Genomic DNA, 576,716 nt, shown 5'->3' with positions numbered 1-576,716 from the left:
AATATGCTTTTCTGTATCGATCAAAATTGTTGTGATATTCTAACCAGGCTTTTCCAAAGCTCTCTTTTGAATTAGGAATAACAGATTATGTTAATTAGCATTTAAAATGCTATTAATGATTAGGGTTATTGATCAAATAAAATATAGTTTATTGATGATTGATAAAAATGCTAAAACATTGGGTTGAAAGTGTGTCAAGGGTAATAACTACCTGTGGTTTTCTCGCTAAGTGTATCATTAGTTAGCATGTTTCTTACTCCCCTACCCTTGGATCCATGACATTGAAGCATTCAAAGACACCATTCCCATGTTCTATTATCAAGTGATACAAGTGTTCTTCAATTAAAGATCTCATTAAACCTACTTGATAAGTCCATTTATCCCTGGGGGGAATCAAGAAACTCATTAAAATCCCTAGCCAGGATAAAGGCTCCCCCATTCACCGTCACATTACCAGCTTGACAGATCTGAGGGGTGTTTGCGTGTCTGGGGACTATAGGAAGAGAGCCTCTTCACTCTCCGGACACAACTGGTTTTCTCTGCTGGTGATTAGTCTGATCCACAGCAGGATTTAATGGTGTGAGCTCAGTCTTTGTGCTCGACCGGGTCCCCTTACCCTCCTTGACCTTCTCCTACAGAGGCGGCTGAAGAAAACTGCTTTAGTGTCAGGCGATGTCATAAAGAGGTGCACTCATCACACATCCTGTATCACCAATATATTTTACTCCCAAGGTACACTCGTCACCAGCCCCCTCTAGCATCTGTACTCCTGACGTCCTGACTGTGACATTACAGACATTGTTAGTAGCAATAGATGAGCATTTTGAGGCATTTTACAGACATTAATAGTGAGTTGGTCGCACCTCGTTTGAGACTATTGTTATGTTTTTCTGCACTTGAGATATGTAGAATTCATGTTTTCCTGTGGAACAGTTTCGACCAAGTCCCAAGTCACATTTAATACACATTTTACATAAAACTCACACTTATGGGTGAGAAGGCCCTATCTCGAGGTAGGATTCAGCCATCATTAACTCGTCAATGATGGAGACTTTGGCTGAATCCCTCAAACTACATTCAATATCAAGGGGCAAAGACGTACAAGCTAACCTTCAGATGTGAGTACTGTACTGTGGTGGAATAAAGCTTGTATCTCTTTTTTTGGACCCAACTCATTACCCTTCCACACCTAAATTAATAGCCATACAAGAATCAGGCAAACGAGTGTCTTACATTCGATAAAATGTCTGGATTAGAGTTACAACATTCCTGGAACATTCAATACATTTCCTGGTTTTGCAGAAATCCTGCCTGAAGGATTACGGTTTTCCTGCTTATGATTCCGAGAACCTCCAACCGGGATTTCAGGAAAACCAGCAAATTTATTGAAAGTTTCCAGAATTTTGCTAACCTAGTCTGGATTCATTCAGCAACTTCCCAGTGGTCTATGTAATTTTGGCACTTACCCTCACAGATGGCATCATTATCCCTCTCCTCTAACCGTGGCAACAGGTTAGTGCTTTAGCAATGGAAAAGAGATGGGTGTCCAGCACAATCTATATGGATCCATTTGGGTGGAGATATCCTGTAATTGTCCAGCTAATAGTATATATGCCAATTCATCACCAGGCTCATCTACTGGTCAGCTGAATACCCTTTAGCTCTCTAGTGCTCTAAAGTGGCATCTTCTAGTCTGTGTACATTAAACTTCTTGTCATACAATGGTGTACTCTGAAAGGTGTACTCTGACACCAACATTAATATGAATTGCAATCGGAAAACCAATTTCCCTGTAGGTGAATAGAAAACAGACAGTGGTTGATGAGGTGTTTTCTGTATCTGTTGGGTTTGAATCCCTGTTCTCTAGAAGAGCATCACAAAACAGCACATGACAGATTTCAGAGCAACCTCCTTCCTGAGCCAACAGTAATGAGACTGTAAAAAAACAACATAAATTAGCTTTAGGATGTATCAAGTCTATTAATATCTGAAATGCTTGCCTGTGGTGTTTGTTGTATTTTACTTAGCGTTTGCTATTTTTAATTCGTTGAGAAATTAAGACGCTAATTAGCTCCCATTGCCTGAGAAGCCTCAGGAAATGACATTTTAAATGGCCCCAGAACATGCACCCCTTGGTGAAATTAGAGCCAAGCTCTTGCTTGGTTATTAATTTGAATGACATTTTTTACCCCCATCACCCTCCCCTAAAGAATAACCTTTAGAGTACTAATATAATTAAACAATCCTGGCCATGGATCTTCTTCAGAATATCAAGATAGTACTCAACTTTGCCAGAGGCCTACTGGACTTCTGTTCTAAACCCCTATTACTACCATCATGTAACACTCATTTTACACAATCTGATTAGGTAGGTAATCTCTTTAATCGCTGTGACCAATCCCCCCCATTTGACCCTCCATTTTACTTCCTTAACTAATGTATTTGTATAATATTGTAATCTATATGAACCATGAAGTCTTTCATCTTAAACAGCAACTGGGCCTATCAGAATACTATGGACAGTACCAGTCAAAAGTTTGGACACACCTACCTTCTGTACCTTCTTGCCCTTTGTGCTGTTGTCTGTGCCCAACAATGTTTGTACCCTGTGTTGTGCTGCTACCATGTTGTGCTGCTGCCATGTTGTGTTGATACCATGTTGTTGTCATGTTGTGATGCTACCATGCTGTGTTGTCATGTGTTGCTGCCGTGCTATGTTGTCGTCTTAGGTCTCTCTTTATATAGTGCTGTGTTTTCTCTCTTGTCGTGAGGGGTGTTTGTCTCATATTTTTATTTAATTTAGTTTTAGTTTTAATCCCAGCCCCCATCCCAGCTAGAGGCCTTTTGCCTTTTGGTAGGCTGACATTGTACACAAGAATTTGTTCGTAATTGGCTTGCCTAGTTAAATAAAGGTTAAAAAAATACAATACAAAACCTACTCAATCCAGGGTTTTTCTTTATTTTTTACTATTTTCTACATTGTAGAATAATAGTGAAGACATCAAAACTATGACATAACACACATGGAATCATGTGGTAACCTAAAAAAGTGTTAAATAAATCAAAGCTGTCATCAAGGCAAAGGGTGGCTACTTCGAAGAATCTCAAATTTCAAATATATTTTGATTCGTTTAACCTCTCTTGAGTAGGGGCAGTATTTTCACATCCGGATGAAAAGCATGCCCAAAGTAAACTGCCTGTTACTCAGGCCCAGAAGCAAGGATATGCATATAATTGGTAGATGTGGATGGAAAACACTCTAAAGTTTCTAAAACTGTTAAAATAATGTCTGTGAGTATAACAGAACTGATATGGCAGGCGAAATCCCGAGGACAAATCATCCCCCCCAAAAAGAATTCAGCCTACCACTATTTTCAATGGCTGTCACTTTTATTATAAGTGAAGTCCTCCCAGATTGCAGTTCCTAGGGCTTCCACTAGATGTCAACAGTCTTTAGAAAAAGTTTCAGGCTGGTTTTTAGAAAAATGAGCCATAATTTGTAGTTTTTCTAGGTGGCTCCCATTTTGGCTGTAGTGTTTCCAAGCGCGTGAATGAGAGCGCGTTCTTTGGTATTTTTCTCTGGTAAAGACAATAACGATTCTCCATCTTAAATTTTATAGTTTATTTACGTATTAGGGTGTCTAAGGTTTGATTATAAATGTTGTTTGACTTGTTTGGAAAAGTTTATTAGTAACGTTTGGGATTCATTTTGTATGCATTTTGATGGAGGGAAACTGGGTGGATTATTGACTGAAGCGCACCAGCTAAACTGAGTTTTTATGGATATAAAGAAGGACATTATTGAACAAAAGGACCATTTGTGATGTAACTGGGACCTTTTTGAGTGCCAACAGAAGAAGATCATCAAAGGTAAGGCATTTTTTATATCGCTATTTCTGACTTTCGTGTCGCACCTGCCTGGTTGAAATATGGTTTTCATGGTTTTGTATGCGGGCGCTGTCCTCAGATAATTGCATGGTGTGCTTTTGCTGTAAAGCCTTTTTGAAATCTGACACAGCGGCTGGATTAACACGAAATTAAGCTTTATTTTGATGTATTACACTTGTGATTTTATGAAAGTTAAATATTTATAATTCTGCAGTTTGAATTTCACGCTCTGCAATTTCACCGGTACTGTCCCACCTGCCCATAAGAAGGTAACAGTTTTTTGGTTACTACATGATTCCATATGTGTTATTTCATAGTCTTGATGTCTTCACTATTATTATACAATGTAGAAAATAGTAAAACATAAGAAAAACCTTTGAATGAGTAGTTGTCCAAACTTGTGAATTGTACTTCAGGTAAAATTAAAATAAATGCTCCATGAAAGTTTTTAAATATGTGTTATTCCCATGAATGATGGACAATCAGATAATCTTTTATGGTCATAGGTTGTGATATAACTCCAATCTCAAAAATAACTGACCACCACATGGAGCTAAATATTTTTGGGATATTTGCTATGACAGGTTGCACCCCACAGCTTTTAGAATGCACCGGCCTAGACACCCCTCCTAAAAAACAAACTTCTTCATTCAAACATTGGTGGCCTGGTGTGGCTATTTCTCCCACTGCATTTGTCCAGATAAGACAGTGTTCAGATACCTTTGCCCTGTCAGAGTAGGAGGTTGAAATGTAAATGTCACACCAGCAAATAGGCATCCGTTGCTCATCATCACCACATAAATACCTGCTTAATAATTTAACGCCTTTGCTGTGACTTCAGATTGCATGGTCAATGTCTCCCATGGACACAACTATTTACTTGTGGGGGTTTCTAATGGTGAGACATTGGGGATAAAATAAGGTGCCCTGGAACTGTCATTTCTCATGAAAAATATGTTTCCTGATGAAATAAGTTTTCCCAAATGGTGGATGAACCATTGAGTGGCCTTTGCCCTTTGCAGTTCTGTGTTCGCAGTGATGGCAACGCCAGGACCGTCACGTTCACATTGTAGTTGGTTAAAGTTAAAGTGATGTACGGAGTGCTACTTTGTGCAAAAAGTCAGGTGAAATGTATTGGTTAAATTAGTCATTCTTAATGCTATTAACCTGCACTATAATACAGATCTGGAACTCTTTAATTGATCATCTCCAGCACTAACCCAACATCAACATATGTGAAAATGCATGTTTCTATGTTTTGCAGTCAAAAAGATAGAGGAAGGTACGTTTTTCCAATGTCATCATCTGGTGTGCATCATGTGATTTCAATCAATTATGAGTAGGCATTGCCTACTAATTGGTTAAAATCACATGATGTTGATGTTGGTGTAGTGCTGGAGATGATGAATATGAAGTTTACTTTTTTAAATTTCGCTTTAACATTACACTACATGATAAAAGGAGCAGGTTAGCATTTTTTGTCATGAAGCTTATTCTTCAGGTAGCTCAGCAGAGTGGTCACTAGCTGGCAAAGCCACAAAGTAATACAATCTGATTTGAAACCTTACCCTAACCTTAACCTTAACCACACTGTTAATCCTAATGCTTAATCCTAACCTTAGACATTTTGGTTTTCATGATTTTTTACAATATAGCCCGTTTTTACTTTGCAGCTGGCCTATCTAAGAGGAAATTGCTCAGTTCTGCCTCCAGGACAAGACTGCGGAGACACAAAAGCAAGTTCAGATTGGACCAGGGTCGAATCTGGGGGTGTTTAATTAAAGCTTAGTTGGTAATTTTTGCCCACAGAGGGCATCAATCTATTATTTATTTATAATTACCTCTGGTTAAGATCTCTGGTCAGCTCTTTGGTTTATTTTCCTGTAATCATGAACCCCTTCCAGGCCCAACAATCCAGAAAGCATACAGTAAGCTTTCAAAGACAGGTGGATGTTTCATTTATTTTCAGCAGTAGCCTATACATGCAATAACCAATATTATACCTTAGAAATAATGAAGCAATTGTATATGTATATGTGCAATACAAAATAAATACAGTTCTGACAGTATTTTTCAGAGTGTAACACTTTGGGCTTCGTGGGTGTGGAGTCAGGCGCAGGAAGCAGGAAAATGTTTGGCACAATATGTAATTGAATAAGTACTGAAAACCGAGGAAATATGTCCAAACACAACAGGGCGAAACAATTACCCCGAAGTCCAAAATACATGTACCACAAAACATACAAAGTGACGACATGTAACAAGCCCGCACACAGAACAGGTGGAGAGGCGGGCTTAAATAATAAAAAAAATTACTAATGGGAAACAGGTGTAACTCATAAAGACATAACTAACAGAAAAACGAAAAAGGGATCGATGGCAGCTAGTAGGCCGGTGACGACGACCGCCGAGCGCCACCCGAACGGGGTGATAACCAGAGGTCAAGCTAACCGAGACCCCCAGACGCTCCATAAACGCCCTCCATACATGGGACGTGAACTGGGGACCCCGATCAGAGACGATGTCCTCCGGCACCCCGTAATGCCGAAAGACATGGGTGAATAAAGCCTCCGCAGTCTGTAGGGCCGTAGGGAGACCGGGCAATGGGAGGAGACGGCAGGACTTAGAAAACCTATCCACAACTACCAGAACCGTGGTATTCCCCTGAGACGGAGGAAGATTGGTAAGAAAGTCCACCGACAGGTGAGACCACGGCCATTGTGGAACGGGGAGGGGTTGTAACTTCCCTCTAGGAAGGTGCTTGGAGCCTTGCTCTGGGCGCATAGCGAAAAGGAAGAGACATAAAACCTCACGTCCTTAGCCAAGGTGGGCCACCAGTACTTCCCCCTAAGGCCTTGCACTGTCCTCGCCACCCCAGGATGACCCGACGAAGGTAGCGTATGAGCCCATCGAATCAATCGATCACGAACACTAAGCGGAACGTATTTACGACCGGTAGGACAATTTGAAGGCGCGGGATCCATTTGCAACGCCCGCTCAATGTCCACCTCCCATACTACTGGTGCTACCAGTTTAGAGGCTAGAAGGATGGGAGTAGGATCGATGGGCCTATCCTCAGTGTCATAGAGGTGGGACAGCGCTTCAGCCTTAGTGTTCATAGAGCCTGGTCTATATGACATCCTGAACTGAAATCGGGTGAAAAACATGGCCCACTTTGCCTGACGCGGATTCAGTCCCCGGGCTGCCCGGATATACTCCAGGTTCCGGTGGTCAGTCCAGATGAGAAAAGGGTGTCTAGCCCCCTCAAGCCCCCACATCAGAGTTACGCTCCGCCGGACTGAGCTTCTTAGAAAAGAAAGTGCAGGGGCGGAGTTTCGGTGGCGCACCCGAGCGCTGTGATAGAACGGCACCCACCCCAGCCTCGGATGCGTCCACTTCCACTATGAACGGCAAAGAGGGGTCCGGGTGCGCCAACACGGGCGCATCAGTGAACAGCGCCTTCAACTGGTTGAAGGCTCTGTCCGCTTCAGCCGACCACCGCAAACGCACAGGTCCCCCCTTCAAAAGTGAGGTAACGGGAGCCGCAACTTGGCAAAAACCCGGGATAAACCTCCGGTAGTAATTGGCAAAACCCAAAAACCGCTGCACCTCCTTCACCGGGGTGGGAGTCGGCCAATTACGCACGGCATTAACACGATCACACTCCATCACCATCCCTGAGGTGGAAATGCGATAACCCAGGAAGGAAATGGCTTTTTTGAAGAACTCACATTTCTCAGCCTTGACGTATAGATCATGCTTCAGCAGTCTACCAAGCACTTTGCGCACTAGAGACACATGCTCGGCGCGTGTGGAGGAGTAAATAAGGATATCATCGATATACACAATCACTCCCTGCCTGTGCAGGTCCCTAAGAATCTCATCCACAAAAGATTGAAAGACGGCTGGAGCATTCTTCAACCCATACGGCATGACGAGGTATTCATAGTGGCCCGATGTGGTACTAAATGCGGTTTTCCACTCGTCTCCCTTCCGAATACGCACCAGATTATAAGCGCTCCTGAGATCCAGTTTCGTGAAAAAATGCGCTCCGTTAAATGATTCCACTGCGGTAGCAATGAGAGGTAGCGGGTAACTGAACCCCACTGTGATAGAATTGAGACCTCTATAATCAATGCACGGACGCAAACCTCCCCCCTTTTTTTCACGAAAAAGAAACTTGAGGAGACAGGTGAAATGGAGGGCTGAATGTACCCTTGCCCCAGAGCTTCCGTGACATATGTCTCCATAGCCAACATCTCCTGGGACAATGGGTACACGTGACTCTTAGGAAGCGCAGCGTTATCCTGGAGGTCTATCGCACAATCCCCCGGTCGATGAGGTGGTAATTTAGTCGCCTTCTTTTTACAGAAGGCGAGAGCCAAATCGGCATACTCAGGGGGATGTGCACAGTGGAAACCTGGTCTGAACTCTCCACCGACGTGGCACCGATGGAAACACCTAGACATCTACCTGAACACTCCTCTGACCATCCCTGGAGAATCCCCTGTTTCCACAAAATCTTAGGATTGTGACTAGCTAACCAGGGCACCCCCAGCACCACTGGAAATGCATGTGAGTCGATAATAAAGAAACTAATTTGTTCCTTATGATTCCACTGCGTTACCATGTCCAGTGGCACCGTGGTCTCCCTGATCAGCCCTGACCCTAATGGTCGGCTATCTAAGGAGTGCACGGGGAAAGGGGAATCTAACGGTACCAGCGGAATTCCAAACTTAAGGGCTAGTCCATAAAGTTCCCAGCTGCACCTGAATCGACTAGCGCCTTATGCTGGGAAAAGGGAGCAAAATCAAGGAAAAAAATTAAGACAAACACGTGACCAACAGAGGATTCTGGGAGAGTGTGGTGCTGACTCACCTGGGATGAACGAGGAGTGTTCTGCCTGCCCTCTGGACTCCCAGAGGGACCCCCCCAGCACCGGTCGGCCGTGTGTCCTCGTCGACCACAATTGGTGCAGGAGGGGCGCCCTCCTCTGGTTCCCCTAGATGCAGTTCCCCCGAGCTCCATAGGAATGGGTGCAGGCAGGCTAGGAGCTGGAACTGACAGGACCCTCTCTGAATGCCTGCGGGCAGCCAGCAGATTGTCCAGTCGTATAGACATGTCGATCAGTTCATCTTAGGAGAGTGTAGTGTCCCGACACGCTAGCTCCCTGCGGACGTCCTCCCTGAGGCTACACCGGTAGTGATCTATTAGGGCCCTGTCGTTCCACCCAGCTCCAGCCGCCAAAGTCCGGAATTCTAGGGCAAAATCTTGCGCGCTCCTCATCTCCTGCCTAAGGTGAAACAGTCATTCACCCGCCGCTCTTCCTTCCGGGGGATGATCGAAGACGGCCCTGAAACGGCGGGTGAACTCAGGGTAGTTGTTTCGTGCGGAATCGGGTCCATTCCACACAGCGTTGGCCCACTCCAATACTCGGCCCATCAAGCAGGAGATGAGGAGGCTCACGCTCTCCTCCCCCGAGGGAGTTGGCCTCACGGTCGCCAGGTATAATTCAAGTTGTAATAGGAATCCCTGGCACCTTGCCGCTGCTCCATCATACTCCCTCGGAGGCGTAAGACGTAGTGCCCCAGATCCAGACGGGGAAGGGAGTGGAGGAGGTGAGCTTGTCGAGTGAACCGGGGGTGAAGGGAGGAGACCACTCCTCTCCCATCGATCCATTCTCTCCATCATCTGGTCCATGGCTGACCCAATCCGATGGAGAACGGTGGTGTGATGGAGGACTCGTTCCTCCATCGATGGTAGAGGGCTGGTGGCTGCTTCTGCTGACTCCATTTCTATGGTGCGGGCTTTTGTAACACTTTGGGCTTCGTGGGTGTGGAGTCAGGCGCAGGAAGCAGGAAAATGTTTGGTACAATATGTAATTTAATAAGTACTGAAAACCGAGGAAATATGTCCAAACACAACAGGGCGAAACAATAACCCCGAAGTCCAAAATACATGTCCCACAAAACATACAAAGTGAAGACACGTAACAAGCCTGCACACAGAACAGGTGGAGAGGCGGGCTTAAATAATACAACTAATTACTAATGGGAAACAGTTGTAACTCATAAAGACATAGCTAACAGAAAAACTAAAAAGGGATCGATGGCAGCTAGTAGGCCGGTGACGACGACCGCCGAGCACCACCCGAACAGGGAGAGGAACCGCCCTCGGCAGTAGTCGTGACACAGAGATGTATTCGTTGTTCCACTATGTATGATACTGTGTATATACAGCAAGTGTGAGTGGGATGATAATATTCAGATGTAATTCATACGCCCTTGATTGATCACCAAGCACTAATCCACAGAATAAACACAGAGATTAAGATACTTGAATATTAATGTTCTTGAATTGCTAAACATTTTCTGGCAGTGTGCAAAGCAGAAGGATACGTGTGTTTGTAAAAATATGTCAAAGCAAAGAGTCATGTCCGGAGTCCATTTTGACAACTACATGAAATAACATGCATCTACTTCTTACCAATATCCAGCTAGGAAAGGGCAGGCAGGATACAGAGTTGTTATTCAAACCAAATATAATTTTATTTGTCACATCCTTCATAAACAACAGTGAAATGCTTATTCATGGGCCCTTCCCAACAATGCAGGGAGAAAGAAAAGAGAAATAATAGAAAGATAATAACACATAATAATAAAAGTAATAATAAATACACAATGAGTAATGACAACTTGGCTATATAGACGTACTGAGTCGATGTGCAGGGGTATGAGGTAATTGAGGTAGATATAGTGCCTTGAGAAGTATTCATTTTCCTATTTTTGTTGTGTTACAAAGTGGAATTAAAATGGACTTAATTGTCATTTTGGGTCAATAATTTACACAAAATACTCTGTAATGTCAAAGTGGACAAACAATTCTAACATTTTATGTACAATTTATGAAAAAGAAGACACCAATATATCTTGATTAGATTAGTATTCACCCCGCTGAGACAATACGTTAGAAACACCTTTGGCAGCAATTACAGCTGTGAGTCTTTTTGGGTATGTCTCTAAGAGCTTTGCACACCTGGATTGTTCAACATTTGCCCATTATTCTTTAAATAAGTATTCAAGCTCTGTCAAGCTGGTTGTTGATCATGGATAGAAAGCCATTCTCAAGTCTTGCCATAGATTTTCAAGAAGATTTAAGTCAAAACTGTAACTAGGCACATTCAATGTCGTCTTGGTAAGCAATTCTAGTGTAAATTTGGCCTTGTGTTTTAGGTTATTGTCCTGCTGAAAGGTGAATTAATCTCCCAGTGTCTGTTGGAAAAAAGATTGAACCAGGTTTTCCTCTAATATTTTGCTAGTGCTTAGCTGTATTCTGTTTCTGTATTCCATTTCTTTTTATCCCCCAAAACCCCCCAAAAACCTCTCAAGTCCTTGCCGATGACAAGCATACCCAAAACATGATGCAGCCACCATCATGCTTGAAAATATAAAGAGTGGTGCTCAGTGATGTGTTCAGTAGGATTTGCCCAAAACATAATGCTTTGTATTCTGGACAGAAAGTTTATTTCTTTACCACATTTGTTTAGTACTACTAAAGTGTCTTGTTGTAAACAGGAAGCATTTTTTTTGAATATTTTAATTCTGTGCAATGCTTCCTTCATTTCACTCTGTCATTTTGTTTAGTGTTAGGGAGTAACTACAATGTTGCTGATCCACATTCAGTTTTCGCATATCACATGACCTCATGGTGAAATCCCTGAGCAGTTCCGTTCATTGGGAAGGACGCCTGTATATTTGTAGTAACTGGGTGCATTGATACCCCATCCAAAACCTAATTAATAACTTCTCCATGCTCAAAGGGATATTCAGCATCATCCAATCGGTGCCCTTCTTTGTGAGCCATTGAAAAACCTCCCAGGTCTTTGTGGTTGAATCTGTGTTTGAATTTCACTACTCGATTAGGGACCTTACAGATAATTGTATGTGTGGGGTACAGAGATGGAGTAGTCATTCAAAAATAATGTTAACCATCATTAAGGAACACAGAAGTCCATGGTTTGTTAAGCACATTTTTACTCCTGAACTTAAAAAAAATGTATTTTACCAAGTAGGCTAGTTGAGAAGAAGTTCTCATTTACAACTGCGACCTGGCCAAGATAAAGCAAAGCAGTTCGACACAAACAACAACACAGAGTTACACATGGAATAAACAAGCGTACAGTCAATAACACAATAGAAAAAGTCTATGTACAGTGGGGGAAAAAAGTATTTGATCCCCTGCTGATTTTGTATGTTTGCCCACTAACAAAGAAATGATCAGTCTATAATTTTAATGTTAGGTTTATTTGAACAGTGAGAGACAGAATAACAACAAAAATATAGAGAAAAACGCATGTCAAAAATGTTAGAAATTGATTAGCATTTTAATGAGGGAAATAAGTATTTGACCCCCTCTGAATCAGAAAGATTTTTGGCTCCCAGGTGTCTTTTATACAGGTAACAAGCTGAGATTAGGAGCACACTCTTAAAGGGAGTGCTCCTAACCGCAGCTTGTTACCTGTAAAAAAGACACCTGTCCACAGAAGCAATCAATCAATCAGATTCCAAACTCTCCACCATGGCCAAGACCAAAGAGCTCTCCAAGGATGTCAGGGACAAAATCGTAGACCTAATAATTGGTAACACACTACGCCGTGAAGGACTGAAATCCTGCAGCGCCCGCAAGGTCCCCCTGCTGAAGAATACATATACATGCCCGTCTGAAGTTTGCCAATGAACATCTGAATGATTCAGAGGACAACTGGTGAAAGTGTTGTGGTCAGATGAGACCAAAATGGAGCTCTTTGGCATCAACTCAACTCGCCGTGTTGGGAGGAGGAGGAATGCTGCCTATGACCCCAAGAACACCATCTCCACCGTCAAACATGGAGGTGGAAACATTATGCTTTGGGGGTGTTTTTCTGCTAAGGGGACAGGACAACTTCACCGCATCATTTGACAGGGCCATGTACTGTCAAATCTTGGGTAAGAACCTCCTTCCCTCAGCCAAGGCATTGAAAATGGGTCGTGGATGGGTATTCCAGCATGACAATGACCCAAAACACACGGCCAAGGCAACAAAGGAGTGGCTCAAGAAGAAGCACATTAAGGTCCTGGAGTGGCCTAGCCAGTCTCCAGACCTTAATCCCATAGAAAATCTGTGGAGGGAGCTGAAGGTTCGAGTTGCCAAACGTCAGCCTCGAAACCTTAATGACTTGGAGAAGATCTGCAAAGACGAGTGGGACAAAATTCCTTCTGAGATGTGTGCAAACCTGGTGGCCAACTACAAGAAACGTCTGACCTCTGTGATTGCCAACAAGGGTTTTGCCACCTAGTACTAAGTCATGTTTTGCAGATGGGTCAAATACTTATTTCCCTCATTAAAATGCAAATAAATTTATAACTTTTTTGACATGCGTTTTTCTGGATTTATTTGTTGTTATTCTGTCTCTCCCTGTTCATATAAACCTACCATTAAAATTATAGACTGATCATTTCTTTGTAAGTGGGCAAACGTAAAAAATCAGCAGGGGATCAAATACTTTTCCCCCCACTGTACAGTGTGTACAAATGAGGTAAGATAAGGAAGGTAAGGCAATAAATAGGCCATAGAGGCGAAATAATTACAATTTAGCAATTAAACACTGGAGTGATAGATATGCAGAAGATGAATGTGTGTTCCACACTTGGTACCGCTTGCCGTGCATTAGCAGAGAGAACAGTCTATTAATTGGGTGTCTGGAGTCTTTGACAATTGTTAGGGCCTTCCTCTGACACCTCCTGGTATAGAGGTCCTGGATGGCAAGGAAGCTCTGCCCCTGTGATGTACTGGGACGTACACACTACCCTCTGTAGTGTCTTGCGGTCGGATGCCAAGCAGTTGCCATACACTCGTAGAAAAAAGGGTTCCAAAAGGGTTCTTTGCAGAGGGATACATTTCTACTGTTTTGATCTGAAGAACCCTTTTTGGAAAACAACGGTTCTTCGTAAAGGCAAATGGTTCTGCCTAGAATGTTTAACATGCTGAGAACCATTTTTGGAAGAAAGGGTTGTTTTATGATTCTTTGGAAGGCAATAAGGATTCTTTGGAAGGCAAGAAAGGTTCTACATAGAACCATATATCATATTTCCCAGCATGCTCTATTACAGGGTGATTTTCAGCATTTCTTTATTTTAATGTGTTTTTGCGTGTACATTGATCGGTTGATCAATGTTATGCTACTCAAAGATAAATAACATACATTAAACAACAAAATAGTAGTGGGATTTAGTAGTCTCAGTGTTTAATCTTCCCTACCCTGGCAGTCATTCTGAATGCAGGTTGTGGGTGATGAAATCCACTTGTTGGATATCCTAATTGTCTGTATTCTAAAAGAAATACAGGCCTAATGAGGCGTATAAACCAGGGGTTTCCTAACATCACTGTGTTAGGATATAACTAGGCCCTCAACGAAATACCTTATGATACAGTATACATCATGTATTGTCATAAATAATTACATTTTAAAGGCTAATAAGGCTGGTGGAAACATTCAAAGAGGGTTCTAGGAATTAAAATGGTTATTGTTCTAGGCAGAACCCTTCATAGAAGGTTCTAGGTAGAAGCATATACAGGGAGTTCCTTGAAGAACCCTACACACAGGAAAAGGTTTCTAAGTAGCATCAAAAATGGTACCCCTATGGGTATTAGACAAACCAAAGAACCCTGTTTGGTTCTACTTAGCACCTTTTTTTCTAAGAGTGTACAAAACTTTGATGCAGCCGGTCTAGATGCTCTCAATGGTGGAGCTGTAGAACTTTTTGAGGATCTGAGGGCCTATGCCAAATGGGTCCACAGTTGGGATTAGAGTGGCTTCAGCAACATAAATATATATTTACTCTCTACCTTTGTGCTAAATTATATTATAAACATGGGTCAAATGAAATCCTACTGTGTGATATCATCTCATTAAACCAATGTGATATTTGAAGTCTCAACTTAATACAAAAAAGTATGACTGCACATTATAGGTTACCTGTGGTTATAGGTTAACAATGAGGTATTTCAATGAATAAAAGTGACAGTTATTTAAATATGTCAGGCTTTCAATCTAATGCAGACGTTTTACATGCTAAGCATAAACTCACACAGGGGCAGTTTTGATACCCCATCTTAGTTATTATTTTACTTAAAGGGTAATTTCACCCAGGCTCTGCCAAGGCATATAGTTATTACTATATTAACAACATTACAATTTTACATAAACATCACAATTATCCAAGTCACAAGCTAGAATTCGCACATTTTCATTTCAAATCAAATCAAATCAGATTTAATTGGTTACATACACATGGTTAGCAGATGTTATTGCGTGTGTAGCAATAACTGGTAGAATCGCTCCCTGTGTATCGTCTACTCATAGTGAACCACAAAGTCTGGCATTCATAGTGAATGATGATACCACCACCTAGGTAGAGGGAGCGTGCCCACAAACTTGAATAATGGCATTGTTTACTTCAAACGACCAACACACAGTAATCTCAGAACTTCTCTTTTCTTTACGTTTGTTTTTCGCTAATGTTTGTCACCATGCCTGTGTGGTGTTCTGTGTCTGGCTGTGTTAATTACAAACAAGCGCAAAAATGTGTTACCTTTCACCGTTCTATCAATTTTTTTCCTTCACAACAAAACGGAATATTTTCAATTAGAGGTAACCTAAAATTAGCTAGCTAGCTAGCTAGCCTAATTGGACTAGCTGGGTAAATTAGCTAGCTAGCTAATGTTACAGTCCTGTAATGAACTCTGAAAGCCATCAGCTAAATCATACAGTTATATTTTGGTATACACACTATCAATCAATTTCACTAATGCCATGCTAGTCACTGCTAGACTGGTAGCTACCTTCAGCAGAGTAAACATGTTTGTTGTTCGCTCTATCATTGACTGACTTTAGCTAATGTTGCCCTTATTTGGTATCTCAATTTGGTAGGCATCTATTACACCCTTGTCTGGAAAAAACACTCCGTTAAAATTGAGTTGTCGATATAGATAAGTCACTTTCTGTTTTTGTGTTGGTAGCAATGATGAATGTGTATAAAATAATCTATGGTTGGTTAGTTGGTTCTCAGCCAGTCTCAGCTGGCTAGCAATCTTTCTGCCAATTTAGTGATGCTAGTTAGCTAACAGCAAGCTGACAATATTGAAATGTCCATGTTAGCTATGCTTAGCTAGCCAGTCTAATGGGGATCATTGCAATTAGTGGGGTGGTTAAATTGTATATTTTTATGTATTTGTTGTAAGTAGTACAGAATCGGATTTCACCAACATGCGCTTCCAACCCCTAGCTCTGCACAATGTGAAGGTAAGTTTGTCATAATATTTACAAGCTCACGGCTAAGATAGCTCAATTTACAGTAGGCATAAACATGTATTTGGTAGTGTTTGTATGGTTTGTGCTTGTGTTATGGGGTTACAGGGGGTTAGAGGTAGCCTGAGGACTACAGAGTACCTTCCAGACCATGTAATCAATGTATTCTACCCCTCTTCTCTTTTTACCTTTTCTTTTTGTCAAATTCAGGATATCTGGAGTGATTCCACAGTTGCCTGCTGAAAAATACCCCAAAGCGGGGGCATTTTGGGTACACAAGCATGAGAGAGCAGACACACCTTGCGGTTATGGATCACAACAGAACTGTGGGACAGAAACCAGCAAGGAACACTGAAAGGTGTAAAATCAAGACTACAACAGTAATGACACAACAACTTAATTCTTGTCTCTGCAGATTCTCAAAACACAATACAAATAAATGTCTACAAAATCCCACTGCAAAGGATTACTATTGACAAGAATGATCTGTGAACGTCAATGGGCTGGGGGAGGTTTACAGACAGTACTTTGAGATAAGGATGGGGATTTGGTTGTGCAGGGTTGTGCTTAGACAGTAAATGTATTGTTGTGTATGAGAATGATTGAGGTGCCATTTCTCCTCAAACTCCCATACACAACAATTCATACTGTGTAAGAACTGCCTTCCTAAGACTTTTCACATCTTTAGTCCCCCCAGCCTATTTACTTTGTTGACCGATCTTTCCTCTCTAAAGCAGCTCCCAATGTCCCCTCACTGTCACTAAACATTAGACCAGACGGTCCCATTCGGTTGATACATTTACCAACAAAGGCCTGTTGCCCTACGTTCCCTCCACGAAAAGTGTAAAATGCTAACACCCCAACCATGCCTTTCCAGGAGACATGCAGTACAAGAAAATACCAGCAAATCTTCCGCAAGAGGACGAATCCGTTGGTGGTTAATTAGACCATACACCACTTTCGGTAGAGCATTATCCAGCTGGTCGTTCACCGCAGACAGGACAATCCCATCGCCATAAGAACAAATAGTCTCAGCTTCCCCAGTCCACCATGTCAAACACAACTGCCAGTGTACTGAAGCCGGATAAAGGACTATGGCTGCATTTACACAGGCAGCCCAATTTTGAGCTTCTTTTCACTAATTGGTCTTTTGACCAATCAGATCAGTTCTGAAAAATATCTGATGTGATTAAGACCAATTAATGGAAAAAATATCAGAATTGGGCTGCCTGTGTAAACACAGCCAGTGTGGCTCAGCATAAGACCATGTAGAACAGGGGTCTCCAACCCTGTTCCTGGAGAGCTATCTTAACCTCTCTGGGCCAGTGGGACGTTAGCGTCCCACCCTAGTCAACAGCCAGTGGAATCGCATGGCGCAAAATACAAATACCTTAACCTCAATGGGACCGGCGGGACGAATTCGTCCCACCTACGTAACAGCCAGTGTAATCCTGTGGCGCGATTTTCAAAACCTTTGAAATGCTATTACTTCAATATCTCAAACATATTACTATTTTACAGCTATTTAAAGACAAGACTCTCGTTAATCTAACCACACTGTCCGATTTCAAAAAGGCTTTACAACGAAAGCAAAACATTAGATTATGTCAGCAGAGTACCCAGCCAGAAATAATCAGACACCCATTTTTCAAGCTAGCGTATAATGTCACAAAAACCCAAACCACAGCTAAATGCAGCACTAATCTTTGATGATCTTCATCAGATGACACACCTAGGACATTATGTTATACAATACATGCATGTCTGTTCAATCAAGTTCATATTTATATCAAAAACCAGCTTTTTACATTAGCATGTGACGTTCAGAAAAAGCATACCCCCCGCAAACTTCCGGGGAATTTACTAACAATTTACTAAATTACTCACGATAAACGTTCACAAAAAGCATAACAATTATTTTAAGAATTATAGATACATTACTCCTCTATGCACTCGATATGTCCGATTTTAAAATAGCTTTTCGGATGAAGCACATTTTGCAATATTCTGAGTAGATAGCCCGGCATCACGGGCTAGCTATTTAGACACCCACCCAGTTTAGCCTTCACCAAAATCACATTTCCTATAAGAAAAATGGTCTTACCTTTCCTGTTCTTCGTCAGAATGCACTCCCAGGACTTCTACTTCAATAACAAATGTAGGTTTGGTCCCAAATAATCCATAGTTATGTTCCATCAGCGACGTTTTGTTCGTGCGTTCTAGACACTATCAGAATGGTAAATCACGGTCGTGCGCATGGCGCATAACGTGACAAAAAAATTCTAAATATTCCATTACCATACTTCGAAGTATGTCAACCGCTGTTTAAAATCAATTTTTATGCCATTATTCTCGTAAAAAAGCGATAATATTCCGACCGGGAATCTGCAATTAGCTAAACAGCCGAAGGAAAATACTGTACGGGGTCGAATCGGGCACGCGCCTAATTCCATTGTCCTCTGATGGGCCACTTGGAAAAGGCGATAATGTGTTTCAGCCTGAGGCTGCCTCGTCATCGTTCTGGTTTTTCCCGGGCCCTGAGAGCCTATTGGAGCCCTAGGAATTGTCACGTTACAGCTAAGATCCTGACTCTTCAATAAACAGAAGCAAGAACAACAACACCTTGTCAGACAGGCCACTTCCTGTATGAAACCTTCTCAGGTTTTTGCCTGCCATAGGAGTTCTGTTATACTCACAGACACCATTCAAACAGTTTTAGAAACTTTAGGGTGTTTTCTATCCATATATAATAAGTATATGCATATTCTAGTTACTGGGTAGGATTAGTAACCAGATTAAATCGGGTACGTTTTTTATCCGGCCGTGTAAATACTGCCCCTAGCCCCAACAAGTTAAAAATGCTATAACTTCAATTTCTCAAACATATGACTATTTTACACCATTTGAAAGACAAGACTCTCGTTAATCTAACCACATTGTCCGATTTCAAAAAGGCTTTACAGCGAAAGCAAAACATTAGATTATGTCAGGGGAGTACCCTGCCAAAAATAATCACACAGCCATTTTCAAAGCAAGCATATATGTCACAAAAACCAAAATCACAGCTAAATGCAGCACTAACCTTTGATGATCTTCATCAGATGACACTCCTAGGACATTATGTTATACAATACATGCATGTTTTGTTCAATCAAGTTCATATTTATATCAAAAAACAGCTTTTTACATTAGCATGTGATGTTCAGAACTAGCATACCCACCGCAAACTTCCGGTGAATTTACTAAATTACTCATGATAAACGTTCACAAAAAACATAAGAATTATTTTAAGAATTATAGATACAGAACTCCTTTATGCAATCGCGGTGTCAGATTTTAAAATAGCTTTTCGGCAAAAGCACATTTTGCAATATCCTGAGTACATAGCCCAGCCATCATGGCTAGGTCATTTGACACCCACCAAGTTTGGTCCTCACCAAACTCAGATTTACTATAAGAAAAATTGGATTACCTTTGCTGTTCTTCGTCAGAATGCACTCCCAGGACTTCTACTTCAACAACAAATGTTGTTTTGGTTCCAAATAATCCATAGTTATATTGAAATAGCTCCGTTTTGTTCGTGCGTTGAGGTCACTATCCGAAGGGTGATGCGCGAGCGCATTTCATGACAAAAAAATTCTAAATATTCCATTACCGTACTTCGAAGCATGTCAAACGCTGTTTAAAATACATTTTTATGCTATTTTTCTCATAAAATAGCGATAATATTCCAACTGGGCGACGTTGTATTCATTCAAAGGCTGAAAGAAAAAAATGGAGTAGTCTTGTGGACGCGCATCTCCAGTGTCACTGTTCCCAGCCTGACCACTAACAAATACTCCTGCTGTTCTTAGCCCAGAGACTGCAGACACCCCATTACACTTTCTGGCGCCTTCTGAGAGCCAATGGAAGCCTTAGAAAATGCCACCTTACAGCACAGATGCTGTATTTTCGATAGAGATGCTACAGAAGGACAATAAATTGTCAGACAGGGCACTTCCTGTATGGAATCTTCTCAGGTTTTGGCCTGCCATATGAGTTCTGTTATTCTCACAGCCACCATTCAAACAGTTTTAGAAACTTTAGAGTGTTTTCTATCCAAATGTACTAATTATATGCATATTCTAGTTTCTGGGCAGGAGTAGTAACCACATTAAATCGGGTACATTTTTTATCCGGCCGTGAAAATACTGCCCCCTATCCCAAACAGGTTAAATAACTTCTTCCGTGGTGCCCCAAATCCTAATGAGTTAATTGTTACATTATTAATTTAATTTGGTAACAATTAAACATAGTTAGTGAATTAAATAAATAACAGTCATCAGAATATGTCAACCTTTGTCAATTATGTTACATAGCTAGCTAGTAAAATGATTTACAGTTGCTGATGTTACACTTGTTTGTGAACAAGTTACAAATGCGAGGCATGGCACATAACACATTAGGAGGCGCCAGGCCAAATAGCTAGCCAATTCCAGTCGTGCCAACGTTTGCTGGTAAACCTAGCTTTAGGTAGCTGGTTGTAACATTGCAACTTGCTGTTTTAAAACTAGCAATATTTAAGACTAAAAAGATAAAAGGTTTTTACAACTGATATACAAATTATCTCAGATTGTAAACCCTCTTCTATTTTTAGTCATAGATATGGCTACCGGTAGTTGTTTAGTTAGCTAACTTAGTTAGCAAACAGAAAAGCATTTCAATATCCCCCCACAATAACACAGTAGAATGTTAGCCTGCAATACACAATATGGGTTTCAGTAGATAAACTAAAGTTAGCTAGGTGGCTTGCAGGAAAATAACTTACTTAGCTAGGCACCATACTTGTCATCTGCCCTCTTGGTGCTTGCATCAGCTATAGCTGAGCTTCTAACATAAGCTAAATCCAACTCTGATTCAAATCCTCTTCGCTATATTCCGGTTGAAACATGTATGGTTGAATGTCACCATTTAGCTAATGGATGCTCCATCATCAAATTCGTGTTGATTCGAGGAATCACATGAATCCATTGCATCACCCAACACAAGTGAAGCACTGCCCAACACAAGTTGTAGTCTTTCAGAGACTGGAAAAAATGTGTCTGCTTGTATATTTAGCAATGAATCTGCCAATAGGAACATTGCTGAAAGATGTCCAGTGGCTCCACAAACATATCTACACCCACAGAAACGTATAGTGCGATCAGTATAAGATAGCCTTTGCGAAAAGCCGTAATGCAGGACTCCATTATTTTTTAGATCTTTACCCCCCCACCCCGTCATAGGGTGTATCATTCAGCGCGCAAAGCAATTATGTGTGAAAGACATCTCACTGTCCGAGAAATGCCTCAGACTTGATGACAACAAGCCCAGATTCCCCCAGGGTGAAATTCCCCTTTAAGTCAGCTGAAAATGCCTTTAATGGGGTTGCAGGAAAAGTTGAAATAAGAGTGTCTATTTCATGGGTGACTTTCTATATATATACATGCTTGACATGCATAGTCCTTTCCCCTACCCCAAGCTATCACACCTTCCTTCTCCTCTGAATGCCGATGGCCTACTGCAGTGTGGGGTCCAGGTAACCGAGTGTGGCAGGGAGAGATGTTGGGCCCTTCCGTTGTCAGTCTACCCAGGAGCATAGGAACACCCCAGGGTGTTGTTGGGTCCTCATCAATCTGTGGAAGGGAGAATAATGGTACCATAGGTCCTGAGGCCAGACAATCGATTTCACTATGCACAGACTCTGTCGTTATATTCACCTTTCCTACTATAGTTCCTCATTCCTCAATTGTTAATATGAAGTTTATTTCCAAAATGCTATAGCCCCCCTAAAATATCACAAGCTCTCACAGTCTCACAACAGAATTAGACGTTCATCCATGTTTCTTAAATGTCAAATTTTGAAGTTGTTCCAAACGTCAAATTTCTTAAATGTAGGCATTAACCCTGATTAGGGTTACGTTTAGCCATTAACTCTGAAAGATTAAGGTAAGGTTTAAGGTTTGGAATAGGCTTAAAACAAATATGTAAAAAACAACTTTCTATTGCTGGATTCAAATATGCAACCTTTGGAACCAGAGGCAGACGCTTACACCCATACCCATCCTCTACAGTCTACACCTTAGCAAAACCAAAGCCTATTTGAAGATAACGGTGATCACTGTTGCCCCTAGTGGACGGTTTCTTCTCCCGACGTCCTCAGACACAGATGGACGTCAAATACTCACATCAAATCAAATCAAGCTGTATTAATACAGCATATTTCAGACATGGAATGCAACACAATGTGCTTTACAGGAATAAACAAATGAAAAACAATGAAAATAAAAGCTGAAATATTTACTACACAACAAACATAACATAAAAACAAATGAATGACACAAACTGATTAACTAAAAAGCACATAACTTAAAAGCATGTCTGACATGTATGGATGAACAATTACGGATTGATTTAAAAACCAATAGAAGAATCTTAAAATGAATTCTAAAACTCAAAAGCAGCCAGTGCAGAGACCTTAAAACCAATGTAATGTGTGCTCTCCATTTGGTCTTGGTCAGTATCTGTGCTGCTGCATTATGTATAATCATTTATCCATTGAGCTGAACATATATAGGGGTAACATATTCTGTAACTGTCATCTCTGCGGCACCTGTGGCTTCCTGCCACTTAGGTGAACAGGACCAGACCCAAAATCGAACCTTGTGGAACGCCACATATGATATGTATTTTCTCTGAGTTATGTTCACCAAGGGTGACAAAAAAACTCTTGACCAGTTAAATAGGTCCCAAACCAACTTAGAAGTGGACCAGATAGGCCAACCCACCTCTACAGTCTGTCTGGTCTTGTCTTGATTTTGCTGGAGAAAGTTATAAGCCATCCAAGTATTTAAATCACTAATAGAGTCTAATAATTTATCCATAAAGCTAAAATCCTCTGGTGACACAAAAATGTAAAGCTGTGTATTGTCTGCGTAGCATTGAAAAACAATGCTTGGCTTTCTGATAATGCCTGCAAAGGGTAACATACAGTTGAAGTCGGAAGTTTACATTCACTTAGGTTGGAGTCATTAAAACTTGTTTTTCAACCACTCCACACATTTCTTGTTAACAAACTATAGTTTTGGCAAATTGGTTAGGACATCTACTTTGTGCATGACACAAGCAATTTTTCCAACAATTGTTTACAGACAGATTATTTCACTTATAATTCACTGTATCACAATTCCAGTGGGTCAGAAGTTTACATACTGTAACGGTTGTCGTCGGGGATAGAGGACCAAAACGCAGCAGGAATGTGGATGCTCATCTTATTATTTATTTTAAATAAAGAGAACACCAAAATAACAAAATAAAGAACACACGAACAACAAAACAGCCTTGTCAGGCTCACACAGGCAAAACAAGAAACAATCTCCCACAAACACTTAACCTCTACGGGCCACGGGGGCAGTATTGAGAATTTTGAAAGAAATATGTGCCCATTTTTAACTGCCTCCTACACCAACTCAGAAGCTAGGATATGCATATTATTAACACATTCGGATAGAAAACACTCTGAATTTTCTAAAACAGTTTGAATGGTGTCTGTAAGTATAACAAAACTCATATTGCAGGCAAAAACCTGTGAAAAATAGATTAAAAAAAAATGAGAATTTTGTGACTGTACTATTTAGTGTCATTGTTTTAAAGATACCACAGTGAGAAAGGATTCAGTTCGCAACTCCTACTGCTTCCACTAGATGTCAACGATCTTTAGAAAGTTGTTGGAAGCATCTGTCATGAATACAGACCGAATTAGAAAGCTTACAAGTTGACACGTCATCACTTCATTTTTTGCGCCTGCGCATGAATCTGAGAAGAGTGCCTTTGTCATTATCGTTTATTCTACACACTTGATAGGTTGTGTGAAAATATTACTGATGTTTACTGATGTTTCACGTTAAAAATGGAACAAAAGATTAGTGCTAAACAACGTTTGACATGTTTAAACAAACGTAAATAGATTATTTACTAGGTTTTCTTTAGCTTTTCGACGTGACTTTACACTGCCCACCTCATTTTGTGGGAGCCTACTGAACGCTAACTATTTGGACATAAATTATGAACTTTGTCAAAAGAAACCACATTTGTTCTGGACCTGGGATCTCTGGCAGCGCCTTCTGATGGAGATAATCAAAGGTAAGGGGATATTTAGAATGTTATTATCGATATTAGATGATGCTAATGCTAACGGTATAGCTTAGCTTAGCTTAGCATATAGCTTATTGTTGTTAGCATAGTACCCAGTTTATGCAAAATGTGATTTCCCAGTAAAGTTATTTTGAGATCTGGCCATTCGGTAGCAATTACGAGATGATAATATATTATTCTTTGAATGACAATATTATAATTTACCAATGTTTTCGAATAGTAATTCCGTGATTTGTAATGCTGGATTCACTGGGTGCATTCGAGCCGAAAAAAATTCTGAATTTCACCGCGACTGTAAATGCTGTTTTTGGATATAAATATGAACTTGATGGAACTAAAAATGCATGTATTGTATAACATAATGTCCTATGAGTGTCATCTGATGCAGATTGTCAAAGGTAAGTGCATAATTCTAGCTAGTTTTCTGTCTGTTGATGCCCTTCTTTGAATTGGCTAAACATTACACGCAGCTATTGTCAATGTACTCTCCTCACATAACCTAACTTTATGCATTCTCCGTAATGCCTCTGAAAATCGGACAGCGTGGTTAGATTTAGGAGATATATCTTTCAAATGGAGGAAAATAGTTGATTATTTGATTTTTTGAAATGATTACTCTTGCAGTTTTGAATTCCCCGCCATGGTCACATGACAATGAATCCCAATACCGGGATAAGATCGGGATAAGATCCTCAACAGGTTTTAACCAAGCACATACCCATATATAGGACTCTCAATCAGAGGCAACTAGAAAACACCTGCCTCCAATTGAGAGTCCAACCCCAATAAACTAGACATAGAAATACAAAAGACTAGAGACCACATAGAAAAACAAACCTAGAACATAACCCCAAAAACTTGGAAGTAACTAAACCAACACCCTACTAAATTAATCACCACCCCGAACCACACAAACAAAATACCCTCTGCCACGTCCTGACCAAACTACAATAACAAATAACCCTTATACTGATCAGGACGTGACAGTACCCCCCCCCCCCCCCAAAGGTGCAGACCCCGGATGCACCTCATAAATTAACAAAAAAAACAAAAAACAACAACAACAACAACAAAAAATCCCCCTAAACTAAAAGGAGGGAAGGGAGGGTGGCTGCCGTCACCGACGGCACTTGTGCTGCACCCCCCCCCCCAACCCACCGGTACAGGAGGTGGTTCTGGCTCCGGCCTACTGTCCTCCAGAATGCAGACAGACTTGCTCAGTTTCGGGCCGTAGGCAGACTCCCATCGTTCTGGATCGTAGGCAGACCTCTTCGGTTCCACACTGTAGGCAGACTCATTCGATACACAGTTAATCACCTTTAGCTCCGGATTGTTAAAGGGACTGCTCCTAACAGCAGCTTGTTACCTGTAAAAAAGACACCTGTCCACAGAAGCAATGAATCAATCAGATACCAAACTCTCCACATGGCCAAGACCAAAGATCTCTCCAAGGATGTCAAGGACAAGATTGTAGACCTACACAAGGCTGGAATGGGCTACAAGACCATTGCCAAGCAGCTTGGTGAGAAGGTGACAACATTTGGTGTGATTATTCGCAAATGGAAGAAACAGAAAAGAACTGTCAATATCCCTCGGCCTGGGGCTCTATGCAAGATCTCACCTCGTGGGGTTGCAATGATCATGAGAACGGTGAGGAATCAGCCCAGAACTACACAGGAGGATCTTGTCAATGATCTCAAGGCAGCTGGGACCATAGTCACCCAGAAGATAATTGGTAACACACTACGCCGTGAAGGACTGAAATCCTGCAACGCCCGCAAGGTCCCCCTGCTGAAGAATACATATACATGCCCGTCTGAAGTTTGCCAATGAACATCTGAATGATTCAGAGGACAACTGGTGAAAGTGTTGTGGTCAGATGAGACCAAAATGGAGCTCTTTGCAATTAACTCAACTCGCCGTGTTGGGAGGAGGAGGAATGCTGCCTATGACCCCAAGAACACCACCTCCACCGTCAAACATGGAGGTGGAAACATTATGCTTTGGGGGTGTTTTTCTGCTAAGGGGACAGGACAACTTCACCGCATCATTTGACGGGGCCATGTACCGTCAAATCTTGGGTGAGAACCTCCTTCCCTCAGCCAAGGCATTGAAAATGGGTCGTGGATGGGTATTCCAGCATGACAATGACCCAAAACACACGGCCAAGGCAACAAAGGAGTAGCTCAAGAAGAAGCACAGTAAGGTCCTGGAGTGGCCTAGCCAGTCTCCAGACCTTAATCACATAAAAAATCTGTGGAGGGAGCTGAACGTTCGAGTTGCCAAACGTCAGCCTCGAAACCTTAATGACTTGGAGAAGATCTGCAAAGACGAGTGGGACAAAATCCCTCCTGAGATGTGTGCAAACCTGGTGGCCAACTACAAGAAATGTCTGACCTCTGTGATTGCCAACAAGGGTTTTGCCACCAAGTACTAAGTCATGTTTTGCAGAGGGGTCAAATACTTATTTCCCTCATTAAAATGCAAATCATTTTATAACATTTTTGACATGCATTTTCTGGATTTTTTTGTTGTTATTCTGTCTCTCACTGTTTATATAAACCTGCCATTAACTTGTTGGGGATAGGGGGCAGTATTTGCACGGCCGGATAAAAACGTACCCGATTTAATCTGGTTACTACTCCTGCCCAGTAACTAGAATATGCATATAATTAGTAGATTTGGATAGAAAACACTCTAAAGTTTCTAAAACTGTTTGAATGGTGTCTGTGAGTATAACAGAACTCATTTGGCAGTCAAAACCCTGAGACAAATCCTAACAGGAAATGGAAATGTGATGTGTGGAATCACTTCAAACCTTTGCCATTGAAACACACAGGGACTTATTAATCATTTAGCACTTCCTAAGGCTTCCACTAGATGTCGACAGTCTTTACAAAGTGGTTTGAGTCTTCTATGGTAGAAACTGACCCAAAGAGAGGCTTGGGAAGTTGGTCACAGGGGGAGGGCTATTACTACTATGACGCGGGCGCCCATTGGAAACCTTTTGTTCCGAAACGTTTATTAAGACAATGCAATCGTCCGCCTTGAATATTATTGAAGTTCTGGTTGAAAAAGGCCCTAAAGATTTATGTTTTTACAACGTTTGACATGTTTGAACAAACATAAATATATATTTTTTGCACATTCGTGACGACAAGTCCCGCGCACTTCAGTACATTATGAGTAGCCTTCGGAACGCGCTAACAAGAAGGAACTATTGGGACATAAATTATTAACTTTTTCGAACAAAACTACATTTGTTGTGGACCTGGGATACCTGGAAGTGCCTTCTGATGAAGATAATCAAAGGTAAGGGAATATTTACAATAGTATTTTTGATGGTTGTTGGTCCCAAGATGGCGCTAACATGTATCGCCTAGCCTATTTTTCTGAGCATACCACGTAATTTATTGCAAAGTGGGATTTCCCAGTAAAGTTATTTTTAAATCTGGCAATGCAGTTGCATTTACGAGATGTTAATCTATAATTCTTTGAATGACAATATTACATTTTAACAATGGTTTTGAATAGTAATTTTGTAAATTGTAGCGCTGATTCACCGGAAGCATTTGAGGGAAAATATTTTGTGAACGTCACGCGCCGATGTAAAATGCTGTTTTTATATATAAATATGAACTTTATCAAACAAAAAATGCATGTATTGTGTAACATGATGTCCTAGGAGTGTCATCTGATGAAGATTGTCAAAGGTTAGTGCTGCAATTAGCTGTGTTTTGGGTATTTGTGATGCATCTAGTTGCTTTGAAAATGGCAGTGTGATTTTTTTGTCAGGGTACTCTCCTAACATAATCTAATGTTTTGCTTTTGCTGTAAAGCCTTTTTGAAATCGGACAACGTGGTTCGATTCAGGAGAGGTGTATCTATAAAATGGTGTAAAATAGTCATATGTTTGAGAAATTGAAGTTATAGCATTTATGAGGTTTTGTTTTTTGTGCGACGCGATTCCACTGGCTGTTGACTAGGGTGGGACGCAAACGTCCAACCTTGCCCAGACAAGTTAAAATTATAGACTGATCATATCTTTGTAAGTGGGCAAACGTACAAAATCAGCAGGGGAACAAATACTTTTTCCCCCACTGTACTTCGGTGTGAAAAGTGCAAATCAATCCCAGAACAACAGCAAAGGACCTTGTGAAGATGCTGGAGGAAACAGGTACAAAAGTATCTATATCGACAGTCAAACGAGTCCTATATCTACATAACCTGAAAGGCCGCTCAGCAAGGAAGAAGCCACTGCTCCAAAACCGCCATTAACCCTTTCACGCGTGAGTTCCAAATATCTCTAACGGTCGCCTCAGCGTGAGTTTTTTTATGCACGTGATGTTCGAAAGTTCTCTCCATTCCAGGATGTAATTGTTACATAAACAACAACACTGAATGGCTCAGAGTGGGAGTGAGAGGTTACCGTGATTGACTGCCTGCACGCATCATTTGTATCAATAAATCACTATCAGAAAATGTTTTGTGTGGTATTATTGATATATTTAGTATTTTATTGACGTTTTTCAATTACCCGTGATAAATCATGCATTCCGATTTTTGCATAAATTGTAATGGGCGCATAGTATGTGTGTAAAATAATGTTTTGAAGGTTGTACTGATTATGATGAGCTAAGCTAATTCCAGCTATGTGTATGGAGCCATGTTTGTTGACATACAATGCATTCTGGGTTTCACGTAATCATCCGTTTGACCAAAGATGTTATAACAAAATGAGGTGAGTAAGAGTTCACAAATTTTTTGAGGACTTCTGCAAATGAATGGTGGGATGTGAACGACAGTAGATGACACACCCCTTCAACATGCATACTGTAAACAGACCAAACTCATCTTGTCTTCTCTTATTATCTTCTGTTTCTGTGAGGAAAAAATGCATGGCTGCGCGCTGAAACTAATCGACGGATTACTTTCAATTTCTAGAAAGTGTTTTACCTAATTATTTCGATCAATGGTGAGCTCACTCGGGATGTGATTAATTATACATAGTAATTGCTATTAGCTAATTCATGGTATAGTTTACCTCACCCGAGAGTTAGAAAATATGACCGCTTGTGTTGCGTCAATCTTTCCTCAGTTAGCGCTAGGACAAATGTAGCCTACATTTTTCCAGTTAGGATGATTGTGTTATGCTATAGATACTTCTGTGAATATCTGAACATTGCATCCAAAAATAAACTGCTCACATTCTGGACATAACTTTGTAAGGACTGTTTGTGTAAATAGTTTCTGAAAAAAGTGTGGCCAGCTCAAATGCTGATTGTTGCGTCATTCGAAACTGTCCGTTCTAAATGAGCATTCTAAATGAGTGTTCTAATCACACGGGGTGTGATCGTACGCTTCAGGGACACCCCGTGTGATGGTACGTGTGAAAGGGTTAAAAAGCCAGACTACGCTTTGCAACTGCACATGGGGACAAAGATCTGACTTTTTTGAGAAATGTCCTCTGGTTTGAGAATACAAAAATAGAACTGTTTGGCCATAATGACTATTGTTATTTTTGGAGGAAAAAGGGGTACGCTTGCAAGCCGAAGAATACCATCCCAACCATGAAGCATGGTGGTAGCAGCATCATGTTGTGAGGGTGCTTTACTGCAGAAGGGACTGGTGCACTTCACAAAATAGATGGCATCACGAGGATGGAAAATTATGTGGATATATTGAAGCAACATCTCAAGACATCAGTCAGGAAGTTAAAGCTTGGTCTTCCAAATGGACAATGACCCCAAGCATACTTACAAAGTTGTGGCAAAATGGCTTAAGGACAACAAAGTCAAGGTATTGGAGTGGCCATCACAAAGCCCTGACCTCAATCCTATAGAAAATGTGTGGGCAGAACTGAAAAAGTGTGTGTGAGCAAGGAGGCCTACAAACCTGACTCAGTTACACCAGTTCTGTTAGGAGGAATGGGCCAACATTCACCCAACTTATTATGGTGGAAGTCTACCCGAAACGTTTGACCCATCTTAAACAATTTAAAGGCAATGCTACCAAATACTAATTGAGTGTATGTAAACTTCTGACCCATTGGGAATGTGATGAAAGAAATTAAAGGTGAAATAAATCATTCTCTACAATTATTCTGACATTTCAGAAAAAAGTGGTGATCAGTGGTGATCCCAACTGACCTAAGACAGGGAATTTTTACTTGGATTAAATGTCAGGAATTGTGAAAAACTGAGTTTAAATGTATTTGGCTAAGTTGTACTCACGACTTCACCTGTATATATACTGAACAGTACATGCCCAAATACCAACCTTGTTGAACGCCACATGTGATTTTCACGTCCTGACCATAGTAAGATGTTATTTTCTATGGTAGAGTAGGTCAGTGCGTGACAGGGGGTGTTTTTCTATGTTTTCTATTTCTATGTTCATGTTCATGTTGTGGGATCTTGTTTTTGCACAGCTCTGTAAAGCCTGCAGAACGTGATGTTCGTTTTCCGTTTTGTTTGTTATTTTGCTTTAGTGTTCTGAGTTAAAATAAATATTTATCATGAGCACTCAACACGCTGCACCTTGGTCTACTCCTTACGACGAACATCACAGAAGATCACACCACCAAAGGACCAAGCAGCATGATCAGGAGTGGACCTGGGAGGACATTTTGAATGGCATGGGATCCTAGATGTGGGAGGAGATCCAGGCTGGATGGGATTGCCTCCCATGGGAACAGGTGGAGGCAGCGAGAGCAGAACGGCAACATTACGAGGAACGAGCACGCACGAGAGGCACCCCCAACATTTTTTTGGGGGGGGCACACGGGGAGTTTGGCACGGTCAGCATGGCACGGTTTGGCACGGTAAGTACTCCCCATGCTTACCATGGGGAGCGAGTGAAGAAGCAAGCACCGTGTTATGCGGTGATGCGCACGGTGTCGCCAGTGCGCATTCACAGCCTGGTGCGATTTGTGCCTGCGCCCCGCATTTGCCGTGCTAGGTTGAGCATTCAGCCAGGAAGGGTGGTTCCGGCTCAGCGCTCCTGGTCTCCAGTTCGCCTTCTCAATCCAGGATATCCTGCGCCGGCGCTACGCACTGTGTCGCCAGTGCGGCTGCACAGCCCAGTTCGTCCTGTGCCCGCGCCCCGCACTTGCTGAGCTAAAGCAAGCATCCAGCCAGGACGGGTTATGCCAGCCATAAGCTCCAGACCTCCTGTGCGCCTCCACGACCCAGTATACCCTGTGCCTGCTCTGCGTACCCGGCCTCCAGCGACGTTCCCTAGTCCAGAGCTCTCAGCAAAGTTCCCCAGTCCGGAGCCCCCAGCGACGTTCCCTAGTCTGGTGAGACCTGTTCCGGCTCCACGTACGAAGCCTCCAGTGATGATCCACGGCCCGGAGCCTGTAGGGATAATCCATGGCAAGAAGCCTGTAAGGATGATCCATGGCCCGGAGCCTGTAGAGATGATCCATGGCATGAAGCCTCCAGTGATAATCCATGGCTCGGAGCCTCCAGTGATGATCCATGGCACAAAGCCTCCAGTGGTGATCCAAGGCGCGGAGCCTGCAGTGATGATCCATGGCATGGAGCCTGTAGCAACGGTCCCCAGTCCGGAACCTCCTGAGACGGTCACCAGTCCGGAACCTCCTGAGACGGTCCCCAGCCCGGAACCTCCTGAGACGGTCCCCAGCCCGGAACCTCCTGAGACGGTCCCCAGCCCGGAACCTCCTGAGACGGTCCCCAGCCCAGAACCTCCTGAGACGGTCCCCAGTCCGGAACCTCCTGAGATGGCCTGTAGCCCGGAGTCTTCCGCGGTGGCCTGCAGCCCGGAGTCTTCAGCGGCGGCCTGTGTGGGAGATAAGCAGATGTGCTGAAGAAGGAAAGAACATAAATATTTTGGCTATAGGAGGAGAAGAAGACATCTGGTTCTGATAGAGCAACAGGCCACGGTGGGAGGCATAGCGACCTGACAACCAGACTTGAGTTATGCAGAAAGGGCCCCAAATACTCAAGATAGCCAGACAAAGAAGTACAGAGGAAAGAATGAGCATACACTGCATGCATTATTTTTGTACCACATGAGGAGGCCCTGCTAGCATTATAATCTATACAGCTGTCAGATGTGGGCGTTAACAAGCAACAACTGATATGGAGAGATAATGGTAAAGAATGGTCAAGGGAAGCTATTTTCATATAGAGGGAGGGGACTCTATACATCATGCAAAGACAGAATCATATAAAAAAAAAGGACTCTGTAATATGAGAATTTAGTCTTTTTCATGGAGGGGCTTGGCTCTGTTGCGTGTGTGGTAGGGTCCTTCCATGGAAGGGCTCGGCTTTGCTACTCTGTATTAAAGTCTATATTGAATTCACAAGTTCTTGTAAGAGTATTATGTTCTTAAGACAATTTTCCACGACACCTGCAGCCCAGAGTCTTCAGCGGCGGCCTGCAGCCTAGAACCTCCGGCGATGATCCACGGTCCGGTGGCACAGAAGCAGAGGGATCAGCAGGCGGAGCGGGGGTTACGCTCCGAACCAGAGCTGCCTCCTCTGTTGGAGGATCCGCGGGATAAGGTAATGTCTACGGCACAGAGAGGCGAGGCCAACCTACCTCTACAGTCTGTCCAAAAGGACATCATGGTCACAGTGATTTCATAGATTTTAGGTGTGTATTTTTTGCACAAATTGTCTGTCATTTTCCATTTGTTTTGTCTTTGTTTTACACACCTGGTTTCAATTCCCCAATTACTTGTTCATTATTTACCCTCTGTTCCCCCATGTTTTTTTGTGAGTGATTGTTTGTATGTATACGGTCTGTTATTGTGGGCTAGTTTATTATGTTGTATTTATTGATTCCTTGAGTAAATTACGTTCCTTACTCATTTCTGCTGTCCTGCGCCTGACTCCTCCACACCAGCTACACACAGGCCGATTACATTATCCATTGTTCAGCTTGAATGGAATGCTCATATACTGTATATTTGACTGTGATATGTGGTGGTCTCACCTAACTATCTTAAAAGATGAATGCGCTAACTGTAAGAGCATCTGCTAAATGACTCAAATGTAAATGTTTTGCATACACATCTCATATAACTGTATTGATATATATTTTTAAACAGCTTGATAGTTTTTTTTATTAAATAAAATAAATAAAAATGCATTAAAAAGATTCACCGTCCATGGGTTTATGGTGAGAACGTACATAGCTTGAATGCAATGCAATTTTGTTTAAAGAAGTGCAAACATTTTCTTTAAAATTGTTCTATGATGTTTATAAAACATTACATTTGCGAGCAGTATAACGGGGAGTGGACATTCTCCCTTTCTCTTGATATTGGCTTTTTATTCAGCTCCTATGGAAAGTTTTGATGTGGGTAAAACCATCCATAGTCTAAGTTGCCTCGTCTGAATTATACACCCACGGGGAGCAATTATGGTGCTTGTACTGTAACTGTATTTAGACATAGCAAACAGATTGTTTCGTTTTTATTAGAATTACATTAGAATTACACGCTGTCTTTTTAAGCTTTATCAATAGCTTAGTGAATTTAATCTTGCTTATTGACTAAGTTTGGCATGTCCATGTCCATGTCCAGACTGCATTTTACAGTAGGCCCCTGTTGCACTGGGGAATGGACCCAAACAGAGCACTCTGCTGCAGGCCAAACTGGTAATAGGATTTTAAGGACTTATAGCAGTCTCTGGTCACTGCAATGTTTGTTGCAACATACATATATTGACTTCAATTGACATTTTTGAACCATTATGCAAAATACTTTAGACCTCACAATGAGAGTACGGCATTACACAATAATAAACATATGACTATAGACTTTTAAACAAGTCAATTAAATTGCTTCTGTTTTGCACGCTGGGAGAGGACTTTTCCGTCACAAAAAATTACAAACTACACTATCAACAGAGAATATAATAATATGTGTAAGATCATATACATACTGTCGTGGAAATTCACCACCATGTCGTGGGAAAAACCACCAGGGACACTCGAAGTCAATCTTAAATGAATCATCCCTTATTATCAGCACCCTGGAGAGGTTCCAACCAACTCAATGCACCATAGTACACATGTCAATCAGGAGCACTGCTGGGGCAGTCCCAGCAGTTGTCTTGTATACGGATATACACAGACAAGTTATATTTGCATGATTTAGCATAATTAATTAACATTACCATTTTGTTTCATTCATGTGACCGACCAATACTGGTTCATGACATGTGACAGACCAATACCTCACGAGGCTTCTTCTGTCTAAGCTGAGACCTTGAAATTGAGATATCTTTCGTTCTCAAAACAAAGGTCTGGGCATACTGCCAAATTGCAGCTACTGAGAGTGAGGATTCGTTCAGTCAGTCACTTGTATAAACACAGAAAACGTTTATTAGAAAAGCACATGAATATAATACAGAAATTCATTATTAGAAAAGCACAAACATTAAAAATATAATCACGTCACCAAATAATTGATTAGAACACACTATTTTACAAAGAATGTCTACAACAGCACTCTGTCGAGTAGTGGTGTAAAGTACTTAAATAAAAATACTTTAAAGTACTACTTAAGTTGTTTTTTGGTGTATATGTACTTTACCATTTATATTTTTGACAACTTTACTTTTACTTCACTACTGTAACGGCTGTCGTAGAAAGTAGACCAAGGTGCAGCATGTCGAGTGCTCATGATGAATATTTATTTTAACTCAGAACACTAAAGAAAAAAATAACAAAGAGAAAACAAAAGCGCAAAGTTCTGTCAGGTACATAAACTAAACAGAAGACAACTACCCACAAACACAGGTGGAAAAAAACCCAACTTAAGTATGATCTCCAATTAGAGACAATGAGGACCAGCTGCCTCTAATTGGAGATCATCCCCCAAAAAACAATATAGAAAAACTAGAACCTAAACATAGATATAAAAAACATAGAAAAACACAAAACCCCCGTCACACCCTGACCTACTCTACCATAGAAAATCACATCTTACTATGGTCAGGACGTGACAGTACCCCCCCCCCCAAAGGTGCAGACTCCGAATGCCACTAAAAAACAAAAAAGGGAGGGTAGGTTGGGTAACTCCTGTCTATGGTGGCTCTAGTGCAGTCCACGTAACCTTATCCTCCAGCAGAGGCGGCGGCTCCGGTTCGGGGCATAACCCCCGCTCCACCCGCTGATCCCTCTGCTTTAGGACCACCGGACCGTGGATCGTCGTCGAAGGAACCGGACTGCAGGCCGCTGCTGGAGGTTCCGGGCTGCAGGCCGTCTCAGGAGGTCTCTACAGGCTCCATGCCATGGACCATCTCTACAGGCTCTGCACCATGGATCATCACTGGAGGCTCCGGGCCATGGATTATCACTGGAGGCTTCATGCCATGGATCATCTCTACAGGCTCCAGGCCATGGATCATCCCTAGAGGCTTCTTGCCATGGATTATCCCTACAGGCTCCGGACCATGGATCATCACTGTAGGCTTCGTACATGGAGCCGGAACAGGTCTCACCGGACTAGGTAAAGTCGCTGGATGCTCCGGACTGGGGAACATCACTGAGAGTTCTGGACTAGGGAACGTCACTGGAGGCCGGGTGTGCAGAGCAGGCACAGGGTATACTGGGCCGTGGAGGCGCACTGTAGGTCTGGAGCTTATGGCTGGCATAACCCGTCCTGGCTGGATGCTTACTTTAGTCCGGTAAGGGTGGGTTGCTGGCACAGGACGAACTGGGCTGTGCAGGCGCACTGGCGACACAGTGTGTAGAACTGGTGTTGTAACAGGTCGGACAGGTTTGTGCTGGCGAACTGGGGGTACCGTGCGTAGAGCTGGCGCAGGATAACCTGGGCCGAAGAGACACACCGGAGACCAGGAATGCTGAGCAGGTACAATCCTTCCTGGATGAATGCCAACTCTAGCACGGCAACTGTGGGAAGCTTGCACAGAGTGCACCGGGCTGTAGCTGCGCACTGGCGACACAGTGGGCATCCCCGCATAACACGGTGCTTGCTCGATCACTCGCCCCCCACGGTAAGCACAGGGAGTTGGCTCAGGTCTCCAACCTGACTCTGCCAATCTCCCCGTGTGCCCCCCCAATTTTTTTTGGGGGCCGTCTCTCGCACTTGCCTCGTGGTTGGTATAGCACCTCATAATAACGCCGCTCTGCTTTTGCTGCCTCAATCTCCTCCCTCGGGCGGCAAAACTCCCCAGCCTGACTCCCGGGTACTTTCCCGTCCAGAATTTCTTCCCAGGTCCACTCCTGATCACGCTGCTTGGTCTTTTGGTGGTGGGATCTTCTGTGATGCTCATCGTAGAAAGTAGACTAAGGTGCAGCGTGTCGAGTGCTCATGATGAATATTTATTTTAACTCAGAACACTAAAGAAAAAAATAACAGAGAAAACGAAAACGCACAGTTCTGTCAGGTACATAAAGTAAACAAGAGACTACCCGCAAACACAGGTGGAAAAAAACCCTACTTAAGTATGATCTCCAATTAGAGACAACGAGGACCAGCTGCCTCTAATTGGAGATCATCCCAAAAAACAACAACATAGAAAAACTAGAACCTAAACATAGATATACAAAACATAGAAAAACACAAAACACCCCCTGTCACGCCCTGACCTACTCTACCATAGAAAGTAACATCTTACTATGGTCATGACGTGACAACTACATTCCTTTAGAAAATGATGTACTTTTTACTTCTTACATTTTCCCTATCACCCAAAAGTACTTTTTACATTTTGAATGCTTAGCAGGACAGAAAATGGTCCAATTCATACACTTATCAAGAGAACCTCCCTGGTCATCCCTACTGCCTCTGATCTGGCGGACTCACTAAACTCAACTTCATCGTTTGTAAATGATTTCTGACTGCTGGAGTGTGCCACTGGCTATCCGTAAATAAAATAAAATGCAAGAAAATTGTGCCGTCTGGTTTGCTTAATATAAAGAATTTAATACTTTTAGACTTTTATTCAAGTAGTAATTTACTGGGTGACTTTCACTTTTACTTGAGTCATTTTCTATTAAGGTATCTTTACTTTTACTCAAGAATGACAATTGGGTACTTCTTCCACCACTGCTGTCGGGTAGCACCATGGTTTAGCCAGAGGACCGCTAGCTTCCGTCCTCCTCTTGGTACATTGACTTCAGTACATAACCTAGGAGGATTGTGGTTCTCACCCCCTTCCATATACTTACACAGTAATCATGACAACTTTCAAATGATGTCCTCCAGCCTATCAGAGCACTTGCAGCATGAACTGACATGTTGTCCACCCAATCAAAGGATCTGAGAATTAATCTAGTACTGAAAGCATAAGCTACCGCTAGCTAGCACTGCAGTGTATAAAATGTGGTGAGTTGTTGACCAAAGAGAAAGAAAGACAATAGTTGAACAGTTTTGAACAAATTAATTTATTCCAAAATGAAGGAGAAGCAAGAGAGAAATAGGCAGAGATTGTCATTTTTTTCATTTTCACTTACTTTGCTAGAAAATACAGCTAGCTAGTTTAGCCTACTGAAAAAACCTGCTCCAAAAGAGGGAAGCTATGTTAGCTAGCTGGCTATGACTTTCCAACACAACACTGGAACTCTTACTAGTCAAGGTAAACTTGATGGTTTTTGCGACCGGCACTTGAAGAAACTTTCAAAGTTCTTAAAATTTTCCACATTAACTGATCTTCATGTCTTAAAGTAATGATGGACTGTCATTTATCTTTGCTTATTGAGCTGTTCTTACCATAATATGGGATATATTTTGTATACTGGAGGAAACATGGCACCATCTCTATGTTGAAGCATGTTGGTGGCAGCATCATAATGTGGGGATGTTCTTCAGCGGCAGGGGCTCGGAGACTAGTCAGGAACAAGGCAAAGATGAACAGCGCAAAGTACAGAGAGATCCCTGATGAAAACCTGCTCCAGAGCGCTCAGGACCTCAGACTGGGGGGGAAGGGTCACCTTCCAACAGGACAACAACCCTAAGCACATAGCCAAGAAAATGCAGGAGTGGCTTCGGTACAAGTCTCTGAATGTCCCTGAGTGGCCCAGCCAAAGCCCGGACTTGAACCCTATTGAACATCTCTGGAGTGACCTGATAAAGCTGTGCAGCAATGCTCCCCATCCAACTTGACAGAGCTTGAGAGGATCTGGGAGAAACTCCCAAAATATATGTGCCAAGCTTGTAACGTTATACCCAAGAAGACTCAAGGCTGTAATCACTGCCATCGGCGCTTCAACAAAGTACTGAGTAAAGGGTCTGAATACTTATGTAAATGTGATATTTCAGTTTTATACATTGAATAAATTAGCAACATTTTCTAAAAACCTGTTTTTGCTTCGTCATTATGGGGTATTGTGTGTAGATTGATGAGGGGGAAAAATATTTAATACATTTTAGAATAAGGCTTTAACCTAACAAAATGTGGAAAGAGTCAAGGGATCTGAATACTTTCTGAAAAAAATATACTTATTTCAAATGCTGTTGGCAGTCTTTTTTCTGCAGGTGGGGTCAGATTGTTTTTCACTGCGGGTTGCAGGTCTTCCAAGCCATATCCACACAGGTCTCTGGTGCAATGGAGCCATAGAAATATTGTCGCTCATCTAATAAGAGCCAGTGATGGACTGGCTCAGAGATATAACACCTCGCCCAGTCTCCATAATCTCATGGCAAATAGGGTAGGTATCCATCTCTCCATGCCACAAAGAGTAATGCTATCACTTTCTCTTCACCCCTTCCAAAGTGGTGGGGCAGACCTGCCGCTCATCCTCCCTCGCTGTCCTCTGCTCATTGGAACCATTCATCACAGGAAGTCCCACTGATGAAACAATTAAGGAGTGGGTGTGCCTGATCTTCACTGTCTTCCTGAATAAAAAGAGATATGTGATTTGAAGCTCAGAGCCTGTATTCAAAATAATTTTCCATTGGACTGACCATTTAAAATAGGCCGTCAGTGTTTATAGATTTTGGGAACGACAACATTACTTCTCGGTTTGCCTTTCTTAACTGAAACACATTGAGAGGATGTTTTCGTGGCTTTGTGAAAACCATCATTGGACACTTTATACATTTCAGAGCTCTTATCATCCTCTCTACAAGCCATGGCAGTTGGTATGTAGAGCTACATTCTGCTCTGCAAATCACTATTTTCTAATCACTAATCGTCTTCACAAAAAATGCTGTTCATTTTTACCTGTGGTAAAACACAATCCACATGAACGACCCACAAGTTCTGAAAATGAAAGCAGGAAATATGTGCAGTATATTGACCTTGATATGCTCGATATGCTGAGTGTACCAAACATTAGGAAAACCTTCCTAATATTGAGTTGCACCCCCTTTTGCCCTCAGAACAGCCTCAATTTGTCATGGCATGGACTCTACGAGGTGTTGAAAGTGTTCCACAGGGATGCTGGCCCATGTTAACTCCAATGCTTTGGGTGGTGGACCATTCTCGATACACACGGGAAACTGTTGAGCATGAAAAACCGAGCAGAGTTGCATTTCTTGACACCCTCAAAACGGTGCGCCTGGCACCTACTACCATACCCCGTTCAAAGACACTTAAATATTTTGTCTTGCCTATTCACCCTCTGAATGGTACACATATACAATCCATGTCTCAATTGTCTGGAAGAAATGTTCAATAAAATACTGATAAAGCTTTTTGTCAAACCCAGACTAGCTGGACAATGCTTAATACTGTATCTAATATCGTACACTCTGATCCTCTCCAGATATGAATACTTTTGTTTGTAATTTGTAACCAATTATCCAATTCAGAACAATGGTTGATGTACTCAGAAAGACAAAATAGCAGCCTATTAAATTGGGTTCATTAAAGCTGTGAAATGAGGGAAACAACTAATGACTAATGATTCTCTAGGTAAGTGACTGAAGCATTGTGCACTTCATTCAGACTGTTTTCAATCATAGCCACCGGCTGATCTACCACCTACTGAGAAAATTGACTAGCAATTGATTCACGCTCTAAAATCTGGAAATTCTCACTGAACATCAGTAATTTAGATTTTTCATTACTAAACTCTGAACCATTTATTTCCTATTTTTTCATCCACGCATGCTGTATACTCTTAAAGGTATGAAAGGTGTACAGGCTGTGCATTAGAAAGACCTGATCGATACCTTTAGGAGCTCTGTTAAGGCCTGTTAAGTGTTGTTGTGCAGGCATGTTTGCAGCCACTGCTTTCCCTTTGGGCCAACTAAGTGACAGTTTCCAGATGGGGCTAATTTAATTTGCACTTAGACCTACCGCCTTGTCCTCTAGATTCCTCCTCTCTGTGTTTAGAAACTGTTTAGAGACTATGTGGCAGACTGTGTATTTGAGAGTGCTGCTGACCAAGAGTTGCTGTGATCGTTACTGCATACTGTATGTAAACGCATATGTAAGTGTCTGCCATTTCTCCAGTGCAAACCGGTGATAAATGGTTAAGTGTTTTATCTGATAAGGAGAAGAAGATTTTTATCTCATTAAAATAGAATCAGATGACGTGTTGGTTGAGGATTAAGCATAACAAGCAATGTAGTTGTTCTAAGACATTACATTGTGTATGATGGCCTCGGGACCATGTGGCCTCTCCTATAAACAATAAAGAAGAGGAGAGAACTCAGGTTACTGATCGAAAAGCTAAAGAAGAGATACCAATTCTGAAACCCCATCGAAAGTGAGTCTCCACAGACATATAAGTGAGAATGAAGACAGGAAACATATTGAGGGAATTATTTTTACCCCGTTGCCAATGATCAGTAATCACTGAAGCGTAGAGGAGAGTAATCTCAGAGAGTGGTTCAACAATTCTGTCCTTCCTGAGATTACATTATTTCCCCAAATTGCAACTGAAGCCCCTCAATCCCCCAGCCCTGAATCAGCACTGCAGAGAGAGCTGGAAGAGACCCATGTGCCATGCCATACCAGGCAAGGCGTTGAGTCATTCCATGGAGGAATGAGGCCTCCAACTGGGAATACTGCAGCACATAATGACAAAGCCAAACCACACACTGGATTCACCTGCTGGGAATAGCACACAATGGAACAAAACATCTATTCACAATCAGTCTCAGAATATACTTCACAACAGGGCCAAACAATGGATTATATACATACGTACCATAAAAAATAACACCAGAGAACTGGACCTTGTAAGTGGAATCACTTAGTGATCTTATCACTGAATGATTGATTCAAACGCTTTGGCAATCATCTAACACAGGGATGGGAAACTTTGATGGGGGTGGTAGCCACAAAAAATCTAAACTCATCTTGAGTGTCATGGGTGTCGTAGGAGCTGAGACCAAGACGCAACGGGAAAATGTACACTCATCTTCTTTTTATTGAGTGAAGAAGGAAAACACATATACAAAAAAACACTAACGAACTTGACAGTCTTGTCAGGCAAAACAGCTAAACAAGAACAATCTCCCACAAAATCCCATGAAAAACAAACTCCTAATTATAGGACCCTCAATCAGAGGCAACAATATCCAGCTGCCTCCAATTGAAGGTCCAACCCCAATTAACTAAACATAGAACTACAAAAGACTAGATAGAACATAGAAATATACTAACATAGAACAATGACTAACAAACCCCGGACTAATAAATCAAATACCCCTCTACCTAAACACATACACAAAACACACCCTGAACCACATAAAACAAACACCCCCTGCCACGTCCTGACCAAACTACAATAACAAATAACCCCTATACTGGTCAGGACATGACATTGAGGGGCCGCAGTGGCTTACGGGTCTGCGTACCCACATCCATATCCACACATGCAGTCAGCATTTTGGGGGCCCTAAGTTACATTTTGTTTCACCTTGCAAGCCAAACATTTTAGCGGCCCTCCCTTATCAGCGGAGAGAAAAAAATATATAGTTTTAGAGTTAATTTCCTGCAACTCTACACATTTTGCCATGGGGCGAAGAGAAGATTTTGAAATTCTGTAACTGATTTCGTGCAATTCTACAAATTTTGCAATGGGCCGGAGAGAAAAATGTGCAGTTTTACAGCTAATTTCCTTCAATTCTACACATGTTGCCATATGGTGGAGAGAAATGTTAGCAGTTTTTAATATGATATCTGAGTGAGAGTGACTAACAAAATCAATGGGGGTCCCCAGTCGATAATTCAACCATGATTACTACAAGTTTAGATACTGTAGCTGGCTAGACTAATATACCAATCTAAACAATTATAGTTGACATGGCTAATTAAGTGACTGTCAGTGACTGACATAACAAGAGAAAAACTGCTGATGCACAACCAATTTTTTGAAATTAAACCTTCTTTTTTTTTTACATTTATCCGCGGGCCTACAAAAGGATTCCAGTTGTCTATCCCTGATCTAACATTTGTTATAAGTGAAAATGTACTGTAACACGTGAGAGTTTGAAGCACAAGAAGATATAACACATTTTGTTGCATAGCTGTATGACTGAATAAAGTATCTTCATATGGGTCTAACTGAATAGCTTCACATGGCTAGACAAGTTTCCCATGAGGTGATTGATTGAATTAGTGTTAAGCATCAGATATGTATTAATTCTGTGTGTGGCCTCTGGGATGGCTGTTAATTACTGACAAAGAACAGGTCGGATGGTTTATAAATAGTAAAGCACCCCTGGAATGCAAAGGGGTAAAATTAGTCCCGGAAATCTTAATATCAGTTTTATGAATGCTTTTCTTGGCTAATCTTTGAAACAGTGTTCAAAGAGAGGCTTACACGTTTTGCATTTTTAATTTCTAATTTAAAAGCTAATTATATAAGTCTACTTGATAACACTGATTGTCTTGTCAGTCACATTGAAAAAACGCTGAAGACAGGATGAATCATGTGAATATGTTTGTGAATACAGGAATGATATTACAAGGGTGGAAAAGTGTCACATACTTTAGACCTGCAATACAAAACAGAAACATGCTTGTCTTGTACAGAGGTACTTCTAAATTGCTAGATGATGGAGAGGGTGAAGGGATGTCTGTTGAAAGTGGGATGTCTGTGTTTATGCCCTCTCTCAAAGGACTAAAACCTGTCGGTAAAGTGTTCTTTGGAAAGCAGCAACTTTATAGAAAAGTGTACATCAAGGTGTTTGGTTGGCAAATCAATGAGTTCGAACTGAACAGGCAAGAGGCGTTTAGCGCCATCAAATCTTAAACACTTCTCCAATTCAGTCTCCAAGTACACATACACCTTGTTGTGAGACCATAGAACATGGAAGCACAACATTAGAATAGCAAGCATTCCTAGAAACTGCTCAATACAACTCTACTTTGTTTTTATTAACCTTGTCTCAAACATTCTAGTCATGTTCTATACAGCTTGAAGACTGTACGAAACTGGATGTTCAGCCTCCCTTTCTGCTCCATCAAATATTCACAATACCAATCCACTCTACTGCAGACTGGAATTACTATGAAAACATCTTGAAACTCCACAGAAAGAAAAACTAACAACGGACATGTAGCCCCTCAGGCTGTTTTCATTAAGAAAGTGCAATTTTAAATGCTTTTGTTATGTGCTGCGTTCACAATAAGTGGTTTTTAAAGAATTTGAGCATACATTTTTCCAGTAATAGTTCACCCGGGGCTGAATTGGTGGCAAGTAAGTACAAATACGCTACATACACTTCAAAATAATAAATTAATGCATTTACAAAGCATGGGGGATGTTTGTAGAAGAAGTGCCTCAGAGAAAACTATACAACTATTTAAGCCAGTGAAGCAAAACTGGCTAAGTAGTTAATACCAACCTACACACCCATCTGAGCCCTAACAATGTCTGTTGTTTTTTCATCCTGTAGCCTACATGGTTTGTATGCAACTCATTTTCATATTGTTTACTTTAACTCTGAATAAATTATTAATGCAATCTTGAGCTGCAGTATTTCAAACTTATTTTAGATGAGCTGGTGCCCTGTCTATTTGATTTGTTACCAATTTTTTATGCAAATGTACCATGACATTCTTCAGCATTCTTGATGTTGTGCTGTGTCATTGAGAGCAATGCGTAGTTGCTCTTGATACATTGCAAATGTTCCATTATATGATTTAATTGGATCTGGTGGCCAATAAGTAAAAAGATAACCGTTTCTGGTTGTTTGAGTTTCAAGTTGAAACTGAGTTTTCTATTACCACACGTTGTATGCAGAAATATATTTCCAACTTATTCCATCTTCCCTAGAGTAAGGTACTGTAATTATTGACACGAGAATAAACACAATCAATGTTGTTGTGCTTGTCAACTCTAAGTGGTGAATGCATGAACGCAAAATGTGTTGGTCCAACATTATCTATATCGTCAAATGATGCATCATTTAGTTATTATCATTTTTGTTAGTTATTATCATTTAGTTATTTAGTATCATTTAGTTATTTTATTAGTATTTACCATATTCCTTATCTTATACAGGGGACACTAGCCTTTTTCTCCAATGGTACAGACATAGGATATTAATGTGATCACTCTTCTGTTGCTGAGAATTTTCCTGCTCTGCAGGAAATGCAGATGAGCTTCACGATTTACGTAAATTTGTTGAAAACCCGCACTAACACACAGTTATATTAACAGTATTCCACTTTTCATGTAGCCTAATTTTGACCAGCTAATTGCCTAACCCCGATTAAGCAACATTATTGGCTAAACATTCAAATCCTGTTGCTGCAGGATTATTTTGCTGTGACAATACCGATCAAATGAAGATCCTCCACTTGTTGTCCAATAGTGTGACAGATTGGTTGACATGGCAATGTTTGACCAACCATATCATGCGTATCACATTCACACTGCTTTGCCTAATCTTAATTAGTGACTAGACATCCTATGTGGCTCAGTTGGTAGAGCATGGTGTTTGCAATGCCAGCATGGTGTGTGCCACTCCAGGGTTGTGGGTTTGATTCCCACAGGGGGCCAGTACAACAAAAATGTATGCATATGAAATGTATGCATTCACTACTGTAAGTTGCTCTGGATAAGAGTATCTGCTAAAATGACTAAAAATGTAAATCAACCTGGCAAACAGACTGGAAATCCCTGAAGAATCCCAGTCACTATCCTCCCCACAACGAATCACATAGCTTTTCCCAGTTCCTCGCTGGACTGCCAACAGGTTACAGTGGTAAAGTTATGTGCTCGATCTAAACCAACAGCTCCAGCCTTACCCATATTTTGGCGAAATTGATGCATGATTACGAGTGATGCGGTTACAATAAAGTGACAGAAATGACAACAAAGTCCTGCCAAAATGCACTATAAGTGGCAATCAGCAGTTGAAACAATAGCAAAGCCGTAAAAAGCTGAGGGGTGGGGCTGGGGAAACCACTCTCAAATTCATAGACCAAACTACGGATGCAAGGACTGACTATCCATGATATGAAAATAATGATTTGAGGCTATATAGTTTTTTTTTTTTTTTTTTTTTTTTTTTTTATACATTTACTTTGTTTAAAATCATTGGAGTAAAACAAGCTTATATTTTGGGTTCTGACGGGGTACGACAGTTGAACTAAATTCATTTATGAGTTTGATTATTCAAGAATCAATAGGCACATATCAGTGGAGATTGCTGAGGGGAGGACATTTCATAAAAATGTCCAGATTGGAATGATATTGAGTGGAAGGTCCTGTGTAGCTCCGTTAGTAGGGAATGGTGCTTGCAATGCGAGAATTGTGGGTTCAATTCCCATGGGGGACCAGCACAAAAATGTGTGCACTCACTACAGTAAGTCGCTCTGGATAAGAGTGTCTGCTAATTGGCACCAAAGTTTGATTTCAATCCATTACAGCCATTATTATCAGCAGCCTCCCGGTAAATATAGTACCAGTCAAAAGTTTGGACAAACATACTCATTCAATGGTTTTTCTTTATTTTTTTACTATTATTATTATTTTTTTTACTATTTTCTAGATTGTTGAATAATAGTGAAGACATCACAACTATGAAATAACAGATATGGAATCATGTGGTAACCAAAAAAGTGTTAAACAAATCAAAATATATTTCATATTTTAGACTCTTCAAAGTAGCCACCCTTGATGACAGCTTACAAGCTCTTAACCAACAATACCGTTTTAAGAAAAATAAGTGTTAAGAAAAAAAGAAAAATAATTAAAGAGCAGCAGTAAAATAACAGTAGCGAGGCTATATACAGGGGCTACTGGTACAGAGTCAATGTATGGGGGCACAGGTTAGTCAAGGTAATTGAGGTAATATGTAAATGTAGGTAGAGTTAAAATGACTATGCATAGATAATAACCAGAGAGTAGCGGCAGTGTTTAAAGAGGGGGTGGGGTGGGGGTGGGGGGCAACACAAATAGTCTGAGTAGTCATTTGATTAGCTGTTCAGTAGTCTTATGGCTTGAAGGTACCGCTTGCCGTGCGATAGCAGAGAGAACAGTCTATGACTAGCGTGGCTGGAGTCTTTGACAATTTTTAGGGCCTTCCTCTGACACCGCCTGGTATAGAGGATCTGGATGGTAGGAAGCTTGGCCCCAGTGATGTACTGGGCCATATGCACTACCCTCTGTAGTGCCTTGCAGTCAGAGGCCGAGCAGTTTCCATACCAGGCAGGGATGCAACCAGTCAGGATGCTCTCGACGGTGCAGCTGTAGAATCTTTTGAAGATCTGAGGACCCAAGCCAAATCTTTTCAGTCTCCTGAGGGGGAATAGGCTTTGTCGTGGCCTCTTCACGACTGTCTTGGTGTTGGTGATGTGGACATCAAGGAACTTGAAGCTCTCAACCTGCTCCACTACAGCCCTATCAATGAGAAAGGGGGCGTGCTCGGTCCTCCTTCTCCTGTAGTCCACAATCATCTCCTTAGTCTTGATCACGTTGAGGGAGAGGTTGTTATCCTGGCACCGTTCTCATATAGCCTTGGTTTCTCAAATGATTGCCTCGCCTGGTTCACCAACTACTTCTCTGATAGAGTTCAATGTGTCAAATCGGAGGGCCTGTTGTCCGGGTCTCTGGCAGTCTCTATGGGGGTGCCACAGGGTTCAATTCTTGGGCCAACTCTTTTCTCTGTATACATCAATGATGTCGCTGTCACGACTTCCGCCGAAGTCGGTCCCTCTCCTTGTTCGGGTGGCGTTCGGCGGTCGACGTCACTGGCTTACTAGTCGCCACCGATCCATGTTTCCTTGTTCGTTTTGTTTTGTCTTAATTATACACACCTGTTTTCAATTCCCTTATTATGTTCCCTATTTAACCCTCTGGCGTCCATTTCTGTTTTGTCCGTGATTGTTCTTTGTCAGTGGTTGTTGGAGGTGTTTCTCCTCACCCTGTTATTTTGCTCTTGGAGATTTTTGACTTTGTTTTTTGAGTAAACAAGACTGTTTTGAACTCAACCTGTGTCTTGCGCCTGACTCCGCTACGTCTCCAAACCAAAAGCGTTACAGTCGCTCTTGCTGCTGGTGAGTCTCTGATCCACCTCTACACAGACGATACCATTCTATATACACTGCTCAAAAAAATAAAGGGAACACTTAAACAACACAATGTAACTCCAAGTCAATCATACTTCTGTGAAATCAAACTGTCCACTTAGGAAGCAACACTGATTGACAATAAATTCCACATGCTGTTGTGCAAATGGAATAGACAACAGGTGGAAATTATAGGCAATTAGCAAGACACCCCCAAAAAAGGAGTGGTTCTGCAGGTCGGGACCACAGACCACTTCTCAGTTCCTATGCTTCCTGGCTGATGTTTTGGTCACTTTGAATGCTTTCACTCTAGTGGTAGCATGAGACGTAGTCTACAACCCACACAAGTGGCTCAGGTAGTGCAGCTCATCCAGGATGGCACATCAATGCGAGCTGTGGCAAGAAGGTTTGCTGTGTCTGTCAGCGTAGTGTCCAGAGCATGGAGGCGCTACCAGGAGACAGGCGAGTACATTAGAAGACGTGGAGGAGGCCGTAGGAGGGCAACAACCCAGCAGCAGGACCGCTAACTCCGCCTTTGTGCAAGGAGGAGCAGGAGAAGCACTGCCAGAGCCCTGCAAAACGACCTCCAGCAGGCCACAAATGTGCATGTGTCTGCTCAAACGGTCAGAAACAGACTCCATGAGGGTGGTATGAGGGCCCGACGTCCACAGGTGGGGGTTGTGCTTACAGCCCAACACCGTGCAGGACGTTTGGCATTTGCCAGAGAACACCAAGATTGGCAAATTCTCCACTGGCGCCCTGTGCTCTTCACAGATGAAAGCAGGTTCACACTGAGCACATGACAGACGTGACAGAGTCTGGAGACGCCGTGGAGAACGTTCTGCTGCCTGCAACATCCTCCAGCATGACCGGTTTGGCGGTGGGTCAGTCATGGTGTGGGGTGGCATTTCTTTGGGGGGCAGCACAGCCCTCCATGTGCTCGCCAGAGGTAGCCTGACTGCCATTAGGTACCGAGATGAGATCCTCAGACCCCTTGTGAGACCATATGCTGGTGCGGTTGGCCCTGGGTTCCTCCTAATGCAAGACAATGCTAGACCTCATGTGGCTGGAGTGTGTCAGCAGTTCCTGCAAGAGGAAGGGATTGATGCTATGGACTGGCCCGCCCGTTCCCCAGACCTGAATCCAATTGAGCACATCTGGGACATCATGTCTCGCTCCATCCACCAACGCCACGTTGCACCACAGACTGTCCAGGAGTTGGCGGATGCTTTAGTCCAGGTCTGGGAGGATATCCCTCAGGAGACCTCCGCCACCTCATCCGGAGCATGCCTAGGCGTTGTAGGGAGGTCATACAGGTACGTGGAGGCCACACACACTACTGAGCCTCATTTTGACTTGTTTTAAGGACATTACATCAAAGTTGAATCAGCCTGTGGTGTGGTTTTCCACTTTAATTTTGAGTATGACTCCAAATCCAGACCTCCATGGGTTGATAAATTGGATTTCCATTGATTATTTTTGTGTGATTTTGTTGTAAGCACATTCAACTATGTAAAGAAAATAGTATTTAATATGATTATTTCTTTCATTCAGATCTAGGATGTGTTGTTTAAGTGTTCCCTTTATTTTTTTGAGCAGTATACTTCTGGCCCTTCTTTGGACACTGTGTTAACCTCTCTTGGGGAGGTGGGACGCTAGTGTCCCACCCACGGTTCACACTATTCAACAGGCAGTGAAAAATCAGAGAGCCAAATTCAAAACCACAAAATGTCATAATTCAAAGTTCTCAAACATACGACTATTTTACACCATTTTAAAGATAGACGTCTCCTTAATGTAACCACATTGTTCGATTTCAAAAAGGCTTTATGGTGAAAGCATAAAGTTAGATTATGTTAGGACAGTTCCAACACAAGAAAAAGCACACAGCCATTTTCCTAGCAAGGACAGGCGTCACAAAAAACAGAAAACCAGCTAAAATTATGCACTAACCTTTGATGATCTTCATCAGATGACACTCCTAGGACATCATGTTAAACAATACATGCATTTTTTGTTAGATCAAGTTCATATTTATATCCAAAAACAGCATTTTACATTGCCGTGTGATGTTCAGAAAATATTTTGCCTCCAATACTGCCGGTGAATCAGCACAACAATTTGCAAAAATACTCATCATAAACGTTGATAAAATATTAAACTGTTATTCAAAGAATTATAGATGAACATCTCCTTTATGCAACCGCTGTGACAGATTTCAAAAAAGCTTCACGGGGAAAGCACACTTTGCAATAATCTGAGTACTGCGCTCAGAAAAAGACACCAAGCAATACAGATACCCGCCATTTTGGAGTAATCTAAAATCATAAATAGCATTAGAAATATTAACTTACCTTTGATGATCTTCATCAGAAGGCACTTACAGGAATCCCAGGTCCACAATAAATGTTGTTTTGTTCGATAAAGTCCATAATTTATGTCCAAATAGCTCCTTGTTGTTTGCGCGTTCAGTAAGCTACTCCAAGTGTAGGAAGCGCGGCCAAAATATCACAACAAAAAGTTTAAAAAAGTTATATTTACATTCGTTCAAACATGTCATATGTTGTACAGCATCAATCTTTAGGGCCTTTTTAACTTAGAACTTCAATAATATTCCAACCAGACGATTCCAGTGTCTTGAAAAACGTTTTGCAACACAGCTAACCCTCACGTGAATGCGCCAATGAACTCCTGTGCTTTCCTGAGTCAACAACTTCCAACTTCCTCTGTTCGCTCTCTGTTCACAATTGACGCCTCAAACAACTTTCTAAAGACTGTTGACATCTAGTGGAAGCCTTAGGAAGTGCAAAATGAACCCTAAGTCACTGTGTGTTCGATAGGCGATGACTTGAAAGGACTACAAGCACCAGATTTCCCACTTCCTGGTTAGATTTTTGTCATGTTTTTGCCTGACATGTGAGTGCTGTTATACTCACAGACATCATTCAAACAGTTTTATAAACTTCAGAGTGTTTTCTATCCACATCTACTAATAATATGCATATTCTAGTTCCTGGGCCCGAGTAGTAGGCCATTTAATCTGGGTATGTTTTTCGTCCGGCCGTGAAAATACTGCCCCTTACCCAAGAGAGGTTAACAACCCTCCAGACGAGCTTCAATGCCATACAACTCTCCTTCCATGGCCTCCAACTGCTCTTAAATACAAGTAAAACTAAATGCATGCTCTTCAACCGATCGCTGCCCGCCCGTCCAGCGTCACTACTCTGGACGGTTCTGACTTAGAATATGTGAACAACTACAAATACCTAGGTGTCTGGTTAGACTGTAAACTCTCCTTCCAGACTCACATCAAACATCTCCAATCCAAAGTTAAATCTAGAATTGGCTTCCTATTTCACAACAAAGCATCCTTCACTCATGCTGCCAAACATACCCTCGTAAAACTGACCATCCTACCGATCCTCGACTTCGGCGATGTCATTTACAAAATAGCCTCCAATACCCTACTCAATAAACTGGATGCAGTCTATCACAGTCCCATCCGTTTTGTCACCAAAGCCCCATATACTACCCACCACTGCGACCTGTACGCTCTCGTTGGCTGGCCCTCGCTTCATAATCGTCGCCAAACCCACTGGCTCCAGGTCATCTACAAGACCCTGCTAGGTAAAGTCCCCCCTTATCTCAGCTCACTGGTCACCATAGTAGCACCCACCTGTAGCACGCGCTCCAGCAGGTTTAACTCTCTGATCACCCCCAAAGCCAGTTCCTCCTTTGGCCATCTCTCCTTCCAGTTCTCTGCTGCCAATGACTGAAATTAACTACAAAAATCTCTGAAACTGGAAACACTTATCTCCCTCACTAGCTTTAAGCACCAGCTGTCAGAGCAGCTCACAGATCACTGCACCTGTACATAGCCCATCTATAATTTAGCCCAAACAACTACCTCTTCCCCACTGTATTTATTTATTTATTTATTTTGTTCCTTTGCACCCCATTATTTCTATTTCTACTTTGCACTTTCTTCCACTACAAATCTACCATTCCAGTGTTTTACTTGCTATATTGTATTTACTTTGCCACCATGGCCTTTTTTGCTTTTTTTTTGCCTTTACCTCCCTTATCTCACCTCAGTTGCTCACATTGTATATAGACTTATTTTTCTACTGTATTATTCACTGTATGTTTGTTTTACTCCATGTGTAACTCTGTGTTTTTGTATGTTGTCGAACTGCTTTGCTTTATCTTGCCCAGGTCGCAATTGTAAATGAGAACTTGTTCTCAACTTGCCTACCTGGTTAAATAAAGGTGAAAAAAAATCTTATACGCGTCCAGGTTAGAGTCCCGATCCTTGAAAGCTGCAGCTCTACTCTTTAGCTCAGTGCGGCTGTTGCCTGTATCCATGGTTTCTAGTTGGGGTATTTAGGTACGGTCACTGTGGAGACGATGTCATTAATGCACTTATTGATGAAGCCAGTGACTGATGTAGTGTACTCCTCAATGTCAACTGAAGAATCCCGGAACATATTCCAGTCTTTGCTAGCAAAACAGTCCTGTAGCTTAGAATCTGCGTCATCTGACCACTTCTTCATTGACCGAGTCACTGGTGCTTCCTGCTTTAATTTTTGCAAGTAAGCAGGAATCAGGAGAATAGAATTATGGTCAGATTTGCCAAATGGAGAGCGAGGGATGGCTTTGTATGCGTCTCTGTGTGTGGAGTAAAGGTGGTCTGGAGTTTTTTTCCCCTCTGGTTGCACATCTAACATGCTGTTAGAAATTTGGTAAAACGGATTTAAGTTTCCCTGCATTAATGTCCCCGGCCACTAGGATCGCCACCTCTTTATGAGTATTTTCCTGTTTACTTATGGCCTTATTCAGCTCATTGAGTGTGATCTTCATGCCAGCATCAGTTTGTGGTGGTAAATAGACAACTATGAAAAATATAGATGAAAACTATAGGTAAAAAGTGTGGTCTACAGCTTATCAAACCTTGAGACTTCCTTTATATTAATATTAATCTTGTCTTTACATACAGTTGAAGTCAGAAGTTTACATACACCTTAGCCAAATACATTTCAACTCAGTTTTTCAGAATTACTGACATTTAATCCTAGTAAAAATTCCCTATCTTAGATCAGTGAGGATCACCACTTTATTTTATTAAGAATGTGAAATGTCAGAATAACAGCAGAGAAAATTATTTATTTCAACTTTTATTTCTTTCATTACATTCCCAGTGGGTCAGAAGTTTACATACACTCAATTAGTATTTAGTAGCATTGCCGTTAAATTGTTTAACTTGGGTCAAACGTTTCAGATAGCCTTCCACAAGCTTCCCATAATAAGTTGGGTGATTTTTGGCCCATTCCTCCTGAGTGTCCAAAGAAGGGCCAAGAGCAACATCATTGATGTGTACAGAGAAAAGAGTCGGGCCGAGAATTGAACCCTGTGGCACCCTCATAGAGACTGCCAGAGGTCCGGACAACAGGCCCTCCGATTTGACACACTGAACTCTGTCTGAGAAGTAGTTGGTGAACCAGGCGAGGCAGTCATTTGAGAAACCAAGACTGTTGAGTCTGCCGATAAGAATGTGGTGATTGACAGAGTCGAAAGCCTTGGCCAGGTCGATGAATACGGCCGCACAGTATTGTCTTTTACCGATGGCGGTTATGATATCGTGTAGGACCTTGAGCATGGCTGAGGTGCACCCATGACCAGCTCGGAAATCAGATTGCATAGCGGAGAAGGTACGGTGGGATTCTAAATGGTCGGTGATCCATAAATCAATGGATATTTCAATGACCTAATTGCATAACAGGTTCACCATCAAGTAAATGGGGCTGAAAACTATAATAAGTCCCAGTGATTGCATTTTAATGCTGTGTGAATTAGTTTTTTAAAATAGTGGTTGACTGTTGGCACTGCAAAAAACATTGACAGAGACTTATTTCGCCCACAGCTGAGAGAAGTCAATCAGAGGGAAGGCTGCTGCCAAGTGCTTTGTGTATGTCTCTGCTGGAAGGGTCACAGTCATGATGTTTCTCTCTGGTACGGCTGCACTCACACTTCCTCTTCTAATGACTAATCCATCACATTTTCCCCTGACATTTTCAATAACAAACAGGCAACTCATGTTTATTACAGCATTTAAATTCAATAAAAAATAATTAACTGACCCTCAGGTTCATCAGTAAAATGATTTTTTAAGTAGTATATTAACTTTTTATAAGATATATTCTTTTCAACTTTGGATAACTTGCATTGTGTCTACTTAAATGCAAATCAAACTATGTAAAAAATAATAATCAGCTGTCTGTTTGAAATTGTACTAGCCAACTCTCCAAACCTCCAAACTCTCCAAACTTCAGGAGTGAGGACATGATCCAGTATGCTGTCCATCCTTTAGAGGTGACATGAGGTCGGGGTTCTTATGGTGGTCAGTGGACAGTCTTTACCCCTCTGAATGGAAAATTACCAAGGTATTTTTACAGGGCACTGCATGGGGAGGGCCGCACAAACAATCAATCACAGAAGAGTAAAGGGGCCAGGGCGTGTGCAGAGAGATGAGGGTTCAATCTGACTGATGAGTAATTGTAGGACAGCCCTGTCAGTGATGCTAGCCAGCAATTAATACCACTCCCACCAACTGTGCTGGGGTCTTGGGTGGGCCTGATGGAGCAACTGATTTTAAAGCACAGTTAATGGTTGGGTCCAGGAAACAAACCAAATTGTAGCGTCTCTTACGTCTGCTGTTTGAAATGCAGTACATTACACAGAGAATCAATACTCACCTCTTTTTAGAGAAGGTTAATCCTGTGACTTTGGTTAACAGGGAAATGTATCCACTGTATGTATCAAGTTAATGCCTTAGTGCTGACTACATTTGCCACACAACAAGGGCCAAATTAGTGCTCATAAGAGGCAGAAATTATTTGTTGTGGATAATTGTGAAATTATAATAATTTCATGAAAGCCTTTGTCATTTAATAGTACTCCCATTGGTCATGGGCTGGGGCCTGTAAATGTAGCTAAGGGTTTTGAGCGATGACTGACTTTAGATGAAGACATGAACGTCATACTGAGCCCAGGAGCGCTGATGGCTAGGCAAGACAATGAAAATCCACCTTTTCTGGAGAAATAATATGAAAACAGTTAAAAACATCCTATTAAATAACTGAACTTGTTGTTTATTATATTACATTTCCCCTCAACACATACAGACCCCCACCTTTATCACCAGCCCACGTATACACAAGAAAAGTAGGCGGTTTTAATTGAAACATTTTCCCATGGGACTGACTGAAGATGTTTGGAAGGGTTGGAAGAAAATGAAAAATGCTAACCTCTAGTTTATGAGATTTTTCATCCCAGTGACAAAAAAAAAGTTTTTCAATTGGTGGAGGTGGGGAATAACTGGTGAACAGAAGTCAAGATCACTATGATTTCAGCTAAAAGACTGCATGTAGACTAGCCTGGGTATCAGTCTGTCTCAGCTCTCTTGCCAACTCCTAATGTAATTGTCATGCCAAACGGATGATATGTTTGGTATGACAATGAAAGCAATGGAGTTGGCAAGAGCACAAACAGATCTGGGACCAGGCTACACAGAGACAGACATTGGAGAGAATGAATCATACAACTCCTCAGCTGCCATTTTTCTCTTCAGATCTCTGTGCTCTAGTAAACGGTGAGGAGACAGACTAAAAGACTAGTATGAGTGAAGTTGCCTTAGTTCTTACAACAAACTTGTGATTGTAGGTCTGGCTGGCAGTCCTTTCCATATATGCCCTTGCATAGACTCAAAGCATGTGTTACAAATTTGAAATTCAATACTCTGAAAAGTTTTCTATAATATTCAAACCACAAGTAAATACGTTATCTTATAGGGTACAGTACACATTATCTGGCTCATGACATTCAAGTCAAAGACATCTCAGGAATTGCTTAGTGGGCCCCTCTGCTCTATTTAGGGACAGGACGTGTTACTTTGCATGGGGAGATTTTAGTTGGCTGATTCACTCTGTCAAGCCAGTGCATCTAAACCTTATCGCAGGCAGAGGGAGATCTCAGAGATAGAAAGGATCCCTCAGTCAGAGTCGGCCCGCTTCACACACTTTGTTCCTGCCTTAGAAACACAAGCCCCTACTGAGCACAGCTCAATAATGCACACTAGTCAGCAGGGGAGTTGAGAGATTTGCAGCCGACCTCAGAACTCAACATTTAAGTGGATACCCAGCAAACCAGGAACATTCCCAGAACATTAGGTAAGTGTCACGTCCTCGTCCTGGGTTTTTGGGTAATGTTCTATGTTGTCTATTTCTATGTTTGAATGTCTACTTAGTCTATTTCTATGTTCAGGTTTGATTTGGCCTTCAATTGGAAGCAGCTCTTTTTCGTTGCTTCTAATTGGAGGCCATATTTAAGTAGGGGGTTTTTGTCAATGTGTTTGTGGGTAGTTATTTTCTGTATAGCTGGTAAGCCTTATAGAACTGGGTCGTCGGTGTTTGTTATTTTTGCTAAGTGTTCACGTTTAGTAAAATAAAAGACGAAGATGAGCACTGCACCCGCTGCGTTTTGGTCCCATCATTACAACGAATATGACAGTAAGATTCCCATGAAGTTCTAATTAGGGTTTTATCTAACATTAGAATGACTACATCCCAAAAACATTCAAAGAATGATTTTCATAAAATCTCTTTATCAAATGATGAAATATCATTGGAATGTTCTCCTAACATTCACTAACATGTTGTGCACAACATATGTAACAACCACCGAAGAACATTTTGCATACAACAATTGCCTGATGTTGCAAGAACATTCCTATAACACATTTAATATGTTCTATAAAGGTTCCCAGAATGTTTTATTAGGTTGTGGGAACAGTCTGGTGGGAACATTGTGGGGACATCACAGAATATATGTTCCCAAAACACAAACTGTCCAGTTGTGCAGATGTTCCTACACTGTTTCTTTTACAGTGCAAAAAAAACATTAAATTGATGTTACAAGAACATTCCCACAACACATTTTGTCTGTTCTTTAAAGGTTCACAGAATGTTTCATTAGGTTGTGGGAACAGTCTGGTGGTAATATTGTGGGGACATCACAAAAGATATGTTCCCAAAATTAAACTGTCCATTGGGCTGACATTCAGATAATGTTTGTATCAGGGTCCACAAAACATTCCTTTCATGTTGCGAGAATGAAATAAGTCTGTTTTTATTATGTTCATAGCATATTTGATTTAGGTTAAATATAATATTCCATTGTTTACACAATATACATGTATCTTGTCTTGGAGGTTAGACCATTTCAAGAACACTTAGAAAATGTTATATTTAAGTTTGACCACAACATTCTCAGCATGCAAATTAAAGCAGATTGGAATACATTACCATTATCTTTCTCTCCAGATGTAATGCCAATTCACATTTGAGAACTGTATTGTAGGTGATATAGAGACACATGGCATTTTAATTTAATTCATAGGACATTTCAACAGCATTTAATCATACAAGCACAACAATATGTTTTAATCTTCATATGTCGACAATCTGCACATGTGGTGTTTGAAACTGCAATGTTTAGTTCCCAAGCCAGGGCTTTTATCATCTGTACCACCAGGTAAATTCTCTTTCATTGTCTTTTTTCAGTATATGGCCATTGCAGTAAGGTCAATCAGGAATTCCATGCTTACTTTTTATTCTTCTTAGACATAACTAACCCAGGGAAATACTGGTAACTGGGTTATTCACCAGCACTTCACCCATCCTCTTTAAATGCTGCATACTTCTGGGCCCATATCTACAAAGTATTAAAGACTCTGAGTGGTAATCTAGGATCCCTTATGCTTTTCAGATCTTGAAAAATAAGCCAGGAGGGACCATATCAAGAGTCTCAAAGTAGGAATTATATCGGGCGCGTTTTTAAAAAGTTGAACAGTATATTTTGACACAATGTAAAATGTTTTACAGTTAGTCTATACTGGATTTGTAAATCAGGCCGAAATAAAGACATCGTCTCTTTTAGTAGAGTATATCAGTGTAATTTTTCTTTCTAAGAAACATGGTTACAGAATATGTGGGATTCAACATGCAATATTCGGAACTGCAGGAAGATAATTAACCCTCTGCGCCACCAGGGGATAGCTGTGCCCTTGTATGTTGTTTCTTTTCTCGGTCAAATATGGTCAATCAGTTATTAAAATGTTACCACCCTCTTCATATGCTGTGTACTTGTAACACTGTATTTTATGATTTTCTTTCGTCATCACATGTTGAAAGTCTTATGTGACTTTATACTGAACAAAAATACAAACGCAACATGTAAAGTGTTGGTCCCATGTTTCATGAGCTGAAATAAAGATCACATAAATGTTCCATGCGTACAAAAGTATTTTTTGCACAAATATGTTTACGTTCCTGTTAGGAAGCATTTCTCCCTTGGCAAGATAATCCATCCACCTGACAGGTGTGGCATATCAAAAAGCTGATTAAACAGCATGTACATTACACAGGTGCACCTTGCGCTAGGGACAATAAAAGGCCACTCTAAAATTTGCCCCACAACACAGTGCCACAGATGTCTCAAGTTTTGAGGGAGCATGCAATTGGCATGCTGACTGCAGGAATGTCCACCAGAGCTGTTGCCAAATAATTGAATGTTCATTTCTCTACCATAAGGCACCTCCAATGTAATTTTGGAGAATTTGAATTCAGATTATTCACCTGTGGTATTCTCTGAGGGGGGGGGGGGGTGTTGAGGAGTGATTATGGAGTAATGTATGTATTTATTTATGTCGACAGATTTCCTTTTACGAATTGTAACAGTAAAATCTTTGAAATTGTTGCATATTCCGTTTATATTTTGGGAGCCTGGGTTAGTTATGTCTAAGAAGGATAAAAAGGAAGCATGGAATTCCTGATTGACCTTGTTGCCATGACCATATACTGAAAAAAGATGATGAAATAGTATTTCTGTCTGTAATAAAGCGTTTTTGTGGAGAAAAACTCATTCTTATTGGCCGGGTCTAGCTCCCCATTGGGTGGGTCTGGCTCGCAAGTGGGTGGGCCTATGCCCTCCCAGGCCCACCCACGGCTGCTGCCCAGTCGTGATATCCATGGATTAGGCAGTCATTTATTTCATTCATTTATTTATGTATATTGACTGATTTCATTTTAAGAACTGTAACTTAGTAAATTCTTTGAAATTGTTGCATGCTGCATTTATATTTTTGTTCAGTGTTGATGGATTGAGCTTCCTTTAAAGTATTATTGTATATTCATATGCATCTAAAATACAGACTCAGAACCTTCAAACCAAATAATATATTTTTTTACCTTTTCTCAATTTCAAAATCACTTTTCATTAGACTTTCAACATGTGATGATGAGAGAAAAGCATGAAATACCGTGTTATAAGTACACAGTATATGAAGAGGATGGGAACATTTTAACATTTAAGTGTACTGTGTTCTGTGTCCTGATTGACCATATTTGACTGACGAAAAAATACAAGGTTACTTCTATCCCCTGGTGGTGCAGAGGGTTAATGATCTGGCTAGGGAACCAAACCTTGCAGGTTGTCAACATATGAAGAGCAAAACATATAGTTAGTTGTGTTCGTATGATTAAATGTTCAAATGTCCTGTAAATTAAAATGCTATGTGTCTCTATATTCTTCTACAATACAGTCCTCAAATGTGAACTGCCATTACATCTGGAAAGAAACATAACAGGGATCATTTCCATTCTGCCTTCTTATGCTTTAAGGAGATACACATTTGCATGCTGAGAAAGTTGTGGTAATGTTAGGTGAAACTTCAATATAACATTTATGAAATGTTCTTGAAATGTTCTAAGGACCTCAAATACAAAGTAAAATGTATATTGTGTGAACATCAATGGAATGTTATGTTAAACCTAAAACAAATATGCTATGTATGTCATAGAAATTGACTTACTTCAATCTTACAACATTAAGGCGATATCCTGTGTAACCTAACTTAACAATGGTATCAACGTCATCACAACTGAGCATGTTTTGTGTTTTGGGAACCTATCTCTTGTAATGTACCCACATTGTTCCTAAAACCTAATTACATTTTCTGGGAACATTTAAAGACCTAAGAAAGGCTGTTTTGTCAACATTCTTGCAACATCAAAGGAATGTTTTGTGCACCCTGATACAAACATTATCTGAATGTCAGCACGAACCTAAATACATGTTTTAGAAACTTGTAAAGAACATAAAACATGTGTTCTGGGAACGTTCTTGCAAAATCAGGCAAATGTTTTTTGCAACTTAATAGAAATGTTGCAATAATCAGCACAAATGACATTTTTTGTGTTTTGGGACAATATCTCCAGCCATGTCCACACAATGATCCCACAGCCTAATGAAACATTCTGGGAACCTTTAAAGAACAGGCTAAATGTGTTCTGGGAACATTATTTTAATACCAGGTGAATGTTTTATACACTCTGAAATAAACATTGTATAATCATCCAAACAACTGGACAGTTTTTGTGTTTTGGGAACACATATTTTGTGATAACCCCACAATGTTCCCGACAACACTGTTCCCACAACCTAATGAAACATTCTAGGAACCTTTAAATAACCTATTAAATGTTTTCTTGGAATGTTCTTGTAACATCAGGTGAGTGTTTTTTGCACCAAAAAAGAAAGAATCATGTAGAATCAACTGGAAAGTGTTTGTGTTTTGGGAACATGTATTTTGTGATGTCCCCACATTGTTCTCACCAGACTCTTCCCACAACCCAATGAAACATTCTGTGAACCTTTAAAAAACAGATGAAATGTGTTCTAGCAATGTTCTTGCATGATCAGGCAAATGTTTAATACAAACATTCTATAATAACAATTTTGGTTTGCTGGTTATTCTGTTAAGTTAAGCAAGTACAGGGCAGTGTCACTTCTGCAAAATGTTGTATGAATCTACTGTACCATGTTTATATGGCTTAGGATGGATACACTATCCTCTCTAACATGTGTACCACATAGGCTTTCCTCAAGATGGATTCACAAAGTTTTCTGACTGTGTGCTCTGCAAAGGTAATCTAGAGTATGCACTATTTTCTACCCTTGATGATTTTGGAAAATATATATACTGCTCAAAAAAATAAAGGGAACACTTAAATAACACAATGTAACTCCAAGTCAATCACACTTCTGTGAAATCAAACTGTCCACTTAGGAAGCAACACTGATTGACAATAGATTTCACATGCAGTTGTGCAAATGGAATAGACAACAGGTGGAAATTATAGGCAATTAGCAAGACACCCCCAATAAAGGAGTGGTTCTGCAGGTGGTAACCACAGACAACTTCTCAGTTCCTAGCCTTCCTGGCTGATGTTTTGGTCACTTTTGAAAGCTGGCGGTGCTTTCACTCTAGTGGTAGCATGAGACGGAGTCTACAACCCACACAAGGGGCTCAGGTAGTGCAGCTCATCCAGGATGGCACATCAATGCGAGCTGTGGCAAGAAGGTTTGCTGTGTCTGTCAGCGTAGTGTCCAGAGCATGGAGGCGCTACCAGGAGACAGGCCAGTACATCAGGGGACGTGGAGGAGGCCGTAGGAGGGCAACAACCCAGCAGCAGGACCGCTACCTCCGCCTTTGTGCAACGAGGAGCAGGCGGAGCACTGCCAGAGCCCTGCAAAATGACCTCCAGCAGGCCACAAATGTGCATGTGTCTGCTCAAACGGTCAGAAACAGACTCCATGAGGGTGGTATGAGGGCCCGACGTCCACAGGTGGGGGTTGTGCTTACAGCCCAACACCGTGCAGGACGTTTGGCATTTGCCAGAGAACACCAAGATTGGCAAATTCGCCACTGGCGCCCTGTGCTCTTCACAGATGAAAGCAGGTTCACACTGAGCACATGTGACAGACGTGACAGTCTGGAGACGCCGTGGAGAACGTTCTGCTGCCTGCAAGATCCTCCAGCATGAGCGGTTTGGCGGTGGGTCAGTCATTTCTTTGGGGGGGCCGCACAGCCCTCCATGTGCTCGCCAGAGATAGCCTGACTGCCATTAGGTACCGAGATGAGATCCTCAGACCCCTTGTGAGACCATATGCTGGTGCGGTTGGCCCTGGGTTCCTCCTAATGCAAGACAATGCTAGACCTCATGTGGCTGGAGTGTGTCAGCAGTTCCTGCAAGAGGAAGGCATTGATGCTATCGACTGGCCTGCCCGATCCCCAGACCTGAATCCAATTGAGCACATCTGGGACATCATGACTCGCTCCATCCACCAACGCCACGTTGCACCACAGACTGTCCAGGAGTTGGCGGATGCTTTAGTCCAGGTCTGGGAGGAGATCCCTCAGGAGACCATCCGCCACCTCATCAGGAGCATGCCCAGGCGTTGTAGGGAGGTCATACAGGCACGTGGAGGCCACACACACTACTGAGCCTCATTTTGACTTGTTTTAAGGACATTACATCAAAGTTGGATCAGCCTGTAGTGTGGTTTTCCACTTTAATTTTGAGTGTGACTCCAAATCCAGACCTCCATGGGTTGATAAATTGGATTTCCATTGATTATTTTTGTGTGATTTTGTTGTCAGCACATTCAACTATGTAAAGAAAAAAGTATTTATTAAGATTGTTTCATTCATTCAGATCTAGGATGTGTTATTTTAGTGTTCCCTTTATTTTTTTGAGCAGTGTATATATTTTGTTGACATTACACAATCAAATATTCAATTAATTTCATCAGGAAAGATACCAAAAATTATACATAACCTACGTAATAGGTGATCATATGCAAGCTGCAAAGTTGTACAAGAGGACTGTTTCACAGGAAAGAGACGCAGTATAGGAGAGGACACTACAAGGAGAGGAGAGGACACTCTGCAACCCTGAGTGGATATTGTCTTGACACCCTCTTTTGTATTTTATCTATTTAGTTAACTTTCAACCCCTCTACCATTAGCCGCAAGGTGAATGTGTTTTCATCTACTCCCTTCACCTCCTATCCTGTGTTAGAATAGGTCAACTGCCAAAGCAAACATGCAAGTCGTGCCAGCCTAGCTCAGCAGTTGAAAGTTGATTACCACATTTTTTGTATGTTGGTATTTATTACTGATAAATCACTGTACGGATTACTGTTCCAATTTCATAAATACATGACTCTCTTCATCCTTCACAATTCACTCGTTTCTCTCCCAAATCTACTTTGAAGACACTGCATTGTGAATCACATGTATCCAATATTCTCTTCTATGTACTATAACGTCCACTAACCGCAGGGTTATTCTCACCCAAGAGTGCATGGAGGCATGATTCTGGCTCCTGCTGCAGGCATTTTCCATGTCAATTGCCATCCATGGACATCAGAATAATGCTATAGCCCAGGGAGGGAAACAGAGTTATGTAGACAAAAAATAAATCAGCGCTTGGGATAACAGAGCTTCACAAATTCAGCCTGATGCCAGCTGTGGCTGATCATTCATGCATGTCTCTTTAATCAAAGGTGGAGGGAAGGCAGGACTTTTCCTTCAGCAAAATCAGGGTTTATCCAGAGAAGATTTCAACATCAAATCACAGGTTAAGATCAAAAGACAGAACATACTCTTATCATTACATCCAGTTAAGATAACCTATTTCTGCTGTTTTCTACATTAATTATAAATATATTGTGAGATTGAGCCCATATTTATTTACATAGAATTCTACATAAGCAGATATAAAAAAATATAGCTCACGTTTTAATAATCATACAAACAATTCAAAAGACTCAAATGTTTTATATGACTGATCTTGCAATTCTGTACAGATTGGAGTTGCATTAATACAATACTGAGATTAAATACATCCCAAGCTCCGAGCGAAGGATTCATTGTTTCTCTCCTCACCCCGTTTCGCAGCCACAGAAAGCCCAAGGACAACCCCAAGGGGGGGGGGCACAAGGGGTGGCCGGTCGAGACGAGGAGAGTGCCAGAGCCCGAATGGAAAACTCTGGAGGAGCGTGTCGTCAGACCACGGCCACAGAAACCCCAAGATTTTTTTTTGGGGGGGGCACATGGAGCTGACGGCTGAGGCGCGGGAAGAGCCAGAGACTGTCAGGGAGGCAATGGAGAAGTTGGGAGAGAGAGAGATGAGAGAGATGTGCAAGTGTGTTCTGCTCAACATTCCACCAGAAGATCCGGTTAGCAGTCTGGTGAAACCTGTGTCGGCTCCACGCATCTGGCCTCCAGTGCGCCTCCCCAGTTCTGTACGTCCCGTGCCTGCTCCTCGCACTCGCCCTGAAGAGTGTGTCACCAGTCCGGTACGTCCTGTGCCTGCTCCTCGCACTCGCCCTGAAGTGCGTGTCACCAGTCCAGTGCCACCTGTGCCGGCTCCACGCATCAGGCCTCCAGTGCGCCTCCCCAGTACGGTACGTCCTGTGCCTATTCCTCGCACTCGCCCTGAAGTGCGTGTCACCAGTCCGGTACCACCTGTACAGACTCCACGCACTAGGCCTCCAGTGCGCATTCACAGTCCAGAGCTTCCGGCGACGGTTCACAGTCCAGAGCTTCCGGCGACGGTTCACAGTCCGGAGCTTCCGGCGACGTTTCCCTCTGCGCCGATGTCCAGGCACGGCGTCCAACCCAGCTCCAGGGCCAGAGTCCTACTTTGCGCTGGTGTCCAGGCACGGCGTCCAACCCAGCTCCATGGCCGGAGTTTTCCTTTGTGCCGATGTCTTGGCACGGCGTTCAGCCCAGTGCAATGGCTGGATCCGGGGTCTGGGCGGGGGCTACGACCTGCACCGGAGCCGCACCGACACTAATCACCCCCCCTACCCTCCTCATTTGGTTTCAGGTTTTGCGGCCGGAGTCCACACCTTTGGGGGGGTACTGGCACGTCCTGACCATAGAGAGCCCTTGGTTCTCTATGGTGTAGTAGGTCAGGGCGTGACTAGGGGGTGATCTAGTATGTCTATTTCTATGTTGGTGCTAATATGGTTCCCAATTAGAGGCAGCTGTTTATCGTTGCCTCTGATTGGGGATCATATTTAGGTAGCTATTTCCCCACCTGTGTTTTGTGGGATATTGATTGATTGTTAGTGTGTTTGGGCACTACGTCCTCACGGTCTTTGTAAGTTTTGTTAGTTTCACTTAAATATGTGGAACTATACTCACGCTGCGCCTTGGTCTGATCATTTTCGAGAACGTGACAGCAACACCATCTGACATGTACATACGGCACCAGCAAGAAATCAGTCAGAAAAAAGTGACTATCAAACTTTTTCCTCATACTGAAATAGTTGACCCCAATTAGCATACAATATTTAACCAACTTTTTATATTCCTGAAGCTCCATTGGTAACTCCATTGGTTTTAAATGAGTGACATCCACATACTGCCAACAACAAATGATCATGAACAACCTTTTGACCTCAGCAATAATGCCCTATGCTACACCAGCATCAGGTCACTAGCCTGAGGAAGGCATACAATGTAAAACATGCTCGATGAGGGACATAGACTTTTGGTTCAAAAATGGTATTACCATTTGCTGGTAAAACCAAAGTGTGAATTGCAGTCTTTCCTTGTTTATAAACTGATTTAAGGCTAGGAATCAAATATCTCTTTGCACTCTTATTACAAAATGGCTTCAGAAAAAAAAAACTTTTGTCAAATGGTCTCAAAAAAAGCGAATTGCTGACTCGAGGTAAAGGAATCAACACACTGTGGACACTTTGGCAATTGTTTTCTGATAATTTTAGCTTCAAAAATAGGGATAAGAACAAGACCTGTAGATGAACTGTTGACATCAAAGGAAATATACTGTGACCTACCCTTCACCTCTTTTTACAATTTGTTTATATTTCATTTGCTTCCCAATTTGCTTTAATGTTGTTATTCTTTTGATCCCTTTGAACGAATACCAGTACATAATAAGGAATATAATTAAATGCTGCTAAACATAACAGTAATCAGGATTTTAATGCGAGAACTTTAAAGCTATGAGGAAATTATTTGTTGTAACATATTAAATTAGAAGCTGTGCTGGAACTAAATGGGAAATGACAGGGATATAGTAGGCTAGTTATTTTCAAACTGTTTGGACCTTCATCACTAGTGCTGTGCCATTCATTAAAAACTCATTTGCAGAGGTACAGATAGCGCAGATCATTTTGGGAAACTGATATAAACTTTATAAGTAAAAAATTCAAAAGGCTCACAAATATACATGAAATCGGAAAGCAGAGGCTTTTCCACCTAAGTCGCTGTGTGGATAACATGTTAAATACAAAAGGATATAGATACAATACTGCATGAAATCAAAAGCTCTCTATAAAGACTGCCTACCTTTAATTTCACTTTCATTGTTCTTACTGCATCAAAACCCCAAGCTGTTCATTCACTATACATTTAAAGGACATACAAGGTGTGGGGTAAAACACACTCTGTCATGGCAGGAGACACCTGTCTGACAGAAGGTGGATGGAGGCTGACAGCACTGAGAAACCTAAATATTTCAAGCCAATCAGAGAGATGCTGTAGGAGCGTCCTGCAGGCAAGGAGATATGCTGAAGCGAGACGCAGGGTTCAGAGATCATATCAGCATGGCACGTCTGTAACAAACTATGCCGACAATCCCTTTCAACTCCCCTCCGAGGTGGTTGGCATGTGCTGTTAAGTCAATAGTGAAATGTGGGGAGCATATTGATTTTCTGCTGGAGTCTCCCATACATCATGGCATGTTTTGGCCTCTAGATTCTGACAGTCAGAGAGCTGGTCCAATTTAAAATCTCATGGCTCATTTCAGTTAACTTTTATGATATGATCTGAATACAGAGAGATGGTTTTCTGACATAATAAAAAGACAAGTGAATTGCAGCATTATTTTTCTTGTGCCAAATAGAAAACAACAAATGTCTTTCAGAAAATAGTATCATGCATAGTAAAAAAAAATGTTAAGACCTCGCTGAAATGGCATTTTCCTCAATCAAGTAAACACTAACACATTTTCCAGTTTGGAATTTAACTTCGCAGTAATTCAGAAAGAAATTAGGCTAGTTCTTCTTGCTCATGTATAAACTCATTCTCATAGTTGTACACTCTTAGAAAAAAAAGGTCTTATCTAGAACCTAAAAGGGTTATTTGGCTGTCCCCATAGGATAACCCTTTTGAAGAACCCTTTTTGGTTCCAGGTAGAACCCTTTTTGTTCCAGTGAGAACCCTTTTAGGTTCCATGTAGAACCCTTTCCACAGAGGGTTCTTCGTGGAACCCAAAAGGGGCTACACCTGAAACCAAAAAGGGTTCTAACTGGAACCAAAAAGGGTTATCATATGGGGACAGCCAAATAACATCATTCAGACACATATCAGAGCAACAAACTATACCCTGAAATGATTATACATTTATATACAGTAATGCATACTGGACAGCATAAGACCATTAGGTTGTCGAGGTCTGTGATACTCTTTGCCAGGTACAGATACCATTATGCTGCTGACGTCCAGAGTTGGAACAGCTGAGTGCTTACATATTGGTCAAAGATAATACATTTCATGAAGACTATAAGGCTATCTGGACTGTGGACAGCAGTTTTAGACAGAGGTCATATGTCTTTAAGTATATAATTTAGTTTTGATAATACTGTCTGACCAGCAGGAGCATTAATGCAGTACGTGGAAATGGTAAAATAGTATAACTGATGTTTGACAACAATTTCTGTCTTCAATGGGAGGCCAGACTAATTCAATTACTTTGAGTCCATTTAAATGTATAAAGTGTTTTATTTGAGTAAAGTACAGAGAGCATCTGCCAATCCTCCCTCCTCTCCTTTGAAAGTGCTGGCAATGTTTATCTGTTCACAGCGTCATTGCTCTCAGTCAAATTGAAAACCCATCAGGACAAAGAGATTTTGTGGCAAAGGTGTGCTATAATTGCTTTTTCGGATGAAATAAATAATATCAGGAAAATGTTAATGGAATATTGGACCCTGATGGTCATGGTTAGAGCGTTGGGCCAGTAACTGAAAGATTGCTGGATCGAATCCCCGAGCTGACAAGGTAAAAATCTGTCGTTCTGCCTCTGAGCAAGGCAGTTAACCCACTGTTCCCAGGTGCTGAAGATGAGGATGTCGATTAAAGGCAGCCTCCCGCACCTCTCTGATTCCGAAGGGTTGGGTTAAATGCGGAAGACACATTTCAGTTGAATACGTTCAGTTGTACAACTGACTAGGTATCCCCCTTTCCCTTTCTTGACCAAACTTTGGAGGCAGGAGCAAATGACTGAAAACTGATGAAATATTTATTAAATTATGATTTTAGCATGCAAGGATATTATGATATTTAGCATGTATTTATTGCACAAAATTCACGTAAAGAATAACTTCCTTAGCACAAATCAACATTTCTTAAACCTTCTTGAATATCCCACCATCACATATAGTTTTGTGAAGTTGTGTGTGCAAGTACATTCTAAAAATAGTATCAGTAAAGTGTCACGGCCCCTCCTCTGCAGTGCAGGGGCGGTTCCTCCTGCAGGCAGAGGAGGGTCATTAGTGATTGGAGCCACCTGGGCTCAGGGTATTTAAACTGCTTCACTAACCTCTCTCTCTCTCTGCTCCTCCAGGTATGATCCTGTTTTGTTTGTTCCTTTGTAGTTTTACAGTTTCCACTCAGTCATATTCACACACACAGATTCATGCATCCCTGCACTTTACATACATTATGACATTTCCACACCTCATTCCTTTTTCTTTGTTTAAAGTTAATAGTTTTTGGTTTATAATAAAGAACCTTTTTGATTGGCCTATACCTGTTGTTTGTGTCCCCTCATTTTTGCCACAGGCTATGAGCCGGCCTGTGACAAGTGGGGGCTCGTCCGTAAGTTAAAGTTAATTGTACTTTTAATCTTACTTTAGTATTTTAGTTTACTTTAACATTTTGTCATAGTTGGTTAAGGTTTTGTCTAGATTGTCTTTGCTTTATTTTTGATATGTTTGTTTATTTGTAATTTGGCTTATTTGTCTTATAGTTAACTTGGGTTAGTTTAGTTCAGATTGCCAAATGTTTTTGTTTGAGGATGTTTTGGTTGGGCCAATATTGTTGAAGAGAGTGAGAGCCATGTGTTCTTTTGGTTCAGTTTGCTTGGTAGCTAAATTTGGTTAGCAATTCACTCTGGCTTTTTCTGGGTTTTTGTTCAAGTGGGAGTCCTCTCCTGTTCAGGCTTATCAGCGAGTGTCAATAGGAGGCTCGTGGTGTTTTTGTTTTAGGTGGCAGTGAACGTTAGCGCTTCCCTTTTCCTTTTCCCCTACATCGGCTCGGGAGCACCTCCGTGGTTATGGGGGGGGGCGCCAGTTCTGATTGTCTTTTCCACTCCACTGGTTTTGTGTGCATAAAACCCCACCACATGTGACTGTACGAAGACCAGGGCCAGTTAGTTAGTTTTTGGAGGATAGTGGGGTGTGGCTTCTGTCCTTGAACCCAGACTGACAGCAGGTGAGTTGTGTTTTTTTTAGCATTTGTAATAGTTTTATTGGTTGAGGAAAATGTCTTCCATTCTGAGTAGTGTTGTTCAAGCTCCTTCAGAGGTAGTCTTAGAGTTGTGTACTAAGGAGCAGTTCATTGAAATTGCTGAACATTATCAGATTGAGATTGGTGATGAAAGAATTCAAGACTGTTTAAGCTAAATTAAACCAGGGTCTTAGGGAAATGGGCGTTTGGTGTCAGTCTGCTAGTAGTGAGGGTACAAGTTCCCAGTCTAGTCCTTCATTAACTTTTGAGCAGCAGAGGGAGCTGTTGCAAATGCAGTTGGAGATAACGCGATTGAGAAATGCTAATAGACCAGAAGGACTACCACAGTTTGATGTTTCACAGAATCTTCGTTTGTTGGCTAATTTTGTTGAGTCAGATCCAGACACATACTTTGCTTTATTTGAGCGTATTGCGGAAGCTAGAGCTTGGTCATATTTAGACATGACTGTTGCAATGTTTACTTACAGGTAAAGCACGTGAGGCTTTTGCAGCACTGAGTGTAGCTGACAGTAAAGTGTATGCTAAAGTTAAATCAGCAGTTCTGAAGGTCTACGAGCTTGTGCCAGAGGCATATCGTCAATGTTTTTGTTACAGGAAAAAGTTAGATTCACAAACCTATTCTGAGTTTGTTTGTGATTTGACTTCTGCATTTAATCGTTGGTGTACAGCTTCTGAAGTTAGTACTTGAGGGTCTGTCTAATTTGATTGTTAGAACAGTTCAAACATTCTGTGTGACCAGGTTGCTACATGCATAAATTAACGTAAAGTTGTCTCCAAGTGATGCAGCAGTCCTTGCAGATGAGTACAGGCTAACACATAAAAGCCATGTTGAGTCAAACAGTGACATGTACCATTAAAAATAACTTTACTACTAGGAATAGGTCACCTTTTTTTGGAGCTTCTTTCCAAAGGCCTCAGCAGAAGTTTGGGACTGGAGGACTTAAAGCACCGGTTAATGCTAATACCTGTCGCTACTGTTTAGTTGAAGGACATTGGAAGAAAGATTGTCCTCTACTTAAATCAAAAAAGTCAGGTCAAGTTAAACCTGCTGTGATGGCAGCTCCTGTTTCAGCCTCTGACAACCAGGGTGAGCTTTTTCAGCCACTATTTGAGTTTGATTCTGTCTTCCCACTGTGATTTTTCAGCCTTTATTTCAGATGGTGTAGTGTCCCTGGTAGATGGCAACCAAAATGTTTCAATCAAGATCTTAAGAGACACTGCAGCTTTAGATTATTTTATTCTGGAATCCGTTTTGCCGTTCTCTAATGAGTCGGATACTGGCAGTTGTGTAATGATACGCGGTATGGGTTTAGTTCCATTCTCTTCTCCTTTACATGAAGTTACCCTAAAATGTGGTCTGGTAGAGGGTGATGTAGATGTTGGGGTTAGACCGCAGTTGCCAGTAGAGGGAGTCAACATGATTTTGGGGAATGACTTGGCAGGTAGTAAGGTGTGGGCAGATGGCAAACTAAACATATTTACGAAGCAACCTTCAGTGTCCCCAGCAAGGGTATCTCCAGATCGCAACTGTATGAGCCGGCCTGTGACAAAAGGGATCATCTATGTTCACTGGTAACAGCTATTGAATTCCGACTTGCTAAGATTGAATGTACATTTTTAAATCTGCTTGAGTGCAGAAAATCTCCAACTCAGTAATGCTATGATGATCCACCTGGTATTCCAGTTCAGATAACAAACGTGCAGATTGGGATTTTTTTAATATTAGGACAAGAATAAGTAATCTACAAGCTAGTTTGGGAAGAATATCTATATAAAAAGTGTAACTCACTTTTGCAGTGCAACTTAAAGCTAAGTTGGCCTGATTTAAATACATTTTTATGTCTTTTGAAACATAGAGATTGTAAAACTGAAGCTTTACAAACATGCTACCTTTCCTTCCCATATTGCTGGTGCTGAAATAGAACGTGTCCCATTTCCTCCATCTCCTCCTGACAGTAGTCACACCTCCCAGTCAGATGTTTACCTACCAATTTCAATGTACTATTGAGCCTCCCTTCTCTCTCAACTTGAGGACCTCCCTGCCCTCACCTTTTCCTTGATCTTATACGCGTCTTCCCTTTCCCTCCCTCTTCCACAACTCTTACCATTTGTTTTTAGCCACTGTTCTTATCAACCCCTTGGCTTCTGCTTTACTGATTGACAATTCCATTTCAACATTAGGATGTTTGAGAACTTGCTTGGCGAGAACATCTACCTCATTACCCCATACTCCCACATGAGCTGGTACCCAGAGGAACATCACAAATGCCCCACAAATCTGTTTCACCCTATACAAACACTCCAAAATCTAATACAATACATCTTGTCTGCTCTGAGACGCAAATACTTTTAAGCACATCAATGCTGCGCAGGAGTCAGAATATTGGCTACCCTGTTTGGCCTCACCTTCCCCACACTCTGCAGCCAAGAGTATAGCCAGCAACTCCATTGTGTAACCAGATAAATGATCTGTTGCTCTTTTTGTCACTGCCACCTTAAACTCAGTAACACTAAAAGCTCCTTAGATCCATCTGTGAATATATTCAAGAAAGCATAGTACTGTGTTAAATGTTTGCTTACAATATTTACTGGATCTACTTTCTTCACCAGCTCTTACCCTCTCAAGCAACCCTAGGTCTATCTTCATTGGCTTCATGAGTTGTGAAGATAGAAGTCTTCGCCTCAGTGGATGCCTGGAGTAGCTGCACTTTCTACTGGACACTTGGTGAACCTAGCTAGACAAGTCAATTTACACTAGGTTACATCTGATCAACAAATCATACTAACATAGCTAATTGCCTTTAGGTTAAATATAATAAGCATCACACTGAATAAATGTATAATTAGTGTGTTTTGAAATAAATATTGAATCAGCAGCCTATGAATTAGCAATAAAAAAGCCCCTCAGTCTTTGAAAATTAAACTACACTAGCGTGGAACACAAGTCTACCAAATACAATAACACCAAAGAGTTTATATCAAACAAGCACAGCTAACTGCATTCTGAGGTCAAGTGTTAAAAATATTTAAAAAATACAATTCCATCACTTTATAATATAACCAGTAATACCACGACTCCTGGACTGCATTGCAACTCCCAGGATGCAATGCTCCACTGGCTAATGTTAGAAATTAGCAAGCCCAGCCGAAGTCTAAATATACATGCCATTACACATTTATTTTGGGTTATAACCACAATGCTCACATGAATATAATGATGTCCATTATGATGGTTAGCTAGCATACTAACTAGCCCAACTGCTACATCCAAAATAATGGTGTTTGCAACAATAACAGTCCAGATTAGTTTTTCCCAATTGTTTACACTAAAATTGGAACTTGAAATGCAATCACCGAAACCTGAAACTAATGTGCCAAGTCTGCAAACACAATTCCTGCTTTACACTCAGTTTTCAATTCTATATCACTTTTTGCAAAACACTACACACAGTTCTCTACATTAGGCACAACATTCAAAATTAAAATAACTTTAGTCCCTTTGGAAAGCAAACGCCAATCACAATGCCAAGCTCTATACACCAATTGGCAACACCCATTCCTCACAGGTGTAAACACTAGTTGCTGAATTGTTCACTTAGAAATCAGAACTTTAGCACTATAAAAGGCCACAGATGAGCTCTCCTGTTTTGGAGGAAAGTTAATGGTGAAGCAAGAGCTCGAGGTGGAGTGAGAGTGAGAGGAAGAGGACTAAGGACAAGAAATGACAGTTGTCTCAGATGAGATCAGGGCCACATTGGTTGACCATGTGCTCATCCATGGATTGAGTAGGAGGGAGGCTGGGTAGAGTTCAGCCCAACCTGAGCCGCTACACGGTTGCATCTTTCATCCGTACATTCAGAAATGAGAACCAGTAAGTTACCTACCATCTACACTATGCTCTTTATGTATGTATACAGCAGTCCAACATATTAGTAGACCTACGTTACTCAGTGATTGTTGGCCAATGTTACAGTAATGTCATTTCATATTGAAAGAAAATAGATTATTTTAGCTTACTGTAACCAATCATATATTTGTGGATCTTCTGCAGAACTGAGAGACGGCCAGGCCATGGTGGAAGACACCGGCTGTTCACACCAGAACAGGAGACCGCTATTGTGAAAATGGGAGTGGAAAACAATACCATTAGACTACGAAAAATCCAGAACCACATAATTGCAGACAACACAATATTCAATAATATTCACCAGGTGGGCTTGTCTACATTGAACCGTGTATTACAGCGTCACCGAATCCGGATGAAACAGGTCTACAGGGTGCCATTTGAGTAAAACTCAGAGAGGGTTAAAGAACAGCGCTATGAATATTGGCAAGTAAGAACTATACTATGAATTTACCATCATATCGGCACTGTATAGACACATTACAGTACTGTATTCCAGTGTATTGTTACGGCCATTGCAGGGAGTAGACCAAGGCGCAGCGTGGTTAGGACTCATCATGAAATTTATTGAAATAAACACTGAATCAAAAACCAAAGTGCAACAGCTAAACAGTTCTGCCAGGTAAGAATACTAAACAGAAATAAACCACCCACAAAACACAATGAGAGAACCCCTACATAAAATTGTCTCTAATCAGAGGCAACGAGATTCAGCTGCCTCCAATTAGAGAGCAACCCCAAACAATTCCAACATGGAAACAGAAAAACTACATAATTAAACATAGAAATAGAATAAAACAGATCAACCCAAAAACCCCAAAACAAACACCCCCCTGCCACGCCCTAACCAAACTATCATAACAAAATGACCCCTTATTGGTCAGGACGTGACAATTGTGCCTCACCATATTGACTGCTCTAGGTCTATGTCACATATTGTCTTGTCTGTTTCAGAGAGTCCTGGAGCTGGATGCCGATGCAATTCAGGACGTTTATATTTACATTGAGGCTGGCTTCAACCTAGCCAAAAGAAGGGGACGGGGATGGAACATTATTGACCGCTGTGCCATTGTGAATGCCCCTGGACAGCGTGGAGGGAATATCACCATGTGCGCAGCCGTTTTGCTAACAGTGATTGAGTTATATTATTAGCCTAAATTATGACCCCCATAACCCACTTTACCATACCCTAGGTTTAGATGAACTGACACTAATGCATTGACATCTGTGTGAGTCAAGTTCCAAAGATTCTTTGTGAGTCAAGCTCCAAAGATTCTTTGTGAGTCAACCACCAAAGATCTTTCAAGTAGTGAGTGACATGTCAACTTACTGTATGCAATTAGCTTAGCATAAGCCATGCATTAGCATCCGCTAACACATACAAGTGAAACCATAGTTGTAATGTTGACTGTGTAGGCTATATGCATATATCTAAAGCTTCTAAATCTTTAAAAAACCAGAGGGCTCTGAGGGGAAAGGCTATTTTATTTCGCTCACTATTAGTTTGCCAAAAAAGAAACTAAGGTTGTTGTTAAAGGCATGCGAAATAGAACAGTGAGATGCGGCCGCTCAGTCTCGCCTGCTTATCGGACTACCAGTAGGCTACTTTATCGATCCTAGGACCTCATCAAGATGTTTGCTGTGGATGGGTAGAGACACACTGAAGAAGTCTATATCCAATCTGTTTTTTTGCTCATCTAAAACGTTGTCTTGCTGTGTTTACGGACAGAAAAACCTAAGAAAAGTTTAAAACAAGTAATAAATCATCCAATTAAAAATGTATTTACATTAGGGTAGGTAGACTTCTTCCTAAGCCTTGGCAGGAATCAGCTACTCTGTCTCCGTCTAAGTTCAAAGATATTTTAACAATGCTGACATACTGTACTATCTTTTCACAATGGTAATTTCTATCTCGCATGCCTCTGTGAGATAAAATAATGGCTCCGTTTGTGGGTCAAGTGAGACGGCCTGTGGAAATTCCCTCCACAGTGTGTCTTTTCATTGCCCGGAAGAAATGCCCCTCCTGCCATTACGGGAGCTTGTCAAGTATTTGTGCTTTCATCTGTCTTCATCACATAGCTCGAAACATCAAGTTACTACTACAAAAGGCCAACCTCTTACTCCACCTTCTCACACACCCTTTCAACGAAGTCTCCATTCTGATGCATAAGTTTATTATCTGACAAATAGGTTCATCTTCTTCCTCAGCATTTTACTGGCTCAACATAACTTCCATTGAGCTCTGGCTGCTACATTAACTAATTGCTAAAAGTTTAAGACTAATGAGGGAACTTTCAGCTCCAGCTGGCTGTGATTTCTCTTTTTTTTTACAAGTCAGTAATATCTCATCATTGGACACTCTGGAATGCCATGGGACTTGCAGCCTACACTTGTCAGCATCTGCCAGGAGCAGGGGAACTGATTATAGGATAGAAAACTGGTATTTAGACTGTAAACCAATCACACAACTTTATTCAAAAGACAAATTTGTGTCTCTCCAATGCCAGTCACAAAGGTGATCTTAATCATGCTTGACTGTTCAATATATCTCAAAGCCATAATGCAAAAGAAGCCATGGGGAATTATGAATATTACTATGGATACAAATTGTAAGTGGTTTGAATATCCTCTACAACCCTTAGTACTCTTCAGCTTATTTCTTTCACAACCCCTGGCAGCAACAAGCACAAAAAAAGGCAGCAAAATGTTTTTAGTTGGACTAGTTGGATGTAGCTTCTTTAGATAGACAGGTTACTTCTGTCAGTGTACGAAATCTCCAGCTTAACAAGAGGATTCAGAAATGGGAAGCTTGTCACCGGTAACAACACTGCCGTATCTGTTTGTTGCCCTAGCTTAACATGAGCACAATTTCTGCCCGCATTTTAAGCCCGCCTACCCAAACTCTTGATTTGATGGGAGAGATGACTGTCTGAAGAGGAAATTAGACCAAATTAACATTTTTACAAAATAGTTTAGCTATTTCCATTCCTCCAACATGTGGTTGCCTGACAGGTCAAATTTGACTCTAATTGGATCCTTTCCACCCTCCCCATTGACACTGCAGGTGACCAGAAAAGAAAGGAACTGCATACATGGCCAAACCAAAGTAAATACCACCGGAACCAATTCTATTCTTCGTTCAACACCAAAAGTAATGCATGTTCCATGACTAGCAGTGTCCCATTTAATGAACTGATTACTATTTCATTCACAGTGGTGAGGCATTAGCGGACCCCTGCCACGGTGTCGGAAATAACACAGTTCATGGGATGTTTGTTTATAAAACATTCAATATGAGATCAGAGTAAATCGATGCCTGCATGTTTACATATTTACCTATCAAAATCAGAGGTATAAGCGAGACAAGGATAGAGGTGTTCCCAAACCGTAGACCGTCTCCTCACTCAACAAGCACAACCTGAACAATCAAAGGATTGATGGATGGAGTTCTTCAGAGTTTTAATGACATCTTCCATGTACAAAAATAGATTTATAGAACAATTTAATTATCTTAATCATCACAACTGTCTGATAATTCAAATATTTGTGTTTGCTTGAAGCAAGGTTTTTACTTGTCATCAGCATGAAGTGCATTCGGAGTTGTTTCAGTTAAAAGGCATAATATGTTGTTGGGTGATTCATTGAACAGCTATTGTATTTTTCTGGGATGAGTGCTAGCAGCCCCCAGCACTTCATCAGATGTTCTAGCATAATGTCACATTTTTCTGCCATGTGGTGTCAGTGCAAAGAAAAAATGGAGCCTTTGCAATCTGTTGCCTTCCAAGTAGATTACCTGAGGATGGTCTCTGGCCTTATCATTTCGGGTCTAGTTTCTAAATCTACAACCATATTGTTATGAATGAAGTTAATGTGGAACAATTTGACTATAAATTGTACCCAGTGTAAATAAACCATAAGGTACAGTTTCACAAGAGCATGATTTCAGAGACTGTTATTTCTATAGCTGCATGGCTTTTGCACATTGTTGCTTTTGTTCTTGCTGAATATCTGCCATTGATCCCTCCATACTATTGATTTCCTCCAGCAGTTGAACACATTCTCTCTCTCAGCTTTTTGTCCTTCGGAAACAATGTTTGAACAGCTCCTGTTGAGACTGTTTTTCATCATCTAAACCCTCTATGATACCACTTCCATGCCTACACTCTGTAAGGGCCTGTTCTTAAAAGCACATGCCCAAGAAAGCTGTCTAATAGGAAATACTACAGGCACATAGTGCCATAATCACATGCTGAACCAGATATTCCAATATGAAAAATTTAAAAATAACAAAAGGAAGGGATGTTAAGCATTAAATTAATAACAAGAGGAAAATGTCACATCTAAAGTCATTTCAGTGTGGGTTCCTAGTGTTGATTGCCACCACTATGTGTGGAATTTCCAAAGTTATTGCCATAGAGACCATCTATCCTACGTTTTTCATGTTGATTCCTCTAGAGGGTTTCCTGAATATCAATCAAGGAACCATGTTTTCATTCACTTTGTTTTCCACACTCATTATTTGCTTGATGTTGATCACCTTCTTTGTCTAACATTGCTTTGGAATGGATGGCTATCAACACACTGGTGCAGCTTTTAGTGAGAGAATTATCGTTGAACTAATTATTTCATATTCCAGTGTTATTTAAGTGTTATTTAAGTGTTATTTACTCCAATTAGGAGAGGGGTGGTAGGGTTAGAAAGTAATAAAGGAAAATACAATATTTAAAAAATGTTATGTATGTATTTATTTATTTATGTGTGTGTATGTATGTATATATATTTATGTATGTATGTATGTACACTACCGTTCAAAAGTTTGGGGTCAGTTAGAAATGTCCTTGTTTTTGAAAGAAAAGGACATTTTTTGTCCATTAAAATAACATCAAATTGATCAGAAATAAAGTGTTGACATTGTTAATGTTGTAAATGATTATTTTTTATGGAATATCTACATAGGCGCACAGAGGTCCATTATCAGGAACCATCATTCTCCTGTGTTCCAATGGCACATTGTGTTAGCTAATCCAAGTATATAATTGTAAAAGGCTAATTGATCATTAGAAAACCCTTTTGCAATTATGTTAGCACAGCTGAAAACTGTTATTCTGATTAAAGAAGCAATAAAACTGGCCTTCTTTAGACTAATTGAGTATCTGGAGCATCAGCATTTGTGGGTTCGATTACAGGGTCAAAATGTCCAGAAACAGAGAACTTTCTTCTGAAACTCGTCAGTCTATTCTTGTTCTGAGAAATGAAGGCTATTCCATGCGAGAAATTGCCAAGAAACTGAAGATCTCGTAAAATGCTGTGTACTACTCCCTTCACAGAACAGCGCAAACTGGCCCTAACCAGAATAGAAAGAGGAGTGGGAGGCCCCAGTGCACAACTGAGCAAGAGGACAAGTACATTAGAGTGTGTAGTTTGAGAAACAGATGCCTCACAAGTCCTCAACTGGCAGCTTCCTTAAATAGTACCCTCAAAACACCAGTCTCAATGTCAACAGTGAAGAGGCGACTCCGGAATGCTGGCCTTCTAGGCAGAGTTCCTCTGTCCAGTGTCTGTGTTCCAAAAATCTAATTATCTAATGATTCTGTCTCTTCACAGCAAAATCTGCAGAGCTGGGAAGGTTGTATCCCCCATATAAATAAAATTCTATTGGTTGCAAGAATTTTGTATAGTAATTTAAATTGTAGTTTTGAATCTGGCGTCATTTTGCATATCAGTTCATAAACTGTGTGTCATGGAATTGGTACGTCAAAACCCTCTTCCCAACTTTTTGCAAATTATTATGGCACAGATGTACATTTTTTGGTCCTTAAATAAAACTGATATACTTTATTTATCACCATTTTCTTTAACCATTTGTGGTCTTTAACGCAGGGCCGACAAAAAATGTCCTTACTTTATCCCCTTCCACTTTCCTCTTCCATTTTTCAGTAATGCTGCAATTAGTTGGTTGTAATTTTGAGTATAGCAGACATGTCCATATGTTTTTGTTAGTTGCCTGTGTGACATAACTCCACCCGTCCAATTTATGATATAATTTACGAAGATTATACCTTTTTTTAAATCAGTTAGTATATTTGAGCTTCTGCCTTTTCAGGTGGATTAAATTGAAATTGCAACAAACTTTCTATGGCTTGTTTTAAAAATAGTGATATTTGGGAAAGGATTTCCTTTTCAAATAACTGAAAGCGAGAGGTTGTAATCTGAATAAAGGGAAAAGGGCCATTCTTGAACATAGGGTGAGACATTCTTATTCATTTGCTAGAGAACCAGCTCGGATTTAAGTATAACTTTTGTATGACTGATGCCTTTAGTTAGAGGTCTAAGGATTTATTATTTCATAATTTCTGCCACCCATATGAATTATTTTAAATAGGCCAGTTTAATTTTGTCTGGCTTGCCATTCCAAATAAAATTGAATATTCTTTTCTCATATGATTTTAAAAAACAGTTTGCTACGTGTAGGCAAGACAATAAGCAAATAGGTAAACTGGGATTTGACTAAATAGTTCATCAGGGTGATATTCCACAAATAGACATTTATTTACACTTCCATGGCAGCAAGATCTTATCTATTTTGTTAACTTTCTATTAAAATGTATTGGAGTGGGATCATTTATTTATTTTGGGATATGTATACAGAGTATATCCACATCACCATCAGACCATTTTATTGGTAAACTACACGGTAATGTAAAAGTTGTATTTTTTTTTAGTGATCCAATAGAGGTTAAAACATGTCTAGATCCTCTATGAGGCTGTCACGATTCCCACCGAAGGTGGCGCCCCCTCCTGCTCGGGTGGCGCTCGGCGGTCGTCGTCACCGGCCTACTAGCTGCCACTGATTCCCTTTTTGTTTCCCCCCCTTTTGTGATTGTTTGCACCTGTTCGTATAGTGGGGGTGATTAGCGGGGCTATAATTATTAGCTGGCCCGCCTTCTCTTTGTGCGGGATTGTTTATTCTGTTGTATGCTTGTGTTTGCGCTTGTGCATTGGTTTTGCGCCGACTGTGTTTTCCCCTGTGTTTGGGGCACTTTGCTTTGTGTGCGCGCTTATCGCTGTTTGGGGTGGATTGTGTTTGTTCGCCTCTTGGCCCATTAAAAGCCACTACCCTGTACTCGCTGCTTCCCGCGTTTGATTCCTCACCCACGACGCCTGAGCATTACAGAGGCTGTGGAGGGATCCAAGTCGTGGATTTAAAAGAAAACATGAAGACACCTTTGTTTTTAAGCCCTGGATTTCTTTTTTTTGGGGTAAATTTAAATTTGCTATCAGAAATGTTAGCAACACCTCCACCATTGAAGGATGCGCGTGGGATATGGTCACGAGCGTACTCATTTAACACAGTAAATTCATCAGGCTTAAGCCATGTTTCAGTCAGGCCAATCACATCAAGATTATGATCAGTGATTAGTTCATTGACTGTAACTGCCTTGGAAGTGAGGGATCTAACATTAAGTAGCCCTATTTTGAGACATGAGGTATCACAATCTCTTTCAATGATGTCAGGAATGGAGGAGGTCTTTATTCCAGTGAGATTGCTAAGGCGAACACCGCAATGTTTAGTTTTTCCCAACCTAGGTCGAGGCACAGACACGGTCTCAATGGGGATAGCTGAGCTGACTACACTGACTGTGCTAGTGGTTGACTCCACTAAGCTGGCAGGCTGGCTAACAGCCTGCTGCCTGGCCTGCACCCTATCTCATTGTGGAGCTAGGGGAGATAGAGTCTTGTCTATGTTCGTAGATAAGATGAGAGCACCACTCCAGCTAGGATGTAGTCTGTCACTCCTCAACAGACCAGGCTTGGTCCTGTTTGTGGGTGAGTCCCAGAAAGAGGGACACTGATCTACAAATTCTATCTTTTGGGAGGGGCAGAAAACAGTTTTCATCCAGCAATTGAGTTGTGAGACTCTGCTGTCGAGCTCATCACTCCCCCTAACTGGGAGGGGGCCAGAGACAATTACTCGATGCCGACACATCTTTCTAGCTGATTTACACGCTGAAGCTATGTTGCGCTTGGTGACCTCTGACTGTTTCATCCTAACATCGTTGGTGCGACAATGGATAACAATATCCCTATACTCTCTACACTCGCCAGTTTTAGCTTAGCCAGCACCATCTTCAGATTAGCCTTAACATCAGTAGCCCTGCCCCCTGGTAAACAGTGGATGATTCATTTTAAGTCTAATACTGCGGGTAATGGAGTTGGAAATGACTAAGGTTTGCAAATTTGTCAGAGCTAATGGTGGGAGGCTCCAGCGTCTCAGACACGGGAGGAGTAGAGGCCAGAGAAGGCTTGGCCTCTGATTCCGACACGCTGCTTAATGGGGAGAACCAGTGAATGAGCGACACCAGTTGAGCATTCCTACATCATTTCCTTCCAGAAGCCATGAGAAAATTGTCCGGCTGCGGGGACTGCGCGAGGGGATTTATACTACTATCTGTACTTACTGGTGGCACAGACGCCGTTTCATCCTTTCCTACACTTAAATTACCCTTGCCTAACGATTGCGTCTGAAGCTGGGCTTGCAGCACAGCTATCCTCACCATAAGGCGATCATTTTCCTGTATATTATGAGTACAGCGACTGCAATTAGAAGGCATCATGTTAATGTTACTACTTAGCTTCGGCTGGTTGAGGTCCTGACGAACCACATCCAGATAAAGTTTCTGGAGTGAAAAAGTTGAATGAAAAAAGTTGAGCGAGGGAAAACTAAAAATATAAATGGTAATTAAAAAGTAAAAAACGTAAAGTTGACAGATAGCAAAGTAAGTTTAGCAACGAAACGCACAGCAGCACGTAAACAAGTCTACAAGTTGCGACCGGAAATGAAAGGAACGAAAGGAATCTCCCTTGGGAACTGATCATTCATGCCTATGTTCGTGCCAGCGAGTCTTTTATCCAGGATTTTAACCATTACGTTATCCTTAAAGAAAGCAAATTTGGCAACGATTGGGTGCTCATATCTCTGTACATGTTTGTTGGATTTTATCGACATCATTGAGTGGGATTTGAAGCTCTGTAAGAAATAATTCCTTCACTACCTTTTCGGGAACTTCTCCTTCTCTTTCTTGGATACCTGTAAGTACTAGCATTTCTCTCATAGATCTAGTCTGTATGTCAAGTAAGGCTTCTCTCAGAAAGATGTTCTCCTTTTTAAGTTCCTTAACGTACATTTCTATCTTATTGACTGTCCCTTTTAGCTTGTTTTTTTCTTTCTCCATTGTCGCAGCTTTTTCATCACTAATTTCGAGGCTTGCCTTCAACTCCTTTATATCCTTACTGACTAATTCAATTATGCCCAGTTTGTCATTTATTGACTTTAACAGATCGCTTTCCACCCTTACCAGTCCTGGTGGTGAAAAGCATAAATAGTCTTTATCCGTCGACGAGTTGCGTTTTCTTTTGGAGATTGATTCTCCTAATTTACTCTCAGTCATGTTTGAGTGTTGCTAGTTTTCGTAATATTTGTTGATACATTACTCTAGCCTTATGATCTGTTTTGTATTGTTATCCAGATTGAATGTTATTTCCCATGAGTATATGAAGTGCTAATATTTAGTCAAGCTTACTGATATTGAATATTACGTTTATATCTTGAGGTGATCTGCACCGATGTGTTCAGTCTGCCGTCTTACCTCTTTTCATATTCCAGTGTTACCAATAGGCTGTTTTAGCTCCTTAGTCTGTTTGGGCGCTAGCGGGACACCTGCTAGCGGGACACCTACGACAACATCCGGTGAAATTGCAGAGCACGAAGTTCAAAATACAAAAATCGTAATATTAAACATTCATGAAAATACAAGTGTCATACATCATTTAAAAGCATAACTTCTTGTTAATCCAACCGCGTTGTCAGATTTCAAAAAAGCTTTATGGTGAAAGCATACCATGTGATTATCTGAGGACAGCCACCCACACCAAAATACTTTTTCAACCAGCACAGATGTCACAAAATCACAAATAGCGATGAAATAAATCACTTACCTTTGAAGATCTTCCTCGGTTTGCAGTCCCAAGGGTCCCAGCTACACAATGAATGCTCGTTTTGTTCGATAAAGTCCTTCTTTATATCCAAAAAAGTCAGTTTAGCTGGCACCAATGATCTCAGTAACCCACTCTTTCAACATGCATACAAACAAATCCAAAAAGTTACCAGTAAATTTCGTCCAAACAAGTCAAACGATGTTTCCAATTAATCCACAGGTACTCTATTATCTAAATAAATGATAATATTTAAGACAGAGGGAAGAATAGGGAAGATAAATAACGAAGTGCTCGCACCTCATTCACGCACCAACAAGACCACTTTTGTAATGACTCGTTGGAGTTCTTCAAACTACTTCTTCATTTTTCAAAAAACAAGCCTGAACCCCTGTCTAAAGACTGTTGACATCTAGTGGAAGCCAAAGGAACTGCAACCTGGGCCCTATCTATTTGTATATCCCATAGACAACCATTGAAATAACCTGTGACCTCAACAAACAAAACATGGATGGATTTTCCTTGGGTTTTCACCTTCTATATCAGTTATTTTATACTCACAGACATTATTGTAACAGTTTTAGAAACTTCAGAGTGTTTTTTAAATCCAATGCTACCAAGTATATGCATATCCTAGCTTCTGGGCCTGAGTAACAGGCAGTTTACTTTGGGCACATCAGTCATACAAAATTCCAGACAATAACCAGTATGCTAATGAAGTTAGCTAACAGAATTAGATACTTTTATAATATGTGACCCATTTTAGGAAACTAGGCGAATGTCGCAAGTCACGTCTTCACAGGAGATTGTTAATTTAAAAAAAAATGTTTTATCAAAATGTGTGATTTGGCAGAAATGCCTTCTCGAACATGTGACCTTTCATGGTCCTTAATAATATTGACAGAAAATGCCATTATGATCTGTATATTGCAGAATATTCCAGGTCCATATTTAATCAATCCTGGTCACCGGGTTTACTTTTGCATTGCTTTTTGTATATCAGTACTTACAGATAACATAACTTTGAAGATGGTTTTCTCTATATGGTGGTCTCTAAACTGTGCACTGATAGTGAAGGTTGATGTCAATGGAGCAAGTAATGTTGTGTGTAAAAAGTGATACCTGGCTAAATGGCTTTTCTTTTAGATAAATCCAATTTTAAGACATTGTTTGCTAACCGTGTAGCAGGGCTGTTGGCAGACATGCAGTGTGAAAGGACTGAAGCACCAGGCCTCAGAGGACCATGAGCAAACAAGCCATCCATCGTGCTGAGAGGAATAATGGTTTTCTGCTTTTGGAATCTCCACTAAATGCTGCAATCAGCAGAAATTCATATAAGTATTTTGCAAGAAAGTTACCCTTAACATAAATAACATTGGCTTTCAAAGTGTGAAAACTTTTATCAGAAAATAAAAATATTATATTGACACAGAGACAATGTGTTTGATCTGATGGTTTCTGGACAAGCTTTGACCCCACTGTATGTTGTTTGGTATATGTCTTTGGTTGAAGGTGAATGAGTTCCCTGGGAAAATGTTACACATCATATCAAAAGAATGGCTGAAAACTAGTTTGTCACTTCCTCTCTGCATTAGACCTGATAAGCAGAGGGATATATTAGTTTTAGGAAAGTGATAAGAGCAACTGTCACAGTAAATTAAAGTGACGATCTCATGCACTGCTTCTGCTAAACTTTGTTCAGTATCGGCCCAAGTGACTATCAATGAAGAATATGAGACAATAAACAAGCTGTTGGATTTCTGCATTATGCAAATGTGGTACGCAGGCCTGATGCAGTGTTGACCTGGCTGATGCACCTACAGTCCCCACACAGTAGGGCGTTATCGAGCTAAATTATTGTTACATTCTATTTAGTCGTGAAATGAAATGAGTGAGTCAAGCAACCATAACTAGTGGTTAGACAGTGTTGCTATATTTATAACATTACCACGAATAAAGACTATGGAAAAAAATAGTAGGCTTTTTAATACTCCTGGGGCCTCATTTAAAAAAACGGTCTTACGATCAATTTTGATCTTAAGTATGATTTACGCAGAAAGTAGTTATTTATAAAACCTTACTTTGATGTGGAAATTATCTTATCTCTACGCAAAGTCTAGACTTGGCATAAGTGATTTTCCTGCTGGTTATGTAGGGGTATTGCAGTTTGGGACAGATATGCGTCCAAGCCTGTGGTGAACTTTGCATTAGCTTTATGAACAATTTGTTAGGAATTATCAATTAAAGGTGTGAGGAATTAATTGCCAGACACAAGATGTTTTGAATTAAAAACAGGATGTGATGTTCGATAGTGTGTCAAATTAGTAACCATGGCTGTTCTTGCGTCATTGGAAGACATTGAAAACTGTGCGTTTAGAAGGGAGAGAGTTTTCAGAGACCAAAATGACTTTTTGCGCATGATGATCCATGGCTTATAAATCGCTATCGTCTCCCAAGAAATGTCATGTTAGATTTGTGTGCAGATTTAGCCCTTAATCTGGAAAGGAAGACATGCTGTAATCATGTCGTATCTGTCCAAGTGCTGTCCATTCTGGGATTCCTCGCTACTGGGACATTCCAGAGGGAAACTGAATATTAAAACAAAATTTTTGTTTTGTATTTTTATTAAATGACGTTACCTTCTCTGGCTTGAGGAGTTTTCTTCCTGATGCATCAAGGCAACGCCACCTGCCCTTCAGCAGTCCGATGGTACTCTCCACAACCAACCTTGTTCTGTGGCTTCTCATTCCCTTTGCCGAACCCCGAACAGCAGAGGAAATGCGCTACAATTTGGTGCATGGCAGAACAAGGTTGGTTGTGGAGAGCACCATCGGACTGCTGAAGGGCAGGTGGCGTTGCCTATTTGGTAAAAGAAGAAGGCCCTATTTGGTAAAAGACAAAGTCCATATTACGGCAAGAACAGCTCAAATAAGCAAAGAGAAACGACAGTCCATCATCACTTTAACTTGAAGGTCAGTCAATCCAGTAAATGTCAAGTTTCTTCAGGTACAGTCGCAAACACCATCAAGTGGTATGATGAAACTGGCTCTCATGAGGACCGCTACAGGAAAGGAAGACCCAGAGTTACTGCTGCTGCTGAGGATAAGTTCATTAGAGTTACCAGCCTCAGAAAATGCAGCTCAAATAAATGCTTCACAGAGTTCAAGTAACAGGCATATTTCAATATCAACTGTTCAGAGGGCGACTACGTGAATCAGGCCTTCATGGTCAAATTGCTGCAAAGAAACCACTACTAAAGGACACCAATAAGAATCAGAGACTTGCTTGGGTCAAGAAACACGAGCAATGGACATTGGAAATCTGTCCTTTGGTCTGATGAGTCCAAATTTTAGATTTTTGGTTCGTGAGACGCAGAATAGGTGAATGGATGATCTCCGAATGTATGGTTCCCACCATGAAGCATGGAGGAGGAGGTGTCATGGTGTGGGGGGGCTTTTCTGGTGACACTCTCAGTGATTTATTTATAATTCAAGGCACGCTTAAACAGCATGTCTACCACAGCATTCTGCAACAATACACCATGTTTTTCAACAGGACAATGACCCAAAACACACCTCCAGGCTGTGTAAGGGCTATTTGACCAAGAAGGAGAGTGATGGAGTGCTACATCAGATGACCTGGCCTCCACAATCACCCGACCTCAACCCAAATGAGATGGTTTGGGATGATATGGACCGCAGAGTGAAGGAAAAGCAGCCAACAAGTGCTGAGCATATGTGGGAACTCCTTCAAGACTGTTGGAAGTGCATTCCAGGTGAAGCTGGTTGAGAGGATGCCAAGAATGTGCAAAGCTGTCATCAAGGCAAAGGGTGGCTACTTTGAAGAATGTAAAATATATTTTGATTTGTTTAACACTTTTTTGGTTACTACATGATTCAATATGTGTTAGTTCATAGTTTTGATGTCTTCACTATTATTCTACAATGTAAAAATAAATAAAAACCTTTGAATGGTTTAGATCTGTCAGAAAGATAGCAGTTTGTCTCTGTAGATGGTTTGTCCTCTGAGAAATCAACTGTAAATTTCGGGGGTTCCTTGAGGCTCTGTTTTAGGACCACTATTGTTTTCATTATATATTTTACCTCTTGGTGATGTCATTTGGAAATATAATGTTAAAAACTTCTTAGGGCTAGGAGTCCCGTCAGCGGGACACCTGTCAACAACATCTGGTGAAATTGGAGGGTGCGCAATTCAAATAAATAATCGTAATATTAAACATTTATGAACATACAAGTGTCTTATGTCGGTTAAAAGGTTAAATTCTTGTTAATCTAACTGCATTGTTCTATTTACAATAGGCTTTACAGCGAAAGCATACCTTGCGATTGTTTGAGGACGGCTCCCCACATCTACATATTTTCAACCAGCACAGGCTTCATAAAATCACAAATAGCGATTAAATAATCACTTACTTTTTGAAAATCTTCCTCTGTTTGCAACCCCAAGGGTCCCAGCTACAACAAGCATGGTCATTTTGTTAGATAAAATCCTTCTTTATATCCCAAAGTCTGTTTAGTTGGCGCCATAGATTTAAGTAATCCACTCGTTCAACCTGCAGACCAAGGAATCCAAAAAGCTACCGCTAAACTTTGTTAAAACAAGTCACAAGAAGAAAGAAGAAACTACGTTTCTATCTAATCCTCAGGTTCCCTAAAATATAATTAAACTATAATATTTCATATGGCAAGAAGAATGTTCAATAGAAAAGTAAAATTAGCAAGTGCGCGTCCTCTTCGTCACTCGCCCACAGACTGATTTCCAACTGTGACTCCTTGTACCAAAACTCAATATTCTTCCTCGTTTTGGAAGACAAAAGCATGAAACCTTGAAAAAAGACTGTTGACTAGTGGAAGCCATATGAATTGCAATCTGGGAGCTGGAATTGCATAGGACCCATAGCTTTCCATTGAAAGAGCATGGTATCCCCCCCCAAAAAAAAAATCTGTTTCGTTTGTCATTGGATTGTCATCCTACCATATCAATTGTGTATAGTCTCATACATTCTTTTAATAACATGTCTACAAACTTCAAAGTGTTATCTATCCAATGGTACCAATTAAGCTTCTGGGCCTGAGTAACAGGCAGTTTACTTTGGGCACGTCAGTCAGGCGGAAATTCTGAAAAAAGGACCCAGCCTTAAGAAGTTTTAACTTTCACAGCTATGCGGATGACACACAGCTCTACATTTTGATGAAACATGGTGAAGCCCCAAAATTGCCCTCCCTGGAAGCCTGTGTTTCAGACATAAGGAAGTGGATGGCGGCAAATGTTCTACTTTTAATTTCGGACAAAATTGCAATTGCAAAAATCAGAAACTTTCTTTCCAAAAATGATGCAGAAAAATGTATCCATGCTTTTGTCACTTCTAGGTCAGACTGCTGCAATGCTCTACTTTCCGGCTACCTGGATAAAGCACTAAATAAACTTCAGTTAGTTCTAAACACGGCTGCTAGAATCTTGACTAGAACCCCAAAATTTGATCATATTACTCCAGTGCTAGCCTCTCTACACTGGCTTCCTGTTAAGGCAAGGGTTGATTTCAAGGTTTTACTGCTAACCTACAAAGCATTACATGGGCTTGCTCCTACCTATCCTTTTGATTTGGTCCTGCTGTACATACCTACACAGGACGCAGGCCTACTTACTGTCCCTAGAATTTGTAAGCAAACAGCTGGAGGGAGGGCTTTCTCCTATAGAGCTCAATTTTTATGGAATGGTCTGCCTATCCATGTGAGAGACGTGGACTCGTTCTCAACCTTCAAGTCTTTATTGAAGGGGTGCATCACTTGAGTGGGTTGAGTCACTGACGTGATCTTCCTGTCCAGGTTATATTACTTGTTAGATATTACTGCATGGTTGGAACTAGAAGCACAAGCATTTCGCTACACTTGCATTAACATCTGCTAACCATGTGTATGTGACAAATACATTTGATTTGATCAACCCTCTTGTAACAATGGTCAATTACTATTTCAATAAGATAAACAAACCCCTAATGGAGGTGAAAGTCACATCCATTGGGAGTGTTGTGATGGTGAGACTGGTGAGACTGCCAGGTCTCCTGTTCGATAATGGATGGTGACAATGGCTTCCATTATTTCAGAAGACAGAAGCAGAATGCCTTTTTGTGATGTTGAGGAGGACGTAATTACACAATGCCCTGTCAAAACACATCAGACTAATGGAGGTCTTTGAGTTCACTCAACATTTTTTATTAATTATGTGTTGATACAGGCGTACTAAATGGTGGGAGGAATACAGCTTAATGACATGGATGTACGGGAACAGGGGCCTCATTTATAAAAATGTTATTCGATTTATATTTGAACTTAGTTGTAAGATCATTTCCAACAGTGTGCTTACGTTCAATTCATAAAAGATACAGAGCATAAAAAACCTTGCTTATGCAGGTTCTAAGAAGCCCATTTGTAACTTACGCACCTGTGATCTATAAATCTTAAATTAACTTAAAATTGACCGCACCTGAACGTGCCTTACAATCAGCAATTTCCCCTTGTAGAATGCTAGCACAAATTAGGGTTTAGTCACGAATAGCCATGGACCAAAAGAGAAAAGCAAACTTTTTGGAAGATGAGATCAGGGCGATGGTAGAGGAGATTGAAGACATGCAACATGTATTATTCGGTGGACTAAATAGTTGGTTGACAAACAAAGCCAAACGGGTAGCTTGAGAGTGTGTCGCCGATGCAGTGAATGAGGTGGGGCAGCAAGACAGAACTGTGGCTGATGTGAAAAAGAAATGGTCTGACCTTAAACTGCAAGGGGAAAAAAGAATAGCCATACATAACCGCAGTATTAAAGCAGCGAGAGGGGGGCCCGGCACGCCAGAGCTCTCCCTAATGGACCAGCCCATCGGGGCAATCATTGGGGAAAGCGCATACACTGGCATATGCTCCGACGGCGATGGTGAATGTTAAAAAAAGGTGGGTTTCTTCTATTTTTCATATGGTTTAATCCCAATTTTTACAATGTTTATCAGTGACATCGGAAACAGTGACGTCGGCGTGCGAAACCCCAAGACTGCATCACTGGATCACGGTAAGTAATTAGGATAATGTGAAACTTGGTTGTCAATAACTTTAATATACAAGACACGCACTGATTTTTAAACATTCTTTTATACACATAGAAACGGGGGAAGCTGCGTTGCAGCCCGTGCGCCGGGTGAGGGTGCCCACTCCACCAAGGGAAGCTGTTTTGCAGCCGTGCGCCCTCCACCCAGGGATTAAGTGTGTGAGGCTCCCAAATCAGCAGGTGACAAGAGTGAGGGGGAATGTTTGGCCACAGGTGTCGAGGGTCCATTCACATCTGCGTCCACATCTACAGTTCGTGTGTTGACCGCCTCAGTCCTGCAAACCCAGAACGAGTTGAACACATTGGTTGGGCAGATTGTGACTGAACTTGGAGGAATATGCAGGGTTTTGATTCCTTTACATAATGCAATTGTTGAATGTTTTCCTCAACACGAATGAAAAACATATGCTTTGTAAATTGTTTGGCATTCTGTTTCTTACCAATCTCGGTATGAGCTGCCGCCTCCTTTTCACTGCATCAGCCGGGGTATGTGCTCCATTGGGTGGTGGGTTAGGAGGCTCTTGGGGGTCCATTCTAATCTCCGCATCCATTTCAATACCATGCCTCAGGGCTATGTTGTGGAGCACACCACATGCCAGTATTATGCGTGTCACCTTTGATTGGGGTCACGGTTGAGAAATTGCCAAGAGTGTGCAAAGCTGTCATCAAGGCAATGGGTGGCTACTTTGAAGATTCTCAAATATAAAACACATTTTGATTTGTTTAACACTGGTTACTACATGATTCCATATGTGTTATTTCATAGCTTTGATGTCTTCACTATTATTCTACAATGTAGAAAATAGTAAAAATAAAGAAAAACCCTTGAATGAGTATGGACACATGCTCAAGCTCGCACACTTTTGATAGACTTAAAGAGGCAATATTTAGTTGCTACATCCGTTTTTGGACTTATATATATTGATCTAATGATATAATTTAATGTTGTTATCACATGTAGTAAAAAGCGATGGGTTTGAAAAAGCCTACATAACAAACCCACAAAGTAAAATGTAGCATCCATATTTGGCCAGCTATGTAAACTTTAACATTGATTTATCTTGCAATAGATATCGTTAAATTGGTAAGATCCATTTTTGTCTTCTTTTAATGCCTCTTAAGGGGAAAATAATCTAAAAGTAACTGAATGTAATCAGATTACGTTACTGAGTTTGGGTAGTCCAAAAGTTACGTTACTGATTACAATTTTGGACAAGTATCTAGTAACTGTAACGGATTACATTTAGAAAGTAACCTACCCAACCCTGATTTTCAGTCAGCAAAACACCCATTACAAAAAGTGCTTACCTTTGTTGCTATCTTTACAAATAACAACCTAAAGCACTGATTTGACCCTAAAAAGAGGAGCTACACTGCCTCTCCCAGTTTAAGTTTACTTATATGTATTGGTCAATCACAAAAACACGTTATGTATGGCACTCCGGGGCCATGGTTGCCAGTGTTGTAAATTACCCCGGACTTACCCACCGCTGTAAAATACATTTTAACATCTTAAAATATGACATTGACTACTACCTACAAGTCCTATCCAAATGAATCAAAGGGTTGATATGGCTGAGTGAGACCACTGGGGACATGTATGGGCATACTGTCTAACAGACAGATTTAGTATTCTTTGTCTAGGGACTCATTTACAGAATTCTCTCCACAGGCTGAACACAAGTGCTTGTTAAAATCCTTAAAATAGTACAGCGTCAATGATGTGACTGGCCAATCCATCTGAAAGGGATGACTTTCTACTATTTCTGAGTAATGCAAATGATTAGGCCTATTGCTTGTGCACACTGACATACTATATATATAATGTTGGTGCATTGCTACTTATAGTTTATATATAACATGATTCAATTGCCATGTCTAAAATGGTTACAGGTGAGATGGTGATTGGCTTGTTCTCTGGATTCCTGCATAGATTATGTGCACTGTCTTTCCAATTCACAATTAGCTAGTTCATTGCCTGTGGGGAGATTGGAATGTTCCATTTACTTCTTCGTCTGGCCATGTCTCCAAATCACCTGTGCCCATTACACCAATTCGTGACATTAGCAGTAAGGCGATTTGAAGAAAAATATCCAGATATCATATGTGACAGCTCTTATCTGTCCTTCAGAAAACACATTTGTAGGTAGGGATTAGTCTGTGCATCATATGGAAGATTCACATCCAAGACAGGTGCCAATAGAGCTGTGCTGGAGTGAGCATTGAGAATTTCTCTGTAAATCCATGACTGGTGCCTGAAAATAACACACGTGCGTATGTGCACAAACACATTCTTGCACACACACATGCCATATCCTTACGTCTTCATTAAATAATAGTCCAAATAAATATTCAGTGGGAAATGTCTGACCTCACAGTCAGAGACATATACTGTATATAATAATAATAATAATAATTTGGTGATTGCTTATATTTGTTATTTTTCAAACTTGTGTATTATACACATATGTGAATTGGAAATGTGTTTTTTGCATATCCCAACTCTCCCTGAGATACCCTCGGAGAGAGTAATCCAAATAAATATTCAGTGGGAAATTATTGATCTCACAGTCAGAGACATATTCACCTGCCATTGTCGAATATGCATGAATTGGATTTCTAATATCTTTCCACATGATACAGACTTTCATAGGACTCAATCAGAATGCATGCTGTTCACAGCAGATGTTCCATTGCAACTTGGTTTTGAAGGGGAAAAAAATACCAAGGAGTGACCAACCAACAATCTGCTCCTCAACAACACAATATTCCTGAGACATTATTCTGTTATTTATTTGTATTTAAATGGGGTGTCACGTGTGCTCCCTCTCCGGCCTCTAGGTCACCAGGCTGCTCACTATGGCGCACACCTGTCACCATCATTACACGCACCTGCGCATCGTTAGACTCGCCTGGACTCCATCACTTCCCTGATTACCTTCCCTATATGTCACTCCCTTTGGTTCCTGCCCCAGGCATTATTGTTTCTGTTTCAGTTTCATGTCTGTGCGGTGTTCGTGTTTTGTATTATGTTGCATTTATTTATTAAAACACTCACTCCCTGAACTTGCTTCCCTATTCTCAGCTCACATCGTTGCAGAATAACGCCTCGCCTAAGGGAGGCATCAGGGAGTGTTTTTTACGTGTCAAGTGGAAGGACGTCGAGTCCGGGAGCCGCTACAGGCTTTCATGCCTCAGCCAGATCGCCAGACTCCCCTGCCTCATCCAGTCTGTCAGGTTCCCGCATCCCAGCCGGCGACAGGTTCCCACGCATCAGCAGGCGTGTCCGCTCCTGATCCTCAGGATTGTCCCTTGGGTTGGCGTCCTGTGGCTGGAGCCGAACGCGCCGGGGAGGGGGTATCGTCAGGTATGCTCTCTCTCCAGTGTTCAAGGTCGCCATGCTCCTGCGTCTCAGCCGTATTGACAGGATTCCCGCGCCTCTGCAGAGGTGTCCGGTCCGCTCCTGATCCCAGGGATCGTCATTTTGGTCGGCATCCTGCGGCTGGAGCCGTGCGTCTGGGAGGGGGTACTGTCACGTGTGCTCCCTCTCTGGCCTTTAGGTCACCAGGCTGCACATTATGGTGCACATCTGTCAACTGCGCATCATCAGACTCACCTGGACTCCACCACTTCCCTGATTACCTTCCCTATATGTCACTCCCTTTGGTTCCTTCCCCAGGCATTATTGTTTCTGTTTTTATTTCTTGTCTGTGCGTTGTTCATGTTTCTTGTTTTGTATTATGTTGCATTTATTTATTAAAACACTTACTTGCTGAACTTGCTTCCCGACTCTCAGTGCACGTTGTACATGGGGATAATTCAAGGTACATGCTTTTGGCTTTGGAGATGCTGTATTTTTTAAAGCATAATAACTTGACCACAAATGGTATTGGAAAAATAGTGCTGGGACTCGTCAACTGAAACCAGTTTACAAACAATGTGTGCATTAGCCTAAATCCAACTGACTATGGCTCCACTCCCAAGAATGTCCTTCAATATCCCAGAGCATGGCTTTGTATAGTAAACAGAACACAGTGCAGAACGCCTCCATTTGATTCCGTGGGGAACAGATGGGGACTCATAGAGCAACTTCAGAGCTAATTAGATAAATTCAGTCAATCACTCCCCCTCATTTGCTGTAAGGGAAGCAGTCTTTATGATAATTTCTAAGGTAAAGTCTGCAACAGACAAATACCATTTTTACAGTAACAGCCACCTTCACAATCACGGTAATGAGCTTTAGCAGATTTACTGTAACAAAGACTAATGCACTATAACCAACAGAAATATGTGATAACTGCTAAACAAGCAAATAACAGATGAGAAGCAGGTACCATCTCTGAATCTCTATATTTTGTGCTTGAGGCAGTGTATCAAGAAATGTTCACTATATTGATACAGAAAAAACGACTAGCCATGCTTTGGGTATTTCATTTGCCCACAATCTGAACCATTTGGTGACCTAACTGCTCTTTATGGAAATGGTAAGTCTGGGCTGGATTTATTAAGCCTTTGAAGAATGGTGCAACGTTTGCATATCAGCACTGGTCGGGTCATCCAGTGCTCATAAGATTGCTGATTTGATTTCTTTATCAAGTGTTCAGTCCATCTACCTGGCTGGTACACGCTGCTGTGCAAATTAAATGCACCTTTGAAATCAGTGGATGTACATTTCACCCAAGCTTAAAGCTTCCAAGGTGAACAGACTGGGAACATTTCAGACCTGACATTAGTCAGCCATTTCCAGTGCTACTTAAAGTGTCATTACAGAGAGGGATAGGCTAGAAAGTCCTGGTACATTCTGATAAAAGAACATCCTGGTTGCTCTCACATCCCTCTAAATGCCACAGAACCACAGGGTATTTACTGCTCCTGGTCCCTAGCAAGGAACCACACTGAGAGCATAAGAGACACTTGACATCTACTTCTCCAGCTCTCCAGGACACTACCAGCAGGATATATTGGTGTCTACCATCACTGTAAGGCTCTGTGCTTGGCATCATGTGATTTTGTCATATTAGCTCAGGTATACAACTCCGAACCAGGCCAGTGTATGATTCAATACATCTGTCCAGTCTTTGATTGTCAAAGTCATTGTTGTTCATCCAGAATGGAAAATGAATCCCTATTGAGGGCTTGTAGTCTACACTTGAAAGGATCACAGAACTGTTTACAAACATCAGCTAGATGCTCTACAAATGGTCATACCATCAACAAACTATGGGTCAGGGTTAGGTTTAGGGTTAGTGTTAGGTGTAGAGCAAGGATTAAATTTAGGGTTAGGATACAGGTGAAGGTTAGGGTTAGAGCTAGGGTTAGTAGATAGTTTAAATGTTTCTGATAGTCTGTAAATAGTCTGTAGAGCATCTACAGATGGACTATCCAGATAAAGTGTTACTGTGTGCTGAAATGTAAATTGGATACACACATCTTATTTATTAATTCAATTGACCAAGCCTTTCAACTAAAAGAATGAAGACATGCTTGGGCCTTTTAACACATTATATTTCAAACAGTTGTTGTAATGAGAGCATCGATGACCAATTTCCATGGCCAGTAAGCTTGATCCAGACATAATACAAGCCAACATACTGTAAAAAGGGGTGATCGGACCCATGGAGAACGCATGCTCTAACTTAACATCATGACCAGTTGATTAAGGTAACCCCCCCAAAATTACCTCTACTAGTTCTGAGACAAACAGGGACAACAGGAATGATTATGACTGTGGTCCACCATATCAGACTTGTAAGGCACTTCCTCCTCAAGCATGTAATTACTGACACAAATCATGCAGAGATAATGCATTCCATTTGCGATTAGCATATATTTGACAATAATGCCATATCTACCATGGGATGCAGAGGCTCTTACAAGATGTCTGCATTTTGCGATAAGAGTTTAGAGGACTCTTACCATGAATCAACAATATCTAATCTGAGAGCGTCATTTTATATACGGCAATAACTACAAGATGGGATGAACTGTTATATAATTGAAATGAAGCAGGTAGGTGGAGGTAGGTGCTCGTCTAAAGAGAGACAAAAAGTATGATTTATGTTCTATTACATTTTTTGCAGGATAGGCCTACTTCTTGACATGTTTGATTTGTATGTGCCAGTGTTTTGTTGTCTGTGGTTATATACTGTACATCTTTTTTGTAATTATATGGCATATGACATTTTTTACTACTCATTCACTGGCTTCACTGTATTAATTTGCAAGATGATGACCCTATTGACCTTGTTGCGACCATTTCCTCAGTCAAAGAAGCATATTCAATACATTTTAGAAAGCATCCACCATCGAAGCCCCCGTAAGGCGGGGGGGGGGGGGGGGCATGAGGGGGGGGGGGGGGCCCTGTGTAGGGGGGGGCTCTGTGTAGGGTGCCGTCTTTCGGATGGGACGTTAAACGGGTGTCCTGACTCTCTGAGGTCATTAAAGATCCCATTGCACTTATAGTAAGAGTAGGGGTGTTAACCCCGGTGTCCTGGCTAAATTCCCAATCTGGCACTCATACCATCACGGCTGTCTAATCATCCCCAGCTTACAATTGGCTCATTCATCCCCCTCCTCTCCCCTGAAACTATTCCCCAGGTCGTTGCTGTAAATGGGAATGTGTTCTCAGTCAACTTACCTGGTAAAATAACGGTAAAATAAAAAAAATTTAAAAAAATGAGCTCTGGGGGCCCATGCATCTTTCTGACATTGGTGTACAGTGCCTTCGGAAAGTATTCAGACCCCTTGACTTTTTCCACATTTTGTTACGTTACAGCCTAATTCTAAAATTGATTAAATACACACAATACCCCATAATGACAAACCGATAACAGGTTTTTAGAAATACTTGCATATTTATTAAAAATAAAAAACAGAAAAACCTTATTTGCATAAGTATTCAGACCCTTTGCTAAGAGACTCGAAATAGAGCTCTACTGCATCCTGTTTCCGTTGATGAGATGATTCTACAACTTGATTGGAGTCCACCTGTGGTAAATTTAATTGAATGGGCATGATTTGGAAAGGCACACACCTGTCAATGTAAGGTCCCACAGTTGACAGTGAATGTCGGAGCAAAAACCAAGCCATAAGGTCAAAGGAATTGTCCGTAGAGCTCCAAGACAGGATTGTGTCGAGGCACAGTGTCATGCCCTGACCTTAGCGACGTTTATTTTCCTCTAGTTTGGTTAGGTCAGGGTGTGATGTGGGGTGGGCAATCTAGTTTTTCTATTTCTTTGTTTTGGCTGAGTGTGGTTTCCAATCAGAGGCAGCTGTCCATTGTTGTCTCTGATTGGGAACCACACTTAGGCAGCCCTTTTTCCCTCCTTGAGTTGTGGGATCTTGTTTTTGTGCAGCTGCCTTTGAGTAGCCCCAGAGCGTCACGGTTCTTTCTGTTTTACCTGTTTATTGTTTTGTTCGGTTTTTCTTCAATAAAGTATGTGGAATTACCGGCACGCTGCGCCTTGGTTTATATATGACAGGCAGTTTGAGGACAGTGAACGTGACACACAGATCTGGGGAACGGTACCAGTAAAGGGTGAGTAAAGAGGCTGCATACTTATGTAAATGTGATATTTCCTGGAGGTTTTTATTATAAAATTGCTACAATTACATTTGTCATTATGGGGTGTTGTGTGTAGATTGATGATGAAAAAAACAATTTTATCAATTTTAGAATAAGGCTGTTACGTACATTTTTTTTTAAATAGTCAAGGGGTCTGAATACTTTCCAAATGCACTTTATATATTTGTTATTTAATAAATAATTTTGTCAGTAACCCTCCAAAAACTCATTCATATGTACTAGGAAGCTAAGTATGTGTTTCAAAAATACTTAATTTAACTGACTGATAGCAAGGGGATATCGGTGAACAAATGCCATGGTCAAGGCTACGACAGTGCCAGTGCAATGAGTTGAGCTTACTCAAGTGTTCAAAAGTGCATATCAGACCAAGAGTCTAATGCTTCTAAGGTAGTTCTTCATAAGTTTTAGTTTAGAAAATGATCTCTCGGCAGAAGCGACAGTTACTGGGATGCTTAAAAACAGCTTGATTACCGTAGCAACATCAGGGAAACTGTGCAGAAGGGAGTGGTGCTTTAAATACAGCAGTTCTGAAACATCTTTAATTGAGCCTCTCATATTCTTCTTAATTGCTGCCCTCAACACGTTACGGAAAGAGATTAACTGTATAGGAATCTTTGGGATAGGTCATCTGGATATTGGATAGTGAATAAATTGGCAGATGCAAACAGATTTTCATCTTTAGCGGACAACAGTTCTTGAGGGCTCAAACAATATCAACAGTACCTTATCTCTGGTATATCTTCGTAAAAAATGTTGTGCAGCGTAATGGACATATAATGCACAATGTCTCAGTAAAAACAGTCTGGGTTGTCAATACTCAGTATAGAAAATAGTCGGGCCCTCAACCTGAACCTACAGGCCTTGGTGAAAATGTTACCACACAAAAATGCAAGGTGACGCAGTCAAATACTGTAGCTACTATAGGCATCTACATAGAAAAAAAGATTAGCATTATTAATAGACTGGTTTTACACACAACGACTTTCTATTCAAGCTGGGAGAGAGTGCAAGGACGGCTCATGTCATGCAGGTTCAGGTAGGCTATATAGGACAGTTGTATATAAAAAATATATATATCTGTTGCTGATTCGTATGTTGTTGTTTCGAAAATGTATTTTTAACAAGCCTGTCTCTGTGCCGCTCTGGGTCTCCACACGGGTACCCCCAGGGTTGTGTGCTTAGCCCCACCCTGTACACCCTGTTTACCCATGACTGTGTGTACACACAAGACTCAAACCCCACCATCAAGTTTGCTGATGAAACAACTGTGGTTGGCCTGATCACTGACGCCGGGGGTGAAATGCTTCAAGTTCCTCACAGTCCACGTCACTGAGGACATAACATTGTCCTCTCACACCAGCACAGTCGTGAAGAAGACATGACAGCACCTCTTCCCCCTCAGGAGACTGAAGAGATTTTGCATGGCCCCTCAGATCCTCCTGAACTTTTACAGGTGTACCATCGAAAGCATCCTGACTGGTTGTATCAACGCCTGGTATGGTAACTGCCCCGCTCACAACCGCAAGGCCCTACAGAGGGTGGTGCGGACGGCCCAGAAAATCACTGGGGGTGTTCTCTCTGCTGCCATCCAGCAGGCGGTACCAGCATCGGGTCGCGGATCAACAGGATCTGAAGGAACTTCTATCCCCAGGCAATACGACTGTTGAATAGCATAAAACTGACAAGCAAACTACCCCTGCCCTCTCTCTCCGGACTGACTACCTGCATGACTCTATGCCCATCCTCAGGTCCGACTGCAAGTACATTCCTTTCTCAATGACTCCAGTACCCCTGCACATTGTAATAACGGTACTGGCACGGCACTGACCTGTATATAAGACCTGTATATAAGACCTGTATATAAGACCTGTATAAAATACCTATATCAGCATTTTAAATGTGCAACCAGAGGGGAAAAGTTCTAGACCACCTTTACTCCACACACAGAGATGCGTACAAAGCTCTCCCTCGCCCTCCATTTGGAAAATCTTACCATAATCACAGTATATCCTCCTGATTCCTGCTTACAAGCTAAAATTTAAGCAGGACGCACCAGTGACTCGGTCTATAAAAAAGTGATCAGATGAAACCGATGCTAAACTACAAGACTGATTTGCTAGCACAGACTGGAATATGTTCTGGGATTCTTCCGATGTCATTGAGGAGTACACCACGTCAGTCACCGCCTTTATCAATAAATGCATCGAGGAAGTCATCCTCACAGTGACCGTACGTACATACCCCAACCAGAAGCCATGGATTACAGGCATCATTCACTCTGAGCTAAAGGGTAGAGCTGCCGCTTTCAAGGTGCAGGACTCTAACCCGGAAGCTTACAAGAAATCCCGCTATGCCCTCCGACGAACCATCAAACAGGCAAAGCTTCAATACAGGACTAAGATGTGGCAGGGCTTGCAAACTATTACAGACTACAAAGAGAAGCACAGCCAAGAGCTGCCCAGTGACACGAGCCTATAGGGAGGAGGTCAGAGACCTGACCGTGTGGTGCCAGGACAACAACCTCTCCCTCAACGTGATCAAGACAAAGGAGATGATTGTGGACTACAGGAAAAGGAGGACCGAGCACGCCCCCATTCTCATCGATGGGGCTGTAGTGGAGCAGGTTGAGAGCTTCAAGTTGATTGGCGTCCACATCAACAACAAACGAACATGGCCCAAGCACACCAAGACAGTTGTGAAGAGGGCACAACAAAACCTATTCCCACTCAAGATTTGGCATGAGTCGTCAGATCCTCAAAAGGTTTTACAGCTGCACCATTGAGAGCATCCTGACGGGTTGCATCACTGCCTGGTATGGCAATCGCTCGGCCTCCGACCGCAAGGCACTACAGAGGGTAGTGCGTGAAGCCCAGTACCCCACCGGGCTCAAGCTTCCTGCCATCCATGACCTCTATATCAGGCGGTGTCAGAGGAAGGCCCTAAAAACTGTCAAAGACTCCAGCCACCCTAGTCATAGACGGTTTTCTCTGCTATCGCACAGCAAGCGATACTGGAGCGCCAAGTCTAGGTCCAAGAGGCTTCTAAACAGCTTCTACCCCCAAGCCATAAGACTCCTGAACAGCTATTCAAATGGCTACCCAGATTATTTGCATTGCCCCCCCTCTTCTACACTGCTGCTACTCTCTATTATTATCTATGCATAGTCACTTTAATAACTCTACCTACATGTACATATTAGCTCAATTACCTTAACACTGGTGCCCCTGCACATTGATTCTGTACCCCCTATGTATAGCCTCACTATTGTTATTTACTACTACTCTTTCATTATTTGTTATTCTTATCTCTTACTTTTTTTTGTATTTTCTTAAAACTGCATTTTTGGTTAAGGGCTTGTAAGTAAGCATTTCACTGTATTTCACTGGCGCATTTGACAAATACAATTTGACTTGATTTGATATAAGCCCTGTTTATAAGCCCTGTATATAAGACCTGTATTTAAGACCTGTATATAAGACCTGTATATAAAACCTGTATTTAAGACCTGTATTTAAGACCTGTATATAAGACCTGTATATAAGACCTGTATATAGGACCTGTATATAAGACCTGTATATACGACCTGTATATAAGACCTGTATATAAGACCTGTATATAAGACCTGTATTTAAGACCTGTATTTAAGACCTGTATTTAAGACCTGTATTTAAGACCTGTATTTAAGACCTGTATATAAGACCTGTATATAGGACCTGTATATAGGACCTGTATATAAGACCTGTATATAAGACCTGTATATAAGACCTGTATATAGGACCTGTATATAAGACCTGTATATAGGACCTGTATATAAGACCTGTATATAGGACCTGTATATAAGACCTGTATATAAGACCTGTATATAAGACCTGTATATAACTGCATTCTCCTGTTTCTTTTCTTTTTCTTCTCTCCCATTTCACTGTACTGTTTTACACTTGCTGTATCCTGTGCATGTGACAATAACACTAGAAACTTGAAACACACTCATAATAGCTAGGCCTATTACAGAATGTAATTAAACAAAGAAAAACACAAAGATGGTGAGGCTGTCTATAATCTTATTATCATTGTTAAAACTGCAACCAACATGTTTGTTAGGACTGCAACCCGGCCAGCCCATTAAGGTATAGTAGCTATAGAATGCTCAAAATTGAACGTCAAATAAAAAAAATTCTGATCACCTGCAGACGGTAAACCGACCTGATACAGGACTTTGCAATGAACTACAGTATCATTGGTTCTTCAGGTGAACATTAATTGGATAACTTCTGGTAAAGGCCAGTTACTGTAATGCGACTAGATACAGAGATTGCCAATGACAAACGGTATGATTTATTACACAGCTGACATGGCCAAGACACAGAATGAGTAGCCTCTTTCCTGAAGTCAAAAGAACAAATTGCCACCTTTATTTTATTTATTTTACCTTTATTTAACTAGGCAAGTCAGTTAAGAACAAATTCTTATTTTCAATGACGGCCTAGGAACAGTGGGTTAACTGCCTTGTTCAGGGGCAGAAGGACAGATTTTTTACCTTGTCAGCTCGGGGATTCGATCTTGCAACCTTTCGGTTACTAGTCCAACGCTCTAACCACTAGTTATATTTCAGTTATCAGTGATGTATATAAAGTGTAATGTTGGGATGCAAACTCAAAATTGAATACATACTTTTGTTTCAAAGTAGATTTGTTTATTTAAGACTACCAAGAAACCCTCTGTGTGACCTTGATTTAGCCCACTGCAGTAAAGGCTAAGGCAATTGGACTGCTTCAAGATCCTTCACACTCACCAGTCATTATTCTTCCATTCAGCCTACCTACGCACATTGACTCAATCATAAGCATACATTAATAACATTAGTCATAATGGATAAAAACACTTATGTTGAGTACAGGGCCTTTAAGTTGTTTGAAAGAATCATAAAAAATAGCATGAGGTGCACAATGTAGATTTGCTATACATGCAATTCATTGTATGTAATCAGTGGTGACAGAAGATTCATTATATAAATAAGATTCATAAAAAACTGAATTGAAAGAAAAATGGATCTGGTTTCATATCTCCACATCTGAGTGGGCTCATATGTCCATGAGGGATTTTGTTTGATCATGAAAATAGATGCAATTTTTTACTTACTGGAAGACAGACCCCTTACACCATTACATGATGTCTATGTCTAGGCTTTGTTCCTTGCCGGAGTAGGGTTTTTGATAAATAAATAAATGTATTGACAAACTATATTATTACTGTTATTCCTAAAGTATTATTATCACTGTTACTATGGTATTATACCCGCAAAAACTTACACAGTGGGTTTAATGTGAGTCAAAAACTGAAGTTCCTGAAAATGTGCCTATGGACTATATTTAATTGAGAAGGTAGGCTACTGTACCTATGTAAATCCGCCCTGAGCTCCAGGAAAACAAACTGAAATGTGATTCATGAAGCAAAGCTTTCAGTTTTCATGGAAGTAAGCAGTGTTTCACCTTGCCATCTGTTTAAATCCCATGTTCTTGATGATTTATAATTGCAATGGAGGTCTTGGCTGGTATATCAGAAATGAGGCTAGTTACAGAGGTATGCAACTGTTTAATTAAATCATTCACTCTCACTTCCTCTCTCTCAAAACTCCTCAATTCAGTCATGTACTCACTAATAAAAACTACACAGACAAAGGATCCATCTGAGTAGTTATAACTAAATATTGTGTTATTAGGAATTTCTGTCAGATGAGAAAATGAGATGCTTGAAGTTTGTCTCTATGGATGTGCTGGCCTCTGTGCCAGAACAGAGCTTAGTGAGAAATTACATTTTGACTGACAGTCACCAAATAACAGATATCGTCCCTTGAACTGTCTATACATGAAGAAGTGAAAAGACTATACAAACCCAGATTTTGTGTGGATTCAACTTCATTGTGATTATCTAAACAGATAAGGCTTTGCTTGCTCCCTGAGTAACAAGCAGAGTTGTCCAATGAGGACCCTGAGCAGCCATATGTTCAGCATGGATGACCAGAGGATTGAGGTTAAACTTAATAAAATTAGCTAGGTGATGTAATCTCCCTCTGTTCAAGCAGTCTCCCCACTTCAACTCTGCTCTGCACAGGGGCCCTGAGGTAGTGTGTGTGTGAGTGGTCTAGTCAAATAACAGCAGCGTGTCCCAATGATTTATTAAGGAGCACATAAAAGCTCAACAGGTTGTAAATTCTGTGTAGTTTCCTCCCATATCAGTAACATCTGCCTAATTGCCACATTGATTGCCAACACCTAAGGATTGCTTGACTATCGAGCAAGTGCCAAAAGCGATTGTTCTTTTGGAGGGGCCAACTTGATTTGAAGAGACTGGGAATATTTCTGCTGAAGGGCCCCTAGAGAAGGTTGCTTGTTCGTTTGTATAGGAAGCCCCTGGCCAGTACACCTAATGACCACTAACACACTTTATTCCAAGCATGTCAATGGTTTAATTTCAGGACCAACAGCTCTTAATTTTCAATAATTATTTCTGTCATTGCCAAAGTCCCCATCCTTTTGCCACACAGGTCCCAGGCCACATTTACGCAACATGCCACAACAAACGTTAATACTTATTTCCTCAGACCTTGGCACCTTACATAGAAAAATGGAGCATGAATAGTGTAATGGTGCCCCCAGATAATTGTAATAACAATAATGACCATTTCTTCCCTATTACATCTGTTTTTAACAGATTGATCTTGTCAAAGGTCAAAATTAGCTGTGAGATGACTCAGAATCACTCAGGCGTCAGTTCTCTGAAGTGAAAGACTCATTCATTGTCATCTTCTATTCTGTCAAATCTTTGCAGGACAATCAGTGCAATTTTCACTATTACCCTTTATATGACCATCTCAGACTAACCCATTATGTACAACAGTTACTCAGCTGATGCAAAGGAAATTGAACATTCATTTCTTTCTGTTCCTCAGTTCGAATAATTTGTTTTAGGTTAAGAGATTTGATGATGGGATTGTACTTTAGGATCGAGTTCTAGTAAATCTATATCATAAAACTATAAATATAGATGTTGATGTATGCTGTATGCTTAATAACCTCTTACATCTAGACGTTCCGCTAGTGGAACACCGCTCCAATATCCAATGATAGGGTGTGGCGCGAAATACAAACTCCTCGAAAATCCGAAAACTTCAATTTTTCAAACATATGACTATTTTACACCATTTTAAAGACAAGACTTTCCTTTTTCTAACCACATTGTCTGATTTCAAAAAGGCTTTACAGCGAAAGCAAAACATTAGATTATGTTAGGAGAGTACGTAGACAAAAATATTCACACAGCCATTTTCCAAGCAAGGACATGTGTCACTAAAACCCAAAACACAGCTAAATGAAGCACTAACCTTTGCCGATCTTCATCAGATGACACTCCTAGGACATTATGTTACACAATACATATATGTTTTGTTCGATAAAGTTCATATTTATATCCAAAAACAGCATTTTACATTGGCGCATGATGTTCAGAAAATGTATTCCCACCAAAATGTCCGGTGAATGTGCACATCAATTTACAAAAATACTCATCATAAACGTTGACAAAATATATAACAATTATTTTAAGAATTATAGATAGACTACCCCTGGACGCAAACGCTGTGTCAGATTTTAAAATAGCTTTACGGAGAAAGCACATTTTTCAATATTCTGAGTACATAGCTCAGCCATCACGGCGAGCTATTCAGACACCCGCCAAAATCGGGGCAACCTAAACTCAGAATTAGTATTAGAAATATTCTCTTACCTTTGCTGATATTCGTCAGAATGCACTCCCAGGACTGCTACTTCCACAAGAAATGTTGTTTTTGTTCAAAATAATCCATATTTATGTACAAATACCTCCGTTTTGTTCATGCGTACAGATCACTTATCCAAAGGCACAACGCGCGAGCGCGGAATGAGAGACGAAAAGTCAAAATGTTCCATTACCGTACTTAGAAGCATGTCAAACGCTGTTTAAAATCAATCATTATGGTATTTTTTACGTAAAATTGCGATATTATTCCAACCGGACAATAGCATATTCATTCAAGAAGAAAAAGAAGGAGGGGCGCGCTCGCGGGACCGAGCATATCCAATCCCTTTGTTGCCAGGCAGTCCACTCAGAAACTGAGCTCCTGAGTGTTTTCTACCCAAATCTACTAATAATATGCATATTCTAGTTTCTGAGTGTAACGCCCTGGCCATAGAGAGGGGGTTTTGTTCTTTATTTTGGTTAGGCCAGGGTGTTACATTGGGTGGGCGTTCTATGTTCCTTTTTCTATGTTTTTGTATTTCTTTGTTTTGGGCCGTGTGTGGCTCCCAATCAGGCACAGCTGAAGTTCGTTGTTGCTAATTGGGAGTCACACATAAGGAGCAGGTTGAATGCGCGTATCCTGCACCGGCTCTGCGCACTGTGTCTCCAGGGCACTGGTGGGTCCAGTTTGCCCAATGCCTGCTCTCCGCCTGTGCCGGGCCAAAGTGGGCATTCAGCCTGGATTGTGGGTAAAGAGCGTCCGTACCAGGACTCCAGTGCTCCCCCACAGCCCGGTTTATCCTGTGCCTCCTCCTCGGACCAGGCCTCCAGTGGGTCTCCCCATCCTGGTTAAGCCTGTGCCTCCTCCACGGACCAGGCCTCCAGTGGGTCTCCCCATCCTGGTCTCTCCTGTGCTGCTTCCATGGACCAGGCCTCCAGTGGGTCTCCCCATCCTGGTCTCTCCTGTGCCGCCTCCTTGGACTAGGCCTCCAGTGGGTCTCGCCAGTCCAGAGCCGCCAGAGCTGCCTGCCAGTCCGGAGCCACCAGAGCTGCCCACCAGTTCGGAGCCGCCCACCAGTCCGGAGCCGCCAGAGCCGCCCGCCAGTCCAGAGCCGCCAGAACCGCCCGCCTGTCCGGAGCCACCAGAGCCGCCCGCCTGTCCAGAGCCGCCAGAGCCGCCCCCAGTCCGGAGCTGCCAGAGCCGCCCGCCAGTCCAGAGCCGCCAGAGCCGCCCGCCAGTCAGGAGCCGCCAGAGCCGCCCGCTTGTCCGGAGCCGCCAGAACCGCCCGCCTGTCCGGAGCCGCCAGAGCCGCCCGCCTGTCCGGAGCCGCCAGAGCCGCCCGTCTGTCCAGAGCCGCCCGCCAGCCCGGTGAGTCCTGTGCCTGCGCCTAGGGCCAGGTCTCTGACATGTCTCCTCAGCCTGGTGAATCCTGGGTCAGTGCCGCCGGAGCCGCCAGGGACGCCCGCCAGTCGGGTGCAGCCAGGGACGCCCGCCAGCCGGGCGCAGCCATCGCCGCCCACCAGCCGGCCACAGCCATCGCCGCCCGCCAGCCGGGCGCAACTATCACCGCCCGCCAGCCGGGCGCAGTCAGGGTCGCCCACCAGACCTTCGGCGCGGCCAGGTGCGCCGCCTAAGAGGGCGACGCCGAGGGTGGAGCAGAAGCCACGTCCCGCACCTGAGCCGCCGCCGTAAGAAGGCCCACCCGGACCCTCCCCTTCAGAGTCAGGTTTTGCGGTCGGAGTCCGCACCTTGGGGGGGGGGGGGGTACTGTAACGCCCTGGCCATAGAGAGGGGTTTTTGTTCTTTATTTTGGTTAGGCCAGAGTGTTACATTGGGTGGGCGTTCTATGTTCTTTTTTCTATGTTTTTGTATTTCTTTGTTTTGGGCCGTGTGTGGCTCCCAATCAGGCACAGCTGAAGTTCGTTGTTGCTGATTGGGAGTCACACATAAGGAGCATGTTTTTCCTTTGGGTTTTGTGGGTAATTGTTTCTGTTTTGTATTGCACCTGACAGTACTGTTTGGCTGTCGGTTTTCTTGTTTTGTATAGTGTTCTTTCGTCCATTAAATTACGTCAATGATGAACACTAACTCCGCTGCGCCTTGGTCTACTCTCTCTCCCGACAGCCGTTACACTGGGCCAGAGTAGTAACCTGTTTAATTTGGGTACGTTCTTCATCCGGCCGTGAAAATACTGCCCCCTAGCCCAGACAGGTTAAAATAATGTCTGTGAGTATAACAGAACTGATATGGCAGTCAAAAACCCGTTGAAAATCCATCCGGCAAATGTGTTTTTTGATATCCCAGGCCATTCCTATGTTGGCCTATTGAATTTCCAACCAAAAAGGACCCAGATTGCAGTACCCATGGCTTCCACTGGATGTCAACAGTCTTTATAAAAGGTTTCAGGCTTGTTTTTTGAAAAATGAACAAGTAGTTGTAGTTGATCCAAGGTGTCCCTCATTAGGACTCTAGTCTTGTGATATGCGTGAATGAGGGTGCGCACTTCGTTATTTATCTCCGGTATTGAACATACTACATTCCGTCTTAAATTTTATAATTTACTTACATATTAAGGGTAGCTGAGGCTTGATTAGAAAGGTTGTTTGACTTGTTAGGACGAAGTTTACTGGTAACTTTTGGGATTCCTTTGTCTGCATGTTGAACGAGTTGAACGGGTGGATTACTGAATCAAACGCGCCAACTAAACTGACTTTTTTGGGATATAAAGAAGGACCTTATCGAACAAAACAACCAGTTGTTGTGTAGCTGGGACCCTTAGGATTGCAAACAGAGGAAGATCTTCAAAGGTAAGTGATTTATTTTCGCTATTTGTGATTTTTGTGACGCCTCTGCTGGTTTGAAAAATATTTTCATGCGGGGTTTATGCGGGGCGCTGTCCTCAGACAATCAAATGCTATGCTTTCGCCGTAAAGCCTATTGTAAATCGGACAAAGCGGTTCGATTACCAAGATTCTAAGCTAAAGAATGATGTATGACCCTTGTATTTTCATGAATGTTTAATATTACGATTTTTGTATTTTGAATTTCGCACTCTGCAATTTCACTGGATATTGTTGTTGTGGCACGCTAGCGGGACACCGAGCCCAAAGACTTGTCCATTTTATTGCATGTTTGCAGGCAGAATTGAGGGGAGTGGGGGTTTATTCAATCGCCTCCTACACCTCAGAAGGCAGCCCGCCCTCCGGCCTCTCTTTCTTCGCCTCCTCTTCACGCAGATCACTGGGGTCAGAGGGCCTGTTCCTGAGGGAGCCGTATATCCTCCACCTCTGGCTCGTCAGAGTCCTGAAAGAAGATGTGATTAGAGAGGGACTCAGTGTTTTAATTTCTGTTTTGAGCTGTTTTGAGCTGTACTTTAAAAAAAAACTGTACTTGCATTTGGGCATGTTGTTAATGTCCCCCCTCTTTTGGCAGATAATATTGAATACCTGTAAGGACCTGAACAAAACATTGGTAATGCAGGTGTCCCTCAGTTCACACAAATACAAGGCCTTGCCCCTGGCAAGAGTGGCTATGGAAATCCACTCAGACCTTCCTTAAGATTAAACAATTGAACTGTCACAGAGTAGCCTGTAGAAACAGAGGGACCTATATGGCTGCGTCTCATTATGGTGTGGCTTGAGCGGGCTGACCCAGGTTAACCTCCAGCACCTCTCACTGTTGCCCACCGTTTCCAGCTGACACTTTAATCAGTGTCACCATGTTAGCAGCAGCTGTAGCACCAGCAGACAGTCTGGACACAGAGAAGTTAAGAAACTTGCCCGTTGGGGATAATTTCTTCAGTCAGGGATAAACAACTTAGTACAAAGGGATGCTCCTGCATTTAAATACTTAAAGGATCATTAACCATTCCTTTTGTATAGAACTCTCTTCCAGCCACCAAGTCATAACTTGAACCTCTAATGACCTAGTATGAATGTTGACTTTTAATTAGTCTCATCCAAATGATTAATGTCAAAAGAAAAATAATTATGTCTACAAAACATGTGACAGATGCCTGTGTCATATGACAGATGGCAGTGAAGTGTTTTTTTTATTTCATTCGATCCAATGAGTAGAACAATATTTCTGTGACTTTTACTCCTTCTGACAGATGTGTCACTGAAACAAACACGGGGGACGAGGCCCAGAGGGAGAGAGCTATGTCTCTGGCTTGACTGACTCATTGATTTCCTTTTCCTTTTAACCGTTTCATTTTAACTCACAGGCCCATGCGTTAGCTCCCTTGGCCGCACAATCATTTCTCTGAGTCAATATGGTCCATACAGCAGCTCTGTATGGACACCAAGCCTATGTAATTACTGCCCAGAGCCAGATCTATCCAACCATACTCCCTGTGTTCTATCACCTGACTGACGACTGCAGGGGGATCACCAGTCTAGTGGGCCATTACTCATAGAGGTTGGTACTTGTAATAGAGCCAAAGCTCTACAGAGTGGAGAAATCTCATTCTTCAATAAAGGAACATGGATTGATTGTACCAGATGTTGGCAAACTCATGGATCATTCCAACCCAACTCTCCTCTTGTGTCTTTCACTTGCCTTCAAATGTATAGTTTAAATAGTTTGAATTTCTTTTGGTTGCTGGGACCAAGACAGATGTTTCAGACAATTTCAAGACCTTGTTTTATTAGAATGGAGACAAGGAAAGGTGTCTTTAAAAAGAGCTTTCCATACAAGCAGAGATTATGCAATGGACAAGTGACAGCTCAGCAAAAAAGAATGCCAGAATTGAAAAACGTAAGAAAGCAGATTTACATCTGTGTTTCCAAGATGAATAATCTGTGACAAAGAATGACATATGCCCAAAGAATTCTGCCTGAAAAGGGGACTGTACCCAATGGTGCTTTGATAACTTATTTAATTATTTTGACATTATCAATGGAAATATACACACTGTACGATCTGTATCTTTGACCTGCAATGATGTGGAGCCCTTCTTTAAAAGCTCTTAACACTTCCCCAGTGATCCCCACATCTTGCATGGTGGTGTGTCACGGGGTGCCATATCAATTATATGAACAAGTTACCAATGCAATGGGTATGAATTAAATTCAAAGATGATATATTAACATGCCAAGCAAACAATATTATGCATTTGTACTGCAAGTAGTATGCATGTACGAATGTACTGTAGACTACAGTATGTATACCGCTCATCAAAAATCCTTCAATTTTAAATATAGATATTTTAGCAACCCTATTATTTATATTGGTAATTTTGGGGGTGCTCAAGGTGGCCTGTGAACAAATTAAACATTAATGAAATGAGGAAAGCCATCTGCAACCAGATAAATTACTCTGGATGGCAGCAGGAATTCCATTAAATCCTGGCAAAGGAGACTGACACCCCATGTCTGAGCCAAAGAAAAGCGGCATGAACGTTGAACGTGTCAGTGGGAAAAATGACACCCATCAAGGTATTTTTGGCTAGAGGGAGTTTTGACAGTCTGTGTATCTGTGATTGAATAGAAAGGCATTAGTCATTGTAAGCCAAATACATATCTGATTCCAAAGTGTAATTAGACAGATTTAGCATCAATGAAATTGTCTTTTTGTCTTTTTGCTTTTTGTTCATTTATCATTATTTCAGTGTTATTTGTGACAGTGCACTTTGTTAACTGAACATTTATTTATTTTGTCCCTGAGATGTTCTGTGATTCTTATTCTATTAAAAACATTATGAACACCTGTTCTTTCCATAACATTGACTGACCAGGTAAATCCAGGTGAAAGCTATGATCCCTTATTTATGTCACTTGTTAAATCCACTTCAAATCAGTGTAAATGAAGGTGAGGAGACAGGTTAAAGAAGGATTTTTAAGCCTTGAGACAATTGAGACGGATTGTGTATGTGTGTCATTCAGAGGGTGAATGGTCAAGACAAAATATTTAAGTGCCTTTGAACGGGCTATGGTAGTACAGTAGTTGCAAGGCGCACCAGATTTTGTCAAGAACTACAACTCTGCTGGGTTTTTCACGCTCAACAGTCTCCCTTGTGTATCAAGAATGGTCCACCACCCAAAGGACATCCAACCAACTTGACACAACCATGAGAAGCACTGGAGTCAACATAGGCCAGCATCCCTGTGGAACGCTTTTGACACCTTGTAGAGTCCATGCCCCAACAAATGTATATGGGGGGAGGGGGAGGTTCAACTCTGTGTCACTTTTTCTCAACCGAGACGTGAAAAGACCCAATTTTTACCATTAAGACATCAAAATGTCATGGCATATAGCCATACAAGACAAGATTATCTTGTGTAATTATGTTGACAGCGCAGGGGGTAATCAACACATTTTCTGAACATACACTACAGAATAATGCAAATCAAATCTAACACCACTCACACTATGAAAGTATCCTGTGTGTCTGAATGGTGTGTTTTATTGAGGCTTTATGCAGAAGGCACACTTTTAAACAATGGTGAGTGAAGGTTATTACTGTATAAATAGCTTTACAAAACTCACCAAACACAAAATGTTCCTGCTTTCACTCATTTGCAATTAAAATAGGATTTAGGGAAAATTGTTCATATTGTGTAACTCTGTTTTCTATAGACTTACACTACTGTTCAAAACTTTAGGGTCACTTAGAAATGTTCTTGTTTTTGAAAGAAAAGCTATTTTTTTGTCCATTGAAAGAACATCAAATTGATCAGAAATGCAGCGGAGGCATTGTTATTGTTGTAAATGACTAGCTGGTAACGGCAAAATTTTTATGGAATATCTACATAGGCGTACAGAAGCCCATTATCAGGAACCAGCACTCCTGTGTTCCAATGGCACGTTGTGTTAGCTAATCCAAGTTTATCATTTTAAATGGCTAATTTATTATTAGAAAACACTTTTGCAATTATGTTAGTACAGCTGAAAACTGTTGTTCTGATTAAAGAAGCAATGAAGCGGGCCTTCTTTAGACTAGTTGAGTATCTGGAGCGTCAGCATTTGTGGGTTCGATTACAGGCTCAAAATGGCCAGAAACAAAAAACTTTCTTCTGAAACTTGTCAGTCTATTCTTGTTCTGGGAAATTAAGGCTATTCCATGCAAGTAACTGCCAAGAAACTGAAGATCTCGTACAACGCTGTGTACTACTCCCTTCACAGAACAGCGCAAACTGACTCTAACCAGAATAGAAAGAGGAGTGGGAGGCATCGGTGCACAACTGAGCAAGAGGACAAGTACATTAGAGTGTCTAGTTTGAGGAACAGACGCCTCACAAGTCCTAAACTGGCAGCTTCATTAAATTGTACCTTCAAAACACCAGTCTCAACGTCAACAGTGAAGAGACGACTACAGGATGCTGGCCTTCTTGGCAGAGTTCCTCTGTCCAGTGTCTGTGTTCTTTGCCAATCTTAATCTTGTATTTTTATTGGCCATATCTCAGACTGGCCAATAAAAATACAAGATTAAGATGGGCAAAAGAACTCTGCCAGAAGGCCAGTATCCTGTAGTCGTCTCTTCACTGTTGACGTTGACACTGGTGTTTTGTTGGGTACTATTTAATGAAGCTGCCAGTTGAGGACTTAAGAGTTTTTTTTATTTGAAGACAATTAGGAGAATTGAGGAGATGCAGCACTTTTTGCAGAAATCTGTCTTGTTATGAATAGGCTCATCCCAGCGTCTTCATTAATGGGAGCTTTTGCAGCTGACCCTGTTCTTTCATTGGAATCCTATCCAGAAAAGAATCAAAAGCCAAAGACCTGCTGAATGCAGTTAATAGCTTTTTAGTGGCATGAAACCAGAAACGTGAGTGAAAAACTAAAATCAGAAAGTATTTGTATGAGAGCTTGCTAAAGGTGCACTAATTATGCTTAATGAAGATGTTGAATATAATGCTAGCAGGGTGATTTTCAAAGGAAAGCAAAATAGTGTATGTGTGAAGTTGCAGTAAAAGTGCAAAGGAATACACTCTTTGGCACTGTTAGAAAGATACACAAAGGACAATTACACTCATCCCCTTACTTTTTCTGGCAATCAACCTGACAGTCATTTATCAGTAAAAGATACTTTACACCCTTCACCTTTAAACACTTGATATAAATATGTGTATACAAAGTCCCTTGAGCACTGTATTTCAATTATTTTGTCTGGCAGATTCAGAAATAAACAGTGTAAATACTCTCTCAACCTTTGAAGTATATTTTCAGGTGACTAAGCTACGGTGTTTTTCTTCTCCACTCTTTAGTACATTGAAGTGAACTTTGTCACACCCTGGTCTGTTTCACCTGTCCTTGTGCTTGTCTCCGCCCCCTCCAGGTGTCGCTTTTTAGCCCTGGTGTATTTATCCCTGTGTTTCCTGTCTCTCTGTGCCAGTTCATCTTGTTTGTCAAGTCAACCAGCGTTTTTGCGTCTCATGTCGTGTCTTTGGCATCATTAAACTGAAGACTGTTAGTTTATCAAATCCATTCTCTGTAATTATTATTACGTGATTAACTAATCAGATAAATGCAATTAACTAGGAAGTCGGGGCACCAAGGAAAATATTCAGATTACAAAGTTATAATTTTCCTAATATTACTTTCAGATATTTTAATATCTGATCAATTAGTCTTCTAATTAATGAATAATTTTTTACATTTTACATTTACGTCATTTAGCAGACGCTCTTATCCAGAGCGACTTACAAATTGGTGCATTCACCTTAAGATATCCAGTGGAACAACCACTTTACAATAGTACATCTATATATTTTTTTCGTTATCTGCACGAACCCAGTCTTCACTAAGAATCATCCATACATCAATCACAGAAATGCACACACAAACAAAGTAGATATGGTTACAAGGAAATGATAGGGGATGTACCCTAGTGGGCTAAACTGGTATAGCGGCTTGGTAGACAAAAGGGAAGTGGGTGTAGACTGAGAAAGGCGGGAATTACGCAAATGAATCACTACATACTTGATAATTCTAACAATTGAAATGCTAATCCTTTGCACATGAATGCTCACTCATTCGGGAATAATTGCAATCAATACATATATTTACGCTCAGTGTGTCGTCGTGATCTCTGTTGGAAAGTTCGTTTCTGTTGGAGAATTTGTCCGCCCTCTCTCTCTCTCTCTCTGCCGTGGATGGATAGTTCAGAGTAACATTCAGCAATGTTGTTATAGAATAGATATTTCGGCGGTTGTCGGTCCTCGCATTCACGGTCACATAATTTCTAGCTGCAGACTAGTAATTAGTATCGAAGAGTAGCTCTTATTCTGTCAGATCGATAGTCTCAGAGTTTAACCACGTGGTATGATTAAAAGATTCAGCAATCTACTCAAACCTTAACTCCCTCGGTGATGAGGTACTGGTCTGAAGGGAATTCCTTCCGGTGGGGGTTATATTCGTAACAGTAGAATGGGGCTGTCCCATGACGCCAGATCAATGTCAGTGCTCATTGGGCAGGCCAATGATTTAGAGTGACTTACAAATTGGTGCATTCACCTTAAGATATCCAATGGAACAACCACTTTACAATAGTACATCTATATCTTTTTTTGTTATCTGCACGAACCCAGTCTTCACTAAGAATCATCCATACATCAATTGTCTCAATCATCAATTGTCTCAAACTCCAATTCCAAAGGGAATTGGAGTTTCCTTCATTAAACAGTTTAAAATCACATTACATCAATTCACAAATAGTTTCATCTTTACTCATTCATTTTATACGACAACTGAGACTCTTGTATCAACAGAGTGTCACGACTTCCGCCGAAGTCGGTCCCTCACCTTGTTCGGGCGGCGTTCGGCGGTTGACATCACCGGCCTTCTAGTTTTGTCTATGTCTTACACACCTGGTTTCACTCACCCAGTTACCTGTTTATTATTTAACCCTCTGTTCCCCATGTTTGGTTGTGAGTGATTGTTTGTTGTATTGTGGTCCGTATTTGTGGGCTTGGTAATTCTCATGTATTTTGATAACTTTGAGTAAAGTTACTTTTATTTACTCATCTCTGCTGTCCTGCACCTGACTCCTCTGCACCGGCTACACATATATCCTTACACAGAGTTATGGTAATATGGCTGTATTGTCTTTCCTGAGGTCACCAAATTGTACAAAATGGACCAGTTCATAGCCGGCTACTTCACTGACCGTTTATATCTTCTCCAGAACATGGATATTGTTGAAGTTCTATGATGTGGAAGAAGTTCCTTTGTTCTCTCTATGAAAACTCACTTTCTCTTATACTCTGGCCATGAGGAGAGAACTCCTCTAGGAATTTATGACCTGCCTAACAGAGCCTGTTGGTAGGGGGAAGAGAGAGAGAGATGGTGAGAGAGGGAGGGGGATGGTGCAGAGAGAGGGGGACGGTACTCGCTATCCCCAAAGAGGGCAACGTCATGACACTCAGGTTCTGCTTTTCCCAGTCCCTCCTGGTTTTGACCCTTGCCTGTCCTGACTCTGAGCCCACCTGCCTGACCACTCTGCCTGTCCTGACCTCGAGCCTGCCTATCGTCTTGTACCGTTTGGACTCTGACCTGGTTTATGAACTCTCGCCTGTACCCGACCTGCCTTTTGCCTACCCCTTTTGTTATAATAAATATCGGAGTGCAACCATCTGCCTCCTGCGTCTGCATTTGGGTCTCGCATTGTGCCCTTATAAACTTAGATTCTGCTTCTTTGACAGGAACAACGTAAGGGGATGTTTGGGATGAGAGAACCTCAGATTTCAGCCCAAGCACTTCCTTTGCTTTTCAGGGTATATTGAAATAGATTTAAAACAACACAATGTGGAAGATTTATCAAAAGTTAATACAGGGGACATGGGCGCAACAATTATAAGCAACATAAAAGTATCTATCAGTAAATACTATCAAATCAGCCTTTCAAAACACTTCATGGCTACAGATGTGAGTGCTACGGGTCGGTAGTCATTTAGGCAGGTTGCCTTGGTGTTCTTGGGCACAGGGACTTTGGGGGTCTGCTTGAAACATGTTGGTATTAGAGACTTGGTCAGGGACAGGTTAAAATGTCAGTAAAGACACTTGCAAGTTGTTCAGCGCATGTTCGGAGTACACGTCCTGGTTATCAGTCTGGCGCTGCGGCTTTGTGAATGTTGACCCGTTTAAAGGTCTTACTCACATCGGTTATGGAGAGCGTGATCACACAGTCATCCGGAACAGCTGATGCTCTCAGGCATGCTTCAGTGTTGCTTGCCTCAAAGCGAGCATAGAAATGATTTAGCTCGTCTGGTAGGCTTGTGTCACTGGGCAGCTCGCGGCTGTGCTTCCATTTGTAGTCCGTAATAGTTTGCAAGCGTCAGAGTGTCGGTGCAGAGGAGCCTGTGTACTCCTCAATGTCATCGAACCAATCTGGGAACATATTCCAGTGTGTGCTAGCAAAACAGTCCTGTAGCTTAGTATCTGCGTCATCTGACCACTTCCTTATTGAGCGAGTCACTGGTACTTCCTGCTTTCATTTTTGCTTGTGAGGGAGAGCTTTGTATGCATCTCTGTGTGTGGAGTAAAGGTGGTCTACAGTTGTTTTTCCTCTGGTTGCACATTTATTATGCTGGTATAAATGAGGTAAAACAGATTTAAGTTTCCCTAGTCCCCGGCCACTAGGAGCGCCGCCTCTGGATGACCATTTTCTTGTTTGCTTATGGCCTTATACAGCTCATTGTGTGCTGTTTTAGTGCCAGCTTCGGATTGTGGTGGTAAATAAACAGCTACGAAAAATATAGTTTACAACTCTATTGGTAAATAGTGAGGTCTACAACTTATCATGAGATATTCTACCTCAGGTGAGAAAAACCTTGAGTATCAGTATCTATTAGTAAGGTTTTTGCTGCAACAAACACAAGATAATTGAAGGATCTTGATCATTGTGGCGTGTTTTGCACATATATTAGTTATATAGTATGGAAGATCTGCAGATCAGCAACGTAGAAACATTTGGTTAAAAATGAGCTTTGGTAAAAATGACATGAGCCATGATTTGGGTCTTTTGTAGTGGGAACACATGTGCATTAATTAACCATATACAGGCTTGATGCGGTCATTTGTTGCACACAGATAGAAGGCATGAATACAAATGATAAACAGTTATCAGAAAGAGCCTAATGGACACCACTTGAATACAGTAACACTTACAAAATGTGATACATGACAAACATGGTTCCACTTCAGAATTCAATTATTTCTCCCAATTATTGATGCACTTAATATCCAGCTCTCTCATGCTGTAGCCTATACTGTAGGAATATATTAGCACTACATCTCAAATGGTTGATGTTTTGAACAGAAGTACACTGTACAACAAGTTGGGCGTTGGCCCAGGATAAGGGGTGTGTATGGGTGTGTATGGAGTCAGAGGATACAGTTAGTTAGAGCATACGGGGCTCAGTTCTGGACTTTTCTACTTTCAGGGGCCAGTACTGTGTAAGATATTTTGGATAAGGAACGCATTATGATCAGCTTTGCACAATTTTTTTTTGTCTATTGTACTTACTGCAAAGGCATAGATCAAATATGTGATTTAGCGCTGAGCTGAGTTATTTTTTGTAGATGTTTGCATATTTTGGGGCATAGTAATTAGAAGAGAAAAATGAAGCCAGTGTGTTCTGGCAATTAATAGGTGATTGTGAGAGTCTTTAAAGAGGCTTGTAGCCAATAGGACTGTTGAGTAGTACCAGAAGAAAGCCCCATAATTACTAATTAGAAGTCTGGCACACTCTTTCACACCCTCAATCATCCCAAGTTTGCAGAACTTCCTCTATCTTCCTCAGAACTTCCTCTGCCTTCCAGCAATCACAGTAGATCCCAGTGGAGAGAGTGATGCTCATGACAATACCCTGGATGGTGGCTATACAATGGCCAGGAACAGTGGACACAAAATGACACTGAGGGAGACTTTGTGTGTAGAAAGACTAATAGAGACCATATGAGTTAATTTTATGTAACCTAAAGACTGGATGATCTTGGACTGATTAAATATTATTACCTTATACACTAAACATTTGAAGAGTTTAATTCCAAAACGCTATATTACCATTTTCATAAATGCTGGGCTATTAGCTTTTATTGTTTAAAGACATTATAAAAGAGATTGGTGAGTTTTTTCACTATCTAATCATGTCATGGAGTTGTTCAATGAGAGACATGTATTTGTTTAAAATCTCTCCCTTTATGTTTTCCTTTCATACTGTAGAGACAAATAATCATGTTGTCACGTATTCTCTTAGGAGCAGGAAAGGAGCAGAGTCAAATGCAGGAGACTGAGGTCCGGTAGATCAAAAGTTTATTTCCACCCTAGACAATAAGGCGTCCGAAAAAAACACAGGGTGCGCATAACACCCCAAAAATAGGAGAATCGTACGGAAACGTTTAACGCACGGGGCGCAGCCCGGCAAACACCGTACAGAACAGTAACACGTTTAATATTAAGCCAGCGCTAACTAACACCTGTCCTCTAGCGACAGATAGACAATCCCGCACAAGAATCCCAACTGAAAATGCACACTAAATATCCCCCCACTAATTACAGATACAAAACAGGTGCGGGATAGACAGACAAAAAAAGACACAGAAACAATGATCGGTGGCAGCTAATAGGCCGGCGACGACGACCGCCGGGCGCCGCCCGACCGAGGAGGGGTGCCACCTTCGTTAGATACTGTGACATGTTTTTTTGCTAATTGCAATATATCTATCTCTCTCAGTGAAAAATATTACTGCTAGGTTTGACGACGTCAAATGTAACAAATAACAAATGTTTTAATAAAGAACTGTAGAAATGATACATTTGTGACATCAATATTTAAAAATAAAATAAATAGGCCTGCAGTAATATGAGATCTGTACATAAAACATTTACATTTCATATTTTAGTAATTTAGCAGATGTTCTTATCCAGAGTGACTTACAGTAAGTGTATTCGTATTAAGATAGCTCAGTGAGACAACGACATATCAAATCATATTTTCACCATCTGGCAGTCCAACAGACAAATCTGGGTTTGGTGGATGCCATCAGAACGCTACCTGCCCCAATTGTAAAGTTTTGTGGAGGAGGAATAATGGCTTGGAGATGTTCTTCTTGTTTCAGCCTAGGCCCTTTAGCTACAGTTTACAATGACATTATAGACGATTCTGTCCTTCCAACTTTGTGGCAAAAGTTTGGGGAAGGCCCTTTCCTGTTTCAGCATGACAATGCCCCAAGCAGGAAGCGAGGCCCATACAGAAATTATTTGTTGAGATCAGTGTGGAAGAACTTGACTTGCCTGCACAAAGCCCTGACCTCAACCCCATCGAACACCTTTGGGATAAATTGGAATGCCGACTGTGAACCAGACCTAATCGCCAAACATCGGTGCCCGACCTCACTAATGCTCTTGTGGCTGAATGGAAGCAAGTCCCCACAGCAATTTTCCAACATCAAGTGGAAAGCCTTCCCAGAAGAGTGGAGTCTGTTATAGCAGCGAAGGGAGGACCAACTCCATATTAATGCCCATGACATTGGAATGAGATGTTCGACGAGCAGATGTCCACATACTTTTTTTCATGTAGTGTGTATATACATTACCAGTCAAAAGTTTGGACACACCTACTCATTCAAGGGTTTTTCTATATTTTTACTTTTTCCGCATTGTAGAGTAATAGTGAAGACATCAATACTACGAAATAACACATGTGGAATCATGTTGTAACCACAAAAAATATATATTTTGTATTTGAGATTCTACAAAGTCACCACCCTTTGCCACTCCTGGCATTCTCTCAGCCAGCTTCATGAGGTAGTCACCTGGAATGCATTTCAATTAACAGGTGTGCCTTGTTAAAAGTGAATTTGTGGAATTTCATTCCTTCTTAATGCGTTTCATTCCTTCTTAATGCGTTAAAAGTCGGATAAGAGGCAATCTGTAATTTAGATTAAGACATTAATGAGTGAGCTAGAACGGACGTAGTCAATATAACTCAGCACTTTTGAAATGTACAGCGACAGAATTCAGAACATTGGCCGTTATTACAGTGTTCTCCCTGTATACCAAGTCAGAACCGTAGGTTAAATGAAAGGGGCAATTAAAGCAGACAATGAAAGCTCTTATGATATTCAATGATTACATTTCTCTAAAACAGATTATATGCTACATGTGTACCACCAACTCAGAACAGTAGGCAAAATTAAGAGGGGAAAATAGGCCACATTTTTAGGGTGAGGCACAGGTTACTAACAGCTTACTACACAACATACACGTAGTATTTCTTTCTTAGCTACAGTATACATATCTCTCTGGCATATTACATTGTTTATGCAGCAGCATACAATACATTTTTGGACTCACCTTGTTGTGCTATGCTCACTTGAACAGGAAGGTGTTGCAGCAGTCCTTCATGGGCAAATTTTGTCATCCAACTTTGTCATCAAAGTCTGTCATTCTCTGGAATTTTGGATAACTTCTGGTAAAGGCCAGTTACTGTAATGCGACTAGATACAGAGATTGCCAATGACAAACGGTATGATTTATTACACAGCTGACATGGCCAAGACCCAGAATGAGTAGCCCCTTTCCTGAAGTCAAAAGAACATATTGCCACCTTTATTTTAACTAGGCAAAGTCAGTTAAGAACAAATTCTTATTTTCAATGACAGCCTAGGAACAGTGGGTTAACTGCCTTGTTCAGGGGCAGAATGACAAATTCTTTCCTTGTCAGCTCAGGGATTCGATCTTGCAACATTTTGGTAACTAGTCCAACGCTCTAACCACTAGGCTACCCTAGTGCTTATGGTGCTTTCAAAACAACTGGGAACTCAGAATAAAAAAAGCAATGTTGAATCATGATGATGTCAGTGATCTTCAGGTCGTAGCTCTATAAAGAAGCTAGAGTTCCCGTATTACAATTCCGAGTTGGATGACCATTAAAAACGTATTTTCCCAGTCAGAGCTAGTTTTTTTTCCAGAGTTCCCATTGTGTTAAACTCACTGAAGTCAGATGTCCCAGTTCCGAGTTAACAGTTGTTTGAGCATGGCAGAAATCATCCTGGATTGACAGCATGGCCAAATAAAGGGGACATATTGAATGTTCATATTTTTAGGCTTGGAAAAGAGACCCTTAAATCCAGACTTGGTACCACACATCCACTCCACTGAAAAGCAGGATAGTGATTGTTTTGCAATGCTTGCAGTTAGCCACTGATTCCTTCCAAACCACTCATTGTTGAATTTGCGATTTCCAACTTGTTGTGTAATGTTTATGTCAAATGGCCGATGAGAACCGATATATTTCATCTATAATTTCTCTTCATTATTTCTCTTCATATGACAAGGATTAAAAAGCATTTGCCAGTAGATTGTCAACTTGATTCATGATGATGACTGCTAGCTAAGATTTTGAAAGTAGGATGTTGACATGATCAATCCAATCAAAGCTACTGTAGATATAATGTGATTTGACGTCATTTTATCTGTTGCCAATGACCTTGAGTCTTCTCGAGTTGACACTTCTAATGTAATTCTATGGCAGCACCCAAGGGGCTTGAATTTTCAAACTCTACCCTTAGATTTGTATGTGACATAGCGTCCCAGAGAGTGACAGAACACTGAGCCAATCATGCAGCAACTAGAGAGCATTACCAACCCCTATGCTCGGTATTGTCCGCTGGCTGCCCCACCACCACAGGAAGCACTGAGCTAGGCTGAAACACCTGCATTTTGGAGCTGCCTTACCCAATAAAGCAAAAAAGAGGCCATGTTTCTATGCGGCTTTACTAACTCAATGATTATTTATACATTTTTTGACATTGTTTGCAAACTGATATGTGACACGTATTAATACCAAAATAATATGCAAAACTGCCAACCCCCCCACCTGCCCTGAAAAGATGGGTCGCCACTGCTGTTGATGATAATGATGTTGTTCCCTCATTAATACTCTAATTAAAAGCAACATTTTCACATACAACGACAGGAATGTTATTAGTCTCATATCACTATGAGCTGACATGTACATTTGTAGTAACCTTTGGCCTATTATTGCAACAAACATATTATTAGAGGTGGTTAAAATTGGAGAGTAACAGATGATACGTACTTTATACTATGCAGGTGTAACTATAACATATGGTGTTAATTCATTGACACGAGAAATGTAGGCTATCAAGTACTTGACTTTAACTTTGTCACACCTACATCATAACACTATCACTATGGGCAATAATTTTCATCAATTAAATTATTTTAAATATAAACAATTCAAATAGTGTTGCTTTAGCCATGCATGCACTCCAATGGATGTATATGCTATTTCAAAAATGGGTACAACACAATCCATCCGTCTTATTGATGTAAATCCATCCTAAATCTGTTCATACACTGTTTTACACAAAGTGTTATTAATAAATAACACCATAATGGGTGACATATTGCTGTCCAGTTTCATATACAGAGCTTATTATATTGTTAGAAGGCACTTGAAGAGCCATTTAGTAAATGCCAGAAGGCAGCTCTGATTCCTATTTGTCAGCAGGACCTAATAAAAGTGTCACATGCAGTGTTTCTGAGACATATAGTAGCTTGGTCTCATTAATGACAGTCACTACTGATTTAGCTACTGCAAGCTTCCTAATTAAGCAGGCAGATGATTTTCAGGTGCTCCCCACAACTATGAGAGTGTTAGTGGGGCTTTCTGTGGGCGTAAGAGAGTCCACACAGTCAGCTCCTACAGTAACAGTTCTTATTATGCACATGTTAACCACTAGTTCTGCACTCATTATACACTCTTAAAATGCAAACGCCTTACATATCACATAGACTGTAATTTACACTATGGTGCTGAATATGACGTAAGGGCAGATTGAGATAAATTGGTATGGGAGCAGCCTGATCACTGGAAATAGACACTGATTAACCACTCGGAATTAATGCCTAAACTGTTAACTTTTTGAGTTGTTTCTGTTTAAACCCTGTAAACACACAGAATTGACCCTGTAACCACGTGTCAAAAATAGACATTCATCCATAAAACTTTGAAATTAAGTCTCAGTTCCACAAATAAGATGCATTGTTATCCTGATTGTCACCACCTCAGCTGAGGACATGGAAATATGCTTCAAAACTGAAAATATTTCTCTCCTCCCCATGGCACAATGGGTAGAATTGCAGGAAATTAGTTGTACAACTGCAAAAAATATATAGAATTGCTGAAAATTGACTTTAATCCTGATACTACTGACTGGGGTCATTTTGACCATATATTGTTATCATAGCCCAACGGTGGTTTATTAAATTCTTCATAAAAACACCTCATTCCACCTATAGTAATTTGATAGATAGGACCTTTATTTGAATCTAGGTTACTCTGGAGACATAATAACAAGTCATCCATACCACCAGAGGGGGACCTGTATCAGTGATTTTGACCAGATAGACAGGTCATCTGCAGAGATATAGTTTCCCATGTAAATTTTACATTTTAGTCATTTACAGTAGTGAATACATACATTTCATTTCATGCATTTAAAAAAATAATGTTTCTGCACTGGCCCCCCATGGGAATCAAACCCACAACCCTGGCGTTGCACACAGCATGCTGGCGTTGCGAACACCATGCTCTACCAACTGAGCCACAGGGAGGTCTGATCACTTGCCCAAGATTGTACCTTTTCTATACCATGCATTGTATGACTACAAAACCAAAACATATTTTGGTGCATATAAAAATATGCCAATTGTATACAAAATATGCCAATGGTTTTCAATAATTGATAGAACTTCAATGGATAACTTAAATAATACACTCTGAATCTACAAAGACAGCAGTATCAGTGTGTATTCCGTGAAAAGTAGTTATTTTACACTCTTATAAAAAAAGTTACAAAATAGTTATTCGGCTGTCCCCATAGGAGAACTCTTTTCGTTTCAATTAGAACCCTTTTTGGTTTCGGGTAGAACCCTTTGTGGAAAAGGTTCTACATGGAACACAAAAAGGTTCTACCTGGAACCAAAAAGGTTCTTCAAATGGTTATCCTATGGGGATAGCCTAAGAACCCATTTAAGTTCGAGATAGCACCTTTTTTTCTGAGTGTAGGAAAACATATATATACAAACATATATATACAAATTTGAATCCAGGTTTCTTTGGAGACTTAATATTAAGTTATACATATCCTCAGAATGTGAGGGAGACCTGTATCAGTGATTTTGTCCAGAAAGACAGATCAGCTGCTGAGATTATATAATTGTTCTATATAATTGGCTATAACTAGGTACGGCCGAGTACAAAATCAAAATTACCTGACATTTATGCTTAGCTGCAGTCAAAACATCTCATAAAAGTCTGTCAGTGGTATGAATATCTGTTAGAACTTAATACAGAAACCAGCTACCCTCTAAATGTACTCATAGTGCTGTACTAGTGTGTATTCTCCAATAAAAATGGTATTCTATGAGAAATGTTATATAAATACCAGAATTTCTATAATGTCCCCCAATATTGTATATGTGCAACTTCTTATGGTATTTGGGTTGCTATAACATTTGTGACTGAGGATTTGGGCATGCTTTTTGAAGCATCTTGCCATAGGCCCTACCATTCCCATTGTTCTCTAGAGGTGATGCTAATGCTGGCTGTGGGGTAAGTAAATAAAGAAAACCAAGCCATATTATTGATCATTGTCTCTCAGGATCAATGTATTGAATCACGTTTTGTCAATAATATGAAGTATACTTAAAATGTCGGTGTACCGGCATTTAAATAGCAGTCGTTTTATACCACATAAAATAACATTATTTACATGTGTAATGATGTTTTTTTTAAGAATTAAGTTGATATTATGCTATTATTGTTAATTTTTCCAATAGTTTCTTCTCGGGGTCAGTTGGTAATCCATGTATTTAAATTATGTTGGTAGTATGAGGGTTAAAACTGAAATGTTTCTCCAGCCTTCAAGAGGAGGGCCACCAAAATGTTTTGTCCCCAAAAGGGGGCCCTAAGCGTTGAGCAAAGGAAATAATTTAACAAATCATGTGCCTCAGTCCTAAAGGCATTCTTTCATATAGTAGGATTAATGAGTCGCTCCTACTCCCTACACTAGGCTGTGCTGTTCCAGATGGTGGGACTCTACTCTAACCCATCGCACTAAGCATCGGTGCCACATTTGGCCCAGATACATAGCTGGCCTTAATCTCTGCCCTTAGCTGAGACAGATTAATCCCGACAGTGCTGACATTATCTCCTGTTCTACACAGTGGCACTGGACACTGGAGGAAACCCCTGCCTCCTCACTTCTCCAAAGCAAAGGTCTTCACTGATCCAATTGTGTTCAGAACCCCATGGAGAACCATCCAGCTAGGCTAGAGCCCAGTCCATCATCAGGGCCTTCAGTTATCAATGACTATTCCAATTGACATTCATAACATGTTCTAGTAAATCTATTGATTTATTTCAATCTTGTCCAAAACAATCTGATAGTGATCATATACGTTTCAAACAATCCAAGACCTTGTCAAATACAGACAAAGGAAATGATTAGTGTGTATGACCTAGTGGAGGTGGTTCAAGGCTTTTGCTTATCAGGGTTTTACTTGTTTTTCTAATAATGACATGGAAATTACTTCTAAAAGCACATACATGTCAGATGTTTGTAGTGAAAGGGAATTTAGTATTGGAGTATCCCCCCTCCTTCTTTTTAAGTACTTTGATCCCATGGGCGGAATCATCCCTACATGAAAAGCTTGTCAAGTGGGCTGATTAAAAGTATTCGGTGATAAATGATTACCTCCCTGTGTGACTTCCTGTGGCAATGATGTGGTTGAAAACAAGGAGCCTGGAGGTGCTGCTGCAGCCGCACTCTGACGAAAGATACATTATAAATAATCTTTATAATTTATAAGCCAGGAGCTGTTTGATGCACCATGACAGATTGTTATAATAAAGATGGAGCACAGTGGACGGAGCTGCACTGGAAAGCCTGTTTTATTAAAACAATGCAGGCTCTTCTCCTTTACCATGGTAACAGCAACTTCAAAGCAGGCTTCATGAACTTTTAAATAATAAACTATTAGCTTCTGTTCCAGAATTTATTTCCCCTCAATCTATCAACCACAGTGTTTTGCCAGAAATGCAGTAGGCTGTGTGCAGAATGTAAAGAAAATAGGCTGAGAATGTACAGTAATGGTGAGCATTTTGAGACCTCATGGCTCTTTTGACCTTTTCCTATCTCAGCACAGTTACACCACCTGTCTTTTAGTGACACTAACAGGATCTTAGAAGGTCAAAGAGTCCATTTTGACTATGGATACAGGTCTTTTGGAAATCTGCCTTGACTGGAAACACTTTCACACTTTCACCACAGTTGTATTATCATCATACTTGGATGTGGCAAAAGGAGACAAGATTTATATTTAAACATATCTTGCACAGATGGTTGTCGGTCATGCTGCTGTTGGTGGTGCACATTGTCCAAACTCCATGATCTACTGTATCTCTGTTCACTAAGACTTTGGGCAAAGCAGTACAATCTGTAAATCAAGTGGATTTTAGAACATGCTTTGCTTGCTGCTGGGTCTAGTAATAAAAACACCTCAGCCCACTCCCACCCCCGGATGAGCCTGCATCTTTATTAACCCCAATAACAGAGACTCACAAACACTGCTGAGGGAGGCCTTCATCTCGTCCTGGCCACACAGCCATTGCTGTCACTGGACTGAGAGATAATCGGCTTTACTAAGCTTGTCCTTTATGTGGATGTCAAAGTATCCATGCAGGGGCCATGACACATCAGTGAGAGTCACTGTAGTCCGCAAATAACCCTGCTTCAGCAGCTAACTGCCTCCAAGAGGGAGCGCTTACACTCCTCAGTTCCTTGGCTAGAGCTCGTGCCACATATGCTGGGTGTTACAGTACATGCCTACAGGAGCAAAATAGAGACATATGAGAGTCTCCCAGAACATAGAACATTTTAGGTTTCCCATTCCCTCAATGTCTGGTTAACTTCTAACTTTATATGGAAGCTTCCAGGGAGTTGAGGTTTGCATTTTTAAAAAAGTGTTATTTTCTGTAACCAAATCTCTATTTCTGAAATAAATGGCATGTTATAGTAGAGTATGGGGGCCCTGAAAAAAAAAAAAACAAAGGCTCAAAATCACCCAAATGCGTCCTTTTAGAAACAGCATAGTCATGCAGGTCTTTAGATGTTGTACACATAAAATTGTGTCATTCCAAACTTTATCCTCAATGTTATATTTAGTTTTGCGTGTCTCATGTCGTTTCCCCTATCCATCTGTTCCATTCTCCAAGTAGTCTGCTGCTACAGGTAACTGCCAAAATAAAGGAAACACTAACATAACGTTTTTCTCAATTGTTTACACACAAATACTGGTACTTGAGACACAATGACCACAACATGTAACTCATGCACCAACCCCCTGAACCAATTCTGCTAAACTACAAGCACAATTCCTGCTTTACACTCAAATTGCAGTTCTAAAACACACTTTTTTCAAAACACTACACACAATTCTTTGCATTTGGCACAATTTTCATGGAGAAAATCTCTTGTTTTCACAATGAACACACTGCCATTCAAATATGCACACTGACTCATCACATGGGCAAACACCCGTCACACAGTTTTACAATTAGCAATCAGAGCTTTAGCATAAAAGGGCAACAGGTGAGCTCTTCTGTTTTGGAGCAATGGATGCCAACATTGGAAACAGAGGCAGAGCCAGAGGAGTGAGAGTAAGAGGAGGAGGACAGGGAGGACAAGGACGAGGACGAGGAAGGCCAAGGACCGTAATCTCTGAGATCCGAGCCACTTTGGTTGATCATGTGGTCAACCATGGTCTAACAATGAGGGAGGCTGGGCAAAGAGTCCAGCAAAATTTGAGCAGGTACACTGTAGCATCCATCATCCGGACATTCCGAAATGAGAATAGGTAAGAAATCTACTCTCACTAGAAAATTGCAGTACTGCATATCAATACAGTACTCAATGAGTACAGTAGTACAGTATTGCCTGTGGACTGTTCTGTAGGACTGTAAAAATAAAGTATGTTTCAAGTATTTGGGAAATGTATTCCTACTTTGTATTTACAGTATTTTACTATTTGTTTGGCAGAACTGAAATATTACCAGCACAAGGTGGTCGGGAACGTGTTCTGTCTCTGAAATCATGAACATGGTCCTAGAAAATAACGCCATAACATTACGGCAAATACAAAGAAAAATAATAGAAAACAATGAGATATTTCAAAATATTGATAGGGTAAGCTTATCAACACTGTCTTGCGCAGAAATAATCTCAGGATGAAGCAGGTCTACAGGGTGCCATTTGAACGCAATTCAGAAAGAGTCAAAGAATTGCGATATAAATATGTGCAAGTGAGTCCTATACAATCCCACAATTGATGCATACTCTCAACACTGTATAAATTATACATATTTCAGTATTGTAATCATAAGGATTGTGCTTCACAATAGTGACCACTCCATGTCTATTTCTGATATTGTCATGTGTGTTTCAGAGAGTCCTTGAGCTAGAGGTGGCTGCAGTGGAGCACCAGTTCATCTTCATTGATGAGGTTGGATTCAACCTCACAAAAAGACGAAAGAGGGGAAGGAATATCATCGGCCAGCGTGCCATTGTTCAAGTCCCTGGTCAGCGCAGAGGGAACATCACAATGTGGGCAGCGATTACCCACCACGGTGTCATCCATCACCATGCTACCCTTGGCCCCTACAACACCGCCCATCTGATCACATTCCTGGACACCCTACACAACACACTCAATCCACCAGATCAGGTAGATGGATCAGAGCAGCTCAGGTACGTTGTCATTTGGGACAACGTAGGTTTCCACAGGGCTGCTCTGGTTCGTAACTGGTTCACTGCCCATCCATGCTTTTTGGTTGTTTCTCTCCCTCCATATTCTCTATTCCTCAATCCTATTGAGGAATTTTTTTCTGCCTGGAGATGGAAAGTGTATGACCGAAATCCACAAACGCGTATACCTCTTCTCCAAGCTATGGAAGACACATGTGGAGATATAGCAGCTGATGCTTTTTATGGCTGGAATCGCCATGCTAGGCGATATTTCCCCCGCTGCTTGGCCAGGGAAAACATTGCTTGTGATGTGGATGAGGTGCTGTGGCCAGACCGCAACAGAAGAGAGGATGCAGCATATTTTTTTTATTTTTTTTTACTGTAACTGTATACATTAAATTCTTCTGTTTTGTATGTAGACCACTGTGTGTGCAACTTTGTGTTGGTTGGGAATGGGATGTACACTGTGTACATTGTTTTTGTGGGAAAAATAAAATATATTTGTTACAGTGTATTTGTGTGTTCTGAGTATAAAAACAATATTCTCAAATATTTTACAACACACTTATGTATGTACTGTCTGTAGTAATGGCAACACTGAACCAAAAAAAGGCCTAAGTCATTATGATGAATGGAGAAGAAGTGTTTTCCATTTATCATAGTGTTTACATTGAGCACATCAGTGTTCAACTGGTTCTTATAAATGTGTGTCATTTGAAAACTAAATACCATTTTGCTAAGAAATTTTGAATGTAAAGTTTCATTTTGCTGGAGAATTGAGGGGTTTTGCCCATTGTGTGTGTGTTTTTTGATTTGTGTGTGTAGAGTCCTGAGAATGAGGCATGCTTTCAGAAAATGTGTGTAAACAATCGAGAAAAACTGTAATAGGGCGTTGGGCCACCACAAGCCGCCAGAACAGCTTCAGTTCTCATTCCCCAGTATCAATGCTGTCTCAGTCCCCATGTGCCAGGGGGCTAGGGTTAGTCTACCCTATCTGGTGTACTTCTCCTATCTTATCCTGTGTGATCTTAAGTATGCTCCCTCTAATTCTACCATCTCACTCTCTTGCGTTCTCTGTCTCCCCTCCCAGAGGACCTGAGCCCTACGACCATGCCTCAGGACTACCTGGCCTGACGACTCCTGGCTGTCCCCGTCCCCTGTCCACCTGGTCGTGCTGCTGATACAGTTTCTGCTGTTCTGCCTGTGGCTATGGAACCCTGACCTGTTCACTGGACATGCTACCTATTTCCCGGACCTACTGTTTTGACCCTCTCTCTCTCTCTCTACCGCACCTGCTGTCTCAACCTCTGAATGCTCGTCTATGAAAATCCAACTGACATTTACTCCTGAGGTTCTGACCTGTTGCACCCTCTATAACCACTGTGATTATTATTTGACCTTGCTGGTCATCAATGAACGATTGAACATCTTGAAGAACGATCTAGCCTTAATGCCCATGTACTCTTATAATCGCCACCGGCATAGCCAGAAGATGACTGGACACTTCTCAGAGCCTGGTTCCTCTCTAGATTTCTTCTTAGGTTTCTGCCTTTCTAGGGAGTTTTTCCTATTCACTGTGCGTCTACATCTTCATTTTTTACTCTTTGGGGTTTTAGGCTGTTTCTGTATAAGCACTTTGTGACATTTGCTGATATAAAAACAGCTTTAAAAAATTCATTAGATTGATCGATGCGCCTTGGCATTGATTCTAAAAGGGTCTGGAACGTCCTGTGTGGAAGCACCCCATGTTTCCTTTACTTTAGCAGTTACCTGTAGAATGGAAGGAGAGGTGTCGCTCGAGTCGCAACAAAATGGAAGATAAAATTGTAGATAAAGTTCAGAATTACACAATTTCATGTGTACAACATCTAAAGACCTTCATCCCTATACTGAGAGCTTTGCCATTTCTAAAATGACATATCTTTATGTTTTTGGAGCCTTTATTCATGTGTTTTTGGTGGGCCCCATATTACATCATGACGAGGAAGTGATTTGCTGTTTTAGGAAAGTTTCTCAAAAACGTGAAATCACAAAATTGGTGTCTGGACCCATTCTATTTACATGGAAAATAGAGAATTGGTTGTAAAAACTGAAAACTTATCCTTTAATCATCTGGTCTAGACAGTACTCATCGATCACCGCTCTATCACGTTAAACTCAAGTTGTGGGTGTCAACCCGGACAGTTTTCTGGGTCCTGGCATGTGTCACTTAATATCATTCCATTGTCAAAGTCACAAGCCGGCCACCCGGGATTACATTTATTTATTAATCAGTTGCTTTATCCTTGGCAAAAGCAGCAGACAAAATCACATTGGAAATTACTGAAAATTACTTACAGTTGAAGTCAGAAGTTTACATACACTTAGGTTGGAGTCATTAAAACTCATTTTTCAACCACTCCACAAATTTCTTGTTAATTAACAAACTATAGTGTTGGCAAGTCAGTTAGGACATCTACTGTGTGCATGACACAAGTCATTTGTCCAGCAATTGTTTACAGACAGAATATTTCACTTATAATTCACTGTATCACAATTCCAGTGGGTCAGAAGTTAACATACACTAAGTTGACTGTGCCTTTAAATAGCTTGGAAAATTCCAGAAAATGATGTCATGGCTTTAGAAGCTTCTGATAGACTAATTTACATAATTTGAGTCAATTGGAAGTGTACCTGTGGATGTATTTCAAGGCCTACCTTCAAACGCAGTTCCTCTTTGATGACATCATGGGAAAATCAAAAGATATCAGCCAAGACCTCAGAAAGAAATTGTAGACCTCTACAAGTCTGGTTCATCCTTGGGAGCAATTTCCAAACGCCTGAAGGTACCACATTCATCTGTACAAACAATAGTACGCAAGTACATACACCATGGGACCACACGGCCGTCATACCGTTCAGGAAGGAGATGCGTTCTGTCTCCTAGAGATGAACGTACTTTGGTGCGAAAAGTGCAAATGAATCCCAGAACAACAACAAAGGCCCTTGTGAAGATGCTGGAGGAAACAGTTAAAAAAGTATCTATATCCACAGTAAAACGAGTCCTATATCGACATAACCTGAAAGGCCGCTCAGCAAGGAAGAAGCCACTGCTCCAAAACCGCCAAAAAAAGCCAGAATACGGTTTGCAACTGCACATAGGGACAAAGATCGTACTTTTGGAGAAATGTCCTCTGGTCTGATGAAACAAAAATAGAACTGTTTGGCCATAATGACCATCGTTATGTTTGGAGGAAAAAAGGGGAGGCTTGCAAGCCGAAGAGCACCATCCCAACCATGAAGCACGGGGGTGACAGCATCATGTTGTGGGGGTGCTTTGCTGCAGGAGGGACTGGTGCACTTCACAAAATAGATGGCATCATGAGGAAAGAAAATTATGTGGATATATTGAAGCAACATCTCAAGACATCAGTCAGGAAGTTAAAGCTTGGTCGCAAATGGGTCTTCCAAATGAACAATGACCCCAAGCATACTTCCAAAGTTGTGGCAAAATGGCTTAAGGACAACAAAGTCAAGGTATTGGAGTGAACATCAAAGCCCTGACTTCAATCCTATAGAAAATGTGTGGGCAGAACTGAAAAAGCGTGTGCGAGCAAGGAGGCCTAAAAAACCTGACTCAGTTACACCAGCTCTGTCAGGAGGAATGGGACAAAATTCACCCAACTTATTGTGGGAAGCTTGTGGAAGGCTAGCTGAAACGTTTGACCCAAGTTAAACAATTTAAAGGCAATGCTACCAAATACTAATTGAGTGTATGTAAATTTCTGACCCACTGGGAATGCGATGAAAGAAATAAAAGTTGAAATAAATAATTCTCTCTACTATTATTCTGTCATTTCACATTCTTAAAATAAAGTGGTGATCCTAACTTACCTAAGACAAGGACTTTTTACTAGGGTTGAATGTCAGGAATTGTGAAAAACTGAGTTTAAATGTATTTGGCTAAGGTGATGTAAACTTCCGACTTCAACTGTAGCTTTCACTTGCTATGTAAATAATTTTCAGTTTCCAGCCCAAACTCCAAAGTTCATATTCAGGTTGTGGGGGAAATGTATACGAGAGCAGCTCATCTCCTCTTCAACAGTTGTAAGTATGCTGATGGTCCAAACCAAACAGCTTATATCGCAAGGTCATCAGACTGTTAAACAGCCATCACTAACATAGAGAGGCTGCTGCCAACATGCAGACTCAAATCACTGGCCACTTTAATTAATGGATTTAATAATGGTGTCACTAGTCACTTTAAATAATGCCACTGTAATAATGTTTACATATCCTACATTACTCATCTTATATGTATATACTGTATTTTATACCATATATTGCATCTTGCCTATGCCGCACGGCCATCGCGCATTCCATATATTTATATGTTCATATTCTTATTCCATCCCCTTACATTGTGTGTATAAGGTAGTCGTTGTGAATTTGTTAGATTACTTGTTAGATATTTCTGCACTGTCGGACTAGAAGCACAAGCATTTCGCTACACTCGCATTAACATCTGCTAACCACATGTATGTGACCAATAAAATTTGATTTGATCAAATTTGATTTGATTTGAATCTACTCAGATGCAATAGCAGAGATACTTTTCATTAGAACTGAGATGGTCTCCCTAAGGATAATATAACACATTGTATCTGTCAGATTACTGATTGAGGATACAGGCGTAATGAGAAGAAACAATGACATACGATGGCGTCACTGTTGATTTGCAAAGTACTGGAAGTGGTACTGTAGGTATAGTATACTCTCTGGAGGCAAAGCCTCCCCTGAGCTTGGCGAACCCTTGGGTCCTGCAATAAATATTTCAACATTTGGCAGAAAAGGTCCGTTTTAAGGCGTGACTGAAATCCGGTTTAAATAAAGTCTCTAAAGTACTCCCACTGGAGACTGAATGAAAGAATCCCAAATATTGAATGAATTTATCAATTCAAAATGTATAGTCATTTACTTTACAAAAGTTACTCTTACTACATTAATCTCCTTTTCTATGTCATTATAAACTATGCACAACAACAGTACATTTTCTAAACCACAGAAGTATAGGTTGTGGGCATTTTAAGTGGGTTAAATTGGCATCTTCCCTGGGCCCACCTTGAATTAATCCAATTGAAGGGTTTAGCTACACAGTATTCACTCATACTAATCCACATTCCACCCACACGCTCGCATACACACATGCTCACATGCACACATACTCTGTAAAAAGATCCTGTTGTTTTACGGTAACTTACTGGCAGCCAGTTACCTATAAGTTACTGTAAAAAAGTGTATTTATGTTACCGTAACGTTTAACAGTAATGTACTGTTAAACCAAAGTTTCTTTGGAATTTACGGTAACATACTGTTACTTTTTTTTTACTGTTTTTTAAAGTTCACGTCATAGGTTGACAGGAGACACAGGGAAGTGTAGTGAATGTGGTGCAGCTGTAGCATATTGAGCCAGCTGAAACCGGAAGGGAACTAGGGATAAATAGGAAGGTTATTCATCATGCTCGGTTCGGTATAGTAGGCAGGGATCTCTGCTGTAACGTGACATTTTCTAAGGCTCCCATAGGCTCTCAGAAGGCGCCAGAACAGGGAATGATGACTCCGCAGTCCCTGGCTGAAAAACAGGAGCGCATTTGGAAAGTGGTCAATCTGAGAACAATGATACGGGTGTGCGCATGCACATGAAGACACCATTTTCTTCTTTCAGTCTTTGAACGAAAACAACGTCTCCCGGTCGGAATATTATCGCTTTTTACAACAAAAATCTCATAACAATTGATTTTAAACAGCGTTTGACATGTTTCGAAGTACAGTAATGGAATATTTTGAAATGTTTTGTCACGACATGCGTCCGCACGTCACCGTTCGGATAGGGACCTGAACGCACGGACAAAACAGAGGATATTTGAACATAACTATGGATTATTTTGAACCAAAACAACATTTGTGGTTGAAGTAGACGTCCTGGGAGTGCATTCTGAAAAAGAACAGCAAAGGTAATCCAATTTTTCTTATAGTAATTCTGAGTTTAGTGAACGCCAAACTTGGTGGGTGTCAAATTAGCTAGCCCGTGATGGCGAGCTATCTACTCAGAATATTGCGAAATGTGCTTTTGCCGAAAAGCTATTTTAAAATCTGACACCGCGATTGCATAAAGGAGTTCTGTATCTATAATTCTTAAAATAACTGTTATGTTTTTTGTGAATGTTTATCGTGAGTAATTTAGTAAATTCACCAGAAGTTTTCGGTATGTTTGTTCTGAACGTCACATGCTAATGTAAAAAGCTGTTTTTTGATATAAATATGAACTTGATTGAACAAAACATGCATGTATTGTAGAACATAATGTCCTAGCAGTGTCATCTGATGAAGATCATCAAAGGTTAGTGCTGCATTTAGCTGTGGTTTTGGTTTTTGTGACATTATATGCTAGCTTGAAAAATGGTTGTGTGATTATTTCTGGCTGGGTACTCTCCTGACATAATCTAATGTTTTGCTTTCGTTGTAAAGCCTTTTTGAAATCGTACAATGTGGTTAGATTAACGAGAGTCTTGTCTTTAAAATGGTATAAAATAGTCATACGTTTGAGAAATTGAAGTTATAGCATTTTTAAGGTTTTTGAATATCGCACCACTCGATTCCACTGGCTGTTGACTAGGTGGGAGGATTTCGTCCCACATACCCGAGAGAGGTTAACCTCTTACTCTTACATCTAGACGTTCCGCTAGCGGAACACCTGCTCCAATAGCCAATGATGGGCGTGGCGCGAATTACAAATTCCTCAAAAATACAAAAACGTCCATTTCAAGGAATGGTCAGACAGGCCACTTCCTGTAAGGAATCTTCTCAGGTTTTTGCCTGCCATATGAGTTATGTTATACTCACAGACACCATTCAAACAGTTTTAGAAACTTTAGGGTGTTTTCTATCCAAAGCCAATAATTATATGCATATTCTAGTTTCTGGGCAGGAGAAATAATCAGATTAAATCGGGTACGTTTTTTATCCGGCCGTGAAAATTCTGCCCCCTAGCCATAACAGGTTAAAGTGAACACGAAAAAAACAATAAACAAAGAAACGACAGTCCAACAGTTTCGCAGGCTATACACGAAAGCAATGCAAAAACAACTACCCACAAACAGACAGGTGAAAACAAGCTCCCTAAATATGACTCTCAATCAGAAACAACGATGTACAGTGAGAGCCACACCCAGCCAACAAAGAAATACACAACATAGAAAACCTAGAATACAAAACAAGAACATACACCAAAAATCCCGGAACACATAAATACAACACCCCTCTACATACACACAACCCCCGAACCACATAAAACAAATACCCCCTGCCACGTCCTGACCAAACTATAATAACAAATAACCCCTATTACTGGTCAGGATGTGACACTCGGCCTCCGACCGCAAAGCACTAGAGGGTAGTGCGTACGGCCCAGTACATCACTGGGGCCAAGCTTCCTGCCGTCCAAGACCTCTATATCAGGCGGTGTCAGAAGAAAGCCCCAAAAATCGTCAGACTCCAGACACCCTAGTCATAGACTGTTCTCTCTGCTGCCGCATGACAAGCGGTACCGGAGCGTCAAGTCTAGGTCCAAAAGGCATCTCAACAGCTTCTACCCCCAGGCCATTTGATTAATTGTTCAGCAGTCTTATGACTTGGGGGTAGAAGCTGTTAAGCAGCCTTTTGGTCCTAGACTTGGCGCTCCGGTGCCCCTTGCCATGCAGTAGCAGAGAAAACAGACTTGGACCAGACCAGGCACAATCTGAGATAATCCACACCAGGGGCCAGAGCTCAAGATTTCTCACTTCTTTATTTATTTTTATACTGAACAAAAATATTTGTGTAAAGTGTTGGTCCCATGTTTCAAGAGCTGAAATAAAAGACCCCAGAAATGTTCAATACACACAAAAAGCTTATTTCTCTCAGATTTTGTGCACAAATTACTTTCATTCCTTGTTAGTGAGCATTTCTCCTTTGCCAAGATATTCCATCCACCTGACAGGTGTGGCATATCAAGAACCTGTTTAAACAGCATGATCATTACACAGGTGCACCTTGTGCTGGGGGAAATAAAAAGCCACTCTAAAATGTGCAGTTTTGTCACACAACACAATGCTACAGATGTCTCAAGTTTTGATGGAGCCTGAAATTGGCATGCTGACTGCAAACCATGTGTAACCATGTCAGCCAAGGACCTCCACTTCTGACTTCTTCACCTGCGGGATTGTCTGAGACCAGCCACCTGGACAGCTGATGAAACTGATGAGTATTTCTGTCTGTAATAAATCCCTTTTGTGGAGAAAAACTCATTCTGATTGGCTGGACCTGGCTCCTAAGTGGGTGTAAAATCATTGAAATGGTTGTATGTTGCATTTATATTTTGCTTCAGAATATTTTATTTTGGGGATACGGTTCTCTTCCACAAGTGCGGCCGGTTGAATGAGAGGGAAGAAAACGTGTCCCCCTTAAACTGTTTGTCCTGTGTGTCTGTGTGCCTCCAGGGATTTGTCATTTCTACTGGCAGGGTGAGGTAGGTTACTTTCTAAATGTAATCCGTTCAGTTACTAGTTACCTGTCCAAAATGGTCATCAGTGACGTAACTTTTGGATTAACCAAACTCAGTAACGTAATCTGATTACTTTCAGTTACTTTTAGAATATTACCATTTGAACGACATCTATTGCAGTATAAATCAATGTTAGAATTTACATAGCTGGCCGTAATGGATGTTGCATTTTACTTTACGGGTTGGTTATGTAGCCTTCTTCTAACCCATTGCTTTCTACTACAGATAATAATACCGTTAAGCTATACATTTACATTAAAAACCAAAATATGTCAGATTTCCAGTCATTCCAATTAATTGAATACCACTTGACCTTCAAGAATAGGACTTAGAAATATAGATTAGCCATGTTGTTTTACCTGAGCATAACCCAAAAATGAAGGATTTATTAGCCTACTCTGTTGTTTATGATGATGTTGTCATGGAGGACTGATTAGGCAGATTGAGTCTTGTCCTTGAGCCAGAACTGAGGGATTTCCACTAGATGGGCCAGCTGCAAAGTCAAAATTTGCTATATTGTGAAAACAAAAATGTGCCTTTTTGGTCTTCGTTTAAGGTTAGGGTTAGGCATTATGGTTAGCAGATTGTATGACTTTGTGGCTGTGCAGCTAATGACCACTGCAGAACTGCCTCCTGAACAAGATTTATGGCGAAAAACGCTAACCTGCGCTGATTGGGCTCATTGCTTAAAATTGAAAAAGAAATGCTGCTCTCATGGAATGGCATGCTTTGAGGACAAATGTAAAGTGCTATTTGCATGTTAAAAATGTATGCCATATGCTGCATTTGCTATATGCCTATTGTTTACGTTTTTGTTGGTGACACATTGATAGCTCTATAATTTGTAGATGTGTAAGTCCATCAGAATTGCACTAGTTTGAGCATGTGTCCGTTAGTCCTATAGACTGAATCAGCTGAATTAGATTGAGCAATAAAAGCCTCACTCATGGTGATCTTAAATTAAACACATTTTTGACAGTATGGAGCACAAGACCTCGAAGGAGTTTAGAAGGGAGGAACTCCCTCAAGCTTTTATTCCATAGGCTGGGATCCGCACTGCACAGCCATTGCAAGAGTGCATTTTCACTGGCTGTCCACTGGTCGCCGAAACAATGATTGATAGACGGCTTAAACTTCTTCAATTCAACCATTATTGGGTTAAAATAAACATACACATTTGTGAACAGCCATCCAAAACAACAACCATAATCTGTAAGGTGCAAATAGTTAAATGAGAGACCAGCAGTGTGATTCACATCCATGCACTATATAGATTTTAATAATAAGTGATATCCGCATCGCCCGTAGACTACACCACTGCTGTCGTCCCTACCTCCAAGCATTTATTTAAGTTGGATAATCTTTGGATGCTGGCCTTCAGTCGCACCATTGGAAGACATAGAAAAGCCTATACCTGCTCTTTTCCCACAATCCATCAAATGCATTTGGTGTGTCATCATTGTGGTCTCTGACTTGTGGTCAGACTCGCTCAGGTGGAACAAACTTTAAACTTGTGCCTTTTTTCAATGCTGTTGAGAAAACAGAAAGGTGTCAAAGAAATTGTTTTCGCAAACATCCTTTCTGAATTTAAAAATAATTCTAGATGTAATCATCTAGTTTCTTCAAAGTATCTGTAATCTAATTACAATATTTTTGCTGGTAACATACACTTACCGTTTTTTGTAATCAGTTGCATGTATTCCCCAACCCTGTCTACTGGGCCATTATACTCCCCCAAAAAGTAGTACGGTGATTCCCAATAAGGCAGTGGTTGTTCTGGTGTGAGGCTTTTGTTTGAGAACACCATTGAAACAGTTTGCAGTGAGCACCAGTCTAAAACAGTTTGTAGTGACGGAACACCATATTTACCTCGTTTGCAGTGGAGTCTGTTGTCTAACATTAGCATATTTATTCCTCTTATCAAACTAATTATATACTCATATTGTGTGGGCACAGTTTGTAGTGATTTCTCCCTAAGCCTGAGTATTCCATTGTCCTGGGGAGGGTAAAGTTTATCCAGTGGGGGTGGTAGGCAGCTGTGGAAGCAGGAGGCCATACACATTTTCTCTAACCCTATTCATTTAGGCAAAACACTATTTTGATTGTTTTTACTTGTTGTCCTGATCTCCTGTGTGGTTTGGGAACCTGGGGGGTAAAGTCCTGCATGGGTGGAGTATACAGAGGGGTTACAGCTCTTGAAGTTTCAAACTGTGACACTGACATTTTGGTGCAGTTGGCCGGACTGCTTTGGTGTCCTCGCCCTATACTGGAAGTCATGGATTCAGAGGCAGGCAGCAGTGGCCTTAATGAGGCTTTCCCCCAAATAGCATCAGTTAGCATGCCCTGGTTCATGTGTACCCCCTGGGTGCCTAAATATTTGCGTAAGAGTAGTGACCCGAACTTCGGCGAGAGGCGGGCTCGGATGCAGGCCATGCTGAGGGCACAAGGGCTAACAGAGGAGCCCAACAACATCACTGCCAAGTCCGAGAAGCTTCTATGTGCCTGTGTTGAAGTGTCTGCGCCCACTGATAACTACTATGCCCTGGTAGAAGGGTAAGGAGATGGGGCCAAATGGCAATTGGCCCAAGCAGCAGTAAGGGTCTAAGGGGGGTGGCTGCCACTCAGCCTTTTGAACGGTAACCCATATACCCTGGAAGTGCCGTGCCAACACCCTCTGGCTTCTGTAACCCTCATTGCTGGCTCCCAGGTTTTTGACACCAAGGCCCCGGTACTGCGGACCCCTTACCCAGGCCAAGTGGAAGTTGCTGTCTAGACTATACCAGGTTACTAAAGCTCCCAAGCCCCCTGAAGGCATTCAGCCTGGAGAAGGACTTTCCTTAACCAAGTAACAGCAGCTAGATACTCTTTTGGAGGATTTTGGGAGGAAGGATGCAGTGCTGAACAATATACCCACCGGAGATGGTCCCATTAGCAGTGAACGTGTTCACCCCATCATTCCCAGCCTGTACCCAGAACTCCGGGAGCTTCTGCGGGGGACGTTGCACTCTGGTGTGATTCAGGAGAGCTCTAGCATCTGGGCTGCCCCGGTGGTCTCTGCAAGGAATAAGGATAGGAGCTGGAGATTCTGTCTTGACTATCATAAGCTCAATGCCCTTACCCATAAGGATGCCTATCCACTGCTTAGGATAGAGGAGTCTTTGATCTGAAGCAAGCCATCTGGTACTCGACCCTGGACCTGGCCAGTGGATACTGACAGGTTGAAGTGGTCCCTCGCGACAGGGAAAAGACTGCCTCGACAACCCCCGTAGGGCTCTACAAGTTCACCCGGATGCCCTTTGGGCTGTGCAATGTGCCAGCCACCTTCCAAAGGTTGATGCAGAAATATATTTTTGACCAGGCAAAGAATTCCCTGTTGATTTATGTACTCACCTGCTTTCAGTACCTACCTAAGCATCCAGAGAAGGTCTTCCAGAGGCTGGCACTCCATGGGTTGAAGCTGCAGCCACAAGTGTCAGTTCCTGGTGAAAGAGGTATTGTACTTAGGGCATGTAGTAAGCCGAGAAGGGATAGCTACTAACTCTGACAAGATAGCAGCAGTTTGAGAGTGGCCTGGCCAGAAACAGTCCAACAGATACAATTGTTTTTGGGGCATGCTGTTTACTACAGACAATTAATTTAATCTTTCTCTAGGATAGCCACCCTGCTGCATGGCCTGCTGACTGTGACCGCTGCCATGGGGAAGAATACCCAGCCAGTGTCTTGGACCCCAGGCTGCCAAGAAACCTTTGAGAGACTGAAAGCCGCCCTGCTGTCCGCACCCATGCTGGCATTTTCAGACTTCACCAAGAGCTTTGTGTTATACAATATTTTTGCTGGTAACATAAGGGATTACATTTACCGTTTTTTTGTAATCAGTTACATGTATTCCCCAACCCTGTCTACTGGGCCATTATACTCCCCCCAAAAGAAGTACAGTGGTTCCCACTAAGTCAGTGGTTATTCTGGGGTGGGGCTTTTGTTTGAGAACACCATTGAAACAGTTTTCAGTGACAGAGAACCAGTCTAAAACAGTTTGTAGTGACCGAGCACGATCTTTATACCATTTGCAGTAGATTGTGTTTTTTAGCATTAGCATATTTATTCCTCTTATCAATCTAATATATATTCATATTTTGTGGGCACAGTGATTTCTCCCTGAGCCAGAGTTTTCTATTGTCCTGGAAAGGGTAAATGTTAGCCAGCGGGGGTGGTATGCAGCCGTGGAAGCAGGAGGCCGAACACATTTTCTGCAACCCTATTCATTTAGGCAATAAACTACTTTGATTGTTCTTACCTTTTGTCCTGATCTTCTGTGTGTGTTGGGAACCCAAGGGATAAAGTCCTGCATGGGTGGAGTATTCAGAGTGTTTGCTGCTCTTGAAGTTTCAAACTGTGACACTGACACACACACAGACACACTCATTCATACATGGTATTAATGGTTAATGCCCTCTGATGATGATCGCATGTCCTGGTCATACTTTCTCTATACATGCGGAGAGCACTCTGGACATTGAAACAATAACTTTCAGTCTGACAAATCAAATATTACCCGCTCTCCCTGTAGTATAAACTCCATCTGTAGAATGTATCAATGAAGTTCATTGAATTTACTGCATTTAATCCCAAATGACATCTACAATCTAGAAGGTCGTGTTAAACTCTCAGGTCAGATGCATAATCCATCTGTTGGATTAGAAAAACAAAATCATCCAAGCTGATTATTTTTGTGTCTATTCCCTGTCCTAATGAATATTCCGTGGCTATCCTCAACGACTGTGTTCTCTGAGGGGGAACACGGGTGGATAAGGATCTGTACATGAAACACAAATGAATGAAAGTGTAGCGTGACTGTCTCCAGGGCCCTATACCCCCATCTTCAGCATCAACTCTGCCTAAGGGCAAAACAACTGAGAACGGCACACTGAAGTGTGCAGAGGAAGGTTACATTTCTTCCAACCTGGTAAACATCCATTACTACTGTATACAACATGGAGGGGGAGTGAGGTGTTCAAGCTAGTTTCCCTGGCATTTACTGGTCTGAAATCTATCGTATCAACCTGAATGTTTAAATGGTATACGATTGAGGGGTTAGATGGATGTATACATTACTGAGATTGCACACAATAATCTGATGGAGGAATCGTTTCCCTGTTGTCATTATACTGTTCTATCTGTCCCTTGGGATGTGTTGTATGTCTAGTATGCAAGTAATAAGATACCAATCCAGAAAGATAATTTACAATGATTTAACAGCTGAAGATTTGCGTTGTAACTAGCTTACCTTTGAGCCATGTTTGAGTCATGAGTGATTCTAATTTATTGGTCAAAATAATACATTTGGGCTTCAAGGACACTAGGAAACTTCCTTGATTAAATCAAAAATGGTATTCTTCCCCTCAGTGTCACCTGGAATCATGCTGAAAACACTGAAAACTGAAAACACTCCTATCCACTTCCTGTTTACAGGAATGAATGATACATACAGTAATAGACTGACTGTGGCTGATACTTTGTGGTTTACCATTGCTCATAATGATTGAGTTCACCTGTGTTAGTTACTCACCTGGTCTCATCAGCTCCTTATTTAGTTCAGTTCATTCTGTTTGTGCCTTTGTGAGGTATTGTTTGTTTTGACTTTATTAAGCCTTTTCCTAGCTCGTTTGTGGGAACCAGTTATAGCCTTCATTCCTAGTTTTGATTCACCTGCCTGTTTGCCTACCTGTGTATGACCATTGCCTGCCTGTGACCACGACCTGCCGAGCTCTGCGTGTGAATCTACACCTTTTTCTCCCTGAGTATTCATTACAGAATACCTCACCTAAAAGCGGAATGATTCAGTGGAGTTACAACGGTGCCTAACCCAGCAAGATGAGCATATGGAGGAAATCTAACATCTTCTCCGCCAGCCTACTCCTCCGATGCCAGGTATTGTAACCCATAGCCTTCCATTTAAGTCCATGCCGAGAGAATATGACGGTTCACCTGGGAAATGACAGGGATTTCTGATGCAATGCAGCAAATACATTGAGCACAACCCCACTAACTTCGCCACCGACAAGAGCAAAGTAGATTTTTGTTGTCTCTACTCGCAGGCAAAGCCCTGGATTGGGCCACCGCCATATGGACTGCCAACAGCACAGAACTTGGCTTCGAGACCCATTTCCACACCCTCTTCAAAGAGGTATTTGATCACTCTCCTTCCGGTCGTCCAATACGAGACCTCATAGAACAACAAGGACGTAATTCAGCTGCCGAGTATGCCCTCAAGTTCCGCACCATGGCTGCAGGGAGTGGATGGAGTGAGGCTGCTTTACTTACCGTCTAATGAAGAGGGCTCAACAGGGAACTTAAGGCGGAGCTGGCCTGTAGAGGTGACCTTCAGGATTTAAATCATTACATTCGTATGTCCATCGACCACCTCATCACCGACCGCCAAAGAACTCTGCCACCCAGGAACCCGAAACCTTCTCTTTCCATGATTCCGTCATCCCGTCTGTCTTCCAGAGCCCATGCATTTGGGCCATGCTCCTCTCCCGTGTATCGAACGTCAAAGGCGGATCCAAGAAGGGGTCTGCCTATACTGTGGAGGGAAAGATCATCTACTCAGCCATTTCCCTGTTCGTCCCCTACGGAGAGATGAGAAGGGTCCCTCCGCTGCCATGCAGGTAGGCGTGTCCTTATTTCTAAATATCTCCCGGAAGCAATTCTCCATCCCGGTAGTGATAACCGTGAAGGGGGTTGCTAAGTACGTAGAGGGCTTGATAGATTCGGGAGCAGCAAGTCATTTTATTGATCACCAGCTAGTACAAGAGCTTGACATTGCTCTAACATCTGTCACCCCTCCCTTAAGGATTAACACCCTGGATGGGCAGCCATTGAGCACAGGCTTCATTACGCACCTGACACAGAGCGTCACCCTCCAGATTGGAGTCTTCCACACCAAAACCATTCAACTCATGGAAATCTCATCCTCAGACACCCTTGGCTTTGTTGTCATGACCCTGCCATCTTGTGGCGACCAGGTGAACTACTCTGGTTTTCTAGTTGTCTCAGCCTACCCTGCAGAGCCACCACCATTGAGGACTCTGCTTCTGCAGTGCCACCCACCATGCCATCTGAATATGCCCAGTACAGCAAAGTCGCCCAGGGGACTATGCAATTGACTTGCTCCATGGCGTGGCCACACCGAAGAGCCATATTTACCCCCGTCTATCCCGGAAAATGAGGCCATGGAGAATTACGTTGATGAAATACTCAAACGGTTTTATTCATCTTTCTTCACCAGCTGCATCCAGCTTCTTCGTTGGAAAAAAGACGGTGGTCTCGTCCATGTATTGTTTACCGTCCCTGAATAACGTCACGGTCAAGAACTGTTTCCCTCTGATCCCAGCGACCCTTGAACAAGTGGGCCGCGCCAACATCTACACAAAACTCGACCTGCGAAGTGCATATTACCTTGTCCGTATACATGAAGGTGACGAATGGAAGATGGCCTTTATCACTGACCGAAGGCACTACGAATACCTGGTCATGCCTTACCAATTGCCCTCGCCGTCTTCAATCCTTTATGAATGAGGTTTTCCAGGATATGATCAACCGCTTTCTCATCGTCTACATTGATGACATCCTGATTTACTCCCTGAAGGAACACATACAGCATGTGCAAAAGGTTCTTCAATGGCTCCTTGACCATAACCTTTTAAGACTGAAAAGGGCACCTACCATGTAACCTCGGTAAACTTCCTCGGTTTTGTACTGACACCTGGAGGGGTCAGCATGGATGAGAAAAAAAATAAAATGCCGTCAGTAACTGGCCCAAACTTACCAACGTTATTTTCTCTAGGCTTAGGGGTGCTATTTTCACGTCCGGATGAAAAGTGTGCCCAAAGTAAACTGCCTGCTACTCAGGCCCAGAAGCTAGGATATGCATATAATTGGTCGATTTGGATAGAAAATGCTCTAAAGTTTCTAAAACTGTTTGAATAATGTTTGAGTATAACAGAACCGATTTGGCAGGTGAATGCACTCCCAGGACTTCTACTTCAATAACAAATGTAGGTTTGGTCCCAAATAATCCATCGTTATGTTCCATCAGCGACGTTTTGTTCGTGCGTTCTAGACACTATCAGAATGGTAAATCACGGTCTCGCGCATGGCGCATTTTGTGACAAAAGATTTCTAAATATTCCATTACCGTACTTCGAAGCATGTCAACCGCTGTTTAAAATCAATTTTTATGCCATTATTCTCGTAAAAAAGCGATAATATTCCGACCGGGAATCTGCAATTAGCTAAACAGCCGAAGGAAAATACTGCACAGGGTCGAATCGGGCACGCGCCTAATTCCATTGTCCTCTGATGGGCCACATGGAAAAGGCGATAATGTGTTTCAGCCTGAGGCTGCCTCGTCATCGTTCATGTTTTTCCCGGGCTCTGAGAGCCTATTGGAGCCGTAGGAATTGTCACGTTACAGCTAAGATCCTGACTCTTCAATAAACAGAAGCAAGAACAAAAACACCTTGTCAGACAGGGTACTTCCTGCATGAAACCTTCTCAGGTTTTTGCCTGCCATAGGAGTTCTGTTATACTCACAGACACCATTCAAATAGTTTTAGAAACTTTAGGGTGTTTTCTATCCACATATAATAAGTATATGCATATTGTAGTTACTGGGCAGGAGTAGTAACCAGATTAAATCGGGTACGTTTTTTATCCGGCCGTGCAAATACTCCCATAGGCTCTCAGAAGGCGCCAGAACGTTGAATGATGACTTTGCAGGCCATGGCTGAAAAACAGTAGCGCATTTGGATAGTGGTCGATCTGAGAACAATGAGACTGGGGGCGCGTGCACGAGCCGACACCATGTTTTTATTTTTTCGTCTTTGAACGAAAACAGGGTTTCCCGGTCGGAATATTATCGCTTTTTTACGAGAAAAATCGCATAAAAATTGATTTTAAACAGCGGTTGACATGCTTCGAAGTACAGTAATGGAATATTTTGACATTTTTTGTCACGAAAAGCGCATCACCCTTCTTTATCCTTCAGATAGTGTCGAACAAAGCGGTGCTATTTGGATATAACTATGGATTATTTGGAACCAAACCAACATTTGTTATTGAAGTAGAAGTCCTGGGAGTGCATTCTGACGAAGAACAGCAAAGGTAATCCAATTTTTCTTATAGTAAATCTGAGTTTGGTGAGTACCAAACTTGGTGGGTGTCAAAATAGCTAGCCATGATGGCCGGGCTATCTACTCAGAATATTGCAAAATGTGCTTTCACCGAAAAGCTATTTTAAAAATCGGACACCGCGATTGCGTAAAGGAGTTCTGTATCTATAATTCTTAAAATGCCAGGTCGCAATTGTAAATGAGAACTTGTTCTCAACTTGCCTACCTGGTTAAATTAAGGTGAAATAAAAAAAAAAATAATAATAATTGTTATGTTTTTTGTGAACGTTTATCGTGAGTAATTTAGTAAATTCACTGGAAGTGTTCGGTGGGAATGCTAGTTCTGAACGTCACATGCTAATGTAAAAAGCTGGTTTTTGATATAAATATGAACTTGATTGAACAAAACATGCATGTATTGTAGAACATAATGTCCTAGGAGTGTCATCTGATGAAGATCATCAAAGGTTAGTGCTGCATTTAGCTGTGGTTTTGGTTTTTGTGACATTATATGCTAGCTTGAAAAATGGGTGTCTGATTATTTCTGGCTGGGTACTCTGCTGACATAATCTAATGTTTTGCTTTCGTTGTAGAGCCTTTTTGAAATCGGACAGTGTGGTTAGATAAAGGAGAATCTTATCTTTCAAATTGTGTAAAATAGTCATATGTTTGAGAAATTGAAGTATTAGCATTTGTAAGGTATTTGAATATCGCGCCACGGGATTCCACTGGCTGTTGACTATGGTGGGACGCAAACGTCCCACCTAGCCCAGAGGTTAACCTGTTGAGGACAGACGTTCCGCTAGCGGAACCCCGTTCCGCCTGCGGAACCCCTAGCCAACAGCCAATGGCATCGCATGGCGCAAAATACAAAACCAACTAAAATACCACAATTAAATTTTCTCAAACAATCAACTATTTTACACCATTTTAAAGATAAGACTCTCGTTAATCTAACCACATCGTCCGATTTCAAAAAGGCTTTACAGCGAAAGCAAAACATTAGATTATGTTAGGAGAGTACATAGACACAAATAATCACACAGCCATTTTCCAAGCAAGCATATATGTCACATAAACCCAAACCACAGCTAAATGCAGCACTAACCTTTGATCTTAATCAGATGACACTCCTAGGACATTATGTTATACAATACATGCATGTTTTGTTCAATCAAGTTCATATTTATATAAAAAAAACAGCTTTTTACATTAACATGTGATGTTCAGAACTAGCATACCCACCGCAAACTTCCGGTGAATTTACAAAATTACTCATGATAAACGTTGACAAAATACATAACAATTATTTTAAGAATTATAGATACAGAACTCCTTTATGCAATCGCTGTGTCCGATTTTTAAAATAGCTTTTCGGCGAAAGCACATTTTGCAATATTCTGAGTACATAGCTCGGCCATCACGGCTAGCTATTTTGAAGTCCGCCAACTTCGGGGTCACCTAAACTCAGAATTACTATTAGAAAAATTGGATTACCTTTGCTGTTTTTCGTCAGAATGCACTCCCAGGACTTCTACTTCAACAACAAATGTTGTTTTGGTTCCAAATAATCCATAGTTATATCCAAATACCTCCGTTTTGTTCGTTCGTTCAGGTCACTATCCGAAGGGTAACGCGCAACCGCATTTCGTGACAAAGAATTTTAAAATATTCCATTACCGTACTTCGAAGCATGTCAACCGCTGTTTAAAATCAATTTTTATGTTATTTTTCTCGTAAAATAGCTATAATATTCCAACCGGGCAATGTTGTATTCATTCAAAGGCTGAAAGTAAAACATGGCGAGTTCTCGTGACCACAGATCTCAAGTCTCACTGTCCCCAGGCTGACCACTTACAAACTCTGCTCCTATACTTTCCCCAGAGACAGCAGACACCCCATTCCACTTTCTGGTGGCTTTAGAGAGCCAATGGAAGCCTTAGAAAGTGTCACGTTACAGCACAGATGCTGTATTTTCGATTGAGATGCAACAGAAGGACAACAAATTGTCAGACAGGGCACTTCCTGCATGGAATCTTCTCAGGTTTTGGCCTGCCATATGAGTTCTGTTATACTCACAGACACCATTCAAACAGTTTTAGAAACTTTAGAGTGTTCTCTATCCAGATCTACTAATTATATGCATATTCTCGTTTCTGGGCAGGAGTAGTAACCAGATTAAATCGGGTACGTTTTTTTATCCGGCCGTGAAAATACTGCCCCCTATCCCAAAGAAGTTAACTAACCTCCAGATGAGCTTCAATGCCATACAAAACTCCTTCTGTGGCCTCCAACTGCTCTTAAACGCAAGTAAAACTAAATGCATGCTCTTCAACTGATTGCTGCCCACACCTGCCCGCCCGTCCAGCATCACTACTCTGGACGGTTCTGACTTAGAATATGTGGACAACTACAAATACCTAGGTGTAGGGTTAGACTGTAAACTCTCCTTCCAGACTCACATTAAACATCTCCAATCCAAAATTAAATCTAGAACCGGCTTTCTATTTTGCAACAAAGCATCCTTCACTCATGCTGCCAAACATACCCTCGTAAAACTGACCATCCTACCGATCTTCGACTTCGGCGATGTCTTTTACAAAATAGCCTCTAACACTCTACTCAACAAATTGGATGCAGTCTATCACAATGCCATCCATTTTGTCACCAAAACCCCATATACTACCCACCACTGCAACCTGTATGATCTCGTTTGTTTGCCCTCGCTTCATACTTGTCGCCAACCCACTGGCTCCAGGTCATCTACAAGTCTCTGCTAGGTAAAGCCCCGCCTTATCTCAGCTCAATGGTCACCATAGCAGCACCCACCCGTAGCACGCGCTCCAGCAGGTATATCTCACTGGTCACCCCCAAAGCCAATTCTTCCTTTGGCCGCCTCTCCTTCTAGTTCTCTGCTGCTAATGACTGGAATGAACTGCAAAAATCTCTGAAGCTGGAGACTCTTACCTCCCTCACTAGCTTTAAGCACCAGCTGTCAGAGCAGCTCAAAGATCACTGCACCTGTACATAGCTCATCTGTAAATAACCCATCCAATCTACCTCATCCCCTTACTGTATTTATTTATTTATCTCGCTCCTTTGCACCCCAGTATCTCAACTTGTATATTAATCTTCTGCACATCCTACCATTCCAGTGTTTAATTGCTATATTGTAATTACTTTGCCACCATGGCCTATTTATTGCCTTACCTCTCTTATTCTACCTCATTTGCACATGCTGTATATATGTCACGCCCTGACCTGAGAGAGAGGGTTTGTTTCTCTATGTGGTTAGGTCAGGGTGTGGGCATTCTATGTTTTATTTTCTATGTTTTGGCCGGGTATGGTTTCCAATCAGATGCAGGTGTCTATCGTTGTCTCTGATTGGAAGCCATACTTAGGCAGCCTTTTTTCCACCTGTATTTGTCGGATCTTGTTTTTGTATTGCTGTTAGTAGCCTGCAAAACTTTTAGTTCATTGTGTTGTTCATTGTTTTGTTTTTTGCCGTTCACCGTTAAATAAAATATGATGAACCCAACCCACGCTGCGCCTTGGTCTACCTTTAACAACGGGCCTTACAATATAGATTTTTTTTACTGTATTATTGATTGTATGTTTTTTTCCCCCATGCCACTCCTGTATTGTCTTAGCTGTGTGCTTAGAGTCCTGTTGGAAGGTGATTCTTTGCCCCAATCTGAGGTCCTGAGCACTCTGGAGCAGGTTTTGTTGTATGTGTCGAACTGCTTTTTTTATCTTGGCCAGGTCGCAGTTGCAAATGAGAACTTGTTCTCAACTAGCCTACCTGGTTAAATAAAGGTGAAGTAAAAATAAAGAGAAAAATTAAGTAAATAATAATAAATTAGGTGAAGCACGGTGGTTGCAACATCATGCTGTGGGCATGTTTTTCAGAGGCAGGGACTGGGAGACTCGTCAAGATCAAGGGAAAGATGAACATAGGAAAGTATAGAAAGATCCTTGATGAAAACCTGCTCCAGAGTGCTCAGGACCTCAGATTGGGGCGAAGAATCACCTTCCAACAGGACTCTAAGCACACAGCCAAGACAATACAGGAGTGGCTTTGGGACAAGTCCCTGAATGTCTTTGAGTGGCCCAGCCAGAGCCCGGGCTTGAACCCGGTCGAACATCTCTGGAGAGACCTGAAAAAAGCTGTGCAGCGACGCTCCCCATCCAACCTGACAGAGCTTGAGAGGATCTGCAGAGAAGAATGGGAGAAACTCCCCAAATATAGGTGTATCAAGCTTGTAGCGTCATACCCAAGAAGACTCGAGGCTGTAATCACTGCTAAAGGAGCTTCAACAAAGTACTGAGTAAAGGGTCTGAATGCTTATATAAATGTAATATTTCATTGTATTTTTTTTATTAATTAGCAAAAATGTCTAAAAACCTGTTTTTGAAATGTCATTATGGGGTATTGGGGTGTGTAGATTTGATGTGGAAAAAAACATTTAATACATTTTAGAATAAGGCTGTAGAGTAACAAAATGTGGAATAAGTCAAGGGCTTGAGTATAGATTTACCTTTTTGAGTGTTCTGTAAATGCCTGTATAGGGTAATAGATCACGTTTTTCATCAAGGTTCTCAGTTGAATGCTAACACTATGCTCAGTAGCAAAGTTTTCATTATCAAGCATCTTTGCGCATTACAGGGTGGTAACTGTAGAGTTCAAGTCTAAAGAAAGGCACAACAAGCTACCAGAGCATGTTATGTTATTACAAAAAGTATGTTGGTAGAATGAATAATCTAATAAAAAGCATGAGCTGGCGCACACCCAGAGAAAATTATTTTCAGCTTACTAACACCAAATAAACTGTAAGCTTTAAAAATAAGTAGAGTCGCACACTCTATATATAAACTCCCAGTAATTTATTTCTGGGAGTTTATATAGAGAGTGCATAACTCTATTTTTATTTTGTGAATAATTTACTATTTGTGAATAATGGCAAAGTGAAAATTTGAAATACTTCAGCATGGTAACAGCGAAATGACAATTTCAGGTATATAAAAAGACCTAGAATTGATTGACGCACCCGTGAGTCAATCATTTAACATAAAAAAAAAATCTAAATCAAAATCCATCAGTTTAAGATAGTGACATGTTTTTTTTGGTGTGAACAGCGTCTCAATCCTCCCCATCCACCTATGTTGGCCTTCTGCATCTGCGGTGGAAAGTGGCAGAGCTACAATGCAGTTTGTCAGACCAGGAGACATCCTGAAAATCACTCTTCTCACGAAACCATCTGTAGCTTCTGAACGGTTTGACTTACATGACTCTATGAGAAGATAAGACTCTCAGGAACACAATGGTGTTGTCCGTTTTGTTCTACGACCCTAACAAGTGTCAAGGGACTAGTTTGAAGGTAACCCGGTACTAGTTTGAAAAGATTATGGAAGTTGGAAGTAGTTTTGTGGCCCCCCAAAAAAGGGGTTAAATATTTGTAAAAAAACAAAAAAATCCTGAGCTTTCTTATATCTCCTAGATATAGGACAGACACTTTAAAACCTTTTTCCTTATGATTTATTTTTGGACTGTCTGTTTTGCCATTTATTAATGTGTATTTAAATGCTTTTCTATGGGCTATAGCGGAAAAGGCCAAATTCAATATTTAATGAAATAACTACAAGGGTCTTAAAATTCTAAATCAAATAGCTAAGTGAGCCATGGTATGACCATCTTAAAACAATTCCATATGTTAGACTTTTAGGGGTTAAACTTTTAGGGGTTAAGTCACCAATTTGTTACTTTCTATAGTAAATAAACTGACCATATAGAGACAGAGTTGGAATGATAACTTTTTCAAAACAGCAACAATGATTGAGTAGATAGTCAAAAACCCCACTTAGTGGGGTCTTGGGGAGGTGCTGTTGCCCGTTTCCTATTTCTAGCATTGTATTTTTTTGCTCTGTTATGAGTCATTGGAGCTGTTGAGATGAGAGGATGCACATCTATATGGAGAGAGCGCTGTTGGAGTAGGCTCTTAGAGAGAAATTAGCAATCATGGCTTGTCATTGTCTGCCTGTCCTCATTGGGCTGACCTTCCATGGAAGTACCATCTCATCGCTGCACATCAAAAACTATTGCGGAGCCTGGAGACTGCATCATTTATCATAGAGACTTAAGATCCTCTTTAAAGTTTGAGGAAGGTATAAAAGTAAACCAGGTGAAGGTATAGGCTAACTAGGGTTGAGGCCTCAGTAATTGATGGTCAGATTGAGGCTAAAACACAAATTGGAGTAATTATCATATCAAATGTGTATTATAAAAGGAAAGTGATTTCAACCACACCCAGTTCTCTCCCTGCATTACATACCTATTCTAAACATAGGATTCATATATTAAAATGTTCCAACAGCTAATGAAAAGCTAAATAAGTCCCATTTGAATTCCCTAGCAGGTGTTGGTGCTTGAGTGATTATGTGCCCTGGCTGAATTTAGCAGAAAACTATGGGAGGTATTTATAATCCTGCCCACGTGAGGGTCTTCTATTCAGTAGGCAACGGCATGGGCTTCCCATGACTTTCCAATCAGGTCATGGGATGTATGACAACCCTTTTGAGTGGATTAGATATAAGGTAGTGAAGCAGGTTGCAGCAAGTAATTGGCAGTATTTTTCGACACACACCATTTTCAACTCCACTCCCCTGCAGAAGAATGTCTCACTGTGAGACACAATGGCTGATTGAGTGAGCCTTCTGATCATAAGGCATTTCATTGCACACTTACTATCTTTTCAGTGATATTAAATGTGCCATTTCGAAAACTCAATTAAGGAGAGAAAAGGGTAATAGGTATGTGAAAAATGAGCAGTCATTAAAAACATTCACAGCAAACCAGTGGCGTAGAGCAGTTTTGCGGGGCAACCCCTCAAGGTCCGAGCAATATATATATACACTACATAACCAAAAGTATGTGGACACATGCTCGTCGAACATCTCATTCCAAAATCATGGGCATTAATATGGAGTTGGTCCACCCTTTGCTGCTATAACAGCCTCCACTCTTCTGGGAAGGCTTTCCACTACATTTTGGAAATGTCCATTTCATCTCAAAGGTGATTGATGTGGTTGAGGTCAGGGCTTTGTGCAGGCCAGTCAAGTTCTTCCACACCGATCTTGACAAACCATTTCTGTATCGACCTCGCTTTGTGCACGGGGGCATTGTCATGCTGAAACAAGAAAGGGCCTTCCCCAAACTGTTGCCACAAAGTTGGAAGCACATAATTGTCTGGAATGTCATTGTATGCTGTAGCATTATTCCCTTCACTGGAACTAAGGGGCCTAGATCAAACCATGAAAAACAGTCCCAGGGGATCTTAGGCTTGTGTGCGACTGCTCGGCCATGGAAACCCATTTCATGAAGCTCCCGACGAACAGTTCTTGTGCTGACGTTGCTTCCAGAGGCAGTTTGGAACTCGGTAGTGAGTGTTGCAACCGAGGACAGACTATTTTTACGCGCTACGCGCTTCAGCACTCGCCGTACCGTGAGCCTTTGTGGCTCCTAGACATTTCCACTTCACAATAACAGCACTTACAGTTGACCGGGGCAGCTCTAGCAGGTCAGAAATTTGACGAACTGACTTGTTGGAAAGGTGGCATCCTATGACGATTCCACGTTGAAAGTAACTGAGCTCTTCAGTAAGTTAATTCTACAGTAAATATTTGTCTATGGAGATTGCATGGCTGTGTGTTCGATTTTATACACCTACCAGACACATGCTGAAATATCCAAATATCCAAATACACTAATTTGAAGGGGTGTCCACATACTTTTGTATAATATAGTATATATATACAGTACCAGTCAAAAGTTTGGACACACCCACTCATTCAAGGATTTTTCTTAATTTTTACTATTTTCTACATTTTAGAATATTAGTGAAGACATTGCAACTATGAAATAACACATATGGAATCATGTAATAACCAAAGAAGTGTTAAACAAATCAACATATATTCTATATTTGAGATTATTCAAAGTAGCCACCCTTTGCCTTGATGACAGAGATGGAAACTCTTGGAATTCTCTCAACCAGCTTCACCTGGAATGCTTTTCCAACAGTCTTGAAGGAGTTCCAACATATGCTGAGAACTTGTTGGTTGCTTTTCCTCATCCCGAAAAATCGCAGTTGGGTTGACATGATTCCATATGTGTTATTTGATTGTTTTTATGTCTTCACTATTATTCTACAATGTAGAAAATAGTCAAAATAAAGAAAAACCTTTGAATGTGTAGGTTTGTTCAAACTTGACTGGTACTGTATGTAATGACCTTGTAAAGGGTACGGGTATGTATACATTCTGGTACTTAGCATTGTTCATTCTGCTTTCCACAAACAGAACAAAATATGTAGTTTATAATGTACTGCATGTACTTGCTTGCAACAGGGAAATTGTGTACATTTTCACTGGGATTTACTTTGGAATACTTTGAACAATTCTTGTTTTATATAATTATAGTTTGTTGTTGTTGATGTGTTATTATGGGTGGCTTCATGAGGATAAATCATGATTCGGCTGTTCTGGAATCTGAGGGTTTAAATGCTGCAGATGGAGCGATGACCTTTTCATTTGCTCCATACAAGATCGATTACCTGCAAGTTCCTTGACATAGTACAGAAAGTGTAGTTGTTAAAGGCAGTACAGGACCTCAGAGTTAGCAGAATCAACCAACCTCCAAACTCTCTTAACTGGTACAGAGTCCTTTTAAAGTGGGCAATTGGTAACTCCTATTAGGTTATACTGTACTTTGCCTCTATTTTGTGATTCCTTCCCCTGTCCATCCCTCCCCCAGCTATTCTTCACATGCTGTTCTAGGCCCTGGCATTTCAACATGACCCTTGAAAAACATTGGCTAATTAGTTCCCAAGGAAGCCACAATCCATCTTCCTGAGCTAGTGCTGTGTCCACCTCCCCATTCATACTCTCTCAGACTGAAATTAGAATGTCTCAAACTCCAGCCAGGGGCCTCGCAGAGAGAATAGACAAAACATTTTCACCACTGGACACTGTGAAAGCTTCTGCTCAGGGAAGATACCAAAATAAAGAGTGTAAAAACAGAGAAATAATAGTAATACTTCTATATTGTTTTACAGATATATTGTTATTCTGACCAAATGCTTTATTACAAATGCATCACTGAGCGTCAGCTGCAGCTATACATTCTCTTAACAAATCCTATGTTGGTCCATCCCCTGTCATCATTTTCCAGGATTCTGTGTCAAATGAAGTAGCACTGGGTCAATATATTTCAATGGCTTTTCAAACTAGTATACCATATAGTATATCCAAACCTGCAGATACAGTAGGCTGGTAGTTATTTTTCCTGGAACACTTACCCATTGTTCTCATGATTCCTGGAATGCCTGCCAATGGATCCAAGAGCACAATGAGGAGAGGAAATCTAGATATGAATCCCAATAAGGAGTATCTTCATTTGGACTTCAAAGACCGTGTTTAGACAGTATAACGCTTTATTTACTGGCCTTGTTTACTTTGTTTTACAAGTGTTACAGTGGGGGAAAAAAGTATTTGATCCCCTGCTGATTTTGTATGTTTGCCCACTTACAAAGAAATTATCAGTCTATAAATTTAATAGTAGGTTTATTTGAACAGTGAGAGAGAGAATAACAAGAACAAAAATCCAGAAAAACGCATGTCAAATATGTTATAAAATTATTTGCATTTTAATGAGGGAAATAAGTATTTGACCCCTCTGCAAAACATGACTTAGTACTTGGTGGAAAAACCCTTGTTGGCAATCACAGAGGTCAGACGTTTCTTGTAGTTGGCCACCAGGTTTGCACACATCTCAGGAGGGATTTTGTCCCACTCCTCTTTGCAGATCTTCTCCAAGTCATTAAGGTTTCGAGGCTGACGCTTGGCAACTCGAACCTTCAGCTCCCTCCACAGATTTTCTATGGGATTAAGGTCTGGAGACTGGCTAGGCCACTCCAGGACCTTAATGTGCTTCTTCTTGAGCGACTCCTTTGTTGCCTTGGCCGTGTGTTTTGGGTCATTGTCATGCTGGAATACCCATCCACAACCCATTTTCAATGCCCTGGCTGAGGGAAGGAGGTTCTCACCCAAGATTTGACGGTACATGGCCCCGTCCATCGTCCCTTTGATGCGGTGAAGTTGTCCTGTCCCCTTAGCAGAAAAACACCCCCAAAGCATAATGTTTCCACCTCCATGTTTGACGGTGGAGATGGTGTTCTTGGGGTCATAGGCAGCATTCCTCCTCCTCCAAACACGGCGAGTTGAGTTGATGTCAAAGAGCTCCATTTTGGTCTCATCTGACCACAACACTTTCACCAGTTGTCCTCTGAGTCATTCAGATGTTCATTGGCAGACTTCAGATGGGCCTGTATATGTATTCTTGAGCAGGGGGACCTTGGGGGCGCTGCAGGATTTCAGTCCTTCACTGCGTAGTGTGTTACCAATTGTTTTCTTGGTGACAATGGTCCCAGCTGCCTTGAGATCATTGACAAGATCCTCCCGTGTAGTTCTGGGCTGATTCCTCACCGTTCTCATGATCATTGCAACTTCACGAGGTGAGATCTTGCATGAAGCCCCAGGCCGAGGGATATTGACAGTTCTTTTGTGTTTCTTCCATTTGCGTATAATCGCACCAAATGTTGTCACCTTCTCACCAAGCTGCTTGGCGATGGTCTTGTAGCCCATTCCAGCCTTGTGTAGGTCTACAATCTTGTCCCTGACATCCTTGGAGAGCTCTTTGGTCTTGGCCATGGTGGAGAGTTTGGAATCTGATTGATTGATTGTTTCTGTGGACAGGTGTCTTTTTTACAGGTAAGAAGCTGCAGTTAGGAGCACTCCCTTTAAGAGTGTGCTCCTAATCTCAGCTCGTTACCTGTATAAAAGACACCTGGGAGCCAGAAATCTTTCTGATTGAGAGGGGGTCAAATACTTATTTCCCTCATTAAAATGCAAATTAATTTATAACATTTTTGACATGTGTTTCTCTGGATATTTTTGTTGTTTTTCTGTCTCTCACTGTTCAAATAAACCTACCATTAAAATTATAGACTGATCCTTTCTTTGTCAGTGGGCAAACGTACAAAACCAGCAGGGGATCAAATACTTTTTTCCCCCACTGTACATGTCATGAGCCCCACCTGTTTTAAGCACCACATTTTTAGCAATAAAAATATATATATATATTTTTGTGGGGCGGGGGGGGCTTGCCTGTTTTCATGTTTGGCTTGCCTGTTTTCATGTTTGAAGGGGCTTGCCTGTTTTCATGTTTAGCTTGCCTGTTTTAATGTTTGGCATTAATACAGGCATTAATACGAGTCACATATCAGTTTGCAAACAATGTAAAAAATATATATATCATCGGGTTAATAAAGCCGCATGAGTAAGGCAGCTCCAAAATGCAAGTGTTTCAGCCTACCTCAGTGCTTTCTGTGGTGGTGGGGCTAGCCAGCAGAAAATAGGAGCGTTGTGCCGTGACTGGCTCAGTGTTTTGTCACTCATGGGGACACTACGTCACAGCCAAGTAGTAAGGGTGGACATAGAAAATTCAAGCCCTTTGGCTCCTGCCATAGAATTACATGAGTAGTGCCCTTCCAAAAAGGCTCAAGGTCATTGGCCTCAGATTAAATTACGTCAAATCACATATGTACAGTAGCTTGATTGGACTGATCATGTCAACATCTTACTTTCAAAATCTTAGCTAGCGGTCATCCTCATGAATCAACTCGACAATCTACTTGCAAATCCTTTTTAATCCTTGTCATATGAAGATAAATAATGAAGAGAAATTATAGATAAAACGTATCGGTGCTCATCGGCCATTTGACATAAACATTACACAAAAAGTTGGAAATCTCAAATTCAACAATGAGTGGTTTGGAAGGAATCGGTCGCAGTGGCTAACTGCAAGCATTGCAACTAGGATGTCGGGAATAAATGAGCTCAGACTGGGAAAATACGTTTTGAACAGTCATCCAAATCCAACTCGGAATTGTAAATCTAGCCTCTTTTTCTTTCTTTGATGACAAAATTTCCCCATGAAGAACCGCTGCGCCACCTTCCTGTTCAAGTGAGCACATCACAACAAGGTGAGTCCAAAAATGTCTTATATGCTGCTGCATAAATTATGTAATATGCAAGGGAGATATTTATACTGTAGCTAAGAAAGTAATACTAAGTGTATGTTGTGCAGTAAGCTTTTAGTAGCACATGTGCCTCACCCTAATAATTTGGTCTGTTTTCACCTCTTAATTTTGCCTAATGTTACTGTTTTGACACAATGGTGCACATGTAGCCTTTAACCTGTTTTTGAGAAATGTAATCATTGAATATTGTAAGAGCTTTCATTGTCTGGTTATATGCCCCCTTTATTTATCCTACGGTTCTGACTTGGTGTACACAGAAAACACTGTATGAACGGCCCATGTTCTGAATTCTGTCGCTGTACATTTCAAAAGCGCTGAACATACAGATATATTGACTACGTCTGTCCTGGCTCGTTCATGAATGTCTTAATCGAAATTATGGATTGCCTCTTATCTGCTTGCCGTCCCCTTTTGCCATAGTTTGTACATCTCAATTGTCAGTAGAAACCACATTTGTTTAAACAAGTCAGCCATATCCGCTATGTTTAAAAAAAAAAATCTAGATATGGAAATGAGGCTGAATGAACTGTTTCGCTGCCAGACAAGGCTCCGCTGACAGCTAGGTGTAGCAGGTGTTGGGACTGCTGTTGGGACTCTGCTGTTGGGGCAGCTTTATGTAGGCCCTAACAGTTTGTGGGCACTGTTTGTCACCGCAATTAATGTATTGTTTAGTGTTGTGTTGTTTAGTAACTTTGCTGGCATGCATCCCACTTAGATTTTTATTTTTGCCCCACCAAGATTCACATGCTAACATCTTCACTGCTTACCATTGAACAAAGCCTACAGTGATTTAGAAAAACATGATATTACTGTTAGTGTGTCATTCATACAGTACGGCAGATACAGGGAGAAATGTATATTTATTAGTGCAAAACGACCATGGTCATGTGTCTTGTTACCTGTAATCTGAGAATTTAAATTTCCCACTGATCCTCCTGTGTTTCCATGAGTAAATGTATTTAGTGTAAATGAAAATGTTACATGTTATAGTAATCTGTATCATTCATTCAATCAATATGATGCTTTGTTTGTCAACATGGCCATCATCATATCTTTTCAGGAAGACCATTTTACACAACACAATTTTACTAAAATTCTAAATCTGGAACAGCTGTGTATGTATTTTCCCCTCTTTCTCTCCTGCAGTGCACTAGAATTTGTGTTGATTCGTAAAGTGTTCTGAGACTGCCTACTGTTTTTGAAAAAGTGATCCCTCACTTACATACAGTACCACTCATTCATCCCCTTTACAATACAAGAATATCATTTTGTAAATAAAAACAATCAGATCTTAACATGACCACGGTATAATGTAACTTCTTGTCCCATTTCCATAAATATTTCCTTTATTTGGTTGTAATAACATTGCACAGTATGGGTGCCCATTTAATGTGAAAATAAGCTTTAGGCCTATTAAGTATGGCTTACCATTATCTCAATTTGTCAGTACTGGAAAATTAAAGAAGCATGCAGAATTTGCCAAATGCTTTGTTTGGATTAATGGTGCTGCAGTCCAATGCACACACATTCCTGTGGTTATTACTATCAATAAGAAGCTGAGGTTAGCGGGATGAGTGGGTCTGGTCCCTTTAGCCAATTGAGTCTGATAAAGTCAGGCAGAGACAGCGACAGGGTTATGGATAGAGATTCCATGATGGAAAGCAGAGGAAGATGAAAGAAAATGTTGGTCTGTGATGCAGGCAAGCAACCAATGCTGACAAAAGGCATTACCTTTTAATGTGTATAGTGGGTGGGGAATCTTCTCCTGAAAGAGCTACCAACTGAATTGTGTCTCAATTGTTGTTTTCAGCGTAGTGAAAGAACAACTTAATGTACTGTATGGGTCTACACTGAGTGTACAAAACATTAGGAGCACCTTTCTAATATTCAGCTGCACCCCCCTTTGCCCTCAAAACAGCCTCAGTTTGTCTGGCATGGAATATAAGGTATTGAGAGCGTTCCACAAGAATGCTGGCCCATGGTGACTCCAATGCTTCCCACAGCTGGATGTCCTTTGGGTGGTGGACCATTCTTGATACACGCGGGAAACTGTTGAGCGTGAAAAACTCAGCAGCGTTTTAATTCCTGAAACACTCAAACTGATGCGCCTGGCACCTACTACCATACCCCGTTTAAAGGCACTTAAATCTTTTGTCTTGCCATTCACCATCTGAATGGCAAACATACACAATCCATGTCTCAATTGTCTCAAGGCTTAAATCTCTTTCTTTAACCTGTCTCCTTGTCTTCATCTACACTGATTGAAGTAGATTTAACAAGTGACATCAATAAGGGATCATAGCTTTCTCCTGAAGGCATCTGGTCTGTTTATGTCATGAAAAGAGCAGGTGTTCCTAATGTTTTGTACACTCAGTGTATGTGTAGCCACATAAAAGGTGGTTGGATGAATTGTCAGCCACAACCTCATCCCATGATCACTGACTAAAACCCATGGATCGTATGTACTTGGCAAGTTTCACAGTCTTCAACATCTTGAAACAGCAACACTGAGGAAGTTAAGTATAACATTTTTTCAAGGGGTCTGTGGCACTTTTAGGGGCACCATGGACAGTTCAGCACCATGGACAGTGTCGTGCAATGCATTGCTACTGAACAGATCCAAGTTCATGTACATCACAGCTCAATGCAGCACCACTCTGAGGAACAGCACTTCTGTCCAGGATGTCTAGAAGCCCACTCATTTCCTTATAAATCCTCTCTGGGACAGGGTCTAGCCAGGATATGCATATAATTGGTAGCATTGGATAGAAAACACTTTGAAATTTCTAACACTGTTAAAATAATGTCTGAGACTATAACAGAATTGATTTGGCAGGTGAAAATCTGAAAAAAATCCAACCAGAATAAAGAAATATGTGGGTCCCAGGCTCTTATAATGGAAAACTATTGTTCCTATGTAAATCCATCTCCCAGATTGCAATTTCTATGGCTTCCAATAGATGTCAACAGTCTTTATTCAAGGTTTTAGGCTTGTTTTTTGAAAAACAAGCAAAAATGTGGGGTTTTGGTGAGAAGAGCACCGGAACAATATCAGTCTTTCAGCGCCAGGGAGAGGGCGCGCGCATACTAATTTTCCTTTCCCATTGAACATACTACTTTCCGTATGAAATATTATAGTTTATTACATTTAGAGTACCTGAGGATTAAATAGAAACGTCGTTTGACTGGTTTGGACGAAGTTTAGCGGTAGCTTTTTAGACTCCTTTGTCTGCGTGTAGAACATGTGGATTACTGAAATTGATGGTGCCAACTAAACGGGATATAAAGAAGGATTTTATCTAACAAAACGACCATTCATGTTGTAGCTGGGACCCTTGGGATTGCAAACAGAGGAAGATCTTTAAAAGTAAGTGATTTATTTAATTGCTATTTGTGATTTTATGAAGCCTGTGCTGGTTGAAAAATATGTTGATGTGGGGCGCCATCCTCAGACAATCGCATGGAATGCTTTCGCCGTAGAGCCTATTGTAAATCGGACAAAGCTGTTAGATTAACAAGAATTTAAACTTTTAAATGATATAATATACTTGCATGTTCATGAATGTTTAATATTACGTTTATTTATTTGAATTGTGCGCCCTCCAATTTCACCGGATGTTGTCGGCTGGTGTCCCTCTAGTGGGACGCCTATCCCTATTAACATTGACAGTTTTTTTCAAAAACATTACATTTTAGAAGCTACATTTTGTAAGTTGCAGGTTTTCTATCATTCGGTAGAATATTGTCTGAGAAAAGATGTGTACAGTTGTTCTGTCAGGTTTCCGGTCCTGTCTTCTGTCCTCCTGTCCTTGTTCAGCATGTGACACTCCAAGTATGTGAGTGCATCACAAAGTTTGTCTAGGGGCACACAATTCTTGTTGAATTTTTCAAATATCAAATAGAGTGCTCAGAAGTAGAGGGAATATCCAACAAATACATAGAATTTGACTCAGAATTTTGCTTACGACAAGACAGACATCTGAGAAGACATATGAGCCATGACCTTGGGAGAAATAATAGGCAATTAACATAAATCCCCCATAGGGCTCAGTTCACTTTTCTTAGGTATTTCTCAACTTTAAGGGTTTTCCATGCCCAGTGCATTTTATTTTCTTGTACATTTCAGAATAATTCAATCCATTTGAATGGACAGTGGGCCACTGTTAAGAGGACTCAGTGAGACTAATGTAAAGGTGACCTTCAGGAAAGCTGGTCCGTTGGTCAAAATCCGTCTTGTGATCCAGGTTTATTTCTGGCTGGAGCCTTGCTAGCATTATCTTGCAGTGCATTGCGCACATATAAAAGATGTGTCCTACAGTTAGTTATATGCCTGTTATCTGTTTAGCAACACACGTTATGTAAATACTATGTTTCCGGTGGATCACGTCTAATCATTTATGACATCTATTTAATAATGTTAACCGCACAACATTAATTTCCTGATGAAAAAGCAGTTAGCACCTTGCAAAAATGCACTGGGAAGATCTTAAATCTGACCAAACACCCTGTGAGGCATGGTGAAACACATTCAGTTAAAGATTAACAAATGACAATTAAAAATAATATCAAACCCATCTATGCCCAGCAGCGTTGCAGTTCTTGAGACACTTAAACCGGTGTGCCTGTCACCTACTACCATACCCCATTCAAAGGCACTTAAATCTTTTGTCTTCAAATCAAATCATTAAAATCATTCACCCTCTGAATGGCACACATACACAATCCATGTCTCAATTTAACCGGTCTCCTCCCCTTCATCTACACTGATTGAAGTTTATTTAAGGTGACATCAATAAGGGATCATAGCATTCACCCGGATTCACCTTGTCAGTCTACTGTATGTCATGGAAAGAGCAGGTGTTCCTAATGTTTTTTACACTCAGTGTATATATTGTATCACATCCACTCTGAGCTCAGCTGGCACTGTGAGCTTAACTAAGGGCTCAGTTCAATCAAACCAACATTGTCATTTTTTTGCTTTTTTGCTTTCCCCGTAGACAAATACATTGGTTTTGTTATTTTGTTTAAGACACTATAAAAACAGTACATGGACTCCTCTCACATACAGTTGAGACCTTCAGTTGTCAAAATGAGATGTGTACGTGTGCAAACAGCTGTTGTGTAAACAAAGGTACTGAGTAAACATTGCTATAGCAAGATTGATTGAATCTGGCCTTAAGAAAGCCCCTCTGCCTTCCACTCCACCCCCAAATGACATCACAAAGAGATACATGTGTTCTTGAGAGTCCTCATGTAGGCCAACCCAACCAGGAGGAGTGGGAGGCTGATCCAGTGACACATCCTGTGATTCAGGACTTTAACATTGTTATTAAGAAAATAACATTAGGTTACTATAGTACAGCATGTGCTCAAGTGCATCTGTAATGCTTACAGTACCTGTGAATGCTTTTTATAGATCTAGATCATCCTGTAATATTTCAAATTCCTAGAGGTCTTACAAACTAATTCAGTTGGCCAAATAGCCACAGCTCAATCAAATATACATGACTATAGCACAATATCTTTCTACAGGTCGTGAGAGGTAGCATGTGAGGTAGCAGCTCTAGGAAATACCTTAAGCTGACATCAAGGTTTTATTGTCTGTACCTATACAGGCTGCATGACATAAAATGTTGCAGCTCCAGCATGTCTACAGCAGGTTTTAACCTGGTCAACCCCTCAAGCCTGTTCTCGTCCCATTTTCAGAAATCAGCCCTAATCGGTGATGATGGTAAGGGCACATTTCAATGTGTTTCCCGCTGGAAGACTTCTGAGCCGTCTCCCATGCATAATTTCCATGCAATTCTGCCTCAGACAGATATGTGCTGTAATCTCTTTGAAAATGAGCACTTGCACCATATAAGAACCTCAAACCGCTGAGTTTCAGGAATAAGAGGGAGGAAAGGACAGAGCCATATTGTACTGTACACATGCCCTTGCTTTTGAGCATAGAATGTGCAAAAATCTAAACTATTATTGTGTTCCAACCAGCAGCAAAATATCATAATAACATTTACCAGACACTCTTATCCAGAGCGACTTACCGTAGTGCGTGAATACATACAGTACTTTTTTTTCCGTACTGGTCCCCCATGGGAATCGAAACCAAAGCCCTGGCGTTGCAAGCACCATGCTCTTCCAACTGAGCCATGACGTTCAGAAACCTTGATGTAACTGCTTAAAGAGATTGAATGGGATCTTAAGCACTTACAAATTCGTAACATACCAATTGCACAACAAAATAATTTGCAGGACGTAACATATCATACAAAATGGATGACGTTGTACACAATTGTGCAACATTTTTGCTGACACGTTTTTGCTCACAAGCGCTACTTTCATAACTACTGGTTGAAATTATACAAAAGCTCTGTAGCATCACCTTAAACAGACCCTGGAAACAAATCTTCCTTAGTGCATTTTATTTTCCTTTTTTTCTGTCCTGAAGCAAAAAAATGTGATGAGTGGCAAAGGATGGTATGACAGGCTATTGCTATGCATGTGGTATACAGTACAAGTGCATTTTTGTACAGGTGTCAATGAAAACAGAGAATGTCTTCCGACCAGTGTAACTCAGTTAAAGATAGATACAAATAAATACTGTGGAAGGTATCTGGGACAAAATAAAACAGGATTTAGACTTAACCCTATTTACCTATCTACCTCTGTCAGTCTGACTCTCCCCTGCTGTCCTTCAGTCCACAAATAAAGGAATAAACACCATTTATGGTTTATCGAACCAAAGGCCTCCCTTTGTGTCCCCTAACTTAATATTGGTTGGTCTGAAACCTGTGCTGGCCACACCATACATGACAACAGTAGAAGATGTGTATCCCCTCGAGACTGCAGACCCCTCTTTGTTCATGGGGCAGGTGCCATATGGACAGGAACACGTTCAGCTCTGTTGCCTCAATAAATTGTTGTTGACACTGCCCTCTAGAGATGTGTGATACTGCATTAGTACTGTAGACCTTATCCCAGACAGCAGCCTCTTCTGCACTGGGGCCAGTTCCTCTACAGCAGTGCAATTAAATGCTCCAGGGAATAAGACTGTCTTTAGCCATTTATGACAACTTTCCTTCTATTTTTCTATTTTTATGTAATCTCTCTCCTTGTTTTATAGGCAAGGTCATTCAAAATGCAAATATCTTTATACAATCTACTGACCAAAGAGAATCAAATATGCCACCATTTGCTCCAAATCCATTGTAAGCTACTGCTATTTATCTAAAAATCAGAGTGCATACTTTATACTCAATAATATTGGGGATTACAACCTGGTCTGTGGGTGGAAGTGAACATAGGATAGCATAAACCCTACAAATATTTTGCATTATGTGGACCTTGAAGCAGCTTCAGGTGTCTGTTTGTGTACAGTGAGAACATACATCATCTTGATTTGTTCCAGTAGCAACGCTGTCTTTGAGTTCAAAATCTAACTCTGCTGATTTGATGACATTTTGTGAGCACCTGCAGTGAGTGCATAGAGGATAACATATGCATATGCCTTATTCAATCTATTGTGGAAGATTTTCAAGAATTGGCCAAATGGACAAACGCAGAGTTTACAAATAAAGTATGTGTGGACACTAAATCCACAATAACATCCATACCTCATTTGTATTTGATCATGGGACATACTCATGATAAAGAGTAAAGGAGGGGAGAGAAACTGACATAATCCTACACTTGCATTGGGAGTTTGGCGCAGGCTACTAAAATGCGAATATTGGGGCAAAAGGTTTTCTGTTTTTTTAACAGAGGGGCAAGGTGCACTTCGGGATTAATTCATAGTTTTTCATGGTGATGACGCTCATGGTTCTGGTGCTATAGTATAGTGCCAGCTAAAGATGCTGAAACTATTCAGGTTCATTGCGTTAATGTACAGTAGAATAAGGCGTTGCAGTATACAGGAGGTTATAATGATCTTTAAAAACCTTTTCACTAAAGAAAAACAAAATCCTGCACAAATAAATCGGTTTAGTGGACAGAATTAGAGGGGAAGGGTTTAGAGCCAGGGTAGGATTAAGGAAAATTGTGTGAAATAAAGAGCGAGTGATCAGGAGTGACTGTATGCTTGCGTGTGTGCTGGAGGGCGGGAGGATAGAGCGCGCGGGCGAGAGAGAAGAGCATTGACTGAGAAGCATAGATTTTCATCCAACCTATATCATTTTTTTCTAATCATCGACTGCACTGCTTAGCGTTGATTGTCTAGCAGGAAAATATTTTTCTACGCAGTTGAGGAACCGTTTCATTTGACGATTGTTGGTCCTCTTTGCTGTAATTTAAGTGTACTTGGAACGAATTTATCATATTTCTATTTATACTTGAGCTGCATCATGAACAGTTTGTGGGCACCTCTCGATCTCACACCTTTGGAATGGTGGGGATTACGCAGCCGACAAATGGGGAGCATGTAAACGCAGATGGAGTTTGGGATTTATTGCAAAATAAGGGAAAGATGACTGTCTTCTCTTTGTGTCTCCTCTTGTTCGCAGATCTGCTGGATTTAGCCGTTGGTAAGTCATCATTTATGCATAAAACACAGTATGTGAGAGTTGAATAAAAAAAGCCTCTCACATTTTAAGAATTCGTGAGGTCATAATTTCAGAGACGCTGTGGAAGGCAGATGGCTGACTCCATGTACATTCCAAACAGTTTAAATGTTGGCCGCTCATATTATGAACCATAGCATTCAATATGTATGCTCATAGAATTGCCTCAACTTTTCCCCATTCCGATAAAGTGAATGGTTTCCTTGAAGACCCTAGAATGGTATTCCTCCGCAGCTTCAGTATTGACTGCTGGCATCCTCAGATATGGTATCGTTGGGTACTAGGGTTTGGTAAAGGAGAGCATAGATGGAGGAAGTGTGCATCACACATCATGGTATTTCTTGCAAATGGTCCATAAACTTTACAGTGTGAAATCAAGTAATTATCTTCTTCATGTTATTTTATTATGATTGTTATCATTACTACTTCAGATCGCTAACAGATTTGCTGCCTGTGAATTATGGCATTCAGCTATAGGCTACGGTTATGTTTCGGGCTCCTGGGTGACTCACATTGAATGCAGCCTTAGCTCAAGTATTCTCCATAGCCCATGAATACAGCCAGGACCAGACTTCTAATAATAACAAAATAACAGTAGCCTTTTATCTGTGAATGAAGACAATTGGTACATTTACTTATCTCCCACATATAATAGTTATAATGGGGAGTAAGAAACGGATGAAAAACTGCCTGGATACTGGAACTTTCTCATAAGATCAAGGCATTGTGTACTGCTGCATATTTTTATAAACAATTGAAGGCTATTCCATGGGCTCCTGGGGTCTTGCATTAGGTTTACGTTTATGATGTAGATCAATAAGTTTTTATTTAGCCAAACTAGGCTACAGCACAGTCACTGTTAGAGTAGATTTCGTTTATTTGTCTGACACTCAAAGATCTGACCAGATTCTACAGCATTGAATCACACATTTTTACATAAAGCTGCAATATGTAACTTTTTAGGCCACCTGACAAAATTCACATAGAAATGTGATTTAAATATACACTATCTTCAAAAGTTTGATGTCACTTAGAAATTCACTTGTTTTTGAAAGAAAATCATTTTTTTTGTCCATTAAAATAACATCAAATTGATCAGAAATACAGTGTAGACATTGTTGATGTTGTAAATGACTATTGTAGCTGGAAACGGCAGATTTGTTTATGGAATATCTACATAGGCATACAGAGCCCATTATCAGCAACCATCACTCCTGTGTTCCAATGGCACGTTGTGTTAGCTAATCCAAGTTTACCATTTTAAAAGGCTAATTTATCGTTATAAAACCCTTTGGCAATTATGTTAGCACAGCTGAAAACTTTTGTTCTGATTAAAGAAGCAAGAAAACTGGTCTTTTTTAGACTAGTTGAGTATCTCGAGCTTCAGCATTTGTGGGTTTGATTACAGGCTCAAAATGGCCAGAAACAAATAACTTTCTTCTGAAACTCGTCAGTCTATTCTTGTTCTGAGAAATGAAGGCTATTCCATGCGAGAAATTGCCAAGAAACTGAAGATCTCGTACAACACTCTGTACTACTTCCTTCACAGAACAGCGCAAACTGGCACTAACCAGAATAGAAAGAGGAGTGGGAGGCCCCAGTGCACAACTGAGCAAGAGGACAAGTACATTAGAGTGTCTAGTTTGAGAAACAGACGCCTCACAAGTCCTCAACTGGCAGCTTCATTAAATAGTACCCGCAAAACACCAGTCTCAACGTCAACAGTGAAGCGGCGACTCCAGGATGCGAGTTGCAAAGCCAAAAAGCCATATCTCTGACTGGCCAATAAAAATAAAAGATTAAGATGGGCAAAATAACACAGACACTGGACAGATTAACTCTGCCTAGAAGGCCAGCATCCCGGAGTCGCCTCTTCACAGAACACTATTGGCAATCTCTCAACCAGCTTCATCTGGAATGCTTTTCCAGCAGTCTTGAAGGAGTTCCCACATATACTGAGCGCTTGTTGGCTGCTTTTCCTTCACTCTGTGGTCCAACTCATCCCAAACCATCTCCATTGGGTTTGAGGTTGGGTGATTGTGCAGGCCAGGTCATCTGATGCAGCACTCCATCACTCTCCTTATTGGTCAAATAGCCCTTACACAGCCTGGAGGTGTGTAAGGGCTTTACGGTGGGAGCCACACATACGGAGATCATCCGTTCACCTACTCTGCGTCTCACAAAGACACGGCGGTTGGAACCAAAAATAAAATGTTTTGACTCATCAGACCAAAGTACAGATTTCCACCAGTCTAACGTCCATTGCTCGTGTTTCTTGGCCCACGCAAGTCCCTTCTTATTGGTGTCCTTTAGTAGTGGTTTCTTTGCAGCAATTCGACCATGAAGGGCTTATTCACACAGTCTCCTCTGAACAGTTGATGTTGAGATGTGTCTGTTACTTGAACTCTGTGAAGCATTTATTTGGGCTGCAATCTGAGGTGCAGTTAACTCTGATGAATTTATCCTCGCAGCAGAGGTAACATTGGGTCTTCCTTTCCTGTGGCGGTCCTCATGTAGAAACCCTCAAAGCTCTTGACATTTTCTGGCTTGACTGACATTCTTAAAGTAATGGTGGACTGTCGTTTCTCTTTGCTTATTTGAGCTGTTCTTGCCATAATATGGACTTGGTCTTTCACCAAATAGGGCTATCTTCTGTATACCATCACAATCTTGTCACAACAAAACTGATTTGTCTCAAACGCATTAAGAAGGAAAGAAATTCCACAAATTCACTTTTAACAAGGCACTCCTTTTAATTGAAATGCATTCCAGGTGACTACCTCATGAAGCTGGTTGAGATAATGCCAAGAGTGTGCAAAACTGCCAACAAGGCAAATGGTGGCTACTTTGAAGAATCTCAAATATATAATATATTTTGATTTGTTAATCACTTTTTTGGTTACTACATGATTCCATGTGTGCTATTTCATGGTTTTGATGTCTTCACTATCATTCTACAATGTAGAAAATAGTACAAATAAAGAAAACCCCTGGAATGAGTAGGTTTGTCCAAACTTTTGGCTGGTACTGTATATTTATGATTCTCATTGATAGCAAGTCTAAGAAGTGGTAGATCTGTTCTTTGTGTGCTATTTCTATGTTTCATTCTTAAATTTAGTTTTTGCTCTTTTACCCTTCGGTTTTATACACCAGCTTCAAACAGCTGAAAATACTGATTTTGGGTTATGGAAAATATATATTTCACAATTTAGGTGGTACAATGATTCTCTACACTATACTTGCTTGTTTTATCACATACACTGAAATAAGTCTAACTATTCGAATTTTAGCAAACAGGAAATGGCGGAGTGATTTATGCATAGTGCATCTTTCATACCTAGATGCAGTCTATGGGCTGCCTTTTGACTGTCCTATTCCATTCATAAAAGGTTTGAAACACATAATAAATTTGAAATATAGTGATTGAGCAGTCTAATCAATTGGTCACTGAAAGCAAAGGATGGAGGCAAAATACTATAAGTCATTAGTTTTCATTTGAAGGAGAGGGAATTGAGGTGAAGTGAAAAATGTGGGCAGAGTGAATTGATTTTGGTGGGTGGAGTGAGGCGAAAAGGTTAAGGAAAGGGAATGCAAATCATCAATGATGCTGCTGCACCTTTAACCAATTGAGGGAGTGAAAGCTTTGACACTTTCCTATTCAACCAAGCATGACACTGATTTTGAAGTCGCAGGCAGGGCTACCTCATCACGACAACATGAGCCTGGCTCATGTCCTCTACATACACCCCCTATGACCTCCTACCCCATGAAAGACCGTCCCACAGTTGGGCGCCTTTGTCACGGGCGGGATCTGAACCCTATTCTGCCACATGAGAAAACAACGTCTTGACCATTAGACCAAGAAGCAACTCCCTCAAGGGCTGAGGGTGATACTAATTTTGAAGTTGCAGGCAGGGCAACCTCATCACGATTTCATTAGCCAGACTCAGATCTGCTACAAAATGTCAGGGGACAACTCTGTTTGTAGCTAAATCGTAGTTAGGAATGTCGGGCTACTTGCCACTAGATCCATGCTGCTCTGAAAATGCAGTGCATTAACTCCATATGCCTACATTGGCCCACTGCATTGTAAGCAGCATCAACCCTTCACTTCCCACTCCACTCAAGTCAGTGAGCCCTCCATTGACGTTTCACTGACGTTTTCCCAAGGGAGCCCTTCTTGTTCGAGGGTGAGAGAACGAGTGGAAGGTGTCATAGTAGTTTAGATTAGAACAGACCTTTAGTCTCTCTTGTATTATTGTGTGTGTGTGTGTCATATCCTGACATTGAAAGAGTAATATTGTTTATAAGGACAGTCTGGCCACAATTGTATAACTATATAAATAAATTATAATAATACAGACATTTATATAGTATTTTTCAATGGATCTCAAAAATCTGTACACTGAGAAACACCACATCCAGCACCAATGTATAGCACCTACCTGGGTAATGCATGACAGCCATTTTAAGCTACTTACTCACCTCACATCAGCTATCACAGTGGAGAGGTGAGGGAGAGATTTTCCATTATTAGATGACCATGATTGTATGAGGGTCCAGGTTGGAAGTTTTCCCACACATGTACTAAAAACACATTTTGTTTTACCCACATAAAAATGGCCATGGTATAGATACACAGCAATAGTTTCTCATTTAGGGCAGCAGGTAGTCTAGCGGTTAAGAGGTTGGGCCAGCAACCTAAAGATTGCTGGTTTGAATCTCTGAGCTGACTAAGTGAAATCTGCCGATGTGCCCTTGAGCAAGGCACTTAACCTTAATTGCTCTGGATAAGAGTGTCTGCTAAATGAGAAAAAAATCTACTAATCTACTCCTTTTGCATCCCAATGCAGCTCTGTCTTCAATGTTTCTTGCCGCATTGTCCAACTATGGGCATGTGTATTCTCATTTAAATGTTTTGCTCTCTTTTGTTCTCTGTGAGTCAACACTGCCAGAGCAGCTGAATGCCTAGTGGTTGTTTATATGTCTAGCTGGGCACTCTTTGTAAGTACCCCCCATATGGAGAGATGTTTTTATTCATCTATTTGTATGTGCACATTGTGGCAGCACAATGTCATCTCTTATTGCTGAATCTCAAATACTTGTATTTAATTACTGTCCCTGTCATGTTTTGAGTCTGTGGATAACACACAAGCCTAAGGATATTTTGTATTGATTTATAACCTGCTGTAATTTATTCCATGTCAATTATTCAGGTCATAGAGCAGAGTTTAACTTTCTACAATGAACTACAGTAGCTAGCCATAATCCTATTTCCCCACAGTGTCAGGGTCTAAATGCAAACAGAATCAAAAATAAATTACAAACACAATATCAATGCAGAGGACACATTTTGTCAGCATACATTTTACACGAGTAATGCATTTGTTCATGCTTTATACAATTTCCTCTAAATTGTTTGTAAATACCACTAGATATATTTATGAATTTGATAGATTCATTAGATATTGTATTGTAATATAACATCCTTATTACATGGATACATGGTCTTGGTAAACCAATATGAAAAGGAAATTAAGTTGAAATCTCAACTCTAAACAGCTGGAAATGGGTTCAAAGGGCATCGTGGGGAGAACAAAGTCCTGTGTTTTGATTTGAATCAGGAAAAAGGATGTGGTCTCATGATGTGCTGCTGGTGTGATCTGATAGGAACATCTGTCCATTACAGGGATAAGGATAGTAATAATCGCTGTTCAGGCACACCAGGGTCAGAGGGCACAGGGATACTGAACATCATGTGTTATTCCCAGTCCACAGACACAAGTACTGTGTGGTGGTTAGTTGAATTTCTGCTCTGTTATAGGCCAATGTACTGATTCAGTTTTATCAACCCACATCTCGTGATCGGATAATGAAATATTTGATATTGTAGTTTTACATACAGCGTTCTTTTTTGGTTTTGGCTTTTAGTCTGTTTAGTCCCTTTCTAGATCAGTATAAGTCATTATCTTGGACGTTTACTTTGATGGCTTGCTTTGCTCCATGGCAGGCTGTCCAACAGGCAGTGGATCATAACAGTGGGGGGAGATTTAGTGGGGAGTTAAAAAGTTGTGTGTTGGAGTTGATCTGAGGCTTTCCTGTTCACTGTCCTCGTCTGCTAGTGACAGCTGGGCTTGACTCACAGGAAGTAAGAATAGATATTGGCAGGAAAGTGGGCTGTTGTGGCTCCTCCATCAACCAATCACCAGGCTTTATTTCAGCAGTTATATAAAATGATTATGAACAAATCTAAAGCCTACCCTCTGTGCTTTTTAATTAGCATTTAATTTCCTATTGTGTGGTCAGCGCAGCTACCTTATTCATTTGGTATGTGTCTTTTTTACAGGCAGGGTCATCAACCATGCATTGTGTTTCCGGAAACATGTTTGGGATTAGAGCAGGCATCTGTTATGGACAATATCCTAGTTTTAGTAGAGATGTTTTTGTTCCGTCTAGAGTATAGAACAAAAATTGCCTGTTGAATTGCCAGTGACTATTGTCCACAGAAAGTTAATTTTGAACTTTTTTAACCTTGCAATTTGGACCTTCTGAAGCCTTGTGACACCTTAATGTCAAAAGAGGTCTATACAAATCCACAAAGAACACTGTGACTCACATATTACAACTTTTCTTCCAGATTTTCAACGTTTCCCTCCATGTAAACCTATAGAGTGCAAGTCATTTGGCAGTTATAGAACATCAGATTGACCTTACATTGCCTTTGTAGTATTGTGTAGCTCAATATGCTGTCCCCCAGTTTTGTCTTCTGTCAAATGAAGAGGAGAGAATGAAGAGGAGAGAGGAGGTGGGACTTGAGCCTTCTTCCTAATTAACTGTAATGTGTTGTTTAGGTTCCACCAATACACAATGCTCCAAACTGCTGCTCAATTATGCTGCTCAGCTGTCATATAAAAACACTTGTATAAACCAGTGTGGACTCATCTGGTTTACTCATTTTCCTATCATCAAATAGACCCTACAGAGGTTGTCTTACATTGCCACACTCAATAATGTATGACAGTATTTTTGTTTACTGTCTTCTTCAGATAGTGGTATAGTTTGGGAGGAATGGCCTTACTTTAGTTTTTAGTTCCCAATCACAGATTTTTTAAGATTCATGCCATGATACGGCAACATATGAATCTGTTTTATATTTTATGGCACTATATTGAACCACATGTTAAAAATAAACTGAGGAAACCACCAAAGCTCAGAGGGTATTTGCATGTGTCAGATCTATCTATCTATCTATCTATCTATCTATCTATCTATCTATCTATCTATCTATCTATCTATCTATCTATCTATCTATATCTATCTATCTATCTATCTATATCTATCTATCTATCTATCTATCTATCTATCTATCTATCTATCTATCTATCTATCTATCTATCTATCTATCTATCTATCTATCTATCTATCTATCTATCTATCTATCTATCTATCTATCTATCTATCTATCTATCTATCTATCTATCTATCTATCTATCTATCTATCTATCTATCTATCTATCTATCATCTATCTCCTTTTAGGTAATGGGTAAACCATGCCTCTAACATTTTGGGACCAGCTTATAAATGCTCTGTGTGTTAAAAAACAGTATTTGGAAATCCATTAAAGGAGGAGTTCGCTTTTTTTTCACAACCAAATCTATATTCTTGATGTAAATGGGATGTAATAAAATGGTCCAGACACTTTTTATTTTTTTGAAACTTACCGCAACCAGCGATTAATTTCCTGTACAGGGGCTCTGAAAAAAAAACAATGCGTCATTTTAAAAATGGAAACGGTCTCAGTATAGTGATGCAGGTCTTTGGATGTTGTACACATGAAATTGTGTCATTTTTTTTTTACTTATCTGCAACGTTATATTCCATTTTGTGCAACTTGAGCTGCTTCCCCTATCCAGCTGTTTCATTTTCTGGGTAGCCTGCTGCTACTGCCAAAATAAAGGAAACACCAACATCAAGTGTCTTAATAGGGTGTTGGGCCACTACGAGCAGCCAGAACAGCTTTAATGCTCCTTGACATAGATTTTACAAGTGTCTGGAACTTCCTGTGTGGAAGCACCTGTTTTCAATATATTTAGTAATGCTCATTACTCTAATGTTTCCTTTATTTTGGCAGTTATTTGTAGACTAGATGGAGAGGTATCGCTCGAGTCTCAAAAAAATTGAATATAACGTTGCGGATAAAGTTTTGAATGACACAATTTCATGTGTACAACATGTAAAGACCTGCATCACTATATTGAGAACTTTTCCATTTCCAAAGGACATATTTGTGTGTTTTTGGAGCCTTTGTTCATATTTTTAAAAGCCCCCATACTGCACAACAAGGATGAGGAAATCCATGTCTGGTTGGGATAAGTTTCTCAAAAAGATGTGAAATTGCAAACAAAGTGTCTGGACCCTTCTTTAACATGACGTTTACATCAAATATAGAGATTTGGTTGTAAAAAAAGCTTAACTAACCTTTAACATATTTTATTAACAGAGAATCCACATAAATGGGTTCCGCATCCAAGATGACTTGTTGCCAAGTTGTCTTAGGTCCTAGGGAACACTGGAGGGCTTACATCTCCCACAATGTGAATAATGCAACAGAATCTGTAGCCATTATGCCAAATTGATCTTCCCTCGCTGCCATAATACCCACCTCTTGTGTAGGGTAGTTGGAAGAAATAAAAGAGAAAGTCCTGGCAGATGAACTTTAAGTGGCCTGTATGGATGCAATGCAGTCTGCCATCCCAGTCAATGGCCTTAGATATGATAAAAACTACCATTAGTGGAGATAAGTAAATGCCAGGGGCAAGAGAGTTCAAAAAGCACCCTCCACCCTGAAGTCCTGCACTGATTTGAATTGAATTGATTTGATTTTGGACTGTGTTGAAAAGAGCTAGCTTGCTGCTCTGTTTGGCTTGTTTGAGATTTTGAAGGAACTCTGATTCCTCCAGAAGCTGGTGGTGCAGAGATAGGCAAACAAAGGATAGGCTTGGCTCTCAGGGGGTTCAGGGGGTTCCAACAGTTAAGCATAATATTTCAAATCAAATCAAATGTTATTTGTCACATTAGCCGAATACAACAGGGGTAGTAGACCTTACCGTGAAATGTTTACTTACAAGAAAATATGTACTAAATAAACTAAAGTAAAAAAGAAAAGAAAAAGTAACCCCAAAAAATTACATAATTGTTGTGGGTTCTTTTCATGATCTCTATAGAGCACATGGTGGAATTTAGAGGTAGGTTCCCTCCCTTAATAGAAAAATTGCAAAAATCCTGAAATCTTTGGCAATATACAATAAGCGTCCCCCGTTATAACTTGGTATGTGAGTCGTTTGTACATGAAAGCTTTGTGCCTTGCTCAAAGTAGCATAATACCAGTGGTGATTTTAGCATGTAAATCTTGGTTGGGCAAACTAAAAATATGTTTTTAGATGCATACCTGCAAAGTCACTACACAACACAACACTAAACAATACATTAATTGCACTATAACGGTGACAAACGTTGCCCACAAACTGTTAGGGCCTACCCTGTAGCTCAGTTGGTAGAGCATGGTGTTTGCAACGCCAGGGTTGTGTGTTTGATTCCCACGGGGGGCCAGCACAGAAAAAAATGTATGAAATTGTATGAAATGTATGCATTCACTACTGTAAGTTGCTCTGGATAAGAGCGTCTGCTAAATGACTAAAAATGTAAAAAAATACATAAAGCTGTCCCAACAGCAGAGCTTTCTTTTCAGCACCATGGAGTGAATCCTTACCACTGCTACACCTGGCTATCAGCGGAGCCTTGTCTGGCAGCGAAACAGTTCATTCAGTCTCATTTACTGCCTTGATATGGCTGACTTGCTTAAACAAATGTGGTTTCTACTGACAATTGAGATTTACAAACAATGTCATAAAGGAACGATGACCGGATGAGAGGCAATCCATAATTTCGATTAAGACATTAATGAGAGAGCTAAGACAGATGTAGTCAATATAACCATTTGTTCAGCACTTTTGAAGGAAAAAGGAAACCACACACTGCTCTTGATAGTATCACTGATATTTAATAAGCTTACGTATCGGCCTCACGGCCTTCGTCAGACCTTTTGTGATTTTTTTTTAATTAGCACCCTTATGTAGACCTAGCCCCACCCACATCCGTTCCACGCATCGAAAGGGGTTGGAGGCGAAGGAAAAACAAATAAGTGCTACCAAATATAACAATATGCATTTCATAAATATTACAAAAGTGTATAAATAAGACGTATTAAACACGTCTGTAAAACCACAATGAGGACGTAGCAAGTTTTCATTATTCATTGTGTACATCGTATGAAAAACATCAGAGTAATGTTAAATAGGGACATCATTTATGTTCAATTTGACAACATAACATACATAGTAATTTCATCATTAAGTCCTTTAGGAAATAATGTCTGGAGGGTGAAAATCCAAAAACATTCTCTTTTACTCAGACTATTATTAATATCACCTCCCCGTCTAATATCTTAACTTTCTCTATGCCACAAAATATTAAGGTAGAAATGTCATGCTTTAGGTCATTAAAATGTACTGCGACTGGATAATCCCTGTTGTTTCTCCTGATTGAATGTTCAGCACTTTTGAAATGTACAGCCACAGAATTCAGAACATGGGCCGTTCTTACAGTATTCTCCCTGTACACCAAGTTAGAACCGTAGGATAAATAAAGGGGGTATATAAGCAGACAATGAAAGCTCTTACAGTATTCAATGACTACATTTCTCTAAAACAGGCTATAGGCTACATGTGCACCACCAAGTCAGAACAGTAGGCTAAGTTATGAGAGGGAAATGGAACAAATTATTAGGGTAAGGCACATGGGCTACTAACAGCTTACTACACAACATACACTGAGTATAACTTTTTTAGCTACAGTATACATATCTCCCTGGCATATAACATAATTTATGCAGCAGCATACAATACATTTTTGGACTCACAGTTGTGCTGTGCTCACTTGAACAGGAAGGTGGTGCGGCGGTCCTTCTTGTGGGGAAATTTTGTCATAAGACTTTGCCATCAAAGTCTGGTATTCTCTGGATTTATGGTGCTTTCAAGACAACTGGAAACTCGAGAAAAAAAGGGCGAATCATGACGTCAGTTATCTTCCAGTCGGAGCCCTAGAAAGAGGACCGAGTTCCCGAATTGTAATTCCAAGTTGGGGGACTTTTCAAAACATGTTTTTCCCAGTCAGAGCTAGTTTTTTTCCCCGAGTTCCCTGTTGTCTTGAACTCACTGAAGTCTGAGATTTCCCAGTTATGATTTTCAAGTTGTTTTGAATGTGGCAGAAGTCATGCTGACTTGACAGCATGGCCAATGTATTCAACATTTTCTGGGACATGGTGTTGCTTGTGAATATTATCCTTTTAAGCTTGGAAAAGAGACTCTTAAACCCAGACTTGGACCACACACCCTCTCCACCGAATAGCCGGCATGGGAAACAAAATAGGAATTGCATTTGCAACACTTGCAGTTAGCCACTGATTCCTTCCAAACCACTCATTGCTGAATTTGCAATTTCCAACTTTTTGTGTAATGTTTATGTCCAATGGCTGATGAGCACCGATACGATTTAACTATAATTTCTCTTCATATGACAAGGATTGAAAAGGATTTGCCAGTAGATTGTCGACTTGATTGATGATGACAACTGCTTGTCTAGCTTGCTAGCTAAGATTTTGAAAGTATGATGTTGACATGATCAGTCCAATCAAAGCTAATAGATATAACCTGATTTGACTTAATTTTATCTGTGGCCAATGATCTTGAGCCTTCTTGGATGGGCACTTCTAATGTAAATCTATGGCAGCACCCAAGGGGGCTTGAACTTTCAAGCCTTCTCTGTAGATTTTGCGGTGACGTAGTGTCCCCATGAATGTCAGAACACTGAGCCAATCACGGCGCAACTAGAGAAGATTACCAACTGCTACGCTGTGTGCAAAGCTGTCATCAAGGCAAAGGGTGGCCACTTTGAAGGATCTAAAATATAAAATCTATTTTGATTTGTTTAACACTTTTTTGGTTACTACATGATTTCATATGTGTTATTTCATAGTTTTGATGTCTTCCCTATTATTCTACAATGTAGAAAATAGTACAAATAAAGAAAACCCTTGAATGAGTAGGTGTGTCCAAACTTAGGACTGGTACTGTATATATATATATATATATATATAGAAATTGTTATTACTCAGCAGCCATGTTTGAACACGATAAGCAAAACCACATAATCCATATTAGGATGTAGGAAACACTGAGGAAAGTCTACAGTGAAATTGCTGATGAAGAGATGTCAGAGCCCAACCTAGTTTGGGACCCACCTGTTTAGCTAATATATATATATCTGTCTGGCAGGCAGATGTTCTGCCTCTCTTTAGGAATGTCATTGTATGAATGGCAGACAGAAGTGAAAAGGATAAGAATGAGTTAACCTCTACGGGCCACGGTGGCAGTATTGAGCATTTTGAAAAAAATACGTGCCCATTTTTAACTACCTCCTACACCAACTCAGAAGCTAGGATATGCATATTATTAACACATTCGGATAGAAAACACTCTGAATTTTCTAAAACAGGTTGAATGGTGTCTGTAAGTATAACAAAACTCATATTGCAGGCAAAAACCTGAGAAAAATAGATTAAAAAAAATGAGAATTTTGTGGCTGTACTATTTAGTGTCATTGTTTATTAGATACCATAGTGAGAAAGGATTCAGTTCGCAACTCCTACGGATTCCACTAGATGTCAGCGATCTTTATAAAGTTGTTTGAAGCTTCCATGATTAACAGGGAGCAAATAAGAATGCATTGAAGTTGACGTCCGTGGGATGTCGTCACTTCCATTATGGCCTGCACCTGCGCAATCATGAGACACGGGACATTTTTCAAAAACGTTTTTCTAGACACAGGTGAGGTCGGGTTGAAACATTACTGATGTTTCACGTTAAAAATGGCTCTAAAGATTGATGCTAAACAACGTTTGACATGTTTGAACAAACATAAATAGATTATTTTTGTAACTTTTTTAACTTTTTGCCGTGACTTCACACACCCCCCCGCGCTACCTTTTAGTAGCCACCGAAGCGCTAACAACATGGAACAACTTGGAGTTCTTTGGACATCAATTATGAACTTTGTCAAAAGAAACCACATTTGTTGTGGACCTGGAATTCCTGGAACTGCCAATGGATGAAGATAATCAAAGGTAATGGATTATTGACAATAGTATTATTGATATTACATGGTTACAAGATGATGCTAAGCTAATTAGGCTAGCTTATTGTTCTTAGCACAGCACCTGGTTTATTGCAACTTGTGATTTCCCAGTAAAGTTATTTTGAAATCTGGCAAGACAGTATCATTTACGAAATGTTAAACTATAATTATTTGAATGACAATATTATAATTTACCAATGTTTTCGAATAGTAATTTTGAAAATTGTAACGTTGTTCACCGGAAGCATTTCAGAGAAGAAAAAAATCAGAATTTCACAGCTACTGTAAAATGCGGTTTTTGGATATAAATATGAACTTGATGGAACAAAAAATGCATGTATTGTATAACATAATGTCCTAGGAGTGTCATCTGATGGAGATTGTCAAAGGTTGGTGCATAATTTTAGCTGGTTTCTGCTTTTGGTGACGCCTGACCTTGAATTGAAAATGGATGTTTGTACTTTTGTGGCTATGTACTGTCCTAACATAATCTAACTTTATGCTTTTGCCGTAAAGCCTCTTTGAAAATCGGACAATGTGGTTAGATTAAGGAGATGTTTATCTTTTAAATGGTGTAAAATAGTTGATTGTTTGAGAAATTGAAATTATTAGATTTTTGATGTTTTGAATTTCCAGCCTTGCTAGCAATCCCGTCTCAGGGTTCATTGCTAACCCGTGGCCTCAACAGGGTGTTGACAGAGATGAGAAATCGCCAGTGCTTAGGAGTGCTATTCTTAGAGGCTTATATATATTAGCTATATATATATTAGCTAAACAGGTGGGTCCCAAACTAGGTTGGGCTCTGACATCTCTTCATCAGCAATTTCACTGTAGACTTTCCTCACTGTTTCCTACATCCTAATATGGATTATGTGGTTTTGCTTATCGTGTTCAAACATGGCTGCTGAGTAATAACAATTTCTGGCCCCTTATTAGAGGCTTGGTAAAGTGTCTCAGCGTACAATAGTGTTCCACTTATATCTGTGTTCATGGTTCATCACAGTGGGCTTAAGCCTCTAAGAATAGCACTCCTAAGCACTGGCGATTTCTCATCTCTGTCAACACCTTAACTCATTCTTATCTTTTTCACTTCTGTCTGCCATTCATACAATGACATTCCTAAAGAGAGGCAGAACATCTGCCTGCCAGGCAGCGCTAGATTTATTCAACGTCACCATGACCTCAGCTTTAAACCATAGGCTTCTGCTTGTCCTTGATGCGTGCTATATCAAGGTTAGAAATGCACATAATAAAGTATCAACACGGATACCATTAGCATTTATAAAGTATGTCAAATCTGAGATGATAAGACGAAAGATATGTCTTCACGCTGCGGTGCCTGTTCTAAAAAATGAAATATGTAAGGAAGGACAGGCACATTTACTGGGCAAAAAATTCTTCAAAGATTATCCTCAATGATTTGGTCCTTGTGGCAGGGAGCGTCTTGCTTGGAGTAATGAGCGTGCCCATTTAAATGTCTGAACTGTACTGCTGGTGCTATCAGCCATCGCAGGCCCAAGCCCTCCCGTGCAATGAACACAGCAGAACCCTATAAATGTGTGTGCCAGTGTATGCAGGTGCTTTATCTTTCTTCCTCTGCCTTCATCTGACAGTGATACCTGCCAGCACTGACAGTGACACCTGCCATTTCCACCGTATATCATCTGCTAGGACCCCTCCTCCATCCTTGAGGGTCTGTTTCCTTAAGGCCTCCTTAGCTACATACATGTAGGCATGTATCCTTTATCTGCATTTCCATCAACATAGCATTGTTGTCTGCAGTAGCCTAAGATTCTACCTGCAAATATTTTTTGATTTGACATGATGTTTGCATAGTGAGGGACTCCAGTTACTTGCATCTTCAGTTACAGTATCTAAACGAATATTCCCTACAGTGAATGCACCATCTCTGGGTTTCATCAAAGTCCAGCTGTCAGATTAGGTGAGGAAAAAAAGAGGAGAAGCATCCTAATCTGCACTTTGATGTCAGTCTGGATGGGCCGGAGCTGCGCAGGCGGGCGGGGATGAGGGGGGATTGTGTGGGCTGTGCATTTTATGACAGCAGATTATTTCCCATTATTCATGGCAACTTCTTCCCTCTGAACCATAGAGAGGCTTTCTTTCCTGGGGATTGCATTCCTGAGGTGTAACTGTCGAGTGGGAGACAACCAAAAATCATAAAGATGTAATTTTGCCAAATCCTCAGCCACTGGAGGTCTTAGCCAGAGTATTTGGGAAGAGTTTCATTCATCAATTTCATTGCCCCTATATAAGCACTACAGTACATAATCAACACATAACATCTGTAATTTAGTACAACATTCACCCAGCTCGCTAAAACCTTTGAACCAACTCAGGACTTGTCACACAAGTTCACTGAGTTAATTTCCCATATGCCCCCCCCCCCCCCCCCAAAATAGCTCGTAGTGACACTCGGTTAACAAAAGGCTGCCACGTGTTGGATAATGATAATGTGCATACTCTCAAAGCTGCTACTCTCTGTTCATCATATATGCATAGTCACTTTAACCATACCCACATGTGCATACTACCTCAATAAGCCTGACTAACCGGTGTCTGTATATAGCCTTGCTACTCTTATTTTCAAATGTCTTTTTACTGTTGTTTTATTTCTCTACTTACCTACACACACACACACACACACACACACACACACACCTTTTTTTCCGCACTATTGGTTAGAGCCTGTAAGTAAGCACGTGACAAATAAACTTTGATTTGAGCTTCTACTGATGTGTCACTACTTTTATAGGACCAGCAATAGTTGTGGAAGTAGATCTAGCGTGGAACACTTTGCCACCTATTGTAAATAATGATGGGGAGAGGGGTTATCGTTGTATCACAATATACAGGGCCACAGCAAAGTACAGAATGTATTGTTCATTCACGAGCATGATACGCATTTATATAAGAAGTTGAATGCAATCCTTATGTTGTGGATCATTAGCAGTGTTATAACATACTTTGCAATTACAATGACGGCAGGGGTAGGCCGTCATTGTAAATAAGAATTTGTTCTTAACTGACTTGCCTGGTTTAATAAAGGTTAAATAAATTAAAATAATAATAATAATAAATTAAAAACATTCAACACCAGTAAGATATCTACTAGTCTGCATGGCATTTGTAGTAAACATCATTACGTTTTTGAAGTAAATCGATGCAGGTTTATGTGAGTATTTGACAGCATTGCAAACACTGACTCCAAAAAAATCTGAATTAAAAGATCATCTTCAAATTCCATACCCAGCAACTCAAAAAACTGTCCCTGGGTTAGAGCATCAAAGGAATTTAGAGAAAGGTTATACCAAAAAATAAATGGAGTCGCATAAATTCACTGCTGGAGATTTACATAAGAGTAAAGAAAAAGGTATTGGGTAGCGAAATAAAAGTTTGCCCTCAGAGATAAATAGATCAATTTAGCTGAAATGTCATGTAAGTTGTGTGGCTGAAGTCTTAAATACCACTGTGTGTTTTTTGAGGGGGAAACAGTGGTAGTAATCCGCTCCTCCTCTCAGTTAGTTTACAGTCATTTTCTCAGTTAGACTGACCTATGTTTTCAGATATGCAGATTACCCATGTGACTGCCTGGCTCTATTCTAGGAGACTGGCACATGAGGGAAGGCTCACATTAGTCCTGGTCACAGCTGACTGAACATCACATTTTGCAGGGTTCTGAGACCTTGATCATGTAGCAGCAGCATGCTGGAATGTGAAATGCCAGTTAAAGAATGCGTTGGGATTGTAGATAACCGTATCAGTCGTCTTGTTTTCTATATTATCCATTCCCCCAGACCACACTCATGAATATGCATCCACACGTTTCACAGTAATATGAATAAATAATGTATCATATTGTATATGTTTGTAGCTTTGATCATATTTCGGGTAATGTTGGTGACGTCAGTTGTTAGACATCTGATGCTACAATAGCAGCAAGACCACTGTGATAAAGTATACTGTAATTAGAAATAACCTAGTTTATTATTTTGATTCCATTCTATAAAAAAGGATGGGCAGCCCTGCACACAGGAGCATCCAAGCATGATTAATTTCCTGTTAGGCTCACCCTGAGTCCTTTTTCTGGATGGAAGAAAGGACCAAAGGTCAGTGCCCCAGATTCCTAGTGTGGCACAGCAGATATTACTACAAAATATTAGAGTATTAACACCCAGTTTCAAACATCTGCCTGAATGTTTGTAAATGCTGCAGAGGCTAAATGTCAAAATAGCCAGCAAGCTTTAAAATCAAGCCGAAAGTAATGGCAGCAGTTTTACGGGCGCCCAACCAATTGTGCTATTATGTGGGGTTTTTTCCCGTTATTTGTAACTTATTTTGTACATAATGTTTCTGCAACTGTATCTTATACGGCAAAAAAAAAGCTTCTGGATATCAGGACAGCGATCACTCACCTCGGATTTGACGAAGATTTTTATTTCAACAAGCAAGACGCACAGGACATTCTCCGAACACAGGGCCAATATCCCGTTATTTGCAAGAGGAAGAAACGCAGGTACAGAGGGCACAGAGCTGGATGCCTCGTGAGGACACGCAGAAGGCGAGTGGGAAAGCTGCCGTTACCGTCAATATTACTCGCCAACGTGCAATCATTGGACAATAAATTAGACGAGGTACGATCACGAAAACTGTAAAATCCTATGTTTCACGGAATCCTGGCTGAATGAGGACATGGATATTCAGCTAGAGGGATATACGCAGCACCGGCAAGATAGAACAGCTCACTCCGGTAAGACGAGGGCGGCGATCTGTGCATATTTTTGGAAACAACAGCTGGTGCACCAAATCTAAGGAAGTCTCTAGATTTCGCTCACCTGAACTAGAGTATATTGTGATAAATTGCAGGTCACACTACTTGCCTAGAGAGTTTTCAGCTATACTTTTCGTGGCTGTTTATTTACCACCACAGACAGATGCTGGCACTGAGACCACACTCAGTCAGCTGTATAAGGAAATAAGCAAACAGGAAACCACTCACCCAGAGGCGGCGCTCCTAGTGGCCGGAGACTTTAATGCAGGGAAACTTAAATCAGTTCTACCAAATTTCTATCAACATGTTAAATGTGCTACCAGACGTAAAAAAAATCTAGGTCACCCGTACTCCACACACAGAGACGCGTACAAAGCTCTCCCTCGCCCTCCATTTGGTAAATCCGACCACAACTCTATCCTCCTGATTCCTGCTTACAAGCAAAAATTAAAGCAGGAAGCACCAGTGACTCGGTCTATAAAAAAGTAGTCAGATGAAGCAGACGCTAAACTACAGCACTGTTTTGCTATTACAGACTAGAACATGTTCCTGGATTCTTCCAATGGCATTGAGGAGTACACCACATCAGTCACTGGCTTTATCAATAAGTGCATCCAGGACGTCGTCCCCACAGTGACTGTACGTACATACACCAACCAGAAGCCATGGATTACAGGCAACATTTGCAATGAGATAAAGGGTACAGCTGCTGCTTTCAAGGTGCGGGACTCTAACCCGGAAGCTTACAAGAAATCTTGCTATGCCCTGTGACGAACCATCAAACAGGCAAAGCGTCAATACAGGGCTAAGATTGAATCATACTACACCGGCTCCGACGCTCTTCTTATGTGGCAGGGCTTGCAAACTATAACAGACTACAAAGGGAAGCACAGCCGCGAGATGCCCAGTGACACGAGCCTACCAGACGAGCTAAATCACTTCTATGCTCACTTCGAGGCAAGCAACACTGAGGCATGCATGAGAGCATCAGCTGTTCCGGACGACTGTGTGATCATGCTCTCCGTAGCCGATGTGAGTAAGACCTATAAACAGGTCAACATACACAAGGCTGCGGGGCCAGACGGATTACCAGGACGTGTGCTCCAGGTGTGTGCTGACCAACTGGCAGGTGTCTTCACTGACATTTTCAACATGTCCCTGATTGAGTCTGTAATACCAATATGTTTCAAGCAGACCACCAGTGTCCCTGTGCCAAGAACACAAAGGCAACCTGCCTAAATGACTACAGACCCGTAGCACTCACGTCCGTAGCCATGAAGTGCTTTGAAAGGCTGGTCATGGCTCACATCAACACCATTATCCCAGAAACCCTAGACCCACTCCAATTTGCATACCATCCAAACAGATCCACAGATGATGCAATCTCTATTGCACTCTACTCTGCCCTTTCCCACCTGGACAAAAGGAACACTTATGTGAGAATGCTATTCATTGGCTACAGCTCAGCGTTCAACACCATAGTACCCTCAAAGCTCATCACTAAGCTAAGGATCCTGGGACTAAACATCCCCCTCTGCAACTGGATCCTGGACTTCCTGACGGGCCGCCCCCAGGTGGTGAGGGTAGGTAGCAACACATCTGCCACGCTGATTCTCAACACTGGAGCCCCCCAGGGGTGCGTGCTCAGTCCCCTCCTGTAGTCCCTGTTCACGCACAACTGCATGGCCAGGCACGACCACCATCATTAAGTTTGCAGATGACACAACAGTGTTAGGCCTGATCACTGACAACGACGAGACAGCCTATAGGGAGGAGGTCAGAGACCTGGCTGGGTGGTGCCAGAATAACAACCTATCCCTGAACGTAACCAAGACTAATGAGATGATTGCAGAATAAAGGAAAAGGAGGACCGAGCACGCTCCCATTCTCATCGACGGGGTTGTAGTGGAGCAGGTTGAGAGCTTCAAGTTCCTTGGTGTCCACATCACCAACAAACTAGAATGGTCCAAACACACCAAGACAGTCGTGAAGAGGGCATGACAAAGCCTATTCCCCCTCAGGAAACTAAAAAGATTTGCCATGGGTCCTGAGATCCTCAAAAGTTTCTACAGCTGCAACATCGAGAGCATCCTGACTGGTTGCATCACTGCCTGGTACGGCAATTGCTCAGCCTCCGACTGCAAGGCACTACAGAGGGTAGTGCGTACGGCCCAGTACATCACTGGGGCTAAGCTGCCTGCCATCCAGGACCTCTACACCAGGCGGTGTCAGAGGAAGGCCCTAAAATTGTCAAAGACCCCAGCCACCCCAGTCATAGACTGTTCTCTCTACTATCGCATGGGAAGCGGTACCGGAGTACCAAATCTAGGACAAAAAGGCTTCTCAACAGTTTTTACCCCCAAGCCATAAGACTCCTGAACAGGTAATCAAATGGCTATCCGGACTATTTGCATTGTGTGCCCCCCCCCCAACCCCTCTTTTACGCTGCTGCTACTCTCTGTTTATCATTTATGCATAGTCACTTTAACTATACATTCATGTACATACTACCTCAATTGGGCTGACCAAACAGTGCTAACCGTGCTATCTGCATTGTGTCCCGCCATCCACCACACGCCAACCCTTCTTTATGCTACTGCTACTCTCTGTTCATCATATATGCATAGTCACTTTAACCATATCTACATGTACATACTACCTCAATCAGCTTGACTAACCGGTGTCTGTATGTAGCCTCGCTACTTTTACAGCCTCGCTACTGTATATAGCCTCACTACTGTTTTTCACTGTCTATTTACAGTTGTTTTTATTTATTTTACTTACGTATTGTTCACCTAATACCTTTTTTGCACTATTGGTTAGAGGCTGTAAGTAAGCATTTCACAGTAAGGTCTACACCTGTTGTATTCGGTGCACGTGACAAATATACTTTGATTTGAAGCATTACATGTTTCTGAAATCACATATTCACACGCAAACACAGAGTTAGGATTAAGGAATCTATTTCAATTATAAGCCCACATACAGAGATCTTTTCAAATTGGATGAAGTCCAAATGACTCCTAGAGGTAAACGGTTTCTGTTAAGATTAACTTTTTATATGTGAATATATTGAATAGCTGGTTGAGGGCAGAAATAGAGGTACAGTACAGTGCCTTCAGAAAGTATTCATACCCCTTTATTTTTTCCACATTTTGTTGTGTTACAGCCTGAATTCAAAATTGATTAAATTTTTTTTTTTATCACCCATCTACACACAATACCCCATAATGAAATATCTCATTTACATAAGTATTCACAACCCTGAGTCAATACATATCAGAATCACCTTTGGCAGCAATTACAGCTGTGAGTCTTTCTGGGTAAGTCTCGAAGAGCTTTGCACACCTGGATTGTACAATATTTTCACATTATTCTTTAAAAAATTCTTTAAGCTCTGTCAAGTTGGTTGTTGATCATTACTAGACAGCCATTTTCAAGTCTTGCCATAGATTTAAGTCAAAACTGTAACTCGTTCACTCAAGAACATTCAATTGTCTTAGTGAACAACTCCAGTGTATATTCATCCTAAAAAACTCCCTAGTACTTGCCGATGACAAACATGCCAATTACATGATGCAGCCACCACCATGCTTGAAAATATGAAGAGTGGTACTCAGTGATGTGTTGTGTTGGATTTGTCCCAAACATAACACTTTGTATTCAGGATCATAAAGTTAATTTCTTTGCCACATTTTTCCAGTTTTACTTTAGTGCCTTATTGCAAACAGGATGCATGTTTTAGAATAGTTTTATTCTGTAATCTTCCTTCTTTTCACTCTGTTATTTAGGTTAGTATTGTGGAGTAACTAAAACGTTGTTGATCCATCCTCAGTTTTCTCCTATCACAGCCATTAAACTCTGAAACTGTTTAAAAGTCACCATTAGTCTCATGATGAAATCCCTGAGCGGTTTTCTTCCTCTCTGGCAACTGAGTTAGGAAGGACGCCTGTATTTTTGTAGTGACTGGGTGTATTGATACACCATCCAAAATGTAATTAATAACTTCACCATGCTCTAAGGGATAGTCACTGTCTGCTTTTTATATTTTTACCCATCTACCAATAGGTGCCCTTCTTTGCGAGGCATTGGAAAACCTCCCTCTCTTTATGGTTGAATCTGTGTTTGAAATTCACTACTCGACTCAGGGACCTTAAAAATAATTGTATGTGTGGGGTACAGAGATGAGGTAAAAAATCATGACTTAATGACTTAAAAAATCATGTTATACACTATTATTGCACACAGAGTCCATGCAACTTATTATGTGACTTGTTAAGCACATTCTTATTCCTGAACTTTAGGCTTGCCATATCAAAGGGGTCGCAAGACCCACTCATTGATGCTTATTTATAAAACCCTCTTAGGCCTCACTCCCCCCTATCTGAGAAATCTACTGCAGCCCTCATCTTCCACATACAACACCCGTTCTGCCAGTCACATTCTGTTAAAGGTCCCCAAAGCACACACATCCCTGGGTCGCTCGTCTTTTCAGTTCGCTGCAGCTAGTGACTAGAACAAGCTGCAACAAACACTCAAACTGGACAGTTTTATCTCAATCTCTTCATTCAAAGACTCAATCATGGACACTCAACTGACAGTTGTGGCTGCTTTCCGTGATGTATTGTTGTCTCTACCTTCTTACCCTTTGTGCTGTTGTCTGTGCCCAATAATGTTTGTACTCTGTTTTGTGCTGCTACCATGTTGCTGCCATGTGTTGCTACCGTGTTGTTTTCATGTTGTGTTGCTACCATGCTGTGTTGTCATGTGTTGCTGCCATGCTATGATGTTGTCTTAGGTCTCTCTTTATGTAGTGATTTGTTGTCTCTCTTGTCGTGATGTGTGTTTTGTCCTATATTTCATTTAATTTATTTTTATTTTTAATCCCAGCCCCCGTCCCCGCAGGAGGCATTTTGCCTTTTGGTCGGCCGTCTTTGTAAATTAGAATTTGTACTGACTTGCCTAGTTAAATAAAGGTTAAATACATTAAAAAATATATTAAAAGGGGGTGAATACTTATTAACTCAAGACATTTCAGCTTTTCATTTTGTATTCATTTGTAAAAATGCCTAAAAACATAATTTTATTTTGGCGTTATGGGATATTGTGTTTAGGCCAGTGAGACAAAATCATAATTTAATCCATGTTAAATTTAGGCTGTAACGCAACAAAATGTGGAAAAAAATCAAGGGATGTGATTACTTTCTGAAGGCACTGTATGCTCGGCCTCAATTTATGTGCTTTCTGTCACCAATGGCCCAAGACAATGCCTAAGGGTCAGTACGCCCTTCCCCCCGCCCATCCCCCCGCCCTTCCCCCTTATACAGCCATCTATATGGCTGTATAATCTTGGTGCTTACTTGTAGTTGTTCAGAGTGGACTCTGATGACACTGTATGCAATTGTCCTCTCAGGAATGTGGTCTTATCACTATTGTACCCAGTCCACTCCCTCCTCAGGTCATCACACATAGATGTTGTAGGATATTTTCTAATTTCCTAGGCCTCTAGGCATCTGGCCTAGTATTTTATATAAAAATATTTTTTTATTTTACCTTTGTTTAACCAGGTAGGCAAGTTGAGAACAAGTTCTCATTTACAACTGCAACCTGGCCAAGAAAAGCAAAGCAGTTCGACACGTACAACAACACAGAGTTACACATGGAGTAAAACAAACATACAGTCAATAATACAGTACAAAAACATGTCTATACACAATGTGAGCAAATTAGGCGAGATAAGGGAGGTAAAGGCAATGAAAAGGCCATGGTGGCGAAGTAAATACAATATAGCAATTAAAAACACTGGAATTGTAGATTTGCAGTAGGTGAATGTGCAAAGTAGAAATACTGGGGTGCAAGGGAGCAAAATAAATAAATACAGTAGGGGATGAGGTAATTGTTTGGGCTATTTACAGATGGGCTATGTACAGGTGCAGTGATCTGTGAGCTGCTCTGACAGCTGGTGCTTAAAGCTGGTGAGGGAGATAAGTGTTTCCAGTTTCAGAGATTTTTGTAGTTCGTTCCAGTCATTGGCAGCAGAGAACTGGAAGGAGAAGCGGCCAAAGGAGGAATTGGCTCTGGAGGTGACCAGTGAAATACACCTGCTGGAGCGTGTGCTACGGGTGGGTGCTGCTATGGTGACTAGCGAGCTGAGATAAGGTGGGACTTTACCAAGCAGGGTCTTGTAGATGACCAGGAACCAGTGGGTTTTGGCAATGAGTATGAAGCAAGGGCCAGCCAACGAAAGCGTACAGGTCGTAGTGGTGGGTAGTATATGGTGCTTTGATGACAAAACGGATGGCAATGTGATAGACTGCATCCAATTTGTTGAGTAGGGTGTTGGAGGCTATTTTGTAAATGACATCGCCGAAGTCGAGGATGGTCAGTTGGTCAGTAGGATGGTCAGTTTTACGAGGGTATGTTTGGCAGCATGAGTGAAGGATGCTTTGTTGCGAAATAGGAAGCCAATTCTAGATTTAACTTGAGATGTTTGATGTGAGTCTGGAAGGAGAGTTTACAGTCTAACCAGACACCGAGGTATTTGTAGTTATCCACATATTCTAAGTCAGAACCGTCTAGAGTAGTGATGCTGGGCGGGCGGGCAGGTGTAGGCAGCGATCGGTTGAAGAGCATGCATTTAGTTTTACTTGTATTTAAGAGCAATTGGAGGCTACGGATGGAGAGTTGTATGGCATTGAAGCTCGTCAGGAGGGTAGTTAACACAGTGTCCAAAGAAGGGCCAGAAGTATACAGAATGGTGTCGTCTGCGTAGAGGTGGATCAGAGACTCACCAGCAGCAAGTGCGGCATCATTGATGTATACAGAGAAAAGAGTTGGCCCAAGAATTGAACCCTGTGGCAACCCCATAGAGACTGCCAGAGGTCCGGACAACAGGCCCTCCGATTTGACACACTGAGCTCTATCGGAAAAGTAGTTTGTGAACCAGGCGAGGCAATCATTTGAGAAACCGAGGCTGTTGAGTCTGCTGATGAGGATGTGGTGATTGACAGAGTCAAAAGCCTTGGCCAGGTCAATGAATACGGCTGCACAGTATTGTTTCTTATCGATGGCGGTTAAGATATAATTTAGGACCTTGAGCGTGGCTGAGGTGCACCCATGACCAGCTCTGAAACCAGATTGCAGAGTGGAGAAGGTACGGTGGGATTCGAAATGGTCGGTAATCTGTTTGTTAACTTGGCTTTCGAAGACCTTAGAAAGGCAGGGTAGGATAGATATAGGTCTGTAGCAGTTTGGGTCAAGAGTGTCCCCCCCCTTTGTAGAGGGGGATGACCGCAGCTGCTTTCCAATCTTTTGGAATCTCAGACGACACAAAAGAGAGGTTGAACAGGCTAGTAATAGGGGTTGCATCAGTTTCGGCAGATCATTTTAGAAAGGGTCCAGATTGTTTAGCCCGGCTGATTTGTAGGGTTCCAGATTTTGCAGCTCTTTCAGAACATCAGCTGACTGGATTTGGGAGAAGGAGAAATGGGGAAGGCTTGGGCGAGTTGCTGTGGGGGGTGCAGTGCTGTTGACCGGGGTAGAGGTAGCCAGGTGGAAAGCATGGCCAGCCGTAGAAAAATGCTTATTGAAATTCTCAATTATAGTAGATTTTTTGGTGGTGACAGAGTTTCCTATCCTCAGTGCAGTGGGCAGCTGGGAGGAGGTGCTCTTATTCTCCATGGACTTTACAGTGTCCCAGAACTTTTTGGAGTTTGTGTTGCAGGAAGCAAATTTCTGCTTGAAAAAGCTAGGCTTGGCTTTTCTAACTGCCTGTGTGTATTGGTTTCTAACTAGTATGCATCTCTTAGTTAATTATTTGTATTATACTTAAGTTTAGAATTTATATGCCTAGAATTATGCTATGTTAATTGCTTAGTCTTATTTTGGGTCACTATGCGGTATGTATAATATCATATATATGATATACGACCACACTACATAGACGTCTGTCATCACTGAGAGCCAGGTTATGACGACACCTCCCTCGTCATCGTCCCCTCCTCCAATCTCTCTCTATACTGTGTGAGGTCCTCGGATGGCCATGTAGGGGCAAGTGTTCGAGGGATGATAATCTCGCAATACACCTTAAAATGAAATGCAGCATGTCCCAGCCATAAGGTATAATCCAGCCTTTTTAACCATTTCCTGTTATGTTGTAGATTTGATGTTAATCACATTGTCCCAGCTACGCCCAGGATTAATGACAGAGAGGCCCTTATATAAATTGTATTATCCTTACCAAAGACAAATACATAATCTAACAGGAAATTGTACGTTACACTGGTGATTTGAATATCGCACATGTCAAGTCATGTAATGTTTTTAAATTAACTTGTGATTTCCATGTTATGTTACGTGGCATGCTAAATTAACTGGAGTAAACACATCACACTTTTTTATTTTGATTAATTCCAACATACTCTGAGAAATCCTTGTCAGGATCTTACAATCATGTGTTTTGCACCTGTCTTGTAAAATATGACTTTTTGGCTAAATAAGCTGGATTCATCATTACTTTAAGACATGAATGTCAGTCAATCCGGAAAATGAAATTCGATCTCTGCATATGTGGTTTCCACCATGAAACATGGAGGAGGAGGTGTGATGGTGTGGGGTGCTTTGCTGGGGACACTGTCTGTGAATTCAAGGCACACTTAACCAGCATGGCTAACAGAGCATTCTGCAGCGATACGCCATTTAATCTGTTTATTGCTTAGTGGGACTATCATTTGTTTTTCAACAAGACAATGACCAAAAAACACCCCTCCAGGCTGTGTAAGGGCTATTTGACCAAGAAGGAGAGTGATGGTGCTGCTTCAGATAACCTGACCTTCACAATCACCGACCCCAACCCAATTGAGATGGTTTGGGATGAGTTGGACCGCAGAGTGAAGGAAAAGCAGCCAACAAGTGCTCAGCATATGTGGGAACTCCTTCAAGAGCTGTTGGAAAATCATTCCTCATGAAGCTGGTTGAGAGAATGCCAAGAGTATGCAAAGCTGTCATCAAGGCAAAGGGTTGCTACTTTGAAGAATCTGAAATATAAAATATATTTTTATTTGTTTAACAATTTTTTAGTAACTACATGATTCCATATGTGTTACATCATAGTTTTGATGTCTTCACTATTATTCTACAGTATAGAAAATAGTACAGATAAAGAAAAACCCTTGAATGAGTGGGTGTGTCCCAACTTTTGACTGGTACTATGTATATATATATTGTGTACAACAGCATTGAATAATTGTGAACCTATTTAGTGAATTTTAACAATTAGAGAACATCCTTATAAAAATACAGTATTATATCGACTCCCAACTTTGAATAGTCCCTGTTCAAAGTTCAGAGTCCCTAGTCCCTATTCAAAGTTGAATAGTCCCTAGTCCCTCTTTTTAACTGAAAGTACAATGTTTCTAGTACTTTTTAAAGTTGTCTTTGCCTTCACAATTTATCTATTTAATTCAATTTAGGGACACTGATCTGAAAGCTTGCTGTTTCATAACTACACTTCAGTCAGACTTCTTTACTCTTTTAAACAGCATTTCCATTAGAATAGAAAGCACAGTTTGACTGAGAGGCATTTTGCGTTTTTATTCTCGTTCTTTGAAGATGGAATTTGGAAATCATGTAATAAATCCTACAGCTGAATGAGAGACGAAAGCTTTCCAGTGTCCTTGCTGAGTCTGATGGAATCATTATTCTACTGATGTTAAGAGCTGCACATTAAACACTTTCACACTGCTGGTGGCTGATTGCTGATATCTCTTTTTAGCTCTACCTCACATCTTTCATGTAGTTTAAGAATATTGCATCTCTGATGTAAATTAACATGGCTCATCCCATACTGTCAGCTCAGTCCAAGCTGCATCACAGAGAGAAAGACAATGTCATTTTTTCTAAACAGAATGGCGTCATAGATGATCTTTAACGGGGATAAGGAGAAGAGGTCGGGGAGGTAGGATATGTGTGAAATTGCAAATGGAACACATAAAGGACACTGATTAGATCAAAAACCAAGAGGTTGTCAAGGAAGTGGAGGGCTGATATGTGACAATATGTAGGGCTAATTAAGGAGAGAGCAGCGAGGGCAACCCAGAGAGGCTATGGCTCATTTTCTGCTCCTCCATGTTCTAATAAAGGACTGACAGCTTTTGTGATTTACACAATGGTGGCGGTTCTATCCTTTGACAATAACTTCTTTCTTCTGCTTTTGTCGTTTTTTATATTACATAGATACACATTTTTGGACATTTATGGGAAATGTGAATGAATTCCCACTTCTTTTATCTAATAAGTTATATAATTTATTGTGACATTCATATAGCATATTTAAAATTAGATTGTAGAACTCGTGATAGGTGAAGGACTCAAATCAATCTCACAACCAGCAATCCAGGATTGCATTGTTATTAGTTTTTTTCCATTTTGTAGACTAGCAAAACAAATGATATGGAAAGCAATGTGATAGGTGGCTGTGCCAATCGGTACTGAATATTGACATGTTTCTCTGAGTAAGTCTACTCTGATTGATAACTTTCAGCATGCAGTCAATAATTAGTCAGTGACACGACACTGTTCCCCTAAATGTCAGCTTTACTAAGAAATAAAGAAAAAGGACTAATGATGATGTCTAATGGTGCTAAGGAAAGAGGGTGAGGAAAGTGGGTGTTTTGGTCATACATTGGATGACATGTTAGTTTCTCAATGTATACAGTACATTACCTTACATTACTTCAAATAGCTCCTATGGTATGTAACATTGCTACTGTAGCTGTATTTTTTTTCTAAATAAGATATGCATGAACATGAGGTGTATACATTCAGTTTATTAGGTACACCAACCCACTCATGAAAATGGTTCGTTCTTACAGACAGTGAGTCAAGTGGCTGTGGCTTGCTATATAAAGCAGGCAGACAGGCATCTAGGAATTCAGTTACTGGAAAAACATTGCCTGGTCCGAAGAATCCTGGTTCCTGTTGCGTCATGCTGATGACAGAGTCAGGATTTGGCGTAAGCAGCATGAGTCCATGGCCCCATCCTGCCTGGTGTCAACGGTACAAGCTGGTGGTGGTGGTGTAATGGTGTGGGGCAGGTATTCCCAAACTGGGGTACGGGATAAGTGCAATGCCATCGGGGGTAAAATAAAATTAAACCAATCTAGTGTTTCAGCGAAATAACAAAACAATGTAAAATACAGGTAGCCCAGTCAAATAATTAACATCCAATCACATTAACCGTTACTCTCTCGCAGGAATTCCACTATCGGTCCGTATTTAGCCAAATGTAGCTGCTGCTCATTCCATTTGCTCGAAAATTGATCAATGTTTTAAAAAAGTAAGGCCCGCGTATATACAGACACATACCAGCTCTACTGGTAGTACTGCTACTACCAGCAATACTACACCTGCACCTGTCTATGACACAAGTTGTTCTGCGTCCACGAGCACATCCAATGCTAGCATCAGTAATTCTGCAAACAAGTGGCTAGGACAGGCAAGACCCATACTATTGTGGAGGACTTCTTCTTCCTGCTGCCGCGGATATGGCTAGAACAATGCTTGGAGAAAAATACCAAAAAACTATACAGACAATATCTTCATCAAACAACACTGTTTCACAACGCATCAGTGACATGGCAGGAGATGTTTTGAAACAATTACTGCTTCGCATACAAGCCAGTGAATTCTATGCATTACAGCTGGATGAGTCAACAGACGTGGCGGGCCTGGCACAGCTCCTGGTATATGTCCATTACATTTATGGGGGGTCAATTAAGGAAGACATCCTCTTCTACAAACCACTGGAAACCAGGACAACAGGAGAGGATATTTTTAAAGTACTGTACTGATAGAGCAAAAGCCATGACAGGGAGACATAGTGGAGTGGTAACGCGAGTTGCTCCCGACGCCTCTTGGGTACACTGCAGCATCCACCGAGAGGCTCTTGCTGCCAAAGGAATGCCTGACAGCTTGAAAGATGTTTTGGACACTACGGTGAAAATGGTTAACTTTGTTAAAGCAAGGCCCCTGAACTCTTGTTGTGTATTTTCTGCACTCCGCAATGATATGGGTAGCAACCATATAACGCTTTTACAACATACAGAAGTGCGCTGGTTATCAAGGGGCAAAGTATTGACACTTTTTTTTTAAATTGAGAGACAAGCTTAAAGTTTTCTTTACTGACCATAATTTTCACTTGTCTGACCGCTTGCATGATGACGATTTTCTCACACGACTGACCTATCTAGGTGATGTTTTTTCTCGCCTGAATGATCTGAATCTAGGATTACAGGAACTATCCGCAACTATATTCAACGTGCGGGACAAAATTGAGGCTATGATTAAGAAGTTGGAGCTCTTCCCTGTCTGCATTAACAAGGACAACACACAGGTCTTTCCATCATTGTATGATTATTTTGTGCGCAACTGAACTCAAGTTTACGGACAATGTCAAATCTGATCTAGCGAAGCACCTGAGTGAGTTGGGTAATTACGCAGGTACTTTCCCGAAACGGATGACACAAACAACTGGTTTCATTATCCCTTTCATGCCCTGACTCCAGTCAACTTACTGATATCTGAACAAGAGAGCATCTTCAAAATTGCAACAAACGGTTCTGTGAAAATGTAATTTAATCAGAAGCCACTGACAGATTTAGTTCTATATGTAAGATGGCTAAATAAAGAGCAAACTTATTGATTATTATTATATTATTATTTGTGCACTGGTCCTATAAGAGCTCTTTGTCACTTCCCACGAGCCGGGTTGTGACAAAAACTCAAACTCATTCTTATGTTTAATAAATGTATCATATAGTGTGTGTGTAGCAGGCTTACAATGATGGCAAAAAACAACATTTGAGAGTGCTAGAGGAGGTACGCAGCTGGACGTTTAATGTTTGAAGGGGTACGGGACTATAAAAAGTTTGGGAACCACTGTTGTGGGGAATGTTTTCCTGGCACAGGTTATTAATATATATACAGTATCAGTCAAAAGTTTGGACACACCTACTCATTCATTTTTTCCCCAATATTTTTACTATTTTCAACATTGTAGAATAATAGTGAAGACATCAAAACTATGAAATAACACATATGGAATCATGTAGTAACCAAAAAGGTGTTAAACAAATCAAAATATATTTTATAATTTAGATTCTTCAATGTAGCCACCCTTTGCCCTTATGACAGCTTTGCACACTCTTAGCATTCTCTCACCCAGCTTAATGAGGTAGTCACCTGGAATGCTTTTCAATTAGCAGGTGCGCCTTGTTAAAAGTGAATTTGTGGAATTTCTTTCCTTCTTAATGCATTTGAGCCAGTCAGTTGTGTTGTGACAAGGTAGGGGTGGTATACAGAATATAGCCCCATTTGGTAAAAGGCCAAGTCCATATTATGGCAAGAACAGCTCAAATAAGAAAAGAGAAACATCAGTCCATCATTACTTTAAGACATGAAGGTCAGACATTCCGGAAAATTTCAAGTGCAGACACAAAAACCATCAAGCGCTATGATGAAATTGGCTCTCATGATGACCGCCAAAGGAAAGGAAGACCCAGAGTTACCACTGCTGCAGAGGATAAGTTAATTAGAGTTAACTGCGGCTCAGATTGCAGCCCAAATAAATCCTTAACATAGTGCCACTAACAGATACATCTCAACATCAACTGTTCATAGGAGACTGCGTGAATCAGGCCTTCATGGTCAAATTGCTGAAAAGAAACAACTAGTGAAGGACACCAATAATAAGAAGAGACTTGCTTGTGCCAAGAAACACTAACAATGGACATTACCGGTGGAAATCTGTCCTTTGGTCTGATGAGTACATCCGCTGTGTCTTTGTGAGAAACAGAGTAGGTGAGGATGATTTCCGTATGTGTGTGGTTCCCACAATGAAGCATAGAGGAGGAGGTGTGATGGTGTGGGGGTGCTTTGCTGGTGACACTGTCTGTGATTTATTTAGAATTCAAGGCACACTTAACCAGCATGGTTACCACAGCATTCTGCAGCGATACGCTATCCTTCTGGTTTGGGCTTAGTGAGACTATCATTTGTTTTTCAACAGGACAATGACCCAAAACACCTCCAGGCTGTGTAAGGGCTATTTGACCAATAAGGAGAGTAATGGAGTGCTGCATCAGATGACCTGGACTCCACAATCACCCGACCTCAACCCATTTGAGATGGTTTGGGATGAGTTGGACCGCATAGAGAAGGAAAAGCAGCCAACAAGTGCTCAGCATATGTGGGAACTCCTTCAAGACTGTTGGAAAAGCATTCCTCATGAAACAGGTTGAGAGAATGCCAAGAGTGTGCAAAGCTGCCATCAAGGCAAAGGGTGGCTACTTTGAACAATCTAAAATCAAACATTTATTTTTTGGGGTTACTACATGATTCCATATGTGTTATTTCATTGTTTCGATGTCTTCACTATTATTCTACAATGTAGAAAATAGTAAAAGTAAAGAAAAACCCTTCAATGAGTAGGTGTGTCCAAACCTTTGACTGGTACTGTATATATTTTTTCTTCTCACAAAAGTACTGCACTGGGCCTTTACTAGTCTTGTAGTAGGAGACCGATATAGACGTCTGTCGCGTGGGCGACTAAAAATGCTCACCCATCCCGCCCGCCCTCCCCCCTCCCCATCAGCGAAGAAATCGCAGCACCCCCACCTCCAAACATCTTCCTGTGGCTTTGACTGAGTGTATATAGACTCAGTTAAAACGTCAGATATTTGCAACCAAATTCCATTTACAATATGTAATGAAGCAACTAAGATTTCATCTGCCCGTACGGCCGAGGACATGCAGTCTGCAGAATAACATCCCTGCTAATATTGAGACTGAGTTGGCAGAGGCAATCATCCTGATAAAATAAGTGGAGTCTATGAATTACAAAACCCACAGCTCTTTCATCAGGCCTATCTTTAATAGAGCTCTAGCCACATAGACCCCTCGGCAGAAACATATTTTACAGTAATACAGTATGTCTGACATTATGCCTGAAGCTCCCTCAACCTTTATTTGGCTCACATAAATATTGCAAGTAAACACTATTGCCTTGTTCCCTACAACCACTGCATTAGTGGTTATTTTGTCAAAGCCCTGGCCTGGTGCCTTAGGAATAATCAGATAGTTAAACTGTAATCTCATATAAATTCCATGTTCCAAGGGCTGTGGCCAGACAAGGCTGTGATATACTGTATAAAGTCAGTGGCATGGAAATGGGCAGGTGACGGAGCTCAGATTGTTTCATATTCAGATGGCTAATTTTCCTCCATATGACCTGAGTGCGTAGTAAAATGACCTTGCAGTAACAAGGGAAGGGACAGTAACATCATATTGAGACTTCAAAGTCTAAATGTCAGACGTTTTAGCAATTTCAGGCATTTATTGTCAGGGAGTTTTTGTTATTGGGGTGATATGTATGTGGGGTAAGGTCAGATCTGGTAGCATGATATTATGATATTATATTTAGATATGTATATTTAGATACGATAATCTGTGAGTGACTATGGAGATTCCTTAGTTTGAGTTGTATTGAAGTGCTACAGCACTACACAGGATAATTAAAGACTGCCCCAGGTGTTCTGGACACTGTAATATATGACCGTGTTTCATGTGAATGCTAAAGTCAAACGGCCAGGGGCAAGTATGAGTGTATTGTTTGAAGCTGACCTTGGCTAGGACTCAACATGTTTGTTGTGTCTGTACCAACTTCATTGTTTACACTCACTGCACATGTGAGGCTATACAGCAGTTAGAGAGGCTATGTAGATTCTTTGGAATGTATTTTCTGACATTTGAGGAAGGTTCATACCTAAAACCATTGAGGTATTTAACTGCACTCCTAGAGAAGAAATTGTTTCAAAAGGGTTCTTTGGCTGTCCCCATCGAATAAACCTTTGGGGTTCAATGTAGAACCCTCTGTGGGTTCTACATTGGAACCCAAAGGGTTACATGGAACCCAAAGGGTTTCTACCTGGAATCAAAAAGGTTTTACCTAGAACAAAAAATGGTTCTTCAAAGGGTTCTCCTATGGGGACAACTGAAGAATGCTTTTAGGTTCTAGATAGCACCTTTTTTCTAAGAGTGTGTTTAACACCATCATTGACTTGCAGTAAACTTGACTATTATTGTGTCCTATGAGGCCAACAGGGCAGGTGCTTCTATGAATGGAGAGTGGAGGAAGCCATACAGGAAGCCAGCCAAGTCTCCCCACTTTTATAGTCCTCCTCATAAGTGTGAAATGTCAGCGAAGTTGGGCACCTCCAATAGGGGTCTCACCACAAGTATTTCTTCTTTAAAGTACACCCAGACAAAATCAACGTCTTGCAAAGTGTCAGCATTGGACAATCAATACACGTTTACAGAGAGAGAAACAAATTTCACAGCCATCAGCATGTGTTTGTGTGCTTGTACATCCTGAACATCACTTAAAAGTACCCACTTCCTGTATATCAGGAAAGTTTAGCTCAAGCATCATTTTGACGTTGTTGTGCTTTTTATAGTTTCATATTAAAATTTGAGAAAGAGAGGGGGAGAGAAGGAAGAGAACAAAGAGTAGAGAAAATGGCAGAGCGGGGATTTGATCCTCCACCACAGAATGCAACTAATTGGGGGCAAATACAGTGCATTGGGAAAGTATTCAGACCCCTTGACTTTTTCCACCTTTTTTTTTACGTTACAGCCTTATTCTAAAATGTATTTATATATTTTTTCATTTTAATTGTAATTTAGTGTTTTTTTTACCCCATTTTCTCCCCAATTTCGTGGTATCCAATTGGTACAGTGAGGGAAAAAAGTATTTAATCCCCTGCTGATTTTGTACGTTTGTCCACTGACAAAGAAATGATCAGTCTATAATTTTAATGGTAGGTTTATTTGAACATTGAGAGACAGAATAAGAACAAAAAAATCCAGAAAAACGCTCACTGTTCAAATAAACCTACCATTAAAATTATAGACTGATCATTTCTTTGTCAGTGGGCAAACATACAAAATCAGCAGGGGATCAAATACTTTTTACAGTTACAGTCTTTTCTCATCGCTGCGACTCCCATACGGACTCGGGATTTGCGAAGGTCGAGAGCCGTGCGTCCTCCGAAACACAGTCCAAACAAGCTGCACTGCTTCTTGGCACAATGCAACCCGGAAGCCAGCCGCACCAATGTGTCGGATGAAACACTGTACACCTGGCGACCGTGTCAGCATGCACTGTGCCCAGCGCACCGCAGGAGTTGCTAGTGCGCGATGGGACAAGGAAATCCCTGCCAGCCAAACCCTCCCCTAACCCGGACGACGCTGAGCCAATTGTGCGCCTCCCCATGGGCCTCCCGGGCACGGCCGGCTGCAACAGAGCCTGGGCTCGAACCCAGAATCTCTGGTGGCACAGCTAGCACAGCGATGCAGTCCCTTAGACCACTGCACCACCCGGGAGGCAGCCTTGTGTATGTTGACCTGCTTAAAGGTCTTACTGACGTCGGCTACGGAGAGCGTGAACACACAGTCATCTGGAACAGCTGATGCTCTCATGCATGCCTCAGTGTTGCTTGCCTCGAAGTGAGCATAGAAGGGATTTAGCTCGTCTGGTAGGCTCGTGTCACTGGGCAGCTCACGGCTGTGCTTCCCTTTGTAGTCTGTAATAGTTCGCAAGCCCTGCCACATAAGACGAGCATCGGAGCTGGTCGAGTGTGATTCAGTCTTAGCCCTGTATTGATGCTTTGACTGTTTGATGGTTTGTCGCAGGGCATAGCAGGATTTCTTGTAAGCTTCCGGGTTAGAGTCCCACACCTTGAAAGCGGCAGGTCTACTCTTTAGCTCAGTGCGAATGTTGCCTGTAATCCATGGCTTCTGGTTGGGGTATGTACGTACAGTCACTGTGGGGACGATGTCCTGGATGCACTTTTTGATAAAGCCAGTGACTGATGTGGTGTATCCTCAATGCCATCAGAAGAATCCCGGAACATGTTCTAGTCTGTGATAGCAAAACAGTGCTGTAGTTTAGCATCTGCTTCATCTGACCACTTTTTTATAGACCGAGTCACTGGTGCTTCCTGCTTTAATTTTTGCTTGTAAGCAGGAATCAGGAGGATAGAGTTGTGGTCGAATTTACCAAATGGAGGGCGAGGGAGAGCTTTATACACGTCTCTGTGTGTGGAGTACAGGTGATCTAGATTTTTTTCCCTCTGGTTGCACATTTAACATGTTGATAGAAATTTGGTAAACCGATTTAAGTTTCCCTGCATTAAAGTCTCCGGCCACTAGGAGCACCGCCTCTGGGTGAGTGGTTTCCTGTTTGCTTATTTCCTTATACAGCTGACTGAGTGCGGTCTTAGTGCCAGCATCTGTCTGTGGTGGTAAATAAACAGCCACGAAAAGTATAGCTGAAAACTCTCTAGGCAAGTAGTGTGGCCTGCAATTTATCACAATATACTCTACTTCAGGCAAGCAAAATCTAGAGACTTCCTTAGATTTCGTGCACCAGCTTTTGTTTACACATATGCACAGACCGACCCCCCTCGTCTTACCGGAGTGTGCTGTTCTTTCTTGCCAGTGCAGCGTATATCCCGCTAGCTGAATATCCATGTCGTCATTCAGCCAGGATTCAGCCATGAAACATAGGATATTAGTTGTTGATGTCCCGTTGGTAGGATATTCGTGATCGTACCTCGTCTAGTTTATTGTCCAATGATTGCACGTTGGTGAGTAATATTGACGGTAACGGCAGCTTTCCTACTTGCCTTTTCCGGGTTCTGACCAGGCATCCGGTTCTTTGTCCTCTGTACCTGCGTTGCTTCCTCTTGCAAATAACGGGGATGTTGGCCCTGTCGGGTGTTTGGAGAATGCCCTGTGCGTCTTGCTTGTTGAAATAAAAATCTTTGTCTAATCCGAGTGATCGCTGTCCTGATATCCAGAAGCTCTTTTTTGCCGTAAGATTCGGTTGCAGAGACATTATGTACAAAATAAGTTACAAATAATGCAAAAAAAAACACATAATAGCACAACTGGTTGGGCGCCCGTAAACCTGCTGCTATTTCTTCCGGAGACATTTTGTAGGTCCTGAGCGCTCTGGAGTAGGTTTTCAACAAGGTTCTCTTTGTACTATGCTCTGTTCATCTTTTCCTCGATCCTGACTAGTCTCCCAGTCCCTGCTGCTGAAAAACATCCCCACAGCATGATGCTGCCACCACCATGCTACACTGTAGGGATGGTGCCAGGTTTCCTCCAGATGTGACGCTTGGTCTTCAGGCCAAATAGTTCAATCTTGGTTTCATCAGACTAGAGAATCTTGTTTCTCATGGTCTGAGAGTCTTTAGGTGCCTTTTGGCAAATTCCATGCAGGCTGTCATGTGCCTTTTACTGAAGAGTGCCTTTCGTCTGGCCACTCTACCATAAAGGCCTGATTGGTGGAGTGCTGAGAGAACCTTCCTTCATCTCCACAAAGGAACTGTAGAGCTCTGTCAGAGTGACCATGGGGTTCTTAATCACCTCCCTGACCAAGGCCCTTCTCCCCCGATTGCTCAGTTTGGCCGTGTGGCCAGCTCTACGAAGAGTCTTGGTGGTTCCAAACTTTTTCCATTTAAGAATGATGGAGGCCACTGTGTTCTTGGTGACCTTCAATGCTACAGAAATATTTTGGTACCCTTCCCCAGATCTGTGCCTCGACACAATCCTGTCTCGGACCTCTGCGGACAATTCTTTCGACCTCATGGCTTGGTTTATGCTCTGACATGCACTGTCAACTGTGAGATCTTATATAGACAGGTGTGCGCTTTTCCAAATAATGTCATATCAATTGAATTTTCCAAATCATGTCCAATCAAGGATGATCAATGGAAACAGGAAGCTCAATTTCGGGTCTCATAGCAAAGGGTCAGAATGCTTAGTACCTGTCAGAATTTTGGACACACCTACTCATTCAATAGTTTTTCTTTATTTTTACTATTTTCTACATTGTAGAATAATAGTGAAGACATGAAAACTATGAAATAACACATATGGAATCATGTTGTAAACAAAAAAGTGTTAAACAAATTCTTCAAAGTAATCACCCTTTTTCTTGATAACAGATTTACACACTCTTGACATTCTCTCAACCAGCTTCATGAGGTTGTCACCTGGAATGCATTTCAATTAACAGGTGCGCCTTGTTAAAAGTTAATGTGTTGAATTTCTTTCCTTCTTATTGCGTTTGAGCCAATCAGTTGTGTTGTGACAAGTGGTATACAGAAGATAGCCCTATTTGGTAATAGACCAAGTCCATATTATAGCAAGAACAGCTCAAATAAGCAAAGAGAAATGACAGTCCATCATTACTCTAAGGCATGAAGGTCAGTCAATGCGGAAAATTTCAAGAACTTTCAAGCGCTATGATGAAACTGGCTCTCTTGAGGACTGCCGCAGGAAAGGGAGACCCAAAGTTACCTCTGGGTCTTCCAGAGCATAAGTTCATTAGAGTTAACTGCAGCTAAGATTGCAGCCCAAATAAATGTTTCACAGATTTCAAGTAACAGACACATCAGGAAACATGAGAAACTGACATTAGACTGGTGGGAAAAAAATTGCTTATTTAAATTATATTTCACAGCAGTTTAGATGGTACAATGATTTTCTGGACATTGCTTGTTTTATCACAAACTCAAATTAGGCAAACTATTTTAATTTTACCAACCAGGAAATGGTGGATCAATTTCTGCATATTACACCTTTAAGCAACTTTTTAAAATGTTTATGGGGACTTTTACCGTTGTCTTTTCATTAGCATCAATCAAGGGAAAGTTTTTAAGTTTATTACACTTTAGGGAAGGATATAAGGATATCACAATTAAGTATGTCACAATTAATTTGCCGGTCAAGGATGGATTGATTCTTATTGTCGGAGTGACACAATCCTCTGTTTGCGGTCTCCGTATGTTTGCAGTGTTTCCAGTCGCTGGATCTTGGCTCTCTCTTTTTCCTGAGCTTGTTTAGAAAGTTTAGTCTTTTGGGCCAACAGAAACAGATACGCAACATGACCAAAAGTATGTGGACACCTGCTTGTCGAACATCTCATTCCAAAATCATGGGCATTAATATGGAGTTGGTCCCCCGTTTGCTGCTATAACAGCCTCCACTCTTCTGGGAAGGCTTTCTACTAGATGTTGGAACATTGCTGCAGGGACTTGCTTCCATTCAGCCACAAGAGCATTAGTGAGGTCGGGGCAATTAGGACTGGCTCGCAGTCTGTGTTCCATTTCATCCCAAAGGTATTCGATGGGCTCTGTGCAAGCCAGTCAAGTTCTTCCGCACTGATCTCGACAAACCATTTATGTAAGGACCTGGCATTGTGCATGGGAGCATTGTCATGCTGAAATAGGAAAGGGCCTTCCCTAAGCTGTTGCCACGATGTTGGAAGCACAGAATCGTCTAGAATGTCATTGTATGCTGCAGTGTTAAGATTTCTCATCACTAGAACTAAGGGGCCTGAACCATGAAAACAGCCTCAGATCATTATTCCTCCTCCACCAAACTTTATACACTGCTCAAAAAAATAAAGGGAACACTAAAATAACACATCCTAGATCTGAATGAATGAAATAATCTTATTAAATACTTCTTTCTTTACACAGTTGAATGTGCTGACAACAAAATCACACAAAAATAATCAATGGAAATCCAATTTATCAACCCATGGAGGTCTGGATTTGGAGTCACACTCAAAATTAAAGTGGAAAACCACACTACAGGCTGATCCAACTTTGATGTAATGTCCTTAAAACAAGTCAAAATGAGGCTCAGTAGTGTGTGTGGCCTCCACGTGCCTGTATGACCTCCCTACAACGCCTGGGCATGCTCCTGATGAGGTGGCGGATGGTCTCCTGAGGGATCTCTTCCCAGACCTGGACTAAAGCATCCGCCAACTCCTGGACAGTCTGTGGTGCAACGTGGCGTTGGTGGATGGAGCGAGACATGATGTCCCAGATGTGCTCAATTGGATTCAGGTCTGGGGAACGGGCGGGCCAGTCCATAGCATCAATGCCATCTTCTTGCAGGAACTGCTGACACACTCCAGCCACATGAGGTCTAGCATTGTCTTGCATTAGGAGGAACCCAGGGCCAACCGCACCAGCATATGGTCTCACAGGGGGTCTGAGGATCTCATCTCGGTACTTAATGGCAGTCAGGCTACCTCTGGCGAGCACATGGAGGGCTGTGCGGCCCCCCAAAGAAATGCCACGCCACACCATGACTGACCCACCGCCAAACCGGTCATGCTGGAGGATGTTGCAGGCAGCAGAAAGTTCTCCACGGCGTCTCCAGACTGTCACGTCGGGCCCTCATACCACCCTCATGGAGTCTGTTTCTGACCGTTTGAGCAGACACATGCACATTTGTGGCCTGCTGGAGGTGATTTTGCAGGGCTCTGGCAGTGCTCCTCCTGCTCCTCCTTGCATAAAGGGGGAGGTAGCGGTCCTGCTGCTGGGTTGTTGCCCTCCTACGGCCTCCTCCACGTCTCCTGATGTACTGGTCTGTCTCCTGGTAGCGCCTCCATGCTCTGGACACTACGCTGACAAACACAGCAAACCTTCTTGCCACAGCTCGTATTGATGTGCCATCCTGGATGAGCTGCACTACCTGAGCCACTTGTGTGGGTTGTAGACTCCGTCTCATGCTACCACTAGAGTGAAAGCACCGCCAGCATTCAAAAGTGACCAAAACGTCAGCCAGGAAGCATAGGAACTGAGAAGTGGTCTGTGGTCCCCACCTGCAGAACCACTCCTTTATTGGGGGTGTCTTGCTAATTGCCTATAATTTCCACCTGTTGAGGCAGTTTGGAACTCAGTAGTGAGTGTTGCAATCGAGGGCAGACGACTTTTACGCACTACCCGCTTCAGCCCTCGGCGATTCAGTTCTGTGAGCTTGCACGGTCTACCACTTCGCGGCTGAGCCATTGTAGCTCCTAGACATTTCCACTTCACAGTAACAGCACTTACAGTTGATCGGGGCAGCTCTAGCAGGGCAGACATTTTACAAACTCACCTGTTGAAAAAGTGGCATTCTATGACTTGGGCTCCCAAGTTAGGCTGCCGTGTGGCGCAGTGGTCTTAGGCACTGCATCTCAGTGATAGAGGCGTCACTACAGACACCTTGGTTTGAATCCAGGCTGTATCACAACCGGCCGTGATTGGGAGTTCCATAGGGCGGCGCACAATTGGCCCAGGGTCGTCCAGGTTTAGCCAGTGTAGGCCGTCATTGTAAATAAGAATTTGTTCTTAACTGACCTGCCTAGTTAAATTAAGGTTAAATTATATATATTTTTTAAATGATGGTGCCACATTGAAAGTCACTGTGCTCTTCAGTAAGGCCATTCTACTGCCAGTGTTTGTCTATGGAGTTGGCATGGCTGTGTGCTCGATTTTATACACCTGTCAGCAACAGGTGTGGCTGAAATAGTCGAATCCAGTAATTTGAAGGGGTGTCCACATACTTTTGTATATATAGTGTATCACAGGCTCCCAACTGTCGAAGAGATCCATAATAATCAAAAGGTCCACGACACTCAAGAGCTCAAAGCTAACGTAACGCTAGGTAGCCAGTCCACAAACAGTTGATAGAGATAGCTGTCTATCTCTGTATCTGACTAAGCCAGGGGTTAGCCTAAGTGAATAAGATAAGGCTATGATTACGTTCCTAAGTGTGGATTTTTTTGTTGTTGAAAAACCTAACTTTTGACTGAACAGACAAATATAATGGAAATAATTTGCTAAATGACTCAGTTTTGCGCTCGTGGCTAAAACCATGGAACGTGCATCTGGACAGTGGATATAGCCAGAGCCATAGAGATCATATTACATTACTAGTATTCTAATTTCTAATTATATGGACAGATGAAAAAAATGCAAATGTGAAATATTAGCGTTTATCGCATTTTGGAATCAAACCCTTTATTTGTCACTCACATGGAGAGTCCAGCTGCATAGCTAACTTTCACTGTGTCTTAGTTAGAAACAGCAGTACCACAGGTGGGACTGTCTGTTGGTTAACAAGGTCATTCCTTTTTAAAGGGAGTCAAAAGCACTCAAATGTGTCAAGCAGGGAGATCCTAGGCTGTGCGTTCCCTAAACACTCCTGACATACTCATTAAACTCCCTCCTCCACTATACCACTAAAGCCACCCCAGCAACTGGCATGAAGCCAGCAGCCTAATCAAATCCTCTGTGTTCAAGTAAACACTGATAAATTGGATTTTAAGGGCTATTGCATTTCTCATGTCTCCTGAAAGACATTAAATAGAAGATTCACCTCCCCAAAATGTGATAGCACTTTTTTTTCAGCTCTGGAGACTGTTGTATGTGTTCAGAGAACAGTTCAGGGCATCTGTCTTGTCCAAAGACTTTGCCAGCCGTGAAAGCGAAGAACAGGTTGAGTTACTTTTGCTCAATCTGGCCACATTACAAGGGACAGTTTGATCGCTCCCCCGTGTTCCACCCTCATAATTCTAACCAGAGTAGGCTTTTCCAATCGACGGGCAGCTACTTGAAATATGAATCTTTCAGTGTTTGTGTGGCGTGTGAACAATACTTATTTTGTCAGGAGAGGCAGTGTGAAAGAAAGGAATACTATGGGAATTGTATTAGACTGCCAGGGGGCCCGAGAGGCAAAAAAAAGAACAAATGTTCTAAATACAGCAGAGAGCATAATTTTGCCAAAGAGAATCAATAGTTTATAAAAAATAACTGTGGATTAAGTTTTATCACAAGCACATACAGGTATCTGCCAAAATAAAGGAAACACCAACATAAAGTGTCTTAATAGGGTGTTGGGCCACCATGAGCCAGAACAGATTCACTGTGCCTTGGCATATACTCTACAAGTGAACCTATACTATGCCAGGAAAATGTACCCCACATCTTTCGTTTACTCAAGTGTATATAAAATACCAAAGCCCCAAGGCCTATGATTTCTTAATCCGGCTCTGTAGACAGCATAGTCAGTAGAAGTAGTAGTGCAATCTTGACTGAAGGATGGAAGACAACATTTAAACAACAACAGAAAAATAAAAAGTGATTTCTAGTGTGAACTCCAACTATATTAAATGTAAGAAATGAAACAGTAATGAAAGCAGTGAATCCTTCCTTTAAACACTCATCATATCCCAGGACATGCTCATACTTACTGCAACAATGTTTTGTTGTTGTTTATGATGCTTCATTTTGAATGCCCACCTCAAGAGTGAGTTACCATACATCTTGCTATGGTAAACATTGGAAGTTCACCTTAGGTCTGTTTTATCAAATGCAGCTTTGCTCTCTCTTCTTTTTTAACGTATATACAGTATTTTTTTTTCTAATTTTTTTATGCAGGCTGGGTCAGGAAAAAGATCCAACCAAATAGTATCCCTAATAATAAACCACATATTGATTGTGAATACCTACCATTGGTTAGTGCTGAGAAATTAGTGCTTTTTGAGGTAGGTTCATTTTCAGTTTGATTATTAAAAAATAATCATGGTTTTTGATTTTGTTTTTGGTTATTATTTTAGACTTTAAATGCACTGTGCATTATGTGGGTTGAATGCTGTAACAACACAGAATAAAACAATTAATACAAGTCTCGTGATGCTAGTGACTGCTTAATGCTTATCACTTATTAACCATCATTTATTCACATTACTTTAATAGACTATTTGTTTTATTTGATGACTTTATTATTTCATTCCAAGTCATCTCCATAGAGCTGCTGCCTATGCTGTCTGACAAAATCACTATTTTAGTAGTCATTCAAAGTAAATAAGGCATATTTATGACGGCTGAATACCAACTATCAATCACTTAGATCATGTATTTTTAGGCTCGCGAAGCAACTGCTTTCTATCCCTCTCGATCGCGTGTTCTCATTAAGTGATAATGCACGAGAAGCCGGTGACAAAGTCAAGGGCCAGCAAACCATACCAATATATCCTCCAAATGCCAGCTTCGATGGCATTATCACTTTTATACAACAGGTTACCAACATATTCAAATAATGATTGACATATTTTAATTTAAAATGTTATTTTGATGAATTTATTCATACTATTTCATCCTTCCACAAGATATAGTCCCGAAACAAATCTAGGGTTGCTACCCAAGCAGGCTGGTCGTTCGTTCTATTGGTTCAGTTGCCAGAGACGCGACCCAGTTGTTCAGTCTTCTTGTTCTGTATCTATGGACCCAGTCGTTCGTTCTAAATGTTCTATTGCCATACTGGCTTGAAACGTTCTTATCCCTTGCTTGCTAACTAGCCAACTACGGCTAACTTACAGTCACGTCAAACAGTGCAGACAGAATAACAACAGTAGCTGCATTTGTTTAAACTGTTTTCTAGTGACATTTATTTGGATACATCCATAACAATGAACTAATGAGGCAACATATCGCCTGGCATAGAAAATGTGCTCTCTCGTCGGGACATTGTTGTTCAGAGGAGCTAGCCAACAACACAGTTTACACAATAACTTCAAACTGAAGCTGGAAAGACTGCAAACTAGCTGCACTTCGTTTTACCTTTTTCAATTGACATTTATTTGTATATATCCATAAAAATGATGCCAGTTGATTCATGATTTCGACTGGCTGAGAAACACTGCCTGCCTCTCTCTCTCGTCCGGACTCCCGACCCCTACTATGGGACAGTTGGAGATCGAATTTGAATATTGTAATGTTTATACAAATCTCCGCTGTTGAAAACTAAAGGTTAGTCTAAAAGAAATGTGAGATGTCTAGATCCTTTTTATCCTTTTTATGTGAGAATGTCTAGATAATTTTTATAGTGGAGATCAAGTTTATAACTTCCCTGCCTGGGCTGACAGTGGATTGCACAGTCAGATGGAACAGAGTAAATAGGCATTTTAACGTCATAGATTTAGCCGGTGGTAATTTGTGGAACAGATAGTGGCTGGAATGCGGTTTTAACCAATCAGCATTCAGGATTAGACCCACCCGTTGTATAATTTCTCTTAGTCTCCATGTCTTGCTCCGCACAGACCAGACAAATTAAAGCGACCACGCACTAGATTATGGTCATTGTAGTTAATTACCATGTTTTCTGCTCTAAATTAGGTAGAATATTGCCCTGTTGGAGACTACAACTCACTTCTACATCGCACAGTTCAGGCTTGATGTGATTTATCTCTACAGAAACTGCACATCGAGCTCACAGGAAAAAAAATGAACAAAATGGAATTCAAATAATTGAACCGGCGTCTGTCAATTAGTTGTTTAAAAAACAAAAAATAACAGAAATTTCAGTTAATCGCTCAGCACTACCATTGGTAATCTTCGATGGTAGACTTTTGATCTCTGATTGAGTGAGCCAGGCTGTGTCAGTTTGCTGTGCTTGGCTGGAGTGAGTGAGAGAAGAGAGAGGCCTAGAAGGGGAAGACCAAAACAGGGAAGCTACACAGCTGTACATGGTGAATTGATTAAATGCCCGATTAAACGCTAGGCAGAGCAATCTGGCGGCATAATTCAAAGGCATATGCAAGTAATCTCGTTTTGTAGATTATTTCCCTCTTGCAAACACACACACACACACACACACACACACACACACACACACACACACACACACACACACACACACACACCTCATGGTAATTTACAAGAGGCTAAGGACAGTATGTTGTGGAGGATTACAACGTGGCAAGTGAGTGTCCACCCCAAGGATACATTTTTATCAACGGCATTCTGTGCCTCAGGTCTCAAATTGCAACAGCACTGAACTGTGGAAAAATTCTCTAATACACCAATTGCATGCATTGCATATATGCTTAAAGGGTTTAGATGGCACCAGATAATGGAAACACATTGTTGAGAAAAGTTATTAGAAGTTTATATTGATAATTTTTTTCTGGTATGCTTGTTCAGGTGATTTGTTTGTTGAGTTGTCTGAGTTGTCTGAAGCCAGTTTAGAAGTAGACAGCAGGGTTCTGTAGAGATCCACCATATAATCATTATCCCTCATCCTGCAGTCTTTAGCCATTGCATTTAAGGACATGCAAAACTGGTGAGCTCAGCTCTCACTGGAGCTGCTAAACTAATAGGACATCCTATCATTAACAAAATCAATACGCTCCCCAGTTTCTGGGAGGTCATACATCTCATTGTCCAGACTTATTTGGGTACTAAGAGTGAAGAAACAGGGCCCCACTTTGGTGTTCAGGGCTTAACCCTTTTTCTTTTGTACTTTAAGTGTCCTTTTTCTCTTGCTCATACTATGTTTACTGTACAGCATGTGAATAGCTGTACCAGACTTATGAAAGGGTTTGTGTTGAGGTTAAGTTTGTGTCGAGGTCATGCAAGATCCATGGGAGCAATTGTCTGTTCTTCATCTTCTGTGATGTAGGATCTTAATTTGATCAATCTTCTGTTGCTGCGAATTTTCCTGTGGCGTAGGAAATGCAGATGAGCTTTGTGATTTACATAAATTCACTGAAAACCCACACAAACACACGGTTATATCAACAGTATTCCACTTTTCATGTAGTCTCATTTTGAACAGCCAATAGCCTAACCACCGATCAAGCAATATTATGGACTAAATCTTCAAATCCTTTTGCTGTAAGATTATTTTGCTCTGACAATACAGGTCAAATTAAGATCCTACATCTGTATACACTCTTCTGCTCAAGATCACCTTTTACTTTGTCATCCATCAGTACACTTTCTCGCTACATTGTGTGAATGAGTATCGCTAAACCAAAATGAGAGAAATTCTCAGCAAATTATCACTCATTGCATTACTATCACAAAGAAAATTGAATTAGACTAAGTAGCGTTAACACATGGCTAACATACAATTTAGACAAAATGATAATATTTAATTAGCTAAAGAGCCTTTAAATTTAACAAAGGCGTGTCATCCTCTTGCTGGAGAACAGAGAGGGGAATTCAATGGGTTATCTTTTAATGTTAAAGCTTATTTTTTTCTGCCAAGCCAACCTTGAGACTTGCTTACTAAGCAAAGAACAAATTCATTCTCATTATTGTAAATCATTCAAAGCACTGTCTTTAACCCCCTTGAACATATTAAAAACATCTGAATATGTAACTATTATTGTTTGTTTTAACACGTTTTTTCCATTTCAGTGTAATCATAAACATAATTGCTTAATAAAACAGTAACAAAATAGCCTAAAATTCTGTCCAACATGGAATCAAGGGGGTCTTCCATTTTTCATGAGTAGCATAATAGTTATATTCTGCTGGAGTAATGGCAATAGGTCTTATTTGAAAATGATTTGACGAGCACAGGCCTAATCGCCTTTCTCTGATTAGCCTCATAATACATTTGTTTGAGCTACAGTATTTCTAATAAGTCTATCTTCCACTGCAAACTTCTTTAAAATGTGTTATTCTGTTGTACTTTGGTTGAGAGAGGGGACTAATATGAATAATGTCAGGGTATTTCTGGGAGAATATAGATATGGTTTTCTCTGAAACACAATAGTTAATGACTCATTATTCCGGACAGCCACTGAAAATGGATGAGATAGACATTTTATCCTGATTAACGCCCCTAATGGGTTTGCTCATAAAACCAACCTGTTCCTTCAACGATGCATGCTGAATCTGTCTTCTTGTATTTTTTGGTTGATAATGCATATGCTAATCCATCAAGATTGACAGTGATCATTAGAATAATAGGGGAAGCAGATATTTGATATGAACCCTCCTGTTAGCTGTTTCCAGCAGAGTTAAATTGTCTGAGACAGGCAAGCAGCGCTGTCAGGAGAAGCCAATAAAGTGGAAAAACTTTCAGTCAGAAACCGATGGACTTTTCTCAGGCCAGTTAGAGTGTATTATATTTTCGGTCAGTATACTGTAGTCTACCTGTGCCTATGCTTCAGTAAGGATAAGCTCCACAGTAAAATCAGCGGAGGCATATTACCACTAATTGTGTTAAGCTCTACTATCTCGGAGCTCTACTGACAATTTCTTCGACCACATGGCTTGGTTTTTGCTCTGTCAACTGTTGGACCTTATATAGACAGGTGTTTGCCTTTCCAAATCATGTCCAATCAATTGAATTTATCACAGGTGGACTCCAATCAAGTTGTAGAAACATCTCAAGGATGATCAATGGAAACAGGATGCACCTGAGCTCAATTTCAAGTCTCATAGCAAAGGGTCTGAATACTTATGTAAATAACGTATTACTGTTTTTAATATTTTAGACATTTGCAAACATTTCCCAAAATGTTTTTCACTTTGTCATTATTGGGTATTGTGTGTAGATTGATGAGGGAAAAAAATAACTTCATCAATTTCAGAATAAGGCTGTCACATAGCAAACTGTGGAAAAAGGGAAGGGGTCTGAAAACTTTTTCCGAATGCACTTTACATCAATGAAAATGTATGCTGTATAAGCTTGACAAAATAGTTATAGAGTTGAATAAACACCACAGAGGGACAAACAATCGAGCAAAAATAATTACAATTATTTAAAATGAACTGAAAATGGAGGGAGACTGAGCACTGGCTCCATCAGAATGCCTAGCCTGTAAGTAGCGGAAGACAGGGGGCTGACTGAAGGACAGCCGAGGATAGATGTGGAGGATAGACAGAAGACCAGCTGGGCGCAGGAGTGGAGGTCACAAACAGAAGCCCAGTTGGGTACATGTGTGGAGGTCACAGACAGAGGCCCAGCCAGGCACATATCTATCAAATTAAATTCAATCTAATGCAAGTTTATGAGTTATATACACAGGAATCAGTTGGGTGTAAATGGCGCAATGAAATATCAAAAGATTTTATATCAAAATATAATATCAAACATTAACACAATAAGGCAAGTAGTAAACACATATAAAAAGGTTTAAAAGTAGTAGTAAAACTATCAGTAACAGTATGTACTATGAAATGTGCTATGTCAACAAGTAGATAAATTGAGCCGTACAATTAAACTGTAATAAATAATAGCAGCAGTGTTATTGAGAGAGAGAGAGAGAGAGACAGAGAGAGAGACAGAGAGAGTGTGTGTGTGTATGTATGTATGTATATATACGGGCAGCGGCTTTTGTGGACCAGTAGGTAACGATGCTTTGTGGGTGACAAGTTGTTGATGTGTTCAGATGGTCCCTGGTTTGAGCCCAGGTTGGGGCAAGGAGAGGGATGGAAGCAATAATGTTAGAGTCAGTGGAAATAGTATCTTAAGGTGCAGGTGAACAACAGGTTGTGCAGGTGGGCAGCTAGGCTTTTCTACAGTCTTATGTCCTGGTGGTGGAGGCTCCGGTACCATCTGCCAGACAGAAGCAGAGAACAGGCCATGGCTGAAGTCCTTAGTGATCTTCCGGGGGGGCGGTGTAACTGCCTTTACAGGTGGTGATGCAGCCAGACAGGATGCTCTCAATGGTGCATTTGTAGTAACTGGTGTCTTTCAGGAAAAGGCTAGGATAAGTTCACCATTTTACATTGCTTTCATGGTAACTTATATGAAGGGGGTATACATAATGCATCCATAACATCTGGCATAAATACTTCATAACACCTTAATAAATGTTATATTTTGGCTGGCAACATTCTTATCTCTTGCTAGCTAGTTAGCCAACTACGGCTAATTTACTGTCACATTAAACAGTGCAGACAGAATAACAACAGTAGCTTAATTTGCATTTGTGACCGACCGCCTCAAATCAGTCTTATGTAGCAACATTTGAAATTGTGTTTTTTACATTGGATAAAAGTAGAGACTCAGAGCTAGAAAATGGTATATCATACACTGCATTTGAGGGACAATGGGAAAGTAATTCTGCTTTGAAAGTTGATAGATTTGTAAACACACTTTTGAGAAAATCGTTTTGGTACTACTACTGGAGAGCCCTTCTTTGTTTACACCCATTCAGCATCGTTCACACCCTCTTAAGCTTTAGCCACACCCATCTCTTTAAGGGTTGATCCGAGCGTTCTGTACTGACAACAGCAATCAAGCACCCAAACTAACTTACTAGCTACTTCCAGACACAGATGAGAAAACAGCTCACTGAACATTACTCGGCCTAGCAGAGCTGGTTAGGCTGTTATGTTTTCCAGAGTGTTGGTGACTGCAACTGTGCTGTCAGATTGTCCATTCATAGAATTCAGAGCGTTTCGCTCTCGGAGAGTTCAGAGCGCACATTGGACGGTCTGGCCGGTGAGTAGGATTGATCCGAACATTCTGACCTCACAACAGCAGTCAAGCACCCAAACTAACTTACTTGCTACTTCCAGACACAAATGAGAGAACACCCCACTGACCATTTTACTCAACCTAGCAGAGCTGGTTAGGCTGTTTTTATGTTGTCCAGAGCGTTGGTGACTGTAACTGGCATTCTGAGAACATTACTACACACAGAGCATACACATAATGTTAGCTAGCAAGCCAGCCATCTATCGTCAGCTAGCTAGCTAACAGTAAGCTTTAACTTGCAATGAAAACAATTTTATAACAAAATTAGAAATGTATAATATCTGAAACTGTAGCTAGACTCTTACCCGTATACATGGATGAATGCTTCACGGCAGACTGCAACCCCTTTCATTAACCTGTTGAGGCCAGGGGGCAGTATTGAGAATTTTGGAAAAAAATATGTGCGCATTTTTAACTGCCTCCTACACCAACTCAGAAGCTAGAATATGCATATTATTGTTCAGGTTTGGATAGAAAACACTCTGAATTTTCTAAAACAGTTTGAATGGTGTCTGTAAGTATAACAAAACTCATATTGCAGGCAAAAACCTGTGAAAAATAGATAAAAAAAAATGAGAATTTTGTGACTGTACTATTTAGTGTCATTGTTTTAAAGATACCACAGTGAGAAAGGATTCTGTTCGCAACTCCTACTGCTTCCACTAGATGTCAACGATCTTTAGAAAGTTGTTGGAAGCATCTGTCATGAATACAGACCGAATAAGAAAGCTTACAAGTTGACACGTCATCACTTCATTTTTTGCGCCTGCGCATGAATCTGAGAAGAGAGTCTTTGTCATTATCGTTTATTCTAGACACTTGATAGGTTGTGTGAAAATATTACTGATGTTTACTGATGTTTCACGTTAAAAATGAAACAAAAGATTAGTGCTAAACAACGTTTGACATGTTTAAACAAACGTAAATAGATTATTTACTAGGTTTTCTTTAGCTTTTCGAAGTGACTTTACAGTGCCCACCTCATTTTGTGGGAGCCTACTGAACGCTAACTATTTGGACATAAATGATGAACTTTGTCAAAAGAAACCACATTTGTTCTGGACCTGGGAACTCTGGCAGCGCCTTCTGATGGAGATAATCAAAGGTAAGGGGATATTTAGAATGTTATTATCGATATTAGATGATGCTAATGCTAACGGTATAGCTTAGCTTAGCTTAGCATATAGCCTATTGTTGTTAGCATAGTACCCAGTTTATGCAAAATGTGATTTCCCAGTAAAGTTATTTTGAGATCTGGCCATTCGGTAGCAATTACGAGATGATAATATATTATTCTTTGAATGACAATATTATAATTTACCAATGTTTTCGAATAGTTATTCCGTGATTTGTAATGCTGGATTCACTGGGTGCATTCGAGCCGAAAAAAATTCTGAATTTCACCGCGACTGTAAATGCTGTTTTTGGATATAAATATGAACTTGATGGAACTAAAAATGCATGTATTGTATAACATAATGTCCTATGAGTGTCATCTGATGCAGATTGTCAAAGGTAAGTGCATAATTCTAGCTAGTTTTCTGTCTGTTGATGCCCTTCTTTGAATTGGCTAAACATTACATGCAGCTATTGTCAATGTACTCTCCTCACATAACCTAACTTTATGCATTCTCTGTAAAGCCTCGGAAAATCGGACAGCGTGGTTAGATTTAGGAGATATATCTTTCAAATGGAGGAAAATAGTTGATTATTTGATTATTTGAAATGATTACTCTTGCAGTTTTGAATTCCCCGCCATGGTCACATGACAATGAATCCCATTACCGGGATTAGATCGGGATAAGATCCTCAACAGGTTAAATAAGACGTCTTGTGTTGTTTCTATTTTGTTTGTACAGCTTGCTTGGCCCATTGTGTCAAGTCACTCAGGTTCACACTGACAGTGTGCAATGCCATAAGAATCATCAGAGCTTTCTCCCTCTCTGTCACGGATGCCATGGTTGCCCTTCGTTTGAAGATGTAATCCAGAGATGTGTTTTACACAACAGCCTTCGGTGTTCTCTTTTCGACTCCCTCTGCATTTGCAATCAAACGCCAGAATTGTATTAATCTACTTATCATACTCTGCTTCTACCAGACATTCCACTGATTTCAAACTTCTTCCGTGACATCAACACTGTTAATCGCCGTTTCTTCCCCATCACTGTCATCAGAAGACTCAACAATGTCTTCTTCAATTAAAATGGTTTTACCTTAATCAGGGATCTGCTCATCGTCTGATTCATTTTCAGACAGAAGATGCTACACTGCAGACCAATCTGAAACTCATCTCTCGGCATGTCCAGCCCACTCATAATGTCAGCCAATCATGGCTAGCGGGAAGGTTTCTGACTTTTTCTGTGGCTAAACCAACTAGGCTCTTAATTTAACAACTTTATTCGTATTTACAGATGCCATTCAAGTTTGTTATTAAGGCACATGAAAGTTAAAATGTTCCAGAAGGCATTTCTGCCTAAATAAATGCATTTTGATTAAAAATTAAAATTACGTTCAAATGGCTCTCCTCTGAAGTCGTTTCCTGAAACCGGTCACAAATGTGCTCTCACGTCAGGACACTGTTGTTCAGAGGAGCGTGCCAACAACACAGCTAACACAATCGCTTCAAACTGAAGCTGGAAAGACTATAAAATAGTTGCACTTCGTTTAGTTTTACCTTTTTTAAATTCACATTTCTTTGTATATAGCCATAAAATTATGCCATCTGATTCATGATTTCAACTGGCTGAGAAACGCTGCCTGCCTGTCTGTCTCATCCTGACTCCCGACACGTTCATTACTATGGCACAGCTGGAGATCGAATTTGAATATTGAAACAATGTTGCAAATGTCAGAGAGACAGACAGCAAGGTTTATACAAATCTCCGCTGTTGAAAAATACATTTTGGTCTAAAATAAATGTGAGATAATGTCTTGATGCTTTTTATAGTGGAAATCAAGTTTATAAATTGCCAGGCTGGGCTGATGAGACAGTGGATTGTGCAGTCAGATGGAACAGAGTAAATAGGCATTTTAAAGTCATGGATTTAGCTGGTGGTAACTTGTGGAATAGACACCGGCTGGAATGCATTCAAGATTAGAACCACCAGTTGTATAATAAAAAGTATTCATGTAACAGCCATGTCATTTATGACATAAATGTAGGACAGTGTGTCAGTTTATTTTGCTAACTATTTCAAGTCCTCATAAACCATGCTGTTTTCTGTCATAATGTTGTTACTGTTGTCATGTCTTTGGGGTACCATTAAACTGAAGACATGTTTATCAATTAACTCCCTGTAATTATTATCACGCGATTAAACTGATTAATCGTTTAATTGTAATTAACTAGGAGATCGGGGCACCAAGAAAAATATTCAGATTACAAAGTTATAATTTTCCTAATATAACTTAACCTATATTATAATATAGGTCGATTATCTTCTGGTTTAAATGGTGTATTTTACCTCGAGTCCAGTCTCATTCCAAACGTCGTAAATTGTTGTATCTGCACGAACCCAGTCTTTACTAAAATCATCCATACATCAATTGTCTTAAAATCATTTATTTACTACACTAAGTAATTAACAGAAAACATACAAACAGTAATTATCGTCACAAAGGATTGGTAGCGTAATGTGCCCTAATGGGCTAACAGGCAGGTTGGCCTGTTGAACAATGGATCATAAAAGTCAGCTGAGGATGCACACCTACAGAGTTCATTAATATTACAATTGACAATTGAACGCTCACTCATTCGGGAACAATTGCAATCAATATATATTTACGCTCAGTGTCGTCGGGATCCTTGTTCGAGCGTCGTTCTGATGGAGAGTTCTCTCTCTCTCTCTCTCTCTCTCTCTCTCTCTCTCTCTCGGTTAGAATGGATCTTTCAAAGCGACATTCATTAATGTCGTTATAGAATGGATGTTTCGTTGGTCTTCGCGTTCGATGATATAATTTACTTAGCTGCAGACTAATAATTAATATCAAAGACTTGTTCTTATTCTGTCGGTCTCGATAGTCTAAAAGTTAACCACGTGGTGTAGTTCACTTTCAGTAGAGGAATAGGATGGTAAAACCTACTGGCCCACTTCTCGCAATGGAGTGGAGGCCTGGTCTTAAGAAAGTAAATCAGGGTGGGGGATTTATAGGTGACCCTAGAACAGGCTTGTCAAATGACGCCTGGTCCTGTCTGTGTCCCTTGGGGGCGTGCCGATGGCTGAGTGAAGCTTGGTACAGAAATCCAATTCTATCACATTAACATCAGTACATAGCATCTCAATGTATTACAAATAGCTTTATCCTTATTAATACATTTTATACAACCATTATGATGCAAGTCTCATCGCTGAGGCTATTATATAAACAGTTTTATGGTAATATGGCTATATTGTCTCTTCTGAGTATCACAAAATTGTACCAAGCGGACCAGTTCGTAGCTGGATTCTTCACCAATCTTCCATACCTTCTCCAGAACACACATGTCGCTCGGTTCTCCAATTCTATGAGTTGGAAGAATTTCCTTTGTCTCTCTATGAAACATGTGGTAGGAGATTCTCCTCTTAGAGTTTTTACAACCCTTTCACACAGGGCCTGGGTTGGGGGGAAGGTATGTTGGGGGATGGTACAAAGGGGAGGGGGCCAACTGTCCTCCCTGTACCCAAAGAGGCCAACGTCATGACACTGTTTTCATTTGGCAAATTTATAGAATGTTGCAGTCAGTGGAGGATGTTGGAAATGAGCATAGATACTTGAATAACAATAATATCTTTTCAAAATTATAGTCATAAGATACACATAGCTTTGATAAAGTATAGTTGTTCTAATTGCACTCATGGTGATTTATTGTAGGCAATTTATTATTGGAGTTTGTAGATGCATATTTTTTTTAGAGAGCCCCATACCTCTCATTGTGATAGGTCTGCATTCCCAAGTGCTGAGCTCCAATGGGATATTGCAATAACATTCTTTCTTGCCATTTTTCAGTGGATCGTTTGAATTTAGTCCTTGTAGCTCCTTTTGAGTGGTTAACCACACGTTCCATGCCGCTTTCTTCATTGTTAAGCCTTGGGATCATTTGTATAGTGTAATCTGTATGCCTCTTAGGCCTCATACACACGTACACTTACAACATTTAGTTAATAAGGCCCCCTATATGTAACAGTATAGCTTCCGTCCCTCTCCTCGCCCCAACCTGGACTCGAACCAGGGACTCTCTGCACACATCGACAACAGCCACCCTCAAAGCATCATTACCCAACACTCCACAAAAGCTGCGGCTCTTGCAGAGCAAGGGGAACAACTACTTTAAGTTCTCAGAGCGAGTGACGTCACCGATTGAAACGCTATTAGTGCGGACCACCGCTAACTAGCTAGCCATTTCACATCGGTTACATATACCTTAAAAAGCCCACTCCTACAGTATATGGGCTACAAACAATACAGAGAGGACCTATAAAGAAGTAAGGTTAATATTTATTCAATCTAATGTCATATTTTTATTGGTGCGTGATATGAAAGCTATCCATTTTGCTTTTAACACTAAAACCGCCTGGCATTTCAGCCTATAAGTACCCGCTAGAGAACATTGCCGGGCATCGCCATTAGCATATGCATCAGATGCATATCAACCTGCAAGGTGCAGCAAAAATAAGCACCAATGCTTTATAAATAGTGCATGAACTATTATAAAGGATTAATTGCATGAAGAAATATTAGTGGAACTAAAAAATAACAACAATAGTTATTTGTTTAGATAGAGTGAAGGGTATGTTTTGTATAATTCTACAAAGTCCTAGAAAAAAGCCATTTATCCTCTTTTTGTTTCCTTTACAATAAAACATTACAGTGTAATCTATTTGATCAACTTTATTTGTAGATTAGATTAGTAATACAGTTATAGTAATTAATAAAGTCCAGTTACAGATTATTTTGACAAAGTAGAAACTAAGAAGATAATAATAATATAACCAGCCAGGTGCACAGGTAAAATTATTTGCTGTATTCCTAAACAAAAGCACTAGTGCATGAACAATTGTAAAGTATGAATTGCATAAATAAATATTAGTGGAAATATATTCACGACAAGATATAAAAACGGTCATTTGTTGATGGTATTGTACCCTTATAGGCGTTACCTTTACGCATTAATCAATCTTGTCTTCTCTTTATGTTTTGGGTCCACAGTCAGCACACAGCTTCAGGGCTTTGTGTGAGCAAGCCCCCACAAACAAATCGGTTGCACTGCACATAGTTTTCATTAACCTTGTTTCGTGTGCATCTGCCACTGGTATCACATAATCTCTCTGAAGTGGTTGCGTGGCATGTTCTCTCAGAAAAAGTCCTATTAGACGAAAATGACCCCACATCCATGATCTTTCCGTCATATGCCCCGCGGACATACAAGAGTGCAATAAATGCTTAGAGATCATCCATAGACATATCCCACCTACTTTTTCCTTTTCTGTGTGCATAGCAACAGATCTCTGATGTTCTGCAACATCTCCATGTCACATAAACTCGTTATTCTTTTCTAACCAAACCGTGCCATCTCTCCCAGACTCCTGTCTCACCGTGGCAGTTTGGATCAACGTCTCAGTTGGCTCTGTTACGTTTTTTCTGCGGCGAGGCTCAGGCATCGGCAGTGGAGGCTCGAAGTCAACATCAGAATCAGATGAAGACTCTTCATCAGCAACGCCGATTTCAAGCTCAATATCTGATCCTCCATCTGACCCCAACAAATTCGTTTGGTTCGGCTTGCCATTGTGAACTACACACATTGTATGTTGTACTTCGTGTCTGATTTGAAATTAGAGTATATCACCAAAGTGAGTACACCCCTCACATGTTTGTAAATATTTCAGTATATCTTTTCATGTGACAACACTGAAGAAATGACACTTTGCTACAATTTAAAGTAGTGAGTGTACAGCTTGTATAACAGTGTAAATTTGCTGTCCCCTCAAAATAACTCAACACACAGCCATTAATGTCTAAACCGCTGGCAACAAAAGTGAGTACAACCCTAAGTGAAAATGTCCAAATTGGGCCCAATTAGCCATTTTCCCTCCCCGGTGTCATGTGACTCGTTAGTGTTACAAGGTCTCAGGTGTGTTAAATTTGGTGTCATCGCTGTCACACTCCCTCATACTGACTGGTCACTGGAAGTTCAACATGGCACCTCATGGCAAAGAACTCTCTGAGGATCTGAAAAAAAGAATTGTTGCTCTACATAAAGATGGCCTGGGCTATAAGAAGATTGCCAAGACCCTGAAACTGAGCTGCAGCACGGTGGCCAAGACCATACAGCGGTTTAACAGGACAGGTTCCACTCAGAACAGGCCTCGCCATGGTCGACCAAAGAAGTTGAGTGTACGTGCTCAGCGTCATATCTAGAGATTGTCTTTGGGAAATAGACGTATGAGTGCTGCCAGCATTGCTGCAGAGGTTGAAGGGGTGGGGGGTCAGCCTGTCAGTGCTCAGACCATACGCCGCACACTGCATCAAATTGGTCTGCATGGCTGTCGTTCGAGAAGGAAGCCTCTTCAAAAGATGATGCACAAGAAAGCCCGCAAACAGTTTGCTGAAGACAAGCAGACTAAGGACATGGATTACTGGAACCATGTCCTGTGGTCTGATGAGACCAAGATAAACTTATTTGGTTCAGATGGTGTCAAGCGAGTGTGGCGGCAACCTGGTGAGGAGTACAAAGACAAGTGTGTCTTGCCTACAGTCAAGCATGGTGGTGGGAGTGTCATGGTCTGGGGCTGCATGAGTGCTGCCGGCACTGGGGAGCTACAGTTCATTGAGGGAACCATGAATGCCAACATGTACTGTGACATACTGAAGCAGAGCATGATCCCCCTCCCTTCGAAGACTGGGCCGCAGGGCAGTATTCCAACATGATAACGACCCCAAACACACCTCCAAGACGACCACTGCCTTGCTAAAGAAGCTGAGGGTAAAGGTGATGGACTGGCCAAGCATGTCTCCAGACCTAAACCCTATTGAGCATCTGTGGGGCATCCTCAAACGGAAGGTGGAGGAGTGCAAGGTCTCTAACATCCACCAGCTCCGTGATGTCATCATGGAGGAGTGGAAGAGGACTCCAGTGGCAACCTGTGAAGCTCTGGTGAACTCCATGCCCAAGAGGGTTAAGGCAGTGCTGGAAAATGATGGTGGCCACACAAAATATTGACACTTTGGGCCCAGTTTGGATATTTTCACTTAGGGGTGTACTCACTTTTGTTGCCAGCTGTTTAGACATTAATGGCTGTGTGTGGTGTTATTTTGAGGGGACAGCAAATTTACACTGTTATACAAGCTGTACACTCACTACTTTACATTGTAGCAAAGTGTCATTTCTTCAGTTTTGTCACATGAAAGATATACTCAAATATTTACAAAAATGTGAGGGTGTACTCGCTTTTGTGATATACTGTATATACCATTTCCAGCCTATCACAATAGAATAATTAGACCGCCCACAATTCCCACAATTCTTCATCAAAATTACACTATTGTTCTAAATTCAATCATCCTATTCACCCTCATCATTCAGGTCAATCATCCCCTTCACAGTCCTCATCATTCAGTTCATTGAAGTCACTTGCACCATTATCATTTTCTATCTGGTTTCTAACTCCCATTCATCCATTGACAACAGAATAGCATAATTTAATTTTAAGTTTATTATGTTACTAGTTTTTGCTTGGTAGCCAGAGCAATGGTGCCACGCAAGTGGTCATGTGCTGAATACATGGATAGCATAGATATTCTTTGAAAAAGTTACATTTGGAAATAGAGCTGAACCTCTTGAATTATGAGAGTTGTTTGACAAAAGTAGGTTTAATAGAAACTACAGATATGCTCTTTCCGATACTATATCAAAATGTTTTACCTGTATGTGACTCTGAAGGAGGATTTGATAAAGTGATGCTCCTTTCTCTGCATCTGTAAATTACATCTCGCAGGTAGCCTAGTGGTTAGAGCGTTGGGCCAGTAACCGAAAGGTTAAAAAGGTAAAAATCTGTTGTTCTGCCCCTGAGAAAGGCAGTTAGCCCACTGTTCCCCGGGAGCCAAAGACGTGGATGTCGATTAAGGCAGCCCCCCCCGCACCTCTCTGATTCAGAAGGGTTGAGTTAAATGCAGAAGACACATTTCAGTTGAAGGCGTTCAGTTGTACAACTGACTAGGTATCCCCCTTTCTTCATGTACAATTCGACAACTGATAGGCCTAATATTGTCACTCATCAGATTATTGTCAATTTAATCTTGTCTATAAACTAACTCTTATTATGTGTGAAATTAGTATCGGTATAGTTTAGGCGTAGTTTTGATGGGCCGGCTGTGCAGGCTGACTGACATAATTTGTTTCCCGCTCACCAAGTTGGATAGAGTCAAGGATATGTTTTGCATTATTTTAAGGGCTTACAGCAACACGAAGCATGTTTTCATTTCCCTTACAATACATTTGATGATGCCAGCGAATTTAAATTCGATTGTGAATTAACTTGCACAATGATCGCCCATTCCATCCATTTGTCATTTATTCAGTGGGCTGGCATCTTTTGCTTCGCTGGATAGAGTCAAGGATATGTTTTGCTTTATTCTGAAGGCCTACTGCAACATGTAGCATGTTCTTGTTTCCCTTACAATAAATTTGATTAGTAATAGAGTTATAGTAAATAAAACAGTCCCATGACAGCTTCTTTTTACAAAGTAAAATGTAAACGAGAATGGTATCAACTTATTTTCTGCTTATAAATAGACATAACACAAACTTATTATTACACTATTGTCTTTCTAAATTAAATCATTCTCTTCACCCTCCTTATCATTCAGTTATGCCTCATTTAAATTACATTGTGAAGTTAGGTGTACAGTAAGAGTTAGAATTGAAATGCTGATTTTGTCTTAGCAGGATGAACACATATTTTACTTTGCCTACTGATAGAAGACGATATCTATCTCAATGCAGGGCATAAAGCTTACTATGGCCATTAACACTAGAACCACCACAGGCCAATGGCCACTGACTTGATTTTGTCATTAATTCAGTGAGGAGAGAGAGAGACGCATTAGCGCCTGGCTGGGTACCATTGTCCTACAGCACATTGTCTTGGTGGGTTAAATTAGGAATAGGTGTGAAGAAAAGGCTCTAAATACTTTTCTGTTTGTGACAAATGAGCAGTGTAAATTGCAAACATTTAGGAAATGTCAGGGAAGGAAGAGAGCTTAATTTTTGGCTGATTTTTTTAATTTACAAAATCTAAAGTCAGTGGCCATTGGCCTACGGTGGTTCTAGTGTTAATGAACATTGTAAGCGTTATGCCCTGCTTTGAGATAGATACTGTCTTCTATCAGTAGGCAAAGTAAAATATGTGTTCGTCCTGCTAAGACAAAATCAGTATTTGAATTATAGCCCTTACTTTCCTGCACTTCAATTCTATTTCTGCTTAAATGTGAAGTAGTAAAGCCATTTCATAATGCTATGAGTAAATACATGTAACACGCAGCACTTTCACCATGGTAGTTCTAATAGCCTAGAGCTACACTACAGCGGCACCATGTTCAGCAGGGAAAATGCCTGATCAGGAAGGAATATACCCTCTTTTTTAGTTTTCCTTAGTTCTGCTTACCTATGCCTTTTTAACATTTGTGGACTTTTTAAAGGTTTTTGATAGAGATAACCATGTGGTGTGTATGGTCCTATTCCTATGTAATTATCATTTACAGTGACATAAGTCAATTTCAAAGCTCTAATTGTTATAAGCTCATGAAATAATGTGACATGCCTGCACTTAACCGTCATTCAATTTGCTCCTCCCTGCTCTCCTGAATTGACAGTGAGTAATTTATAGAAAATCACAACCAATTTGTGACACTTGTCACATCTGATTTACTTGATGGAGGAGGAATTCTAGTCAGCAGTACTCCAATTATCACCCATGACTCTATAGAATAGTATGCCTCATATTTCTATCAGGTCAATTGCTTCTGTCAAGTAGTACAGCGTCTTGTTTTCATGACTCAACAAGAATCTTGGAGAGATGGAAGATGGATTGTCGAAATCCTGTACACGTTGCTCTCTCAATACAAACTTTTGAATCATCTGCTGAAATTAATCGGTTTCTATTAGTATTTTAGAATGTAGTTTCCGATTCAAAAGTGTAGAGCAAACAGTTGCAAAAGTCAGGTATTAAGATGGCATAAGCTTTTTTTCTTCCTTCCTCCTCGAATATATTTTACAAAAGTTGAAGTGTCACCCCACTATGTCCTAAGGGAATGCATTCAAACTGCAGACTAGAGACTAGAGACAGGAAGATTAGAACACTCTAGCATTGTCAGAAGACTATTTTCGAAATGTATTTTTCCAGATAAAAATGTATGGCTCCAAGCCCCTTTCCTTTTCCACCCAGAAAAATATGGAAATTGATTATATTTTATTAAATCTAATATATTAATTTAGTTGTGCTTTGCAAATGTTCCTGTTTTCATAATAACACATTTTCAAGGGAATCTTGCTCGATCAATGTATTTCACACAATGCATTGGTAACTTAGTGCCAAAGGCAGGGGGTGCATACATAACAGACACATTCCTTTGGAGGGAACATAGAGGATAGGGTACAGCAGGAGAGTACAAGGTGTCCCTTCAGTTGGGTTTCCACTAGATAACACAGCTTCAAAGTCTGATTCCACAGCCACAGGTTTTTGGTCTTCATTTAAGGTTAGGCATAAGGTTAGCAGTGTGGTTAGGAGGAGTGGGGGTGGGAGGGGGTATAAAGTAAAAAAGGTGGGCAAAATATTACCTAAGGTCACAGACTACTTAACAATTCAAACTGTGATTGTCTGGTAAACTTAGCTGATTTATTTTACTTAGAAATACTTTTTAAAACAGTTTTTGAAACTTTCCAAGAATCCCTCTCTAACAGTACTTGACACATAATTTACTACTCTCAAGAAATTGCTTCAAAAAGGCCAAGCATTGCACCGTGGTCTCTTTCTCTCCAGCACTGTGTCACATTGTGCTAAACCACCTCATTAAACCATGTAAGTGGAGTGGCTGTCATGGTTGACACAGGTGTGCCTTAGTCCAGGGCTAAATTGTGCTTGTGTTGGCACCCTGTCTGCACCCTGACTGTCACCAATTTTGGAGTGTTGGGGAAAAGAGATGTGAGTGCCAAGCTGACCCTTAAGAATGATCACACCCCCACCATGGCTTGTCAGTCAGGCCAGGATTTGCCGACGTCTGTATTGCTGCTCTAAACTGTGTTCCTCTATGTGGGATGGAAAGAGGCGAGAGGATATGAGGAGATTGATTGGCAGATATTTATGTGTGGTCTCACACCACTGGCTCCCAAAGAGCAGAAACCTAATAGCTCAAGTTAAGTGTGATTTCCTTGGAGAGATGGGGAAAAAGTATATTTTGGCAAGTGAGTAGATACGTCAAATGACTCAATTAATCAATTCCCGTGCTAAATTGAAGGCGTTTAGAATATGTTGTTTCAACATAAAGCTCATGCTGTTGCTCATTATATTTATTTTGCTCCCTGAATCTCAATTATTAGATGGTGCACTTCCCATTCATAACCATCATTCTGTACAGTATACTGCAGCCCTGTCTTGTCTCAGTGTAGTACCCAGTATTCTGCAGTTATTGCTGCTTATTTTTGGATTATTCTTAGATGGGATAGTCAAATAGAGTGTTGTATCCATTTCGAATAAGCAGTTTGGTTTTTCAATGAATTCTGAGTGGCCAGTAATGTATTGCAACAATGTTTCCATCTGACTGCTCTGCAAACAGTGGGGCTACAGATGCTACTTTGCTTGGTGCCTCTCTGAGCTGAGTTTCAACGATCTATTATCTCCTCATTACGTCCATTTGTCCATTTCAGTGTAAACGTTCTGCTCGCCAGACCAGCCCTGCCAGCCTTTTGAAATGTATTGAAAAATGAAATGATAGGGATTTCCACTCATGGATCAACCTCCATTGTTTCTGTGAAGGCTTTTTAAAACAATGTCTGAACAAATATATTCAGACATTCTGAATACAAGGCAACACTTAGGCCTAATCTGAACAACTAACCACTTTCACAATAAGCATAAAATACATACTATATTGTAGTTGTATTGTTTTAGATGCCCTGGAATTACTATCGTAAATTCCAATAGTCCAAAGTGCAATATACAATTAGGAGCATTAGCATAATTTTACAACATTTTATTACAACATGCTTTCATATAGACGGGTTGGTTGTTTAGCAACAAAACTATGCACAACTATAGGGCAAAAGAGACAGAGTTGGCTTATTTTGTTCACAACATCCAAACTATATATCGTTTCCAATGTTTATTGAAGTTACAGTTGTTGGTTAGTTAGCTAGCGAATTTCTTGCCATATTAGCATTGACATGAAATCAGTCAAAACACCTCAAAACAAGACATGGTATCAACGAGCTGAAACGAGCCACTTACGATTCCCCACATGGCAGATTTTGTTGTTCTCGCCAGCAATCTGGCCATCCAGAATCACAACAACACACAGACTTCTGCCCCATAGAAGCGTGCACATTGTTTTAGTGACATTGTCAGCTAACCCATCTATAGGAAACAAAGAAAGTTGTAATTATTCTACATGAATTCCATAAGCATCTGTTGAAGTAGCCTACAAATAATTTATCTGCAAGCAATTGCATTGCACCATGCTCTCTAGCTCTAAACAATGATTATTCCATGAGAAGCACAGGACAGCTCTATCCATCATTGAGTTCAGTATGCCACAGTCTTCCACTACCCCTCTGTTAGGTCTGATGAATCTAGGTCTCCTTTTTTCTGAAAGCATTATGAGTTACTGGGTTATGTGTTCCCTTCTGGCCCATTCCCCTAGTATTTCATAGCTAGGAAGCAACTAATAACAAAGATTTCAAAGGAAATCAGTCGTAATGGTGAATGTAGTATTTGGTAAGTCAAAATGCAATACCACTATTTTCTCCTCGTTTTCACAGTAAAAAGTACAGATGTATAAGCCAGGGGTTCTCTAAGTGGGGTCTGCAGGGGTTCTTCGGCCAGATCTCAATATATATACAGTACCAGTCAGAAGTTTGGACACACCTACTCATTTTTTTTCAAGGGTTCAGACTTCTGTTCATTCAAGGGTTTTTCTATATTTTTACTATTTTCCGCATTGTAGAATAATAGTGAAGACATAAATACTACGAAATAACACATGTGGAATCATGTTGTAACCAAAAAACCTGTTAAACGTATCAAAATATATTTTATATTTGAGATTCTTCAAAGTAGCCATCCTTTGCCTTGATGACAGCTTTGCACACTCTTGGCATTCTCTCAACCAGCTTCATGAGGTAGTCACCTGGAATGCATTTCTATTAACAGGTGTGCCTTTTTAAAAGTTAATTTGTGTCATTTCTTTCCTTCTAAATGCGTTTGAGCCAATCAGTTGTGTTATGACAAGGTAAGGGAGGTAGGGGAAAAAGTCCATATTATGGCAAGAACATCTCAAATAAGCAAATAGAAAAGACATTAAAACACATTTTGGTCAAGGAATCCATGGAATAAGTTTAGAGGGTCCAATAAAATACAATACAATAAAGTACAACATGATGTTATTAATCTACAATGTATGTTCTTACCTCTGGGCAACATGGGCCTGGGAGGCTCACAGGGATATTTTTATCCACAGTGCTCCACCAATTATCAATTTTTCAACTTAATACTTCTTGTATTTTTTTTTTTTACGTACAGTAAATGCCCTGTAATTTAAAGCTTAGTTGCTACATCCATTTTTTTTACATGGAATACCATGACATACCCATTGATTCTTGAAGAATATAACTTGTAAATGCCCTATGAGCTTAGTTCAACTGTTGTACCCCATCAGAACCAAAAATGTAAGCTGTTTTTATTCCAACGTTTGTAAAAAATGTAAACGTAAACAAACAAAGTATTGCCTTAAAACATTGTTAAAACTATAATTTTGATATCATGTGGTCAGTCCTTGTATCCATTACATTGGCTATGAATTTGAGTGGTTACATTTCTCCACGTCCATCTCTCAGGTTTTCGCCAAAACATATGCGTGTACAATTGCAGAAAATTTGCTTGAAAACTGCAAAATATTCTCTTCGATGCCAAGAGGCAGGCCTTTAAAATGTTCCTTCCCGGGGCCCAAGACTTGGTTCGCCCGGCCATGCACTGCTGAAGTCATACAATTAGTCTTGTCATCTGACCACTCCGCTGAACTGGCAGGACAGCTCAGGACCTACAAAGTCTCTCACATCACTGCAGTAGACCAATGAGGCCTTGCCCAGAAGTGTAGAGAGATGCAGGAACAGACATAAGTGCATCATGATCATATCCATCCTCAGCTGTAGACGCTTCACCCAATACTGTATGTATTCCATAGCATCATTACTTGCTCTTGATCCATAAAGAGGTTTCATCTGAATAGGTTTCCAAGGTAATGATTTTGTGAGTAATTTGTTAAATTATATAATTACTGGCTCTTGGGGCCCTTTAGCCCTGAAGGATCTGCGTCAAGGATCCCTCTCTAATGAACAGAGTCACGGCTATAGCATCAGACAGAGAAACGTAGAGACACTCCTCACATTCATTAATCTTGTCTGGAACGCAGATGCTTTTTCCTGCACATTAAAGGTGCACTTACATGTTAATGAGGAGGCAGGAGGGACGCTACCAATGGCGTGGAGACATTCAGCGGTCACTTTGTTTTTATTTGAAGGTTTTTAACTTGAGTTCAGTTCTCTCAGTTTGTGATCAGACTAACCCTTAGCTGTTTAACCCATTACTCTCTTTGTTGTTGTCTCTCTCCCTTCCTCTCCCCCTCTCCCTCTTCGTCTCTTTCTGCTTCTCCTTCACCTGTGCTGAGGTGTGTTTCCATGCGTGGGAGACTCTCCCTATCGTGAATAATGTGCATCAACAGCAAAGGTCGAATGGAATGGGTTTCTAGAGATAATGACTGGAGTGAAGGTACCTGGGTGCCACCAGATTGCCAAGTGTCTGAGCCTGTCATAAAGCGACATGGGAGGAGGGCTTTGGAGGCTCACTGTGTCCTTTAGCCATTATGAATGTCAGGAGAGGACAATCAAATCATATTGTATTTCTAACTATGCAGAGTTAAGATAAAGATAAAAAATTGAAATAGACATGCGAAATAAATATATAGTGAATAACGAATGACAATAACAAGTAAAAGTAACATGGCTATATACAGGGAGTACCAGTACAGAGTCGATGTGCCGGGGTACAAGCTAATAATTGAGGTAGCTATGTACATACAGTAGGTAGGGGTAAAGTAACTAGGCAACAAGATAGATAATAGACAGTAGCAGTAGCGTATGTGGTGAGTGTGAATGTTTAAAATGTAACGTTTTTAATGTCACATGCACAAGTACAGTGAAATGCTTTTCTTGCAAGCGCTAACCGCAACAATGCAGTAATCAATAAAAATATAATACTAAAAATAACAACATAGAACCAAAAAACACACAAGATATAAAAATAAGAATAAGAATAAGAGCAACACAATAAAGTAAGTAAGTATACTATATACAGGGTCTGTTCCAGTACCATATTTACAATGTGCAGGGATACTGGATTGATAGGTAGATACAGTATGTATCAGGGTAAGGTGATTAGGCATCAGGATATATGATAAACAGAGTAGCAGCAGCATATATGATGATTGCATGTGAGTAGGTGTGTGTAGAGTCAGTATAAATCTGTGTGCATATCGTGTGTGTGAGCAAATGATGGAGTGAGTGTTTCTATGTGTGATGGAGTATCAGTGTGTGTAGTGTGTATTGCCCTGTGAGTGTGCATAGAGAGTACAAAAATGTAAATAAAATACAAAGTTCAACTCAGATAGTACATGTAGCCATTGTGTTAGTTATTTAGTTATATATTTAGCAGTCTTTTGGCATGGGGATAGAAGCTGTTCAGGAGTCTGTTGGTGTCAGACTTGCACCTGGACCACTTGCCGTTAGGAAGCAGAGAGAACTGTCTATGGCTTGGGTGATTGGAGTCTTTAACGGTTTTCTGGGCCTTTCTTCACACTGCCTGATATAGAGGTCCTGGATGGCAGATAGGTCAGGCCAGGTGATGTACTGGGCTGTCTGCACCACCCTCTGTAGTCCCATGCTATCGAGGGTGGTGATATTGCCATATCAAGCAGTGATATAGCCAGTCAAGATGCTATCAATGCTAAAGCTATACAACTTTTTGAGGATTTGAGAGCCCATGCCAAATATTTTGTGTGTGTGTGTGTGTGTGTGTGTGTGTGTTGGGATGTCAGTTTAAGAATGTGTGAGTATGTGGGTAGAGTCCAGTGTGTGTGTGTGTGTGCATTCAATGAGTGTACAAAACATTAGGAACAGCTCTTTCCATGACAGACTGACCAGGTGAATCAAGGTGAAATCTATAATCCCTTATTGATGTCACTTGTTAAATCCACTTGAATCAGTGTAGATGAAGGGGAAGAGACAGGTTAGATAAGGATTTTTAATCTTTATGACAATTGAGACATGGATTGTGTACATGTGCCATTCAGAAGATGAATGGGCAAGACAGAAGATTTAAGTGCCTTTGAACCGGGTATGGTAGTAGTTGCCAGGCGCACCGGTTTGAGTGTGTCAAGAACTGCAAATACGTTTTTGGGCAGAAATGCCTTCTGGAACATGTGAACTTTCATGTGCCTTAGTAACAAACATGTACAGTGCATTCAGAAAGTATTCAGATCCTTGACTTTTTCCACATTACAGACGCACTTTAAAGTGGATTCAATTCTTTTTTTCCCTCATCAATCTACACACAATACCCCATAATGACAAAGCAAAAACAGATTTTTAGAAATGTTTGCTAATTTATTATTATAATCCAAATCTGAAATATCACATTTAAATAAGTATTCAGACCCTTTACTCGGTACTTTGTTGATGCACCTTTGGCAGCTATTTTCAGGTCTCTCCAGAGATGTTTGATCAGGTTCAAGTCAGGGCACTGGCTGTCAAGTCAGGGCACTTAATGACATTCAGAGACTTGTCCCGAAGCCACTCCTGCGTTGTCTTGGCTGTGTGCTTAGGATCGTTGTCATGTTGGAAGGTGAACCTTCACCCCAGTCTGAGGTTCTGAGCGCTCTGGAACAGGATTTCATCAAGGATCTCTCTGTATATTACTCCGTTCATCTTTCCCTCGACCCTGACTAGACTCCCAGTCCCTGCCGCTGAAAAATATCCCCACAGCATGATGCTGCCACCACCATGCTTCACTGTAGGGATAGCACCAGGTTTCCTCCAGATGTGACGCTTTGCATTCAGGCCAAAGAGTTGAATCTTGGTTTCATCAGACCAGAGAATCTTGTTTCTCATGGCCTGAGAGTCCTTTTGGGAGTCCTCGTGGTCTTAGGTGCCTTTTGGCAAACTCCAAGTAGGCTGTCATGTGCCTTTTACTGAGGAGTGGCTTCTGTCTGGCCACTCTACCATAAAGGCCTGATTGGTGGAGTGCTGCAAAGATGGTTGTCCTTTTGGAAGGTTATCTCATCTGCACAGAGGAACTCTGGAGATCTGTCAGAGTTACCATTGGGTTCTTGGTCACCTCCCTGACCAAGGCCCTTCTCCCCCAATTGCTCAGTTTGTCCGGCCGGCCAGCTCTAGGAAGAGTCTTGGTGGTTCCAAACTTCTTCCATTTAAGAATGATGGAGGCCACTATGTTCTTGGGGACCTTAAATGCTACAGTAATTTATGGACAATTCCTTTGACCTCATGGCTTGGTTTTTGCTCTGATATGCACTGTCAGCTGTGGGACTTTTCCAAATAATGTCATATCAATTGAATTTACCAAAGGTGGACTCCATTCAAGTTGTAGAAACATCTCAAGGATGATCAATGAAAACAGGATGCACATGAGCTTAAAGCGTCTGAATATTTTTGTAAATAAGGTATTTCTGTTTTTACCAAGTACCTGTTTTTGCTTTGTCATTATGGGGTATTGTGTGTAGATTGATGAGAAAATAAATCTAGTTGGTTTAGCAAAGGGAAAAGACAGGATCTTTCCCGCTAGCCATGACTGGCTGAGATAATGGATGGGCTGAATATACCGAGAGATGACTTTGGATTGGTCTGTCACGTAGCATGCTTCTGTCTATAACATGAGCTGCTCCGTATATGTAGGTAATCCTTTCTAACGTGTGTTTTTTTAAAGATGTCATGAAAAACTGCAAAAAACACCTGTCTCCAGATTACATCTTCAAACTAAGGGCAACTATGGAATCCGTGACAGAGAGGGAGAAGTGTTCATCCATGTATACGGCTAAGACAGTCTAGCTTGCTACATTTTCAGATATTATACTTTGTTTGTTGCAAGTTAAAGCGTACTGCTAGCTAGCTAACGTTACCTGGCTGAATGGCTGGCTGGCTCACTAACATTACATGTATGATCTGTGTAGTAATATCCTTCGAATCTCAGAGCCATTTACATTGCTAGTTATAGCATAATGTTAGCTAGCTAGCTAACATTGAACCTAGTTGGTTAGCTTTAGCTACCTATAGATTAATGCAGGGTAGTAACATTATGAGTTGGGATTATGGTTCATTGTTTAGCTAGTTAACTAGCTAGCTACATGTCTAAACAAAAGACTCCACTATGCAAGTAACCATTTCACTGTACCGTTTACACTTTCTGTATCCTGTGCATGTGACAAATAAACTTAGAGTTTATTTGATATAGTATGTGTTTACCAGAGACGGTAATGTGAAGAACAACATGACCTGCACGAAAGTCAAATTAGGATATAACGTTAGGCTAACGAGACAGTTCCAAGTTCTAAAATTCTCTGGTAGAATGGCCTGCTTTTATTTTGTCACACTCACAACCGTAAACTATTTTCTGTAAGTAGCTTGCCATTAATTTGTAAATAATGATCTTGTTGTGAGTTTATTTTGAATACAAATTTCTTCACGCATCGCGCTGACAGAAACAAGCATCTCTCTGGTAAGAAGAGGGGGGGGGGGTGTATGCCTTATGATTAACGAGACGTGGTGTGATCATAACAACATACAAGAACTCAAGTAATTTTGTTCACCTGACTTAGAATTCCTCACTGTCAAATGCCGACCTCATTACCTACCAAGAGAATTCTCTTCGATTATAATCACAGCCGTGTATATCCCCCCCCCCCCCCAAGCAGACACATCGACGGCCCTGAAAGAACTTCATTGGACTCTATATAAACTTGAAACCACATATCCTGAGGCTGCATTTATTGTAGCTGGGGATTTTAACAAGGCTAATCTGAAAACAAGGCTCCCCAAATTCTATCAGCATATCGGTTGTGCTACCAGGGCAGGTAAAACCCTGGATCATTGTTATTCTAACTTCCGCAACGCATATAAGGCCCTCCCCCGCCCTCCCTTTGGAAAAGCTGACCACGACTCCATTTTGTTGCTCCCAGCCTATAGACAGAAACTAAAACAGGAAGCTCCCGCCCTCAGGTCTGTTCAATGCTGGTCCGACCAATCAGATTCCACGCTTCAAGATTGCTTCGATCTCGTGGACTGGGATATTTCCGCATTGCTGCGAACAACAACATTGACGAATACGCTGACTCGGTGTGCGAGTTCATTAATAAGTGCATCGGTGATGTTGTACGTACCAACAGCGTCTATTAAAACATTCCCCAACCAGAAACCGTGGATTGATGGCAGCATTCGCGCAAAACTGAACACGCGAACCACTGCTTTTAATCAGGGCAAAGTGACCGGAAACATGACCGAATATAAACAGTGTAGCTATTCCCTCCGTAAGGCAATCAAACAAGCTAAGCGTCAGTACAGAGACAAAGTGGAGTCGCAATTCAACGGCTCAGACACAAGAGGTATGTGGCAGGGTCTACAGTCAATCACGGACTACAAAAGAAAAATCAGTCCCGTCGCGGATCACGATGCCTTGCTCCCAGACAGACTAAACAGGTTTTTTGCTCGCTTTGAGGACAATACAGTGCCACTAACACGGCCCGCTACCAAAACCTGCGGGCTCTCCTTCACTGCAGCCAACGTGAGTAAAACATTTAAGCGTGTTAACCCTCGCAAGGCTGCATGCCCAGACGGCATCCCTGGCCGTGTCCTCAGAGCATGCGCAGACCAGCTGGCTGGTGTGTTTACAGACATATTCAATCAATCCTTATCCCAGTCTGCTGTCCCCACATGCTTCAAGAGGGCCACCATTGTTCCTGTTTCCAAGAAAGCTAAGGTAACTGAGCTAAATTACTACCGCCCTGTAGCACTTTCTTCCGTCATCATGAAGTACTTTGAGAGACTAGTCAAGGACCATATCACCTCCACCCTACCTGACACCCTAGACCCACTCCAATTTGCTTACCGACCCAATAGGTCCACAGACGACGCAATCGCCATCACACTGCACACTGCCCTAACCCATCTGGACAAGAGGAATACCTATGTAAGAATGCTGTTCATCGATTACAGCTCAGCATTTAACACCATTGTACCCTCCAAACTCGTCATTAAGTCTCGACCCCACCCTGTGCAACTGGGTACTGGACTTCCTGACGGGCCGCCCCCAGGTGAGGGTAGGTAACAACATCTCCACCCCGCTGATCCTCAACACTGGGTCCCCACAAGCGTGCGTTCTCAGCCCTCTTCTGTACTCCCTGTTCACCCACGACTGCGTGGCCATGCACACATCCAACTCAATCATCAAGTTTGCAGACGACACTACAGTGGTAGGCTTGATTACCAACAACGACGAGACGGCCTACAGGGAGGAGGTGAGGGCCCTCAGAGTGTGGTGTCAGGAAAATAACCTCGCACTCAATGTCAACAAAACAAAGGAGATGATCGTGGACTTCAGGAAACAGCAGAGGGAGCAGCCCCCTATCTACATTGACGGGACAGTAGTGGAGAGGGTGGAGAGTTTTAAGTTGCTCGGCGTACACATCACAGACAAACTGAAATGGTCCACCCACACAGACAGCGTGGTGAAGAAGGCGCAGCAGCGCCTCTTCAACCTCAGGATGCTGAAGAAATTTGGCTTGTCACCAAAAACAATCACAAACTTTTACAGATGCACATCGAGAGCATCCTGTCGGGCTGTATCACCGCCTGGTACGGCAGCTGCTCTGCCCACAACCGTAAGGCTCTCCAGAGGGTAGTGAGGTCTGCACAACGCATCACCGGGTGCAAACTACCTGCCCTCCAGGACACCTACACCACCCGATGTCACAGGAAGGCCAAAAAGATCATCAAGGACAGCAACCACCCGAGCCACTGCCTGTTCACCCCGCTAACATCCAGAAGGCGAGGTCAGTACAGGTGCATCAAAGCTGGAACCGAGAGACTGAAAAATAGCTTCTGTCTCAAGGCCATCAGACTGTTAAACAGCCATCACTAACATTGAGTGGCTGCTGCCAACATACTGACTCAACTCAAGCCACTTTAATAATGGGGAAATTGATGTAATCAATTTATCACTTGCCACTTTATATTATTTATATTAGATAATGTGTACATAACCTACATTTTTCATCTCATATGTTTATACTGTACGCCATACCATCTACTGCATCTTGCCATCTTGATGTAATTAGATGTATCACTAGCCACTTTAAACAATGGCACTTTATATAATGTTTTCATAACCTACATTACTCATCTCATATGTATATACTGTACTCTTTACCATCTACTGCATCCTGTCATTCTGATTTAATGTATCACTAGCCACCTTAAACAATGCTGCTTTATATGTTTTCATACCCTACAATACTCATCTCATATGTATATACTGTACTCCATACCATCTACTACATCTCCATACGATCTACTACATATGCCGTTCGGCCATCACTCATTTATATATTTTTACGTACATATTCGTATTCATTCCTTTACACTTGTGTTTACAAGGTAGTTGTTGTGGAATTGGTAGATTACTTGTTAGATATTACTGCATGGTCGGAACTAGAAGCACAAGCATTTCGCTACACTTGCATTAACACCTGCTAACCATGTGTATGTGACAAATACATTTGATTTGATTTGATTTGATACTCATTATTTGAACTAACAAGCCAGCTAACTTAAGATTAGCTAGAAACTAACCAAAACATTGTTTAGAAAGTTTTAGTTGCTTGGTTTGCTATATTGATTGGTGTATACTCAATACATTTTTAAATGGATGAGTTTATTGGTGTTAAAATACACCAGTCATGCTATTATGGACCACTTGTCTTTTTTGTGTTTATACGTTTTCATAACGACAATGACAAGTTTGATGTCGGACAACAATATAATGTTTATAATGTCACTGTGGCAACTGTATGCAGACATGTCGATATACATAGCATAAACAAGCATTTAGTCTTGAAATCTTGGGTGGTATAGTACACCACCGTACTCACCATACTGTTTAGCACATGGCCTCACGTGACTCCTTAAAGAGATATGTATGGCTAAGGCTTAAGAGGGTGTGAACGATGCTGAATGGGTGTAGACAAAGAATAGCTCTCCAGTAGGTGTACCAAAACATTCAAGGAACATTTTTTTTTCAAGTGGTGTTTCAGGTTATCAGCTTTCAAAACATAATTACTTTCCCAACTGTGGTGTATGATATACAATTCTCTACTTTTATCCAATGTAAAAATACTATTTCAAATTTTGCTATGTAAGACCGAATCGATACGGTCGGTCACATATTAAGAAGGTGTGCATATTGTTTTGCATACTCAGTGCAGAATCATTGCAAGGGAGTTAGTGCAAAAAAGGGTCAAAGCAGGTAGTCAGAGTTAGAGCTGTGGCGGTCATAAAAAAAATTCAGCCAAGTATTGTTATGCAAAAGTATGACGGTTTTACAGTAATTGACTGTTAATTAACATGTTAATTAACATGACACGTTTAGCATCGCCAGGCCTCCACGAATACAAGCTGCATATAAGCCACTGATGTGCGCCTTTGGAACATCTACAAGTCTAATAAATCAATTGAATATTATCCATTATTTACTTTAGGCAGTTCAAAAGAAACATTATAGGAAGAAAATGTAGTTCAGAAGAACATAATAAGATTTGGCCTACTGAATGGTATCTGGCTATGCGCCATGCCATAGGCTGTAGGCTTGTCCATTTAGCAGACAAGATACAGTACACTGCTCCATTGGATACACTGCTCCATTGGACTCTGGAGCAGTGGAAACACGTTCTCTGGAGTGATGAATGACACTTCACCATCTGGCAGTCCGATGGACGAATCTGGGTTTGGAGGATGCTAGGAGAAGGCTACCTGCTCCAATGCATAGTGCCAACTGTAAAGTTTGGTGAAGGATAAATAATGGTCTAGTGTTGTTTTTCATGGTTCGGGCTAGGTCTCTTAGTTCCAGTAAAGGGAAATCTTAACACATCTTAACACAGCAATGACATTTTATACAATAGTGTGCTTCCAAATTTGTGGCAACAGTTTGGGGAAGGCCCTTTCCTGTTTTAGCATGACATTGCCCCGTGCACAAACAAAGGGTCCATAAAGAAATGGTTTGTAGAGATTGCTGTGGAAGAACTTTACTGGCCTGCACAGAGACCTGACCTCAACCCCATCGAACACCTTTGGGATGAATTGGAATGCCAACTGCGAGCCAGGCCTAATCGCCCAACATCAGTGCCCAATCGCCAAACATCAGTGCCCGACATCACTAATGCTCTTGTGGCTGAATGGATCAAGTCCCTGCATCAATGTTCCAACATCTAGTGGAAAGCTTTCCCAGGAGAGTGGAAGCTGTTATAGCAGCAAAGGGGGGACCAACTCCATATTATTGCCCATGATTTTGGAATGAGATGTTCAAAGAGCAGGTGTCTACATACTTTTGGTCATGTAGTGTATTTCACTGCACTACAGGTGATATTCAACCCAAACTCTGTATGCCATGGGCTCTCCAGCCCTGTTCCTGCAGCTACCAGTGCTTAATTTTGCAAACCATGTTAAATCTGGAACATCGATAGTAACGTGTTTTCATAACTAAACATATTTCATTGAACTATTGACAGCCCCTCTCTCTGCTCTCTGGAGAAAGGAATGAAGGAGAGAGGGGAGGAGATGGAAACTCACGGTAGTCAAATATTCTGTAGCTAAAGGTCGTGTGTCAGCCTCTTAATTTAGAAAATATAATAAATGCCCTAGTACTAGGCTATTCAAAAACAAATTTGCTATAATTGTAGGCTAACTCTGAATTTGTTAAATTACAGTGCCTTGCAAAAGTATTCATCCCCCATGGCGTTTTTCCTATTTTGTTGCATTACAACCTGTAATTTAAATGCATTTTTATTTGGATTTCATGTAATGGACATAAACAAAATAGGCCAAATTGGTGAAAAAAAAATTAAAAACTTATTTAAAAAAATTCATATAAAAAAAAACAGAAAAGTGGTGTGTGCATTCACCCCCTTTGCTATGAAGCCCCTAAATAAGGTCTGGTGCGACCAATTACCTTCAGAAGACACATAATGAGTTAAATAAAGTCCACCTGTGTGCAATCTAAGTTTCACATGATCTCAGTATATACTGTTTAAGTCTGAAGTTTACATACACCTTAGCCAAATACATTTAAACTCAGCTTTTCACAATTCCTGACATTTAATCCAAGGTAAATTTCCCTGTTTTAGGATCACCACTTCATTTTAAGAACGTGAAATTTCAGAATAATAGTAGAGAGAATGATTTATTTCTGCTTTTATTTCTTTCATCACATTCCCAGTGGGTCATAAGTTTACATACACTCAATTAGTATTTGGTAGCATTGCCTTTAAAATGTTTAACTTGGGTCAAACGTTTCGGGTAGTTTTCCACAAGCTTCCCACAATAAGTTGGGTGAATTTTGGCCCATTCCTCCTGACAGAGCTGGTGTAACTGAGTCAGGTTTGTAGGCCTCCTTGCTCGCACACGCTTTTTCAGTTCCGCCCACAAATTTTCTATAGGATTGAGGTCAGTGCTTTTGAAGTATACTTGGGGTCATTGTCCATTTGGAAGACCCATTTGCAACCAAGCTTTTACTTCCTGACGGATGTCTTGAGAAGTTGCTTCAATATATCCACATAATTTTCTCACCTCATGATGCCATCTATTTTGTGAAGTGCACCTATCACGGATGTCGTAGGAAGGTGTGGACCAAAGTGCAGCGTGTGTGTCGGTCCACATTTTATTTTCACTGTGAAACTATGCAATACATATAAATAAACTGAATAACAAAACAAACCATGACGCAGAGGTGAAACATACACTAACTCAAACACAATCTCCCACAAACCCAGGTGGGAAAAACACCAACTTAAGTTTGATCTCCAATTAGAGACAACGATGACCAGCTGCCTCTAATTGGAGATCATCCCAAACAAACCCCAACATAGAAATACAAAACTAGAACATGATAACATAGAAAAACTAAACTAGAAAAAAAACCTGTCACGCCCTGACCAACTCTACCATAGAGAATAACATCTTTCTATGGTCAGGACGTGACAGCACCAGTCCCTCCTGCAGCAAAGCACCCCCGCAACATAATGCTGCCTCCCCCGTGCTTCACGGTTGGGATGGTGTTCTTCAGCTTGCAAGCATCCCCCTTTTTCCTCCAAACATAACATTATGGCCAAACAGTTCTATTTTTGTTCATCAGACCAGAGGACATTTCTCCAAAAAGTACGATCTTTGTCCCGATGTGCAGTTGCAAACCGTAGTCTGGCTTTTTTTTATGGCGGTTTTGGAGCAGTGACTTCTTCCTTGCTGAGCGGCCTTTCAGGTTATGTTAATATAGGACTCGTTTTCCTGTGGATATAGATACTTTTGTATCTGTTTCCTCCAGCGTCTTCACAAGGTCCTTTGCTGTTGTCCTGGGATTGATTGCACATTTCGCACCGAAGTACGTTCATCTCTAGGACACAGAATGCGTCTCTTTCCTGAGCGGTATGACGGCTGCGTGGTCCCATGCTGTTTATACTTACGTACTATTGTTTGTACAGATGAACGTGGTACCTTCAGGATGAACCAGACTTGTGGAGGTCTACAATTTTTTTCTGAGGTCTTGGCTGATTTCTTTAGATTTTCCCATGATGTCATGCAAAGAGGCACCGAGTTTGAAGGTAGGCCTTGAAATACATCCACAGGTACACCTCCAATTGACTCAAATGATGTCAATTAGCCTATCAGAAGCTTCTAAAGCCATGACATCATTTTCAGGAGTTTTCCAAGCTGTTTAAAGGCACAGTCAACTTAGCGTATATAAACTTCTGACCCACTGGGATTGTGATACAGTGAATTATAAGTGAAATAATCTGTCTGTAAACAATTGTTGGAAAAATGACTTGCGTCATGCACAAAGTAGATGTCCAAACCGAATTGCCAAAACTATAGTTTGTTAACAAGAAATTTGTGGAGTGGTTGAAAAACAAGTTTTAATGACTCCAACCTAAGTGTATGTAAACTTCCGACTTCAACTGTATACACCTGTTCCGATCGGCCCCAGTGTCTGCAATACCACTAAGCAAGGGGCACCACCAAGCAGGCGGCACCATGAAGACCATGGAGCTCTCCAAACAGGTCAGGGACAAAGTTGTGGAAATACAGATCAGGATTGGGTTATAAAAAAAATCAGAAACTTTGAACATCCCATGGAGCACCATTAAATCCTTTATTACATTTTTTTTAAGAATATGGCACCACAACAAACCTGCCAAGAGAGGGCCGCCCACCAAAACTCATGGACCAGGCAAGGAGGGCATTAATCAGAGAAGCAACAAAAAGACAAAAGATAACCCTGAGGGAGCTGCAAAGATCCACAGCGGAGTTTGGAGTATCTGTCAATAAGACAACTTTAAGCCTGACACTCTACAGAGTTGGGCTTTACGGAAGAGTGGCCATAAAAAAGTGATTGCTTAATGAAAAAAATAAGCAAACACATTTGGTGTTCACCAAAAGGCATGTGGAAGACCCCCCAAACATATGAAAGAAGGTGCTCTGGTCAGATGAGACACTATGTCTGGCGCAAATCCAACACTTCTCATCACCCCGAGAATACCATCCCCACAGTGAAGCGTGGTGGCAGCATCATGCTGTGGGTATGTTTTTCATCGGCAAGGACTGGGAAACTGGTCAGAATTGAAGGAATGATGCAAAATACAGGGAAAGTCTTGAGGGAAACCTGTTTCACTCTTCCAGAGATTTGTGACTGGGACGGAGGTTCACCTTCCAACAGGACAATGACCAGAAGCATACTGCTAAAGCAACACTTGAGTGGTTTAAGGGGAAATTTAAATGTCTTGGAATGGCCTAGTCAAAGCCCAGTCCTCAATCCAGTTGAGAATCTGTGGTATGACTTAAAGATTGCTGTACACCAGCAGAACCCATCTAACTTGAAGGAGCTGGAGCAGTTTTGCCTTGAAGAATGGGCAAAAATCCCAGCGTCTAGATGTGCCAAGCTTATAGAGACATACCCAAGAGACTTGCAGCTATAATTGTTGCAAAAGGTGGCTCTACAGTCGTGGCCAAAAGTTTTGAAAATGACACAAATATTAATTTTCACAAAGTCTGCTGCCTCAGTTTGTATGATGGCAATTTGCATATACTCCAGAATGTTATGAAGAGTGATCAGATGAATTACAATTTATTGCAAAGTCCCTATTTGCTATGAAAATGAACTGAATCCCCAAAAAATATTTCCACTGCGTTTCAGCCCTGCCACAAAATTTCTAGCTGACATCATGTCAGTGATTCTCTCGTTAACACAGGTGTGAGTGTTGACGAGGACAAGGCTGGAGATCACTCTGTCAGGCTGATTGAGTTCAAATAACAGACTGGAAGCTTCAAAAGGAGGGTGGTGCTTGGAATCATTGTTCTTCCTCTGTCAAACATGGTTACCTGCAAGGAAACACGTTCCGTCATCATTGCTTTGCACAAAAAGGGCTTCACAGGCAAGGATATTGCTGCCAGTAAGATTGCACCTAAATCAACAATTTATCGGATCATCAAGAACTTCAAAGATAGCGGTTCAATTGTTTAGAAGAAGGCTTCAGGGCGCCCAAGAAAGTCCAGCAAGTGCCAGGACCGTCTCCTAAATTTGATTCAGCTGTGGGATCCGGGCACCACCAGTACAGAGCTTGCTCAGGAATGGCAGCAGGCAGGTGTGAGTGCATCTGCACGCACAGTGAGACGAAGACTTTTGGAGGATGGCCTGGTGTCAAGAAGGGCAGCAAAGAAGCCACTTTTCTCCAGGAAAAACATCAGGGACAGACTGATATTCTGCAAAAGGTACAGGGATTGGACTGCTAAGGACTGGGGTAAAGTAATTTTCTCTGAAGAATCAACTTTCCGATTGTTTGGGGCATCCGGAAAAAATCTTGTCCGGGAAAGACAAGGTGAGCGCTACCATCAGTCCTGTGTCATGCCAACAGTAAAGTATCCTGAGACCATTCATGTTTGGGGTTGCTTCTCAGCCAAGGGAGTGGGCTCACTCACAATTTTGCCTAAGAACACAGCCATGAATAAAGAATGGTACTACACATCCTCCAAGAGCAACTTCTCCCAACCATCCAGGAACAGTTTGGTGACGAACAATGCCTTTTCCAGCATGATGGAGCACCTTGCCATAAGGCAAAAGTGATAACTAAGTGGCTCGGGGAACAAAATATCGATATTTTGGGTCCATGGCCAGGAAGCTCCCCACACCTTAATCCCACTGAGAACTTGTGGTCAATCCTCAAGAGGCGGGTGGACAAACAAAAACTCACAAATTCTGACAAACTCCAAGCATTGATTATGCAAGAATTGGCTGCCATCAGTCAGGATGGGGCCCAGAAGTTAATTGACAGCATGCCAGGGCAGATTGCAGAGGTCTTGAAAAAGAAGGGTCAACACTGCAAATATTGACTCTTTGCATCAACTTCATGTAATTGTCAATAAAAGCCTTTGACACTTATGAAAGGCTTGTAATTATACTTCAGTATTCCATAGTAACATCTGACAAAAATATCTAAAGACACTGAAGCAGCAAACTTTGTGAAAATGTATATTTCTGTCATTCTCAAAACTTTTGGCCATGACTGTACAAAGTATTGACAATGGGGGGTGAATAGTTATGCACGCTCATGTTTTCAGTTTTTTTGTTATCTCTTGTTTGTATCACAATAAAAAATATTTTGCATCTTCAAAGTGGTAGGCATGTTGTGTAAATCAAATGATACAAACCCTCCCAAAAAATCTATTTTAATTCCAGATTGTAAGGCAACAAAATAGGACAATGGGGGGTGTATACTTTCGCAAGCCACTGTATTTAGGCTAGACCAATTATGTAGCCTACCAAAGATATCTTAAATCAGTATTTTTTAAACTATTTTTCTGCCATGCGTAATATGCGGTAGGCTATGTTTTGTATAACGGCACAATTATTATTTTATTTCAGTTCTTTTTTCAGGCTTCGGTTCATATACAGGCCTATGCATATGCATAACCTCTTTAATAACAAACTTGTTACTGCAACCTTCCCGCTAGCCATGATTGGCTGAGATAATGAGTGGGCTGGACATGCCGCAAGATGAGTTTGGATTGGTCTGCCACATAGCACGCTTCTGTCTATTTGAGCTGGTCAGTATGTGTTGGTAATCCTGTTTAACACTGCTTTTTCAAAGATGTATTGCATAGTAAAACTGCATAAGTGTTGCTCTCCACTTTCTGGAGAACCAAGTTCAGTGGAATTCAAGTATGATAACTTAGGAGAAAGAGAAAATACCTGTCTCTGGATTACATCTTCAAACTAAGGGCAACCATGGCATCTGTGACAGGAGACGTGTCCATCTATGATGTATACGGGTAAGAAAGTGGTTTCATTTCAAGTTAAAGTGTACTGTTAGATAGCTAATGTTAGCTGACTGGCTTGCTAGCTAACATTACATGTATGATCTTATTCTTTGTATCTCAGAGCCATTTGCTTTGCTAGCTAACATTGAACCTGTTTCGTTAGCTACCTGCAGATTCATGCAGGGTAGTAACGTCATGAGTTGTGATTATGGTTCATTTTTTAGCTAGCTAGATAGCTAAATATCTAAACAAAAGACTTCACTATGCAAGTATCCATTTCAATAGAATGTCATGTGTCAGTAAACGTCAGCAAAAAAAGCATAATTAAATTGTTGCCAGCAGCACAGTTACAGTCACCAACGCTCTGGACAACATGAAAACAGCCTAACCAGCTCTGCTAGGGAGAGTAAAATGGTCAGAGTTTAGGTGGGGCCTAAAGCTTAAGAGTGTGTGAACAATGCTGAATGGGTGTAGACAAAGAAGAGGTCTCCAGTCGGTACCAAAACATTCAAATGCCATTTTCTCAAAAGTTATTAACTTTCAAAGCAGAATTACCTTCCCATTGTTCCTCAAATGCAGTGTATGATATACCATTTTGTAGCTCTGTGTCTCTGCTTTTATCCAATGTAAAAAACACAATTTCAAATGTTGCTACATAAGACCGAATCAAGGTGCTGTCACAAATTGATCAATCACTTTGAGGTGAGTTTTAAATGCACATACTGTTTTGATGATATGTTTCTGTTGTGATTTTCCATTGCATTTGCATTGATGTCAGAGTGGTTAGAGGGACAATAAAGCCCTGAGTACCAGGCCATAGAGTACCACGGTATAAGTCATAATACCTATAAAACCTAGCGGTCAAACATGGAAATGGTTCCAATCGTTTTTCTAGCATACATTTTTCCCATAGGTGATTTTAGAAACACTTAAAATAAGTGCTGTGTTTCGTGTAGGCTTACTCAGGCACAACATTTTGATAACCGTGTACAAGGTGATTTTTATCAATGTGCAGCTGTATAACTTTTTGAGGATATGAGGGCCCATGCCAAATCTTTTCAGCCTCCTGATGGGGAAGAAGCGCTGATGTGCCCTCTTCACAAATGTGTGGGTGTGTGTGGACCATGTTAATTCTTTAGTGATGTGGACACAGAGGAACCGGAAGCTCTTGACCCGCTCCACTACAGCCCCATTGATGTGGATGGGGGCGTGGTCACCCCTTCCTTTCCAGTTGTCCATGATCAGCTCCTTTACCTTGCTGACATTGAGGGAGAGGTTGTTGTCCTGGCACCATACTGCCAGGTCTCTGACCTCCCTATAGGCTGTCTCATCGTTGTCTCTGATCAGGCCTACCACTGTTGTGTCGTCAGCAAACTTAATGATGGTGAAAGTGGCAGCGCTAGCCTTTTGCTCAGTGTGGATGTTGCCTGTAATCCATGGATACTGGTTGGGGTATGCATGTTCAAGGTGCGGAAAAGCATTCCAGGTGAAGCTGGTTGAGAGAATACCAAGAGTGTGCAAAGCTGTCATCAAGGCAAAGGTTGGCTGCTTTGAAGAATCTCAAATATAAAATATATTTTGGTTTGTTTAACACTTTTTTGGTTATTACATGATTCCATATTTCCTAGTTTTCATGTCTTCACTATTATTCTACAATGTAGAATGTTGACTGGTACTGTGTACAAATCTGCTTCGTCTGACTACTTCCGTATTGAGCGTGTCACTGGTACTTCCTGTTTGAGTTTTTGCTTTTAAGCACGAATCAGGAGGATAAGGGAGTTATGATCTGATTTGTGAAAGGGAGGGTGAGGGACAGCCTTGTATGCATTTCTGTGTGTGGAGTAAAGATGATCTAGAGTTTTGTCGGTTGAGCTAACGTTCGCTAATGTGATTAGTGTGATGTTGTAAGTAACAGCAAACTTTCCAGGCAGAAAGCTTACATTCTTGTTAATCTAACTGTACTGTCCAATTTACAGTAGCTATTACAGTGGAAAAATACCATGCTATTGTTTGAGGAGAGTGCACAACAACAAAAACTAATCATTGAAACAGATTTCATACATTCACCTCTTTAGTACTTACATTCAGTAATCTTGCCCTGATTTGTCATCCTGAGGGTCCCAGAGATAAAATGTAGCATAGTTTGGTTTTATATAATCCATTTTTATATTCAAATGTAGGAACTGGGTTCTACAGTTTGAACCCCTGCTGTCTCTGGCTCCACACCTACCTAGTGTAATCAAATCAAAGTTTATTTGTCACGTGCGCTGAATACAACAGGTGTAGACCTTACAGTGAAATGCTTACTTACAGGCTCTAACCAATTGTGCAAAAAAGGTATTAGGTGAACAATAGGTAGGTAAAGAAATAAAACAACAGTAAAAAGACAGGCTATATACAGTAGCGAGGCTATAAAAGTAGCGAGGCTACATACAGACACCGGTTAGTCAGGCTGATTGTATAAGCTAATGATCCATCATGTATGACATACCTGGGACTGTGTAAACTTAAATTTTGTATTACCATATAATTTTTGTATGTTCTCTATAGTTATGTACCAACTGACCAATTCGGCACATTTGGGCAGTCCAGTATTGCAATGCTTCACTGGATCAATCTGAAACTTAGCACACAGACTACAGCCATCTGGTGGCCAGAATCTAAATTGCGTCTAAACTGCAACATTATATTATGGCCTTTCTCTTGCATTTCAAAGATGATGGAGCAATTTTTTTTAATAGAAAATGCATGTTTTTTTTGTTTGTATTATCTTTTAACCAGATCTAATGTGTTATATTCACCTACATTAATTTCACTTCCACAAACTTCAAAGTGTTGCCCTTCAAATGGCATGAAGGATATGCATATCCTTGCTTCAGGTCCTGAGCGACAGGCAATTGGATTTGGGTGAACATTGAAAAAAAGGGTCTGATTCTTAAGAGGAAAATTTTGCACCAGCTGTTAACAAAGTGACACAGCCCTTCCCCTCTCACCTTATCCGAGTCTTGACGATGCATAGCCATGACTCTGAGAAACATAGAATATTACAGTTTTTCAGGTCCCATTGAGAGGATAGTCTCGAACGAAGCTCGAACGCGAACCTACCAGATGAGCTAAATGCCTTTTATGCTCGGTTCGAGGCAAGCAACACTGAAGCATGCACGAGAGCATCAGTTGTTCCTGTTCATTGACTACAGCTCAGTGTTCAACAGCATAATGCCCACAAAGCTCATCACTAAGCTAAAGACCCTGGGACTTAACACCTTCCTCTGCAACTGGATCCTGGACTTCCTGACAGGCTGCACCCAGGTGGTAATGGTAGGCAACAATACGTCTGCCACACTGATCCTTAACAATGGTGCCCCTCAGGGGTGCGTGCTTAGTCCCCTCCTGTACTCCCTTATCACCCACGACATCGTGGCCAAACACGACTACAACACCATCATTAAGTTTGCTGATGACACAACAGTCGTAGACCTGATTACCGACAACGATGAGACAGCCTATAGGGAGGAGGTCAGAGACCTGGCAGTGTGGTGCCAGGACAGCAAACTCTTCCTCAATGTGAGCAAGACAAAGGAGCTGATCATGGACTACAGGAAAAGGCGAGCAGAACAGGCCCCCATTAACGCTGACGGGGCTGTAGTGGAGTGGGTCGAGAGTTTCATGTTCCTTGGTGTCCACATCACTATAATGGTCCAAACACACCAAGACAGTTGTGGCACGACAACACATTTTCCCCTTCAGGAGACTGAAAAGATTTGTCATGGGTCCCCAGATCCTCAAAAAATTCTACAGCTGCACCATCGAGAGCATCCTGAACGGTTACATCGCTGCCTGGTATGGCAACTGCTCGGGTAGTGCGTACGGCCCAATACATTACTGGGGCCAAGCTTCCTGCCATCCAGGACCTATATACTAGGCGGTGTCAGAGGAAAGCCCAAAAAATTGTCAAAGACTCCTGTCACCCAAGTCATAGACTGTTCTCTCTGCTACCTCATGGCAAGCGGTACCGGTGCGCCAAATCTAGGACCAAAAGGGTCCTTAACAGCTTCTACCCCCAGGCCAAAAGACTGCTGAACAATTAATCAAATGGCCACCAGCACTATTTACATTGACCCCCCCCCCATTTGTTTTTACACTGCTGCTACTCGCTGTTTATTATCTACGTATGCGTAGTCACTTTACACCTACCTACATGTACAAATGACCTCGACTAACCTGTACCCCCGCACATTGACTCGATACTGGTACCCTCTATATATAGCCTCATTATTGTTATTTTATTGTGTTACATTTTATTATTTTTTACTTTAGTTTATTTGGTCTTTCTTGAACTGCATTGTTGGTTATGGGCTTGTAAGTAAGCATTTCATGGCGCATGTGACAAATACAATTTGATTTGATTTGATCGAGTTTGTTCTCTAGTGACTGCACGTTCACCAACAAAACAGAGGGCAATGGCAGTCTACAAAACACAAAATAGTAGAATTGGTCAGGAGCTCATAAAACAGCAGTTATCCGCTGCAGCGCCATCTTCATGTCAAAACAGTCCTGTTTTTCATCCCCTACCTTCCACTCTTCCATTGTTGCATCCATCTTAAGCAATCCCTTTGTCATTTTCTCCTTCACCCATGTACGAAAAATCACCCAGTTCATGTGAGGGTCACACATCTATATACAGCATTTACCTTACAATCTCAATGAGTGACTGACGGCCATATCGGGCAGCTCAGTGTCATCATCTTATACAGCATATGCCTTACTGAGCTAATATTTATTGCATCTGTCTTCCTGTCATTGGTTGACATTGATGCTCCTCTCCTGTGCCACAAAGTCAAGATGTCCTCTTTTGTTGATTTCATCAGTCTCCCCCATAGTCTCGTAGGGCTCCCTTGACTGTCATTTTTTATACCTCCTACTGCTACACATTTAAAAGTTTAAAAGCCTCAAAGGAGCGTGCGTGTCAGAGGTGAGGAGGAACAGGAACATCACTTTTCTCCCCCTTTGCCACCACACTGCTCTAAACATTGAAATTCAGCTCAACTTGCGTCATATTAAAAGTAAATGAGGCGTTGCCACATTATTAGAGGCCCCGAACCTGGCAGGTCGCAAAATAATCTATGAAGAACCATGAGTCATTCTGTTGTGTTTGCAGTGAACAAGATTACAATTGATATTTGGGACAGGTGATCTGATTTGTCATTGTGAGGTTGGGGACATCATGGAATGATTATTAGATGAAAAAAATAAGGTGAATAAATGAAATGAGGGCAGATTTGAAACTGGCAGCTTATTTTCTTTAACCCAGATGAATTTGTGTATAGTGACTTTGCAGGCAGGTGGAATGGATAGTGGAAAGAACTAGAGAGAAAACAAAGCCTATGTGCTGTATCTGTCAGGTCTCTGTCTTCTCTCCTAGTATCCCATTGACCTTCACTGGTTATGGATAGTTTGGATGGCACTATCACAAGTTACCACAGATAATCATTATGCTTTCCACCCATAGTCCTCAATGGACAGGCCCTCAGGGAGTTGGGACTTGGGACGTCTTGCCATGGAGAAAACTAAATGATGTATTGATCTTAAAAATGTTCTGGTGACTTAAATACGGATTCACTCATAAAGACAATTAAAGGACCAATTAGAAAATCAATGAAACATGATCCTTGGATATCAGCCTTTTCTGAAAAATACCTAAGTCTCCATCAAAGCAGTGTGTTTGTGTTAGAGTTTCAGAGTTGTGGTTTGGTCCCTGATACCTCCACATTGCCATCCCTTTTTCCACACAGACCTTCCCTGGCCTAGCCCAGCCTGTCTACCCTTCATGACTGCCCAGTGGGCCACTGGAGCTGCAAAACTATGGGGCCCTGGGAAGGCTCTCTGAGAGCAGACATTTACACCTGATTGTTCCAGACTTCCTGACAGTAGCCCAAGGCCCCTGTGGGATGGCTGACCTTTTGGAGAGGTTCAGAGCAGTGGTGAGGATGCCTCCCGTGTTCCTTATTTAGGCTGCTTTTGTCAGCAGGAAGCAGAGATTAAACGAGCATCCCAAGTGAACCTGCTGCAGGGACACGCCGTGACAGCAGGGATTTTCATCATTTAGCGTGAGCCCCCTGTTGTGTGCAGGGGCATGGGGCCTGTCTGTTACTGCAGTGAGTGACTGGCTGACAGGGTAGCTGGAACACAGTGCTTCTGATCTGAGAGGGAGAGGCAGCTGACATTCTGACCTTGCTCACAATTAAAATGTTCTCAGGAACTTAAATTGTTTCTGTGCTCAGACTTCGGTTATTTAGAAGGGACATATTTTTATGGCAGATATGTATTCTTTGAAACAAATTCAATTATTTCTGACACGCCGGAAATAAATAAATAAATAAGCACAAACACAAGCCAAAGAAAATAATGGCAGAGTAACCAAGCGTAGTCAAGCATTTAGCAGCCTCTATCTGTGTGACACATGTACCTGTCCTTCGCTGCTGAAATGCCCCATCGCACTCCCTACACACAATTATTGCCATCTCAAATGCATGAAAGGAGCTGTCAAAAATAATATTTTCTTTCGATGTTGCTGTAAAGAAAACTTTTAAGCCACACTCGCTGAAGTAAGGGACAGAATAACAACCATGTCAGTTTAAGGAATCAGCAATAGGGAGAACAGCGTCACTGGCCTCCCCACCAACGTTGTTATTGTTTCTGTTGCCGAGCTGAGGAGCATCGCACAGCATGTAAAAATTGTTTAGCAGTACATATTGTGCTCTTCTATCATGCGTGCAATGATAAACGAGGGGAAAAACTGTGTTCGTTGTTTGCATTAATTCTTTGTCGTTGTAATATCGTGAACAGACATGGCTGTTTCACCATTAACGATTCCAGCTTTAAGACATCCAGAGAGAACTCTACTCATTTATATCAAAATCATCACGCAATTATGTTCCTTGCTTGGTCTAAAAATCACCAGCCTTTTATACTCTAAACAAAAATATAAACGTAACATGTAAAGTGTTGGTTCCATGTTTCATGAGCTGAAATAAAAGATCCCAGAAATTCTCCATACGTACAAAGAGCTTATTTCTCTCAAATGTTTTGCACAAATGTGTTTACATCCCTGTTAGTGGGCATTTCTTCTTTGCCACCTGACAGGTGTGGCATATCAAGAAGCTGATTAAACAGCATGATCATTACACAGGTGCACCTTTTGCTGGGGACAATAAAGGACACTCTAAAATGTGCTGTTTTGTCACACAACACAATGCCACAGATGTCTCAAGTTTTGAGGGAGTATGCTGACTGCAGGAATGTCCACCAGAGCTGTTGCCAGATAATTGAATGTTCATTTCTCTACCATAATCCACCTCCAAAGTCATTTTAGAGAATTTGGCAGTATGTCTAACTGACCTCACAACGGCAGACGTATGGTATTGTGTGGGCGAACGGTTTGCTGATGTCAATGTTGTGAACAGAGTGGCCCATGGTGGTGGTGGGGTTATGGTATGCGCAGGCATAAGCTACGGACAACGAACACAATGACATTTTATCGATTGCAATTTGAATGCACAGAGATACCGTGACAAGATCCTGAGGCCCAATGCCATTCAACCGCCGCCATCACCTCATGTTTCATCATGATAATGCATGGCCCCATGACACAAGGATCTGTACACAATTCCTGGAAGTTGAAAATGTCCCAGTTCTTCAATGGCCTGCATACTCACCAGACATGTCACCCATTAAGCATGTTTGGGATGCTCTTGATCGATGTGCATTACAGTGTGTTCCAGTTCCCACCAATATCCAGCAACTTCGCACAGCCATTGAAAAGGAATGGGGCAGCATTCCATAGGCCAGAATCAACAGCCTGATGAACTCTATGTGAAGAAAATGTGTTGTGCTGCATGAGGCAAATGGTTGTCACACCAGATACTGACTGGTTTTCTGATCCCCTCCCCTACCTTTTTTAAGGTATCTGTGACCAACAGATGCATATCTGTATTCCCAGTCATGTAAAATTAATGGATTAGGGCCTAATGAATTTATTTCAATTGGTTGATTTCCTTATATGAACTGTAACTCAGTAAAATCTTTGAAATTGTTGCATTTCTATTTTTGTTCAGTATATGTTTTTTGTTTGATTGCAACCACCACTGGCAGCAACGATCTACATGCTCTGCCTCACTCTGTTTAGAATTATTGAAATAAGTACACAGGGAGTAGGAACTGTTTTTATTTTGGTCCAAGAATCCACAAAGAGAAAATTCATAATAATCAGATTAGTTTTTTTGGCTCAAGGTTGGATTTGATTAAACATTCGTGTTAGTTGTTAGTATACGCATTATGACTCAACCGGCTGATATGTACCAACAACTGTGGAAGAGTCTTGAAATTAATCAGAATGGATGATTAATGCTATAGTTTTCAGCCATTGTTTGTTTTATTGCAGGATGCAGGATGCTTCAAGATGTTCTGTTCCATATCAACATGCCAAGGCAACTTGCAATGTGCTTCCTACATGCTTCATATATAATGTATATATGTTTTAGCCTAACTTTCCCAGTATCTTTGCCTGCACATCATCGTAGTATAAGTGCTATTTTAAGGCTGGCAGTGAGGCCTCCATAGGGACACAGCTAAGGCTAGTGACAGGGCTCCTAGAGAAGACAACCTTCCATTAAACAAAATGTCACGGTTGTCGTCGGTGAAAGAGGACCAAAATGCAGCATGCTCATTTTGACTTTTATTTAATTATCAAAAGAACACTCCAAAGACAACAAAACACGAAAACGAACGAACAACAAAACAATCTGGCAAAGCCTAGGGCTGAACACAGAACAATCACCCACAAATAACAACCACAAACACACCCTAATATATGGGACTCTCAATCAAAGGCGGATAGACAACACCTGCCTTCAACTGAGAGTCCCAACCCCAATCAACACAACATAGAAACACACTCACCAGACTAGACATAGAAATACATAAACATAGACTATAAACCAAAACCCCGGAAATACTAAATCAAACACCCTTTAACCAAACACACCACCCTGAACCACATAAAACAAATACCCCCTGCCACGCCCTGACCAAACTACAAAACAATTAACCTTATATACTGGCCAGGACGTGACAGTACCCCGCCCTTAAAGGTGCTACCCCGGAAGCACCTTAACAAAAAAAAAAATAACCCCAAACAATACCCAAAAGAAAAATTCCCCCTTACTAAAGGGAGGGAAGGGAGGGTGGCTGCCGTCAACGACGGCACTGTGCTACACCCCCCCTCCCCAACCCACCTATTTTTGGAGGTGGCTCCGGCTCAGGCCGTTCCAGGCTGTCTGGGCAGTCTGGCAGCTCGGGACAGTCTGGGCAGTCTGGCAGCTCGGGACAGTCTGTGCAGTCTGGCAGCTCGGGACAGTCTGTGCAGTCTGGCAACTCGGGACAGTCTGGGCAGTCTGGCAACTCGGGGCAGTCTGGCAACTCGGGACAGTCTGGGCAGTCTGGCAACTCGGGACAGTCTGGGCAGTCTGGCAACTCGGGACAGTCTGGGCAGTCTGGCAACTCGGGACAGTCTGGGCAGTCCGGCAACTCGGGACAGTCTGGGCAGTCCGGCAACTCGGGACAGTCTGGGCAGTCCGGCAACTCGGGACAGTCTGGGCAGTCCGGCAACTCGGGACAGTCTGGGCAGTCCGGCAACTCGGGACAGTCTGGGCAGTCCGGCAACTCGGGGCATTCTGGCCACTCCGGCAGTTCAGGGCAGTCTGGCCACTCCGGCAGTTCAGGGCAGTCTGGCCACTCCGGCAGTTCAGGGCAGTCTGGCCACTCCGGCAGTTCAGGGCAGTCTGGCCACTCCGGCAGTTCAGCGCAGTCTGGCCACTCCGGCAGTTCAGCGCAGTCTGGCCACTCCGGCAGTTCAGCGCAGTCTGGCCACTCCGGCAGTTCAGCGCAGTCTGACCACTCCGGCAGTTCAGCGCAGTCTGACCACTCCGGCGACTGTTGACTGACGGGCAGCTCCGACGACTGTTGACTGACGGGCAGCTCCGACGACTGTTGACTGACGGGCAGCTCCGACGACTGTTGACTGGCGGGCAGCTCCGACGACTGTTGACTGGCGGGCAGCTCCGACGACTGTTGACTGGCGGGCAGCTCCGACGACTGTTGACTGGCGGGCAGCTCCGACGACTGTTGACTGGCGAGGCGGGGTTTATGCACTTGCAGTTTAGTGCGGGGAGCGGGAACAGGACGAGTCGGACTGGGTGGACGCACTTCCGGGTCCGCACGAGAGACAGGAGCTGGAAACCCAGGGCTATGGAGGCGCACAGCCGGTCTTGATCTTACCTCCTGCACAACCCGCCTTGGCTGGATGGAACTAGTAGCCCTGTACGAGCGGGGTGCTCGTACAGGGCAGACTGGGCTGTGCAGGGGCCTGATGGTAGCCGTGCGTAGAGCGGGAGTTGGGTAGCCTGGTCCTCGGAGGCGTACCGGCGACCAGATGCGCTGCGCAGGCATCCTCCTACCAGGCTGGATGCCTGCTCTAGCACGGCATGTGCTGAACACAGAACAATCACCCACAAATAACAACCACAAACACACCCTAATATATGGGACTCTCAATCAAAGGCAGATAGACAACACCTGCCTTCAACTGAGAGTCCCAACCCCAATCAACACAACATAGGCTGAACACAAAACAATCACCCACAAATAACAACCACAAACACACCCTAATATATGGGACTCTCAATCAAAGGCAGATAGACAACACCTGCCTTCAACTGAGAGTCCCAACCCCAATCAACACAACATAGGCTGAACACAGAACAATCACCCACAAATAACAACCACAAACACACCCTAATATATGGGACTCTCAATCAAAGGCAGATAGACAACACCTGCCTTCAACTGAGAGTCCCAACCCCAATCAACACAACATAGAAACACACTCACCAGACTAGACATAGAAATACATAAACATAGACTATAAACCAAAACCCCGGAAATACTAAATCAAACACCCTTTAACCAAACACACCACCCTGAACCACATAAAACAAATACCCCCTGCCACGCCCTGACCAAACTACAAAACAATTAACCTTATATACTGGCCAGGACGTGACACAAGGAGCTTTACAAAAACTGACACAATATCCCATTAATTATTAGAATTAATATATGGTCAAACAAAAATTAAGGTATCCGGTAATCATTATTAGCTATAATAGTAATTTGTTCTCTAATTGGGATTGATTGCCACCTGCGTTGTAAGAGGCACTTCACAAATTGTTCATTTAATTCGCACATTGTTACAGAAATCTCTCTCTCTCTCTCTCTCTCTCTCTCTCTCTCTCTCTCTCTCTCTCTCTCACTTTCTCTTTCGCTCTCTCTCTGTCTCTGTCTCTCTTTCTCTCTGTCTCTCTCTCTGTCTCTCTCACACTCTCATACTTTGCCAGTAGGATTGTAACACTGGTTGCTTCAGCTTTAGGATTAGCGTGGTTTGATTTTTACGGCTACATTCGAAATAAAGATGTCGCGACAGGTTTTATCAGACTCATTCATTAGTGAGTTGTAAAGATGGACATGGATGTTTACTGTGTGGGTGTCTCTGTAGATATACTGTACATGACTACACGAGTCACAATCATCATATTGCTGCAGTATAACATCACACCATTGTTTCGTGATTGCTATAGGGGTGTAACTCATAAGCCAGACACTTGAAAATACACAGTGGCATCTCTTTCTGAAACACCCATTACAACTATTGTATATAACTTACCGACACTCACTGTACCAACAAGCTATAACACGGTGAACCAGATAACCACTCTGTGTGTAATAATGTTAAATGTAAGATTTTTTATGTAGATATAGCACACATAGTGATTTTCATTTAGGTCTTTTCCACTAAGTACAGTGCATTCTGAAAGTTTTCAGAGCCCTTGATATTTTCCACATTTTGTTACCTTACCATTCTGTTACCATTCTGAAATGGATTCAATTGTTTTTAAACAAAAAAACTGAAAAATTAAGTTTACGTAAGTATTCAGACCCTTTACTCAGTACTTTGTTGAAGCACCTTTGGCAGCAATTACAGCCTTGAGTCTTCTTAGGTATGACACTACAAGCTTGGCACACCTGTATTTGGGGAGTTTCTCCCATTCTTCTCTGCAGATCCTCTCAAGCTCTGTCAGGCTGGATGGGGAGTGTCGCTGCACAGCTATTTTCAGGTGTCTCCAGAGATGTTCGATTGGGTTCAAGTCCAGACTCTGGCTGGGCCACTCAAGGACATTCAGAAACTTGTCCCGAAGCCACTCCTGTGTTGTCTTGGCTGTGTGCTTAGAGTCGTTGTCCTGTTGGAAGGTGAATCTTTGCCCCAGTCAGATGTCCTGAGCACTCTGGAGCAGGTTTTCATCAAGGATCTCTTTGTACTTTGCTCTGTTCGTCTTTCCCTCAATTCTGACTAGTCTCCCAGTCCCTGCCGCTGAAACATTACCACAGTATGATGTTGCCATCACGTAGGGATGGTGCCAGGTTTCCTCCAGATGTGATGCTTGGCATTCAGGCCAAATAGTTCAATCTTGGTTTCATCAGACCAGAGAATCTTGTTTCTCATGGTTTGAGAGTCCTTAAGGTACCTTTTGGCAAACTCCAAGCAGGCTGTCATGTGCCTTTTACTGAGAAGTGGCTTCCATCTGGCCACTCTACCATAAAGGCCTGATTGGTGGAGTGCTGCAGAGATGGTTTTCCTTCTTCCATCTTCACAGAGGAACTCTGGAGCTCTGTCAGAGTGACCATCGGGTTCTTGGTCACCTCCCTGACCAAGGCCCTTTTCCCCCGATTGCTTAGTTAGGCCAGGCGTCCAGCTCTAGGAAGAGTCTTGGTGGTTCTAAACGTCTTCCATTTAAGAATGATGAAGGCCACTGTGTTCTTGAGGACCTTCAATGCTGTAGACATTTTTTGGTACCCTTCCCCAGATCTGTGCCTCGACACAATCCTGTCTCGGAGCTCTACGGATAATTCCTTTGACATCATTGCTTGATTTCTGCTCTGACATGCACTGTCAACTGTGGGACCTTATATAGACAGGTGTGCGCCTTTCCAAATCATGTCCATTTCTAAAAACCTGTTTTCACCTTGTGATTATGGGGTATTGTGTGTAGATTGATGAGTATTTTTATTTTATTTAATCTATTTCGGAATAAGGCTGTAACGTAACAAAATGTGGAAAAAGTCAAGGGGTCTGAATACTTTTAGAATTCACTGTAGATCAAGCTGTCCAGTGCATCAGATGTACACAGGAAATAAAACGCTAGAGACACACACACGGTACATCTTCTTTGATCTCATAAACCTGACAGATGTGATTCATCCATTCCTGCTTAGAGCCGTGCATTAATTTCCCCTCCCCTCCTAATGCAGTTTAGCCCAATTAACACAGTGGCTCTTTTACTAACTATGCGAGGGAAGATGTGGGTGTGTTAGAGCTGCAGTTGGCTGCAGCCAAGTGCTGAAGGAGATCCAAAATTGAGACACCTCTGTGAATACCAATGGTACCCATTGCTAGGCAAGTGGTGATGCTCTCTCTCTCTCTCTCGCTCTCTCTCTCTCTCTCTCTCTCGCTCTCTCTCTCTCTCTCTCTCTCTCTCTCCATGCCACTGCTCCATCTTCATGCTAAGTTTGTGAACCAGCAGCACTAAAGAGAAACAAAAAGAGCTGCATAAGCACTAGACTTGATCTAGGATAGTGAAAGGTAATTGAGGTTGGTAAGAATAGGATTGTGGGTCTGACATAGTAAAACAAGTTCCGCCTATTTAGCCCTGCAGAAAAGCAAAAACTAGAACTCTCAGCCAGTGAGATTCCTCCTCTATCTCTTATTGAAACACACTGATGGGTAATATAATGGAGTGACAGTGATCTCTTCTAGCTGTTGTCAGATGGTCCACTCCTCAATTGGAAACCTCTGCACTTAGATGCCCAGATTAGAATACAGTCCACTATTACTGTCATCACTGTCTGTTCTCTGTATTTCTATTCCTGTGAAGGATCCCCACAGCATAGAGACGGAGTAGCTCATCTTACAGTCATACTATCATGACTCAGGATATGACCCAGATGCAGACACAGGAGGCAGATAGTTCGGTTCTCAGAATATCCATTATAAACAAAGGGGCAGGCAAAGGGCAGGTCGAGGGCAGGCAGAGGTTTGTAATCCAAGGCAGAGTCAATCAGGGACAGAACGGCTGGCAGGCTCAGGGTCAGGTCAGGCAGAAAGGTCGGAACCGGGAAGACTAGAAAACAAGAACTAGAGATCTGGAGAAACGAGAAACACGCTGGTTAAACCTGACAAAACAAGACGAACTAGCAACAGACAGACAGAAAACGCAGGTATAAATACCCAGGGGATAATGGGGAAAATAGGAGACTCCTGGTGGGGGCTGGTGACAAGTAGAAGACAGGTGAAACAAATCAGGGTGTGACACATACAGTACCTGTGGATCAGGAGGAGGGGGGATAGATATGTAGGTGAAATGACAGCAGAATTATACGTGTGACACCAAAGGTAATGAAGGCTGATTAATGTTAGGTATAAATGTAGCCACAGGGTGAAATGTGTTGAAAGATGATCACACCGGTGTCTGTCTAATCAGTGCCGATGCCCTTGTTTCAAGTTAAAGTAGAGGAGACAGCTGTAGGGAGGGGAGGCATCGACGTCCGTCAGAACACTGGCACTCTAACAGTCAGTGGGTGGGGAAAGTCGTGCAGGCGATTTGCGTAACCAAGCAGCAGTGATATTGTTGTTACCGTGAAATGTTAATATTTCTGGGTTGCAGGGTTATGATACCTGGTATCACACATGTGACAAACATGTTTTGTTGTGTGTGACAAGCATATTTGTATGTGACATGCTAACACTTCAGCTACACTACATGTGTTGCCATCAATGTGCCGCCAATGTGACGTTCTACCTGCTAAACCGGAAACCAACAAAAATCTACTTTATTTGTCATTATTTCAATTCACAACATAGAATGAATGTGCGTGTCAGCCAATGAGAATTGAACCTCTGCGTTTTCTGAGCTTGGAAAGATGCCATTGGACGCGTGCAGTTTAGCAGCTTTCACTGCTTTCAAGGGAATCATTCCCTCAATGGTTGACGGCTGATGGTGTCTATATACAGTGGCTCTGGATGTTGAGCAGCAGGGCTGTTAGAAGTATTCTGGTTTGGTTTAATCTCAGTTATATTGATATGGTAGATCATCTGTAAGCAACACATCCCTCACGTGGTCCTGTGTGGCTCAGTTGGTAGGGCATTGCGCTTGTAATGCCAGGGTTATGTTTTTGATCCTCACAGGTGGCCAAAATGAAGATGTATGCACTCACTACTCTCAGTAGCTCTGGATAAATTATGAAAATGTAAATGTTTAGAATCTGTATCCATCATTTAACCACAATGGCAATTATTGCTTACAAGAGCAACTTAGATTCATTGTAATCATAAAACACATATAGCCTACTGCAGTGTATAATTATTTAAGTCCAATATCATAATTTGTTATATGTCCTCTAAAACAAAGTTTAAAACAAAATGCACACACAGGAGGAACACAAAATCAAAAACTAAACCGAATACTGAATATTACCAACAAATTGACTGTTGTAAAAATGCATTTTCAGCCATTCTCAGCAAGTTATAGTTACAGTACCTTATACACTGTACTGTCCTCCAAAATAACAAGAAGAAGAATGGATTGATGAGTTAATAAGATTCATATTTTTTTGTCATTGCTTATCTTGCAATTGTTGCTATGTGACCACACTAGTTTCTGTCCTCACATGTGAAGGCCTCCTGCTCTGCACTTTTTGCTGAGGCCTGGAACTTGGTGTGAAGGTCACTGTTTTGGCCACCAGGCAGGACCTTCCATTTCTTAGAACAGAGAGTAGAGGAGCTGCAGTGGCAAGCTCTAATCCTCTTTAATTTGTTTTCAGATGGGGCTTTGGAAATACCAGCCTGCTCCCTAAGCAGAGATCACATAAGAACGTGGGCAGGGACAGCTGTCTCCTCTACTGGCGGTTTTTAATACAGGTCCGCTTGCCGCTGCCTTCCCCTCCTAATGAATAATTCCAGCCTGGGCTGAGTAGTTACTTTGTGTGTATTTTGCAACCGAAATGAATGCTATTCCCAACACTAAAAAGGCACGGCAGGATTGGTTGTAGTCTGCAGTGTAAGAAAAGTACAGAAGGGGATGAGGGTGGGGTGGTGGGGTGGTGGGGGGTGGTTGTGATCTATCAGTATGCATGTGGGCCTCTGCTCATATCAAAACAAACCCTGTAATTGGGTTTGGGTGTGCCCCTTTCTCCTTCATAGGAAGGCAGAGGTTGAGTTATAAAAAAACTCTGCTCTCCCCACCAGAATGCTTATGTTCCTTGATAGAGGTGATTTGTATCAATGAGAAGAGCATTCTATCTGTGCTCCGCCATGCAATTCTTTTTCTGCAATATGGATGAGAAGAAGGCATAATTATATTGAAGTGATGAAGCACATCTTGAAAGACAGAGGGGGTTTAAAAGCTTCTGAAACAAAGCAAGCAGGCAGCAGGTTGGCAGCACAGGCAGGAGGCTGGCAGTCTTTTAATCCTCGCCGCAGTGCTGATAAATCGGCACGCGTTTCATTTTTATCCCCCTCACCAGTTTGCCTGGCCCTTGAGTGATGAACAAACCCCCACTCGCCCCTCAGGCCCTTTGATGTAATATCCAACCCCGGATTACCCCCTCTGCCTTGCGACAGATTGGTGGATGGAAGTGGTGGGCTAGCAGGTGCATGGTCCTGTGGTCCACTCTCCTGTACAGACCCAGGCAGCCCCTGGATCACTGGGGAGGGGGGCAGGCTCAAAACACAGCCAGAACGTTCCATCACTACCGGACACACCGAGGACACTTCTCCCCTAGCTAACCAAGCACAGCCAATAAGAGCTACCTGGGATCTCTCCCTCCCTTTTCTCCCTCGCTTTCAAACAATCAGAGACAGATTGCCTCAAGTGTTGCATCTGAACTCTGCTTGACCTGTTCATAGTGGGCACAAAAGGAGAGGTTAGTCAAAGCTTTTGTTGTACTGAATGGCCATAAAGACTGTAGTCCAGAGGTCTAATAATAACAGCTCCCATTGTGGTTTGACGATTTAGCTGATTATTTTAGTCAGGTATGTAAGGCCTGGGCTGGAATAAAAGCCTTTTCACCCCGTGCCTCTATAGAACACGAATTGTCCACCTCTGTATGAGATTGAAACTGAGACCAAAACAGTAGTGTTGCTCTTTCACCAGACCTAAAGCCAGACCTTTTCAGTCTTTGCAGTCCTTCCTTATCGTTCCACCGTGTTGTTTTTGTTAGTGATCATAGCTGCACAGTTGAATTAGTGATCGTGCCAACTGTTTGCAGTACCAACCAGACCCTCATAGAGTATTTCTGCATTTCACTATGATTTGTATTGTTGGTTTTGCCTGTAAAATAGTCTGCATCCTCGCGCTCTCATTTTGTAAATTGATCCCAGCGCCCCCTAAGCCGTATCATGATTGTGTAGGCGTAGATTGGAGATTATGCGCTCTAGTTCTTCGTTACGTCAGGCACAATGTGTCTTTTCTGTCCCCAAATGAAGATGCTGAGAGAGTGGATTAAGATTTTTTTCCAGCGGTGTCTTGTGGCATTGCTTTAATATGAGGGGAAGTACACATGCAGGGCCGTAAGCAAAGAGACAAGGATACAGCTCCAGGGAAGCTTGTTTTGGAGGCCAAGCGAGTTAATAGAAATGCATTATACAGCACAAGGGAGATGAGCACTAACAACACTGCAAACCCGGCAGGGCTCACCCAGGCACAGGCGGGTTGATCTCTTAATTGAGGCCAGTCCCACAACATTGGTGTTTCTATTCTTTTGACAAATAAAGACAAACTGGAAATACATTGTTTTCACCCTCAGTAGTGATGTGGTTTTTAACTGTTAACACTAGATAAGTCGGGCCTCGAGGGACCCTCTTTTCAGCCAATGAGCAGTCATTTTGACTCAAACGTTCTAACAGTCTAATAAATACGTGTAATATATGCGATCGGAAACATAATCCTTTGATTATTTTTATGACATTGGGTAACATCAGAATACGAAGAAAAAAATATTTCAAAGAACACAATAGCTTTTTCATTAGTTTGTGTTACTGTAAGCAAGTTGTTGCCATGTGATCACATACAGTACAGTATGTAGGGCATGGAAGTGGTTATTCTTGGAAAAAGTGATATTTTGAAACCACAGAATCTGTTCTTTCTGATACTATATAGAAATCAAAATGTCTTACCTGCATGTGACTCTGTAGGAGGATTTTGAAAAAGTAAATTGTTGGCGCTCCGGATAAAAAAAAAAAAAATTCTTAAAACGGCTTCTAATACAAATTCAGTTTGTGATATTGAAATTCTTACAACATATGTGTGTTAAATAGACTTATTTAGGAAAAGTCAAGGATGGAGGGAGGCATGACTTTAAAAATGGCAGAGATATTTGACTAGAATTTAAGTCAAAATGACTCACTCGGCTTTTCTCGTGTTAAAGACTACTGCCTGCAGTCATTGGTTGTGACAAGTGTGGTCCTTTATTTAGAGTGTGGAATAAAAGGGAAGGAAGTGAGAAGAGCACAGATTGGAGAGATTGCGAATGAACAGTGAAACAGGGTTCACTCCCCTCCATGAAATGGCCTCCTTGTAACAGCAGCAATTCCACTTTGATTGATGGACTCTGCAGTTTATGTTCCTGTATGCGGCATGCGTTCCTCAAATCTGCCCGTTTGACATTCAGAATGGCCATTTGTCTACAATGCCCCCATCTCCTCCCTCGTTTCCTGCCATTGCTCATGACCTGTAGTGATGCCGGGGTCTCCAGATTGAATGCACAAACTGTGATTGATCTCCCAGTGAGTCTCTGGGATACCGGGACAACATGCTCCTTGGATAACCATGACCTAGCTTGTAGATAGGTAGGAAGACTAGATTTATCTGGAAGTGAAGTCCTGTTTACTTTATTAAAAACAGATTGGAATGTCTATTGGCAAGACTCTGTAGCATTTCATTTTCCCAGGCTCCATCTTGGTTTTAGTTTGATGTGGATTTATTTTCCTAGGGTTGTTCGTAAACTAATGAAATAGTAAAAATGCTAAACACAAGTGTTAGGTGAGAGGTCCACATGGTGCTGTGGTATGCTGTCATTGTGGTAAGGCAATCCCTGTGACCACTATGCCTGAGAAAAAGGTTTTGATTGAATGTAGTGTAGCATACCCATCTTCATCTCTAACATGCTTAATAAAAATGTAATTATAGGACATTGTGATAGGTTTCTTTATTTCTTAAACGAAGCCATTGCCATTGTTATTCATACATTATTTATGTTCTGTTTCTGCAGCAGATACAGTGATCAAAATAGTCATTTTGTTTTCAAGTCAAGGAAGCAGCCTTTTTGCTCCCCTACCTTTATGAGTTTTGACTGTTTCATACACTGAGCCAAAATTGCTTGGAAAAACCTTCTCCAAATCAATCTCGGTTTGCCTCATACTGTCTGTCTTTGATTTCCCTGGACTCAATTTTTGTTAACGCAGTCTGTTTCCTTATTTCTTGTACTGAAGGTCCATAAATAGAAATAAACACATTTGCATTGCAAAAAAGTTTTCCATGCCACCCTACAGAGGACCTCAACTTTCAACTTGCCTTAGCAGATTATATCATCCATCACAGTTGTGCATGTCGTTGTGATACAATCTCCAGAAAAAGGCACACAGGCTTAGGGCCCATTAGTTTTGCACATGTTTTGGCTATTCTTTACTCCTCGAATCAGACACAGTCTAAGAGAGATTTGCCCCTTTTGGGAGAAAACATGACTCTCACAGTCCCTGGGGAACTCTAGCACACCGTTAGGGCTGGGAATTGCAAGGGACCTCACGATACGATATTATACTTAGGTATATACTTATATTATACACCATACTTAGGTGCCGATACGATATGTATTGCGATTCTCATGATTCTACGTGTTGTGATTCAGTACTGTGATTTTATTGCGATTTGATGTTCCAAACATTTTGCTCACCATATGTCTGCTGTAGAGGGACAAGAGAGAGCAATGAGAAGACGAGTTTTGATCAGTAATGGAAATAAAAGTGCTGAAAACAAATTGGCTCTGTATTAAAAAGATGTAGAACAGGCTATGAAGGAAAAATACTGGAGTTTTGGTGTAGGTACAGTACAGCCAACTAGCTCAAAAATTATTTTGCGATATTGTCAAAACAATACGTTACGCTATTTCGTCAAAAAATAATATCCCGATATGTAACTGTATCTATTTTTTACCCCATCACCACACGCCATACTAGTGGTCATCCACGACCATACTCTTGGGAGGCAGGCCTTTGTGAAAATAGAGGAAGAGAGGGGGAAAAACAGAAGAGAGAGAGAAAGCTGTTGGTTCATTGCACTGCGCCTGGCCTGCTGTGCCATTGGAGGATATGGCAGTGCATCCAGGCACTCATGGCCTGGCTGGCTGGCTGTTTCCTTACTGCCCCGACTCCTTGTGCTGGCGATGGAGAGATAATTCCACTCACCCAGTGGCCTTCAGAATGAGGGCCTGGTGATAGGAGTTCTTCCTGATTGCTATCCTGTGAGGCAGCATGGGCCTGTGGGAGTGGGCTGGATTACAGCCGAAGGCGCTGACACTCTCCAAGCTGAAGCGTGTCATTAAACAGTAAATCACTCTGATTGAAAAACGCATCAGCTCCCAGCATCCTGTTTACAAAGCAAGACCTGATCCACAGGCCCAGACTGTGTTCTTCAGCAGCATAAATCAAGGGCCAGTCATACTCTAGGTTCTCCCACTCAAAGCACTCCTCAACCAAGCCCTTTGGCCATTGATTCAGTGACAAATCATCACATTTTGAACTTTATTATTTTGGGGATAAAAAATTAACTTTCATCACTCAAGATATAATTCATGGACTCATCATGATTCTCTTGGTGTTTGTAAGTTGTGAGGACCATAACGCTCAGTCATGCATGTGTACACTCTTAGAAAAAAGGGTTTCAAAAGTGTTATTCAGCTGTCCCCATAGGAGAACCCTTTTTGGTTCTTGGTAAAACCCTTTTTGGTTCCAGGTAGAACCATTTTGGGTTCTGTGTAGAACCCTCTGTGGAAACGGTTCTACATGGCTATCACAGTCTGGTTCTACTTGGAACCAAAAACATTCTACCTGGAACCAACAAGGGTTCTTCAAAAGGTTCTCCTAGGGGACAGCCAAAGAACACTTATAGGTTCTAGATAGCACTTTTTTTCTGAGTGTAGCATCATGGTTTTTGATTTTGAGTTTAGTTATAATTGGCTGTCAAGAATGCCATTTAGGTTGTTAGTGCCACAGGAAAGCAAAAATATGGAATCTACATTTAGGCTTTGTAGTCACTAACCAGATTTCCATCCAACCATTTCATGCAGATGAATTCCCTAATGCATAAAAAAAAGTCACAAACGGGCTGATGGAAACAGGAAATGCAGGAACATTTTTATAAATGTCGACAGACAATTTGTTCATTCGACATGGTGGGATATTTTAGTGTCTGAGTATTAATAATGCCAGAAATGGCAGTGGAAACGCCTATATGAGCAAATATTTATATAATAACCATCATATCGAAGTAAACTTGGAGTCACGCGATGATATGTTGTGTGGTACTCCCACTGCAACTTTGGAAAGCATGCAGTTTCTTAGGCTACAGATTAAATAAGTTATGGTACACTTCACAAAGTGGTGAAAGTGCATGGTGATGAGCTTGATGCGCCTTTCCAATAAATGCAGCCCAAACAAATGTAACCATATCACACCTATTTTAGCTTCTCTACACTGGATAACAGTCATTTTTAGAATAGATTGTAAAATGTTATTAATCACGCTTGGTTCAGTGGCTCCTTTTAAAATCTCGGATGAAGACACACTTGTATGAAGATGCCCTTAATGTATGGTTTTAATTAGCTGTCTTTTTTCTTTCTTCTTCCTTGTATTTGTTTCTTTGTTAGTACTTTAATTTCATTATTTTATGATGTGAAGCACTTTGTTACTTGTGCCGAAAAGTGTTATACAAATAAAGTTATTATTATTAGATGGAAACCTAGCTATCGAAGCTTATAATGTTGCAATAACTGCTTTGTGTTTCTTAAAAGAGTTTTATCCATATAACCGTTACAATAATGTTACAAATGACAACCACTCAGCTCCGGTAACAACAAAACACTTTCTATTGTGCCATAGATTTTATTTTAGCACAAATGTATACAGGATTCAGTAACTATTCCATGACTGGTGGATTGTGTGTTTTGACGGTTGAAATTTCCATCTTCTGATCTAAAAAAAAAAAGATCCTTCCTGGATTGGAGTTGACTTTCGTTGACCCATGTGCAGATAGGGCTGAGAGACAAGAGGCAATCAAGACATGTTCCCAGCATCGCCTCTGCCACCTCTCTACTCAAGAGCTTTAATTGCCACCAATGAGTGTCTCATATTGCACATTATCTGAGCATAGATAGTCTACAACCAAATGTTATATTTATAGATTTACATATTACTTTTTTATATTCAGGCTCAAGGCCTTGGCTATATAATGAAATACTGTACCATTTAATTTAACATATGGACCAGAATTCATATTTCTGCTAATTATATGTATGCCTCTCACTATAAGTGAAAAGGTAGGAGTGAACAAAAAAGTAAAATACTTGCTGCTTAGTAATTTTTTCATTGAAGTGGTGAAAACATACAGGGCCCTCTGGGCACTCTTAACAACAACCTTTGCCAGTTTCTATGCACTGTTAATAGAGTATTAATGCCATATTATACAGTGCTCCTTACCCATCCCTACTCCCTGTTTTTGTGGGTAATGTTATACTGTAGTTTAATAGAATACAGTTTAGGTGTCGGCTTAACCTCGACTGTAACAATAAATGAAACATGGACCAAATGCATTTCGCTGGTGTCCTGCTTCTATGGTATCACCAGTCTTTGTTCTCAACAAGCTTCATCTTCATAAAACACTATGAACACCCATTCTCTTTTGACGTAGTGGGGGGGGGGGTGATAATGCTTAAACGTGTCCCAGACACTACAAATCAGCTCTGTTTGTTTACGCAGATTTAGACACAGAGAGGAGGAGAGCAGGTGGAACACAATCTCGCCTATTCATTTTTCTCATACAGTCAGTTGCACTGACATCTAAGCAAAGGTTGGCCATAGCCATAAATCACACAGCACAATAGCAGGACATTTTGGTCCGGCCCATCATTGGGAACGGTTTTGTTTTCTCATTGCAGTTTGGCAAATTGCTGTTATTAAAATGGAAGAATGCATAGTTTGCAGCCCTCATTAGATGTTGTTCTAACAGTGCCTGATGGATTAAGACAAGCCGGAGGCCTCGTCTGCCTCTACAACCAGTTAATATTAGCCAATTAAAGCCATGCACTCTGCAGCCTCTCCACAGTGTTTTATGTGGCCCAACAATTATAACTCAGTCTGCTGCTTCATTGCACAAAGCTTTTGATGTTAAGGAGGTGTACACTCACTAACACTACTTTACACTTACTGCAGTTTATTTTTAGCATTTTAGTAAGGGAACTGTGCCGATGGCAGCCGTTCGTATCAACCCAGCACCACAGAGGTTCCATGTTAGTATATCTACCCCAGTTGTTCATGTCGATCTTGAGCCACTGCGCTTTAGCCCCTGCCTGAGGAGCCATTATGATATATTTGCTCTGCTCGGCTGTGTGACATAATCTTATGATAATATCAGTCCAACTGAACTACTGATTCATATGATAGAAAGGTAGGGGCAATTGGTGGTGAGCAAGGATCTAGATGCATCTGCTCAGCTTCCTCAGAATGTAGGGCTTATGGCACAGGAAGGATCAATATTGTGCAGTGTAAGCATTAAAACAGAATGTAAGCCTCCCTGCGGTGTTCCTACACAGACAGACAGCCCTTGTCAGAGCTTACTGGAGATATCCAGCACATGACACGAAAGACAGATTTCTTCACTGAAACCTGATATTATAAAGTATGTTTGAAAGTAGAGCTCATATCGGATAGTACCTTCCAAAACAAATGTACACTACCGTTCAAAAGTTTGGGGTCACTTAGAAATGTCCTTGTTTTTTAAAGAAAAGCACATTTTTGGTCCATTAACATTGATCAGAAATACAGTGTAGACATTGTTAATGTTGTAAATGACTATTGTAGCTGGAAACGGCAGATTGTTTATGGAATATCTACATAGGCGTACAGAGGCCCATTATCAGCAACAATCACTCCTGTGTTCTGATGGCACGTTGTGTTAGCTAATCCAAGTTTATAATTTTAAAAGGCTAATTGATCATTAGAAAACCCTTTTGAAATTATGTTAGCACAGCTGAAAACTGTTGTTCTGATTAAAGAAGCAATACAACTGTTCTTTTTTAGACTAGATGAGTATCTGGAGCATCAGCATTTGTGGGTTCGATTACGGGCTCAAAATGGCCAAAAACAAAGACTTTCTTCTGAAACTCGTCAGTCTATTCTTGTTCAGAGAAATGAAGGCTATTCAATGCGAGAAATTGCCAAGAAACTGAAGATCTCGTACAATGCTGTGTACTACTCCCTTCACAGAACAGCGCAAACTGGCTCTAACCAGAATAGAAAGAGGAGTGGGAGGCCCCGGTGCACGACTGAGCAAGAGGACAAGTACATTAGAGTGTCTAGTTTGAGAAACAGACGCCTCACAAGTACTCAACTGGCAGCTTCACTAAATAGTACCCGCAAAACAACAGTCTCAACGTCAACAGTAAAGAGGCGACTCCGGGATGCTGACCTTCTAGGCAGAGTTCCTCTGTCCAGTGTCTGTGTTCTTTTGCCAATCTTAATCTTTTATTTATATTGGCCAGTCTGAGATATGGCTTTTTCTTTGCAACTCTGCCTAGAAGGCCAGCATCCCGGAGTCACCCCCTCACTGTTGACGTTGAGACTGTTGTTTTGCGGGTACTATTTAATGAAGCTGCCAGTTGAGGACTTGTGAGGCGTCTGTTTCTCAAACTAGACACTCTAATGTACTTGTCCTCTTGCTCAGTTGTGCACTGGGGCCTCCCACTCCTCTTTCTATTCTGGTTAGAGCTAGTTTGCGCTGTTCTGTGAAGGGAGTAGTACACAGATTTGTACGAGATCTTCAGTTTCTTCGCAATTTCTCGCATGGAATAGCCTTCATTTCTCAGAATAAGAATAGACTGACGAGTTTCAGAAGAAAGGTATTTGTTTCTGGCCATTTTGAGCCTGTAATCGAACCCACAAATGCTGATGGTCCAGATACTCAACTAGTCTAAAGAAGGCCAGTTTTTTTGCTTCTTTAATCAGCACAACAGTTTTCAGCTGCGCTAACATAATTCTCAAAGGGTTTTCTAATGATCAATTAGCCTTTTAGAATGACAAACTTGGATTAGCTAACACAACGTGCCATTGGAACATAGGAGTAATGGTTGCTGATAATGGGCCTCTGTACCCCATGTAAATATTCCATAAAAAATCTGCCGTTTCCAGGTACAATAGTCATTTACAACATCAACAATGCCTACACTGTATTTCTGATCAGTTTGATGTAATTTTAATGGACAAAAAATTTGCTTTTCTTTCAAAAACAAGGACATTTCTAGGTGACCCCAAACTTTTGAACGGTAGTGTAGTTGTCGCCAAAGGGAATAGATTTGCCTAGCTTCTGCCTGGTGAATGTCCAAATCCAGCAGCTGCCGCTCTTCAACAAGTACAGCAGACTAAATATGATGCTTATCAGGAAAGCAGAGACTTGAGGGCCCATTTTTGTCCTTGCCATTTGGCAGATACAGTTGTTAAGGGACTCACCAAGTCCTATCCTGTCTGTCACTGTTGTGAGTGGTCGTTCACAACTAGTGACACAAAAAAAGACAACCCTGCTGCATTGTGCAGGGTTCCAAACCTCCAAACCGATCACTTACTGCCTAGATTCAACGCTGTCCTCAACATATAGGGAATAATAATTCAGATACTAATAATATGATCATATTATGTGTCAGCAAAGGCACAGTTGCCCTGGAGACTAATGAAAGGACCACTTGAGAAATCCTCCATTGTGATATCTCTCTCTCTCTCTCCCTGTCTATTTCTCTGTCTCTCTCACTTACTCGCTCATTCAATCATTCACTCACTCCCTCTCTCACACTCACTCCTCTCTATCTCTCTCTAAATACTTAGTCTGATCATTCAATCACTGCAGCATTTCATTGCTTAGCCCACTGTCTTTCTTCAGCTGAGTGGGTCTGAATGATCTGACGCTTTATAGACTTAGTCATATCCATGCATGGCTTGTGGGTGTGGGGAACTGGTGAATCAATGAATCACTGAATAATTTCAGACTGAAATGGGGCAATCATTTTGATGTGGAATCTACAATTAAAATGATTGTGTTTGTTTATACTGTCATTATCTTTAACAGTAGTTAGGGCCTATTGAGTAGTGTGGACATTGAAAAAGAGAGACTTTCCGTTTTGGCTGACCTTGCAGAGTTAGACACATAGACACTGTATTACCATACACACACACAACAGGCACAGAATGGATGTGAGAAGGATTTGGTTATTTGCCTTACAGGAAAATAGGAGCAATGAATATACATATTATGCAGTAGATATAACAGGATAATAAAATGGATGCAGAATACAACAGAATGGAATGGTACTAAGAGTAGCACGTGTGGATTAATAATAACACTCATAAGAAAGGACTGTATAATATAACTAAATAGGCAAACAACTATCAGCAACTGCAACCAACAGTAACAGTAAAAACACAAAGTTACAATAACAATATTAACTCACTTAACTGCACTCCATCCCACAAGTCCACTCAGAGGATAACTGAGGAGACAGTGGCCTACACAGTGAGAAGAGCTGTCAGGTGTCCTGCCCCCTGACAACTTGCCCCTTAGCAACCAATCAGGGCCCAGGTCACACAGATCAGAGAGAGTTTGAGAGGCAGGTTTATGGTACTTCTAGACTCTCAGTCACAGCTCCTGGGGGATGGGGAGTGGAGTGTGCAGCTTGAAAGGGTTGTGAGGTGCTGATAAGACTCGACGGCAGGGAATTGATGAATCACTCAACTTCAGCACCCATATCAATAACCTACAAAGCTAAATCTAATCCAGACTGGGCTTTCTGTAATGCAACAAATCCTGCTTCACCCATCCCTCCTAAATCTCCCTGGTCAAGTCCTCCCTCTGTTTGGTGACACTCTACCACCACGCCACCAAAACTCTGCTCTCAAAACTGGACAATCTATACCATTCAGCCATCAGATTTGACACTGGAGCCCTCTACCGCACCCACCACTGATCCCTCTACAAGCAGTTTGGTCTACCATCCCTCACAAGCAGACAACACATTCACTGGTTCACCCTCATTTACAAAACCTTTACTGGTAAAGCCACACTCTAACCTCTCTAAACTCCTCTCCTTCTCCCATTCCTCCTACCTACAGCCTATGCTCTACTAACTACATCTCCCTGTATATCCCCACATTCCACTCCAACTCTGGCTCCACAACATTTCAACACTCTGCTGCTATTGACTGGCAGTGTTGGGATTAGTTACTTGAAAAAGTAATTCATTACATATAACTCATTACAGTTAACAAAAGTAACATGTTATTTCACAATATTACTTTGTGTGGAAAGTAATGCATTATATTACTAATTATATTACTTTTCAATTACTTTCATGAAAATCATCTGCCTGCCACAGCAGCCATTATGGAATGAACAACAAAGGAGCTGATTGGCTGACACTGCCATTCCAAAATGGCTTCGGTGGCTACTGCTAGCTAGCATGAGGATGAAAGGGGCAGGTTTCCATGAAAAGTAGCAGTATTTCCAGGTCTTGCAATAGATTTTTAAGTATATTTAAATCAAAACTGTAACTCGGCCACTCAAGAACATTCGCTGTCTTCTTGGTAAGCAACTGCAGTGTAGATTTGGCCAAATGTTTTAGGTTATTGTCCTTCAGAAAGATGAATTAATCTGTCAGTATCTGGTGGAAAGCAGACTGAACCAGGTATTCCTCTAGGATTTTGCCTGTTTTATTTTTTTCATTTATCCTTTATTTAACTCGGCAAGTCAGTTAGAACAAATTCTTATTTACAATGCCGGCCAAACCTTAACTCGGATGACGCTGGGCCAATTGTGCGCTGCCCTATGGGACTCCCAATAATGTCTGGTTGTGATACAGCCTGGAATCGAACCAGGGTCTGTAGTGACGCCTCTAGCACTGAGATACAGTGCCTTAGATTGCGGCGCCACTCGCTCTGTGCTTAGTTCCATTCCGTTTATTTTTTATACTGAAACACACCCCAGATCCTTAACGATTACAAGCATACCCATAACATGATGCAGCCAACACTATGCTTGAAAATATGGAGAGTGGTACTCAGTAATGTGTTGTATTGGATTTGTCCCAAAAATACCACTTTTTTATTCAGTACAACATGTTAATTGCTTTGCCACATTTTTGCAGCATTACTTCAGTGCCTTGTTGCAAACACTATGCATGTTTTGGAATTGTTTTATTCTGTACAGGCTTCCTTCTTTTCACTCTGTCAATTAAGTTAGTATTGTGGAGTAATTACAATGTTGTTGATCCATCCTCAGTTTTCTCCTATCACAGCCATTAGACCGTGTAACTGTTTTAAAGTCACCATTGTCCTCATGGTGATATCCCTGAATGGTTTCCTTCCTCTCCTTCAACTGAGTTAGGAAGGATGCCTGTATTATTGTATTGTCTGTGTGTATTGATACACCATCCAAAGTATAATTAATAACTTAACTATGCTCAAAGGTATATTCAATGTCTGCTTTTTTTTACCCATCTACCAATAAGTGCCCTTCTTTGCAAGGCATTGGAAAACCTCCCTGGTCTTTGTGGTTGAATCTGTGCTTGAAATTCACTGCTCGCCTGAGGGACTTTACAGATAATTATATGTACAGATGAGGAAGTCATTAAAAAATCATGTTAAATATTATTATTGAACAATAGTTAGTCCATTCAATTTATTATGTGTTTTATTAAGCACATTTACATTTTTGTAAATTAATTTGTAAACATTTCACAAAACATAATTCCACTTTGACAGTATGGGATATTGTGTGTGTGCCAGTGACAAAACATCTCAATTTAATCGATTTTAAATTCAGGCTGTAACTACTTTCTGAAGGCACTGTATACTGTAAGCCAAAAATCTGTACAGATTTTCTGTCTTTTCATTCAAAATCTTTCTCTCAAGAACTAAATGAGGAATAAGTCGAGATCGTATCATGGAAACACGCGGCCGGTATTAACACACACGTTGTTTGACGAAGTAACTGTAAATATATTACCCAATTTGAAAAAGTTACATGTTACCTTAATCTGCTACTCATAAAAGTAATCTGATTACGTAACGCATTACTTTTGTTACGCGTTACCCCTAACACTGCTGACTGGAGTAAACTCCAACATAATTTAAAACTCAACCAATTAATCTCCGTCCCCAGTTTCAATAACAGTTTACATGACCTGGTTATCCACCCCTGGGACTGCTTTTAGACTCAGTAGCTACTAGTTGTGTCCCCTGTGATTGAATGATATTGTAAATATGTATTTTTATTTTTGCATGGAGCTTTTAAGAAATGTCTGCTTTGTATGTATGTTGTCACTTGTCTGCTTTGCTGCACGGTTATTACCCTATCTTGGTTAGGGTAATTTATTGTAAAAGAAAATGGATTTTCAATGATTTACCTGGTTAAATAAAGGTAAAAAAATATATCATCGTAACAGACACCATCCATGTATTTGTAGAAGTGGCAGTTTACTGCTGCAGCATTGGTTCTCGCTTCTCCCAGGGACTGTTTGAAATATGAACTTCACTGGCACGAGTGCATAGCCCATGTAATTTGCTCTTTTAAAAATCCATCATCCTTCCCCACCCACTGCCATAAGCCTTTTCTACTGTACCCATGATTATGCCAAGCAATATTAAACAACATCTCTGTTTCCTCCTTTGGTACATGGCCACAGAATTTATTACAATTAATCCCTACAACCATCCTCCTACTCATTTTAGTTTATTATTTGCTACAGAAATAGATATTATGCATTTCAATTATATTGCATATCATTATCTATAGTTACTTACTTATTTACGACGTAGACCTACATAGGAGCACAGGGAGCTATGTATTTCAGTATAATTGCATAATATGTGTTAATAATTGCATTTTAGATAGAAAAGATTCTTGCTCATTTCACCCATGCATTTCCACACTTTTTCCCCAACCGTTTCAATGTGGGCAGTTAATATTTACTTATATGGCACTGCATTATTCATAGAATGGTGAATTTCCACAACCCCCACAACAACGTATGCCATTTAGAGAAGGCATGATAGACTCTTTCCCCTGGTGAGTGACATTGCATCCCACTGAGTCAGTTGACATTTCCAAAGAAGGAAACTTAATTTCCCACAACATATGAGGGTTTGCATCCATATAAAGATAACTCACAGGGAGGGAGCCAGTACTGTATGAGCCGTGCCTGGGCTCCTCATGTGCTAGAGAGTGATGCGGAGCATCGGTACTAAGTGGTTGGAATTTGCTCTAAGAGCATCAGCTCATGTTAATGACCTGCAGTCTTGAATTCAGCCGGGCTTATCCATTCAAATCAACTCCACAGAGAGGCGCTCTGAAGTCTGATGATTAAATTAAGATTCTGTAATAAGCATATGGAGGTGTGGTAAAAAGTAGAGAGCTTACAGTCTTTCCTCAAGCTGTAGAGCTCTATCGGTCCATCACAGGTCTCTGTGGTTTCACCTTAAGGGCGTGTTGGCAATGACAAGCAACACACTATCGCAGTTAATGTGTGTAGAATTGCATTACACTATGTCAGAGTTAACACATTGTTAATAACATATGTGTGGATTCTTTGAATTAATTGTATTACACACAGTACTAGTCAAAAGTTTGGACATACCTACTGTACTCATTCCAGGGTTTTTCTTTATTTTTACTATTGTATACATTGTAGAATAATAGTGAAGACATCAAAACTATTAAATAACACATATGGAATCATGTAGTAACCAAAAAAGTGTTAAACAAATCAAAATATATTTTATATTCGAGATTCTTCAAAGTAGCCACCCTTTGCTTTGATGACAGTTTTGCACACTTGGCATTTTCTCAACCAGCTTCATGAGGTAGTCACCTGGAATGCATTTCAATGAACAGGTGTGCCTTGTTAAAAGTTAATTTGTGGAATTTCTTTCCTTCTTAATGCGTTTCAGCCAATCAGTTGTGTTGTGACAAGGTAGGGGTGGTATAAAAAAGATAGCCCTATTTGGTAAAAGACCAAGTCCATATTATGGCAAGAACAACTCAAATAAGCAAAGAGAAACGACAGTCCATCAACTTTAAGACATGAATGTCAGTCAATCCGGAAAATGTCAAGAACTTTGAAAGTTTCTACAAGTGAAGTTGCAAAAGTGCACTCTACAAGTGCAATCACCATTTTACCTGCTGTTGTTGTCTTAGCTAGCTCTCCCAATCAACACCTGTGATTGCTTTATGCCTCGCTTTTTGTCTCTCTCTAATGTCAATATGCCTTGTATACTGTTGTTTAGGATAGTTATCATTGTTTTAGTTTACTGCGGAGCCCCTAGTCCCACTCAACATGCCTCAGATACCTCTTTTGTCCCACCTCCCACACATGCGGTGACCTCACCCAGCATAACTAGTGCATCCAGAGATGCAACCTCTCTTATCGTCACTCAATGGCTAGGTTTACCTCCACTGTACCCGCACCCTACCATTCCCCTGTATGTACATTATGCCCTGAATCTATCCTACCGCGCCCAGAAATTAGCTCCTTTTACTCTCTGTTCCGAACGCACTAGACGACCAGTTCTTATAGTCTTTAGCTTTACCTTCATCCCACTCCTCCCTCTGTTCAACGGGTGATGTAGAGGTTAACCCAAGCCCTGTGTGTCCCTAGGCGCTCTCATTTGTTGACTTCTGTAACCGTAAAAGCCTTGGTTTCATGCATGTTAACACCAGAAGCCTCCTCCCTAAGTTTGTTTTACTCACTGCTTTAGCACACTCCGCCAACCCTGATGTCCTTGCCGTGTTTTGCCGATTTCCATCCCCAACTACAACATTTTCCGTCAAGATAGAACTGCCAAAGGGGGAGGAGTTGCAATCTACTGCAGAGATAGCCTGCAAAGTTCTGCCATACTTTCCAGGTCTATGCTCAAACAGTTCGAGCTTATAATAAAAAAATGAGTCTCTAAAAGTAAGTCTCTCACTGTTGCCGCCTGTTATAGACCCCCCCCCTCAGCTCCCAGCTGTGCCCTGGACACCATATGTGAATTGATTGCCCCATCTATCTTCAGAGTTCATTCTGTTAGGTGACCTAACACCCGGCAGTCCTACAATTTAAGATAGATGCCCTCAATCTCACACAAATTATCAAGGAACCCACCAGGTACAACCCTAAATCCGTAAACATGGGCACCCTTATAGATATTATTCTGACCAACTTGCCCTCCAAATTCACCTCTGCTGTTTTCATTCAGGATCTCAGCAATCACTGCCTCATTGCCTGCATCTGCTATGGGTCCGCGGTCAAACGACCACCCCCCCATCACTGTCAAATGCTCCCTGAAACACATCTGCGAGCAGGCCTTTCTAATCGACCTGGCCCGGGTATCCTGGAAGGATATTGACCTCATTCCGTCAGAGGAGGATGCCTGGTCACCAGTGCTCAGCATATGTGGGAAAAGCATTCCTCATGAAGCTGGTTGAGAGAATACCAAGAGTGTGCCAAGCTGTCATCAAGGCAAAGGGTAGCTACTTTGAAGAATCTAAATTGTATTTTGATTTAACACTTTTTTGCTACTACATGATTCCATATGTGTTATTTCATAGTGTTGTCTTTACAATTATTCTACAATGTAGAAAATAGCAAAAATAAAGAAAAACCCTGTATATTTAGCAGTTGTCTTTCCATTACAAACTTACTACTAGAGACTTTTGAAAACTAAGATTAGTGTTTGTTCCACACCAATTGCATTAATATCCATTGTATCACTTCATGATTACTTGTTGTTCAGTTACTGAGAGAGGGAGGTAGAGTAAAAGCTATTCTCAGTGGGAGGGCCTGTAGAGGAGCTGAACAGACCTACAGCAGCAGTTTTTCAAGTCCCTGAAGTCTGTACAGGAGACTCTCCACGGCGCTGAATTCTCTCATGCTTTGGTTAACTCATTTTCACCAAACTCAGATGCTGCTGCAGTTCACTTGTGTAGCATATTGTGATTAATTACAAGACTGGCCCTGCCCTAGCCATATTATTTTATGGCAAGGATTGAGATTTACATAAACTGAATAAATCTACCACACCCCTGTACAGACTGCAGTAACATGTGACTTACTGTAAGTGACAGGAGTGAAGAAGAGAGCCTCTCCACAATGAATATGTTAAGATAGAGGACCCGGTAGCCTAGTTAACTACTGTAGTCTTTGAGCAGCAACAGTCAGAGGACCAGGAGCAAAACATATAGGTAACAGTGCAGGTGATGAAGACTAGATCCAGAGGTTATTTGCAAAACATACAAATGCAGGATGATGAAAAAAAATTATAATAATCATTTAAAAAAGGACTTCACTCGAGCACAAAAGGAAAAATGCCCTATAATTGACTGAGCAACAATGGAAACTCTCAAACCTCTGTAGCAACATGTTACCTTACCAAGCAGTTCTCCAATAAAGACTTGCCCTGACCTTGCATAAACCATTAACATCTTTAAAGGGGTAGGCAAACATTTTTATGGACAGTGATCATGCTTTAAAAGCAATGCTATTGCACATTTCACATAACAATGATTGGCCAATACTACAGCATAATATTACAGCAGCCATTTTGGAAAGCACGTCGTGTTTAACAACAAGGGGCCTGATTGGCTGACTATCTTTTGTTGTTCAACGTGACGTGCGTTCCAAAATGGCTGCTGTTGCTTCTGCTACCAAGTATGAGGATGAAAAAACTAGCAGTATTTAAATCTTCTTGGTGTAACTTTTTGGATAATGGGAACATTTGGAAGACAGTGCCATGGACTATTCCTGGATTGAGGTACGTTTTCCCGAGCCATAACTTGCTCCGTCTCTGCCTTGCCCTAATCTAAACAGAAGCCATCTCCGACCCTATAGCGAGATGTACTTACAATCAAGCAAAGGATTGGAATCTAGTCTGGCTAGCTTACACCTAACTCAATGTGCTCCTGATTCCTTCAGTGTGTACCATGCGAGTCGCGTCAACCAGAATACTTTGTCATATACACACCAAAAAACATCCATCACAGATTTTGGATCCTCTACCCCCTACTCAGCCATAATAATGTCAAACCCAAAGCAAGGAATTTTACATTGAGTGTAATCGACTTCAGCCAACAGTGTAGGCCTACACAGTCTCATGTTCCGGGCTGTAAATCAAGATTTCTGTCTTTGATTTTCTGTCATGGATAATGAGACATTCCCTGAACATTTACATGTTTTCATTAGAAAGTTACAATATTTTCTGAAGAGTTTAGTAAAGAATTTCATGAACAACTACAGCATGAAAACATATGTGTAGTTGTTAAATGAGTAATTAAAGACAACATTTAGTTTAATTTGAATTGATAATCACAACATTTCTTAGGCTAAGCATTTCAGATCATTAGGAGTAATCAGAAGCCATGGTATGAAGGAATGAAGCCATATGTTACTCTTTACCAATTGTCATACTTGTATTGGAAGTTGGTGCTACTTGACAGAGGAAGTTAATTCAATGTCAAACAGTCTGTGTTTCATTATAATTTTATACTGACAAAACTAACTGACAAAACTGGTATATCTAAGAATGTTCAAAGTACAGTATAGCTGAGCAAGGTTTATGTCCTTCAGTGACATTATTTGTTTCAGATTAGCTGTTTCTTCTCTAGTTATCATAACATAAGCTAAATGGAGGGGGGGGGGGGGGTCACTGAAACAACATACAAAACATGTGGGGCTATGCACAGGTTGATCATATTTTGTTCAAATTGGTTGTCACTGTGTATCTATTGCAGGGCTCTCCATGTTCCTGGAGCAATATCGTCCTGTAGGTTTTAGCTTAAATCCTAATCTAGAGCTCCTGATTCTAATAATTAGCTGGTTGATAAATTGAATCAGGTTAGTTACAACTGTGGTTGGAATCGAAAACAGGGAGAGGCCTGATCTATTGGGACCTCAACAATTTGAGAAAACTTTGAATAAATCATGTTGGGCATTCAATTAGAAGATTTGCTGTGGTGTAATCCAGATCTATGTAAAATACATGAATAGTACATGTGTATAGTTTACACTGCTTTTAGACCCTTTTCTAATTTATTTCACTTGAAAGTGTTGAAGCCAATGAAAATGTATTCCCTATATTAATGAAAAACAAAACATGTCAATACTTTATATAAGCTATTTCTGATCACGTCCACCCCTGAAATACACTCTATAGCAGGGCTGTTAATATCAGTCCTGGAGGGCCAAAACACTTCTGTTTATCATCCTCTCCTTCTAATACGGGAATAATTCAGACCTGGGACACCAGGTGAGTGTAATTACCAGGTAGAAACAAAAAACATTAGGCTTTCAGCCCTCCAGGACCGTAATTAAACAGCCCTGCTAAAACAGTGTTTCTGAACTCCAGTCCTCTAGTACCCCAACAGTAAAATATTTTGTTGTAGCCCGGGAAAAGCACACCTGGTTGAACTTGTATCATCATTCAGCCCTCAATGAGTTGAATCAGGTGAGTTTGTCTGGGGCTACAACAGAAATATGTGTTGTTCGGGGTACTCGAGGACTGGAGTTAGGAAACCCTGCTCTAAAGTATGATAATAAAAAATGTTGTCAAACTACACATATTTCCATGTTTGAAACAATCATATTAATATGCATCTAACTTTGAATTGTTGATAGCAAACTTGCTATTATACACTCAATATACCAAACATTATGAACACCTTCCTAATATTGAGTTGCTCCACTGCCTTTTTCCCTGAGAACAGCCTCAATTCGTCGGGGCATGGACTCTACAAGGTGTCGAAAGCGTTCCACAGGGATGCTGGCCCATGTTTACTCCAATGCTTTCCACAGCAGCGTCAAGTTGGCTGGATGTCCTTTGGGTGGTGGACCATTCTTGATACACACAGGAAACTGTTGAGCGTAAAAAACCCAGCAGCGTTGCAGTTCTTGACAGAAATCGGTACGCCTGGCACCTATTACCATACCCTGTTCAAAGGAACTTACATTTTTTGTCTTTTCTATTCATGCTCTGAATGGCACACACGCAATCCATGTCTCAATATTCTCAAGGCTAAAAAATCCTTCTTTAAGCTGTCTCCTCCCCTTCATCTACACTAATTGAAGTGGATTTAACAAGTGACATCAATAAGGGATCTTACCTTTAAACTGGATTCACCTGGTCAGTCTATGTCATTGCAAGAGCAGTTGTTCTTAATGTTGTATACACTCAGTGTATTCATGATATGACATTGCTAACCATACTCATTATATCTTTCTTCTTCCCTATAGGATATCTGACAGTAACCATTGAGCCCCTTCCTCCTGTTGTTGTGGGAGAGACTGTGACCCTGAAGTGCAACTTCAAGACTGATGGAAGACTTCGAGAGATTGTGTGGTACAGGGTGAGTAAAGCTACAAGCTCATACTCTATACTGTATATGCCATCAACTCTGATCTGTGTGGCTTAATCACTTTTTGGTGTCAATTACAGTGCATTCTGAAATTATTCAGACCCCTTCACTTTTTCCACATTTTGTTACTATATGTTACAGCTTTATTCTAAAATGGATTAAATAAAAACATGTCCTTATCAATATACACACAATAATCTATAATGACAAAGTGAAAACAGGTCTTTAGAAATGTTTGCTAATTTATTTGAAATAAAAAACAGAAATACCTTATTTGCCGAAGTATTCAGATCTTTTGTAATGAGACTCGAAATTGGGCGCAGGTGCATCCTGTTTCCGTTGATCATCCTTGAGATGTTTCTACCACTTGATTGGACATAATTTGGAAAGGCACACACCTGTCTATATAAGATCTCACAGTTGACATTGCATGTCAGAGCAGGTCCAAGACAGGATTGTGTCGAGGCAGAGATCTGGGGAAGGGTACCAAAACATGTCTGCAGCATTGAAGGTCCCCGAGAACACAGTGGCCTCCATCCTTCTTAAATGGAAGAAGTTTATAATCCCCAAGACTCCTCCAAGAGCTGGCCGCCCGGCAAAACTAAGCAATCGGGGGAGAAGGGACTTGGTTAGGGAGGTGACCAATAACTCGATGGTCACTCTGACAGAGCTCCTGAGTTCCTCTGTGGAGATGGGAGAACCTTCCAGAAGGACAACCATCTATGCAGCACTCCATCAATCAGGCCTTTATGGTAGAGTGACCAGATGGAAGCCACTCCTCAGTAAAAGGCACATGTCAGCCCGCTTGGAGTTTGCCAAAAGGTACCTAAAGGACTCTTAGACCATGATGAACCAGATTCTCTTGTCTGATGAAACCAAGGTTGAACTCTTTGGCCTGAAGGCCAAGTGTCACATCTCGAGGCAACCAGGCACCGCTCTACACCTGGCCAATACCATCCCTACGGTGAAGCATGGTTGTGTTACAACATCATGGAGTGGTTATGTTTTTCAGCGGCAGGGACTGGGAGACTAGTCAGGATCGAGGGAAAGTTGATCGAAGCAAAGTACAGAGAGGTCCTTGATGAAAACCTGCTCCAGAGCGCTCAGCACCTCAGACTGGGGCGAAGGTTCTCCTTCCAACAGGACAACAACCCTAAGCACACAGCCAAGACTATGCAAGAGTTGCTTTGGGACAAGTTTGAATATCCTTGAGTGGCCCAGCCAGAACCTGGACTTGAACCCGATCGAACATCTCTGGAGAGATCTGAAAATAGCTCTGTAGCGACCCTCCCCATCCAACCTGACAGAGCTTGAAAGGATCTGTAAAGAAGAATGGGAGAAACTCCCCAAATACAGGTGTGCCAAGCTTATAATGTCATACCCAAGAAGACTCGAGGCTGTAATCGCTGCCAAAGGTGCTTCAACAAAGTACTGAGTAAAGGGTCTGAATACTTATGTTAATGTAATATTTCAGTTTTTTATTTTTTATTTATTTGCAATAATTTCTAAAAAACTGTTTTTGCTCTGTCATTATGGGGTATTTTGTGTAGATTGATAAGAAACAAACACTTGAAACCATTTTAGAATAAAGCTGTAACATAACAAAATGTAGAAAAAGTGAAGGGGTCTGCATACTTTCCAAATGCACTGTATTTATACATTTTATAAGATGTACAGTACCAGTCAAAAGTTTAGACACACCTACTCTTTATTTTTTTCTTTATTTTTAAGTTTTAATACATTGTAGAATAACAGGAAAGACATCAAAACTATGAAATAACACATATGGAATATCGTAGTAACCTGTCACGTCCTGGCCAGTATAAGGGTTAATTGTTATTGTAGTTTGGTCAGGACGTGGCAGAGGGTATTTGTTTTATGTGGTTAGGGGTGGTGTTTTTCTAAAAAGGGCATTTGATTTAAGTATTCTGGGGTTTTTGTGCATTGTTCCTTGTTTATGTAATTCTATGTTTAGTCTAGGTAATCTATTTCTATGTTGAGTTAATTGGGGTGGACTTCCAATTGAAGGCAGCTGTTTGGTGTTGCCTTTGATTGGAAGTCCTATAATAGTTGGGTGTGTTTGTCTGTGTATTTGTGGGAGATTGTTTCTTGTTTAGCGTGAGTGAGCCTAACAGGACTGTCTGTAAATCGTGAGTTCATTTTGTTATTTTTGTATGTTCGTTTTTGAGTTTATTAAATGTTCAAAATGAACTATCACAACTCTGCTGCATATTGGTAATCTTTTTCCGACGATGATTTCGCTATATCGTCAAACGACGAAGAAATCCCTGACATAACCAAAAAAGTGTTAAACAAATCAAAATATATTTTATATTCTTCAAAGTAGCCACCCATTGCCTTGATGACAGCTTTGCACACGCATGGCATTCTCTCAACCAGCTTCATGAAGTAGTCACCTGGAATGCATTTCAATTAACAGTTGTGCCTTGTTAAAAGTTAAATTGTGGAATTTCATTCCTTCTTAATGCGTTTGAGCCAATCAGTTGTGTTGTGACAAGGTAGGGTTGGTATACAGAAGATAGCCCTATTTGGTAAAAGACCAAGTCGATATTATGGCAAGAACAGCTCAAATAAGGAAATAGAAACATTAATGTCAGTTAATATAGACAATTTCAAGAACTTTCAACGTTTTTTTAAGTGCAGTCGTAAAAACCATCAAGCGCTATGAGGAAACTGGCTCTCATGAAGACCGCCACAGGAAAGGAAGACCCAAAGTTACCTCTGCTGCAGATGATACGTTTATTAGAGTTACCAGACTCAGAAATTGCAGCCCAAATAAATGCTTCACAGAGTTCAAGTAACATACACATCTCAACATCAACTGTTCAGAGGAGACTGCATGAATCAGGCCTTTATGGTCGAATTACTGCAAATAAACCACTGCTAAAGGACACCAATAATAAGAACAGACTTGCTTGGGCCAAGAAACACAAGCAATAGACCTTAGACCGGTGGAAATCTGTCCTTTGGTCTGATGAGTCCAAATTTGAGATTTTTATTTCCAAACGCTGTGTCTTTGTGAGATGCAGAGTAGGTGAATGGATGATCTCCGCATTTTTGGTTCCCACCGTGAAGCATGGAGGAGGAGGTGTGATGGTGTGGGGGTGCTTTGCTGGTGACACTGTCAGTGATTTATTTAGAATTCAAAGCAAACTTAGCAACATAGCTACAACATCATTCTGCAGCTATACGCCACCCCATCTGGTTTGCGCTGAGTGGGACTATCATTTGTTTTTCACTGGACAATTACCCAACACATCTCCAGGCTGTGTAAGGGCTATTTGACCAAGAAGGAGAGTGATAGAGTTCTGCATCAGATGACCTGGCCTCCACAATCACCCAACCTCAACCAAATTGAGATGGTTTGGGTTGAGTTGGACCACAGAGTGAAGGAAAAGCAGCCAACAAGTGCTCATTATATGTGGGAAGTCCTTCAAGACTGTTGGAAAAGCATTCCAGGTGAAGCTGGTTGAGAGAATGCCAAGTTTGCAAAGCTGTCATCAAGGCAAAAGGTGGCTACTTTGAAGAATCTAAAATATATTATACTTTGTTTAACACTTGGTTATTACATGATTCTATGTGTATTATTTCATAGTTTTGATGCATTCACTATTATTCTACAATGAAGAAAATAGTCAAATAAAGAAAAACCCTTGATTGAGTAGGTGTGTCCAAACGTTTGACTGGTGCTGTAGGCCAAATTCCTTTTCCTCTTTTCCTCTGGTGGTATAATGTGTCAAAGTCACATTTGAAGGAATACTGAGGGCCAGTCAATTTAGGCCAGGTGTAGAGAGTGTCACTCTGGCTCTCAATTTGTAACCTGATTTTCCTATCAGCTGGTCATTGCCTAGATATTACAAATATTGCCTAGTCAGACCATTACTCTGTTCCACCTGGCTGATAGGCATTATTAGATTGGTACTTTTTGGCGTAGCACAGATCATTTTCGACCAACCTTAACTTGTCGATACTTCCTTAATTCCCGACTTGGGAGACATCCAATGTCTTCTAAACATCCATGTCTAGTTGCAGAGGGTTCGTTTCAATTTAGAGTTTTACCGTTAATACCACTCACCTGTCTCAATCAATTAGAGAAGATTTGAAATAGACAAGACAAGTAAATATTGTTGGATTACTTCATGTTTAATAATAAAGCATTTTCTAAATTTCAAACGAACCCCCTGAAACTAGACATGGACGTTTAGAAGACATTGGTTGTCTTCAAAGTCGGAAATTACGGAAGTATCACCAAGTTAAGGTTGGTTGACAGTACCTACAGTACGCCAAACATTACCTAACCTGTAATAGCTAATGGAGCATCACATAAGCCCGTTACAATCTGCTAGCTAGTTATTGCCATGTCTTAATGGTTCACAGCTGGTCAATCTGCAGTTATCACAACCCCAGTTGGTGGACTAAACTGCATAAATGTTCAAGATAATTAAGTACAGTATGTCAGAGAAAGAATGTCTTTGTCTCAGCCCCTCAAGCTCTAATGCTCTATAATGTTGCTGTTGCTTTGTGGATAATGTGTACCAAAACTATGCCCAGATATGTTGCATAAAATGGAAGCTGATGTGACATTAATAGGCAGATGATTATAGATCAGAGGCTGGGTTTTGTCTACTGAAACAATGGTGTTCAAAAGAGGTCACACAGAAGCACTTGGATGGATATCAATGAAGCAACAGCTGTCAGCTCACGGCCTGATTATTTAATTTACCCTAAACTCCCCAATTAATCGCTGTTAAGGGTTATACAAGTACGCATGATGAAATATGCTTTCTTTATTCTGTGGAATGCTGCAGTCATAGACAGTATCCTGACTGATATGTGAGTAGAACCTGAGCCAGTTTAGTTTATATGGAGTCCTTACCTTGTTGGGCTTGTAAGCTTCGTGCTCTCAAGGACTAGCCTATAATAATGTTTAATATTGGTGCAGATATGAATGCAAAGTATTTGAAGTAATTCAGTGTCTCTTGATCATAGCAATGCCTTTAACACAGTGAACATGTCTGCCCTTTGGGGGAATGGATTTGGAAGAGGACATTTAATAGAATTCAATAATAGATCATTTTTTATGGAGTCCTCACTATCATTTTTGCCAGGCAGGAACTAGACTGTTATGGTATGCTGCTGTAGTATAAAAAAAACTCCATAGAGAGCAAGGCTGTCCACATCAAGTATTGGATAGTGAGGAAAATGCAGAGGTTGTAGAGAGAAACCAGCCTTATCTCTCTTGTGCCCACTGCTCGATGCAACCGCGAATAAATTATAAATCAATTATCCACACTCAGCTGCCAAAGTCTCTTTAATCTCTGCCTTTTATTTAACTAAACTGTCAACTTCTCATTTCTCCCCCACATTCAAATGGAAGTGGGGTTGATACCCACCTGGGGAATCATCATATCTAATCGAAGTCTGGCCAACGAAACAGAAGCTGAATGAACTAAAGATCTCAGCTAGCCACTCATTCATTACCAGGTTGCCCTTATCTTAACAGATTCTGTTTGAGGATTCTGTAATGCACACCAGCGCCAGACTGCTCCTTGAAATCTTGCATATCCTTAGCATGGCTAAGGCCTAGCGTAGTCCCTCAAGATAATTAAGATTGCTATTGAGAGGCTTTCAAGCTGGCCTAGTAGAGTATTAGTGGGCAGCATATCAGAATGTGGAAAGATGTCAAACATAGTCACCTAAAAAAGCTCAAACTACTATTCAAAACTTGTTCGTTTTACATTTTGAACAATCTTTATGTGTGGCATTTGACATAGCCCTGAAAACAAAGATAATCATAAAAATCACATAGTCAGACAACCTGGATAAACTGATGGAGGTTCAATATGCCTCTTTTGTAAGTACCATTTTCTACATGCCTCTTCATAGTTCGGGAATTTATTATTGTTTACTTGCACCTTACAAAGAAGCTATCCAGATCAGCGCAGTGCCTAATATCTCCCTGGAAGTTAGAGCAGATTTCCATCTTACTGTATGTCAACACTGTGTTTATGTTAGGGACTTATCTGTGAGAGGAGATATAATCCCCTGAATTACACAAAGATCAGTTCATTGGGAAGAAACCCATTTGGGCCTAAAGTAATTTTGGGGTAAATATTGGAAGATAAAGACTACTCCAACATCCAAGATTGAAATGTGGTTTTGTGATCCTTTTCATAATTGTTTCACCAATACCAATAATGCAAAAAGGCTCTTTATAAAAAAATTATCAAAAGTAGGATCGGAAGAATCTCCAATTCCACATTTATATTAGTCATAGTAAGGTAGACCAGTGAAGAGCAAAATACTGAAGGAAAAAACCCCAGATGGACTATAATACTAGAGGGCTCACTCACCATGAGTGTTTTTTCCATCTATTGGATGTTTAAATGTATTAGTCAGACCAGACCACTATGCTCCTAAAGCAAACACATAAAAGCATCTCAAGTGTATGTGATATTCCACTGAGGGCCACATGAATGCTTTTATTTTGCAGTGGGTTCTGGCAGACCATGGATTAGGCACTGTGGATATGTAATACCATCAAACTGTCCTCAACATTGTAATAGCATTTCATGATGGGGTTACAGATAGAGTGGAGGAGAGAATCTCTATCAGCTCTGAAACCATTCTGAACATGTGCAGTAGGGACATGGAGGGATAAGATGCTGGCTGGGGAGGCCTGTAGAGACTTATCCTCACTGAGACGTGTGGCAGCTCACCTCATGCTGTGCTTGTTCTGATTATGTCACTATAATGAAGAGATACCCATGGCTCTCTCCCTATGGGGACCTCAGCAGTGTTGATGGTGACAGCGCAGGGTTTCCGCTTGGCTGCCTGTTGAGTGCCATTCTGCATTACGCTTAATTCTCCCTAGTTTAACCTCCCTCTCTCTCCCCGATTCCCCTCTCTCATTACTACATCCCTCCTCCCACTCTGACAGCACTCTTATGGGATCATCTCTCTGGCCAACATAGTCAGCAGAGCCCAGTGCCCTAAACATGGGCAATTTACCACGGACCTGTCGCTAAGCTCATCCGTTTGAATTAATGGTTCAGGCAGGTTAACCTCAGCCTCTTCCATTATAATGTCTCAGGACCAGCTGTCTTCATCCTGCTCTTTGTCAGTTTGAGCTCTGCTCTATTCTCACCTCATAGAAGAGATCGAAGATACTGTTAAGAAAGGATGGGACTAATAGTGTTATCATGGATATATATATATATATATATTGCGTTTTTTTGCTTTCAACAGTCTGATTATTGATATTGCAAGACACCTGTGATGTTTAAGTTCAAGTTAATGGTCTGAATGTGTCGTTAGCCATTGTGAGAATTTGCTGGAATTTATATAATTCATATGAGCCTCTTGATTAAGTTGAATTGTAGAGTATTGATGTGAGCATTTGGTTAGACACATGATCTATTCAACTTCCACTTGAATAGATCACATGGGCTCTCATGCAGAAATGACTGTTGATTGACAAGTGGAGATTGCATAGAGAGAGAGGGGATTTAAAGGGGAGATGTACAGTAAGTGCTGCACTTCAAAATAGAGGTAGGCTTACTTTCAATAATAGCCTATCTCAGATTTTCATTACTTCAAGGCTTTGATGTTTGCTATCACTTTATCAGTGAACTGTAATGGGAGTAGCACTTATTTGTCAACTAGGCTTATTTGCTGTGGAATCCATTTTCCTTTTCACTGATTTTGCTTTTGTTCTGTGTAATGCATTACAGTCTCCCACTTGGGACTATTAGACAATGAGAGCCCATTTATTTGTGAGAGGTAGCCTAGCATAAATTTGTAGGATATATGACAAGAACCTTGGTAGGAATAATATTTAACTCTACTAAATACGGTGTTATGAGCATGAGCAATGAACCTATAACTACCAAAGAAGTAAATAAAGGAATACAAAGCCACTATTATCTATGAACTCATTTTCAAATGTGATATAGGAACAATACAGTACCTCCCCCTCAATAACATTCCCTCTTATGACTTTCCAAACTTTTGTTGGTAAATGTTAGATAACCGCTTGTACGTCTTTCAAAAATAGAAACATGCATGTAGCGGGGAAGTATATATTATTAAAATACATTGTTTCAGTCCTGCAGTTTGGTTTCCTTAGAGCAGGTATTCCCAAACTGGGGTTTATATTTATATTTATATTTTCCAGCAGGGCTATACATTTGGGTGAGGTTTTTTTCTTGCCTGAGTAGCCTCATTTCACTGCCAAAAATAAAATTCAACCATCTAGTGTTCAGCGAAATAACAACACAATGTCAAATACAGGTAGCCTAGTCAAATAATTAACATCCAATCACATTAACCGTTACTCTCTGGTGGGAATTCCACTAACGGTCCGTATGTAGACACGTGACCGGTCGGGAGTGGGCTACAGTACTACAGTAAGAGCAAAATAATCCTAATAAAATAAAATAATAAAAACCTTAGTGTAACAACAGTTTTAGTAAGTAATACTGAAGTCGTGCACAATTATCAATGTCTATTTAGGTTTATGTCGCCCATTCATTGTCAGTTAGAGACACAGTAGAACACAAAAGCATAATCAGTGCTCTAACTCCCCCTTGCGCTGGTCTGGAGCAATGAAGTGGTGACACAGGATACCGTACTAAACCACAAATTACCTCTAAGTCCTGCAGCATAATCACAAATCTTTTAGTGGAGCAACCACTGTATACTGCTGCAACCATTAGAGGCTCTTGCTGCCAAGGGAATGCCTGATAGCTTGAAAGACGTTTTGGACACTACAGTGAAAATGGTTAACTTTCTTAAAGCAAGGCCCCTGAACTCGTGTGTATTTTCTGCACTATGCAATGATATGGGCAGCGACCATGTAACGCTTTTACAACATACAGTGCGCTGGTTATCAAGAGGCAAAGTATTGAGACATTTTTTTTAATTGAGAGACAAGCCTACATTTTTCTTTACTAACCATCATTTTCACTTGTCTGACTGCTTGCATGATGACGAGTTTCTCACACGACTGGCCTATCTGGGTGATGTTTTTCTCGGCTGAATGATCTGAATCTAGGACTATATTCAATGTGTGGAACAAAATTGAGGCTATGATTAAGAAGTTGGAGCTCTTCTCTGTCTGCATTAACAAGGACAACACACAGATCTTTCCATCATTGTATGACTCAAGTTTACGGACAATGTCAAATGGGATATAGCGAAGCACCTGAGTGAGCAATTATGCAGATACTTTCCCGAAATGGATGACACAAACAACTGGATTCATTATCCCTTTCATGCCCTGCCTCCAGTCCACTTATCGATATCTGAACAAGAGAGCCTCATCAAAATTGCAATAAGCGGTTCTGTGAAAATTGAATTTTTATCACAAGCCACTGCCAGATTTCTGGATTGGGCTGCACTCAGAGTATCCTGCCTTGGCAAATCTTGCTGTTAAGACACTGATGCTCTTTGTAACCACATACCTATGTGAGAATGGATTCTAAGGCCCTCACTAGCATGACCACTAAATACAGGCACAGACTGTGTGTGGAAAATGATTTAAGACTGAGACTCTCTCCAATACATCCCAACACTGCAGAGTTATGTGCATCCTTTCAGGCACGCCCTTCTCATTAACCTGTGGTGAGTTATTCATAATTCTCGATGAACAAATAAGGTTTTATATGTAAGATGGTTAAATAAAGAGCAAAATTATTGATTATTATTATATTATTATTTGTGCCCTGGTCCTATAAGAGCTCTTTGTCACTTCCCAAGGTTGTGACAAAAACTCACACTCATTCTTATGTTTAATAAATGTATCGTATAGTGTGTGTGTGGCAGGCTTACAATGATGGCAAAAAACAACATTTGAGAATGCGCAGACCCTGGTGCTACGCAGCTGGAGGTAGAATGTTTGAAATGGTACGTCACTATGAAAAGTTTGGGAACCACTGCCTTAGAAGAAAAGCTTGTCTTTAAAATTGGGAAAGTGTATTTTTATCTGTAACACACTGTGATGTAATTCCTGCAGTCTAAGCTGGAACATAAAAGCAGTTGTGGAATGATGATGAGAATGAGACAGTTGCAGCCCACACAGACTCCCCCTGCACCTCATCTTATTCTAATATCCCTTACTGAAAAAAGAAAATGTACTGTTTGCTTCTAGTGACAATGCATATTGTTGCCACAGGTTTGCCACAGATTAAAAAAGAATCTTCAGAGAATTGTTTGCCAGAAAAAACCTCTGGCGAACTGTTTAGCAATAGTGGCAATACATATTAAGGTTTGCTGCAAATCACCACTAGTGGCAAACAATTACAATTGTCTGGCAACACTTTGTGGCACACTATTTAGTGCCAGAAACTTGCGGGAAGTTTGTAGCAGCAACTTCATTTTGGTAAGGGACACACTTACAATGTCTTTGGTTGTGCATCAAGCTTAACTTGTGGCCTACATTTCTCTACAAATCGCATTAACGCTGTTGACACAGAAAAAGCACAAGATCATGGGTATGCAAATTACTTTTCTCTTGGGAGTAGTACAACACCAGAAGTTGGAGAAGGGCATTGGAGTGCATTGTACCAGGGCAAAATCTATATCTGGCTGGGCTATTCAGTCCAGAGTCAGATGGATTTGTCCAGATACATGTAACTATACGCACCTTAGAACAGGGATAGGATGGCTGGTATAATACTTGACCAAGAAGTAGTGTTTTTCTTTCTACGGTAATCCTGTTTCCTGACTGTGGAGAGACGATGGAGGCGTCACATACCAAATCCGAGTCGGAAAAACTCAGGGACTGGGTTGCCCAGGCAACAGGAATATGTGAGCACAGTAAAGAGCTCTCTGTGTACACACAGCACACTCCTGTGGGGGGTTTGTGTGCTCAACTTTCTGCTGCTTTAAACCCCCAAGTGTAATTATGTCATTGTGAAAATGGCGTGGCTTGTTGCAGTATCTCGATTGTATGTAAATATATATATAAATATATACAGTATATATATATATATATATATATATATATATACAGACCCCTTAGTTCCAGTGAAGGGACATCTTAATGCTACAGCATACTGTACAATATTTGATGAATCTGAATAATGTGTAGCAGCAAAACATGTAACTTGATTCTTAACGCAGACCGCATACCACGGGTATGACAAAACATTTATTTTTACTGCTCTAATTATGTTGGTAACCAGTTTATAATATCAATAATGCACCTTGGGGGTTTGTGGTATATGGCCAATATTCCACGGCTAAGGGCTGTATCCAGGCACTCCGTGTTGCGTCGGGAATAACAATAGCACTTAGTCGTGGTATATTGGCCATAAACCACATCCCATATATATATACACACAAAGGTATGTGGACACCCCTTCAAAATAGTGTATTTGACAATTTCAGCCTCACCCGTTGCTGACAGGTGTATAAAGTTGAGCACACAGCCATGCAATCTCCATAGGGATTGACAGTAGAATGGCCATATTGACAGTAGAATGGCCTTACTGAAGAGCTCAGTGACTTTCAACGTGCCCTTGGATGTAACGTCAGCACAATAACTGTTCGTCGGGAGCTTCATGAAAAGGGATTCCATGGCCAAGCAGCCGCACACAAGCCTAAGATCACCATGCGCAATGCCAAGTGTCTGCTGGAGGGGTGTAAAGCTCACTGCCATTGGACTCTATAGCAGTAGAAACACGTTTTCTGGAGTGATGAATAATGCTTCACCAACTGGCAGTCCGACAGACTAATCTGGGTTTGGTGGATGCCAGAAGAATGCTACCTGCCCGAATGCATAGTGCCAACTGTAAAGTTTGGTGGAGGTGGAATAATGGTCTTGGGCTGTTTTTCATGGTTTGGGCTAGGCCCCTTAGTTCCAGTGAAGGGACATCTTAACGCTACGGCACACAATAACATTCTAGACAATTCTTCCCCGACGCATATAAAGCCCTCCCCCGCCCTCCTTTCGGAAAATCTGATCACGACTCCATTTTGTTGCTCCCAGCCTATAGACAGAAACTAAAACAGGAAGCGCCCGTGCTCAGGTCTGTTCAATGCTGGTCCGAACAATCGGATTCCATGCTTCAAGATTGCTTCAATCACGTGGACTGGGATATATTCCGCATAGCGTCGGACGATAACATTGATGAATACGCTGATTCGGTGAGCGAGTTTATTAGCAAGTGTATCGGTGATGTTGTACCACAGCGTCTATTAAAACATTCAACAACCAGAAACCGTGGATTGATGGCAGCATTCGCGTAAAACTGAAAGCGTCAACCACTGCTTTTAATCAGGGCAAGGTGACCAGAAACATGACCGAATACAAACAGTGTAGCTATTCCCTCCGCAAGGCAATCAAACAAGCTAAGCTTCAGTATAGAGACAAAGTAGAGTCGCGATTCAACGGCTCAGACATGAGAGGTATGTAGCAGGGTCTACAGTCAATCACAGACTACAAAAGGAAAACCAGACCCATCGCGGACCACGATGTCTTGCACCTAGACAAACTAAACAACTTCTTTGCTCGCTTTGAGGACAACACAGTGCCACTGACATGGCCCACTACCAAAACCTGCGGGCTCCCCTTCACTGCAGCCAACGTGAGTAAAACATTTAAACGTGTTAACACTCGCAAGGCTGCCGGCCCAGACGGCATCCCCAGCCGCGTCCTGAGAACATGCGCAGACCAGCTGGCTGGTGTGTTACGGACATATTCAAACAATCCTTATCCCAGTCTGCTGTTCCCACATGCTTCAAGAGGGCCAACATTGTTCCTGTTCCCAAGAAAGTGAAGGTAACTGAGCTAAATGACTATCGCCCTGTAGCAGTCACTTCTGTCATCATGAAGTGCTTTCAGAGACTAGTCAAGGACCATATCACCTCCACCCTACCTGACACCCTAGACCCACTCCAATTTGCTTACCGCCCCAATAGGTCCACAGACGACGCAATCGCAATCACACTGCACACTGCCCTAACCCATCTGGAAAAGAGGAATACCTACAGTATCTCACAAAAGTGAGTACACCCCTCACATTTTTGTAAATATTTTAGTATATCTTTTCATGTGACAACACTGAAGAAATGACACTTTGCTACAATGTAAAGTAGTGAGTGTATAGCTTGTATAACAGTGTACATTTGCTGTCCCCTCAAAATAACTCAACACACAGCCGTTAATGTCTAAACCGCTGGCAACAAAAGTGAGTACACCCCTAAGTGAAAATGTCCAAATTGGGCCCAATTAGCCATTTTCCCTCCCCGGTGTCATGTGACTCGTTAGTGTTACAAGGTCTCAGGTGTGAATGGGGAGCAGGTGTGTTAAATTTGGTGTCATCGCTCTCACACTCCCTCATACTGACTGGTCACTGGAAGTTCAACATGGCACCTCATGGCAAAGAACTCTCTGAGGATCTGAAAAAAGAATTGTTGCTCTACATAAAGATGGCCTGGGCTATAAGAAGATTGCCAAGACCCTGAAACTGAGCTGCAGCACGGTGGCCAAGACCATACAGCGGTTTAACGGGACAGGTTCCACTCAGAACAGGCCTCGCCATGGTCGACCAAAGAAGTTGAGTGCACTTGCTCAGCGTCATATCCAGAGGTTGTCTTTGGGAAATAGAAGTATGAGTGCTGCCAGCATTGCTGCAGAGGTTGAAGGGGTGGGGGGTCAGCCTGTCAGTGCTCAGACCATACGCCACACACTGCATCAAATTGGTCTGCATGGCTGTCGTCCGAGAAGGAAGCCTCTTCAAAAGATGATGCACAAGAAAGCCCGCAAACAGTTTGCTGAAGACAAGCAGACTAAGGACATGGATTACTGGAACCATGTCCTGTGGTCTGATGAGACCAAGATAAACTTATTTGGTTCAGATGGTGTCAAGCGTGTATGGCGGCAACCTGGTGAGGAGTACAAAGACAAGTGTGTCTTGCCTACAGTCAAGCATGGTGGTGGGAGTGTCATGGTCTGGGGCTGCATGAGTGCTGCCGGCACTGGGGAGCTACAGTTCATTGAGGGAACCATGAATGCCAACATGTACTGTGACATACTGAAGCAGAGCATGATCCCCCTCCCTTCGGAGACTGGGCCGCAGGGCAGTATTCCAACATGATAATGACCCCAAACACACCTCCAAGACGACCACTGCCTTGCTAAAGAAGCTGAGGGTAAAGGTGATGGACTGGCCAAGCATGTCTCCAGACCTAAACCCTATTGAGCATCTGTGGGGCATCCTCAAACGGAAGGTGGAGGAGTGCAAGGTCTCTAACATCCACCAGCTCCGTGATGTCATCATGGAGGAGTGGAAGAGGACTCCAGTGGCAACCTGTGAAGCTCTGGTGAACCCCATGCCCAAGAGGGTTAAGGCAGTGCTGGAAAATGATGGTGGCCACACAAAATATTGACACTTTGGGCCCAATTTGGATATTTTCACTTAGGGGTGTACTCACTTTTGTTGCCAGCTGTTTAGACATTAATGGCTGTGTGTTGTGTTATTTTGAGGGGACAGCAAATTTACACTGTTATCTTCTCAGGGCTGCAGGACACAGCCAGTGAAATATCAGGGCGGCAAACCCAAAAACAACAGAATGTCATAATTCAACTTTCTCAAACATACAACTATTTTTCACCATTTTAAAGATACACTTCTCCTTGATGTAACCACATTGTCCGATTTCAAAAAGGCTTTACAGCGAATGCAAAACATTAGATTATGTTAGGAGAGTACATAGACAAAAATAATCACACAGCCATTTTCCAAGCAAGGACATGTGTCAATAAAACCCAAAACTAAATGAAGCACTAACCTTTGACGATCTTCATCAGATGACACTCCTAGGACATTATGTTACACAATACATGTATGTTTTGTTCGATAAAGTTCATATTTATATCCAAAAACAGCATTTTACATTGGCGCGTGATGTTCAGAAAATGTATTCCCACCAAATCTTCCGGTGAATCTGCACATCAATTTACAAAAATACTCATTATAAACATTGACAAAATATATAACAATTATTTAAAGAACTATAGATAGACTACTGCTGGATGTAACCGCTGTGTCAGATTTTAAAATAGCTTTAAGGAGAAAGCACATTTTTCAATATTCATTGTACATAGCTCAGCCATCACAGCGAGCTATACAGACACCCGTCAAGTTCGGAGCAACCTAAACTCAGAATTAGTATTAGAAATTGTCTCTTACCATTGTTGATCTTCGTCAGAATGCACTCCCAGGACTGCTACTTCCACAAGAAATGTTGTTTTTGATCCAAATAAATTGTTCCATATTTATGTCCAAATACCTCCGTTTTGTTCATGCGTTCAGTGCACTATCCAAAGGCATAACGTGCGAGCGCGGTACCAGAGACGAAATGTCAAAATGTTCCATTACTGTACTTAGAACATTTTTACATTTTACATTTTAGTCATTTAGCAGACGCTCTTATCCAGAGCGACTTGCAGTAGTGAATGCATACATTTCATTTCATACATATTGTTTTTATGTGCTGGCCCCCCGTGGGAATCGAACCCACAACCCTGGCATTGCAAACACCATGCTCTACCAACTGAGCTACAGGGAAGGCTAGAAATTGAAGTTACAGCATTTTTAAGGTTTTTTGTATTTCGCACCACGCTCTACCATTGGATATTGGTGAGGCGTTCCACTAGCGGAACATCTGTCCTCAACAGGTTTTAAGAACAGTGGGTTAGCCAAACGCTGTTTAAAATCATTCTTTATGGTAATCTTAACGTAAAATTGCAATATTATTCCAACCGGACAATAGCGTATTCATTCAAGAAGAAAAAGAAGGAACGGCGTGCTCGCGTGACCACGCATATCCAATCCCTTTGTTGCCAGGCAGTCCACTCAGAAACTGAGCTCCTATTATCTGCCCAGTAACAGGAGAAGGCTGAAACAACTTTCTGAAGGCTGTTGACAGCCAATGGAAGCCTTAGAAAGTGCAACGTAATCCCACATATACTGTTGTTTCGAGAGGGACTTGAAAAAAGAACTACAATTCTCAGATCCTCCACTTCCAGGTTGACTTTTTCTCAGGTTTTTGCCTGCCATATGAGTTCTGTTATACTCACAGACACCATTCAAACAGTTCTAGAAACCTCAGAGTGTATTCTATCCAAATCTACTAATAATATGCATATTATAGTTTCTGGGCCAGAGTAGTAACCTGTTTAAATTGGGTATGTTTTTCATCCGGCCGTGAAAATACTGCCTCCTAGCCCAGACAGGTTATACAAGCTGTACACTCACTACTTTACATTGTAGCAAAGTGTCATTTCTTCAGTGTTGTCACATGAAAATATATACTCAAATATTTACAAAAATGTGAGGGGTGTACTCACTTTTGTGAGATACTGTATGTAAGAATGCTGTTCATCGACTACAGCTCAGCATTTAACACCATAGTACCCTCCAAACTCATCATTTAGCTCGAGACCCTGGGTCTTGACCCCGCCCTGTGCAACTGGGTCCTGGACTTCCTAACGGGCCGCCCCCATGTGGTGAGGGTAGGTAAAAACATCTCCACCCCGCTGATCCTCAACACTGGGGCCCAATAAGGGTGCATTCTTAGCCCTCTCCTGAACTCCCTGTTCACCCATGACTGCGTGGCCATGCACGCCTCCAACTCAATCATCAAGTTTACAGACGACACTACAGTGGCAGGCTTGATTACCAACAATGACGAGACGGCCTACAGGGTGGAGGTGAGGGCCCTCAGAGTGTGGTGTCATGACGTTGGCCTGTGGGTAAGGTTTATGACCCCCCCATAAATACCTTTCTCCCTTCCCCTCTCTCTCTGACCCTACTGAAGGACTTGAATAGCATGTGTTAAATATAGAGAGTCTGGGAACATCAAACAAATGGGGAAAAGGAACCATATTTTGATAATAAAACCAGTTGGAAATATGCTTGATAACGTAATGAGTATGTATGTCAGTTCATTGTTATCTGAGACATTATGATTGATGACAGGACGACATAAACTGTACCTGAGAAAGTATACACCCTCTAGTTATCAGAGTCACATGGAATTGTTATGCAATTTAAATGTTTGATATTGAAATTGTTGGTTAGGAGATTAAATGTAATTTTAGCTTCCAAATGAGAGAATTGGGTTTTCATAAGGAAAGTGCCCTGCCCGATCAGTGGCCCAACCCTGTGAAGAGACATGGGGTTATAAACGATGAAACACCTCCCCCCATCCTCTCCACTATATAAGCCTTTGACGAAAAGATAACCAGTATGTTCCAGTACGGGAGGTCTGCAGCCTCTGCGTCAGAAGGACACACATGTTAACACACATATCAAGGACAGAACTAAGCCAACCTCGGCGTGAGCTTTGATGGCGAATGGTATGAACTTTGAGCTTATTCACTACAGAAGTGATACTTCCTAGCCGTTGAGTTAGCCGCTGCTAACGTGGGCTAGGAAAGGACGGACGACGGATCCAGTCTAACAACCAGACGAAGATACCACCACGTATCCATTACCACTAGAGACATTCTTCCACTACAGGAAGATCTGTTGGCCAACCCGGCCAGCATCTACGACCAATCTACCGAAGCGCAGCTCAGAGTAAATATTTATTGCATTTTCCTTTTCCAAATGGGCGGTAATTTAGAATGCATAAGATAATGTATTTACGATAGCATAGCTGCTGTTTCTTTGTTCCTAAATTTTCCCGCTCTTTCATTCAAGCCCAACCCCCCTTTCCTTTGTGTAACCAGCCATGATACAGGCTCTGTTCACCAGGGCGTTTTCTGTATGACATCATTTGTATTCTGTGTATTTGTAATTCTGTGTGATTAGTTAGGTATTTAGTAAATAAATAATTAAACCCAATTTTGTATTGCTGATTCAACTTGTTAGCCAGGGTTCGTGAAGATAACCAAGAATTGACAACTTTCATTATGAGACTGAAAATAAGATAAGGGTTAATATTGACTGCTATCGATGTAAAATATTACTAAGTATTTTAAGAGTTTATTCGGAAGATAACAGCTCTATAAACGTTCTTCTGTGGTGCCCCGACTTTCTAGTTAATTACATTTACATGATTAGCTTAATCAGGTAATATTAATTACAGAGAAATAATTTTATAAGTTAGCATGTCATATCACTTAATCCGGCATAGCCAAAGACACGACAGTGGTGTCAGGAAAATAACCTCACACTAAATGTCAACAAAACAAAGGAGATGATCGTGGACTTCAGGAAACAGCAGAGGGAGCAGCCCCCTATCCACATCGACGGGACAGTAGTGGAGAAGGTGGAAAGTTTTAAGTTCCTCGAAGTACACATCATGGACAAACTGAAATGGTCCACCCACACAGACAGCGTGGTGAAGAAGGCGCAGCAGCACCTCTTCAACCTCAGGAGGCTGAAAATGTGGCTTGTCACCAAATACACTCACAAACTTTTACAGATGCACAATCGAGAGCATCCTGTCGGGCTGCATCACCGCCTGGTATAGCAACTGCTCCACCCACAACCGTAAGGCTATCCAGAGGGTATTGAGGTCTGCACAACGCATCACCGGGGGCAAACTACCTGCCCTCCAGGACACCTACACCACCCGATGTCACAGGAAGGCCAAAAAGATCATCAAGGACAACAACCACCCGAGCCACTGTCTGTTCACCCCGCTAACATCCAGAAGGCGAGGTCAGTACAGGTGCATCAAAGCGGGGACCAAGAGACTGAAAAACAGCTTCTATCTCAAGGCCATCAGACTGTTAAACAGCCATCACTAACATTGAGTGGCTGCTGCCAACATTCTGACTCATCTATAGCCACTTTAATAATGAAAAATGGATGTAATAAATGTACCACTAGCCACTTTAAACAATGCCACTATATAATGTTTACATACCCTACATTACTCATCTCATATGTATATACTGTACTCTATACCATCTACTGCATCTTGCCTATGCTGTTCGGCCATCGCTCATGCATATACTTGTTAGATATTATTGCATGGTCGGAACTAGAAGCACACGCATTTCCCTACACTCGTATTAACATCTGCTAATCATGTGTATGTGACAAATACATTTGATTTGATTTGATTTGTGCTTCCAACTTTGTGGCAACCGTTTGGAGAAGACCCTTTCCTGTTTCAGAATGACAATGCCCACGTGCACAAAGCGAGGTCCACACAAAAATGGTTTGTCGAAATCGTTGTGGAAGAACTTGACTGACCTGCACAGAGCTTTGAACTCAACCTCATCGAACACATTTGGGATGAATTGGAACACCTACTGCGAGCCAGGCCAACTTGCCCAACATCAGTGCTCGACCTTTCTAATACTCTTGTGGCTGAATGGAAGCAAGTCCCAGCATCAACGTTCCAACATCTAGTGGAAGGCCTTCCCAGAAGAGTGGAGGCTGTTATAGCAACATAGAGGGGACCAACTCCATATTAATGTCCATGATTTTGGAATGAGATGTTTGACAAGCAGGTGTCCACATACTGTTGGTCATGCAGTGTATATATACACTGAGTATACCAAACATTGCAGAATAGCCTCAGTTCGTCGGGGCATGGACTTTACAAGGTGTTGAATGCGTTCCAAAGGGATGCTGGCCCATGTTGACTCCAATGCTTCCCACAGTTGTGTCAAGTTGGCTGGATGTCCTTTGGGTGGTACGCCATTCTTGATACACACGGGAAATTGTTGAGCGTGAAAAACCCAGCAGTTTAGCAGTTCTACATAAACTACTACCATACCCCATTCAAAGGCACTTACATGTTTTGTCTTGCCCATTCACCCTTTGAATGGCACACATGCGCAATCCATGTCTCATTTGTCTCAAGGCTTAAAAATCCTTATTTAACCTGTCTTCATCTACACTGATTGAAGTGGATTTAACAAGTGACATCAATAAGAGAGCATAGCTTTCACCTGGATTCAGCTGGTCAGTCTATGTGAATGTTTTGTATACTCAGTGTACAGTATATTATTTTATTACCAAGTGGTGCTTTGGCCCTTCTTTGAAGCTCTTGTGCTGGTAGCCATGACCCTTGGACAGATCTACTACCTGAACAGATTTTTTGAAAGTGGCACATCTTTGAAAGAATTTGATGAATCTGAATAATGTGTAGCAGCTAAAAATGTATCTTGATTCTTAACGCAGCAACATTTCCACACACAGAGATATAGATTATACAGTGCAATGACACGTTACTGTACCTGAACAAGAATAGGACATATTCAAATATTTGAATATGACCTATTCATGTTCAGGTACAGCAATGTTGTAAATGCGATTTATTTTGATATCATCCACACCCATGCACATCAATTAGACGGATGGTGAGATAACTCTTTTAGAAAAGACCAATAGCTATTTGTTCCAGTTGGTAGTTTCGCTCAACATGTGGGCTGAAATCCATGTTGACTCTATTGGTGGTTCACTGATTCATTTTTGTTTGAAGTTGGCCCACTGGAGCCGTATACAGCGCACTGATGATGAATCTTGCAATCAATGATCCAAGTAATTGTTTGACATCCTCAGATATTTACAGACAATTTAGCAATTGTGTATTAGACTTTCATTTTCAGAGATGCACTGTAGGCATATTATGTTGATAATGGGGTCATTGTCCACTCAGATATTTGGGACCTCAAGCACCTCTAATTTCATCCACTGAAGATCACACATATATAGTGATTCCCCTTGACATAATACTACTTACTAATGAGGCCTAACCTTGGTATCCCTTTCCACTCACAGCCCCTGTCATCCCGTATACAGGTTGAAAATGGCAGATTGTGTCACTGATAAGCACCTAAATTGGAACACAGTGGCTATATAGGAACATGCTATACATGACATCAGAGCTCAGGTTCTCTGCCTCACAGCTCTTTATGGGTTTTGACTGACAGCCGTTATAAACATGAAGATGCCCACATCCCTCCCGCTAATTGGGCTACAAAAAACTACAAGTATGCTTGCTTCAATTCCTCAATGGCAAGCAAGGAGAGCTCAAAAAAACACCTTATATTTGAAGGCTCTTTCCTTGAGTCATAAAGGTGCATTGAAATTACTTAGGAACTGTGCACAGTTTGGAGAGGTGTGTGGCCACTTGGAAACACCAGTTAGACCTCTCACGCAAACCCTTATAATATTTTTTTCAATCTTGCACCTGCTCCAAATGTTCAATGAATATTGTTATCATGTGACCACAGTATTTTCAGATTTCGTTATTGACAAATGCTGTGAAAAGTATAGTAAATGTAAAATGCACATAAAATCAACACTGTAATGTTTGGATTCAGTCTTGTGTCAGGTGAACTGTTGTGTCCTAACTTTTGGTCTGATACTTTCCCCATAATCCCCAGTGTTCTCTTTCAATTGCTACAGTGGTCATTCATTTGCTTTTAATAGTTATTCTATTAGAAACATTTTAATTTGGCCCTATCTGTAAAAATAAAAAAAATGGAAATACTGAACACAAGGATAACATTTAGGCCAACTTACCACAAGTATAACGGGCTCATATTTTCTGGAAAATACAATTTGGTCTAGTTAGAAAGGCAGTGCAGCAAGGATACATGTTCTATGTTTCCAAAAGAAAAGGACATTTTAGACATCCATGGGAAGTTTTAGTATTACTGTAAACTCCGGATAGGTGCAGTGAAATGTGTTGTTTTACAGGGTCAGCCATAGTATTACAGCAATCCTGGAGCAAATTAGGGTTAAGTGCCTTGCTCACGGCCACATTGACAGTTTCTTTCACCTTGGGTATTCAAACCAGCAACCTTTTGGTTACTGGCCCAATGCTCAAATCGCTAGGATACCTGCTGTCCAGTCTGTTGTAATATTTTCCTGGTCATTATATGAGCATGCACAATTGAAATAGGACCAGGGTATAAGGGGATGTATGAAACAGTGCTGATGTCCAATCAGTGCCTTTGCTGTTGAGTGTTATCCCTGGGTGTGGAATACATTTGTCATCTTATTTCTGCAGTGAGATTCATCCAGTCATGCTTTTGGTCTGAGACCATGGAATTGATGGTATTTCAACAAAAATAACTATTTTAACATGTTCCCGGCTTTCAGTATACTTTACATTAAAATAGCAAACGTACTGAAACAATACTAGAGTTGACAGCCTGTTCCTGACAAAGGCCTCTGTCATCATCTCAATCAGTCTCTGGCTCTGTGGTGAATCGGGCCCCAAGGGGAGAGTGGCGATAAGGTGATATGGATCACTGCATCACAACCTTCCCTTTTGAGGATGTCACCATGGCAAATAAGCCATCGGTTCTACATTGCATTATAATTACACACTCTGCTGTCAGAAAACTGCAAGATGTGCCATTTTTTACTCAACAATGCTTTAAAGACAGAGAAGACATTACCTCTGTATGATTGAAATGTAATTAGAGTGGTATTGTCGCACTTTTATCAGTGAATAAGTAACATCTCCTGACATTGATTTCCTTTAGATCCCCCAAGTATCTGACATCATCTAGGGATACCACCATTTTACAAGTATGCTTACTATAACTAATTCATTACGTAATACCTCAATGAGCATTATCCTAATTTGAAGACTCATTGAAACATACTTTACCTATTTCCAAGGTTCCCTTGTATCCTTATACTACTCTCAATTTCAATATTTACAATTGATATAATTTATCCTCTGATGCAATGCAGCATTTTCATGAATTAGAGTGGTGCAGACGACAGTCCAACTGTTTTTTCCATTCCTTAGTTGCTTTTGTTATCTAATGATGCTGAAGGAAGGCATGACACTCCTCTCCACAGAAACAGAAAGCTCTGCTAACTTTTAGAGGGCTTGGACATCGACAATCTCCAAAGTAAAACCACAGCAGATTTTTTAAATCCATTTTTCTATCACAGAATGATCAAAGATGAAAGTGATTACTTAGCGATTAGGAGTGGATCAGGGATTGATTGTGACATTTGCATTAGAGGGGGAAGAGATTTCCATGCCAGCAGAGTCTTAGCAGTAGCCTGTTCATAAATACAACTAAGTGAGTTCCTTTGGAAACATTGGAAAGAGGAAAGAGGGACTGGTTCTAAGAATGAATGCCAAACACCAAAATGTTTATCTGTAAAAAATGTAAAACTGAAATATGTGTGTCTGTGTGTTCGTGTGTGTTTGTGTGTATCTGTGTGTATCTGTGTGTGTGCAGCAGAGTCCACAGTATATAGAAATGTTACACTAATTTACAGTAGATCAGTAATTAATATCAAGCTATAAGATGGAACTTTCAGAAGACCACTTACAGTGGGTGAGGCAGAGGGAGACATGAAGCTGCTGCTTAAACTTAACTTAACATTTGCCATCAAAGGCTTTTGGAAATCGCAATTTGCACTTTGCCATTTTAGAGGGATAGGGAGATTGGTGTTGTCAGCGGTTTGGACTCTTTGTTGTTTTTAAAGGCCGTTTACCATGGTTATCATGCTGAGACCTCCATCTCTGCTTTCATGAAGGACCAGCATGGGAGAGAAGGCTGAATAGCCCGTATTGTAAGAAATAGCATATGATGTAGTCCAGCTGGTTTATAGGGACAGAATAACAACACTAAATGGTTGTTACCACCATTTAATCCACCCCACACCTCAGATACACCATTTTGGGGGATTTGTTGTGAGTGTGTATATCAGTGGGAGATGGGTTTGAAACTCCTTTAGATAGAAACTCAAGTGTTTGGTAACTACACTAAAAACAAATATAAATGCAACATGTAAAGTGTTGGTCCCATGTTTCAGTGGGCTGAAATAGAAGATCCCAGAAATGTTCCATACGCACAAAAATCGTGTTTCTCTCAAATTTTGTGCACAAATTTGTTTGCATCCCTATTAGTGAGCATTTTTCCTTTGCCAAGAAAATCCATCCACCTGACAGGTTTGGCATATCAAGAAGCTGATTAAACAGAATGATAATTACACAGGTGCACCTTGTGTTGGGGACAATAAAAGACCACTCTAAACTTTACAGTTTTGTCACAGATATCTCAAGTTTTGAGGGAGCGTGCAATTGGCATGCTGACTGCAGGAATGTTCACCAGAGCTGTTGCTAGATCATGTCATGTTAATTTCTCTACCATAAGCCACCTCCAATGTCATTTTAGAGAATTTGGCATTACGTCCAACCGGCCTCTCAAACGCAGACCATGTGTATGGTGATGTGTGGGTGAGCGGTTTGCTGATGTCAACGTTGTGAACAGAGTGCTCTGTGGTGGCATTGGGGCTATGGTATAGGCAGGCATAAGCTACGGACAATGAACACAATTGTATTTTATCAATGTCAATTTGAATGCACAGAGATACCGTAACAAGATTCTGAGGACAATTGTCGTGCCATTCATCCGCCACCATCACCTCATGTTTCTCCATGATAATGCACGGCTCCATGTCGCAAGGATCTGTACACAATTCCTGGAAGCTGAAAATGTCCCAGTTCTTCCATGGCATGCATACTCACCAGACAATGTCACCCATGAGCATGTTTGGGATGCTTTGGATCGACGTGTACGACAGTGTGTACTAGTTCCCACAAATATCCATCAACTTCGCACACAGCCATTGAAGTGGGACAACATTCCACAGGTCACAATCAATAGCCTGATCAACTATGTGAAGGAGATGTGTTGCATGAGGCAAATGGTGGTCACACCAGAAACGGTGTGATCCACGCCCCTACCTTTAAGGTATCTGTGACCAACAGTCATGTGAAATCTATAGACTAGGGTCTAATGATTTCATTTCAATTGACTGATTTTTGAGATTGTTGCATGTTGCATTTATTTTTTTTTCAGTATAAAATGAGTGGCTTTTTGTAACTTTTTGGGCAACCCGACCAAATTCACATAAAAATTAGATTTATAGATCTTTCATTCTCATTGAAAGAAAGGCTAAGAAGCGGTATATCTGTTCTATGTGCTCTATTTCTATGCTTCCCGTATTGAGTTTAGTTTTTGTGTCTTTTACTTTCGGTTTTGTAAACCAGCTTCAAACAGTTGATTATTGAAAATATATTTCACAGCGGTTTAGATGGTCCCATGATTATTGCTTGTTTTTTTCACATTAACTGAAATTAGGCAAACTATTGGAATTTTAGCAACCAGGAAACACAGGAGCAATTTTTCCATATTGCACCTTTAAGTAAAGTATTTGTGACAGTCAGGAATTGATCATTGTAGCTGAGGTCCAACCATAACTGGTGAGGTGAACCATCATCCCTTCCTGGTTAGTCCCCCACCGTCCATAGAATAGTTTGGGATAAATAGTCCCTGCTACCTCTGACAGTTCACTGATAACCGGGTCAGCCTTGTAGCCCAGGAGAAACAATTAAAGAAACCCCTCTACTCCAGTGGGTATAATGCTTGTGGAGAGAGATAGGTTTTATAATAGATTTTTGTCCGTGTAAAATGAGACGGTGACCTCTAGGTCCAAGGCGCTCAAAGAAATTGTCGCAGTGGGGGCAGTGTACTCCCTGTGGGGTTCAAGGAAATTAATTCAGGAAGCCACTCTCTACCATAGTATTAGACATGTTACCAGATATATGACAGCTACTATTCATGCTCGATATCACTAGACAGCTGTAGAGAATGTTGAAGATTGCCCCCATGCAGACGTGGTCATTTGCAAGCAGGCGGCTAGACACTTGTAAATGGCATTGACTTAGTTGGCGTTAAGAGCTGAATTAAGTCTAGCCATCATAACGGTTTGCAATTCAAGAATGTAAGGTTATCCACCACTTATGCCCCTCACCACTCATGCACTGACTGTATCTACTCTCCTACTTTATTAGAGTTTCACTCTCTGGAGTTGTTCATGTCTCTTTTAATCTGGCCCTGCCATTCCCCAATGGGTGTATCTCTTGTGGCCTTTCTTTGAAATAATCCTGTTGCTGACTTATTCGACCTTTACAGTTTCCTCAACTATTTATTTGATTCACTTATTTGTACCCCCTTATCAAACAAAGTTTATTCGTCACATGCGCCGAATACAACAGGTATAAACCTTACAGTGAAATGCTTACTTACAGGCTCTAACCAATAGTGCAAAAAAGGTGTTAGGTGAACAATAGGTAAGTAAAGAAATAAAACAAGAGTAAAAAGACAGGCTATATACAGTAGCGAGGCTACAAAAGTAGCGAGGCTACATACAGACACCGGTTAGTCAGGCTGATTGAGGTAGTATGTACATGTAGATATGGTTAAAGTGACTATGTATATATGATGAAGAGAGAGTAGCAGTAGCGTAAAAGAAGGGTTGGCGGGTGGTGGGTGGCGGGACACAATGCAGATAGCCCGGTTAGCCAATTTGTGGGAGCACTGGTTCGTCGGGCCAATTGAGGTAGTATGTACATATGTACATGAATGTAAAGTTAAAGTGACTATGCATATATGAAAAACAGAGAGTAGCAGCAGCGTAAAAGAGGGGTTGGGGGGTGCACACAATGCAAATAGTACGGGTAGCCATTTGATTACCTGTTCAGGAGTCTTATGGTTTGGGGGTAAAAACTGTTGAGAAGCCTTTTTGTCCTAGACTTGGCACTCCGGTACCGCTTGCCATGCGGTAGTAGAGAGAACAGTCTATGACTGGGGTGGCTGGGGTCTTTGACAATTTTAGGGCCTTCCTCTGACACCGCCTGGTGTAGAAGTCCTGGATGGCAGGCAGCTTAGCCCCAGTGATGTACTGGTGTCTTGCGGTCAGAGGCAGAGCAATTGCCGTACCAGGCAGTGATGCAACCAGTCAGGATGCTCTCGATGTTGCAGCTGTAGAACCTTTTGAGGATCTCAGGGCCCATGCCAAGACTTTTTAGTTTCCTGAGCGGGAATAGGCTTTGTCATGCCCTATTCACGACTGTCTTGGTGTGTTTTGACGATTCTAGTTTCTTGGTGATGTGGACACCAAGGAACTTGAAGCTCTCAACCTGCTCCACTACAGCCCCATTGATGAGAATGGGGGCATGCTCGGTCCTCCTTTTCCTGTAGTCCACAATCATCTCCTTAGTCTTGGTTACGTTGAGGGATAGGTTGTTATTCTGACACCACCCAGCCAGGTCTCTGACCTCCTCCCTATTGGCTGTCTCGTTGTTGTCGGTGATCAGACCTCCCACTGTTGTGTGATCTGCAAACTTAATGATGGTGTTGGAGTCGTGCCTGGCCATGCAGTCGTGGGTGAACAGAGAGTACAGGAGGGGACTGAGCACGCACCCCTGGGGGGCTCCAGTGTTGAGAATCAGCGTGGCAGATGTGTTGCTACCTACCCTCACCACCTGGGGGCGGCCTGTCAGGAAGTCCAGGATCCAGTTGCAGAGGGAGGTGTTTAGTCCCAGATCCTTAGCTTAGCGATGAGCATTGAGGGTACTATGGTGTTGAACGCTGAGCTGTAGTCAATGAATAGCATTCTCACATAAGTGTTCCTTTTGTCCAGGTGGGAAAGGGCAGTGTGGAGTCCAATAGAGATTGCATCATCTGTGGATCTGTTTGGGCGGAATGCAAACTGGAGTGGGTCTAGGGTTTCTGGGATAATGGTGTTGATGTGAACCATGACCAACATTTCAAAGCACTTCATGGCTACGGACGTGAGTGCTATGGGTCTGTAGTCATTTAGGCAGGTTGCCTTTGTGTTCTTGGGCACAGGGACAATGGTGGTCTGCTTGAAACATGTTGGTATTACAGACTCAATCAGAGACATGTTGAAAATGTCAGTGAAGACACCTGCCAGTTGGTCAGCACGTACCCAGAGCACACGTCCTGGTAATCTGCCTGGCCCCGCAGCCTTGTGTATGTTGACCTGTTTAAAGGTCTTACTCGCGTTGGCTACGGAGAGCGTGATCACACAGTCGTCCGGAACAGCTGATGCTCTCATACATGCCTCAGTGTTGCTTGCCTCGAAGCGAGCATAGAAGTGATTTAGCTCGTCTGGTAGGCTCGTGTCACTGGGCAGCTCGCGGCTGTGCTTCCCTTTGTAGTCTGTAATAGTTTGCAAGCCCTGCCACATAAGACGAGCGTCGGAGCCGGTGTAGTATGATTCAATCTTAGCCCTGTATTGACGCTTTGACTGTTTGATGGTTCGTCGCAGGGCATAGCAGGATTTCCTGTAAGCTTCCAGGTTAGAGTCCCGCACCTTGAAAGTGGCAGCTCTACCCTTTAGCTCAGTGAGAATGTTGCCTGTAATCCATGGCTTCTGGTTGGGGTATGTCCGTACAGTCACTGTGGGGATGATGTCTTCGATGGACTTATTGATGAAGCCAGTGACTGATGTGGTGTACTCCTCAATGCCATCGGAAGAATCCCGGAACATGTTCCAGTTTGTGATAGCAAAACAGTCCTGTAGTTTAGCATCTGATTCATCTGACCACTTTTTTATCGATCGAGTCACTGGTGCTTCCTGCTTTAATTTTTGCTTGTAAGCAGGAATCAGGAGGATAGAGTTGTGGTCGGATTTACCAAATGGAGGGCGAGGGAGAGCTTTGCACGCGTCTCTGTGTGTGGAGTACGGGTTAACTAGATATTTTTCCCTCTGGTTGCACATTTAACATGCTGATAGAAATTTGGTAGAACCGATTTAAGTTTCCCTGCATTAAAGTCTCCGGCCACTAGGAGCGCCGCCTCTGGGTGAGTGGTTTCCCGTTTGCTTATTTCCTTATACAGCTGACTGAGTGCGGTCTTAGTGCCAGCATCTGTCTGTGGTGGTAAATAAACAGCCACGAAAAGTATAGCTGAAAACTCTCTAGGCAAGTAGTGTGGCACGCAATTTAGCACAATATACTCTACTTCAGGCGAGCAAAATCTAGAAACGTCCTTAGATTTCATGCACCAGCTTTTGTTTACAAGTATGCACAGACCACCCCCCCTTGTCTTACTGGAGTGTGCTGTTCTTGCCGGTGCAGCGTATATCCCTCTAGCTGAATATCCATGTCGTCATTCAGCCAGGATTCCGTGAAACATAGGATATTACAGTTTTTGATGACCCGTTGGTAGGATATTCGTGATCGTACCTCGTCTAATTTATTGTCCAATTATTGCACGTTGGGGAGTAGTATTGACGGTAACGGCAGCTTTCCCAGTCGCCTTCTCCTGGTCCTGACCAGGCATCCGGCTCATTGTCCTCTATACCTGCATCGCTTCCTCTTGCAAATAACGGGGATTTCGGCCCTGTGGGGTGTTTGGAGAATGTCTTGTGTGTCGTCCTTGTTGTAGAAAAAATCTGATCGTCTGATCCGAGGTGAGTGATCGCTGTCCTGATATCCAGAAGCTCTTTTTTGCCGTAAGATACGGTTGCAGAAACACTATGTACAAAATAAGTTACAAATAACGCAAAAAAACCCACATAATTGCACAATTGGTTGGGCGCCAAATGTATCGATAGTTCTCAATATGCTATTGTGTAAAGTGACATGAAGGCAAAACATATATTTTTTAACTATGTTGGCGTAGTTTTCATATTATTTTTGCTTTACACATTTGCCTTAGTGTTTAAACCAACATCTAATTCCTCCGAATCTATGCACAAGTACCACAACCATTTAACAGAGGAATTGCCTGCCTCCATCTACAATAACTAGGGATAATAAGTGAATGAGTCACATTAAGCACCAAAGCATGTGTGAAATGGACAAAAAGACAGCATAGAGTATTCAGAGAAGTATCGTTGTATTTAGCTTTTTGTTCTCTATGGACACCATTATAGTATAACGATTTTCTCCAAGATTGTGTCACTGGTTTTATACTCTGATATGATGGGGTAGGGCAGTGTGTGTCGGCATGTGTGTCAGTGTGTGCTTGTGTGTGCATCTGTAATGTGAATAATTTGTCAGGCCTTTTGGATCATTACATTGTTCTACATATGTGCACAGACAGCCAATGTGTTTAGCATAACAGAACTGATCTTGACTAGCTTTCAACCATTTATATGGATGGCTATGCTCTGTCCTGTTGTGTAAATGGTTTATCCCTGTTAGCCATGAATCATTGCCTGACTGGCCCCTTTGGTAGTTGAGGGCGTGAGGAAACAACATGACAAATGCCATGACAATTAGAAAAACTTATCCACTGGGCCAGCGGAAATCTTCCAATTTGGTTCCTGTGTTTGGCTGGTGCAAGCAAATTCCAGCCTGACAAATGGAAAGGGACAGATATCTCAGCTTCTCCTTTGGGCTAGAGCAGACCAGAGTAATATTCCAAAGGTCAAATGTGTCCATTGTAGAACTACCACTGTATTCAGGTAATATTGTGCATTATAAAGAAGCAATATTCTATATTCAAGTACCATTTTGTTTGGAAACATGCATCTGTTCAGTAAAACCAATATTATTTCCTGGATTAAGTATCCAAATACTTTCTAGTATGTGAGAGTGGTGATGTTATTCCCCTGTACTGTTGTGATCCAGAAAATTAGCCTCACTTTCAAACAAAGATGTTTATGTAATTTAAGCTTCCATGGCCTCTCTCCCCTGCTGATGTAGCTTATGTTCACTCGTTTACGATCGATCAGCCACTGAGACAAAGTGTTATGTTAGTGTTCCCATTACAACGTCACTGAAGTATTGACAAGCTGCTTGCCCGCTCTGTATTTCTCACCCTGGTATTGGTGATTGGTACAAGGGCCGTCATGAAACTTTTAGGTAAAGTTAGAATTACAAAAAATTATTATTGCTCAATGTGCCCTAATATCTTTTCAATAAAATGAATGTCTATAAAAATATAATCTAATTAAAGCTGGGGTGACTAAATTGCCATACCATACATCACAACACTGTTATACAAATAGAAAACAAATAGAAAAAATAGAAAACATCAGGTAGTTTTGATTCATTTCACTTTGCGAGCATTTATCTCAAGTGTGGATTATCCTTTTAGTGTATTACTGTATGGGTAAGTAAAGGGCAACATGATTAGTTGATAAATGTGAACAGATTGTTATATACTGAGTGTACAAAACATTAAAAACACCTTCCTAATATTAAGTTGATACACACAGGAAACTATTGCTGTACTTGACACAAACCAAATTGTCATACTTGAGGAAAAGTAAAAATACTGTAATAGAAATGACTAATGTAAAAGTGAGTCACCCAGTAAAATACAACATGAGTAAAAGTCTACAAGTATTTGGTTTATATACTTTATATACTTCATTTTATTTTTGGCAGTGAAACGAGGCTACTCAGACAAGTAAAAATCCTCACCCAAATGTATAGCCCCGTTGCAAAATGTTTGAAAAATGTGAAGATTTAAAAAAAAATAAAAAAAATAAAAAATATCTATATATATATATAAAAAAATGTGAATCACATTTTTATTTGGCGTACCCCCGACGGCATTGTGTGAACCCCTGGGGGTACCCCAGTTTGGGAATACCTGCCATAATATATTATTACAGCCCGGGCGCAATTTATTTGTTGGCCACTAGATGGCAGCAGTGTATGTGCAAAGTTTTAGACTGATCCAATGAACCATTGAATTTCTGATCAAATGTTGTATCAAGACTGCCCAAATGTGCCTAATTGGTTTATTAATATATTTTCAAGTTCATAACTGTGCACTCTGCTCAAACAATAGCATGGTATTTTTTCACTGTAATAGCTACTGTAAATTGGACAGTGGAGTTAGATTAACAACAATTTAAGCTTTCAGCCAATATCAGATATGTCTATGTCCTGGAAAATGTTCTTGTTGCTTACAGCCTCATGCTAATCACATTAGCCTATGTTAGCTCAACAGGAACGGGGGACCCACCGATCCTGTAGAGATTAAACAACCTAGTGTTCAGCTATATAACAACACAATGTCAAATACAGGTAGCCTAGTCAAATAATTAACATCCAATCACATTAACCGTTACTCTCTTGCGGGAATTCCACTAACGGTCTGTATGTAGCCAAACTTAGCTGCTGCTCATTCCGTTTGCTCAAAAATGGATGAATGGTAAAAAGTAAGGCCCGCGTCCATACAGACACATACCAGCTCTACTGGTAGTACTGCTACTACCAGCAATACTACACCTGCACCTGTCGACAACACAAGTTGTTCTGCTTCCAATGCTAGCATCAGTAATTCTACATTTGTTGTTAGCCCAGCAAGGATGGACACTGACAGTTGTGAATCTGATGCAGCTGAAGAGCCCCTGCCCCCTTACCCGGGAAAGCACTGAACAACAGACAGAGACTTTGGATCATCGAAGAGGCGCAAATATGATGAGAACTACATTGATTTGGGGTTCACTTATATTGGGAGTAGTGCCTTTTCTCAGCCAGAGTGTGTTATGTGCAAAAGTACTATCTCACAACTCGATGAAACCTTCACTCTTGTGCAGACATTTAGAAACAAAACATGTCAATTTGAAAACTAAGCCACAGGAGTTTTTTGAGCGAGTAAAGACGACTTTCCAGTAGTAAGACATGTATAAAAGCAACAGATACCATTTATACGAAGGGGCTAGAAGCTTCTTATATGGTGAGCTACCGAGTGGCTAGGACAGGCAAGCCCCATACTATTCTGGAGGACTTAATTCTTCCTGCTGCCGTGGATATGGCTGGGACAATGCTTGGGGAAAAGGCCAAAAAAAACTATACAGACAATATCTTCATCAAACAACACACAACACTGTTTCACAACTCATCAGTGATATAGCAGGAGATGTTTTGAAACAATTACTGCTTCGGCTACAAGCCAGTGAATTCTATGCATTACAGCTGGATGAGACAACAGACGTGGAGGGCCTGGCACAGCTCCTGGTATATGTCCATTATGTTTATGGGGTGTCAATTAAGGAAGACATCCTCTTCTGCAAACCACTGGAAACCAGGACAACAGGATAGGATATTTTTAAAGTACTGGACAGCTTTGTGACATCAAATAGACTTTGGTGGTAAAGATGTGTTGGTATCTGTACTGATGGTGCAAAAGTATGTTTTCAAAACTGTAATGTTTACTTGAATTCATTCTTATTATTTCCAGGGATACACAACATTCTGAAATTTATGTAGATATCTTTTTTAGAAAGAATACTATATTTCCCTTGACAGCGTGATGCTGAATGTAAAAATGGCTTAACTTACCCCACTCTCCCCTACGTAGCTCGGTAACATTTCTTGTTGACAAATTAAGGCTGTGTTGAAACAAAAATACTAATAATCTGGATATGTTTGGCAGTGTATATTAGCTTTTTTTTACGAGGAAGGATTACATTTTCTGTGATGCCACATGGCTCAGCATGCCTCAGTCATTAGCTTGGTGAGGAAAAGGGTTTAACCAGACCATAGATAATCCCGGTTGAGATGCATGTCTGCAAAGACAGCCTGGAATCACAGTCTCTCTCCATAATTATGACAAAGACCATGGAATGAAAGGGATCTTTTGGCGTTCTAGCAGATTCCAAAGGCTATACCTTTGAAATATAAAGAGAAAGGAGAAATGCAAGCTTTGGGGTTTTATACCATTACAGCTGGGTGGTAGTGGCACAATGCCTTAAAGTAGACAATACAGTATTAACTTTGTGTTTTGAGTTATGGAGTTCTTCAACCCACAATCAGGTTATAAAAGCAATGATGCTAATAGCTCTTATTAATTATTCTTATCTGAGCCAATGACACTCAAACAACATATTAAAAGCATCAAACAATGTTTAAATGAGCTCTCTTCTTCACTAAGACTCATCACTGAGAGCGAGTTTGGAGTGTGTGCAGTTAAGGATAGGACCTGATAGGACCTATTACTGTATATGGCACTATGGAGAGCTACCTTAAGAGGGCTCATGTCTCTGTATTCCAGGCCTTGACAGTTTCATTGCCTCTATAAAAATGCATCAATTGGCAATATTGTAATGCTCCACCCAAAAGCAAAGCTCAGAGGATGTACTGGCATTTAAAGCCACTGTATTTCACAGTTGATTGGCTCTGTGAATTAGCAAAGCTCTAAAAAACAAATGTTCACCACTTTTAATGCCAAGAAGACTCCTGAGATGTGTTATAACCAGACTGCATTCTTGCATAAAATGTGCATGTAAAATCTTGCTCTAGAAACATGTTTCTAAACCCCAAATCAAACAGGGTCTTACTGTATTTTCACAATCCTAATAATAGTCTACAAGCCTCGTCCCTGTAACTATTCTCCAGGTCGTTTCTGTAAATGAGAAGCTGTTCTCAGTCAACTTACCTGCTAAAATAAGGGTTAAATGAAAATAATGGCACCCAAATGAAGACCAGCGTTATATACTGATTGATGGGTATAGCATGCAGAGAATGTGATAAGCTACACTGAGTGTACAAAACATGCTCTTTTCATGACATCAACTGACCAGGGGGATCCAGGTGAAAGCTATGATCCCTTATTGATGTCACCTGTTAAATCCACTTCAATCAGTGAAGATGAAGGGGAGGAGACAGGTTAAAGACAGATTTTAAGCCTTGAGACAATTGAGATATATATTGTGTATGTGTGCCATTCAGAGGGTGAATGGGCAAGACAAAAGCTTGAAGGAAGTGCCTTTGAACAGGGTATGGTAGTAGGTGCCATGCACAACCATTTTGAGTGTGTCAAAAACTGCAGCCCTGCTAGGTTTTTCACGCTCAACAGTTTCCCATGTGTATCAAAAATGGTCACCACCCAAAGGACATCCAGCCAACTTGACACAACTGTGGGAAGCACTGGAGTCAACATGGGCCAGCATCCCTTTCGAACGCTTTCGACAGACACCTTGTAGTCCATGCCCCCGACGAATTGAGGCTGTTCTGAGAGCAAAAAGTGGTGCAACTGAATATTAGGAAGGTGTTCCTAATGTTTTACATTTACATTTTACATTTTAGTCATTTAGCAGACGCTCTGCTAAATGTTTATTAAAGCCATTCTGGCACCATTCTGGCACAGCTTATATGAAGAGTCTGTCTATCATTGACCCAGAGCGACTTACAGTAGTGAATGCATACATTTCATACATTTTTTTTTGTACACTCAGTGTATATCCTTTACTGGGTGCGTGTCCCATAACTGGGACGGTTGTTGCTAACGTGCGCTAATGTGACTAGAATGACGTTGTATACACCAGCCAACTTTCAGGGACATAGACATGTCTTATATTGGCAGAAAGCTTCTTGTTAATCTAACTGCACTGTCCAATTAACAGTAGCTATTACAGTGACAAAATACCATGCTATTGTTTGAGGAGAGTGCACAACAACCAAAAACTTTTATCACGGCAACTGGTTTGATACATTCACCTCTGAAGGTAAATAATGTATTAACAATCCATAATCTTGCTCTGATTTGTAAAAACATTTTTTTTTTTTATAATGCATGTTTTTTGGTTTGTATTATCTTTTATCAGATCTAATGTATTATATTCTCCTACATTAATTTCCCATTTCCACAAACTTCAAAGTATTTTCTTTCAAATGGTATCAAGAATATACATATCCTTGCTTCAGGTCGTGAGCTACAGGCAGTTAGTATTTGGCTATGTCATTTTGGGAGAAAGTTGAAAAAAAGGGTACAATCCTTAAAATGATATTATGCCGTGTAAGAGAATCCTGAATCAGAGAGCCTAATAAAGACATCATATGTTGGCTTACCAGGCCACAATTTGTCAGAAATTAAAGGCCAACATAAATTAACTCAATTTCTTTATAAAACTTAGTTTTGTTACATATCTGGGTATATTGCTTGCCATTGGTTGATATAAATAGATATTATGCATATAATTAATCAAAGGAGCAATTATAGAGTCTGACGAATGGAAACCAGAAGCCTTCCCTATGGTCTCGAGAAACGGAGTCGAACAAAATCAAGGCTAAAAGCAGGCTTTCATCTTAACTAGAACACTCTATTGTTTCATTTTATTTATATATTTAATATTAGTTTTTTCTGAAGAGGAGGAGGAATCTTATTTACTAAATAATACTGTAGCAGCAGGAAACTTGGTCTTAATATACATAGATTGTACAAAACATTAAGAACACTTGCTCTTTCCATGACATGGACTGACCAGGTGAATCCAGGTGAACGCTATGATCACTTATTGATGTCACTTGTTAAATCCACTTCAATCAGTGTAGATGAAGGGGAGAAGACCTGTTAATAAAGAAGGACTTTTAAGCCTTGAGACAATTGAGACATTGATTGTGTATGTGTGCCATTCAGAGGGTGAATGGGCAAGACAAAATATTTAAGTGCCTTTGAAAGGGGGTATGGTAGTAGGTGACAGGCGCCAGTGGTGTAAAGTACTTTAGTAAAAATACAATAAAGTATTACTTAAGTAGTTTTTTGTGGTATCTGTACTTTACTACTTATATTTTTGACAACTCTTACTTTTTCTTGACTAGATTCCTAAAGAAAAGAATATACTTTTTTCTCCATACATTTTCCCTGACACCTAAAAGCACGCGTTACATTTTAAATGCTTAACACAACAGAAAAATGGTCCAATTCATGCACTTATCAAGAGAACAACCCTGGTATTCTCTACTGCGTCTGACCTGGCGGACTTACTAAACACAAATGCTTCGTTTGTAAAATATTTTGGAGTGTCCCCCTGGCTATCGATAAATAAATAAATAGAACTAAATAAAAAACTGTACCATCTGGTTGGCATATATAATTTTCCATTACTTATATTTTTACTTTTACTTTTGATACTTAAGTGTAATTTTGCAATTACATTTACTTTCGATATTTAAACAAATGTGGTTTCTACTGACAATTAAAATGTACAAACTATGGCATAAGGGAACGAGGAGCTGATAAGTGGCAATCCGTAATTTCGATTAAGACATTAATGAGCGAGCTACAGTGTGTTCAGCACTTTTGAAATGTACAGCAACAGAATGCAGAACATGGGCTGCTCTTACAGTATTTTCCCTGTACACCAAGTCAGAACCGTAGGATAAATAAAGGGGGCATATAAGCAGACAATGAAACCTCTTACAATATTAGATGATGACATTTCTCAAAAACAGGTTATATGCTACATGTGCAGCACCACTGAGTTAGAACAGTAACGTTAAGCAAAATTAAGAGGTGAAAATAGACCAAATTATTAGGGTGAGGCACATGGGCTACTAACAGCTTACTACACAACATACACTTAGTATGACTTTCTTAGCTACAGTATACATATCTCCCTTGCATATTACATAATTTATTCAGCAGCATACAATACATTTTTGGACTCACATTTTGGACTCACATTTTTAGACTCAACTTTGTCATCAAAGACTGGCATTCTCTGGATTTATGGTGGGAACTCAGAAAAAAAAACACACAGCCACTCCATTGAAGAGCAGGCTACAGGTTGCTTTGCAATGCTTGCAATTAGCCACTGATTCCTTCCAAACGACTCAGTGTTGAATTTGCGATTTCCAACTTGTTGTGTAATCTTTATGTCCAATGGCCGATGAGCACCGATTCATTTTATCTACAATTTCTCTTCCACAGACAGTGCTGAGCTAGACTGAAACACCTGCATTCTGGCGCTGCCTTACTCAAGAAAACAAAAAAGACCATGTGTGTATGCGGCTTTATTAACACAATAAAGTTGAATGACGGGTCGCCACTGCAGAGGTGGCACAAACAAATGAACCAAGGCCTCTCCAAACAACTCTGCCATCTGGAGATATAAAAGACAGGCATGGGTGGACATGCTGCTTCTCTTCCTCCTACTACACTAGGCCATAATGGATGGAGTGAGGGGACCAGAGGGGAGAGAGGGCCAGGTAAAGTAGCTGACAGGGGTTGGAGTTTGCGTACATACACTAGAGAGTACTCCAGAGTGTCCTACAGTGTCTAGATATATGATCTCTCCAGATAGAGAGTGAACCTAATCCTACCTGATCTCTGTGCTGTGCTCCCTCTTTGAGGTCAGGTGAGATAGGCCCAGGTCTCTGGGGTTAACCCTTCTCCCTCAGCTCATCAGAGGTGTGCTTATTTATAGGCTGCAGCTGCATCAGCAGCCATGGGAGAGAATTCAGCGAGCTAGCCACAGTAATAGCACAGGCCCAGTGGTGACCCATCATTCAGGGAAGGTGGGGCAGAGACCCAGCTGTTTTGAGCCCCACATTTGATAAAAGGGGGGGGGGGGGGGGTTGCCTATTTTGCATGTTATTATAGCAATAATAAGTGTCACATATCAGTTTGCAAACAATGTAAAAAATAAATATATCATTGAGTTAATAAAGCTGCATAGAAACATGGTCTCTTTTTTGAGTAAGGCAGCTCCAAAATGCAGGTGTTTCAGTCTACCTCAGTGCTTTCTTTGGTGGTGGGGCAGCCAGAAGAAAATACAGAGAGTATGGGTTGATAATGTTCTCTAGTTGCGCCGTGATTGGCTCAGTGTTCTGTCACTCATGGGGACACTACATCACCACTAAATGTAAGGGTAGAGCTCGAAAATGTAAGCCCATTGAGTTACATTAAAAGTGCCCATCCAAGAAGGCTCAAGGTCATTGGCCACAGATAAAATTACGTCAAATAATGTTATATCTAAATGTCACGGCTGTCGAAAGGAGAAGAGGACCAAAGTGCAGCGTGTGTGTCGTTCCACATTTTATTTATGCTGTGAAACTATGCAATACATAAATACACTGAATGAAAAAAAAAAAAAAACATGACGCAGAGATGAACACATACACAACTCAAAATTAATCACCCACAAAACCCAGGTGGAAAAACCCCTACTTAAGTATGATCTCCAATTAGAGAAAACGAGGACCAGCTGCCTCTAATTGGAGATCATCCCAAACAAAACCCCAACATAGAAATACAAAACTAGCACCTAAACATAGAAATAGAAAACATAGAAGAAGAAAAACCTGTCACGCCCTGACCTACTCTACCATAGAAAATAACATATTTCTATGGTCAGGACGTGATACTAGAGTACTGTAGCTTTGATTGGACTGATCATGTCAACATCATACTTTAAAAATCTTAGCTTGCAGTAATCATCATGAATCAAGTCGGCAATCTACTGGCAATCCTTTTATTTCATTGTCATAAGAAGATAAATAATGAAGAGAAATTATGATAAAACATATCGGTGCTCATCAGCCATTGGACATAAAGATTACACAATAAGTTGGAAATCGCAAATTCAACAAAGAGTCGTTTGGAAGGAATCAGTGGCTAACTGCAAGCATTGCAAAGCAATCACTAGCCTTATATTCAGCAGAGTGGGTGTGTGGTCCCAAGTCTGTGTTTAAGGGTTTCTTTTCCAAGCTTAAAATGATAAACATTCAACATTGGCCATGCTTTCAATCCAGCATGATTTATGCCGCACTCAAAATAACTGTTACCTCGGAACTGGGAAATCTGACTTTAGTGAGTTCAAGACAACTGGGAGCTCAGGAAAAAATGACCTCTGACTGGGAAAATATGTTTTGAACGGTCATCCAACTCAGAATTGTAAGTCGGGAACTCTAGCCTCTTTCTAGAGCTACGACTGGAAGATCACTGACGTCATCATGATTTGACTTTGTTTTTTTCCCGAGTTCCCAGTTGTCTTGAAAGCACCAAATTTCCAGAGAATGACAGATTTGATGACAAAGTTGGATGACAAAATTTGCTCACGAAGGACCGCCGCGCCACCTTCCTGTTCAAGTGAGCACAGCACAACAGGGTGAGTCCAAAAATGTATTTTATGCTGCTGCATAAATGATGTAATATGCCAGGGAGATATATATACTGTAGCTAAAAAAGTAATACTTAAGTGTATGTTGTGTAGTAAGCTGTTAGTAGCCCATGTGCCTCACCCTATCCATTTCGCCTACTGTTCTGACTTGGGGGTGCACATGTAGCCTGTAACCTGTTTTAGAGAAATGTAATCATAGAATATTCTAAGAGCTTTCAATGTCTGCTTAAATACCCTCGTTATTTATCCTATGGTTCTGACTTGGTGTACAGAGAGAATTCTGTAAGAATGGCCCATGTTCTGTGTTCTGTCGCTATACATTTCAGAAGTGCTGAACAAATAGTTATATTGACTATGCCTGTCCAAGCTCGCTCATTAATGTCTTAATCGAAATTACGGATTGCCTCTCATCCGCTTGTCGTCCCCTTATGCATCCCACCCCGTAGTACCCACGTTGGTAACCATGAAGGCTGGTCATGGCTCCAATCAATACCATCATGCCCGGAAACCCTAGACCCATTCAAATTCGCATACTGCCCCAACACATCCACAGATGGCATAATCTCAATTGCACTCCGCACTGCCCTTTCCCACCTGGATAAAAGGAACAACTATGTGAGAATGCTGTTAATTTACTACAGCTCAGTGTTCAACACCATAGTGCCCACAAAGCTCATCACTAAGCTAAGGACACTGGGACTAAACACCTCCCACTGCAACTGGATCCTGGACTTCCTGACGGGCTGCCCCCAGGTGGTAAGGGTAGGCAACAACATATCTGCCACACTCAACACTGGGGCCCCTCAGGGGTGTGTGCTTTGCCCCCTCCTGTACTCCCTGTTCACCCACGACTGCGTGGCCAAGCACGACTCCAACACCATCATTAAGTTTGCTGATGACACAACAATGAGAAAGCCTATAGGGAGGAGGTCAGAGACCTGGCAGTGTGGTGCCAAGACAATAACCTCTCCCTCAATGTGAGCAAGACAAAGGAGCTGATCATGGACTATAGTAAAAGGAGGGTCGAGCAGGCCCTCATTAACATCGACGGGACTGAAGTGGAGCGGGTCGAGAGTTTCAAGTTCCTTGGTGTCCACATCACCAACAAACTATCATGGTCCAAACACACCAAGACAGTTGTGAAGAGGGCACGACAACACCTTTTCCCCCTCAGGAGACTGAAAAGATTTGGCATGGGTCCCCAGATCCCCAAAAAGTTCTACATCTGCACCATCGAGAGCATCCTGACCGGTTGCATCACCGCCTGGTATGACAACTGCTCTGCATCTGACCATAAGGCGCTACAGAAGGTAGTGTGTACATCCAGGACCTATATACTAGGCGGTGTCAGAGGAAGGCCAAAAAAGGTTCAAAGACTCCAGTCACCCAAGTGTGTGATTACTACCTCTGAGGGTTTAGAGCTTGAGGAAGCCACCTCATACAAGTACTTGGGAATTTGGCTAGACGGTACACTGTCCTTCTTTCAGCACATATCAAAGCTGCAGGCTAAAGTTAAATCTAGACCTGGTTTCCTCTATCGTAATCACTCCTCTTTCACCCCAGCTGCCAAATTAACCCTGATTCAGTTGACCATCCTACCCATGCTAGATTATGGAGACATAATTTATAGATTGGCAGGTAAGGGTGCTCTCGAGCGGCTAGATGTTCTTTATTATTTGGCCATCAGATTTGCCACCAATGCTCCTTATAGGACACATCACAGCACTGCACTCTATACTCTTCTGTAACTGGTCATCTCTGTATACCCGTTGCAAGACCCACTGGTTGCTGCTTATTTATAAAACCCTCTTAGGCCTCACTCCCCCCTAATCTGAGATATCTACTGCAGCCCTCATCCTCCACATACAACACGCGTTCTGCCAGTCACATTCTGTTAAATGTCCCCAAAGCACACACATCCCTGAGTCGCTCGTCTTTTCAGTTCGCTGCAGCTAGCGACTGGAACGAGCTGCAACAAACACTCAAACTGGACAGTTTTATCTCAATCTCTTCATTCAAAGACTCAATCATGGACACTCTTACGGACAGTTGTGGCTGCTTTGCGTGATGTAATGTTGTCTTTACCTTACCCTTTGTGCTGTTGTCTGTGCCCAACAATGTTTGTACCCTGTTTTGAGCTGCTACCATGGTGTGCTGCTACCATGTTGTTGTCATGTTGTGTTGCTACCATGCTGTGTTGTCATGTGTTGCTGCCATGCTATGTTGTCTTAGGTCTCTCTTTATGTAGTGTTGTGTTGTCTCTCTTGTCGTGATGTGTGTTTTGTCCTATATTTTTTGTTAATTTATTTTACTTTTTATCCCCGCAGGAGGCATTTTGCCTTTTGGTAGGCCATCATTTTAAATAAGAATTGGTTCTTAACTCACTTGCCTAGTTAAATAAAGATTAAATAAATAAATATAGCCTTGTTATTGTTATTTTCTTATGTAACTTTTTTTTAATATATTTTTTTAGTTTATTTAGTAAATATTTTCCTAATCTTATTTCTTAAACTGCATTGTTGGTTAAGCGCATGTAAGTAAGCATGTCACGGTAACGTCTACACATGTGGTATTCGGCGCATGTGACAAATACAATTTGGTTTGATTTGGGGACCAAAATAAAAAATAACTTTTTTTGCCCCACCAAGATTTACATGCCAAAATCACCACTGCTCAGGTGATTGGGAGGAGTCTAAACCAGAACACTGCTTCAGGTCAATCTGGCATTCGTCCACATCAATCATACAGTCTCCTCTACTGCTGTTAGCTTAGGTGTGAGCTAGTATATATTGAAAGGATCACTTACTGTCTGGGTACATTTACATTTTAGTCATTTAGCAGACACTCTTATCCAGAGCAACTTACAGTAGTGAATGCATACATTTCATGCATTTTTTTTGTTGTTGTACTGCCCCCCCGTGGGAATCAAACCCACAACCCTAGCGTTGCAAACACCATGCTCTACCAACTGAGCCACAGGGAGTGTCAGGAAGTCCCCACATGATAGTGTCCATTTACACCGATTGTCACTTGGTATCTATAAAGGTGGAGCAATAGTAGCGTCTTAATCAAGGTATCTGGATAAATTGTCAGTTAGTTGTGAATAATGAATGGGGATAAGACACAAAGCAGTCATAACAACTATTGAGCTCCATTGAGCTGTTCAACTGAGGCCTCAAAGGAGATGAGGCTGGGTAAACCAGAAGCTACAATAAACAAAGAAAATAACCAGTATAACACAAGCTATATTCTATGAATCAATTGTAATAATAAAATATGTCAGTTAAGCAAAGCAGAAGAGCTTCACCTTGTTGACAGTCAGTGGTGACACCTGTCAACACAAAATGCTGCAGTGCGCTGTCCACTGAACCAGTTAACATGTGGTGTGCTGCAATGCTTTACTCAGTACATGTGCTGCTGGGAAATTAATCCTGGAAGTAAACAGCATGCAGTTGTAGTCATCCAGCCTAGTTAGTGCTAAACTGTACTGGACTGTCTACTGCCTGTGGCCCCCTGCTGGGCCCTAAGTGTCACACAGCTTGTTTAAGGGGATTTCACGCTCCAGATAACACACTCCACTCCTACCTGCCTCTCTCCCTCCTCGCCAACCTCCCTCCTCTCCAACCTCCCTCCCTCCCTCTCTCTCTCTGTCACTGCTCCCAGCAGGGAGGAGAATATGCTAATTCAACCAGGGCTTTCATAGATGACGCACACATGTTCTTCCATGCACATAGATGTCAGAGGCCCTACTCTATCATTCTGATTGAGATGGTCTGTGTTTTGACAGATAAAGCGGCTTTAGCGGTGCGGTAGTTCAGTCATGTCACACATGAACTAAGAAAGGCAATCTGACGCACAATCACATTGCGGTCCTTTATTCCATACAGAGCCAACTACTTTAAATGACGTTGTTCAAGGCAATGTGAAGAAACATGAGCGTGATTGCTTGGGACCCCTTAGTGTGAGAAGATACCCCAGCCAGAGATGCCTATCAGTGTGGTGGATATTATCTGTGTCACATTCTCTCTGCATGCTATTACTCATTTTCATCCCAATATATCAGAGTAGTACTGGTTTGGGATTGGCTAAGGTTTGAGCAGGCAGATTGGATGCAGGGATTAAAGCTGTGGCTTCATGAATCTGTGTCGCCAACAGGAAGGGCCGAGCCTTGTTTGCCACCCTGTGTGGGCTAGGCCGAGGTAGGCTGGAGAAAGCAGGGTGAGGGTCAACCTACCTACGTCAGGGAATTACTTCAGGCTGTTAAACAATGCACAAGGGCCTACTAAAAGTGGCCATCTACAGCCATCCCAGACAAGGCCATTGGGAAGTGGTTATTAATGCTGTCAGTGAGAGGGAGACAGGCTGACTATGGCCTGACAGTTAGCGGATGATGAGATGAAAGCACACCAGACCAGACGGCGACTGCTGCTCTGGATCAGATATTATGTCTGTGCCTAGACTCTCTGTTGTCTGGAGTACATATTAACCCCCTGAAAAAAAGAGAGTTGGACCAGAGGAAGAACAATGTGAACCATACCCTTCACTCTGGAAACAGCACTTGGTTTTAAAATGAAATCCGAGCCAAAGTTGGCACTAACAGTGCTCTAGCTATAGAAGGGAAAACACCTAATACAAAACGAGTTCCAAATAGCTCCCATAGCTCGCAAAACGTTATTTCTTCCATCCCATGGACATTGTAAAGAGAGGGTTGGATAAGTACGTATACTGCTGCAAATATAGTGAGTAATACAGGTTTTAGTGCTATTTAGCAGACAGGAAATGTAGCCTTGGTTCATTACTAAGAGAACACTCTCCCACTATTATGAATTACTTTCTTTAGGGATCCAAGCCAGGGTTTTTAACAAATGCCTCAGCAACTCTTACAAAAAGTAATATTTAAGAAGCACCAGTGGGTCAGGAACAATAACATGAAGGTGGAAAAACAAGAAAGCTTTACATAACTGCAGAAGTGAATGATATGTTGTGCAATACAGCGCTTCTATCTGGAAACAAAGGGGATAATCAAAGACAGGTGGATAATAAATGCAGATCCATGGCAAGGTGACAACATCATTATGTGCACTTGTCCTTAATCTGTTTGATCAATGAGCACTAATTGAACACAGGACTAAAAACTCACACCTTCCTCTAACTTGGACTTAATCATCAGAGAGTCAGCGGACATCTTCTCTCTCATCCCCACGTACGTGAAACACCAATGAGGAAATCAGAGGATTCCACCTATGGAGTCAACACATTATGCACTGGGGTTAAATTAAGTCACAGTGAAACCTTCAGGTACCATTTAAGTTGAACTAAGTATCCTAGCTATGTTTTTTTTAAATTCATCACATAGGTCTATAAGCAATCTCTCCCATTTTCCTCCTCACACTGCAGATTGGTGTGGGCACACAAGGGCGAGCAAGCTGGAAGACAGATGGTTTAAAAGACATCAGGGCCACTGTGGAGCTATGCAGTCCCTAACCACCACCCTCTATTCCTTATACCCTCTAGATAGCTGCAGTCACCATCTGTAACTGTTGATAGCACAATATTAAAAAGATGTTATTCATTGCATTGGAAGAAGAGCAGGTTGTCAATTATTTAAACACAAATTTGGTGTTTAATGCTTATGCATGTAATGTGTACCTACTGTACCAATGACTAAATAACTATTTGAGCTCTTCAATATAAACCTGCAGAGGATAAAGACTAAATAAAATGCATTCTGCCTATAATTCATTACTGCATGGTAAATGTAATATACAAAATGCATTTGAAGAAAAAAAAAGAAGCAATTTCCAAGTTAATTATGAATTTCATCTGTTGCAGCCATTTTGGGTTCCACCTATTAAAAGGCAGCATTGCCTCCCCTATGGGAAGCTTATCAGTAATCCAGTGGAGGGATTTTGCTTTTAATTTGTGGTGATGAGGTGTCAGGCAGGTTACTGGGGATTAACATACAGATTTGCACCAATCCTTCTTCACATTCCCCATGCAACCACTGCAAATGGATCCTTCCTGGGTTGGGGGAAATATTCATCAATCTGCAATGCATTCTGCTCATTTCATGCTTAAATACATCAACTTTCTAATCCCTAATGTGGCATAGGCGCTTTTTCCATTTTTAATAAGACATGATTGAGTTAAATTGAGGAAGCAGACAGTGGCACACATTATTTACTAGTAATGCCGATTTTCAGGGTGACTTTGTCGCCCATGTTGAACTGAGTGCAGCACTGTTAATTATGAAACAAAAATCCTCATTCAATATTAAATTGTTATATTTTTCTCATTTTAACCACACGTCTAATCGGATATTCCATTGTTTATCTTTTTGTCATGCGGTTTTGACTGAAGAGCTTTGACGATATGACGATATTCTATCACAGGTAGGTACACTCCTAAGAGACTTGTGCTTTAAAATGAGATGTAATGGCGTGATCTTAACATTACTGTCTGGAAGTTTGTCTACCTAGCGTTTCATGCCAGAATACAGCACTGATGAACACTGGTATCTCTAATGTGTTCATCCTCTGTAAACTCTGTTCCATTTTTATAATCCCTCCAGGACATGATGCAAGTTGAGTTTTCACATTTCAAAATAGTTAATTAACTAGAACACTGGCTGTTCCCTGAGAACCTCCCCGTAATGCAATTAATAACTTTAATCCTCCTGGTTTGTATCTGCTCTAGTAGAGAGAAAAATATGCCAAAATGTTGTTTGTGTCTTGCTTTGAAACAGTCACATTGCACTTTACCAAAGAGCTCAACCTGTCAGGGAGCCCAGCTTTCCATTCCACATTTAATCCAGGACAGCTACCCAGCATTTCTTAATTAAAAGGATGGTTCTCAAATAACAAGAGGCTAATGAATGATATTGGCACCGAGTAGTCAGAGTAGCCATTCAGAGGACACAAAACTGACAGCTAAAAAAAACATGAATTGCCTATGACATGTCAAGCAAACCAAATAAAGGAGGGTAAATTATTATTATTAGCAGGAGCAGCTTGGATACCTTGCAGAGAGTTTATAATGACCCATAAAACAATAACAGAATAGGCTTATTTACTACATTATTTATTACTACTTTCAATGCCTTGAAAGAAAGCTTCTTAACAGTAAGTAAAGGTTGCTATTAACACTGTATTTAGTGCATGATAACACATGTAATGCAAAACAAACATATCCTTTGGAAAATTATTCTTCAATAATCTGATTATGTCCGATATCTGGAATAAATATCACAGGCTAGGGATAGACGAGATGGAGGAAGATACATAGTTATTCAATATGACTGTGTCATGTCTTTGGGGCACCATTAAACTGAAGACATGCTTATCAAAATAACTCCCTGTAATTATTATCACGCGATTAAACTGATTAATCTTTTAATTGTAATTAACTAGGAGATCGGGGCACCAAGGAAAATATTCAGATTACAAAGTTATAATTTTCCTAATATAACTTTCCTATATTATAACATTATATATTATATTATAGTATAGTATAGGCCGATTATCTTCTGGTTTAAATGGTGTATTTTACCTCGCGTCCAGTCTCATTCCAAACGTTGTAAATTGTTGTATCTGCACGAATCCAGCCTTTACTAAAGTCATCCATACATCAATTGTCTTAAAATCATTTATTTACTAAACTAAGTAATTCACAGAAAGCATACAAACAGTAATTATCGTCACAAAGAATTGGCAGAGTAACGTGCCCTAGTGGGCTAAACAGGCATGGCGGCCTGTCAAACAAAGGGTCATAAAGGGCAGCTGAGGAGGCACACAGAGTTCATTAATATTAACAATTGATATGCTAATCCTTTGCACATAAACGCTCACTCATTCGGGAACAATTGCAATCAATATATATTTACGCTCAGTGTGTCGTCGGGATCCTTGTTGGAGAGTCGTTCTGTTGGAGAGTTTCTCTCTCTCTCTCTCTCTCTCTCTCTCTCTCTCTCTCTCTCTCTCTCTCGGTTAGAATGGATCTTTCAAAGCGGCATTCATTAATGTCGTTATAGAATGGATGTTTCGTTGGTCTTCGCGTTCAATGATATAATTTACTTAGCTGCAGACTAATAATTAATATCAAAGACTTGTTCTTATTCTGTCGGTCTCGATAGTCTAAAAGTTTAACCACGTGGTATAGGTAACTTTCAGTAGAGGACTTGGATGGTAAAACCTTGGCTCTCTCTTCTGAGGTAAGCTGGTCTCAAGAAATAACTTCTAGGTGGGGTTTTATACGTGAACATAGAACAGGCTTGTCACATGACGCCTTGTCCTGTCCATGTCCCTGGGGGGGGACATGGACAGAAATACAATTCTATCACATTAACATCAGTACATAGCATCTCAATGTATTACACATAGCTTTATCCTTATTAATACATTTTATACCACCATTTGGATGCAAGTCCCATAGCTGAGGCTATTATATAAACAGTTTTGTGGTAATATGGCTATATTGTCTCTTCTGAGTATCACAAAATTGTACCAAGCGGACCAGTTCGTAGCTGGATTCTTCACCAATATTTTATACCTCCTCCAGAACATAAATGTCATTCGGTTCCCCAATTCTGTGAGTTGGAAGAATTTCCTGTGTCTCTCTATGGGCCATGTGGCAGGAGATTCTCCTGCCACAGGGCCTGGGTGGGGGGAGGTAGGTTTGGGGATGGTGCAAGGGGGAGGGGGTCAACTGTCCTCCCTGTACTCAAAGAGGGAAACGTCATGACAACTGCAAGGTGAATTCATTTACCGTATTGCATGACTTTATGTGATTTTAAGTGAAGGATTCTCAGCAGGCAAGCTTGGTATGTGGAGTAAAACATCATACACTCACAATGTGAGCCACTGATGGACAGTGGGAGTGAGCTCATCCATGGCATTGGTGCAACACACACACACACCCACAATCAAACGCACACACGTGACTAGCAGTTAGAGTGCTGGGCCAGTAACTGAAAGGCTGCTAGTTCAAATCCCTGAGCTGACAAGGTGAAACATCTGCCGATGTTCTCTTGAGCAAAGCACTTAACCCTAATTGCTCCGGTGTTGCGGTTAATAATGGCAGACCCTGGCTGTGACCCCACTCTCAGGGGGCGTTGGGATATGCAATAAACACATTTCCAATTCACACGTGTATAATACACACATATAGGTGTGAAATAGGACAAAAATAAGCACCCACCAAATTATTATTATTAAACACACACACAGCTCTTCCATAAATGAATTCCCCTAAGCCACTGAAGTAGAAGATATTGCTTATCTAAATGAAATAATCTTCCCCTACAGTCATGAGGACTGTGTTGACATTAAAGGCCTGCTAAAGTGGCAGCCATGCTTTTGCAGAGGCGACACATTTTGCACGGCCCTGGTCTAGTAGTCCAAAGAGGTAAGATTCAGAGCACTGGGTGGAAGGAAAACAGCATCAGAACTGCGCCCCCAGGCAGCAGATGTGTTTGTCCTTGCACCATTTGTCTGCTGTGATGGACAGGGATTCCAATCCCATCTGCGCCCCACTGTGAGAGGAGACTGAACAGGACGGGACGACTTATCCGATAGGACTGGGGAGACTGGGCAGCCATTTGATCTCTGCCCTCTCCCTGTAGGGCACATTCTTACTGCACAGAGACATCAGATCTAATGATGAGCACCAAGCAGTAACCTCTCCACTGATGCCAGATCACAGTTCACACTTTACAAGCTGGATCGTTGAACACACCACTAACATCACATCACTACCTCCCCCCTCCTGCTCACACTGAGATGTGCAGTTTATGGAGGCTCATTCAACAGGGCTCTTTAAAAGGGACTGGTGTTACGAGTCACTGTAGAGACGTAGTCTAATGGCTTCCAATTCGAGAGAAAAAGCAGGGAGAAAACAATGAGTGTGTCCATGGCGTTAATGTTTACTTGCTTGTGGTGATGAGAACAGAAAACATGGCCTTGATTTAGACGAGTCTCACAGCTAAAGGGGGAAAAGCATGAGAGTGTGGTGGACGACTTGTTATCGTCTAGGGACCAAAGAAATATGAGCTGTGTTTGAGAGGTGTTTTGGTCGTCTGGTGAGGGCTGAGGGATTTCAAGGCCCTGTGATCAAGTGGCACTGGCTAATGAAGCGAGAGACAACAGCATCACATTGCAGAGAGGGTGCAGGGTGTAAATAGGACAGAGGAAAAGTCTCTCTCCTTCTCACTCTCATTCCCTCACTGTCTACTCCACACATCTCCTCTCATTAATCTGTTTCCAAGTCTGCTGCAAGCAAGAGCTGTCAAATGAAAGTGTGAAAAAAGCCATTGTTTCCTTACTGAGGGAGCCCTTGGGAAAAGATTCCAGAGCACAGTCGAATCACAGACTGCAACTGCAAAAACCCACATGAGGCAGCAGGGGGGAAATAGTGTGTCTGTCATCTGAAAAAATGCATTATATTTTTACTATTACATGAGGTTAGATGTCCTCAATGTAGAGCACACATTTGGTGCAGTGATTTTTGTCTGTAAATAGATGGTTTCTTGCACATACTGTACCAGCCCATATCGTCTCAGGGCACTGACAATTGCGCATTTTACAGCTTTCAGATCTTCAAAGCTTAAAAGGTAGCTATGGTTCAGATGTGGGGTAAGGAAAGCGTGAAAGCTAAAAGCATCCTAACATTCCCCATGGGAGGTCTAACAGACTAAACATGGAACAAAACTGTCAGACTATGTTACCATAAATAAAGCCCCACAACCATTAAACTCATACCTGCAACTCATAAGGAGAGCGACATTATTTTATAAACTGCCTGATGAGATACACTACCGGTCAAAAGTTTTTGAACTCCTACTCATTCAAGGGTTTTTCTATATTTTTTCTATTTTCTACATTATAGAATAATAGGGAAGACATCAAAACTATGAAGTAACACATATAGAATCATGTACAGTAGTAAGCAAAAAAAGTGATAAACAAATCAAATATATTTTATATTTGAGATGCTTCAAATAGCCACCCTTTTCCTTGATGACTCTTGACATTCTCTCAACCACCTTCATGAGGTAGTCACCTGGAATGCATTTCAATTAACAAGTGTGCCTTCTTAAAAGTTAATTTGTGGAATCATTTGTGTTGTGACAAGGCAGGTGGTTTATACAGAAGATAGCCCTATTTGGTAAAAGACCAAGTCCATATCATGGCACGAACAGCTCAAATAAGGAAAGCGAAATGACAGTCCATCATTACTTTAAGACATGAATGTCAGTCAATACGGAAAATTACAAGAACTTTTAAAGTTTCTTCAAGTGCAGTCGCAAAAACCATCAAGCGCTATGATGAAACTGGATCTCATGAGGACCGCCACAGGAATGGAAGACCCAGAGTTACCTCTGCTGGAGAGGATAAGTTAATTAGAGTTACCAGCCTCAGAAATTGCAGCCCAAATAAATGCTTCACAGAGTTCAAGTAACAGACTGTGTGAATCAGGCCTTCATGGTCAAATTGCTGCAAAGAAACCACTACTAAAGCACACCAATATGAAAAAGAGACTTGCTTGGGCCAAGAAACACAAGCAATGGACATTAGACCGGTGGAAGGTCTTGACTCCTTTGGTCCTTTGGTCTGGAGTCCAAATTGGAGATTTTTGGTTCCAACCGCCGTGTCTTTGTGAGACGCGGTGTGGGTGAACGGATGATCTCCGCATGTATATTTCCCATCGCAAAGCATGTAGGAGGTGTTATGGTTTGGGGGTGCTTTGCTGGTGACGCTGTCTGTGATTTATTTAGAATTCAAGGCACACTTAACCAGAATGGCTAACACAGCATTCTGCAGCGAAGCGTCATCCCATCTGGGTTGGGCTTAGTGGGACTATCATTTGTTTTTCAACAGGACAATGACACAACACACCTCCAGGCTGTGTAAGGGCTATTTTACCAAGAAGGAGAGTGATGGAGTGCTGCATCAGATGACCTGGCCTCCACAATCCCATGACCTCAACCAAATTTAGATGGTTTGGGATGAGTCGGACCGCAGAGTGAAGGAAAAGCAGCCAACAAGTGCTCAGCGTATGTGGGAACTCCTTCAAGACTGTTGGAAAAGCATTCCAGGTGAAGCTGGTTGAGAGAATGCCAAGATTGTGCAAAGCTGTCATCAAGGCAAAGGGTGGCTATTTGAATCTCAAATATAAAATATTATTTTGATTTGTTTAACACTTTTTTGGTTACTACATGATTCCATATGTGTTATTTCATAGTTTTGATGTCTTCACTATTATTCTACAATGAGGAAAATAGTAAAAATAAAGAAAACCCTTTGAATGAGTAGGTGTTCTAAAACATATGACCGGTAGTATATGTCCTTGATGAAATTGGAGACATTGATGTTTGTCTAAATGGATGTTATTGTAAGAGGTCTTGGGTCTTGTGTTTTGTGCCTCTAAGTGCAACTGGATTAATGTTGGTCTAGCTGTGGTCAGGCTGAGAAAAAAATACCCATTCATTTCAACAGTAAAATGGGATAAACAGCATTGCCTAAAATGGTAACCCTTCTCCTCTACATCATCCTATGTTTGTATGGTTGAGTAGGTAAGGAAATAATGTATTTTGTAGGCGGACCACAATGCTGAATGGGTTCTAAGAGAGGCATTGGGATAAAAGGATGTTCAAACGGCATGCCTGTTTCTCGGATCACAGATTCCTGACCTTTGTGAGCTAAAGGAGAAATGCTTTGTTTTGTTGAAGGGCAATTGATGAGGTCTTATACATATTCCATGACTAAAACCATTTCTTGCTGTAACTGATCGGTTATCTTATCTGTCTTTTACAAGAATTTAGGGTTGATGAGAAGACCTAAAACAAGGCTACAAATAGCCATGGGATATCTGTGAGAGAGTGTCACAAAGCTTGATGCTTATACAGTCACACTGAACTGGGATAAGGAGGCTCCATTAAATACACCTTATCCTTTTTCTCGCCCCATAACTTTCCAGATATGCTTACATCAATTAGTTGCATCACATTCAACAGACTAAGTCAGAACAGAATGTAATAAGAGTAAGCTACTTATTATGTCCTTGTCCTTGTAGAAAACCCTTAGAAAAAGATAAAAAGATGAGAAAAAAGACAAACAAAGATGTCAGAGGTTGAGAAATACCTCCTTCATCTCCTGAAGGGTGCTGGCATGTTTTGTGAATATCAGACACAGTAACAGCTTCATGGTGAAATGTGTCTTTAAAATTATATCAAAGAGACAATATCTAAAAATATATGTTTTTATTAACCCAAAACAAAGTTTTTGCTTTTGATGTACTCCCCTACGCTCAGAAGGGTCACAAGGGCTTTGTGTTTATAAAAATGATACAGCGGGCTGTTGAGTGGTTTTGGTAGAAGTTTTCATGTCTCCAAGGCCAAAGTTACTGAAACATTAAAAAGCAAAACTGTATGATAGATAATAAAAGATTAATTATGAAAAAAGCTAACGCTCCATATTTGTCAGTTGTTGTTTACATGTGGATTTTTGACTACAATGGTGGAGCTTGCATGCAGATATATAAATTCTAGCTGAACACCAGAATCTGCCGCGCAATAACCATTTTGTCAAGTGGCCCCGGGGGGAGGGAGGCAGAGGTTAGACCACATACAGTACACAACCACATCCACATATCCAATCAGATGTCTTGTTTTATTCAAAAGCGTGCCATTGGAGACGTCAGCTAAGGACTAGGGACGTCAGAGCACTCTATTAACGCATCACAGCTGCTTTACATCAGTCTATCTTTCTGTGACTGTTCTCAACTTAATTCATCAGGGCTTTTACTCTGCAGGCATACATTTCCTCACTGATTTTTACTGATAGGAAGGAAAAGGGCTTGACTCAGAGATATCTTAACAGCTTTTAAAAGATACATGATAGGTGACAGATTTATCTGATGCTATAAATGTTGACTGATGTTTGTGTATCGCTGCCTTTTATGGGACTATTTGAATAAGGTCATTGAACCAGTAGGCCTAAACAACAGGCCTTTTTAAATACTTTACCTGCACTCCTGAGGATGCTCGTCCTTCCTCATGGAAATCAGGATGTGGACTAGGCACTCTAAATCAAAATGATATGTTGACTACAATTACAGGAGCAATAAAATAAAGTGTATGCAAGCCAAATAAGATTTACTCTCTCCAAAATAACTTGCTTTGGAGCATCATAACCAGTATTTCTATGGTAAAGCACTTCCAAATGAGATCCTATTCATGGGATACAATTTTGTTAAATACTTTGAAAACATAATTGTCTAACTTCTCACAATTATTCCCAACGCAATATCAAATGGCCGCTTGATCGCTTCTATCTGCATTACATTAGAAGAGACGTCAACATTTCAAATCAAATGATCAGAGAGAATAGATAACCAAGCTGTTAAGTTCACTTCAATGTGGTTGTGTGTTGTTCTTGATATCAATGCCATGTAACATTATAAGTAAGATAGTGCAGCAGCCTTGGACTCAGGAGTCAACTCAACTCCCGCAGTCTATCTGTGAGTGATTAACCGCATGAGTGTACATGTCACTACCGCTATGTCAACGATGCATCCAACTAGATTACAACATACAACTTTTAATTGAGAAAACTGCTGAAATTACAATCACAGATGTCTTACACAACTCCTCCCTAAATCTCATTCATGCTTCCCAGTGAGTCCCTGAAGAGCGTTTCATTCAAGAAAAAGTATTCAAAGCAACAGTGGCAGCTAATCAGACCTGAGGAATCCTGAAGCTATCTTTTGATGTTGTTCTCAATCATAATAGGATAGAGTACTGTAACAGGCTGGCTGTATGAGATAATCGCTGCAGTGAAAAAAGTAGCCATGGACCTTTGATTCTAACTTGGGCTTATTTTTACTCCTCCTCTTGGTACTTCTCTCTGATGCTAAATAAAATTGTTTGTATTTTCTCTGGACTTTAATACTGTATGCCTTAAGCAAGTCAGCCATAGCAGCTATGTTTTTTAAAAAGGCACTAAACGAAGCTAAATTAATTGTTTCGCTGCTAGACAAGGCTCCGCTGATAGCCAGGTGTAGCGGTGGTAAGGATTCACTCCATTGTGCTGGATAGAAAGCTCTGAAGGCCCTAACAGTTTGTGGGCACCGCTTGTTGCCGTTATAGTGCAATTAATGTATTGTTTAGTGTTGTGTAGTGTCTTTGCTGGCATGCATCTAAAAAAAACGTTTTTGAATTTGCCCACCAAGATCTACATGCTAAAATCGCCACTGCACCTCTGTAAAGCACAGCCTGGATTCAACAAAGCAACTGAAGCAAAGCGTTGCCTCCCCAAACTGTGCTTTTCTAACATCAAAGAGTGCTCATCTCCCTCTTACCTTCACCCTCACTCTTGCGCAACAACTTTGGCACTGTCTGTCTCCCTCCCTCGCTCCCTCTTTCTCTCCTCAAAGTTGTCCCTTCTCTAGGAACATGGTCGGTCCACCGATGTGTGTGCGTTGTGAGAGGTGTCATTTTGCCTGTGCATCCAGGTCGTTCCTAATTAAGAAGTGAATTCATTGAGGGTGCCACATGACCACCTGTCTGAGGCAGCAATCTTCTCGCTAGTACTTGTAGATCCAGACAACCTGGATCTGATATCTGCATAATTTGACACATCATTCAGGGGCAAGACATGAACAATTGTAATGTCTATTGGATTAGATGGACTGTGAATAGGTAGAGGGACTGAAAATGTCCAGTTAACAGACCTCAGGCTTTTTGAGAGCGTCCTATAACTCAGCGCCCGGGACAGTTTCTATCTACAATAGATAAGATAATAGATAAGTGCCTTGGTAAGTGCTTTGTTTTTTTTGCCCTTTCTGCCTAAGCATGTTATGGTAGTTACTCAGGTTTGTACAAAAGTACCTTCTATGCAGTGGAATGAGGTACTTGCTGCCATGGATGACCAAGTAGGAAACAAGAGACACACATAATTAGGGGTTTTATTCCAAATTATGACAGAAGAAGATTAACCAAAAGGTGTGTTAAAATAAACAAATATAAACTGAATTGAAAAAACAAACTGTCCTAAAGCTTCAACTTAAAAAAGAACTGAAGTCAAGAAGTCCAGACGTTTAAAAAAAGTCATTCAGCGCATTCTCAGATGACATTGCGTGAAGGACCACTAAGTGAAGCTCTTTTTTTCCCGCTCTTTATGGAAACCCTAAGGAGTCATACACTGCATGACCAAAAGTATGTGGATTTCTGCTCGTCGAACATCTCATTCCAAAATCATGGGCATTAATATGGAGTTGGTCCCCCCTTTGCTGCTATAACAGCTTCCACTCTTCTGGAAAGGCTTTCCACTAGATGTTGGAACATTGCTGCAGGGACTTGCTTCCATTCAGCCACAAGCGCATTAGTGAGGTCAGGCACTGATGTTAGGCGATTAGGCCTGGCTCACAGTCGGCGTTCCAATTCATCCCAGAGGTGTTCGATGGAGTTGAGGTCTGGGCTCTGTGCAGGCCAGTCAAGTTCTTCCACACCGATCTCGACAAACCATTTCATTATGGGCTTCGCTTTGTGCACAGGGGCATTGTCATGCTGAAACAGGAAAGGGCCTTCCCCAAACTGTTGCCAAAAAGTTGGAAGCACAGAATTGTTTAGAATGTCATTGTATGCTCTAGTGTTAAGATTTTCCTTCACCGGAACGAAGGGGCCTAGCCCGAGGCATGAAAAACAGCCCCAGACCATTATTCCTCCTCGACCAAACTTTACAGTTGGCACTATGCATTGGGGCAGGTAGTGTTCTCCTGGCATCCACCAAAACCATATTTGTCTGTTGGACTACCAGATTGGTAAGTGTGATTCATCACTCCAGAGAACGCGTTTCCACTGCTCCAGAGTCCAATGGCGGCGAGCTTTACACCGCTCCAGCTGACACTTGGCATTGTGCATAATGAGCAGCCTTGTGTGTGGCTGCTCGTTCACAGAAACCCATTTCATGAAGCTCCCGACAAACAGTTATTGTGCTGACATTGCTTCCAGAGTCAGTTTGTAACTCAGTAGTGAGTGTTGCAACTGAGAACAGATGATTTTTACACTCTACGCACTTCAGAACTTGGCGGTCTCGTTCTGTGAGCTTGTGTGGCCTACCACTTCGTGGCTGAGCCGTTGTTGCTCCTAGATGTTTCCACTTCACAACAGCAATTACAGTCGACCGGAACAGCTCTAGCAGGGCAGAAATTTGACTAACTGACTTGTTGGAAAGGTGGTATCCTATGACGTTTTCACGTTTAAAGTCACTGAGCGCTTCAGTAAGGCCATTCTACTGCCAATGTTTGTTTATGGAGATTGCATGGCTGTGTGCTCGATTTTTTTATACACCTGTCAGCAACGGGTGTGGCTGAAATGGCCTAATCCACTAATATGAAGGGGTGTCCACATACTTTTGTATATATAGTGGACCTAACTGCCCCAGTGGCTTTCCATAGTCCCATAGATACACCACAGCGCGCTCTGTCCATTGTGCTGTCACAGCGCGGCGAAGTTACAGATTTTGTGCCAACCTGTCACTCAATCATTTTAACTTTTTAGCTATTTTTATCAAGGGACATAAAACTAAAACTGAGGGGCACAAGTTTTAACTTAGGGGGCTGAGCCCCCTTTTGTCCCCTTTTGGAGCCGGGTCGGTTTTGCAAACCATTCATTTTCAATAAACATGATCATGATACAAAGTTTCAGGTTATTTTAAATACATGAAGTTGTTTTAGCATTAACAGTGCACAGTATCAATGTTTGAAAAGTACCTTGCTATTTCAACATGTGACGGAAAAAAGTTTTTTCCCGCAATGAACAGATCTGTGGCACTTTCCAAAGCTCCTCCAGAAACATACTTTAACAACGGAATTTCAGAACACAACTGGCTTACATGCCGCCGACATGGGGCACGGAGGTAAACAGAAGACATTACCTAGAACTTTGACTGTTTGTAGATAAGGATATTAGTTCAATTATAACCTTAGATGACACCAGTGGCTGTTACAACGTGAACTATAATGTTACGACTGTAATTGTGCATTTCTGCAAATCAGTTATGGGATATAAGAAGGATAAGGGTATTTGTTAGGCAGGGTTTTTTACTGTGCAGTCCACGGTACAGCCGTCACACTTGTCATTGATTTGAACTTGTCATTTAACTTTTATATCTCAAACACACATTCCCCTGAGTTCAACATATCAACATCATTCACTTACAATTTTTCATGCTTTGTTGTAAAGTGATGTCAGACAAAAATGTCTCTTACAGTTTTTCTGAAAGGTCCATTACAATGACTACAATCCAGGCATAGAGCAGGTTGGTGGGAAAGCACCATTTTCCAACACGGCTTTGCTTTTAGCGGCTGACCTTTTGCTGTTGCCTCTCCCTGTAAACCTCGGAATGATGCCACCTCGCTGGTGTGTCTCTACATCCCTGAATTGACATTTAAAAGAGGAACAGATGGCTATAATAATCTTGGGTCCTTGAGTGTGGTGCCAAAGCATTCCTTGGGCAAAGTGGTGTCTCTCAAGGAAAGTCTGTTTTTGGCCAAGCCAAGTAAACACTTTGTGCCTGTGGGGGGTCATGGTCCCTATCCTCACCAGTAGGTCCTGAATCCTTTCACTGATTACACCTCCCTGCAATTAATCTTCCATAGCAATGAAAATATGATGTCACCCACCTTTGTTACAGCAGACAAAAATGTATTCCACTAATACCACCTACAACTGTTATACATATCCTAAAAAACACAATATTTGTTGTTCCAGTACTTCTACTTCTGTGTTTGCCGGACGACTCACCCTGAATTTAATTGATTGCTACATACAGTACATTCAGTCTGAAACTGCCATCCTAGAAGTTTTCTGTGTGAGTATCAAAGTTTATAACCTCATCATGTAGGCCGGCTCTGGCTCAACCCATCGGTTTATGGGACCAATCAGAATGGTCAGAATGTGTTCACATTCTAGAAATTGTCAGGGAGGGAGGCAAATCTAGACTCATCTTGAAGAAGAAACATCAGTTGGCCGGAGTGGTGTGGATTGGTAACCAAGCAATCCCTGTGCACCTCTTAGCAACTGCCTGAGGTATTTAGCGCCCTTCCCCAGAGACAGAGAGGTGATATGAGTTGTTCCACAGTCATTTATGGGGCACCAGAATTGTTTGCTCAAATAAAAGTAATTACGCAGTACTGTCCCTTTGTGAAGTGTTGTGTACATTATGCAGTAACTAATCACAATATGCACAGGCCTTATTTACTTCCAAGAGGATTGGATTACAGATAGGATTTTAATTTGATCACCCTGTTGCAGGAGAACTTTACTGCAATGCAGGAAATGTTCAACTTATTTGAGGTTAAAGAGGCTTCTGAAGTTTACACATTTCTGACTTGATTTTCCTTTACGCAAAATCTATCAACCCCTACAAAAATGTCTGTTAATTATAATCTACATAATAATTCACATTTCCTGTTGCTGCAGGATTATTTTCCTGCTGTAGAAAACTGACTAAAATTAAGATGAGATCATCTTCAGTGCGAAGGGAAGAAAGATCCCCAACCCACCAACAATGTCCTTCTTCAAAACGGCATTAGCGGCTCCATTAAAATCCTGTCACCTTTTTTCTTTACGCCTGTCTGTCGTGCTGAGGAGAAGAGAAATCACAGTCATTCAAATGCTAAGTGACTTCCTCTCCCCTGTGAATATTAGAGAGGAGAGCGGTGCTCCATCATTTACTGTGCAGCCCACAAAAAAAGAGAAGGGGATGCAAAATGAGACTATGGTGCTTTGAATATATCCCCCACCTCCGCAATATCTCATCACAAGCCATTACCTCCGACTGCTTGACACCTACAGAACACTGCAGTGTCAGTCTTCATTAAGACTCAGCTATATACATGGGCACATACCTAAAGCGCCATAAGTGAGTGTCACATTGATTTCATCACATTGGCAGTTTTCAAAATTAGTTTGAAAGGCTCCTTATCACCCTTTTTACACAGAAAAAACACCTTATCATGGCAGTAAATGGATCAATGAGATAATTTAAGTCCTGGGTACCCTTACAAAAATGTACCATGGTATTATCATGTTTTTTTTGGTCACTACCAAGGCAGGAAAATACCATGGGACTGATGCAAATACCATGGTATTTTCCTGCCATGGTAGTGACCAAAAAACATGATATTAGCATGATAGTTTTTGTTGTACTACCATGGCAGGAAAATACCATGGTATTTGCACCATTACCATGGTATTTTCCTGTCATGGTAGTGACCAAAAAAAAGGTATTTTTTTCATTGTACTACCATTGTTCATTTTTGTACCATGGTAGCTAGTATAATAAAGAAAATAAATGTTTTGTACTAGCAGCATGTAGTGATGAAACATGAAAGAATGGTAGTTGTTTACAATGTATTATGATGGTCTGTGCCCCACCGATTTTCAGGTAAAGTGACCAAAAAGTATTCATTTATGGTACTCACATAATGCAACATTGACTATTCGCTCTGCAATGGCAAGGCGTAGGCCTAGTACCCTCTAGCTAATAGTGAAAAACCCCAACACACATGGTCTAGTAATGTGGTGTACCCTCACCTTGGGACATGGATCGGGTATGGTAAGAAGAATGAAGGGATTCTGAAACCTTGAACGAACTATTTTATATCTTCAAGGCTTCATTCTTCCCACCATACCCTAAAAATGGTATTGAAGAGAGAAGCACCATATAAACTAACTATTTTAAATCTTCATCTGGTGCTTCTCTCTTCAATACAGTTTTTAGTTGTCTCTCACTCATTCATCTGACATGGCTACTCTTATAAAGAGTCAACATACAACAACAAAAAACATTTGTAAAAAGGTATTAATTATCATCTTATCGCATGGATACATGTTCATCATGTAATTGACAACATATCCCTTAAAACAGCAAGTTACAATGGGTGCGTTCGTAAATTCACTCTGGCTATCTACTCCCATTTCAGAGCACTCTCGTCTGTGTGCCAAAGCGCAGAATAATTGACAAATTTACGAACGCTCAATACCCATTGAATATGGCCGGTGTCAGTAAACGTCAACAAAAAAGGGTAATTCAGTTATTGCCAGCATCAGTTACAGTCACCAACGCTCTGGATAACATAAAAACAGCCTAACCAGCTCTGCTAGGGCGAGTAAAATGGTCAGAGTGAGGTGTTCTCTCATTTGTGTCTTGAAGTAGCTAGCGAGCTAGCCAACGTTAGCCAGTTAACTTGGGTGGTTGACTGCCGTTGTGAGGCCAGCTTGGATTAACTCTAACCCATTGTGCACTCTGAGCGCAGTCTGGCACTCCAGATTGAATTTACGAACACACCCAATGTTTCCCTTTGTTAACACTCTGTGTGAACGTGTGTTGATCCTGTCACCATGACGACAGGCTAGCTTGACTGGAGCTAACCTTAGCCAATGTTAGCTTCTATGCTAACAAATTTTAAATATTAATGAAACTATCAAAACATCATCAAAAATAACAATTATATCATTACACTCCGCTTAACTTGGTGTTTAATATGTTATGCTTTATAACTCGCTCACCGTGATGATAACGTTTTTTAAAAAAAAAGTTTTTCTAGCACTTTTCTCTTCATTTTTCAGTTGGCTTGGCTCTCTCATTTACTGACTCACTGGCTAGGCAGTATAGCGTGAGAGCCACTGTAGTGATGAGTGTGAAGCAACCACTAGAGTGAGTGGCTCCCTCTGCTGGCCCGAAACAAGCACAACACCCCTTGACTATAACTACTGTAAATGATTGCAAAATGCCAAAAATTAGGCTACCATATTTATATATATCTCATATTCTCCCACATTTCAAGTTGGCAACCAAGGGAAACTAAACTTGAGCAAAAAACGGTACTATTTATACAGAAAGTATTATCCCTTTTTCACAGCAATTATTTCCATTTTTCTTTGATGTTGCAGACAAACTAGGACCAATAATAGTAGTCTGCCTCTGACTTTATCAGAAACTTGCCCATACTGGTATAGAAATTCATCAATATAATATCAACCAACCTCTTTTGACCTTGGGGCGTTCATTTATTTAATGCATTATACTGCCATTGTGCTATGGTAACGCACAGTTAATAAAGATTGTACCATATGATATTTTTTGTTACCATTTATCATAATTGTCCATTACCGTGGTAGAATGTATAATGCAGGTCAAAACCATGGTATTTCCATGATCCACAACTTACCATGTTGAAAATTAGGCAATACCATGGTATTATTTAGGTGCATGACAGTACCATCATAATTCAAAGCTAAAATCATGGTACATTTCCATGATTCAGATCTATACCATGGTATAAATTATGCAATGCCATGGTAATATTTAGGTACAATGGCGGTGCCATGGTAGTACCAAGGCTTAAACCATGGTACATTTCCATGATTCAGACTATACCATGGTATAAGTGCAAGTACCATAGTTGTACCATGGTATGAATGAAAGTACCATAGTAGTACCATGGTACATTTTTGTAAGGGTACTGCATTTGCCTCTTGCAAGCTGTGTTCTGGAGCAGAACACAGCTTATGGTACCAACGTACCTTTCACAGGTATAGAAATATCCGTCCCATGTATTATAGACCATATTTTAGTAAAGCTTTCTCTTTTTGCTTGACAGGTCACAGACGGGGGCACCATTAAGCAGAAAATTTTCACCTACGATGCTATGTTTAATACCAATTACTCTCATATGGAGGACTACCGCAAACGAGAAGACCTTGTGTACCAATCTACGGTCCGGTAAGCATCACAAACAATTACTTCTACATTGAATGTTTAAATGTAATCTTCTCCCATTTTGTTTGTTGCCCTGCTACATTGTGCACTATAAGCCTATTTAACCTACAGTATATCCCAAGAAACTCCCCATTGCTAGGAATTAGTGAGCAGAGGTTTTGCTCACTACCATCTGTTGCGGATGATACTGGGACTGGATGTGATGACCCCGATGGAGGGTCAACACCATCATCGTCTTGGCAGGGAGAGGGAGGGAGGGGACGAGAGTTGGTGAGACTCTACTCCACCACTCTGCTGCTCAGGATGTAGATTTCATTGTTGAGCTCTGTCTGAACAGCTGGATAGGTCAATCATTATTCCCACCGCAGAGCTGCTTATTTTCCAGGTAGTGTGGTTCGCCTTTATTTTCCAGATAGTGTGGTTCACCTTAGGCACAGCTTGGGGCAGCACTACTGCATGCGGGGCTGTGCTCCATACCTCCTTCGCCACCCTCCTTCCCATCAAACACGCATACATACACACCCTACCCGATCCCAGAATATAGAGCCCTTCTGTTTGTGCATGAGAAAGTTTTGCAGAGTGCAAGAGAGGGATGGAGCGGGAGGAATCATCTGGCTCTGGTTGGGTAGATGACATGTCTGAGGAGTCCTGGGTACTGTCTTCCTTTACCCCGAGCCTTAACAATACGGCTGGCATCTGCTACCCTCTCCCCCTCCCTCTCCCCCAACCATCTCCCTCCCTCTCCCCTCCCTCTCCCTCTACCCCAACCATCTACCTCCCTCTCCCCCACCCATCTCCCACTCCTTCTCCCATGCATTCTCTCCTCTTGCTTTCATTGCCTCCCTCCATCCCTCTCTCATATTGGCACTCATACTTTGTATAGAGGAGTAATAGAAGCCATTAAGCCAACACACTGCATCATTCTAGTACCTCTTATCTCCCCCCTCCCTCTTCTCTCCTCCCTCCCTCCCCTTCCCTCTACCGCTCTTCTCTCCCCCTCCCTCTTCTCTACCCCCCTTTTCTCCTCCCCTCCCTCTTCTTCCCCCCTCCCTCTTCTCTCCCCATCGCTCTTCTCTCCCCCTTCCCCCTTCTCTACCCCCCTCTTCTCTGCCCCTCCCTCTTCTTTCCCCTCTGCCTCTTCTCTTACCCCCCTCTTCTCTATCCCCCACTACCTCTTCTCTCCTCCTCCCTCTTTTCTCCCCCCTCTTCTCTCCCCCCTCCATCTTCTCTCTCCCCCCTTCTCCCCCTTCCCTCTCCCCCACCCTCCCTCTCCCCACTCCCTCTTCTCTCCGCCCCTCCCTTTTCTCTGTCCACCATTCCCAACCTCTCTCATATGTATCTTTTATTTCTGAGCTACTTAGCATTTCCCGACTGAGTATGATGTGCTCAGACAATCCAACAGTACCTTCAGGGGAGTAGTCATCATTGGAATGGACTATTTTACACATGTACTCATACAAGGACAAGTGTGCACACACACCACACACACACACACACACACACACACACACACACACACACACACACACACACACACACACACACACACACACACACACACACACACACACACACACACACACAGAAACACACTCATTAGGATTTGAATCGACAGTCCCAGCATGAGGAACAGTTGGATGGTACCTGCTCTGACCTGTCTGTCTGGCAGAGTGCTTAGCCGGCGTTAGTCAAGCAGAGAGGTAAAGGGCTACCGCCATAGTCACCCAAGACCAGTCAGGAGGAATATGAATCCTCCCTGATGTATCCCATGCCTTCCTCCATGGCAGAACACAGAGTTCAACAGCAGAGAGGGATGCAGAGCTCTGATATTTCACATAATCTCACATATCCACCTGAGAGGGGTAAATGTTCTCTTCAAAGCCCTGGCATATGACCACAAATGAAAGCTGTAATATTGTGAATTTCACAGAAAGTCCTAGATTCTCATTGAATGCCCTGTCATTTTTTCTGAATATGTTGTTAAATATCAGGAATATGCTGTGCTTGTAGTGTCAATATTACCGAGGTAGATTTACAAATAGAAAGAGAGGTGATCTTTTTCTGTCTTTTTTATTTTTATCAACTGCCCCTGGGCTTAGAAGTAGACAGCAAGCTATTTGAAGAATGACAGTGATAGAGGCCATAACTCATCCTTACCATGATGGCTTTTTGATGAAAATTGAAAAAGTCTCTCTGGATAAGAGTGTCTGCTAAATGACTAAAATGTGAATGTAAATGGAAGATGAATGGCAATTACTATATATATATAAAAAAAATTAAGCTACATTCAAAATACCAAATTCAAGCATTGTCTCTTCATCTGCACAGCATTTGACAGTTTATGTAATACTGTCTTGGTTATAGATACAAGCTTTGAACAATGAAAAACCAGTCAAAGTGCTCTTCATATACAGTGCATTCGGCAAGTATTCAGACCCCTTGTGTCACGTTCTGACCAGTAAAGGGGTAATTTGTTATTGTAGTTTGGTCAGGACGTGGCAGGGGGGTATTTGTTTTATGTGGGTCGGGGTGTGTGTTTATGTAGAGGGGTGTTTGTTTAGAGTTTCCGGGGTTTTGGTCTATGTTCTATGTTAGTGTATTTCTATGTCTGATCTAGGGTGTTTAGTTCTATGTTTAGTTAATTGGGATTGGGCCTTCAATTGGAGGCAGCTGTTTCTCGTTGCCTCTGATTGAAGGTCCTATATATAGGGGTGTGTTTGTTATGGGTATTGTGGGAGGTTGTTTGTGCACTGCTATGTTTAGCCTGCATTACAGGTTAGCTGTCGTTCGTTTTTTCATTTTGTTGTTTTTGTATAGTGTGCGTCATAAAATAAAGATGAGCATTCATGTACCCGCTGCATTTTGGTCCACTTCCTACGATGGCCGTTACACCTTGACCTTTTCCACATTTTGTTGCTTTATAGCATTATTCTAAAATGGATTAAATACATTTTTACCCTCATCAGTCTACACACAATATCCCATGAAAACAAAAGAAAAAACAGTTTTTTAGACATTTACAACTTTATAATTATATAAAAAAAAATCTGAAATATCACATTGACATAAGCATTCAGACCCTTTAATCAGTACTTTGTTGAAGTACCTTTGGCAGCAATTACAACCTCAAGTCTTCTTGGGTATGACGCTACAAGCTTGGCACACCTGTATTTGGGGAGTTTATTCAATTCTTCTATGCAGATCCTCTCAACCTCTGTCAGGTTGGATGGGAAGCATCGCAACACAGCTATTTCAAGGTCTCTCCAGAGATGTTCAATCGGATTCAAGGCCGGGCTCTGGCTGGGCCACTCAAGGACATTCAGAGGCTTGTCCCAAAGCCACTCTTGCTTTGTCTTGGCTGTGTGCTTAGGGTCATTATCTTGTTGGAAGGTGAACCTTCGCCCTAGACTGAGGTCCTGAGCTACGTGGAGCAGGTTTTCATTAAGGAACTTTCTGTACTTTGCTCCGTTCATCTTTCCCTTGATCCTGACTAGTCTCCCAGCCCCTGCTGCTAATAAACATCCCCACAGCATGATGCTGCCACCACTATGCTTCACTACAGGGATGGTGTCTGGTTTCCTCCAGACATGACACTTGGCATTCAGGCTAAATATTTCAAGTTGGTTTCATCAGACCAGAGAATCTTGTTTCTCATGGTTTGAGAGTCCTTAACCTCCCTGGGCGAGGTGGGACGCTTGCCTAGTCAACAGCCAGTGGAATCGCGTGGCGCGAAATACAAATATCTCAAAAATGCTATAACTTCAATTTCTCAAACATATGACTATTTTACACCATTTTAAAGACAAGACTCTCATTAATCTAACCACATTGTCCGATTTCAAAAAGGCTTTACAGCGAAAGCAAAACATTAGATTATGTCAGGAGAGGACCCTGCCAAAAATAATCACACAGCCATTTTCAAAGCAAGCATATATGTCACAAAAACCAAAACCACAGCTAAATGCAGCACTAACCTTTGATGATCTTCATCAGATGACACTCCTAGGACATTATGTTATACAATACATGCATGTTTTGTTCAATCAAGTTCATATTTATATCAAAAACCAGCTTTTACATTAGCATGTTATGTTCAGAACTAGCATACCCACCGCAAACTTCCGGTGAATTTACTAAATTACTCATGATAAACGTTCACAAAATACATAACAATCATTTTAAGACTTATAGATACAGAACTCCTTTATGCAATCGCGGTGTCAGATTTTAAAATAGCTTTTCGGTGAAAGCACATTTTGCAATATTCTGAGTAGATAGCGGCTAGCTTTTTTGACACCCACCAAGTTTGGGACTCACTAAACTCAGAATTACTATTAGAAAAATTGGATTACCTTTGCTGTTCTTCGTCAGAATGCACTCCCAGGGCTTCTACTTCAACAACAAATGTTGTTTTGGTTCCAAATAATCCATAGTTTTATTCAAATAGCTCCGTTTTGTTCGTGCGTTCAGGTCACTATCCGAAGGTTGAAGCGCGAGCGCATTTCGTGACAAACAATTTCAAAATATACTTAGAAGCATGTCAAACGCTGTTTAAAATTCATTTTAATGCGATTTTTCTCGTAAAATAACGATAATATTCCAACCGGGCGACGTTGTATTCATTCAAAGGCTGAAAGAAAAAAATGAGAATTCTCGTGAACGCGCCTCTCAGTCTCACTGTCCCCAGGCTTACCACTCACAAATTCTCCTGCTGTTCTTCGCCCAGAGACAGCAGACACCCCATTCCACTTTCTGGCGCCTTCTGAGAGCCAATGGAAGCCTTAGAAAATGTCACGTTACAGCAGAGATGCTGTATTTTCGATAGAGATGCAACAGAAGGACAACAAATTGTCAGACAGGGCACTTCCTGTATTGAATCTTCTCAGGTTTTGGCCTGCCATATGAGTTCTGTTATACTCACAGACACCATTCAAACAGTTTTAGAAACTTTAGAGTGTTTTCTATCCAGATCTACTAATTATATGCATATTCTCATTTCTGGGCAAGAGTAGTAACCAGTTTAAATCGGGTACGTTTTTTATCCGGCCGTGCAAATACTGCCCCCTAGCCCCAACAGGTACCTTTTGGCAAACTCCAAGTGGGCTGTCATGTGCCTTTTACTGAGGAGTGGCTTCCGTCTGGCCACTCTACCATAAAGGCCTGACTGGTGGATTGCTGCAGAGATGGTTGTCCTTCTGGAAGGTGCTTCCATCTCCACAGAGGAACTCTGGAGCTCTGTCAGTGTGACCATTGGGTTCTTGGTCACCTCCCTGACCAATGACCTTCTTCCCTGATTGCTCAGTTTGGCTGGGCAGCCAGCTCTAGGAAGAGTCTTGGTGGTTCCAAACTTCTTCCATTTAAGAATGATGGAGGCCACTGTGTTCTTGGGGAACTTCAATGCTGCAGAAATGTTCTGGTAACCTTCCCCAGATCTACACAATCCTGTCTCGGAGCTCTACGGACAATTCCTTCGACCTCATGGCTTGGTGTTTGCTCTGACATGCACTGTCAACTATGGGACCTTATATAGACAGGTGTGTACCTTTCAAAATCATAACCAATCAATTGAATTTACCACAGGTGGACTCCAATCAAGTTGTAGAAAAATCAAAAAAATGATCAATGGAAACAGGATGCACCTGAGCTCAATTTTGAGACTCATAGCAAAGGTATGAATACTTATATAAATAAGCTATTTCTGTTTTTTATTTTTAATACATTTGCAAACTTTTGAAAATACTTGTTTTCGCTTTGTCATTATGGGGTATTGTGTGTGGATTGATGAGGAACATTTCTTATTTAATCCATTTTAGAATAAGGCTGTAACGTAACAAAATATGGAAAAAGTCAACGGGTCTGAATGCTTTACTAACGCCTCAATGTCCTCCTGTGTGAGATCGCTTCAAGTAGAAATATTACCACTTCCATGTCAAAGTCAGATTAGGGTTGCAAAGAAACGGTATACTACTGTAAACTTTCTGAGTATACAAGTAAATTACCAGAATTTTGGTAATTTTCAAGGAATATATGAAATATTATCAGATGACATCTAGTGGCATTTTTGGGTACTTCAGATAATCACAGGTGTCTGTAATTTATCAAATCAAAATTTGTATCAAATCAAATTATTTCAGTCCCTCTGTGTTGGCATTATCACAACGGAAATACAGTTGAAGTCGGAAGTTTACATACACCTTAGCCAAATACATTTAAACTCCGTTTTTTCACAATTCCTGACATTTAATCCTAGTAAAAAGTCAATGTCTTAGGTCAGTTAGGATCACCACTTTATTTTAAGAATGTGAAATGCCAGAGTAATAGGAGACAATGATTTATTTCTGCTTTTATTTCTATGTAAACTTCTGACCCACTGGAATTGTGATACAGTGAATTATAAGTGAAATAATCTGTCTGTAAACAATTGTTGGAAAAATGACTTGTGTCATGCACAAAGTAGATGTCCTAACCGACTTGCCAAAATTACAGTTTGTTAACAAGAAATTTGAGTGGTTGAAAAACGAGTTTTAATGACTCCAACCTAAGTATATGTAAACTTCCGACTTCAACTGTATATACTTGTGCATGACACTTTTTTTTTGACTTTTTGCATGACAGAAGTACTTTTTCCAACAATTGCTTACAGACAGATTATTTCACTTATATTTCACTGTGTCACAATTTCAATGGGTCAGAAGTTTACATACACTGAGTTGACTGTGCCTTTAAACAGCTTGGAAAATTCTAGAAAATGATGCCATGGCTTTAGAAGCTTCTGATAGGCTAACTGACTTAATTTGAGTCAATTGGAGGTGAACCTGTAGATGTATTTCAAGGCCTACCTTCAAACTCAGTGCCTCTTTGCTTGACATCATAGGAAAATCAAAAGTAATCAGCCAAGACCTCAGAAAAAAAGTGTAGATCTCCACAAGTCTGGTTCATCCTTGGGAGCAATTTCCAAAAGCCTGAAGGTACCACGTTCATCTGTACAAACAATAGTTCTCAAGTGTAAACACCATGGGACCAAGCAGCCGTTATACCGCTCAGGAAGGAGACGCCTTCTGTCTCCTAGAGATGAACGTACTTTGGTGCGAAAAGTGCAAATCAATCCCAGAACAACAGCAAAGGACCTTGTGAAGATGCTGGAGGAAACAGGTACAAAAGTATCTATATCCACAGTAAAACGAGTTCTATATCGACATATCCTGAAAGGCCGCTCAGCAAGGAAGAAGCCACTGCTTCAAAACCGCCATAAAAGAACACCATCCCAAATGTGAAGTACGGGGGTGGCAGCATCATGTTGTGGGGCTGTTTTGCTGCAGGAGGGACTGGTGCACTTCACAAAATAGATTACAACATGAGGATGGAAAATTGTGGATATATTGAAACAACATCTCAAAACAGCAGTCAGGAAGTTGACGCTTGGTCGCAAATGGATCTTCCAAATGGACAATGACCCCAAGCATCCAAAGTTGTGGCAAAATGGTCTAAGGACAACAAAGTCAAGGTATTTGAGTGGCCATCACAAAGCCATGACCTCAATCCTATAGAAAATGTGTGGGCAGAACTGAAAAAGCGTGTGCGAGCAAGGAGACCAACAAACCTGACTCAGTTACACCAACTCTGTCAGGAGGAATGGGCCAAAATTCACCCAACTTATTGTGGGAAGCTTGTGGAAGGCTACCCAAAACATTTGACCCAAGTTAAAAAGTTGAAAGGAAATGCCACCAAATGCTAATTGAGTGTATGTAAACTTCTGATCCACTGGGAATGTGATGAAATAAATAAAAGCTGAAATAAATAATTCTCTCTACTCTTATTCTGACATTTCACATTCTTAAAATAAAGTGGTGATCCTAACTGACCTAAAACAGGGAATTTGTACTAGGATTAAATGTCAGGAATTGTGAAAAACTGAGTTTAAATGTGTTTGGCTAAGGTGTATGTAAACTTCTGACTTCAACTATATATACTGCTCAAAAAAATAAAGGGAACACTTAAACAACACATCCTAGATCTGAATGAAAGAAATAATCATATTAAATACTTTTTTCTTTACATAGTTGAATGTGCTGACAACAAAATCACACAAAAATAATCAATGGAAATCCAATTTATCAACCCATGGAGGTCTGGATTTGGAGTCACACTCAAAATTAAAGTGGAAAACCACACTACAGGCTGATCCAACTTTGATGTAATGTCCTTAACACAAGTCAAAATGAGGTTCAGTAGTGTGTGTGGCCTCCACATGCCTGTATGACCTCCCTACAATGACTGGGCATGCTCCTGATGAGGTGGCGGATGGTCTCCTGAAGGATCTCCTCCCAGACCTGGACTAAAGCATCCGCCAACTCCTGGACAGTCTGTGGTGCAACGTGGCGTTGGTGGATGGAGCGAGACATGATGTCCCAGATGTGCTCAATTGGATTCAGGTCTGGGGAACGGGCGGGCCAGTCCATAGCATCAATGCCTTCCTCTTGCAGGTACTGCTGACACACTCCAGCCACATGAGGTCTAGCATTGTCTTGCATTAGGAGGAACCCAGGGCCAACCGCACCAGCATATGGTCTCACAAGGGGTCTGAGGATCTCATCTCGGCACCTAATGGCAGTCAGGCTACCTCTTGCGAGCACATGGAGGGCAGTGCGGCCCCCCAAAGAAATGCCACCCCACACCATGACTGACCCACCGCCAAACCGGTCATGCTGGAGGATGTTGCAGGCAGCAGAACGTTCTCCACGGCATCTCCAGACTCTGTCACGTCTGTCACGTGGTCAGTGTGAACCTGCTTTCATCTGTGAAGAGCACAGGGCGCCAGTGGCGAATTTGCCAATCTTGGTGTTCTCTGGCAAATGCCAAACGTCCTGCACGGTGTTGGGTTGTAAGCACAACCCCCACCTGTGGACGTCGGGCCCTCATACCACCCTCATGGAGTCTGTTTCTGACCATTTGAGCAGACACATGCACATTTGTGGCCTGCTGGAGGTCATTTTGCAGGGCTCTGGCAGTGCTTCTCCTGCTCCTCCTTGCACAAAGGCGGAGGTAGCGGTCCTGCTGCTGGGTTGTTGCCCTCCTATGGCCTCCTCCACATCTCCTGATGTACTGGCCTGTTTCCTGGTAGCGCCTCCATGCTCTGGACACTACGCTGACAGACACAGCAAACCTTCTTCCCACAGCTCGCATTGATGTGCCATCCTGGATGAGCTGCACTACCTGAGCCACTTGTGTGGGTTGTAGACTCCGTCTCATGCTACCACTAGAGTGAAAGCACCGCCAGCATTCAAAAGTGACCAAAACATCAGCCAGGAAGCATAGGAACTGAGAAGTGGTCTGTGGTCCCCACCTGCAGAACCACTCTTTTATTGGGGGTGTCTTGCTAATTGCCTATAATTTCCACCAGTTGTCCATTCCATTTGCACAAGAGCATGTGAAATATATTGTCAATCCGTGTTGCTTCCTAAGTGGACAGTTTTATTTCACAGAAGTGTGATTGACTTGGAGTTACATTGTGTTGTTTAAGTGTTCCCTTTATTTTTTTGAGCAGTGTATATATATATATATATATATATACACATGTTTGCCTGATTATAAACCAATAACTTAGTGAATACCATTAGTGTTTAATATGATGGTTTCAGCATGAAATATCCTCTATACTGTATATATTTTGACAGACTTGTAATTATTTTATTTTACTATGTCTATATGTCTTTGTTGATAGTGTTTTCAAACCAAACGGGTGGCAGTTGTGAAAAAAGACAATAGTTGGAAGATGCCATTGTTAATTAGATGCTTTTTTAATTAATTAGGCTATTTTCTCTTAAACCATATGGTCTATCTAGTAATAACTAATGGACAATATGGACACAGACATACAAAATGTATACTATATATGAATACTTTTTAAAAAGTTATTCAAGTATAAATTACCAATGTTACCTCAATTGCGATAGATTACCTTTTAATCGCCAACATTACAGAATATTCTGGCAATTTTGGTAAATTACCAGTAGCTTTGTAACCCTCCCTGTGACTTACCCATACTACTGAGGGAAAATAAGTTGTTGAAGGTGTTTAAAAATGTATTCCATCAGAGTGAATATTTAATAGGAAACACAATGTTAGACATACAACCTTTTCCCCATTCCTAAATTTGAAGGACAAGTCCCGCTGTCATTCTTCAACAGGCTTCACAGAAAGACTCTCGCTCAGGAAAGAAATCCGTATTGTGAGGCTTCTCTGTGACCCTTTGCCTCTGTTTCACCTATCTTTCCATGCCTTGCACCATCTTGTCTAAGAGCTGTCTTCTCAGAATCTTCCTCTGTTCTTGTGTGGGTTAGGCTCCAGACAACCATCCAGGCCTATGGACAACAACAATATACAGCTTTGTGTGTAAACACAGACTTGGGACATACCAGCATACACATAGTGGCCTACAAAGCCATCCCCCTCTCCCAGCACAGAGAATCACAGTGTTCACATAAATGGCGTTGTGTTTAAAATAGGAGTGTTTCCTCTCCAGAGGAAACACTGGCGGAGACACAGTCTGCCTCTGCCTTACTGCCTTACACACCTTTCTAGTCTCTTCATATCTTTCTCCTCTAGGCTAACAGTCTTTGTTTCTCATATACTTACATCAGACAATCCCCCTAGCCAGCCTTAATGCAGGGATACAAGGCTCCTGCACTTAAGGCTAAGAAGAGCACAGTGAAGCAGAAGCCCAGTTCCTGACACCACGTTAGCTGATTTGCTGCAGAGATTGTCTGGCTGAGCTAACAGGGACCACTCTGTGCAGTGTTCTGTCAGGACGACTCTCTCTCTCCCTCCCTGTCCCTGTAACATAGCACAGCTTCCAGGCATGGACAGCACAGGAAGGGCTGCAAGAAGAAAACACAGAGTTAAACAGAATAGTCATTACTCCCCAGGGAGGATTGATATCTCTCTCTCTCTCCCTCTCTCTCTTTTCCTCTCCCTTTCTCTGCTGTTTTTGCTGCTCTTCTGAGTGGCCTCATTGCCATCGATCCTATCCTGGTGTGTGTGTGTGTGTGTGTGTGTGTGTGTGTGTGTGTGTGTGTGTGTGTGTGTGTGTGTGTGTGTGTGTGTGTGTGTGTGTGTGTGTGTGTGTGTGTGTGTGTGTGTGTGTGTGTGTGTGTGTGTGTGTGTGTGTGTGTGTGTGTGTGTGTGTGTGTGTGTGCGTGTATTTCTATTTTGTGAACAGTATGTAGTTTGTTGTTTTGACTGTACTGTGAGATATAGTCATTTTTTGTGCTGAGTCACTTAATGATACTATTTCTAATGACAACAATGTGTGACTAATGACACTATTTTGATTCCCTGAACTTCTAACTTTCAAGGTAAACTACTTCTTGGAGTTTCAGGGACAAAGGACAAACATTCACTCACACACACACACACACACACACACACACACACACACACACACACACACACACACACACACACACACACACACACACACACACACACACACACACACAGATTGTATTGCAGCCCCTCACCTTGGTGTGGTTTAGTGTTAATCAGCTTTTTATTAGTTGCTGATTAATGAGCCATGGCAGAGTGGAGGAATTTGGGAAATACTTTTAAAAACACTGTACCCATAATGCAGCATCAGTGGTGTTTGAGAGAGACAGGCAGACAGACAAACAAAGAGACAGACAAACCAAGAGACAGACAGACAAAGAGACAGACAAAAAGACACTGAAAAGAGAGACAGACGGAAAAGAGAGACAAATGGAACAGAGAGATAGACAAACAGACAGACGGAAAAGAGAGACAGACGGAACAGAGAGACAGACAGATGGAAAAGACAGACAGACTGAAAAGACAGACAGATGGAAAAGAGAGTTACAGACAGACAGATGGAAAAGAGAGACAGACAGACAGACGGAAAAGAGAGACAGACAAAGAGAGAGACAGTGAGAGAGAGAGACAAAGAACGAGACAGAGAAAGACAAAGAGAAGAAGAGATGTGCTGGACTGGAGTCACATGGCAGTTGGTTGGCACAGCTAGTGGAGCCAAGACACTAAGAGGGATGCCAGGATAATGCCAACATAGGTACCACTGGTGCCAGGGCTCTCATCAAATCGTCATAATCACAGTTTGTTAAAGTGCCTTCGAAACTAGAATTAGTGGGTGAAACTGCATGCTACTCCAAAAGGAAAAAGCATTTTTTTGTGGTCAACATTGTTATTATATCAGGATTAATTTGTGAAACAAATTCCAGTGGAAGGGACATCTGGTCAGGATCCAGAGCACTTTGTGACATCGGCTGATGTAAAAAGGGCTTTATAAATAAATTAGATTGATTGATTGATGTGATCCGGCTCCGTTCCCCCCTACGGAGCCGTGAGGGGAACGGCACCTCCGTACCTTCAGGCTCTGATCAGTCCCTACACCCAAACAAGGGCACTAAACTCATCCACCTCTGGCCTGCTGGCCCCCCTACCTCTGAGGAAGCACAGTTCCCGCTCAGCCCAGTCAAAACTGTTCGCTGCTCTGGCACCCCTATGGTGGAACAAGCTCCCTCACGACGCCAGGACAGCGGAGTCAATCACCACCTTCCGGAGACACCTGAAACCCCACCTCTTTAAGGAATACCTGGGATAGAATAAAGTAATCCTTCTAACCCCCCCCCCCCTAAAAGATTTAGATGCACTATTGTAAAGTGGTTGTTCCACTGGATATCATAAGGTGAATGCACCAATTTGTAAGTCGCTCTGGATAAGAGCGTCTGCTAAATGACTTAAATGTAAATGTAAATCTGACATGCTGGAAAAAATGAGTGGCTGAATGAGAGCAATGTGTGTGAGATGCACAGTGGACTCCCATTTTGCCCCCATTCAATATAAATGAGCTTACTGTCATTCAATCATTGTGTGACTATCATGTTGGTGAAGTGTTTTGAAGCTGGAGGCCATTGTTGAATTCAGCATTAAAACAGCCATGTCATGTAAGAGATTAGGTATAGGATTAGAATTGCATAGTTTATGGTAGAATGTGACTGCCACTGAGTCTCTATCAGTCAGCATCAGCAACCGTTGAAACATGGGGCCTCTCCATAGTGATTGTGGTCGTGTGCTCTATACAGGCTGGGGGTAGGAAGGGTGCACGATGGCCCCACACAGGGTTGACTGTTCTCCAACAGAATTATCTAATTTTATCCCCCACCCCCTTACACACACACACACACACACACACACACACACACACACACACACACACACACACACACACACACACACACACACACACCACTGCTGCTGAACTCATCAGAGCTACGGTGCTCCGAGTGCCCTGCCGCTGTTCCAACAGAGGTCTCCCTCTGAAATAGCTGGGCAGCAAGGACAATTGTTCCCGTTTTGTGGAAATAAATCACAGGGCCTAAATGCGACTGGTGGTGTCTCACTTTGATTATCGCTGTTGACACATTAGGCGGAAACAGAATACAGATTGAGCTCACAGGCCTTTCAAAAATGGCCGTTTCCTGGTAATCTGCTGGCTGCCTGAATAATTTGCTGTCCTTCATTTCTCCACACAAACATGGAGGCGTTGCTCCTGAAAAAGAATTACGTTTTGGTCAAATTATTGCTTCCTGAATTTCAACAAGAGAACAAAAATGTTGTATTCTGACATGTGCATATCTGTTGTTCACCTCCTTTCGACATCATTCACTATGGACAAAAGCAGGAACACTATGAAGGACAGTCATGCAATTTGCAAGTGGGATGAATTAACTGAATTCCACTTCAATATTGATTTCCACTTCAAAATGTCCAAACTATTTCCTGTCTGAGAAAATAATGTATTATGAAGAAAAGAAATCGATGTACACTACCGGTGAAAAGTTTTAGAACACCTTCTCATTCAAGGGTTTTTATTTATTTTTACAATTTTCTACATTGTAGAATAATAGTGAAGACTTCACCACTTTGAAATAACACATATGCAATCAAGAAGTAACCAAAAAAGTGTTAAACAAATCAAAATAATATTTTATATTTGAGATTCTTCAAAGTAGCCACCCTTTGCCTTGATGACAGCTTTGCACACTCTTGGCATTCTCTCAACCAACTTCACCTGGAATGATTTTCCAACCGTCTTGAAGGAGTTCCCACATATGCTGAGCACTTGTTGGCTGATTTTCCTTCATTCTGCTGTCCGACACATCCCAAACCATCTCAATTTGGTTGAGGTCGGGGGATTGTGGAGGCCAGGTCATCTGATGCAGCAATCCATCACTCTCCTTCTTGGTAAAATAGCCCTTACACAGCCTGGAGGTGTGTTGGTTCATTGTCCTGTTGAAAAACAAATGATAGTCCCACTAAGCCCTAACCAGATGGGATGGCTTATCACTGCAGAATGCTGTGGTAGCCATGATGGTTAAGTGTGCCTTGAATTCTAAATAAATCACAGACAATGTCACCAACAAAGCACCCCCAAACCATAACACCTCCTCCTCCATGGTTTACGGTGGGAAATACACATGCGGAGATCATCCGTTCACCCACACCGCGTCTCACAAAGACACAGCGGTTGGAATCAAAAATCTCAGACCAAAGGACAAATTTCTACCTGTCTAATGTCCATTGCTCGTGTTTCTTGGCCCAAGCATGTCCCTTCTTCTTATTTGTGTCCTTTAGTAGTGGTTTGTTTGCAACAATTCGACCATGAAAGCATGATTTACGAAGTCTCCTCTGAACAGTTGATGTTGAGATGTGTCTGTTACTTGCACTATGTGAAGCATTTATTTTGGCTGTAATTTCTGAGGCTGGTAACTCTAATGAAGTTATTCTCTGCAGCAGAGAGAACTCTGGGTCTTCCATTTCTGTGAAGGTCCTCATGAGAGCCAGTTTCATCGTAGCGCTTGATGATTTTTGCGACTGCACTTGGCTGTTTTAATGCTTTGAATGAGTAGGTGTTCTAAAAATTTTGACCGGTAGTGTAAATGTTTTTATTATTGTGTGTGCTTTTAATTACGTTTTTTTCTGTCATGTCTCTGCAGGCTCCCGGAGGTACGGATCTCGGACAATGGGCCTTATGAGTGCCACGTGGGAATCTACGACCGAGCAACAAGAGAAAAGGTGGTCTTAGCATCGGGAAATGTCTTTCTCACCGTTATGTGTAAGTAATTTATACTCTGTAGTCAGCCTGTGACTGTGAATATGCAAAAATGTCTATCTCTGTTCTACTCTGACGTTCTGCAAGATTAATCAACATGTTCTGCTGTAACATGTTCTGGTGCCTTTCTATGGAAATACATTAAAGCAGCAAAAAAATACAAGAAATCTACCTCAGCACTCCTTGTGAGTGAAGGTAGCAGGCAGACAGCCATGAGAGTAGTTGGACAAGCTAGAGGAAATGTCAAATAGGTTAAAGTTGACACGCACTACTGACACACACTACGAACAGTTGTACTACTGAACTGAATGCAGTTCTAAAGATGTAGAACTGTCAAGTTTTGACAAAGAAGAAGAATCATCAGGTTTAAGCAAGTAATCATAATCATCATCATTACCCTTAGCTCCCCTTCTCTGACTGGTAGTGAACATTTCTCATAGTGTGTACTCAGCAAGTTTGATGGATGACACTCTGTCTCGGTGTGATAAAGAGTGCATGTGTCGGCAGAGGCACTGTTTTTTTGGAGATTGTACTATATCAAACTGTAACACAATTTCACCTACCCCTACTGAACCCCAAGTTCCCTACTAACAGGATGCATGACTGCCAAAAAAGAAAGACAAAATAACCTGAACCTTTCCCCTCTCTAATGCTGTCTAATGCTGCCTCTGAGAACACTGTGAAGACCAGGATTTGAACCTGTCCTCCCATCCTCTCTCTGTATAATTACAAACCCATTTCACTGCTATTTTGGAGAATGACGTGTTTCTTTGTCTTCCCATGTTTCTGCCAGTGACCTGAGGAGCTGCTTTTCTCACTCACTCTTTGCCATAATTGTTGGTGTAACTTTCTCTAATGACAGCTGGCTCACTGGCATTTAAAGTCCGGCAGCAAGTTTTCTTATGTACAGCTTATGTATCGCTAATTATCAACAGTAACATTTCTCAGACAAACAGAAGAAAAAGAAAAACACAAGGACATGGTTAGTCCATTAGCACATTTTGTTCCTTTGCCATATTGCCAATGGCTGTTGACATTAGGCTGCAGGTTTACCCAAAGACTACTTCTGGTTCTCATAGCTCCTCCGCTGACCTTCACTTTCCCAGAACGATGCAAAACCATTCAATAAACCTGAGATACCGAACCGGATTAACTCTTCACAGACGTAAATTAACAGATCTTTATCAATGGGAGAGGATTCAGCCCAAGTTAACCCCTTAATCGTTTAGGGGTGGTGGTGGTGGTGGAGATATATGGATGATACAGCCAGGAGAAAGTGTGAACACTATCAGCTGGGTGTTAAATCTCCACTCTGGTGGAGGAGAAGAAGAATGGCCTCTGGCATTGTGGCTAATTGCCGTCTAAACTGAAACAGAATTATTCATAACCTATTAGTGTGCCAAGTTCACTAGGAAGTGAGAAAAAAAGGAGAAGGGAGAAAGAAAGAAAATGAGTGAAAAAAGTTAATTAATAGGAAGCAGTACATGGAGAGTATTTCAATTTCTTAAAGGGCTTCATAAATAAGAATTATAATTTTAATGATTTCCCTGCCAAGAAATGAAATCACTCAGTTTCAGAAGGCCAAACCTCGAACTCTTGGTACCTCTGCCACTATCTTTCACTCTGGGAACGTTTGAGATGTCTTTGCTTTCATCCTCAGCTGCTTAAATTTACAGTGGTTTGGTGATGCCTCAAGGCATGGGAGACCTCTGCCTTGAGGATTATTAAGGCAATGCTATTATAACCAATGGTGACCGTTTTCTACTAAAACTACATCTCAAAGATATGCTAAAGAAAATAAAATTGGTTTTCTGATGTCTTTTTTCTCCAATGGAGTCAAAAGTTTCACTGGCTAGAGAGCGCTGGAGAAAACATTTGAGTTCTATATCCCTGAAAATCGGAAGCATCCAGTTGTTGGCATTGACAACTCCGCGAAAGCAATGTGGAAAAACAATGTCCAACAAATACGGAGTTTTTGCCCCCGCCCGCCCCCTCCTGCCCATCTGGAATCCTCTAAGGATCCGGATCACATTCGGAGGAATTTGTTACTTTACGCACGCCACGTAGCTGCTGCTTACACACCCCCCCCCCCCCCCCCCCCCCTTGACTCACCTTGGTCAATCACTGAACTGATCAATTAGCTCAGTTGGTCAGGTGTGGTGCCTAGTTTGAACAAAATGCTGCAGTATCTGCGGCACTCCAGGAACAGGGTTGCCACCCCTGATGTAGCCCATCTCTACCTCATATTTCTGAACAGCTGAAATAAACCCTGCGGCAATTTGAATGAACGTTCTGAAAAATTATTAATGAATGCTATACAACCATCTTAGTCTTTTGTAAAGTATATTGGAGTTGCACAAGCAGTACGTGGCCCTTAGATCTCCTGAGTGGGGCAGTGGTCTAAGGCAGGGCATTGAAGTGCTAGAGACATCACTACAGACCTTGGTTCGTTCCCAGGCTGTGTCATAACCGGCCGTGATCGGGAGTCCAATAGGGTGGAGCACAATTGGCCCAGCGTCAATCAGGTTAGGGGAGGGTTTGGCCAGGGGGGGGTAGGCCATCATAGTAAATAAGTATTTGTTCTTAACTGACTTGCCTAGTTAAATAAAATTAAAATAAAGACAATGCATTGGAGCAAAAACAAACAGTGTTGTGTGATGATGTAAGCTAATCTTTATAGTTGCTGCCATATTGTAGGCACTAGCCAGAGTTCCTGAAAACATTATGTACAGTAACTCCCCACTTGAGTTTAGCATTAGGGCAAAAAGCAATCTGCGTTTTAACCACACACAGGCCCTACTAACTTCTATTTAACTTCTCAATGAACATGCAAGTACCTCACATCTAGGCATCCCGAGCATGTATATCAGAAGAGCACCCTTAGCGGAGTCGTCAACAACCGGATGTTCCGGTTTTCAGGGGAAATGGAAGAAGAGCCTGTGACGCAAAGTCCTCTTTTGGATGTTAACATGGCGATACGCCATCTTACAGTGCCTTACAAAAGTATTCATCCCCCTTGGCGTTTTTCCTATTTTGTTGCGTTACAACCTGTAATTTAAATGGATTTTTATTTGGATTTCATGTAATGGGCATACACAAAATAGTCAAAATTGGTGAAGTGAAATTAAAAAAAATTACTTCTCTTAAAAAATAGATATATATTTTTTTAAATGGAAAGTGGTGCGTTCATTTGTATTCACCCCTTTTGCTATGAAGTCCCTAAATAAGAAATGGTGCAAGCAATTAATTTCAGAAGTCACATAATTAGTTAAATAAAGTCCACCTGTGTGCAATCTAAGTGTCACATGATCTCTCACATGATCTCAGTATATATACACCTGTTCTGAAAGGCCCCAGAGTCTGCAACACCAATAAGCAAGGGGCACTACCAAGCAAGCGGCACCATGAAGACCATTGAGCTCTCCAAACAGGTCAGAGACAAAGTTGTGGAGAAGTACAGATCAGGGTTGGGTTATAAAAAAATATCCGAAACTTTGAACATCCCACGGAGCACCATTAAATCCATTACTAAAAAATGGAAAGAATATGGCACCACAACAAACCGGCCGTCCACCAAACTCACGGACCATTAATTAGAGAGGCAACAAAGAGACCAAAGATAACCCTGAAGTAGTTGCACACCTCCACAGCGGAGATTGGAGTATCTGTCCAAAGGACCACTTTAAGCTGTACACTCCACAGAGCTGGGCTTTATGGAAGAGTGGCCAGAAAAAAGCCATTGCTTAAAGAAAAAAATAAGCAAACACGTTTGGTGTTCGCCAAAAGGCATGTGTGAGACTCTTCAAACATATGGAAGAAGGTACTCTGGTCAGATGAGACAAATATTTAGCTTTTTGTCCATCAAGGAAAACGCTATGTCTGGCGCAAACCCAACACCTCATCACTCCGTGAAAAACACCCCCACGGTGAAGCATGGTGGTGGCAGCATCATGCTGTGGGTATGTTTTTCATTTGCAGGGACTGGGAAACTGGTCAGAATTGAAGAAATGATGCTAAATATAGGGAAATTCTTGAGGGAAACTTGTTTCAGTCTTCCAGAGATTTGAGACTGGGATGGAGGTTCACCTTCCAGCAGGACAATGACCCTAAGCAAACTGCTAAAGCAACACTCGAGTGGTTTAAGGGGAAACATTTAAATGTCTTGGAATGGCCTAGTCAAAGCCCATACCTCAATCTCATTGGGAATCTGTGGTATGACTTAAAGATTGCTGTACACCAACGGATCCCATCCAACTTAAAGGAGCTGGAGCAGGTTTGCCTTGAAGAATGGGCAAAAATCCCAGTGGCTAGCTGTGCCAAGCTTATAGAGACATACCCCAAGAGACTTGTAGCTGTAATTGCTGCAAAAGGTGGCTCTACAAAGTATTGACTTTGGGGTGTGAATAGTTATGCACGCTAAGGTTTTCTGTTATTTTGTCGTATTTCTTGTTTGTTTCACAATAAAACATATTTTGCATTTTGAAAGTGGTAGGCATGTTGTATAAATCAGATGATTCAACCCCCCACAATAATAATTCTAATTCCAAGTTGTAAGGCAACAAAGTAGGAAAAATGCCAAGGGGGGTGAATACTTTTGCAAGCCACTGCAATTCCTCCTCCACATTTACTGGATTGGTTGAACAGTGCAGAAGAGAACCTCTCCCACCATTTTGTTTGATTCTTGTCAAGACCAGAATGTGGAGGATCTATATTAGGTTACCTGATCGGTAAACATAATCTGACAACAGACGAGTTCATTTAGCATCGCTCGTACCGGTGCGCTATTGTTCCTTAAGTCGTTTTTCAACTATTGCTTTAGACTGCCTAATATTTGTGATGATAATCTTCAACAATCGTGGCAAAAAATATTGTCCCCCTTGCACTTTTTTCATATAACGCACCATTTCTTCTAAAAAACTGTTGATATTAATACAGTTGAAGTTGGAACTTTACATACACTTAGGTTGGAGTCATTAAAACTCGTTTTTCAACCACTCCACAAATTTCTTGTTAACAAACTATAGTTTTGGCAAGTCGGTTAGGACATCTACTTTGTGCATGACAAGTAATTTTTCCAACAATTGTTTACAGACAGATTATTTCACTTATAATTCACTGTATCACAATTCCAGTGGGTCAGAAGTTTACGTACACTAAGTTGACTGTGCCTTTAAATTGCTTGGAAAATTCCAGAAAATTATGTCATGGCTCTAGAAGCTTCTTTTTGGCTAATTGCCATCATTTGAGTCAATTGGAGGTGTACCTGTGGATGTATTTCAAGGCCTACATTCAAACTCAGTGCCTCTTTGTTTGACATCATGTGAAAATCAAAAGAAATCAGCCAAGACCTCAGAAATAAACCTCCGCAAGTCTGGTTCATCCTTGGGAGCTATTTCCAAACGTCTGAAGGTACCACGTTCATCTGTATAAACAATAGTACGCAAGTACAAACACCATGTACGCAAGTACAAACACCATGTCACGCAGATGTCATACCGTTCAGGAAGGAGACGTGTTCTGTCTCCTAGAGATGAACGTACATGGGTGAGAAAAGTGCAAATCAATCCCAGAACAACAGCAAAGGACCTTGTGAAGATTCTGGAGGACACAGGTACAAAAGTATCTGTATCCACAGTAAAACGAGTCCTATATCGACATAACCTGAAAGGCCGCTCAGCAAGGAAGAAGCCACTGCTCCAAAACCGCCATAAAAAAAGCCAGACTACAGTTTGCAACTGCACACGGGGACAAAGATCATACTTTTTGGAGAAATGTCCTCTGGTCTGATGAAACAAAAATAGAACTGTTTGGCCATACTGACCATGGTTATGTTTGGAGGAAAAAGGGGGATGCTTGCAAGCCGAAGAACACCATCCCAACCGTGAAGCACGATGGTGACAGCATCATGTTGTGGGGGTGCTTTGCTGCAGGAGGGACCGGTGCACTTCACAAAATAGATGGCATCATGAGGCAGGAAAATTATGTGGATATATTGAAGCAACATCTCAAGACATCAGTCAGGAAGTTAAACCTTTGTCGCAAATGGGTCTTCCAAATGGACAATGACCCCAAGCATGCTTCCAAAGTTGTGGCAAAATGGCCTTAAGGACAACAAAGTCAAGGTATTGGAGTGGCCATCACAAAGCCCTGACCTCAATCCTATAAAAAATGTGTGGGCAGAACTGAAAAGTGTGTGCGAGCGGGGAGGCCTACAAACCTGACTCAGTTACACCAGCTCTGTCATGAGAAATGGGCCAAAATTCACCCAATTTATTGTGGGAAGCTTGTGGAAGGCTACCCGAAACATTTGACCCAAGTTAAACCATTATGTTAACTTCTGACCCACTGGGAATGTGATGAATGAAATAAAAGCTGAAATAAATAATTCTCTCTACTATTATTTCACATTCTTAAAATAAAGTGGTGATCCTAACAGACCTAAAACAGAGAATTTTTACTAGGATTAAATGTCAGGAATTGTGAAAAACTGAGTAAATTAATTTGGCTAAGGTGTATGTAAACTTCCGACTTCAACTGTATATATTTTGGTATCCACATATATATGTCTTTGGTTCGCAGTTGAACAAAACCAAAAAATCGGAATAATTTACTAAATGTTAGCTTATTCCACAAATAAATGCTAAAATGGCCCGGGCAATATTAATGGCACCTTCTAGAAGAAGTTAGAAATAATTTGATTTCAGGCAGGTGTTACTCCTTTACTTTGGAACTGAACTCACCTGTGGTGAGCTGAAGATGTCTGCATTATAAAAATCACAAATTCAACCAGTTTGAATAGAGAAAAGGACTCATTCTCCTGTTTTGTGTCACTGTGTGTACCGCAATGGGCATGGGGGAAAAAAAGAAAACTAGAGAATTATCTGAGGAGGTCAGACACAAGATTGTAGCCAAGCATGGACAATCTCAAGTCCATCACCTTGATGTTCCTGTTTCCACCGTATGTAATGTTATCAAAAAGTTTAAGGCCCATGCCACTGTAGCCAACCTCACTGGACATGGCCGCAAGAGAAAACCATTTTTTGAATGGTGGAGAAAGCACCTTGATCAACTGCCACACAGATTCAAGCTGACCTTCAGACACAAGGTATGACAATTTCAAATCGCACCATCCGTTGCCAACTCAATGGAAGGGGGTAAAATGGTAGGATACCAAGGAGACCCCCACTGCTGAGAGAGAGACAGAAAGCTTGACTGCAATTTGGCAAAACACACCTGAACATGCCAAAATCCTTCTGGGAGAATGTCCTGTGGACAGATGAGACCAAATGATAGCTTTTTGGTAAAGCACACCATCTTTACATTTACAGAAAACAAAATGAAGCCTTCAAAGAAAAGAACACCTTCCCTACAGTCAAACATGGAGGTTCAGTGATGTTTTGGGGTTTCTTTGCTGCCTCTGGCACTGGGTGCCTTGAACGTGGGCATGTCATCATGAAATCAGGAGAATACCAAGGCATTTTGGAAAGCAATGTCAGACCCAGTGTCAGAAAGCTGGGTCTCAGTCGAAGGTCATGGATCTTTCAGCAGGACAATGACCCCAAACACACTTCAAAAAGCATCCAGGAATGGTTCAAGACCAAATGCTGGACTGAGTCCAGATCTACTGTAAATCCCATTGAAAACTTGTGGAGAGATTTGAAAACAGCAGTTTGGAGAAGGCACCCTTCAAATATGGGAGAACTGTAACAGTTTGCACAAGAGAAGTGGGCCAAACTGCCAGTACAGAGATGCAGGAAGCTCATCGATGGCTAAAGGAAGTGCTTTATTGCAGTTATTTTGACCAAAGGCTGTGCTGCCAAATATTGAGTCTAGGGTGTCTATAATTTTGTCAATGCCATTTCTGTTTATTTTCTGACTTAAATGGATATATGAAATTCTGAATTAAAAACAAATGTTCTGTAATATTAACAGTAAGATAAATAACTTTTTAGGGAAAATTGTGAGTTTCTTGAAAAAAGGGCAAGGATGTCTATATTTTTGACCACAACTGTAGATATGATTCCATATCGTAGTGAGAGTTGCTGAAAAAAGAACTAATCAATGTTTGCAATGATAATGACAAAAAAATTGCTATTTGGACTGCCGTTCCAATGTGTTGCTTGTGTTTGAAATGCTTGCATAAATATACTGTTATCAAATCAAATCACATTTTATTGGTCACATACACATGGTTATCAGATGTTAATGCGAGTGTAGCTTGTGATTCTAGTTTCGACAGTGCAGTAATATATCTAAGAATATCAACAAGTATTCTTACAATTCCCCAACAACTACCTAATATACACACATCTAAAGGGGTAAATGAGAATATGTCAAATCAAATCAAAGTTTATTTGTCATGGGCGCCAATTACAACAGGTGTAGACCTTACAGTGAAATGCTTACTTATAGGCTCTAATCAATAGTGCAAAAAAAGGTATTAGGTGAACAATAGGTAAGTAAAGAAATAACATCAACAGTTAATGGAGAGTGAAAAACAGTAGTGAAGCTACTGTATATACAGTAACGAGGCTATAAAAGTAGCGAGGCTACATACAGACAACGGTTAGTGGGGCTGATTGAGGTAGTATGTACATGTAGATATGGTTAATGTGACTATGCATATATGATGAACAGAGAGTAACAGTAGCGTAAAGAGGGGTTGGCGGGTGGTGGGTGGCGGGACACAATGCAGATAGCCCGGTTAGCCAATGTGAGGGAGCACTGGTTGGTCGGGCCAGTTGAGGTAGTATGTACATGAATGTATAGTTAAAGTGAGTGTGCATATATGAAAAACAGAGAGTAGCAGCAGCATAAAAGATGGGTGGGGGGGGTGCACAATGCAAATAGTCCGGGTAGACATTTGATTACCTGTTCAGGAGTCTTATGGTTTAGGGGTAAAAACTGTTGAGAAGCCTTTTTGTCCTAGACTTGGCACTCCGGTACCGCTTGCCATGCGGTAGTAGAGAGAACAGTGTATGACTGGGGTGGCTGGGGCCTTTGCGAATTTTTAGGGCCTTCCTCTGACACCGCCTGGTGTAGAGGCCCTGGATGGCAGACAGCTTAGCCCCAGTGATGTACTGGGCCGTACGCACTACACTCTGTAGTGCCTTGCGGTCGGAGGCCGAGCAATTACCGCACCAGCCTTCCCTGTAGCTCAGTTGGTAGAGCATGGTGTTTGCAACACCAGGGTTGTGGGTTCGATTCCCACGGGGGGCCAGCACAGAAAAAAAATAATAATAATGAAATGTATGCATTTACTACTGTAAGTCGCTCTGGATAAGAGCGTCGGCTAAATGACTAAAATGTAAATGTAAAATGATGCAACGAGTCAGAATGCTCTCGATGTTGCAGCTGTACAACCTTTTGAGGATCTGAGGACCCATGCCAAATCATTTTAGTTTCCGGAGGGGGAATAGGCTTTGTCGTGCCCTCTTCACGATTGTCTTGGTGTGTTTGTACCATTCTAGTTTGTTGGTGATGTGGACACCAAGGAACTTGAAGCTCTCAACCTGCTCCACTACAGCCCCGTCGATGAGAATGGGGGTGTACTCGATCCTCCTTTTCCTGTAGTCCACAATCATCTCCTTAGTCTTGGTTACGTTGAGGGATAGGTTGTTATTCCGGCACCATCCGGCCAGGTCTCTGACCTCCTCCCTATAGGCTGTCTTGTCGTTGTCGGTGATCAGGCCTACCACTGTTGTGTCGTCTGCAAACTTAATGATGGTGTTGGAGTCGTGCCTGGCCATACAGTCGTGGGTGAACAGGAAGTACAGGAGGGGACTGAGAACGCACCCCTGGGGGGCTCCTGTGTTGAGGCTCAGCATGGCAGATGTGATGCTACCTACCCTCACCACCTGGGGGCGGCCCGTCAGGAAGTCCAGGATCCAGTTGCGGAGAGAGGTGTTTAGTCCCAGGATCCTTAGTTTAGTGATGAGCTTTGAGGATACTATGGTGTTGAAGGCTGAGCTGTAGTCAATTAATAGCATTCTAACATAAGTGTTCCTTTTGTCCAGGTGGAAAAGGGCAGTGTGGAGTGCAATAGAGATTGCATCATCTGTGGATATGTTTGGGCGGTATGCAAATTGGAGTGGGTATAGGGTTTCTGAGATAATGGTGTTGATGTGAGCCATTACCAGCCTTTCAAAGCACTTCATGGCTACGGACATGAGTGCTATGGGTCTGTAGTCATTTAGGCAGGTTGCCTTCATGTTCTTGGGCACAGGGTGTTCTGCTTGAAACATGTTGGTATTACAGACTCAATCAGGGACATGTTGAAAATGTCAGTGAAGACACTTGCCAGTTGGTCAGCACATGCCCGGAGCACACATCCTGGTAAGCCTTCTGGCCCTTTGTGTATTTTGACCTGTTTAAAGGTCGTACTCACGTTGGCTACGGAGAGCGTGATCACACCTTTGTCCGGAACAGCTGATGCTCTCATGCATCACTCAGTGTTGCTTGCCTCGAAGCGAGCATAGAAGTGATTTAGCTCGTCTGGTAGGCTCGTGTCACTAGGCAGCGCGCGGCTGTGCTTCCCTTTGTAGTCTGTAATAGTTTGCAAGCCCTGCCACATAAGATGAGCGTCGGAGCTGGTGTTGTATGATTCAATCTTAGCCCTGTATTGACGCTTTGCCTGTTTGATGGTTCATTGCAGGGCATAGCAGGATTTCTTGTCAGCTTCCGGGTTAGAGTCCCGCACCTTGACAGTGGCAGCTCTGCCCTTTAGCTCAGTGCGAATGTTGCCTGTAATCTATGGCTTCTGGTTGGGGTATGTACGTACAGTCACTGTAGGGACGACGTCCTCGATGCACTTATTGATAAAGCCAGTGACTGATGTGGTGTACTCCTCAATGCAATCCTGTAGTTTAGCATCTGCTTCATCTGACCACTTTTTTATAGACCGAGTAACTGGTGCTTCCTGCTTTAATTTTGCTTGTAAGCAAGAATCAGGAGGATAGAGTTGTGGTCGGATTTACCAAATGGAGGGCGAGGGAGAGCTTTGTACGCGTCTCTGTGTGTGGAGTATAGGTGATCTAGAATTTGTTTCCTTCTGGTTGCACATTTAACATGTTGATAGAAATTTTGTAGAACGGATTAAAGTTTCCCTGCATTAAAGTCTCCAGCCACTAGGAGTGCCACCTCTGGGTAAGTGGTTTCCTGTTTGCTTATTTCCTTATACAGCTGACTGAGTGCGGTCTTAGTGCCAGCATCTGTCTGTGATTCTAAATAAACAGCCACGAAAAGTATAGCTGAAAACGATCTAGGCAAGTAGTGTGGCCTGTAATTTATCACATACTCTACTTCAGGCGAGCAAAATCTAGAGACTTCCTCAGATTCCGTGCGCCAGCTGTTGTTTACAAATATGCACAGACCGCGGGGGGCGGTACATTTAAAAATATGGATCCATATATTTATATGTACATATAAATATATGGATGAGTGATGGCCGAGCGGCATAGGCAAGGTGCAATAGATGGTATAAAATACAGTATATGCATATGATATGAGTAATGTAAGATTTGTAAACATTATTTAAGTGTCATTGTTTAAAGTGACTAGTGATCCATTTATTAAAGTGGCCAGTGATTGGGTCTCAATGTAGACAGCAGCCTCTCTGAGTTAGGGAATGCTGTTTAGCAGTCTGATGGCCTTGAGATAGAAGCTGTTTTTCAGTCTCTCGGTCCCAGCTTTGATGCACCTGTACTGACCTCGCCTTCTGGATGATAGTGGCTCGGGTGGTTGTTGTCATTGATGATCTAGACCCTGTCACATACGTCCCGTGTCTGAGCCGTTCGAATTTCAACTCCACCTTGTCCCTGTACTGGCATTTCGCTTGTTTGATTCCCTTGCGGAGAGAATAACTACACTGTTTATATTCAGCTATATTCCCAAACCTTTTTCCATGGTTAAATGCGGTGGTTCGCGCTTTCAGTTTTTTGTGAATGCCGCCATCCATTCATGGTTTCTGGTTAGGGTAGGTTTTAATAGTGACAGTGGGTACAACATCTCCAATGCACCTCTTTATAAACTCACTCACCGAGTCAGCATATAGGTCGTTGTTGTTCTCTGAGACTGACCGGAACATATTCCAGTCTGCGTGATCAAAACAATCTTGAAGCGTTGCTTCCGATTGGTCAGACCAGTGCTGTATGGTTCTCGTTGCTGGTACATGCTGTTTGAGTTTCTGCCTATAACACGGGAATAGCAAGATGGCGTCGTGGTCGGATTTTCCCGAAGGGAGGGTTATGGAGGGCTTTGTATGCATCGCGGAAGTTAGAGTAGCAGTGGTCGAGTGTATTACCCCTGTGCGTAGTGCAATCAATATGCTGATAGAATTTAGGTAGCCTTGTTCTCAAATTTGCTTTGTTAAAAATCCCCAGCTACAATAAACGGCTGTGACTATAACTGACGAGAATTCTCCTGGTAGGTAAAATGGTTGGCGTTTGATTGTAAGGAATTCAAGGTCGGGTGAGCAGAAGGACTTGAGTTCCTGTATGTTGTTATGATTACATCATGAGTCATTAATCATGAAGCATACACCCCCACCCTTCCTCTTCCGAGAGAGGTGTTTATCTCTGTCGGTGCGATGCATGGAGAAGCCCGGTGGCTGAACTGATTCCGACAACATATCTCGAGAGAGCCATGTTTCTATGAAACAGAGAATGTTACTGTCTCTGATGTGTCTCTGGAAGGCAACCATTGCTCGGATTTTGTCTGCCTTGTTGTCAAGAGACTGTACATTGGCGAGTTGTATACTTGGGAGCGGTGGGCGATGTGCACGTCTACGGAGCCTGACCAGGAGGCCGCTCCATCTGCTCCTTCTGTGGCGCCTTTGTTTTGGGTCAGCTACTGGGATTAGATCCATTGTCCTGGGTGGTGGTCCGAACAGAGGATCCGCTTCAGGAAAGGCATATTCCTGGTTGTAATGTTGGTAAGTTGACGTTGCTCTTATATCCAATAGTTCTTCCCGGCTGTATGTAATTAAACTTAAGATTTCCTGGGGTAACAATGTAAGAAATAATACATTCAAAAACACAATACTGCATAGTTTCCTAAGAACTCGAAGCGAGGCGACCATCTCTGTCGGCGCCATCTTGTACAACAGACAACAAAGTTTGTAGGAACATGTCTATCATGTATTTTGTGTACAACATATTAGCAGCATGTTGCTTTAACACTCCTCCTGAAAAATTAGGCATGGAATGCATAGTTTGAACATGTCGACCATATCTTTAGTGTAAAACATGAAGTTTCCCCCTCCATGTCAAGGAGGGGGAAGGGCAGCTGCCCCGCCTAAGCAGAACCTACATTTTAAAAAAAATCCTGCACATGTGCAAAAATCTCTGTATCAATAGCCACGGCAAATCAGGTTTCTGAAAATCCGGAATCGCAGCCACTCCAAACTAAATATTATAAATCGGGTTATTTGAATCCTGGATGCTGATTGGACGAGCAGCATTCCAAGCCATGATGAATTTGCCAACACAGACACACCTATGCTTGCTAACAGTTCCATCTGAGTTATCACTGCTCCTCCATAAGCTACCATCATGTTCATATTGCTCTCTGAATCAACTGTTGAACTTATCTCAACTCGCACATTATTTCCTGTTGCTTCTAGGTCATCATTTGGTTTGTAACAGTGGGGGTGTTGTGGAAATTCTTACACAGGAACACTCAAAGTCAATATTAAATGAAGCATTGTTTATTATCACTTAACTGTACTATATCCAAGTACATGCCTTCCCTGTGGCTCAGTTGTTAGAGCATGGTGTTTGCAATGCCAGGGTTGTGGGTTCGATTCCCACGGGGGGTCAGTACAAAAAAAATTTAAATGCATGAAATGAAATGTATGCATTCACTACTGTAAGTCGCTCTGGATAAGAGTGTCTGCTAAATGACTAAAATGTAAATGTAAAACGTAACTGGAGAGGTTCCAACTAACTTGATGCACCATAGAGAATGTCTGTCAGGAACTCTAATGGGGTAGTCCTGTTTGTTCTCATATTTGCATGGTTTATCTTATTCATCATTAACGTTTGCTTCATTCATGTGACTGACCAATACTGGGTCAGGCATGTGAGAGACCAATACCTCACGAGGCTTCTTCTCTAAGCTGAGGCCTTGAAACTGAGATATCAAAACAAGTTTCTGGGCATACTGCTAAATTGCAGATACTGATAGTGAGGGTTCGTTCAATCAGTCACTTGCATGAACACAGAAAATGGTTATTAGAAAAGCACAAACATAGAACACAGAAATGTCAAAAATAGAAAAGCACCAACATAACATTTTCCATCACAGGGGTTAATATAATCCTTGCTGTCTGCTTGTTTGACCTCGGAAACCATGGTTTCCTCCATAGAAATAGAATTGCCTTTGAACCTCTAATCCTGGCAATTTGACTGGTAAACTCATGGGTACACTCGCAATGGCTGCTTGGTATTGTGATACAATAATTTCCATGGTAATGTAGAATATTAATTCAAATAATGTTAGCTGATGTGGCTCATGCAATGGAATGTACTTTTTGTATTGTCAGTTGAGTTGATTCAACAAATCACAGCACAGATTGATGGGTAAACTTCCTGCTTTTTCTTCCTGCTTTGCTCCTATGGGTACACTAGCAATGGCTGCCAGTCCCACCCATTATGCCATTATTGACTTAAATGGGGACGCCTGTTCTATTCAGTCTATTTCTATAATCTCCCCTGTAGTGTACAGAGTGAACAGTGTCCAGACTAGAAGTTAACTTTTTCTGAGCCAAGTGAAAGCACACATCAATGTCATTATTATGGATATATCAGTACTGTAAATACCAATATAACAAAAGCTAAAACAAATTAAAATGTGGCTAGTTTACTGTCATTCCAGATGCAATGTTGGAAGTGACTGTTAGCTGAAGTTGGCTAGCTAGCTGGCAAGTGACAAGAATGTTAGTCAGCCTGCATAGCAACCACTTTTTTTTAAACAAACCTTTTGCGTACCAACAGAATTGGCAAAATGACCGGACTATATCTTCTGGTGTAAGAATGAAATTCTATGAATTTATTTATAAAAATGACAGTAATAATGAAAATATGTAATTCATTGTTATTTTTATATGTTAGTAACCATTTTATAAAAGCATGCAAGTCAGTGCTCTATAATGAATACAGTCACAGGTAAATGGGCTGATTGGCCTCTGCATCGCGTTGGGCCGAACAACACCATTTACCTGTGACTGTATTCATTATATAGCACAGCCTCTTGTGCCTTATTGGTTAGTCATGAAATTAACAACATTTCCTATTTGCCAGTTACTCCTGGCTATATGCGCTGATCTCGCCAAACTCATTAGAGGGTCATAATGCATCATATTCATTGCTACAGCTTCTGCTTCTTTGTCCACTTTACTGGTTGGCTGGTGATCTGTCACATATTGGGCGTAAAAATTTGATTCAGTACATGTGTTTCACACATCTATTTCTCTACTGAGTCCATAGTTCCTGTGCCAATGTAACCTACCTGCTATCAGGGACATTTTAACACCAATGCAAGTGACTTTGAAACAACTCTGTTCTAGTTGAACTCACTTGAGCAAATCATGAGTCCAAGAGCTGGGGTTTGAAATGGAAATACGAAAACCATTGGGCACTGTAGATATTTAGCTGTGAGACCTCTGCCAATTCATTTTGAATTAATCTCTATTGTCCAGCTTTTAATAACTAATTCATTATGAGGTAGAGAAGTCCTTTAGTAGACATATAATACGAAAAGGTAATTTTTGATGTGAGAAGTACAGAAATACAGTGATCGAGGTTGGTTTTGATGTATTCACTGCACCCAAGGTGCAGTTTACTGACTGCTAACCACAAAAGATGAAGGAATTTCGCTTTACTAGAGTTCCAGCGACATATCTATCTCCTGTACATCACATGCAAAGGTCATAATTCCAGACATTGAAATTCCAGACAAAATGAAAAAATCAATAGCTCTTTTCCCAATTGTAGAAATAGGGTCATCATTTGTTATTACCTAAAGTGATTCCTATGTGACATTTTGAAAGATTAGGAGTAGTAATTTATATCTTAGAGATCAGACTGACCTTGGCAGAGAAACCTTGAGAGCCATATTAAGACAACAGTCTGTTGTTCTATTGTCCTCCAGTGTTTCAAGTGTTGGCTATAAAACATATCAGCTGACTGAATGTCAGGCTTAGATTCACCTTCCTGATAAAGAACATCTTGGGCGGCATGCAACGCGTTTAAACGCCATGTCACGTAATCCCAGAAATCCTTTGTTATAACCTTTGCATGGCGCAAAGATGTAATTTAGAGGATACCCTTCATGAGGCAGCAGGGCTGGTATTTATATACCCAGGAACACTGAGATGAGCTCTAAGGTGTATAGGGACTAATTACTCTCTCATCCCATAAAACTGGGATTTGCTTCAATAATGGATGCCCAACTTTAATTAAGCGCTGTGTATATTTAGCTGCTCGTTTATAAACGGCTGGGATTAATGACGTTCCAGCCATGCCCAAACACAGCAACGCCTGCAGACACAGCAATGAGGGTTAGCAGTCGGAATTTGGTGATAGGGCGGTCACAGGTTTTGATGGATGGCTATGGGGCGGCTGTTCCCCTTGTGCCCTGTACTTGTTACGAGAGGGTAGAGCACCCCTAGCCTATGCCTGACGTAGGGAAGAAGTGGAACACAATGGGCTAATCATCATCAGCTCCTGACAAGGACGCCGTTTACGCCAGATTCATCACATGCATTAGGAAGTGCGTGAATTACTGTGCCTAAGGTCACCAGCACACAAAGTGTCCTTGATGTGATTATCCATTACTCTCTCTCTGATCTGTCCTCTTCCCCTCTATAATACATCCTCCTCTCAACCCATTTAACTAATCCTGTACCAACGTTCCTCAGGTCTGTGTTTCGTCTGTATCATATTTTAATGAGAGTCACACTAATGCCCCTCCGCGTGGCATATGGTTTGGCTGTTTATGCCCCGGTCTTTGTTTTTGCCTCAGCTTAAGAGAGACATAGTACCCAGTCTCCACCGAGATAATTTTGTTCTGACATAAATAGTTCCTTCTGATCACGTGACCACACCCACCAGTCACTGTGCTCTGATAAGGAGCAACTTATAGCAAGGCACCGTTATAATAGGTTGGCTTGGAGCGCTCATTGAAAATATAGACTGAAATGTATTCAAAAATGTATTGAATTATTTAACGTCTGTGTCTCTCTGAGCTAAAACCTAGGGTGATAATATAGGGGGAAATAAACAACCCATTGACATCCTCTAGGTTTTCCTCTCAGTTAGGAAAAAATAAATACTTTTTTCCTTCTTTTTTAAAATTATTTTTGCTTTCTGAAGTTTTAAGACATAAAAACATGTCTGATTTATGTTGATGTGAAGCCTTAAACATTTTCTGTGAAGTGCTGTATGATTCATGCAATTATGAAGCAGCGTTTTGAACCTTGATCTGAAAAAGTGTGGGCTGCTGTGTGTTTTTTTTTTTTGCTAATTTATTCCAAATTGGACAAATAGTAATTACCCTAAAGAAAATCAGAAATATTGTTTGTGTTGTCATGGAGCACTTCTATACATGCACACTTTTATATTTGTACAAGTGCCTTTTGACATCAAGCAGAACCCAAGGCAACATTTTGTCAGATTGCTACCAACTCACTCACTGACTCGCCCCTATTGTGCCAATGTAGGATAGCAACAAAGGAAGTCTTTGGCCGTCTTCTCCAATGGGCCTCAGCTGTTGGCATGTTCTGTCATCAGACAGCATTCACACTAATGTTGACAGAGATTACAATAGATCTTGACTTGGGCCTCTGTCAAGGTTTTTACTTGACTTCAAAACTAGCCTTCAGCTTTTTTTAAAGGGTACACTTATGTTTTGCTAACCCTGGTTAGATGTTCTTGTAGTTTTTACTTCCTTCCTAAGAGAAATGGTACATAGACTCAAGGTCCTCCTCAGGTCATACTTTCTCTGTTGATGATTTGCAGAATTGTGGTGTTTGTAAAAACGGCCAGTTCATCTCCTTTCCAAGTCCCAAGGATTTCTTAATGGAATAAGGCCCAAAATCATCATAATTTTATTAGCCAATTAGCAGGACTTAGCGTAATATCTGACCAGGCAGTGAAATAGTTTCCATTCTGATGACCAACCTGTTTTTCTCACCTGCTTATTCTACCTCCTTAGAAGAAATTGCTTTTCTTTCTGATGTTTATTGATGTTTACTACGTGCTACACTGCTCAGTGGTACTCATTTACACTGGTTAGAACACTCCCAGGAGCAACAATCAGGTCTTTTCAGCTCCTTCTTTTCCTGAAACCAGCTAGTTTATTGCTGGTCAATGGTTGATAACGTAACTTGTTTTTTTTATGCCAATTATTATCTCAGCAAAAAAAGAAACGTCCTCTCACTGTCAACTGCGTTTATTTTCAGCAAACTTAACATGTGTAAATATTTGTATGAACATAACAAGATTCAACAACTGAGACATAAACTGAACAAGTTCCACAAACATGTGACTAACAGAAATGGAATCATGTGTCCCTGAACAAAGGGGGGGTCAAAATCAAAAGTAACAGTGTGGCCACCAGCTGCATTATGTACTGCAGTGCATATCCTCCTCATGGACTGCACCAGATTTGCCAGTTCTTGCTGTGAGATGTTACCCCACTCTTCCACCAAGGCACCTGCAACTTCCCGGACATTTCTGGGGGGAATGGCCCTAGCCCTCACCCTCTGATCCAACAGGTCCCAGACGTGCTCAATGGGATTGAGATCCGGGCTCTTCACTGGCCATGGCAGAACACTGACATTCCTGTCTTGCAGGAAATCAAACACAGAATGAGCAGTATGGCTGGTGGCATTGTCATGCTGGAGGGTCATGTCAGGATGAGCCTGCAAGAAAGGTACCACATGAGGGAGGAGGATGTCTTCCCTGTAACGCACGGCATTGAGATTGCCTGCAATGACAACATGCTCAGTCCGATTATGCTGTGACACACCGCCCCAGATCATGACGGACCCTCCACCTCCAAATCGATCCCGCTCCAGAGTACAGGCCTCAGTGTAACGCTCATTCCTTCGACAATAAACGCGAATCCGACCATCACCGCTGGTGAGACAAAACCGCGACTCATCAGTGAAGAGCACTTTTTGCCAGCCCTGTCTGGTCCAGCGACAGTAGGTTTGTGCCCATAGGCAATGTTGTTGCCGGTGATGTCTGGTGATGACCTGCCTTACAACAGACCTACAAGCCCTCAGTCCAGCCTCTCTCAGCCTATTGAGGACAGTCTGAGAACTGATGGAGGGATTGTGCATTCCTGGTGTAACTCGGGCAGTTGTTGTTGCCATCCTGTACCTGTCCCGCAGGTGTGGTGTTCGGATGTAACGATCCTGTGTAGGTGTTGTTACACATGGTCTGTCACTGCGAGGACGACCAGCTGTCTGTCCTGTCTCCCTGTAGCGCAGTCTTAGGCGTCTCACAGTATGGACATTGCAATGTATTGCCCTGGCCATATCTGCAGTCCCCATGCCTCCTTGCAGCATGACTAAGGCACGTTCATGCAGATGAGCAGGGACCTGGGCATCTTTCTTTTTGTGCTTTTCAGAGTCAGTAGACAGGCCTCTTTAGTGTCCTGAGTTTTCATAACTGTGACCTAAATTGCCTACTGTCTGTAAGCTGTTAGTGTTTTAACGACCGTTCCACAGGTGCATGTTCATTAGTTGTTTATGGTTCATTGAACAAGCATGGGAAACAGTGTTTAAACCCTTTACAATGAAGATCTGTGAAGTTATTTGGATTTTTATGAATTATCTTTGAAAGACAGCGTTCTACATAAAGGAATGTTTCTTTTTTTGCTGAGTTTAAATCAAAGTTTGATGTTACTCATGTTGTTGCAGTTAGATAGTGAACCCTTCTACGATGTGCAGCTATATGTCTCTGTTTGCATAGAATAACTTTGAATAATTCTGCATCTACGTTATAAGCGGTTTTAGCTTTCCCGTTCTTTAATATTGGCAGTGATGGCATTGATGATTTATTGTTGTTAGTGGGTTTGTATTGATGTCAGGACTGTATAGGAAGTCTTGACACACTGACATTAAAACCAATGTCAATATATTTTATTTATTTTTCATACAGTAGTGTTGGCGATGATAGGAACACAAAGAAATTGATTAACACAACCACTCAAAACCAGCACCTGTCTGTGGAAGTGTATGTGTGCTTCTCCATACTAAATATACCTTGAGACGAGGGATCCTGCAGGCACATAAATGGTTCGCTTGTCTTCTCATGTAATGTGTGGAAGTGTCCTGAGTAGGACTTGCTGTGTGTTCTCCCCCATGCAGGGCTATTGTTTAACAGCAGAGATTTAGACTGGGCAGCCTTGTGGAAAAAACACCATTATATTCACAGCATGAGCCCAACTACTGTTTAAAGGCTGTAGGACGCAGAATCCTCAAACTACCCAGTGTTAATCGCAGATTAACTACCTAACCTCCCCTGCTACACAACCCCTGTTATGACAGAGACACGTCAATGGGGGAAGTAATATAAGTAGCATTCTATATGTCACTTTAAAGTACAGTCACTGTAGAGTTGTTATGTGTTAACTTACATGTGTATAAGTACACTCTTTGAAAAAAAAGGTGCTATCTAGTAGTCTTGCATGGTGTACCGGTACCACGGTAATATCACTGTACCAAAACATCATGATACTTATGATACCAACATTTTTGAATACCATAGTACCGTTTCATATGATACTACCAACTTTTTGAGCCCTAATGATCTAAGGAACCTGCTGGTGCCTGTTATAAAATGTTTATAAAGTCAGTTTTGTTTATAAACTCAGTTGAATTTAAGCAACAGCCCCGAGTCTCTTGTATGGGCAGGTCCAATAATATCCACTTCACTTTCATGCACATATCACCTGTGGCACCTAATCAGCCAGCCGCCTCATCTACCAGCCCTCACTCACCTGCTTCTCTCCATCCACTCTTCATGCACGTCTATTCCTCTGTCAGTTTTATAAAATATAATTTAGCCATGATGGCGAGCTGGGATGCAGACCCAGACCCTGATGAGTCTTCTGTTGTTAGATTTGCACATTTATTACATTGGAGCAGCGTGCAAAGGGAGCAATGTTGATAGATTGTATCATTTCATCGCTTGTTATAACCAAGACCACAGACCAGCCTGAGTAGACTTTGCAAGTTCAATGTCATGCAGCCTCTGAGTGTCAGAGAGGGAAAATGTAGCATCGCTTCACGACAGGCATGCTTCCAGCTTTACAGAAAAGAAAATGGCTTGTCTATAGCTTAAACAGTTAAAAAAATATGACCCATACAGTTGAAGTCGGAAGTTTACATACACTTAGGTTGGAGTCATTAAAACTCGTTTTTCAACCACTATAGTTCAACAAACTATAGTTTTGGCAAGTCGTTTAGGACATCTACTTGGTGCATGACTCAAGTAATTTTTCCAACAATTGTTTACAGATTATTTCACTTATAATTCACTGTATCACAATTCCAGTGGGTTAGAAGTTTACATACACTAAGTTGACTGTGCCTTGGAAAATTCCAGAAAATTATGTCATGGCTTTAGAAGCTTCTGATAGACTAAGTGACATCATTTGAGTCAATTGGAGGTGTACCTGTGGATGTATTTCAAGGCTTACCTTCAAACTCAGTGCCTCTGCTTGACATCATGGGAAAATCAAAAGAAATCGGCCAAGACCTCAGAAACAAAATTGAAGACCTCCACAAGTCTGGTTCATCCTTGGGAGCAATTTCCAAACACCTGAAGGTGCCACGTTCATCTGTACAAACAATAGTATGCAAGTATAAACACCATGGACCACGCAGCCATGGGACCATGTCTCCTAGTGATGGACATACTTTGGTGCGAAAAGTGCAAATCAATCCCAGAACAACAGCAAAGAACCCTGTGAAGATGCTGGAGGAAACAGGTACAAAAGTATCTATATCCACAGTAAAATAAGTCCTATATCGACATAACCTGAAAGGCCGCTCAGCAAGGAAGAAGCCACTGCTCCAAAACCGCCATAAAAAAACAGACTTCGGTTTGCAACTGCACATGGGGACAAAGATCATACTTTTTGGAGAAATGTCCTCTGGTCTGATGAAACAAAAATAGAACTGTTTGGCGATAATGACCATCGTTATATTTGGGGGGAAAAGGGGGACGCTTGCAAGCCGCAGAACACCCTCCCAACCGTGAAACACGATGTTGGCAGCATCATTTTGTGGGGGTGCTTTGCTGCAGGAGGGACCGGTGCACTTCACATAATAGATGGCATCATGAGGATGGAAAATGAGGTGGATATATTGAAGCAACATCTCAAGCCATCAGTCAGGAAGTTAATGCTTGGTCGCAAATGGGTCTTCCAAATGGACAATGACCCCAAGCATGCTTCCAAAGTTGTGGCAAAATGGCTTAAGGACAACAAAGTCAAGGTATTGGAGTGGCCATCACAAAGCCCTGACCTCAATCCTATAGAAAATTTGTGGGCAGAACTGAAAAAGTGTGTGCGAGCAAGGAGGCCTACAAACCTGACTCAGTTACACCAGCTCTGTCAGGAGGAATGGGCCAAAATTCACCCAACTTATTGTGGGGAGCTTGTGGAAGGCTATCCGAAACGTTTGACCAAAGTTAAACAATTTAAAGGCAATGCTACCAAATACTAATTGAGTGTATATTAACTTCTGACCCACTGGGAATGTGATGTAATTAATAAAAGCTGAAATAAATATTTATCTTTACTATTATTCTGACATTTCACATTCTGAAAATAAAGTGGTGATGCTAATTTACATGGAATTATTACTAGGATTAAATGTCAGGAATTGTGAAAAACTGAGTTTAAATGTATTTGGCTAAGGTGTATGTACACTTCCGACTTTAACTGTACTACCGGAGATACCTTTTTTTCTTTCTATTGGGATTCACGTGGATTTTATTGTAACGGCTTGTCTGTGGTGTGGCGGAAAGAAGCGCAGGAAGCAGCGAACACTATGTGGTAATTTTAATAAAACCACATGTACAAAATAAAAGGTCTCCCAACAACAGGGAAAATACACTTGACAAGCACAGTCGAACAAAACGCAGTCGACACACAGAAGGACATTCCCGCACAATAGGGAGCGGGCCAGCTGAACTAAATAGCCCTCTTAATTTACTAACTCAGGGCAGGTGAGAAAACATAAAAAAGGGAAAAACAAAATGGGAATCGGTGGTAGCTAATAGGCCGGTGACGACGACCGCCGAGCGCCACCCGAGCAGGAGGGGGCGCCACCGTCGGTAGGAATCGTGGCAGTACCCCCCTCCTGACGCGCGGCTCCTGCAGCGCGCCGACACCGGCCTCGAGGCCGACCCGGAGGACGAGGCGCAGGGCGATCCGGACGGAGGCGGTGGAACTCCTTCAACATGGATGGGTCCAAGACGTCCTCCGCCGGCACCCAGCACCTCTCCTCCGGACCGTACCCCTCCCAGTCCATGAGGTACTGCAGGCCCCCCGCCCGGCATCTCGAGTCCAGAATGGCCCTTACGCTGTACGCCGGGGACCCCCCGATGTCCAGGAGGGGTGGAGGGACCTCCGGCACCTCATCTTCTTGTAGGGGACCAGCCACCACCGGCCTGAGGATAGACACATGAAACGAGGGGTTAATACGGTAATAGGAAGGGAGTTGCAACCGATAACACACCTCGTTTATCCTCCTCAGCACTTTGAAGGGCCCCACACACTGCGGCCCCAGCTTCCGGCAGGGCACACGGAGGGACAGGTTCCGGGTCGAGAGCCAGACCCTGTCACCCGGTGCGAACACCGGCGCCTCACTGCGGTGGCGGTCAGCACTCCTTTTCTGCCTGGCCCTGGCCTCCTTCAGTGAGTCCTGTACTGCTTTCCAGGTCTCCTTGGAGTGCTGAACCCAGTCCTCCACCGCAGGAGCCTCGGTCTGGCTCTGGTGCCATGGGGCCAGGACCGGCTGGTACCCTAACACACACTGGAAGGGTGACATGTTAGTAGAGGAGTGGCGAAGTGAGTTCTGGGCTAACTCTGCCCAGGGAATATACCTCGCCCACTCCCCTGGCCGGCCCCGGCAATATGACCTCAGGAACCTGCCCACCTCCTGGTTCACCCTCTCCGCCTGCCCATTGCTCTCGGGGTGATAACCGGAGGTTAAACTGACCGAGACCCCCAGCCACTCCATAAACGCCCTCCAGACCCTGGATGTGAACTGGGAGCCCCGATCAGAGACAATATCCTCCGGCACCCCGTAGTGCCGGAAGACGTGGGTAAATAGGGCCTCCGCAGTCTGCAGGGCCGTAGGGAGACCGGGCAAGGGGAGGAGACGGCAGGACTTAGAAAACCAATCCACAACCACCAGAATCGCAGTGTTCCCCTGAGAGGGGGTAAGATCTGTCAGGAAGTCGATAGACAGGTGCGACCATGGCCGTTGCGGAACGGGGAGGGGCTGTAACTTCCCTCTCGGTAAATGCCTAGGAGCCTTACTCTGGGCACACACCGAACAGGAAGAGACATATGACCTCACGTCCTTAGCCAAGGTGGACCACCAATACTTCCCCCTTAGACTCCGCACTGTCCTCTCTACACCAGGATGACCCGCCGCAGGTAGCGTGTGCGCCCACCGAATCAACCGATCGCGAACATCGAGCGGCACATACATGCGCCCCTCGGGCACCTGCGCAGGCGCAGGTTCCAACACCAGTGCCCGCTCGATGTCCGCGTCCACCTCCCACACCACTGGTGCCACCAGCCTAGACGCTGGAATGATGGGAGTTGGATCGATGGGTCGGTCATCCGTGTCATACAGACGGGACAGCGCGTCGGCTTTAGTATTAAGGGAACCCGGTCTATATGAGATGGTAAACCTAAACCGGGCGAAGAACATGGCCCACCTTGCCTGACGTGGATTCAGTCTCCTCGCTGCCCGGATGTACTCCAGGTTTCGGTGGACGGTCCAGATGAGAAAGGGGTGCTTAGCCCCCTCAAGCCAGTGTCGCCACACCCTCAAGGCTTTGACTACCGCTAGCAACTCCCTGTCCCCCACATCGTAATTACGCTCCGCCGAACTGAGCTTCCCTGAGAAGAAAGCGCAGGGGCAGAGTTTCGGTGGCGCACCCGAGCGCTGTGATAGCACGGCACCCACCCCAGCCTCGGATGCGTCCACCTCTACTACGAACGCTAAATACGGGTCCGGGTGCGCCAACACGGGCGCGTCGGTGAACAGTGTCTTCAACTTCTTGAAGGCTCCGTCCGCCTCCGTCGACCATCTCAAACGCGCCGGCCCCCCCTTTAGCAGTGAGGTAATGGGAGCCGCTACCTGGCCAAACCCCCGGATAAACCTCCGGTAGTAGTTGGCAAAGCCCAAGAACCGCTGCACCTCCTTCACCGTGGTTGGAGTCGGCCAATTACGCACGGCCTTAACGCGGTCACACTCCATCACCACCCCCGTGGTGGAAATGCGATAACCCAGAAAGGAGACGGCTCGTTTGAAAAACTCACACTTCTCAGCCTTAACGTATAGGTCATGCTCCAGCAGTCTACCAAGCACCTTGCGCACCAGGGACACATGCGCGGAGCGGGTGGCGGAATATATCAAAATGTCATCGATATAAACAATCACGCCCTGCCCTTGCAGGTCCCTGAGAATCTCGTCAACAAAGGATTGAAAGACGGCTGGAGCATTTTTCAACCCATACGGCATGACGAGGTACTCATAATGGCCTGATGTGGTACTAAAGGCGGTTTTCCACTCATCTCCCTTCTTGATACGCACCAGGTTATACGCGCTCCTGAGATCCAATTTTGTGAAGAGCTGTGCTCCGTGAAATGATTCCACCGCCGTAGCGAAAAGAGGTAGTGGGTAACTAAACCCCACCGTGATCGCGTTTAGACCTCTATAATCAATGCACGGACGCAGACCTCCCTCCTTTTTCTTCACAAAAAAGAAACTCGAGGAAGCGGGTGAGATGGAGGGCTGAATGTACCCCTGTCCCAAGGATTCCGTGACGTATGTCTCCATAGCCGCCGTCTCCTCTTGTGACAAGGGGTACACGTGACTCCTGGGAAGCGCAGCGTTAACCTGGAGATCTATCGCACAATCCCCTTGTCGATGAGGTGGTCATTTAGTCGCTCTCTTTTTACAAAAAGCGATCGCCAAATCGGCGTATTCAGGGGGAATGCGCACGGTGGACACCTGGTCTGGACTCTCCACCGACGTGGCACCTATGGAAACTCCTAGACACCTCCCTGAACACTCCTCCGACCACCCCTGGAGAACCCCCTGTTTCCATGAAATGAGGGGATTGTGACCAGCTAGCCAGGGGACCCCCAGCACCACCGGAAACGCAGGTGAATCAATAAGAAAAAAGTTAATGCTTTCCTTATGATTCCCCAGCGTTACCATGTCCAGCGGCACTGTAGACTCCCTGACTAGCCCTGAGCCTAATGGTCGGCTATCTAAGGAGTGCACGGGGAAGGGGGAATCTATCGGCACCCGTGGAATGCCCAGCTTAATGGCAAGTCCACGGTCCATAAAGTTCCCAGCTGCGCCTGAATCGACTAGCGCCCTATGCTGGGAAGAGGGAAAAAATTAGAAAATGAAACAGGCAAAAACACATGACCAACAGGGGGTTCTGGGCGAGTCTGGTGCTGACTCACCTGAGGTGACCGAGAAGTGTTCTGCCTGCCTTCTCGACTCCCAGACTGGCTCCTCCAGCACCGGTCGGCCGTGTGTCCTCTCCGACCACAGCTGGTGCAGGAGGAACCACCTCCTCCGGTGCCCCTTGACACGGCCCCCCCTACCTCCATAGGGGTAGGGGCGGGGGTGCACGGGGGTGGAACGGGCAGGACCCTCTCCGAACGCCCGCGGGCAGCCAGCAAATTGTCCAATCGTATGGACATATCAATGAGTTCGTCCAGGGATAGATTGGTGTCCCTACAGGCCAGCTCCCTGCGGACGTCCGCCCGGAGACTACACCGGTAGTGGTCTATGAGGGCCCTGTCATTCCACCCCGCTCCAGCAGCCAAGGTCCTAAACTCCAGCGCGAAGTCTTGAGCGCTCCTCGTCTCCTGCCTGAGGTGGAACAGCCGTTCACCCGCCGCTCTACCTTCGGGGGGGTGGTCGAAAACAGCCCGAAAGCGGCGGGTGAACTCTGGGTAGTGGTCCCTCGCCGAGTCCGGAGCGTTCCAGACCGCATTAGCCCACTCCAGAGCTCGGCCCGTCAGGCAAGAAACGAGGGCACTCACGCTCTCCTCTCCTGTAGGAGCAGGTCTGACGGTGGCCAGGTACAACTCTAACTGGAGAAGAAACCCCTTGCACCCAGCCGCCGTCCCATCGTACTCCCTCGGGAGTGCCAGGCGAAGCGCGCCATAGCCAGACGTCATAGGAGGAGGAGATGGTTGTATCGGGGGGGGGTGTAGGTGGAGAGAGGATACCACTCCTCTCCCATCGGTCCATCCTCTCCATCACCTGGTCCATGACGGATCCGATGAGATGCAGGACCGATGTATTCTGCAGGACACGTTCCTCCGTCGAGGGTAGTGGAGTGCCCGCTGCTCCCGCTGATTCCATGCTCTTTGTGGTGCGGGATTCTGTAACGGCTTGTCTGTGGTGTGGCGGAAAGAAGCGCAGGAAGCAGCGAACACTGTGTGGTAATTTTAATAAAACCACATGTACAAAATAAAAGGTCTCCCAACAACAGGGAAAATACACTTGACAAGCACAGTCGAACAAAACGCAGTCGACACACAGAAGGACATTCCCGCACAATAGGGAGCGGGCCAGCTGAACTAAATAGCCCTCTTAATTTACTAACTCAGGGCAGGTGAGAAAACATAAAAAAAGGGAAAAACAAAAAGGGAATCGGTGGTAGCTAATAGGCCGGTGACGACGACCGCCGAGCGCCACCCGAGCAGGAGGGGGCGCCACCGTCGGTAGGAATCGTGACATTTATATAATTCCACAGACCATGTTGCGGCCTGCTTTAAATTAATCCCAGGTCGCAAATTATTGGTTTGATAACAAACATTGTTGTTCAGTTATGTTACCTAACAACCTGCTAACTTGACACTAGGTTTAGGCAAATTTGATTGGCACAGGAAGAAAGGAAAAGGGTCGGCATCATGAGATGTGCTTCAAAAGTAGGATTCATATACGCCTGATGTAATCTTAATGTTACGCCCGTTGTTGGAATGAGACCAAGGTGCAGCGTGGTAAGCGTACATCTTTCTTTTATTATTATACAAAAACAAGATCCCACAATCACAGGTGGGAAAAAGGGCTGCCTAAGTATGATCCCCAATCAGAGACAACGATAAACAGCTGCCTCTGATAGGGAACCATACTAGGCCAACAAAGAAATAGAAACATAGATATGCCCACTCAAGTCACACCCTGACCTAACAAAATAGAGAATAAAAAAGGCTCTCTAAGGTCAGGGCGTGACACTTAAACTAAATAAAAAATCTAGTTCTTTCTGGTTCTCCTTCAATTCTGTTTTGTGTCTAGCGTTTTAAAAGTTGGGAGGAGTGTGTGTTTGTGGGAAAGAGTGAGTGGTGTGTGTGTGTTTATGAGAGTGAGGGAGACAGAGTTTGTGAGGAAAGGAGGGAGAGTGTTTGTCTGTGTTAACTGAAGAGTAAAGAAAGTTTCAGGCAGTGTTTTCCCCTTACTGACACAATGACATGCAGAACATTATGCATGTATATTCCTTCCTCCCGTTCCTCCAACCAAATCATAGGTAGGCCTTTGCAAATATGAGCAAATCAGCTATTAAATGTTATATTCTATTCTACACTGAACAATGTGAAGTTAAATCATTTGTCCACCGTGGTATCACGACACTACTCGGTATCGTGATACTTGGCCATGTGTCGTATCGTTTGTAAAATGTTGGTATCGTGACAACACTACTATCTAGAACCTTAAAGGGTTATGCGGCTGTCCCCATAGGAGAACCCTTTGAAGAACCCTTTTTGGTTCCAGGTAAAACTCATTTGGGTTCCATATATAACCCTTACCACAGAAGGTTCTACATGGAACCTAAAAGGGTTCTACCTAGAACCGAAAAGGCTTATCTTATAGTCCCAGATGGTATTAAATAGAACGTAGCGGCCCCGCCCGCCTGTGGGGGAAAAAAACTATGGTTGTCTTGGTTACCCCATTGACTCACAGCAAAAACTTTACCTTTTTAAAACACAATTTTCTTGTTGCCTGGTTGTTTTAGCCAATTACAAATCTACATTTAAGAAAAGTACAACATGTCCAAAGATTACTTTTCAACATTGCCTACTCCCAAGCCTGCTCAAGGATTCTCACTACCACAAAATGGCGCCGACAGAGATGGTCGCCTCGCTTCGAGTTCTTAGGAAACATGGCAGTATTTAGTTTTTTAATGTATTATTTCTTACATTGTTACCCCAGGGAATCTTAAGTCTTATTACATACAGCCGGGAAGAACTATTGGATATAAGAGCAACGTCAACTTACCAACATTAAGACCAGGAATACGACTATCCCAAAGCGGATCCTCTATTCAGACCACCACCCAGGACAATGGATTTAATCCCAGTAGCTTACCCAAAACAAAGGCGCCGCAGAAGGGGCAGATGGAGCGGCTTCCTGGTCAGGCTCCGTAGACGTGCACATTGCCCACCACTCCCGAGTATACTACTCACCAATGTACAGTCTCTTGACAACAAGGTAGGCGAAATTCGAGCAATGGTTGCCTTCCAGAGACACATCATAGTCTGTAACATTCTCTGTTTCATGGAAACATGTCTCTCTCCGGATATGTTGTCGGAATCGGTTCAGCCACCGGGCTTCTCCCCCTCTAGTGAACACCAAGATGGCCCACAAGGAACTTCACTCTATGACTCTATGTAAACTGGAAACTACAGTGGGGAAAAAGTATTTGATCCCCTGCTGATTTTGTATGTTTGCCCACTGACAAAGAAATGATCAGTCTATAATTTTAATGTTAGGTTTATTTGAACAGTGAGAGACAGAATAACAACAAAAATATCGAGAAAAATGCATGTCAAAAATGTTAGAAATTCATTTGCATTTTAATGAGGGAAAAAAGTATTTGACCCCCTCTCAATCAGAAAGATTTCTGGCTCCCAGGTGTCTTCTATACAGGTATCGAGCTGAGATTAGGAGCACACTCTTAAAGGGAGTGCTCCTAACCGCAGCTTGATACCTGTATAAAAGACACCTGTCCACAGAAGCAATCAATCAATCAGATTCCAAACTCTCCACCATGGCCAAGACCAAAGAGCTCTCCAAGGATGTCAGGGAGAAGATTGTAGACCTACACAAGGCTGGAATGGGCTACAAGACCATCGCCAAGCAGCTTGGTGAGAAGGTGACAACATTTTGTGCGATTATTCGCAAATGGAAGAAACACAAAATAACTGTCAATCTCCCTCGGCCTGGGGCTCCATGCAAGATCTCACCTCGTGGAGTTTCAATGATCATGAGAACGGTGAGGAATCAGCCAAGAACTACACGGGAGGATCTTGTCAATGATTTCAAGGCAGCTGGGACCATAGTCACCAAGAAAACAATTGGTAACACACTACGCCGTGAAGGACTGAAATCCTGCAGCGCCCGCAAGGTCCCCCTGCTCAAGAATACATATACATGCCCGTCTGAAGTTTGCCAATAAACATCTGAATGATTCAGAGGACAACTGGTGAAAGTGTTGTGGTCAGATGAGACCAAAATGGAGCTCTTTGGCATCAACTCAACTCGCCTTGTTTGGAGGAGGAATGCTGCCTATGACCCCAAGAACACCATCCCCACTGTCAAACATGGAGGTGGAAACATTATGCTTTGGGGGTGTTTTTCTGCTAAGGGGACAGGACAACTTCACCGCATCATTTGACGGGGCCATGTACTGTCAAATCTTGGGTGAGAACCTCCTTCCCTCAGCAAGGGCATTGAATCCAGCATGACAATGACCCAAAACACACGGCCAAGGCAACAAAAGAGTGGCTCAAGAAGAAGCACATTAAGCTCACTTCCCCTGCTTTTGATCAGCTCCTTTTGTTGGTAGTGTGCAAATTTTACGGTGATCGCTCGTGGTCCCTTGGTTTTGTCACTCCGAGCTCTAAGTCTGTGTACTCGGTGGAAAGCCACCTTGTTTTCAGTCTCTATAGGAAGTTTCAAGGCAGATTGCAGGAAGTCTCTGATTGTGCCCTCTGGATTATTGGATGCGTCATCAGGAATCCTAGAAAAAAAAATATTTTCACGCATGCTACAACTTTGTATGTCTAGTAGCGACTCCTTCATCACCCTGTTTTCCCTGAGTAGACAATCCATGTTGTAATCGTGGATTTTTACCTTGGCTGTGAGTGCCTTGTTTTCTCCTTGGAGCGTGAGAATTTCACTCTGGCTGAACTACAAACTCCCCCCAGCCCTGCTGCCTCCTCTCACAACTTTTCCAGTGTTGCATGGATTCCAGCCAGAGCACTAGCCTCTACTTCAATGGTAAGTAAATCGTCCGTGTCTGTAGATTAATCTGTTTTTCTTTTTTTGTCGGGTTAAAATTATTTTGTGAGGTAGTTGGATCTTTCCATGATGGAGTATGCTGTTCCAGATTAAATCGGGTACGTTTTTTATCCGGCCGTGCAAATACTGCCCCCTATCCCCAACAGGTTAAGGCTATACGCACTACATGTTACACACAACAATGCAAATTGGCTTTAGTTATTATTTATTTGGACATCACACATTATAGTCTTACTCATAGAGACATCGTACACACTCACTAAATCACATCCAATATCATACACATCAACCTACTCAGATTTACTACACATAATATCTTGTCTCAATTTTCTAACATCTGTGGCATTGGCTCACAGGCAAACAGGCAAGGGAATAAAACAAATATTGCTAGAACCTATTTCTTTAATTCTAAATATCAGACATTTGAAAGCTGTAGTTTTGACCGTCATAATACCTCTGATGGCAGTAACTTTACAAGCCCTAATTATGGTAAATTTAGACTGAGAATAGTATCTAGTTATGGTAAGGGCTGAAATAAGTATAGCCAGTTATAATTGTAACGGTTTAGCAGATTATAAAAAAAGAAGATCAGTCTTTACATGGCTAAAAGAAAAGGAATATAACATATACTGTTTACAGGAAACTCACTCTACATCCTTAGATGAAGTTGCATGGGAAAAGGAATGGGGTGGTGAAATAATTTTCTGTCATGGGCAAAGGAACTAAAAATGTGTGATGATATTAATTAACAAAAATTTCGATCTGAATGTGCAAACAGTCAGGAATGATTCGCAAGGAAGGTGGATCCTTTTGAATATGAAAGTGGACAAAAAAGAGTTTTGGCTCATTAATCTATATGGTCCATATCAGGATCATCCATACTTCTTCAAAAACATTTATACCAATGTATTGAACTTGAACAGACATCAAATGATCAAATCATTATGGTAGGAGACTATAACACAGTGTTAAGTACCTCAATGAACCGTAAAGGTAATCACTCTACAAACTATCATCACCGTGCCCTTAAGGAAATCACAAATATTATGGACACATTTGAAATAGTGGATATTTGGAGACTAAAAAACCCCGACCTAGTGAGATATACATGGAGGAGACTTAATCAAGCTAGTCGTCTTGATTAGGAGACAGAATGCGATCGGATCATCATCTAATTGGCATTCACATAATTCTTATAGATTTTCCACGTGGACGGTGATATTGGAAATTTACTGGAAGTTTACTGGAGGATGACTTATTTTTAACTAAGACAAAATAATTTATAACTTCCAATATAATGTAGGTTCAAATCCCCTTATTGTTTGGGATACCTTTAAATGTACCTTCAGGGGTCATTAAATTCAATATTCATCAATAATTAAAAAGCAGTTTCTGGCTAAAGAGACAAGACTAACAAGAGAAATCCATGAACTAATAGTACAGGTAGATAGCAATAAAAACGATACTATAGAGATACAAAATAAGTTAGAGGAAAAACAAAAAGAACTTGAGGAACTTATTCAAGAACGCTAATGTAATCTATTACAAAAATAAAGCAAACTGGATGGAATATGGAGAAAAATGCACAAAATTCTTCCTGAATCTCCAATACAGAAACGCTAACAAAAATGATTTGCTGAAACTCGTTACTGAAGATGGAGTCATCTATGATTCTCCAAATGATATTTTAAAAGAGGAAGCTAATTATTTTAGGCAGATGTTCTCTTTCCGTCTCATCCTCTCCCACTGAATGAGGATTACGGTAAGGAATTCTTTCCATGTAATCTAAAAAATTGAAAATTAGCACAGAAAGATCAGTACAAAGGCCAAATTACAGAGGAAGAACTTTTTGAGGCTATTAAATCCTTTCCGTCTGTAAAAACCCCAGGGCTTGAGGGCATACCGGTAGAGGTATATCAAGTCTTTTTTGATATAATAAAAGCTCCATTGTTAGATTGTTTTAACTACTCCTATAGAAATGGTGGTCTGTCAGGTACTCAGCAGGAATGTCTGATTTCTCTATTATTAAAACAAGACCCAGATGGCAAATATAAAGACCCAGTCTATGTAAAATACTGGAGGCCCCTTACACTTGAATGTTGTGTAAGGGGGTGTAATTTGCAAATCGCTCTGGATAAGAGCGTCTGCTAAATGACTTAAATGTAAATGTAAATGTAAATGTTGTGATGTAAAAATACTAGCGAAATGCATAGCACTCAGAATTAAAAGGGTTTTACCAGGTATTGTTCATCCTGACCAGACAGGTTTTTTACATGGACGATACATTGGAGATAATATACGACAACTACTAGAAATAATAGAACATCATGAAACATCTAAGAAGCCAGGCCTTGTATTTGTAGCGAATTTTGAAAAGACATTTGATAAAGACTGAATTTTATTTATAAATGCCTGGATTTTTTCAATTTTGGTAATTATCTTAAACAATGGGTAAAAATAATGTATAGCAAAACCAGGTGTAAAATAGTGAATAACAGCTACTTCTCAGAGAGTTTTGAATTGTCAAGAGGCGTTAAACAAGGGTGTCCACTGTCACCATATCAATATGTTATGGCCATTTGAAATGCTAGCTATTAAAATCAGATCCAATAACAACATTAGAGGATTAGAAATCCAAGGTTTAAAAACAAAGGTGTCCATGTATGCCGATGACTCAAGTTTTTTATTAAGTCCGCAAGCCAGATCCCTGCAATGTCTCATTGAAGATCTGGATACAGTGCCATGCAAAGTATTCATCCTCCTTGGCATTTTTCATATTTTGTTGCATTACAACCTGTAATTTAAATACATTTTTATTTGGATTTCATGTAATGGACATACACAAAATAGTCCAAATTGGTGAAGTGAAATGAAAAAAAATACTTATTTCAAAAAATTCTAAAAAAATAAATACGGAAAAGTGGTGCATACATATGTATTCACCTCCTTTGCTATGAAGCCCCTAAATAAGATCTGGTGCAACCAATTACCTTCAGACGTCACATAATTAGTTAAAGAAAGTCCACCTGTGTGCAATCTAAGTGTCACATGATCTGTCACATGATCTCAGTATATATGCACCTGTTCTGAAAGGCCCCAGAGTCTGCAACACCACTAAGCAAGGGGTACCACCAAGCAAGCGGCACCATGAAGACCACGGAGCTCTCCAAACAGGTCAGGGACAAAGTTGTGGAGAAGTACAGATCAGGGTTGGGTTATAAAATAATATCCGAAACTTTGAACATCCCACGGAGCACCATTAAATCCATTATTAAAAAATGCAAAGAATATGGCACCACAACAAACCTGCCAAGAGAGGGCCGACCACCAAAACTCACAGAACAGGCAAGGAGGGCATTAATCAGAGAGGCAACAAAGAGACCAAAAATAACCCTGAAGGAGCTGCAAAGCTCCACAGCGGAGATTGGAGTATCTGTCCAAAGGACCACTAAGCCGTAGACTCCACAGAGCTGGGCTTTACGGAAGAGTGGCCAGAAAAAAAGCCATTGCTTATAGAAAAAAATAAGCAAACACATTTGGTGTTCGCTAAAAGGCATGTGGGAGACTCCCCAAACATATGGAAGAAGGTACTCTGGTCAGATATGACTAAAATTTAGCTTTTTGGCCATCAAAGAAAACGCTGTGTCTGGCGCAAACTCAACACCTCTCATCACCCCGAGTGAAGCATAGTGGTGGCAGCATCATGCTGTGGGTATGTTTTTCATCGGCAGGGACTGGGAAACTGGTCAGAATTGAAGGAATGATGGATGGCGCTAAATATAGGGAAATTCTTGAGGGAAACCTGTTTCAGTCTTTCAGAGATTTGAGACTGGGATGGAGGTTCACCGTCCAGCAGGACAATGACCCTAAGCATACTGCTAAAGCAACGCTCGAGTGGCTTAAGGGGAAACATTTAAATGTCTTGGAATGGCCTAGTCAAAGCCCAGACCTTAATCCAATTGAGAATCTGTGGTATGACTTAAAGATTGCTGTACACCAGCAGGACTCATCCAACTTGAAGGACCTGGAGCAGTTTTGCCTTGAAGAATGGGCAAAAATCCCAGTGGCTAGATGTGCCAAGCTTATTGAGACATGCCCCAAAACTTGGAGTAGACTTGCAGCTGTAATTGCTGCAAAGGTGGCTCTACAAAGTATTGACTTTGGGGGGGGGGGTGAATAGTTATAAACGCGCAAGTTTTCAGTTTTTTTTTTGGTCTTATTTGTTGTTTGTTTCACCCCCCCCCCCCCCAAAAAAATGTGCATCTTCAAAGTGGTAGGCATGTTGTCTAAATCAAATGATAGAAAGCCCCACAAAAAAAATCAATTTTAATTCCAGGTTGTAAGGCAACAAAATAGGAAAAATGCGAAGGGGGGTGAATACTTTCTCAAGCCATTGTAACTTTTCTGTACTCTCTGGACTAAAACCTAATTATGATAAGTGTACAATATTACGTATTGGATCTTTAAAAAATACAAATTTTACATTACCCTGCAGTTTAGCTATAAAATGGGCTGATGGTGAAGTAGACATACTTGGTATTCATATCACAAAATATATAAATAAGCTCTCCACAATGAATTTCAATAGAAAACTTGTAAAAATAGATAAGATCCTGCAACCATGGAGAGGTAAATACCTGTCTATTTATGGAAAAATTGCCCTGATTAACTCCTTAGTCATATCTCAGTTTAGTCACTTACTTATGGCGCTGCCTACTGCTGATGATTCGTTTTTCAAATCATATGAGCAAAAAATATTTTGCTTTATCTGGGACGCTAAACCAGACAAAATAAAATGTGCCTTTCTGTATAATGAATATGAATTGGGTGGGTTGAGATTATTAAATTTAAAAGCACTAAACCTCTCTCTAAAAGCTTCACTTATTCCAAAGTTTTCCTTGAACCCTAAATGGTTCTCAAGTAGATTACTAAGAAAAGCTCATCCATTGTTTTAAAATGGCCTTTTTGCCTTTGTGCAGATTGCCATGTTTCATTTTCGATTAAATGAAAATTATACTTTTTCAAAGTATCTCTCTTTTTCAAACAAGCATTGCAGAGCCGCTACAATTTCATTTTCACCCCCCTGAAAAGATAGAACAAATATTACAACAAATATTATGGCTGAACTCAAATGTGGTGGTTGATAAAATACCTGTATTTATGGGAAAGATGTTTGAAAAGGGTATTTTGTTGTTAAATGATATTGTAAATTGGAATGGTAGAGTTATGTCCTTGAAGGAGTTATCAGAATTATATGGGAAGGTCTGCTCAATCCAAGAGTACAACCAATTGATTACAGCATTACCCCCAAAAATGAAGGAGGCAGGTGGCAGCGGGAGGAGGTAGGGAACTGGTCTGTCTGCCCAATATAAAGGATCAAAACTGGCGGAGGAATAAAAATACCATAAATAGGAAAGTATACCAGTTTCATTTGAGGACCAGGATGTTGACAACTGTGCCATACAGATTGCAAAATAGTTGGGAAGAGATTTTTGATGTACCGATTCCATGGTACAGGGTGTATGAGTTGATATATAAAACAAAGCAAGATTCAAGACTTAGTGCTTTTCAGCTAAACTGATTATATAGAATTCTTGCCACCAACAAAATGTTGAATATTTGGGGCATAAAATCATCGAGCTCTGCAGATTTTGTTGTGAGGATACAGAATCAATAGACCATTTATTTTGGTATTTACCTCAGGTAGCTTGTTTCTGGTCTCAGTTTCAGGAATGGCTGAAAATGCATAGCATTGATCTAAAATTGACTCTAGAAATAGTACTGTTAGGAGATCTGGAGAAACCGGGTCAGTCAATTATTAATATACTAATACTCTTATTAAAAGTATTTATCTTCAACTCGCAATCTGTGGATTCTATTCGATTAGATAGATTGAAATTGTACGTTAAACATCACAGCATAGTTGAAATATATGTGATGTGTAGAATCCCGAAGTGGGTGGCCAGCAGAGATAGATGGGATGGGCTGAGGGAAGCTGAGGGTTGGGATGTGGAATTGGAAACAAGTGGGAGTGGAGTTGCTGTCTGGGAGATAGAATGATGGTCAAAGATAAACGTTTTTTTTTAAAGTCTAAATAAAACATAATAATAAACACAAAAACATAATACGTTTGAATGACACTGAGGGCCAGTGTTTTTACAACTAATGCCGGTTTGCCTGAGGCTGATGCCATGCAGGTGTTTGTACACATGCATATACACACACTCTCATTCAAAAAAATGCATACAAGAACACACACATACATGTAATAGTGCCAGACATGCACACAAACATATACAGTTGGCATTGCTGTTATGATTTTAGTTGTCCTTGATGTCCTTTGTTTTAAATAGAATGTACATAGATTTTTCTATTGTGTTATTTTTCTATTTTTCTATTGTGTTATTGACTGTACGTTTGTTTATGTGTAACTCTGTGTCATTGTTTTTTTTTTGCACGGCTTTGCTTTATCTTGGCCAGGTCACAGTTGTAAATGAGAACTTGTTCTCAACTGGCCGACCTGGTTAAATAAAGGTGAAATAAAAATAAATAAATACAAAATACAAAAACAATTCCAGACAAACTAAACACCTTCTTTGCCCGCTTTGAGGATAATACAGTGCCACCATTGCAGCTTGCTAACAAAGACTGCGACTCCCCCCTCTCCTTCTCCGTGGCTGACATGAGTAAAACATTTAAACTTGTTAACCCTCGCAAGGCTGCTGGCCCAGACGGAATCCCTAGCCGTGTCCTCAGAGCATGCGCAGACCAGCTGACTGGTGTGTTTACAGACATATTCAATCGCTCCCTATCCCAGTCTGTTGTCCCCACATGCTTCAAGATGGCTAACATTGTTCCTGTACCCAAGAAGGCAAAGATAACTGAACTAAATGACTACCGCCCCGTAGCACTCACTTCTGTCATCTTGAAGTGCTTTGAGAGACTAGTCAAGGATCATATCACCGCCACCTTACCAGCCACTCTAGACCCACTTCAGTTTGCATACCGCCCCAACAGGTCCTAAGATGATGAAATCGCCATCACACTGCACACTGCCCTATACCATCTGGAAAAAAAGAATGTCTATGTAAGAATGCTGTTCATTGACTACAGCTCAGCATTCAACACCATAGTACCCTTCAAGCTCATCATCAAGTTGGATGCCCTGGGTCTCAACCACGCCCTGTGCAACTTGGTCCTGGACTTTCTGACGGGTCGCCTCCAGGTGGTGAAGGTAGGAAACAACATCTCCAATTCGCTGACCATCAACACTAGGGCCCCACAAGGGTGTGTCCTCAGCCCTCTCCTGTACTCCCTGTTCACCCATGACAGCGTGGCCATGCACGCCTCCAAGTCAATCATCATGTTTGCAGACGACACAACAGTAGTGGGCCTGATCACCAACAACGACGAGACAGCCTACAGGGAGGAAGTGAGGGCACTGTGTGTGTGGTGTGGTGTCAGGAAAACAACCTCTCACTCAATGTCAACAAAACAAAAGAGATGATCATGGACTTCAGGAAACAGCAGAGAGAGCACCCCCCTATCCACATCGAAGGGACAGCAGTGGAGAAGGTGGAACGTTTTAAGTTCCTGGGCGTACACATCACAGACAAACTGAAATGGTCCACCCACACAGACCGTGTGGTGAAGAAGGCTTGTCACCCAAAACCCTGACAAACTTTTACAGATGCACAATTGAGAGCATCCTGTCGGGCTGTATCACCGCCGGGTACGGCAACTGCACCACCCACAACCGCAGGGCTCTCCAGAGGGTGGTGCGGTCTGCACAACGCATCACCGGGGGCAAACTACCTGCCCTCCATGACACTTACAGCACCCGATGTCACTGGAAGGCCAAAAAGATCATCAAGGACAACAACCACCCAAGCCACTGCCTGTTCACACCGATATCATCCAGAAGGCGAGGTCAGTACAGGTGCATCAAAGCGGGGACCGAGAGATTGAATAACAGCTTCTATCTCAAGGCCATTGAGACCCAATCACTGGCCACTTTAATAAATGGATCACTAGTCACTTTAAACAATGCCACTTTAAATATTGCCACTTTAGTAATGTTTACATATCTTACATTACTCATATCACATGTATATACTATATTTTATACCATCTATGCCACGTCCTGACCAGTATAAGGGGTTATTTGTTGTTGCAGTTTGGTCAGGATGTGGCAGGTGGTGTTTGTTTTATGTGGTTCGGGGTTTGTTGGGCTATGTTCCTATGTAAGAGCGGTGTTTGTTTAGAGTGTTTCGGGGTTTGTTGGGCTATGTTCTTGTTAGTTTATTTCTATGTTTGTTCTAGTCTTTCAATTTCTATGTTTAGTTAATGGGGTTGACCTTCAATTGGAAGCAGCTGCTCCTCGTTGCTTCTAATTGAAGGTCTTATTTAAGAGGGGTGTTTTTTCTATGGGATTGGTGGGTAGTTGTCTCCTGTTTTGTGTCTGTGCACCTGACAGGACTGTTTAGTGTCGTTTGTTGTTTTGTATACGTGTTTCTTTTGTTTTTCCTTCTTTTAATAAAAATAAAGACGATGAGTATACACGTTCCCGCTGCACCTTGGTCTAATCCTTACGACGCCCGTGACAATCTACTGTACCTTGCCTTGCAGCTCGGCCATTGCTCATCCATATACTTATAAATACATATTCTCATTCACCCCTTTAGATTTGTGTGTATTAGGTAGTTGTTGGGAAATTGTTAGATTACTTGTTAGATATTACTGCGCTGTCGGAACTAGAAGCACAAGCATTTCCCTACACTCACGTTAACATCTGCTAACCATGTGTATATGACCAATTAAATTTGATTTGACTTGGATAGTGTAGGGCTTCCCTCATGCTCCTTTTCATGACGACGCCACGTTAGCCACGTGAGTGAGTGCTGTCTAACTACCAACCAGAGCATTAAGCTAGCCAAGACCAACAACACAAACAGACTATAAAGCTACAAGTAGTGAGTGGAGTTACAAATGGACTATACTAAATGATTGAAAAGTCTTACCAGTGATGACACACATAGCTACGTGTAACCTACTTCTTGTAGGCTTTATTTCCCTACGTGGGAACATTGCGATCCGTATGTTGGGATTTTTGAGCTAATTACATGTACATTGATCAACACAGCAGCTTTTCAGCATGTTTTGTAATTTCTGTATAACAAAAAATCAACAAGGAAGTTGACTCTTTTACAATGGGGGTCATGGGAAATAATGTTTGTTTTCCCCAATTTGTGGGCGTGGTTAAGGGGAATTCCTTCTTCTGACATGAGTACCGACTCGGAGTATGGGGACAGCCGAAGATCCCTTCCGGAATCCTTTTTTCTAAGAGTGTAGTTATTATGAGTGTGAACCTTATGATTTCAAACAAAAGGATCTGAACCACATTCTTGTTCTCACAGTCCATTACAAAATCAAGACATTATTAACTCTTACTAATTATTCACACTTGGATTAACACTGGTGATGCACATATTCATGCACACATAGAGCCATTGTTGACAGCAAGTAACTTTCAGCAAAGTTTTAGGGGGAGTACAGTTCAAAAACTCTCAAAGTATTCATATTCAAATAGCTCCCATACTCTTTAAAAAAAATAGCTTAAAACATAACCTTGTGATGTCTTTCATGATGTGTCTCTTTTCTGTTTTTCCTGAATAGCGCTCCTCCCTTCATCCTGCTCTCTGTGTGTGTGTCTGATGTGTGTCTGATATTGTGCACATTCCTCCCCTGACGTCTCTTCACTGTGAAGTTTGGGCCTAATTCCTAGTGTGCCTCCCTCACTTCCATCCCAGGATGTCTCTATCACTGCCTCTCCTCCTCCCCAGAGAGACACTGATTGTACCTGAGGATGAGAAAACATATACATTTTGTTCATATGACCTTTTCTCTCCTTTTTATTGGAAGCCTGTATGTCATCTTGCATAATAACTTTCCCTTTCCCCCAAATCACCTCCTCTGGAAATAGTCCCTGACATTACAAGTTCGTAGTGCTGAGTGATTAGTGCCTTTTGAGGTCCGTTTTGGTAAAAAAAAAAAAAAAAAGGTATCACGGTTTTCGATTTTGGTTTCAATTTATTTTTAAAATCGTTAAATGAATTATGAAATATGTACTTTAAATTAATTTAGAGCTTTTTAGTTAAAATTCTGAAGCCAAATATTGAGAACCTTCAATTGCCAAAACATTGAAAACATTCCATTGTCTCTAACCACAATAAATAATTCAATCAAATCAAATCAATGTTTATTGGTCACATGCATTGAATACAGGTGTAGTTGTAGTAGACCGTACCGTGATATGCTTATTTACACGCCCTTAACCAACAATGCAGTTTTAAGAATATATAGTTTTAAAATATTTACTAAAGAAACAAAAAATGTAATAATAATAAAGTAACAATAAAATAACAATAATGTGGCTATGGGGGGGGGCTACAAGTACTGAGTCAATGTGCAGGGGTACAGGTTAGTCAAGGTCATTTGTACATGTAGGTAGGGGTAAAGTGACTATGCATAGATAATAAACAGTGAGTAGCAGCAGTGTAAAAACAAAGTAAATGTAAATAGTCTTATGGCTTGGAGGTAGAAGCTGTTAAGGAGCCTTTTGGACCTAGACTTGGCGCTCCTGTACTGCTTGCCGTGCAATAGCAGAGAGAACAGTCTATGTGGAACTGGAGTCTTTGACAATTTTTTGGGCTTCCTCTGACACCACCTAGTATATAGGTCATGGATGGCAGGAAGCTTGGCCCCAGTGATGTACTGGGCTGTATGCATTACCCTCTGTAGCGCCTTACGGTCGAATGCCGAGCAGTTGCCATACCAGGCGATGATGAAACCCGTCAGGATGCTCTTAATGGTGCAGCTGTAGAACTTTTTGAGGATCTGGGGACCCATGTCAAATCTTTTCAGTCTCCTGAGGAGGAACAGGAGTTGTCGTACCCACTTCATGACTTTCTTGGTGTGTTTGGACCATGATAGTTTGTTGGTGATGTGGACACCAAGGAATCTGAAACTCTAGACCCGCTCCACTAAGTTCTACAGCTTTTTATTGTTCAGAAATGTGGTGGATACTCTCTTCGTTCGCGGGACTTTATCCTGCTAACTGTTCCAAATGTCCGAACTGAATTTGGTAAAAGGGCTTTTATGTACTCTGCGCCATCGTCTTGGAACGCCTTACAAAATACTTTTAAACTGGAAGAACTTGTCCCGATTGGTATTTTTAAATCACTGATGAATGATCTTGAGACTGATTCCCTGACATGTCAATGTTTTTAATTTGCTGTTTTTGATTTTGTTATATTCTTGTGTTTTCATTGTTTTATACTAGATTACTTGTAGTTTTTCATGTTGTTTGTCTGTAATTTTTGTAACGACTTCGCGCTGCCTATCTTGGCCAGGACGCTCTTGAAAAAGAGATTTTAAATCTCAATGAGCCCTTCCTGGTTAAATAAAGGTTAAATAAATAAATAAATAAAATAGCCCCGTTGATGTGAATGAGGGCGTGTTTGGCCCTCCTTTTCTTGTACTCCATAATCATCTCTTTCGTCTTGCTCACGTTGAGGGAGAGGTTGGTTGTTGTCCTGGCACCACACTGCCAGGTCTCTGACCTCCTCCCTATAGGCTCTCATTGTTGTTGGTGATCAGGCCTACCACCATTGTGTGGTCAGCAAACTTAATGATGGTATTAGAGTCGTGCTTGGCCACGCAGTCGTAAGCGAACAGGGAGTACAGGAGGGGACTGTTTTAATATTTAATAATTTCTACCCTCTGAATTCATATTCATTATATAAATAGGCCCGTTTAATTTTGTCTGGATTGCCGTTCTAATTAAATATTTTTGAATATTTTTTGCTCATATAATTTAAAAAACAAATCGCTAGGTTCAGGCAAGGCCAGAAGCAAATAGGTAAACTGGGATATGACTAAAGGGTTAATCAGGGTGATCTTTGGACAAATAGACAGGTATTTTCCTTTTTGTGGTAGGAAATCTTATCTATTTTTGTTCTTCCCTGTGGCTCAGTTGGTAGAGCATGGTGTTTGCAACGCCAGCATGGTGTGTGCAATGCCAGGGTTGTAGGTTCGATTCCCACGGGGGGCCAGTACAAAAAAATGTAATAAATAAATATACAAAATTAAAAAATGCATCAAATGAGATGTATGCATTCACTACTATAAGAGTGTCTGCAAAATGAAAATGTATCCTAACTTTCTATAAAAATGTATTGTAGTGAGATCATTTCTTTCTTTAGGAATATGAGTGCTGAGTAAGTCCACTTCACCATCAGACCATTTTATTGGTAAACTACACGGTAATGTAAAAGTTAAAAAAAAAATGTAATCCAACATGTAATAATTTGATCATAATTTGGGTGTAATCCAGAGGGGTTAGAAAAATTATCTAGATCCTCTATGAGGTTGTGGAGGGACCCAAATTGTGGATTTAAAAGAAAACATGAATCATCAGCGTACAATGACACATTTATTTTTATGCCCTAGATCTCTAGCCCCTCATTATTGTTGTATCTGATTTTAATAGCTAACCTTTCGATGGATATGCAGAGAGTGGACAACCTTGTTTTACCCCTCTTGACAGTTTAATACTTTCTGAGAAGTAGACATTATTTACTATTTTACACCTAGGGTTACTATACATATCTTTAACCCATTGTATAAGAGATTCTCCAAAATTGAAATATTCCAGACATTTATATATAAATTCCAGTCATACTTTATCAGTCTTTTCAAAGTCAGCTAAGAATACCAGCCTGGTTTCCCAGATTTTTCATAGAGTTCTATTGTTTTCAGTACTTGTCTTATAAACTCTGCAAGAAAAGAAACGTTCCTCTTTCAGGACCCTGTCTTTCAAAGATAATTTGTGATAATCCAAATAACTTCACAGATCTTCATTGTGAAGGGTTTAAACACGGTTTCCCATGCTTGTTCAATGAACCATAAACAATTAATGAACATGCACCTGTGGAACGGTCGTTAAGACAGCTTACAGACGGTAGGCAATTAAGGTCACAGTTATGAAAACTTAGGACACTAAAGAGGCCTTTCTACTGACTCTGAAAAACACCAAAAGAAAGATGCCCAGGGTTCCTGCTCATCTGCGTGAACGTGCCTTAGGCATGCTGCAAGGAGGCATGAGGACTGCAGATGTGGCCAGGGCAATAAATTGCAAAGTCCGTACAGTGAGACTCCTAAGACAGCACTACAGGAAAACAGGACAGACAGCTGATTGTCCTCGCAGTGGTAGACCACGTGGAACAACACCTGCACAGGATCGGTACATCCGAACATCACACCTGCGGGACAGGTACAGGATGGCAACAACAACTGCCCGAGTTCCACCAGGAACGCACAATCCCTCCATCAGTACTCAGACTGTCCGCAATAGGCTGAGAGAGGCTGGACTGAGGGCTTGTAGGCCTGTTGTAAGGCAGGTCCTCACCAGACATCACCGGCAACAACATAGCCTATGGGCACAAACCCACCGTCGCTGGAGCAGACAGGACTGGCAAAAAGTGCTCTTCACTGACGAGTCACGGTTTTGTCTCACCAGGGGTGATGGTCGGATTCGTGTTTATCCTCAAAGGAATGAGCGTTACACCGAGGCCTGTACTCTGGAGCGGGATTGATTTGGAGGTGGAGGGTCCGTCATGGTCTGGGGCAGTGTGTCACAGCATCATCGTACTGAGCATGTTGTCATTGCAGGCAATCTCAATGCTGTGCATTACAGGGAAGACATCCTCCTCCCTCATGTGGTACCCTTCCTGCAGGCTCATCCTGACATGACCCTCCAGCATGACAATGCCACCAGCCATACTGCTCATTCTGTGCAAGACAGGAATGTCAGTGTTCTGCCATGGCCAGCGAAGAGCCCAGATCTCAATCTCATTGAGCACGTCTGGGACCTGTTGGGTCGGAGGGTGAGGGCTAGAGCCATTCCCCCCAGAAATGTCCGGGAAGTTGCAGGTGCCTTGGTGGAAGAGTGGGGTAACATATCACAGCAAGAACTGGCAAATCTGGTGCAGTCCATGAGGAGAAGATGCACTGCAGTACTTAATGCAGCTGGTGGCCACACCAGATACTGACTGTTACTTTTGATTTGTTCAGGGACACATTATTCCATTTCTGTTAGTTCCATGTCTGTGGAACTTGTTCAGTTTATGTCTCAGATGTTAAGTTTGCTGAAAATAAACGCAGTTGACGTTTCTTTTTTTGCTGAGTTTAGTATCTCCAATGTATCATCCATGTAAAAAACCTGTCTGATTAGGATGAATAATATCCGACAATAAACTTTTAATTCTATGTGCTATGCGTTTTGCTAGAATTTTTGCATCACAACACTGAAGTGTAAGGGGGCCTCCATTTTTTTAAAATGGACTGGATCTTTTTATTTAGCATTTAGGTCCTGTTTCAGTAATAATGAAATCCAACTTTCTTGTAATTAATTACCACGTTTTCTTCACTGAACTAGGTTGAATATTTGCCTATTGAAAACTACAACTCCCTACAGCGTCACACAGTTCGTTTTCGATTTGATTTCTCTCGTGCTTTATAGGATTTCTCTCTGAAGAAACGGTGCATTGACAAATACGTTGGTCAATTAGTTGTTTAATAATATATGTTTTTAAACATTTAATCGCTCAGTTCTACAAGTTCAACAAAATTATACATTGTCAGGAAATGTCTTCATTTGTTATTGACAGATTCCAGAGATAAAACCAACCATGCGATATTGTTGTGTTGGCATGAAAATGTGATGCGTCTTTACGTGGCACTGCCAGCACAACTATACAATAGTAGGGGCATAGTTGAGGACATAACTATTACTAACTATTGTGGTAAGAGTTTGTAATCAGATGTTCACTTCCTAGTCCCTGTCAAACATTCTGAGCTTGTAAGTGTTACTTGGTATGGCCGACCTGAGAGGGAAAGTGGCAGACATTTTGGAGCGTTGCTGAGCGCCCCTTCACGGTAGTCTTAGCTTTTAGAGATTCCACATTCATCTCTGTTGGCTGCACAAAAGGCAGCCCATGAGCATGTATCGAATGGATTTCTTCCCACTATGCCCATTTTTCTAAACTTGAATACAAATTAGGTGGTGAGGGAAGCGAAAGGGGAGAAATGAGAAAGGGAAATTCAGCCTGGATTTGGGACCTTTCTTTTCTCCTCTGGAATGCATCAAGTTAGGCTACGAGTAGTTGCTGTGGGTCGGCAGATCTTTTAATTGCCTAAATGGAAAAGCCATGTACAAGATGTCTGGACTGTAACTGCCAAGCCGTGCTGGAGTGAAAGATTTGTAATGACTCCTCATGGGAGAACAACTCTATGGCCTTTTATCTATCACATACATTCATGTCGTTCATGTGTAGCCTCTCACTGCAACTTGCACATACTTTGTCACTTATAGCAGCGGTCCCCAACCTTTTTTGGGCCACAGACCGGTTTAATGTCAGACAATATTTTCACGGACCGGCCTTTAAGGTGTGGTGGAGAAATACACAAAATAAAATGATACGACCGGCATAAAAACTGTGGTATTTTTTAAATATAATAATAAACGTGAATCCACTGTGTACTCGTATGCAACTTTATTAGCAGCGTCCTCGTAACATCGCACCAATAACACAACATGAGTACATTTACATTTACGTCATTTAGCAGACGATCTTATCCAGAGCGACTTACGTCCTCTCTGCCCCCTAACACTCTCTGGTTGCTATGGTAATGTTTAAACATGCCTTAAAAACAAGATACAACACAAAAACAAATATTAAGTGCATGAAAAATTCAACTCACCATAACGCTAAATCAGTGGGAGCCCTGAGCTTGTTTCTCTGCAACGAGACGGTCCCATCTAGGGGTAATGGGAGACAAGACACCCGAAGTGTGTTGCTTATGTCTAGTCTACTCCGTAATTTTGTTTTGGTTGCTGTCACTGCAGAAAATCCCGCTTCACACAAATAGGATGTCGGAAATGGCAACAGGGTTTTCAGTGCTGTTGTGGCGATCTCAGGGTATTCTGCCGTGACTTTAATCCAGAACACCGGCAGAGTTGTTGTCTCGAACATACTTTTAAGGCCGCCGTCATTTGCGATCTCCAGCAGTTGATCTTCTTGCATAGACATGCTGGATTCACCTGGTTTGTTGACAAATGGGTCGCGGATCCATTCCTTGGCAGTTCGTGGGTCTTTTGTGTTTGGGAAGTAGCGCTCAAACTCTTTTAACCTGTCTGGGAACCTGGCACGCTTGCGTCCCACCCTAGTCAACAGCCAGTGGAATCGTGTCGCGCGAAATACAAATATCTCATAAATGCTATAACTTAAATTTCTCAAACATATGACTATTTTACACCATTTTATAGATACACCTCTCCTGAATCGAACCACGTTGTCCGATTTCAAAAAGGCTTTACAGCAAAAGCAAAACATTAGATTATGTTAGGAGAGTACCCTGCCAAAAAAAATCAAACTGCCATTTTCAAAGCAACTAGCATGCATCACAAATACCCAAAACACAGCTAAATGCAGCACTAACCTTTGACAATCTTCATCAGATGACACTCCTAGGACATCATGTTACACAATACATGCATTTTTTGTTCGATAAAGTTCATATTTATATATAAAAACAGCATTTTACATCGGCGCGTGATGTTCAGAAAATATTTTCCCTCAAATGCTTCCGGTGGATCAGCGCTACAATTTACAAAATTACTATTCGAAAACATTGTTAAAATGTAATATTGTCATTCAAAGAATTATAGATTAACATCTCGTGAATGCAACCGCATTGCCAGATTTAAAAATAACTTTACTGGGAAATCACACTTTGCAATAAACGAGGTGGTATGCTCAGAAAAATAGGCTAGGCGATACAGATTAGCGCCATCTTGGAACCATCTAAAATCAAATATACTATTGTAAATATTCCCTTACCTTTGATTATCTTCATCAGAAGGCACTTACAGGATCCCAGGTCCACAATAAATGTAGTTTTGTTCGAAAAAGTAAATAATTGATGTCCCAATAGCTCCTTCTTGTTAGTGCGTTCCGAAGGCTACTCATAATGTACTGTAGCGCGCGGGACTTGTCGTCACGAAAGAGCAAAAAATATATATTTACGTTCGTTCAAACATGTCAAACGTTGTATAACATACATTTTTAGGGCCTTTTTCAACCAGAGCTTCAATAATATTCAAGGCGGACGATTGCATTGTCTTACTAAATGTTTCGGAATGAGAGAGTACCCATGGGCGCCCGTGTCATAGTAGTAATGGCCCTCCCCCTGTGACCAACTTTCCAAGCCTCTCTTTCGGGTCAGTTTCTACCATAGAAGACTCAGACCACTTTGTAAAGACTGTTGACATCTAGTGGAAGCCTTAGGAAGTGCTAAATGAATCCTAACTCATGGTGTTTCTCATTGGCAAAGTGTTGAAGGTGATTCCACAAATCAGATTTCCACTTCCTGCATGGAATCTTCTCAGGTTTTGGCCTGCCATATGAGTTCTGTTATACTCACAGACACCATTCAAACAGTTTTAGAAACTTTAGAGTGTTTTCTATCCAAATTATATGCATATTCTAGTTACTGGGCAGGAGTAGTAACCAGATTAAATCGGGTACGTTTTTTATCCGGCCGTGCAAATACTGCCCCCTATCCCCAACAGGTTTTAAAAGCAAAGACAGGTGATCGTGCACCAGCTGGGACAATGAAGGCTCGGGCTCAGTCTCTTCCAAAATCCCCGCGAATGTTTGAAACATGTCAAATATACCTCTGTTCACGCGCCATCCCCACAAATCCAGTTTGGCTTTAAATGCAGCTACTTTATCTGCCAACTTGAAGACAGTTGTCATTTTCCCTGAAGTGACCAATTGAGTTCATTGAGCAGGTTGAATATGTCGCACAAGTAAGCGAGTTTTGCGACCCATTCCTCGTCACTGAAATGTGCTGCCAGCGGTGACTTTTTTTCTGAGAGAAATCTCTGCAGCGGCTCTCGTAATTCAAACACTCTGGCCAGCGATCTCCCTCGGGATAACCATGTTATTTCTGTGTATAAGAGAAGGTGTCTGTGCTCCGCGTTCATCTCCTCACAAAGCTGCTCGAACAGGCGCGAGTTAAGGGCGTGTGCTTTGATGTGGTTAATAACTTTAACGACATCATTCAATCCGCTGTTAAGTTCCGGTGGTATTTTTCAGCTAGCCAGCATTTCCCTGTGAATGACACAATGCGTAGACTCACATTCAGGTGCAACCTCCTTAATCCGAGTAGTTAAACCAGACAGCCGTCCGGTCATTTTCAAAATAAAACATCGTTCAGACTCAGATAATAAATAAAACGGAAATAATGTAAGTTATTTATTCTTTCTCTGCGGCCCGGTACCAGTCCGCGGCCCAGGGGTTGGGGACCGCTGACTTATAGTGAACTTCTCAGGCAATGTCAATGAGCAACCATTTGCATGTACTTATGAAGGATAATTACTGTTATTGCATTATTAATGTGCTGTATGGTACATTCCAACCATAAGAACATGATATAGTGGTTTTAAAGAGTTGTGTCTGCATGCCACAAATCCACACTTGACCAAATATTGAATAACAGAGGGATACTAATGTGCTCTGTAATATTCTTGCATAACCATAAATCTGAAAATCTATACATATTTTATTATACTATATTGTAGTCGATTTATGGCATTGTATAATATATATCATTTCTGTTTCTGTTTGAGAATTGAAATACCTTCACCCAAATGTTGATACCAAAAGTTTATGAGGTGCAGAAATGAAGGTAGCTTTCTACTTAGCCAAGGTACCTCCTAATCAGATTAGGGCATAATGGAAAGTAGGTGCAGAATATCTGCAGCCTCAAGTGTGTCAAAGTCAATATGTTTGTCAGATTGCCCCTGAACAGTAACCCAACTCCATAAATGATATCGTGTTCTATGTAATGAAGACTCTTAAACTTGGCACTTGCTGTGACTTTGCCCGAGAGCATATTCTCACTTGTTCTAACCTATTGTGACTGACTGACTGTTGAATAGAAACAGGCTCACAACCTGATTTACAATTATAGCCAGGCTATTTCTGTTAGGACGTGAGAGGTTGTCTCTGTCCTGGCTTTCTGCTCTACTGATCTGAAGAGGAATACATGGAGTAATCCATTAAATGGTCCTGTTTTTCTTCTTTCTCCAAACAGAATATCATGAATTTGACAGACCCTGTTCAATGAAATCAAGGAGAGGTGAAGATTACCATTTATCATGTCTTTAATGTTAACCTTTAAACCAGAGTAGCTAATATTATGCATTTGAAAGTTTTAGATGACAAATCAAAAAGTCAATTTCATTTCCAGACTGCAATTCTCCTCATAGCTTAATGATTTATTGTCAGCATCTTTTGACAGGTAATTACGTAGCAGATTTATATCTAGCTTGATTTCACAGACACTTATGAGAATCATCCATACATTATTAATGGCATGACTTTAGTCCCACTGCCAGGTGACAGATGACACAATGATAATGTATCAGCCAGGTATTGGTGTAATTTATTAAGACGTATTATATAGACATAAATGGACATATGAAGAATCCTTATCCACACAGCTGTCCGCATGGGTGTTCACTGTGGTCCGTGAAATTAGGGATGTTTTTAGATTCAATTACCAGCAGTGTGAAGGGCACCTTTAGCCTTGTGTGACAATCTGTTAGTGTTGGGATGACCTAAGAGGCTGGACTGAATCTTCAGAGAATGAACCTGACTACATCAGTGACCAGACATAATGGTAGTGGCTCATTATCTAAAGAAAGTAAAACCCAAATTACACGTCGTTCTCTGAAGCTCTCTTCTGATGACTCATGTCAACTCGAGAGGTATAATTTCCATGTTCCATTTGTAATGCATGAGAGGATGATGATAATTATTCCTTTGATATATTTTCCCTCTTGAAAAGAACAAACAAAGTGGACTGCGTGAGAAAGTCAGGCCTGGCCTGTGTTGACCCCGTAGTGCGTAGAGGAGTAGTGTCTATGAGCGACAAATGACTACATTTAATCAAATCAAATCACATTTTATTGGTCACATACACATGGTTAGCAGATGTTATTGTGAGTGTAGCGAAATGCTTATGCTTCTAGATCCGACAGTGCAGCAGTATCTAACAGGTAATATCTAACAATTCCACTACAAAGCCTAATATCTAACAAATTTAAAGGACACACAACCCCCCAACAACTCTACAGCCGCCAGGGTGCATCAGAGCAATCTGGTCATCCTAATGGCATGTTGTATCAGAGATAGACCGGGGACTGGAGCCAGCCTTTAATCACAACCACTGACAGACAGGTTCATATAGAGGCATGTCAATGCAAATTCATGACCTTCTGACCAAACACAGTGTGTGCATTAGGCATACTCATTACAGTACATCATGTACTTTCTAGTCTCAACCTATTGTCACCAGGAAGTAAAGGTGGCCTTGAAGCCTCAATCTAATGTAATACTTTCTCTGTGAAAGCTTAAGGTCACATGGTTTTCAATGTTCTTTTGTTTTGTTCTGTCCTCTCCTACTGCTGTAGGTTGTCTTCTATAGCAGTAATGGGAGTAAGGTGTGGTAACATCCATTTGTCTGTCTGACAAGCTTACATACTAAACTCCTGTGATTTAAAAATAATAATATTTAGCACCAACTGAGGGTGGGGTGTGGATATAAAGTGGTAATCGCACAGAGAATGTGCTGGTGACCCCTGTTCCTGATATTACACTAATGTTTTATTATTCAAAGGATGTCAGTATTGCCTACAAGAACAGGACATGCTGTGGCTTATAATATAAGCACAGACTCATGTAATGAAGCTTTTGCTCCGTCTCAGAATACATCAAAGAGCCTTTATCATGTCCCCTACTTTACACACACACACACACACACATACACACACGCACACACACACACACACACAAACACAGGCACACACACAAATGCACAGATCACAGAGGAATGTACTTTAGTGAGAGATTCCTGTGATTTCATTCACAACACATTTTTACCTGCTCAACATATCATTGCTTTTCGTCTCCATTGCTTTTTTACTATTATAGCATTGCCAATACTACCATAGCCACTGGGTTTATCACAATAAAAGGCTCACTTGGGAGATTAAATTCTGAAGTAGTTGAGCAATGAAAGGCACCCTTGAAACAAAGTGTCTCATGTCCAGAGGCAAACGTTACAGATTCAATTTAGGATGTTTGGCAATCTGCTGAGAGTGAAACATCTCAAGTGGAAAATGGAAATGTTTTTGATTGAGAAGGGGTTGATGATGACAAAATCCCTTAATTTGTTTCCTTTCATTAATTCCCCTGTGTTGGCTTCTTCTGAAACATATCAGCAACAAAGATACTCGGGAATAATTATTTCCTTGTTTCCTGTTTTTCTAAGAGGTCCAAAATTTCAGTTAGTAGGCCTAAATGAACAAACCCTCTCTCACCCCCAACACAATGTGCTATTTGCAACATAACAAGCCCATCCCAATACCACTACAGAATCCTTGTGAAATACTCTGGATACAGATGGAAAATATCCCTATGAAGAATTCATGAATGGATTTCCATGCTTATGAATGAATTCTCATGCCCATTCTATGTTGTCACCCCCATCCCTCCCCAGAATAGATGTAGGCAACATTGCCCCCTACTTTACACAGAAACATGCAGATCTAACCAGATATAGAGCTTCTCAGGGTGGAATAGGTATTTTTGGCAAAGCAGGAAATGTAGCCATTCAGGAATTGAGAAAGAGTAAAGCTGGACTCTTTTTTTTAATAATTATAATTATTGTTATTATAATCATCATTTCCATTTCATATCCTGATTAAAAAAAGAAGGTAGCTTCCAGGCTGAACAGTCAGTGGTGTTATGCAAGAGGGGGAGTGCTGGATCTAAAGTGAACAGTTGATTTGCAGACAGATAGGCACACTCTCTTCACATTGCTGTGGTTTATTTGACAGATTGCCGATGCATACAGATGTAGGATCTTAATTTGATCACTATTTTGTTGCTGAGAATATTCCTGCGAAACAGGAAACGCAAACTTGTAGTTTATTTCAGTTTTAAAAGGGCTTCTGAAGTTTGTAATTTCCAATTTGAAATTTCCGACTGGATGTATCAACCCTTACAAAAATGTCCATTAATTATAATCCACATCATAATTCATAATTGCTGTTGTTGCAGGATTATTTTCTTGCTGTAGCAAACTGGATAAAATTAGGATCCTACATTTGTATCTTAGGCTATTCATGGATTTGATAAATGTATATCACTCCATTGCAGGTATTCCTATGGATTTGATAAAAATATGTATGAAAATATGAACACTGTACGTCTATTTTTGGCTTCAGTGCACACATATTATTCCATAATATAATCAATGAAAAAACATAGTGTAATTTTTAAAGAGAGATACTGCAAGAGGAAGCAGTTGCTAGAAGTTGAGTATACAGTAGGCTACTGTATGGAGGCCGTACAGTATATAGGAAACATTTCTTTATTCACGTCTCTCAACTCTCAATGAAAGCAATAGGTTAAGTCAGAGGAAAAAACAATCAAAGGCCTAGCTTAGAAGGTCTAACTATATTAGTGAATTCTGAAGTGTAAATATTTTATATGCCATTTACTTCACTGGTCTCTGAGGTTGTTTCACACAGCTCTTCGGTTATTGTGGTTGAATTGGCAGAGTTTCCAATCAGTGTTGCCAACATCACCTACGGGGACTTCACCCCTTTATATGCTTTACAGACACACACATACATGCGCACGCACACGCACTCACACACACGCCCATAAACAAAAATGGGAAATCTTAAGCCACTTTTCCATTATCATTAAATTAATTATTGGCTTACAGAGGGGAAACAACGTTTGTGATCCACAATACTGTTGAGCCAGTTACACAGACATCCACTCAAAATCCTTTTTAATATTACCTTCTCCCTATACTAAACTACCAAAGATTTTCATACTATGTTTTTTTAAACAGGTTCTTGGGGTACAACATTCCTAGTTTTGAAGAGAACTCTTCCCACTGAGAACAAACTGGTTGAATCAACGTTGTTTCAATGTAATTTGTCATCGTATTGTGACATGGAATCTACGTGGAAAAGTCATGAACATAAACTGTTGTTTTGAGGGTGGAAGGTGTTGTAATTGTAACTAATTTTCAACATAGACAAACCTTGTATAAAATATGTTGAATTTGTACCTTTGAAACAACGTCAGATCTTTAACGTTATATCCGCTACCCAAAAAAAATAACTATAGGCTGGGCAGCACCTCCTACTGGAGAGTTGATCTAACTGCTATTCATTTGGTCTTCCATCCAGGGTTTTAACCAAGCCCTGCTTATCTTTGATATTTGTCACTGACTACTACCAATGTGCTATCGTTAGAATGATTATTGAGAGATCTCTTAATTACTAAATAGATTCACTGTTGCTATCAAAGTCATTCCAAAGGGTTAGTTTAACAGAACAAATGAAATTTAACCATACTCTATGTCATATGTCATCAATGATACTATTTAGGCCTATATTTTTTATTATTATTATTTATTTTTTTACCTTTATTTAACTAGGCAAGTCAGTTAAGAACAAATTCTTATTTACAATGACGGCCTACCAAAAGGCAAAAGGCCTCCTGCGAGGGCGGGGGCCTAGGATTAAAAATACAATATAAATATAGGACAAAGCACACATCACAACAAGAGAGACAAAACAACACTACATAAAGAGAGACCTAAGACAACAACATAGCAAGGCAGCAACACTTAACAACACAGCATGGTAGCAACACAACATAGCAACAACATTGTAGCAACACAACATGGTAGCAGCACAAAATATGGTACAAATATTATTGGGCACAGACAATAATACAAAGGGCAAGAAGGTAGAGACAACAATACATCACACAAAACAGCCACAACTGTCGGTAAGAGTGTCCATGATTGAGTCTTTGAATGAAGAGATTGAGATAAATATAGCATTTGCAAAGTCATCAAGAGCTATTGTTTCAATTCATTCCAGGATTAAACTAAAAATGAACGGTACAAATAGGCCTAGGATTTCAAGCTTTGGTTTATTTCAAATGTATTCTTCAAGTCAATCATCATATGTTGCACCCACTTCTCCATCTCAACCAAGAATCAAAGTTAAAGAATAGGACTAAATCAAATCAAACTTAATTTAAAGTGCATTTAATGTTTGATTAGATTAGATTTAGTCCTATTCTTTAACTTTGATTATTGGCTGAGCTGGAGACGTGAATCCAACATATTTATTTTTACTTCGTAGACGAACTGGAATTAAAGCCAGACTAAATCAGTGGCACAAAATATACAATATTTCCTTCAAATGTTGATATGTGGTTGTGTTGACAACCAAACACAATTTAATATTTATTTTGCAATACAGTAAATAGCCTATTAACTTGTCGACAAGTTAACATATGATATGTTGGATTCACGCATCCAACTAAACCAAAAATAATAGTTAAAGAATAGTATTAAACCAGTGGCTCAGATGAAATGATCAAACCACTAGATATCCTTTTAATGTTGGTATTTGGTTGCATTAATAACCAAACACAATTCAATATTACTTTTGTAATAAAGTAAATAGCCTAAAGTTAAGACTATTTTACATACTAATGTCACAGTATTTATTCAACCTTAAAACATCCATGGCCACAGGTTAGCCTACAGTGACTATACACATATTCTAATGTCATCATAGAAAGAGTGCATGTTCAAGATAGCATGCAAATGTCACAGGTCTGTGGAGAGCTTCACAAAGATCTTCACAATTTCTTATAATAATCTGTGCAGAATCTCAAACATTTACATTTTTACATTTTAGTCATTTAGCAGACGCTATTATCCAGAGCGACTTACAGTATTGATCAAACAGCATTGATCACTTGCACTATGTACTTACACAATAATCTCAACTGCAATCCTGGTCATTTGGTTGTGCTATCAGATGAAGCACAGTGATAACACATTAAGTTGTGGTATAAATACAACATATCTGACATTGTGTTCCCATTTGAACTTTGTTGTGCTTTCAAATGGTTGAAAGCGCAGTAATAACACATTGGGAATTCAACAAACTTCTGGCTGACTTTTTTAATAGGTTAATAAAGGTTGATTCAACTTATTACCCAATTTCTATGTTGAAATGATGTGGTGTGCCAAATGGTTGGTTGCATGGTCATCCATCTGTCATTGTTATGGGTACATGTCTGTTCCCCATCAAACCCCCAGGCGTTGTCAGTTTGAAATATGAATTCCTCGGCTTGTCTGTCCTCGAAGGCTGTGTATACTACTTGCCGACAGTTGGGGAGCTTGTGGCTGTCTAGCTGAGGGCATTTGATGTAGACTCTTTCAAAGACTTCTTTAGGGATTGCTCATATGGTCAGGGGCCAACGGTGGAGAATTAAATGATGGATACTCCACTGCCTCGTCTGAATCTCTTTGGCCTCGTATAACTTTATGGCCCCATTTTTCCCTGCTTGGTCGGTAAATTAGGTGTCATAAAGAAAGCATCTGAACCAGGCATTACAATCACACTGATCAACCAATTTGTCTGTGACACAACAGGCACCAGGGAGCTCTAAAGGAGCCGGCAGGCCTGGGCCCTGTAAATTACCCACAAGAGAAGGGGACTGGGCCAGAGGTAAATGGGGGCCAAGTCAAAGCAGATTGCATAGCTTCCTCCAACCCTCCCCACCCGAAAAGGAAAAGAGACTTTAGGGATGAGGGTGCCAGTCAAAGCATTACTGACACTGTGCTGGGTACTGGGTGCCCATCTGCCACTCTACGCTTTACACCAAAAAATCCTTCCCTTTTGTCCCTTCTGAACCCAGCCTTAGAGCCGTGCTAGAGAAATCCTCTCTTATGTCCCCCATGTCCTCATTATATGCACAGGGCTCTAAGTCCATGGCTGGTTTTTACCCTCGGAGAGCTGCAGGCACGGGAGAGTGGAGTGACAGTAAAGCTATGCACAGCCATGACATATCTTATTGCCTATCGTATGGGACCAGAGGGAGAAAACAGAGCATCTCTCAATTGAGCTTAAATGCGCAAATCGCTCCCTAGTGAAAGAAAGCCTTCCTTTGTAAAAGTTTCTGCACATTTTTGGGGGGAAACTTTGGAAAGTTTTGCTCTGAAGGGCTAAGACTAATCAGTCCAAGGTGGCATATTTAAGAAACAACGGATAAAAAAATTATAATAAGTCTATAGAGCTTTCTTTCTCCGACAGAGACATCGCCACCGCGATACGTCCAAACTGCAGACAGCAGGTAGGACTGGGCTGACAGCAATGAATATCTATAAAACCATATGCACACATGCACTCACAAGCTACTATGTATGTGTGCATGCTGCATTTTCAGCAGCGTTTGGTTTGATTAATGGACTTCCTAACTAAGGAACTTGTTCAAAGTGACACAAGCTTTTGTCTGTGTGTGTCATCCTCTTCCTCTTCCTGACAGTCACCAGAGTTGAAGGAGTCCCTCATCCCCTTCCTCCTGCTCCTTGTTCCTGTTTGGTTAGCGGTGGGACAACGCGATAAGAGCTGACAGCCCAGTAATGATGAATGAAAATGAAAGGGACGGGGGGTAAATGTAAATGCTGAAAGCACAATGGAAAAGTGATTAAAAAGCATTTCAGTGTCTTTTATCTCCTGGTACTGCTTTCAAAGGAGCAGTCTTAGGTCTTAGAGCCTCTCGCCAGCACTTATTTCAACGTGTCTCTTACCCCCTAGAGAGGACTTGGCTTTGATTGTTTTTTAGGCTGCCTTCCATCTTCTGCCTTCAATCGTATCCCTTCCAAGTGGGCGACTTCTCAAACTTCTGTAAGCAAGCAGTTTGGCAAAGTCGTCTCCTGTCATTGACTCACTTAGCCCCACTCTATCTAGGCTACATTGTGCTTTCGCATTGAGAGAGTGACTGTCGGTGTGGAGGCGGACTACAGTATATGAGTTTTCTTAGATCTTAAGTGAATAGTAGGTGCCATGTAAAGAACTAGTGTCAGTTATTAGAAAATAGCTTTTGCTGTTTGTTGATCGGTTACAATAGCCAATTACCTGTAACATGAACTCTGCTATAGTGATGCTCTCACCATCTAAGCATTTCCCCCACACACGGGGCTGTGAGAATAAATGTATTTCTATAGAGATACATTGGAATATGAATATGGAATGGAATATAAGCATTTTTGCCTTCCCTTTGACTCAAAATGTTAAGGATGTTATCTCTGAATCTGTGTGAAAGTATAGAGACATTTCTATTTTCTGTATGCCTTACCTTGTTTTTGTGTCAGAGGAAGGTCTGAAACCAAATGCAAGTATTACGTTGTGTCAGTTTGCTAAATTAATAATGGATGCAGCCTTTCTTTTGGGGTCGAAAGTGTTTTCATTCCGGTGGGTTGTTCCCACTGAAAGTTCATCATCAAATTAACATTGTACATTGTCTTTGTATGTCTCACTCCTCCCTCTGTTCCTTTTCATGGCTTCATGGTGGAGTTATATTTAAACCTGCAAGCACAGTTCCTATTGCAGTCTGTTCTGTAGAGGCATGAGCAGTAGAGGCATGGTCTTGGGCACAGGGGAATGAAGCGCTTCCCCTCCATTTAGGGTTCACCTAGATCTCTCAAATCACCTGCAAATCTCTCTGTGACATACATGCATGATTTATTAGCAGGTATGAGTAATGTGCATGTATCCATATTAAATATTCGGAGGAATTAAAAGAACTCATGTTTCTAAGTCTGCAATAATAGCTTTACGCAAGGGTTGCATTTTAGCATCAATTGCCACTTGTATGTTACTTAAATTAGATTATATGGAAACTTGGGACATGCTATGGAATGTGGAGACAAAATAATGATCCACTGGAAATTCAGTGTCAATAATAGATCATGTTTAATCACATAATGATACAATATTCAGGCTGCTACTTGGAGTCAGAACACCCTATACTCTGACAAGTAGATCATCACCATCAATGACAGACAGCTGTTGAGGTTGATTTGTCAAGAAAGTAATCTGAATGTGATTTTGATCAAGCCACGTAGGACAACGCCTCCAACAATCTCTTGGCAGACCGAAACAAATGAAAGGTCATGCAGACATTTGGACTGATTACTTTGGGACACTTGAGCACATGATTAAAAAGTACTATTCCATTAAATAGTTATTACAAAATTACTTTCAGTGAAAAGGAGCCAAGAATGACCTAGGGACCTTCTCCTTTTGTCCTTTCTACCCCCAAACCCTGGAGATGTGAACTTGAGACCTGTGCGCTGAGTAAAAGGAGATGTTGGGATGCTGCCTTGTTCGCACAACTGTCTCCAGAGCACTAATTCCCTTAATTATCAGGCCTGGGAGAGAAGTCCCCAGTGAGCTCTGTTAAATGTGGTTCTGCTCCACACACTCTCCAATCCAATTTGCTGTTATTTTTTTAAAGAGAGCAGGGTAATGGTGCTTGAGGGTGTAGAGCAAGAGGGAGGGAGAGGGGGGCTTGGACTGTTAGTGGTATGAACTGTTCTGTAGTTGAGCTGACTGAGAAAGGAAAATAAATGGTTTCCACTTTAATTTTATATTTCTTTAGTGTATAGATGTAGGAGAAAGGGCTGCATCTTTGAAGGCTGGCCTTGGCGGAGCAAATGAATGCAGAGCAGAGTTTTACCATACAAACACTTTCAAATGTAGTGTTTGATAAGATGAATATCCTGGACTTGAGAGCCTCCGTCCTTTGATTCTCCTCCTAGGCCTCCTCTCAAACGTACTCTGAAATATGTCCTTTGTATGTAATGCAGTGATAGAGATGGCTACGGAGGCTGTAGCAGTCAGGATGCACAGACACAAAGTAAAGCAGCTGTCAAAGACATTGACATCCTCTTCAAAGTGTAAAGGATTTTTCTGCCCTGGATTTCTTACACAACACAGGGATATAGTTTTTTGGTATGAAATCAGTTAATCACTGTTTACGTGTGTCTAGGAAACTTAGCTGCAATGGATTTTGCACATGCCACATCTTTTTACATGAATATTCTACCATTCTTTCCAGTATGGAAAATAAATTGTATGAAATGTATGCATTCACTACTGTAAGTCGCTCTGGATAAGAGCGTCTGCTAAATGACTAAAAATGTAAAATGTAATGCAGTAGAGGATCCCAGTTTCATTCTGAAAATGGAAGGTGTGCTGAGGAATTGTGAAATGCATAAAGAGGTTAACAAATACGTTAGAACTGATGAGATGGTGAAATGAAGAAAATTCATGATACAAAGTGTGAATCCTTAATGTTCCACAAATGGTGCAAGAAACATAGGAATGCAATGAAATAGAGTATGTAAGGCTTAACCAATATCACATCTAACAACTATCTTAATCCTTGAAAAGATTTAACAAACTATTGTTGTGTTTTCAAATCGTGGTTTATGCATGACAGGTCTTGCTTGTAATCATTTAAAATATTTCATCAAGGCTTACTTCAATATGTATGGCTCATCGTACGTATTACCAGGTTTTAGGCATCAACCATGAGGTTAGAATAGAGTCATGATACATTTCCTGCTCTCAATTTAAAAAGTTGTCAGAGGCAGAGACTTGCCAAGTAGACTTGTGGCTCATCTCATTGAACTAAGCATGTTAATGGCCAGTTTTTGTCAAATACCCTTCTGTAATGCAATGCAGCCTTTTGCTTTGGTGAAGTCAATGGTGCTCTGGCAGTGGATAACAGTTTCGCTGCTGTACATTTAACGTAAGGCTCTGAGCTCTAGCCGTCTGGGCCTGTGATGCCTCTGAGAGCTAATCATGCCCGTTTCAGACAGACCTCTGTTAGACAGCTAATGGAGTGTTCTAAGGTTAATTTACAGCCATACGTCCCCCATCAATAAGCAATTAAGAGGTGTGGAAACAAGAAGGCACTCAGGCCATCAGACATTTTCCCCCCTTCGTTTTAATCAATTAATCGCTTTGGCATGTCTGCTTGAAACCCCCCAAATAGATTTAGATATAAAAGTTACACATGAAACGGCTCTATTCCCAGGCCAGTATCGCTGATGTAGGGTCTTTTTAAGCGTGTCTTATCAATTGAGAGATTCATGGTGGAACTCCCACTGGGCTCTCTTTTAACCCCCTCCCCTGGTTTCACACACTGTTTTTCTTTCCTATAAAGGCTCAGAGAAGCCAAACGGACCAGACGTATTCTGCTTCCTCTATGCCGGGTGTGAAGGCAAATTCACAGGAAATGTTTTATGTGATAATATAGCAGGCAGAATATCTAATGCCAGCCTTGAGGATGCAGCAACTGGGAAAGTCTGAAACATTCAGAGTAGCAAGGAAATGTAGATGTCTTACACTTTTTTCTATCTTTCATCCTCCTCAACTGATGTTGTCACTGCGACCACCATCTGCATTTTCATATTGTTCATACATTTATTCAACTCACCCTCTTTCACACTCCTGGTCATCCACTCCTATATCTCCCTTGATTGGTTTATTATTGATCTACACATTCAGTGAGGGACCGCTATTTGAGGAATTTGCTTTCAAAAGACCAGAACTAGTGTAGTGTAACATAGATTGCATGTTAAGCATCTGAATTTATGTGAAGGGGCTATATTTCCTGTTCACTCAGCTTAACTCCCATTGCTCTTCTCTGCTGTAAAGTGGTGCTCACATGTTTTCCTATTTCTGTGACATGCTTGTAGGTTTCCCTTGAGAGAGCCAGGCAATAGGCTGCTAATACTGTATGATATGCATGAGCTCTGCTCCATATCTTTAACCAGCCCCATTAGACTGGCATGAAACCCAGGGGATCCTGAACACAGCATAGGGCCCTGGCCAACAGCCCTGCTTTATGACACAAACAATCCTGAGCACACAGTGTCAAGGATAATGAGTTTAACGTTTATAATAGTAGTATAATTAGTCATTTTTAGTACACCTGTGTATTAGCTGTCATGTGTTGTTGCCTAACCTGTCCCTTCTCTTTCCAAAGCTCCTCCAAACAACATCTCAGTTTCGGCAGAGAACTGTCCAGCTCCATTCAGCCGGTACCAGGCCCAGAACTTCACTCTACTGTGCACTGCAAAGGGAGGCAAACCTGCCCCTTCGGTGAGTCACACATTTATGCACTTGAACATGCTGTTCAGTGCATATACAGTGCAGTATATAGGACAAAACACGCTGTTGACAATATTATTGTACACATGAAAGGTTCCAGTCATGTGTAGCCCACTGCATGTATAAATAATCTCTTCAATCATCCCCTTCTACAACTAGCCCACTGCTGTATTTTGTGGATAAAGACTTGTACATAATTGTTCATTGTTTTCTGAAAGGTATTGTTGAAAAGATAGGAGGTAAAGTACACTCAAAAAAAATGTTAATGCAACATGCAACAATTTCAAAGATTTTACTGAGTTACAGTTCATACAAGGAAATCAGTTAGTTGAAATGAATTTATTAGGCCCTAATCTATGGATTTCCCATGACTGGGAATACAGATATGCATCTGTTGGTCACAGATACCTTTAAAAAAAGGCAGGGGGTCGTGGATCTGAAGACCAGACGGTGTCTGGTATGACCACCATTTGCATCTTGCAGCGTGACACATCTCCTTCACATAAAGTTTATCAGGCTGTTGATTGTGGCCTGTGGAATGTTGTCCCACTCCTCTTCAATGGCTGTGCGAAGTTGCTGGATATTGGCGGGAAATGGAACACGCTGTCATTCACGTCCATCCAGAGCATCCCAAACATGTCTGGTGAGTATGCAAGCTATTATCATGCGGAAACATGAGGTGATGAGTGGCACGATAATAGCCCTCAGTATCTCGTCACATTATCTCTGTTGCCATTGATAAAATGCAATTGTGTTCGTTGTCCGTAGCTTATGCCTGCCTATACCATAACCCCACCGCCACCATGGGGCACTCGGTTCACAACATTGACATCAGCAAACCGCTCGCCCACACGATGCCATACACACTGTCTGCCATTTGCCAGGTACAGTTGAAACGGGGATTCATCCATGAAGAGCAAACTTCTCCAGAGTGCCAATGGCCATCGAAGGTGAGCATTTGCCCACTGAAGTCAGTTACGACGCCAAACTGCAGTCAGGTCAAGACCCTGGTGAGGATGATGAGCACGCAGATAAGCTTCCCTGAGACAGTTTGTGTAGAAATTCTTGAGTTGTGCAAAGCCACAGTTTCATCAGATGTCCGGGTGGCTGGTCTCAGACAAAGAAGCCGAATGTGGAGGTCCTGGGCTGGCATGGTTACACGTGGTCTGCGGTTGTGAGGCCGGTTGGGCGTACTGGCAAATTCTCTAAAGCGACATTGGAGGTGGATTATGGTAGAGAAATTAACATAAACATCTCTGGCAACAGCTCTGGAGGACATTCCTGCAGTCAGCATGCCAATTGCACGCTCCTTCAAAACTTGAGACATCTGTGGCATTGTGTTGTGTGGCACAACTGCACATTTTAGAGTGTCCTTTTATTTTCCCCAGCACAAGGTGCACCTGTGTAATGATCATGCTGTTTAATCAGCTTCTTGATAAGTCACACCTGTCAGGTGGATGGATTATCTTGACGAAGGAGAAATGCTCACACACAGGGATTTAAACACATTTCTGCACAACATTTGAGAGAAATAGGCTTTTTGTGCATATGGACAATTTCTGGGATGTTTTAGTTCAGCTCATGAAACATGGGACCAACACTTTACATGTTGCGTTTATATTTTTGTTCTGTGTAGTTGTAGAAGGGGATGATTGAAGAGATTATTTTCTATGGAATAGTTGACTTGTGAATTATAATTTATATAAATACAGAGACTATTTAAAAAAAATATCAAACATGGACATACGGGTAGACCGAGTTTGGATCATTAATCTTATCACAAAGTGACTAATTAGTAATGATTGTACCAGGAATTTCCATTAGACACCCTGCTATTCCCTAAACTTTTTGAGATAGCAGACAAGGTAGTAGAGATAGCTGAAGCCACATGCTTCTCTGTCTTCTGGCCTATGAGCCTACGAACACTGCTTGAGTGGCGCCACTTGCTGTTCATCCCCACTGGGCCATTAATCATTTAATTATGAACCCAGTGAGAGGTGAATACAAGGTGAACATGATTTCCGTCTCTCAGGTACTGACTGACCACCTATATAAAACCCCATGAGTGCGTTCCATGGCCTGCCTGGCGCTTTGCTATAATGATCCCACAGCTGGTTTTAAGTCATTACAGTCCTGCTCTGCTGGACTTCTCTCCCAACCTTGAAGGAGGAAATGAGATAGATCTGAAAGACAATCTCTCCAAATATATGAATGCCTGTAGTCTTTCCATTAGACTCCCTGAGTAGCTCTGGTCATGCAGAGAATCAACTCATGCAGTGGGGTAGTCATTTGGTTTCAAAGATGGGTGTCAGTGGATCTGGTCAGGAGTTTTATGACTCATCAAATCACTGATGATTCTACGAGTGGATTTGGTCAGACTAATGTCTACATACATATAAGGTAATATAGAGAGTACATGTTACATAAGGAGACAGATTGTGGTGACGGCCCTGCGATAGACTAGTGTCCTGTCCAGGGTTTGTACTTGTACATCAAGCTGCCTCACACCTGGGGCTTTCCCATCCGGACTCGATTTGCATGAATACATTTTAATATAGAGACCCGTTCCTAATGGATCCGAGGACAACTAGACACAATCTGAGCCGAGCAAGGGAAGCAGCAGAAAAGTAAATTCTATAAGCTACTTTATTAACCGGAGCTGATAAAGCGCGAGGGACTGGAGGTAAAGAGAGGTGTCGCTCTAGCAGGGACCGTGCTGTGTGTAGGCTTCGGTGAGTGAGACAGAACGGGGAACCAGGAGGAGGGCGTGACAAGAGATAGATAGCAACCTACCATGCCGACTTGCGCTATAGTAGAATAATAGCTGCCAAAACTAGATTATTTTTCATCCAATATGATTAGGTAGTACCTGTCTTGACTGCATCAAACCGAGAGAAGCTAGTTAAGCTAGCTAGGCTAATTGAGACTAACTGTGTAGGACTAGAAAGCGCATGCAAACAACAACTTCATTCAGAATATAAAGTAGCAGCCTACCTGTTGACTCTTGGTCGTTGTAGCCTATCCTTCTCCTTTAACTTTTAATTCCATAGTTGTTTTACCTTTCTGCTCTCCTTTGTAGCCGACGTGTTAAAAGCTCTGTGGCAAATATGACAATTATAGAAGACTATTGGATGATTGTCACAGCTGTTAGAATGAGCGGACCAAAATGGAGCGTCGGTTTTGTTCAACAAATTTATTAGTTAGTGAAACTTAATGCAATAACAAAGATCAACTTACTGACAAAACAAACCGTGACGCAGGAGGAACAAACACACTCACAAAATATAATCACCCACAAAACAGGAAGCGAAAAACCCCTACTTAAATATGATCTCTAATCAGAAGCAATGAGGATCAGCTGCCTCCAATTAGAGATCAACCCCAAACAAACCCAACATAGAAATAGAAAACAGAACAACCTAAAACACCCACTGTCACGCCCTGCCCTACTCTACTATAGAAAATGACATCTTACTAGGGTCAGGACGTGACAGTACCCCCCCCCCAAAGGTGCAGACTCCAAGTGCAAACAAAAACCCAACAAAACAACCACAAAAACACAAAGGGAGGGTAGGGTGGGTGACTAATGTCTATGGCGGCAGTTCTGGGCGTAGTACCCCCACCGCCCACTGATCTCCCCGCTTCTGTATGTCCGGAGGAACCAGACTATGGATCATCGCCGGAGGCTTCGGACCGCCAACCGCCGCTGAAGGCTCTGGGCTGCAGACCGCTGCTGAGGGCTCTGGGCTGCAGACCGCCGCTGAGGATCCAGACTAGGGATGCGCACTGGAGGTCCGATGCGTGGGACTGGCATAGGTGGTAACACGCACCTCAGGTCGAGTGCGGGGAGCAGGAACAGGACACCCCGGACTGGGCAGGCGCACTGGAGGCCTGATGCGTGGAGCTGGCATAGGAGGGGCCAGACTAGTAACACGCACCTCAGGGCAAGTGTGGGGAGCAGGCACAGGACGTACTGGGCTATGGAGGCGCACTGGAGGGAGAGTGCGAGGAGCAGGCACAGGACGTACTGGGCTATGGAGGCGCACTGGAGGGAGAGTGCGAGGAGCAGGCACAGGACGTACTGGGCTATGGAGGCGCACTGGAGGGAGAGTGCGAGGAGCAGGCACAGGACGTACTGGGCTATGGAGGCGCACTGGAGGGAGAGTGCGAGGAGCAGGCACAGGACGTACTGGGCTATGGAGGCGCACTGGAGGGAGAGTGAGAGGAGCAAGAATCGGTCTCACCGGACTGGGGAGACGCACTAAGGATCGAGTGCTCACAGCAGGCACTGGCTGTACCGGGTTATGGTTGCGCATTGAAAGGAGAGTGATGAGAAGCAGGCACAGGACATACTGGACAATGGATGCACACTGGAGGCCTGAAGCGTATGGCTTGCACAACCCGCCCTGGCTTGATGCTCACTTCAGCTTGACAACTGCAGGGTGCGGGCAAAGATCGCACCGGCCTGTGAATGCACCCTGACGACACAGTGCGCATCACCGCACAACACGGTGCCTGCCCCGTCACTTGCTCCCCACAGTAAGCACAGGAAGTTGGCTCAGGACTCCACCCTGACTCTGCCCAACTCCCCGTGTGCCCCCCCCCAAAAAAAATTGGGGGCTGCCTCTCGCACTTGCCTCTGGGTGGATATAGCGCCTCATAGTATCAACTCTCTGCCTTTGCTGCCTCAAGTTCCTCCTTTGGTCGACGATACTCCCCAGCCTGCCTCCAGGGTCCTTTCCCATCCAGGATTTCTTCCCAAGTCCATTTCTCCTGCTGCTCCATCTCACGCTGCTTGGTCCTTTGATGGTGGGTGATTCTGTCACGGTTGTTTGAAGGAGCAGACCAAGATGCAGCGTCGGTTTCATTCCACATATTTATTAGTTAGTGAAACTTAATGCAATAACAAAGATAAACTTACTGCCTAAACAACACACCGTGACGCAGGAGGACCAAACACACTCACAAAATATAATCACCCACAAAACAGGAAGAGAAAAACCCCTACTTAAATATGATCTCTAATCAGAGGCAATGAGGATCAGCTGCCTCCAATTAGAGATCAACCCCAAACAATCCCAACATAGAAATAGAACAACTAGAACTAAAACATAGAAATAGAAAACAGAACAACCAAAAACACCCACTGTCACGCCCTGCCCTACTCTACTATAGAAAATTACATCTTACTAGGTTCAGGACTTGACAATGATTCACAGAGAGTGGTCCGTTAACCTGTTGAGGATCTTATCCCGATCTTATCCCGGTATTGGGATTCATTGTCATGTGACCATGGCGGGGAATTCAAAACTGCAAGAGTAATCATTTCAAAAAATCAAATAATCAACTATTTTCCTCCATTTGAAAGATATATCTCCTAAATCTAACCACGCTGTCCGATTTTCAGAGGCATTACGGAGAATGCATAAAGTTAGGTTATGTGAGGAGAGTACATTGACAATAGCTGCGTGTAATGTTTAGCCAATTCAAAGAAGGGCATCAACAGACAGAAAACTAGCTAGAATTATGCACTTACCTTTGACAATCTGCATCAGATGACACTCATAGGACATTATGTTATACAATACATGCATTTTTAGTTCCATCAAGTTCATATTTATATCCAAAAACAGCATTTACAGTCGCGGTGAAATTCAGAATTTTTTTCGGCTCGAATGCACCCAGTGAATCCAGCATTACAAATCACGGAATTACTATTCGAAAACATTGGTAAATTATAATATTGTCATTCAAAGAATAATATATTATCATCTCGTAATTGCTACCGAAGGGCCAGATCTCAAAATAACTTTACTGGGAAATCACATTTTGTATAAACTGGGTACTATGCTAACAACAATAAGCTATATGCTAAGCTAAGCTAAGCTATACCGTTAGCATTAGCATCATCTAATATCGATAATAACATTCTAAATATCCCCTTACCTTTGATTATCTCCATCAGAAGGCGCTGCCAGAGATCCCAGGTCCAGAACAAATGTGGTTTCTTTTGACAAAGTTCATAATTTATGTCCAAATAGTTAGCGTTCAGTAGGCTCCCACAAAATGAGGTGGGCAGTGTAAAGTCACGTCGAAAAACTAAAGAAAACCTAGTAAATAATCTATTTACGTTTGTTTAAACATGTCAAACGTTGTTTAGCACTAATCTTTTGTTCCATTTTTAACGTGAAACATCAGTAAACATCAGTAATATTTTCACACAACCTATCAAGTGTCTAGAATAAACGATAATGACAAAGGCACTCTTCTCAGATTCATGCGCAGGCGCAAAAAATGAAGTGATGACGTGTCAACTTGTAAGCTTTCTAATTCGGTGTGTATTTATCACAGATGCTTCAAACAACTTTCTAAAGATCGTTGACATCTAGTGGAAGCAGTAGGAGTTGCGAACTGAATCCTTTCTCACTGTGGTATCTTTAAAACAATGACACTAAATAGTACAGTCACAAAATTCTCTTTTTTTTTAATCTATTTTTCACAGGTTTTTGCCTGCAATATGAGTTTTGTTATACTTACAGACACCATTCAAACTGTTTTAGAAAATTCAGAGTGTTTTCTATCCGAATGTGTTAATAATATGCATATCCTAGCTTCTGAGTTGGTGTAGGAGGCAGTTAAAAATGGGAACATATTTCTTTCAAAATTCTCAATACTGCCCCCGTGGCCCGTAGAGGTTAAGGCTTGCTAGCTGTTCCGGTAGACTTCCGGTCATTATGCTAATGCTAGTTAGCAATGGCAGGCGAAATTACCTTCATAAAATTTCCTTCAAACTGCACGAAGAGACATACAAATTGTGTCTATGAGTTAATCTGACTCTTGCTTTTTAGAAAAAGGGCTTAATCGACAAAATCTTTCACTACATACTCTTAATGCATTTTGATATGGCCTAACAGAACCCCTAAAACCTCTTGAGGTCATTTTGACCATTCAATATCATTCAAATGCATGTTTTAACCTTTGAACTTTGATTCGTTTAACTGTTAGACTGTGTGAAATTAGACAAGAGGATTATGTAGTCCCATCTCAACTGTTCAACTGTTCTGCCTGCGGCTATGGAACCCTGACCTGTTCACCGGACGTGCTACCTGTCCCAGACCTGCTGTTTCCAACTCTCTAGTGACAGCAGGAGCGGTAGAGATACTCAATGATCAGTAATGAAAAGCCAACTGACATTTACTCCTGAGGTGCTGACCTGTTGCACCCTCGACAACTACTGTGATTATTATTATTTGACCATGCTGGTCATTTATGAACATTTGAACATCTTGGCCATGTTCTGTTATAATCTCCTACCGGCACAGCAAGGAGAGGACTGGCCACCCCTCATAGCCTGGTTCCTCTCTAGGTTTCTTCCTAGGTTTTGGCCTTTCTAGGGAGTTTTTCCTAGCCACCGTGCTTCTACACCGGCATTACTTGCTGTTTGGGGTTTTAGGCTGGGTTTCTGTACAGCACTTTGAGATATCAGCTGATGGAAGAAGGGCTATATAAATACATTTGATTTGATATAAACCAGCACAATCCTAGATCAGGGACTGAATACAAAAACACTTAGAGGTTCAAGCATTAAGAGGAAACATATCAATTCATGTTAGGTTAAGTGAGGTAACAAAAGAAGCAGCCTTTCTGGAGGAAGATTGAGTGGTAGGAGTGGGCAGTTTAGAGTTATGATTAAGAAACTGGTTGACAAGGAGAGTTGTCTCCAAGGAAATGGAACAAGTAACTGTATATTTACATGAAGTACTAAATGAAAGTGTGTCTGTGTTTGTAACATGACCATGCTATGATTGTAAATATTAGAGGATACAGTACTTTTGTTGACTCCAGAATAAGTTGTAATGCCTCTGTGGAGAGCTAATCACCCTGCCAGAGTTGCCCAGTGCTGTAGGACTAAATCAAAACCCAGTAAACAAATTCTGACAGTGTTCACAGATGTATTTTTATAACAGGAGTGCCTCTCGACTCCCCAATCCTGCACATTTCTCTTTTTCATCTCCTTGGAGATATACTGCTGTGGTCCTTAACCAGTGGAGGAAAACATTAATAAATAAAAAAGTTAAGTCAGAAGAAATCGTTTTGGATTTATTTCAAGAGACACTCGCCAGCATAGTATATCCCATGTTTGCAGACTTTTTAGTTGCTTATTATGTGTACATTAGAAACTAACCATGGCAATATAATAGCAAAAAATATGGGACCTAACCTAAAATATGTATACACCATACTACATAGTGCTTCATCAACCAGTAGTTTTTATTTGTAACATGTCATTAACCAAAGTATAGAGCATAATGGCATTGTATTCTCATTATGTCATTAATTGTTGTTATTTGAAGTTATGGTATTATGAAACCCCATTATTAGCTGTATCAGGAACTGCTCCAGCAGCACTACTGTATTGGCCTGGGTTTTGTGACTGCAACTTCAAACGCCATTCTGCCTTTTTATGAAACACATTTGCTCTTTGTCAATGCTGTTGCCTGGGAGCTTGTTACAAAACGAGCTGTTGTGGGCTCTGTTTGCTATTTTCCCAGTCTTAAATGCTTTTCTAAATCTTTATCAACTCATGTTCTGTGTTTAAACATCCACCATTTAACAGAGGTCAACAGTGTTTTGGTTACCATATAGACTTTCACATTGCAGCTTATGTGATCAGCCATCATTTGTTTCTGTGTGGGAGTTTTTTAGGTTAGCTTGTAAGTGTAATCAATGGCTGCTATGTCATATAAGAGCTGTGCAGTGGGTTGTGAACATCCATTCCTTTCTTTCACCAGTTAATCACCAGAAAGATGAATTTGTGTGCTTTGAAGAGATTGTACAAGCAACAAGAGTGTTGTTGTTTCGCTAGGTACTGTAAAAAGTATATCATCTTCAATTTTAGATACTTTTAATGAGCCAATCATATAGCATTAATAGTTATCTTGTGACAGGCATTACAGCATGCTCAAAGCACAAGTAACTACTGATTGAAAAGAAGAAGGATAATGTCAGCTAATTATGAGAGATGATTAAGTCATGGCTACTATTGCTTAATCTCTCTCTTTCTCTGTCTTTCCCTCCCTCCCTCCCTCTCTCTCTCTCTCTCTCTCTCTCTCTCTCTCTCTCTCTCTCTCTCTCTCTCTCTCTCTCTGAGTCACACTGTCACCATGTACATTACTGCCTTGTCCCTCTGACTGTGTCAACATTAAGGTGTATTTGGGCCATTGGGGGAAGAGAAAGGGTTATTGTTACACTTCCAAATGAGCTTTGGAATTAAGGTGTTAGGGCGAAGGGGTTAAGGCTGGCAGTATCTGAAGTGCAGGTGCTTTTCATCACTGTCTATTCACAGGCGGATTGCAGAGCCTACCTCGTGCCGCACCAGCTTAATTTCGCTAACACCAAGGCATTGTGCTTGGGCGGGCGTTCAGAATTACATCTTTGTTTGTTTGTCGAAGCTCTCTCGAATCCGAATGAAGCTGGTGGTGTGTGCTCTGGCTCCATTGTCTGAACACATTGGACCCTGATGCATTTGGGGATGTAGAACAGAGGCGTGATTGATAATCACTTTATTCCACTATAAAGGACCATGCATAAAGACCACTGAAAACCACAAATAGCTTCTCATTACAACACAGCTACCACTGCCCACTGTCTAAATTACAGCCAGCAGCAAGACTCATATGCAGACACCAAAAGAAGTAGCCAGCCTAAAGACATCTCTATAACAATGGGGCTTTCATTGCCTCTAGTATGCTGATTAAAGTGGCAATAAGAAAACAAATAAAAGCTAAGGGATGGGGCTGGAGAAATGGAAAGACTCTCAAATTCATAAACAGATTATACTTTTGAGGCTATATAGTGTTTGTTTACATTTACTTTGTTTACAAACATTGGAGAAAAACAAGCTTATATTTTGAGTTCTGATGGGCTCATGAGGTATTTATAGGTTATAGTCTTCAATAATCAATGGGTACATATCATTATTTTAAGTCAAAATGGACATAGCAACTTCTGGTTGCCCCTTTAAGCCTAGTGAAAACGTGAGGATTAGGTATTTCAGGTAGGTGGATCAGTTTGACTATCAGGATGAATATCAGGATATCAATTTCAATTTCTTTTACTGAAAGTGTATTCACAAATTCAAAGGAAAATTCAATTGATCAGTGTATTTTTGTCATAATGTGAGAGAGGATTTCATAAAATGGAATCCATGAAATGTAACAAACGGTACTCTTCCCATTGTAAGTTATGCATAGTAAACCAATACAATACTGACTAATTACTATTCAATGATTTAACCTACTTTTAAAACTTTCTATCTTCCAGAAAGTACTGACTATCATGTATATACAGTGGGGTCTATATTCATTGGCACCCTTAATAAAGATAAGCAAAAAATACATGGATCTTCCAGCAAGAGAATAATCCCAAGCACTAATCCAAATCCACAAAGAAATGGTTATTTGACCACAAAATCAACATTTTGCAATGGCCATCTCAGTCTCCGGACTTGAACCCCATTGAAAACCTGTGGTTTGTTTTGAAGAGGGCAGTCCATAAGTGCAGTCGAAGGATATCAAGGATCTGGAAAGATTATGTATGCAGGAATGGTCTAAGAGCCTTCCAAACGTGTTCTCCAATCTCATAAAACATTTCAGAATGTCATTATCCTCGCAAGTGGAGGGTGCTAGACTATTGAAAACAGGGGTGCCAATAATTTTGACCCCAATCTTTTTTCAATATTTTTTTTTACAAAATCTCTTCCTCAGAATATAATGTAAAAAAAATTAGCATACAATATAGCTCAGTATGTGTATATATTTTTGGCTCATCTTTATCAAGGGATCCAATAATTCCGGACCCCACTGTATGTGTGAGTCCGGAATTATCTATATAATCCCAAATGATAATTGGATTATATAGACATCCACAATGATGCTCTCTCACTGGCACCTGAGGTCCATATGATGCAACTCTTCCAGACCTTACACAAGATATCATTTTACTGGTTTGAATAACATGCAATGATTCTTTGAGAACAAAACAACCCCAAAGCAACAGTTTTCTTTGTCAAAATGTATTTCTAAAGAAAACAGTAAATAAATCAATTGAATGCACAGAAGAGTTGTATGAATCCTTCTGACTTACAATTGGTACAGCACTCACTTCATTGTTTGGGAAAGTAGGAGAGATAGTGCCCCACACTGGTCAGCAGTGCATACAACAGATGAGACTGCACCAAATGTGCCACTGCTTCTGCAAATCTTGAGATGTTTTTCTAAATAGGAAGGACACATCCTAGAGCTTGATTTTGTTATATGTTCTGGATAAACGCAAGGTGCTTTGTGGATTCAAGCTTTTTCAAATGTCAAGGCAGCCATTCATCCTGGACTCCCTGGACAGACGGTTGGTATTTTACGTAAACCTCCAATCATTTTGATATGTTACATTTGGTATGGTTACTAAAGACCGAAGGTTACGTAGCCCTTTCCACTCACAGCCCTTGTCATCCCATATACAGGTTGAAAATCATACAAGAAAACTGTGCACTTCATATTTCCTTATTTGAAAACTCATGTAATTTACAGTATTAACGTTTATGATTGCGATGTTTGATCCACAGTTACAAGGATGTTATACCCTGGATTATCCTGAACAGAATTACCTATGTTTTTTGCTGCGGAACAAGCACTTAAATGCACTCATGACTCCATTCTATGCGCAGCAAAATTACAATCTGTTTGTCTGATGTGCCTTTTGAAAGTCTAACCATGTAAGATCATATTTTATATCTTATCTAGCCATGTTGGGAATAAAATACGTTTTCGAGTGATGCCCACCTGACCCAGATTGTGATTTCTAATGGTACGTTTACAGTAATTGTGTGACGGTGGGGACGCAGGGCTGTGTTCCAAACAAAAACCTAGAAACGTGCTTGCTTCAGTTCCTCAAAAAAATCACCTAATAGTTGAAGGCTCTTTCCTTGAGTCATAAAAGTGCATTGAAATTACTTAGGAACTGTGCACTGTTTGGAGAGATGTGTAGCCACCAATAGACAGCAGGTAGTCTTATTTTGCACGTTATATTCCAAAATGTTAATGAATATTGTTATTATGTTAGTGAATGTATCCAGAGTATTTTCAGATTTCATTATTGACAAATGCTGTGAAAAGTACAGTGAATGTAAAATGCACATCAAATCAACACTGTAGTGTTTGGAATCAGTCTTGTGTCAGGTGAACTGTTGTGTCCTAACCTTTGGTCTGATAATTTCCCTATAATCTCCAAAGTGTTCTCTTTAAATTGCTACCATGGTCATGCATATGCTTTTTATAGTTATTTTGTTAGAAACATTCCAGGCTCGATTTTATGTAAATTATCCTATTCTTTGTCGTTAGTTCTCCTAACCATCACCATAAATTCTCCCCATAATTCTCATTTGTTGTTAAGACCCAACAAACAACCATGTCTCAGGGAAAGACATATATACTATACATTCTCCAAGATGTATGAAAATTTACATCATGCAATTGTTCAACCTGGTAAGACATTCATAATGTAATCTAACGTAACGTAACGTATCATACTAAATGGAGGAGAAAATATTTACGTACCAAATCTTACGAATTGCCTTGAGGCCAGGTTGAGCCATTCCATCACCAGTTACATAAGACAAAACACACACATTAATGCTTCAAGTTCATGACACTATCCTGTTTCTCCACATTTCTTAACAAATTGTTTTTTTATACACAATTCTATAGTACCCAAACAAAATTATTCTTTATTGTGAAGGTAGGTAATAGGTAGTGGTGGGAGTAAGTACAATGATTAGTTGGTACAGTGATTAGTTGAGAGTTAATAGAGGGAGTCAGTTTTGGAGGCGTTGAGGTCAATACATGTCAGAACATACAGCACTCTTGATCTCCCTTGATGACTGTAAATTTCAGGTATACAAGTGAGGTATCTTAATTTGATCGGCCTGTTGCTGAAAGACATTTCCTGCACAGCAGGAAATACAAACTTCAAATCAAATCAAATTGTTTTGTCACACGCACCAAATACAACAGGTGTAGACCTTACAGTGAAATGTTTACTTACAAGCCCTAACCAACAATGCAGTTTTAAGAAAATTAAGAAAAAAGAAAAATTAAGAAAAAAGAAAGATAAGAAAAACAAATAATTAAGAGCAGCAGTGAATAACAATAGCGGGGCTATATACAGGGGGTACCGGTACAGAGTCAATGTGTCAATGTGCGGGGGCACCGGTGTCGAGGTAATTGAGATAATTATGTACATGCATGTAAGGTTGTTAAAGTGGCTATGCATAGATAATAACAGAGAGTAGTAGCAGCGTGGTGGTGGGGGCGGGGGGGGGGGGTGCACCACATGGTCAGGTGTGGTGCGGGGAGGGGGGGGGGGGGGGTTCTTGCACCACATGGTCAGGTCTCTGACCTTCTCACCGGTTGCTTGGTACGGCAATTGCTCGGCCTTCAAACGCAAGGCACTACAGAGGGTAGTTCTTACGGCCCAGTACATCACTGGGGTTAAACTGCCTGCCATCCAGGACCTCTACACCAGGCGGTGTCAGAGGAAGGCCCTAAAAATTGTCAAAGACCCCAGACAACACCAATCATAGACTGTTCTCTCTACTACCGCATGGAAAGCGGTACCGGAGTGCCAAGTCTAGGACAAAAAGGCTTCTCAACAGTTTTTACCCCCAAGCCATATGGCTACCCGGACTATTTGTATTGTGTGCCCCCCCAACCCCTCTTTTACGCTGCTGCTACTCTCTGTTTATCATATATGCATAGTCACTTTAACTATACATTCATGTACATACTACCTCAATTGGGCCGTCCAACCAGTGCTCCCGCACATTGGCTAACCGGGTTATCTGCATTGTGTCCTGCCACCCACCACCTGCCAACCCCTCTTTTACGCTACTGCTACTCTCTGCTCATCATATATGCATAGTCACTTTAACCATATCTACATGTACATACTACCTCAATCAGACTGACTAACCGGTGTCTGTATGTAACCTCGTTACTTTTATAGCCTCGCTACTGTATATAGACTCGCTACTGTTATTTTTCACTGTTTTTTTACTGTTGTTTTTTTTTTCTTTACTTACCTGTTGTTCACCTAATACCTTTTTTGCACTATTGGTTAGAGACTGTAAGTAAGCATTTCACTGTAAGGTCTACACCTGTTGTATTCAGCGCAACGTGACAAATAAACTTGGATTTGATTAATCCTGTATTGACTCTTTGCCTGTTTGATGGTTCGTCGGAGGGCATAGCAGGATTTCTTATAAGCTTCCGGGTTAGAGTCCCACTCCTTGAAAGCGGCAGCTCTATCCTTTAGCTCAGTGCGAATGTTGCCTGTAATCCGTGGCTTCTGGTTGGGGTATTACTGTACGTACAGTCACTGTGGGGACGACGTCCTCGATGAACTTATTGATAAAGCCAGTGACTGATGTGGTGTACTCCTCAATGCCATCGGAAGAATCCCGGAACATATTCCAGTCTGTGCTAACAAAACAGTCCTGTAGTTTAGCATCTGCTTCATCTGACGACTTTTTTATAGACCGAGTCACTGGTGCTACCTGCATACATTTTGCTTGTAAACAGGAATCAGGAGGATAGAGTTATGGTCAGATTTGCCAAATGGAGGGCGAGGGAGAGCTTTGTACGTGTCTCTGTGTGTGGAATAGAGGTGGTCTGGAATTTGTTTACCTCTGGTTGCCCATTTAACATGTTGATAGAAATTCGGTAAAACTGATTTAAGTTTCCCTGCGTTAAAGTCACCCGACACTAGGAACGCCACCTGTGGATGAGCGTTTTCCTGTTTGCTTAAGGCGGAATACAGCTCATTGAGTGTGGTTTTAGTTCCAACCTCGCTCTGTGGTGGTATATAGACAGCTACGCAAAAAAACTGATAAACTCTCTGGGTAAAAAGTGAGGTCTGCAGCTTATCATAAGATACTCCACCTCAGGCGAGCAAAACTTTGAGACTTTCTTAGATATCGTACACCAACTGTTGTTTACATAAATGCATTGGCCCCCGCCCCGTGTCTTACAAGATGCTGCTGTTCAGTCTTGCCTATAGAGTGTATAACCTGCCAGCTCTATGTTCTTAATGTCGTCGTTCATCCACGACTCGGTGAAGCATAAAATATTACACTTTTTAATTTCCCGTTGGTAGGATTTACGTGCTTTCAGTTCGTCCTATTTATTTTCTAGCGATTGAACGTTACCTAGCAGAACAGAGGGCAAAGGCAGATTAGCCACTCGTCGCCTGGTCCTCACAAGGCACCCTGATCTTTTGCCTCGGAATCGCCGTTTCCTTCTCCAGCAAATCACGGGGATCGGGGCCTGGTCGGGTGTCAACAGTATATCCCTCGCGTCCAACTCATTGAAGAAAAACTCTTTGTCCAGAAGTAGGAATACATCTTGTAGTGTACTCAAGGTTGAAAAAGACTTCTAAAGTTTGTCCTTTCCACTTTAAAATGTCAGTCTTGATTTGCCCTAACAAAACATGTATCAACCCCTACAAAAAATCTCTAATTATAATTGAAATGTCCTTATGCTTCAAGATTGTTTTCCTGCTGGCTGTGAAAAACAGGTCAAATTAAGATCCTACTTCTGTAGGCCTACACAGTACATAGGAAGTCAACATAGCACTGATCAGTTGATTTATAGTTAAGGCTCTCAACACAGAAAACTATATTTGTGTGACTGCTGTATACAATATACACTGTAGTACTACTGTATTATCATGTTACTAGCAGGGATACATGCACCATATGGAGGAGTTATTTAAATCCCTTGTTCATTGTTCAATCAATAGCTATGTACTGTACTGTCTATGATGTGCTGTAGCTAAAAGCTTATAAACCTGAAAGTGTTGTGTTCATGTTAGGAGGAGTGCTGGTTGTCTGTTCTCTCCCTATTGGTATCTGTTCATATGGAGCCATAGAGAATCAGCCCCCAGGAGCATGGCCTTACGTCACACTTGTTTACACTCATTACTGCTATTTACCCAGCAGAGTGAACAGCCCCTGAGGTGGCATCAAATCAAAGCATGCCTCAATGATCTATTTTTACAGAAAAGCCAAACAATGGCGTGAAATGTACTATATTAGGCTAACAATACTTTTGCAAATTGATTCCAAATGTCCAAAGGTCCCCTAACGGACTGCGAGTCACATTTTTCTCTTCGAATGAATAAAGAAAAGAGAACATCTAAAATCACAGTATGAGTAGGGAGCTTCACAACTAGCATTGCCACGGGCACTTGTGCTGCATCCTGATGTTAAAGCTAATATCTGGAGGTTATGTGTTGAAATGGGAGCTTGAATTCCCTGTCAAGATATTTACCAGCCAGGGATCTTAAATGCCCCCATGAAATAGTGAGGAAACTCCTGTAATATCACAGAAAAGCCCGGCTGAACACCAGCACCGAGCAAAGCTCTGACACATCTCCTCTTCAGCAGCTCACTGGTGACTGAGTACCTACAGCCCATTATCACCACTTGAAGCTGTAATAAGAATACTAGAAGGGATATAATTCAACCCAAATCTCTCTTTCTCTTTTCCCTTTTTTGTCTCTCTCCATCTCTTTCTCTCTTTCTTTCTCTCTCTCTCTCTCTCTCTCTCTCTCTCTCTCTCTCTCTCTCTCTCTCTCTCTCTCTCACTCTCTCTCTCTCTCCCTCTCTCTCTCCCTTTCTATTTCCCTCTCTCTCTCTTTTCCCTTTTTTTTTCTCTCTCTCTCTCTCTCTCTCTCTCTCTCCCTTTCTATTTCTCTCTCCTTCTCTCTCTCTCTCCCTCCCTCTCTTTTCCCTTTTTTGTCTCTCTCTCTCCCTCTCTTTCTCTCTCTCTCTCTCCCTTTCTATTTCTCTCTCTCTCTCCCTTTCTATTTCTCTCTCTCTCTCTCTCTCTCCCTCTCTCCCTTTCTATTTCCCTCTCTCTCTCTCTTTTCCCTTTTTTTCTCTCTCTCTCTCTCCCTCTCTATTTCTCTCTCTCCCTTTCTATTTCCCTCTCTCTCTCTCTTTTCCCTTTTTTTCTCTCTCTCTCTCTCCCTCTCTATTTCTCTCTCTCCCTTTCTATTTCTCTCTCTTTCTCTCTCTCTCTCCCCTTTTTCTCTCTTTCCCCTTTTTTTCTCTTTCTCTCTCTCTTTCTCTTTCCCTTTGTTGTCTCTCTCTCTCTTTCTATCCTCTTGTCTCTCTCTTTCTTTCTTTTTGTCTCTCTCTTTCTCTCTATCTCTCTCTCTCTCTCTCTCTCTCTCTCTCTCTCTCTCAGGTGTACTTTAAGCGAGATGGAGAGTTGATAGAGGTGATTTCCTACATCCACCCCTCAGCTGTTGCAGAGGACGGCGGTGGCTCAGCAGGGGTGCGGGGTGCCAGGCCGCTCATCAGCAGGGACCTGGACGACACCAAGCTGCAGAGGTCCCTTTCCTTGTTGGATCCAGAGGGCCGGCCAGCCCGCCTGTTCACCGAGAGCCCTGAGCGTGGTCGTAACCCGGGCCAGCACACCCAGAGCCAGCAGCAGCAGCCCAGCCCTGCCACAGAGGTCATTCCAGAGACTGTGGTGAGCCGGGAGTTCCCCCGTTGGGTGCAGAGCACTGACCCACTCTACTACTTCAGCCACACCCACATCCCCCAGAGTGATGGCTCTGTGCTGGTGCAGGCCAGACTCACCTGGACCCTTAACCCCCAACTGGACAATGATGCCATGTTCAGCTGTGAGGTCAAGCACCCAGCACTCTCCATGCCCATGCAGACAGAGGTCACACTGGGTGAGTACAACACAGACATACCCCTCCCCTAACTCACTCCTCTCCCCTTCTCTCCTTGTTTCCCCGATGTCTTACTCAATCTATGCTTTTCTCAAGCCTCCTTATGTCTCCCTCGCAAATCTACTCCGAACAACACTGATTTCCATTTGATGCTTAATTGTGTTACAGCTGAGCAGATTGCGAGTTTAGAGTGAAATGCAAAACTCAGTAGTGACTGACGGTGCAATTCATTGAGTTGTCTGTTGCTAGATTGAGTTAACTCACAACCGTTATTGAAAAAGTCAACCTGAATAAGGGAAGCCAAATGAGAATTTAAACACAACAAGCCACGTGATGTCAATGTAGAGGTGACTCTGTGTACCCCCACATCTGACACAAATCATTGCATCCCAAATGCTCTAAATATGATGACATAATCTCAACAAATGTCCTGTATTGGAGGAGTTTTCTTTACTTTCATTTAAATTGTTTCAAGGATAAACGAGGGAATGTGACTGTGGGATTATTTGTTTGTAGTTGATTCCACAAATAATCAAAGTGAAGACAATATACACTGAGTATACCAAACATTAGGAACACCTCCCTAATATGGAGTTGCACCCTCCCCTTTTGCCCTCAGAACAGCCTCAATTCGTCGAGGCATGGACTCTACAAGGTGTCAAACGCGTTCCACAGGGATGCTGGCCAATGTTGACTCCAACACTTCCCACAGTTGTGTCAAATTGTCTGGATGTTCTTTGGGTGGTGGACCATTCTTGATACACACGGGAAACTGTTGAGCGTGAAAAACCCAGCAGCGTTGCACTTCTTGACTCAAACTGGTGAGCCTGGCGCTTGCTACCATATTCAAAGGCACTTACATTTTTATCTTGTCAATTCACCCTCTGAATGGCACATTTTACATCTTACATTTACGTCATTTAGTAGACGCTCTTATCCAGAGCGACTTACAAATTGGTGCATTCACCTGATATCCAGCGGAACAACCACTTTACAATAGTACATCTATATCTTTTTTTGGGGGGGGGGGGGGGGGGGTTAGAAGGATACAATACACAATCCATGTCTCAAGGCTTAACATTCCTTCTCCTCCTGCTAGTGTCCCTTTCTCACCGTGTTGTATTGATAGACATGGGGGCTGCACTAGTTGCTCGCCCTTTAGCTTTTCATAGTGTTTCTGTGGTTAGAGCAACAACAACAGCGGAGCGGGAAACATACTCAACCTACATGGGAGGACCAGTGTTTAGGGCCTATAAAGGATTTACCATCCATGGCTGACAAGTGGCTATATGCCAGGGAAAGAGCCAGCTTAATACTTAAGAGCCTGCATAGTGCAAATAATAAATGTTTAACCTGTTTATATTTTTACTCTCATATATTAACGCTTCAATGCCAAGCAGGAATATAACACATAGGAATAAGAACATTATCATGAAAAGATTAATAAGGATCTACTGATGTAGGATCTTAATTTGATTGCCCTGTTGCAGGATAACTTTCCTGCTATGCCTGAATTTAAAAACGTGTAGTGTATTTGATGTTTAAAAAGGCTTCTGAAGCTTGTAATTTTCAGACTTCATTTTCACTTAAGAAAAATGTCAACCCCTACAAAAATGTCAATTTTAATCAATATAATTCAAATGTCCTGTTTCTACAGGATTATTTTTCTGCTGTCGCAAACTGGTTCAAATTAAGATGCTACACCTGTATTATCTGTCTTCTCAAGACAAATAGCTGGAGTGATGATTGAAACAGCCTCCTCTTTTCCATTGTTACATGTTGATGGTAAAGAATACTCGGCCCAGAGGGATGTAGGCCCAGAGAAAGCCTTGCTAACTGTCAACGCCTTTCATATTTTCACAAGGCTTTTTCTATGCTGCAATTCAAGCCATTCAATTATCAGTAGCTTTGTTATTTAAAGAGATGGAAAGAGCTTCTCCAGATATTCCTCCTCAACACCCTGAGAATAGAGAACAGAAAATGTGCATTAGTTGATTTTAATTGGAGCACACTTGAAATTCATAGCATTCATAAACCTGCTTGGAGCAGATTCAAACTGGAGTGGTATGAGTGAGAGCTCTTGGGGTCGGCTATGCAACAATAGACAGTACAGGTGTTGAGGTAGCAAATGTATGTCACCACTTCAAAACATTATTTCTTAGATCCTTATATCCTGGTAGAATGTGATCATCTAAAATGGGACACATTTTAAATCCATCCCTCAGATTGGGCAGAACTCGGTCTTCTGATTATACAGTTAAAGCCAGCTAATTGCTCCTGGGACATGTCACCCACTCCCTTTCCTTGGCCATGGCTTTCCAAGGTGTATTTGGTCAGTCTTTGCACTGCCCATAAGTAATAAATATTTCACAGATTTAATATTGCCACATGAGACAGAGCGACAATCTGACAACCGACCAATGTTGTATTACATTTCATGAATATTCACAAGCTGCTCCGTGCTCGCCTTACAAATGGATTTGGGCTGGGGTCTTGGGAGCCTCTCAGAATGAGCAACACCTCTGTGGGTTTCTCACCTGGGCCTCTCCATTCCAGAATTTATGAACTCAGCACATCTGAATAATTAAAAGTACTCTTTTTATTTGCATGGTCTATTATTTAGCAGCATGAAAAGACTGGAGGAATTATAATTTCATATACAGTGCTGAGAAATGATCCACGGCTGCATACACCAGTCATTTCCTCGCCAGAATGATAATCAGAGAGCAGATGCTCTGTGTGTTGGTCTGTGCAGTGTGTGTGTGCATGCGTGCATCTTTGCGTGTGTGTGTCTCTATGTTCACCTGCGTCTCATCTCCATATTTATCCCACTTTCATCTTGCTGTTGTATGAAGTCCAATCCAGGCTGCGGGTTGGATGTGTGCATTGAATTATACAGTGTTGGATTGATGATGACGCAATTATCCTACAGTCACCCCTTTTAAATTGTTGGTTCTGTCTTCGCTCTCTCTACCACACAGTCAAACCACTCAACCAGCCAATACTGCAGGTTCTCTGTCTATTTTGGAGTTCTCTGCAGTCATCCAAATCTGTATAGTCAGAGGCCAGGCCTGCTGATGTTTGGCTGGATCACAAAGCCCACCTGATGCAGCGAGCGCTGTTGTTTACTGAGGGCACTGTGTGTGCACTGACCCATCCCACAGTGCTAACAGTTCCATGCTGTAAAGTGAGGAGGTTGGGTTGCTGGCCGACGTCTTGGGAGACCAGGACTTATTTCCTTGTGAGGCCCTCCTGGGTGCCGCAGTATGTCAGTCACATTGCATGCTGTCCTAATCAAAAGTGATGACGTGGGACACCAACTGTCGTTGTTGGAGTGGATCCCAGAAATCAGCCATCATCCTCTTGGCGGTGCCAGCAAGCACTGTGACGCCATGAAACCAATACTGAAAATACCCTTCAGACGGAAAGTGGGAGGTGGGAAGCAGGCAGCGTGGCAATCACACTCCCATGATAACTGGCAAAGTGACATCTTCATCATGGACTTGAGACCACTTAAAGCAAAATACTGTTATTTTGATGTGTATGATGAGCTTGGTTCAATGTCATATCTTTAATTTATGCGGCGATGATTGATATGGCTACTTTAGGCCTAACACAATAGAGGTGCTCGACTATAGTTCTGCCCAGTTCCTTCAGATATATTATTGTTACACATTTAGCTAGCCAAAGATTCATTCCCCCATTTCATTTCAACGTAGTAACTGTAGTGAGTCACAGTTGTCATTGTGTTGACAAGCTCTTAATCTCTCATGTGTATCGCTAGTCTTGCGTCTGTCTCCCCACTCCGTGCTCTACATCGTGATGCCTCCATCTGATTTATGTCTCTGGAAGAGAGCAACACAAAGAGAAGGATGGAGATCCTGTTATCTAAAAGGGTCCCCTGACTTGATATATGTGTGCAATGCATATTTCCAATACCCATTTCAAATGTGACAGAGGAACTCTTATTCCATTAGCCAGATGCAGGGTAAGATTCAGTAACTTCCCAAGAAAAGAGATGCTTCATTCGGTTCGGCCAACACTTTATGACTTAATTTATGGGGGAAATTGAGGTCATTTATCTATTTTTATTTTTAGTTTAGTTTCACTCATCAATTGAAACAAGCACTTGATTTATATTGAAAAGTGTGAATTTGAATCATTAAGGTTCCATTGTAAGGTTCCTGAATAACTATACTTGTGCGTGCATCTCTGACCAACCAAATCTCATCACTTGTATTTGGTTCATTGTCTAACATCAAGGCATTCTATATGGTTATCTAGAGGGAAATTGTTAATCAACTCAAACAATGCAGAACCAGTTCATGCAGATCCCATTTAACCCACGATGATGGCCACATCACCACAGAATGACTCTCTGTCCTCCTGCTACAGTGCTGTACAGTACATTAACAAGGTTACATACAGTAGATTAACAGATGACACTACATCTTAAATCATATGTAAATCACTCAATGTCTTCATTCAATCTCTGCCTCATACACAATCCAAAGGCCCCTCTGAAAGTGAAGAATATGGAAGCTTCCATTTCCCCTCTCCTGAAACGTCCATTGTTTCAGTAGGAACATAATGGATATCATCTGAGGACTCCTGTCTGTACCAAGACAAGGTTCTCTGAGTGTTCCTTATCTCGCTGCCTCCACACTCCTCCTGGGGAGCTCCGATTCTCCTCCAGTAATGACTATCTATCCAATTTAGTCCCCTCTCTCCAAGGGGAAATAAATCCACCATTGTCCTAGCTGTTGATGAAAGGACATAGAGGTCCCTAGCCTCTCGCACCATGACCTTAATTGACAGGAAATTGTATTCGCCTCTCTCTCCCTCTCTACCCCTCTCCAAAATAAAAAGGTGCCTCCTGGATTTACTTGACATGCCACTGGGATGACACTGCTTTTTTTCTTTCTTTCTTTCTTTCTTTCTTTCTTTCTTTCTTTCTTTCTTTTTTTCTTTCTTTCTTTCTTTCTTTTTTTCTTTCTTTCTTTCTTTCTTTCTTTCTTTCTTTCTTTCTTTCTTTCTTTCTTTCTTTCTTTCTTTCTTTCTTTCTTTCTTTCTTTCTTTCTTTCTTGCTTTCTTTCTCTCTCTCTTGCGCTCTCTCTCTCTCTCTCTTTCTCTCTCTCTCTCTCTCCCCCAGCGGCTCCTAAGGGCCCCAAGCTTTTGATGACCCCCACCAGGGCAAAGGTAGGGGACACGGTGCGCATCACTGTGCAAGGATTCCAGGTAGGCGCTGGGGTTCCTGGGGTAAGTGCATGGGGGTTTATGAAACCGGAGAGCCATGTCAGTTTGGGATAGGAGGGGACGGGAGATGTGCAGTTAAGCCTGACGAGTTTTCTGATATAGTGACCATTCTTACAGGGTGAGGGATATACCATATGTCTTCTCGGTCTAAGGCTAGCATACTGTTTGTTGTACTGTGGAAAAAATGCGGAAAAAGTGCACTATTGGAAAATGTGACTGGTTTGAATTTTTGGGGGGAATATTCTTATCTTTTCACATTTCTGTTTCACTGTTGCGTACTGCCTATGCCTCAAGGCATTAAACTATTTCAATGAAAAATGAATAACCCTTTCCAAAATCTGTTTGTTTATGGATACCTCCAATTCTCTGATGTTCTGTTGTTTTCTTAAGTCTATCTCCTTAAGCCAACAGGCATCCATGTCAAGCTGTTAGAGGATTCCTCAGCAGAGCAGAGTGAGGGTTTGTTCCTGCTAGAGCATTCCAGTTAGGAGTAGTTTTATTTTTTTTAACTATCATCCTCTGTCAAAAAAAGACAATCTTTCCTGCAGTGTGAATGGTATTTAGCTGATCCCCATCTCAGTGATAGGGATAGGGATGACACAGTGGTGGTGCTGCCTGCTAGACCCAGCCAGGTAGAGAGGATAAGGTTAATCCTGATAGGCCATGCTAATGGACCAGCACACCAATCGCCTTTGTTACTGTTCATTCACTGCTTCGTGAATTTCTGGACATGATAGCACTGTTTGTTTTCATAAAGTCTCTGTTTGTCATTGTTTTATTCTGGTTTGCTACTTTTGAAATGAAAAGGATCTAATCATGGCACTGATCCGGTGCCTTTAAGTTTAGTTTAGTGCAGCAGGCTGAAACCTGGGCAGATGTATGTGAGTATCTCCACCCACTGATTTCATGGTATTTGAAGTTGTCCTTTGAATAGTGTTAAGAATGGTCACTATAAACAGGCTTGACTGGGACGTACAGCCAATTGGGCCCTTCGGAATCAGACGTCAGTGCATGGAGATTCATCCCAAAGTAAATCTCCCTTATCCTTCACTGGACCAAGGCTCTGGGGTTTCACCAGTAGATAAGATTTAGTGCTAAAACATATTTTACCTCTCTTGCCTTCTCATAGTGTGATAAAAAAGATATCAGTATCCCCTACGGTTTATAGTATCAGAATGATACATAATCACACAGTGTGGGGTTTTGCCTTTCTTTCCATTGATATGCTTAGACCCCAATCTGTGTTAATACATATGAAGATGAGAAAGGCACTGACTCTTTCATTGCGGCTGGTCTTTTTAATTTGGTTTCTCTAAAGCCGTTGGGGATATGTGACAGGAAGGTCTCACTCGGACCTTTCAATGTTTTTTTTTTATCTTAGTGTGACCTTATGCCATGAGACTATCCCGGATCAACAAACCCCTTTCGCTTCTGTCATCATGTGAATTCAGAGGTTCAATAACTCTTATCAGCACAGTCATTTTTGAAAGGTGACACAAATCACACCAGCTTAGTCAGAACGATGACAAACCAGATAGTCAAGGCAGATATTCAGTTCATTAAAGCATTTCTATGGGTCACACAAAGTGGCAAGAGTCAAGTCGTCGTAGATTCTTTAAAAGGGCTGGGATGTCACATTTCTAATTGCTAAAAGAAAATCTAGTCAGATTATCACTAACAGTTAGTTTATCTTAATGGAATTTCATTCTGTTGCATCACACTTTTCTTCAGGAATAGACGTCAATCGTTTGTCAATCTCTTTGTGCCCTTTCACCCAAGATGATTGACAGCAACGTATTTGGCCCTCAGTCCTGCAGTGCAGACTAGATGAAACAGTAGAGTTCCCTAGCCAGTTCTTCTTTGACCATGTGTGGAGGGATCATAATTCCTGATGATGTGTTGTTCCCTTTGAATAACCTTTGAGCACCACAACCCCTCATACCACTCTCTCTACTTAACGCCCTCTCCTCCCCTGCTGACGTGTTCTCCAGCTGACTTGATTCTAATAACATGTCTGTATCCAGCAGATGGCAGAAAAGACATCCAGAGGAGGACAGCAGGAAGGCTTATTCTCTGTGGGAGAATAGCCCTCTTAATAACCATGACAACCCTTTTGAAAAGGGAAATATTTTAAAACTGTGTGGGGAACTCTCTGAAGAGGCATGAGAATGAGAAACATTTTGTAAATGTAGTGTTGATTATTAATGCATGCTGTTAACTCACCATTGCGTTAGGGGGAAATAGAGCGTGTATTATTCATATAGCCTTTGTTCTTAATCTCTTGGCTGGGACTTATCTCTTTTTCCCCTCTTGTCCCTCCCTCCCTCCCTCACACACACTGCGGTGGTCTGTTGATAGAATGAGGTGTTCCCTGAGCCCCTCTTCACCTGGACCCGGGTCGGGGGCCGTCTGCTGGACGGGAGTGCCGAGTGGGATGGGAAGGAGCTGATTTTGGAGAGAGTGCCAGCCGAACTCAATGGCTCCATGTACCGCTGCACGGCCCAGAATCCCCTGGGCTCCACGGACACGCACACTCGCCTCATCGTCTTTGGTACGTGTCCAAACTCATCACCGTATTCTCTAATCCTAGAGAGCATTGCAGAGAATCAAAAACTTAACACTAATTCTTATTCATGGGATATTTTATTCCCACTATTCAAAGGAAAATCCTTATTCAAATTTCAAACACCATTAAAATTGTGTTTCAATGGTTAATATTATTCATCCACATACTGTAAAGTGTTAAACATTGCATTTATGTAAAAAAAAGAAAGAACAGATTTGTGGCCATTTTTAGATATGAATTATCTATGCAAACTAAGTGCATGATTAATAAGTGATTGTATCACTAAATGACTCAACAATGCCTCTCCAACAAAGGCAGATTTACATAAGTGAGTAATGCCTCTCATCTGGGTGAGTAAAAATCCAACAGCCATTAGAATCCCACAAGCAGCGTGTATTATACACATTTTCTCCAACACTGACTGCTAATAATCACGAGAGGCCCATAAAATAATAAATTATATTTTTTGTTGACAGTGTCATCCCACCTCTTTGTTCAACGACCCACCACGTGCAAGCTAGATCAGTCTTTTCATGATGTGCTATTTATCGCAGTCCCAGTTTGCTTTAGTTGATGTGGGAGTTGGACTGCTTGCTGACTCTATTACACTTGTACTGTATGTCCTGCTGCCCTGGATGTGTTTACCCTTGAGCCCTTTGGAATTAAAACTGATCAGAGGCCTGTCATTCATAGCTGCTCTACTTTAATCAAATCCGCTGCTCCAAGGATGAATGACTTCTCCTATGTATTATATATTCTCTACTCTCATTTTAGAGATAACTGCTGTGCAAGAGATGGAACTGATATACACTGAATGTACAAAACATTAAGAACACCTGCTCTTTATATGAGATAGACTGACCAGGGGAATGTATTATCCCTTATTGGTGTCAATTGTTAAATCCACTTCAATCAGTGTAGATGAAGGGGAGGAGACAGGCTAAAGAAGGACGTTTAAGCCTTGAGAATATTGAGACGTTGTGTGTGCCATGCAGAGGGTGAATTGGCAAGACAAAAGATTTAAGTGCCTTTGAACGGGGTATGATAGTAGGTGACAGGCTCAGCAGTTTGAGTGTGTAAAGAATTGCAACGCTGCTGAATTTTTCACACTCATCAGTTTCCCGTGTGTATCAAGAATGGTGTACCACCCAAAGGACATCCAGACAATTTGACACAACTGTGAGAAGCATTGGAGTCAACATGGGCCAGCATCCCCGTGGAACGCTTTTGATACCTTGTAGAGACTGTTCTGGGGTCAAAGGGGGTGCAACTCAATATTAGGCATGTTTTCCAAATTCTTTGTTCACCCAGTGTAAATTGGACTGCGTTCATATATTCAAGGGCTAGAGTCCAGGGTTAACATATTCACAGGACATGTGTCCCAACTGTAATGTGCTTACACTGCTATAATGCAACTAAGAAACGATCTGTCCATGATTTATAAATCCCCACCTTGACATCCTTCCGTGAGCACGATTTAGAAAATGTCAGAAATGTACAAATTGTTGGAAGGGCTCAAAGAGCCTCCTTCTAGGGAAACTGCCACTTTGGGAAGGTGTTACCTTGGGGAGCGTTTTGGTAGAAAGAGCACTAATGCTTATTTAACACCCGGATGCCCGATCAGTTGTCATCGGCTATGTGTGGAGTGTAGGCTATCTGTCTACGTCTATATCCTAGATGGCTTCCACTCATGCTTAGGGGAGCTAAATGGTGATTGAGTGACCTTGGCACCATCCCCCGTGGCCTTGAAATGAGACACTTCTCTCTCCAGGGGCATGGGGGATATTTGGAGCTCTGCTCACTTGGCTAACTGTTCATTATACATCATCAGGTATAATAGAGTATAAGGATGGGATGCTATATCCACTGGCAGAAAGCAGTACTCATATCTTAATGATGAACATCTCCAAGCACCTTAGATATAATACCCTCGGTGATTACACTGAAGTGACTCAGCAGTGAAGAGGCGGGCTGTCACAAACCCACTGATTTCTCTCTGTCTTTGTGGACTGTGGGGAAATCACATGTGGATGCTGAAAGAACAGCAGTTTGGTCAGTTTGTTAGAATAGGATCTCTGCTGTTGCCTTCTTGTCCCACCCTCAGACCACTGTTCTAACTGATGCTCTAACTTGTTATGCCAGAGTACCCAATGTTCACAGCTCTATTAATACAGACTCACCAGGGGGATGTTATTTTACATGAGTTTTAGGAACAGCTCTCTATTTTCCCCTCATCTCACTTATTTTGCCTCTCTCTCTCTCTCTCTCTCTCTCTCTCTCTCTCTCTCTCTCCGTCTCGGTCTCTCTCTCCCTCTCTCTCTCTCTCTCTCTCTCTCTCTCTCTCTCTCTCTGTCTCGGTCTCTCTCTCTCTCCCTCTCTCTCTCTCTCTCTCTCTCTCTCTCTCTCTCTCTCTCCGTCTCGGTCTCTCTCTCCCTCTCTCTCCGTTTCCCCTTCATGTCTCTCAACAGAAAATCCGGCCATGATGAAAAACACTCAGAATCCGAACAGTAAGTATGGCAGTTATGAAGACGATTGACAGAGAAAGTTTCTATTGTTGTCTTTTAAAAAGCATTTCTCCTGTTTGTTTGCTTCTCACATATTTCTCAAGATGTAGTTGAAGACATCTGCGATGACAAGCATGCAATTTGTATCCAAAATGGCACAGTAACAAAGGACTTCTAGCTACTTCTTGGTTAGCGTTTGATGTATAAGCAAACTGACGACAGGTGAAGACATGTCTATCATTCTATCATCAACACAAGGGAACAGATCATGTTTCAGTCACTATCCACTTTTATCACTTTGTGAGAACTGTGAGATTAGGGTTGTTTCATACCCAGTGTGGGAACTCATTTGCAGCACCTCAGATTATCATATGTAAAGATAAGGGATTATCAGAGGAAGCACAGAGGTATATGAGGGCTCTCTCTCAGTCTTTTTCTCTTTCTGCTGCTCTGCTTGCCATATCTTACGGATGTATATTTGAATATGCAAATGATCCGGCAAGCACAGGGGCAGGTGTGCCACAGCAAGGACAGAATCAGGTCAACGTGGAAGCCACCGATCGTGGTGCGAGGCAGTGCGAGGCACAGACATGACTCGCATGCAAGTCAAATCGGTGTAGAACACGGCCCGAGAGGTCGCTGCACACGTGTCTGAACGCTCAGTGGCTGATCGGCCCACTCCTCCCCCTGTGTGTGTGGGAAGATCACCCTATCAGTCAGTCAGAACAGGGGCTACAGCAGAGCAGAGCAGAGCAACAAACCAAGCTCCTCTTCCATCTTTGCCAGAGCTTCAATGCTCTGGCTGTCCTAACAAATGTTTTAGAGTATTGATGATAATGGAAATTAGCTGAGGTATAGAGACACAAGGGAAGGAGTGAAGGCAGTGGCCGTAGTAGTTGTTTTTATTGTAATCCTACTTAAACAACTGGAGAACATGAGGCTATTTCAAGTGTAGTTCTAGCAGCAATATCATTTTTAGTGGAGAATGTGGTTAAGCTGCCATAAAAGCAAAGAGACAGAATTGCCAATTGTCCTTGTTTTGAAAGCATTTACCAGGGGATAACATCTGACCAAATCTGCTCTGTCAGTACATTATTTGGTTTCATTTAGTTTAACATTATGGCATAGAGGAAAAAACAAATATCAGTGTTTTTATTGAAATTCAAATCTGCTTTGTCTTAATTATTTAGATTTAGTTTAGTTTGTGTGTGTCTAGGGATTGGATATTATAAATAGTGATCTGACTATGTTTTCCTCTGGCCCTTGCAGATGGAACCCCTCGCGTGGATGTGCTTGGACCTATATGGATGGTGCTGGCCCTGGTCCTCACAGTGACTGTGGAACTGACGTGAAACCTTCCAGCCAACACACACAATGCACACATACACAATACACACACAACACACACACACACACACACACACACACACACACACACACACACACACACACACACACACACACACACACACACACACACACACACACAAACATATCCCAAGCCCCTCCAACACACAGACCCACACCACACACACAGTCCTGCAAGCCTTTTCCAGTCATCCAACAGGCCCCCCATGCGTCAGTCTTTCAGGAACCAGTGCCACCATCCGATGGTCCTCCACTCTGTTTTTGTAATGAAATAATAACCAAGATTATAATATAAAGAAAACAGCATAACATACTGAACATGAGAATAACCACCTCCGGTATACCCCTTCCCCTGACCACACCTTCTTTTTTCTTTCTTGTCCCACTTCAGCCTGTTGATCAATAAAAAATCAGTTGCTAAAAAAGGGGGGAAAAAAGCATTTGAGTTTGTTTTGATATGTTCAAACGTTGCAGGAGTTGACTGTGGAGAGAGACATGAACCGACCGGTGTTGGCAGGCCCACCACATTGACCCATTCACTGGGCTGTGCTGTACCCAATCTTTAAACTACAGATGAACAACTGGAAACTAAATACTCAATGAGAACATTGTTTTTTATTGCTAAACGGTTGTTGTTTTTTTCGGATGGCTTGGAATGTGCAATAGGACTAAACGCAAAGAGAAATGGATCATCTTCTTTTTGAGTGTATTTTGTGTACATCCGCGTAAATATTAAAGATAATCAGAGGTTTTATGGGTTCAGGTTAGGAATGGTTGATGAAGAGTTGGGAGGGTTTGCAGCAGCTCACAGCCTTTGTTTGTATTTTCTCATCCTTTCTTGCTGTTTCAAGAGATAATCCTATAGGCTGTCAGGACAGAATCGTCTGTGTGGCAAGTTTTTAAATGAGGATAGAAAAAACAATGCAAGTACAGTATCTTACATTATGTCCGCCGTTCGGGGTTGTGGTGCATGTGACGTTTGACAATTCTTTCTCCTTTTCGTGTGTTACAGTGCTCAACAATGCATCTCATTGTCACTGGCCTGTAAATCCAGTTATTTACTTGTTGCATACTATCTTAAGTGACCTGCGTTGTGTACAATATGTAACTCTTCCCCCTGACATCTACTAGTAGGGTCATGTTATCCACCATTCCAGGAAGATGCTCACCCGACGCAGAGTGTAAACAGGGTTGTTGCATTTGTTTCATATCACCTGTATTAAAATGGAGAGATTATCAAATAATTTGGCTTGACTTTACTTCTACAACCTAACTGTGTTTAAAATGACATGCAGTAAACTACCTTATTGTCTTTACCATGGAAGATAGATAAACCTACTTAATTAATTCTTACTTCTAAAGGCCTACTTAATCACATCTTGGATAACAGGATGTCAATATACATACAAAACCTTTAGAATAATCCCATCCCAGAATAATGAAGAATCTACTGTATACAGTAACAGTTACAGTAGAGTAACCGTTAGTTACTCTACTTTGAGGTCATGGTTACGTGTATATGGATGAATTTGGATGGAATATTTGATGATCCTTCCAGACGTTTTTACCTCCAGAATATCCTTTGGGCCATCTTTTCTTTACAGAATATCTACACTAAAGCTCGCGATTAACACTCGATTTAGCTGCCCTTCACAACTTTTCAACTCGGTCTTGGCCTTCTCTGAAAGACTCCATATAATTAGGTTGGAATATACAGCATTCTGACATTGCCATTAACCCCTTTCTACTGTTCTGTATGTTTGTCTACGCTCCACTGTCACACTGTGAGTGAGGGGTATGCTTACTGCAAAATAATCCTGCGTCAGAAATTCGGGAGAATTGCAATTTAAACTATTCTAGATACACAGTGTATTAAAGGATTAAGGCTTAAACCAGCAGAGAGGTAAGAGGGGAGAATTTTAGGGATTAATAGAACGGATAGAGCCATCCTTATGAGGATGGGGTCGTCTCACCTTGCTAAATTACAATCAGGGGTGGATTGGCCATCTGGCAATTCTGGCAAATGGGTGGTCTGGTTGAAATTTACACATAGAAATATTTTTTTATATATAAATAAAACAATAAAAAAGTGACACGTCCGGCGGGCCCGTGGGTCTGTTAAGATTTTTTTAAAGATGTTTGCGCAATTTCTCTGTTATACTCATCTATAATGAGCCTTTGACTGATCATTTTTGTGATAGGCTAAGCTGAGGTCACGCAACATTTAAAGTCAAACGTGACGTCAGCAAAGAGACATGCTCCAACTCTGTCATCAGTTAAGACAGGCAAGATCATGGGTCATAAAAAAAGATAAGGGTGCCTATAAATTTAGAAAGAGCAAATTCTACATTTTCACCTCACTCAGAACTTCCTATTTTTTGGGCGGCTAAAACCATAATTTGGTCAAACAGTAAAGTTATTATTCTCATGATTCCTGTAATGAAAGTGGCTGCTCTGCTGCTGTGCTTGTTTTGCTGGGGCCTGCTGCTGTGATGAGCGAGCCACTCTCCTCTCCCCCATGCACTAGAGAGAAAAATGTGATCTGATTGTATAACAAAAACACAGCTTTGGAAGTTGTGTCCCCTTTTTTCCTGTCGAAGTGAGGATGGTATCAGATTTCTGTAGGTATGGTTGAGAAACACTATACTGTAATGCCCAATGTTATGTTTCAGCACGGAGAACCGGGACGGAAGTAACACTTTTCTTTTTCTTTCCTATTTACTCAGAAATTGATAGAGCTAGGGCCACCATATTTTATCATAAACATATATATGTCCTCTACCATTAGAAAGTGTAATTTCATTTCTAGGTTAATTGAGTTGTAACAAAATAAGTCGAAAACTGAACTATCGCAAATGTACTTTTGTACCTGCCGGTGGGGCCGAAGTGAAACAGGCTTGGGACGGAAGTAACGGCAGGCGAGAAGTGCATGTTTATTATTTGTAATCCTCATTACTTTCAACAAATGTACTATAATCAATCATTTCATGTTTGTGTTGATTCAATAAATAAGGCTAAAGGTTTGATATTTAAGAAAATGAACCATGCGTCACAATGCAATTTTCCAACCACAATATTTTGCCTTACAATATTAATCAGACTAAAATGGATCACATAATAGTTATATTAACCATAATGTTCTCATCTCACTTTAATAGGAATGTAGTAGGAGATATTTAAAAAAAATGTTCACTGACTTACATTTACATTCAAGCTTAGCCTTACCAATGTTACTTCCGCACCAATCCTCTCTCTTATAACTTCTCCCTGGCTAGCATCAAAGACTACCAAGAATTATATTTCAAACTTAAGCTGTCATTTAGTCACTAGATTGGTTAAGACAATAAAATGTGTTTGTAACCTTAAAAAATGAAACACAACTCTACAAAAAAAAAACACTTCTAGATCTTTTTATTCATTTTTTTCGCTCAATAAAATTGGAGGAGAGCACAGATATGAGGGCTTGTGTGGATAAAATGCCAGGGACCAATTCTTGTCCCAGTCCGCCCTTGAGTACAATACACATTCAATTGTTTTAGAGATGAGTGCTGAGTAACTAGGGAACAGTATGAGGGGAGGATATGAATGATACATTGTAACTATCATTTCAGTATTGTGTATTTGGATTCAAGAGGCACCTCATACTTTTCTTGTTCTTTTTTAGAAAACAGCTCCATAAGCTATGATGAATGCATTAGGAAATGTGTAAATTGTCTTTTAATTACTTTAATTATTCTGCCTGAGTAAAATGCACATCATTACTTTGTTTACAAAATGATAAATTCTGTGAGTTCAGGATATACTCATTTGTTTTCCTAATCATGTTTTTCAGAGTCCATCTGAGGAAAGGATGTATCCAGTCTTTAACTTACAAAAAGTACATATGTACAATGCATTCGGAATGTATTCAGACCGCTTGATCTTTTCCACATTTGGTTACGTTACAGCCTTATTCTAAAATTGATAAAATAGTTTTTTTTCACCCATTAATGTACACACAATACCCAATAATGACAAAGCAAAAACAGGGTTTTAGAAATGTTTGCAAATGTAATAAAATAAACAAAACGGAAATACCACATTTACATAAGTATTCAAACCCTTTACTCAGTGCTTTGTTGAAGCACCTTTGGCAGCGATTACAGCCTCGAGTCTTCATGGGTATGATGCTACAAGCTTGGCACACCTGTTTTCGGGGAGTTTCTCCCATTCTTCTCTGCAGATCCTCTCAAGCTATGTCAGGTTGGATGGGGAGCGTCACTACACAGCTATTTTCAGGTCTCTCCAGAGATGTTCGATCGGGTTCAAGACTTTGCTCTGGCTGGGCCACTCAAGGACATTCAGAGACTTGTCCCAAAGCCACTCCTGCGTTGTCCTGGCTGTGTGTTTAGGGTCGTTGTCCTGTTGGAAGGTGAACCTTTGCCCCAGTCAGAGGTCCTGAGTGCTCTGGAGCAGGTTTTCATCAAGGATCTCTCTGTAGTTTGCTTCGTTCATCATTCTCTCGATCTTGACTAGTCTCCCAGTCCCTTATGCTGAAAAACATCCCCACAGCATGATGCTGCCACCACCATGCTTCACCGTAGGGATGGTGCAGGGTTTCCTCCAGATGTGACGCTTGGCATTCAGGCCGAAGAGTTCAATCTTGGTTTCATCAGACTAGAAAATCTTGTTTCTCATGATCTGAGAGTGCCTTTTGGCAAACTCCAAGCGGGCTGCTGTGCCTTTTACTAAGGAGTGGCTGAGGAGTGGCCACTCTACCATAAAGGCCTGATTGGTAGAGTGTTGCAGAGATGGTTGTCCTTCTGGAAGGTTCTCCCATTTCCACAGAGGAACTCTGGAGCTTTGACAGAGTGACCATCTGGTTATTGGTCACCCCCTTGACCAAGGTCCTTCTCCCCTAATAGCTCAGTTTGGCAGGGCAGCTCTAGAAAGAGTTTTGGTGGTTCCAAACCTCTTCCATTTAAGAATCACTGTTTTCTTGCTGCAGCAATGTTTTGGTAGCCTTGGTTTTTGCTCTGACATGCACTGTCAGCGGTTGGACCTTATATAGACAGGTGTGTGCTATTTCAAATATTTTCCAATCAATTGCATTTACAACAAGTTGTAGAAACATCTCAAGGATGATCACTGGAAACAGAGCTCAATTTCGAGTCTCATAGCAAAGGGTTTGAATACTTGTGTAAATAGGTTTTTTATAAATTTGCAAAAATGTTTAAAAACCTGTTTTTGCTTTGTCATTATGGGGCATTGTGGGTAGATTGATAAAGAAAAAAAAATATTTAATCCATTTTAGAATAAGGCTGTAACATAACAAAATGTGGAAAAAGGGAAAGTGTCTGAATACTTTCAGAATGCACTGTATGTGGATGTTCATTGAAGGCCCATCCATGATAAAAGAGACAGTGGACCAAATAAAAGCACACCACATTGAATGATGGATATTGTGTGACATCTTGGCTCTATTGTGTTTGTGTCATGTTCAGGATATTTGTAGGGCATGCATATCTGATGGCCAACAGAGGAAATCTATGTAATCATGCTTTTGATGTATGCAATATATTTTTTTCACAAGTACATAAAAAAATACACATATACACATCAATTGCTTTATCTTTTCACACGTCAGTGCTAAACTTGTAATCAGAATGCCCTTATGGTAATTTCGCCCTCTGATAGTCATGTATAGCTACCGAGTTCACTTTCCCCTCATCCTACCTTATCTTAATCTATTACACACTCCACCTATCCTCCAAAAAGAACCCTTACGGTTATATGGTTCACCTTAAATAGTTACAGCTGTTTAAACGGTTTACATTTCTCATTTCCTGTCCATATCATATCACAATATCATATCACAGGAGGAGAAGAGGTGAAAGTGTCTCCATACAACACTGCACATGCTGGCAATCATTTTGTTCTGCAGTGCTCCTGAATGGTACACCTGAGATGGCGGAGGCAGTGAGGAGAATGAGCTGCCTTTGTGTGACACTAGTGAATTATTCACGACTAACCATGCCGGCTGAGTCCGGATCCCTTTATGGGCATCTAGAGCCTATGCTATCAGATGGCCAAATAGTGTCTATGTCACAGAGGACACCGGTCAAATGGCTCCCTGCAGGACACACCTCCCTGAGATCATCGCATCGCTGCCGGCCCAGCTCTTTGTTATGACCCTGGCCTCGGTCAAGCGTGTCGTTATCGGCAACACAAATTACTATTTGACAGCTTAACTGCAGTGACTGAGTGACAGGACTCAAGCGTGACAGAGATGTATGTATTGTATGTCAATGCAGTCTATAAATATGGATAATATTGTCAGATTCATACAGTCAACATTCCTTTTTGGCATTGAGGCTCTGTCTTACAGTTGGTGTTCATAACGGTGTGTGATAGAAATTACCATATAATTTGTGCACTTACCCAGTCATTGTTTTTAGAAGTCTGTGCTTAAATGTATAGTTCATTTCTATAAGAACATGATCCCTTGCCTCTTTTCCTGTTGTAGCTGAGTCAAAACCAATGTGTTGTATAGTGTGTTGTATAGTATGTTGTATAGTGTGTTGTATAGTGTGTTGTATAGTGAAAGATATTTCATCTTTAGTTTTGCCTGTGCAAACAACTGTATCCTGGTCATGATGTCCTTAAATGTGACCAATCAGCCTTTCCCACGCCTTAGTCAAACCATGTTTTCAGCAGACAGCAGCCTGTCATGTGTTTGAACTGGATCATTATTTTCTTGTTGACATAGGTCTGAAATAGAGACATATGATCCAGGCCACTCCTACAAATACAGTCATGTAAACATTAGGCTCAACAGCACTATAGTCTGAATCTGTGTTTAACCTTGTGGTGATATAGTTTCCAAATTGTTCAAACACTTAATTAAATCACTCAGTAAACAACATGATAAACTCATCTTGTGATGAGTCAACAAATGTAAATATGTTCACTGGAATTATCTAAGTATGACTGTTCTCTACGACATAGTGAAGGCCAGAGCAAACATGATCACCTGTTGCAGGTGGAATGTGACCGCTGCCCCGCCCCAGCAGCGAGAGATGCAAATACTGTTGGTATCAGTTTACAAGTTGTCCAGAGAGAAGAGAGAGAACAGACACAGTCATCAGACCTCTGCAGCCTGCAGGTTACCAGCTACCATTGGCTAAGATGCACTGAAAAGAAATACCCAGACAAAAAGGTTGTTCACCTTGGCAACTCCTCCGTTTAGTCATGCCCATAGCAGATCTGCTGGGTGTCCAGTTCGACATGCAACTGCTGGGGAAGCTGACGTGTTCCGTGGCCGCCGTTCTGCTCATCTCCTGGGCTTACAGGTTCTACAGCTCCAGGGGTACAGCAGCTAAATCCCAGCTCTATGTGAGGCCTCCTCCAGACAGGCCCACTGAAGAACCCATTGGAACCTGTCTGAACTGCAAGATGGATCTGCGACCTCCAAGCACAGCCAAACATGACACCAGAAGTGATGGGGACAAACAGCCTGGCCACTCACGGAGTGATGACCTGACACCTGACAAGACCAATACAGGGACAGGGGAAGGAGAAGTGACCCAGATTGAAGAAGCAGGCAAGTTCACAAACACTAAGGAAATGGCTGCATTGCAGGAGGAATCAAATGTAGAGGAGGACAACAGCTTGGAGTTGGAGGAAGATATCCCCGTGTTTGTTGAGGAGGCTGAGATTAAGACCAATAATTGTATGTTTGGATCCATCTTGAAACTCCCTGATCCTAATGACAGTGGGCTGGCCAGCCCATCGGGCCGTCGATCCCCTTGCTTTCTGCAGAGGCTGGAGGGCAGTGTGGGGCTGGGGGTCGGCAGAGAGCTGAGGCAGGACCTGGGGCTCCAGGGGGCCTACTCCAGCTTTCTCTCCAAGGCAGAGATCACAGTGGAGGATGCCAACCTTGTGATGGAAGGACCTGGGGACCAGAGCATTGTGCGGGGAAAAATCTATGAATACTTTGTGGAATCGTCCTCGCACTCCATCACAGACTCCATATTGGGTCAGTTTGAGGGGGATTCACTGGACTCACAGTCTGTGAAATTTGGAAGCCGTGGCAGCAGCCTCTCTGAGCCTCACTCATCCCTAAGCCCCATCATCATGCGTGATCTGGTTTTGCCGCAGAGTCCTGTTGAGAGGCCGTTCTCCCCAGTTAGTCCGGAGTCCACATCTCCCATCAAGCCGGGTCTCATCCGCAAGGAGAGCTACCTCACAGCGGCTGAACATTCAGAACTCCTGATCACCTCTCTGATACCCAGAGCCTCCACCCAGCTGAGGTCCCACTCTCATGCCTATTCATCAGGGGATCCCAGCCCTGTCAGTCCCCTCAGTCCCACCACAGACACCAGGGGCCCCAGTGCATGGGAGAAGCCCAGCCTAGAAACCATAGCTGGGGCTAGATTTGTAAATCTGCCTCCAGAAAACATGGGCAGCTCAGAGTTGGAGAGCTTAAAGGCCAAACTTGATTTGGGAAACTGCATGGAGGTGCTGGAGCTGTCTAAGAAGCATGGGCAGGCCCCTCTGCAGCAGGCAGCCCTCAGAGTGATGTCTGACAACTACCTCCAGGTCCTCAGGGACCCAGGTCTGTATGGGATGCTGAGAGCAGGCGAGCGGGATGAGATTCAGAAACAGCGTATGAGAGGAAGGCAGTTCTTAGTGGCAGCCAACATGGTCCCTCAGGACTGGGTGGGGAGTAGTCCTCAAGGGACAAAAACAGAGCAGCGAGCCACCAACAAGCCATCCAGTGGTCTCTACTGTTATGATGATTATATAGACAGCTGGCACCCATTGTGTCCCGTCCCGCAGGAAGTCATCTCCAAAGGCTGTGCCGTGTGCACTATGGACAACTACTTATTTGTAGCAGTGGGGGGCTGCCAGCAGGGCGCAGACAGAGAGATGAAACCTTCCAAGAGAGTGTTCTGCTACAACCCCGTAACGTCCATTTGGAAAGAGATCAGTCCTATGAATGAGTCCAGGCCCCACTGCAAACTGGCAGCCCTACAGGGCTGCATCTATGCCATCGGAGGGGAGTGTCTGTCTACCGTAGAGCGCTATGACCCCCGCTCTGACAGATGGAGTTTTGTGGCCCCACTGCCCAATGATACATTTGCTGTGGCCCATCATGTCACGGTGTGCAATGGGGAACTCTTTGTTCTAGGAGGAACACTGAGATACACACTGTTGCGCTACAACCCAAAAATCAATGTGTGGAGGAAAAGCGCAATAACGGGAAGCAAAATGAGGACCACCGAGATAGTGGGCGTAAGAAACTTTCTGTATCGCTTCGATGTCAACCCACAGCTAGGCATCAGTGTGTACCGCTACCACACCGTGGCACGACTATGGTACGAATGCTGCACCAAACGCCTCGCCCACTGCCCTGCCTTCCAGTGTGTTGTTGTGGACGACACCATCTACTGCATAAGCCACCAGTTCACCATGAGGTTCCTGGCTGATGAGATCTCTCCGAGCTTCGTAGCGGACGATTTGAGTGTCCTCTCTGCAGCTAAGGGCATCCTTTTCCCCTTTGTACTCTCACTTCCTGATAAGAAAGCTCTCCAGACCAGCGTGTGACCAGGAATGATTCTCCTCAGCACAGACAAGGACAGAGCAGTGAGGGAGTATCTCATGTATTTATGCACCAAGGCCATTTTCATAGCTGAGAGTGTCCTACTGGGAAGCACAGCTGTCTTAATCAGAGGCAATGGAAGTAAAATATTAACACCATTAATGGTAATTAGACTACTGCTTGTTTAGATTTATTCAGGGTGTACTGCCATAGAAACTCCATGTTTTTGTGAAAGCTGCTTCTTCTTTTCATTTCCCTCCACCCTTGCACTACCGAGTTACTTCTAAATCATGCAAATGTAAAAATAATTAATAAACAAGTCTTAAGTTAATTCACTCAACCATAATGCTTTGGAGTACTGGGTTGATATAATAATAATCCCTCACAATGGGCAGCTGTGTAGGGTACAAACATTACTCACACAGGACTGGACTCAATACAATTATCCACAGTTGGTCTGTAAGTATGACATGATGTAGAAGGTTGTGACAGAGCATAATGTACTGTATGTGAGCTTCAATAAACAAAAGTCAATGCTACTTTTGAATCTCTTCTAAGATTGGAGTACAGTAGTCGCCTGTTTTCTTCTGCTGTTGTTTTCAACATTGTTGATATTAGAAGTAATTAAGGCACCAACATAACTAATGACTGTAATGAAAGTACTCTTGATTTTATTAACAAATATTTATCGTTACATTTGTACAATATTAATTAGCAGAAGAAAGAAATATGCAAAAATAATAAAAAACTGAAAGCAGTTTGTTCAGCATTGTGTTGGCATTTAAGTCATGTGGTTGAGTCATGATTTAAATGAAATATGTTTTCCTTCCAGACAGTGACTGATTTTCAATGATAAGTCATCAACAATTTAACAAACAGAGCTCTGCTGTGTGATGTGTCGTGTCTGACTGCAGAGTAAATCAATGAATTTGTAGGATGATAGATGTGGCGGTTAATTGATGTGTTGTATAATAACATCGACAATATACATGTTTGAATGAATGTTTAAACGTATAATAGTTTTTTCATTCAAATCAAGCTGTCTCACAAAGAGCAATCATAAACTAAGATCAACAACAGAGTGGCACGGAACCCTTGTCTCGGATTCCATTGTGTGACATGCCGCTATAGCGCCATCATGTGGTCTGACTAACCAAACACTCAAAGGAGTAATTGATAACACATGATCTACCCACATTTTCTGACTCACACAAAAATCAGCTTGAGTATTGAAATGAGTAACGGAGAGGCGGGCAGAGGGCTGCACTGACTGAGGCAGCAGGAGAATAGAGACACAGATGGTTGACCATCAAACATATAAGCATCTTTGATTCCTCCTAATTAAACACTTTGATTCCCTGTAATTAAACACCTAATGGAATGGGAGTTAGACAGGTCCCCTCAGAGTATGCCTTACATCACTCATAGCTCCTGATATGGACACCCAGGTCAGCTCAGACATCAACACTCTCTTTGATTTCCAAAGCATCTAGGCTAGGGTATTTGGTATTTTGGTATTTTATTAGGATCCCCATTACTCTTCCTGGGGTCCACACAAAACATGAAACATGACATAATACAGAACATTAATAGACAAGAACGGCAAATAGTGAAACAGCGAATTGCAAATATTAAGTGCGAAGAAAATAATTAGCATGTGCTTATCCTAAATGTTCAGATGTTCACACACACACACACACACACACACACACACACACACACACACACACACACACACACACACACACACACACACACACACACACACACACAGTGCCTTGATTTCAAGAGATTATAATGAGAATCCTGTTTAATTTTCTACATATTTTGATATCCCATATGTTCTGCTTCATTTAATTGTTCATGCCTTAGACTAATAAAAAATAAAATCCTCAAACAGCACCACTTTGAGTATCGAAACAGCGTGTGAGGCGCGCCATCTCAGGGCCCGAGCTCTGTGTCTACACAGCAGACAGGGGAGGGAGGAGGCTGGCGGAGACTGAGTTGTCTGGGACCTGTCTGCAGGGCCGTTGTTTCAGATCCATGTCCTTGTTGATTCGATTGGCAGGATGAAGCTTACTGGAGTGGCCTCGTGGCACACTGGCAAAGCGGGGCTGGCAGAAAGCACTGAGTGGGTACTTCTGGTACGCTGACCTGTACACACTCAGCGCAGGGAGGTGGGACTGCTGCTTGTCCAGACGGACCTGTCTAGACTCCACCAGGCCAAAGTTAGTTGGAGGTGCTGGAAGGGAGAAGGAAGGGAGGGAGAGAGAAAGAGGGCTCAGCTGTTACAGTGCTGCAGTCATTAATTATATCTGTGACAGATTTGGAGCAATCCAAGGCCATTTATTCTGCCTGAACTTTAATTGTTGAACACTGCATCTTTGTTCTTCCCGGTTTTTCTTTACTTGAGACTAGTTTGTAATTACAGCTGACATTTTTCTGTGCCACAGTCAAGTAAATACAAGCTTTTTATAATTCAAACATACTGTGCGATGATTTTTTACCATATAAAAGTGGATTTGTTAAACCAAGGTGCTGTGTTCCATATGGGTTTTGCACTCAAAACCTGGTGGAACCAATGCTTTAGAAAGGGGCTATTGTAATTTTGACTTCTTCTCTTACCCAAGATTGGGTGGTCAGACTTCTCTTGCATCCACGCCAGCCTGTCTGGATGCCAGGAGCGCAAGGCAGGCAGGGTGGAGGTGCCCTGGCGCCCATACATCTCATCATAGAGGGTGACCAGGTAATGGGAGGGCAGCGTGCCGTGGTGGGAGAGAAGCAGCTTAGCAGGAAGGCCCTGGAACACACCGCAACCCACTATTCTACTGGCCATCCATTGCTTTAAAACAATGGCAGATGGCACACTGTTTCTTTGATTGATTAGCTCATTACCTCTGGGGATATGAATCATCTAGGTTTAGATTTTGTTCTAACAGACTTTTAGGCCTAACTTGACTAGCATTTCGCTAGTGCTAATGATATCATGATCCTGCTGTGTAAGACTGACCTCAGCTTTCCGCAGCGCCTCTCGTCTGAGGATGACGTCTGGCCGGTGGTCCCTCTGTGGCTGGTAGTCTGCACGGTTGGTGCTGTTGGCTGTCTTACACTCTCGAGTGAACTGTCTCGGACAGACAGGGTAAATAGACAGGAAGAGGAGGAGGAGGGGGTGAGAGGAGGAGAGGAGGGATTGCTCAGCCACTTAAGCATGAGCTCAGCAAAGCTCACACTTCACCATCGATCCATGCTGTTGTACAGTATTTCTAAAGACATCCCTCTAGTCAGATCCTGAAGCAGCAGCCCGCGGCCCTGCCTGGCGTCAATGCAATTAGACTGCCTCTTGAGTCTCTCACACTGGGAGTCTGTGCTGATGTAGCTTAACTGAAGCCCTCTAATTATTTTTGTATAGATTTGCAAACCGACTGAGAAGCAGCAGAACCATTGGAAACCAGCCATTGAACTAGTTTGTTGAAGATCTTTGGCTACAGAAAGCAGGAGGTACAGCACATTCTCACACTCAGTGCAGGTTTTTCTTGTGAGAATCTCATTTGGATCGAAAGGAAAGGCTGCTGTACCCACGCTTTGCTGTAATTAAAACTCTTAATAATGACTTTTGATGACTCTTGCCAAATGTTGCATTATTTGATGAATTAGCAACATTCATCACAGGCAATGCATGATAGCAACAGCAATTAATTGAAAATCCCAAGATTAAAAACCCTACCTGAAACTTCTCTTCCACCCAGTTGCCAATTAGAACTTTGTTTGCATACTTCTGCTCTATTCTCCAGCCAGGTTGGGTCCATTTATCATAACTCTTTTCCTGATTTCCCATACTGTATGTGGTACTGCACATGGTGTCACATACAGCTGATTAAGAGCTGGTTTGGTCCTAATATTAGAGCATAGTTAGATCAAACAGAACGGATGATGGTGCATTTCACCTGCTCTCATTGTGACATAGGAGGAGGAAGCTCGGTTGCTATGGATACAGCAAACATTCTGTGACTGAAACAGAATAGTGGAACAGTAGTACAGGCAAATGGAAGGCAAAGGACCTGCATTATGATAACACTTGGTGCAGAATTCTGCAGCAGTTAGCATATATCTCATACATGCAATACACGTCTTCATTTAAATCATAATGAATATAATTGGACTTCATCTTTCTGTAGAAATGAAAACGAATGCCTTAACTGATTAAAATAAGAGTAAAACATGTACTTAGCTGTGTAGGAGTTTATTAGCTTTGCCTGTAAATAGAACAAAGTCACTTGCCAGGAACATGAAAAATCTAATCTCGAAATAATCCCTATATCATTTTATTCCAAACACCAAACATTAACATCGATTTTATCAGTTTAGTGTTTCTCAAAGCGTTTTTAGGTAGTTTAAAGTTCTATCTACAGCCTATCTTGTAGATGGGAAGGTTAACCAGCTTATTTTTTTATTGCATTAGTCTAAGGAAGCGGTCTGGCATGTGATGCCATGTGACTTCCAGTTCCAGGTCCAGCAGCCACTTCCTGTACAGGATCCCAACATCCCTCAGTATGTCGTACACACAGGTCAGGATAAAGGCCGGTGGGGTCAGACGGATAACAGTGTCATCCTCCAGGAGCGGGGACACCTCCGGATCCAGACGGTCTTTGATTTTGTGGTACACCTCTCTGTTGTAGTCTAAGTCTGAGTGTACATGCTGGCGGTGGCACCGCACCCTACACTCAGGAGGGAGGTGTTCTGGGGAGAACCACTCCTTGAAGGCCAGCCTCATCTCAGCAGGGATGTGGTTCCCCTCCAGCACATCCTGGCACACTGACGTGTCCCCGTTGAGATACTGCAGGAAGTAGAATGCCATCCAGCCACAGAACAATATGGGCACAGCATGATTCTGCTGGTATGAAGGCAGGTTTAAATCTGCCATCTGCAAAGCTGGGTAGATGAGGACCTGGGCACAGGGAGACAGCAGATGTCCATTCTTTCTCTTGGCCAGACGCTGTCACAGTATGGCTGCCAGGTTCCCCCAGCACTATCACCCCCAACTGCCACTCTGCCTGGGTCCACCCCGAACTCTGCCTCTGCCACAGACAGGAAGTGACACGTTGCAGTCTCAGTCATCCAGCTGAGTGGGATACTGATGTTCAGGGATAAGCCGGTATCTAAAGAGGGTAGAGAAAGGAGCAACATGTCGTCTTTGACAACTTCACAGCCCTTTTCACTGTATTGATCTGCTTTAGAAGCACATTTTGAGTCAGTGAGTCAGAAAGTAAAAGTTACCCAACAGAAACCACTGTGGTTTCAGCCTCTTTGGCAATGTGCCTGCAGACCTCATCTGCAGTATCTGATCACAAGAAACAGAACATTAGTGTTAGACTAGAGTAAACAGAGAATGAAACGTTTCTTTTTTTATATGAACAGGCCCCTACTGTAAGATAAATAAGCAACATTATCTAGACATTATGTTTTTCTTATCTTATTACCCAAATTACCCAATGCCCGTCCTCCACCATTGAAATACACCAGGCCCTTCCTCAGGCCCAGTGAGCCAGCTGTGGGCTCATACACTCTGACTGGCACCTCAGAGAAGGTGAGTTCTGTCACACGTAGTATAGGGGGAACTGGTCTTATAATGACCAGGAACTGTCTTCTGAACCAACTGGGGAACCTGACCTGATGACAGCCGAACTTAGAAATAAGGTTAACATGAACCATTGTGAGGTGAAATATTTTCCAATTGTCACAATATAACTTTGCTTTTCTTGATGCTTGCACACTAAGCAACAATGAATACAACAACATAATGAATAACCAGTGACACAGTTAAGGTTTTACCAGAAGGTGGACTACAGTACAGTACTGTGAAAACTCTGCTTGAGTATCCTTACCCCGAACAATGACTTTGACCTTTTGTCATTTATTGTTCTCTTATCAACACCATTGAAGTTTATCAGTGGTTAGAGTACATTGAAAGGACAGTTCTCTTTTTAATAGTATTCAAGTACGAGGATGTTTTTCTTTTCACCAAGGAATACATTAAATAAATTATTGTTTCAGAGACTTGAACGTGATTTGACTGCAGAAAACATCAAATAATAAGCACTAACAATTCCATAGATAGATACTCACCACAATTGCTATGCCAACAAACATGCCATGAACTACATGCAGTTTCCCTCGATTTGCAACCCCTTGAGGAATGTCTGAATTCATCAGCTCAGAATACAGTAGACCAATTACCAGAAGGAGGAAGGCTGCAATCAAGGCAGCAAAGCCAATTATTAAAATTGCAGTGATGTCCATGGTGCTTCTAGTGTGATCCCAGGTAGGCTACAGTAGAAATATGAATGTTTTATCCAGCTGCTTTGTTTTATTTGCCCCTCCTACATCTTTGTGTACACCCTGCTCTGACCTTGTTCTACCTAAGTGACTTTGAGTGGCAGTAACAAAGCGTCATTCATTATTTTATTCAGTGTATGTTATGGACTCAAGCAATTAGACACATTTAACACATATTTCACAATTAGCTATTTTTATGAATATACAGTGTCTTAGTTTGTATAAACACAGGATAGTAATTAATACATTTTAAATGTCCTTTAAAAAATGAAAACTGCTTTCACATTTATTGTGAAGCAGAGGATCTGAACTTTCACTGTTCATCTGTAGATGGCAGTGATGGCTTGAGTGATAGCAGACCATGTTCCCTAGTCTAGACACGTGGCAACAAAATGCATGGTATTTGGAATTGAAAACATTTAAATGTGTTGTTGTTTACAAAACAATTGATGTTCATTATAATTCAGAATGAAATATAAAATATGTACAGTACCAGTCAAAAGTTTGGACACAAGTCCTCAGTTCAAGGGATTTTCTTTATTTTTACTATTTTCTACACTGTAGAATAATAGTGAAGACATCAAAACTAGGAAATAACACATATGGAATAAAGTAGTAACCCAAAAAGTTTTAAAGTTTTAGATTTTATGTTCTTCAAAGTAGCCACCCTTTGCCTTGATGACAGCTTTGCACATTCTCTCAACCAGCTTCATGAGGAATGCTTTTCCAACAGTCTTGAAGGAGTTCCCACATGTGCTGAGCACTTCTTGGCTGCTATTCCTTCACTCTGTGGACCAACTCATCCCAAACCATCTCAATTGGGTTGAGGTCGGGTGATTGTTGAGGTCGGGTTACTCTCCTTCTTGGCCAAATAGCCCTTACACAGCCTGGAGGTGTGTTTGGGTTATTGTCCTGTTGAAAAACAATGATAGTTGCACTTAGTACAAACCTGATGGGATGGCGTATCACTGCAGAATGCTGTGGTAGCCATGATGATTAAGTGTGCCTTGAATTGTAATTCTAAATGGAACCAAAAATCTCAAATTTGGATTAATCAGACCAAAGGACAGATTTCCACCGGTCTAATGTCCATTGCTCATGTTTCTTGGCCCAAGCAAGTCTCTGATTCTTATTGGTGTCCTTTAGTAGTGGTTTCTTTGCAGCAATTCAACCATGAAGGCCTGATTCACGCAGTCTCCTCTGAACAGTTGATGTTGAGATGTGTCTGTTACTTGAACTCTGTGAAGCATTTATTTGAGCTGCAATTTTCTGAGTCTGGTAACTCTAATGAACTTATCCTCTGCAGCAGAGGTAACTCTGGGTCTTCCTTTCCTGTGGCGGTCCTCATAAGAGCCAGTTTCATCATAGCGCTTGATGGTTTTTGGTTTGTCGAGATCGGTGTGGAAGAACTTGACTGGCCTGCACAGAGCCCTGACCTCAACCCCATCAAACACCTTTGGTGTGAATTGGAACGCTAATCGCCCAACATCAGTGCCCGACCTCACTAATGCTCTTGTGGCTGAATGGAAGTAAGTCCCTGCAGCAATGTTTCAACATCTAGTGGAAAGCCTTCCCAGAAGAGTGGAGGCTGTTATAGCAGCAAAGGCGGGACCAACTCCATATCAATGCCTATGATTTTGGAATGAGATGTTCGATGAGCAGGTGTCCACATACTTTTGGTCATGTAGTGTTTGTCATTATTAAGATATGTGTTTTATTTTACTTTCAGCTCATGCCCAGAGATGTTTTGAGGGGGTGGACAAGGCCTCAATATGGACTGCCATGGCCTAAAAGCTATAGGACGTTGTCAACCAACTGAATCCAAAAGCAGAATAAAATTAATTAAATTAACTTGTGCTAGATGATCTTTTGTAATACTATGGCAATGTTAAATAAATCCCATGAAATACCCACACAACAAAACAATGAATAACCAATGAATAACCCATTAACATCCAATGAGAATATGAGTAATACAATGAAACCCCAATGATATTCTTGTTAATTTCCAATAGGAAACCCATTGCATTCCAATGAGAGTCCCGTTACAATCTCATGGTTTTCAAGTGTTCATGGGGGGCTAATTCACAATGGGAATCCAATGGGAATCAAATGTAATCTTTCCAATGAGAATTTTTCCTAAGGGAATCTGGTGATCACGACATAACAAAAGGTGTTTTGTCGAGATCACGAGATAATCAAAAGTACCAAGCATCATCCATTCATTTGTTCAGATGCACGACAACCACTTCATCAAAGAGCCCTGTGGCTGCTTTGAGTGCAAAGCAGGGCATTTAAGCCCTGAACGATGCCTGACAGGCAAACTCGTCTCCCAGCTTGTCATCTATGCTGGTTGTTAGCTTGCATAACTCAGGTGTAGCTGATCTGATTCAATATCAGCCTCAGAGATATTTCAGATTCATTATCAGTCTCAGCCACTCTGTAAATGTAAAAATTACCCATAAAACATTAAGTGTCTCTTACAATTATACACATATCTGTTATGCATTCTGACAACCAGCATATACAACAAGCTATCTAGCTACCAAGACTAGCCTTCAGAAAGCCTTCAGAAAGTATTCACACCCCTTTACTTCTCTACATTTTGTTATGTTACAGCCTGAATATCAAATGGATTAAAAAGAGATTTGTTTGTCACTGGTCTACACACAATACCCCATAATGTCAAAGTGGAATCATATTTTTCGAAATTCTACAAATGAATTAAAAAATAAAAGCTTAAATGTCTTGAATCAATAAGTGTTCAACCCCTTTGTTATGGCAAGCCTAAATAAGTGTGGGGTGTGGCAGAAAAAGCCGAATCCACAAATTTGAAGGGGTGTCCACATACTTTGGATAAACAGTGCCTTCGGAAAGTATTCAAACCCCTTCACTTTTTCCGTATTTTGTTACGTTCAAGCCTTATTCTTAAGTTATTTAAATTGTTTTTTTCCCCCTCCTCAATCTACACACAATATCACATAATGACAAAGCAAAAACAGGTTTTTAGAAATTTTTGCTAATTTATTCAACATAAAAACATAAAATATCATATTTATATAAGTATTCAGACCCTTTACTCAGTACTTTGTTGAAGCACCTTTGGCAGCGATTACAGCATTGAGCATTGTAAGATGGCGCCGGAGAAGAAGGCAGATGTTTTACCTGCCCCAAGCCGATTTTGTTTTTTGTTGTTGTTTATTTGCGTTGTTTGTCACTTATTTTTTTACTTATTTTGTACATAATGTTGCCACTACCGTCTCTTATGACCGAAAATAACTGGTCTACACACAATACCCCATAATGTCAAAGTGGAATTATATTTTTCGAAATTCTACAATTGAATTAAAAAATGAAAGCTTAAATGTCTTGAATCAATAAGTATTCAACCCCATTGTTATGGCAAGCCTAAATAAGTGTGGGGATTTTTTGTTGTTGTTGTTGTTTATTTGCGTTGTTTGTCACTTATTTTTTTACTTATTTTGTACATAATGTTGCCACTACCGTCTCTTATGACCGAAATAACTTCTAGACATCGGGACTGCGTTACTCACCACGGACTATCAGAATCCTTATTTTCCTTTCATGAATCTGACGATCCCGATGCGAAGGATATACTGCTTCCTTTGGGAACAGGCCCAGATCCTCGTGATCTGCGTGAAGAGGAGGCGGAGAAAGAGGGGCCGAAGGTCGGGCTGCCTTCTGAGAATTTGTAGGCGATCAAATAAACCCCACTTTCCTCCATTCTGACAATATCAACATACAGCTGGCTGGTTATACGATGTACCGCAGGATAGAACAGCAGCGTCTGGTAAGACAAGGGGCTGCGGTCTATGAATTTTTGTAAACAACAGTTGGTACACAATATTACATTTACATTTTAGTCATTTAGCAGACACTCTTACCCAGAGCAACTTACAGTAGTGAATGCATACATTTCATAATTATTTTAATTTTTTTCCCCATACTGGTCCCCCGTGGGAATCGAACCCACAACCCTGGCTTTGCAAACACCATGCAAACACCATGCTCCACCATGCTCTTCTTTGTTTACATACCACCACAGTCAGAGACTGGCAATAAGATAGCATTGAACAACCTGTATTCCGCCATAAGCAAACAAGAAAATGCTCACCCAAAGGCGGCGCTCCTAGTAGCTGGGGACTTTAATGCAGTGAAATTGAAATCCATTTTAACACATTTTTATCAGCATGTTAAATGTGCAACCAGAGGAAAAAGAACTCTGGACCACCAATACTCCACACACAGAGACACATACAAAGCTCTCCCTTGCCCTCCATTTGGCAAATCTGACCATAATTCTATCCTCCTGATTCCTGCTTACAAGCAAAAACTTAAGCAGGAAGCACCGGTGACTATATCAATAAAAAGTGGTCATATGAAGCAGATGCTAAGCTATAGGGCTGGTTTGCTAGCACAGACTGGAATATGTTCCGGGATTGCTCCGATGGCACTGAGGAGTACACCACATCAGTCATTGGCATCATCAATAAGTGCATCGATGACATCATCCTGTCGTGTCTTTTGCATCATTAAAACTGAAGACTTATTTTTATCAAATAACTCTCTGTAATTATTATTACGTGATTAAACTAATTAATCATGTAACTGTAATTAACTAGGAAGTCGGGGCACCAAGGAAAATATTCAGAATACAAAGTTGTAATTTTCCTAATATAACTTTCAGATATTTTAATGTCTGATCAATTAGTCTTCGAATTAATGAATTATTCTTTACCTCACATTAGTCTCATTCCAAACATCGTAAATTGTTGGTTATCTGCACGAACCCAGTCTTCACTATGAGTCATCAATACATCAATTTTCTTAAATCATTTATTTACTAACTAAATAAATCACAGAAATGCATAAACAAACAGTAGATATCGTTACAAGGAAATTATAGGGGAATGTGCCCTAGTGGGCTAAACCGGCATGGCGGCTTGTTAAACAATGGGACTGAGAAGGGCGCGAAAGATAAGAGACACTACAAAGTTGATAATTATAACAATTGAAATGCTAATCCTTTGCACATGAACGCTCACTCATTCGGGAATAATTGCAATCAATATAGATATTTACGCTCAGTGTGTCACGTGATCTCTTTTGGAATTGTCCTTCTTTCTGTTGGAAGTTCATCCGCCCTCTCTCTCTCTCTGCCGTGGTTAGAAAGGAAAGTTCAGAGTAACATTCAGCGATGTTGTTATAGAATAGATGTTTCGTTGGTTGTCGGTCTTCGCGTTCAATGATATAGAATTCCTAGCTGCAGACTAGTAATTAATATCAAAAACTTGCTCTTATTCTGTCGGTATCGACAATCTCAGAGTTTCAACAACCATTACAACCTTAGCTTATACTCAGGTTTATGGTCTGGTCTCAAACCTTAGCCCTCTCGTAGTTATCGAGATAAGCTGGTCTCAAGGGGGAAAACCCAGGTGGAGGTTTTATTCGGAACATAGAAAAGGGCTGTCCCATGACGCCAGGTCCTGCCTGTGCTCAGGGGGCGGTCCTCTGATTTAGTTAAACTCCAAAGGGAATTGGAGTTTCCTTCATTAACTTCTTTGGGATAGGGGGCGGTATTTTGACGTCTGGATGAAAAGCGTGCCCAAAGTAAACTGCCTGCTGCTCAGGCCCAGAAGCTAGGATATGCATATAATTGGTAGATTTGGATAGAAAACACTCTAATGTTTCTAAAACTGTTAAAATAATGTCTGTGAGTATAACAGAACTGAAATGGCGAAACCCCGAGGACAAACCACCCCCCCCCCCCAAAAAAAATAATCCTAACACTGATTTCAATGGCTGGCACTTTTATAATAGGGCGAAATCGTGCCCGATTGAAGTTCCTAGGGCTTCCACTAGATGTCAACAGTCTTTAGAATGAGTTTCAGGCTGGTTTTTGGAAAAATGAGCCAGAAATTGTAGTTTTTCTAGGTGGCTCCCATTTTGGCTGTAGTGTTTCCAAGCTCGTGAATGAGAGTGCGTTCTTTGGTATTTTTCTCCGGTAAAGACAATAACGATTCTCTGTCTTAAATTTGATCATTTATTTGCGTATTAGGGTACCTATTGTTTGATTATAAACGTTGATTGACTTGTTTGGATAAGTTTATTGGTAACGTTTAGGATTCATTTTGTATGCATTTTGAAGGAGGGAAATTGAGTGGATTATTGACTGAAGCGCGCCAGCTAAACTGAGTTTTTATGGATATAAAGAAGGACATTATCGAACAAAAGGACCATTTGTAATGTAACTGGGACCTTTTGGAGTGCCAACAGAAGAAGATCTTCAAAAGAAAGGCATGTATTATATCGCTATTTCTGACTTTTGTGTTGCAACTCCCTGGTTGAAAATTATTTGTTATGCATTTGTGTGCTGGGCGCTGTCCTCAGATAATCGCATGGTTTGCTTTCGCCGAAAATACTTTTTGAAATCTGACATGGCGGCTGGATTAACAACAAGTTAAGCTTTATTTTGATGTATTGCACTTGTGATTTCGTGAAAGTTAAAAATGTATAGCAATTTCATTTGAATTTGGCGCTCTGCAATTTCACCGGAAATTGTCGAAATGGGACGGTAGCGTCCCACTAATCCGCAAGAAATTAAACAGTCTCGGGGCGGCAGCATAGCCTAGTGGTTAGAGTGTTGGACTAGCAACCGCAAGGTTGCAAGTTCAAATCCCTTAGCTGACATGGTACAAATCTGTTGTTCTGAACAAGGCAGTTAACCCACTGTTCTTAAAACCTGTTGAGGACAGATGTTCCGCTAGTGGAACGCCTCACCAATATCCAATGGTAGAGCGTGGTGCGAAATACAAAAAACCTTAAAAATGCTGTAACTTCAATTTCTCAAACATATGACTATTTTACACCATTTGAAAGATAAGACTCTCGTTAATCCAACCACATTGTCCGATTTCAAAAAGGCTTTACAGCGAAAGCAAAACATTAGATAATGTTAGCAGAGTACCCAGCCAAAAATAATCACACAGCCATTTTCAAAGCAAGCATATATGTCTCAAAAACCCAAACCACAGCTAAATGCAGCACTAACCTTTGATGATCTTCATCAGATGACACTCCTAGGACATTATGTTTTGTTCAATCAAGTTCATATTTATATCAAAAAACAGTTTTTTACATTAGCATGTGATGTTCAGAACTAGCATTCCCACCCAAATCTTCCGGTGAATTTACTAAATTACTCATCATAAACGTTGACAAAATACATAACAGTTATTTTAAGAATTATAGATACAGAACTCCTTTATGCAATCGCTGTGTCCAATTTTAAAATAGCTTTCCGGCGAAAGCACATTTTGCAATATTCTGAGTACATAGCTCAGCCATCACAGGCTAGCTATTCAGACACCCGCCAACTTCGGGGCTCACTAAACTCAGAATTACTATTAGAAAATTGTATTACCTTTGCTGTTCTTTGTCAGAATGCACTCCCAGGACTGCTACTTCCACAACAAATGTTGTTTTGGTTCCAAATAATCCATAGTTATGTCCAAATACCCCCGTTTTGTTTGTGCGTTCAGGTCACTATCCAAAGGGTAACGCGCGAGCGTATTTCGAGACAATAAAATTCAAAATGTTCCTTTACCGTACTTAGAAGCATGTCAAACGCTGTTTATAATCAATTTTGATGCTATTTTTCTCGTAAAATAGCGATAATATTCCAACCGGACAATGTTGTATTCATTCAAAGAGGAAAATAAAAAATTGCGAGGTCTCGTGAACACGCCTCTCCAATCTCTCTGTCACCAGGCAGTCCACTGACAAACTGTGCTGCTGTTATCTGCCCAGAGACAGGAGACGCGTCAATCCGGTTTCGGAAGGCTTTAGAGAGCCAATGGAAGCCTTAGAAAGTGTCACGTAACAGCTCAGATACTGTAATTCCAATAGAGATGCAACAGAAGGACTACAAATTGTCCGTCAGGCCACTTCCTGCTTGGAATCTTCTCAGGTTTTTGCCTGCCATATGAGTTCTGTTATACTCACAGACACCATTCAAACAGTTTTAGAAACTTTAGAGTGTGTTCTATCCAGATCTACTAATTATATGCATGTTCTAGTTTCTGGGCAAGAGCAGTAACCAGATTAAATCGGGTACGTTTTTTTCACCCAGCCGTGAAAATACTGCCCCCTATCCACAACAGGTTTTAAGTTGTCATTGACAGACTTGCCTACATACTTTCACAAATAGTTTCATCTTTACTCATTCAATTTATACAACAATTAGATGTAAGACTCATAACTGAGACTCTTGTATAAACAGGGTTATGGTAATGTGGCTGTATTGTCTCTCATGAGTTTCACAAAATTGTACCAAACGGACCAGTTCGTAGCTGGATTCTTCACCGATCTTGTATACATTCTCCAGAACATGAATATTGCTCGGACCTCAAGTTCTGTGAGGTGGAAGAGTTTCCTTTGTTCTCTCTATGAAAACTCACTCTCTCTCTATACTCTGGCCATGAGGAGAGGATCTCCTCCAGGAATCTATGACCTGTCCAACAGAGCCTGGTGTAAGGAGTATAGGGAGGGAGAGGGAGATGGTGCTCGCTGTACCCAAAGAGGGCAACGTCATGACAATCCCCACAGTGACCATACGTACATACCCCAACCAGAAGCCATGGATTACAGGCAGCATCTGCACTGAGCTAAAGGCTAGAGCTGCCGCTTTCAAGGAGCGGGACTCTAACCCAGAAGCTTACAAGAAATCCCGCTATGCCCTCCGACGAACCATCGTACACTCAAAGCATCAATACAGGAATAAGATCGAGTCGTACTACACCGGCTCTGACGCTCGTCGGATGTGGCAGGGCTTGCAAACCATTACAGACTACAAAGGGAAGCATAGCCGAGAGCTGCCCAGTGACACGTGCCTACCAGACGAGCCAAACTACCGCTATGCTCGCTTCGAGGCAAATAACACTGAAAAATGCATGAGCGCACCAGCTGTTCCGGAAGACTGTGTGATCACACTCTCCACAGCCGATGTGAGACCTTTAAACAGGTCAACATTAGCAAAGCCGCAGGGCCAAACGGATTACTAGGATGTGTACTGCGAGCATGCTGTGACAAACTGGCAAGTGTCTTCACTGACATTTCAACCTCTCCCTGTCAAAGTCTGTAATATCAACATTTTTAAGCAGTCCACCATAGTACCTGTGCCCAAGAATACTAAGGTAACCTGTCTAAATGACTACCGACCTGTAGCACTCACGTCTGTAGCCATGAAGTATTTTGAAAGGCTGGTCATGGCTCACATCAACACCATTTTCCCAGAAACCCTAGACCCACTCCAATTTGCATACCGCCCCAACAGATCCATAGATGATGCAATCTCTATTGCACTGCACACTGCCTTTTCCCACCTGGTCAAAAGGAACACCTATGTGAGAATGCTATTCATTGACTACAGCTCAGTGTTCAACACCATAGTGCCCTTAAAGCTCATCAATAAGCTAAGGACCCAGGGACTATACACCTCCCTCTGCAACTGGATCCTGGACTTCCTGACAGGCCGCCCCCAGGTGGTAAGGGTAGGTAACAACACATCCGCCACGCTGATCCTCAACACAGGGGCCCCTCAGGGGTGCTGTGTTCACTGTGTTCTTGGGGACCTTCAGTGTTTCAGAAATGTTTTGGTACCCTTCCCCAGATCTGTGCCTCGACACAATTCTGTCTTGGAGCTCTACGGACAATTCCTTTGACCTCATTGCTTGGTTTTTGCTCTGACATGCACTGTCAACTGTGAGATCATATAAAGACAGGTGTATGCCTTTCCAAATCATCTCCAATTAACATCTCAAGGATGATCAATGGAAACAGGATGCACCTGAGCTAAATTCGAGTCTAATAGTAAAGGGTCTGAATGCCTATGTAAATTCATTTTCATTTTTTTTTATAAATTAGCCAACATTTTAAAAACCTGTTTTCACTTTGTCATTATGGTGTATTGTGTGTAGATTGATGAGGATTTTTTAAAATGTTTATCCATTTTAGAATAAGGCTGTAATGTAACAACATTTTGAAAAAGTGAAGGGTTCTGAATACTTTCCAAATGCACTGTATGCATGGAGAGTAAGGCTGGGAGGTATACCATATTTTAGATATACCGGTATTGATTCACGGGCCGGTTTGGGTTTTTACTTTACCTCTATAACGGTATTTGAATGTATGGTTTGTTAAATGTGATACACCATGTTTAACGTCCATTTTGATAGTTTTACTTCTCTACTTGAGTCGATCTTTCTCCGCTCTCTCTCTCTCTCTATGCCGCTTTCCACACAAACCTAGCCTCGCCCCCTGTCACTCAAGGAGCGCATTTGTTGTGCCTCGACCATGAGACACTTGCATTCAGTCTGCATGGTCAATGCACCACATGCAACAATAATGATGACAACAATGCTGTTTTCCCTTTGCTTTTTCATATAAATCCAGTAGCGTTCTATAATTACACTATTAGTTTATGTTGCTTACATCTGCAAACAACTAGTTTGTCTTTTCTTAGCAACTTGTGCCTAAATATTGTTATCCACTAAAGCTAATCGCTAGGTAGCTAGCTAATAAATGTACTGAGTCAGAGCAAACATAATTAGTTATACAGCCTGATAATACCAGTGATGATGTAGACCTAAATCAGCATGTTGTTTGTGCAACAGTACCTTTTAAATCAAAGAGGAATACTACTTAATATGTTCGCTACATGAAGTAGCTAAGAGAAAACAGACAATGTAGCCAAAGATTATAGGGTCCCCTAGGAAACAATTATCAACACTTTGGTTCCTACCCTATCACAGGAACTCCTCCCTGGCATTTTCATTCGTTTTCATGTCAAACAACACTATTCAAAGTGTCCACTATCATATTCTAACTATAGAATTAGAATAACCATTCTATTTCCATGATTCCAACATTTCACCCAAGTGTTTTGCTCTAAATCACAAGTCAAATCGCTATTGCAACATTTGGTTCAAAATAAGGTTTAGACACTGCCCTACATGGCAGTGTGGAAATTATCTCAAATGAGGGTTGAAGTTGAATTGAACAGTATAAAACAATCAGAATGGAGAATGACCCATTGAAATCACTTAGAATGTATGTTGTTCTACCCTGAGGTACTGCACTACTTATAAAGCAAATTTAGAAATATTATAATTTAAAAACATAGAATACTGTCAAATACCGTCATACCATAAAAAATAAAAATAAAAACGTAATATGATATTTTGGCCATATCACCCAGCACTAATGGAGCATAATGTATTTACTGTTTTATTCACATTTTCAAGTACTGGTGACAAATCATGCATTCAGATTATTGCAAAGATTGTAATGGATACATATGATGTGTGTAAAATACTTTTTTGAAGGTTTTTTTATTTGTTGTTTTATTTTCTGCCTTTCCTATTCCAGACATTCTGAAATTCACTAAAGCATCCCATGTATGTAGCTTTAGTCTTTCACTTTTCTTTGAAAAGGAGATTATAAGGAGATAATGCTAAGCTATTTGCCAGCTATGTCTGGCGCCATGTTTGTTGACATCATACAATGCATTCTGGTTGTCACGTAAGGTGTTAGAACAAATCGAGGTGAAGGGATGGTTCACTCGACTGAACTATGGTGCTTTCAAGATAACTGGGAACACAGAAAAATACAAGGTCAAATCATGACGTCATTGATCTTCAGGTCGGAAAGTCGGAGCTCTAAAAAGAGGCCCGAGTTTCCAAGTTGGAATTCTGAGTTGGATGACCGTTCAAAACTATTTTTCCCAGATGTCTTGAACGCACTAATGTTGGAAGTCAGAGATTTTCGAGTGCCCAGTTGTTTTGAATGTGGCATCAGATTGTAACTATGGTACCTCATGTTGCCAGCTCAGACCCCATCTCCAGGGGTTTTATTTTTATTTAGCTTATAAACTTCCCCTTTGTTTGCCACCATTTATTGATAAATCCCCTATCATAGAAATATTTACTGCAGTATATCCCCCCAAGATACCTTCCCCCATTTCCATTCCCAATGGAAAACCCTTCACAAATGAAATGAACCCTCACCCAACAAAACAAATTCTTTATCCATATCTGGCAACCCATTTAGCTTTTGTGCTACGTTAAGGCTAGGCAGTAGGCTTGTATTTGTGGTAATGATCTGTGAGGTGATAACATTTTATTTGCTTTGTGATTTGTCAAAAACTGTAAACGATTTGTCAAGTTATGTGCTCTGGTTCATGTATACACTGTATCAAGAACAGTTGAAGTCAGACGTCTACATATACCTTAGCCAAATACATTTAAACTCAGTTTTCACAATTCCTGACATTTAAACCGAGTAAAAATGCCCTGTCTTAGATCAGTTAGGATCACCACTTTATTTTAAGAATGTGAAATGTCAGAATAATAGCAGAGTGAATGATTTATTTCAGCTTATTTATTTCACCACATTCCCAGTGGGTCAGAAGTTTACATACACTCAATTAGTATTTGGTAACATTGCCTTTAAATTGTTTAACTTCGGTCAATGTTTTGGGTAGGCTTCCACACGCTTCCCACAATAAGTTGGGTGAATTTTGGACCATTCCTCCTGACAGAGCTGGTGTAACTGAGTCAGGTTTGTAGGCCTCCTTGCTCGCACACGCTTTTTCAGTTCTGCCCACAAATTTCCTATAGGATTGAGGTCAGGGCTTTGTGATAGCCACTCCAATACCTTGACTTTGTTGTCCTTAAGCCATTTTGCCACAACTTTGGAAGTATGCTTGGGGCCATTGTCCATTTGGAAGACCCATTTGCGACCAAGCTTTAACTTCCTGACTGATGTCTTTTTGCTTCAATATATCCACATAATTTTCCATCCTCCTGATGCTATCTACTTTGTGAAGTGCACCAGTCCCTCCTGTAGCAAAGAACCCCCATAACATGATGCTGCCACACCCGTGCTTCATGGTTGGGATAGTGTTCTTCGGCTTGCAAGCGTCCCCCTTTCTCCTCCAAACATAACAATGATCATTATGGCCAAACAGTTCTATTTTTGTTTCATCAGACCAGAGGACATTTCTCCAAAAAGTAGGATCTTTGTCCTTATGTGCAGTTGCAAACCGTAGTCTGTCTTTTGTATGGCGGTCTTGGAGCAGTGGCTTCTTCCTTGCTGAGCGGCCTTTCAGGTTATGTCGATATAGTATTCATTTTACTGTGGATATAGATACTTTTGTACCTGTTTCCTCCAGCATCTTCACAAGGTCCTTTGCTGTTGTTCTGGGATTGATTTGCACTTTTCGCACCAAAGTACGTTCATCTCTAGGAGACAGAAGACGTCTCCTTCCTGAGCGGTATGATGGCTGTGTGGTCCCATTGTTTATACTTGCGTACTATTGTTTGTACAGATGAACGTGGTACCTTCAGGCATTTGGAAATTGCTCCCAAGGATGAACCAGGCTTGTCGAGGTCTTCAATTTATTTTCTGTGGTCTTGGCTGATTTCTTTTGATTTTCCCATGATGTCAAGCAAAGACGTGCTGGGTTTGATGGTAGGCCTTGAAATACATCCACAGGTACACCTCCAATTGACTCAAATGATGTCAATTTGGCTATCAGAAGCTTCTAAAGCCATGGCATCATTTTCTGGAATTTTCCAAGCTGTTTAAAGGCATAGTCAACTTAGTGTATGTAAACTTCTGACCCACTGGAATTGTGATACAGTGAATTATAAGTGAAATAATCTGTCTGTAAACAATTGTTGGAAAAATTACTTGTGTCATGCACAAAGTAGATGTCTTAACCGACTTGCCAAAACTATAGTTTGTTAACAAGACATTTGTGGAGTGGTTGAAAATGAGTTTTATTGACTCCAACTTAAGTGTATGTAAACTTCAGACTTCAAATGTACATAGAAGATTTGTAATATTCTGAAAGTAGCCTAACTAATATTTTTCAGGCAATGGGCGCAACCATCTTTGACTTTGATTTATTTGCGTCTTATAGTGAATAGCATTCTGGGATTAGGGAGTTTTCGCTTGTCAAACATGGCTGTCTTTATAAAGAATTTAGCTGCTGTTAGCTTAGCTGACACGCATCTCTTTTCTAAACAATATTACATTTCTCCCTTGTGCTTACCAGGGATGTGGTACATTGTAAACAAGTCTAGCTGTTAGGTCGCTAACTTATATATATTTTTTTGTCAGCACAACCTGTTATTTAGACTGGTTTATAGAATGAGTTTGGATGTGGAAGTATTCCATGTGATACTTGGATGATGAAGTTCCCATTTATCTTTTACAAAAAAAGCAGAAATTGGGGAATAAAGTTGTGAAGACATTTATTTCCCATCACCACAAAACATTGTTAAGATCCTTTTCAGACAACAATGCTGTATAAACCCATTTGTTGCATCATACGTTCTGTTGCTACTGTTCCAATCACATATTTGCGATGGTACGCTGAAGGGACCACTCAACAATGATCACAAATATGTGATTGTACGACTCAAAGGGTTAAGGCTACAACCTATAGGAATCCCCACCCAGTTGACTACTTTAAAATGGCAAAAGCATGGTGGAAGCTCTCAATGGCGCTGACCATGCTAAAATGGCATTTTGGCCACGAGTGGCCTATATCATGCTCTATGAGTTTAACGTTACTTGTGTAGCTAGTAAGCTATCTAGGGTTGTTATTTGTTGTAGCTAACCTTACATAGAAATTATGTTTCTCTGGTAGGCTAACATTATCTATGTCTTTAATGAACAAGGAAGCTAGCTTACGTTAGTTAACTAATGGAAATAATGCTATGATTTTTTGGTTTAACATTTGGCTACAAATTTGGAGGTAGAAACCCAATGTTACGCATGTCTCCAGCAAGTGAAGGTCTCTAAAGTGACTTCCAATAAAAAGGTAAAGCTAAATACGTTGTTTTCTTGGTTTTCAGTTTTTCTAGCTAATGTTTAACGATGTAAGTTGTCCTCCGACCAAGTGACTGGCGAAAAAAACGTTCAGTCTTTGAAGATTTATTTCCAAACGTTGTGCGCTTGAGCACAGTCCTTAGAAATCACACCTCACGAGCAACGCTGAGCAACCGCTTCATCAAGGCTTGGAATTTACTCTTAAGGACTGCTTCTAATATCTCTGAATAAAATGATTATTTGTTGTAGGAGAACTGTTGTAGGAGAACTGCACGGATGCTCAATTGAACTTGGACCAGTATGATGTGGATGAAAATAGACAGGAAACATTAGACCCACTAGGTTTGCACAGGTTTGCTAGCAGTGCTGAAACATTATACCCACTAGGTTTGCACAGGTTTGCTAGCAGTCCTCTACTTTGTTTCAGGGGAACCTTGTAAATGCCCAACTAAACTTGGACCATGATGAAGGAATAAAACGTGAGAAGCAGGTAGGCCCAGCTAATCATCATGGCCTTTCCCTCAAAAGACGCATAGTCCTCAAAGCCTTAAGTTTGCTGACATAGTATGTCCTCATTTGTTTCAGGGGAACCTCAGGAATACTGGACTAGACTAGGACCATGATGAAGACATGGATGATGATGGCCAAGTAGGTTGAATTGTTGCTCCGTCTGACCTCGTGAGTATCTTCTTATGGATTTACAAAATTGCTTGAAAATTGCTTGAAAATAATTAAACGCATGGCTAGCGAGGCTACCCGTTCATGTACATAACAATATGCTATCTTATATAATGGAGAGCACGTTTTCTATATTATTTAGATAACAGAATATAAGTGCTTACTTAGTCTCACACTATACTTGGCATAATTTAATTTCAGGCAACATTTGAAGATGAAGACCCCTCAGACGAAAGAGAGCAGGAGGCATATGGAAGACCGCTCTTTGACAGATCAAGCCTTACTGTTGGTGGTGCTATTGTTCTCATTATGTGTTTTGTTGTATGATTCAATCTGTCGTGGCTTGCTCTGCAAGGGCTGTTTACGTTGCTCTCTGCATTGAAGCCAAACTCTAATCTGCTTACCACAATGTACCTGTTCATAAGTTGTCAAAGTATGTAAGGCTATAGTGGAGTTTAATTTTGTTTGCCCTGAATGTTCTACACACATAGGTCCTAACTCTAATGCTACGTGCAGTTCTTGCCATACAGAGACAAGGTCGAACACACTATAAAAAAAAAATTCATTGTAATTCCAATGAAGCAGCAACTACGTGACATGTTTGAGAATAGCAATCTGTTGGATCTTATCACATAATCGGAGGAAAACATTGAAGGCAATTATGATTTTAAACAATACAAAACTATTGAAGCATTATCTGATGTAAACCATATTTCATTGACATGGAATTCTGATGGTGCATCACTTTTCAAATCGCCAAGATGTCCATATGGCCTATACACTTTGTTATTAATGAGTTGCCCTTTAAGATCCATCATGCAGTAAGATATAATGCAAAAAGAAATCGTGTTAAAGGTGCATCCCCTCTGTTGCTTATTGACTCATTTGACATTGTCAAAGGTTTTCCTCTTAGGTGTTACTAAGTATATGAACAACTTGTGGTTTGACTCTTTACATCATATTTCCCCATAGTACATTGGTAGAGAAGTTGGTGACGTTGACAAACGCTTGAATAGTGTAATGTTTCTAAAGAGTGTTACCAGAACTCCAATGTCATTATCTGAAAGAGCACTTTGTAAAGCTTCTGAATGGAGGAACTGGCTTTTGTTTTACTCACTCATTTGTGTTAATGGTATTCTTCCAATTATCTATCTAAGGCACTTTCTAGTTGAAGGTATTGGCTTGCTGCTTCTAGAATCAAGTCCAAATTACTTGTTGAGAGCAAATTAATTGTTGACAACCTTTGTCAGAAAAGTCCCAGATTTATATGCTATGAATCACATGACCTTTCATATTCATCAACTACTTCATATTACATAGTCGGTGGAGAACTGGAGTCCCCTGTGGGGCACATCAAACTTTATGTTTGAAACTGGGAACCACACATGACTAAACTTAGTTAGAGGCACCCAGTGTGTACCTCAGCAAATTGCTAAGACATTTGTCATCTTCTGACAACTACCACTTTAAAAAAAAAAACATCTCAAAGAGGGACACCGTGTCAGTGATTTTTTATTTTAATCTATTAAGGGCTTCTCTTATGTTAAAAATGCTGAAAAATTCAATGATTCTGTCACCTTAATTGGGACACCAAAGTGGACTAACCTTATCTATTCAACAAGCTCTAGAGGTTGCTAATGTCAATGTTGTCCCAGACCAACTGATGTTCTATTCCACAGCAGTTGTTAAGCAGTTGCTAACTACCTTTATGGAAATATATTGTATTGTTAATTGTAAAAAATAAAAAATAAAATACAGATTTCTTTATTTATTTGTTTTTCATATTATAAAATCATGTGAAATGATGTCAACATCACACTTGTCAGGGCCTGAGACTCCATATTCACAAAAATGTCCAAATTAAATTAACAGCTCTCTGTTACCATCTATGGAAGCATATAGTAGCTATCGAAATTCTATTTGAATTGGATAATGATAATTTGATAATAATGAAAAATCAATATCACCAATATCACCACCGACTAGTAAGTTGCTCTGGATAGGAGTGTCTGCTAAATGACAAAAATGTAAATGTAATTTACATTTCAAATTCAATTTCAACACTATTGGATGCATGCTCATATACTAAAATAAATGTATTATGCCCTAGTCTATGGATTTCACATGACTGGGAATGCAGATATACATCTGTTAGTTAAAAAGAAAAGTAGGGACCACAATTTGCCTCATGCAGCACGATACATCTCCTTCGCATAGAGTTGATCAGCTTGTTCAATGGCTGTGTGAAGTTGTTGGATATTGGCGGGAACTAGAACACGCTGTTGTACACGTCGATCCAGAGCATCAAAACATGCTCAATGGGTGACATGTCTGGTGAGTATACAGGCCATGTAAGAACTGGGACATTTTCAGCTTCCAGGAATTGTGTACAGATCCTTGAGACATGGGGCCATGCATTATCATGCGAAAACATGAGGTGATGGCAGCGGATAAATGGCACGACAATGGGCCTCAGGATCTCGTCACAGTATGTCTGTGCATTCAAATTCCCATCGATATAATGCAATTGTGTTCGTCGTCCATAGCTTATGCCTGCCCATACCATAACCCCACCACCACCATGGGGCACTCTGTTCACAACGTTGACATCAGCAAATCGCTCGCACACACGACGCCATACATGCTACGTTGTCTGCCATCTGGCTGGTACAGTTGAAATCAGGATTCATATGTGAAGATCACACTTCTCCAGTGTCCCAGTGGCCATCGAAGGTGAGCATTTGCCCACTGAAGTCAGTTACAACGCCGAACTGCAGTCAGGTCAAGACCCTGGATGACGAGCACGCAGATGAGCTTGTCTGAGACGGTTTATGACAGTTTGTGCAGAAATTCTTTGGTTGTGCAAACACACAGTTTCAGTCTCAGACGATCCCGCAGGTAAAGAAGCCGGATGTGGAGGTCCTGGGCTGGCAGGGTTACACGTGCTCTGCGTTTGTGAAGCCGGTTCGACTTACTGCCAAATTCTCTAAAACAATGTTGGAGATGGCTTATGTTAGAGAAATGAACATTCAAATCTCTGGCAACAACTCTGGTGGACATTTCTGCAGCCACTTGCATGCTCCCTCAAAACATGAGACATATGTGGCATTCTATTGTGTGGTAAAACTGCACATTTTAGAGTGACCTTTTATTGTCCCCAGCACAAGGTGCAGCTGTGTAATGATCATGCTGTTTAATCAGCTTCTTGATATGCCACATCTGTCAGGTGGACGGATTATCTTGGCAAAAGAGAAATACTCACTGGGATCTTTTATTTCAGCTCATTAAACATGGGACCAACACTTCACATTTTATGTTTATATTTTTGCTCAGTGTAGTTGTTCTGCTGTTTCCTGCAGTGGCGGTCATCACACATGGGGTTAGTCTTCATGGCCATAGTGGGGAAGAAGTCCTGCTTAGTGTTGTAGCCCAGGTAGTGGCTGCAGTAGCGGTGTGTGGGTAACATCGCCAGGATACAATAGTCATATTACAACCTATGTGTTGTGATTTTTTGCTCCATAACCTGTTAGTTCTTATGTCTTGACACCATGATATATAGACCTATGGCCGAGACAATAAGTGACACAGTGACCAAATAAATTCAGCAACAGCTTTGTTTAATCACAAAACCTGAGAGCAACATCTGTCCGATGAAATCCACAAAACATATTGCAAAAACAAACAGGTACATTACCTACAGCATGGTCAAGCAAGTTAACGTTTCCCACATTTTCGGACTACTACACAACTATTGATTTAGAACCACAGAGATTTACAGCAAGTTGCATTGAAAACAGGCGCTGCCTCCATTATTCCAGCACCATTTCAACAACATCTAATCAACTATGCTTAGTCTAATACAGTGACAACTAAAAGATACCAACAATTATTTAGTCCAATCAACGTAAGCTAAATAGAATGTGGCTGTAGAAAAAAACATGTTCAGTCACCTTACTTCTAGAGAAACGCCAATGCCATCCTCCTCTTTCATCAATCAAGCAATCAAATGTATTTATAAAGCCCTTTTTACATCACCTAATGTCACAAAGTGCTATACAGAAACAGCAAGCAATGCAGATGTAGAAGCACGGTGGCTAGAAAAAACTCCCTAAAAAGGCAGGAACTTAGGAAGAAACCTAGAGAGGAACAAGGCTCTGAGGGGTGGCCAGTCCTCTTCTGGCTGTGCCGGGTGGAGATTATAACAGTACATGGCCAAGATGTTCAAACGTTCATAGATGACCTGCAGGGTCAAATAATAATAATTACAGTGATTGTTGAGGGTGCAACAGGTCAGCACTTCAGGAGTAAATGTCAGTTGGCTTTTCATAGCCGATCATTCAGAGTTAGAGACATTAGGTGCGGTAGAGAGAGAGAGTTGAAAGCAGCAGGTCCGGGACAGGTAGCACACCCAGTGAACAGGTCAGGGTTCCATAGCCGCAGGCAGAACAGTTGAAACTGGAGCAGCAGCACAACTAGGTGTACTGGGGACAGCAAAGAGTCATCAGGCCAGGTAGTCCTGAGGCATGGTCCTAGGGCTCAGGTCCTCCGAGAGAAGAGAGAAAGAGAGAAAGAGAGAGAGAGAGAAGGAGCATACTTAAATTCACACAGGACACCGGATAAGACAGGAGAAATACTCCAGATATAACAGACTGACCCTAGCCCCCCGACACATAAACTATTGCAGCATAAATACTGGAGGCTGAGACAGGAGGGGTCGGGAGACACTGTGGCCCTGTCCGACGACACCCACGGACAGGGCCAAACATGCAGGATATAACCGCACCCACTTTGCCAAAGCACAGCCCCCACACCACTAGAGGGATATCTTCAAACCACCAACCTACTATCTTGAGACAAGGCCGAATATGGCCCACGAAGATCTCCCCACGGCACGAACCCAAGAGTGGCGCCAACCCGGACAGGAAGATCACGTCAGTGACTCAACCCACTCAAGTGACGCACTCCTCCTAGGGACAGCATGGAAGATCACCAGCAAGCCAGTGACTCAGTCCCTGTAATAGAGTTAGAGGCAGAGAATCCCAGTGGAGAGAGAGGAACCGGCCAGGCAGAGACAGCATGAGTGGTTCGTCGCTCCAGTGCCTTTCCATTCACCTTCACACCCCTGGGCCAAGCTACACTCAATCATAAGACCTACCGAAAAGATGCGTCTTCAATAAAGACTTAAAGGTCGAGACCGAGTCCACGTCTCTCACATGGATAGGCAGACCATTCCATAATAATTGAGCTCTATAGGAGAAAGCCCTGCCTCCAGCTGTTTGCTTAGAAATTCTAGGGACAGTAAGGAGGCCTGCATCTTGTGACCGTAGCGTACGTGTAGGTATGTACGGCAGGACCAAATCGGAAAGATAGATAGGAGCAAGCTCATGTAATGCTTTGTAGGTTAGCAGTAAAACCTTGAAATCAGCCCTAGCCTTAACAGGAAGCCAGTGTAGAGAGGCTAGCACTGGAGTAATACGATCAAATGTTTGGGTTCTAGTCAAGATTCTAGCAGCCGTGTTTAGCACTAACTGAAGGTTATTCAGTGCTTTATCCAGGTAGCCGGAAAGTAGAGCATTGCTGTAGTCTAATCTGGAAGTGACAAAAGCATGGATTAATTTTTCTGCATAATTTTTGGACAGAAAGTTTCTGATTTTGGCAATGTTACATAGATGGGAAAAAATCTGTCTTTGAAACAGTCTTGATATGTTCATCAAAAGAGATATCAGGGTCCAGAGTAACGCCGAGGTTCTTCACAGTTTTATTTGAGATGACTGTACAACCATCAAGATTAATTGTCAGATCCAACAGAAGAGCTCTTTGTTTCATGTTGTCTAAAAAGTCTATGACTGTCATACACCCTTTTAGTTTTTGTTGTACTAGGCTACCTGGCTAAAATGCTTGCTTGCTTGCTTGCTTGCTAGCCTAACTTTCCTTCATGGTTAACATTAGCGTAACGTTTCTACATCTAGCTACATGTTGAACTTCCAGCCTCTCAGGCCAGGGCCACAATGTATGAATTTATGGTTGGATCAGAATTGCCTTTATAATATTGGCCAGTATTGAGAATTAAGTTAAAAAAAATTCCAAATCCCATGGCTAATTTAGGAAAGAGACAATTTTAGCTAGCAACCTAGCCACCGGAGGACAACGACACAACAGGATACAACAATTCAAGTTTTCTTCTAATGTGATGTGATTGGTCTGAAGCCAAATCCAAACTGGCTTCCCTTGAGACTGTTTTTTGGTGGGCCAGGACCATTCACAGGTGAGCTCACTCAGTTTATCTCAACGCTGATTGGCTACTATTATATACTTTTTTATCAAGGGAGGCCAAATGCTCGCTAGTTTCCTTGCATTTAATGCTACGGGTGGAAACAATGTCATACTCTTTTTGACCAGACAGCATAGATGGGCTACAAATACAGAGACAAAGGGCCGCTGTTTCGTCACTTGGATGATTTCTCCAGTGAGATAGATTCAGCCTCTTGTGAATTGAAAGAAATTTATGAAACACAGAGACAGATAAATTATTTTGTATGTTGTTTTTTGGTCATTTTTAGGGGGAAGCCTAAAAATAAATTAAATTATTTTGTATGTTGTTTTTTTGTCATTTTTAGGGGGAAGCCTGGCTTTCCTTGGAATTAAAAATTAAACAGGTGCCTGTTAAAGGACCACAAACCACTATTACGCTCTTTTACAAAAAAGGGTTCCAAAAGGGTTCTTTAGCTGTCCCCATAAGAGATTCCTTTTTGGTTCCAGGTAGAAAGGGTTCTGTATGGAACCCCAAAAGTTTCTACCTGGAATAAAACGGGTTCTTCAAACGGTCCTCGTATGGGCACAGCCAAAGAACCCTTTTATGTTCTAGATAAAAAAATTATATATTCTAAGAGTGTAGGATATACTCATAGGAAACCCTGTTATAGGTATTTGTAAATGGTGGGTTACGATCAGGGTCGTATTCATTAGCAAATCATTTCACAACAGAAAACTAAAACTAAAAACTAAAAAGTGTTTCTTATTGAGCAAGTTCAGGTAGTGTCTCTGTTTTAGTCAGTTTTCTTCCGTTTGGTGCTTAATTCAACATCTAGTCCACGTTGGTTCAACTTAATTTCATAGAGATATAGATTATTTAGATTAAATAGAAAACAATTCCATATAGAGTAAGTGTGTGTTGTGACATGCTGTGAAGTAGGCGGTCTGCCCGAGTATGATGAGCTGGATGTTCTCACTCACATCTGACTCCATCCAGATCTGACAAAGGCAATAAAACATTTTAGGAAAATGGGAAAAGAGGAATATGGAGTACTGAATATGTTGATGTCCAGTGCTGACAGTTCTGCTCTTAGAGCAGCAGAAGACCCAGTTGACTCAAGCTGCTCATAGAGCAGCAATATCTAGTTGACACTGTTCTGTTCTGTTTGAAGCAATGCCCCCTGTATACTCATGCTGCTCATAAAACAGCAACATAAAGTGATGGCACAGTACAGTTCTGCTCTTAAGCCGCATTAGACCCAGTTGACTCAAACTGCTCTTAGAGCAGCAAAAGCTAGGCACAGGGGATATCTAGTCAGTTGCACAACTGAATGGATTCAGCTGATATGTGTCTTCCGTATTTATCGTGACCCCTGTGAATCAGAGAGATGTGGGGGGCTGCCTTAATCAACATCCTTCGTCACTGGCGTCTGAGGAGAAGTTGTTGTTGGCAGAATGGCAGATTTTTCCACCTTGCCGGCTCAGGGATTCAAACAAGCAACCTTTGAGTTCCTGTCCCAATGCTCTAACTGCTAGGCTATTTACCTAGTTGAGCAGCAGCACTGCTAGTGTACCTGATCTGCTCCGAGAGCAGCAACATCAAGATCAAGTAGAATTCTGCTCTTAGAGCAGCAGAAGACCCAGTGGACTCAAAATGGTCTTAAAGTAGCAATATGTAGTTGATACAGATCTGTTCTAAGAGCAGCAGACACAGTTTAATTGTGCTGCTCCTAGAACAGAAACATAAGATAACACAGTACATACGGTGGGGGGGGGGGGGGGATAAAAGCTATATGAAAATAAAAGATTCCAAATTAAACAAACACCCCCACCTCTCTGTCATGGTTCAACCCATTTATGTATATGTGGCCAGCACTGTAATGCTGAATTTAGGCCTCAGTTGAGCTCCTTTACGCATAGATTTTCCTTTGTACTTCCTCATTTTTGCTATTTGTCCACCTTGCGTCCTTGATAAAAATAGCCTTTACGCCAATGCATTAGATTTATCCATTGATTTATTATTGTTTACTTTTGTCAGTCAGCTGTTTAGAGTGCTCATTGCTTTGTTTTTCAGGTGCGCGTGGGTATTGGTGTTCTCAGTGCTATCCGGGGCCAGATGTAGCATAGGCATAGACCATTTATTTAGCATTATTATTTTCTATCAATATGTGTTTTCTTTCCTGGATCAGCTGATGTTGGTCGACAACATCACTAGACAACTAGCTTACAGCTATACACCAATGCACATCCAATCCATCCAACAAGTAGGCTATACGTTAATGACAGTAGGCCTATAAGGTGACTCTTGGTTAGAATTATGGACAACTCATGAACTAGGGTGTAAAACATGTTTTGATTCAACTCATGTATTTTATTGAATGTAGGCTACCTGTTCTGCGTGTGTTCATGTGTGTAAAATTGCAGAAAAGTTAATTGAAAGTATAGGGAGTGTGTACTGACAGTTCTGATTGCCAAGTTTACCCACCTATTTAAAGTTGATGGTAATAAACATTGTAGCCTAGTCTAGTAAGTTAGGGTTAATGTGACCATCCCATTCTTCCCAGGACAGTATAAGCCCCATTCCAGGTCCTCAAAACGCATCAATGAATGTAGGCCTAATCAATGGTAATGGCTGAATGTCATTAGGCACACTGTTTGGTGTTTTGTAACATGTCTATTTCCATTCATCAAATGGCGTGAGTATACATGCAGTTTGGACGCTGGAATTATTTTGGAGTGGACGAACATGCACAGGTAGCCTTCTTTTTAAAGTGATTTGGTTGACAATCAGAAGAAAATAACATGACTGGTTGTGTTCATGCCACAATAAAACACACACACACTTACCCCACCAGACATGCCACCAGGGGTCTTTTCACAGTCCCCAAATCCCAAACAAATTCAAGAAAGCGTACAGTATTATATAGAGCCATTATTGCATGGAACTCCGTGCCATCTCATATTGCTCAAATGAACAGCAAACCTGGTTTAAAAAAAAACAGATAAAGCAACATCTCACAACGACTCTCCCCTATTTGACCTAGATAGTTTGTGTGTATGTATTGACATGTAGGCTAAGTGTGCCTTTTTGTGTTTTTATTTTATTTATGTAGTTCTGTCCTTGAGCTGTTGTCTATTTATGTTTTGTATTATGACATTTTTCATATTTTGTGTGGACACCAGGAAGAGGAGCTGCTGATTTGCAACAGCTTATGGGGATCCTAATTTTAAAAAATACAATTGAAATGATGTCTATTATTAGACCCATTAAATAACGTGCACTCAATATAGACCAGCCAAATGTATTTAAATATATATATATATATATATACTGCTCAAAAAATAAAGGGAACACTTAAACAACACAATGTAACTCCAAGTCAATCACACTTCTGTGAAATCAAACTGTCCACTTAGGAAGCAACACTGATTGACAATAAATTTCACATGCTGTTGTGCAAATGGAATAGACAACAGGTGGAAATTATAGGCAATAAGCAAGACACCCCCAATAAAGGAGTGGTTCTGCAGGGGGTGACCACAGACCACTTCTCAGTTCCTATGCTTCCTGGCTGATGTTTTGGTCACTTTTGAATGCTGGCAGTGCTTTCACTCTAGTGGTAGCATGAGACGGAGTCTACAACCCACACAAGTGGCTCAGGTAGTGCAGCTCATCCAGGATGGCACATCAATGCGAGCTGTGGCAAGACGGTTTGCTGTGTCTGTCAGCATAGTGTCCAGAGCATGGAGGCGCTACCAGGAGACAGGCCAGTACATCAGGAGACGTGGAGGAGGCCGTAGGAGGGCAACAACCCAGCAGCAGGACCGCTACCTCCGCCTTTGTGCAAGGAGGAGCAGGAGGAGCACTGCCAGAGCCCTGTAAAATTACCTCCAGCAGGCCACAAATGTGCATGTGTCTGCTCAAACGGTCAGAAACAGACTCCATGAGGGTGGAATGAGGGCCCGACGTCCACAGGTGGGGGTTGTGCTTACAGCCCAACACCGTGCAGGACGTTTGGCATTTGCCAGAGAACACCAAGAATGGCAAATTCGCCACTGGCGCCCTGTGCTCTTCACAGATGAAAGCAGGTTCACACTGAGCACGTGATAGACGTGACAGAGTCTGGAGACGCCGTGGAGAACGTTCTGCTGCCTGCAACATCCTCCAGCATGACCGGTTTGGCGGTGGGTCAGTCATGGTGTGGGGTGGCATTTCTTTGGGGGGCCGCACAGCCCTCCATGTGCTCGCCAGAGGTAGCCTGACTGCCATTAGGTACCGAGATGAGATCCTCAGACCCCTTGTGAGACCATATGCTGGTGCGGTTGGCCCTGGGTTCCTCCTAATGCAAGACAATGCTAGACCTCATGTGGCTGGAGTGTGTCAGCAGTTCCTGCAAGAGGAAGGCATTGTTGCTATGGACTGGCCCGCCCGTTCCCCAGACCTGAATCCAATTGAGCACATCTGGGACATCATGTCTCGCTCCATCCACCAACGCCACGTTGCACCACAGACTGTCCAGGAGTTGGCGGATGCTTTAGTCCAGGTCTGGAAGGAGATCCCTCAGGAGACCATCCGCCACCTCATCAGGAGCATGCCCAGGTGTTGTAGGGAGGTCATACAGGCACGTGGAGGCCACACACACTACTGAGCCTCATTTTGACTTGTTTTAAGGACATTACATCAAAGTTGGATCAGCCTATAGTGTGGTTTTCCACTTTAATTTTGAGTGTGACTCCAAATCCAGACCTCCATGGGTTGATAAATTGGATTTTCATTGACTATTTTTGTGTGATTTTGTTGTCAGCACATTCAACTATGTAAAGAAAAAAGTATTTAATAAGATTTCAGATCTAGGATGTGTTGTTTAAGTGTTCCCTTTATTTTTTTGAGCAGTATATATATATATATATATATATATATATATATATATATATATATATATATATGTTTATTATTTTCCAATAAAAATAGGAGACAGACATACAAACATTGCCATTCATTAGAGTGTTGAATGGGATGGCAAATTTAGAGGACAAAACAAAACTTAACTCACACATACAAACATTTTAAAAATCCTATTAGGTGGTACATATTATAAGAAGACAGCATATAGTCATTACAAGCATTTTAGTTAATCCAAAAATAAATATTGAGTGGAGTATAGCAGAGAGTAGAGGCAGATCATCAACCCAGTTATGAAGGGGGAATAGACCATTTATCCAGTATCGGCTGCCATATGTTGTAAAATATTGGACTTCTATTGTAGGTATTGTGTCAATTTTTTTCCATGTGCATTACATTCCCTAAATCCGGTAACCACATTTCAAAGGTAGGTACAGTTTCCAATTTCCAAAATTGCAATATGAGCATTTTGGCTAATAGAGTACAAAGAGAGACAGCCTTCCCCTCCTGGTTATTCCCATCAACTGTACCAAATAGAGCGATCAATGTGTCTGGGGCTAAAACTCTATCAAAGCCTTTAGATAAGTAATCAAAAATGAGAGCCCAGTTAGCATGTACAGTTGAAGTCGGAAGTTTACATACACCTTAGTCAAATACATTTAACACAATTTTCACAATTCCTGACATTTAATCCTAGTAAATATTCCCTGTTTTAGGTCAGTTAGGACCACCACTTTATTTTAAGAATGTGAAATCTCAGAATAACAGTAGAGAAAATGATTTATTTCAGCTTTTATTTATTTCATCACATTCCCAGTGGTTCAGAAGTTTACATACACTCAATTAGTATTTGGTAACATTGCCTTTAAATTGTTTAACTTGGGTCAAACGTTTCGGGTAGCCTTCCACAAGCTTCCCACAATAAGTTGGGTGAATTTTGGCCCATTCCTCCTGACAGAGCTGGTGTAACTGAGTCAGGTGGTTAAGCCTCCTTGCTCGCACACGCTTTTTCAGTTCTGCCCACAATTATTCTATAGGGTTGAGGTCAGGGCTTTGTGATGACCACTCCAATACCTTGACTTTGTTGTCCTTAAAAGCCGTTTTGCCACAAATTTGGAAGTATACTTGGAGTTATTGTCCATTTGGAAAACCTCTTTGCGACCAAGCTTTAACTAACTGACTGATATCTTGAGATGTTGCTTCAATATATCCACGTCATTTTCCTGCCTCATGATGCCATCTATTTTGTGAAGTGCACCAGTCCCTCCTGCAGCAAAGCACCCCCACAACATGATGCTGCCACCCCCGTGCTTCACGGTTGGGATAGTGTTCTTCAGCTTGCAAGCGTCCCCCTTTCTCCTCCAAACATAACGATGGTCATTATGACCAAACAGTTCTATTTTTGTTTCATCAAACCAGAGGACATTTCTCCAAAAAGTACGATCTTTGTCCCCATGTGCAGTTGCAAACAGTAGTCTGGCTTTTTTATGGCGGTCTTGGAGCAGTGGCTTCTTCCTTGCTGAGCGGCCTTTCAGGTTATGTCGATATAGGACTCGTTTTACTGTGGATATGGATACTTTTGTACCTGTTTCCTCCAGCATCTTCACAAGGCCCTTTGCTGTTGTTCTGGGATTGATTTGCACTTTTCGCACCAAAGTACGTCCATCTCTAGGAGACAGAACGCATCTCCTTCCTGAGCGGCAAGGGCTGATTTCAAGGTTTTACTGCTAACCTACAAAGCATTACATGGGCTTTGATCCTGCCGTACATACCTACACGTACGCTACGGTCACAAGACGCAGGCCTCCTAATTGTCCCTAGAATTTCTAAGCAAATGGCTGGAGGTAGGGCTTTCTCCTATAGACCTCCATTTTTATGGAATGGTCTGCCTACCCATGTGAGAGACGTAGACTCAGCCTCAACCTTTAAGTCTTTACTGAAGACTTATCTCTTCAGTAGGTCCTATGATTAAGTATAGTCTGGCCCAGGGGTGTGAAGGTGAACGGAAAGGCTGGAGCAACGAACCGCCCTTGCTGTCTCTGCCTTGCCGGTTCCCCTCTCTCCACTGGGATTCTCTGCCTCTAACCCTATTACAGGGGCTGAGTCACTGGCTTACTGGTGTTCTTCCATGCCGTCCATGGGAGGGGTGCGTCACTTGAGTGGGTTGAGTCACTGACGTGGTCTTCCTGTCTGGGTTGGCGCCCCCCCCCCCCTTTGGTTGTGCCGTGGCGGAGATCTTTGTGGGCTATACTCGACCTTGTCTTAGGACGGTAAGTTGGTGGTTGGAGACATCCCTCTAGTGGTGTGGGGGCTGTGCTTTGGCAAAGTGGGTGGGGTTATATCCTGCCTGTTTGGCCCTGTCTGGGGGTATCATCGGATGGGGCCACAGTGTCTTCTGATCCCTCCTGTCTCAGCCTCCAGTATTTATGCTGCAGTAGTTTATGTGTCGGGGGGCTAGGGTCAGTCTGTTACATCTGGAGTATTTCTCTTGTCTTATCCGGTGTCCTGTGTGAATTTAAATATGCTCTTTCTAATTCTCTCTTTCTCTCTTTCTTTCTTTCTCTCGGAGGACCTGAGCCCTAGGACCATGCCTCAGGACTACCTGGCATTATGACTCCTTGCTGTCCCCAGTCCACCTGGCCGTGCTGCTGCTCCAGTTTCAACTGTTCTGCCTGCGGCTATGGAACCCTGACCTGTTCACCGGACGTGCTTGTTGCACCCTCGACAACTACTATGATTATTATTATTTGACCATGCTGGTCATTTATGAACATTTGAACATCTTGACCATGTTCTGTTCTAATATCCACCCGGCACAGCCAGAAGAGGACTGGCCACCCCTCATAGCCTGGTTCCTCTCTAGGCTTCTTCCTAGGTTTTTGGCCTTTCTAGGGAGTTTTTCCTAGGGAGTTTTTCCTAGCCACCGTGCTTCTTTCACATGCATTGCTTGCTGTTTGGGGTTTTAGGCTGGGTTTCTGTACAGCACTTTGAGATATCAGCTGATGTACAAAGGGCTATATAAATACATTTGATTTGATTTGTTTAAAGGCACAGTCAACGTAGTGAATGTAAACTTCTGACCCATTGGAATTGTGAGAAAGGGAACTATAAGTGAAATAATCTGTCTGTAAACAATTGTTGGAAAAATTACTTGTGTCATGCACAACGTAGATGCCCTAACCGACTTGCCAAAACTATAGTTTGTTAACAAGAAATTTGTGGAGTGGTTGAAAAACAAGTTTTAATGACTCCAACCTAACTGTATGTAAACTTCCGACTTCAACTGTAATTTATGTCCAAAATAAGGTGGTCAAAGTCCCCTCATCCTGCTTGTTCCTCTCACAGTTGTGAGGTGTCTGGGAATATTTTATGCAGTATAACTTTTGAGTAATGTAACCTGTGTATCACCTTAAACTGAACAAGGTTGTGTCTGGCATTCACTGAACTGTGGTTTATATTCCTGAGAGCTTCTACACAGTCCTACTCATCTGAGTATTCTGAACCAAGTTCCTGCTCCCAAGCCCTTTTAATAGTGTCTGTGGATGCCTCAATGTGGGCCTGTAGCACATCATAAAGTGTCACGTCCTGACCAGTAAAGGGGTTATTTGTTATTGTAGTTTGGTCAGGACGTGGCAGGGGGTGTTTAATAAGCCAACTCCCTGTGCTTATTATGGGGAGCAGCGGATCATGAGAGCGCTTGTCTGTGCGGAAGTGTGCACGATCTCGCCCATTAGCACGCACAGTCCGGTACAAGTGATCCCAACCCCTCGCAAGTGCCGTGCTAGAGTGGGCATCCAGCCAGGTAGGAGTATGCCTGCGCAGCACATCTGGCCACCAGTGAGTCTCCTAGGCCCAGGCTACCCTGCGCCTGCTCTACGCACGGCAGCCATCAGGCCACTGCACAGCCCAGTTCGCCCTGTGCCAGCACTCCGCTCGTGCAGGGCTACTGTTACCACCCAGCCTGGACGGGTTGTGCAGGCTGTGCATTCCAGACCTCCAGTGCTTGTTCATGACCCGGTGTATCCAGTTCCTGCTCCTCGCACTAGCCTTGAGGTGCGTGTCTTGAGGTGCGTGTCCTACAGTCCGGAGCCTGCAGAGACGGCACACAGTCCGGAGCCTGCAGAGACGGCCCTGCAGAGATGGCCCACAGTCCGGAGCCTGCAAAGATGGTCCACAGTCCGGAGCCTGCAGAGACGGTCCACAGTCCGGAGCCTGCAGAGACGGCCCACAGTCCGGAGCCTGCAGAGACGGCCCTGCAGAGATGGCCCACAGTCCGGAGCCTGCAAAGATGGTCCACAGTCCGGAGCCTGCAGAGACGGTCCACAGTCCGGAGCCTGCAGAGACGGCCCACAGTCCGGAGCCTGCAGAGACGGCCCACAGTCCGGAGCCTGCAGAGACGGCCCACAGTCTGGAACCAGCGCAGCCAGAGTCGCCCTACAGTCCGGAACCGGCGTAGCCAGAGTCGCCCTCCAGTCCGGAACCGGCGCAGCCAGAGTCACCCTCCAGTCCGGAACCGGCGCAGCCAGAGTCGCTCTCCAGTCCGGAACCGTCACGTCCTGACCAGTAAAGGGGTTATTTGTTATTGTAGTTTGGTCAGGACGTGGCAGGGGGTGTTTGTTTTATGTGTTTCATTTTTTTTTGGTTAATGTTCTGTTAGTATATTTCTATGTTCATTCTAGTTTTTCTATTTCTATGTTTAGTTTATTGGGTTGAACTTCAATTGGAGGCAGCTGTTCCTCGTTGCCTCTAATTGAAGGTCCTATTTAGTAGGGGTGTTTTTTCATGGGTTTTTGTGGGTAGTTGTTCCGTATGTAAGTTGTGTGCCTTACAGGACTTTTTTTCGTCGTTGTTTTTTTTAAAGTGTTTATTTTGGTTTTCTTCACAATAAAGAAGATGAGTATACACATTCCCGCTGCGCTTTGGTCCCATCAGTACGACGAATGTGACATAAAGTCTAGGATTCTTTGGCTTAATGTCATACTGTGGGATATGTGTCCTTAAGAAATTCCTGATTTGGAGGTATCTGAAAAAATGTGTTGCTGGTATGTTAACTTGTTTTGCTTCCTTGCTGTTTGCTCCTGCAGAATTTTGTGCTTCCTATTTTCCCTTCACTTTTTTGCCTCAAATATTTTCGAATCCAGTCACTTGACATATCTACTCCCCGCCTGCTCTCAGTTTCAGAGATTGTGTGTGTGCACACAACCTGGATACTACGACCAAGCCCTTAAATCAGTTTGGGTGAATGTTGCCTCATCGAAGTGCATCAAAGTCATCCGAGTAAATTATCAAAGCAGGTTATGGCACTTCTCAAGTGCATGAGAAACGTATCCAACTATCAGAGAGTGAGAGCAACTGAAATATGCCTTCACAGCAGTGGTGGCAACGTTTCTCGGGGGTGGGGAGCGGGACAACCATTCACAGCCGACACAGTCAATAAATATATTCCTCACCAGTCAACCTGTCAATCAGGATTAATGGGTTTTTTAAAACTCCCTTCAGATCGCAGGTCTTTCCAGCACTGCGAGAACGGGTAGTCGGAGCTCTATAAATGAAGCTGCCAGAGTCAGAGGCGGTAACGTCTAAAGGAAGGAACACAACACACTTGTTGTAGACGATTCCGTAGCGCATGCCTTTGGAGACAATCGCGCCTTCTTTAGGTTACTCGAGTTCAGTTTTGTTAAAAGTAACAAAGTACTACCGGTGTAAAGAGGTATTGAATTAAATAACATAGTTTTGCCAGTATTCTGAATAAATCGAGAAACATGCTTGAGCTCCGTATTTTGACGAGGTTATCAATTGTAGTAAATATTGACTTCAAGTGCTGCAGTAGCCTACTTTAGTCTGCTATTAGTTTTAACCCGATAATTACCTAAAAACCTAATCTTGAACTCTGCTCTGCCAAGGACATCACGATTGGAGGATATCGTTACTGAACTTGTGTTTCTGTGTTCGAAAGTTGTTCTGAGAATTTAGGTTACTGTACAAGAAGTAACATGGATTTTAAGTGTTTGGGCTGTATGGTGCTGTTCCCCATCCACATTCTATACTACATATTGAAAGCAAGCGTGTGCTTACTGCAACCAAGTAGACGGAGAACCCTGACCAAGGAGGTGGTGCTGATCACAGGCGGGGGGCGAGGTATTGGTCGTCACCTGGCTCAAGAGTTTGCCAAGCAGGGCGCTAAAAAGGTAAATTAAACAGATGCATGCGTTTAGTTTCTCAATTTGTTGTTTTTATTATGCAACTTGTTGCGCATTAAAAGTGAGTGGGTCTACTTAGCCAAGGCAATAGGAGTACTCAAAATAGCCAATATTAGCCCACACCTGTGCAGGTTTTCATATCTTTATTAGTACATGTTAATTATATGGTTATAACGATGACTGAGTTCATACCCTGTACCAACCTGTACCTCTGAACACCGCATGTGCTATACATAGTCTTATTTACACACATTTCTTGACAAAACTATAATTTTTTATTGATGTAGTACCGCCCCACCCCCACCCTCCTTTACCAACATCTCCATATGTTTGCAGTAGGTACATTGTGAGGGCAATGTACCTCACAATGACATCAGTTTGCCAATTTGTTACTCCAATCTATTGTTTCTTCCAATATGAATGCAAGGGGTCATGACCTTAGGAGTAAATGGGCCATTGAGATTGCAGGACAGGGTCCTCAGTTTTGGTACAAGTTGCACAACAGAGTAGGTCAACCAGAGGGCATGTCTGCAGAAATCGAAGGTCCCTCTCTGACCGTTTGACCGCTGCCATGATATAGTGAAGCACAGAATGATATTTGTTCAGCCAAAGCTCCGAAATAGGAGTTATGGCTGAAAATGTATAGTGGATGAGATCAGGCATCATTAATGTCCAGAATAAAGTTTTAATGGTTTATGACTGCCAGCAGAACTGATCAATTTATAACAAAACCCTGCCATGGATTTGAGATGAATGTGTCCTTCTTTTTTCTACTTGAAACTCTCTGAAGAAACATATTTGAAAGCTATTCACATAATCCTTACAGAATAAAGGTTGTTGTTAATCTGGGACCAGCAAAGGAACACTTACCTATGCCAAGTGCCAACATAAGACATCACATTGCCAGAATAAAACAGATTCAGATGTGTTTTTCAAGCAATCCAGAAAGGCAGAAATTACCTTACATTGAGTTCATTATTGAGGTGAAATGAAGCCTACAGAGGAAGGTGACATGTTTTAGCTGCCTCAACCATCCTAAACATTCACCATCCTACCAGGGGTCTTATAAATAGCCTGTCTCCACCCCCATCCCCCTCCCTAACAAGGAGCAGTCACTTAGGTTTGAAATACCTCAGTGACTACATTGACAGTCCCCGCCAGGCCTCCACTACTGGTCAGACTACCCACTATTCCTATGATAACTTCCTTCAAACATTACACAGCTGAGTGCATAGTGAGCCACCGTGGTGTTCTGTTAGCTCTCATGTGTAATGGACAGAGTCCAGTCCATTTTACACCTCTCGGACACACAGATTGAGACATAATCATTTCACAATGATTTCATATGAATACCACATCCCCCTTTTACAAATCAAAATCAAATCAAAAGATAGTTGCATGTTCGCCATGTAACTTAGACCAATAATGACTAGCTTTATGAATTGCCATGTGGCGAACGACAGTCTCAGTTGTTATTTAAGTAATAAGGCCCGAGGGGGTGTGGTATACAGCCAATATACCATGGCTAAGGGCGGGTCTTTATGCACGACCCAACACAGAGTGCCTGGATATTGGCTATATACCGCAAACCCCAGAGGTGCCTTATTGCTATTATAAACTGGTTACCAACGTAATTAGAGCAGTAAAAATAAATGTTTTGTCAGCATTCATGCCTCAAACGAACCGGTTTATAATTGTTGTTCTTTTATGTGGCCTTTTCCTCAAGTAAAATTGCAGCTTATTACTGTCTGAGCTAAAAAAAAAACATTTTAAGTTAAAGAGCTTTGGCCTCGCTCATCATCTTTCCATCAACATCTTCTCATGGAAGGACCCGGAGGAAACCTGTGGCTTTTAAAAGCTATCATTTGCTGCTTCACAACAAAGGGGGGTCAGTTTTGCAACTCAATATTTTGTTCATAATATTGTGAACATGTGGAAGAAGTACAAATGAGAAAACTAAGAGATAATGCAATCTTTCTCAGCCCTGGCTTCTCATCTGGAGAAGTGGGAACATATTCCTCTACCCAGGTTGATTCGTTGAAGCACTATATAGTGTGTCTGTGTGTGTGTGCTTGTGTGTGTGTGCTTGCATGTGTGTGTGTGCAGGAAGCACGCTGCTCCCAGCTGGGTATTGCCCTGCAACTGACCCTGCTGTCTCTGCACTAATTAGACAGCAGCAGGACAGGCGACTGCCTCCTGAATTCCCAAAGCCCTCTCTCCCTGTTTGCCCCTATCCCCTACAGCTGCTGTGAAGAGAAAGGTTCATGCCCATCCTTGAACCCAGGTTTTTCCTTGTGAAATATAATTGTGTTGTGGTGTAGGCATGTTGATGACCACACCGCCAGTTCATCATTGCACCCTGACCCATCAGCCCTCTGTAATGGCGAAGACTTACTGTCCTTGAATAGACCATCAGTTTTACACAATTGGTGAATGTTGTTTAATCTTGTCAGATATGGCACTTCAGAGTAATCACTGGTTTATCAGAGATACTTAGTCACCTGATGTGAGGGAAATGTAGAATTAGTTTTAGCTCAACACGTAGGCATTCTAAACGGATAGCTCTAGATTTAACTGGCCATTGTTTGTGTTGGCACTGGCAGATAAGCATAATGAATTAAATAACAGGAAAACGCAGTGTGAATACTGTTAGGATGAAATCCTATAAAAGGCTTTCAATCATTTAACTAGACCCACTTGCCACTTGTCCATCGCTTCTGATCTCTTCTGATCTCTAAAATGGGCTGGCAAAGGAAGCAAACAAAAAAGCAATCCTAATGAACTCAAACAAAGACCCATCCAGTGGAAAGACAAACATGTTGAAGTCTTGGAACTGATAAAAACTACATGTCGTGCAGATTGTGATCTTCCCACTCAAATGAATGAAGGCCCCAAAGCAAAAATGTCACTTTAAAGTCTCATTCGCTTAGTGCTTCCATTATGTAAATCACCGACAGCTGATCAGATTGCCCTAGATGTAGTGTTGCAGTAAAACAAGACAGATAGCAGCAAAACCTTAGGCAACCTTTGGAAAGCTATGCATGTTTGAGAGGTTGAGATATACTATCCTCCTATTAATTCATAAAGAAATATGTGCTTATAGCCCCTGGCTGTCTCTGTGCTCTTCTCCATCAGGATAAGGATGTCACTGTGACCTGTACTTGTGTTTAAGTGATCTTCCCTATTAGAATTAGGATTGTTATAGTTACACAACATTGATATCATACTGTAAGGGTGGATGAAAGACATGCAAGTGCTTGCACTCACTTGCCCACGCACACACCCAGACACACACAAACACACACACATACACACAGAATCACTTTCTTTCTGCTCAAATATTAACCTCGGTCACAGGCAACCAGCCAAGCCCTACATTGGCCCCCTCAGTACTTCACACACTCACTGTTTTCAGACTCCCTGACCAGAAATGACTGGGCTCATGTGCCCAACAGGCTGTGTAATCTCTTTGAGAATGTGTGTTTGAGAGATGAGGAGGGCTCGACACCTTATTTCATTACCTTTCCCTGACCCCAAAGACTGACAGATCTAATTGCCCAATCGCTGCCCCCCACCTCCATCCTACCCCATGTTCTCTGCTCTAATGACTGAGCTTCATTTAGCCTCACCAGGCTGATGAAGAGACGGTTCATTCATACTGCAACTCCACCCACTTTATCTCACGCTAAAACTATTTGTTGCACCTAAAAATGGCCTCTCTGTTCTATGAATTAAATGAACATTTCAACCAAATAATGTCTTCTCATCCTTTTGGACCAAATGCTGCAAACATGAAATGTCTGTGCACTTGTTGAGAGCATGGGTTGTTGGTATAGTTATTTGGTTTTGGCTACCCATTGTTAGCTTCTGAACAAAGAGAGTAAAAACTAAAACGGACGACTAGTAAAAGCTCAAACTGAGGTTTACTCAACCCGCTGGGTGCTTTAGCTGCAGACACAACATACACGTCACACAAGCACATATTTATACCTTTTGACAGAAACTCAGTATGTTCCTCTTACTGGTATTGTCATGGTCCTCCCTAAGTTTAGAACCTTCATAGGCCTTGAAGTGTGTGTGTGTGTGTGAGATAGGACAGTAGTTACATTAGATGGTCTTCGGGGTGGGCTCCTCTGGCCCCCCTCCCAGAGGTTTCTTCTCTCTTCAACTGTTGACCGTATCTCGAGTTGAGTTCCACATCCTTCCTTGTCCTAGTTCCACAGCAACTGGCCTGCGTTATCAGGAACTGAGACTAGACTGTTGCTCTTTGCCTCCTTCCTTAAAAATATTAATATCCATGTTTAATAACATGTTTAATAATTCATAATGGTTAATACATTTTCTGTCTCACTCAGTAACTTTCCATACACAAAGTTCCTGTTCACACGTCATTGAGCCCCAACATATACATTTCTTTTACATGTAAAGTAATCAATAAGTTCTAGTATGGCAACACAAATAAGTATATTTCAAGCCAGAATCCAACACCATTAAACTTATTTTAGTCATGTTTTTCTCAGGATTTGGACAACAATAAATGTACAGATCGCTGATTGTTGAAAAGCTAAATATCACTATTCAAGCAGCTGAGTTACTTGTTCATCTTCTATTCAGAGCATATTACATAGAGTATTACACAACTTCATTGTCAGTCATTTTCTAACTCTATTTTGTAACCCATGGCTAGTTTACCTTCAATATGTTTCCTTTCTTAGGTGATCCTGTGGGGCCGCACAGAGAAGAGTCTGAAAGAGACATGCGAAGAGATCTCCCAATCAGGAACAGAGTGCCACTACTTCCTGTGCGACGTGGCCAATCGGGAGGAGGTTTACAAGCAGGCCAAGGTGGTCAGAGAGAAGGTATGTTGTTTACAGTAGATCCATAGTAAATCCAATGAGCAATTTTTATCCACACAAATAAAAAGGTTGTTTTGAGCCAGTGAAACGCTCACAGGTCAAGGTTTCTATCACTGCTGTTACTCCCCTCCACAGAACTGGCAGGGGTTCATAGCTCCTTAATTCCTCTCTACCATCTGACATATAGATTACACCTCAATTGCAATGTCTGGATATAAGATAAGAGTGTTGAATATGACTGTCTGTCAGCTCTACTACAGAACTTCACATGAAAAGAAAGTAGGTAGAAAGGGGATCACTTCTTAATAGGAGAAATAAAAATGCAGTCTTGTTTTTGACATTTGTTATGTTATTCTTTTCCCAGGTGGGAGATGTTACGATCCTGGTGAATAACGCTGCAGTGGTCCATGGGAAAAGCCTGATGGACTGCGACGATGACGCTCTTTTGAAATCTCAACACATCAACACAATGGGGCAGTTCTGGGTAAGTGTTGTTGAGCTTTAGGAAGAGAGGTGTGGGTTTTCTTATAGTTAGATCAATCTTATTCTCCACAAGTGCTTTTAGTGGCCAATAACCCTGCATGTTGACAGAGGTGGGCACCCAGCAGGCATGTCAGTCTCAGCTTCATTTACATGAGTGTAGTGGTATTTCCAAATGATAGGCATACTGCTTCAGCCCCTAGGTAGAACATCAGAAGGCCTATGGCACTCTGTTTGAATATAGATCAAACTGTCAGGTTGTGTGCAGACAGAAATGCAATCATCAGCTAAAAATAAATGTATACTCAGTCTGTGGCTCCACTCGGGCCTGCTTCCCCTGCGTGTCTCTATTTCATGTCTTTAACGGGCACATTTTCTCCCATATCCACCCTCCCTCCCTTTTTCTCCCCCATCCAGACTACAAAGGCCTTCCTGCCACGGATGCTGGAGCTCCAACATGGCCACGTAGTCTGTATAAACTCCATCCTCTCCCAATCGCCCATCCCTGGGGCCATAGATTACTGCACCTCCAAGGCCTCCTCCCTGGCCTTCATGGAGAGCCTGACTCTGGGCCTGCTGGACTGTCCCGGGGTGGGCTGCACCACCGTGCTCCCCTTCCACACCAACACTGAGATGTTCCAGGGTATGAGAGTCAGGTGAGCAACATGGTTCTTCACACCCTAGTTTAGATGAAACCATGTATTGCAGTTACTGCATACCTAATCTTGCTGGTTTTTCTGGTCCTGTAGGTTTCCAGCGCTCTTCCCTCCCCTCAAGCCAGAGACAGTTGCTGAAAGGACTGTGGATGCAGTCAGGACTAACACAGCCTACCTTTACATGCCCTGGACCATGCATGCTCTCGTTGTCCTCAAAAGGTAATGCCTCATGTCATTTTGACCAATTTAAAGTACATACATGTTTTTCACTCATAGGTAACCCCCTATCTCTGTATTTTCTCCACACCCTAGCTTTATGCCACAGGCTGCACTTGAAGAGATCCACAAGTTTTCTGGAACCTATACCTGCATGAATACATTCAAGGGGAGGACATAAATGATCCTGAATGTTAATACATATCAGAGGAACCTCATTAACTCATGAGGATGTTGAAGGGAAGTATACATGGGCTACAGGACATTGGGAAACAATGAAAGCCTTTTGAATGTATGCAGCAAAGTGTCATGGGGACTTCAGCATGTATCCTTGCTTCGGCTGGTAAATTTAGCTTACAAGCTGCTGGAACTTATCCTGGTCACATTCTTGATCTCCTGTGTGTAGTTGGACAGACTTAATACCATTCACACATTGAACATAAGCCATGCAAAACTTGCCTGGATCAACAGCCTTTTTTCCACAAGTCAGTTTTTTAATTATCCTTTCTTTATCCTACCAATAATGTCTCTTTGAATGGAATCACATTAATAAAATACTTTTTCAGAGAACCAAGGTGTCTCTTTGTGCATGTAGACTGGAAAATGTCTACTGAGTGGTCAACACAGCAGAGTTAACCAGATGATTCTCACATGGTAGAGAATGATAACACAGTTATGCAAACCATGAGATCTTTGACCATGCCAGGATGTGTTGTCAAAACAGCAAATGAGCAACATTCATTGGAAGGCAAGACAGATACATACACTGCTCACTTATACACTATGAAGAAGATTAGGGCCGGGATTAAATCCAAAACCACGTTAAATGGCATTTGACATTTAAAGGCAATTTCCAAGCCGACATCTGTAGCGTTGCCCATAAATGCGCTAACATTGCCTTTAAAAGTAGCGTTGTCGACTAGAGTGCTCGGATTGAATCCCGGCCACAAGTTGTTGCATGCTGGAAAATAGTGAACCATTAAACCATTCATGTTTTATTGAATAATTGAAAACATGGTTTAAAAAGTCCTTGCGAAATGTATCCCTGATATCATCAAAGAGAACCTTGTAAATTACAGTATGTGTGGTGTCGGGGAAAACCTGATTTAGAAGAACAAGGTTTCATCTTCCAGAGTGGAGGTATTTAATGATTAATAAATAGGCCTTGGTTATCTTTATGACATTGACATGCTGTACTATATCATCAGGGGAATAATGTACAGTTATCTTTGCCCTCTTTGCTGTGTGAGAGAGACCCTTCCTCTAGTTAAAGTGATGCTCTGAAATGTTGTATAACTTCAGCTAGTAGTTTTGAATGTGGTGCTCACAAGACAAGATGGGTCCCCGTTTTTGTGTACAATGTCATCCACTTGTGTACTTACAATTTCTATGATATGTTACGAATCCAATTCATACAATATGTTACACATTTGTTGTGCTTAAGATCCTGGACTGCATCTTTAATAAAGTGATCTATATTATATTGCACAGATAAACACCCAGAGCTGTGTTGTTGCTTTGCCTTCTGTCTGAGCAGAAGGCAAAGCAAGCACACACACAAAGCCCCAGGCCAACCAATAAGAAAACTGTAAAAACGGGGAAAGTGTCTACCCTTTGAATGCCAGACAAGACACATAAACATTCATTTGAATCCCAGCGAACCATAAATGCCCTACTGTGTGCTCAAGAGAATGTGCTCTGCTTGGAGAAGACCTGAGCCTCTGTTGAGGGCCTGTTTTTCATTCCCTGACTGGGCTATCTATCTATGGCTGTTGCTAAAGAAGAGGGAGAAGACAGGCATGTTGAGACTGAACTAGGTCGATGAGGGAGCTATGTAGTGCAAGTATGATGGAAGAGAGCAAGGTTAGCAAAATGGTGGATAAATCAGAGGGAGGCTTGGGAAGATACACACAAACACAAACAGTCTTTGAGCCTGAGGTACCACGCACAGGTGGAAGCAGGTGTGAATAGGGTAGAGGTTTTGATGCATAGAGAGAGAACTACAGTACATGTCACACTGTCTTATTGGCCTCACCTAGAGCAGTGGTACACTCTGAACATTCTGGCATGAAGTAACCAAAGAAATAAGATGCAGATATATGTAAAGAAATGTTCAGTAATATTAAGGGATTTGAGCTGAGGAAGAATTCAGCACATCTATTGTCTTAGATTGATATCATTAAAGCATATGTTTTAATCGAAGACAGGCATGGTCCACTGTCCTCTAAATTCTCTCACAGCCTTCTTCCCCATCAGCAATCAGAAACTATTGTTGCATTGCTCTTAAGTTAACTGTAATAATCTGCCATCTTTGTGCTTCACTTTAAAGCTGCAAGCCTGAGTGTACTTTCCTAAATTCTTCCCAAGCATTTGGAACCCCAACAGAAGGGCTCGGAGTCCCCCTCCAATGATCTATTAAATACGTTATAGGCCTTTGGCTCTGGAGTCCATTTAGCTAGTAGTGCAGTGATGCCGAATGCATGTACAATTCTGGGCAGTGCAGCATTCTGTCGTCTCTCACTTCGTCTAATCCCATGGATCCCCCGACTCTGACTTTCTTGGCCGTTGGTTCCTCACAGCCTGATATTGGGGCATTGCAGCATTAGCAAAGCCCTAGGCAAACAAACTATTGATAGGTGCTAGGAGGACAGTGAGGAATGGAATTATCCTGCAATAAACATTCTGACAATGCAGTCATTGTATTCCAATGAGAGAAACAAATGTATCATCCTGACTGGTTGCATCACCATGTCATCACCGTGTTGCTCTTTAATTATTATTTTTCTTCTTTTTTATTAGTAAATACTTTAACACTTATTTGTCTTAAAACTGCATTGTTGGTTAAGGGCTTGTAAGTAAGCGTTTCACTGTTGTATTCAGTGGATGTGACAAATACAATTTGATTTGAAATATGTCCCAAAATGTCTCTGTTTTTTGTTAGCATTCTTGCCAGTCTAATGCTATGTTCAAGATGTCACGATCATCGTAATGAGCGGACCAAGGCGCAGCGGGAGTATAGTTCCACATATTTCTAATCTCCGTGAAACAAACAAAACAATAAAGAAACAACGAAATGTGAAGTCATGACGTGTGCACACAGACAACTAAACACAAACAATATCCCACAAAACATAGGTGGGGAAATGGCTACCTAAATATGATCCCCAATCAGAGGCAACGATAAACAGCTGCCTCTAATTGGGAACCATATTAGCACCAACATAGAAATAGACATACTAGAACACCCCCTAGTCACACCCTGACCTACTACACCATAGAGAACCAAGTGCTCTCTATGGTCAGGGCGTGACACAAGAGCCAGGTTGGTTGTGTAATAAAAGGGTCAGTACTAACCCCCAGCAAGGGGCCCGCCTCCACGGCTCGGTTGGCCTGTCAAACAACAAGAAATATTGAGCAGCAGGGGTTAGAGGTCAAAGGACCAGTGAGCTCAGAGGGTGTCAAGGGCAAGTAAATGCCTTTGGTTATAGCTGTGGTAAAACACACTGTGGCTGTAGTGTTTGTGTACACTGAAGGTGACCTGGAAAGCCAAGCAACTCTACAGCTTCATGATTGTCAAATGTGATTGCTTTTCATTGATTTACTACTACTACATTTACTACTACAAAACATTGACAGTTATTTGAAAATGATAAATGTTAATAAAAAAATTCAAGATATCTAATTATTTTCTTTATACTACTAGCTGACTGAAATGGGACAAATTCAATATTAAAAGCTTTGAAATGAGACCTACTGAGTAGTGTAATTTGTTATTGGATGCTGGCCACACAAAACTGTAAAGGTCTCCTAACAATCTGTGCAGAACACCATATCTTCCTATGGTCTTTGGGGGGTAAAGGTTTTGGAGCCGCACTGCATACTTCCTCTCCTCCTATCTCTTGTTTTTCATTAAGGTTCATTTCTGGAACAGCGTATCACGTCGACACATCTGATCAGGAACAACAACAGTGCCACGGACATCACAGAGAGCGCCATGCACATCTGACAAGGAATTGCATAACGGAGTCTCGTGAAATAAACGTATTGCTTTCAAGCATCTCTCTGCTGTGTTGAAACAGACTGATACTGGCATAAAAGGCCTAGATTCGGTCCGTCAATGGTTGCCATTTGTTTCTGTTTTTCTACCCTAATTTTGGATGAAATGTGTTAATCTTTTCTGATCTTAGCTTAAGGCATGATCTTCTAAAGGTCCAATATGAATGGATTCAACCTGGGTGGGGACTAGTGTACATGTGACTTTGAATGTTATGCTTTTGAACGTTGACAGTTAACTAGAGAAAGTGGGAGGTAAGCACTCAGGGGGAAAACAAAGCAAAGCTGTCTTTTCAGAAAGAGAAGGCAAGTCAGAGGTTGTGTGTGGGTGTGTGTGGGTGTGTGTGTGTGAAACACAGTTCACACTGTGGATGGGCTGGGGATATTTATAAAGCCCACCAGGCATCATGTCTTGAGGTTAGGCTGAAAAATGTTGTTCCCAGATGGACTGTCTCAGGCGGATAATTTATTACTGAACTGCTTCCTCATAGGTTACGCAATGGTGCCACAGCTCTACTGAACTCTGCTGTCAGATCAGACTATCCTCTCCCTGCTGCCCTGCCAGCAGCCTGCCTTGATCAAGGTGAATCACAAGTGGGTCAAGGGGAAGAATCCTCATCTCAGTGCCCCGGGCATAAAAGGAGAGACCAGCTTAAAAAGCTTATGCACTCTCTCCAAAACACGCCATCCAAGTCACAACTGAGTGAGACACCAGATGTGAACTTTTGTGTGGACTTTTCTTGCCGTTTGTTACTATTAACAGGAACGTCTGCTGGAATAAAGAGGATGGTATAGTCAAACTGCACTTTCATTGCTAGCTTGGCTTGGAAAACCTCTCAATCCCTGGCAATGCAATATTCCATAAACATTGGCCTCTCTAGTCCACGGCCTGAGAGCTAGTCATATGGTTTGGAGGCAGCCTTTGTGAACTACACCTGAACCCATCTAAATGGAAACAGCCCAAATACACAGAGTGCGTCATGATGAAAGCATTTCCCTAAAGAGAGGAGAGGATGTGGGTTATCAAGCAGTGCAGGAGAAAAGAATAGCTATTTCCCAGAGGAGTGAGTCAGCATGCAGCTAAGATAGCTTTCTAGGCAGCAAAACCACTGTGGAAAAACACAATGATTACAGTGGTGATAATCAACCCACTTTGATCACCTTGGTACAGAACCTGAGGTTCCTTCCTTCCTTCCACCATTTGGACAGTCCACGTTGGTGCACATTACTGCAGCTACTGCTGCAAAGTGGTTAGGCTAGCATTCCCATATCCCCTATAAAGACAGAGAGGATAGGGTAGGAGAATGAGGCCTGTCCCAGATAGCTGAGCAGGTATCAGGCAACATACAGGAAAATGGAATCCAAAAGTGGATTTTAATTGTTCTCCAAAACCCTTGCACTAAACAAATGTACGCACATTTATAAGCTCCTGCATTAAAGAACACCCACACAAAGGCTGAGAGCTTACAATCTGTGGGTGGTCAAAACAGAGCAGCCATGTGCATCCTCCTACACATGATGGTCCACTGACAATGGAGTGGGACAATGAACATGTACACACACACACACACACACACACACACACACACACACACACACACACACACACACACACACACACACACACACACACACACAGTCTGCGCCTCACACAGAGGCTGAAAAGATCAATTGTCTGCTCAACACCTCGAAGTTGAAAGGTTGGCTGTGGAGGCCGTAATTAGCCTTCAAAGGGACAAATGAATCTTTTTCCAACCAGCTTTGGGCATGTTTGAGTTGGGCCCTGGAAGACCTTATCGTGTTATCCTGAACATTCTGAATACAGGTTAGTCTGCACCACTAATGAGAAGCCATTCTAATTGTAGGACGCCTCCCACAGCTTGGCCAATGGGATTTGGTTTTTAGAGCACTTATTATTTCATATTAGAGATGATTTTTGTTCAAGTCATTTAATTTTGTGACAACATTCTATGCTATAATTTCAGTGCTCTTAATGTAGTCCCTGAGGTCAGATAATACACCCAGATCTACAGAGTTTTTACAGGAATAAAGCCCAAATGAATGATGCACTGTAACGATGTGCACTGAGAGTCTGGAAGCAAGGTCATGGAGTGAGTGTTTAAATAAATAAATGCAACATAATACAAAACAAGAAACTCAAACAGCACACAGACATGAAACAGAAACATAAACAATGATGCCTGGGGAAGGAACCAAAGGGAGTGACATATATAGGACAGGTAATCAAGGAAGTGATGGAGTCCAGGTGAGTGTCATAATGCGCGTAATGATGGTGACAGGTGTGCGCCATAACGAGCAGCCTGGTGACCTAGAGGCCGGAGAGGGAGCACATGTGACATGCACATCACGGTAATATACACTCTTAGAAAAAAAGGTGCTATCTAGAATCTAAAAGGGTTCTTCGGCTGTCCCCATAGGGGAACCCTTTGAAAAAGCTTTTTGGTTCCAGGTAGAACCCTTTTGGTTACCATGTAAAAAACCTTTCCACAGAGGGTTCTACATGGAACCAAAAAGGGTTCTCCTATGGGAATAGCCGAAGAACCCTTTTGGAACCCTTTTTTCTAAGAGTGTACAGTAGGTTCAAACAATCTGATCTGGATTTGATATTCACTCAAATACAAACAAATTATCCTCAACTCTTTATGACACAGTAATCAACCAGTTGTACTGTATGGCAAATTAAGAATTTCCACCCATGTGGACGTGTCCCAATCTAACTTGCCAGTGGGATGAGTTTGTGTCTTCCATAGCTTCATAACTACTCTGACTGACATTTCTTTACTGAGCCTGAGCCAGGCTGGGATGAGCCAGACTGGACTGGGATTGAACTTAGTCATGGAATTCCAACATCTGGCTTGTATCTGCAGCTTACGGTCATTTGGATGCAGTTGATGGTTTCCAGTAGATTCACAAAGGCTGAATTGTTCTGGGTTTTGGGCCTTGTCTGCCTCAGGCTCCGAGGGTGCGGTGCTCTGGCGCCTGACAGCCACAGCTGGGCCTGCCTGTCAAATACTCTTGTGACAGAGGAGAGGAACGACTTATCCCTAGCCTGAGAATGAGGAGAGTATGTGCAGGTCATCATATGATGGATAGGCCTCTGAGACAGATGGGATATCCAAGATATTTCACACCAACAGTACAGTCATTGTAAAATAATGGTTTTCCAAAGGTTTGTGCCTGAAATCATGCTTTTTCCAACAATGCAAACATATTTTGCTGATTGTGTCTATTGAGCACAGCCAAATGAAATCACTCTGCAGCACAACTATTAAAGGGACTCATAATGATGAAAACTTCCTGTACTCAACTTGGCCACACTCTAGCCCCTCCTCCCTCAGCACAGTCCCACAATACGCTGTCAGTTTGACAATTGGGTTCAACACCAGGTCAAGCTCTGGGTTTGACAGTGGGCCAACCAGTCTTCAACGGGAGTTCAGCAGACAGTTTTCCACAAAGAGCTCGCTCACACAGAGGGGATTCTGGCTTATTGGCCTTTCCTATTTAACCATCCTGGCTGGAATTAGTGCCATCTCTCTCACAGTTCAAACCATTTGGCTGTTTTTACAGGCTACAGACACAAATATAATTTACAGTATTATAGTGTCAAAGAAGTTCCTTTTTCCTGGAGCAAACAGTTCCGTCTAGTTCCTGTGCAGAGTTTATGAGATCATGCTGTCCTTTTGTATTTATCATGTATCATCCCTCAGCGACAATCTGTGTGATTCATTGAGATGTTAGCAACATGTTATCTGTATAATTTGTGGGACAATGTGGGGCAATTTTTTATGTGTATAAGTATGTACACATGCATGTTTGTTTTTCGGTCTGCATTTTTCAAAGTTAACCAGATTGATTATAAGGTTTCTATGTTTATTTGTGTTTGTCTGTCTGTGTTGAGCTCATGTTTGTGTGAGTGTGTGCTGGGTGCAGTGCACGTACAGTATTGCTGTGTTCCTGTGTATGTGCTGGTGTACAATGCGGGCTGTGCTGGTTGACTGGGGAGCACTGACTGAGGGACATGGATCCTGCACATTGAGTGTGTGAACTTTGGCTGAACCCTTGGGTGTACTGTTACAGGCACGCTCTAACAACCTCGCCCCGATGACCCGGCTCGCGACTGCACAGTTCACGGGGAGGTCCTCTCCTCACGCACAGCCTCCCCCCCCCCCCACTCCCCACCCCCTTTCAGTTCCCTCAACACCCTCCTTCACCTCTCTACCCTCGCTCACCCCTAAACCTCCGTGCTCTGTTCTGTTCCTCACTCCCTTTCTTTTCCCTCTTTCTCTCTCCACCATGCCGTAGTCAACAAGACAGGAACAGTCTCTCTGTTGGCACCTCAGGAAGACGGCTCCTACAGACATGCAAATGTAGAACAAATTGCTTTACATACCAGCCACCTTGTGTTATAACTCAACCACACAGTTCAGACTCATAAAACACATTTCACCAAGTTCATGTTACTGACACAGACAAAATGACTTGAAGTTTGTATTCTGTATTTTGATATTGAGCAATGTTCATTGCTGTTATGATGCATACTAAGGACAGAATTACTGTAATATACAGTAGATATGCCTAAACTAGAACCAGATGAATGTAGAACTTCCTGCTGCCTGGACATTGTCTATATGAAGGCTAAGTAGGCACATCTCACTGGCGCCACCTATATAGGCTCACCCATTCGTACCAGGTGCTTGTGTCAAGAGGCATTTCATAAGAGAAACTGAACTCCTATCTGCAAAAAGTCAATGTTCACTATTGTTACAGTAAGCCCTACTCCTTCAGCATGTGTAGGCCATGTCACACTGCTGAATAGAGTATTGTATATTTTGTTCTCTATGCATCAACCAAAGTTTTCAAAATCTACTTCACAACCTTTCGATGTTTGAAAGAGACAGAACATTTGATGACATTTCAATATGATCAAATGTATTATACAATGCAATGTAGTCACATATTTTACCTTGACACAACTGACCCAGATGATAGCGTAGAGATATGCTCTGTTTCCCAGGTTGGAGCTTTAATGCTTTATTTAATTTTATTTATTTAACCTTTATTTAACTAGGCAATTCAGTTAAGAACAAATTCTTATTTACAATGACAGCCTACCCCGGCAAACCCTCTCCTAACCTGATCATAGTCTTATGAAGCGAAACTATGTAAAACAACGTAAACTACTTTAAATAGACTACAATGACAGTATCATCACATTTCCCAGCCTATAGGACCAAAACAACCAAGGGCTGTGATGTTGAAATGACCTAGGACTCATTGACCAAGAGAAAAGCAACGTCATCTTATCCTGAGCAATCAACATGCATGGGGACTCTGACCTGTGTGTTCAGACCTGCTCTTTTTCTACAGAATGAACATATTTTTTGCTGTCTCAGTCAATGCTAATGTAAGCAACAGGGTGGCGGGGCGGCAGGTAGCCTAGTGGTTAGAGCGTTGAGCCAGTAACCGAAAGGTTGCTAGATTGAATCCCCAAGCTGACAAGGTAAAAAATCTGTTGTTCTGACCCTGAACAAGGCAGTTAACCCACTGTTCCTAGGCTGTCATTGTAAATAAGAATTTGTTCTTAACTGACTTGCCTAGTTAAATAAAGGTGAAATAAAATAAAAAATTGTTCCTGAAAGCAAAGGACACAGGATGCTGCTGATGGGAGCTGTCCTCATAGGAGACCCCTTTGAAAAACCCTTTTTGGTTCCAGGTAGAACCCTTTTGAGTCCCTTGCAGAGCCCTTCAAACAGAGGGTTCTACATGAAGCCCAAAAGGGTTCTACCTGTAACCAAAAAGGGGTTCTACCTGGAGTCTAAAAGGGTTATCCTATGGGGACAGCCGAAGAACCCTTTTGGAACCCTTTTTTCTAAGAGGGTAATATTGAAAGGGAATGACAGGTGGTCCAGGTGGAGACATGACTGTTACAGATGGACACAGAGACTCCAGAGGTCTTTGATTTAGACAAATGAGAGACAATCTATCATTCGTCACTCACAGAACCAACAATGAGTCAGGGCCCAGAGATAGCCAACTAATCAGGCAGTTTACACAGACAGCCCAGCATGTGTCCTTTGAGTGGATAAGTGGGCCCTCCCATTATGTTAAGAGTAAAGGCTCTACCAGGGGGGTGGGGAAAGGTTGTCAGGGAGTTAATGAGTTGAGTGATGGGCTGATCAGGGATTGGAGGGTTAAGCTATATGACAGGACACATGACACATATTGAAAGAGATTGAAGACTTGTAGATTTATGAAGTGTTTGTTAATCACCAATCACCTCATATGGCCATCAGGATACACAATGGATTCTGGGCCTACTGTAGGTAGGGAGTTGACAGGTTTTCCAACCTGCTTTTTCCCCTGGCCAATTATAGTACTTTTCAACCGTTACTGCACATTTTAAAATTGCCCTATGAATGATGTGTGGATATGGCAGTATAATACTGCATAATAAAATGCTTCTCAGCAGTAACTCTTTTACAACTACTGCCATTTGGTATCATTTTTTAACCTTTATTTAACCAGGTAGGCCAGTTGAGAACAAGTTCTCATTTACAACTGCGACCTGGCCAAGATAAAGCAAAGCCGTGCAACAAAAACAACAACAACACAGAGTTACACATAAAGAAACGTACAGTCAACAACACAAAAGAGGAGCAATAGAGAACAAAAGAGGAAAGCCCCCCCCCACACACCCACTTGTGCTGTGTCATGTCATACCTGGACCACCTATTGAGACGTGCCTTTTGTTAAGTAAATCAGGTGATAAATGAGGTAAAATGTAGGCTGGAGTAGTACTTTAAGGTAAACTAATTTCCTTTATTATCAAACAATTTCAGCCAAAAGAAACTTTACCCCCCCACCCTACTCTTCCCATGTCAATACAATATGGCTCCTGTAAAAGGATATATAAATAGTTTCAGCTTTTCTATTGCAAGTAACTGGAACCTTTACTGAGGGGGGAACAGGAATGGGAGCTTTGGAAACAGACTCTTATGTGTCAAGCAGATATTTATTGGTTGTAGTGGCTCCCCACCCTCTTGACCCCCAGCATGAACTTCCCTTACCCAGGGTGAGCCCCCATCCCCCACACAGCCCAGAGGACTCCTGCTGGAAATGGGTTTGTGTTACAGGGCCCCTGGGGGACTCCCTGCCGGGGATGGAGGCTGTCAAGAGCAGGCCCCCTCAGCCTCGGACAGCTCCTCCACTCTCACAGAGTCAGCGAGGGAAAGACGTGAACTTGGGATGACCCCGCCAAGCAATGCCCCCGTTGGGTTCATCCACAGGCCACAGCTCCAGTTCCTCTCACCCCTATGTTTTCCTGCTCTTCTCTTTTTTTGGTTTGTTTTTCCAACTAGGCCAATACATTTTCTAGAGCAGAATCGAACCCCCTCCTCCACTACCACCACCCCCACACCCCCACTCCATGTCACCTAGTTAGCTCTCTTTACTCCTCTCTTAGGAAGACGAGAGCCCTTTCAAGTTTATAGCCCCTCCACTCCACTTCCTTACCCCCACATCCTGATGGTGAGGGGATTGTGAGTGCATGTGGAGCAGTGGAGGCTGCTGAGGGGAGGACGGCTCATAATAATGGCTGGAACAGAGCAAATGGAATGGCATCACATCAAACACATGGAAACCATGTGTTTGATGTATTTGATACCATTCCACCTATTCGGCTCCAGCCATTACCACGAGCCTGTCCTCCCCAATTAAGGTGACACCAACCTCCTGTGATGTGGAGTGTGTGTCTGTGCATGCTTGTATGCCTGCATGTGTACATGCAAGAAATTGGAGAGAAGAGAGGGAGAGAGATAGCTGGATGTTAAACAGTGAGGGATGAAGAATGAGGTGTTAGTCCATTCCAGCTGTTTACCATAGATCTCAAATAAGTGATGCAGCATGGAGTAGTTTTAGTCTTGCTAACAAAGGTGATGCAAGTTATATAGGGGCATTATAAAGGAACTGGAATGGTAATACACACAAATCATAAACATGTGGATTCCACTCACCACCTTTCTCACTCTATCTGCATATTTTTAAAAGATTAGGAGGTATTGTAAAAGTTTATCAATGCTGTCTTTGTGTCATTAGTAGTATCTAAGGATTGTAGCGGTTTCTCTTTTACTCACTCAGGACTTATGGGTGTAAACACAAGTAAAACTGGGAGAAACCTGGGAATGGCTGGAGAATCTAAACTGCAGTGCAGTACTGAGTGTTCCAATACCCATAGCAGACAAGCAAATAAAGTAGCATACTTTTCTATTTAGGCCAAGAAGCCATAAACCCAGAGACTGAGAGGCTGGCGGGATGCGAGCAAGCAGCAGTTGGCAGAGTGAAGCTGTGAGCTGGGATGGGCTGGCCTTTTCACATCAATTAGATCGAATAGAGCCCATGACGCTAGGCACCCTCACCTTAGTCGTCCTCATTTATAAAATTAGTGGGGAAGCTAGATTGATTTATACATCTTAAAATTCCTTCCTGAAAATTTGATTTCTAAATAAGGAATTTTAACAAGGGAGACCAATTTCTTGGCTGGAAGTTTTATTTTTTCCCTTCAAAAAGCAGGGAGCACTTGGTGTGTTAGAAGGAAATAAGTGAATTTCTCACAATATTAAATAGATGGATGTATTGTATTGGAAACACATACGAAATAAAGGTTTTTCCTACTTCATAGCCTATTGTTAAAATCTACGTCATCAAGGAATTCTAGAAATGTACATAAAAAACACCGTTTTCAACAAACTGTAGTTGTCAACATAATTTTTTTACTAGTCTAGCTTGAACTAGAACATAAGTCTTGCGTAATTTTGTTATATGCTCTATACCATTTATGTTTACATAGTCTGTCCATGAGAGATTCTTTTTTGACTGAACAATTTACAACGGATCAAAAGTCTGCTGCGCAACTGACACAAGAAGGGGGAAAATGTGTTTTTTGCTCCCTCTTGTGGTATGATGGTAAAGGCACAACTGTTTGAGTTGCATTACAAGTGTCAGCGAAGTGACAAGATGTGTCATTAACTGGACTGCACAAAATGGCTGCATCATAATAGTGAATTGTGGTAGGATTGCTATTTTTCCTACATAGTGACAATAGTATTGACCATGTTGGTACTATAATCAGAGAATACACATTAAAAGATCTAGTGTGTGTTGGTGGAGTGGATAATACTTTAATCTCAGATTAATATCTCAGCCAGGTCAAATAGTCCCATTATACACATCACTGGAAGCCTGTAACAATTTCCTTCATTGTGTCATTAGAGGGTAGATGGGGGGTAAATGAGGACCCAGGAGGGCAAAGGCAAGCCAAGTCTCCACCACCCTCAGTGGGGCAGAGTAAACCGGAAACATACGGTTTTCAAGGATACAGTATCTTCTACCTAGCTTCCTTTTACCCTGAAATCGGATGTGGGTACGCTGCTCAGGCATTTATTTTACGTCTGCTAAACAAGTTTGTCTCCACATTCTAATTGATAGATAAAACATGGATTTTCAGGCGAGCTAGCCTATTCTGCTTTTACATACACATTATATTTGAAATTGTGTGTATTCCTTTGGAGGGACTGAATCCAAACCTGGAGCTGTAATTGTTCTATGATCATTCTGTCAACACAAGTACTGTATCATTACAATTTACCATATGCCATTCCTTCAATGCCACAGTGCCCTCCAGTGGTGGGAATGAGCACTGCCTTTTATGAGCCAAACTCCAGGCTAAAGCTAACCCCTTATGTGTAATGGAAATTCTCTTAAAGAACATGGCAATTATTATCTACATGAATCAAGAAAGCAAACATGCTTTCATAATTGAGTATAATTTGGTTGGGCATTTAATTCTCCATTTTGCAGTGCATCAGTGTTGGGGAGTATACTTAATCTATATAACTACTCGTTTACTATATTTTTCAAGTAACTTGATGGTATAGTTGACATTTTTACATTTACATTTTAGTCATTTAGCAGACGCTCTTATCCTGAGCGACTTACAGTAGTGAATGCATACATTTCATTTCATGCATTTTTTTTTTGTACTGCAGTGCATGACCTAATTTCAAAATCATGTTCCTAATTTGGTATACATCTAGGATACCTGTATTGTTGTTTTAGCTTAGTACCTTCAGAGTAGTGTAGTGCAGTCCTAGTACTAGATCACTAGATGGCAATCTACTACCTGCTACTGTAAATCACCTATGTTGGGCAAAACTGCAAAGAGATGCCACTCTAAATGTGGTATGATTACTAATCACATTTCTTTTCTCAATGTCATCATAATACATGTCATGTCATAGCCTATAAACACATGCTGCAGATTATGTTTATGTAATATTTACATAATGATAATATCTAAATTCCCACATAAGCATGATTCACTTATGGTAGATGATTGTCTGAACATAATATATTACTCTGACATGTATGTATTTTATATATTTTACACATAGACTTTGCATGTCTGAGATTGGTACTTATGACTGAGACTTGACCTTCACTAGGAGGTATCCATCAGTGAACAAATAAAAAAACTGTTCCCTCGACTTTTCACACCAATAATAACATTGTCTGTTATTGATGTTTCAATCGGGATCCACGCCCACCATGTCATACCCTCTCTCTTTTCCCCCATCCTCTCAGCCTACACACTGAAGTAAAGTCAGAGGAGTTAAACAGTTTGGGGATTAATTGTCTTTTCATGCATTATCCACTTTGCCATATATCAAAACAAAGTCCTGTCTTGTGAAATGTAGTCTCATAGCTTGTCATATCCTTATTATGATGTGATGTGACAACCAATTCAGTTGAGTCAGTCAGTGCCTTGCTTATAAGGCTCTGCTGCACACAGGCTTTAGATTGAACAAAATCTGACAAATAGTATAGTATACCCACATACAGTAAGTGAGATCTATAGAAATACTACCTAAAAGATTCTTTCTCTGAACAGTAGACAGCCATATCCTTTACAGGTATGTCTATGGTTGTGAGTAACAATCTTTGCCTTTATACTGTTTCATTCCTATGTTGTATTCAATAAACATGAGAGCTCAACATTTACATAACCTAACATAACCTAATGGCCACCACTCAATGACATTGCAACATTGTGATGGTTTAAACTACATTGATTCATCTGTATTTGCACACAGACCTATCTATGAGCTTCAACATGGTCACTTTGAAATTATTACGCTACCTTTCCCATTCTCTGCACAAGTCAAGACATCTTGAAGTTATGCATTTTGGGGGGGAATTAGCCCATGCACTCACAGGGGATGTGCCATTCTGCATTATTCTCTGATTTGAGAGGACCAGTGCCAGAGTGTGAAGACCTTCCTAAAGATGCTGTATCTTAATTCGAGCCAGTTTCACAAAGCAGGAAAATAATCCTGCAGCAACAGGACATGTGAATTGTTATGTGGATTATAATAATGGGTTTTTTTTTAGGGGTTGATACATTTTTTTGTTAGGGCAAATCAAGTCAAAAAGTGGAAATTACAAACTTTAGAAGCCTTTTTAAACCTTGAATACACTACAAGTTTGCATTTCCTGCTGTTTCCTGCAACAACAGGATGATCAAATTAAGTTACAGCATCTGTAAATACATGAATGAATAATTGAATATGTCTGCACAAATACCATCTGAAAGGAGGGCATGACATGCTAAAAGCCAGTGATGAGGTAGGAAGAGAGAAAGAGGGAGATAGAAAGAGTGTGTGAGAGGGAGACTGTGTAGATACGGTTATTTCTAACTTCTGCCTCTTTTGACCTTCTTGAAACATGAACTCTTAATGGACTCTTTATGCTTTCTAAAACATTCAGTGTCTCACAACTTTACAGTTGGAGCATGCAAACTATCCATCTGTGCAAAATATGAAGATTAAAACATGTAAATATAATCTGATAGATTCAGATTATTCAGGATTGATGGTGGAGAGTGGTATGGAAGTGGACATCAGAACAAAACAACCAATAGCAGCACAGAATTTTGTCAATTCTGATTTCACAGCCAGTCAGAAAATAAAACTATTGTGCTGTCTCCATCTGAAAGGACACCTTGTTCTGTCTGCCTAAGGGCAGCTGGCTGGGAATACTGAACATGCATCCAGTGTCTCTATCTCTCTCACATTATTACCTTGGAATTAGTGTCATTATTGGCTCTAAACTGAAATGACCCCCCTGACAAAATCATTAGGGAAAGTATTGTTCTCTATGTCCCTCTCGCCAAGGTCTCAATGTTAAACTTCCCAAAGATTGCGGTTTCCCTCCTCTCTGATGGAATCAGGATATATACATCCAGAGCTAACAACCATACACATACACGGTTCACATACATTTGATACTGCCATCCCACATTGTTTATGAAAATGTATAACACTCCAAAATATACCGTAACCTTAAAGATCTATATTTATTAAATACAATAAATCCTACAGAAAGTCAAAATCCACCTCATAACATTCTCATAATACAATGGCAGCTGAAGTTAGTGAACAATGTTTTCCCTGAATGAGATAGCAGGAGACAGCAGGATGAGTTGCTGCCATTGCTTTGTTGTCACATTGCTAATTTCTGTAAAGACAGAAATGTTTCAGCACTGCAGTATTACAGTTTTTCAGGGAAAAGTCTACACAGTTGGTAAATAATCTTATTCTTTGTCTGGATCTTCTCTTCACCTTTGGTCTGTGTGCTTCTTCACCTGAAGTCCATTGAGGTTCTCCCAGATAGATGTTGATAAATCCAGACAGATGTGGAAACCAGCATGCCTCCCAACCAGTCGTGTGCTGGCGCTCCCTCCTGCCAATCCCAGCCATGCCTGTGGCCATGGTGATGGAGCACACCATCTGCTTCAACCCTCCACATTTGGACCTCTGGAGCCCCTCCCCTACCCCCCCTCTACACCCTCCCCTACACCCCCTTTATAGGCTGGAGCCCCTCCCCTACATCACCTCTGTAAGCTCCATCAGCACAGGACAGATTTATGGAGAGATACAGATGAAAATAAAGATTGACCGTGTTAATACTGTAATGTTATTGAAGTCATGTTTAACCTGCATGGAAAGCATAAGCCGAATTGGTTGATAAAAACAACATGAATACATAATTTCACTGTAATTGATTCTTTATGTAAATCACTTATTGATTGTGGCATCATAACCTATATTTTACAGCTACTAAGACAGTGGTCCTCTCAAACAAAGTCCTGTTGTCCTTTGGTGGCTTGCTTCGGTCCATTATTCTAGACCCTTGTGTCCACCCCCTATAGTACTTCCCTTTCCAGGACCAAGTACAAAGCATTAATTGCACTTGACTCATGTGGATTCGGTTAAGTAGTACAAACACGGCTGACCTTTTCCAGGTAACTGTCTTCGCCTCATTGTGAGTGTATCCCAGGGCTGGAGTGCAGACAAACAGTGAAGGTTTGCTTGAGGGGCTAGAGGGATACACATGTTGATTAATTAGAATTCATACAGACAGAGAGAGGGAGAGAGAGAGCGCTGTTGGGTAAACAGAAGGGGCGGTCCAGTGATTGAAGCATAGAAACAGACAAATATACTGTGGCTCCAAGTCGCCTCCAACCTCATATTGCTTATATAGTTCATATTGACTTTGCACTTTATTGCTGGCTCAACACAATGTCTCTTCAAAGTTTAAGTAGGCCATATGGAAACCTATATATATTTATAGAATGTCACTAAAACAGTGTGTTCACTGTTCAGTTTGATGTATTTTGTTGGGTACTTTATATGATATCATAGTTTTTCACGACAAAGGACTATTCAGGACTATGCAATTAATCAACGGTTTAATGGGGTTAAATCCCTCAAATAAAGGTTTTATGTTAAATAACAACTGCCTCAAGACAAAACACTAAGGAGTCACCTTTCTCCCTTCACTCACCTTGTTAACTTTAGATGGCCTTAACTACAGACAGAAGGCCCATTTATACCTGGTTCTAACATGCGTCTTTTGTCCTGATATTGTCCTGATCTTATCCTGATCTTGTCTGTTTACACTTATAAGATCTGATCACAATCAGATCACAATATGTCTTTTAATCATCTACACCTGTCTAAAAATGTGGGCTTAATCAGAATGTGGACAAGATCAGGACAAAGGACACCTGTAAATGGGGCTTAATATCACTTGGTTATCAGTGTCTTGGTGGTATTTTGTATAAAGGATTGTGACAGGAATTTCAATAATGGGTAATAAATTGACCTCGTTAAGGGCTCTATTCAATCAGTGTCAGAGGAAGACCCAAGAAATTGTCAAAGACTCCAGTCACCCAAGTCATAGACTGTTCTCTCTGTTACCGCAAGGCAAGCGGTACCAGCGCACCAAGTCTAGGACCAAAAGCTCCTTAAAAGCTTCTTCCCCCAAGCCATAAGACTGCTGAACAACTAATAAAATGTCCACCAGGACTATTGACATTAACCCCCCCCCCCCCTTTGTTTTTACACTGCTGCTACTCGCTGTTTGTTATCTATGCATAGTCACTTTACAGATCACCTCGACTAACCTGTGCTCCCGCACATTGACTCGGTACCAGTACCCCGTTCTTTTTGATGGGGTGAAAGGGTTGAGTTGCTATTCTGTGTAATCACCATTCCCTATGTCTAGAAGCAGACAAGACACTGTCTGTTTTGGTGCAATGGATATGCAGTTAGCCAACTGAATGCTTGGATGCTCATCACTAGGTCTTCCTCTCAAAGACTGAGGCATGTGTGTTGCTATTCTTAGATTTTTGTGGTCAGACAGCTAGGGATGTATCTCTGTCAATGTCCCTTATACTAGTTGTTAACGTGACACAAACACAAATCAGGACAGATAATGAGGCTGTGATATGACACTTTAGCTTCTCAGGGGCTGACAATCATTATATGGTCAAATACAGTTGAAGTGAGAAGTTTACATACACTTAAGTTGGAGTCATTAAAACTCGTTTTTCAACCACTCCACAAATTTCTTGTTAACAAACTGTAGTTTTGGCAAGTCAGTTAGGAAATCTACTTTGTGCATGACACAAGTCATTTTTCCAACAATTGTTTACAGACAGATTATTTCACTTATAATTCACTGTATTACAATTCCAGCGGGTCAGAAGTTTACATACTGTCACGTCCTGACCTGAGAGAGACGGTTTGTTTCTCTATGTGGTTAGGTCAGGGTGTGGGGTGGGCATTCTATGGTGTCTATTTATTTGTGTTGAGCCAAGTATGGTTCCTAATCAGAGGCAGCTGTCTATCGTTGTCTCTGATTAGGAATCATACTTAGGTAGCCTTTCCCCACCGGTAGTTGTGGGATCTTCATTTTGTACTGCTTGTTATAGCCTGCAAGACGTGACGGTCGTTTGTCATTGTTTATTCTTTTGTTGAAGTGTTCTGTCTAAATAAATTCAAGATGAACACGTACCACGCTGTACCTTGGTCTAATCCTTTGGACGATCGTTACACATACACTAAGTTGACTGGGCCTTTAAAACCTGTTAGGGATAGGGGGCAGTATTTTCACGTTCGGATGAAAAGCGTACCCAGAGTAAACTGCCTGCTACTCGGGCCCAGAGTCAAATATTTGCATTTTACTAGTAGATTTGGATAGAAAACACTGAAGTTTCTAAAACTGTTTGAATGATGTCTGTGAGTATAGCAGAACTCATATGGCAGGCAAAAACCTGAGAAAAATCCAACCAGGAAGTGGGAAATCTGAGGATTGTAGTTTTTCTATCTAATCCCTATCGAAATTACAGTGTCTGTGGGGTCATATTGCACTTCCTAAGGCTTCCACTAGATGTCAACAGTCTTTAGAACCTTGTTTCATGCTTCTACTGTTACTGGGCAGAGAATAAGAGCCCAGTCAATCAGTGGACTGCCTGGGACCAGTGAGTTGTTTACTGCGCCGTCACGCAGGTGCGCTGCTCCTTCTTTTTCCTCTGTAATGAATGCGCTATTGTCCGGTTGGAATATTATCAAAGATTTATGTTAAAAAGACCCTAAGGATTGATTGTAAACATCGTTTCACATGTTTCTACAAACGGTAATGGAACATTTTGACTTTTTGTCTCTGGTTTTACGCTCGCGCATTCTGCCTTTGGATAGGGATCTGAACAAAAGGAGGTATTTGGACATAAATATGGAGTTTTTCGAACAAAAATAAAATTTCTTGTGGAGGTGGGAGTCCTGGGAGTGCATTCCGACAAAGATCAGCAAAGGTAAGTGAAGATTTGTAATACTAATTCTGATTTTAGTTGACTCCAGAACTTGGCAGGTAACTGTATTGCTTGCTTTGATGGCTGAGCTCTGTACTCAGAATATTGAATAATGTGCTTTCGCCGAAAAGCTATTTTGAAATCTGACACAGCGGTTGCATTAAGGAGAAGTGTATCTATAATTCTTTCTATAACTGTTTTAAAGTATAGCAACGTTTATGATGAGTATTTTTGTAAATTGATGTGCTCCTTCACCGGAGGTTTTGGGAGGCAATACATTTTCTGAACATCACGCGCCAATGTAAAATGGGTTTTTTGGATATAAATATGAACTTTATCGAACAAAACATACATGTATTGTGTAACATTGAGTCCTGGTAGTGTCATCTGATGAAGATCGTCAAAGGTTAGGGATTAATTTTAGCTGTATTTCTGGTTTTTGTGATGCCTCTCCTTGCTTGGAAAATGGCTGTGTGGTTTTTCTTGTGAAGTTGATGTCCTAACATAATCTAATGTTATGCTTTCGCCGTAAAGCCGTTTTGAAATTGGACAATGTGGTTGGATTAACGAGAAGATTATCTTTAAAATGGTGTATAATAGTAGTATGTTTGAGAAAATTGAATGATGAGATTTTTGCTGTTTTGTATTTCGCGCCCTGCTATTACATTGGCTGTTGGCGAGGGGTTCCGCAAGCGGAGTGAGTGTATGTACACTTCTGACCCAGTGGGAATGTGATGAAAGAAGTAAAAGCTGAATTTAGTAATTCTGTCTACTATTATTCGCTAGAAGCCTGTGTTTCAGACATAAGGAAGTGGATGGCTGCAAACTTTCTACTTTTAAACTCGGACAAAACAGAGATGCTTGTTCTAGGTCCCAAGAAACAAAGAGATCTTCTGTTGAATCTGACAATTAATCTGGATGGTTGTACAGTCGTCTCAAATAAAACTGTGAAGGACCTCGGCGTTACTCTGGACCCTGATCTCTCTTTTGAAGAACATATCAAGACTGTTTCAAGGACAGCTTTTTTCCATCTACGTAACATTGCAAAAATCAGAAACTTTCTGTCCAAAAATGACGCAGAAAAATTAATCCATGCTTTTGTTACTTCTAGGCTGGACTACTGCAATGCTCTACTTTCCGGCTAACCGGATAAAGCACTAAACAAACTTCAGTTAGTGCTAAATACGGCTGCTAGAATCCTGACTAGAACCAAAAAATTTGATCATATTACTCCAGTGCTAGCCTCCCTACACTGGCTTCCTGTTAAGGCAAGGGCTGATTTCAAGGTTTTACTGCTAACCTACAAAGCATTACATGGGCTTTGATCCTGCCGTACATACCTACACGTACGCTACGGTCACAAGACGCAGGCCTCCTAATTGTCCCTAGAATTTCTAAGCAAATGGATGGAGGTAGGGCTTTCTCCTATAGACCTCCATTTTTATGGAATGGTCTGCCTACCCATGTGAGAGACGTAGACTCAGTCTCAACCTTTAAGTCTTTACTGAAGACTTATCTCTTCAGTAGGTCCTATGATTAAGTATAGTCTGGCCCAGGGGTGTGAAGGTGAACGGAAAGGCTGGAGCAACGAACCGACCTTGCTGTCTCTGCCTTGCCGGTTCCCCTCTCTCCACTGGGATTCTCTGCCTCTAACCCTATTACAGGGGCTGAGTCACTGGCTTACTGGTGTTCTTCCATGCCGTCCATGGGAGGGGTGCGTCACTTGAGTGGGTTGAGTCACTAACGTGGTCTTCCTGTCTGGGTTGGCGCCCCCCCCCCTTTGGTTGTGCCGTGGCGGAGATCTTTGTGGGCTATACTCGACCTTGTCTTAGGACGGTAAGTTGGTGGTTGGAGACATCCCTCTAGTGGTGTGGGGGCTGTGCTTTGGCAAAGTGGGTGGGGTTATATCCTGCCTGTTTGGCCCTGTCCGGGGGTATCATCGGATGGGGCCACAGTGTCTTCTGATCCCTCCTGTCTCAGCCTCCAGTATTTATGCTGCAGTAGTTTATGTGTCGGGGGGCTAGGGTCAGTCTGTTACATCTGGAGTATTTCTCTTGTCTTATCCGGTGTCCTGTGTGAATTTAAATATGCTCTTTCTAATTCTCTCTTTCTCTCTTTCTTTCTTTCTCTCGGAGGACCTGAGCCCTAGGACCATGCCTCAGGACTACCTGGCATGATGACTCCTTGCTGTGCCCAGTCCACCTGGCCATGCTGCTGCTCCAGTTTCAACTGTTCTGCCTGCGGCTACGGAACCCTGACCTGTTCACCGGACGTGCTTGTTGCACCCTCGACAACTACTATGATTATTATTATTTGACCATGCTGGTCATTTATGAACATTTTAACATCTTGACCATGTTCTGTTATAATATCCACCCGGCACAGCCAGAAGAGGACTGGCCACCCCTCATAGCCTGGTTCCTCTCTAGGTTTCTTCCTAGGTTTTTGGCCTTTCTAGGGAGTTTTTCCTAGGGAGTTTTTCCTAGCCACCGCGCTTCTTTCACATGCATTGCTTGCTGTTTGGGGTTTTAGGCTGGGTTTCTGTACAGCACTTTGAAATTTCAGCTGATGTACGTAGGGCTATATAAATAAATTTGATTTGATTTGATTTGACATTTCACATTCTTAAATAAAGTGGTGATCCTAACTAACCTAAGACAGGGAATTTTTACTATGTTTAAATGTCAGGAATTGTGAAAAACTGAGTTTAAATGTATATTTAAGGTGTATGTAAACTTCCGACTTCAACTGTATTTTGACCTCAGGATCGACCAACATTTTCTTTTCATCTCCTTACCTTAAGCTCCAGAGTTGAAACCACCCGTGTCCTTGTGCACACAGGCCAGTCTTAGTGTAACAGTACTCCTTCCATCCCTCTCCTCGCCTCGAACCAGGGACGCTCTGCACACATCAACAACTGCCTCCCACGAAGCATCGTTACCCATCGCTCCAAAAAAGCCGCTGCCCTTGCAGAGCAAGGGGAACAATGACTTCAAGGTCTCAGAGCGAGTGACGTCACCGATTGAAACGCTATTAGCGCGCACCCTGCTAACTAGCTAGCCATTTCACACCGGTTACATTAGGTGAAGCTAAGTATGAGGGGTGGCTCTTTTACCACAGCAACCTGACCCTCCTCCTTCACCTCCAATCCCACTGTGGGCCAGCAGGCCCAAACTTTCCTTTCACAGTGTTATCTGACTTCCTCCTTCAGCTGCTGAGTTTCCTGTCTTGGTTTCCAGGTCATAGGATGGATGACGGTGACTCGGACTGTTGGCAGCTTAGTCACTTCCAGTACATACAGTATAAGGGGTGAAAACATCAATTATACAGAATTTTATCAACTGCAATATTTTTCCATCTGAGAGACTCCGTTTTCAAGGTCATACAGAGAATGTGTGCTGTGCATATACTTGCAGGGACAATATAATATGTATGACCTTGCAAGATTGCGTAAAATGACTGAAAACAGAGATGATTGGATGTAAAATAATCTGTAATCTGAAATGATTAGTGTTGGAGTATCTATTGGTATGTGTGGAATAGAGGTCACTAGTGGCAGAAATACGTAATCCTTAATCTTGAAGGACATACTACTGTTTCTCTAATGCCAATATGGGGCCAAAAAAGGCTGATGCCAAAAAAGAGGCAATGAAAAAATGACCTTAGAAAACCTATTAGATCATATTATCTTGTAGAGGAGTCAGAGTTGTAGGAGGAATAGCAGAGGAGGCTGGTGGGAGGAGATATAGGAGAATGGGCTGACTGTAATAGCTGGAATGGAGTATATGGAATGATACCAAACACATCAAACACAACAATGTGTTTGACACCATTCCATTGATTCCATTCCATACATTACAATGAGCCCATCTTCCTATAGCTCCTCCCACCAGCCTCCTCTGAGGAATAGTAGTCGGAGGAAGGAGTCAGGGATCAGTTCACAGGGGCGGTGTGATTAGATGCCAGGTCCAGTTAGTTCAGTGGGAGAGGGAAATGCAAGGCAGACATGCTGAAGGCCATGCTTCTCCACATCTCTCCCTCTCCCCTCTCCGTTCCCTCCTCGCCTTCCAAGAGCACCGGCCTCTGGCTGTGTAGCCATGACAACCAAATGAGGTAAATGGTTGCAGGAGAATACTCATCATCAACACCACCCTCCCCGGGCTCTGTTCATTGGCTCACACTCAGGTGATAAACCCACTCCATACTATTAATGCCCCTTCCTCGCTGTTTGAGTATGGATTGTCCAGAGATGATTTTCCCTCTAACAGACACTCCCCCTCTCTTTGCCTATATGTCCTCTTTGCCTATATGGAAATCTTGTTTCAGTCAGATCACTCTCCAGTCCTGATCTTTGCTTGATGACATCCCCTGATTAACACTATAGTACATAACAGTGAGGTACCTGCGTATGTGCCAGAACATGTGAAGAAATCTTCAAAGGAAAAAACACAAGCCTTTGTATGTCCAATGAATAAAATGGTTTCCCCTAAAAGACGCAGATGCGAGGGCTGATTTCAGACAACTGACATTCCTTTACAACTTATTTGCAACTTATGTCACCTGAGCAATCTGCAAAAGCAGCAACCCTGTCAGATGTGAAAGTGAACAATTTACATATGTGCCATTCATTTGGAATAGTGCATTTCCTTTTGTGTGTTGAACTTTGCCTCATAGTATGTTTGAATAATTACAGTACATCAACCTTTTTTCCTCAAAGATTTTTTCATTCCTTTTAAAAGATTATATCAATACCAACCAGCTCAAATACAGAGGAGCGGGAGAGATACAAGGACTTCTTAAAGTCTGTTCCTTCTGTATATATATCACCCTTGCCAAAAATAGAGCAGCATTTGCATACGCACTTTGTGCTAACAGTGTGTGGTAGATAACAAAGCGTGCAGTTACTACAGATATGTTTACTGCAGAACACAGGAGAGCTCAGGGACTGACTGAGCCCATCAAACAAACCATTATTGGTCTTCCTGACTGGTATCAGGAAATGTACCATATACTAGCTCATTATCATCACAAGTTTAGTTTGTGAAAGTTAAGGTGGAGCAGTGAGTTGAGAGTTGACCAAATGCAGTTACTCTAGTTATTCTATTTTTGTATACTGCTGTATCCAGTGATCACAACAGGGGAAGAGAGTGTACCTCAGTGTGTTATAAAAGAGTGATGTGAAATTCTATGTCCATGTATGCCTGTGTGTGTGTGTGGGGGGGGGGACAAGACAGATCATAATTTCAAAAATGCACTTTTTTTTGTTTTGTTTTTTGCACACATACATTATACATCCTGCTCTGATAATGTTGTTCATAGCTTTTTTTTGTTGGAATTACAAATTTAGCAAAAAAACTGTGCAAGGAACATCATTTTCCTAAATGCTACCAACTGATTGCATATAGCCTACTGTCAGATCTATGCCACATTTGATTGGATATGCCATTTGAAGTGTGACTTATTACCAGGTAATAATGTATCAATGCATGTCAAAGATGAAGAGGATGTCCAGGCCATGTATATATATGCTAATGATTTATGTGGTTGACACAATATGACCTTTTCACAGTCTACGAGAATAATGCAATGGCCTGGTCAAAATAGTATGTCCCTACGTGTGAAGGCTTACAGGTCTGGTAACAGAAATACAGAAGAAGCCTAATTGACTTTCTTTCATATGATTTTAAACAGTTTAATGCTGACAACCGAATGGTACTATCTTTATGACATGGATTCAGACAGCTCACAAAGGTCACACCATATGTTTCCAAACATGCTAATTGTTTTTAACAGCCTTGATTCCACTTTTAACTTTTTAAACATAAAGTGGAGTGACATCATCTTATTTTAAGTCAAGAAAAACACATATGACAGTATCCATCAGTGACATGTGTTCTTCAAGGATATAGAACCATTGTCAAGGTGAACTGGCACAGACAGCCAGGAGACCTCCCATGTGATATGTGAAGACACAGAAGAGTTGCATCCCATAGACTTTAATAGAAAAATATACATATGAATCTGGAAAGCAGAAATAAAAACTAGGGTTACATGCTTTGTTTGTATCTAACGATAAATGAATGAATAACTTACAAACTGTCCAATTAATTAAATAAACGGCATGCTGAAAATTGCTCCAAGCAAACTAAAATATTTGTCATATAATTTCACTGTAACTACATAGTAGTTAGAAGTTATCTGCTGTACTTACAAGGTGTATTTCTGTGGCTTTTAGGACCTGAACTTGCATTATGCTAAGGATTCATGTAAGACATATTTGTTATTGCACACTGTTGATTATTCATGGTAAAACCAATACCGGTTACATTACCCACTGTGGTGGATGATTAGTCAGGACAATTAATTTCCTTTATACTGAATATTGTGAATGACACATGCTTGACAATTAATAGATTGCTATTATTGTTACTTCATACTCAATGCTATGTTCACAGGAAACTGCATAAACAGACATATATTTATCTCAGTGTCTTCATTATGGTTATATGTCTCAATGTTATGCTACACATACTGTATGATGGTCATATGAAAGGTTAACTGAAGCATTTAATCATTTCTCAAACAATAATAAGCAATTCATGCAGCTGTCCATCCTATGCAGTGTTGCCAAGAAAATCTATAAACTTGGTCTCCCCTGTAGTCATTGACAACCAATGTTTGATATGCATCCAACACTGATGATAGATAACATCATATTCAGGGTATGAGAAACTATAATCTGTGGGCTGTAATATAAACTATAATATTCCATGAAAAGGACATCTTCGTTGTTCATCTATTGCTCAAACTATCCCATTGAAAATGTTGGATGAAATCCAACACTAAACAACATACAGTACATAATGAGCAACCAAGGATAGTATCTGAGAGCTCAGAAGTATCCATTTTATATGACATCTCTGTGCATCAACTGTATGGTGTACATTGATTCCAAGACATGTAAGGCCACATTTGTCTTATTCTTTTCCCCATTGCGAAACACAACACTCGAAAACGCTGCACATGATATTTTGCCCTGTTCATAATTCCTCCCAAAAAAGATTTGACATTCATAAATGTTCTCTCTTTTTTAAGAGAAAGAATCCAAGTGTATGTTATTCTTTGCTCTGCTTTCTGCATTTTGCAGCTTGACATCCTCTCGTGAATATGCCGTTTTTTTTATCCATAGCTTTAAATGTATTTTCTTCTTGCCATGTGAGGGGAAACCAACTAGCTTAAATGATACATTTGACTAATCAAGCTAATCAAGGTTTAAAGCAAATTGCAATCTGCATGAAGACCATAAGTGATTTTACAGTTACATCAATTCAATGTTATTTGGCTATACTGTGGATTCCTTTTTATTAAGAACCAACTCTACAACACTGTACACTACATAATCCACATGGAAGTCCCTAATGCCCATTTCCTCTAAACCTAATCTTTGGCAGATATAGGCAACACTAGTCCACTCAGTGGAGTTAGGGGCCAAACTCAGATACAACGGTCACCATTTAAAGTGCAGTATTTGACACATCAATTCTATTTTGGTTCTACACCTATAATTATCATTGTTTATTAGATTATATGTATGGAATTTTACACAATTCACAACTCTCAGTCTAGGGAACATGTATCATCTGGAAGATGTAAATCTTTTTCTAGCATTTTGTTTACTATATTTCCTTTGATACAGACATCTGTGGATATATACTGGATATAAACATATCCGTAGACCTCGGAGACTACCTGCATATGTCAGATGAATTATATGTTCCATCACAGAACACTCCTTTTACCCCTCCTGCTGCCCTTAATCAATATCGCATTCTGCAACAGCAAAACCATTTTTGCAGAACGCTAGTTAACCTGTGAGGCAGTCCCAAAATAAAACATATTGAACTCCTTGAGAAGGCAGGACATTCCATTATACTGGACGTAGCTCGGCGAGTGGCATTGGGTGCGGTCGGCTCGTCGGTGCGGCTGAACATTTTAGCGGCCCCCATCTTGATGGTGTACAGACATTTTAGCGGCCCCCATCTTGATGGTGTACAGACATTTCAGCATTTTTAAGCCAATTTACTGCAATTCAAATAAAAAATCCCTTGCGCTGAGAGAAATCTTAGTAGATTTAAAGTGAATTTCCTGCAATTCTATTCAATTTCGCCTTGGCTAATGCTGTGTTCTAATGCTCAAACATAATAACAAAATCAATACTGCTAAATGCATTGCTTTTGAAGTGTTCAATTCTCCCTGACTGTCTAGCTTTTGCTGATTGTTAGTTCTCAAAGTTTATATATATAAAAAAAAATATATAGCTTTATTATCTTTTTTACATACTTTATATCTGGTTTTAGTCATTTAAGTTTACACTGAAAGTGTTTTTCAATCACAGAAAGTACACTTTTTACGCTGTTTTGGCCCGCCCAAGGATTAAAATGGCAGTCTAAGGCCCTGGTTCAATATGAGACGTACTGTATCCTCCAACAAACATTTTCACTTAGCCAAAACTCGGTGCATTAATTTTGGGCTCTAAGAGCCTGCGGCTACTTATAGCTACTTCATTTCAAAATAAATCACAGTTTAATGACTCTGTATGAACGTCTGTAAGATGTAAAAATGTCAAACCAAATGTAAATAGTTTTTCTGAAAATCTGTATTACTTGCGTTTATGTTATGTCTAATAATGTCTTTGTTTGGATCTAGGCTGGGCACTGAAAAGCTAACTGCAAAGTATGCAACTCTTTATAAACTTGTTTGATATTTTTTCTACATCTTGGTGTTCCTATCGAATCATCAACCACCAGTGAATTTGTGTGTATTAAAGAGCTATACAGTATGCTTTTAAAGAGCAACCACAGCACACTGTCAACACCATAGACATAGAGAATGATCTATTCTATCTTTGACTATAACTCATTGGAACATGTTTATATATTTTCCACACATGCAGAGAGAACAGCATCTGCCGTATCAGGGCTTTTGGAAAACCCCACAAACCAATGCAAAATGTGCCACTCAATCCCTCTCTTCCTCTCCCAGTTCTCCACCTGTGTGAGGCGGCAGGTTGGGCAGCATGTTGGGCAGCAGTCTGGTCTCACGGTCAGGCCAGATGAAGTGTCAGGTCAGGCGTGCTCAGGGACACAGTCAGTCTCACTCCTCACTCTCCTCCTCATCTCCCTTAGTGGTTTTGCTTGTGCGCTGGAAACAGTGGACAATGGAGGCCAGGAAGAAGCTGGTCATGATGGCCACTACGGACACAGAGATGCCAGAAAATATGATGATGAGTAAGTCTGTTAAGGTAAGGGTGATCTGACACTCCCGGAAGCTGTCCTGTGATAGCTGGCTCAGGGACACCCGTCTGCCGTCCATGGGTAATGAACACTCCATGCCCTCCACTCCTACAAGGGGACAAGGAAGAGGAATGGGATTAGGACCACACAGAAACCCCAGACATAGAGTCCCCATTATCACATTATCATCATGTAAAACAAACTGTCCCCTCTAGCAGAAACAACTATATTAACCTTCACAAATAACAGCAATTCTCATAACTATCGAGATATTGACCTCTAAATGCAATAATAACTTACAAAGAGTTTTTGTTATCCCAATACTCGTTTTATTATGTCTTATTTATTAAATGGAAAGTCTGGATTGGTTTCAAATTCTATGAATTATGACCCTTGGGGGTAAATAGAAGTCAATTAACCAAACAAATCACTTGGAATAACCTCTGTTTTTTATTTACAGCATTGTCTGGGACAACCAGAGATAAGGAGTACATTCACTGAACTCATCTCAAGATGTAACCATAATAAATCGGTCTGTCATGCTCACCAGTGTCCAAGTCACTTTGACAGATCGTTTACAATGACAAAAACGACATCACATTGTGGATTTCAAGGTTAGTTTCCACTCATCCCATTTTGAGGAAAGAACAAACCATGGGTATTTTTCCATCGTAATGTCATTAGTCTTAATTCTGAGTCCCAAGGTGACATGAGCTGTGGATCATAGCCTCACTGAACCAATTTGTTAACATTGAGTAAATATTTGAAGTGCCGTTGACATGCCCTGTGCTGTGCTGATGGGATAACATGATGTGAGATGAGAGAGCTGGCTAGATTACAGGCTGTAGTAGTTCCACTGATTCTACCTGTGCATATGGAAGGCTTTCAGGTCTGCACTGTGTGAGAGAGATTTTCAGGTGGCTTGGCTATATAATTCCCAAAGCTGAACAGATACAAAATGGAATGATGTATTCTGGCAACTTCAAACACCCTTATAATACTACAGTATGTACTTTCAATCCAGGACTAAATTGCCAGCTGAGCTAATACTGCAATCGTTCATCTACTACCTCATTGATTTTTATGCTGTCTAGAATAGTAATGCAAGTAATGAACAAACAAGCCTCTTGACATTGGCTGCTGCAATAATGTTGTTTGAAAACACTGCAAGGTTAAACCGCTGATTAATTGGTCTAATTAGCTCCTGTATAGTGTGCTGCATTACAATCATGGCTGTTTAGCTTGTAGAGAAACATATCTGACTCAAGTCCACGTGATGAAGAGAATTGATTCGATACATAGTGGCTTTTTTGATTGAAAGGCATGTTTATAGTTGTCTTACACATGAGCTCTGCAGGGCACTGGTTAGTCACCGACACTGACACTCTTATTGACTTCTGACCTCTACATTCATCACTGTACAGCCGACCACATCCCTTTCACCCCATAACGTTGTTGCATAGTTACAGCACAAGCCATTGTCAACACAGTTTAAGCATGACAACACCTAGCAAAGGTATAAAATTAGATAACATTTTTCTACTCGAACAAGGCTGGCCGCTTGGGAGGACAACCGCATACAGTAAATAAATTGGCTCTTTACACTGGGATGAAAAAGCTAGACATATCAATGAAAATGTTAACTCACAGGTGGGCAGAGAGAAAGCCTATTGGAGGTGGGCCACATGCCAAAGCATGCATGCATATATGTTTTCTCAGTCTCTCACAAACACACACGCACAGCTCATCATGTTCTGCTGTCAACATTACAATCCACTCTGCTTTAGAACTTGCCATCCATGCAGTGTGGAATGCGGCTGGTTTTCTCATATTTTTTTATAAATGTAAGGTGCCAAAGGATTATGTTACAGTTGATCTGCAGAGTTGTTCTATGGAGTTATTCAAGGAAGAAAGAGAGGAAGGCTTTAAACCACTCTCACTTGATTATTTTACCTAGTTATTTTCTGATAATCTCATTTTGCTATTTTGTAGCTTTGGCAAGTATCTGTGTTTCCCATCCCAGTTCGCTCCTCTCCCTGTAGGTTTAACAGACGTTCCCCACCCCGTAGCTGCAACCCTTCTAATTTAGTGTACCCTGCATGCACAACCCATGTGGAATTCCTAGTCTCCAGCAGCGTTTGGAACTGCCGATCTGCTGTCAATATGGCTGAGTTCATCTCAGTCTATGTTGCCCTTTTTGACCCTGATGGAGACATGTATTTTCCCAGAGAACACCACTCCAGCTGCTCTCTCGTCATCTGACTATGTGTTTGCTCATAATCCGGGAGCATCTGGTGGCACAGGGCTAATTATTTCTCCTAAGGGAGTGACTGTTATTTATAATGATGTTTACATGGAGAAAATCGGACCTCTCTGAAATGAAAATGGATGGCCCTCTCATCAGCAAAATATATTTCCCCTAAATCCTCCCTGAAAAAAGCAAGTGACCCTCCCCTATACCCAAAATAATAAATTAAAGTGGATAGTAGAGAACATGTCTACCGTTTACTCTCACTTTCTGAACAGACCAGTGCTTTGCCTTAGATATGCAGTTTTAGAAACTGTTCTTCGTCCTGTAAGCATTACATGGCAATGCAGGAAATTCGATAGTGTGCAGGGATGGCGGACGGAAGGTTGTGGGTTCGCAGACCACCATGGACAAGAGGGGAAAGATCTCCTTTACAGTAAAAGTATTTTATGAATCTATCATTGTATTTGCATGTCAGATAATTTTTTTGTAACATTCTACATCATTTTTCATATTAGCAGTCTTTTTTTATAAATCAAATTCCACACAAGAATGGACAGAGAGATAGGCCTATGTGTTCATCTCATCATATTTCTCCAATGCCAAATCAGTGGGACTTGTTTGCAACGAAACTGTCCCTGTTTGCAAATAATTAAATCTGAGATGCAATTAGGAATCTGAGCATGGCACTTTCAAAAGTTAGGCCTACCTTTCCACCCCAGACAGAATAGACCTACCGACGCAGAACAATTTAAGCTTTAACTACTGGCTACTCTTTTTCCGTGGCTTAAAACAATGAGAGAAGGTCACAAAAAGCTGTCTGGGCTTAAACATCTTCTATTGTACATAAAATGAATATCTTAATCAATTTATAGTGACAGAATTAGATTACTTCCAAAGCAAATTCTATGTTTTCTCTCCTCGGCTATAGATGGCTGTAGCTCAGCCTATGAATGTCAAAGAAACGGAACAATGAAATTCCCATGTGCATCGTAGTCAGTAGCTTCAGTAACACTTTACTTGACACCCACTTTACTTGACACCCTCTTTTTGACTGATGACTGACATAACGTCATGTGTGTGATAGACCTATCTGGCTTATATGATTATGCTTCTTGACAGTGTAATAAAGTGTATTTTCTTAGTCCAAGTAAAGTGACAGAGGATGGTCATAATGCTTCATGATAGTGTCATAAAGTGTATTTTCTACAAGTTTAAAATATAATGAAAAAAAGCATGACTGTAAAGAATGCATTACAACAACAACAAAGGATTTAAGAAACAAACTTTCAAATGAAAGGAAACTACTTACCAGGGAAAAAACAAATTTTAATAAATGTGGGGTTTGGGGCTAATTATTTCTCCTAAGGGAGTGAACGTTATTTATAATGAGTGTTACATGGAGAAAATCGGACCTCTCTGAAATGAAAATGGATGGCCCTCTCATCAGCAAAATATATTTCACCTAAATCCTCCCTGAAAAAAGCAAGTGACCCTCCCCTATACCCAAAATAATGAATGAAAGTGGATAGTAGAGAACATGTCTACCGTTTACTCTCACTTTCTGAACAGACCAGTGCTTTGCCTTAGATATGCAGTTTTAGAAACTGTTCTTCGTCCTGTAAGCATTACATGGCAATGCAGGAAATTTGATAGTGCGCAGGGATGGCGGACGGAAGGTTGTGGGTTCACAGACCACCATGGACAAGAGGGGAAAGATCTCCTTTATAGTAAAAGTATTGCATTGTATTTTTTTAACATTCTACATCATTTTTCATATTAGCAGAGTCTTTTTTATAAATCAAATTCCACACAAGAATGGACAGAGAGATAGGCCTATGTGTTCATCTCATCATATTTCTGTGGGGTTTGACACAGAAATATAATGCAATATATGTCACAACAGGTGTAAATATTGGTTTTCACAGTGTTATGACCATATTATGACAGGTTATGATAAGTTATGCCAGCTGTTATGACATATTATGACATGGTTATGACCTGTTATGACATGTTATGACACTGGGTGTCAAGTAAAGTGTTACCTTAGTTTCTTTCCACTGTATTTTACAGCTTGTTTCTAGCATAAATCATTGCGGACCAAAGCGCTGTTTATATAATCAGATCTGTTTTATTTTCTTAACAATCTTAAATAACTCTCACGGCACCCCCAACGTATTTTCCCGCTAGCACTGGCTTTGCTGATAAATACTTTGTTGAGGGAAAATGTACATGATACGATTGTGATGTGTTGTTGTCTCACCTGACTATCTTAAGATGAATGCACTAATTGTAAGTCGCTCTTGATAAGAGCATCTGCTAAATTACTTAAATGTAAAATATCCACTCATTTAAAATCATTGCTATTCCGCATAAAACTTTGAAGTGCATGACAACGTCATACACCTAACAATACTGTAGCTTTTTCACTACAGTGTAAATGTTCACCACCTATACATTATAGGCTTCCCATGTTACACAACAGGTGTAAAATGGGATTGCATGGTCAGATGGAAAGTTCACCTGGACAGCCCAAGAAAGTTTATAAAGAGGCTGCATAGAAATTCCACTCAAAGTTGAGAGGAGTTGGATACAGTCTTGGGATCCTTTACATTGCTAAAACCAGCTGTATTGTCAACTTGAATAAGAGATGAATGGCCTCTGCTTTTCACACGGCACTTTGCATGGCAAACTCATGACCCAGGAGACCCAGCCTTAGGCTCTGAGATGGGCCTGTCTCTGGTAATTCTACCCCAGCATCTCCCTACACTTTGATTAATGAGATTGGAGAGCAAAGTTTGCCTGCAGAGTCCTGTTGGAGTTACTGTATTTACGATATCCTGCACCTAGTGGGGTACGACGACGGGCCCTATTTTCCTCCAACACTAAATGAATCCCTTCTTAGGTGACAGCGGATATTTTTTACCTGTGCTGATTATCTTGTGGTTAACACATTATTTTTATAGATACATTATGCAGGAGGCCACAGACACTTTTTCGGTATGTGGAAATTACTGAAAAAGGGTGAAATCATTTAAAACTGAAAACAATGGGCCTTGATTCTTGTGGAAATGGAGCAGTTTCATGCTATTACCATTTCTTTAATAGAGAACAAATAGGTTATATAACGCACCATGGTCCACCCACAGCTTTTTCTCCCCAAATGGAGAGAGTTTTTCAGTGAGCAGAGCCTTGGATTAGGGCAACTGTGCCTCCGGTCATATACAGTATTAGTGTAATTTACATACGCTAAGGGCTCTATTCAAGCGCTACAGATGTAAAGGTAATTTCCGATTTAGCCGACATATGCAGCATTTACTGCATTTTCTGACAAAGCAGGAATATTGCCTATAAATATCAAACACGCTGTAAAGCTTAACTTCCGCGATGCGGATTGAATAGAGCTCTAAGCTTCAGTGGACACCTGTTACACAAATCCTCCAAAATACTGTCTGTCTACCAGACAAACATCCTAGTTTGATTTCCTACACATGACAGACAGGTTCCTCAGTCCCTGTCACAGTCTCTTGACAGACTGTTTGGTTCTGGGTGCTGAGAATACAGTGTCTATGTCACGTCCTGACCCTAGTGAGATGTCATTTTCTAGAGTAGGGCAGGGCGTGACAGGGGGTGTTTTTGGTTTATCTATGTTTTTTATTTCTATGTTTAGGTTCTAGTTTGTCTATTTCTATGTTGGGATTGTTTGGGTTTGATCTCTAATTGGAGGCAGCTGATCCTCATTGCCTCTGATTAGAGATCATATTTAAGTAAGGGTTTTTCTCATTGTGGTTTGTGGGTTATTATTTTTGTGAGTGTGTTTGTTCCTCCTGCGTCACAGTTTGTTGTTTTTGTATTTTCAAGTTATTTATGTATTGCATTAAGTTTCACGTTTAAATAAATATGTGGAACTACGAAAACGCTGCATCTTGGTCCGCTCCTTCAAACAGCCGTGACAGAATAACCCTTCAAACAAAGGACCAAGCAGCGTGGAAGGGAGCAACAGGAGAAGTACTTGGAGTCGTGGACTTGGGAGGAGATATTAGACGGGAAAGGACCCTGGAGGCAGGCTGGGGAGTATCGCCAACCGAAGGAGGAGATTGAGGCAGCAACAACGGAGCGGCGATATTATGAGGCGTTATATCCACCAATATGCAAGTGCGAGAGGCAGCCCCAAATTTCTTTTGGGGTTGGCACACGGGGAGTTTTGCTAAGTCAGGATGGAGACCTGAGCCAACTCCCCGTGCTTACCGTGGGGAGCAGGTGACGAAGAAAGCACCGAGCTATGTGGAAATGTGCACTGTATCGCCCATACGCATTCAAAGCCCGGTGCGCTCGGTGCAAGCTCCTCATCGTTGTCGGGCAAAGATTGGCATTCAGCCAGGAAGGAGTGTGCCTGCTCAGCGCATCTGGCCGCCAGTGCATCTCCTCGGCCCAGTTTATCCTGCGCCTGCTCTACGCACAGCAGACCTCATTCCCCAGCACAGCCCAGTTTGCAATGTGCCAGCGCTCCGCCCGTGCCGGGCTACAGTGACCATCCAGCCAGGATGGGTTGCGCAGGCCGTGCGCTCCAGACCTCCAGTGCGTCTCCAAGACCCAGTGTACCCTGTGCCTGCTCCGCGTACTCTATCTCCAGTGCGCCACCATAGTACGCCCTGTTTCTGCTCCCCGCACTAGCCCGAAGGTATGTGGTACTAGCCTGGTGCCTCCTATACCAGTCCCACATAGCAGACATCCAGTGCGTCACCAGAGCCCAGTACATCCTGTTCCTGCTCCCCACACTAGCCTGAAGGTGTGTGTGACTAGCCTGGCGCCTCCTATGCCAGCCCCACGTAGCAGACCTCCAGTGCGCATCCATAACCCGGTACAGCCTGAGCACTCGGCCCTTAGTACGTCTCCCCAGTTCGGTGAGACCAGTTCCAGCGCCCCGAAGGAAGCCTCTAATAATGGTCCGACGTCTCCAGTGATAATCCATGGCATGAAGCCTCCAGTGATGATCCATGGCCCGGAGCCTGTAGTGTTAATCCATGGCACAAAGCCTCCAGTGATGATCCATGGCCCGGAGCCCATAGGGATGATCCAAGGCACGAAGCCTCCAGTGATGATCCATGGCCCGGAGCTTGTATGGATGATCCATGGCACGACGCCTCCAGTGATAACCCATGTCCCGGAGCTTCCAGTGATGATCCATGGCACAAAGCCTCCAGTGATTATCCATGACGCGGAACCAGTAGTGATGACCCATGGCGCGGAGCCTGCAGCGAAGGTCCTTAGTCCGGAACCTACAGAGACGCTCCTCAACCCGGAGCCTCCGGCGACGCCCCTCAGCCCGGTGCCTCCGGCGACGGTCTGCAGCCCAGATCCTCCAGCGGTGGTCTACAGCACAGATCCTCCAGCGGTGGTCTACAGCACAGAGCTTCCGGTAAGGATCTACAGTCCGATTCCTCCGATAATGATCCACAGGCCAGGGTTACAGAAGCGGAGGGATCTGCGGGCGGAATGGGGGTTACGCCCTGATCCAGAGCCACCTCCGTTTCTGGAGGATCGGAGGCAGAGGAAGGGTCTGGGTGTAGCGCATGAGCCGCCATAGACGTTCGTCACCCTCCCTTCCCTCCCTTTGTGTTTGGGGTTGTTTTTGTTGGGTTTTTGTTTGGGTGCAGTCGGGGTCTGCACCTTTGGGGGGGGGGGGGGGGGGGGTACTGTCACGTCCTGACCCTTGTAAGAGGTAATTTGCCATAGTAGTGCGGTCAGGGAATGACAGGTGGTTGTGTTGGGTGGTTTGGGGTTTTCTGTTTATAGGTGGGGCTTTTCTAGTATTCTAGTTCTATGTTTTGTTTTCCAGGTTTTGGCCGGGTATGGTTTCCAATCAGAGGCAGGTGTCTTTCGTTGTCTCTGATTGGAAGCCATACTTAGGCAGCCTGTTTTCCTTTGGGGTTTGTGGGTAGTTGTTTTCCGTTTTGTCAATGTACCTGACGGAACTGTTGGCTGTCGTGTTTGTTATTTTGTTTACATGTGACATGCGTCCTCCGAAACATGACCCCGCCAAACACCACATCTTAACACCCACCCGCTTAACCCGGAAGCCAGCCGCACCAATGTGTCAGAGGAAACACTGTTCAACTGATGACCGATGTCAGCCTGCAGACACCCGGCCCGCCACAAGGAGTCACTAGAGCGCGATGAGCCAAGTAAAGTCCCCCCGGCCAAACCCTCTCCTAACCCGGACAGCAAATGTGCACCGCCCTATGGGACACCCAATCACAGCTGATTGTGATACAGCCCGAGATCAAACCCGGGTCTGTAGTGACACCTCTAGTGTAACAGTTTAGCTTCCGTCCCTCTCCTCGCCCCTACCTGGGCTCAAACCAGGGACCCTCTGCACACTTCGACAACAGCCACCCTCGAAGCATCGTTACCCATCGTGCCACGAACTACTTTAAGGTCTCAGAGTGAGTGACGTCACCGATTGAAACGCTATTAGCGCGCACCACCACTAACTAGCTAGCCCTTTCACATCGGTCACACTAGCACTGCGATGCAGTGCCTTAGACCGCTGTGCCACTCAGGAGGCTATTTCTTCCTATTTAAGAAATAATAGTTAGGCCTACCTGTTTGACAGACAAAATTAGTCTATAGGGTGCTACATCCATAGATTAATTGGCCAATTCCTCCACCCACCAGGTACTTCTTAAATAGCCTACCTCTGTGTCAGGGCAGTTAAGTTAAAACCAGGAGTCGAACTGACTGGGTATGAAAGGGTATTCCTTAGGCCTACATTTTGTTGAAGAAAATGGCAAAAAGTACAGGCCTACCCCTTGTTAGCTTAAGATTTTGAAGAAAATAAAACAGATCTGATTATATAAAGTGATCGATAACAGCGCTTCTTTCTGTGATGCTTTAAAATATCCAGGAAAATATCTGGGAAAGACTCCGATGTATATGGGGATATCATTGTTTCATTTATTTGACATTCAGAGGCTGAGCTACAACCTTTTATAGCCGAGGAGACAAAAACTGTACTTGGCTTGGGAAGTAATCTAAATCTGTCACTATCAATAGATTCAGCTATTCACTTTCTGTACAATAGAAAGTGTTTAAACCCAGACAGCTTTTAGGGAAACACTTGTGACCTCTTGTTGGTTTAAACCACGTAAGAAGAGTAGCCAGTAGTTAAAGCTTAAATATTTCTGCGTCGGTAGATCTACTCGTCTAGTGTGGAAAGGTAGGCCTAACTTGTTTTATTTCTTTAATTAACTAGGCAAGTCAGTTAAGAACAAATTCTTATTTACAATGATGGCCTACCCCGGCCAATCCCTAACCCAGACGACGCTGGCCTAATTGAGCACCGCCCTATGGGACTCCCAATCACAGCCAGTTGTGATACAGCCTGTAGTGACACCTCTAGCACTGAGATGCAGTGCCTTAGACCGCTACGCCAGTCAGGAGCCCCTTTTGAAAGTACCATACTCAGATTCCTAATGACATCTCAGATTTAATTATTTGCTAACAGGGACAGTTTCGTTGCAAACAAGACTTGATTTGGCATTGGAGAAATATGATCAGATGAACACATAGAACAATCGCTCTGTCCATTCTTAGCCTGTCATTTCGGTAATTTGTGTGGTACTTAAAAACATTCTGCTAATATGTAAAATTACATTTTTATAAAAGGCAATGTTTTCTTGGACCTGCAAATACGATCGATTTGTGTAATGCTTTTACTATAAAGGTGATATTTCCACCCCTACTCTTGTCCACTGTGGTCTGTGAACCCACAACCTTCTGGTTGGCAGCCCTGTGCACTATCAAAATTCCTGCGTTGCCATGTAATGCTTACAGGACAAAGAACCGTTTCTAAAATGGCATATCTAAGGCTCTGGTCTGTCCAAGAAGTGAGGGTAAACGGTAGGCATGTTCTCTGCTATGCACTTTATGTTTTAATTATTCGTTTCGGTAAAATATATTTTGCTGAAGGGAGGGCCATCCATTTTCATTTCAGAGAGGTCCAATTTTCTCAATGTAACCCTCATTATATATAATGTTCACTCCTTAAGTGGAATAATACATTTTCCCTGACATCCATGCCCGAGGCAAAGACAGTTGATAATTGTGTAATGTAATGCAATGTTAACTCCATACTGTATATGCGACAGTAATGTGGAGAGCAAGTGAATTCACAGTGGCGTCATACTTAGAGAGCTGCTCATGCAGTGTGGTAGAAGCTCTCTGGGAAGTAACCTAATAGGCTGTGAAGGAAAATTCAGGCTTTGATCCTGTCACATGAGCAGTGGATCATGAATGGTGTTGATAGCTGTGACACATTAGGCCTCAGACACTGGCCCAAGGGACCCATGGGAGCTGCTCTGCCCTGTCCTGCCCTGTCTGTGTCTGTGGCTCCTGTTACCCAGCTGGCTACTGTGCTATAGAACTGTGTTGCTCTAAATGATGCATGGCCTTTGTTCATCCTTAACCCAAGAGCACTGGAGACAGGGGTGGATCATGTTTGTACTCATTCCCCTAATGAAACATTTAGGTGCCTGATTAGTGGCACACAGGCAGACCTGCATACAGGAACGTCTCCTTAGAGGAGTGGACTGACAAACATCTGATTACAAAGACTGAATCCTTGGCAGGTTTATGGAGAGAGGTTGTCAATTGATATGCAAGGTGGGTCATCATGACACATGATTCAGATTAAGATCAGTCATTAATCATTTTACAACAGTCACATTATCTAATGACTGTATATGGGGATCTACAGTCAAGATGGATTCAAATACATTATCAACAGGTATAGCTACAGTATATATGTGTCTTATGCATTTGTCCATTTTGTAAAACAGTCATCTGGACAGCAACGCTTTTAATCCATAAAAGCCCAGGATTTTAGGCATTTACAACCCACTCAGCACAGTGACCCAATCACAGTTATGCAAACAGAGACATGCTAGTATGTAGTGCAGTGGACTGGTATCTAGCACATGGGAAATTAGCATGAGAGAACAGGCACAAAATGGCTCCTGCTGCTGCTAGACAGGGTCTAATCCATGATAAAATCATATCCACAACGAGAAACAACAGGATTAGGACAGAGGGAGATTCCTGTAGATCTGACGGAGATTCCTGTATGGTAATTTGGGAATGATTTGACAGATACGGATAGAGGAATGTGTCCATGTTTAATTATTCCATGTTTCCATGTCTATTCTGGTAACATAAACTGTCTGTTGATGCGGTTTGTGTATCCATCCTAACCACTACCATTTTAGCTCAGAATTAAAGGGTTGCATTACTGTATGACAAATCATACACCTAAGGAGGATACTGATCATGGTTCTGTGAAGGGTTGATACTTATTCAGGAGCTTATCAAATCAACCTCGTTCCATAAATGACTGTTCATCTGTCACTGCAGGAATAGTGGTGGTCAACAGCTCCAACCCCAAACATGCATGCACACCTGCACACACAAAAATCACCACTCATGAATCAGGTCATTTCATAATACTCAGAGAATATTTAGGGCGGTTTGAAGTTTTCACACCAACGCATACCAACAATTCAGCAATACCAACTTAGTATTGTTAGCAGCGTGTAGGTGCGTCTGACTCTATAATTTGTCCTTGGGAACAGTTTCTGTAGGTGTGGTTCACAACAATTCCTTTACAATGTGAGCAGTTGAGAAGAGACTGGTTAGATCGTTAGACAGATTCTCAGCAAACCTGTACAAGGATGATTTCACTTCTGATATCCCAGACCCACATGGGAAATTACATTTACTTGAAAAGGCCTCTGGAGCTGCAGCCAGGGACTTCAAATCATAAGTTCTCCTTTTGTTTTCAGATTTACAGCTTTGTTGACTTCATGTATATGCATCAGCAACATTTCTTATTTTTATTGAGCGCAGAGGCAGTTCCAGAACACTGTGCCCCTGTGCTCTATGAAATGCTAAATTGCAAATGCATTCAGCAGTAAATATCACTCATATTCCCAATTCTGACAAAAACTGCAAAGTGTTCTTCAGGTCTACCGCAACATAAAGTATGTGTGAGTGCCCACTGGACAAAAATGTCATTTCACCACGTCATTTCAACTAAGGAAATCTATGTGATGACTTTGAATCAATGTGGAAAACTGATTGGATTAACAAAAAGTCATCAACATAAGGGCTTTTCATACTTTTTTTTACCAAACTTCTAACCTAAATCCAATGACATGGTGAAATGTTTTGTTAATTTCACGTTGAATTCACGTTAGTTGACAACTCAACCAAATGTAAATCAAAACTAGATGTTTAACTGACGTCTGTTAAACATCAGTGGGTGTGGTTGATGACGCTAAATGTTTTTTTAATCTTTGGCAGGTGGTTTTGACCAGTCTTATGCTAAAGCCTCCTAGCCAGGTCACACAGTAAACACTCACTGGTTTGAATATAAGTGCCTTACATGAGGTGAAAAGCTTCACTGCTAACTCAATTTGAGAGTGCATCTCTCGGCCCAGTTGGCAGATTTTCCAGAGGGGTTGGCTCGCTGGGCCCATGGCCTCTTGTTCACTGTTGCTGATGTGTGCTTGGCCAGCGTCTCTAATAGAATTCATTACAGCCTGCAGTAGACAACACTGAGGACCAGTGATGAATGCATTTGCAGTCTCTTACCATGGAGAACGAGGTATTCCTGACAATTCATCAACTTCTCTTTCTCACACAGCCCCAACTTTTTGTGGTTGCTTTATTATTGAGGAGGAGGGAGAGGGATGACAATGACATGCTAATGCACAAACTAAATGTGTGAGGATGTTTTTGTTAGTTGTCAGTGATTTGCAATGTCCACCCACTGCTTGCATAGGGTAGAAAATAATATTAGAAATATGATTTGTCTCCACACAAGTCTCTATAAAACATAACTACTGTTGTCCTTGCATTCCTATGATTAAAGAAGAAGAACAAAGTAAGGTTATGTGAACATGATGTCCATATCCACAGAGTAATGTATCACACAGATATAATGGAAAGGATCCCTGGGCTGTTGTCAGCTTTACCCAGTTTGCCTGAATTATAGATTGTATATCTTAGTTTATCTAAGTAATCCTTTATCCATCAAACCCAGTAAGGAAATCATATTTGCAAAAGGATACAGATACAGTAAGATGAGAAGGGTCAATGTTTGTCATTACAATGTGTTGATGTCCCATAAGTGTGTAGATCATCATGTTACAGTATGTCCTCCGTGGAACGACCTTGGCTTGGAGACAGTGACAGCTGTGCATGCTTATTTATGTACTTTGTCTATTGGTTCATATGCCGACAACGTATTCATGATGTTTTATGCTGTGAGGCTTTACCTTGGAATTGAATACAGTACACATATTTACATTCACAGTGTGAAACATATCATCTGGGGTATCTAGATTAAGCACACCTGAACTATTGGACCGTAATATTCTAACAACAAAGTGTCCTACATGTTAGTGGTTCTATATAGTATTATCTGGTGGGCTATACACAGCCTTGCTTGAATGATTATTATGAATAGACATCAACAAATAAACAAGGACAATATTTGCATTTTCAAGGACAATATCTAAATACTATTCAAATGTGATGTCAAGCAAACAACATGTGGCTTGTTAGTTTATCTAAATACAACAAATGGTGATTGGAGTAATGTGGAGTCAAATCTGAAAGTTCTAAAATATGAATCTATTGGATTGGTTAGTTGGCTACTGTGTATCCTGTAGTCTGAGGTTTGTTACATTTCTACCCTGAAAAGAGTGGAAGAAATGCAAATCTCTACAATTAAGCTTTGTTTCCCTCTGCATTATAAACACATGAATCCCACAACAATAACTGCTGGGTTTGGATGTTCAGTCTAATCATCTCCATGTAAGCAGACGTTACCCTTTGTGGGATACACACTCCTGTGGGAGAATTGTAATCCCCTTTGTCTTTTGTTGTTTTTCATATTTGTGTGCTGTGCACACATTCTGAGAGTGTCCCTGAGACACAGAGAGAGAGGGGGCCCACGCCAACACATCAGTGCCGTAACGTTACCTAACTCCCCCAGGCAGAAACACAATAGTAAAGGACTGGATGGGCTCCAGCTTCCACCACCAGGAAGGAGAGAGGGAGGGCGAGCTTGGTTACAGTGGTCATACAAACAGCACTCACTAATTTATTGATTTAGTGAAACATTGATAGACCACCGGCCTGAGGGAAGAGGCAGGTGTTTGGCTTGGACAGTACACTACACACACAACCATGGTAACATAAATCTCATGCTCAAGCAGAATTGTAAACGTGAGGTGTTGACTTTCTGTTGTTTGTTTTTTTTTCTGATGTGGATGAAGCTGCAGACAGTCTGTAGTGAAATGTATCTGAGACCATCCCCCTGAAGGTTTCCCCCTAGAGCTCGTCTCTCATTGTCTTTCATTACTCTCCCTGGCACTGTGGGTTAGGGCAGGAAAAGAAAGAGGGAGCCAAAATTAGAATAGAGGAAGGGGTTCCTCTTTCTACTGGGAAAATATAAATAGAACACAGAGCAATGGCATGACAGAGGATTTGCTGAGATAATATAATCTTAATGTTGCATGACTTTCCTTTATTTAGGTCAAGCCAGCTGTAAGTAAACTAACATCCCCCTGATGAAGACACTTACCATTTGGAAGCTTTTGACTGTTTTCCTCCAGCCATCCAAACAGGTTGGCAAAGTTGCAGTTGCACACCCAAGGGTTGCCCTCCAGTCTCACCACCCGTAAAGAGGGCAACTGGCTCAGCGCCCCCACCTGAAGGCCAGACAGGGCGTTACGCTCCAGCTCCAGTTCACGCAGGGAGGTGAGGCCTAGGAATGCATCCTCATTGACCCTGCTCAGATAGGGGTTATTGCCCAGGCGGAGTTTGATCAGGCTACGGGACTGCCCAAAGGTCCCCGAGGGGATCTCAGTCAGGTTGTTGCTGCCCAAGTCCAGAAACACCAGCCTGGAAGAGGTGCTGAGGGTGCCTGGCTCGATGTGGGACAAAGAGTTGTTCCGTAGGTCCAGGTAGACCAGGTCACTGTAGAGCACTAGGAAGTCAGAGGGAATGCGGGGGATACAGTTGTCAGACAGAAGGAGCCTGCGGACGTCCAAGGGGATTTCATCAGGAAGACGGATGAGTCCACGGCCGCTGCAGTCCACAGTGTGGGGGTCTGGGCACAGGCAGCTCGCTGGGCAGTTTTCCCCCTGAGCCCGTAAGACAGAGGACAGCAAGACGAGGAGAGGCTGGAGCCAGCAGACACATGGCAACATGGTCAAGGGGGTAAGAGCAGAGAGGGGCAGAGGAGGCTTGGGGTGAGAAAGAATGGGAAGGGGTGTCGGGAAAGAGAAGTGGGGGTGAGGGTCAGAGGGCGGGAGATTAGGAAAGGGGAGGGGAAGGGGAGAACGAGAGGGAAAAAGGGGGGATCAATCCCTGTGCAGGAGCATCCTGCCGTTCTTGAGATGAAAATCTGAGACAGCTCCGGCATCAGGCAGCGAGAGAGCAGCGTCGAACGCTGTGTTCCGAGAGATCATGTAGCAAGCATCCTGGATAGAATAGAGCACTGCTGGCTTTGAAGAAGCTAGGGAAGGGAGATGGCAAGAAGTGGGAGGGAGAGAGCGAAAGAGAGTGAGCGAGCTAGATAGAGAGAGAAAGAAAGAGATCTTAGCAGAAAGAGGAGGGTAGTTTAGCAAAGGTAAATAGAAACTATAGCGAAGCAGGAATAGAGAGAAACTGGGGACACAGACAGGGGGAGGGGGGCTAAGGAGGGGGCTCTGTCCGCCGGGTTAACTCACAGACAATCTTGGGGGATTGACTGAGGAGGACGCCTGGGTCTCTGACACAAAAGGATACGCGCCGGGGTAAGTCAGTTTCAGGCAGATCAAGTGAAGAGGGAAATTGTTGCTTCCCTCCATTTGTCACAATGTTGCAAATGTCGGAGAGACAGACAGCAAGGTTTATTGCGTGGGAATGCCTGTCGATCTGATCTGCCTGCTAATCTAAAAGAATATACAATCCAACAGTAACACGGCTAAAGTGTATGCAAGGTTTTTTATTCCTTCTCTATCTCCCTGTGCTCTGCAACTCGCCAGCAGAGCAGAGCTCGACAAAACACTCCCCAGCTGGGTCCCGACGCTCTGTTGCTATTGAGAGAGAATCCAAATGTCCGTGGAGAAGTCATATTCATGCAGATGACAATCCTGAATTTAGCACAGTAGCAGTCAATTGAATGTCTGTCTATCTCAGAATGTGCCAGGGTTTATCTCATGCCCTCCTCATTGCTATGAAGGAGGCGTGCCTTTACCATGTTGACAACACATGATGTCACTTCCTAGTGTGAAAATATTTGGGTTGTTTCACTCAGATTTTTTAAATCCCAATAATTTCTAGTAATGATTGTCATGAATTTAGCAAATAAATGAATTATTAAATGTATGATTAATTAATATATATTGATATAAATATTGATATTACAAAATATTTTGTATCATTATGTATCGCTTTTTTAATTTGTATTTTGCATATCTTATTGTTTAACCTTTTGATATCATAGACTAGAATAAAGGGCTTTATAGAATGGCTTTGTTGAATACTTGTTTCTGATTCGCTTGAAGGGTATTCTAGAGAACGCACTATTTCCCTTTATACAATGGTGGGTCTAATCCTGAATGCTGATTGGTTAAAACCGCATTCCAGCCGATGTCTATTCCACAAGTTACCACCGGCTAAATCTATGACATTAAAATTCCTATTTACTCTGTTCCATCTGACTGCGCAATCCACTGTCTCATCAGCCAAGCCAGACAATTTATAAACTTTATCGCCACTATAAAAATCATCTAGACATTATCTCACATTTCTTTTAGAATAACATTTTGTTTTCAACAGTGGAGATTTGTATAAACCTCGCTGTCTGTCTCTCCAACATTTGCAACATTGTTTCAATATTCAAATTTGATCTCCAGCTGTCCCATAGTAATGAGCAAGTCAGGAGTCGGGATGAGACAGACAGCCCTTACAAAAAAATTGACTGTGGTATTTTGGACGCAGTAATTGCAGAAGAACTGCAGTTATACTGCACTCTGACTGCAATCTTTTTTTGTAAGGGAGGCAGGCAGCTTCCCTCAGCCAGTCGAAATCATGAATCAGCATCATTTTATCAAATAACTATCAATAGAAAGCAGGTCAACGAATTAAGTGCAGCAATTATATATATCTTTGTTACTCATTCATTATTTTCCGTAGAACGCACAGCCCCTTACATAATCAATGAAACAATACAAAAATGAAATCCAGGTTAGAAATTATTTATATTTGAATAATGAATGTCACATTGTTTTATTTGTCCTCCCTCAAACAGAATATTACTTATCTCTCCTACAGTCTTAATCCCCGAGTCTCTGAGAATGACGAAACAATGCATTGATAGACAGCCTCACAGTTACATCATCATTTTCAAGAAGATCTTGTCCGAAGGTAACAGACAGCGTTACACAACCCTGCCATGGTACAGTCAGACAGATGCTTCATTATTATCCCGGAAAATGGAAAAAGTCTCAACTGTGCCCTTTTCAAAAACTGCACATATAACTTTCGCCCTTGTTTGCACTGCGAGCCAAACGTCAGCACTTTAAGTCAGCTCAGGTTATACAATGATCCTTTTGATGCACTGTCACAGTAGATTGCACTACAACTGCCTGATGGGAAAAAATACCTTTTTTTCATACAGCCACTGAGCCCATGTGTGTCTACAATCTATATCCTTAATAGTAAAACACAAAGGGACCAGTGACTGCGTCTCAAACCACAACAGTGGAACAGGTTTAAATTCAGAATCTCAATTAGATTTCCCCAATGGGATCTGTATCAACAGGCAAATGGAATTAGACCAAGGTTGTAGCACAGGGACACAGTGGAGTGGAGGAGCGGGAGTCCTGAGAGACGTGGAGGGAGATGGAGTAGTAAAAGGATCTGTATGATGGGATGTAATGGGAGAATATGGAGTATATATCAATGGGTAAATAGAAGCCCCGCCTGCCTGAGCCGTTATTACCAGTAGCGACCCTCTATAGTAATTCCCAACCTCGGCATCATAACATAAGAACGTGTGTCTATATTTACAGAATACATTGTGTTTGGCAATGCAAACAGCTCCAGCTGTCAGTGAATAACAGCAACGCACATACATTATACCTCATCATCCGTAAACCAATGTCTCACATCCCTGCTTTAGGGTGTGAACTAAAGTGAGATGTTTTTGCTGTAAAGCACACCTGTAATATCGCTCAGGGCAGGAGAGCAGCTTCTTCATCAAAATAACTTCATATTTTCGACCTATTCCAGCACCATGATAGAGCGTTTCATATTGTGCTCTGCAAGGGAAAAGCACATCTCTATTATACCCTAACTGCCAGGCTTCATTACTAGACTTGTGACTTATGTGAAGACTTGCCAGGCAGAGGATCTATGAGCAGCATTACTCAGCCTGTGGTCGGCTTACCATCTCTGTATTTACAGGCAAGCCAGACATTGGATATTAATAGTGCTTGGTTCTATGTTGGATTTAGCGCCGCTATGATATAAAACTTGTTAGTTATAACACTAACAGGTTTTATATCATAGACACGGAATTAGCTGACTCACTGTTGCCTTTTTTGTTTTGTTTTGAACCAGCAATTTAATTATAGACAGACTCAAGACTCAAAGTGATATATTCTTCTAAATTGCAGAATCCAAACACTGTAGGCTGTTATGAGTCTAATTTCCAACTGTCATTTATTTTTAATCAACATGTTTAATTACTATATTCATGACTGTGTTTAAGACATCCCTTCCTCCCATCCTGTTGTGGAATGTTTGTGCCAGCTGAGTAATTGCCAAGCAGCTCAGAATGAAATGGACTGAGAACAGAGAGATTTGGTTGAAATGGAGAGGTTTCCAAATTGAAATGCTTGTGGAGCACCACTCTTAGCAGGTATGATGGCCTCCAACTCCCTGACGAGAGCTGTTCAGTCGTAAACTGTTATCTTGTGTGTAAATTCAGGTCTGCTGGCTGTCTAACTCAGTGCATAAGAGCCAGGGTGAGTGATAGGAAACTTTGAAGGGTTGATTTAGGTTTGAAATGATTACCGATTACCATAAGATGTCAGTATAATTAGCACTAGGCATAAACAACACCATCAAAGTGGTCATTGAGGCCCACCTCTTCTCTCTTTCTCAGTGTGAAAATGGTGGTGGAGTATGGTAACTAGAGAATGATGGGACAGGGCTTGAAGATCTTTATATCGGCTGCCAGATGGAGGGAGATGCTGGAGTGTATTTGGGGCAAGTCTACGCTAAAGCACAAATAGGCCATTCACATTCTGCGGATATAATTTGGCAAAGTCCCTACTTACTTTTCACATTATGAGTTTAATACTATTCCAACTCCATTGTATCTCTGTATTATGCTGTGTGTGCCTTGAGCATTGGATGATTCAGGATGATTCATGAAATACCTTTTGTGTAACATCCTCAATGGCTTCAAATCCCACTCCAAACCTAAAAGATGTGAGAGGCTATTTAGTCTGTCAGAAATAAAGGCTGCGTGAAACACCACTTTCCTGACAGCTGTTAGCACAAACCGATCCCTCAGTATTTAGACCAATGTCGAGTCACTGAGGTGTTCAAAGTAGTGTAAATACAACCTGAGAGAAAAATATAAGCCCGGGCTTCAGCGATCACTGACCTTGTCTGCGAGCACCAACATTGATCCAGGTTTACCCCGCTGCTCGTCCTGGGGGATTCATTTTGAGAAATAACAATCGGTGTGGATATCAAGGACCTTGCCATTAATGTCAGCCACATCTGCGTTACTGAACACTAAATGTATCATTGCTATTGCTGTTTATGCAGATAAATGAATCCCAAGCCAGATATATTAAAACAGAGAGGCTGTCTTGAAATGGGTGAAAACAATGTGTGGTTGTCTGTACCAAATGCAAAACATAATGTGAAAATACAATCTTGTCCATACCTGATCAAGGGCATGTTCACATTGACAAATCGTTGTATCTCTAGGAATTTGTAGTTCAGCATCTCCCACAATGACATCTCACTATACTTCTCACTATCCAAGGATTAGACCAGAGGTTGTGCTTGAAGGGATCTTCAATCAGTCACACACCAATCAAAGCCCTCCTCCAATCCACTCCAAGTTAGTGGATAATGACTGCACATTCTCCCTCTCAAACTATAAACTATAAAGCAGATTGCAGAGCAGGGAGTAGTTAGCAGGGAGTAGTGAGTAGTGAGTAGGGAGTAGGGAGTAGGGAATAGTGAGAGGGAGTAGTGAGTAGTGAGTAGGGAGTAGGGAGTAGTGAGAGGGAGTAGGGAGTAGTGAGTAGGGAGTAGTGAGTAGGGAGTAGGGAGTAGTGAGTAGGGAGTAGGGAGTAGTGAGTAGTGAGAGGGAGTAGGGAGTAGTGAGTAGGGAGTAGTGAGTAGTGAGTAGGGAGTAGGGAGTAGTGAGAGGGAGTAGTGAGTAGGGAGTAGGGAGTAGGGAGTAGGGAGTAGGGAGTAGTGAGTAGGGAGTAGGGAGTAGGGAGTAGTGAGTAGGGAGTAGTGAGTAGGGAGTAGGGAGTAGTGAGAGGGAGTAGTGAGTAGTGAGTAGGGAGTAGGGAGTAGTGAGAGGGAGTAGGGAGTAGTGAGTAGGGAGTAGGGAGTAGGGAGTAGTGAGTAGGGAGTAGTGAGTAGGGAGTAGGGAGTAGTGAGAGGGAGTAGTGAGTAGGGAGTAGGGAGTAGTGAGAGGGAGTAGGGAGTAGTGAGTAGGGAGTAGGGGAGTAGTGAGAGGGAGTAGGGAGTAGTGAGTAGGGAGTAGTGAGTAGGGAGTAGTGAGTAGGGAGTAGGGAGTAGTGAGAGGGAGTAGGGAGTAGTGAGTAGAGAGTAGTGAGTAGTGAGTAGGGAGTAGTGAGTAGGAAGTAGCGAGTAACGAGTAGCGAGTAGCGAGTAGTGGGTAGCGTGTGGAGAGGGACAGGATAGGAAACCCCAGCTGGGCGGCAGGCAGGCAGCTGAGTGTCACCAGGGTTATTTAACCCCAGCATTGAGCACAGCCCAGCGTGCTGAGTTAGTAAGTGTGGGGCCGAGGCAGGAGGGCCTTCCTTCCCCACGGTTAACCACTGTGAGAGGCTCTCCACCTGCAATTAAAGCAGGGCACATCAATAAATGATGAATGTCAAGTGCAGCTTGTTATTTGGCTTTGCTGGTGCCCCATGCTGGGTTTTTGCTATTGCAGGGGGGTGGGGGTGTGTGGGGGGGGGGGGGGTGGAGTAAGGAGGAACAAGGACAGGAGGTAGGGGGTTCATAGGCACCACACAGCAAATGTCACCTCCCTTTGAACACTTCTGGGAATGTAATGGACAGACATTCAAGATGCAGGGGCAGCTGTCGGGTCTTCAGATATCCGTTGACATTTGGGAATCTGGTATGCTTGCCCTGTGCCAGGCCAGGAAGGGAGGCAGGAGAGAGGGGTGGTCTGTCAGGCAAGGGCACAGTGGACAGAGAACCCCGGGCACATCTGACTCCCCATCATGGTGTTACGAGCCAGAATCACCCTGACATAGCCTGTGTCCTCAACAGTGTCTGGACAAGCTACCTCTGGTTGGCTGTCTGTCACTGTGGTAGACCCCACACAACCTAAAGCAGAACACAACAAAGCAATAAGGAACACCACAAACTGCCTGTAACCCCTCATCTCCTTAACTAACATGCAATAAGATATAGAGATTTGGCCATACAAAGTCCCACACATCAAACAAAGTGTTTTGGCTTATCTGGATTGCCTGCAAAAAAAAATATGATTGTGAGTATTTGACTTGCGTGACTAGTGATCCTTGTGGCTGTGTGGTTCCTTCTTAAGACAGATTAGCCAGCCAAGCCACAGGCGTGGGAGATGACAGCCCAGCCCCAGTTATTAAGCTGATTGTTTCAGGCTCTTTATGATGAGTGCAGTCAAAGTCTCTTGATCTTGGTCTGCTCTTTCAGATTGCTGATAGAAGAATATCCAGTCCAGTGCATCCCAGAATTTAAATCATATTAGTCTATGCATACCAGCACCTCCAATCAGATTGTTCAATGACTCAACAATGCTTTCCCATGTTACTTTAACCTGAAATCTTGAGCTGTATATAGGAAGTAAAAACATGATATGTGCTAAGTGTTACATTTCACTGGTGCCTTTAATCTGTTTTCTAACATACATAAATTATCCTATATTGTTCTATGTTGACCTATTTTGAGCGCCATAGGTATAGCAGTTCTTGTTACATCACAGTCTAGATGATAGATGTGCGTACACATCTATTTACAAGTATAATTCATGAGAATATGGTGAAAAGGCACACCATCTGGTACATCCAGGACTCCAGTCAAGTGGAAGCAGGATCAGATGTTTACTGTAGTGCCAGTTTGACACACGCTGTACATTCCTCACTGATTTCATACGGATTTGTGGGAGAGTACTATATGCACGATCATCCATTTGGTGAGTCGTAACGATTATACCATATTCTATATGACTGGAACCTCTCTGACTTATGCGCTCTAAAATTGTAAAGTGTGATGACATTTAAGAGCTGCTGCTATGTCACAGGGCAGAATAAAAGAGCAAAGACATTATTTATGCCTGCCTTAGTTATTTGTCAGAATACTGCAGTCGATCAGTATCAATTTAGCTTTGTATTTTATAGCTACTGTACAACACATATTGTTCAATATCAATATTGCAGCTAAATTAACAGCCAGTGTGTCTGGTTGTGTGAATACTGCAAGTATGCATGTGGGATCTGTTGCCAGTGCCTTTTGGACGGCTCTGCAAGATGTAATCTGTCATTGCTCATCCTGCAGAGGTCACAACCCCTGTCAGGTGGGCGTGCAAGCCAGTTGCATGCAAGCATGATGATATGTACATTAAACACACATAATTAAACGGGTATCTGAGAAGGGTATGGGTAGGTTGGTAAGAGCAATGTTAAGGTCCTGTGTTCAATTCCCACAGGGATCACATAGACATGCTGAAAAATAATACAGTCACTATATTGTCAATCTCCTTGGATAAAAGCTTCTGCTAAGTGGCGTAAATTAACATTATTATATTACATTACACTTTTCAGAATAATTAACTGCTCAATGAACCGGAAGGTGGCCTTCTGTTGATCTCTAAATCAACTGTAACTTCAAATAAAATATATTTTGGTATAAATCTTGTTATAATATAACTGTGATTTTTTTCCTGCTTTGTAAACTTTTTTTGATGTTGTTGCGTACATGTACATGCCCTTCCAGCTCTTCCAGCTCTACCTACCGAAGTAAACTGCTGAATAGATTTAGCAGGTTTTCAGTGCACATGAATATGCCCATGGTTAAGTCTTGCTGAATCACAACATTCTAGCAATCATAACACTCTCATGACGTGTTCAATATTTAGCATCTTCTGGGAAAATAATGCTTGAGTTCATGCGTATTACAACACAAGCTCTGTAACACAAGAAAACTGAGAAGAATAATTGTGGTCCCCAGGACTCCATCAAGAGGTCCTGATCCTTTTGTAATCAGTGGCCACGGCGGACGTTAGTCAGGGGAAGCTCATGACACTCATCCATCTCTATAATACATCCCTGTAACCTCAGGACGAGCAGTGAGTAACCAGGGCTTTCTAAGTGTGTCATCTCTCAGCATGTCTAGTACTGGGAGTGGGTGGAGACTCTAGTCACCCTACAGGAACCCTGAATACAGCGAGAAGTCATACTATACCATGCGGGGGAGAGGACAGCTTACATCTACAACTTTCCTTGCTCTCAACTCTGTCACGCTGTTTGCCACTCGTGGAAGTGTGCACAGCGCCTGTCAACGGCCAACACACAACTACCTTTCTTTGCCAACTGCCAGGGCAGATGAGATAGATGGTTTGGTCGCAGGGTAGTATTACCCCTACACAACAGAAAGTGCCTCTCACTCCCACTCAGCTGTTCTATTGGTGGATGTGTTTATGTGGTGATGATGTTTTAACTTTGACCTCAAGCATCAATGTTTCTCAAATTTTCTCCTCACTGTATTTTGTTACCATCTGCACATGGTGTCAGCACGAACTGAACGTTTTCTGCAATGTCACAGTAACCCTGTCGGTAAGGTAATGTGTAATGTCAATCATGGGGTGTTTTTAGTTCTCTCTCCCTGAAATAATTGGTTCTTTGAAATATGCAGTGAAAATAATTTGTTATTTTCAAAAACGAAGGTTGTTCAGATCACATTGACCCCTTCTCCTGGAGTATGAAAAGATTTGGCAATGGTCCCAAGAACCTCAAATAGTTCTACAGCTGCACCATCGAGAGCATCCTGACTGGTTACATCACCGCCTGGTATGGCAACAGCTCGGCATCTGACCGTAAGTCACTATGGGGGTTAATGCGTACGGCCCAGTACATCACTGGGGCCAAGCTTCCTGCCATCCAGGACCTCTATACCAGGCGGTGTCAGAGGAAGGACCCAAAAATTGTTAAAGATTCCAGTCACCCAAGTCATAGGCTGTTCTCTCTGCTACTGCACAGCAAGCGGTACCAGAGCGCCAAGTCTAGGTCCAAAAGCCCCCCCCCCCCACCATTTGTTTTTACACTGCTGCTACTCACTGTTTATTATCTGCATAGTCACTTTACTCCTACCTACATGTACAAATTACCTCGAATAACCTGTACCCCCACACATTGACTCGGTACCGGTACCCCCTGTATATAGCCTCATTATTGTTATTTTATTGTGTTACTTTTAAGTATTTATTTGTTAAATATTTTCTTAACTCTTTCTTGAACTGCATTGTTGATTAAGTTAAGGGCTTGTAAGAAAGCATTTCACGGTAAGGTCTACACCTGTTGTATTCGCCACATAAATAAAGTTTGATTTGATGGCTTACTTTGCATGACAGTGTTTCTAGGGATGCTTGTTGTGCTGGGTGGGTGTGTGGCAGGCAATCACCTTTATGCATCTTTTTATGATGGTAGTATACTTCAATCAGAGTCCCTGTAGCGCCTTTAACCTGCATGAGTTGGCCACAATGCCAAGTCATCCTTCATTCCTTCGAACAATGGGAAATAGACAGAATTAGAGAGAAAACCCAAGGACAGCTCTACTCCCATTGTCCTCTGGATCGGTGGACCTCACCCCTGGCATGAAAAGGAACAGGAAGTCTACATCTGATTAATCTAAGAGGTATCGAAGGGTTTTATGGAGAACATTCAGTACAACTGTCAGTATCTCATTTCAACTCAAGACATCAAGAGGTTGCAATAAACTTATGGTAATTAGTCACATTAAAGCAAGGGTACTGTGGATCAGTGACATAAAAGTTTAATGACCCTGTGTCCAACTGGAAGGACAGACTGACTGACTGACCCCCCCCAACAGCTGTCCTGGAGGCCCAAGCTTTAGCTGTATCAATTTCCGAATTCGACTGCCCCCAGAAATCTCACCTGGGGAGTGCTGGGTCCAGATTGGGCCACTCTAAAGACAGGACTTCTCACAGCTCTATCTATGGCCGCTGTCTTCCTGTTTTGACAACCCCAAGACAAATCACTGCTATTAAACCAGTTAAAAGTCAGATCCTCCATGTCAAAGCTGCTACCTTTGAGGTCAAGAGTATTAGTCATCGGCCAACCCATCCATCCGTCAAGCCCTATCTCTATATGTGCACGTATTTCAACAAGCTTGACTATTACTTAAGCTGCATTCATGTATATTTCATTAAATGAGCCCTGAGTTAAGTGTCATACTATCTCTACATTTTCCTGTTCATCCAAGCACACAAAATGGAAAAGGAAAGAACATTTCAAAGGAGAAACTATAAACGGATGCAAACATGGCATTGGCCACCATTTTATAAGGCACACGGCTGCACATGCACACACACGACACACACACACACACACACACACACACACACACACACACACATAGAGACAGACAGAAATACAGAGAGCGAGAAAGAGAGAGAGAGAGAGAGAGAGAGAGAGAGAAAGAAACAGATACAGAGAGAGCGAGGGAGGGAGAGGAAGAGAGAGCAAGACAAACACACACACACATCAACATTACTGATGTGTGCCACTACCTGACAAAAGGGTCAAGAGGTCCAGCTGAGAGATGGCTTAAAATGATGACATTGTTAGCATTATGCCACCAGTGATGCAGGCAGAGGGCACGCAGGGTAGCACTGCAGGGTGGAGGGACAGAAATAACAGCACTCTGTAAACATCATCATCCCCTCCAGCAACACAGCCACAGAGCGCCCTGCCACTCTGTCTCACTGTGACCATACCCATCAGAACACATAGCTCTTCAGCATTACAATGGACATGTGACCTGTAAGTATACAAGAGTTGTTATTTTTCAACACAAATACGTGCTCCTGTTTCAGATCTCTGTGAACAAAGCATTAGAGAGGGATCAGTAGACGAGTGTTCCCATAGGAGAACCCTTTGAAGAACCCTTTTTGGTTCCAGGTAGAACCCTATTGGGTTCCATGTAGAATCCTTACCCAGACGGTTCTAAATGGAACCCAAAATACTTCAACCTGGAACCAAAAAGGGTTCTTCTTTGGGACAGCCGAAGAACCCTTTTGGAACCCTTTTTTGTAAGAGTGTATGTCTCTCTCAGATAGAATATATCAATCCCCTTATCAAAGGCACATTAACTTTGAAGCAGCTAATGAAAAAACATGTTCTCGAACATGGCAAGTTGAAGCAGGAAGATAGTTGCTACGGAGATAAGTCCTCCGAGCACGAGGTGTGACCTACACGTCACTGATTTATTCCTCCCTCTATCCCCATTCCCCTCAATCCCTCTTTCACCAGCGTCACAGGTCATGTGACTAGGGTACAACACCAGCCACACTTCGTCACTGCCTGCTGTCAAAGAGGACAAAGACAGTGACATTGCTTTTTTTCAAAGTCATCCCTTCACATACGACGAGTGGGAGAAAATATTTGTGAGTGACACCAAAGACGTCTACCTCCTGTTCGCAGCAAGTCAGCAAGTGTAAGAACGTTCTGTTAGCACATGTCATGGCCAGCATCCTTCCACCCACACACATACACATGTGACATTTGTTATGACATTTGAGCTGTGTGTGGCATGTCACAACTTCCCCAAGCCACATCTGAGCAGGTGATGGATAGATTCAGTCCAGGGTGACATTCAGAGAGTCTGCCCCTGTGAGTGGATTAAAAACACACACACACACACACACACACACACACACACACACACACACACACACACACACACACACACACACACACACACACACACACACACACACACACACACACACACACACACACACACACACATACTATACTAACTTGCACACAACCATACATATTTGTCTTGCCTTTAACTCCGACCCACAATCATATCCTTAATTAAGGTAGAATATCAGTGTGTCCAGGAAGTCTGACTCAGAAATGCATAATATTTCCCTCACAGTGTAACAGTAACTCAGTGATGTTAAAAATAGGTTAATGAGGTGAGGCAGGAGTTACTCAATCAGTTATCACAACTAGCAGATAGCTGATGTCTCCCACATGAAAAATATTGTTGTATACTATGGTATTAATAATACAGTATTAACTGTATTGTTTTTTGCGGACTTTAAGTCCACAAACCAACCATCTCATCTGCCCTGGCAGTTATCAAAGAAAGGTGGTTGTTTGTTGGCTGTTGACTAGTCAAGATAGAGTCACAGGTTGACAGGCGCACTATGCACACTTCCACAAGTGGCAAACAATGTGACAGAGTTGAGAGCAAGGAAAGTTGTAGATATAAGCTGTTCTCTCCCCCGTATAGTACAGTATGACTTCTCGCTGTATTCAGGGTTCCTGTAGGGCAGGGGTTCCCAAACTTGTTATAGTCCCGTACCCCTTCAAACATTCAACCTCCAGCTGCGTACCCCCTCTAGCACCAGGGTCAGCGCACTCTCAAATGTTGTTTTATGACATCATTGTAAGCCTGCCACACACACACTATACCAGGGCTGCCCAACCGTCTTCCTGGAGATCTTCTGTCCTGTAGGTTTTCAGTCCAACCCTAATTTACAATATCTGATTCAGCAAGTTAAGGTCTTGTTGAGAAGCTAATAAGTAGAATCAGGTATGTAAAATTAGGGTTGGACTGAAAACCCACAGGACGGTAGATCTCCAGGAAGAATGTTGGGCAGCCCTGCACTATTCAATACATTTATTAAACATAAGAATGAGTGTGAGTTTTTGTCACAACCCAGCTCGTGGGAAGTGACAAAGAGCTCTTATAGGACCAGGGCACAAATAATAAAATAATAATAATCAATAATTTTGCTCTTTATTTAACCATCTTACATATAAAACCTTATTTGTTCATCGAAAATGGTGAATAACTCACCGCAGGTTAATGAGAAGGGTCTGCTTGAAAGGATGCACATAACTCTGCAATGTTGGGTTGTATTGGAGAGAGTCTCAGTGTTAAATCATTTTCCACACACTAGTCTGTGCCTGTATTTAGTTTTCATGCTAGTGAGGGCCGAGAATCCACTCTCACATAGGTACTTGGTTGCAAAGGGCATCAGTGTCTTAACAGCACGATTTGCCAAGGCAGGATACTCTGAGCACAGCCCAATCCAGAAACCTGTCAGTGGCTTCTGATTAAATAAACTTTTTACAGAACCGCTTGTTGCAATTTCGATGAGGCTCTCTTGTTCGGATATCGGTAAGTGGACTGGAGTCAGGGCATGAAAAGGATAATGAATCCAGTTGTTTGTGTCATCAGTTTCGGGAAAGTATCTGCATAATTGCTCACTCAGGTGCTTCGCTATATCACATTTGACATTGTCCGTAAGCTTGAGTTCATTTGCACACAAAAATCATACAATAATGGAAAGACCTGTGTGTTGTCCTTGTTAATGCAGACAGAGAAGAGCTCCAACTTCTTAATCATAGCCTCAATTTTGTCCCGCACATAGAATATAGTTGCGGAGAGTCCCTGTAATCTTAGATTCAGATCATTCAGGCAAGAAAAAACATCACCCAGATAGGCCAGTCGTGTGAGAAACTCGTCATCATGCAAGCGGTCAGACAAGTGAAAATGATGGTCAGTGAAGAAAACTTTAATCTTGTCTCTCAATTCCAAAAAACATGTAAATACTTTGCCCCTTGATAACCAGCGCACTTCTGTATGTTGTATGGTCGCTGCCCATATCATTGCATAGTGCAGAAAATACATGACAGTTCAGGGGCCTTGCTTTAACGAAGTTAACCATTTTCACTGTAGTGTCCAAAACGTTTTTCAAGCTGTCAGGCATTCCCTTGGCAGCAAGAGCCTCTCGGTGGATGCTGCAGTGTACCCAAATGGCGTCGGGAGCAACTGCTTGCACTCACATTACCACTCCACTATGTCTCCCTGTCATGGCTTTTGCGCCATCAGTACAGATAACAACATGAGCAGCAGCTACATTGGGATACATATGGACCGTTAGTGGAATTCCCACTAGAGAGTAACGGTTAATGTGATTGGATGTTAAATATTTGACTAGGCTACCTGTATTTGACATTGTGTTGTTATTTCGCGGAACACTAAATGGTTTAATTAATATTTTTGGCAGTGAAACGGGGATACTCAGGCAAGAAAAAAACTTGCCTGAGTATCCCCGTTGGAAAATATAAATGGACCGTTTGAAAATGTGAAGAAATGTAAAAATAAATAAATGTATATATATTTATTTAATGTGGATCACATTTTTATTTGGCGTACCCCTGACGGCATTGTACTTACCCCTGGGGGTACGCGTACCCCAGTTTGGGAATACTTGCTGTAGGGTGACTAGAGTCACTATCTCCACCCACTCCCAGCACTAGACATGCTGAAAGATGACAGATTTAGAAAGCCCTGGATACTTACTGCTCGTCTTGAGGTTACAGGGATGTATTGCAGACCATAGTATGCGCTGAAGTGTTTTTACAGACATTACTGTAGTATTTACTATAGTGTTTTTGTTTTATTATCTTTGACATAGAAGTGGAGGTTTTCTCCTTGAGGAAACCTACTGGACAAAATACTCAAAAGCACATGTTCCATTACCTGTAGGTAGGTAGGTAGGTAGGTAGGTAGGTAGGTAGGTAGGTAGGGCTGAGGTCTGTACGGATAGTTCAGAGCTTCTGCTCTTTTCTATAACCTGAATGGAATACAATATATACAATATGGTCTAAACATGGCATGTAGGTTTCTCACTTATGGGTGGCACGAATTGGGATATGGGGAGGGGAATGGGCTGGGTATATGCAAATTAAATACTGTAGTATATCCTATAGTAAGTACTGTCGTGTTTTTGCAGACTAGTGTTTTTGTAATATTTACTGTAGTGTTTTTGCTGTCTGTAGTATACTGTAGAATGTACTATAGGAATCTACAGTATACTACAAAATGTTATAGTAAGTACTACACATGAACGAGGGATACTACAGTGTGTAGTATAGTATTCTACAGAACACTACAGAATTCACAGTAATTAATGTAGTAAACTGTAGTGTTTTTCATGTTGGCTTATATAGTCCCTCTTGCTCTCGTCATGGTCTCACTGCACCTGCTCCATCAGTCTGCTGTTCCTTCTCACTGCAGCCTCACTGAGCAGACCTGATGGAGATGTGTAGGATAGATGAGGACTACTTGCAATTATTGCACTTTGCAATTATTCATGCACCTCCTTATCATCCAACCATCCTTCCAGACAAATGTCACCAAGATATGCAATAGCTTCTCACTAACAGAATCAAGATTACTGTAGGTGTGTGCATGCGCATGTGTGTGTGTGTTTGGGCATGTGTGTATCTATGTGGGTGTATTTCTGAGAGAAGGGACGTATGATTATGAGTTAGATTGAAGCTGTGAGATAGAGGCAGCGAGATAGCAAGGGCAGAGAGGAGAACTTCCCTGGAAACTTCTCCCTTTGCCCAGATCAGTCAAAGCAATTCAATCCATCACCTCCCCTCATCTCTTCTCCACCGCCTGTCTCGGTCTCCATTCTGTCCTTAGGGTGTGATGGATGGAGCAAGCCAGGCGTGCTGTTTGTTCCTGCTCGTTACAGGCAAAGAGAGAGGAAGACCCCTCCCCCCTTCCCCCGCCCTGCCCCCGCACCTATGGCCCTTGGTCTGTCCTCATCACACCCCCCCACCCTCCCCTCCACCCCATCCTTTCTTTTAATGAGCTTGCTGACAATTATCCTTGCTGGAAAGGTCCTCTGGGCCAACAGCCTCTCTTCATCAACCTACTTTCTTCCCATTTGTTCTGTTTAGTAGGAGAAGCATGGTTACTTTTTCATACATCAATTATTAAGGTACCATGTTTTTAGGTATTATTCTGTTGTTCTGTTTTCCCCGCATGGTTTCACAGAGTTAAGCTAACATGAACAGTATGATTTGTTTTTTGAGCATGATACTACTCAAGATGGGCTAGTCCATGGGAGAATCTCAATTGCATACTTTTCGCATCCTCTCTCCCCAAAACCCATTGGATGAGAAAGCCAGAGGTCCCACCCCTTTGACCTTCTCCTTCAATGGGTTTTGAGAAGGAGGCGAGGAGAAAAGAGAGAGGACACGAGGAGTATGCAATTGAAATTCTCACCATGGACCAATTTATGGGCAGTGGATATCTCACACGGCTAAGTTTTGATGTTCAATAATTCAACATTGCTGATCAAATACATGATTATCAGCTGGGCAGCTTAAAGATTAAGATAATAAATCATATTTTCACACCCGATAATCTGATCTCCACCTTATAAAACCTAGAACAACTTTACCAAAATCCTTCACCTGTGGTCAAGGATGCCCAGATGGGTGGCTTGATGTCACTGTTATAATGATTTCTAATCAATCATCTGGCTGTACTCAATAATAATAACAAATAATAATAATATACAACCAGGCCATGTTACATCGGAGGAGAGGAAATGTGACCTGTGATATGACCTGTGACCTTTGTCAAATCATAGACGGGTCCAATAATCTACTGGGACTTCAGGATACAGCTCACTGCCTCCTAAAATATTCTACCAGTGTCAGCACATGTCCGGGGGGAATAGGAGTTGAGGGGAGATATTACTCGGGTGGCTTTGACATTTATCAGCCATGTTTGATTGATGTTCCCCATGCCTTTCCACGTTTCCTTCAAGCCCAATGTCAGCTTCATTTTGTTTGCTGACAAATCTCATCAGATCAAACTTGACAATAGCAGGTAAACTGTGAAATGTTCTTGATAAGCAATTAAATCAGAAATGGTTGACTCTGCAATTTTGCTAAATGGAGTCAAGTTGCAATAGACATACCTTTACTTGGAGAGAGAGCGAGAGAGAGAGAGAGAGAGTGAGAGAGAGAGAGAGGCTAAGGAGGGCCTACAGCAGCACCTTCTGCACAGATTCAGTCAGACCTGGGCCCTGACAGTAAATCTCAGTAAGACAAATATTCCCAAAAAAGGTCCAGTTGCCAGGACCACGAATACAAATTCCATCTAGACACTGTTGCCTTAGAGCACACAAAAAACTATACATACCTTGGCCTAAACATCAGCGCCACAGGTAACTTCCACAATCTGTGAACGGGCTGAGAGACAAGGCAAGAAGGGCCTTCTATGCCATCAAAAGGAACATAACATTTGACATACCAATTAGGATCTGGCTACACATAGTTGAGTAAGTTATAGAACCCATTGCCCTTTATGGTTGTGAGGTCTGGGGTCCACTCACCAACCAAGAATTCACAAAATGGGACAAACACCAAATTGAGAGCAGAATTAGGCCGATACCCTCTAATTATCAAAAGATCCGTTAACTTCTACAACCACCTGAAAGGAAACGACTCCCAAACCTTCCATAACAAAGCCATCAGAGAGATGTCCCGGAGAAGAGTCCCCTAAGCAAGCTGGTCCTGGGGCTCTTTTCACAAACACAAACAGACCCCACAGATCCCCAGGACAGCAACACAATTAGACCCAACCAAATCATGAGAAAACAAAAAGATAATTAAAATAAAATCAAATCAAATTTTATTGGTCACATACACATGGTTAGCAGATGTTAATGTGAGTGTAGGGAAATGCTTTTGCTTCTAGTTCCGACCATGCGTAATATCTAACAAGTAATCTAACAATTTCACAACAACGACCTTATACACACAAGTGTAAAGGAATGAATAGAATATGTACATATAAATATATGGATGAGCGATGGCCGAACGGCATAGGCAAGATGCAGTAGATGGTATAGAGTACAGTATTTACATATGAGATGAGTAATGTAGGGTATGTAAACATTATATAAAGTGGCATTGTTTAAAGTGACAAGTGATACATTTATTACATCCAATTTTTTATTATTATGTGGCTAGAGATTTCAGTCAGTATGTTGGCAGTAGCCACTCAACATTAGTGATGGCTGTTTAACAGTCTGATGGCCTTGAGATAGAAGCTGTTTTTCAGTCTCACGGACCCAGCTTTGATGCACCTGTACTGACCTCGCCTTCTGGATGATAGCGGGGTGAACAGGCAGTGGCTCAGGTGGCTGTTGTCCTTGATGATCTTTTTGGCCTTCCTGTGACATCGGGTGGTGTAGGTGTCCTGGAGGGTAGGTAGTTTGCCCCCGGTGATCCGACGAGTTTGGAGGGTACTATAGTGTTAAATGCTGAGCTGTAGTCGATGAACAGCATTCTTACATAGGTAATCCTTTTGTCCAGATGGGTTAGGGCAGTGTGCAGTGTGATTGCGATTGCGTCGTCTGTGGACCTATTGGGGCGGTAAGCAAATTGGAGTGGGTCTAGGGTGTCAGGTAGGGTGGAGGTGATATGATCATTGACTAGTCTCTCAAAGCACTTCATGATGACGGAAATGAGTGCCACGGGGCGATAGTCGTTTAGCTCAGTTACCTTAGCTTTCTTGACACATTGGAAAGAATTAACAAAACAGAGCAAACTAGAATGCTATTTGGCCCTAAACCGGGAGTACACAGTGGCAGAAAACCTGACCGCTGTAACTGACCCAAAATTAATTTAAATCTTTGACTATGTACAGACTCAGTGAGCATAGTCTTGCTATTGGCTTTCAAGAGAAGACAAACTATGTGCACACTGATCACAAAATTGAGGTGGAAACAGCTGCACTTCCTAACTTCTTGCCAAATGTATGACCATATTAGAGACACGTATTTCCCTCAGGTTACACAGACTCACAAAGAACTCAAAAAACAAATCCAATTTTGAAAAACTCCCACAAGCATTTCGCTACACTTGCATTAACATATGCTAACCATGTGTATGTGACAAATAAAATTTGATTTGATGATTGGGTGAAATGTCACAGTGTGCAATCACAGCAGCAAGATATGTGACCTGTTGCCACAAGAAAAGGGCAACCTGTGAAGCACAAACACCATTGTAAATACAACCGATATTTATGTTTCTTTATTTTCCATTTTGTACTTAAACTATTTGCACATCATTGCAACACTGTATATAGACAATATGACTTTTGGAATGTCTTTTGGAACTATTCTTTTGGAACTTGCAATGTTTACTGTTAATTTTTAATTGTTTATTTCACTTTTGTTTATTATTTATTTCACTTGCTTTGGCAATGTACAATTATTTTTCCCATGCAAATAAAGTCTCTTGAAATTGAATTGAGAGAGAATGAGAGAGAGAGAGAGCAGGTAGAGTTGGGATATACTGCCACCTTGTGCTCTACCACTGTAAGTTTTCAGGCCTGTAATGTACAATGAACCTCTAGAATCTAATCAAATGAAAAATGTACATTAGCTACAAATTGGGTATAATAATCTGAGGTTAAATTGGGGTATAATAATAAGAGGTTATAATAATCAGATCTGAGTACTCACATATTTGGTTTGAGGGACATTTTTAAAGTTTTGCAAATAACCCTAACACCCAATCACAACGGAAATGTCATTGTGCAAAATGGTACTCAGCATCCTCTGGATCTGTGTGCAACAAAAGTTCAACATTCATCTTCTGCTACCATTTATGTCAAGCCGCATACAATTTGATGCATACGTTCGATAAATTCTTTGTATGCACCACATAGAATGCACTGCAACTGCCTCTGCAACGCAATGCTGAAAGGCTAACACAGCGTTCCATTGGAAATGAATGTACTTACGGTGTACCAAAATGCAATGTTGCTGTTGGTGTGATCGAGGCGTAACCCTAGCTTCATGCCCACACCCTGGCTCAACCATAATCCTAGCCATAACCCTAATCCTAGTCTTGGCTCAACCAAATTAAATCAAATCAAATTTATTGATATAGCCCTTCTTACATCAGCAGATATCTCATAGTGCTGTACAGAAACCCAGCCTAGAACCACAAACAGCAAGCAATGCAGGTGTAGAAGCACGGTAGCTAGGAAAAACTCCCTAGAAAGGCCAAAACCTAGGAAGAAACCTAGAGAGGAACCAGGCTATGAGGGGTGGCCAGTCCTCTTCTTGCTGTGCTGGGTGGATATTAGAACAGAACATGGCCAAGATGTTAAAATGTTCATAAATGACCAGCATGGTCAAATGTTAATAATCACAGTAGTTGTCGAGGGTGCAACAGGTCAGCACTTCTGGAGTAAATGTCAGTTGGCTTTTCATAGCCAATCATTGAGAGTATCTCTACCGCTCCTGCTGTCTCTAGAGAGTTGAAAACAGCAGGTCTGGGACAGGTAGCACATCTGGTGAACAGGTCAGGGTTCCATAGCCACAGGCAGAACAGTTGAAACTGGAGCAGCAGCACGGCCAGGTGGACTGGGGACAGCAAAGGGTCATCATGCCAGGTAGTCCTGAGGCATGATCCTAGGACTCAGGTCCCCTGAGAGAGAGAGAGAGAGAGAGAGAGAGAGAGAGAGAGAGAGAGAGAGAGAGAGAGGACCAGAACATCCAATCAATCAGAATAAACCAAATTACAACACAGTCAAAACAAAACTACATTGCTTATTGGGAAACACAAGCACAAACACAAAGCA

General features: G+C 41.6%; 5 protein-coding genes and 1 pseudogene across 7 annotated transcripts; 3 read left to right on the top strand and 3 right to left on the bottom strand.

The window, feature by feature from the left end:
• Window positions 1-167,256: 167,256 nt before the first annotated feature.
• On the top strand, window positions 167,257-457,003 carry igsf21a (immunoglobin superfamily, member 21a). Of its 2 annotated transcripts, none has more exons than XM_029775134.1 (10): window positions 167,257-167,873; window positions 285,765-285,877; window positions 348,208-348,329; window positions 363,353-363,471; window positions 426,142-426,257; window positions 443,570-444,065; window positions 449,218-449,324; window positions 451,680-451,872; window positions 454,356-454,394; window positions 455,661-457,003. In XM_029775134.1, the coding sequence occupies exons 1-10, from the start codon at window positions 167,735-167,737 to the stop codon at window positions 455,741-455,743; spliced, it is 1,527 nt and encodes a 508-aa protein (XP_029630994.1). In that variant the 5' UTR covers window positions 167,257-167,734; the 3' UTR covers window positions 455,744-457,003. The 2 variants fall into 2 exon arrangements, with proteins under 2 accessions (XP_029630994.1, XP_029630995.1); XM_029775135.1 differs by having other exon boundaries at window positions 167,258-167,873; window positions 449,218-449,303.
• Window positions 457,004-461,671: 4,668 nt separating this feature from the next.
• On the top strand, window positions 461,672-465,906 carry klhdc7a (kelch domain containing 7A). Its single transcript, XM_029775133.1, has one exon. It carries the CDS (start codon window positions 462,990-462,992, stop codon window positions 465,345-465,347), a length of 2,358 nt encoding a protein of 785 aa, XP_029630993.1. The 5' UTR covers window positions 461,672-462,989; the 3' UTR covers window positions 465,348-465,906.
• A 1,141-nt stretch (window positions 465,907-467,047) lies between these two features.
• Window positions 467,048-469,278, bottom strand: cfap107 (cilia and flagella associated protein 107). The gene is made up of 4 exons (XM_029774083.1): window positions 469,067-469,278; window positions 468,353-468,463; window positions 467,968-468,142; window positions 467,048-467,584 (listed from the first exon to the last, which is right to left on the bottom strand). The coding sequence occupies exons 1-4, from the start codon at window positions 469,196-469,198 to the stop codon at window positions 467,304-467,306; spliced, it is 699 nt and encodes a 232-aa protein (XP_029629943.1). The 5' UTR covers window positions 469,199-469,278; the 3' UTR covers window positions 467,048-467,303.
• A 285-nt stretch (window positions 469,279-469,563) lies between these two features.
• LOC115207083 (arylacetamide deacetylase-like 3) lies at window positions 469,564-471,716 on the bottom strand (annotated as a pseudogene).
• Window positions 471,717-503,939: 32,223 nt separating this feature from the next.
• dhrs3b (dehydrogenase/reductase (SDR family) member 3b) lies at window positions 503,940-511,409 on the top strand. Its single transcript, XM_029775132.1, has 6 exons — window positions 503,940-504,615; window positions 509,343-509,486; window positions 509,848-509,967; window positions 510,381-510,619; window positions 510,713-510,838; window positions 510,932-511,409. Exons 1-6 carry the CDS (start codon window positions 504,421-504,423, stop codon window positions 511,014-511,016), a joined length of 909 nt encoding a protein of 302 aa, XP_029630992.1. The 5' UTR covers window positions 503,940-504,420; the 3' UTR covers window positions 511,017-511,409.
• A 24,425-nt stretch (window positions 511,410-535,834) lies between these two features.
• LOC115207719 (leucine-rich repeat-containing protein 38) lies at window positions 535,835-557,014 on the bottom strand. 2 transcript variants are annotated; one of them, XM_029775130.1, is made up of 2 exons: window positions 555,307-557,014; window positions 535,835-540,517 (listed from the first exon to the last, which is right to left on the bottom strand). In XM_029775130.1, the coding sequence occupies exons 1-2, from the start codon at window positions 555,932-555,934 to the stop codon at window positions 540,270-540,272; spliced, it is 876 nt and encodes a 291-aa protein (XP_029630990.1). In that variant the 5' UTR covers window positions 555,935-557,014; the 3' UTR covers window positions 535,835-540,269. The 2 variants fall into 2 exon arrangements, with proteins under 2 accessions (XP_029630990.1, XP_029630991.1); XM_029775131.1 differs by lacking the exon at window positions 535,835-540,517 and adding an exon at window positions 553,364-555,095 and having other exon boundaries at window positions 555,307-557,012.
• Between the last annotated feature and the right edge of the window lie 19,702 nt (window positions 557,015-576,716).

Source organism: Salmo trutta, chromosome 14 (assembly GCF_901001165.1).
Source record: "Salmo trutta chromosome 14, fSalTru1.1, whole genome shotgun sequence".
Lineage (NCBI taxonomy): Eukaryota > Metazoa > Chordata > Actinopteri > Salmoniformes > Salmonidae > Salmo > Salmo trutta.
This window is presented reverse-complemented; position numbering and strand designations above follow the sequence as displayed.

Bases quoted from the DNA above. Each gene is read 5' to 3' on its own strand.
- igsf21a (XM_029775134.1), top strand. From the start codon at position 167,735: ATGGTGGGGATTACGCAGCCGACAAATGGGGAGCATGTAAACGCAGAT. The intron at 444,066-449,217 runs GTGAGTACAACA...TCTCTCCCCCAG, and splicing joins GCAGACAGAGGTCACACTGG to CGGCTCCTAAGGGCCCCAAG. The intron at 451,873-454,355 runs GTACGTGTCCAA...GTCTCTCAACAG, and splicing joins CACTCGCCTCATCGTCTTTG to AAAATCCGGCCATGATGAAA.
- klhdc7a (XM_029775133.1), top strand. From the start codon at position 462,990: ATGCCCATAGCAGATCTGCTGGGTGTCCAGTTCGACATGCAACTGCTG.
- cfap107 (XM_029774083.1), bottom strand. From the start codon at position 469,198: ATGTGCAGTACCACATACAGTATGGGAAATCAGGAAAAGAGTTATGAT. The intron at 468,143-468,352 runs GTCAGTCTTACA...GGTGTGTTCCAG, and splicing joins AGGCGCTGCGGAAAGCTGAG to GGCCTTCCTGCTAAGCTGCT. The intron at 467,585-467,967 runs GTAAGAGAAGAA...TCTCCCTTCCAG, and splicing joins GTCTGACCACCCAATCTTGG to CACCTCCAACTAACTTTGGC.
- dhrs3b (XM_029775132.1), top strand. From the start codon at position 504,421: ATGGATTTTAAGTGTTTGGGCTGTATGGTGCTGTTCCCCATCCACATT. The intron at 509,968-510,380 runs GTAAGTGTTGTT...TCCCCCATCCAG, and splicing joins ACACAATGGGGCAGTTCTGG to ACTACAAAGGCCTTCCTGCC. The intron at 510,839-510,931 runs GTAATGCCTCAT...TCCACACCCTAG, and splicing joins GCTCTCGTTGTCCTCAAAAG to CTTTATGCCACAGGCTGCAC.
- LOC115207719 (XM_029775130.1), bottom strand. From the start codon at position 555,934: ATGTTGCCATGTGTCTGCTGGCTCCAGCCTCTCCTCGTCTTGCTGTCC. The intron at 540,518-555,306 runs GTAAGTGTCTTC...GTCCCCTTGTAG, and splicing joins CAGTCAAAAGCTTCCAAATG to GAGTGGAGGGCATGGAGTGT.